Source organism: Antechinus flavipes, chromosome 1, assembly GCF_016432865.1.
Source record: "Antechinus flavipes isolate AdamAnt ecotype Samford, QLD, Australia chromosome 1, AdamAnt_v2, whole genome shotgun sequence".
Taxonomy (NCBI): Eukaryota; Metazoa; Chordata; class Mammalia; order Dasyuromorphia; family Dasyuridae; genus Antechinus; species Antechinus flavipes.
The window spans coordinates 507,783,728-508,285,480 of NC_067398.1; the positions used below are offsets into that span (position 1 = coordinate 507,783,728).

Sequence of the window (501,753 nt, forward strand, 5' to 3'; positions counted from 1 at the left end):
CAAGTCAGGGTTTCACAAAGTGAGAAAGAATCTGTAAGGATCTCTAGTAATGGTTTGGAACTCTGCTAAACATGAGTGGTCAAGGTCAAGTGTGGCAAAGTTAAGACAGAAAAGAGCAGGTACTAGAAAAACACATGGAGTAATAGAAGCTGAAAGAAAGAAACTGGAACAGCTGGCAAATTTAGGGGTAAGCAGATAGAAAGAATAAGATACAAAAAATTAGTAAAAATAAAGAAGCAATGAGTTAATATGTAAAAGAAGAAGAAACCTCAATATTTACCATGAAAGTAGGTTGTGGAACCCAAATATTGCCAAAGGAGAAAGTGACAGTAGTGACAGTAGACATTTGAGGAACTTTTTTAATATGGCCAAAATATTATTTCTATGTATTGGCCAAGATACAGTATTAATTTGCCATGCCAATGTAGGGAATCCCTGACATAGATCACCTGCCCAGCTGCTTCAGAATTCTTGTTCTAATCTTTATGGCAAGAAACCCAGCTCACTACTTGGGTTATAGCCCAGTGCAATGAGACGGGTTGTAATCTGATCTCAGCTATGTTCTTTCTGTCCTCTGATCTCTTCCCAAAGGCCACAGGTGGTTATGGTCCACATGCTTTGGACAAAACTAAGCTTTTACCAGGGGAATCAAACCACAACTGAATTGCATGCAGTTTTGGATGCCAAACTTTATGAGGGATATTGAAAAGCTGGCTCGGGTCCTCTTACTTGGACAAGTAAGATGAGGAAGGAACTTGAAACAGTAATCTATAAGGAATTTTTGGAGGAAATAGAAATGCTTAACCTGGAGAAAAGTTTGCAGGTGATGGTGTGGAGAGAACATGATAGCAGAGAGCAGAACATGGGGGAAAAAAAGAAAGTTTCATTAACAACTAAAATTGTGCAAAAATAAAATGAATTGCCTTCACTGTAGGTATTCATTCAGGGGTGAGATCTTAGAATATTAGAACTAGAATTACTGGAATATTGAAAACAAAACTCCTAGAGTTCAATGACATGACTTCTTAAGTTTCTTCCTGCTCTGGATTTCTATAAATTAGCAGAAATAATACCATCCAATGTACATTGATTATAAAATTCCTTTTAATTTTAAATAATATTTTATTTTCCCCATTATATGTAAAACCTTACATGAACTGAAACAAAATGAAATGACCAAAACCAAGAGAACATTGTATATGATAATAGCAATATTATATGATGAAGTGTGAATGATTCAGCCATTCACAACAATACAATGATCCAAGACAATCCCAAAAGACTCATGATGAAAAATACTTTCTGTAGAGAACAAATGAATATTGTCTGAATATAAGCTGAAACATCTATTTATCTATGTATCTATCTACCTTTCCTTCTTTTTTTATTCCTTCCTTCCTTTCTTCTTGCTACTCTAATCATATAATCATGGATTTATAGCTGAAGGGACTTCAAAGTTCTGCTCATTTCATTTTGTTTCAGTTGATGCAAGTTTTTCCAAATTTTTCTGAAATCATCCTGCTTTTCATTTCTTTGGGTTTCCCTCCCCGCACAATGTAGTGGGATTAATCCAGGGGTCCTCAAACTTTTTAAATAGGGGGCCGGTTCACTGTCCCTCAGACTGTTGGAGGGCCGGACTATAGTAAAAACAAAAACTTTGTTTTGTGGGCCTTTAAATAAAGAAACTCCATAGCCCTGGGTGAGGGGGATAATCATCCTCAGCTGCCGCATCTGGCCCACGGGTCATAGTTTGAGGACCCCTGGTAAGTGATTTGCCCCATATAACTAATAAATGTTAAGTATTTGAGTCCAGATTTGAACTCAGGTCTTCCTGACTCCAGAGCCAGTGATCTATCCACTGTGCCATCTAGTTCCCCTGGTCATTTCTTGTAGCACAATAATATCCCACAAAAATCATATATCATAACTTGTTCAGCCATTTCCAGTTGATGGGCACATTCTCAATTTCCAATTTTTAGCTACTATCAAAAATATTAAACTTACCTTTCACTGGAAGTTCAAAGAAGTATTCCTGAGTCTACATACTTCCAAAAGTGGTAGCCAGGAAGCACAGAAGATAGACCATTGTTCAAATCTGGCCTGAGACATTTACCAGCTGTTACCTGAGCAAACCACTCAACTTTAGGCTACCTTCATTTCCTCAATTATAAAATGAGGATGATAATAATACCTTCCTTCCAGAGTTGTTGTGAAGATGAGATAAAATTTGTAACTAGAATGCCTAGCATTCTAGATGCAGCTTAATAAATGCTCATTCTTCCTATTCCTTCACACTGTTAACCCAGCATTCATTCCTTAGTTGTCTAGGTTCTGTTTTATCATCTATTAATTCTTACAGCTTCTATGATGTTGGAAGAAGTCGTCCAAATGTACCTACAATGTCTTTCCTAATATTTTTTTCTAGGTTTCTAATTATTACCTCAGCACTTAGAGAGTATATTTTGCATTACAATCTTGCTTTAGGCCATCCAAAATTATTTCCGTGTTCTAGTATGTGTTTGGTTCTCAGTAATTGTGACATGCTATTTTTAATGTTTCTTCTACTTGTTTCATCCTGCAGGTCTGTCCTATTTAGCGCCTCTTAAAAAAAATAAGGGGAGAGGGGAGGTAGTAACACTAGAGAGTTTAAATCATTTAGCTATGGCAGGAATTTAAAAATACTCTTTAGAGAGTCTGGCAGAATTCAAAAGGAGCCCAGATTAATGGTAGGTAAGGAGACTTGATATCCAGAATACTGAATTCTATTCCTTGTTCTGATAGTGACAGCTAATAGAACATCCCTTAAAAGCCAGTTTCTCTCATTCTCTTAAAAAATTCATCTCCTTTTCATGTTTTCTGAAACCTAAATGAAAGTGACAGGCATGTTAGAGTGCCTACTGTAATGCTCTATGATTTTAAGTCCTTGAAAACAGAAATCTTCATCTGCCAAAAATATCAACTCATACCTTTCTTGTCTTGCAGATGAAGGACATTAATCCATTTATTCACTTAAGAAATATTTAGAGGGGGGCAGTACTCCTGAATCAGCAACAGTGCTGGAGATTCTGGACCTCTCATTCCAGAAACACCAAAGAAGACTTGGAAAGTCAGCAGAAAAGATCTCTGGAATGAGGATGGGAGCTCAGTATGCAATCCCAGCCCCAGCCCCGAACCCAGCTGGGGCCCCAATGTCAGTGAGGCAGGACCTCTGATTCAATAATAGTTCTGGAGGTTTCTGGACCTCTAGACCTGGAGACAGCAAGGAGATCCTGGAAGGTTAGTGAAGAGAGTCTGAACAATAGGATGGGAGGCCAGGAGGCAGCCCCAGCCCAGGCCATGACAGCCATCTCCAGCCCCAGTCCTGGCCCCAGAGCCAGCAAAGCTGGACTCCATTGCTTTAGCACACAAATGGTACAGCTATAGTGGGGCAGAGGCACTCCCAACAGTTCCAGGGCATAAAAGAGTGCTTCTGGTCAATTCCCAAGAAGTTACTCTGAAAATAGCTGCACAAAACCCCTGGATCTTGGGACAGTGCACCCTCCACCCTGGAAACAGAGCCCTACTTTAACAAAGAGTTAAAAGCTGAATAACAGGCAAAATGAGCAGACAACAGGAAACGTTGCTGACCATAGAAAATTACTATGGTGACAAGAAAGATCAAAACACACACTCAGAAGATGATGATAAAGTCAAAGCTCTTACATCCAAAGCCTCCAACAAAAATAAGAATCAGGGTCAGGCCATAGAAGAGCTCAAAAGGGATTTTGAAAACCAAGCAAGAGAGAGGAAAAATTAGGGAAAGAATTGAGAGTGAAGAAGAATGCCTTAAAAAAGCAAAAATGGACAAGTGGGAAAAGCTACAAAGGAGCTCACTGAGAAAAATAATTCCTTGAAAAATAGAATTGAATAAATGGAAGCTAATGACTATAAGAAATTAAGATACAATAAAGCAAAACCAAAACAGTGAAAAAATAAGATAACCGTAAACTATCTCATTGGAAAAACAGCTAACCTGGAAAATAGATCTAGGAGAGAGAATTTAAAAATCATTGGTCTACCTGAAAGTCATGATTTTTAAAAAGAGCCTGGACATCACCTTTTAAGAAATTATCAAGGAAAACTGTCCTGATATTTTAGAATCAGGGGGTAAAATAGAAATTGAAAGAATTCATCTGTGGATTCTTTCCTCCTGGAAGTGATCCCAAAATGAAAACTTCTAAGAATATTATAATCAAATTTCAGAACTCCCAGGTCAAGAAGAAAATATTGCAAGCAACCAGAAAGAAACAATTCAAGTATGATTAGGATAACACAAGATTTAGCAGTTTCTACATTAAAGGATAAGAAAAGGCTTGGAATATGATATTCTGGAGAAAATGAACTAGAATTAAAACCAAGAATCACTTACCCAGCAAAATTGATTATAATTCTTCAGAGAAAAAGATGTCATTCAATGAAATAGAGAATTTTCAAGCATTCATGATGAAAAGACCAGAGCTTAATAGAAAGTCTGATTTTCAGATACTGGACTCTGGAGAAGCATTAGGAGGTAATCAGGAAAGTAATATCATAAGGGACTTAAGGTTTATCTGAGGATGATACTTGTAACTCATTAGAACCTTCTCATTATTTTGGAAGTTAGAAATACCATGTATAGACAGAGGACACAGGTGTGATTTGAACAGGAAAGAGCAATATCTTTTTTTAAAATGATGAAATTAAGGGGTGAGAGAGGGATATATTAGGAGAAAGGGAAAAGGAGAAATGAAATGCTGTAAATTACTTGCCATAAAAAAGCGGCAAGAAAAAGCTTTTACAATGCAGGAGAAGAGGGGGAGAAAGGGTGAATGTGTACTTCAATTAGAATTGACTCAAATAACATACATACTCAATATGGGTATAGAAATCTATTTCTCCTGTAGGAAAATAGGAGGGGAATGGGATATAGGAAGGAGGAAAGGTGATAAAAGAGAGGGCAGTTGAGGAAGGGAGTGGCCAGTAGCAAAACACTTGAGGAGGAACAGGGTAAAAAGAAAGATTAAATGGGGAGAAATACAGTAAACAATAGCAACTATAAAAAGAATTTTAAAGCAAATCTCTCTGATAAAACCTCATTTCTCAAACAGAGAGGAACTAAGTCAAATTTATAAAAATAAATAAATAAACAAACAAGTGAATGAGTGGATAGATTAATAAATAAATGAATGAATGAATAAATAAATAATCAAATAAATAAGTCAATAAGAGCTGTGTCCTTACTATTAGGCATGAATAGCAAAAGAGCTGCCAAAAAAAATATATATAAAGATTTTTTTTTCTAGAAGGCACGTAAAAGATGAATCAGTATGATACTGTTATTTACCCTATTTTACAGATGAGGAAACTGAGGCAGACAGAGGTTAAGTGGCTTGTCTAAGGTCACATAATTTGTGTTTGATAATGAATTTAAACTTAGGCCTTCAAATTCAAGTTCCAGCACTTTATCTACTGTATTAGCTAGCTGCCTCTCCAAATATCTTCCTTTCTCTTGAGTCCTCAGAAAACTTAATCCATCAATCCTCAATAGCTTTCACTTCATTTCTCTCCTCTCTTTTGTGGCTAAACACCTTGAAAAGGCCATTCAAAGTTGGTATTTCCCATTTCTACATTCACTCTCTGAAATCTGGCTTCCAATTTCATCATTTAACTGAAACTGCTCTCTCTAAAGATTACCACTTATTTCTTAATAACTTAACTGAGAAAAGGTTTCTCAATTTCATACTAGTTGATCTCACTGAAACCCTTGACACTTTCAATCACACTCTTCTCCATGATGCAGATTCTCTTGCCTTCTGTCTCTCCTCTTATCTGTTTGACTTTCCATTCATTCTCCTTTCCTGGTTCTTCATCCAAGTTATACCCACTAGTATTGTCCCTTAAGACTCTTGTCTTAGACCCTCTTTTCTTCTCCCTCTCAATTACTACTTTGATTGTGATCTCATCAGCTTACATAGATACAATTATCACCTCTATAATATGTTGATGATCTCTCTAATACAATGATGATTCTCAGATCCACTTGCCCATCCTTAACCTCTCTCTTGACCTCTAGTTTCTAATATCTCCAACTGGCTTTTAGATTCTCTTGCAATTAGATGTCCAAAAGACACATTCCCTAAAACTCTTTCCCCCTCTTCCTAACTTTCCTATTTCTATCAAGAATGCCACTATTCTCTCTGTCACCCAAAACTCAAAAGCTAAGTGTAAGGCTCAATTGTTTTCTTTCACTCTCCTCCCTGCCCCTATCATATCCAATCAGTTGTCAGGCCCTATCATTTACAATCTTGTCATATCCAATCAATTGTCAAATGCTTTGTAACATCTGTCAAATAAGCCCCTTTCTCTCCTCTGACATTGTTGGTCTTTTTTTTTTTTTCATTGTTGGTCTTTAATATTCTTGGACTGCTGAAATAGACAACTGAATGGTCTAGCTGCCAAAAGTCTCTTCACAGTCCATTTCTCAACATCTTTCAGACTGATCTTCCTAAAACATAAGTTTGAACATATCATCCTTCTACTTAATAAACTTCAGTGACTCCTGATCATCTCCAGGAACAAATATAAAATCATCTATTTGGCATTTAAAAACTTTTCACAATTTAGCACCCTTCTATATTTCTAGGCTTTTTACACTTTACTTCCAAAATATAGTCTTTGATTCAATGACTCTTATCTTTTTGCTGTTATTTATACAAAAAACTCTATCTCTGCACTTTGGGCATTTTTTACTAACTGTCTTCCCATATCTGGAATATTCTCCATTCTCATTTCTGCCTCCTAACTTCCCTGGTTTCCGTCAAGTCTCAACTAAAATCTTATCTTCTACAGGAAAGTTTCCTTTTTTCATTTAATAGTGATGTCTTCCTATGTTCAATATTCCCTGTGGAATATTGTATACATATGTATAAATGCATAAACCATATACATATATACATAGTTTGTTTCCACATAATTGTTTGCACTGGCCTGTGAACTCCTTGAGAATAAAAAGGTTTTGTCTGTTTGGGTTTTTTGTTGTTGTTGTTGCTTTTCTTTGAATCTCCAAACCTCAGCACCATCCTCAGAGTGGGCACTTAATAGATCTTTGCTGGATGATAGATGTCAATAGCCAATCTAGTCCAACTATAAGTGTCAATAAGAAGACATTAAAGATTTTTGAGTAGAGGAGTAACATATTCAGAATGTTTTTAGAAATGTCAATTTAGAAGCTGTGTTGTAAGAAGACTGGGGAGGGAAGAAAGTACAAGCAGGAGACCATTCAAAACTAATCCTGGAGAGAAATGATAGTCCTAGACTAGTGGAAAGGGCATGTGAGTGGAGAGAAGAAAAGGGAAGTAAGAAATGTTATATCTAGATTTTGTTATGGGCCAGAACTTGAAACAAGGTGCTAAGTCACTGGAATTGATAAATCATGCTTATGTACTTAGTTAACACTTTTAGAGTTCACACCTTTAAGAGAATTCACATGTTAGTTCACACCTTTAGAAGAGTTCACACATTAGAGTTCACACCTTTAAAAGAGTTCACTCATTCATTCACACATTAGAGTTCACACCTTTAAGAGAATTCACAGTTTACACCTTTAAGAGAGTTCACACATTAGAGTTCACACATTAGTTCATACATTAGAGTTCACACCCTTTAAGAGAGTTCACACATTAGTTCACACATTAGAGTTCATACATTAGTTCATACATTAGAGTTCACACATTAGTTCATACATTAGAGTTCACATCTTTAAGAGAGTTCACACATTAGTTCACATATTAGAGTTCACCCTTTAGGGGCATATATAAGCTAGAAGTCTCAACTAGAATTGACTTTGGGAGATTCACAAGTCATAGAAGCCCACAAGCCCACTCTCTCAGAAGTAGAGTCAAATTCATTCCATCTTCCATCTTTGTGCTGGCTGGAGATTCGGAGGAAGAGAGGCTGGAGCTGGAAGAAGCAAAGGACTAGCAGCAAGAGTTCTCAGAACCAAGGAGAGAGATAGGCCTCTAAGAAAACTAACCGGGCTATTTTGAAGGAGATAATAAAGGATTTGGACTTTAATACCTGGCTGTATTTGGGGTTATTATACTGAACTGAAACTAAGGCTGCCTCCAGAAGCTCCCCAAGAAAACTGCTCCCAGTGAACTTTATATTTTAGAGAACAGAATATTATATTACCCGCAGGATGGTGGGTACCAGTCTAGTTACTGGGGAGGCAGTGGTGGATGCCTTGCCTTACTTCTATCAGGGTTACGGAGCTCCTGGTGTGCGGGAGGCTGCTGCTGCCTTGGTAGAGGAAGAAACACGTAGGTACTGGCCTACCAAGAACTATCTGAGCTACCTACTGGCCCCGGATTACTCAGCCTTTGAGACTGACATTATGAGAAATGAATTTGAAAGATTGGCTGCCCAACAACCAATTGAATTGCTTAACATGAAACGATATGAACTTCCACCTCCCTCTTCTGGGCAGAAGAATGATATCACTGCATAGCAGGAATGTGTGAACAATTCCAAGGCCCAATTGGAGCATCAGGCAGTTCACATTGAAAACCTTAAGTTGATGTCACAACATGGTTGCAATGCCTGGAAAGTATATAATGAATATCTAGTTCATATGATTGAACAAACCCAGAAGGAACTACAGAAATTAAGAAAACATATTCAGGATTTGAACTGGCAGAGGAAGAACATGCAACTCACTGCTGGATCTAAATTATGAGAAATGGAGTCAACTTGGGTCTCACTCATCAGTAAAAATTATGAGATTGAACGGACTATTGTACAGCTAGAAAATGAAATCTTCCAAATCAAGCAACAGCATGGAGAGGCAAAGAAAGAAAACATCCAACAGGATTTCTGAAAAATTGGAGTGTAGGGGAAGGGAGAGAAAGGGCATCTTAGAAATTATTAAGGCATCAGGAAGTTGAATGATTCTCAGATCATGGTAAGAACCTGTTAAGAGAGTGGTAATAACCTGAATAGCCTCTGAATGCTTTAAGAATATGATAGAAACTTAGAAACTGTACAGAATATGTGAATTAATAGTTCTTTGTATTATATTTAATTCTATTTGTATATTTCTTTGACAAAGAAATTTTTACCTTAAAAAAAGAATATTGCAAGACTTGATAAATATTAGATTTAAATGTCAAATGAAAACTAAGAATCATGATTACATATATAATTATGTTAATTAGTATGATGACATGATTATTATTCATTACAAATATTGATTTACCTGCCTTAAATCTCTTCACAGCCCATCCACCATCACCTGTAAGACTGATCTTCCTAAAACATAGGTCTGAACATGTCATTGCTCTATTTAATAAAGCAGGACATAGGACAAAAGGAACATTTGAAAGATAAATAGATTTGTGAGAAATATGATTACTGTTTGGAACATATTGAATTTGAGTTGTAAACAGGCTATCCAGGTAGAGATGTCTTAGTACATAGCTATTAATACAGCACCTAAGTTCATTTCTAATTAATCTGACGGTTGGAACTAGATATAGATTTGAGAGCCACCAGTAAAAAGGTGTTAGTTGAAGATGGAGTAAATGTTATCAAGGGGATAAAGAGACAAAGGTCAAGAATAGACCACTGAGGTTCTCACTAGCACTATATGTGCAGCTGAACAAAATGGGGAAATTGAGTATATTTGGGAGATTAGAACTCAAAGAGGGTAAACCACATTTAACTGGCTAAAAAAAAAGAAATCCTATCTTCCTATCTGTCAAAGTGATTCTTTGTATGGTGCTCTGTTTCTGACTTCACCAGGGGCCAATCATTGACCGCAAAGCCCTCAGGATAGAAGCAAGGAGAATAGAGATTAAAATAATGCTGCTTTATTTCTAAATCTAATCCAGCCTTCTAGAAGAGCCTACAGGGGGGTTAAACAGTTGGCATTTACAGAGGGATATAAATTCCATGATCTACCAAAAAAAAAATTTCTCCTGAATTCCCTCTTCTTACAGTCCTCTTCAGTTAACTAATTAGTAAGAAGAAATAATGTCTTAGTAGCTATTTTTTTTTCCATTTTAGGCTTATTTTCCAGTTTTACTAGCTATGGTTTATTGCTGTTCAGTACACAGGGCCCAAGGCATTGGACAGAGCTGGTTTTTTTTCCAATAAATTATTCTTTATGGCTCAAATCTGAACTATTAAAGAAATAAATTCATAATAACTAGGTTGACAAAATCTGCAGCTGAACAGTGCAATAGTAATCATCTGTATCTGCATTGCAGGATCCTCTTAGCTTGGGAGAACAAGTTCCCAGATATACGTGACTGAAAACCTGTGGCATTGAAAATGCCATTGACCTTATAACTCAGGAGAGATTCTGAGTGGGAATGCCCAAGGCAAAATTTTGTTTTAACACTCCCACCCCACCCACATCTCCTCAATCAATGTCACTCTCCTTTTTCTTTCACTTTCTCTCCTTCCCTAAATCAGCAAAAACAACCCATTCCTGCTCAGCATTACTAGGAATTTAATTGATGATTAAAATATTATGTGACAAAGACAATTTCAACCACAAACCCTCCCCTCAAAGAGGGATTTGAACTCTTATAGACAACATGTTTTAGGACTCCAAAGAGTGAAACTAGAATGATAAAAATGGCAGATGGTGAGATTAAAATTCTAGGATTCCCTTTGTGCTTTCCCCTAGGATCATACCAGCCTTCTGTGCCTACTCAAAAAGTCAGCCCTGGTGTCACTGCAAATCCTTAATAAGTTCTTAATAGTTGTCTATTACTTCCTAATGTTAAGGACTAGAGGTTATCTCTTTAGAAGAATGGGAACACTTTAGATGCCTGAAAAAGTCACTGACCTTGTGGACAGAACACCGGACTTAATCAAAAGATCTGAGTTTGAATTCTACCTCAAGTCTTTATAAACTCTATAACAATGAGTAAATCACTTCACTTTAGGTTCTTCATCTGTAAAATGGGGATGATAACAGGATCTACTTTAGAGGATTGTATCAAGGATATATGATATTATATGTAAAGCCCTATATCATTATATAAATCACTATTGAAATGTTAGCTATGAAACCATTAATTTACCCTTGGGGCAGCTAAGTGTGGCAAGCACTGGACTTGGAATCAAGTAGACTCACCATCCTGAGTTCAAATCTGGCCTCAGGCATTTACTAACAGGCAAATCACTTGACCCTGTTTGCCTCAGTTTCCTCATCTGTAAAATAAGCTGGAGAAAGAAACGACCAAAAAAATCACTTCCAAATGGGATTGCAAAGAAGCAGACACTACTAAACAGCAACATAAACACATATATACATATTCTCCGATGAAAATATTATTCTAGCCTTCCCATAGCTCAAGCCAGATTGCACTAGCAAACTCCCAGAACCCACTTTGCCATAAAAATATTGACACATTATCTATTTCCTGAATGTATTACAGAGATAACTAACTGAATTTACCAGAGAGCAACAGAAAATTTATACATGAAGAGTTAGAAATTTAGTCTCCTGGATATTGGTATGGGCTACATTAGCATAATGAGTTGGAGACCACTTGCTGCTTTTCCTCACATACAGACTGACTTGTAATCTGTACTCTACCTCAGCAGAATACCAACTGACCAGCTTCAAAATTATCTACAATCTCCTGCTTCTAGGAGACCAAATTAAATACTTTGCAATGATAAATGCCACCTTCTCCAGAGGCTGAAAAATTTTCCCAGATACTTTCACTAATTATCAACATTCCTCATGACTGTATAATATTCTTTGACTTTTCAGCATAGTATCAGAGTGTGATAATTTGCTGCTGACTCATGACCCTTAATGTTAAACACTTTCAGCAGAAAAAGAATGTCAGAGACTTTGAAACTTTCCAAAAATGCCAATTTTCAAGATGTTTAATAGAGGTTTTAAACTTCTATTAAAACTCTAAAAGAATCTTAAGCATTAATAGCTTAAAATCAAAATAAGATTTTTGTTGCTGCTGTTGAAGTTTCCAACTGTTCTTGAGCCCCTTTGGGATTTTCTTGGCAAAGACATGGGAATAGTTTGCCATTTTCTTCTACGAGTCATTTTACAGATGAGGAAACTAAGATTAACAGGGTTAAGTGTCTTGCTCAGAGACACACAGTAAGCATTTGAAGTCAGATTTGAACTCACAAAGATGAGCCTTCCTGTTTCCAAGCTCAGCACCCTATCCATTGTGCCACCTAGCTGCCCAATAAGACTTTTAAAACAACTGTACATCTCACACATTAAGAGACAGTGTTCCAAAAAGGATTATCATATTTTCTAAATGTTTCTTGGCTTATTGAACTCTGACCTCAATTCACATTTTAATTCTTTATGGGCTTTGGGAAAGCCATTAGAGTTTATTGAATTGGGAGTGATGGGTGAGGTGAAATATGTGATATGATCAGATTTGCACTTAAACATCAAATCGACAGGTGAGTCAAATTGGAGAGGGGAAAAAATTTGAAGTTAGTAGATAAACCAAAAGACTATTGGAATAATTTAAGTGTGAGATGAGGAAGACCTGCCCCTTACATACAGTAGGATGCTTTCAGTTTCTCTGGGGAGGGAGGGATGGGAAAGGATCTTATAACAAGAAATGTTCCCAATGTAGAAATGGGAGGACTTGACAACTGATTAGATATGGGATGGAGAGGAGTAGCACCTAAGTTGTGAGCCAGGAGAGTAGGAAAATGGTGGTACCTTGAACAATAAATAATAGGGAAGTTACCAAAAAAAAAAAAAAAAAAGATTTGGAGAGAAAGAAATAATGATTTCTATTTGAGACATATTGAGTTTAAGATGTCTCCTGGACATTCAGTACAAGATGTCCAAAAGGTAATTGAAGATAAGGGACTGAATTTAGGGCAAGTTAATAGGCATGATTTGGAAGAAGAACCAGCAAAAAAGTGTTCAGACAAATAAGGAATGAGCCAGCATAGAAAAATGTCATGAAAACCTAGAGAAAAGAGAATGCCAAAAGAAGAGAATAATCAACAGTGTCAGAAGCTGCAAAGAGGGTAAGATGAATGGGAACTGAGAAAAAAATAAGATTTGGCAAACAAGAGATCATTGGTTACTTTGGAAACAGAAGTTTCACTTGAATGAGAAAAAAAAAAAACAGACTACACAGAGTAAAGAAGGGAGAGAGAGGGAAGGGATACAGGCAAGGATAGACAGCCTTCCTTAAGAAAAAAGAGGAGGTATAGGATGATAAGAAGCAAAGCCGAGATGATCGAATAAGGACAGTAATGCAGTCAGACTCTCCCAATATTCCCAAACAGCTTTAAAATAATGTCTCAAACTCAGTTTTGAAATGACAAAGAAAAGAGAAGATCTGTTTGAGACTTTTCATTTCCCTAGCCTAAGAAAATTTAGGAGTTTAGCAGGAGAAGTCTGTGACTCTGTTGTGATGGTAGCTTGGAGCACACATAATGGCAGCAGGAGTTGTGAACTTTGGAAGCAAGCGCAAAAGCAGCAGCAGCTTCAGAAGTTCTCAATACAGAAATAGTAAGGGGATCTGACAACTAGTCAGAAAGATCTACAGAGGGTCCTATGCTGGCAATGGATATAGCTGGCTCTTATTGATACTTCTATTCCTCAATTCCTAGAATCTCAATTTTAGGAAAAGAAATGAGAGTGATACAAGAAAGTTATGAAAAGAAAATTAACATATCCAGAAAAAGAACTGGTGGAGCCTGAATGCAAATTTAAAATCTTTTTTTCTTTATTTTTCTTGAAGTTGGTTTTTTTTTGGGGGGGGGGGAGGAAGGGCATTATGTTTTCTTTCACAGTATGACTTTCTTGGGGAAAAAAAGTAAATTAAAACAATTCTGAGGTTTCACCTCACACTCTTGGAAACTGATAAGGATGACAATACAGAAGTCATTGTTGGGAAGGGTTCTTGAAGATAGACACACTATCATTCTCTTGGTGAACCTATGTTATATACACATTTGGAATTATGTAAGCAAAGTGGCTAGCTAAATTGTCTCTACTTTAAAGTTAATGGGTTTCTCTCTGGGCTTATAATCCAAGATAACATAAAATAGATACAAGGGTCTAATATATGTCAAAATATGTCTTCATGGTGGTAAAATATATATACAAACCAAATATATCCATCAATTTGGAAATGACTGGAAAAATGTGGCAATACTATTATCCAATTAGATATAACTAGGAGGAATCAAAAGAAATGTGGAAAGTTTTGTGTGAACTGAGGAAGTGAAGTAATCAGAACCAAAAATAAATAAACAATGACTATTCATATGTAAATGAAAGGATCATTAAATAGAAAGTAAACTCTGAGTGAATGAATGAACAAATGCAAATGCATTTATTCATCACTTTCTTTATTAAATACTAAGTGCTAAAAATACAAATATTAAAGTAAGGAGTTTCCATTGCAATAGGGAAAACAGCATAAATAAGGAATAATGGCCAAGAATGGATATTTTGGTCTAAGAAAGCACGGGGGTTACTATTTATAAACAGTGATGGTAAGAAACAAGCAGTTGATTTCAAAAACAATGGCAGATCTAATTTGATTACAGTTCCTAGAACAAGAGATAGATGGATGGGAGGGAGCAGAGGAAAGAATGCTAATTGTACCGCAGCAGGACAAAAAAAAATTAGCAAACTTGGTAAAGAAGTATAGTCTTAAGCAGTTCAGAATATAGGTGGTTTAGATCCTCCCCAGGATGATCTCTGGAGGTCCCATTTGTGGTAATACCCTCAGGAAAGAAATGGTAGCCAAAATAAAGAAATATGGTCCCAAAGAGTTCAGAGCTGAATAACTGGAAAAACACCAAAGGTCCCCAGAACAGAATAAAGCATCCTTTGTCCTTCACAGCAAAAAGGTGGGGAACTTCTAGGACAGACTTGTACGAATAATATCAGCTTCAATCACAGAATCAAGCATTTCTTTTTAATTGTTATTTTTCATTTTGAAGAAGAACTCGGTATAGGAAGGAACTATTTGGTTTTTTCCCAGAACTTACTTATATAAAGTCAAAATGCCTCAATAAAAGATGTTCTGCTTGTTTGTCTGGAGAAGGCAACAAGGAGACAGTACAAAAAGAAAGCATTAGAATAAGAATTAAAAGACCTAGGTTCAAGGCTTGCTCAGATATTTGAAGCCTCAGTTTACTGACTTGTACAATGAGGGTGCTGGCTACATTGATCTTTGAAGTTGCACTGAACCCTAATATTGTGATCCTATGAAGAATCCTGACATGCTGCATATGCAATTTGGAGAAATATGCATTGGAGATATTTCGCTATAGGAAACCAGCTACTCTTTACTTGATCTTCTTCCTTGTTTTACATCTTTGCCCCTCCTTAGCTAATTTAACTTCTAATGTAAAAGCAGATGACAAGAAAAATGTCATGAACCTACTTGCTCCTAAAATCAGTATTGAAAAAAAAGGATTGGTGTCCCCATTTTGCAGTAGCCTCTCCATCCCTACTGCCTAAAAGCACTTTCACATATATCAAAGGAAACAGGTATTATTTTTTTCCCTTCCAAGGTAGACAGAATGACATAGTGTAAAAAGCAATGGTTTTGCAGTTAGTGAATTTGACAGCTTTTCTACTTATATAACCCTGAGCAAATCACTTCATCTCTCTCGATTTATTTTCTCATCTATATAATGAGGGATTGAACAAGATAATGTCTGAGGTCCATTCCAGCTCAGCTCAAAATCCTATTATCTATTTTATTCTTTAAGTATAGTTATTTTTAAACATTCTTTTAAAAAAATTAGTTTTAAATTCCCTCCCTTTCCCTCATTCACTGATTGAAAAGGTAGAGCAATTATAGACACTATTTTATTAATTTCTAAAATTAATTTTGATTAGTTTTTTTAAAAATTAAAGGTCTCAGTACAATCAGTCTTAGAACCTTGGTTAGAATCCAAATGTCTTAAGACTCAAAGCTTACAGCTTTCCTTTTGAAGGCTACAATTTCTCTAGACGTTTTTTATTTAATGAACATCTTTTGATATGGCAAATGTGCAGATTTCTGTGGAATATTTTTATTTGGGTTTTTTTCTTGGTTCTTCGTTCTGAAATTCTCCCTTTGACTGAGATGTATGTAACAGACTCCATGAGTCTATAACAGTATGTATGTAACTGTATATATGTAATAGGCTCCATGAGTCTGTAACAGTATGTAACAGACTTTCCATGAGATTTTTGAAAAAACAAATAGGTCTAGAGAGGCTAAATAATTTCTGGTCAAGGTTACATGACTGCTCTGAGGCACAACTGGGATATCTGTCCTTGTGACTAATCATCATCAAAAGCATTCATTAAATCTCTTGGGTGCACAGCTCCATGATGGAGACCTATACAAATGGGCAGCTTTGTGTGATGACTGAATCCAGTGAATGGCAAAAGCCACTTCCCCAAAAAGCAAAGGGAAAAGCAAAAGACAAAGGAGAAAGGTTAAGAATAAAGGACACTATTAAAACCACTGTCCATATTTGTGTCCCAGTTTACCAGATTCATTTTTAATCAACTAATATGGATATTCCAAAAGAAGGTAAAATTGTCTTTGAGGAATAATTTTTCTTCTGCATAGAAAGATTTTTTTTTAAAACAAAAATTTTTTTTATTAAATTTAGACCATAAGATATATCCTGCTTAAGCCTTAGCTTCCATGGCCATATGTTTCAGTGCTGAAATAAGCCTTATTGATCATGTAAGCTAAACCTCTTATTTTACAGATGAAGAAATTAAACCCAGAAAGATCAAAGGATCATAGACCTAGAGTCATAAGCAGGGATGTCCTAATAGATGTTTAACATTCAACTCTCCTCAGATTGGGGGAGAGGGAGGGCCAGTGGGGAATGTATATACCACATATTTATAAATTTAATCTGCATTATTAATTCTCTCTGTGTCTTTCTTAAATTTGGACAATCACACACACACACACACACACACACACACAAATAAACAAAGTCCAGATTTGTAATTTTTGCTGATTTCTGAGGTATAAAAGCTCACACTGAAAATGTAACAATTAGATCTCATGAACTAGTACAAGCTGATTCTAGCACATGCTGGACAGGAAGGGATCTAGGCCCTTCATCTAGTCCAAATATATCATTTAACAGATGAGGAAATTGAAGCCTAGAAGGGTGAATTGTTAAGCCTGTGTCAAATAAGTAGCAAATAAAAAGGTCCATGAATGATAGGAAGAGCCTTGAATTAGTAATGAAATAGTCTGGTTAAGCATATAGTTACTAGGAAGGCAATTACAATCATCTCCTAATGAAGCACCCTCCTGTTCACATTTCCTCTTCTGTTTCTGCTGACCTTCAGCAGTGTCTCCAGGGGAGCTCCAGACTGACTTCAGCAATTATCTGAGAAGATGGAAAAGCTGCTTCCAAGTGGGATGCTCATAATAGATCCTTTGTTGCAGATACACAGTTATAACAACAACAATAACCAAGAAACAATTTTTTTAAGTTATTGGATTTCTGGGATCTATTTTCAGCATCTCTAGTGGAATTGTTCTAATGAGAAAATGGACTCCCTGTACTTTGAAGCTCTCCTGCTAATTTGAAGTTAGTCATGATGAAATCCATCCTGGTTCTCTTATAATCACTTCAGAGTATGCCCTATGTTTAAGTAATTCCTGATGAGAAAAAAAGAAGTTGAACTTTTCCCCCCAGATCTGGAAATAAAATGAAGTAAGATTACCTCTTTTGAGTATTTGGAGTTTGGGATTTGGATTTGAACTTGAAATCAGAAAGTCTGTACTCATAGGTCAGAGGATTTAACTGGAATTGACCTTGTTGATCACTTCCAGTATGCATTGATTAAGGGAAAGGACACTAGACTTGGAGTTTAAAGACCTGAGTTCAAATTCCAGATCTGTTATTTACTACTCATCTTTACCTATTTCTCATTTACCAGACAAGGAAACTGAAGCTTAATGTCACCCAGCCAGTAAGTGGAGGATCCAGAACTTCTGGATCCCAGCCTAGCACTTTGGCATAAACCTGCCACTTGACTTAGATACTTGTATGCACCAAGAATCTCATCAAAGTATGTATTTTGCCCATTAATGCAAACAGAAATCTCTCTCTCTGTTTTTCCATTCTGTGGAACTCTTCTCTGTGTCCATATATCCTCCATTAGAGAAGCAAGTTAGCCTGCTAGAAGTCTTCATCTGTTTCTTTTAAAGTTCCAAATTTCAAAAAAATAAAATAAAATAAAATTCCAAACTTTAGTGAAACACTCAGCTTAACTTTTTCCTTGACTGGCCCACCCCCTTTTCTCCTCATACAAGTCCTTGAAGATATTTTTAATACTATTCCTTACAATTGTTAAGAGGTTAGATTAAAATTCTGCCGGTGACATTTAATAGCTAAGTGATTATGGGTAGGTCATTTAACCTCACTGTGTCTCAGTTCCCTCAATAGTAAGATGGAAATAACACTAACAGTATCTACCTGACAGGATTGTTGTGAGGATCATATGAGACAGTGTATGTAAGGGAAGTGAGTAAGTGCCATTTAAATGCCAATTACTATGAAAATGATCATTGATAAAAGACTTCTACCTATTTCAATTTTCTATGCATTTTAATATTGTCTTTCAGTCCAACTATGGTCCAAGATAATAGTGATTTTCTATGATTCACAGTCATATGGCATCATTGGGAGGATAATGGAGTTGAAGGGCGAACTTTGGGAACACTGAGCATGCTCAGTTTAATTGAAATCACTCAGGTTTCCCAGCTGTGATTCAGCCCCATCTCTCCTTCTTACTAAATTCTAGGCCGAATTCACTGTCCATTTGCAGCATTTCTCTACCTGCTAACCAAAAAGAAAACCCAGCCTTCTGCTGATCTTACGTTCAAACAAGGAGGCCTTTCAGTAACCATATATACTTAAAGTATCGTCAAGCTAAACATTAGAGTCCTCATTTCAGCTAATCAGTATCATTTTCTTAGGGTTAAAGCTCAGCTGCGTGATACAGTAAATGTATCTCTGAGCTTGGAATCAGGAAAACCAAAGTTCAGATCCAGCCTCAGACACTTACTAACTGTGTGATGCTGGGCAAGTCACTTAACCCTATTTCTTTAGTCTTTTTTGGCTGCAAAAAGAGCTGGCAAAGGAAAAGTCAAACCAGTCCAGTATATCTGCCAAGAAAACCCCAAATAGGGTTAAATGTGGTTTAAAATTGGGTAGTTATTTGGGTCTCAACCAGATTTAGGTGGAATTCTTTTCTCCATTACAAATCAAACTCACTTTCAATTTGTGGATTATCCCAATTTATTTGTAAGGAATGTGGGGAGGGAATGTATATTTGAGTAGAAAATTTTCAGGAATGATATATACAAAGTATAAGCATGAATAAAAATTGTGTATTTGAACAAGGGAGAAAAATAATTAAATTCAAATCAACAAAAAATTATAAAGTACCTATTATGTGCATGGCATCATATTAGACACTAGGGAAAGGGTAATTTCATTTGGATAAAAAACATAACAGTTACAGCTCTATTCACACTCTAAAGAATACAAAAATTATGAAAAGCCAGGAATTACTCTTTGGTTTGAATTAGCAACACCACTACAACCTGAGGGCAATTAGATTTAACATTTGGACTTTCATGCTCTGGTTCAGGCAAGTGACAATCAGCAAACTCCAGGTTTCAGAAGAAGCCTTACTTCTAATTGGGGAGTGCTTTAAGGAGCTAGTGTGCATATGGAAACAGAAGACACTGATGGACCCAGAAATTGATTCTGCAGGACAGTTGCTACTTTCATCTTTACTGAACTGCAGATCTCTGGAATCAGGCTGCTTGTCAGCTGTGAGCAGGAGAGTGGGAAGTTTTCATTGGCTTAATTAGATATGTCCCCCGTTTTAAAAAGAGACAAAAAGAAAGATGAGTTCAGGAACATCAAGCTACTCTTCAGTGGTTATACAACACAGCTTAAAGAGAAGTCCATCAGGTAAGAATCAAATACAGTTTATTTCAAAGTTGGCTCCACAGAGGAGGGTTCTGGGAAGATGGTGGAGTACGTTGGTTAATTTCCCCCAAATAGAACAAATCTGTGCCTCAGGGTGAACACAGACTGGTAAAACAAACAAACAAAAAAAATCCTAAAGAACACAGCAGGGGTCTTCCTGATAAAACCTGAGAAGATCTAAACAAAGATCCCAGACTGAAGATTAAGCAGTTTGAAGTGCAAACACCTCAGGCTAGCTCCTCAGAAAGAACAAATGAGGACCCCTAGGGCGAGCTGAAGCCTCAGCAAAAACCACAGAGATTTTCACTTTTTGTACTGTTTGTCAAGTCGGGGTTTGAGTCCTGAAGATCAGGGAATCCTGAAGATTGGGAACACCAGACCCAGCTGCCCTGCTGAGACGGTCCTGAGTGAAAAGGATCCAGCATATAGGTAAGTGCCAAATCAGCTGATAAGGGATGCTGCTGACTGTGGGCACCTGCTGGAGGGTGGTGCTCTTGGTTTGGGGTTCCTGGTCAGAGGGGAGAGCTGAAGAGAAGCTTGAAGTACCATCCTCCCACCCCTCAATTAGAAGTGCTTACACAAATACCTCTTATTTTTTTTTAAAAAATGAACTGGCAAAGAAGAAAGAACCCCATCATTGCAACATATTATGGAAACAAGGAAGACAGATTCATCTTCAAAGGACACTTTAGTAAATTTTTTTTAAAAAATTAAAACATTCCTAGCCCAAAAAGTAATGTGAAACTGTTCTCTGATCAGAGAGAATTTATAGAACTCAAAAAAAAAAGTTTAAAAATCAAATGAGAGACATTGAGGAAAAACTAAAAAGAAAAATAAAAATTATCCAAGAAAAACAAGAAGCTTATGAAAAAAAAGTTAACCAAATATGTAGTCATTCATTAATTAATCTCCTTAATAGGTTTTCCTTCCTCTTTTGTTTCCAATTAAGTTCAGAATAGAACCAGGAATCTCAGCTCTGAAGTTTTCTCATTTTCTCACGCAGCTTACAGGTCAAAGATCCCACAATAACAAGCCTTAATCATCTATGTGTATAAAAACTGATCTCTCTGTCAATAAGCAGTTTTGTCAGACACTGTGCTAGGCAATAGGGATAGCAATACAAAAAAATGAAAATGCCCTAGTCTCAAAAAGCTTACAGTGAAAAGCATTTTCCTCAATACAACTCTGTGAGGTAGATGGCACAGAGTTGCCTAGGAATCCATGAACTCACAGATTGTGGCTGGATGGGGGGAAGGGCACTCTACCCTTGGGTCTCCAAATCTCTCCACACCTAAGAGAGTTGACCCTGCACGTCAAAACCAGTTAACTGAGGAAGACTGAGGAAGAGGATCACTTCTTTGATATATCCATGGAGATCTAGCACTGCAGATATTTTACCATATAGAAAATGACTGAGACTTACGGCCTCTGTCTCTTTCTTCTTCTTTCATCTCCCTCCCTCTTCTTCTTTTTCTTTTATTGTTCTCTCTTCTCTCTCAAATAGCTTCTAATGAGGCTAGCAAAGCTCCATAAAGTCAACCAATGCCATATTCTTAACGAAATTGTAAAAAAAAAATCATATGTGAATTGATTGATACACCACAATACTCTGAAGCCATCATTACATCAATCATTTCTCTGTCTTCAAAAAGGACCTCTCATTATATTCATCTGAGGGCTAGTTCTCTCATAAATCTTCCTAAAACTAAGAAACTATGTTTCCTCACAAGATGATTTCATCCTTTCCCCTTATACAGATAGTTTCTTTCTGTCCCCTTTTCATCAATCAGATTGTTCACATATGAAAAAGGCAGTATCTTACATATACTCTAAAGACTTTTAGAATGGTGTTTTGCCTGGGATAGTTTTACAGCAATAAGCTACTGTCATGTGAAGCCATGTTTATTCTTTGTTAGTGCCATGAGGATTACTTATGTATTATTGTTTCTATTTTATAGCTGAAAAACTTGAGACTCAGAAACTTATCTATCAAGGTCATGCAGCAAGTAAAAAGCCAAGCCATAATTCATACTTGAGTGATCTGACTCCAAGGTTAATAGTGCTCTTTCCTCCATATCACCCACTCTTTCTTACAATTCCTACAGTATCACTCGCTAGCTACATGTAGCCTTCTCTAATTGCAAACAATTGTTCTAGTAGGAGGAAATACTCTATTGAGTGCTAAGCTTGCAAACTAAATATAGAAAATATTGAATTCCATCTAGTTATCAGAGTCAGGGTTGGAAGCTCTGTCTTTGATTTAGAACAGTTGAGTAGAACAGTGTGAGAATTTCAGAAGGCTATGTGGAGATATCCAAAATCTCCTTGCGGTAGGAACTCTTTCAGTGTTAATTATCTTTATTATGATTGCTTCCCTATCCTACAATCTCTCGGTGAATCTCTCTGGATATACTTAATTGACTATTCACAGGGGAATTCCATTCTTCACCATTACTAGATTTCCCAGACCCCAGAGTCACATAGCTGGTAAGTGGCAGAACAGTTTCAATAACTTCTAACATTAAGGAAAATGTGAACTTTGTTTAATGAAATCCCTTGGCTCCTACTGAAGAAATTTCAGATATCAGCAAAGTGGTGAAAAACTGGGGCAGAGGAGACAAAGCCAATATAATAGAGTAGTAGGAAGTACAGTAAGCTCTCTTCTTCCCTCACAAAAACAAAAAAGTAAAATAATTATTCCTAACAGATTTATAATTTATTAATATATAAAGAAGATAGACTTTATTCTAAAATGGAGAAATAATACTTTTTGAACCCTATTATCATTAAAGGTCATGGAAGGAATATAATTAGATAGAGAGCATGAGAATGGTTCTATTATGTCTTAAAATCTTTTTTTTTAAAAAGCAGAAGATAGGGAAAGAGGAATATATTATGGTTAGGAGTTTTTATTGAAAAAAATAAAATCTAATTTAAAAACTAAACTGGGACAAGGGAACCTCTTGAAATCATTTTTATTTTATTTTATTTTTTTACTGAGGCATTTGGGGTTAAGTGACTTGCCCAGGGTCACACAGCTAGGACGTGTTAAGTGTCTGAGATCAGATTAGAACTCAGGTCCTCCTGACTTCAGAGCTGGTACTCTATCTACTGCACCACTGCACCCCACCTCTTGAAATCATATTACTCAAAAAGTGACTTTGGAAAGCTGAGTGACACAAGAAATAGAACAGCAAACCTTGAGTCCGAACAAACCTGATTTTAAATTTCACTTCAAATACTAGCTGTGGGAATCTGGGTGGATCTCTTAACTTCTTGTTTGTCTCAGTTCCCTCATTTATAAAATAAGAGTAACAGTACTGACCTCCCAGGGTTAGTGTGAAGATCAAATGAGATAATAATTATAAAGTGCTCAGTACTGGCACATAGGTAGCATTTATATACAGTTTACTATTATCATTATCATTATTATGGAAAAGGCAAAATAATTTAGCCTCTAGTGGGGAGAAAGCATGAAAGGGATGGGAGAAGATAATCAGTCCCAAAAAGAAAATAATTAACCTTAGGATAAAATAAGCCAGGAGTTGGGATTTCTAGGCACATAAAATCATGTCACCTCTCATCAAGCTTTTTCTAGGAACTAAGATGTTCTCTGTCCTAATATTGGTCTTGGAAATTCCTTTCCCTTTCTCATGTTTTCCCTTTTCTGTTCAAACACAGGTATGGTTATGGCACAGGTCTGACCTCTTTGTCTAACTTCTACTCTTTCATCTGAGTCAACTCCAAAATGAATTTACTGTCTTAACATTACCAATAGTTAATAATATATTTTTATACCCTCACCTCTTTTTTTTACATTCCAAAATTCATCCCTATACTTTATTATTTCTGCCTCCAGTGATGAATTTGATGACAGCCAAGTGCATTGTTGAGACACATTCTCCTCCCTAATAGACATGTTGCTGGGTATTTTCAGTTTCAGTGTATTTCACTAAACCATCAGTGTAATCTCCCCTCCCTCAATTTGCCTCCATATTCTGCCAGCATCTTGTCAACATACCATTAGAGTGACAAAGGCTAACAGTCTGGGATTTGTTAAATAAGCTGTTTCTCCTCCTCAATTCCCCAAGAGACACATTCCCAGAGTTACTTTTTCTGCCTTATTTCTCCATTGATTATAGTCATATATAATAATATTTCTTGGTGTGCTTTAACTTTCTTTTATTTAGCTAAGACTAACAGAGCAAAGGTACTCAGAAATAGAAACAACTGTGTGCTGGTTTCTCCAAAGCTACCATATCGTTTTCCCTGTACCTCATGTAGACTCTGTGGTACCCAGCACCCACTCCATAGCATTTGGTAAGTCATTGAGTCACCTGTTTTATTTAAAGCAGTATAGCTATTAATACTCCAACCCACTTTCCCAACTTAGCATCCTTTTTCCCCCAGAGCCCAATCACAGTGATGGGTTTAGATACTTGCCTGTAGATAAGGAATTTCCCCTTGATCTGAAACCCTCAAGGTGAGGATTGTTTTTATTTATTTTGCTTATGGCCTACTAGGCCTTCCAGAACTGCCTAAATCGTGCTTTTCTTAGGGAGAATTTTCAATTGTAGTATAGAATTTTCTTTGACCTTTGAGCTCTACTGAACATTGCCTATTGCCCAAGAATGTGGGTTGGAGAAAGAGGAAAGCTTGCCATTGAAGCAATGAATATAACACTTTTTCAAATGTTAGAGAATTGTATGAATGCTAGCTATTATTATTTTAATTAATTATCTTTTTAAAGAATGTTACCTTCTTCCTTTTCTCTGAATTCTATATCAGTATAGTCCACATTGAGGAAAAAGAAACCTGCGTAAGCCTGCTATTGTCCCCTAAACATGGGTTTGCATATAACTTTAAAACACAAATTCCCTAGAACTGACCTTTCCACACTGCTCGTTTTGACCACACTGCTGTATGGTCTTTCAGATCTACTGTACATCAACCTCTGCAAGGCAAGCTGTGGAAACTTCCAAGATCAGCTACTGAATTGAGGGAATCAGAAGATCAGAGAGGCAGAACTAAAAAGAACCACAGAAACCACTTAAATCAATTCACTCATTTTATGGAGGAGGAAATTGTAGCCCATATCACAAAAATAATAAGAGTCAAGAGTGGAATATGAACCCAAGTCTTCCAACTCCTTCTCTTTTTACTGGATCATATCACTTACCCCACCTCCACAGCCACCATTTCTTCCATCCACCTGATTTCTACCTTACTCCTAACTTCAAAAAACTACATTTACCATGTCAAGAAATGGTGAAAAGTATGTCAAGAGTTGGTGAAAAGTACCATCAACCTTTGGGATTTCCCTGATCACAAAATCCAGATTTTTCTCTTGGCTAAAAATTGTTTTAAAATGCAAGGCATACCTTTAGTTTTAAATAACAACAACAATAATAATAATATTTAAATCTAAAATTTTTCTTAAATTCCCAATAATAGTTACAAAGTTTGCTTTATGCTATGTAGCTTTTTCATCCTTGTTCAATTTGGGAAAGAGTTTTTCTGATATGTGATGTGCAGTGCTCTAACTGTACCTTTGTATCTTTCTCTGATACTCATTTTTCAGATTTTTCACTTAATTATCTCTATAACCTTGAGCAAGTCACTCAGCTCCTGTTTGTTTCAGTTTCCACATGGGTAAGAAGAAGATTATATGAATGCCAACTTTCCAGGACTGTTGTGAAGATCAAGTGAGATAATAAATGTAAAGTATAACCTAAGTCACACAATTTCATGGGGCATCACTTTTCTCATCTGGGTTATCATGAAGAAAGCAATGTACAAACTTTTAAATACAAATAGAAGACTTCCGGTTAAGATGGCGGAGAGGAGGCTCACAGCTGCATAAGCTCCATGCTTTCTCTCACTATCCATTTCATTACAAGCCTCTGAATCAATGCTTGACTGAAAAAAACCCACAAATAGTTACCAAGAGAAGCCATCCTTGAGATCCGCCTAGAAAGGTCTGTCTTTACTGGAGGGCTGGGACGGTTTTAGATCGGGCGCAGGCGGCGGGCAGCGGCAGTGAGAGCACGGGAGCAGAGCTGAGAGGGGGTGGGGAGTGATCGTAGCCGTCTCTGCGGGGAGAGCTTCGCTACAGGTTTGGATACTTTGCTCCGGCAGCAAGTCAACAGCCCAGCAGAGAAGCTAAAAACACCGGGGCTGAAGAATACAACCGCAAACAGCTGGAGTCTCTCAGGACCTGGCCGCCCCCCCCTTCCCCCCCTCAGTGACTCAGCACGCTTTGGGATCTCAGAGCGCAGGCGCAGCACAGTCCTGCTAGTGCCTCACTGCTGCCCCCTGCAGTCTGTAGAGGAAGCTCGATAACACACCCAGCCCCCCCCCCCCCCAAAGAAAGACTCCAGTTTTTTCTGTTTTTCTTTGGTAGTTTGTCTCTGATTAATAGACAGAATGAGCAAGAAGCTGAAGAGGACTTTAACCCTTGACAGCTTCTATACAGATAGAGAGCAGACTCTAAATCCTGAGGAGACTAAAAACAGGCAGTCCCCAGGTGAATCCCCAAAGGAGGAGATCGTCTGTTCCTCAGCACAGATGAACCTCATAGAAGTGATTAAAAAGGCTCTCACAAGGGAGCTAGAAGAAAAATGGGAAAAGAGCCTGGAGAAGTCAGTTAAAGAGAGAGTGGATAAAGAAGTAAAATCCTTGAAAAATAGGATTAGTGAACTGGAAACAGAAAACAGCTCTCTAAAAAACAAAATTGGCGAAATGGAAAAAAATTCCACAGAACAAAAGAACTCAATTGGACAATTAGAAAAAGATATTAAAAAAGTGAGTGAAGAGAATACTTCACTGAAAATCAGAATTGAACAAATGGAATTGAATGACTCGAGGAACAAGAAGAATCAGTCAAGCAAATCCAAAAAAATCAAACAATGGAGAAAAATGTGAAATACCTTCTGGGGAAGACAACAGACCTGGAAAACAGATCCAGGAGAGACAATCTGAGAATCATTGGACTCCCAGAAAAACATGATGAAAAAAAGAGCCTGGACACTGTCTTCCAGGAAATTATCAAAGAGAACTGCCCAGAAGTCATAGGAACAGAGGAAAAAATAAACATTGAAAGGATTCATCGATCACCCACTGAAAGGGATCCTAAAATCAAAACACCAAGGAATATAGTGGCCAAATACCAGAACCCTCAGATGAAAGAAAAAATATTGCAAGCGGCTAGAAAAACCCAATTCAAGTATCAAGGAGCCACAATAAGGATCACCCAGGATCTGGCAGCATCCACATTAAAAGATCGAAGGGCCTGGAATATGATATTCCGAAAGGCTAAGGAACTTGGTATGCAACCAAAAATAACTTACCCAGCGAGAATGAGCATCTTTTTCCAGGGAAGAAGATGGACATTCAACGAAGTAAGCGAATTTCATCTATTTCTGATGAAAAAACCAGAACTTAACAAAAAGTTTGATCTACAAATATAGAACTCAAGAGAAATCTAAAAAGGTAAAGATTAATCTTGGGAACTATATTTTGACTATATAGATGTATAAAGAATACATGTATACCTTGTTCTAGAAATTGATGTGGAAAGGACATTGTACCAGAAAAAGGGTAAAGTGGGGGTAGTACATCTCATGAAGAGGCATAGGAAACCTATTATATCTGAGAGAAAGAATGGAGGGGGATGAATATAGTGGGTATCTTACTGCCTTCAGAATTGGCTTTAAGTGAAAAATCTTAAGACATATTCAATCTATGGTGAAACTTCTCCCATCTCATTGAAAAGTGAGAAGGGAAAAGTGGAAAGGGAAGGAATAAGCTAAGCGGAAGGGAATACGGGAACTGGGAGGGAAAGGGATAAGATAGGGGGAGGAACTCTAAGGCGGGGGGAGGGATACTAAAAAGGGAGGGCTGTGAGAAGCAAGGGGTGCTCACAAGCTTAATACTTGGAAGGGGGGGAAAGGGGAAAGAAGGGAGGAAAGCATAAACCGGGGTTAACAAGATGGCAAGTAATACAGAATTGGTCATTCTAACCATAAACGTGAACGGGGTAAACTCCCCCATAAAGAGGAAGCGGTTAGAAGAATGGATTAAAAGCCAGAATCCTACAATATGTTGTTTACAGGAAACACACCTGAAGCGGGGAGATACATGCAGGTTAAAGGTAAAAGGTTGGAGCAAAATCTACTATGCTTCAGGTGAAGTCAAAAAAGCAGGGGTAGCCATCCTGATCTCAGATCAAGCTAAAGCAAAAATTGACCTAATTAAAAGAGATAAGGAAGGACACTATATCTTGCTAAAGGGTAGCATGGATAATGAAGCACTATCTATATTAAACATATATGCACCAAGTGGGGTAGCATCTAAATTCTTAAAAGAGAAACTAAGAGAGCTGCAAGAAGAAATAGACAGTAAAACTATAATAGTGGGAGATCTTAACCTTGCACTCTCAGAATTAGATAAATCAAACCACAAAATAAATAAGAAAGAAGTCAAAGAGGTAAATAGAATACTAGAAAAGTTAGATATGATAGATCTCTGGAGAAAATGTAATGGAGACAGAAAGGAATACACTTTCTTTTCAGCAGTTCATGGAACCTATACAAAAATTGACCATATATTAGGACATAAAAATCTCAAACTCAAATGTAGTAAGGCAGAAATAGTAAAGGCATCCTTTTCAGACCACGATGCAATGAAAATTACATTCAACAAAAAAGCAGGGGAAGTAGACCAAAAAATAATTGGAAACTAAATAATCTCATACTAAAGAATGATTGGGTGAAACAGCAAATCATAGACATAATTAATAACTTCACCCAAGAAAACGATAATAATGAGACATCATACCAAAATGTATGGGATGCAGCCAAAGCGGTAATAAGGGGAAATTTCATATCTCTAGAGGCCTATTTGTATAAAATAGAGAAAGAGAAGGTCAATGAATTGGGTTTGCAATTAAAAATGCTAGAAAAGGAACAAATTAAAAACCCCCAGTCAAACACTAAACTTGAAATTCTAAAAGTAAAAGGTGAGATCAATAAAATTGAAAGTAAAAAAACTATTGAATTAATTAATAAAACTAAGAGTTGGTTCTATGAAAAAACCAACAAAATAGACAAACCCTTAGTAAATCTGATTAAAAAAAGGAAAGAGGAAAATCAAATTGTTAGTCTTAAAAATGAAAAGGGAGAACTCACCACTAACGAAGAGGAAATTAGAGCAATAATTAGGAGTTACTTTGCCCAACTTTATGCCAATAAATTCGACAACTTAAATGAAATAGAAAAATACCTCCAAAAATACAGCTTGCCCAAACTAACAGAGGAAGAAGTAAATATCCTAAACAGTCCCATCTCAGAAAAAGAAATAGAACAAACTATCAATCAACTCCCTAAGAAAAAATCCCCAGGACCAGATGGATTTACTTGTGAATTCTACCAAACATTTAAAGAACAATTAACTCCAATGTTATATAAACTATTTGAAAAAATAGGGATTGAAGGAGTCCTACCAAACTCCTTTTATGACACAGATATGGTACTGATACCTAAACCAGGTAGGCTGAAAACAGAGAAAGAAAATTATAGACCAATCTCCCTAATGAATATTGATGCTAAAATCTTAAATAAAATATTAGCAAAAAGATTACAGAAAATTGTCACCAGGATAATACACTATGACCAAGTAGGATTTATACCAGGAATGCAGGGCTGGTTCAATATTAGGAAAACTATTAGCATAATTGACTATATCAATAACCAAACAAACAAAAACCACATGATCATCTCAATAGATGCAGAAAAAGCATTTGATAAAATCCAACATCCATTCCTAATAAAAACACTTGAGAGCATAGGAATAAATGGACTTTTCCTTAAAATAGTCAGGAGCATATATTTAAAACCATCAGTAAGCATCATATGCAATGGGGAAAAACTGGAACCTTTCCCAGTAAGATCTGGAGTGAAGCAAGGTTGCCCACTATCACCATTATTATTTAATATCGTATTAGAAACACTAGCCTCGGCAATAAGAGTCGAGAAAGATATAAAAGGAATTAGAGTAGGCAATGAGGAAACCAAACTATCACTCTTTGCAGATGATATGATGGTATACCTAGAGAACCCCAGAGATTCTACCAAAAAGCTATTGTAAATAATTCATAATTTTAGCAAAGTAGCTGGCTACAAAATAAATCCCCATAAATCCTCACCATTTTTATACATCACCAACAAAACCCAACAGCAAGAGATACAAAGAGAAATTCCATTCAGAATAACTGTTGATACCATAAAATATTTGGGAATCTATCTACCAAAGGAAAGTCAGGAATTATATGAGCAAAATTATAAAAAAGTCTCCACACAAATAAAGTCAGACTTAAATAATTGGAAAAATATTAAGTGCTCTTGGATCGGCCGAGCGAACATAATAAAGATGACAATACTCCCTAAACTAATCTATTTATTTAGTGCTATACCAATCAGACTTCCAAGAAAATATTTTATTGATCTAGAAAAAATAACAACAAAATTCATATGGAACAATAAAAAGTCGAGAATCTCAAGGGAATTAATGAAAAAAAAATCAAATGAAGGTGGCCTAGCTGTACCTGATCTAAAATTATATTATAAAGCAGCAGTCACCAAAACCATTTGGTATTGGCTAAGAAATAGATTAGTGGATCAGTGGAAAAGGCTAGGTTCACAAGACAGAATAGTCAATTATAGCAATCTAGTGTTTGACAAACCCAAAGCCCCTAACTTCTGGGAAAAGAATTCATTATTTGATAAAAACTGCTGGGATAATTGGAAATTAGTATGGCAGAAATTAGGCATGGACCCACACTTAACACCATATACCAAGATAAGATCAAAATGGGTCTATGACCTAGGCATAAAGAACGAGATTATAAATAAATTAGAGGAACATAGAATAGTTTATCTCTCAGACTTGTGGAGGAGAAAGAAATTTGTGACCAAAGATGAACTAGAGACCATTACTGATCACAGAATAGAAAATTTCGATTACATCAAATTAAAAAGCCTTTGTACAAATAAAACTAATGCAAACAAGATTAGAAGGGAAGCAACAAACTGGGAAAACATTTTCACAGTTAAAGGTTCTGATAAAGGCCTCATTTCCAAAATATATGGAGAACTGACTCAAATTTATAAGAAATCAAGCCATTCTCCAATTGATAAATGGTCAAAGGATATGAACAGACAATTTTCAGAGGATGAGATTGAAACTATTACCACTCATATGAAAGAGTGTTCCAAATCATTATTGATCAGAGAAATGCAAATTAAGACAACTCTGAGATACCACTACACACCTGTCAGATTGGCTAAGATGACAGGAAAAAATAATGATGAATGTTGGAGGGGATGCGGGAAAACTGGGACACTAATGCATTGTTGGTGGAGTTGTGAACGAATCCAACCATTCTGGAGAGCAATCTGGAATTATGCCCAAAAAATTATCAAATTGTGCATACCCTTTGATCCAGCAGTGTTTCTATTGGGCTTATATCCCAAAGAAATACTAAAGAAGGGAAAGGGACCTGTATGTGCCAAAATGTTTGTAGCAGCCCTGTTTGTAGTGGCTAGAAACTGGAAAATGAATGGATGCCCATCAATTGGAGAATGGCTGGGTAAATTGTGGTATATGAATGTTATGGAATATTATTGTTCTGTAAGAAATGACCAGCAGGATGAATACAGAGAGGACTGGCGAGACTTACATGAACTGTTGCTAAGTGAAATGAGCAGAACCAGGAGATCATTATACACTTCGACAACGATATTGTATGAGGACATATTTTGATGGAAGTGGATTTCTTTGACAAAGAGACCTGAGTTTCAATTGATAAATGACGGACAAAAGCAGCTACACCCAAAGAAAGAACACTGGGAAACGAATGTAAACTATCTGCATTTTTGTTTTTCTTCCCGGATTATTTATACCTTCTGAATCCAATTCTCCCTACGCAACAAGAGAACTGTTCGGTTCTGCAAACATATATTGTATCTAGGATATACTGCAACATATCCAACATATAAAGGACTGCTTGCCATCTAGGGGAGGGGGTGGAGGGAGGGAGGGGAAAAAAAATCGGAACAGAAACGAGTGTCAATATAATGTAATTATTAAATAAAAAATTTTAAAAAAAATAAAAAATAAAAATAAAAAAATACAAATAGAAATATGAATTATTGTTATAATAGTAATTGATGTTCTCATGAGTATGTTACATTAGTTCTGACATCATCTGATTGATAGTATATGAAGGAAATCTGGGGGGTTTTGTTTTTTTTAATAATAATAACTTTTTATTTTTCATCTCCTTCCCTTTTTTGCAGGGTGTAGAAGATCTGTGAGCTTAAAACTCTGCTTACAATACTAAACCTGGTTGATATAGTTTTTTTTAATTTTGCTGAATTATTTTTTTTCTCTTTGTACCAGGTTTAGAAAATAGCTTTCCAACATGTAACCTATAAGGGAATGAAGGAATGGGCACACATCATATCAACATTTACCCTTCTCTAACTATTCCCAGTTCATATCCTTATTAATTTTCTACCTGGATATTAAGGCAATCAAAATATCCACTGATATTCTCTTGTAAATCAATAGAAATTTCTTATTACTTAATCAGCTCTTTAGTTCATACCTTAGTTTTTAAGTAAATTAGAGAAAGTTCTTTCCCCATGTTTTCTCTCTTTTCTCTTTCTCTGTCCCTTTTCCCAAACCTCCTAGCCTCATAAACTCAAATTAATAGCAGTTTTTGCTGATCTATTTTGCTAGATAAAAAATTTATTCATAGTATATCAAATAACGTAAAGATATGTTTAAATTTCTATAAATGTATTATAAGGGAGAAGATAATAGTGAGTTACCTCTAACTATAACTGCAATTGTCTTCATAAACATTGGAATAATAATCTCATCACTAGCTCTCTAAAACTGATAATCAATTTCTTAAGATTTTTTTCTGGATATCTTCAGGACTTTCTCTTTAAAATAAAGAGGTAAAATAATGTACTTTTTTTTTGATAAAGGACTTGCAGTCAGGAGAGTTAAATCCTGTTTCTGATACTTAGGACCTGTGTGACCTTGGACAATTCATTTGTCTTTCTGATCCTTACTTTCCTCTTACAAAATTAAATTAGGGACTGGATTAAATGGCTTCAAAGGTTCCTTTCGGTTCTAAAGCTATAATCTTCTTCATATCACATTTTCACATGGTAAAATTTTAAAAGTTCTCTTAAAATGTCTCCAGTCTCAAGAGCAATTTGGAACTATGCTCAAAAAGTTATCAAACTGTGCATACCCTTTGATCAGCAGTGTTACTGGGCTTATATCCCAAAGAGATCATAAAGAAGGGAAAGGGACCTGTATGGGCAAGAATGTTTGTGGCAGCCCTCTTTGTAGTAGCCAGAAACTGGAAACTGAGTAGATGCCCATCAGTTGGAGAATGGCTGCATAAATTGTGGTATATGAATATTGTGGAATATTATTATTCAGTAAGAAATTACCAACAGTATGATTTCAGAAAGGCCTGGAGAGACTTACACGAACTGATGCTATGTGAAACGAGCAGGGCCAGGAGATCATTATATACTTCAACAACAATACTATATGATAATCAATTCTGATGGACCCGGCCATCCTCAGCAATGAGATGAACCAAATCAGTTCCAATGGAGCAGTAATGAACTGAACCAGCTACGCCCAGCAAAAGAACTCTGGGAGATGACTAAGAACCATTACGTTGAATTCCCAATCCCTATATTTTTGCCTGCCTGCATTTTGGATTTCCTTCACAGGCTAATTGTACAGTATTTCAGAGTCCGATTCTTTTTGTACAGCAAAATAACAGTTTGGTCATATATACTTAATGTGTATCTAATTTATACTTTAATATATTTAACATCTACTGGTCATCCTGCCATCTAGGGGAGGAGGTGGGGGAAAGGAGGGGGAAAATTGGATCAAAAGGATTGATAATTACCAATGCTGTAAAATTACCCATACACATAACTTGTAAATAAAAAGCTATGAAAAAAAATAAAACTTTAAAGCTTAAAAAAAAGTCTCCAGTCTTACTTTGTCAAGAAAGAAATTCTCTTAATCCTTGTTTTCTGTGTTTTTCTAACACTTTTCAACACTGATAATTAATTCTCTTTAGTAATTAAACCATAACTTTAATCTTTTTCTCTTAAAGATACAGTAAAACATATGCCCAAAATGCTAAAAACTGTGTCTATCCTTTGATCCAGCAATACCACTACTGGGTATGTGTCCAAAAGAGATCATAAAAGAGGGGAAAGGACCTACATATGCTAAAAATGTTTGTAGCAGCCCTTTTTATGGTGGCAAAGAATTGAAAAGTAAACATATATCATCAGCTGGGCTATAAACTATGATGTATAAGTGTAATGAAATATTACTATAAGAAAAGAAGAGCAGGAGGATTTCATAAAAATTGTGGAAAAACTTACATGACTGATGCTGAGTGAAATGAGCAGAACCAGGAAAATATTATATACAGTAATAACAACATTTTGCAATGATCAATTTTTGATATATTTAGATATTTAGATATATTCTATCTAGTTTTACATAACAATCTGAGCCATCAGCTTCTTCATCCATTTGGTATTTTCTATGTAGATGGCTAGGCCAAACTATTTGAATGATTATGGATATCATTTAAGACGTTCTACAGTACTTTAGAGTTTGCTGCAATCTTCATAAAGTCATGTGGAGATGAAAAAATAAGTCTTCTGGTCAGGAGTTATTGGTTTTTCTTAAATACATTTTTCCCCTCCCAATAACATCCTTGGTTTTTTCAAATGTTTGATATCCTTACCTCTTTCAAATATCTTAAAATTACATCTCTCAAAATCATGTCATCTACAGCATGGTTTCGTCTAGGGATACAATTGGGCATCTAGGTGGCACAGTGAATATAGTGCTGGGTCTAGAGTCAGGATTATTTGGATTCAAATCAGACTTTAGACACGAGTTATGTACCCCTAGACAAGATGCTTAACTCTGTTTGTCTCAATTTACTCATCTATAAAAGGAATTATAGAAGGAAATAGCAATCCACTCAAGTATTTGGGTCACAAAGAGTTAGAAATAACTATCCAACAACAAACTCTGGCTTTTCTTCTTGTATTTTTCTTTAGTGTAATTTCTGCTTCTTCTTATGAAACACTAGAACCTGTGATACTGAAGTCCAGATTTAGTGGCTTATCTGTCATTATTACAGATAATAGCTTATTCTTTTTTAAATAATATTTTATTTTCCTAGTTGTAACTAAAACCAATTTTTACAATTCATTTTTCAAAATCTTGAATTCCAGTGTTACAGATATCTTGAAAGATATTTCCATTTTTCATCTCTCTGTTTTTCTCCTTTATGTTGCTTAGTATCTATTTTGTGAGGATGTAGCTTGAGTCTCTTTTGGGCATTCTATAATCTTGGTTTTTTTCCTCCACTGTTTCTCATTTCTTTTATGTGACAATATTTCTCATAATCTTAGGATCACAAGACTACAGATTTAGAGCTAGAAAAGATCTTAGATGTCATTGAATCCAATTATCTCATTTTACAGAACAGAAAACTGAGACCTGGAAATGTAAGATAACTTGCCAAAATTCACACAAATAATAAATGGCAAAGTTGGGATTTGAAGACAAGTCCTTTGATTCCAAGTCCTGTGCCTTCAACTCTACCACATTTCAATTTACCTCCTCCTTCCATTAATTTTATTAATAAGTTTACATTACAAACCAATGTTAACATTGTCTCATTAAAAAAACATTTGATTACATGAGGGAAGTAGAGTAGACTCTTTCTAGGCTTTTTTTTTTATCAAATTTGTATAAATTAAACTTCCTTCAGAAATAATGATAGTCTACACTGATGTCTTTCCTCGTCTCTATTTCCTCTCTCCATTTTTGTACATCAGAAGTTTATATAAATCAGTGAAGTTGAAAATACCTTAATTGTAATATTTGTTACTATTATTTTTCTTTTAATTTAGTTTGATCTAAGTCATTTGATCTAAGTCAAGTGTCTGACTCTACATATAGTGCTATTTAGAAATTACTCCCACATTGATAACCAGAAATTTCCTATTCTTTATAACATAAGAATTTAATGTTTTATGAGGTTATTTAATGTTTTCCATACTCAGTACTTTTTTATTTCCTTTTCAAAGAAATATTCATGATATTTGATTCTATGAATAAATGAGTCTACAAGTGTTTGACTAATTTCTTACTCTTGAACTTTAACATATATTTTTTTCACCTTTTCATTGTTTACCTTTGCAATGAACTCACCAAATAGTGAAGCATAGGATAATTTAATATGAAAAGTAATAATAGACTTTCACAAAAATTTCTGTATCTATCTATCCTCAGCAATAGATGTTGATGCATGTAATTATTTTCATAATGGTCTTTTAACAAATTCTTATCATGAGTGCTACAAGGGGAGATGAATAAATTTCCCATGAAATGTTGTCTCTGTTTTGGGACACATGAAAAAAAAAAAAAAAAAACAATGTGAGCTATCTTCAACATAGCTGCAACTTCCTTTCATTTTCTGGTTGTATTTATAGAAAGAATTTCAATATTGATTTGATTCATTTCCTATAGTGGAGTTTCCACTCTCACTGGATAAAAATCTCACATTTGAAATCCTAAGAGAAGTGGATATTTATAGATGATCTAAAAACTAAAGGATTTTTAGTTCTCTCTGTCCTCTTTTCTATCATTCTTCCAGTCACTGCCCAATCAGAAAATGGAAAAATGGGCCAAGGATCATTCTGTATTTTTCTTAATTTTCTATGGCTAAGCAATTCATCACCAACAATTCATCTGTTAGTTGAATGTTAGTGAAAAGTGACTGAATAACAACTAAATTACTACCTACTAATCTCTAGAACCTGTTCACACTTAATTGAAATGATTCTCAGAAAGTAAATTTGGTCTAATGCCAACATCACACTTCAGGTGTTTCTAGCATGATAGAACCTACCTGGATTTGAACCCTGATTAGAATAACTTTCAAGGACCCAGGGTTAGCATGCCATAATGAAATAACAGACTATAACTTCATAGAAGACAAAGCTAGGAGCTAAAATTCCAAATATGTTCCACAACAAAAATCAAATGGATTTTAATAGGATATTTGGGGAAAAATAGCACAAAAGAATCACTTAGGTGACATGAGTTGTCCTTTATTTTACATGTGGAGATGGCATTACCAATCCATGACCTGGGCATGAGTTTTGAATTATTTTTCTAGAAGGAGTAATATAGTTGTGCAGATGGACAAATGAATGAAGAAATAGAATTTTTAAACAATTTACTGTATGTCACACACTGAGCTAAGCATTAAGACTTCAAATTTTAAAGAGCTAGACATCTCTCTTGCAGTAGGTCTCTCTTGCAAGCAATGAAATGTATTTTCAAGCTGATTTGGGGTTTGGGGTTTGTTTCTTTGTATTTGCACAGTATCTAAAAAAAAAAACTTGCAAGGCAATGTATCTCATTTTGGGGCTAAAGTCTAGTCTGTGACCAAAGGAAAAAAATGAAAGTAACTGTCCACACAGAGTCCTTGCTTTATACTTAATCAATCGATCTGGCTCACCAAACAAAATGAAGCCCAGCTCCATTTATCACCGATCTTACTGTGTCCCTGCCTTTTGGGAATCTATGGATTTCTGCTATGAAGGGCCACTCACCACTCCATGAATCAGAATTTCATTGAAAATCATGCCAAAGGCTCCCATAAGCAAGGTGCATAATATTTCAACTCAAATCTGAGAGAGGAAGGAAGTGAATATAACTAAAAATTAATGAATTTGATGCAATCTCAGCAGCAGCAGCAGCATCGGTAATGAATTGCTGAGTTCCATAATCAAATCACAGCTGTGTTTCATATTTAAAGTCTTGTGCAGGATTATGTTTTCAGAAGAGAAAAATAAGAAATCTCCATTTTTTTCTTGCCTTCCTGTTTAAATTCTAACTCCAGTTGAACACAGTATAAACAAGACTGCAGTACCACCCTCTCTTTGCTGCAACACATAGAAACTGCCATTGCTTTGATTGGTTGTTCACCAGAGGCTGTTCTCTACTCTACTCCCCCCTTCCCAATCTCTTTGTTTACAGATAACTGCAGCTACCAGTACCTTCTCATGTTCAGATGTGTATTCTAAAGGAATATTTTTCCATTTTTATTCTCAAAATTCAATCTTTGTGGTTAGAAGAAAATGTAGAAAATTAGGTTCATGCACAAGGCAGACACACTCCATCCCAAATGAGATGTTCTTAAGCACATTTTGGAACATTTGGCCAACATTCCAAAACCATTTCCACTTGATGAATAGCAAGACATCTTACATAAGGGTTTGAACAGCAGTTATTTGCCAGGGAAATGATGTTCTGAAAAGAAACGTCACAATGATCCCCTCTGCTGAGGAGGAGGGATGAAGCTTAGTCATGGATGATTAGTTGTGGAGCTCCCAGGGGAAGTATATAGACTATGTCATCACTGCTGAGGCTTTTTATGTACACTCTGTATCTTGGCCCCTAAGCATCACCAAGCAAAACTCCTAGACCATAAAAGATCCCTGGGGGAAACTCAGAAATGTTTCATAGCTTCTTCAGAGGTACAATAGTCAGAACCACACACAAGAACATGGGGGATGTGGGAAGGAAAGCATAGACCTTCACAGACAAGCTAGACAAACTTCTTGGAGCCTTAGTTGACTATTTATTTCCCCCTTTTCCCACACTGAGAACCTTAAAGAGATAAGTTGATCTGATACAAGTCAATATACCAGCCTGGAATATAATACTAATTTGTTGTAAATACCTGCTATTTCTCTAAACCAGATGACTAGAAGGAGCTAGGTACCACCATGGATAGAGCCCTGGACCTGGAATCAGGCTAGATTTCAATTCAAACCTAATCAGAAACATTTACTAGTTGTGTCATTTAACTTCTAACTACTCCATATGCAAATTGGGGCTAATAAAAACACCATCTCCCAGAATTTTTGTGAGGATAAAATGAGATATCTTTAAAATTCTTTAAAAACATTAAAGCTCTAAATAAATCCTAGCTATTTTTTATTATTATGTTATTAATGTCCCTGGACTTCATCTCTAGAATTGGAACCGAGTTGTGTTCCATTGTCCTTGAATCTATTTGCTATCAATAAGTTTGTGTTTTATGTTTAGAGTCCTGACATGATGTGGTCATGTGGCTAGAATGCTGGAATTAGAATAAGGAAGACATGAGTTCATATGCCATCTCTGACATTAGTTTAACCATGAAGAGATGCTGCTAGCCCCTATCTGATAGACAGAGAGCTGGATATAGAATCAAGAAGATTTGAGTTCAAAACCAACCTCACTCATTTAATTGCTGAATAATGCTGGGCAAGTCACTTAAATTTAGTGTAAATTTTCTCTCCTGTAAAATGAGTATAATAACAACTATCTTCCAGGATTGTTGTGAGAATTCAATGAAATAATATTTGTAGAGTACTTAATACAAGGCATGATACATGGTAGGAATTTAATAAATACTTATTCTTTCCCCCATCCCATATTTATTGTTGTTATTTTTACAATGCTGTTTATGAAATCACCATGCCATTATGTTGGGTTTTTACAACCAAAAAGCCAGATCAGGTTTTTGTAAGTCCTTGACTACACTGTATAAAGAAGACTGTAAAAGTTCCTTTCATACTCCCTACTCTTCATTAACACTACATCAAAAGTTTAGGTAATTTAAAAAGGAATTTGCTATGGAGAATTATGGAAGAACATATATAGTAAGATATAACAGCTGAAAAAGATAATAGTTTTTAAGTGTTCTTTTAGTCTACTTTTTCCAGTTACAAGGCATTTGCCTGTACTCTATTTCCTTCTGTTCTAACTTTCTTGTTCTTTGTTTCAAGTCTGATATTATTAATTTGGTACTAATTCCAATACCAAGAAATTGGCTAGCCAGGGCCACTTGCCATGGCCCTCTAAAATCTGTTTTTAGTTAAAAAAAAAAAAAAAAAAACTTTGGAAAGAGGCACAAATAAATGAGACAATTTGTTACTAATGGGTTAAATTAAACTAACACTTTCAGAAAACCAAAAATGTATATGCATTTATCTTTTTCATCCTTTGTGCTTGGGAATGTATGTTTGTTATTGGCTGTTGATTTCAAAAGAGAGAAAGTATATAATTTAAAACTATTTGCATCTCTAGCTTCCAATATAGCATGCAAGATCCTGAAGTCTTAGCAAAATGTCCTTTGCTTCTATAAGAAGCCTCTTTTATCTCTATCATCTTATCACCATGGTTATCTGTCCATGGTCAAGAAGTCCTTTCTTGCCCTTGCTTCCCAAGTTCCTATTGATAAAAAAAAAAAACCTCTTTTTAAAAAATAATACTTATAAATCATAATCACATATTTCAATATTTCTACAGGACCATAATAATACTAGTAAGTATTCCCTACATTGGTGCAGATCACAGTCTTCTATGTCTTATTCTGTAAAAGTGTTGTCCACATTTTCCCATTATAGGACATATACCTCTAAAGAACCTTCACCACAAAGGGCTACCATATTCTTACAAATGTTTTAGAACAAGAGATACTCTCTCACTGGGGAAAACTTCCTGCCCCAGTAAACCATGAATATGAAATCTGTAGCTGTCTCTGAGTACAAAAGGTTTTAAAGAGATAATAATAATAACCAATATTTACAGAGAACTTACTAAGTGCTTGAATAGTACAGTTATCATCTCAATTGATTCTCCCAACAATCATGAAAAGTTGGGTTTTATTTTTATCCTTGTTTTTCAAATAAGGAAACTGAGGCAAACATGGTAACTTGCCTAGACTGCTGAGAAAATGCAATAGCTAGCCTTTAAGAGAGATGGAGAGATAAGGAAAATATAGTACTGGGGTCCAGGCAAGGCTGAAGAAACAGAGTCTTTCTCAAGACATGTGGGAAACAGATGTCAGAACCAGGGAAGAAAGAGAAAGGGAAATGGGAGCTGTGTCTTTGGTAAAAAGCAACTACAGAAATCTTAATGATGTCTAGATCATGTTGCTAGTGAAGGCATGGTAAAAGTGACAATAGGTTTTCTTCTTAAAGGGCTTTCCAAAAACAGATGAAGAAGGAATCCTACCAAATTCATTTTATGACAAGATATAGTTCTAATACCTAAACCAGGAAGGGCCAAAACAGAGAAAAAAAATTTATAGACCAATGTAAGGTCCGAGTTAGCTCCCTGGAGGCCTCAGAATCAGCCAGAGTCAGGATAAACAAAAATCCTTGATCTTTAGGGGGAGAAGTGAAGGAAATGGACAAAACTGCCACAAACTCTCCACCAACCTCCCTTCTCATTGTCCTCCAAAGTGAGTCTGGCTTGGCTCACTCCACCCTGTAATCCCTCCTTACAATTCTCTTTACCCCAAGCATTGAGTTAGCATTAACTCTGAGAAGAGAAATTCCAAATATGTTAATAAAGTTATTGTCCAATAGGTAATTAGCCTTAAGTGCTCGGTTGTCTGATTCTAGTGCACCTATTCACAGTTTCAGCCCTTTACATCTCCTGCTTTCTTTTGTTTTAGAGCACAGGTGGTCATGGCATCCCTGACTTCTATTCAAGTAAGAACCCCAAAAAGGAGGTGATAGCGCCCTCCCTGATTTCTCAAGAAGAGAGATGAAAAGCACCAAAGGGAAGTGGGGAGTCAAGCCAGATATTGTTAGCGGGTTTCCAGGCTAAAGGGTCTTACTAGAAATAGGTATACACAAACCCATCAGCATGGGAGGTATTACACAAGCATATAGCAATTAAGCACAGGCTATTAGTGATGACTTTCCCCACAGCCAGTGCAGGCTCAATGTGGTGTAACACACATGAATTGTACATGCCCTCTGGCGATATTGCCATTAATCTGTCCTTTGTCTTCCTCTTTTTCCTCACACTTTCTCATCTGGCTGTTCTTAAAACTTTTCTTTTTTCTATAACTTGTGGGATTCTTTAAGGCCAATTGTATTATGTTGTGCATATAGAATGTTTCTTTGGAAATTGAATCAGGACCATTATCATTATAATATTTGCATAGTTGATCTCCTACTAGTTTCCAATTCTGCCTCTATTCCTTCTTCCTTGAAGAACCAAGGGGACATAAATTCTAATATATCCATGAGTCCATCAATCTACTCCCAAGTCACAATTAAACCCTGTCTTTTTATCAGTCTGAGTATGCTTCCTGTAGATCTCCTTTGGGGTGGGGTTGGGGGTGGGAGCAGGGGGTGGGAGAGAATCTTTTCCTAATATCTGCCCTATTTCAGCTAGAAAATGAGAGTTACTAGTTTAGCTCTTAACAAAGTAAGTTCCCTGTTTGTCTATTAAAATACTCACCCTGGGTACTTCTTCAGCGAAATTAGGGTCCTTGGTTCACACATTGGACACCAAAATGTAAGGTTTGAGTTAGCTCCCTGGAGGCTGCGGAATCAGCCAGAGTCAGGATAAGCAAAAGTCCTTGGTCTTTAGAGAGAAAAGTGAAGGAGATCAACAAAACTGCCATACACTCTCCACCAACCTCCCTTCTCATTGTCCTCCAAAGTGAGTTTGGCTCGGCTCACTCCACCCCCTAATCCCTTCTTACAATTCTCTTCACCCCAAGCATTGAGTTAGCATTAACTTTGAGAAAAGAAATTCCAAACATGCTAATAGAGTTATTGTCCAATAAGTAATTAGCCTTAAGTGCTTGGTTGTCTGATTCAAATGTGTTAGGATTCTTACAAGGTGCTAAGTCAGTTGTCTAATTTTAGCATGGTATTTAACAGTTCTCTAGTTCAGAGTTCATACCTTTCCCACCTTTAGAGTTCACACCTTTAAGGGCTCACACCTCTAAAAGAGCATATAAAAGGACAAGCACTAAGGACTTCCAGAGATTTATAAGTCAGAAACCCCCAAGCCTACTCCCTGGGAGGAGGAATCAGATTCATTCCATATTCCATCTTTCTGCTGGCTGGAGGCTTTGGATTTGGAGAGAGCTAGAGGCTGAAGCTGGAAGAGACAAAGGACTAGCAATAGGAGCTCTTGGAACCAAGGAGAGAGATAAGCCTCTAAGAAAGCTAACTGGGCTATTTTGGAAGAGACAATAAAGGAGCTGTACTTTAACAGCTGGCTGCATTTGAGGTGATTATTACTCTCAACTGAAACTAAGGCTGCCTCCAGAAGCCCCCCAAGGAACCTGCTCCCAGAGAACAATACACTTTAGAGAAGAAAACATTACATAAGTGTACCTATTCAGAGTTTCAGCCCTTTACAGACCAATTTCCCAAATGAATTCATGCAAAAATCTTAAATACAATATTAGCAAAGGTCAGCTAGATGGCTCAGTGAGATAGAGTACCAGCCCTGAAGTTAGGAGGACCTGAATTCAAATCTGACCTTAGATATTTAACACTTCCTAGCTGTGTGACCCTGGGCAAATCACTTAACCCCAAATGCCGCAGGAGAAAAAAAAATATATATATATATATATACATACATACATACATACACACATTAACAAAGAGATTACAGTGACTTATCAGGATAATACACTATGACCAAATGGGTCTTACCAGGAATGTAGCACTGATTCATTATAAGGAAAACTATCAGTATAATTGATCATTACCAATAATAAAACTAACAAAAATCATATGATTGTCTAAATAGGTGCAGAAAAATCATTTGACAAAATACAATGTCTATTCTCAATAGAACCACTAGAAAGAACAAGGAACAAATGGCGTTTTCCTAAAAATATTAAATAGAAGGCAGCTAGATTTTGCAGGATGCAGCACTATTCTTGAAGTTAGAAGAGCCTGAGTTCAAATCCAGTCTCAAACACACAACACTCACTAGCTTTGTGACTCTGGACAAGTCACATAATCCCAATTGCTTTGCCAAAAAAAGAGTAAATATGATAAGTAGAATCTACCTAAATTCGGGTAGCTAATTTAGGTAGCTAAATTTAGCTAGCATGGTGTTATATATGAGAAACAATTAACAATTGTAATACAGTTGTAGTGCATAATATAAATACATTAATCACCAACATTTATATATGTTACCAACAAAGCCCAGCAACAAAAAATAAAAAGAGGAATTCCATTAAAATAACTGTAGACAATAAAAAATATTTGACAGTCTATCCATCAAGATGAAGCCAGGTACTATGTGAGCACAATTACAAAACACTTTCTATACAAATAAAGTGAGATCTAAATAACTAGAAAAATATCAGTTGCTCATGGACCGGCTGAGCTAATATAATAACAATGACAATTCTACCTAAATTAATTTATTTATTAAATGCCAGACCAATCAAACTGTTAAAAAAAATTACAGAGCTAGAAAAATAATAAAATTCATCTGAAAGAACCAAAGGTCAGGAATACCAAGGGAATTAATGAAAAAATTGCAAAGGAACATGGCCTAGTCATACCAGACCTAAAGCTATATTATAAAGTAGTGGCCATCATGATACTGGCTAAGAAATAGAATAGTGGATCAGTAGAATAGGTTTAGAATAATAGTCAATGACTATAGTAATCTAATATTTGATAAATCCAAAGATTCCAGTTTCTAGGATAAGAACTCACTCCTTGACAAAAATTGCTGGGAAAAATAAATAGCATGTCGGAATAGACATCATCCAACATCTAACACCATATACTAAGATAAGGTCAAAATGGGTTCATAATTTAAACATAAATGGTGATACTATAAACAAATTAGTAGAGCAAGGGATAGTCTACCTGTCAGATCAGTGGAGAAGGGAGAAATTTGTGGTCAAACGAGAACCAGAAAACATTAAGAAATGCAAAGTGTATAACTATAATTATATTAAATTAAAAAGATTTTTCACAAACAAAGCCAATGCAGCCAAGATTAGAAGGGAAGCAGAAAGCTGAAGAAGGGCGGGGGGAGGAATTTTATAACCAGTATTTCTGATAAAGACCTCACTTCTAAAATACATAGAGAACTGACTCAAATTTATAAGAATACACATCATTCCTCAATTGAAAAATTGATATGATATGATATGAAATTGATATATGAAAGAATATGAATAGACAATTTTCAGATAAAGAAATTAAAGCCATCTATAGTCATATAAAAAAATGACCTAAATCACTATTGATTAAAGAAATGGAAATTAAAACAATTCTGTGGTACTAACTCACGCCTTTCAGATTGACTAAGATGACAAGAAAAAATAATCATAAATGTTGGAGAGGATATGGGAAAACTGGAACATTAATATATTTTTGGTGGAGTTATGAAATGATCCAACTATTCTGGAAAGCAATTTGGAACTATAAACAAAGGGGTATCAAGCAGCATATCCTTTAATCTAGCAGTCTCACTATTGGATCTGTATCCCCAAAAAAAAGGGAAAAGGACCATGTCCATGGGCAAAAATATTTGTAGTAGCTCTTTTTGTAATGGTAAGGAATCAGAAAATGTATGAATAAGTTATGACATATGAAGGTAATGGAATATTGTTGCTCTATAAGAAATGAGGAACAGGATGATTTCAGAAAAGCTTGGAAAGATTTACATGAACTGATGCTGAGTGAAGTGAGCAGGACCAGGAGAACATTGTACACATTATGTGATGATCAACTATAATGGATTTGGCTCTTCTCAACAATGTGGTGAATTAAAACAATGTCATTAGACTTGGGATAGAAAATGCCAGTCAAAACCAGAGAGAGAACCATGGAAACTGAATGTAGATCAAAGTATAGTATTTTTACCTTTTTGTTTGTTTTTCTCGTTTTTTTTTTCCTTTTTGGCTGATTTTTCTTGCACAACATGAGAAATATGGAAATATATTTAAAAGAATAGCACATATTTAACTTACATCAGATTGCTTGCAGTCTTGGGGAGGGGAGGAAGAGAGGAAGAGAAATTTGAAACACAAAGTTTTACAGAAAATGAATGTTGAAAAACATCTTTACATGTCCCATTTCTATTCATATGAAAAAATTCTCAAAATCACTTTTGATTAAAGAAATGCAAATTAAGATAACTCTGAGCCACCACCTCACACTTCTCATATTGGCTAAGATAAAAGGAAAAAAATAATGATAAATGTTTGGAGGGGATATAGGAAGACCAATGCATTATTGGTGGAGTTGTGAAATGATCCAACCATTCTAAAGAGCAATTTGGAATTAGGCCCAAAGAGCTATTATACTGTGCGTACCCTTTGATCCGGCAGTGTCTCTACTAGACCTATCTCTCAAAGAGATTATAAAAGGGGAAAAGACCCACATGTGCAAAAATATTTGTAGCAGCCCTTTTTGTAATGGCAAGAAACTGGAAACTGAATAGATGCCCATCAATTGGAGAATGGATGAATAAGCATGTTATGTGAATGTTATGGAATATTATTATTCCACAAGAAACATTCAACTGGCTGATTTCAGAAAGACCTGGAGAGATTTATATGAACTGATGTTAAGTGAAGTGAATAAAACCAAGAGAACATTGTACACAGCAAAAAGAAGATTATGTGACAACCAACTGTGAAGGACTTGGCTCTTTTCAACAATAAGTGATTCAGGCCAATTCCAATAGATTTGTGATGTAGAGAGTCTTCTGCATCCAGAGAAAGGACTATGGCAATTGAATTTCAATCACAACATAGAATTTCACCTTCTTTGCTGTTGTTTGCTAGCTTGCTTATTTCTTTCTCATATTTTCCTCTTTGGATTTGATTTTTCTTGTGCAGCCTGATAAATGTGGAAATATATTTAGAAGCATTGCACATGTTTGATTTATATTAGATTACTTGTTGTTTAGGGGAGGGGCAGGGAGGAGGGAAGGAGAAAAATTTGGAACACAAGGTTTTGCAATAGTGAATGTTGAAAACATTTCATGTATTTTGAAAAAATAAAAAGCTATTAGTTTTCTTTGAAAAAAAAAAAGGAGCTTTCCATTCAGCTTTAATTCCTTTCCTCAGAAGTTACCTTTGAAGTTCTTATAGAGGTATCTAGGGTTAATCAAAATCTGTAGCAAGAGTTCCAACTACCTCCCATGAGTAACTGAGCTAACCCAGTTTGCACGGGGAGATATGGTGAAACTAATTGTAAACTGGTTAAATTCTTTTCCCATTATGCAAACAGGCAAAGAGAACAGAGCAGAACTGTATTTGTACCCAAGAGCCTAGGGGGAAGCTTTCCAGTTTAATGCTGCGAGTGTTCATTGCTTAATGTATTTTCCTATTATTTACCCTTTTTTCATTCTGAAGCCTAATTCCTGCCCTGGAATTCACACTTTAGAAGTACCCTCAAACCCTGGAGTCCCTCCACTGATTCAATGGCTCCTCCCAAAACTTGAATCTAGGAAGGCCACCCAGGCTAAATTTGTCTTCCCAGATTATACTCTGGATTTTCTCTACCAAGCCCCTGTTTGATATCTTTTCCCTTTCTTTTTCCCCTATATCTATTTGTACTTGGATTGCTAATAACTTAGTCCAGTTGTTTTCAGTTGGTTATGACTGTTCATGATCCCATTGAGTTTTTTCCTTCTACCACTTATTCCTTCTACCACTCATTTTACAGTTGAAGAAACTAAGACAAACAACGACTATCCCAGGGTCACAGAGATAGTAAGTGTTCAAAATCAGATTTGAATTCAGAAAGATGAGTCTTCCTGACTTCAAATGTGGCACTATGTCTACTGGGCCATCTAGCTGCCAGTCTGGCACATAGCAAATATTTAAGAAATCTTGTTGACTGACTGATCTTTTCACCAATATGATATATATCATGAAATTAATATCAAGTCAAGTAGAAGTGATTCATAAAAGGAAAGGGAGAGTTTAAAATATAAATCTTAACAGATAATGAGTTAAAACAGATTTTAAGAACCTAGAAGTAGAGAGAGAGTACCATATATCCAAGGTGCAGTATTATAAGAGATCTTGCCTGTTTTCTCACCTGGAATCCTAGAGACCTTCCACTGGGTCTTTTTTTTACATTTTATGGATATCAGAACATTAGAGTTATTGATCCATTTCCTCTCATTATCCCTGATTCACCATCTTTTCCCATCCTACTCTGGTATTTCATCATGGAATGGAGTTGACCCTGGATTCTTAAAGGCTAAGGTAGAAAAATATAAGTTCTGGCAAGCTTCATTAAAGGCATCAAGGATGGGCCAAGGAAGAGAAGGACCTACAATTGTAGAGGAACAAGAAGTACAATAATGAACTCCCCACCAAAATCTTTCCCAAAAAGGTCTAGAAAATTCATGAGACCAAATTCTCGTGGAGAAATTCAAGAAAAAAGTTACAATAGGTCATTTCCCCAGCCTGGATCAAGATAAGGAGACACTCAGAATCTAAAGACACTGAGGATGGAGTCTGGTCAGGAGTGGCTGTGCAACAAAAAAAGAGACTAGATACCTAGGCAAGAAACCAGTTCCATATAGGGATACCGCAGATAAATCAAATACATTATGGGATACCATAATAGAAAAGTTGCCAATCAACAGTTTTGTCACTTGCTACTCAGATCTAGAATCAGGTTGAACTAAAAATGAAACCTGTGCCCAGAGGTAGCATACTAGGATAAAGAGTAGTGGCAGGCTCTTGGTGACATACTGAAGGATGAACCAATTCAGAAGCAAATCTCAGGAAAAAAGCAGGGTGTCAGTTCCAGCTTCTGACCCAGTCTCAAGAGAGATAACAGGAATCATGAAACAGAGAGCAGCCCGCAATTTTGTTGCTCTGAACCATGGCTAAGCTTTTTAGCTGCCTGAGAATAACTGAGTCCAGCAGCAGTCTATTACTGTTCAGAATGGAATTTATAGAGATAAGACCACAACCTGCATTAAGATTTTGCTGTGTCTCAGAACACTTTGGAAGTTCTGAAAGCTTGCAGTCCCTAGACTGAGCTGTATCTGACATCCTGGAACAACACAACACTTAATACCCAAAAAAATACCCTTCAGAAACCCAGCCATAATCCTAATACTGTCAGAAGTCAGGGAATAAGCTTGAAGAATGAGAAAACAGAAAAAGAATCCCAGCATAAAAAATGTATCATATAAGTAGGGATGCTCAAGACATAACACAGAATATTACTCAAAAACATCTACAAGTAAAACTTCAAATAAAAACACAACTTAGACATAAATCCAACTCAAATTCCTGAAAGATATGAAGCAAGAGTTTAAAAAGAGAGAGAGTGAGTGAAAAAGTGTTCTTTATTAATGAAATAAGATAGCTAGAAGAGGGAAATGGGAAAGATATGAAGTTTATAGATGAAAGAATTGAAAAGGGAATTAACATTTTGGTACAAAATTCTTTGAAAATTAGAATGGAACAAACAGAGGCCATCATACAATAAGAAATAATAAAACAATGTTAAAAGCAGGGAAAACAGGGGAAAGTATAAGATGACTCATAGGAAAAGCAACTAGCCTAGAAAACAGATTGAGTAGAAATAAAATTTAAGAGTCATTGGTTTGCCTGAAGGTCATGAATAAAGAAATTAAAATGTTAAAACTCCTCACATCTCTTAGAACCAGAGGACAAAATGGAAACAAAGAAACTCCACTAATCACTTTGTGAAACTAATTCCAAGAATATTAAAGCCAAAATCCAGAACTTCCATTTTAAGAAAAATACTATAAACTGTCAAAAATAAAGATTTCATATAATGAAGAAGATTATATGGATGGATGGATGTGGCAGCCACCCTCTAAAAGAAGTGAAGAGCTTGGAATAAGACATTCCAGAAGGCATAGAGTATAGATTTACAACTAAGGAAAACTTACCTAACAAAACTGAGGATAATTCTATAAGGGAGAAAATGAAAACTTTTGTGAAATAAAGAACTTTTAAGTATTGCTGATGAAAAGATCAGAGCTATATAGAATCTTTGAAATATAAATGCAAATCAAAAGAAACTTATAAAGATTAAGAAGAATGAGCAATTATAAAGAACTAAATAAGGATAAATTGTTTACATTCTAATATGGAAAGATGATGTATATGTCCCTTCTGAACCCTATTATTATCAGAGGTCATAGAGGGAATATGATTAGACAAGATCTGGAAGTAGTCCTGTTAATGTATTAATAATATTAAAAGAAAAGTGGAAGGTGAGGAGAAAAGGAGTATACTATGGAGGCAAGAGAGGAAAGAAAGATTAGGAAAAATTGTCTCACATAATCAATGAATACAAATAGATATCTATTAAATATGAAAATATGTTTAGAAGAATTGTACATGTTTAACCTACATTGGACTGTGCAGGGAAAGGGGGAGGTAGAAAGGAAGGAGAAAAATTTGGAACACAAGGTTTTGCAAGGGTTAATGTTGAAAACTATCTTTGCATGTATTTTGAAAAATAAAAAATCTATTATAAAAAAATTGAAAATAGACATCTAAATAAACAAGGTTGGAACAAAAGGAATAGAGTGAGAAGTGACTGACACAAATCTCATTCTCTTCTATAGTAGTCAAATGAAGTAAGAATACACATAAACACAGAGATTTGGGTGCAGAAATACATCTCACTTGGTAGGGAAATTAAAGGGAAAAGGAAAGAAGAAAGAAGGGGGAATTGGAGAAAGGTCAGATTGAGGGAAGTATTAGTCCCAAGAAAACCAAACTCTAAGTAACTATAAAAATATTTAGAGCTTCTTTTTTGAAGTAGCAAAAGGATGGAAACCTGAGAGTGCCAAAAAATTGGGAAATGGCTAAACAGATAATGATATATGAATCTAATAGGATATTATTGTGAAGTAAGAAATTATAAATGAGATGGTTTCACAAAATCTAGAAAGATTTGTATGAACTAATGAGGAAATTAAACAGAACCAAGAGAACAATTCATACAGTAACAACATAGTAAAGACGTACAACTTTGAAAGTGAGAGAAAAGAAAGGGAAAAAAAGCAGGTTTATGCTGAAAAAAAAAAAATATATAAGTTAAAAAAAGAAGAATGGTCCAAGTAAACAACTGGGTCTACTTTTACTGGTTTAACAGGTTTAACTAAGAAAGGAAAGGTCCTTCATCAATAAGTGGACCACTTAGGGATTATTATTCTTATTATTTTGGGGGCTATGACAATCCATAACATAAAGGAAAATGCAATATGGCTTCAAACCTTTAAGATCCCTATCTGCTTTTAAAGTGACACTAACAGAATGACCAAGAAAGCATTTTTTGAAGTCGATTTTATTGTATGCTCAAAGGTAACAGAAAACATTATATTATGAGATATCTAGTCATCCTGGTTTTTAGAACTAAAAATAAGTAGCTACAAAAAGACCACTATGCAAATAATCATAGCATATGCACAAATATTAGCTGTTGACTGTGAAAGGAAAGAAAGTTCTATAAAGTACTTAAAAAGAATTTCTAAATTAAATCAGCATACATTTTAATATTCAGTTAATTCACAATATAGGTGAGAAAAAGTGAGGATGGTAAAAATGTATGGAAAAATATGGTTCAGAGAATAGGAATGAGAGAAACCCAAAGCACAATAGATTATACAGAAGTAACATATCTCCATATATATAATATATATGTATTTTATATCTTTACATATAAAGAAAATATAGTTTTTTTAGGAAAAATATTATTAGACAATAGATATGTTGTATACCAAACATCACAAAAATGAAAAATATATATTAATAGATGGGGAAAGATACTTCTTATTGATGTTGAGGATTATCCATAAAATATCTATGTATATTCACATCATTAACTTGTCAAAAGAACAGAATTTTTTTTAAAAAATGAGAAAGAAATATAGTATGGAATTGAAACAACTCAATCTTGAATCATTTATATAAGAATTTGAAAATGAGAAATGGACAGCATTGAGCTTAATAATTTTATGTTGTTTAACCAATGAAAGTTGAAAGGAAGAAAAAAATAAAAATAAAAGAGCTCAAAAAGCCCAAACATTTGATTCATTTGTTAATCAGAGAAAATGGTGGCCAAAAGCAACACTAGTTGAAAATATAAATTTATTTGTAAAGCTTATGAAGAAAGAAGGCAGATAATTATTAGCAGTATTATCTTATAAAGAAGAGAGAAACACTAGAGTATAAAATCTAAAGAAAGTTTTACAAATGATACACATAAGTGAATTCCTCCTAAAGACACTTTAAGATTAAAAATGGAAAGTGGATACCAATAAATAAACAACTAATCAGCTCATATTTATAATGTTTTAAAATTTACAAAAAACATTCAACAATATCAATTATTATTGCACAGTAATCCTATGAGGTAATTAATGCAAGGGTTATTAAGATTTATTTTACCATATAGGAAACTAAGGCTCAGAAATGATAAAGTGACTTGTCCCTTTTCCAGCAATTAGTCAGTGTCAGAGATGATATTTGAACTCAGGTCTCATTTCAAGTCTAACACTCTTCAACTAAATCACACTTTCCTGTCTGCTTTCTCAGGCTAATTGAATATTTCCTATTTTAGTGTTTTATACCTTGGCACCACTCTCAACCAATTTGAATGTCTCTATGCTTTACTTCCTATAGAGAATGCTCATCCTTTTACCCTTTGTCTATCTTTTTGCTTGCTCTCCTAACACAGATTCTACAAGCAGAATATTGGCCAGTACCACCCTAAATTTTAAGAATCACCTCCCTAATCTGTACCATTCAAGTTCCAGGTCTTATACCTTGGACTAATAAGAAGACCCTCCTGAATTTGTGCATCCATGATCTTCAGAACAGACTAAAATGAAGATAAAACATCTCTGGAATTACAATGGAAGTCGATTGGGAAAAGAAGATTCAAATTACCAAGAAAAAGATCCATTTTCACATAAATTTTCAGGACTACCTCTCAGGCTAAAAGCAAGTACAGCTGCAGAAATGAGATAATAAATATAAAAGCATTTAAAGCTTCACGAAAGATGAGTACCATATAAGTCAGGAAACTCTCTTGCTGCTGCTGTTGGTAAATCCTCCATCACAACAACAAAGCTTACTATTTACTTTTGCTTTTTCTTAGAATGCCCTCTGCACTCTTGTCTTATAGGAAAAAACAACAAGCACAACTTAAATCCTGTTCTGTGTTTATAGCACTTGCTTTGAATCTGTGGAAATATCTAGAAAATAGCACACCCTTGGGAGAAAACTAGCAAATACCAGAAAACGGTCAGATTAGTTTTGATAATATAGTTTTTTTTTTTTTCCTAGTGTTGTGACTAGAGAAGGAAAGGACATTCCTCTTGTGGCAGTGAGCTCAATATTCCAGCTTTGATAACATGTGGAGGAACAGTCCTCTCCAAAGAATTATCAGAAAGCCACATATCCTGGCAAATTTTATCTTTGGGGAGAAATTTTGCTTCTCTGTAACAGTAATGAACTCAAACACAAGGCATAATATATTTCTTTAATACTATCAAATAGATAAATCATTTTGCTCGCAGGTATGAGGAACTAGTTTCCCAAGTTAACCTTCCCCAAAACAAAGAATTAAAGAGGGCAAAGATTGAAAAAAGAGCTACTCATATTGCTTCTAGGCTGCTAAAAATGACTCATTTCAGCCAGATGTCACTATTTGGAAAGAAGTACTGCATGTCTGAAATGGAACTGAGGCTAACATTATTTTGGTTCTGTTCTTACTTCAGTGGGAATCCTGGATGGAACTACCAAGAATAACATACCAGAATTTCATATTTAAAATAATTTTAAATTAAATTAAAATTAAAAATAATTTAAAATAAATATCTCTCTTACCCAGTTTCAGTATGAGCACAGATAATGTTGAATCTGTGACTTTGAATATTTATAGCTAAAATCCCCCTTAATGGTAGGTTTTCCCAGTTCATTATAATTCAAGTTCTTATCTATTGACTATTTCTTATTTATCCTTCATATAGCCTGCCTGTTACATAGTTATTTTGTACATATATTTCTTTGTTTTCCTAATTCAATCAACAAATATTTATTACATGTTTACTTATGTGCCAGACACTATACTAGATGCTAGGGATACAAATAAATTTTTTCTGTTTAGAGCATTTAAAGTATAGGAAAAAATGATCTTTCTTTAATATTAGAAAAGTATTTACATGAAGTCAATAAGCAGCATTATATGAAATGGAGAAATACTAGAGGCCTTCCTGATAAGATCAATGGCAATGCAAGGATGTCCACTATTAACAAACACTATTATTTAATATAGTTCTATACATTCTAGCTATTGAAAGGACAATGTGAGGACCAAATCCCCTTCCTTTTAGAGAGAAAAAAGCCTTGCTCCTGATTATAAACAATCATCTCTTGTATTTGATTTACTTTCAGAATCCATGATTCTGGTGGCTGAGTTTATGGTTGGTCTTCTGGAGCTACCTGGTCTCTATTGCTCACAGTGACTCAAAGGCTTATAGATGGCTTTTCTATGAGGATGGGTAGACTGCCCATGGTAGGGCTTCACACAGAGCTCAAGAATAGTTTGGACAACAATCAAAAAACAGTTAAAACAGAGTTCCTCCTAAATTCTCCTAACAAGCAAGAGATCTGAAGTTTCTCCAGAGCCCAGTCTTTCTCATAGAACTGATTCATTAAGATATTTGATCTTACTGTCTTCAGAGTGGGGTCAGCTTGCTTTTTAAAGATCCAAGAGGTATGACTGATTCTCAAGTCAATCAATCACTGGAATGTTGTCTTCACCAGGATCCTATGTCTTACAATATTATGGAATTATTTAGGAAACTACACTTTCATTGGGTTATTTTGAAAAACTTTTCAATTTACTCAGGCACTGTACCAATCTACTTCCTAGACACAAACTTTTAGATCACGAGCCATTTTATGGTCAGGACTGCTTATTTGAACCCCTTGATTCAAGAGTTTCCTTTTTCTAATCTCCCTTCCACCCAATTAACAAAATTGTCTTCCTAAAGTATGGGTCTGGCCAGGCTAGTCCTATAAAAAAAAGTTTCATGGCTTCCTATTACCTTTAAGTCACAGTACAAACTTTTTACCTGGTATTTAAAGCCCTTCTTAGTCTGGCTCAGCCTGCCTTTTCAATATTATTTCATTTTATGCTTCTTCATTCATTCTAGATTCCAGATATATTGGATTAATTGTAGTTCCCTGAGCTTAGCATGCCTTCTCCCTCCTCCTCAATTTTGCTGGCTCATATCAATGTAATTCATTACTTCCTCACGTTCACTTCTTAGAATCCTTAGGTCTTTTCCAGGTTTATTTCAGGTGCCACTTCCTACCATCTCTCACCAATTTATAGTCATTTGCTTATTTGTGTAAATATTGTTACTATCCTAGTAGAATTTAATCTTCCTTAAGGTAGAAATTATTTTTGTTTTGTCTTTATGTCTCCAATGCCTAGCTCAGACTCTTAGAAGTAGCAAGCACTTGGCAAGTGCTTGTTGAATTGAACAGAGTTATATTTGGTTTATCTCTATTTATTGTAAGTGTGACTAGTTTATTACTGTCTAACTAATTATTTCTGATTCAAAGGTCTCACAAATTCTAAAGTTTTACCTAACAAACTGCTAGTCTGCATTAGTGGAAGGACTTCCCATTCTGGGAGATCTCCACATTCATGAAATCACAAATTCAAACATCAGTCCCCAAATATAGATAGGAGATGAATCAAGAAAAAAAATTAACACAGGATAAGTTATAGAAATGTCTATCACTTGAAGTTAGAGGTAAGAGTAAGATTTAGAATTTGAGAACATAGGAGTACAGATTTTAAATTGAAAAGAATTTCAGGGGTCACTTAATCCAATTCCTTCAGTGAGGAAACTGTAGTCTCCCCCAAAAAAGTTAAATAACTTATCTAAGGGATCACACTGGGAGTAAATGGCATAACTAAAATTAAACTCGGGTATCTGAGTTCAAATCCAATAGAATTGGACCAATCTAAGTTGCTCTTCAGAACTGATACAGTGACCATTTGAATAAAGTTGGATTTTATTTATGTTTTGTTAGTATGAAAGAACAAACTTCCAAGGTTTCTTTTCCCTGGAAAATCTAAGCTTTTGCCCTACTTTTATTCTGGATGAAACAATAACAGGCATGATACTGTAGAATGAGTTCTGCTTTTGGAGTTAAAAGATCTGCCTTGAAATCTTGAATTTATTATTTACTATCTACTTATCCTTGGAATAATCACTTAAACATCTCTGGGCCTCTATCTCATCAATAAAGTGAGGGTAATTTAGAAGAAGATTGCTAGCTCTAAACCTAAGATCTTTTAATCTACATAGTAGGAGATGAAAAGAGCCTCACCTATATTTTAAAACTTGATTTTCCCTCCCTCTTAGTTTTTAGGTAAGACTTTTAATTGCTAAATAAGTAAAATGCCCCTGTGATGTTGAGAAGACAGACAAGTACCAACTTGAGAATGATCTTGCCAGAAAAAAAAAAAAAAGACATAGCTTTTTGAATTGAGTAAGCAAAATGGAAAAAAGGAAAATTTCTCTAACAACTGAAATCAGTGATCTCTAAAGCTGATTTTATATCTGTGAAATTGTAGTCAAAGAAGATTTATAGCCTGGCTAATCATTATTCTGACTGAGATAAGAACTACTCACTTTCTTAATGGTACCAGTGATACCTAGAGATTTCAGTCTCCTTAACTCTTTCTTCTGGTCTCTATGTTTTCTCTGACCTGCCAATTCAGACAAGAATAGTCTCATTCTTCTGGAGTATGATGGGTGACAGGATAGATGATGCTATTAATATAATATGCTATTTCTAAGGGTTTGAGCTAGGCATTGGAGATATAAAGACAAAACAAAAATATAATTTCTACCTTAAGGAAAATTAAATTCTACTAGGATAGTGACAACATTTACACAAAAAAGCAAATACCTATAAATTGAGATGGCTCAAACAAAGTTCTTGGTAGGAAATGCCACCTGCAATAAACCTTGAAAAGAGCTAATGGCATTGAGGGAAAGGGTGGAACTTCTGTCTAATGGGTTAGATCTGGTTCTTGACTGAATTTCTATAGGATGAGAATGTTATTCCACACAAGTCTATCCATATCTCTTTGTTCCTCTTTTTCCATGTGCATGTATCTCTTTAGGAGTAGCATTTTATTGTAATGGTTAGAAAGCTGGCCTCAGAGGATGATGTTCATTGATGTTATTGTTTAGCTGTTTCAATTGTGAGGGACTCTTCATGGTCCCATTTTGGCATTTTCCTGGCAAAGATCCTGAGTAGTTTCTCATTTCCTTCTCCAGTTCATTTTACAGATGAGGAACTGAGGCAAACAGTGTTAAATGACTTGTCCAGGGTCACAGAACTAGTATCTGAAATTAGATTTGAACTCAGAAAGATGAGTCTTCCTGATTCCAAGTACATCTAGATTCAAGTTTCCCTTATGATATTCATTGGCTATATGACCCTGGGTCAGTCATTTAATCTCTCACTGCTTTATACAGTTCTCTAAGCAATCAGGCAAGGCTACAATCATTTATTAAGCTCTTACTATGTACCAGGCACTGAGCTAAATTCTGTGTGTACAAATACAAGCAAAAAAACAAAACAAACAAACAAACAAATAAAAAAGATAGTTCCTGCCCTTAAGCTTATATTCTCATGAAGGAAGACAACTTATAAAAAGGAACCTTCTCCCCTATCCCACCCCCCAAAAAAACCAGAAAGCAAGGTTCCTTAAAGGTGAAATTAGGTAAGGTATCTACATGAGACCATGATATTAAAACCACATTGGGAAGAAATGAAGGTTGTCCAGTCTGAGTCCCTTCACAAACTGGAGATGCTAGAAGGAATTCACCAATGGAAGAATATCAAAGAGAAATTCCAGAATTAGACAGCAGTTAAGGAATAATGACAAGTCCAGAATATCAGGAAAAGAGCCACAAGGGGAATAAAATGGGGCCACAAAATGGAAGCCCCAGAAGGAATTCCTCAAGGGGAAAAGGAAATTGTCTAAGAATGTGAAGTGTAAATGAGGAAGCAAACAGTTTTAGAAAAAGAAGTTTTTGGGAAAACATTTTTTACAGTCTAAGGTTCTAATAAAGGCCTCATTTCAAAAATATATAGAGAATTGACTCTAATTTATAAGAAATCAAGCCATTCTCCAATTGATAAATGGTCAAAGGACATGAACAGACAATTCTCAGACGAAGAAATTAAAACTATTTATAGCCATATGAAAATATGCTCCAAGTCATTATTAATCAGAGAAATGCAAATTAAGACAACTCTGAGATACCACTACACACCTGTCAGATTGGCTAGAATGACAGGGAAAGATAATGCAGAATGTTGGAGGGGATGTGGGAAAACAGGGACACTGATACATTGTTGGTGGAATTGTGAACACATCCAGCCATTCTGGAGAGTAATTTGGAACTACGCTCAAAAAGTTATCAAGCTGTGCAGACCCTTTGATCCAGCAGTGTTTCTACTGGACTTATACCCCAAAGAGATACTAAAGAAGGGAAAGGACCTGTATGTGCCAAAATGTTTGTGGCAGCCCTGTTTATAGTGGCTAGAAGCTGGAAAATGAATGGATGCCCATCAATTGGAGAATGGCTGAGTAAATTGTGGTATATGAACATTATGGAATATTATTGTTCTGTAAGAAATGACCAGCAGAGCAGCTACACCCAAAGAAAGAACACTGGGAAACGAATGTGAACTATCTGCATTTTTGTTTTTCTTCCCGGGTTATTTATACCTTCTGAATCCAATTCTCCCTATGCAACAAGAGAACTGTTCGGCTCTGCAAACATATATTGTATCTAGGATATACTGCAACATATCCAACATATAAAGGACTCCTTGCCATCTAGGGGAGGGGGTGGAGGGAGGGAGGGAAAAAAAATCGGAACAGAAACGAGTGTCAATATAAAGTAATTATTAAATAAAAATTAAAAAAAAAAAAAAAGAAATGACCAGCAGGATGAATACAAAGAGGACTGATGAGACTTACATGAACTGATGCTAAGTGAAATGAGCAGAACAAGATCATTATATACCTCAACAATGATGCTGGATGAGGATGTATTCTGATGGAAATGGATCTCTTCGATAAAGAGAGTTAATTCAGTTTCAATTGATCAAGAATGGACAGAAGCAGCTACAACCAAAGAAAGAACACTGGGAAATGAATATAAACTGCTTGCATTTTTGCTTTTCTTCCTGGGTTATTTATACCTTCTAAATCCAATTCTCCCTGTGCAACAAAAGAATTGTTCGGCTCTGCACACATATATTGTATCTAGGATATACTGTAACCTATTTAACATAAAGGACTGCTTGCCATCTGGGGGAGGGGGTGGAGGGAGGGAGGAGAAAAATCGGAACAGAAGCTAGTACAAGGAATAATGCTGTAAAAAATTACCCTGGCATGGGTTCTGTCGATAAAAAGTTATTAAAAAGAAAAAAAAAAGAAGTTTTTCTTACCAGAGAGTTCTCTGAACCTTCATATTTGCTTCCCCTGCCCCTACAACACCCTCTATCTATTTATTTTACAAAGTTGTGCTTCTTTGCAGTCATATGTAGTCTTCTGTGTTTGAAAATCACTCTCTCCTAATCTGCAGCTTTTATAATCTTTATTATTTATAGGTTGTCTTTCCTGATCATTCTAGTTATGATCTTTCCTTGAAATTACACAATATTTATTTATCTTTGTATGCAGGATGATAAATTTAGAGCTGAAAGGAACCTTAAAGATCATTTAGCCCAATCTCTTCATTTTTACAACTGAGATTAAGTGACTTAGCCAAGCTAATATAGGTATTAAATGGAAGATCTGGGACTTGAACCCATATCTTTTCATTCCAGATCTATTGTTCATCCCACTGTACTATGCTGCCTTTTGTTCTACTTTTTGGTATAATGGTTCACAAACTTTTTGGTCTTTGGTCCTTTAAACTCTTAAAAATTAATGAAGTCCCCAAAGAGCTTTTGTTTTTATGAGTTAAAACTAACCACATTTACCATATTAGAAGTTTAAATGGGTGGATTTTTTAAATATTAATTTATTTATAATAACACAAATCCATTATATATTAACATAAATAATATTTTTATGAAAAGTGACTTAAAACAAAAAAATTAAGAGATAACAATGTTTAATATATATACATACACACACATATATATTTCTAATTATCTTTATTATTTTACTTTTAGTAGAGACAGCTAGATTCATATATCTGTTTCTAAGTTCAATCTGTTGCAATCTGTAGTTCTGGTTGAAATATATGAAGAAAATAAGGTTTCACACAGAATATAATTGGAACTAGGAGAAACATTTTAATAAGCAAATTATGTTGTTGTTGTTGTTGTTGTTGTTAAAATAGCTTTGATTTCAGAGATTCCCTGAAAGAATCTCATGGATCCTCAGTGAAGAAGTTAGGGATGGCTGCCTTAGGAGAAATGTAAGCTCTTTAAGGTCAGGGACTGTTTCATTTTTCTTACTGTATCACTAATGCCTAGCAAAATGCCTTGCATGCTTTAAACAAGTTACATACATACACGCACATACACATACACATACATTCCCACTCACACACTAGAGTTTACAAACTCCTCTATGATATACTTCTTGATTTTTAATAGCTGCCCAATATCAGTCAATCGTTACTTACTGTCCCAATATCAAGCAGGTATCGCTATGATATCAATACTTAACAATGAACATCATTTAGCTTTTACAATGGATATTTATTGAGAAAATATTCAAAGAACCCAAATTTAAAAATCTCTGAAAATGAAAGCTCACTCTCATCATCCACTTCAGAATTCAGAAGGAATGGGTTCAAACTAAAGGTAGTTGCTAAGAACATTTCTCCAATCAAGTTCACTTTTTGACAAAAGTGGATTCAATATAGCTGATGAATGAATTGCTCTTTTGCTCGTGGGCTGGGACAAACAGAAAATTCCTAAGAACTGATTTCTCATTGGACTGGATTGCCATCTAAGTCTGCTATGGACTCTAGTTCTTGAACCTCCAGTGGTTCTTTCAAGTTTTTGAAGCTCACAAGGTCATAATCCATACCTTTCCACATCTGATATCTATTCCCCTAAGATCAGGAGAGAAACAAAAAAACAATATCATGCATTCAGAGGCACATGGTAGCTGGGTAGGCAGATAAGAGAACCAACACTGCTTCCTCGTTCCCTACCTGGATGCTTACAGTAATTCTTCCTTCTTACTTGAAAGTTACCAGGGAAGAGAGAACTTTCATTTGTTCTTGCCTTTTGGACAGCACATCCAATTCTAACATTACATCTAATTTAAAAGTTTATTATCACCATTCATTAAGCTGGAATTTGCATGAAAAGAACTATATAATGAGTGTGAAATGTTTAGAGTTGCCTAGAGCAGTGACAGATTAAGTGATTTAGCCATAGCCAATATATGTCAGAATCCAAGTCATCCTCCTCTGAGGTCAGCTTTCTAACCATTACAACAAACTGCCTCTCATAAAGAGGTACATGCATGCAGAAAATGAATAAATGAAGAGACATGAATAGTTGGTAGAATGTAATAGGAATGAGTTAAAAGATTATTATGCTTGGGCAAATTAGCATCAGGGTCTCTCCATTATGTATTTTCCATGCATATCTTTAAACAGGTTCCTAATCCTCAATGTGGATATGCAACAAGCAGAAATCACTACACTTTCTTCAAGGACTAAGCCCTCATTGATCAGTCCCATTGCAAAATGTTGCAAAATGTTGCAAAATTGCAACATGTTTATTGAATTTCATTGAACTGATTATTGTGGTGTTCTCTTCTTTAATATCTCCGGGAAGTTTTCTGGAGGCAGCCTTAGTTTCAGTTAAAACTAATAATCACCTCAAATGCAGTCAGGTATTAAAAGTTCAGATCTTTTATTGCTTCCTCCAAAATAGCCCGGTTAGTTTTCTTAGAGACCTATCTCTCTGCTTGGTTCCAAGAGCTCCCTCCAAATGTCTCCAAATCCAAAGTTTGTCCTTCAGCCTCCAGCCAGTACAAAGGTAGAAAATGGAATGAATCTCTTGTCTCCTTGCCTGGGGCTGGGCAGCTTTCTGAAGAGCCTTTCAGACCAGCCTTAGTCTCAGTGGGGGAAGTGCAGACGCCCAGCCACCCCAGTGGTGTGAGATGAAGTGAATGAATCTGGCTGCGCCTCTGAGAGTGGGCTTCTTCTGAACTGACCTCCGCTCCCCTCTCAATCTTTTCAACTGAACTCTGCTGACTGAGCTCAGCTGTTTTTATGCTATCTCAAAGGTTGACTCCTCTTCCAAGAGTGGGATTGTGGGATCCAAGAGTGGGATTATGGGTTTCCTCCCAGAGTGCTCTCTGGCCCTAAGAGCTTCTTGCTTATATGAACTCTCTAAAGGTGTGAACACAAACATTGTTTCTATCAGTTCCACTTAGTACCTTGTTTCTTCTGTCCCATAATATCTCTTTGTAAGATCAGATCAATCATACTGAACCATGCTAAATTAGATAATTATTGTCTCTATCAACTTTAATGAGTTAACACTTTGTAAGGATCCCAACAGACTATAATAAATGAAGTATACTTATATTATTGTATTTTCAGAATTGTTTCCTGTGGTAAAGTTATATACAGATGAACAGATCTTTTTTCACTCTAAATTCAATTTTTTTATAATTTATGTGTCTCTTAATTTATCTCCTCTGTTCCATAAGCCAAAAGCTCTTCTTTTTATTGGAGAAAGCTTCTCCAACCCTTTTTAAAGAATGGATGGAACTGGGTAATGGTGAATTTGAAAAGTTAAGGAACATAGTACAGGTTTTGCTACAGGCAAAGACTATCTAGGAAATAACTAATATAAGAATTCCTAGGAAAAGATTTGGAAAGTTTCCATGATGGTATGGAAAATAAGACTTTTTAATTCCTTGCCTATACCCATGAAAGGATTCAATAGGTCTTGCTGAACATAAAGAGGAAGGTTATTAGGGCAGATCTCAGCACAGCTCTTTTATATATGAGAATTTTTAACATTTAACAATGTTAATAACAAAATATCCTAAAGTCAAAATGTGCAAAACCCACAATGATCCAAGCAAAGGAATAGAGTTCATAAGCATTTTTTTTCCTTGTGAAACAATGTGAATCAGAAATTAAAAAATAAAAAATCCCTAACAGGGAAAAATGACATATCTAGGAAATTGCAATACATAACTTTGTAGCATGATTACTGTCTCCAGTGCCTGCATTTTCAAATTCAATTCCTGTAGAGAGTTAATTATGCATGTTGTATATTGAGTTTTTCTCTGCTTGCTAATCATGGCTGAGATTTTTCCATGCAAGTGGAATAAAAAGCCACTGCGGTATGTAAGTTACAATACTGAGTACCATGAAATAGTTTGTGCCTGTCAATTTCCACTTCTTTTAGTCTGAATAATTGTTATTGATCATCTCCATTCTGTGTAAATAACTGCATCAAAAAAGAAGGGAAACGTAGATGTGCTGAGAGTTCAGAAGAAAAAAAAATGCCACACACTTATAAGATGGTACCTATGTTCTGTTGCTATGGGAACAGGACTGCAAGAGAGGATTGTATCCTATAACGCAAGACAGAAGCTGAGTGAATCCATAAAGAATTGCTTTTCTGTAGAAAAATATTTAAAATTATTTTGAAACCATCACATTTGGTTGATGTTTCTTGAAGCAAAATACAAATCTCGAATAGTTCTTGATGTGTGTGGATCATGGATCGTGACAATTGCATGGCTCCTTGATATTGCAGAACCGTGCAGTGAGATGTGGTGAACCAGATACATTTCCTAATGAGTCAGAAATGGTGTTTTTTTCCTATTTATTTGTAGACCTTTGTTTGATGTTGGATGATTGCAGCTTATAGTTCCCTCCAAGGGAAAACTGGTATTTAGCTCAATTGTTTGAATAGAGTATTAACCTAAAAAATGCTTGAACATTACATGCTTGATTGTATCTGTCACAAAAGAATATGCATTTTTAGAAAGAGTACTTTCTCCAGAATTGTTTTCTGCTTTACATATAATCTAGCTACACATTTGTACTTTGTAGAAACATTTACCTATATGATTTGTCATTATCTCATTATGATAGAGCTGGCAACTTATTAATGGAGCGGAATACTAACTTATCATGCAAAGAACCTGGGTAATAATCCCGACTTTATTCTTAATTGTTCAGTCTTGGGAAGGTCACTTAAATGTTCTAGATTCCATTAGGGAGTGGGGTGATAAAGGAGAGGTATTTAAAAGCCTTCATGTTGTATCTCCTTTCTATATTTGTAGCCTGATTTCATGTATCTCCTCCAAATTGCTTTATATGCCATCTAAATTAGCCTGCTTGAAATTCATTACAAATGACATTCCATCTTCTACTTTCCTATTCAGTACAAACTATACTCCATGCTTAGAAAACTCTTTCCTCATGTCTACTGTTTGGAATCCCTAGTTTCCTTTTAGACTCATCTTAAGCATCTACTCTTACATGAAGCCTTGCCAACTGGTGGTGCTCTCCTCCACTTCCCAGAATTATTCTGTATATTTTGTGTATACTTATCTATGTATATGTTTCTTCAAACAATCAATAAAGATTTATTAAGTGCTACTACTTACTAGGTACTATCCTAAGCTCTGGAGATACAAAAAAAAGCAAAAGACAATCCCTGCCTTTAAAGCTTATACTCTAATATATGTAATGTATTGGAGAAGATAATATGCAACTAGATATGTACAAAACTTATTACATTCAGGATAATTAAGAAATAATTGAAAGACAAAAGGCACTGGAGTTAAGAGAAGTTGGAAAAGATTTCCTGTAGAAACTGGAATTTTATTTGGGACTTAAAGAAAACCATGGAGGTCAGTAGTCTAGAGTGAAGGAGGAATAATATTCCAAATATTTATTAAGTACTTACTATGTGTAAGCACCATAGCTGAAAGAATAAAGAATGAAATAATCCCTATTTTAAAGTTTTCATTCTTAGAATATAAGTTCTTTAGAAGCAGAGACTTATATTTTTCTATTTGTATCCTCAGCCCTCTACAATAGTAGGAGCTTATTAAATATTTGTTGAATTTAATTTTCTCCTTTATAAAATAAAAAACATAGTATCTGCCCAATCTGCTTCACCTGGGTTTTTATAATGTTGAAATGAATTTGCACAAGTACAAATGCTTTAGAGAAAAAAAAATTTGCAACATTGTTTGATGATATTATCATCATTTTTCTGTCATCTCTGCCTCCCAACAACACCGCATAGTCATATCAATGAGCTGCAGATCTAGCTAATCCAATTCTTTATTATTATTATTATTGAAGCTTTTTATTTTCAAAACATATGCATAGATAATTTCAACATTCCCCCTTGTAAAACCTGTGTTCCAAATTTTTCCTTCCTCCCCCCTCACCTCCTCCCCGATATGGCAAGCAATCCAATATATGTCTAAAAATGTACAATTCTTCTATCCATATTTCTACAATTATCTTGCTTCACAAGAAAAATCAAATCAAAAAATGAAAAAATGAAAAAGAAAACAGAATGGAAGCAAACAATAGCAAAAAGAGTGAAAATACTATGTTGTAAACCACACTCAGTTCCCATAGTCCTCTATCTGAGTGTAGATGGCTCTTTTCATCACAAGACCATTAAAACTGGCCTGAATCATTTCATTGTTGGAAAGAGCCACATCCATCAGAATTGATCATCATATAATTTTGCTGTTGCTGTAGCCAATGATCTGGTTCTGCTCACTTCACAGCATCAGTTCATATAAGTCTCTTCAGGCCTTTCTGAAATCTTCCTGCTCTTCATTTCTTACAGAACAATAATATTCCATAACACTCACATACCATAATGTGTTCTGCCATTCTCCAACTGATGGACATCCACTCAGTTTCTAGTTTCTGTCCACTACAAAAAGGGCTGCCACAAACATTTTTGCACATGTGGGTCCTTTTCCCTCCTTTAAGATCTCTTTGGGATATAAGCTCAATAGAAACACTTCTAGATCAAAGGGAATGCACAGTTTGATAGCCTTTTGAACATAGTAGCCAATCCAATTCTATGTAAAAAGACATCATTTGAATTTCTTACTCTTTTTGCTGAGAAGTTGCCCCTACAAAATATAACTCTGACTTTTTGTTTCCTGTGTCATTTAGTAACATAGTGACCATTTCGTTTTGACTACAACTGATGTCTTGGCAATTTATTTGGATTCCTGTTTCCTATTTGTTGCAAAAAAAATTCCAGTACTCAGATAAGCCTTTGCTTCTTACTGTCAAGGAGATTTATTTAATGTTTTTATATTTTATTGATCCTTTTTTGGTTTTTATACCATAGTCATTTCCTGACTTCCTTCTTCCCTCAAACACAAGCAAAAGTGAGCCTCTGAAGCCTCCTTTGCAAAAAAAAAAAAAAAATTAGTCAGATAGTCAGACAGTCAGACAAACAGAGATAGATAGATAGATGGAGGTATAGATAAAAATAAAACAAAACTAACTGACACAACAACTGCATCTGGCAATATATGTCACACTTCATCTCTATAATTCCTAATATTCAGTTCTCTGCTAAAAGAAGGAAAACATATTTTAACATTATTCTAGGACATTCAATTAAATTTCAAAATTCATAGGACATCATTCAAATACAGCCTCAGACACTTAACACTTCTAAGTTGTGTGACTCTGGACTAGTCACTTAACCCTGTTTGCCTTGCAAAAACAACTTTGTTCAATGTGTTTTCTTGATCTGTGCTTCTAGTCCATCATCTCTTGGTCAGAGATAGAAAATCTTTCCTCTGGAGTTGTGGTTGTATCATATTGCATTGACCAGAGTTCCCAAATCTTTCAAAGTTGCTTTTCTTTCCACTGTTTTAGTCATTATATGCATAATTTCTTCTAGTATAGCTCACTTCATTTGCATTAGTTCATACAAGTTTTTCCAGTTTCCTCTGAACCCTTTCCCTTTCATCATTTTATAGTATAATAATATTCTATTATATCCATAGATTATAATTTGTTATTATTCTCCAATTGATAAGTTCCACTCTTTAATTTCTAGGGTTTTGCTAGAAAAAAAAGCACTTCTATGAATATTTTTATATTCATTGGTCCTTTTCTACTTTCTTTGATTTCACTGGGGCATAAACCGAGTAGTTACACTTGAATCAACTGGTATTCTGCTGCCTTGGAAAGTATTCAACTTTTAGTGACTAGAGATATAGTTCCCTATGGTTTCTCAGAATGGCTAAACCAATGAATAGTTCCACCTATGGATTAGTGTGCTTTTCCTCCCAATAGCCATTTTCCTTTTTTGTCATCTTTGTTAACCTGATGTATGTGAAGTTTGCAAAGAAATATCAGTGTTTTTCTCATTTGGATTTCTCTTATTACTAATGGTTTGGAATACTTTTCTTATGATTACTGTTAGCTTGTCTTTTTTCCTTTGAAAGTTGGCTCTTTACATTCTTTGACCACTTATCTGTAGGGGAATGACTCTTGTTCCTAATATATAAGTATTACAAAAGTATTGGTTTAGGTTAGACTATTAAAATTTAAATGCTGGAGATCTTATTTGAGTCAGTTTTCTATATATCCTGGATAGCAGGCTTTTATTAGAAAATCTTATTACAAACATTTTTCTCAGTTAACCATTTCCTTTCTAATTTTAACTGCACTGATTCTATTTGTGCAAAAGCTTCTCAATTTTATAGAATCAAAATTGACCATCTCTTAAGATCTTCTCTATGCCTTCTTTGGTCACGAACTCTTCCCCTATCTGTTGTTGTGTTCTTCTACTCTGCTACTCTAATTTATTTGTGATGTGAATTATTAAATCTAGGTCATGTTTCTACTCTAAAGCTGGCATTTTAAGATATTTGTTTAAACTCAATTTCTGCCAGATTGCTTTCTAGTTTTTCCTCAGTTTTTATTGAATAATAAGTGGCAATATTTAGAGCCCTTAAGCTTATCAAGCAATATATTGCCATATTTACTTATCTTCTAGGCTTAATCTGTTCCAATTATCTATTTTGCTAATTTTTAAAAACCAGAACCAAATATTTTTGATGATTACTGCTTTGAGATTCACTACTGCAAACCCCCTGAACCCACTTTTCTATTTCATTTCTTTTGAGATCCTTGACTTTTTGTTCCTTCAGATGAAATTTGGTATAAGTTTTTATAGTGCCATAAGTAACCTTTTAGCAATTTGATAGACATGGCATTAAATAGTTTGACTATTTAATTAAGCAGTCATGTCATTTTTATTATATTGGCATAGCCCAATCATGAACAATTAATGTCTCTCAAATACTTAATTTTGTCTTATTTCTGCAAAGAATGTTTTGTATTTGCTTCTATATGTGTTGGTATGTGGGTTCTCAAATATTATACATATTGTATTTTTCGTGAAATTTCTCCTCCTATCTTTTCTTTCTGAGTTCTACTGGTAACATACACAAAGCCTGATGAGTTGTATGGATTTGTTTTATAAAATTCTACATTGCTAGTGTTATTATTTTAATTCATTTTAATTTAACCTCCACAGTTCTCTAAATAGATCATCATATTATCCACAAAAAGTGACCATTTTGTTTCCAACTTCTATATTTATCTCAAGTTTTTTGTCATTATTATAGCCAGCCGTGTGGCAGTAGCATTTAGCACACAACCATGAGATTCCTGGGGAAGATATTCTTGAGAGATTATGACCTCTCTAGTTCCAGGTGGATCTTCCACCTACAACAGAGAGAGAGTAATTAACTTGCTTTACTTGCCCACTAAAGTGCTCTAGACTCCAAATTTACTTGCTATTTTTTGCTTCAGTGGAAGCCCTCATCTTCTCTTGAGAAGATGTCAAGTGAATAGGAGGAAAGAAATGTAGTAAATTAATTCAAATTAAATCATGAATGGGTAAAAATTCTATAATTCTTCTAGAAGAATATGTTTTTGGATAGAGAAGAAACATGAATGAGATCTTTTTCCAGATTTCTTAATTATTAAAATAAATTTATTTTTATTTTTTTTGCTTTTATATATAGTTCCCAAACCTAACAGCCATTCTTTCTAGAAAAAATAAAAAAGAGGAAAGTGGAGGTAATAGTTCAATAAAATTTACAAGGACATCGAATATCATACATTCTGTAATGTCCTCCATCTACCTTTGCACACATATCTCTTCTTATATCTTCTTATATCTTATATCTCTTCTTATATCTTCCTCCCATAATATAAACTCCTTGAGCTCAGGAACCATATCCTTTTTGCCTTTGTACCCCTACTGCCTACACTGAATAAATGTTTGCTGAATTAAGTCAAATTGAATTAACTAGGGTAGCTAAACTCAGAAAAGCCTTTTACCTAGTTGCTACCAGATTATCAATTCATTCTCTCAAAGTCTATCCACTAAATTGTGGAGGAGTTGCAGGCTGTACAGAAGAAACACTCACATTATGCATAGTATTGAAGAAAATACTATGAAGAGTATTCTCTTCATACTTAATGTATGAAGTACATTAAGGTACTTAATGTATAATAATATTACATATGATAAATTAATGAAAAACATTTATTAACTGATTACTATGTGCCAGACACTGCACCAAGCATTGAGAATAAGAAAACAAAAAGTGAGGCAGAGTGAATACATGAAGGAAAGTAAAAGGCAGGAAAGGGAGTAACAGAACTGAAGATTTGGTGTATGAGGAAAGTCATCAAGCATGGGAGGTGACCTTGGGATTTTGAAAGTTATATGTGCCAGCAGGGAACAATCTTTGGCAGGTTCTACAAAGCTGAAGCATTCTCCAAAGATGATCCCAGTGATATTCTGTGTGTCTGCTATCTCTGACCCACCCTGGCTAAACTGGGAATGGCTTATCACCATGTTGGCCACTGAGTGATGAATTGTTTAACCACATCAACTCAAAACAATTATCAGCTAAGATACCATTTTTCCTCTCTGTCAATGGAGAAAGAATCCATTCAGACAAAATCACTTATTATTAACTTTTGAAGTATCTCTACATTAAATATGTGCTGATTTGAGTTGAGTCTTAGGTCTTATGTCCCAAATCTGGAAGAGAAAAAGCAAAACATGATTTTTTAAGGCATTCAGGGTTAAATGACTTACCCAGTAACACATAACTAGTAAATGTTTGAGATTAGATTTAATGTCGGTCCTCCTGATTCTAAGGCACCTGCTCTATCTACCACACCATCTAACTACCCCCCATTCCTATCTTCTTAATTAAACAATGCCTAAAAAGGGATTGAGAATGCCAAATTAAAGGGCAAGCTTGGCTGATATTTATGTTACATTTATGATATTATGTAATATATAATGTTTATAATACATATGATATAATATTAATTATAAAGACTAGGAATTTGAAATTATTATGATGATAACTGATCACAACAATGAGGAACATCATAAAATTTGCTTTGCCACTATGTGGCCTAGGTATTGAGTTCACATCTTACAATCATGTGAACATTGTTCTTTCTACAATCACCTTGATTGAAAATTTCTCTAAATCAGGAGTTCTTAACCAATTCTTTATCAGTTCTTAACCATGAATAGCTTTCAGGGGGTCCATGAACTTGAATGGGAAAATAATTATATCTTTTATTTTCAATAACATGCAAATGAAACTTAACATTTCTTTTAGTTGTGAATGTGGGCGATAAAATGTTTTTTGAAAGGTGTCTTTAGAATACCAAAGTGGTCCATGACACAAAAAAAGGTTAAAAACCTCCTATTTTAAGAAAGTCAGACATACTTTATTCCTATGTGCTATAATCAAATACTCTTTTGTCTGTTGCTCATATTTTAAATTACAGCTTAGACATAGCACAGCTATTAGATTTATCTAGACAGAACAAGCTTCCAACTTGCCCATGAGTCAGAATAGTTTCATCATTTTAGAGTCCCACCATAAAGAACAAAGCATAAACTCAATATGCATTTCTCATTTCATAAAATCAAACACTTAGGAATAGTTCTATTAAAAAAAATGTGAGCTTAAAATGTATTTTTTCCCTTCAAAAGTATGTTGATCTAAAAAACCCCAAATGATTGTTTTTTATGAATGTCCTTCCATGAGAAGCAGAAACCAGGAGTCTATTTTAGGAATAAACAATCATGTGGCTCTTGGAAAAATTCTATGTATTCAAGGCTCCCCCTTTTGGAAAAACAACAAAGAACAAGTTTATGTGCAGTTCTGTTTGTGTAGCTGCTGACTAATCACTCAATCCACAAGCATTTATTAAATGCCTACTCTGTGTCAGGTACTGTGCTAGATGCTATGAATTTATATTTTTAAAAATAGAAAATATATTAAAATAGACTATAAGAAGTATCAGTTGCACAAAAAGAAAAAAGAAAAATCCCTATTCTCAAAAAGCTTAAATACTCTCAGAACAGACAATACAATTAAATATGTATGTGTTTATATATGTGCATTATATATGTAATGTGACTATATACAAAATAAATTCAAAATAAATCATGAATACAAGATAATTGGGAAGAAAGCAATTAAGAAGATTTGAAAAAACTGCATAAAGAAGGTAGTGTTTGAGTTGCATCTCAAAAGAAGAGAGGATTGAAAGCTTGAGGGTATGGTAGGGTCAAATGAAGGGATTTTTTGTTGTTTATTTCTTTAAGATGGGGAAAACATAGGTATGTTTATATTTAGTGATTAATAAATTATTGATATAAAATTTCACTGGTGTGTGTTCAGGTTTAGCAACTAAGGAAATAATTGTAAAACAACATTGATATAAAATCCCAGGATAATACTGGAGATTGTCACAATGGAAGACAGAGTTGTCCATCTTTTTGCTCCCTTTTTGCTACTAAATAGGAGCAGGACAGAATTCTTTCCTCTTTTTTCCTATGTTCTCCCACAAGGATGTTTTACAGTACAACTTTTTCTCCAGAGATCACCTTCTGCTTCCTATTTCATTTCCCTCTGGAGATTTAATCAACCATATCTGAATTGTAACAATTATCTCCCTATGATATAAAGTATATAAAAGCCTTTTGCAAAGCTTAAAGTGCTACATAAATGCAGCTATCATTATTATTTTATTAATTATTGTTGCTGTTATTGGCATAGAGAAAATGCAATGGTCTCAGGTCTATGTTTCCTTTCATCATTTTGTGCTGTGTACATCAGGAAAAAAGTTATTCATGCTACCAAAATAAATTGGAGCCCCCATTTAGGAAATTATCTAGCATGCTGTCAGGTTTGGCTCTTTAATGTTTAGGGTCAGGATACAAGAAACATTTAGGTAAAAGAAAACAGCAAAGTATATTACAGTATCCATACTGGACAGGTATAGGGAGGGAAAGTTGGAAGGAAATCAGTCCTTTGAGGGAAAACTTCCCTCAATTCTTGAAGAGGTTACATTCAGTTACACTCTGATATCTTTAGTTAAGTCCTGTTTTGATTGTAATGCATATTGACATACTTCAATCTCTCCTCTGCCATAGTTCAGCCCTCCTTTCAAATTCTCCTTTGCATTTTCTTCTTACAATTTCCCCTTTTTAGTTTTACCTTTTTATTGTTGCTCCTTTGCTGTTGATTGTCATTAAGTCCCATGGAAGCCTGAGACTCCATCTGACCACTGTTGATATTGCTACTTGGCTCTTGCAATCCCTGTTCATTCCATTCAGTCTAGCTATCTCTCATAAATTGTTTGTGTACTTCTAAAATACCCTGGGCATGACTAAAGTATACCTTTAAGCTCAAAGATTATAGTTGTCTAGGATTTTTCTTAGAGCTGTGAAGAAATGCATGCCATTTTGTACTACAAATGTTAGGATATCAGTCAGTTCTCAAACCCCTATTGCACCAGAGTCATGAACCTAGTGTTGGAAAGTACATTAGAGACCACTTAAGGTAACCCAGTCCTAAACCCCATTTACACCATGCAAACAAATACTCATTTGGCAAAGACTGATGTAAAAAAAAAAAATGGTGTATATTTTATTTGTCCCAGTTTGTTAACTAATCCAATGTTAAAAAAAAAAAAAAAAAAAACCTACTAAACAGAAATTTAGCTAATGCTGGGGGAAATAGTAATTAACACATGTAAATAAGATATTTCCTTTGGCTGAAGAAACAAAAACCCTAATTATACACTTATCTGAATGATGAGATTTTTCAATAATTGTGGTAAAATTCATAAAATTGTGTTTACCCAATTATTAGATACATGAAACAATCTTCAAAATTCTAAATAAATTACCAATTTCATATTAAAATGTCTTTCTTATATTTGTTTATTAAAGAAAAGCAGGGAAAGGGTTTGGCTTCATTATACACCAAGGTGGAAAAGCCAGTTTTAAATCTTATTTTTTAAACTGTATTATACATTACATATACATTAATACATATAAATATATTTAGATATTTAGATAAATGAGATTTTATTATATATGCACATATAAATAGGAGTGTCCTTTTGGGTGATGTCTATAATGGAGGGCTGCTGCTGCTGTTACCATAGCAACAGGATTCTAACATCATTGCAGTCACACTGCTTAGCATGGAGGACAGCAGCTGCATTATTATTCTGGCCTCATATGTGTTTGTCTGATTAAAAATGTCCTCCAACATGTTTCTGAAATATCAACTTTAGTCTCAGTAAATCTGAGTTCCTTCATTCCTACTTCTCTCTGTATTCTTCCTACCACTTGCATATTGGATGGTAAAAAAGACAACTGAGGTCAATTAATTCACCCATGGAAAGAAGAGTGATTTTTCATGAACATCTAGTTCAATGATAAAGATTAACCTAAAGAACTAGAGTAAAATAAAAATTCCCCACCCCTTATCTCATTTTCAGCAAGCTTTATCAAAATACTCTTCTTTTCTTTTCTTATGTAGTGAGATTCTGAACTCACTCTTCCAGAGTGAAATTTACTACTTCTGTCCCTTAACCATATAATAATGGGACAGCTAGATGGCACAATGGATAGAATACCACCCCTGGAGTCAGGAGGATCTGAGTCCAAATCTGACCTCAGATACTTAATTCTTCCTAAGTGTGTGACCCCGAGTCAGTCACTTTAACCCAATTGCCTTGTAAAACCAAAAAAAAAAAACAAAAAAAAAAAAAAAAACAGAACAATAATCTAATGGTATTCTTTAGAAACAATAGATGATTTCTCTTATGATAGGAGCTTCAGCTCCCATATTAGAATGCTCCTCCCACTACTAGTTGTCCAAGGCTGGTGACCTTGTTCCCTTTATCCATTAGCATCAATTGACTTTTACAAAAAGATATTCAGGGGGAGCAGAGCCAAGATGGCAAAGAGTACATATGTCTCTATCTGACATCCTCTGAGCTTCCCTCAGATCAACAATAGATTAAAGCCAAAGTTTTGGAGGGGCAGAACGCACAAATATTTGGAGTTCAACAAATATCCAGAAGAAGATACTTTGGAAGAATTTCAGAAAAGGTCTGTTTCAATTGGGCAGGGGGAGATGCTGCCAAACTCAGACTGCAGTGCAGGGAGCCCAGGCAAGGAGCTGGGATGGAGATCCAGGGAGCTGTGGCATCAGTGCACTGGGGAATCTACTGTGGAGACTCTTAGGCACTCTGTGCTGGTTACAGTAGATTTGCTATGAGACACCCAAAGCAAATACAAAAAACAAACTGGGAGCCTCTGAACTCCAAAACCCCAGGAAAAAAACAGTTCTTGGCCATGCTTACCCAGCACCAGAAGTCAACACTGGCCCCAGGGCAAACTAAAGTGGCTGTCATTGCTTTATCCTAAAAGCAGACCTCAACCCTTAAAAAAAAAATGAAGAAAAATGCAAAAAGAATTCTGACCATAGACAGTTTTTATGGAGAAAGAGAAGAACAGACCTCAAACCCTGAAGATCCTAAGGGCAAACTAGCTCCAGATGAAGCCCCAAAGATGATATGAGTTGGTCCCCATTTCACAAAGTTCTCTTGGGAGAATTCAAAAAGAATCTTAGAGAATTAGAAGAAAAATGGAGAAAGGAAATGAGATCTTTGCAAGAAGATATAGAAAAAGAAAAACAGAAATTATCTGAAGAAAACTCCTTACAAAATAGATATGAAAAAGAAACCAATTCATTGTAAAACGGAATTTATCAAATGAAAACAAACAAAACAATTCAATTGGCCAAATTCAAAAGGAGTATAAAAAGGTAACTGAAGAAAATAATACACTAAAAATTAGAATTGAACAAATGAAAGTGAATGACTCAATGAGACTTCAAGAATCAATCAAACAAAACCAAAAAAAAAAAAAAATGAAATAAATAGGGGAAAATGTAAAATACCTCATTGGAGAAACAACTGACCTGGAAAATAGATCTAGGAAATATAATCTAAGAATTATTGGACTTCCTGAAAACCATGATGAAAAAAAAAGAGCCTAGGCATTATCTTTTAGGAAATCATCAAGGAAAATTGCTCTGATGTATTAAAACCAGAGGGTAAAATAGCCATTGAAAGAATTCACCAATCACTTCCTGAAAGAGGCCCCAAAAATGAAAACTCCAAAGAACATGATAGCTAAATTTCAGAATTATCAAATCAAGGAAAAAATTTTGCAAGCAGCCAGAAGGAAACAATTCAAACATCAAGGAGACACAATCAGGATTACCCAGAACCTAGCAGCTTTCATTTTAAAAGATCTAAGGGCATGGAATCTGATATTGGCATGGAATCTGATATTCTGAAAGAAAAAGGAACTTGGATTGCAGCCAAGAATCAACTATCCAGAAAAACTGAGCATCATCTTTTAGGGGAAAAGATGGGCATTTAATGAAACAGGTAAATTTTATCTATTTCTGATGAAAAGACCAGAGCTGAGTAGAAAATTTGATCTTTAAAGACAGAATTCAAGGGAAGCATAAAAAAGCAAAAAGTAAAGAAAAAATAACTCTCTTTTAAAAGTTAAAAAGCTTATATTCCTATATGGGAGATTCTTGAGATCTGTATCTCTACTATGGATATATTTAAAGAGTGCAGGTATATTTGATTTTATTGTGATGATTTAAAAAAAATAAACTAGAGAAAGAAAGGTGATTCTACTGGAAAAAGAGGAAAATGGCTTAAAATGGGGTAAATTACATCTCATGAGAAGGCAAAAAAGATCTACTGTAATTGAGGGAAAGAGAGGAGGGGCTTGAGCATTGTCCGAATCTTACTCTCATCAGATTTGACTCAAAGATAGAATATCAGACACATTTAGCTTCACAGAGAAGCTTGTCTCGCCTTATAGGGAAGAAGAAGGGGAAGAGAGAAAGAAACAGGATAGGCTATCAGAAGGGAGAACAGAAGTAGAAGGAGAAAGCTATAAGAAAGGAAAGGGAACTGCAAAAGGGAAGAGCTGTTTGAAGGAGGCAATGATCAGTTAAAAAATACTGGGGAGGAGGGAAAAGGGGAAAGGAAAAAGAAAAGTATAGCTGGAGATACACAAGGTGACAGAAAATACAGAGTTAGTAATTTTATCTATGAATGTGAATGGGATGAACTCTCCCATAAAATGAAAGTGGATAGCAGACTGGATTAAGAGCCACAATCCTACAATTTGTTGTTTATAAGAAACTCATTTAAAGCAGTAATACATTTAGAGTAAAGGTAAAAGACTGGAGGTGCTTCAGCTTCATGCTTCAGCTGAGGTAAAAAAAAAAATCAGGAGTAACAATTCTGATCTCAGATCAAACAAAAGCAAAAATAGATCTAATTAAAAGAGATAAGGAAAAAACTACATCCTACTTAAAGGTACCATAGATAATGAAATAGTATCAATACTAAACATATATGCACCAAGTGATATAGCATTCAAATTCTTAGAGGAGAAGTTAAAAGATCTTCAAGAAGAATTAGTCAGCAAAACTATACTAGTCGGGGATGTCAACTTTATTTTCTTAGAACTAGATAAATCAAATCACAAAATAAAGAAGGAAGAAATAAAGGAGGTAAAAAGAATCCTAGAAAAGTTATGAATGATAGACCTTTGGAAAAAATTGAATTGAGTACCTTTTTCTCAGCAATACGTGGAACCTATACAAAAATTGACCATGCATTAGGACATAAAAGCCTCAAAATCAAATGCAGAAAGGTAGAACTAGAAATGGATTTTTTTCAGATCATGATGCAATAAAAATTACATGCAATAAAAGACCAAGCAAAAATAGACCAAAAAGAAATTGGAAACTAAATAATCTAATCCTAAAGAATAAATGAGTGAAACAACAAATTATAGACACAATCAATAATTTCATCCAAGAGAATGACAATAATGAAACAACATACCAAAATTTATGGGATGCAGTCAAAGTGGTTATTAGGAGAAATTTTATATCTTTAGATGCTTACTTGCATAAAATAGAGAAAGAGAAAGTCAATGAATTGAGCATGAAACTAAAAACACTAGGGATAAAACAAATTAAAAACCTATAATTAAATACCAAATTTGAAATTCTGAAAATAAAAGGGGAGATTAATAAAATTGAAAGTAAGAAAACTATTGAATTAATAAATAAAACTAAGTTGGTTTTATGAAAAAGCCAAAAAAATAGATAAAACTTTAATTTGATTTAAAAAAGGAAAAAAGAAAGTCAAATTGTTAGTATCAAAAATGAAAAGGATAAACTTTCCACCAATGATGAAGAAATTGGAACAATAATTACTAATAACTATACATTAATAAATTTGATAATCTAAGTAAAATGGAGGAATACTTACAAAAAATATAAATTGCCCAGATTAACAGAAGAGAAAATGAATTACTCAAATGGTCCTACTTCAGAAAAAGAAATAGAACAAGCTATTAATCAGCTCCAAAAGAAAAAATGTCCAGGGTCAAATGTATTTACATATGAATTCTACCAAACATTTAAAGAACAATTAATTACAATACTATGCAAACTATTTGAAAAAATAGAAAAAGGAGTCCTACCAAATTCCTTTTATGACACAGATATGGTGCTTATACCTAACCCAAGGAGGGTGAGAACGGAGAAAGAAAATTATAGATTAATTTCCCTAGTTTATGTTGATGCAAATATCTTAAATAAAATATTAGTAAAGAGATTACAGAAAAGTCATCCCCAGGATAATATACCATGACCAAATAGGAGTTATACCAAGAATGCAGAGCTGGTTCAATATCAGAAAAAACTATTAACATAATTGACTATATCAATAACCAAACAAAAATTATATGATTATCTCAATAGATGCAGAAAAAGCATTTGATAAAATCTAACACCTACTCCTATTAAAAACACTATAGAGATAGGAAAAATGGAGTTTTCCTTAAAATAATCAATAGCACCTATCAGTATCATATGTAATAGAGACAAACTAGAACCATTCCCAATAAGATCAGGGGTGAAACAAGGTTGCCCACTATCACCATTACTATTGAATATTGTGTTAGAAATGTTAGCTTTGGCAATAAGAGAAAAAAAAGAGATTAAAGGAATTAGAGTAGGTAATGAGAAACCTAAATTATCACTCTTTGCAAATGATATGATGATATACTTAGAAAACCTTGGAGAATTGAATTAAAAAACTATTAGAAGCAATCCACAACTTTAGCAAAGTTACAGGATACAAAATAAATCCACCTAAATCATCAACATTTTTATATATTACCAACAAAATCCAACAACAAGAGATACAAAAAGAATTCCATTTAAAATAACTCTCAATAATATAAAATATTTGGGAATCTATCTGCCAAGGCAAAGTCAGGAACTATGTGAAAACAATTACAAAACACTTCCCACACAAATAAAGTCAGATCTAATCAATTGGAAAAATATCAAGTGCTCATTCGTAGGCCAAATGAATATAATAAAAATGATAACATTACCTAAATTAACCTACTTATTTACTGCCATACCAAACAAACTCCCAAGAAATTATTTTACAGATCTAGAAAAAATAATAATATAGTTCATCTGGAAGAAGAAAAGGTCTAAAATTTCAAAGTAATTAATAAAAAAAAAATGCAAGTGAAAGTGACCTAGCCATGTCAGATTTAAATCAGATTTAAAGCAGCAGTCATCAAAACCATTTGGTACTAGCTAAGAAATAGAGTAGTCGATCAGTGTTATAAGTTAGGTTCACAGGACAAAATAGTCAATGACTATGGTAATCTCGTGTTTGACAAACCCAAAGACCCCAATTTTTGGTATAAGAACTCACTATTTGACAAAAGCATCTGGGAAAACTGGAAAGTAGTATGGCAGAAACTAGCATTGACCCACACCTAATATCGTATACTAAGATAAGGCCAAATGGGTTCATGATTTAGACATAAAGAGTGAAATTATAAGCAAATTAGAAGAACAAAAAATAGGTTACCTCTCAGAACTGTGGAGAGGGAAGGAATTTGTGGCCAAAGAAGAACTGGAATTCATAATTGAACACCAGATAGATAATTTTGATTATATTAAGTTAAAAAGTTTTTGTACAAACAAAACTAATGCAGACAAGATCAGAAAGGAAGCAATAAATTGGGGAAACATTTTTACATTAAAAGGTTTTAATAAAGGCCTCATTTATAAAATATATAGAGAATTTATTAAAATTTATAAGAATTCAAGGCATTCTCCAATTGATAAATGGTCAAGTTTTCAGATGAAGAAATTGAAACCATTTCTAGTTGTATGAAAAGGTGCTCGAAATCACTATTGATCAGAGAAATGCAAATTAAGACAACTCTGAAGTGCCATTACACACCTTTCAGATTGGCTAAAATGACAGGAAAAGATAGTGATGAATGTTGAAGGGGAAGTGGGAAAACTGGGACACTAATACATTGTTGGTAGAACTGTGAACAGAAAGTTCTGGTCAGTCATTTTGGAGACCAGTTTGGAACTATGCTCAAAAAGTTATCAGACTGCACATACCCTTTGATCCAGCAGTGTTTCTACTGGGCTTATACCCCAAAGAGATACTAAAGAAGGGAAAGGGACCCACATGTGCTAAAATGTTTGTAGCAGCCCTTTTCATAGTGGCAAGAAACTGGAAACTGAATGGATGCCCATCAGTTGGAGAATAGCTGAATAAGTTATGGTATATGAATGTTATGGAATATTATTGTTCTATAAGAAATGATCAGGAGGATGATTTTAGAAAGGCTGGAGAGACTTTTATGAACTGATGCTGAGTGAAATGAGCAGAACTAGGAGATCATTGTACACAGCAACAACAATATTATGCAATGATCAATTCTGATGAATGTTAACTTTTTCCAACAACGAGATGACTGATGCTAGTTCCAATGATCTTGTGATGAAGAAAGTCATCTACACCCAAAAAGAAAGGACTGGAAACTGAACGTGTATCACAACATAAAATTCTCATTCTTTTTTTTATTGTTCACTTGCATTTTGCTTTTTTACTCATTTATTTTGTTTTATTTATCTGATTTTTCTTGTGTAGCATAGAGAATTATATAAATATGTTTATATATATATTGGATTTAACATATATTTCAACATGTTTAACATATTAAAAAAGAGTTGAGTAAAGTTAATTGAATAACCTAAAAAAAAAAGTGAATCTTCATCCCTTGAGCATCAGCAGGCTCAGGGACAGGCAGTGAATAAATAATGTGACAACAAAAAGTTGGAAGCCAGGAAACCTCAATAACAGCTAATGTATTTCCCTTCCTACTTTATCCAAAGATTTGAATTTGAGTATCAAAATACTTTCTTTCAGCTTCTGTTTAAGGCTGCACTTCTACATTCTCTGAGGTCATGCAAATTTGAAGACTGGAAGCACATACCCTGAGTAACTGTGTAATGTATTTGCTTTTTTTAATTTTTTTGCCTATCATTATGATTAAAGGACTGTATAAGATTATGCTATTCTTATGTGAATAGACTCAATTGAAATGACACAAGTGTAGGAAGAGTGGATAGAGATTTTCAGTGAATAGGAGCACAGTGAGCCAAGAATCTGATTGGATAAATCTACATACCCTAACCCCTTATACTAATAGACTAGTACTGCCACCAGTAAAAGGAATAGAGCCAGAGGAAAGAGACAGAGAAGACTTGGATGTAGCTCAAAGTGACCTCTGGTCTTTGGCAAAGTACATAATCATTGAGTATGAGTATATTTTGTCTATATTACTGAACAGGATCAGGCAACTGGCCAGCAGTACCTTCTGGTGGTTAAAGACTCTGAAAATGTTAGCAACTAGAAGGAAAGATAGAGATCATTAAGTTCAATAACTTCATCTTACAAATGATGTTAATCAAGCAATCCATAGTGCCAAAGAATACAGGGAGAAGCTACAGGAAGTTTTTTATTCTTTCTTAATGGTCAGAAGGCAAATAGGAAACAATCTTACAAATATGAAGAGTGGGAGAAGACAGGAAGCCTATCACATATGTTGTGCATTGCAACTATTCAGGGTGGAAAGGCATATATCAGTAAAATAATACTGGTATTGTTAGCAACAGGAAGACCATGATTTTTAAAAACATGGTATCCATTCAGACATGCAAGTTGGGAATTTCAATATTTGCAATTGTTGCAGGTTACAATTTAGAAGTCAGAGAGTCAAGTAATTGAGGGCAACAGAGGACACAGGAGCCTAGCTCAAGAACAAACAAGAATGAAAGAATCTGGGGATTCTGAAGACTCAACTGGTTTCAGAAGTCATGAAGAGTATGAATCTAGACTTTCCATAATCATTCATCCCTTCAACAAGCATTTATTAATCACTTACAATCTCCCAACACTTTGCTTAGCAATTGGGACACAGAGACAAAAATGGAATATCTCTGCCCTCAAAAAACTTATGTGCTATTCAAGGAAACAAAATTACAAATATACATAAATATAAGATACATGCAAAGTAAATACAAAGTAATTTCAGATCATCCTAGCAATTGAAGGAACCAGGAAAAGCCTTACATATGTCCTGAGCTTTGAAGGCTCAGAGATAGGAGATAAAACATTTTGTTATCAGGAACAATAATTGGGTCAATGTGGCTAAAATATAATGAGGCATGTCAAAGACTCCAACAAGAGGGTAATTTTTAAGGTGAATGTTCTCTGAAATTCTCCAATATACCCTCTATATGCCAAGGCAGGATGTAGCTTCAAGAGTACAGGTGGACCTAACAGATACTTGTCGATATCGGGATCTATGACAGGGTAGAGAAAAAGAGGTAAAAGTGTGATTTCTGAATTAGGAAAAACTGATTAAGAGAGTTGCAGCTGCGTTTAGGCTCTATTATATCCTTAATGTACTATACACAATAGAAAAACAAATTTCTGCTCTTTTTAATACTGGAAATAATATGGCCCTAACCAGAATTGTGGCAAAAGGAAAGGCCAATATGATCAAGACAGAACATGTCTTAGGCTAAGCTAAGACCAGGAGTCAATACTTGTGGTACAGGTGGAGGAAAGGACAGGACTAGAAATTTCTTACTTAGAGAGGGACTAACTACCAAGTGTCAAAGGATCATACGTAATTTAGAGATGTTAGCTGTGGACACAGGAGACTGAAAAATAAATGGTCATAAATGTAAGGCAGTGCTTGGAATAAAAGCACAGCCAGCACCAGGATCAAAATCAGAGGAAAACCGGAACAACAAAAGTCATAGCAGTGGTCAGCTTCAGAGTCTGATATGGGGATAACACAGAGAGTTTATAGACCACAGAGTTTCCAGTTTGTTACATTTAGCTTTCTTCAGTTATGTGCATATTTTCATTGTTGTTGGCTTGTAGATGCTGGCCCACTTTCCAATTTCCTCTAAATTAGCTACAGCCAGATAGCTCCTGCTGCTGCCCACATTACTCTCCAGAAACAGCAGATGCCAGGCAGAACTGACTCCAAAGTTTCCACAAAATTCAAGTTGGTTTGAATATGAAGCTCACTAACATGCCTGCCTACATGGTTTCCAAATGTGGACCAATGATTTGAATGGCTAATGAAAAAGAAAAAAAATTAGGATGGGACTAATAATTCAGCATCTAATAACTAATCTAACACATTCATATGATCCAGAATGGTTTGCATCATAGGAAAAAGGCCACCTACTCAATTGAATTTTTCTTTTTTTAATTTGCCTGTAACAGAGCAGTATAGGAGATTTTATACCTTACATAGTAAAACATAAGAAAAGAACCAAACATCTGAGAGATTATTTCTCACTCTGCAACTGTCAGGATGACATTTCTCAAACTTCAATAAATCTTTTCCAAAGATGTGGCTTCAAAAGATATAGACTCTCTAGAGTTTTCAGAACTTAAAACTGGTGAGTTCTCCATGAGGTTAAATAAAAACTCATTTTTGAAGACTTCATACCAGATACTCAGTTTCTCTCTTGTTGAGCTTGTATAGAGGGAAGATGTGTCAATAAATAATGTCATCTGAATGCCAGACAAAGAAATTTATTTTTGTTCTATTGGTGCTTGTAAATGAATCAATCAGATAAAAGGGTTGAAGAGTAATACTATATGCATATTTTTTAAAAATATACTTATATAGAAATTCATGTAACTAAATATGAAGAGAGGTATGGTGGTAAGGATTTAGACAAGGATGGAAAAAAACAAAAAACTGTTCTTTAAAGTCTATAAAGAATCTTTGCTTCTACTTTCTCACATGATTCTTATAGTAACCCTGTATGAAGTAGGAAGGTAGTACAGAGGTTATTAAACCCTTTTTATAGATGAGGAACTGAGGCTTAGAAAAAAGAAGTGATTTGCTCATAGTCACATAATTAGTAAATAGCAGAGTCAATATTTTTACTCAAGTCTTCTGATTTCAGATTGAGATTCAGATTCAGATTCTACTACACTATGATTCCCTTAACACATAGATTGTTAGATCATATAAAATATAAAAGCTAAGAACCTAAAACTTAGAATTCTCGGTACTGGAAAAAAATCTTAGAGCATAAAACAAAATATTAACACCCCCTCCAAAGAACCTTAGAAATCATCTAGAACAAGAGTTCTTAACCTTAAGCCATAGGTCCCTTTTGCCAAAGAGAAAATTAACATTATTGTGGTTTATCTTCTTGTTGTTGTTCAGTCACATCCAACTCTTTGTGACAATATTTGGGGTTTTCTCTGCAAAGATACTGGAGCAGTTTGACATTTTCTTTACCAGATCATTTTACAGATAAGGGCACTGAGGCAAACAGTGTTAAGTCACTTGCCCCGTGTCATACAACTAGTAAAATTCTGAGGTCAGATTTGAACTCATGAATATGAACCTTCCTGATTCCAGAGCTCTCTGCACTCTGCCATCTATAGTTGCCCACTGTGGCTTATTACCTGCATTCATAATTGAAATGAATGCTAAATTTTAATTAGAAATTGGTGAAAATAAAAATATAATTCCCCTCTTCTCAAGTTCATGGACTTCATGAAACCTAACCACATATTTAAGGATCTATGCATCCCAGAGTAAGAACCCCTAATCTAGTCTGATCCTCATTTTACAAATGAGGAAGGATCTAGCCTCTTCAAAGCTGATTATTATTTCTTTTCAACAATATTGGTACCTCTTTTAAGGTCAAGATGGAAAAAACATTTTATCAACAAAAATTTTTGAAAGCTGCATATTATACCATTTAGTACTCTGAAATTTTCCACTTCTAAAAGCAATCAATATATTTATATCATAGAATGAGAAGGAATAAGGAGGGGGATTCCACTAAATTTGTCAATATAAAAATTCTTAGAAGGACCTAGCTCTTTCCCATGTATTTCAACAATGATCTAAAAAAGGCATTCAATTAAATGATGACTAAGATAGTAAAAGAATAAAATCATTAAGCACTTTTATCCAACCCAGTACTGCATATATTCTGTAAGAAGCCTTTCTTGTTATGCTCAGCTGCTAGAATCTTCCCCTCTGAAATTACCTTCACTCTATTCTGAATATATATTGTATGTATCCAGTTGTTTACATGTTGTGTTACACATTTGAATGTGCGTTCCATGATAGATGGGCTATTTTTGTCTTTCTTTGTGTTTTTTGCACTTAGCACGGTGCATGACACTTTGTAACCACCTAATTAATGCTTGTTGACAATAATGATGAGGAGAAGGATGATGAGGATGATGAGGATGATGAGGATGATGATGATGATAAAAAATATACCTGGAAGCCACAAGTGGAGCACGGGAAAAGAGACATCCTGCCAAGAAAACTAGCATGGCTTCAGGTGAGCAGGCTGTAAACCACAGCAGGGAAGGCAAGGAGACAGAAGTCCTCGGCAGGATTCAGACTGGAGACAGTCAACCACAGAGCTTGGATCAGGGACACTGAAGCCTTATCGTGCCAATATTTACCCTATACTGCAGCCAAACTGGACTAATTGTTTTCCAAAGGCATTTTTTGCACCTTTGTGACTTTGCTCATTCTATTCCCTTCACCTGAAATGCCCTCTCTTTCCAGCTTCATTTGCCAAAATCCTATCTATCTCACAAGTCCCAGGTTAAATAACACTTCTGTGACCACTCTAGAATGTGTATCTCTCTCTTCTAAATTGTAGAGGATTTAGCTTGTGCTTTTCTTATCACCTTTCTCACAAATCCCTTTGCTTTTTAATATTTGAGTCCATGATTCATCCCTCCTATTGGACTTTAGAGCAGGGATCATATCTTATTTAAAAGACATATTGATTGGTTGTTATTTTTTATGCTCTAAAAAGACCAAAATGGCCTCACTATGTTGAAGTAAAGGTACAGGGTGTCTGACTGTAGCCAATCAGAATGATATGGGCTCAGAAAGTTCTATCACAAGTCAGGCACAAATAGTCCATGTGAACATCTGAAGTGGAGATGTCTCTAAATTATGCATCTCACATGTCTTTTTGAGCCACTACAATTCTGCTTTGCTCACAGAGCATATCTATCTCTTTGATACAAACACACCATGCTGGACTATCCTGTGCCTGTGTCTCCCTTGCTTCATAATCAATTCTAAAGTTCTTCAGAGAGACCTTGTGAATGTCCTTGTATCACTTCTTCTGACCTCTGTGTGAATGCTTGTCTCATGAGTTCTCCATAAAAAAAATAGTCTTTTAAGCAAATATACACTTGGCATTCAAACAGTTCAGCCAGCTCACTGGAATTGCACTTTCTATAGTGCGGTTTGAGCACTCGGGAATTCTGTTTGAGAAAGGACCTTAGTATACTGTAGCTTATCTTGCCAAGTGATCTTCAGAATCTTCAGAATGCCTCAACTTTCCCTCTATTTTAGTCTTGTCTCATAGCCCTTTTAAGTTAAATAATTTGCCACAAGTGCAATAACTGACCTTGATACTGTGTTCATCCTCATTGAAAGCATCTGACAACATTGCTGAAAACATCATGCTAAAAAGCAACAGAGCAAGCACACAGCCCTACTTCACTCCATTAGTGACTAGAAAAGCACACTGGACTTGAGAGTAGGAACCATATACTATTAAAAAGACAGAACAACGTAGAATAAAGAACTCTAGTTTGGGAGTCAGAAACCCTAAGTTCAAGTCCTAGCTCTAATACTTATTGGTTGTGTGACCCTGCATTGGGAACTTAAACGCTCTGAACCTCAATTATGATCATCTAAAAATTGGAATGATAATACACTATTTGCCTCAATTTCAATATAGAGGCAACTAGTAATATAATAGATAGCCGATTGGATTTGGAATCGGACAAATACTAGAGTGGATTCCCATTTCCTTGTCTATCTCATTTTATAGTGAAGAAATTGAGGCAGAGAGTTAAATGACTTGTCCAGGTGAAGAGGTGAGAGAATTGAGGGTAAGAGATTCATGTGGCAAATCTGCTTCGAAAGAATTCACAAATCCACAAACCTGAAGTCTGTGGCAAAAGGGGATTTATTTGTACTAAGAAGACAGCTTTCTTAGTGGGCAAAGTCCTGTTAGGACAATTGCAAAGATGGGTTACACTGAGAAGAAAATATCTTCATCAGTGGGCCTTCCTGATTAAGAGTTTGACAAAGTTGGGGGGGGGGGGATGGAGGAGTTCAGAGTCACCTTTTATTAGCCTTCTGAGGTTTGGGACTTCAATTCAATTCAAAATTGAATGAGATTATTTAACTGGGAGTTTGAGCCATTCGATAGAGGACCTTGACTATGCCCCAGGCTGAGATTTCAAATTGGATAAGATTACTTATGATGAATGGGGGTGGCCCCTCCCAGAGGCCAGGAGAGTTTGAGACTAAGGAATTCCCTTCCCCCCCCCCCCGCAAGGGATACATCAGGCCCCCCAAAAAAAGTTAAAGGGGAACATAATTTATACCACAGGTACACAGTTTCTAAGGGGCTGAGGTTGCATTTGAATTCAAATCTTCCTGATTCCAGATCCAGTTCTCTATTCATATTCACTATTCCACCTATCTATTTTTATCAATATAAATATAAGCTATTCATCTATGTTCCCCAGAGTCTTTCACAAGGCTTTGTTCAATAGATGTTTCTTAAATAAATGGGCAAGTGTCATTAGCCCATCCTCTTTCCAATACTAATTTGTACCTTGGGAATGATATAGCCAATACCCAATTAAGGTTGATCCAGCAGAGATCCAGAAGCAGCATTTACAACCTATTTCCTTAGTTACAGTTTTGTCACTTCCAAAATCAGTACATCTTCCCTTAGAATGCCAGCAATACAGCCATGAAGGGCTTCAAAGATACCAGATGGGTTGAAGAACAATATTTTCCAGTTACCTGTAAGTGTTAAACCAGCTTAATTTTGAAACATGTCAGAACTTGAAATTAAATTTTACTAGTTTCACCATGCACTTCATCTCATATATCCCTGATGATCACACAAATATAAAATCAATCTTGTCCTGCAATTAGAGGAGACTTCTTGCCTCTCTTCATTAGTTTCTTTTTTGTTTGTTTCACTCAAGCCCAATGGTGTCTCCTCACTTCTGAACTGATCACCATACTCTCTACTTCTGGTGCTTCTTCATGCTGGTGTTCTGACTCTGCTTCACAGACACATCATATATATCTTTGCCTCTGTTTAAGTCCAGCACCCCTCCACAATTCACCAAACAATTAGTAAGCACTTGCTATGTACAAAATCCTTAGTGATGTTCTAGAGGTATTGGTCTCAAAGAATTTGCAATCTAATTGGGGCAGGGAAGGAAATGTACAAAAAATAAAAGTTTGATATAAGGAAGATTAAAACAAGAACAGCACAATGAAGATATCCAGGCAAATTGTTGTTATGAGAAATTTAAGAAAAGAGAAATCATTTAGGGAGAAGATAGAGAGGGAAGTCAAGTAAAGCTTCATAGAAGTCATAGCACTAAAATTGGACTTTGAAGAAAAAGAGGGATGGAAACAAAGAAACAGCATGGAAACTCAGATATGGGAGACAACATGAACAAAGGCAAAGACAGAGGAGAATGTAAAAAAAGAATGGGAAACAGTATAATCCAGTTTAGCTTGAACATAAGAGTATTGATTACAAGATAAGACTGTAAAGGAATTTTGGAGTAGATTTGGAGAAGGGTCTCAAGTGCTGTGACCCAAATCTTGTGCTTTATTTTGTAGGCAATGGAGAACTATTGAAGAGTTTTTAATAAAGGAATGACAAGATCAGAACTGTAGCATATTGCTCAGATAACAATGTGAAAGATTAAACAGAGACAACTTAAGACTAGAATATGGAAGAACAATTTCATTATAATGAAAAGAAATGAAAGCTTGATCTATGATATTTGCAACAGAAGTGGAGAGGAGGAAGGGGGCAAATATGAAAGATGTGAAAAGATATAAAGGTAGGACTTTGTAACTGATTAAATCCAGGTAGAAGAAAAAGGGAAAAGTTAATGGTCATTCTAAAATACCATAAGGCTATAGAAATTAGGAGGAGGGTCATATCTTGAGGAAAAGATGAAGTGGATTTGTGTGATATATTGAATGTAAGTTCCTGCCATCTGGATAGAGCTTTCTAGCAGGCATTTGGAAAGGAAGTTAAAGATATGGATATATCGTTATTGAACAAAGCTCTATGCAAGGCCTTGGAGTAGTTGTTGGTGGGAACACAAATGAATGACTTAATACTTATATTTGCTAAAGGCAGCTAGTTGGAACAATAGAGAACTGGGTCTGGAGACAGGAAGACCTGAGTTCAATTCTGGTCTTGGACACTAATTATATGTCCCTGGACAAATCACTTAACACTATTTGCCTCAGTTTCCTCATCTGGAAAAATGAGCTGGACGAGGAAATGGCAAACTTGGCAAACATATGACAAATATAGTATCTTTGCCAAGAAAACCCTAATTGAAGTTATGGGAAAAGATGAGATCATCAAAAGAGAGAATATTGAGAGAAAAGAAGTAAGAAGCCAGTGTTAGAGAGGTATGCCTTCACATTTAAAGATTGAAGAAAGGTGAGGAGCCAGAAAAAGTGACCAAAAAAAGGAACAGCTAGAAGTCAAATGAAAATCATGAGAAACAATCACAGAACCAAAAACAATATCTCTTAGATATTTTCTAAAAGAGAAAATATCATCAGTGAAAGTAGAGGTGGCCCACAGTGTCAAATATCACAAGAGAGAGAAGGTATAAAAAGGTAAAGGGAAGAGAAGCTATAAAAACAATCCACTTAAATGAAGTGATTAGTAACCTTGAAGAGAAAGCATTAGTAGAATGATGGGAATAGAAGCCCATTTACCATGGCTTGGATTAAATTTGTGGCAAAAAAAAAAAAAAATGGAAGCAGTGAGTAGGACTATTCTTTCTATAAGTTTGATATCAAAGGAGAGGACAGGTATAAGGAAATAGCCATGGTCTAGAACATGGCTTGTTATGTTATAGGCAACATAATCTTGAATCTCAGTATCACAGTTTCATCCTTAAAATCTCAAACTGATTGCAGACTTTCTTTAAGTATCTTTGCACCTGTTATTTTTATTCCTCTCCCCTATATTTACTGAAAATACCCCTCTCCCCTATCTGGGTTTCCCCAGTTATTTAAGTTTTTAGGAGATATGCCATAGCAACAGCAACAGCAACAGCAGTCCTATTATAATGCTTTATTGCAACATGGAAGTTACCCTGGTCAAACAATATTCAAAGTAAAAAACCAAGTGGATGAAGAGCCATTCTTACCTAGATAATGGAATAAAATTAGATAATCAATCAGTAAGTTCATCTACCGGTATATACATCTTGAACAGGCATTGTTGATGTATAAGTTGTATCCAGAATAAAATAAGAGAAAGAGAGTAGGCTAAATTTCATTTAAGAACTTTAAAAGTAGTTTTACTGGAAACCGAGTGGATGTCCATCAGTTGGGGAATAGTTGAATAAGTTATGGTACATTAATTTTATGGAATATTATTTTTCTGTAAGAAATAATCAGCATGAAAAAATGCACAAATCTATTCAATATATTAAAGAAATCAGAACTCTTCTCAGGAGGCCCTCTCTACAGCCCTTGAAGGATGATGATAATATCAACAAACAGGATTCAAAGTCCAGATCTTCATCCCTTAGGATATTGGCATTCTCCTCTACATTCCACTCATCATCTGATCAAGATAAAGCTGCCAGAAAATTCTGATAAGGAGAGATTTGTTACAGACTAGTAGAAAACTTTTAAATGTGTAGAGAAAGAATATACTATGTAAGTAGATACAAGTTATTCTAGTTTTAAAGGTAGCAGAATTGTTAAAAGGCTGATTTTGAAAAAGCTAAAAGGCAAATTAAAAACAGCTAAGGGAGTTGCTATTTTGCCTTTCCAAGGGTTTAACAAACAGTAGGTGTTTAATGTTTGCTGAATGAATGAGCTTCCACTATAAAAGATGGTTGAGTAGCTCAAAAGAAGTTTTCCATGAACAGATAATCAGAAGAGAGGTTGCTTTAGGATGGTCATTCCAGAAAGTTGTGTTGTTTCAGCAAATTTGAAAAGTTTCTGTTCTTGAAATAAATAAGAGTAAAAAGGCTGGAAGAATAGGATCAGATGAAGTCAAGACACTATTACTCTTGATAACTTAGGATGTAGCAAAATTACATTAATATAATATTTAAATACTGGAATTTAATGAACTAAGAGAAGGCCAAAAGCAGAGTTATCCATTAGCATAATTGTGACTGACCCATAAGGCAATGAAAAGGAACACAATGTGTATAAATAGACTATACCATAAGAAGAAACATAGCATCTGTTCTGTAAACTTAAAATCAAGGTATTTTAGAGCTGAATGAGCATTTAAGGATAATCTAAGCCTATTCACTTAATATTTTTTAAAAAGAGGGAGCTAAGGAACAGAAAGGCTATGATTTATCCAACTAGTTTATGTTACAGTCAGGTCTAGAAATCAGGTCTTCATATTTCCTCAGAATTCCTTTAACTACATCATATTGCTTTCTGTTTAGGGTTTATTGGTGGTTTTTTCCTTTGTTCCACTGATCATGATTTAGTTCATCTATTTGTTACATAAGTGAATTAACTAATTTATGCTTTGATAGAAATAAGCTAGTCTGTTATCAAGGATAACTTGTTCTCCAGATGTGGTGTTCATATATTAGTCATCAAGGACATTTATGAGTGGAAAAAAAGGTGGAAATAACAAAGAAGAAAATAACAAATAGTCAACTGAAGAGGCACCCTGAATTCTAAGATTTTGTTTTTTTTTAAATCAAAGAAAGTTCACCAGCATACTAGGTAGCTTTTCTATAGAGGATTTCTATAAAGCTATCCATAAGATTCACAAAGAATGAATAGATAATAATAGACTATGGCCTTTATAGGTAGAGGTGATAATCACAGGAATGAGATGAGAGGTCTACAGAAGTAACATATCAAAATATGTTTTGTTGTTTATCTTTTTAAAGACACAATTGTTTAAAAAATGACAGTGAGAAGCAAGAATGATGTATTAGGGAAGGAAAATGATCAACAAAAATGAAAACAAACCACACTAAATATATATTCACACATATTTACAAGCATAGGTATGCTTGTGTATGTGTATGTATGTGTGTATTCACAAATATTGGTATTATTTTCCTAGGGTTTTATTTCTTTTATCCTAAATCTGTCAATACTCAAATTAAACAACTTATCATCTGTTCTGTTATTCAGAAAAAAAGCCCTAATACCTATTGTTTTATCATTCAGTTGTTTTTCAGTCATATCTGACTCCTTGTGACTTCATTTGAAATTTTTTTGGCAGAGATACTGGAGTGGTTAGCCATTTCCTTCTCCAGATCATTTTATAGATGAAGAACTAAGCAAACAGGCTTAAGTGACTTGCCTAGGGTCACACATCTATTAAGTATTTGAGGTCAGATTTAAATTCATAAAGATAAGTTTTCCTGACTCTATATCCGTCTCTATCCACTATAACACCTAGCTGCCCTTTTGTTAGATGGGTAGATGATACAGTGGATAGACTGTTGGTTCTTGAGTCAGGAAGACTTATCTCCCCACGTTAAAATCTGGCCTCAGCTACAAGGAGGTCAGCATGTAAATATGTGTGTAATATATGTATGTGTACACATATGTATATATATGTGTGTGTGTGTGTGTGTGTGTGTGTGTGTGTGCATATATATTTGTATATATAAAGTAAATATCGGGTAGTTTTGAGAGGAGGAGAGCAGGAAAGGCTTCACGGCAAAGATAGGCTTTGAGTTGAAAATGACAAGGAATTTAAGAAGCAAAGATGGAGAGTACAGTAGAAGCTCCAGGAGAATAACCTCTGCAAAGTTATAGGGGCAAGAAACAGAATATTGATGAAACAAATAAAATGAATATGCTGAATAGTCATCCTTTTTTTTCTTTCTAGGCTCATAGGGAAGGGATTGGTAAGGGTTATCAGAAATAGTCAAACAAGCCACAATTTAAAGTGCCAAAAATAGAAGATATGATAGCACAGATGTGAAAAAGGGAAACAGTGCTATCAATGCATATCCTATGGTCCAAAATGAAAAAATGAGAATCTTTAGAGCGAAACAGTTACTGCCATTTTTTGTTCAATGAGTACTTCCTTATACTTGACTTTGCAGCAATTTTGCGCCAGTTTCCATATTAGCATGTGCTTGTTCCAAGCTAAATGAATTCCTCTTAATTCCTCTTTCCTTTCTGACCCTTCCTAGTCTTTGAACTCAACCCAGAGCCCTTTGGGAGGCATTAGAAACCCATGACTTTGGATAGTACTTTTGACTTTAGATGGCTCATTTTGCTTGGTTCTCTTAGTGTCTGGGATCTTTTGTTCCGAATCCTGGCTTATTTTTCTCCTTTTATTTCTATGCTCCCCTGGTTATATAGGCATATAAGTACAGACTGCGATATTCCTATAACTATTTGAGAGTCAGTTTGTTAATTTGTTTTTGTTCAGTCATACTTGACTCTTTGTGATCCCATTTGAAGTTTTCTTGGCAAAGATACTGGAGTAGTTTGTCATTTTCTTCTCCAACTTATTTACAGATGAGGAAACTGAGCCAAATAGGGTGAAGTGACTTGTCCAGGATCACATAGCTGGCAAGTGTCTTTACACAAATATATATGCATATATATGTGCAAATTATATATACATCATATGTGAATACATTTGCAAGTCACCTGTATTTTATATATATAGATATGGTCTTCCTGGAAAATTATGAGTAAGAGCGCACATCATGGAAAATTCCCAAGAACGATTCAATCTTTTAAGTGGGACAACTAGCTAGTCACATCCAATTCCCATTAGCCATGCTGACATCACATATGCTTTGTGTATTTTACATATCACACCATTGATTTATTGAGTTTCCAGAACACTAAAACTACCAGATCTCTTTCAGACAAACTGTAGTCTTTTCATATCTACTCCCTCCCATCACCTTATACTTGTGAAGTTGATTCTTTAAGTAATTGTAAGATTTTTAGCATTATTTCATCATATTAAATTCTGCCCATCCTTCTAGGTGACTAAAATCACTCTAAATCATTTCATCTTTCAATATGTTATTTATTTCTCCCACTTTGTGTCTCTACATATAAATTTGTTGAGCATAACATTTATGTTTTTAATCTAAATCATGGATAAAACTGCTAAATTACACAATCCTCAAGGGCACTCCACTGGACATAAAATGACATCAAACCATTAATAATTGTCAATTGAGTGCTACCATTAAATCAGTTATGAATCTAACTATACTATACCCTAACCCACATTTCCCCCACTCTTTCACAAGAATAGAATGAGGGAGTTTGTCAAACGCTTTACTAAAATTTAAGGGAAGTTTAACTATAGCATTCTCCTGATCTACCTTTTAAAATAACTCTGTGGTGACAAGAAATTACATTAGCCTGGCAGAATCTAACCTTAATGAAGCCAAGTTGGTTCTTTGCATTCATTTTTTCCTCTTCATAGACATCTCTTTAATAATATATTCTAGAATTTTACTAAGGATTGAAGTTGAATTCACTAAACTCACATTTTCAGACTCTGTTCTCATCCTTTAAAAAAAAAAAAATGGGTTGATATCAGCCCTTTTCCAAGCCTATAGACCCTCTTCAGTTGATGATTTTTTAAAGTTCCATCATCATATCTGCAGATTCTTTCAGTACCAGGATTGTAATTCTTTTGGGTCTAGTGATTTGAGTTCATCAAGGGCAGGTAGAATGTAATGAGCCAGAACTCTGAAACCAGGATTGTTATAAGATGTTAACTAAGTGGAATTGATAAGATAATGGTTATCTAGTTTAGCATGGTGATTAATAGTTCCCCAGTTCCCTATGATTGATTTAATCTTACAACAAATAATGGTTCCCTAGTAATATAATGATTGGTTTATACTCAGTTTACTGAATATAAACTGGGACAAACTCAGCCAGAAACAGACTCAGAAGGGCTTGGAGACAGAGCCAGAGAAGACAGAGGGCTGGAGGCTAGAACACAAGCCCTCAGACTGAGACAGACTTCAAAACAGAGATCATTGTGGTGGTCCTCCTGCCTCCCCCACAAAAACCAAGACTCGGAAGGACCTCCAGAAAGCTAGCCCACGCCCCAGGCAAGGAGATAATAAAGAATTTGGACTTTATCCCTGGCTATTCTCATGGTGATTACTCTGCTGAAATGAAGGCTGGTCCAGAGACCTCCAGAAAACCAACCAGAATATTACGGTAGAAATTTTCTTATCATATTTTATTTTAGGTCTTCATTGCTTATTAGACAGTTTTGTTCTGTGCTTTCTGTCCAAAGATCATCCCATTAACAACAAAAAGAAGCAAACTTAGTTGATTAGTCCTGTCTTTTCTCTGTTAACTATTATCATCAAACTTTCGGATGTATAGTGTATGGAGTGTTCAGAAAGGACTAGTATATCTCATGTGAGGGCTTGCTGAGCTATTTTCAGGTCTGTTTATCCACATTTGGTGTTCTCTTGCCATCCAACTCGTACTTATGGCTCCAACTGCAGTATGCATAGCAGCCACACTGGTAAAACTATCTTGTAGACAGGCTAAAACAGGCTGAGGATAACTGACAGGTTTCCATCCCATAGAGGACTTAAGTCTATCCCAAGCACACAAGAACTTCTGCTGGTGGATGGGCAGATGAGATCAATTTGTTCCAAGGCCATGAAAGAGGCTGAAGCAGGCCCTGTGGAGTGTTTAAAGTTTGGTCAAAAATCAAAGTCTCCAAGGTAATCCACTGTATCCCCAACCATCACTGGTCTTCTTAACTTTTTTCTTGTCACTGGAATTTGATGAATCTGGAAGAAAGAGTTAGGCTGATGATTGTGCAATTGTGCCTCACTTAAATCCAATTCACACACAAGTCAAGATATCATCCTATGGTGTTATTGATCCTCTTGGAAAATTAATGATGAACAAAAACATCATAACACTCTATTTGAACCAGCCCTTTGTTCATATTCTTTTCCCCAATTAATCTTAATTATTTTCCCCTTTCCTTAGTTTTCCTTGCTATCCACAGCTCATTCTGAGGTTTATTGTTTCTGACACACTTCCTAAGATTCTGTGCATATTTTTTCTATTTATCTTCCATTATCTGCTTTTTTTTCTGTCTTACATACTTATAAAACCTAAAGGACTGATAAGCTCCCTGAGCATCTAGGTAAATCTCTTTAAATAATTCTTCCTTCTCTTCCTCACTAGATTTCCTCTTCCTACTTTAAGTTTCATTTTTGAATACCTAAGACTCCCTGGCTGACTTCTAAGAAAATTTAAGCTTAGCTTTTCTGTGACCTCTTTAACATATTTATGTTATCCCAAAATATATTTCATGCCAAATTATTTTCAGCTTTCCTTTCCTTTTTTACCACTAATTCTAGGCAAAATGGATAAAATGATTAAACTGGAATTAGAAAGGCTTCAGTTCAAAATTTGCCTCTGATATTTTCTAATTGTGTAACCTGGACAATTCACTTCCAGAGTCAGTCTCCTCCACTGTAAAATAATGGAGGGAGGGATATAATTTAGTAGCCTCTAAGGTACTTCTATCTCTGAATATTTGAATCTATAATCCTATGGCTACTTCCCACCCAGACTCTATTCTCTAGCCAAAATGGTTTACCCACAATCCCCTAAAAAATATCCCAAACATTATCCTATATCCTTGCTCTTGTTCATGACACATGTTTCTCTATTCCAGTTCAAATCCAGGCTCATGTCAAGGTCCACCTCCTTCAGAAGGATTTTTCTGACTAGTCAAGTGCACAGATATTTCTTTCCTCTGAATTTCTATGAAATTTCATTTTATATTATTCATTTAGCACTTAATTACATACTACTTTACAATGTTGTCTTTTTTTAACTTGTATATGCTTTATCTATCCAAGTTTATATTATGTAGTGGTAGGTAGTATATTAAACTTAGAGTCAGAAAAACATTAACTGTGTTAATATCTCATTTCTGATATTTACTGACAATAAAATTAATCTCTCTTGGTCTCAGTTTCCTCATTTGAAAATGTAATAATACTTGTAGTATCTATCTCAAGGAGTTGTTATAAGGCTCAGAGGAAATAATATATGCAAAATTCTTTCCAAATAATAAAACTCTGAGCAGATACACTTGAACAACTGACACTTAAGGCTAATTACTTATTGGACAATACTTTATTAGCATATGCTTGGAAAGTGGCCCACCCCACTATCCTGTGCTGGCTTGATCTGTTGGTGTATACAGAGAATTGTGGGAGGGACTAAAAGGTGTAGTAAGACAAGCCAGAGTTACTTTTTGGGGGGAGAAGAAGAGAAAGAAGGTGTGGAGATTGCTGTGTCCATTTCCTTCAATTCTACCTTTAAAACCAAGAATAAAGACTAAGGACTTTTATTTATCCTGACTCCAGCTGATTCTAAGGCATCCAGGGTGCTAACTGGGCCTTCACAAAATTCTATGTAAATGTCATCATTATTTTTATAACTTTGTAGTCAGTGACCATGATATCTACTTCCTTATATCTCCCTTTATGCCATGCAAATAATAGGTGTTCAAATATTTGTTGAATATATTATAAATGATCTGATCAAAAAAATACAAGAGTGATGTGCTTTAGTGTTCCAATTAGGACAAAAAAAAAAAAAAACAGACAAATAAAGGGGAGCACACATTTTGTTTCAGGATGGCAAAGTCACCAACCCCATATAAAAGCATACACAGCATCTTGAAAGCAATGACTATTTTTGCTTTTCTTTGTATCCTCAGCATTGTAAAGTGCCTAGTATATAGGAAGTATTTAATAAATGCTTATAGATTTGACTTACAATTTCTGCCACAACCATGATTCACCTAGCAAAGGTGAGAGGTGATCGAATTTGTCTTGATGCTATATTATGATTACCTACAATCACAAGAAGAGAGGAAATTTTAAAAAGGAGAGGAAATCCAAGAACATAAAGCATTTTTCAGAAAGACATCAAATATGAAATTCTCTTCTCTTGTCTTCTGCATTTCCATCTTCATCTATGTTTATAAATCCAGGATTTTTCCCCCTCTAATCCCACTCATTTCCCAATTTTTATGCCCTTAGAAGACCCATAGTGTTCAATGCGAGGATCCTTTCTTGGAAAAGTGAAGCAATCAGGAAAAGAAGGGTTAAGTGTTATCTAGAGATCATCTTCAAAAAAAAGAGTTTGGATTTTAAAAGTTGAGAATTGCTGACCTATTTGCAAGGAAATATGCTATTCTATGTGTAGTTCATAAAGTTTTCACAGAAACCTGAAATGATCTTACCTTGAGTTACCAAATGGACGTAGGAAATAAATTTACAAATGACAAATGAACATTTTAGAAAGTACTTGGTTCTTATGATTGATTGGTGGTTTAGATAACAACCCCTACCCCCGAATGTGAAATATAATCAAATATTAATAATTTAATCAAATGCCAAAACTTGGTAGTGTTGCAAGCATAATTTTTTCACATAAAAATTTTTTTCCCTCATGTACCCAATGATAAATATTAACATATGCCTTCCTCTTACCTTGGAACCAACTGAATGAAGAATATTACAAAACTGATTGCACAGTATGTGTAGAGTCCATCTGAAAGAGAGAAAAACACTTTGAACTTGAAAAGAACTAAATTAGCTCCAAATGCTCTCCTTGATCTGTCCCTGGGAGTTTTGTCCTGGAACAATAGCATTAAGAGTCTAAATCAATCCTCATGAAGAGACTTCAGATTTTGGCAATGACAGATGAAGGGGAAACAGTTCTGCAGCTTAGAGATAACAGCTGGCAGGATTAAACATGTTCAAAGACCAAGGTACAGGACATTTATAGAATCAAATTCTACCCTGACTTTTCTTCTATTGAACAAACAACAACAATGCTGAATGAAATAATTGCCATTTCATCAGAGAATCATCTCATGTTAATGCCAGATGGAACTTAAGAGATTCCAGAGAAGTAGAGGCATTTTAGCATCTAAAACATAAAATTGTTACAGTTATCAATAAAGGAAACCAGTGCTTTTTAGGTCCAAATTATATACAGGATAGGCCAGGTCATTTTTAATTAATCAAGGAGTTTGAATGAAATGAACTGAAGCAACATACAGCATTGCCATTTTAATTAAGGTGATCTGTCCTAGAAAAGGAAAGGGTGGTGTAGAATATTGACCATTGATATTACCAGGGATGAGATGATACATCAGATATCTCAAATGGTAGAAATCTGTATCTATCTTATATATAAATCAACTTTTGTACACCATCTTCATTAGAAAGCTTCTTGAAAGCAGGATTTGTGCTTTTGCCTTTCTTTGTAATCCCAGTGCTTAGCTAGTGCTTGTTGGCACATAGGAAGAAGTTAATAAATGCTTGTTGATTGAGCATAGAGCTGATAAATCTGAAGAAAACATACAGCTATTCTGGAGAACACAAGCCAAAAAGTGATCCATTTGTACTGACTATAGCTATTTACTAAATTTACTGACATGTCTGCTTAGTTTATGAAGTCTGCTCTAACTTGGACCATCTAGACATCCATTCAATAATCTAGTACCATTTATTTGGTTTTTATATATTTGTTACCACTATCAATTGAGCAGTAAGAACAAGAAAGCCACTATTGTTGCCAAATCCCTAACAAAAATATCAGCTTCTCTTATCTTGAATCTACTTAGCATATATAAAAAACAAGGAGACTTCAAGCTTCTGGGCTGAGCTTCCTAAAACTGTGCTTTACACAGTTGCTTCAGGGTTGAACATTTTGACAAGAAGGAGAATAAGTGAGCCATGATAGCATAGTACAGCTTTAGGGAGTCTGGTAACCAGGGGGCTTTCCTTGTTTGTCTACTTTTATGCTTTCTCATTATGTATGTATGCCTGGGAAAAAGTGTTATGCATTGGATTTACCATAATCTGTCTAAGATTTTTATACCAAAAATATGCCAAAAGTTTAGACCCTGTAGTAAGAACTACACCTTAGACAATGTCTTCCAAGGCCTTCCCTAGTCTCCCTTGCACAAAAAGTCCTTTAAGAATTTGCTAAAAATGTTTTTGTGTCAGTGTTTAAAATTTATAGAAATAAAAATAGTCAATGATTTAGCACAGTGTAGTGGAAATCCTGCCTTTGCAAGAGATTGAGTTTAAATATTGTTGCTACTTGGTTCTCAAAGAGTACTATTACTTCAAGGAGGAGATGCCATGATGTGCACGTGAATTGGATTTAAAAGAGGGAGAGCTGTGCCAGATCATCTGCCTCACTTTCCCCTCCACAGCCATCTAGGTCCAATGGTAAGATATCCCGATAATTAGAGATGGCCCTGGGTGCAACAGGGGACCTTGGCCTTTTTAAGCTAAGGCCTCAGTCAAACTGAGACTTACAGCATGATGCTGCAGGAAAGGTAATGGATTTGAAATCAAAGGACTTGGGTTGAAATCTCCCTTCTGCTTCTTACCAACTGTTTGGAATTAGGTAAGTCATTGTCCAGAGCTCATTTTCTTCATCTGTAAAATAAGAGGGCTGGATCAGATTACAACCAGGGTTCCTTCTACCTCTAAATTAGGGCCTGTTTTCTCACAAATAAAATGAGATTGAATCAGATAATTTCTAAGATCTGTTTCAAGGCTGTGATTGACTAAATACTATCCAAATGAGTCCATTCCCTTCTTAATAGAAACATTTTAACTAAAAAGAGATTTTTATCACATCCCAGAGTCATTCTATGGAATTTAGGCATATGTTTTATTTATTCACCCATGTCGCAGTTTTACTCACTGTTTTTGTTTTGTTTTTAATACTGGAGAGAAATGGAGCAAGATAAAAAAACGATCTGCTATCTATCTGGCCTAAAGATGAAAAGATGAAGAGAAAACACTACCATCTTGTGGTCACAGACTTAGATAACACTTTAAAAATACTTTTCCAGATCCAGATCTCAAATGTCCGTAGTGTTCCTTTGATGTCTCTCTGTGGCCAAATCCCAAAACAATTGTCTACATCACCAGAAAGGTAAAGACATCTTTTTATCTGATAATGGATCACAAAGTGATATCTAAAACCCAAACCATTATAATAATCCTTCTTACAACCATAATACAGAGAGGAAACATGAAATAGATAAATAAATGGAGAGAAAGAGAGATAGATAGATAGATAGACAGATGATGGAATAGATAGATAGATGATGGGGGATGGATGGATGGATAGAGAGGTGAGAAGTAAACGAATATCCTAGTGACTTCCCTCTTCAAGCCATCTTTCCCATTCAACTTTTAAATTAATAATCCTAAAGTATAGATCTGATTGTATGACTCCCATGATCAGAAAACTTCAGTGACTGCCCATGTCTTTAGAATAAGATACACATTCCTCTATTTGACAGTTATAGCCTTTCAAAATCTATCTTTAATTTGTCTTTCTAGACTGATTACACTACCCTATACCCCACACATCTCCTGCTTTATATCTTTCACTTCTGTCCCCCATGCCTGGAATGCCTCACGTTAGCCTCTTGACACCTCTAACTTCCTTCAAGGCTCACCTCAACTTCTTCCTCAAAGAGCCACTTTGAAAAAAATTCTCCTAATTCCTCCATTATCACCTCCTTTCCTTTAATTTTTTTAATATTTGGAAATTACTTATCTATAAATTGTTTAGTTGTTTTCAATTGATCCTATTTGGCATTTTCTTGGCAAAGATATTGGACTGGTTTGTCATTTACATATCTGAAGCTGGATTTGAACTCAGGAAGATGAATTTTCCTGATTCCAAGCCCAGAATTCTTTCCATTGTGTTATTCAGCTGCCCCATCTGTAAATGTGGAAAAACATAAGCTTCTTGAAAGTTGAGACTGTCTCACTTCAGTATCTGTACCTCCAAAACTTAGTAGTTCTTGAATAAATGCTTGGTGACTAATAAGTCAAAGATTGATAGACAAATGACAATTAGTACAATTTAGAACTGAATTCATCTCAAAGAGTAGTTATTATTAGGTGGACAACAAATTAGAAGGAGATCATAGTGCAAATTCCAGTAATCTGCTTAATATTTTTATCAATGATCAAAACAATAGATGGCATACTTGACAAATGTTCAAATGACTCAAAGCTGGGAGGGTAATTTCCATGACAGTTACAAAAATATTTCCATAAGCTAGAACAATATGTTAACGCTAATACAATGAAATCTAATCGGAATAAGTATAAAACTTTATACTTAGATTAGCAAAATAACTTTATAAATGCTAAATGGATAGATAACAATTCTGAAAAAGATTGGGGAATTTTAGTAGACTGCTAGCTCAATTTGAATTAACATCATAACATTTCAAACCAAAAATTTTACATGAACTTTTATTCTTTTTTTATAACTTTTTATTGACAGAACATATGCCTGGATAATTTTTTTTTACAACATTATCCCTTGCACCTACTTCTGTTCCGACTTTTCTCTTCCCTCTCTCCATCCCCTCCCCTAGATGGCAAGCAGTCTTATACATGTTAAATATGTCACAATATATCCTAGATACAATATATGTGTGCAGATCTGTACAGTTCTCTTGTTGCACAGGAAGAATTGGATTCAGAAGGTAAAAATAAGCTGGGAAGAAAAACAAAAATGCAAACAGTTTACACTCATTTCCCAGTGTTCATTCCTTCTCTAGCTGTAGTTGCTTCTGTCCATCATTGATCAATTGGAACTGAGTTAGATCTTCTCTTTGTCGAAGATATTCACTTCCATCAGAATACATCCTCATACAGAAAAAAAGAAAGAAAGAAAAAAAGAAAGAAAGAAAGAAAGAAAGAAAGAAAGAAAGAAAGAAAGAAAGAAAGAAAGAAAGAAAGAAAGAAAGAAAGAAAGAAGGAAGGAAGGAAGGAAGGGAGAGAGGGAGGGAAGAAGGAGGTAGGGAGAGAGGAAAGGAGGGAAGGAGGAAAGGAAGGAAAGAAGGAAGGAAGGAAAGAAGGAAGGAAGGAAAGAAGGAAGGAAGGAAGAAGGAAGGAAGGAAGGAAGGAAGGAAGGAAGGAAGGAAGGAAGGAAGAAAAAAGATTCAAGATGGAGTTTCTTAGTGAAATCTAAAGTTGCTAGTTGGACTTTGATGTACAGAAGGAAATATATATCATATCTAGCGAGATCATAATTTTTTCTACTCCAAATTCACATCTATCTCACACATGTGGTATTTGCTATGCCAGGATCCCTGTATAGATTGGTGAATTAACATGTACATAGTATCTATAAACTGATCAACATATTTACTCATTTTTTCTAATGCATTTAGTTCTTTTAAGATAAGCATAATGGATAATGGGGTGATAATTGGGGCCATCAGATCAATTGAATTCTCCCTGTACAGCTGATAGAATTATACATGGGTAATAAAGAAAATGAATTAATAAAGTTTTGTCCCTTTTAGACATTGAATGTTGCATTCACAACTTGTAAAAGATATGAAATTCTGAATGGTTCATACTTTGGGTAACCTATTTGAAAATTACAAATGTGAGATTAGCACATTAATGTCTAGAAAGGTGTTTGCCCCTTTTAGATTTGATGTGCCAACAGCTGTGTTACTTCTTTAGAAAGTATTAAGATACTTATTAATCTGATGGAATTATAGTGGCTAAAGAATTAACTGGTCCCTAATGACCCTAAAAATAAGCATGAGCAAGCACTAAGAAGGCAATTATCCTGGGCAACTTAAAAGAGATAGATATGAATGAATAAAACAGCACATGAAAGATTGTTCTTTGTCCTTTTCCTTGCATCTTCCTTGAAAAGTAGCAAGATTGGGAGGACATTCCACTTTACTTTGCTATCTGTCATGCCTCCTCCTAATGGTATCTTACAAGGAAGGAACTTACCCAATATTAGGACAAAGTGATATCTAAAAGCCAAACCATTATAATAATGATTTTATATAATAAGGAGAAGATTCCGTGAGCCCAGAGAGCTAGCATGGTACAATAAAAAGGAACTTGCATTGGAGTCATAGGACTTGGGTTCAAATTCAATTTCTACTATTTACTATATGCCCTTTAACCTCTCTATGTCTGAATTGCCTCATTTACAGAATGATCATTTGATCTTTATAGTGGGAATTGAGAAAGGAATAAGCATTCATATAGTACCTATCATGTGTCAGAAACTATACTAAGCAATTTACATTTATCTCTAATCTTTACAGCAAACCTGTGAGAGAGGTGCTGTCACTTCCATTTTATTGTTGAGGAACTGAAGTTAAGTGACTTGCCCACAGTCACATAGCTAGTATCTAAGAGCAAATTTTAAATTCAGATCTTACTGACTCTACTGAGAATTCTATTCACTATTCCCACCTGGTCCTTTCTAGCTCTAACTCAGGATGCTATAATCCCTGTGGAATAACCTGCCCAAGTTAGATACTGTACCCGGGAGGGGGCGGAGCAGTATGACAGAAAAAATATATATATAACAGAAAAAATAATAGAGTACCATAATGCCTAACATGTAAGTTGTTTTGTTCATCTGTGTACCTTATATGTGCCTCTGTATTACTATATTCTATATGTGTGCCCATTCCTATCACTGATGCTATTTGGATTTGGAAGGTTTATACCTGGATGCTCCAAGTTTATGGGGGAAATATTTTGTTACTATTCTTTTTATGCTATGAAATTTCAATAAATATCTTTGCTTTGAGCTAATTATACTACCTGTCTGACTATTAAAAGTGAAAGTACTGGTGGGGGTTTATAAGCTACAGTTTTAGGAAAGATCATACAGAGTACCTTTAACATGAGATATTTCTTCTCAGACAATTTAACCTTCAAGGTGAGCAGAACCAGAACATTACTTACAGAAACAGCAAGTTTATATAATGATCAACTATGACAGACTTAACTTTCTCAGCAATACAATGATTCAAGATAATTTCAATAGACTTGGGATAGAAAATGCTATCCATATCCAGAAAGAGAACTATGGAGACTAAATAAGGATTGAAGCATACAGTTTTTACCTTTTTTGTTTTTTTGTTTGTTTTCTTCTTTCTCATTTTTTTCCTTTTGATCTGATTTTTCTTTCACAACATGATTAATATATAAATATATTTAACCTATATCAGATTGCTTGTTGTCTTGAGGAAAGGGGGGTGCAGTAAGGGAAGGAGGGAGAAAAAAAGAACTCAAAATCTTACAAAAATGAATGTTGAAAAAAATTTTGCATGTAATTGGAAAAATAAAATGCTATTCAGAAACTTTTTAAAAGGCACCTTGCGGGGGCTGTGCAAAAATATAGTGTGTATTTTATTTTTCTATGACTTGGTCAAACCACATGTGGAATGTTGCATTCAATTCTAAGTAAGATATTTTTGAATAAGGACACTGACAAGCTGGAGACTACCTAAAGGAGGGGCCTTGAGATTTGGTGAGGATCAAGCAAAGGAATATTTCACTTAAAGGGGATTTTTATACATGCATTGGTTTAATTAGATACCTTAGAGATCTCTTGCAACTCTAAGATTCTATAATTTTCTTAGGATCCATTGATGTCATAAAATGGATCCACAACATACCCTTTGATCCAACAGGGTCTCTATTGGATCTATTTCCCAAAAAGATCATTAAAAAGGGAAAAGAACCTACATATGCAAAAATGTTTATAGGAGCCCTTCTTGTAGTGACAAGGAACTGAAAACTGAGCAGATGTCCATCAATTGAGGGATGTCTGAATAAGTTATGGTATATGAATGTAATAGACTATTTATTGTTCTATAAGAAACAATCAGCAGTCTGATTTCAGGAAGACCTGGAGAAACTTACATGAGTTTCTAAGTAAAATGAGTAGAACCAAGAGAACACTGTACACATGGCAACAATATTATGTGATGATCAACATGATAAACTTGGGTCTTTTCAACAATAAGGTGATTCAAGGCAATTCCAATAGATTTGTGATGGAAAGAGCCATCTATATCCAGAGAGACTATGAAGACTGAATGTGGTTCACAGAAGAGTATTTTCACTTTTGTTGTTGTTATTATTGTTTGTGTGCTTGTTTTTTTTTTTTCTTTTCCATTTTTTCCCCTTTTGATCTGATTTTTCTTACGCAGCCATGACATATGTGGAAATATGTGACGACCACGCTAGCACCCCAGATATCTCAGAATCAGTCCGAGTCAGGATAAGCAAAAGTCCTTAGTCTTTATTCTTTGTCTTAGACGCAGGATTGAACAGGATGGAAGCAGAATCTCTGCAATCACCTTCTTCCTCATCTACAGTCAAAGAGTGACTCTGGCTAGTCTTACTCTACCCCCTAGTCCCTCCTACAATCCTCTGTATACACCAATCATTGAGCCAGCACAGGATAGTGGGAAGGACCATTTTCCAAACATATGCCCATAGAGTATTGTCCAATCGGTAGTTAGCCTCAAGTGCTCAGCAGTCCTGACCTCAGTGCATCAACTCAATAGTTTCAGACCTTTACAGAAATATGTTTAAAAGAACTGCATATGTTTAATCTATATTGGATTACTTGCTGTCTAGGGGAGGGGGAAGGAGATGGAAGGGGAGAAAAATTTGGAACACAAGGTTTTGCAAGGGTGTAGATTAAAAACTAACTTTGCTTGTATTTTGAAAAATAAAAAGCTTATTATTACTAAAATAAAATTGCAGATATATCAAAAACTAAAATAAAATAAAATAAATAAAATGGGTCTATAAGCTGCAGAAATCCTATGACTGAGGTAAGAGTCCATTGGACAAATGCTGTCTTATCCTTTCCACATGATTCTGACCAAAAAATAGAGATATCCTCCTTTCCCTACCCCAGACATTGTTTCCCAGCAACAATGCCTGAAGTGTTTTCTCTCCCTCTTATGACCATTCCCCAAGGAAGAACATAATTATCTCTCTATCTTTAGACTCAGACAGATTCTGATTACCCACAAAGTCCCTTCCATAGTAACAAGAAGTGTTTATATCAGTGCTCTTCCTTTTTTAAAAAAAAAATTATGGAGGAAGTTCCATTAATTCATCCACTTTATTGAAAGAATAATGATTCACAGACTTTGCAATTAGTGGATTTTCTTTTGTCTGACATGGTAACAAAAGAGAAAGACAATATTTAGAATCTAAGTTGGTAGCATCATTCATTGCTGATCCTCATTTCAATTTGGAATTTTACGACTTGTATTTTTGTATGTAAATGTATATAAATGTTGAGTAATATAAAATTCTGCAGATCAATATGGCAAAGTGAATAAATTTGTAGGAAGAAAAGAATCACAACTTTTGATTTTGCTTACATACATAAGAAGCATCCTATAAAATATAAGTAGTATTTATGCATTCTACAATTCTTGTTTCTCACTAATTAGCTTTCTACAGCTAAATGGCAAAGCAGATAAAGCATTAGACTGAAGGCAGGAAGACCTGAGTTCAAATCCAGTCTCAGAAAAAAAAAAGTAGCTGTATGACCCTCGGCAAAACACTTAACTTTTATTTCTTTCAGTTTCCTCAACTATAAAATAAGGCTAATGATAGTTCCCAGGTTTCTAAGGATCAAGTAAGATATTTGTAAAGCACTTAGCATAGTGCCTAGCACAGAGTAGGTAATTAAGAAATGCCTGTTTTCTTTCCTTCTGATTTAGGATTCTAGTTTTAGAGCTAAAAGGAACCTCAGGGGTCATATAGGCCTTCTACTTCATTTTATATATTAAAATAAAAATGTAGTTTTGCCTAAATGACTTGTCATATCACACCAATAATGTATTGTATATTAATTACTTGGATCAAAATAAAAAATTAAAATTATTTCCTTGTTCAATAAACTTTAAACTTTTTACATTTAAAAAAAACTTTTAAAATGCAACATATCTTTGTGCTGCAATCATTTATTTTACATAATTTAACATTGAATTCACAAGTATTTGACAAATATTCTTTAATTCTTCATCATGAAATGAATCTTATTGAAAACTAATTATAATTATTCATTTGTATTACATATAATATGATTATTAATTAATTTCTATATTACTTTATATAGTCCATGCTTTCCAAGTCTAATTTTGATTATAGCCCATCAGTTTTCAGTAAGGTTTAAATCAGGCAAATTCTCAAGCCTTAATAAAAATGTTTACTTTCATATCTTGAAAAACTTAGCCATTTGTGACATGTGACATGATACAAAGATTGCTATATTCCATTTCCAATTGGTAATTCTGGAAAATTCTAGTTCTCAATATATCAATACATTTATTTGGATTTATTATTCCTTCAATGGAAGCAAGATTTCCAATCTCATTGGAAGTTAAAAAAGGAAATATCTAAAACATTTTTATGGTTCTTTTACAAACTGATCACCAGGATTTCTGACAATGGTTTTGTTATATATTTGAATGAAAAAGTAAATTTTATTAATAAATTTTTCCCATATTCAGTATTTGAGTTTGTATTGGCTTACCCTTGACAAGAACTTTTTCTTCTTAGCAATGCTTAGCAGCTGTATTTTAATCAGTCTTCTCACTTTTCTTCTAACTTTAAGAACAACACATTGTAGAGGAATCAATATCAATATCTCCAACTGTCAGTCTCCCTGAAGGACTTTGTTTTCTTAGGATTAACTAAGCTGTAACATAGCATTAGTTTGTTAGTTCTTCATGTTATTTTCTATTTTCAACCTCACTTTGCTTTGTCCTTTCAGTGTGACTGATCCTGTTTCATTGTGTGCTTGAATTATCCTTGAAACACTTGATTTCTCCATACCAATATCTGCTGTGATATCTCTAACAGCTATTAAAGTATGATCTTTAAAGGCTCCAACTTTTGATACGAATAGACAATTTTCATATGAAGAAATTAAAGCCTTTTCTAATCATATGAAAAGGTACTCTAAATCACTACTAATCAGAGAAATGCAAATTAAGACAATTCTAAGGTACCACTACACAACTCTCAGATTGGCTAAGATGACAGGAAAAAATAATGACAAATGTTGGAAGGGATGTAGGAAAATTGGGATACTAATATATTGTTGGTGGAGTTGTGAATTGATTCAACCATTCTGGAGAGCAATTTGGAACTATGCCCAAAGGGGTATCAAACAGTGGATCCAGTAGAGTTTCTACTGGGCTTATATACCAAAGAGATCTTAAAGGAAGGAAAGGGACCCACATGTGCGAAAATGTTTGTGGCAGACCTTTTTGTAGTGGCAAGAAACTGGAAATTGAATGGCTGTCCATCAGTTGGAGAATGGCTGAATAAGTTATGGTATATGAATGTTGTGGAATATTATTATTCTATAATAAGCGACCAGCAGGATGATTTCAGAGAGGCCTGGAGAGACTTACATTAACTGATGTTGAGTGAAATGAGCAGAACTAGGAGATCATTGTACATGACAACAAGAAGATTATACAATGATCAATTCTGACAGACATGGCTCTTTTCAAAAGTGAGATAATTCAGTCCGCTTCCAATAGACTTGTGATGGAAAGAGCCATCTACATCCAGAAAGAGGATTATGGGGATTGAATGTGCATCACAATATAGTAGTTTCACTTTTTGTTGCTGTTGCTTGCTTGCTTTTTTTTTTTCTCATTTTTTTTTCCTTTTTGATCTGATTTTTCTTGTGCAGCATGATAAATGTGGAGATATGTTTAGAAGAATTGTACATGTTTAACATATATTGGATTACCTACTGTCTACAGAAAGAGAGTGGAGAGAAGGAAGGGAAAAAATTTGCAGCACAAGGTTTTGCAAGGATGAATGTTGGAAACTATCTTTGCTTGTATTTTGAAAATAAAAAGCTATTGTTAGAAAAAGAAAAAAGGCCCAAGTAATCCAGGTCCCACTCCTTGTTCTTCTGATTTCATTTTCCACCATATTCCTTCCTCTCCTCCACTTCATTCTGCTTTTCAGTTTTCTTTTATATGTTGTCTTTCCACATTCAAATAAAAGTTCTTATGCGCAGGGAATATTTTTCTCATTGATTATTTTTGCATTCCCAGAACTTAACCTAATGTTTGATATATAAAACACTTAATAAATACTTGCTGACTGTATTTTGAAATGAATAGTATATAAGTTAAGTTAAAAATTTCCAGGAATTCATTTCATTGTATCCCTCCTTTTATATATATATATATAGTTTATATAACTAATTTTAACACAGAAATATCTTTGTTCCTAAATGGCTTAAGGAAGCCAGAAAATAGGTTCATTCTACATGTAGTATATAATGTTAAATTTGCATGCCGGATTCACTTTCTATGTTTTATTTTTTCTTGTGGTTCTTGTAAAGAGAACATTTTTCTTTTTTAAAGAGCTTTACTTCTTCCATTAGAAAGGCAAGGTGTTATAGAATTCTAGATTTGGAGTTAGGAAGCCTCAGTTCAAATCCTCTCTTTGCTATTTATTGGCTATATGAATTTGAGCATTCTTATTCAACCTCTCTGGGGCTTGGGAAATTCTTTACAACTAAAAATAACTGGCTTACTATCTGTATTAGAGGAAGGAATTACACTTTTACTGCAATCACGGGTCCTTAATTTATTTCTCCCATTAAAATTTCCCAGGGCCTTGCAGTTATATCAATGGAGTATAAGTACTTACTACTTCTTTTTTTATTTCTTTAAATTTTTAACATTTTATTTTCCCCCAATTACATATAAAACAATTTTGACATATGTTTTTAAAACTATCCTTCCTCTCCCCTATTCTCTCCCTTACTCTCTCCCTACCCTCCCCCACCATTGAGAAGGCATTTGTGAAGTTATGCAGAACATTTCCGCAAAAGTTATGTTGCTAAAGAAAACATAGATCTTCCCCTCTCCAAAAAAAACCTTCAAGAAAAAAATAACAAATAAAAAGTATGATTCAATCTTTATTCAGATACAATCAGTTCTTTCTCTAGGTATGGATAGCATTTTTCATCATATGTCTTTAAGAGTAGTCTTGAATCATTATATTGCTAATAATAGTTATGTCATTCACAGCTGATCATCTCTCAATATTGCTATTGCTTTGTACACAGTACATTTCATTTTGCATGAGATCATGGAAATCTTTCCAAGTTTTTCTTGAAGCATCCTACTCATTTCTTATAGAACAGCATCATATTCACATGCCATAAATTATTCAATCATTCCTCAATTGATGGGTATCCCCTCCATTGCCAATTCTTTGGCCTGAGAAAAGAGCTGCTAAAGAGGTCCTTTTTCTTTTTAAAAAAAATCTCTTTTGGGATACATGTCTAGTAGTGGTAGTAGTGGTATTGTTAGGTCAAAGGGTATGCATGATTTTATAGCCCTTTGATATAGTTTAAAAATTGCTTTACAAAATAGTTGAATCAGTTCACAATTACACCAATAATGCATTAATGTCTCATTTTTTCCACATTCATGCCAACATTTGCCATTTTCCTTTTATGGTCTATTAGCCAATTTAATAAGTCTTCAGTAATACCTCAGAACTATCTATATTTGTATTTCTCTAATCAATAGTGAGTGAGGGTATTTTTTTCACAAGGTTATAAATAGTTTTGATTATTTCATCTGAAAATTGTTTTTAATTTTTGATCAATCATTAGTTGGGGAATGGCTCTTATTTTTTACAAATTTGACTCAGTTCCCTATACATTTGAGACTGAAACCTTCAACAGAGAAACTTGCTTTAAAACTTTTTTTTATAATTATTATTGCTATCCCCCTTTATTCTATTCTTTCTTTTCTTTCACCCTGTCCCTTCTCAAAAGTGTTTTGCTTCTTTCTCCTCACTTCTCTATATGCCCTCTCCTCTGTCACTCAACCCCTTGTACCTATCCTCCTTGTCCTCCTACTTTCTTGCAGGGTAGAGCTTGCTACTTCTACAAAGAAAAAATGAAGCCTTTCAGTATGGGACTAGCAATACACTATTGGTGTGTGGTTTGAAAGGGGTCTAATTAAGTTCACTGAGCACCATCAATAAAGATTACAAGATAATACATTTTTTTCTTCCATAACAACCCATAAGGTTTTCCACAAGAGTATAAAGGGACACTGACTTGATTATAAAAATAAAAGTAAATATTTACTTTTGAAAGAAAGAAAGAAAGAAAGAAAGAAAGAAAGAAAGAAAGAAAGAAAGAAAGAAAGAAAGAAAGAAAGAAAGAAAGAAAGAAAGAAAGAAAGAAAGAAAAGACAAAGGATGGTCCACTGCCCTGGTTCTCACAGTTCCAGCTCTCTTATGCTCCCTAAGTACAGTGTGTTTTCAAGATGCTCTCTTAGAGAAGGAGGCCTGGGTATAAGAGAAAGTCTTTCAGTGGTAAAGGAAGTAGATATTCCACGAGATCAGTGTAAGCTGACCTGATCTTCTTAAAAGTAAATAGGAAACTGGATCTTACTGTAACTAGTAAAGTTGAATCCTCCCTTAAGGTGCCACTGCATAGTCTTCCTCCCCTGTGTCACAAGTGAGGGAGATGTTTAAGATTTCTTCTGTTTCAAAAATCATAGAATTTCCTTTTTCCCATTTTAGTTCAAAATATTGCTGTTGCCCAAAAGTGCTTTTCATTCCACTGTTAATAACCTTATGATCAGCTTTGCCTGAGTAACTGATCCTGCAGTAGGTCCTTTAGCTATTTTTTAGTCAAATATTATTTTGTCTCTTAATCTTTGTGCCTCAAAATTTTGATTATTAAATTGTCTTGATTTTTTGTATTGATTATTTCATTGATTTCATTCATTTGGCTTTGCTTTTTTTTTTTAAACTTCCTTTTTCCAGAATCCATGTCCCAATTTAGCTGCAGAAGCAGCATAATGTAGTGAAAAAGAGTACTATAATTGGTACCAGGAGAAATCTAGATTCAAATCTTGCCTCTAACACTTACTAGCTGGGATATCATACTTACAGAACAGGGTTCATAATGCCTTCTGTGTCTCTCACAGAGTAATTATTTGTGAGTAATTAATTTATATAAGTGAGATAATGTTTTGTAAAACTAAAAATAAGTAAATGTTAGTTGCTATTAATTGGACTGCACACCGAAACAATTTTACTACCAGCTAGCATAATGGATAGAATATAGAAACTGGAATCTGGAAGACCTGAGTTCAAAACTGGTGTCAAATACTAACATTGTAACACTTTACCTCAGTTTCCTCATCTGTAAAATGACCTGAAGTAGGAAATGGCAAACCACTATAGTATCTTTGCAAAGAAAATCCCAAATAGGGTCATGAAGAGTCAGACACAAAGCTAGATACTTAAATCACCAAATGGACTCTTATTTTATTTTCTCCATTTCATCTTTCATTTTTCCTCCTTTTCATTGTTCTTCTCCTATCCTCTACTCTTTCTTATTGCTGTTCTTTCTTATCACCTTAGATATCTCCTTTCTTCCTGGTCTGCTAATTTCTTATTTGTATCTGCTGTTTCAGAGGCTGTCATATGCACCAAGGGAGGATCAACAAAACAAAGATATTTACTAAAAATTGTGTTCATGACAGGATGTTTTTAATGATTGTGCTGTGATTTGTAAAATTAAATTTATTTTCTATGTCTCCAGTCTGTTGTTATCTTTTTGAAATGATATTAAATGAGAAACTCATGAGTTAATCAATAAACTGGGTGCTTTATGACTATATTCCAGCATTGGCAATATGCCACTTTGATGTAAATTCTTGCAGCTGTTCAAATATAGTTTTAGTCTAACCCACAAGCAATAACATGCACAATGTGATTTATGGGGCACTAGTAAGATCATAGAATGATAGATCTAGGATTGAAACCTCAGAAGTTATCTCATCTATCCCTCTCATTTTACAAATGAACAAACTGAGATTCAAAAAGCTTAAGTGATGACTTATTCAAGATTCAAACTCAGATCTTTTTTCCATAGCACCATACAGATTCCTCACCTGAAAATATCTCCCATACCCCAATAACCAGAATACTTGAATTTATGCCACTTAAGATTCACTTATAGAGATTACATTTACCTTCATATTTCCCATCAAATGTGAGGTGCAAAGTCAGGAAGTAGCAAAGAGAACAAGTCTCTGAAACTTTTAATTTCTTCCTGCTCCTGAATACAAAATGAGTATTTTATGTGGCAGGGATCATAGAGAGTAGGCAAGAGAATGTAGAAATGGGAGAAAAAAGAAAGATAGGAGGCCTAATGGAATGTGGTACAAATCACATGTCACCTATTTCTGCCAAACAGATTCCAGTAGATTCTGTTACTCTAAATTCTCAAATGGAAAAACTCCCAAAGTGATAACAGACTCCTAGAAAGACAAGTTTCAAAGAGTCCCTATTCTCCAAGAGACAATAATAATAACAAGCATTTATATATGCTCAAAGTTTACAAATACTTTATGAATATTCTTCAAAAAGCTGAAAGAGTGAAAGAAACCACCAGTTGAAAATGTGTGGCAAATCAAAGGCAGAGACACAAACAAATACATTTGGGGCTCAAGATGGACTTGGTATCTATAGTAAGAGAAAAGAAGTGCTTGCTTCAGCAGCACACATACTAAAATTGGGACAATACAGAAAAGATTAGCATGGCTCCTGCATAAGGATGACATGCAAATCAGTGAAGCATTCCTTATTTTTTCAAGCATCTCAAGGAAATTAACGGAAAAAATGTAAAGGAAACTGGCCTTTCAATACTAGATTTCAGACTATATTATAAAGTGTAATCATCTAACTTGTCTGGTACTGGCCAAGAAACAGAGTGCTACATCAGTGGAACACAAGACACAATAGTAAATGACCAGAGTAACTTTGTCTTTGATAAACCCCAAGATCCCAACCTCTGGGATAAGAACTCACGATTTGACAAAAACTGCTGGGAAAACAGGAGAACAATATGGCAAAAACTAGATACATGCAACTTACACAGCTTACACAGTTTATCAAGATAAGGTCAAAATGATTTAGAACTGATTTAGACATAGAGGGTGGTACCATAAGCAAATTAGAAGAGCAATAAACAGTTTCCTGCCAGATATATGAAGAAGGGAAGACTTTATGACTGAACAAGAGATAGGAAGCATTATAAAATGTAAAATAAATAATTTTGATTATATTAAATTAAAAGGATTTGCACAAATAAAACCAATGCAACTGAGATTAACACAAAAGCATAAAGCTGGGAAACAATTCAGCAAGTGTCTCTGATAAGGCCTCATGTCTCAAATACATAGAGAAATGAATCAAATTCATAAAAATGCAAGCCATTTATCAACTGTTAAATGGTCAAAAGATATGAACAGATATTTTTCAGAAGAAGAATAAAAGCTATCTATAATCATAAGAAATTCTCTAAATCATTTTTGTTTAGAGAAATGCAAATTAAAACAACTCCCAGATTTCATCTTATACCTGGAGAGATAGACTAAAATTATAGAAAAGAAAAATCATCAATATTGGAGAACTGGTGGGAAAATCAGAACACTAAAACACTATTGGTGGGGTTTTGAACTGATCCAACCATTCTGGAATTCGATGTGGAACTATGTGCCCAAAGGACAAACAAACTATGCATACCCTTTGATCCAGCAAAACCATTTTAGATCTGTATCTCAAAAAAAAAAAATCATAAAAAAAGGTTAAGGACATATGTGCACAAAAATATGTACATAGCTCTTTTTGTAGTGGCAAAAAATATGAAATTGAGGAAATAGCCATCAGTTAGGGAATGACTAACTAGCTATAGTATATGAATGTAATGGAATAATGTTATGCTCTAAGAAACATGAACAGGCTGATTTCAGAAAAATCTGGAAAGACTTAGATGAATCAATACAAAGTGAAATAAGCAGAACCTAGAGAATATTGTATACAACATTGCGGGATGATTAACTATAAATGACTTATCTCTTCTCAGCAAAACAATTATCCAAGCCAATTACAAGAGACTCGTAATGGAAAGCGTTCTCCACATCCAGAGGAAGAACTTATCAAAACATATTTATTTTCACTTTCTTTAATTTTTTTCATTTTTTTTTCCTTTTGGTCTATTTCTTCTTTGATAATATGATTAATACAAATATATGTTTTACACAATTGCACATATATAACCTATATAAGATTGCTCACCATTTTAGGAAGGAAGAAGAAGGTAGGAGGAAAAATTGAAACTCAAAATTTTATTAAAATGAATATTAAATATTGCCTTTACATATAACTGGAAAAAACAAAATACTATTTAATTTTTTAATTTTAAAAAAGAGAAAAAAAACTGTTTTTAGTTTAATTATAACTTCTAAACCATTTTAGTGTAGGGATCTATTGAAAGTTTATAAATGGATCATTAGAAACATTTTAAAGAATGGCAGAAAAATCATAAACTAATAAGAGAGCTGAAATGGACCTCAAAGACTTTTTATTGATGAGGATGTCCACTATTTCTTTACAGAGAAAGAACAGCATAGCATATTGGTCACATACTTACTATTTACTTATATGCTATTCTGTTTTGTTTGTTCTTTAGGATACATTGTCATACTACCATGGCATTTTAGATAAAATGTCAGTCTTGGCAAATTCACTGTAATAATTGGAAATGGGATAAGAGATTACATTAACCAAGTTTTGTTTATAAGACTGAAATATGTTGTAGAAAGAATGAAGGATTTGGCATTAGATTTGAGTCTGATTGCCAACATTATCCTGGCTTTTTTATTTATAACCCATGTGACTTTGGGCAAGATCTCAAGACTTCTGTTTCCTCATCTGTACAATGAGGGAATTGTAGTGAATAATTTCTAAGAACCTTTCCAGGTCTAAATCTGTGCTCCTATCATTTGTTTTGTTCTGCTATTTTGTTTCAGATTTTAAAACAATCAGTAAGTTGTTATCTAGGAAATATTTTTACTTCAAATTATTCTCTAAAACATTTTAAATAAATGAGTAGGAGTTTAATAGACTTTACTGTTATTTAGAGTCAGGGAAGGAAGAAAGAGAGGAAGGGAAAGAAAGGAGGAAAGGAAAAGGAGAGAAGAGGAACTTTAAAAAGAGGAGGAAGAAAGGAGGGAAGAGGAAACTCAAAGAAAGGAAGAGAAAGATCAGGGAGGTAAAGAAAGAGTTAGGAAGGAAGTAGAGAAAGAGAGAGTCGAGGGGGGGGAAGGAAGGAGAGAGAAAGTGGGAAAAAGAGGGGCAGAACAGAGAGAAAGAGGAAGGAGAGAGGAAGGATAGAAATGGAGAAAAGAGAGAGTGTTAGTAGAAACATCTCCAGCAATATCTTTTACATATTTTTAATGTTTAAACAGAGAAGCATACAAATGCTACTTCTACATGACAGACACTTCTGCCTTTAAGTTCATCAGTAAGATTAGGATTCTCACTGGGCTCAGTGAGATTCCAAATTCTCGGATTCCAAAAGAAATAGAGCAAAAAGAAACTAGGTATGCAAATAGGAGATCTAACACAAAGATTCAGGTAGTCCTATTTTCCACCAGATGGCAGTAGAGAACAAAGCACAGCCCCTTCCTCTCCCTTTCTCCCCGAGAAGCAGAGGTTTGAATACTCCAAAATCTCTTACAATCAAAGGTTACCCGGATGATTTCAGTCTGAAAGGTTATATGACGCCCCAGGCATATTTTTGCCTTTCTATTTCTGGCACATTCCTGGATTTCAGCTACATAGTTGCTGACACACTGGCATTTAAAATGAGAAAAATTCTCTGGCGGTTTCCTAGTAGCAGGGCAGATGAAGTGCTACTGTAACAAGTCAAAGCCCTCCTCGTAATGGCAGCTTGTGTTTATTCAGAAACCACAGGACAAACATGAACCATTTAGCCTAAGATTCTCTTTCTCACTATGTATCATTAAAATATATATACACTGTAGGCAATTTTGCTTTATTCTGTATTGTTAACTGTTTCTATCTGTAATATATCTGTATATATAATTCTGTAATATAATTCTAATAGCAACAGAATTGCTGTTTCATTTTACAATATTCAAGTTATACCAGGCTGCTCTGTTCAAGTGGAAGCCTTGGGGAAAACTGTTTTCTCAGTAAGAAATAATAGTAAAAAAGAATTTTATCACACACACACACACACACACACACACACACTTTGTTATTTATAATATTTTGTCATCTGAAATACATTTAGGGATTTTAAGAAATCAAATAGCATTTCTTCATAATCATAATTCCTTGCTTTTAAGTGATACTTTTAGTTACAAATTGCACTTACTTCAGTATACTGTTTTTGTGTCATACAACTCTTATGAAGTAGGTAATATTCTAGTAACCATTTTATAAACTGGAAAACAGAGCGAGAAAGGTTCAATAATTTTCCCCAAAGTCACACAGTTTAGTAGAATAAGATGTTATAAGAATTAAATTATGAATAACCCCTTTCCCAGCTCAAACTTTCCTATTGAGTCATACTGAAGAAGGAACCCCAAAACTCTAAAAATCCTTGAAGTAGAAAATTTCCTTCAACTCTGCCTCAGTGAGGTTTCCTGTCCAAGGAAAAGCAAACAAGACAATTTCATTGTGTTATCTACCAAAGGAATTCCAATCCTATAGAACTGAAGAAACTCATTGAATTACAGTTCAAGCTGAAACCCAGTGATGAGCCAACTTGGGACTCCACCCACGAGTTCCCTTCAGCTTTTAGCTATAAAAGAGCCAAACTAAAATCCGCTCTTTGCAGAGGTTCCAAACATGCCATGCTATGCTATGCCACAGTAGGCTATTCCATGCCAAGGAGCCTCTGTCCACTGGAATATTCTTTTCCAGTGTCATCCTCTTTTTAGCCTCACTTATTTCCCTAACGAGACTTTATGCCTCTCTGCCAGGATTTCTAACCTTACTTCCCAATCCCTATAATAAACCTCTTTTATCAATCCAGGTTTTTGGATCTGTAAATTCCTTTACAAAAAATGTCTGCACCACCAGATGGGGATTCCCCAAAACTCCCTACCCTTTGCTCCGAATTCCAAGGGGTTGCAGGGTAGCTAAATCTCTCCATTTGGTTCGCTGAACTCCAAACCTGCCACTAGACCTTATCATTTAACTCCCTGACCACCAGAAACCCTAATCTCATTTTGGCTCCCTAAATCTAGACCTTATCAATACTTACTTACTTGACATCTCCATGATTTCAGCTGTAAGGGTATTCCCTCCATTGATATAGGTCAGAATTCCATGTACTAGAAGGTTTTTGTGAGTTATGGCTTAAAAAATCCATTGTCTAATAGACATAACCCATTTATGGTTAACCTTTTCAAATTTAGCTGTACTGGACCTTAGACAGTAGGCTTACAGCATCCCATATCCAGATCTCTCTTTGGTCACACCCAGAGAGGACAGAAATATTTGGTGGGAAGGAGAGAATAACCAATTGGAAAGATCATTCCCAAATTCCCAAATTCTTTGATTCTGCTCCTGAGTCTCAAGGGAATTATGGATAGAAGAAGCAGGAAGAAAGGAGGCCAAACTGAGTGATTTCTGTGATTACTGAGCCAGGGCTCATTAACACAAATAACATTTTATGGAAATACCTGTCCCTGCCATGAGTGTGGCAGAGTGACTCCCATATGCTGAGTTCCCAATGAGAGATTCCACTCAGTACAAGAGGGCTTGGCTCAGATCCAAGCATTCTAACCATGAATTCTCTCTGTCTCTCCCCCCAAGTCCTCTTGGACTCTCTGTATGTGTTTGTGTGTGTATGTGTGTTTGGTGGAGGAGAAGGTTCCTAGCATCTGACATATTTCATACCTTTGGTGGTGAAAGAACAAGAATCTTTATAGCAGGGAAGGGCCTGACCTAGTTTGCTCTTGCCCAGCATAATCTTTGAGAATCTAGAATCATCTCCATATCAAAATAAAACATTGGATTCCAATATAAATCCTTTCTGACTCACTAAAACAATAAATAAATAAATTGGGAGGGAAAAGAAGCTAGGAAGTCTAATAAATGGCTAAATATGATAAAAAAAAATAAATATTCCTTTCCCAATAACTACCCCTCTTTCAAAAGTAAGGTTCCATTATAACCTTAGATTCTAGATAAGTTCTGGGATGACCTTGGAATTTAGATCTTCTCTAGAATAGCAGTTCTCAATTTTTTTTGGTCTCAGGAGTCCTTTATACTCTTAAAAATGGAAGACCCCCCCAAAAAAACTTTTGTTTATGTGGATTATAACTATTAACATTTACTATTTTAGAAGTGACAAATGATAAATTTTAATTACATATTTATTAATTTTAAAATTTATTGCACATTAACACAAATAACAATTTTATAAGAAACACTTGTGTTTTTCATTTGAGATTTCTTTTTTTCTTGTTAGGCAATTGGGGTTAAATGATTTGGCTAGGGACACTAATACATTGTTGTTGGAATTGTGACTACATCCAGCCATTCTGGAGAGCAATTTGGAACTATGCTCAAAAAGTTATCAAACTGTGCATAGCCTTTGATCCAGCAGTGTTACTACTGGGCTTAGATTCCAAAGAGATTTTAAAGAAGGGAAAGGGACCTGTGTGTGCAAGAATGTTTGTGGCAGCCCTTTTTGTAATGGCTAGAAACTGGGAACTGAGTGGATGCCCATCAATTGGAGAATGGCTGAATAAATTGTGGTATATGAATATTATGGAATATTATTGTTCTGTAAGAAATGACCAGCAGAATGATTTCAGAAAGACCTGGAGAAACTTACATGAACCGATGCTAAGTAAAATGAGCAGGACCAGGAGATCATTATATACTTCAACAACAATACTATATGATGATCAATTCTGAGGGACGTGGACCTCTTCAACAGTGAGATGAACCAAATCCGTTCCAATAGAGCAGTAATGAATTGAACCAGCTACACCCAGTGAAAGAACCCTGGGAGATGACCAAGAACCAATACATAGAATTCCCAATCCCTCTATTTTTGTCCGCCTGCATTTTTGATTTCCTTCACAGGCTAATTGTACACTATTTCAAAGTCCGATTCTTTTTGTACAGCAAAATAACTGTTTGGACATGTATACATATACTGTATTTAACTTTTACTTCAACATATTTAACATGTATTGGTCAACCTGCCATCTAGAGGAGGGAGTGGGGAGGAGGGGAAAAGTTGGAACAAAAGATTTTGCAAAATTGTCAATGCTGAAAAATTACCCATGCATATATCTTGTAAATAAAAAGCTATAATAAAAAAAAAAAACCAGCTAATTATTAAGTGTCTGAGGTTGAATTTGAACTCAGCTTCTCCCAACTCCAGGGCAGGTCCTCTAACCAGTGCACTATCTAGTTGTCCAATACCAATATTTTTCAAAACAAAAGAAATCTAGAGAAAAGAATGGCACTGCTTTATATATGCTTGCAAATCTCTTTAATGTCTTTCTTAATTAAAAAAGTTGGATTATTATCATGTCTTTGCTCCATTCAATCTTTTGAGATATGTTCTTTTGATTGAAGTATATGAAGAAAAACTGGCCTCATAAATATGTAGCAGGAAAAGGGAGGAATGCTTTAACAGGCAATAATAAGGGTAATAATGGTATTACTACAAAATTAATTTTGAACTCACAAGATCCCCTGAAAGAATTTTGGAGATTCTCTGTGATTTAAGAACTTCTACTCTAGAATATTCCTAGGTCCATAAGAGGACCAGAATTCAAATCCTACTTCTTTCACCTATGTGACTTTTTGAACAAGTCACTTGTTTCATCTAGGACAGTTTCATTATTTATAAAATGGGAGAGGGGGGAGAGAGAGAGAGAGAGAGAGAGAGAGAGAGAGAGAGAGAGAGAGAGAGGGTGGTGAGAGGGCAGTAGATTAAATGAACTCTAATATCCCCTTTAGGCCTAAAAAATTTTCAGGAAAAATTTTATTTCATAAAGTGAGATATACTTTCATTGTATATAGTCTAGAATATTTCTCAAGCAAGATTAAAAAGGAAGTACAAAGCTAGAATAAAGCTGGGAGGTACAAAGTTGGGACAAAGCAGAAATAGCCAGAGTTTCTGATAAATGTCTCATTTCTAAAATATATAGAAGAATGACTCAAATTTATAAGGATACAAATATTTTCTAATTGATAAATGGCCAAAAGATAAACAGACAATTTTCAGAATAAGAATTTAAAGCCATCTATAGTCATATGAAAAAATGCTCTAAATCACTATTGATTAAAGAAATGCATATTAAAACAAGTCACACTTCTCAGACTAGCTAAGATGACAGGGAAAGGTAATGATAAATGTTGGAGGGGATGTGGGAAAACTGAGACACTAATGCATTGTTGATGGAGTTGTAAAATGGCCAATCATTCTGGAGAACAATCTGGAACTATGCCCAAAGGGCTATCAAACTGTACTCTTTTATCCACCAGTACTACTACTGAGTCTATATCCCAAGGAAATCATAGAGGAAAGGAAAAGACACACATATACAAAAATGTTTATAGCAGATCTTTTTTTGCTAACAAGGAATTGGAAAATGAGGGGATACCCATCAATTGGGGATGACTAAATAAGCTGTGGTATATGAAGGTAATGGGATATTATTATTCTATAAAAAATGATAAATAAGCTGATTTTAGAAAGACCTGGAAAGATTTACACAAATGGATGTTGAGGAAAACAAACACAGAAATGCATTGTACACAATAATGTCAAGAAGATGGAGAGATCAAGTATGAAAGATTTGATTCTTCTCAGTCTTCAGGATTCCAGATCCAATAGACTTTGGACAGAAAATACCATCTATATCCAGAAAAAGAACTATAGTGATTAAATGTAAATCAATATGTGCTATGTTCACTTCTTTTTTCTGTTTTTTTTTTTCCTCTCCCATAGTTTTTCCCTTTTGTTCTGATTTTTCTCTGCCAACATGATTCATATCATATCATATCATATCAACACAACTGGAATAGAGTATTTGAAATAAATTAATTCATTTTTTAAAAAATAGAATATTTCTCCATTTGGCTCCAGTTTAAATACTCTATTCCAGTTGTGGTTATTTGTTTAAGTACCTCAAACACTATAAGCCCATTCTTGTTTTTCTACATTTTCTTTGTTCCCATTGTTTTCTTCAAGAGAAGTACCTTCTCTTTCTTTACAGTATAGAAATACGATTCATTCTCTTTTTTTTTTTAACATAAAGCTTTTTATTTTCAAAACATATACATAAATAGTTTTCAACATTCATGTTTGCAAAATGTTTCAATTTTTTTTCTCCCTTCTTTCTCCCCATCCCCTCCCCTATCTGGCAAGTAATCCAAGATATGTTAAACATGCGTAGTTCTTCTATACATATTTCCACAATTATCATGCCACAAAAGAAAAAACAGATCAAAAAGGGAAAAAAATGCAAACAAACAACAACAACTAAAGTGAAAATACTATCTTATGATCCATACTCAGTCCTCACAGTCCTCTCTCTGGGTGAAGATGGCTTTCTCTATCACAAGATCATTGGAACTGACCTGAATCACCTCGTTATTGAAAAGAGCCATAACCATCAGAATTGATCAAAACATAATCTTGTTGTTTCTGTGTACAATATTCTCTTGGTTCTACTCACTTCACTTAGTATCAGTTTATATAAGTCTTTCCAGGCCTTTCTGAAATCATGCTGCTGGTTGTTTCTTATAAAACAATAATATTCCATAACATTCATATACCATAACGTATTCAGCTATTCTCCAACTGATGGGTGTCCATTCAGCTTCCAGTTCCTTGCTACTACAAAAAGGGCTGCTACAAACATTTTTTGCACATGTGGATCTTATTTATGATCTCTTTGTGACACAGGTCCAGTAGAGACACTGCTGTATCAAAGGGTATGCACATTTTGATAGCCTTTTGGGGCTCTCCAGAATGGTTGGATCAATACATCTAATTTTTTAGGACCCAGTTCAAGTCCCACTCTCTCCAAAGAGTCTTTTGTGACTACTCTAATACTTCTTCCATGTATAGTCCCTTAAAAATGGTGCAGAGAAATCTTAGAAATACTCCAGGAAATGATATCAGAAACTTGGCATAGACCTACATCTGATATCCCAAACCAAAATAAGATCAAAATGGCTACATGATTTAGGTGTGATACTATAAGCAAATTAAGAGAGCAAGAGATAGTTTACCTATCAAATTTTTGGAGAAAGGAGGAATTTGTGGCCAAAGAAGAACTAGAGAACAAAATGCAAAACGGATAACTTTGATTACATTAAATTTAAAAAGTTTTGCACAAACAAAACCAATACAGCCAAGATTAGAAAGGAAGCAGAAAGCTGGGAAACAATTTTTACAGCCAATGTTTCTGATAAAGGCCTCATTTCTAAAATATATAGAGAATTGACTCAAATTTATAAGAATTCAAGTCATTTCCCAATTGATAAATAGTCAAAGGATAATATAGAAAATTGACTCATTTACAAGAATTCAAGTCCTTTTCCAATTGATAAATAGTCAAAGGATATGGACAGAAGTTCTCAGATAATGAAATTAAAGCCTTCTAAAGTCATATGAAAAAATGGTCTAAATCACTTTTGATTAGAGAAATGTAAATTAAAACAACTCTGGGGTACTATCTCATACATATCAGATTAGCTAAGATGATAGGAAAAATAATGATAAATGTTGGAGGGGATGTGGAAAAACTGGAACAATATGTTGTTAGTAGAGTTATTAACTGATCCAATAATTGTGGAGATCTATCTGGTACTATGCCCAAAGGGCTATCAAATCTTTGATCCATCAGTACCACTACTGGGTCTATATCCCAAAGAGATACTAAAAAAGAGAAAAAGACCCATCTGTGTAAAAATGTTTGTAGCAGCTATTTTTGTAATGACAAGGAACTGGAAATTGAACGGATGCCCATCAATTGGGGAATGGCTGAATAAGTTATAGCATATGAAAATATGGAATATTATTGTTCTATAAAAAATGATGAACTGACGGATTTTAGAAAAACCTGAAAAGATTTACATGAACTAATAAGGAATGAAACAAGCAAAACCAAAAAAAAATTTATACAGCAACAGCAAGATTGTGTGATGATCAACTATGATAGACTTGGTTCTTCTTAATGATTCAGTGATCCAAGGCAACCCCAATAAACTTTGAATGGAAAATATCATCTGCATCCAGAGAGAAAACTATGGAGATTGAATGCAAATCAATATATGCTATGGTCATGGTTTTTTTTCCTCTTGTGACTTTTCCAATTTGTTCTAATTTTTCTTTTCCAATATGATTCATATAGAAATATGTAAAAAATGAATATATATTTATAACCAAAACAAGTTATTTTACATGTGACTGGGAAAAATAAAAATAATTTTAAAAAGAAACATTCCGAACTCCAATTCGTAAGAAAGTGGACATTTCTCTCTGAAGGCTAAAGAAAGAATGTTCTTTTGTACAAATGTTAATACATAGAGAACCAAAGCAAACAATTTGCTAGTTACTGCTTGTCAATGCTTGTATATGTTATATGTGTAATTAAACTATAATAAAACTGGTTGGACTAGAAGGTCTGCAAGATTCCTTTCAACTATAAAAAGTTCTCATCACCTCACCATCAGGAGAAAAAAAAAAAAAAAAGGATTGTGTATCTCACTTAGAAAATTAATTTCTAAAATTTTCTGCAATGAAAATTTATGTATATTGAATCCAATTTTCCTTATAAAATTGAATATATGCACATACATCTCTCTATATGTGTGTATACATATGTGTGTGTGTGTATATTGCTTTGTTAAGGTAATACATTACAAAAACATGTTATCAAATACAGCAAAATAAAAAATTGCATAGAATAATAGAATTCCATCACATTCATGTACCACAGTTGGTTCAGCCATTCCCCAGTTGATGAGCATTTCTTCAATTTTTAATTCTTTGTCACTACAAAAAGGGATGCTACAAACATGTGAGTCTTTTCTCTCTTTTTAAGCTGGGATATAGACCAATAGAGACACTGCTGAATCAGAGTGTGCATAATTTTATAGCACTTTAGGCATAGTTCCAAATTGCTTCCTAGAATGGTTGGATCAGTTCACAATTCCACTAACAATGCATTAGTGTTTCAGTATTTCCACATCCTCTCCAATATTTATCATTATCTTTTCCTGTCATCTTAAGCAATCTAAGAGGTTTGAGGTGATACTCAGATGGTTTAATTTGCATTTCTCTAATCAATAGTAATTTAGAGCATTTTTATATGACTAAAAATGCCTTTAATTTCCTCATCTAAAAATTGTTTATATCCTTTGACCACTTATCAATTGGGAAATGACTTGTATTCTTTGACTCAGTTCTTCATATATTTTAGAAATAAGACCTTTATCAGAAATACTGGCTATGAAAAATTTTTGCCAGCTTTCTGTTTCCCTTCTAATTGAAACTTTTAACAAAGATTCAAGTGACTTGTCCAGGGCCACATGTATCTGGAACAATACAATATTTTAACTTGGATCTTTGTGATTCCAGGCCCAGTATTCCATCCCCTGTGTCATTCCATCCTCTGTATCTGCCTCTGCAACAATGTAGATCACTCAAAAAATGAAGCTACAGAACTAAGTTGTTCAAGCTTTGAAGCCAAACTGACTCAATTAGGTAAAAAGGGTTCTCTTCCTTTATTTAATGAAGTCAGTTTGTTTGGCTTCAAATCTCAAACAACTAATTTTTGTAGCTTCATTTTAAATATGAATCTATCAATAAGCACTTATTAAACTGTATTATCATTTGCCAAGCTCTGTGCTAAGAGTCAAGATACAAATGTGGTGATCTTCTTCTTTTAAAATAAGTAGACTAGTTCTCTCTGGGGGAGAGAGCAGGTTTCTCGGGAAAGGTTTTCTTGGAGGCAGCCTTAGTATCAGTTCAGATCAATAATTACCCCAAATGCAGCCAGCTGGTAAAAATACAAACGTTTATTTTCTCCTTCCAAAGTAGCCTGGTTAGTTGAGGCCTCTCTCTCTGCTTGGTTCCAAGAGCTCCCTCCGAATATCTCCAAATCCAAAGGTTTTGTCCTTCAGCCTCTGCCTCTGCTTTCTTCAGCCTCCAGAGCCAGCACCAAGTTGAATCTGTCTTGCCTCTGAGAGAGCCTTCTCAATCTTCAGCTCAATTCGCGACTCATAGCTTCTTCCTCTCAAAACTCTTCTTCCACCACCAGCCAGTCAAGTGGAAAATATTCTGCCTTGCCTCGGAGAGAGGGCTTCTGGCGTTATTCCGCTGAAATCTGTCCAAGAGCCTCTGTCTGTTTCTTTTATACGAGAGAGAAGAATTGTGGGATAGAGAGAGAGGAATTATGGGTTTCTTCCCAGAGTGCTCTCTGGCTCTAAGCGCTTCAAGGGAGGTGTGAATTCACAAAGTTACAAAGTTTACTTTGTGAATCTGGCATTCTTGTGAACTCCAATGAATAAAGGTGTAAACACAAGCATTGTATCAATTAGTTCTACTTAGCACCTTGTTTCAGGTTCTGGCCCAAAACATCTTCTTGTAAGATCAGATCAATAATCTATCAACTCTAATGAGTTAGCAGTACTAACTAACATACAAAGAAAAGAAGAAAACCAAACTATGTAACATTTATTTCACTCTTTCACATTAAACATATTATAACTAGTTGTATTGCTACATTTTACACAGATAAGTCTAAAAAGACATATGAAGAGCCTGAAATCCATTCATCATTATGTAAGCAGAAAGGTATAATATCCAGAGTAGGCATGGCCTAAATACATAAATATTATGTAAAATTAATAATTCATGTTCCTTTACCAAGTCGCTCCAGCCATCTATACAATCTTGTTACAAATGACCCCATTTCATATATTCTACCTCAGCTGATCCTCATAACAACTCTTAGAATAAATAGCATAAGCATTCTCATCACTAGTTCGTTTAGGGCCAGGTAGGACCAGCTGACTGCTAATAATTCCTTCCAAATTCAACTGATTCTCTTCCTTGCATAACAACTTGTTTGTATTTTCATGCTCAACCCATACCTTTCCAGCTTGTAGGATCTAACTCCCGCCCCTCCTTACAAAATTATAGAAACACTTGCTGGTTGATAAATTTGATGAGAATGATGAGGACTGGTTGGGATAATAGAAACCAGGCTCTACTCAGGAGTCACTGCATCCCTGACCATCCTCTGCAGTATTGTTTTCATAGCTCCAAAAACTTGGGCCAAGAGAAGTAGACAATACCTTCCTCCTCAATTCCACCTCCAAAACTTTCCTACCATCACTCAGAAACCTTTAGAGCTATTTTGAACTTTAATCCATTCACCATTGTCAATCCAGATCTCAGCTGTCATTATCAACCAACCCCTAGGTTATTTTCTTTCTTTTCTCAAAGAGCTTAACACTTTTTTTTCACAAATAACTCAAATCAACTTCTAGCTTCATTCTTACAGACTACAACATAGATGTAAATGTCTTCTATCAATATCTTGGATTCCCAATTTATCATCCTCCTAAGCTCCTATGATCTCTGTCATCTATTTCTCTTGGCTATACACAGGAATGAATGGTCATGCCCTTGACTCTTCCATGTCCCTGATCCAAAACCATGAAATTCCTTTCTCTGACCACATCTTCCTGCTAATCCTCATTTCTCCTTTGAGTTCACCCCTCCTCATTTTGTGTTTTGTCTACACTGTGACCTTTAACTCCTTCACCACTCTAGTTTTCTCACACTCTCACTGCTCAACCATTTATGTTGTTTTATAATTTCAGCTGAAATACAGCTATTGTTTTCATCTTTCTCAATTGACTCTATCATGCTCTCCAAAATCTGTCATCTGTTTCAAGTTTTCTCAATAATATAGCAGAAACTGGACACTGACCAATACCTAACACCCTATACCAAGATAAGTCAAAATGGGTTCATTATTTAGACATGAAGTGATACTATAAGCAAATTAGAAGAACAAAGGATAATCTACCTTTTAGATCTATAAAGAAGGAAGGAATATGTGACCAAAGAAGAAGTAGAGTACATTATGAAATGCAAAATGGATACTTTTAATTATGTTAAGTTAAAGAGTTTTTGTACAAACAAAACCAATGCAGACAAAATTAGAAGAGAAGCAGAAAACTAGAGGGAAATTTTTTTTATATCCAAGGCTTCTGATAAAGGCCTCATTTCTGAAATATATAGAGAATTGATTCAAATTTATAAGAATGCAAGCCATTCTCCAATTGATAAATGGTCTGTAATGCTGGAGAAACTGAGCAAGACAGAGATTAGAGACCAATTTAATAGTTTATTAAATGGAGAGATATACTGGAACCAAATGGATCTATGATTGGTCCCAGGGCTGAAGGAGACTATTGTCTCAAAGAATCCAGCCCTGAGTATTGGAACAGCAAGATTTTTATAGGATAACAAGAACAATGACATAATCGGGGAGGTATCTGGATGGGGATATCCTAATGGGGGGAGGCACCTAGGATAACATAATGGAGGGAGGTAATGGAGAAGTTACTGATATTCTAATGATGTCTAAAATGGATAAACCTTTATCCTGTCGAACATTAAGAAGGAATGATTATAGCCTAAAGATATAAAAACTTTATCTCATCAAACAAACCTGAAGCAGAGTAACTAAATAGGATAATTGGAGAAACTGGGTCAGGACATTAAAAGGGAACTGTGGCACAACAGGTTAAAAGATATGAACAAACAATTTTCAAATGAAATTAAAAGTATTTCTAGTCATATTAAAAAAAAAGGTTCTAAATCACTATTGATCAGAGAAATGTAAATTAAGACGACTCTGAGGTACCACTAAACACCTCTCAGGTTGGCTAAAATAAGAGGAAAAAAATAATGATAAATGATGGAGGGGATATGGGAAAACTGGGACACTGATACATTGCTGGTGGAACTGTGAACTCATTTAGACATTCTGGAGAGCAATCTGAAACTATATCCAAAGGACTATCAAACTGTGCATACTCTTTGATCCAGCAGTGTCTCTACTGGCCCTGAATCACAAAGAGATCATAAAAAAGTGAAAAAGATCTACAAGAACAAAAATGTTTGTGGCAGCCCTTTTTGTAGTGGCAAGGAATTATAAACTGAATGGATACCCATCAGTTGGAGAATGGCTAAATAAGTATAGTATTGAGGCATATTGTTTTTACTTTTTTTGTTTTTCTTTTTTTTTTCTTTTATAACATGACTATTATGGAAATGTTTTCTATGCCTGCACATGTATAACCTATATTGAACTGCTTGCATTCTCAATGTGGGAGGGAGAAAGGAGTAAATGAGACTAGGTGAAGGTTTCTCAAAAAGTCTATGAAATGGAGTAGGTCACATCCTAAGCCTAAGTTTTAGGAAGTCAGATGATCCCTATTCTCAGAGAGCTGTAGGTCAGAAAAGATCAAACCTCGCGTCTAAGCTTCAAGACATTATCATCCATAAGAAGTAAACAGTATTGCTAACCATTGATCCTTTTCAGTCCATCCAATGAACCCAAGTCTTTTGCTATATAACCTATTCAGCATTTCCCGCTAGGGCAGGCACAGATGGGAACTGAAAGGCTCTATGTCTGCTCAGATGGTGTGCTTGGATCTGTCCTGGAAGGATTGAATAAATGCTTCCTATTTGTATCTGAAAATGCCTCTTGAGTAATCATTTTAGGTAAGGAGTCTAGCATCCATCCCACACAGGAGGAAGGGAAAGGAATCTAGAACTCAAAGTTTTAAAAATAAAGTTAAAAATTCTTTTCATATATGATTGGGAAAAAAATAAAATATTAAATTAAAAGCTTTTTCATTTAACTTATCCATCTTCTCAAATTGTCACTTTTACATATTGCTTATTTCCCAGACAAACTCCTAGATAGAATTGTCTATATTTCTTGCCTCCATTTTCTAATCTCCTACTCCTCAATCCTTTGAAATCTTGATTGTGAATCCACTCCTCAGGAAGGACTGAATTACTAACAATGTTTTAACTGCTAAAGAAAATTACTTTATTTTTTAGTCCTCATTCTTCTCAATCTTTTGACACTACTGACTAACTCCCTTCTTTCTGGACACTTTCTTCTCTCCTGTTTTCTATGACACTGCTCACAAATCATCTTTCACTTCTGTACTTTGTCATCATAATTGTTCTGTGCTCAGTGTGAGCATTGCCCTGTAATAATTATAAATGTCTAGATATGAAGTTAAGGTTAAACCAAAAGAGAAAAAGTACTACCACATTTGGAATGTGGGTGCTGCCAGCCAGGACCAGTCACAACTTTTCTTATATCAAGCAATTCCTACTCCCTAGTCATTCCCCAGGACTCCCCTCTCAGCTAAGAGCTATCACTTTATAAATATGACAGAAGTGAGTGTGAAGGGAGAATGAATGAGGTCTTGTGACCAGGTAGTCTGGATATATCCAAGTCAGCAAAATGATGACTGGGATTTATTTTTACCTAAGGGACAGAAGGAAAACCCTAAATTCCATTTAGTTCTGCCTTTTAAGATGTTAATTCAAAATCAGCTAATCAAAATCATAAGATTCTCTCTGGCTCCAGAGCAAGGCACTTTTGGAACATGGATTAAACTTTGGTCCTTTCTGCATCTCCCCCCCCACCCCTACCCCCTTACAAAAACTGAACACTCCTGTAGCCTGTTTGCAATTCCAACATCCATGATCAAAAGATGTTCAAATAGGTCAGATTTTTATCTGTAGAGAGTAGGCAACTCTTTACAAAAGTACAACTTTTGAAAGCAAATAAACAGCTTTTAAGAACAGAAAACTCTGGATTATAAATCATTTCAAACAAACCGATAGGTATCAGGGAAAAGAGAAAGTGGTTTCTAACCTGTTCTCTGCCAGGAGAAAGTTCACCAAGAAGCTAACACTCCCTTACCCCCTGGGCACAACTGACCTGTTTGCCTCAGTAGACAAAAGCATTTGCCACCTAAGCATTCTGCTCTCCACCTCTATATCTGTTTCTCGGCTAACACCCACAGCCTTATTTTAAAATCCCTGTATATTCCCAAGAGTAGGTGATTTCAAAAAACGTGGAAATATAAACTTATGCTGAGTAAAGTGAGGAGAACCAGGGGAACATTGTATATAATAACAATAACATTGTGCAATGATCAACTATGACAGACTTAGCTTTTCTCAGCAATACAATGATCCAAGACAATTCCAAAAGACTCATGATGGAAAATGCTATCCATATCCAGGGAAAGAATTATGGAGTCTGAATACAGATCAAAGCATTCTATTTTCACTTTCTGGAGAGTTTTTCTTTTTTTTTTCTTTGTCATGTTTTCCCCCTTTTGTTCCAATTCTTCTTTTATAACATAACTAATGTAGAAATATGTTTAACATGATTGCAAATGTATAATTTATATCAGATTACTTGCTGTCTTGGGGAAAGGGAAAGGAGGAAAAGAAAAATTGGAACTCAAAATCTTATTAAGAATGAATATTGAAAACTATCTTTACATGTAATTGGAAAAAATAAAATACTATTTACAAACAAAACAAAACAAACAAACAAAAACCATGAACCATGAACCATGAGATTCTTTGTCTTTTAGAAAAGAAAATGACAGCATTCTCTTCAAACTTCATCTCCCTAGAACCTATGTAGCCAGGTTCCATATTGAAAGCCTGCTATTCCCTTAGGCTCTGTGTGATCTCATTGTCTGTCAGTGGTTCAATTATTTCCCTTTTTATGCAGATGATTTTCAAATCTATATATCTTGCTTTAAATTCTTTCCTAAGGAGTTTAGATCCAGCCCCATCTTGTCTGCCACCTATTGAATATCTTCACTTCAACATGACCAAAAGAGAACTCATTTTTACTAAAGCTGCTGTTGAGGTGTGAGAAATGAGGGTGAGAGATCCCCAGACCGGTGCCACAGGTTCTTGCAAAAGAATTCACAATCCTGAATGCAGGCGAAGTTTGTGGCAAAAAAAAAAAAAGGGGGGGGGAGAGGAAGAGGTGTTATTACACTGAGAAGAAGCTATTTCCCAGTGGGCCAAATCCTAAAAAGATTTTTAGCAAAGGTTTGGGGTTCAGCCTTTGATTATATTGGGTTTTTGTGACCCGAGGCTAGGGAGCAATCTCCAAGTGAATTTGAGGGACTAATTTTCAGTTCTATAATGGGTGATGATTACACCCCAGGCCACGCTTTCCAATTGAATTATAGGTGGGGATCTCCATGGGAGTTTCCCCTAGGAAAAGGGTGGGGCCCCTCTCAGAGGCCAGAAGGGGTTGAGATTTTAGGGTTTCTGTAACCCAGGTCCATCCCCTCACACAGGATCAGGAGGACACAGTTGACATCACTGCCTCTGCTATGAACTTGATTTTTATTAATGGCACCATGTTTTCAGTCTTACAAATACTCTCAACAGTCTCTCTCTTTCTCTGTGTCTCTCTGTCTCTCCCTCTGGCTCTCTGTTTCTCTCTCAAATATCTTCTGTGGCTCACTTATCTTTAGAATAAAATACAAAATTCTTGCCAACCATCTGGTACCTACCTCCCTTTCCAGTATTACTTCTTATTATTCATCTTCATATGCTTTCTTTTCTAGTCAAACTGGCCTGGTAGTTTATGTAATGTGATTCTGACATATTAACATGCTAACCTCAGCAACTTGCCAAGATGATGTATTTGGAAAACATGAAGAGCACTAAGGAGAATCTTGATGGCACCTAAGATAAGAGCCTTATAAAGATTGAAGCACACATGGACATTAAGTAACTGGTTCCACTAGGCCTACTGTGGAACTTTTTAGCATCTTCAAAAGGGGCTAAATAGACTACAGCCTTATCTTTACAGTGATTGTATTTGAAGGAGTTAGGTAACTCCTTCACTCACAGTATCCAATGAGACAGTATGCTTGTAAAGGAAAAAAAGAAGCCCTTTTCCCCCTCTGAATGATATTCTCAAGAAAGAGGACATCTTTGCCTGTTTGTTCATTTTTTTTTTCTAAGTGCAAAGTGCTCAGGCAGCTAGGTGGCACAGTGGATAGAGCACCAACTCTTTTTTTTTTATAATAATTTTTTATTGACAGAATCCATGCCAGGGTAATTTTTTTACAACATTATCCCTTGCACTTGTTTCTGTTCCGATTTTTCCCCTCCCTCCCTCCATCCCCTCCCCTAGATGGCAAGCAGTCCTATATATGTTAGATAAGTTGCAGTATATCCTAGATACAATATATGTTTGCAGAACTGAACAGTTCTCTTGTTGCACAGAGAGAATTGGATTCAGAAGGTAAAGATAACCCGGGAAGAAAAACAAAAATGCAGATAGTTCGCATTCGTTTCCCAGTGTTCTTTCTTTGGGTGTAACTGCTTCTGTCCATCATTTATCAATTGAAGCTCAGTTAGGTCTCTTTGTCAAAGAAATCCACTTCCATCAGAATACATCCTCATACAATATCATTGTCAAAGTATATAATGATCTCCTGGTTCTGCTCATTTCACTTAGCATCAGTTCATGTAAGTTTTGCCAAGCCCCTCTGTATTCATCCTGCTTGTCATTTCTTACAGAACAATAATATTCCATAACATTCATATACCACAATTTACCCAGCCATTCTCCAATTGATGGGCATCCATTCAATTTCCAGTTTCTAGCCACTACAAACAGGGCTGCCACAAACATTTTGGCACATACAGGTTTCTTTCCCTTCTTTAGTATTTCTTTGGGATATAAGCCCAGAAGTAACACTGCTGGATCAAAGGATATGCACAGTTTGATGACTTTTTGGGCATAATTCCAGATCGCTCTCCAGAATGGCTGGATTCGTTCACAACTCCACCAACAATGCATCAGTGTCCCAGTTTTCTCGCATCCCCTCCAACATTCATCATTATTTTTTCCTGTCATCTTAGCCAACCTGACAGATGTGTAGTGGTATCTCAGAGTTGTCTTAATTTGCATTTCTCTGATCAATGTGATTTGGAACACTCTTTCATATGAGTGGTAATTGTTTCAATTTCATCATCTGAAAATTATCTGTTCATATCCTTTGACCATTTCTCAATTGGAGAATGGCTTGATTTCTTATAAATTTGAGTCAGTTCTCTATATATTTTGGAAATGAGGCCTTTATCAGAACCTTTAACTGTGAAGATGTTTTCCCAGTTTGTTGCTTCCCTTCTAATCTTGTCTGCATTAGTTTTGTTTGTACAAAGGCTTTTTAATTTGATATAATCAAAATTTTCTATTTTGTGATCAGTAATGGTCTCTAGTTCATCTTTGGTCACAAATTTCTTTCTCCTCCACAAGTCTGAGAGATAAACTATCCTATGTTCCTCTAATTTATTTATAATCTCGTTCTTTATGCCTAGGTCATGGACCCATTTTGATCTTATCTTGGTATATGGTGTTAAGTGTGGGTCTATGCCTAATTTCTGCCATACTAATTTCCAGTTATCCCAGCAGTTTTTATCAAATAATGAATTCTTATCCCAAAAGTTAGGATCTTTGGGTTTGTCAAACACTAGATTGCTATAGTTGACTATTCTGTCTTGTGAACCTAACCTATTCCACTGATCCACTAATCTATTTCTTAGCCAATACCAAATGGTTTTGGTGACTGCTGCTTTATAATATAATTTTAGATCGGATACAGCTAGGCCACCTTCATTTGATTTTTTTTTCATTAATTCCCTTGAGATTCTCGACTTTTTATTGTTCCATATGAATTTTGTTGTTATTTTTTCTAGATGAGCACCAACTCTTAAGTCAGGAGGACCTGAGTTCAAATCCACCTTCCTGGCAGTGTGACTCTGAGCAAGTCACTTAACCCCAATTGTCTCAGGGGAAAAAAAAAGAAAAGAAAAGAAAATCTAAGTGCCAGAGTAGAATCCTAATCTAAGTTATGGAAATTCAGGAGTCAGAATCCTGATCAGGTTTTGTGATCAGCACAGCATGGATACCCATAAAATCAAACAGTGAAGCGCAATCTTTGAGAGTAACTTTTAGGAACCAGCCTGAAGACTCTGCCATCTCTGGACATAAACTTGGTGGGGCCAACACTACGTGGGAATCCCCAGCTAAGTTCTGAGCCTAATAAATACTGAAACTGAATATATAGAGACTGAAGTGGTATTATGCCCACAAGGTATTGAGGGAAAATGTTTGTACTTGGTTCTTATTATGTTTATGAAAATAAAAAATTAAAAGTTACTCAATATTAAGTAATTAAATGAATCTGAGCATGATAATCACTGGCTCCCTAGTGTGAAAAACAATAAAGTTATGTTTATCATAATATATATATAATTATTATAACAGTCTATGTTTATTATAGCAGAGGAAAACCAGAAGACTGGAACCAGAAGTGTATGGCTCAAATTGGTGAATGGTCACCAGTTAATATAAAAAATTAAAAAAAAAAAAGCTGGAGAAACTCTAGGAGAAAAGCAAAAGGTTATTATATGTTCTCAAGAAAATTCCTCCCATCGAGCAGGCAATCCAAAGAAGGAGGCATCTTTTAGGACAGGTTTGACACTTTAAATAGTCCCTTATACAAATACCCCTTCCATCACTGACCATCATTCTCATTGGCTGAGGATCTTACATTCTAAATGTGGGAACTACCCAAGAAATTGAACTTGACCAGTAAGTACATAGTTGCCCATATTTGATCAAAATTGGGAGAAAATGATGTCATGGTGAAGTGGATTGTGGTCCCTTTAAGAAACTGTATTTCTTATTGATTTGTGATTCCTTTCAGATTGATCTGTGATTCCTTTCAGATTTCCAGCCTCTCCTGGCTGAGACATATCAGTCCAAGAAGCCAGAGCCTTTGATTCACAAATCCTGGTCAAAAGCACCCCTTTAAAAAAAACACCCCTAGGTTCTGATCTACTTCAATTGTTCCAGCTCCCATTCTAATGATCTGCTCAGGTTTCCCAGTCCCCACCAAGACAACCAATATAATGAGCTTCCTCATCACTAAGATCTTTGCAGATGGGACCTGGGTGGCTTACTCAGCTACCTAGACTTTGTGCCCACTGAGAACTGCATTCTCAGAGCAATACTCCATTTTCCATAGATCTGCCCAGTGGAATAATATTCTTTTCCAGTGCCATCCTCTCTTTATCCTCACCTATTTCCCTAAACAGACTTTATATTTCCAATCCCCATAATAAATCTCTTTTATCAATCTAGGTTTTCAGGTCTGTAAATTCCTTTACAGAGAATCTCTGCACCGCCAGAAGGGAGTCCCCAAAACTCCCTACCCTTGCACCGAATTCCAAGGGATTGCCGGGGAGCCAGACCTCTCCATTTGGTTCTCTGAATCCCTATCTTGCCACTAGACTTAATCATTTAACTCCCTGATCACCAGAAACCCTAATTTCACTTTGATTCCTAAATCTAAACCTCATCATTGAGAGGATAGCAGGAAGGGGACTTAAGTATGCCCTTGAGTCAATGCTCAAAGATCTTCAGTCTTCTCCAACTCTAAAGTAGATGAAGCCTTACTCAATTTTCACAACTGTCTTGAGAGATCTCATCTCATCTTATTCCGAAGTAGTCCAGAAGAGGGGAGCAGAAGAGCTCCTGAAACCAGTTGAAACTAGATAAAACTAGACAAAACTAGCTGTGAAGTTAAAAAAAAATCTGAAAGTGGGGCAAAGATTATAGCTTAATTTGTAATGTCAGAGAAACTGAGTCAAGATAGAGATTAGAGAGTTATAATATTTTATTTGAAAGGGAGAGATTTACTGGGACCAAATAGTTTGGTCCCAGGGTTAAATGAGACTACTGTCTCCAAGAATCCAGCCAACAATGTGAGTTCTCAATGACATATATATATATACACATACACATGTCTCAGCTACAGGGGTCGACAGAGGCAGGAGTCAGAGTGCTGAGAACAGGAACAGGACTATGGATCAGGTTCTAACAGGATGGGCAGAGGCACAGGACATTCTGAGATGGGGAGAAGCATTTTGATAAGTAAGGAAGAGCTGGGGGTCATGATATCTAAGATCATCATGATTAGGAGGAAGGGGTGATTTTGCAGGATTGACCAGAACAATTAGGAACTGAGGCAAAACAATTCAGGGAAACCAAGGCAGGACAATTTAGGGAAACTAAGTCAGGACAATAAAAGAGAACTGTGGCACAACAAGCTAAAGTGCATGTGCTTAATTGGTTTGTTAATATTAACTTTTCCTTCTCAGGAGGAGGTAAGGCTCATTTTAATGGTCGTACAATATATGTAGTGGGAGGGGGGTTATATTAAGAGGTATATGTTGTAGAAAGATCAGGAAAGAGTGTTAACTTCATTTCCCCAGCCACTGGAGCTGGGGGAAGGACTTTGTGACTGAGAGAAGTGATAAAAGGCTACTCTCTTGCTTCTGCACAGTGAAAGCTCATTTTGAATTTCACACACCCTTCCTGCAGGAAGGTATTGAACGAGATGAGGTGAGATCTCTCAAGACAGTTGTGAAAATTGAGTAAGGCTTCACCTACTTCAGAGTGGACTAGGCCTGAAGGTCTTTGAGCACTGACTCAAGGGCATACTTAAGTCCCTTTCCTGCTATATTCCCATGACATCATTTTTCTCCCTATTTCGATCAAATATGGGCAACTATATACTTATTGGTTAAGTTCAATTTCTTGGGTAGTTCCCAAGTTTAAAATGTAACAGCCTCAGCCAATGAGGATGAGGTCAGTGGTGGGAGGGGTATTTGTGTTAGGTATTCAAGTGTTAACTCTGCCCCCCAGAAGGTGCTCCTCCCTTCGATTGCCTGCTCGATGGGTGGGACGCCTGATCTTGAGAGAACATGTAATAAACTTTGCTTTGCTTCTAGAGATCTCTCCAGCTTTTTTTTTTTTTTAATTAAATGGTGACCCCTCACCATTTCTGAGCCACACAATATTAAAAGTTTAAATTGCTTCACTCATTTACTGTGCCCTTATTTGGGGCTCAGAATTTTGTTTCCAACACTAGCAACTCAGGGGGTGGGAGGGACATAATCACTGGAGGCTCCAACATAGGAAAGAGATACCTATAAACCCTTCCTGTACCCTAGCATCCCAAGAGAAGAGATGTAACCTCCTTGGCTCTAGAAGGCATAGCTAGAGCACCCTTAATATTGTTGAATATATTATATCTTCCATCTTCGTGCCTGGGCACAAACAGATACTCATGTAAAAAAGAATTTATTTGGTTTCCACAGTATGAAAATTAAATTGGAGAAGTAAAACTTAAATTAGAAAACTGAATCCCACAGGGACATCCAAGAATAAGCAGGTGGTCACCTCACCCAAAAGAATATAAGAATGTAAGCTCCTTGTGGACAGGGACTGGGTTTTATAATTCTTGGTAACCTGAAATTTGAAAAGAATCTTTTTATTCTTTGCCCCTATCTTCCCCTTCTAGAACGGAAGTTCCTTGGAGGGCAGTGACTGGATTGAGTGGGAAACACCCTACTCTGTTAAACATTTTGATAGCCTCAGACTTCCTTTTTTTTTTTTTTTTTTTTTTTTTTAGAAAATGTGCTTTAGAATCCCCAGCCAAAGGAAAAAACAGCCAGGGAGTTGGGGAGAGGAGCTTGCTTTGGGGAGTAAAAAGGGAATAAACTGTGTGTGCGTGTGTGTGTGTGTGTGTGTGTGTGTGTGTGTGTGTCTATAAAAAACTATATTTTGTGTGTCAGAGATGGCACACCCTTTCTCATAAAAAAGAAATAAACTTTTTCCTTCACTCATACTTCTGACTGTTTTAGTAGCTCGCCATTATCCCACACATTCTTGCACTGCTTCCTCACTTCTACCTCATGGAATCTCTAGCTTCTTTCAAGGCACAATTCAGATACATAACACTTTTCCTAATCATTCTTCACTCTCCCAGCCTCCACTCTCTCTCCTTGAAATTATTTCATTTTATTTTATGGGTTTGGGGATTCTTTGGTTGTTTTTATTAAGTTATTTTCAGTTGTGTCTGACTCTTTGCAACCCCATTTACCGTTTTCTTGGCAAAGATCCCGGAGTGGTTTACCATTTCCTTCTGAGGAAACTGAGGCAAACAGGATTAAATGACTTGCCCTAGGTCACACAGTAAGTGTCTGACGCCAAATTTGAACTCAGGAAGATATGTCCTCCTGACTTCAGGTCGGCACTGTTTGCACTATGCCACCTAGCTGCCTTATTAACATCTGTAGACTTTGTAATTATTTTGTATATAGTTGTATTCCAGCCTCCACCCCTATTCCACCCTTACCCCACACCCTGGATAAATTCTGTGAGAGCAGAGAATATTTAGTTCTTTCTTTATCTTCCCAAGGCCTAACAGAGTGCTTTGAACATATTAAGTACTTTTTGTACTACTTTTCTATTTTTCTTTTATCTTATTCTGTTTTTTTTTTTAAAATAAAATAAATGTGAAAAATAAAAATAGATATTTGGAGGTAAAAAAAAAAAGAGCAGTAAATGTTTTATAAATGTTTATAGGATTAAATTAAAACAAATTCTCTTCAGCTATATCACATGAATAAATCAGTAGAAAGCAGAACTCAATGTTTTTTGGGTCTGAAGAGACACAGATTTGCAGCAGCATTAAGAAGCATTACATTTTTTTTTTTTTTTAACAAATCCAGTTCTGCAACCATTCAAGTAGCTACACCTACATTCTCTCAAAGAAATAGAATTCTTATCCTGAAAGTGACCTTCATAAACCTATCTTAATAAATCCTTTTGTTGAGTAGACCAGTGTTAGCCAATAATGGATTAATGAAAATACAAATTTCTCATTTCTATTCCTGTTCTCCTAGTGATGAATGATTTCACCCAAACCACAGCTTCCTTGTAGTTGCTTCCTTATTTGCAAAAAGGAGTTAGCTATGTATAGTACATCTATTTTCCTTCCACCCTCACTCCTATTTTTCAGATGAAGAAATGGAAATCTAGAGCCTGATGGGGTTCTAGTGGCAGTGAAAGTGGTGAAAATCCCCTTTTGATGGGAGGCGCAGGTCCTTCTTGAAAAAGTTCACGAACCCAAAGAGTTTTAGATGGCAAAAATGGAAGTTTATTGTTGGATGAGAAGTCAGCTTTTGCTAGAAGACTGACTTTCTAGTGGCAAAGTCCTATTAGGGAAATAACAAAAGATTTTTTTGCTGAGAAGAGGGTCTCTCCACAGCGGGAAGAAGTCCTAACAGGCTTTGGACATTTTGCAAAAAATGAGAGAGCAGAAATCTATTTTATGAGCAGATCTTAGCAGGGGACTGGTGGGCAGTTTAAACTGATCAGATCAGGATCTCTGAAATTACCTTGAAGCTTTTTCAGCCTGAATTTGAATGGAGATTGGGCTATCAATGGAGGTGATTTGCCTTAGAAATGGCGGAGTGGGATGACGTATTTGGGGAAATATGCTTCCTAGGAGGGCCTGAGACTCAAATCTCCCTTCTTTAAGATCAAAGGCTACACAATTTTAGAGTGTTAATTTTACAGATCAAAAGGGAACACAGCTTCACACCCCCTTCAAGCTAAGACTAGGTTTTTGTGATTTTCAGACCTATGTTTTTTCTACTCTCCTCTATTGCTTGCTATCCTGTTTCTAAAGCAGAATGATCTAATTTGGCTGTATAAAGAATTGCTAGATAAAATAACTCACCATTTAAGTCGGCCTTATGGGTAGGCTTTTTTTTAATGATATCAGTTTATAGGCAATAAACTACAGTATTTTTTTCCAATTTAAAATCATCTCTGTCTTCGAGGGGCTTACATTCTATTGGGAGGAATCAATACATACACAATAATTAAATATAATTACATACTATTAAATACATAATTTCCAAGAAATAGCACTAGCAACTTAGGGGATATGGATGGCCTTCTTTTTGGACATGGTACTCCAGGTGAACTTTAAAAAAGAGGTAAAAAGGAAGGGCATTCTAGACATGGGAGACAGATTGTTCAAAGACACAGACAACAAATAATACGACATATTGTAATGCTGGAGAAACTGAGGCAAGATAGAGATTAGAGAGTATTTAATATTTTATTAAAAGGAAGAGATATAGGGACCAAATGCATCCATGGTTTGGTCCCAGGGCTGAATGAGACTATCACCTCCAAGAATCCAGCAAACAATGTGAATTCTCAATGATCTATATACATGTGGCTCAGATTCAGGGGGTAGACTGAGGCAGGGGCGGAGTCAAGGTACTGAGAGCAGGAATTTGGGACTAACAATCTGGCTCTGACAGGGTGAGGGAGGCAGGGGGGTATCTGACCATTGGGATTACAGAGTGGGGAGAGGCCAATATTCTGATGATGCCTAAGAAGGTCTTTCTCCTTATTTGGATCATCATGATTAGGAGGGAGGGGTGGTTGAGCAGAACAATTAAAGAAACAGAGTCAGGACAATAAAAGAGAACAAATCATTGAATTACCTTCCTCTAGAAGGTCTTAGCACCATAATTTTGACCAATCCTATGCAAAGAAAGAAAGCAAAATAAAACTAGAAAAATGCAAAGACTTATGGCAAGGACAAGTCTATCCCTGATAACCCCAGAGTTATTACTATAAAAACAGCATTCCTCATTTAGGGAAGCACACCGGCCTCCCTGTTGCAGAAATAGCAAGTCCTCTGCTGTTGGGGAGCATCTCAGCCAGAGAATCCAATTTGAGGTGGACAGTTCACTGTGAGTTAGGTCTGTGGTCATTTGTGCATTTAACTCAGCCTCTGCTTATACAGGGAATAGCAGTGCTCAAGACAGTCCTGCTGCCCATCCTAAGAGGACACCCCAAGTCTCCAAAAGGGGAAAAAGTGGGGCCTGGAGTAGCTCCACTGTCCCTTCTCAATAGAACAGGAGCTGCTATTAGGAAACAGATTTCTGAGCAGATTATGCAGTTAGACCAAGGTAGGCAACCCTGAACTATAGAGGCCTGATATCAAAATGCTGAAATACTAATTAAGGAACTGGGGTTAACAGGAGTAAAGAAACAGATCAGAGACTGCCAGTCCCAGGACAAGTGTCTGATTTCTGGTGGTTTCTAAAAAAATAATCTCAAAAACTGAGTCTGCCAGGGCAGTTCCAGCAGAATAAAGGTTTTCAAAGTTAAAACATAACCGGCAAATTATAGTCCAGTAAATTTTAAGCAAGGAGTAAAAACGAAAAGGACTTTAAATGATTCCAACTCAGTCTGAACTAATAGGGGACAGGGTAGAAATGCCTAAGAAAAATACACCAGTTTTCCCAATTTCCTAACCAGTTTCAACCAGTTTATTCCTCCTTTTTTTTTTTTTTTTCACGGAAAGGAATTATCAAATGATCATTCTACATATAAATCCCAAGAGTGAATCAAAATTCCTATACATAACAGATTAGTACATTAAGTTTCCTAAAAATCCCTCAAACATTCAGTAATAGTTACAGTTTTAACAAATAAATTTTACAATTTGAACAAACCTTAAACACAGTAATACAGTTAAAATTTTAACAATAATTCAATCACTTTCCCATTCCCCTATATCAGTGCAATTTACATCAGGAGCAGTGAGCTCTCAAAAACTGCTTCCTGGTGAGGATGATCCTATAATGCTCAGTCCAGGGAGAGGATGGGTGTGGCCATGCTGCCTGCTATCAAAGCTTCAGATGGGCCAATCCGTGTCTCAGAAGCAAGTCAATACCTGTAATTTGACCAAAATCTAGAACAAAAAACACAAATCTAACATGTAAAGATTAGAACAGACTAATAAAAAATGTAAAGAGGCCAGTATGAATTGGCCAGCAGCTTCCCAATAGATAAAATAGCAGTTAGGCTTTTGTCCTCTCATTATTTAAAAACCTTTAAAAACCCGAATATCCATAGACACAAATATTCAGTAACAGATAAATGACTAGGGTAAATACTCATTTGCCAAATATTCAAGATATAATGATTACATATAACCAGGTTGGAAACAGCAAGGTATAACATATAATCAGATTGGAAATAGCTAAGTATGACATAATTGAATTGCATTAACAGTTTCTTATTGACCATTGTTTTCATAGAAATTAGTTACAGGAGGAAAAAATGCAGCGACACCCATAACATAAGCAGTTAAAACTTAACTTTCAGCAAAACAGGATAAAATAACTTTAATTCATTTTTACTCCAGTTAATTGTCCCACTAACTGTCAGAGGGTGGAGCTTTAAAACTCCCAAATAGTATTAACTATAAACCCAAGGAACTTTACTTCCAATAACAAATTCCATTAGCTGAAGTTTCAGATAGATCCTAAACAGATATTTACCATAACCTTATATTTATAATAGTAAGAATTTGTCTCAATATGTTCACTTCTTTCATATCTAAGTAGATGTTTCCATAAATGAACATTATACATACAAATCAGTTTGCTTTTAAAAAATACCCAATACATAGATAAATATCCCAAATTACACATTGTTCATAACAGAAACATTTTCAAAAGGACAAAAAAATATATTATTTTCAGAGGCTCTTTAAATGACCTAAGGATGACCCAATACAATCAATTAAAACTTAGAATATCCTAATATCACATAAAAGAATCCAAGAGGTTCTTAAAACTATTAAACTTTTAGAAATACCATAACCTCATATTGACAACAGTAATAAATTTGTTTCAGTAAGTTCAAAGTTATCTTTCATATTTAACAGAAACATTTTCTTTTATTTTATTTAATAATAACTTTGTATTGACAGAATCCATGCCAGGGTAATTTTTTACAACATTATCCCTTGCACTCGCTTATGTTTCGTTTTTTCCCCTCCCTCCCTCCACCCCCCCCCCAAGATGGCAAGCAGTCCTATATATGTTAAATATGTTGCAGTATATCCTAGATATAATACATATTCGCTGAACCAAACAGTTCTCCTAACAGAAACATTTTCAAAAGAACAAGGAAAAACTATTATTTTCAGAAGCCCTTTAAATGATGGGCATAACCTCAGGATACAATCAATTAAACTTATACAGAATACCCAATTCTACAGAAAAGAATCTGAAAGATTCTTAAAAATGTCCTTTAAACTTTTAGAACAAGCCCTACCAAATTATACATTAGTCAATTAACTTAAAAGTGGGCCTATCTCTTGAAATCTTTTGCCAAAGTCACACCTCAACCAAAGCCACACCTCGGCAGAAAGAAACTCCACTTAGTGGAGTTAGAAGGGGGAAATTCCACCTCCAAAGAGGCAGGGGGAGGGAAAGTGAGCTAACCTTCACTCCAGGCTAAGGAGGTGCTCCATAGCTGAAGTAGCAGAGAGCAGTTGGAGGGGGTGGGTGAGTAGGGGCAGTGAATTTAATCTTCATCTTTGAAGACAAAAGCTCTCTGCCCATCCAACCTTTAAATTAGCAGAATGTAGTGGGGTGGGGGTGGGGATGAGGATTCCACATGGTCACCCTCCCAATGGACTTTTCGTAAGCTTCAATTTTGGCCAGAGTTGGAGCCTTTAGAAAAGTCTGACCTGTCTACCTAATTAGAGACACACGACCCCTTTCAGGTAAGTTAACAGAACTTCACTCCAACAAGTTCTTAAGATCATACATTCAAAGATAACTAAATCGAGCCTGCATAGGCAACAGTAAAATTATTTTCCACAATTTAAAACTGCCCAAAAGAATACTCAGAACAAATCTGGCATGCAAAGGCAACAATAAAATTATTTCCCACAATTTCCTAAAATTCCTAATCAAATGTCTTCTTGAGCCTGAATTTCAATCAGATAAGGTTTTATTACCCTTTACTCTAGCAGGTTCTGAAATCCTGCTTCAAGGAAAAACCATCTGCCTTTTTGTTCCTTTTACTCACAAATTAGTAAAAGAGATTAAAAAGTTTAAAATCACAAGCAAATTTTATGCTAAGTACAGTTGCAACACTGAAATAATCAATTCCCCAAATTTCTTAATTTAGCAGAGCTCTGAACCAACAGGACAGACAAACAAGTCACACAGAACACACAGACATTGACTGGCAGTCAAAAACATTTAGAAACCAATAGTATCAAAAGGTACTCAGGTACCCAAAGGGTACTTCAGAACCAGGTAGTACCAAAAGGTACTTAGGTACCCAAAAGATACTTCAGAATCAGATAATGCCACATAACATCCTACTGGCATTTCCCAGAGTTGTATGGCTCTTCAGCCCAACTTTTTCTGGGAATCAGATTTGCTAGCAATCAGACCAGACAGAAAACTTACCCTGCAGAGGTTTCAGACCAGATTCTCCCATGGCCAAATGGAGGTGTCCACCATCAGCCATCAGGCACAGTTGTGGCTGGAAACTGCTCTTTCCTAGAGGTTCTGGAAAAAAATCCAGGGGGCCGACCTCTCCAGAGCAATGAACCCAGATCCCCAGCTACCCATGGGCCCCAAGGCAGAGACCCAAGGTTCTCATCTCTAATCATGCTCATCTTCTAACATCCCGGTGGGAAGCCTCTAAAATGTAATGCCAGAGAAACTGAAGCAAAATTGAGATTAGAGAGAATTAAATAATTTATTTTAAAGGGAGAGATTTACTGGGACCAAATGGATCCATGGTTTGATCTCAGGGCTGAATGAGACTATCGTCTCCAAGAATCCAGCAACGATGTGAGTTCTCAATGACATATATACACGTGGCTCAGACTCAGGGGGTAAACTGAGGCAGGGGCAGAGTCAGGGTGTGAGAGCAGGAACAGGATCCTGATAATCTAGTTCTGACAGGGTGAGGGGAGGCATGGGGGATATCTGATAATTGGGATTACAGAGTGAGGAGAGGCACTCAACATTCTGATGATGTCTAAGATAGAAGGTCTTTCTCCTTATTTGGATCATCATGATTAGGAGGGTGTGATTGAGCAGAACAATTGGGGAAAACGAGGCAGGACTGGGTCAGGATAATTAGGGAAAATGAGTCAGGACAATAAGAGAGAACAATGGCATAACAATATGAGGAATGACAAGCAGGCTAATTGGCTGATTTTGTTTGTTTTTTAAAATTAAAATCTTGCTTCTCTCCTACCTTTTAAAATTTTTGTTTTAGAATTGGTCTTTTCCCCCCCATCTTATCTTTTACAAATTACAAAATATTTTCATAATGTTTCCTTTGATCTCTACAAAAACTCATGAAGTACCAAGTGGTTTTCTAATGGTATCCCCAGTCAAGGAAAACTTGCTGAGCATGGAGCTCATGATGACACAGACAAGCCTTCTCCCAGTGGCTTGGGGGTGACCCAGTTATAGGATTAAGGGAGAAAATAATGGGGGGCATACCTTGACAAGGTGGGTATCAAGCCAGGGGAGGCCAGACTTTACCTGTACGGGTCACCAAATATTGAGGTTGGGAAAGGGACCCCAAAAGTGTTAAGAAAGAGGAAACTCCTTTATCCAGCTTTCTATTATTAACATGCTAATTCTATGGCCCAGGGAAACTGAGGCAGAACAATTCAGGGAAACTGAGGAAGGGAAACTAAGGTATTACAATCCAAGGACCAGCCTTGCTATATTAAAAAAAAAATTCATCATTAGAGAATTGATCACTGGGTGATTAATTTTTTGGTCAGCTACTTATTAAATCATTTACTAAAGGCTAGAAATGATTCAGTCTACACAAGTAGGGGAAATACTAATGAAATCATGGAGCTCCAAAGTCAGAGATCCTGAGGCCAAGTTCAAAGTAGAATCTGAGAGACAAGATTCAGAATATCAAACAGCAGATGTAAAAATCTAGATCTGTAGTGTCTGATTGGACAAGATTCAGTTGTACACTCAAGAGAAATCAAAATTGTTAATATGAGCATACTGAAGACCAGAAAACACTGCCAGCTTTGGAGGCTTTGAGTCAAAAACTCTTATTATTGAAGTGGTCAGTGGAAGTGCAGAGAGTTGTGGGAACCCCTTTCTGGTGCAGAGGTCCTTTTGTAAAGGAATTTACGAACCCAGAAAGCTAGGCTGGCAAAAAGAGGTTTATTATTGGCATTGGGAAGTCAGCCTTTGCTGTGCATGACTAGAAAGACTGAATTCCTTGATAACAAGGTCCCAATAGAGGGGTATAAAGTTTCTAGTGGAGGAGCCCTGGCAGAGAGAGTTTTTAGCAGAGAAATCTTGTAGCAGAGAAAGGGAATAAGGTCTTGTTAGGGAAATAGAGATAAAGATAAAGAGGGAATAATGCTGAAAGAGGATATCATTTCAGCAGGCAGAGGGTTGCAGCTTATGCCAAGGAAAGAGAGAGGTTCCATGGCATGGCATAGCAGGTTCTCTGCAAGGAGTGAGCCCCACGTTGCCTCTTTTTATAATTGAAACCTTGGCTAGAAGCTGGGGGCAGTTCTTGATGGGGGCTGGGAACAATTTGAGCTGGAATCAGAATAGAAAATCTTGGAATTGAATGAGTGTCTCTGGGCTAATTTCCAACTCAATAGCGTTAGAAGTGGGCCTGGACTCAATTGGTGCTACCGAGGTAACAGAATGAAACCATTTTAGCAAGGAGAATCTCTCTTTCAAGGAACTTCTCAAGTGCTTTACCTCATGGCTCACCCCCAAAGTCAGAGAAAGAGAGTTATGGGGTTCCCTCCGCTATTATGACTCTGTTATTGTTTGATTTTTCCCTTTTCAATTCTTATACATAAATTTGTTTACTCCTTGGCTTAGGGAATGAAGACATTATTCTTCAGTCAATAAATAAACAAATAAATACTAAGCTCCTATTCTGTACCAGGCTAAATGTTAGGGATTCATTAAAAAAAAAAAAAAGATAATTTCTGCCCTTGAGGAGCTCACATTCTGATTGGGGACACACAAACTGCTATGTACAGACAAGTTATATACCAGGTAGAGCAGAGAATCATTCATTCATATATTCTCCATCTACTTTATGTGAAAGACTGTACCATGCATTACGATATAGGGTCCATTGTTGAGGGGAAAGCATTAACTAAGCACTGAAAATGTGCTAAATGTTTTACTCATAGAGAAGTAAGTAAAAGAGAAAAAGAAGACTTGGACCCTGTCCTCAAAGAGTTTAAAATCTAGCAAAGAAATCAAATCCCAGAAGTAAAATAGAACATGTCCCCAAGTGCAAAAGTACAGTCTGCAACGCTGCAAATGTGGAAAGAGCTATGTCCAGCCTTGCCCTGTGCATTGATGTTGCCACATCAGCAGAGGTTATAATAATATGCTGCATTGTGATTTTTCTTTCTTTCTTTTTTTAAAAATTACAATGTGGGTGTGTATGCAATGTGAGTGAATTCTGCTCACAAAAGCATGAGCTCAGCCAAGTCTCGAGGTTGTTTAGTAAAGTAGGTTAGATAGAAAGGATAGTAGGAGCAAGATGGGCTATTTGAAAACCAGTGTCTTTTAAATAAAATAGAAAGCTATAGGCCAGAGCATTTGTGAATGCTTAAAATAAATAAATAAATAAAATTTTAAAACCTTGATTCTTTTTCCAAGGCTCCCAATAATATCTTTCAGCATGTCATTTTATTTAGGGTCCCTTTTCAATGACTTGCTTTTTTTCTTTAAAAATTTGCTATAATAGTAGAATATTTAGGTGCTCTGAACTTAATTTTGAACGCAGGCAAACTGAGAGGTAAAGATTGGGGTGGAGCAAGGGAAGGGAGGAGATCTAAGCATTAGCTCAAGGGCAGTGTGGGAGCTGAATTGCCTATGACTAAATTCTGGTTCATTTTGGTCTGTTTATACAGGTCTGCTTGTAGCTAAAAACTGGACATCGTTGGCAGACTGACTTCTTTTGACTAAATCATAGACCCCAAGTTAGAAACCAACCCTTCTAACTCTAATTCTCACCTTCATTTCATACATGAGGGAAGTGAGGCTTTGAAAGACAAACTTGTTAAAAAATCAACAGCTACTTAAGATACAGGTGGGAGATGAAATGCAAAGATTTTTAACTCCAAATCTGGGTTTCCTTCTATCCTATTCGACAATGGGCTTGATTATGAAGTCAGTCTATAGAGAACATAGTCTAGAATTAATTCTTTGGCTAGAAAAAGTAAAAAAAAAAAAGAAAAGAAAAGAAATTAATATCTAAAGGCAGCTAGGTGGTACCAGTGAAATAAAATAAAATTAATAATGTATAAATTTATAAAATGATAAAAATTAATAACTTGGATTGAACAAGCATATAAGTGAGTGCCTAAGAACAAGGAACTGTACTAGCTGGTGGGACTACAAAGTCATAAGGAGAAATAGACCCTGCTGCCATTCTGGCAATTAAAGCCATTTCTAGTCATATGAAAAAGTAATTAGAGAAATGCAAATTAGGACACCTCTGAGGTACTACCTCACACTTCTAAGCTTGGTTAAGATGACAGGAAAAGATAATGATTAATGTTGGAAAGAATGTGGGAAATCTGGGACATTCATACATTATTGGTGGAGTTGTGAACTGATCCAACCATTCTGGAGAGCATTTTGGAGCTATGCCCAAAGGGTTATCAAACTGTGCAAAACCTTTGATCCAGCAGTGTTTCTACTGGGTTTATATTCCCAAAGATATCATAAAAAGTGGAAAAAACCCACATGTGCCAAACTGTGGCATTCCTTTTTGTGGTGGCAAGGAATTGGAAACTGAGTGAATGCCCATCAATTGGAGAATGACTGAATAAGTCATGGTACATGAATGTTATGGAATATTATTATTTTATAAGAAATGATCAGCAAGCTGATTTCAGAAAGGGCTGGAGAGCCTTATATGAACTGATGCTAGGTGAAATGGGTAGAACCAAGAAAGCTATGGGGCCTGAATGTGGATCACAATATAATATTTTCACATTTTTTGTTGTTTGCTTGCTTGGTTTTTTTTTTTTTTTTCTCATTTTTACTCCTTTTGATCTGATTTTTCTTGTGCAGTATGATAAATGTGAACATATGTTTAGAATAATTGCACATGTTTGATCTATATTGAATTACTTGCTGTCTAGAAGGGTGGGGGAAAGGGAGGCAGAAAGATTTGGAACACAAGGTTTTGCAAGGGTGAATATTAAAAATTATCTTTGCATGTATTTTGAAAAATAAAAAGCCATCATAGAAAACAATTTATATTCTACTTTACCAAACCATAGGAAAGAAGTAAAGTGACTTGCCCAGGGTCATACAGCTAGCCAGTGTCTAAGGTTAAATTTTTCTGACTTCCAGTCCAGTGTTCTATTTACTATATGAACTAACTGCCTCCAGGTATTAAAAGTTAAGTAATTTGAGTTCTGAAAATGACCAATGTTTTCATAATCCAGTGCTTAGCGCAGTGCCTAGAATAAATGTTTAGTGGCTGGTCATTGAATGCATTGTTTAAAAATGTTATGATTTAAATGTTAAAATTGGCAATGTGTGAAGAATTCTGGGAAAATCCATCTAAATTGCAGAAAAGTAAATTGAGATTATAGAAATATGATAGGCCCAATGCTGCTGAGACAGACCTGTTGATATCAAAAGCATAATTGGTATCCTGCTTTAGAGGGATTAACTTGGTAAGCTTATAGGAGAGGTCCTTTTGTTTGGAATTTATAAAAGCATCTCCCTATGAAGAGTGTGGATTCATCCCTTGGCTCTTCCCCGAGATTAAGCATCCTACTCTGTACCAAGCATTGTGCTGTAGTAGATGGTTATGAATGTAGTAGATGGTTATGAATGTCCAGTGGGATAGTTTCTGGTCTTAGCTTAGAGAGGCAATGGCGTCTTAGCCTAAAACGTGGTAATTGCCGGAGACACATTATCGGAGAGAAGGGCTCCAGAAGCAATTGGGGGAGGGGGAGAGGAGGAGGGGCTGAAGTTTGAGTAGTGGCAAGAACCGAAAGCCACCATATGAAGACAAAGAAATCTAGACTGCATTCTGCTGCCTAGAACACAGTTATGTGTGTTCTGCTTTAGATGCGAGTCAAATCCACAGGGTGGCAGTGCGGACCTGGGGAATTCCAGCTCTCTGCCTAGAAAGGAGCCTCCACAAAATAAAAAAATGAAGTTATTACGCTGACAAACCCAAATTTGTTTCCTTTCCAAGGAAAGTACAAACCCTAGGATAGATGGAGGAATTTAGGACACTGAAAAGTAGAACTCACTAAAGAGGAAAAAGAATTCTGTTCATTGTTTATAACAGCGTCATTTATAAGCTACTGTGAGACTTTTATTTGTTTTACAAAATTATTTATGGCTATTATGAATCTTTCTATATGTTTTGGGCTTTTTACATTTTCTGGGGGCATGGAATAAATGCTGTCTTGTACTCAATATAGCCAAGCAGATAGATAGCAATATAAATAGAGAGATGGATATAAATCTCTATCCAGATAGGAAACATGCATTGTTATCTTGGGTGCTTTGTATGGGACCTGCCAAACCCTTTTATGCATAGTAGAGGCACAGATATGAGGCATATTTGGAAATTTTCCCAGAGTAACATCTGGGTGAATTACCCAATGACAAACTTGAAAGAACAAAAATAAAAGTTATCAGGGACCTGTATGATAGTAATATAAGATGATTTAATTATAAGCCAAGAATAAGAGATAAGTCTATAGCCAGAGTGCTTCAAGGGTATCCTTGAGATGTCAAGGAAAAGTGAAGGCCTTCAGCATGTTGGTTAGACTCTCTGTGGCAAACAGAAAGAAGGTTGCTAGCCATGAATATGTTGTGATCTGCCCTGCTGGAAGGAGAACCTAAATTGATGAGAGCATATATTCATTTGAGAATTTAAGAATAAATTCTAGAGGTACAAAATTTACCAAAGAGTTATAAGTATGAACTAAACCCAGATCATGTATAACTAGAGCTTACCAACACTCAGCAACAGATTTACATTGCCTTAGCTAAGGACTGGCTTTCCTTGACTTTACTGTATAAATTTCAACCTTTCTAGCTATAGAACCATGGGTAAGTCATTTAACCTTTCTGAGCTGCATATTCTATTCCACTGAGATTTCGTTGCCAGGCTTTAGCCCAAGTTTATCTTCTGCCTGATTTCCTTCCTTTTAGCTATCTCTTGGAAACTTTAGCTCCCTTTACGGTTTAGTTTAAGTACCAGTTCTGTCAGGAATCCTTCACTGATTCCCTCTGTTCTTAGGATCTGTCCCTTAACCTCTGAAATAATTTTGTATTTATTTTGTATATATCTTCTATTTACTTATATGTGAGCATATTGCAATCCTTCAGGAGAATGTAAGCTTCTTGAAGGTAGGAGCCTTCTTGTTTTTGTATTTGTATCAGCAACACAAAGCCTGGGTACGCAATAAAGGTTTCTTGACTGATTGAGTCTCAGTTTCTGCTTCTATAAAAATGGGCATAATATTTGTAGCACCCATTTAGTAGGATTATTGTGATAAAAACACTATGAATGCTCAAATACTGCATAAATGTGAGTTATTATTTTGGAAATGCCAATTTTTCAAAAGAAAAAAGAAAGATTTAGAACCATTTTATAATAAAGAAGATCTATAGAAATATAAATTAAATATATTTTTTAAATATCTTCCAATATGTTTAACATGAGTGTACATGTATAGCCTGTATTGGATTGTTTGCTGTTTTGGGGAGAAGGATAAGAAAGGAAAGGAGGAAGAAAAATTTGGAACTTAAAATCTTACAAAAGTAAATGTTAAAAACTATCTTTACATGTAATTAGAAACAAATACTATTAAGTAGAAAAAAAAACTATTCCAACTGTATTATAGGTATGTATGTACATAAAAGCTGTGCAAACTTAATCAGTATTCAGGATATACCAAACAGTACCATAGACAAGAAATTAAGAGTTGACATCCCAAAGGCTAACAAATAAGGATTCAGATTCTGTCTGACATTTAAAATATTGCTCTCATTCAAGGCATCCTACATTGGATATTGCAACAAACATTCTTCACTTACAAATTAAGTTTATCTTTGCATGCATCCAGAGAGAAATAAAAATCTGAATCACATTAACAATAGCAAACATTAAAATACTGAAGGATGAACTTCATGTGCCAGAGACTGCTTGTCTAATCATTTCTTTTCTCTGCAGTGACAGAATATACCAAAATGGCCTCCTCTTGATATAGACCAAAAATTTTCTTCATGCAGCTATGTCTTGCTTTTAATTCCAGCAAAATGGATTCCAAAGTAAAATTTCTATGATACAATACTGTTTTTACTTATTAAATTCCATTACAAAATATAGAATACATTTTTTCCCTTTTTGATCTGATTTTTCTTGTGCAGCAAAATAATTATATAAATAGGTATACATATATTGGATTTAACATATATTTTTAGCATGTTTAACATATATAGGATTACTTGCTATCTAGGGAAGGGAGTGGGAGGAAGGGGGAAAAATTTGGAACATAAGGTTTTGCAAGAGTCAATGTTAAAAAATTATCAATGCATATGTTTTGAAAATAAAAAGCTTTAATTAAAAAAAAACTAAGACAATGAAAAACAAAAACAAAATATGGAGATAATAATGGTACCATTTACATAATATCTACTATGTGCCACTGTCCTAAAAACTTTAAAAAATATTAACACAGTAACCCAGCAAAATAGGTGCTGTTATTATCACCCCCATTTTACAGATGAGAAAACTAAGGCAAACAGATATGAAATGACTCCAGGGGCACACAGCTTTTAAGTGCAGGGGTTATATTTGAACTCAGGTCTTCCTGATTCCTTGTTCTCTATCTATTATGCCATCTATATATTATATGGTATCTTTAAGGGGAAAGTAAGAAATTATAGACTGAATTGAGGGAAGAATTTAAGATAGTAACTGAGCCCAGGATCAGAAATTTTTTTTCTTCCTTCTCTAGATCATGCTTAGGAATTTCCTGACTCCACAAATGAAACTCTTGGAATTTGAATGCCCCTCTTCTTTTTGCTGGTCTATTTACCAAGTCAAGTAAGTATGTACACTTCGCTTTCACTATTATAGAACAGAAAGTTCTCTAGTTTAAAAGTACTTTAAAAAGAAGGCATAAAGTTCAACTAAAATAAAAGCATTTATATTACCAAATAAAATTAATTCAAATTAAACTAGAACATATATTATCAATCCAAGTGTAAAATTCCACAAAGCTACTTTGGCTAAAGTGATTGGTAGCTTCATATGTCCCCAAACAAGGTTCTGTTATTGAAATCTTTCAAGACTTTCAGCATTTATGTGACTAGTGACCAGAGCTAGCTGTGTGGGTGGAAATGACCTATTCTAACAGGTCAAAGGGAAAACAAGGCACCTCTTATCTTAGCAGTTTCACAGAAGCTGAAGGGATTAGGTTTAGGAGTTTGAGCCATCTTGTGACCTACTTCTAAGTTGTTCTTAAAAGAAGAAATAACCTTCAAGTGGAACCAAAACTGGGTAGGTTTGATACATAACATGCCATATTAGGATTTCTAAATCATTTATCTACTTTATCAGAAAAACAAAAACTTGTGAACAATGTTTGGGTTACCTTTTCCCTTACCCTCAAGTTATTTACACACACACACACACACACACATATATATGTGTGTGTGTGTGTGTGTGTGTGTGTGTGTGTTTACAATACACATGCATATACATACATATATATATACATATATGTGTATATATATTACTAAATAATCTCTCTTGTGAACTAACAAAACTCTTAGTAAATCTCATACTGGACTGTAATATTATGTTTTGTATTATAATTATAATACGTGTCATAATTATGTTATAATTATATGGCATATTTATAATAAATTTCTTAGGCTCTCTATTTGTCTGGGAGCTCTGGAACTATACCCTATTCTTTTTGGGTCCAATACTTCCTAGCCTATTACACTCATGAACTGATACACATCAAAATAAGCAGGGCTACAGGAAAGTCCAAGATCAGAAATTTCTGACACTGAGAATTATTAAAAATTAAAATTAATGCTGCACAGGAAATGGTCATAGGATCATAGATTAAAAATTGAAAAGGAACTTAGAGATGATGCAATTTATTTCCTTAGTTTTCCAGTGGAGGCCCAGCTAAGTTGTCTTGTTCAAGGTCACAAAACAACTAAGCGTTAGGCCTGGGATTTGCACACAAAACCCTAGATTTCAAATATAGTGCTTTCCACTATGTCATCCTAAAGTATAAATTTTGGAAAGTCTGACTAAACCCAGAACTTTAGTTAAAGAAAACATTTAATATTTCACCAACAATCTTAGAGAAAACACTTGATAGAAAGGAAGAATTGCTTCTAAAAAATTAGTCCTAAAGGAAGAATTGCTTCTAAAAAATTAGTCCTAAATGTTACAACTAAGAATCTTTTCCTCATTCCTAAGAAAGCCAGAATGATGTTTTTGATGAGAAAAAGAGCAGTAACAAATTACTGATATGTCAGCTTATTCCATTCTGAGCTTTAAAGAGTCAAACTTGGAACCTGATTTAATATAATATTGGCTCACATGTTTCAATTCTTGTTTACTTTGGTTGCCTTGTGCTAAAAATGATAATTCTAACACCATACTACTTCGCAAATGTGTTTTGTATTTCTGGGAAATGCTATGGAAATAAGAAGTTTATTAAAGTCACTTTGTGACCACAACGAAAGCATATTATGTTTAGGCCAGATAAATATTTACAAATAAATGCCGCCTGCTATACCAGATTGTTTCAATAAGAATAAACAGATGCTATTCCTACTGTTCTTCTTGAGTTTTCAACATTTTAGGATGGCATACAACTGGCTATGGCTGTGACTGAAGATCTGAAACCCCTAAATCAAGATTAAAATTTCTTGAAAGCACAGCCCTTTATAAAATGTGCTTGTTTTATGATCCCCTTTCTGGCCTTAACACAGAATCTAACATATATAATAAATACTTATTGACTGACTAAACATTTTACTTGAGAAAGGGGTAGATAGTGAGGTCATTTCACTTTCCTTCCATTAATATTATTAGCACAAATCAGGTTATAAGTCTGGTAAATATTGTTACCTTTCTCATTCACCTTTTTAATAATCTTATATTCATTGCTTCTTTAGGACTCTTAAACTACACAACTTGATTCTTGATCTGCAGATATTTTGAATGACCAGAGATAATGTAATTTCTCTAATTAATGATGCCATACAATGACATCTTGTGCTAGCTATTGCCTTTCTCAAAGTCAGCTATTAAACAAAACACATCTTGATCATCTTGTGCTTTAGCATTTACCACTCTCCTAAAGTCAGTTCTTGTGAAGGAAAGGAATGTATTTTCTCCTCTTTGCTTCACTTTGCTATCCTTATATCTCTTTGAGGGGAAAAGAATGACTTCCTTCATTCTCTATCAATCCTATATTTTTCAGACCTCAGGGTAATGAATTTGGTGATTTAAATCATTCAGGAGTTTCTGAAAATAGTACTCTTAGAAAACAAAAAGAATCAGGCTGTGTCTTCCATGAGGGTTCCGGAAAGCTATCAGCAGAACAAACTAGGCCTTCTAAATAATGAAAACTTTTTTATTGTTTCCTGAAATCCATTAAAAATTTGGGGGGGGGGGGTTCTGATAAAGGCCTCATTTCTTATATAGAGAATTGACTCAAATTTATAAGAATTCAAGTCATTCTCCAATTGATAAATGGTCAAAGGATATGAACAGACAATTTTCAGATGAAGAAAGAAACTATTTCTAGTCATATGAAAAAGTGCTCTAAATCATTATTGATCAGAGAAATGCAAACTAAAACAACTCTGAGATACCACTACACACCTCTCAGATTGGCTAAAATGACAGGAAAAGATAATAAAGAGTGGGAAAACTGGGACACTGATGCATTATTGGTGGAGTTGTGAATGGATCCAACCAACCATTCTGAAGAGCAATTTGGAACTATGCCCAAAGGGTTATCAAACTGTGCATACCCTTTGATCCAGCAGTATTTCTACTGGGCTTGTATCCCAAAGAGATCTTAAAGGAGGGAAAAGGACCCATATGTGCAAAAATATTTGTGGCAGCCCTTTTTGTAGTGGCAAAAAAATGGAAACTGAATGGATGCCCATCAATTGGAGAATGGCTAAATAAATCATGTTATATGAATGTTATGGAATATTATTGTTCTGTAAGAAACGACCAGTGGGATGATTTCAGAGAGGCTTGGAGAAACTTACATAATTGATGCTAAGTGAAGTGAGCAGAACCAGGAAATCATTATACAAGGCAACAAGATTATATGATGATCAATACTGATAGAAGTGGTTCTCTTCAACAATGAGATGATTCAAACTAGTTCCAATTATTTAGTGACAAGAGAGAGGACAGTGGAAACTGAGTGTGGTTCAGAGCATTTTCACTCTTTTTGTTGTTGCTTGCTTGCATTTTATTTTGCTTCTCTTTTTAAAATTTTAATGGTTTGATTTGATTTTTCTTGTGTGGCATGATAATTGTATAAATATATATGCATATATTGGATTTAACATATCTTTCTACCATGTTTAACATATATATTGGACCACTTGCCATCTAGGGGAGGGTGTGGAGGAAGGTAGGAAAAATTGGAACACAAGGTTTTGCAAAGGCTAATGTTGAAGAATTGTCCATGCATATGTTTTGAAAAATAAAAAGCTTTAATAAAGAAAAAAAAATTTTTGAAGCTATAGAAAGTTCTGTGTTCTTAGCTAATAGTTTAACTTTGACAAGATAAATAAACTACAGATAGAAGCTAAGACATAGTTTTTATATTATCAAGATGCAACAGGGAGTATTGATATTCAATTTTATAATAGAATATACTAATGTATCATTATACAGCATATGAATATTTATTAGCAATTAGCCAGGCATTGTGATCTTGTGCTAATCACCTAATATGTCTAATATCTAACCCTATTTACTTCAAAGTTCGCTTAGAAATTCTCTTTCTTTCTCATCCTCACCTATATAGTGTCATATTTCCCTATTTGGCCTAAAAATAATACCATCATCATCAACAAACATGTATTCCTACTCTATATATGCTCTTGGCTTTACAATTACTCTTCTCATCTCAAAAAAGTAATAAAGGAAGAGGTACATTTCTAAATAGAACTTGTTACACTGTTCTAAAGACTAAAATATATATCAAATCCAATATGTGTAAATATTTATACAATTCTCTTATTGCACAAGAAAAATCAGATCAAATAGGAAAGAAAATGAGTAAGAAAACAAAATGCAAGTGGATTGTTATGTATTTTGACTCCTCATTGATGTTCTGCTGGATATGACAATTTTTTTTTAAATTTTCCTTTTCAGTCTTTTTTGTTTTTTCTTATTTTGTATTTCTCAATAAAAAAAAGAGTATTAAGTTCTCTGAAGACAGGGATTGTTTCCATTTTTTCCCAGGTGTTTGACTTCCATTGAGTTTTTTAAAATACAGAAGTGAGATTTATGGTTACTTCAAAGCATAATGAAATTTTTTTTTTTAAGATTAAAAAAGGGTTATAAGTGTTTTGAAACGCACTAGCTGGAATTTTCATTTAATTTATAAGATTTCAGGAAATTACACATTCCTCTTCTGTTAAACTGAAGCGCTACAAGGAAAGCTCTTCTATGGGTCTCTCCAGGAGATTCTATAGAGAGGGAAAAGTGCTGCCCCTTCCCTTACAATGCCCTATCACTTTGCACCGCCCATCTTCCATGACCTTGACCCCCACACCTCACTGGACATCTCGCGCTTCCGCTGCAGTGCCCCCGCCCGCGGCGCTCGTCCTTCCGCGCCATCGGGAGCGACTACAGAGACGCGCCTAGACCCTTCGGTTCGGTGATCGGAGATAGGTGTCGAGAGCGCGCACGCTGTGCGTTCCGGGCTCGTGCCTGCGGACCTCGGACTCAGCTGGGGGAAGCCGAAGAGTCTGGTCCGCCATGTTCCTCTCCTCGTCACTCCGGGTGGGGACCGCCGGTCTCGTCGCCCACTGGGTAAGGAGGCTCGGAATGGATTCTTGTACAGCCGCTGCTCGCCCTCTACCCTCTCTTCAGTTTGGGCGCTGGAGCCTCCCGGGCGCTGGGCGGGCCTGCAAGCTCGGCAAGGACACCGCGGCCTTGCTTTGCTCCCGGGGATGGCCGCGGCCATGGGTGTTGGGGGAGCGCCGGTTGCAGACGGGCGGCCTTTAACTCAGGCAGTCGCGGAGGCACCCTAGCTTCCATACGGTTAGGGAGCACTACGAGGCAGGAGCTGCTTCTCTAATCCTGTTTTTCTGGGCTTCATCTTACATTGACAACTAAACGTGTCCCTGAAAGTCCATCCCAGGGGCATTCAGCTCACGCTTGCCCAGTACTCGCTCGTCCCCATAGGGGGCATCCTAGCCGTGCATTTCCTTGTACTGCACAGCTTGGATGACCTTGTGTCCTATTTCTGGAAAATACTTGTGGGACTAATTGCAGGGGGAAGGAGGAGGTCCACTTTAATACTTGTGGGACTGATTGGGAGTCCACTTTATCTTGCAGAAGATTTGGTGAGAACCCTAAATCACAGATATGAGGATAACTAGAGGTTGTATCTTGTGGAGAATTTTTTGACTTAAAACAGATCTTGTGAGATACTGGAATCTTCAATTGTTACCTGGCACTTTGCAAATGCCACAGAATCAGGAAAATACCAATTCTATTTTTTCATATCCTTAGCAGGCCAGGATTAACTATATATTAGCTATTTATTAGGAATAAGGGAACAATCGCTTGTTCCTTGAATGTGATTTGTGGTGTTCTGTTTTTGAAGGATTATCTGGAAGATAGACATGTTGGACTACTTATATCAGAGCCAGTGGTTAGAAGTTAACAGTAAGATAGATTTAATTTCAGCATAAGGAATAATAATTTAAGCTTTCTGAAACTGGAATAGGCTATTTCTTGATAGATAATGAGTTTTCTGTCCCTGGAAGTATTTATATTCCATGATTTGTCAGTAATGATGTAGAAAAGAATTCATGAGTCATTTTGAACTAGGTGATCTCTAATGTTTTATGTAATTTAAGATACCCCTAACCAGAATGAACCTGTGTTTCCTTCAAACACTAAACATTGTAATAATAATGCATTATAGGAAAAAGTGTTAACTTGCTGAGGGAAGGACAATATTTTGTAAAAGAAACCTTTGAATCACTAATCTGTTAGTTATTTGAGGGACTCAGTATGTGGGCAAAAGAGAACCCATTTATGTAATTCCAGTGGTTCCTAAACAAAACAAAATTGAGTTATGGAATTGGAGTGGGTGGATGTTTGTTAGGAACTGCAAACTGGCTTAAAAAACAGAAAACAAAGAATAGGATAAAGAAACTTATGAATGAAGAAATGTTAGAATGTCTAGGAATCAGTTCTGGGAGCACTTTTGACATTTTATAAAAAGCTCTTGGAGGTTTAAGCTGGAAATATGAAATCTCCATATTTGTAGCTGATACTGAGAGTTTCCAGTTAGAGAAATGATGCATAGCTTATGGGACCACAACAGAATTACCTCATACAGCTGTGTGAATGGGCAGCAAAGTAGCATATGAGCTTAAATAAAGAGGAGGACAGAATAATAAGTCTAGGGGAGAAAATAAGAATCATGCTCATAGATATTGGATTCAAAGCTACAATTTGCATCCTTGGCAAAGGAATTGTAAATCATAACCAGTTCCTTAATGATGCCATCCATATTAACTGCGGCTTTCATGTATTTGTTTGACAAATTTTTTTTACATTAAAAAATTATTTTAGATTATACATATGCATTTATTTTTAACATTAAGATAAGAGTCATGTTGAGAGAGAAAATCGGAACAAAAGGGAAAAACCATGAGAAAAAAAGGTGAATATAGTATACTTCAATTTGCATACAGTCTCTGTAGTTCTTGTTTCACTTCAGCATCAATCTTTCCAGGCTTTTCTAAAGTCAACCTGTTCATCATTTCTTAAAGAAAGGATCTTAAAGATCCATTACTTTCATATACTGTAATAGTCAACCATTCCCAACCACTCATTTTGCAATTCTTTGCCACCATAAAAAAAAACTGTTCCAAATATTTTTGCACTTGTGGGTGGGTCCTTTTCCCTCTTTTATGATTTCTTTGGGATACAGACCCAATAGTGAGTGGTGCTACTAATCAAACACAGTTTTATAGCTTTTAGGACACAGTTCCGAACTGCTCTTCAAAATAGTTGGATCAGTTCACAATTCCAACAGTGCATTAGTTTGACAAACACTTTTTTAAAAATTGTATTAATTTTTTTAGCTTTTTATTTTCAAAATACATGCATAGTTCTGAACATCCATCCATGCAAAACCTTGTGTTCCAGATTTTTTTCTCCCTTCTCTCCCCCTTAGACAGAAAGTAATCCAATATATGTTAAACAAATGCAGTTCTTCTGTACATATTACTATAGTTACCACGCTTCACAAAAAAAAAAATCAAGTCAAAAAAAGAATAAGAAAGAAAACAAAAAGCAAGCAAACGACAACTAAAAAGGTGAAAATATTATGTTGTGATCCACATTCAGTTCCCATAATCTTTTCTCTGGATGCAGATAACTCTCTATCACAAGTCCATTGCAACTGGCCTGAATCCCCTCACTGTTGAAAAGAGCCATTTACAAACATTTTAAAAGCATCCACTATCTACAAGGAAAGTACTGTATTAGATGCCAGGAATATAAATAGAGAATCAGTAATACCTTGCCCTAAAAGAGCTTACATTCTGAAGGGGTACCTTAGGAAGGCAATAAATATATGTAAATATATAAAGTAGCTTCAAGAACAGTGCATTTTTAAAAGTAGGGGAAGGGGGCTCATACTCAAGGCTTTGTGTAGGAGGTGGCACCTAAAGTGAGCTTTAAAAGAATCCAGGGACTATCTTAAGACATAAGTGAAACATTCAAGACATGAGAGATTACATGTGCAAGGTATGGAGAGAATGTTATGTCACTAGCTGGCCAGTTTTGACTGAAATAGAATTTGTGAAGGTAAATAAATTTAAAAGTGGAGTTGGGTGAGAGATTGTGGCGGTCTTTAAATGTTAAACTGAGGATTTTCCATTCCATTGAAGTTTTTTGTTTATTTTTTGGTAGATGGTTTAACATGGTCAGATTTGTGTTTTAGAAATTTTAATTTGATGATTTTGTGGTTTGGGTGGGGATAAGGAACCATTGAGTAATCCAGATGAGAGTCATCCTGAATTAGCAAGATAGTTCTGTGAATAGAGGGGTGAGGATATGGTTAAGCCATATGGAGGTGATATCAAAGTTTGGGATGTAACTGCTTCTTGAAAGTTTAAGGAAGCGGAAGCGTTCAGAATGACTCCAGGTTTTGAAACTGAGTGGCTGAAGGATTGGTCTTATGATAGAAAAAAAAATGGAGAAGTTTGAAGGACAGAGAGGTTTCGGGAGAAAATTAATTTCATTTTTGGATATGTTGAGTTTGCAACACATGTGGGACATAAAGATGGAGATATCTTGCAAGTAATTGATAATACAGGACTAGAGTTTAAGGGAGAGATTAAGACTGATATAGAGATCTAAGAGGTTTCTACATAGAGATGATTATTAAACAAAAACTGAATATTACCTAATGAAATCATCAAAAGAGAAAATGTAGAGGAAAAGAGAAGAGAGCCCATACTTTATGGTAGTAGGAGACAAGTCTAACAGAGGAGATTGAGGAGCTTCAAGGCATGTAGGTAATAAAAGGATTGATAAGGATCAAGAGACTGTCCAGGAGTAGGAAGAGTTTGTTAAAGATAACTGAGAAAAGGGTTTTAGATTTAGTAGTTGAGATTTTTTTGGGTAATATTGGAGGGAGCGTTTTGGTTGTTTCAGAAGTCAGACCACAAGGTATTGAGAAGTGAATTAGAGAAAAGTATGGGGGGTGGGAGGAGGGAAGGGAGGAGGTTAGGAAAGGAAGAAGCAATGTAGCACAATAGTTTGTTGTACTAGCAGGATCAAGTGTTGGAGATTTCTGTATGCTTCTAATATTCAGGCTAGTTTTCTGGAGGATCTCGGGACCAGCCTTGATCTTAGTGGAGGAGTATAGGAGGCAGGAGAGCCACCAGGAGGATGATCAAAAATAGAATGTCTCATTTCCAGTCCTTATATGTGTAGAAGGTGGAGGATTGTGGAGTAGTGAGGATGAGAAAAGGATAGAGGTGGACATAGCAGGAGTTAGGATGAAAGGGCAAGAAATTTATAGAATTGCTAATAAGTAATGATAGGATTGGTCAACCATAGGATGAAGACTAGGAAAGGGGAGAGAAGGGAAATTAGAACAGGGATGATGGACAGGGAGCAGTGGAAGAACTAGAGGTCACAGTGAGGTTGAAAGTTAGGTGTAGGAAATGTGATGCAGAAGGAGATATTGCACCCTATGGGTTCAGGAAACGCATCTCTTCTTTTATAAAAGATGTATCTGAGGTTCACAGATCATGTAGTTATTGGTAGGTTTTGTGGTATAATGAGAAGAGGTTTATTTTTGGATTTAGGATCTGATTTTAAATTCTTGATTTGCTATTACTTATATTTTATCAACTTGCAGCAGATTTTGAGCAGGAAATAGCTTTATCAGATTTGTACTTTAGGAATACAACAGATAGGTGAATGAAGATGAATTGGAAAGGTAGCATAATGCAGTAGAGTGTCAGACTTGAAGTCTGGACAAGTCTTTTAATCCTTGAACTTCAGTTTCCTCATCTATAAAAATGGAGATAATAGCACCTACCTCAGGATTATTTTGAGAATCGAATGAGAATATGTCATGTGCTTTGTAAACCTTAGAGGCAATATTAGCATACTATTTTTATTATTATTAGAAATTCTCCTTCTCAGTCTCCTTTGCAGCATATTCTTCGAAGTCCTGTTTCCTAACCAAGGGTGTCTAAGTATCTGTCTCAGATCCTTTCCTCTGTATTACTACTTTTCTTGGTGATGTAATCAATTCTTATATATTCACTTAAGCCTTTATATGGCATTGAATCTCAGACCTACTTAGCTAATCCTGATTTCTCTCCTTACCTTTATTCTCACATCTCCAATTGCCTATTAATTTTCTCTGACTGTTTTATAGACAGACATCAGATTCAGTAGATGTCATCCCTGGCTCCTTAGTACTCTTAACTTTCATATCCAAATCTTATTGTTTCTACTTCTGTTATATTTCTCATATGGTTCCTTCTCTTCTGTGCCACTGCTACCATTCTGGTACTGGTTGTCCTCATCTTACATCAGGACTACAGAAATAGCCCACTGGTTAGTTTCCCTCCCTCAAATCTCTTCCCATTCCAGTTCATGTTACACTTCACTGTCAAATTGATCATCTTAAAACAAAAGTATGACCAGATCACTACTTATTCAATAAATTTCAATCATTTGTCACCTTGAGCATCAAATATAAAATCAGGACTGACCTTCAGAATCCTTCCTACCTTTCCAACTTTCTTGTTTTTTATTCAAATATAGCACTTCATTTCCTCACTTAGGACTTTTCAGCATTATTCCCCAAACCTGGAATTCTTTCTCTCTCCACTCTCATATACTAGCTTCCCTGACTTCATTTTCCAGCTAATCCCACCTTCTACAAAGTCTTTTTTTCTGATCTCCCTTAATGCTAGTGCTTAATTTTTCCCTCTGTGATTATCTCCAGATAGATGGATAGATTGATACACATATATCTCATCTATATATGTATATCTTGCTTGTACATTATTGTTATTCCCCCATTAAAACTAAGTTCTTTGAGAGCTGTATCTGTATTACCTTCATATTCCCAGTGCACATAGTAGGTGCTTGGTAAATGTTTATTGACTTTATTCAAGAAAGATGGTGGTGTGATCAACAGAAATAGAGAAATATCAGAAAAGGGTAGGTTTTGAGGGAAAAATAATGAGATTGAACATATTTTATCATGTCAAGTTTAGGATCTCTTCATGACCCAAAAAAAAAAAAAAACCCTTGTTAGTTTTTCTCCCTAAGTATAGAAGTACCTCAAAGAATAAGCTCTCATCTTAGACTAATATTGCTTACCTTAATTACATATTTTCTAGAACTAAGCATCTGAATGTGCTTGAAACAGACCAATTACTCATAAATGTTGAAAACCAATCAAGGTAATAACTGAAAAAGGTGGTACCATTTGGTGGCACCAAAGGTTGAGTGCTATACCTAGTTACTTTAAACAGTTTTATGTTTTTGTGGCAATCTTATAGGAGCTGTTTGGGGGTGGAGTGGGGGAGGGAGCGTAGATTTTCTATTTCATATAATGGTGAAAAGATGAGATTTTATGAATGAGTTATTTAAGGGAATGCAGTTTTGATATTCTCATGATTAGGGCTCAGGACTGGAATGTATAGGAGTTCTTTGTAAACACTTAGTATTTTTCTAACCTGATCAGTCTTGAATTTTATAATTTTTTAATCCTTGTTGATTTTTAAGTGTTTAAAAACCTTTCCCATTAAAATTCTATAGTGGTTCTGGATTCTAAAAAGATTTTGCAAGTTTGGGCAGATCCCACTAAATTGAAAAGGTTTCTGGTATGGTCCCATTAAAAACTAGCCTGGCTAAATTGAAAATACTAATCACAAAACAGATTGGCCATCAGGTGATAATTTATTTATCCCTTTATGGAAAGATCTTGTATTGGTGGAAGGAGTTCATACTTGGATGAAATCACAGGTCTTTTTTTGTAGGATTTTAAAAAAATAAATTGTAATGAAAATATAGTTAAACTACCATTAAAAATTGAAAACTAAGAATTTTCTATATAAAATATAAATGTTGTGACACTTGAAGGCATGGTGTTTATTGCTAAGAATTGGATGAAAAAGCAGTGTAGATCAAGAAGGTAAAAATAATACCTATACAACTGCTATTTCTACTTTTACTTTGTGTGCCTCTGTATAGTAAATTCCCAAAGTATTATTATTATTATATTAACGGCTATAGTAATAATTAATAATTGTTAATGGTCAATCTAGAAGACAATCATTAAAAGAGTGCATCAGATATTTTTTTTGGTTCTATTTAACATTTATCAGATTCGAATATAGCACATTTACCAAATTTGTAGATGACACAAAGCTAGGATGAAAGGATTAACAAGATCTTGACTTTCTAGATAGACCATTGGGCTGCAGATGAGATTTAATGTTATGTTTATATTTTGGTTAGAAAAAAAATTAGCTCTCCAAAAGTAAACTGGGAGAGGATAGCTATTATTTCATCTGATTATTTCATCTGGGGGATTTGGTGGAGTGCAAGTTCAGTACTAGTCAACAGTAATAGTGGAAAGAATGCTGGATTTGGAGTTAGAGAATTGGAATTCAATCAACTAGGTCATTTGCTTTCTACCTCTGTGACTGTTCAAGTCACTTAATCTTTACAAGTTTCATTTTCTCATTTGTAAAAAAAAATTGGAAACTGATGTTAAAGGTGTTTTCTAAGTTAAATCTATAATCCTAAATATGGAGTTAGTGAGAGGAACAACAGCAGTGTATAGATAGTTTCTTTAAGCAAGATAGCAGAAAAATAGTAACTCATAATGGTTTTTATTTTTAAAATATAAAATTTTTTATTTTATCATTTCTCTTAGTTTTGCTGTGAGGGAATATCAATCCTGAGAGAGAATAGTATATTCTTTAAAAAATATCTTGCTCCAAACTGTCCTGTACAGGATTCTAAAATTTTCTTTATTCCTTTTGAAGCAGCCTAATTGTTAAGAGTGGATAAGCTGGAATTGGAACCTATGTTATTACTTCTGTTTTTTCTCAGGACATGTTCTTACTAGGAAAATTATTTGGATTTTCTGTAAACATTTATACTTCTCTCATTTGGACCTTATTGAGTAAATTGTAAACATTTCATAGTTCAGTAGAAAAAACTTTATATACACTTGGAATCAACCCAGTTAGACTAAGCTTTTTTCTCCACCAAATGCCTACTACTTACTTCTAATTAGTATTAGAATCTTTTTTTTTTTTTTTTACCCACATGAGATGGAACTGAGACTGTCCATCAAACAATTCCATTCAAATACTTAAGATCTCAGTTTTCCCTTTACTTAGGATGCTTAAAATAAATTATTTCTTGCTAATCTAAAGTGGTTTTGACAATAAATGTGGTAACAGTGAACTGCTTTAGATGCTGAATGTAAATTTATAAGCAGCATTAGAAAGGCAGTTTGTGCCCATTTAAGTTTTATGAATTGAAAGGTACTGATTTTTGTCAGTTTTGTTTTAGTGTAGCATATTAGAAGGCTATGATTATTCCAATAAACTTCAAATGGAAAATGCCAGTTACATCCAGAGAGAGAACTATGAGCTAGAATGTGGATCAAAGCATAGTATTTTTTGAGGTTTTTTTCTTGTATTTTTCTTTCCTCGCACAATATGACAAATATGGAAATATGTTTAAAAGGCACTTATTTAACCTATATCAAATTGCTTCATGTCTTGGGGAAGGGCTAGGTAAGGAAAGGAGGGAGAAGAATTTAGAACACAAAGTATAAATGTTGAAACTGCCTTTATATATATATTTGGGGGAAAAAGAAAAAGAAAAAAAGGTTATAATAGTGTAATATCATTTTTTTAAAAAAAAATCAGGCAATGGCTGTTTACAATATGCTTAAAACATTTTTTTTTATTCCAGATGTGAACACCAAAAAACAAAAATGTTCTTTTTCACATACAAAGTAGATCAGATGAAAGTTATACATGAAAATAGAGTCTGTTGGTACACTGCATCTTTTCATAAGTATAAGGGCTGTAACTTAGTGTTGTCAGAATCAAATAATTTTAAGCATTGTTTTTCATTATTGTTAAAAATTTCCCTTTGGCTTTAACAGTGGAATTTGTTTGCTAATTTGCAAGCTTATTAAGAAGTTAATTTCTATTGTTTGGTAGTTTCATGTCCAACTCTTCATGACCCCATTTTGGATTTCTTGACAAAAGTATTGAAGTGACTTTGCCCATTTCCTTCTCTAGCTTGTTTTACAGATAAGGGAACTGAGGGAAACAGTTAAGGGACTTGTACAGGTCATACAGCTACTAAGTATCTGAAGCAAGTTTTGAAATCAGGTCTGCTGACTCCAAGTCTGGAGCTGTATCCACTGTGCCATCTAACTGCCCAATGATTAAAATTTTCTAAAGAAAGCTGATGTCATTCTTGGTAAGCTTAATTCTGTTCATCTGTGTCAAATTGATAGGATGTAAATCCAATGAACAAACCATATAACTCCAGAGCCAGTCCTTTACTGCAAATGATGGATTCTATTTAATATATATTCTTGATGGTGTGCATTAATGGAACAGCAGCATCAAATATAAATAGTAATTTTATGTACTCTCCCCTGTCAGGAATAGTATACTATTCAGGGAAGGCTCACTTATTCTTGGCTATCTATTAGAGAAACAGGAAGTATACTTTACTACTTCACTGGATCTGTAATCTCAATCAATAAATAAGTGGTGGGGGTGAAAAAGACAGTCCCTACCATAGAAAAGCTCACAGTCTAATGGGAAGATCTCATTATTTCATGTGGACCTACACATGTGGTAACATTAGAGAACTTAATAAGGAAGGAGCTGTTATCCAGTAGATTGTCTTAGCCAGAAGAATTTAAGATCCTTGCAGTTGTAAAACATCCTACACAAAAATGTGCGAATTCAGGAAAATTTCAATGGTCTGTTCTTTCTGTAAATTTGAAAAAATTGTGTTAGAATGTATCTAAAATAACAAGCCTAAGTTTAAAAAACTTTTTGCATTTGTCAGTTTAATTCAATCTCACAAAACATCTACTAAGTCACTACTATATAAGCAAGGAATTGTGCTTAGATAGCAGAGATACACAATCAAAAATAAAAAGTTCCTTTAGGGGCAGAGGCAGGAGCAGGGACAGGGTAAAACTATGTATTTATACAAGAAAGCAAATACAAAGTAACATTTTTGAAAGCCCATACTAATAGCTGGGATTATCAGAAAAGGCCTCGCATGTAAAAAGTGACTTGAACTGGGCCTTTAAGAGAGCCTGGGATTCCAAAAGACAAAGAGGTGAGAAGGAAGAGTATTCCACAATAGGAGACATATCTATGTACATATGTACATAAAGCAAAGGCCAGGTGGTAGGGAATGAAAAATTGTGTCCTGAAAACAGGTTTAAGTAGATTGTAAAGTATATAAAGATCAAATAAATAGAAAGGAACCACTATAGCTTTTTGAACAGGAAAAATTTTTTTCTAAATCCTTGTAATTGTTTGAATTTTTTTTCTTAGATCTGATCTTCAATTTCATTGGTATGAAAGGACTTTTTAGTGTATCCAGGAAAATCCCTGGATAAGTGCAGAAAATGTTTTGCAGATCCCTTACTCACTGAAAGGATGTGATTTTAGCCAAGATTACAAAGCTAAACTTGTCAAAGGGAGGACCCCATGTCTTCCTGACTACAGCTGACTTGCTATTGCAATGTTGCCTTTTTGGTTTGAATTTTTTTTCTAATTTTTATTATTTTCATCTCAACTTGTAAAAAACACAGAAAACAATATTTGTTTTCTTTAATATTTCTTGCTTTATGGGCTCTTTTGGGAAGTCCCTTTCTTGGTTAAAGTTTTCAACTTTCTGTTCAAAGCTGTGTCTTTTTTTTAGTGCTTAGCACAGTACCCAGCATTGATCTTTTCTTTTGTTTCATTTGTGACTAACTCTTCATGATCCATATAGAGTTTTCTTGGCAAAGATACTGAAGTAGTTTGCTGGTTTTTTTCTCTAGCTCATTTTTACAAATGAGGAAATGAGGCAAACAGTTTTGGTAAAAGGAGTCGCTCAGAGCCATACAACCTCTAAGGTCAAATTTGAGCACAATAATATAAGTCTTTCAGACTTGGGTCCTGGCACACTATCCACTGCACAATCAGCTGCCCCTGTGCATGGATAGGATTTCACTAAGTGTTTGTTGAACAAATTGATTCGTATATAAAGAGTCAGGTGGTAGTCCTACTGCAGGTAGTATTCGCGTTTACAATGAGATTTTTAATAGTATGGAGATTTTTTTTTTTAGCTATTCATTATGCTTTCATCTCCATACTCTACACTATCATTTTGTTTGACTTTATAAAGGTCCAGATTCTGTTAATGACAAGTTTGGTAGGATGAGAAAGAAAACACAGAAATTGGTGTGTGTGTGTGTGTGTGTGTGTGTGTGTGTGTGTGTGTGTGTGTGTGTGTGTGAGAGAGAGAGAGAGATCCAAAGACTGTTAAGACAAGTTAATACTAAAGAGATATAATCTGTCTTGTAAATCAGTATCTTCCCTTGTATCCTTTAGTCTTTTCAATTATCCTATGTTCATCTAAATACCAACCTACACCCTATTTCTTAGCTGAAAGTTTTTGGACCTAAGGAAAATCCTTTTTTTTTTTTTTCTTGATGATTGTTAATATTTGGATCCTCTCTACTTCTTTTTATCATCCTTGAGTTGCACAATCCTTGTCTGGTTGAAACCTGTGTCTGTTGCTATTAAAATTCATTGAATTTGAATTTACACAATACAACCTTTATGTGGCTCTATCTGTAAAGTTGAAGTTTGCTCATTAGTCTTTGTAGGTTACTGCAATTAAGAATCTTTGTTGCTAGGAGGCTTTTACTTCTCCCCAGCTGTAGAAATAACAATAGCCTCACTTCTTGGGCCCCAAGGGAACAAAGTAGAGGATAATCTATCTGATAGCTTCCAAAACAAATCATGATTTCAAACATCAATTAATGCCTTAGCTAATTTATAGGTACTTTTAGAAAAAGTTTAGAAAACCTTAGTTAATTGATTTTAAGGGCACCATAGTTGACACTGGCAAAATAATATCTATTTTATTATGGAATAGAGGCAATGACCTAAGCTTCATTATTTAATTGGGAGAAAATGGCCTTTAAATTGATAAGGAAAGTTACAAGTCCATTGACACTCTACAGGACAAGTTGTATTGGAAAAAGACTAGCAATTTCATTGTCTGATAAATGAGGAATTAAGACTAGATCATTGCTAAGGTATGAATTCAGCAGCCAATTTAAAATTATATGATTATACTGTTTCTAATCTGGTTCTGGGAAGAGTGTAAAATTGTGCCTAAGGCATGTAATTTACTAAACCTAATTTTATTTGCAGGGAAGGCAGATGAGATGCTTACACAAAACAGCTGTGCAAAATGGAGCTGGAGGAGCCTTATTTGTGGTAAGTTATTTCCTAGATTATTTCTTTTTTTAAAAAAAAATAATATTTCCCCAAATACATGCAAAGATAGTTTTCAACATTCACCTTTGCAAAATCTTGTGTTCCAAATTTTTCTTCCCTCTCTCCCACTTTCTTTCCTATCCAAGACAGCAAAGCAATCCTATATAAGTTAAACATGTACAATTCTTCTAAATGTATTTCCATATTTATCATGCTGCACAAGAAAAATCAGATCAAAAGTGGGAAAAAAACCAAAATAAAATAAAAAAAAAACCAAGCAAGCAAACAACAACAAAAGGTGAAAAACAACTGTTTTGATCTATTCAGTCTCTATAGTTCCCTCTCTGGATGCAAGATGGCACTTTCCATCACAAGTCTATTAGAATTGCCTTTAAACATCTAGTTGTGGAAAAAAAGCCAAGTCCGTCACAGTTGATTGTCACATAATCTTGTTACAGTATACAATGTTCTTCTTGGTTCTGCTCACTTACTTTGCATCAGTTCTTGTAAGTCTTTCCAGGCTTTTCTGAAATCAGCCTGTTCATCATTTCTTCTAGAACAATATTCTATTTCATTAATATATCATAATTTATTCAGACATTCTCCGACTAATGGGCATCCATTCAATTTCCAGTTCTTTGCCAGTACAAAAAGAGTTGTTATTTATTTTTTGCACATGTGAGTCCTTTGTCCTTTTTTAAGATTTCTTTGGGATAGAAGATCTGGTAGATTCATTGCTAGATCATAGGATATGCAGAGTTCCAGATTGCTCTCCAGAATGGATGGAGCATTTAGCAACTACACCAACAATATATTAGTGTCCAATTTTCTCACATCTCCCCCAACATTTATCATTATCTTTTCCCTTGACTGCTAAATGGCTCAGTAGATAGAGCACTGGCCCTGGAGTCAGTAGGACCTGAGTTCAAATGTGGTCTCAGATACTTAACAGTTCCTAGCTGTTGGGCAAATAACTTAATTCCAATTGCCTCACACACACACAAAAAAGTAAATATTTGAAAACTTGGGTCAGACTCATAGCTTTTATTGATCCGAGGTTTTTAGATACTCAGTGCATTGGTTTACACTGATAATTTATCCTTATTGGATTGGATGACTTTCTAAGACTTCTGGCTGTAGTTTACATTAACATTGGATTTGGTTCCCAAGGATAGACATGCTTTATTAATAAAGAGGTCTTTTGTCTTTCCATCATATTTGGGGCCCCTCTTCAAAATATTCCTGTTTATTATGCAAATTATTTTGCATTGATAAATTAGAAAGGAGCAAGGGCTTTAAATATCCATAAACCTATATATATATATATATACACGTGTGAATGAATATAAAACATACCACTGACCAATTACTTGAATTTGTAGGTCTCAATAGGGGTTGAAATTTTGAGGTCTCTTTTCCCAATATACATCATCAATTCAATTAAAAACATATAAACATATAGATTCAGATCCCTTCTGACTTTTCTCACTAACATTAATCACTCAGATACAAGAATAGAAAGGAAAAATCTAGCAACTCAGCTGAACATCATATGAAATAATAATTTCAAGTTAGAATTTAGTTCAGATATGCTCTAGACAAGGAATAGAATTATCAAGAGAATAAGTAATGAGTGATCTGTAGGGGAAAAGATTTTGGCATGGGATTGTCATACTGAAATAGTAACCATGTAACTTACATTAAAAAATATCAGTATACTTAAATATCTAAAGTTGTCAGACAAATTAAGATGACGAATATTAAGCTACTTGGACATCAGTTTCCTCATCTGTAAAATGAGCCAGTTGTCTAGAATATTTGTGAAGTCCCTTCTAGCTCTGTCTATTGCTACTGACATACATGCTATAGTCAGCCAGTTATTAGGTCATTGTGGTACATGGTGAAAAGAACTCTGTGGAATCCGGACAATTGTGTTACAATCCTGACTTTACTCTGTATCTCCCGGTTCAGAAAATGAGGTTAAACTAAACATGTCTGACATATCATCTGGCGCTTAACATTTTATGATTCAATGGTCAACGTCAGTATTCTGTTTGTAATTGCATCACAAAAGGGGGGAAAGAGTTGATTTTTTTTTTTAATGGTGGGAGAATAGAATAGCTTTCCATGACATTTACTTTTTTTTTTGTTTGTGTATTTATTTTAGTTAAAACTTTTTATTTTCAAAATATATACATGGATAATTTTCAACATTCACCCTTACAAAACCCTGGGTTCTATTTTTTTTCCTTTTTTTCTTTCTACTTCCTCCCCTGGTTGGCAAGTGATCCAATATATATTAAACATATGCAATTCCTTTATATATATTTCCACATACTATGCATGCTGCACAAGAAAAATCAAACCACAAAAGGGGGAAAAAATGAGAAAGAAAACAAAATGCAAGCAAACAACAAAAGTGTGAAAATACTATGTTATAATCTACATTCAGTTACCAATGCTCTCTCTCTGGGTGCAGATGGTTTTTTTTTTTTTTTTTTTCATCACAATACCATTGGAACTGGTCTGAATCATCTCATTGTTGAGGAGCGCCAATAACATTTTTGAAAAACTAAGAATCTATTCCAAAAAATCCCTAGGTTTCCTCATTCATTATAAAATTCTACCATCTATGAATTAATCTAAATGTTTTTTGAACCTTATCACTTTGCATAATTTCATAAATTTATTCATCACTATTTTAAATTAATGTAGCAGGTACTAATTTATGTCTCAAATGCTATTTTTACCCATCAAGGATACAAAGGTTGTTGATGCTCATATACAGGAAAATTTTATATTAGTACTAGATGTGCTTTATAATTCAAACATTTTGAAGGCCCTATTTTTTCTTCATAATCTAGCTTCTTAAATTGTGTGCCATGACCTCATATCTTAATAAATCTTATTATTAATAAATGTTTGATTTGCAAACCTATTTTATATACCTATGTACCTGGGATCATGTAAAAATTTCTTGGGTAAAAAGAGAGTGTGGAGAAAGTGTAAATAAATTTTGTTCTATAAGATAGTTTTATTTGTTTAACCTAAGATGAAGTCTCAAAATTTTAAGGGAATATTCATATTGGTTCTGAAATTTGATAGAAATAAAACCCATGCTTACTTATCTTATCCATGTTATTTGTAATTTAATAGATTGATAAAATCATATTTTTTCCATATTTCTAGAATGGATCCTAATTTTTCCATCAGTCTTAAGGAATCCCTTACATCCTAATTAAATCCCAATTTGCCATTGTTACTGCTGTACAAACTAATGGAAATATACTAAAACTAGGAGATTAGCTGTCATGTTCAACTATAGTTAACTGTATTGTGTTCAAAAATATTAATTCAACAAATATTTGTTGAATATAGAGTTGTACTTGATATTCTGTGTGTTGGAGAAAAGGGAAAATTATTACAGACATGATTCTTGCCTTCATGCCACTTAGTTTAGTAAGAAAATAAGAATTTTGTGAAATAAGAAAGAAGTTAAGTAATGATTGGAGTGTTCTGTGGATTTAAATAAATGTCTAATTTAAGGATAGTAATGATCTTTTTGAAAGTTCCACTTAGCTATTTTAATGTGGCGATGACCCGGGGTTCTCAAAGGTAATGCTAGTGGAGCATATGGTCTGACATGTTCTGCATGCGTGCTTTGAGTTTTATTGTCCAAAGAATAAAACTACCTTAGTTTAGAAAGGCTCATAAGTAGAAGCTTGGTCACTTAAGTGATTGGCACTTTTAAAATTTTTGGCCATGGCAATTCATTTGTTAAGGTAAGAAGCATTTGAGTTGGTGAATTTTGGATTTTGGAAAAACCCAGCTTAGTTGGTGTGTAAGAGCTGATTTTTAAAACATTGTTGCTTCAACAAGGACTTTTAAAGTTATCAAACTGTTCATACCCTTTGATCCAGCAGTGTTACTACTGGGCTTATATTCCAAATAGATCTTAAAGAAGGGAAAGGGACCTGTATATGCAAAAATGTTTGTGGCAGCCCTTTTTGTAGTGGCCAGAAACTGGAAACTGAGTGTTTGCCTATCAATTGGAGAATGGCTGAACAAATTGTGGCATATGAATTTTATGGATATTACTATTCTGTAAGAAATGACCAGCAGGATGATTTCAGAAAGGCCTGGAGAGACTTAGATGAACTGATGTTGAGTGAGATGAGCAGAACCAGGAGATCATTATATACTTCAACAACAATACTACTATATGATGATCAATTCTGATGGATATGACCTTCTTCAAAAATGAGATGAAACAAAACAGCTCCAATAGAACAGTAATGAATAGAACCAGCTACACCCAGTGAAAGAACTCAGGGAAATGAGTATGAGCCACTACATAGAATTCTCAATCCCTCTATTTTTGTCTGCCTGCATTTTTGATTTCCTTCACAGGTTAATTGTACACTATTTCAAAGTCCAATTCTTTTTGTGCAGCAAAATAACTGTATGGACATGTATGTATGTATGCATGTGTGTGTGTGTATATATATATATATGTATGTATATATACACACACACACACACACATAGTATTTTAACATATACTTTAACATATTTAACATGTATTGGTCTACACCTGCCATCTAGGGGAGAGGGTAGAGGGAAGAAGGGGAAAAATTGGAACAAAGGGTTTTGCAACTGTCAATGCTGAAAAGTTACACATGCATGTGTCTTGTAAATAAAAAGCTATAATTTAAAAAAAAAAGACTTTTAAAAACCATGAAATACTCTTGGGAAAATTACATTTTAAGCAATTCATTTTAAATTATTTTTTTCCTCTTTCTATAGCACAGAGATACTCCTGAAAATAACCCAGATACTCCATTTGATTTCACACCAGAAAACTACAAGGTATGAATAAATAACATGATGTTTAAGATAGAAAACATTGACTCATTTGTATATGACAGGTGTTTGGGTTCTTTTTTTTTATATATAGAGGATAGAAGCAATTGTAAAGAATTACCCAGAGGGACATAAAGCAGCAGCTGTGCTTCCAGTACTGGACTTAGCCCAAAGGCAGAATGGATGGTTGCCCATTTCTGCCATGAACAAGGTATCTAATATGATTTTATTGTTTTTATTTTATAATGGGATTTAAGTACTAGCTTTTATAAAAAATTCTTATGTGATGTAAAAGTATCAGATTGTAGAAATTGAAATTTCTTTTATAATTTAGGTATTATAGATATAAATTATAATATAGATATGTTAGATACAATTTAGAGGTTTAGACAATTTTATTTGTATTTATACTGGTGTCATATAAAATGTCAGGAGCCTTGAAAGATGCAGTTTTTTGCCCTGATAGGAAGGGAACAGTGAAAAGTTATATAATGTAGTGAAAAGATTATAATATCAACCAAGGTTCCACAGTGGATACTAGATAGAGGGTTAGGTCAAGAATCAGGTACATTCATCTGTCTGCATTCAAGTCCAGCCTCAGATACTAACTAGTTATGTGACTTTGGGCAAGGCACTTTAATCCTATTTGCCTTAGTTCTTCATCTGTAAAATGAGCTTGAGAAGGAAATAGCAAACTCTTCCATCTTTGCCAAGGAAACCCTAAATGGCGTCATAAAGACTTGGACACAACTAAATAGCAGCAGTAATGACTGGACCCAATAAGATAAAAGTAAATTTAAAAATTCTGTCTGACAATATCAAAGAAAATGTGGAAATATTGTCCTATTTTGAATCAAGGTTTCCAATTGTACTACTTCATAATTAGTGATTTTAATTTGATAATTAAACTGGACATATATAAACTTGAAGGTAGACATGAAAAAAAAAAACACTACTGGAGAAAAGGAGCATTTTTTTTTTCCTACAGAAAAAAATAAGTCACAACATTTGAAAGCACATTTTAATAATAGGTCCAAAAGAGCTACAAATTCAGAAGATTCATGCTTTTTTTTTTTTTCCTTTGGATTGCTTAATTCCATAACAAATTTTCACACACTTTTAATTCTAACTCTGACCATAGTGCTTACTTCTGGATCAGATGTACATATGCACAAGATTTATCAAAACTGTCTTATCCTATATTGCTCAGTCAGAAAAGATAATGGAAAGTTCATCATTTTCACCTCAAAGTGTTTTGATTGCCTCCACCATCACAATAGAGTATAGAATGCTTGGAACTGAATCATAAAATTTCATAGATTAGATAATATTAGAGCACTTAATTTATTTATTTTTTTTTTAATTTTTTATTTAATAATTACATTATATTGACACTCATTTCTGTTCCGATTTTTTTCCCCTCCCTCCCTCCACCCCCTCCCCTAGATGGCAAGCAGTCCTTTATATGTTGGATATGTTGCAGTATATCCTAGATACAATATATGTTGCAGAACCGAACAGTTCTCTTGTTGCGTAGGGAGAATTGGATTCAGAAGGTATAAATAATCCGGGAAGAAAAACAAAAATGCAGATAGTTCACATTCGTTCCCCAGTGTTCTTTCTTTGGGTGTAGCTGCTTTTGTCCATCATTTATCAATTGAAACTCAGGTCTCTTTGTCAAAGAAATCCACTTCCATCAAAATATGTCCTCATACAATATCGTTGTCGAAGTGTATAATGATCTCCTGGTTCTGCTCATTTCACTTAGCATCAGTTCATGTAGGTCTCTCCAAGCCTCTCTGTATTCATCCTGCTGGTCATTTCTTACAGAACAATAATATCCATAACATTCATATACCACAATTTACCCAGCCATTCTCCAATTGATGGGCATCCATTCATTTTCCAGTTTCTAGCCACTACAAACAGGGCTAGAGCACTTAATTTAAAAAAAAAGCTGTAGTAGTTTTTGAGATGATTAAACTCGTTAAAAAGCCTATCTCATTTTGTACAAGATACAGATGTTTTTGATTATAGTGAGAAGTACAAAGTGATAAGTGAGAAGTACAAAACAAATAAAAGGTTATATTTTTAAAACTAAATGAAGGTAAATGGTAAGCATATTCTTGGATTCAAAGTAAATTTAGAATGAAAATTTTAGGTAGTAAAGAGATGATGGATGTCTCTCCTCATATCTATGATTTGTGGTTATTTCTTCTCATAAAGAATTATTAGGCTCCATTGAAAAAGTTGCTAATTTTTATTAATGATATATAGCAATTGCTTGGTAATAACCTTGAGGTAGATACTATAAGTTATTGTTTACATTTTATAAATAAGGAAATTCAGAAAAATAAATTATCCAAAGTTGGATAGCATTAAAAAAGCAAATGAGGATTGAAAACCAGGTGTTCTGACCTTACATTCAGAATTATTCACTATGCTGTGTTTAAATGGAGCAATTAAAAAAAACCAACACTAAGAACTGCTTACATCTACATAGGGGGAAAAAATCATCTACATAAATATAAGCAAGATACAGAATAAATGAGAGATACTCTTAGAGAAAATACAGTGTAGAGGAGTTTTGGGGGGCTAGTCAGGAAAGCCTTCCTGTAGACTGATCTTTGAGTTGAGTCTTGAAGGAAGCCAGAGAATGTAAGAGGCCATTTCATTCTAGATAAAGAAAATCACAAGTACAGAAATAGGATGTGGAGTGTATAAAGAACAGCAAGTATAACTATATTGTGGAATGGTAAGGAGGGAAGTAATTTGTAGAAGGAACCGAGTTATGAGAAGCTTTAATTAAAGAGACAAACAAAGGAGTTTAAATTTGATATAACTAATAGGGAGCCACTCCATTTTGAACCAATGGGTCGGCATGATCAGATCTGTATTTTAGAAAAATCTGTTTGGCAGCTGTGAATGATAATTCATTGTGGAGAGAGGGGAGGGACTTGAGTCAGTGAGACTTATTGGGTTTATTGTGGAAGTCTGAAGGTGATAGCTGTATGAGTAGAGAAAAGAGACAGGTAGAAATTTGATAACTGATTGGATATGTGAGGTTAATGAGAGTGATATAAAGATAATGCCAAGGTTGCAAACTTGAATAAATGATGATGGTATTAACAGAAACAGTAGAGGTTTAGAAATAGAGGTTTTGGAAAAAAAATAAGTTCTGTTTTGGATATGTTGATTTTTGAGATCTTAGACTGCATAAATATAATTGCACCAATAGGGGCTGATAAAATTAAGTGACTTGAATGTATATAGAAAAAAAGAGGGCCTAAGGTAGATTTGGAGGACATTTACAGTGGATGTGACATAAATAATGATTTAATGAATGAAACTGAGGAGGGGTCAGATAGGTAGGAAGAATAACCAGAAGAGAATATCTGTAGAGATAGAAGTGGCCAATAGCTAGCACTTTAAGGATAGCCATAAGTGGTGAGGCCAAATTTGAACTCAATTGTTACTGACTTCAGCTTCACTGCTTTATCCATTGTACTATCTGGCGACTGTCAAATGCTGTAGAGAAGTCAAGGACAATGCATAAAAGTTAAGAGTAAACAATGATTTAAAAATTGAGAAAAGAAATTGAATTTTGAAAACATTTGATAAATGTATTCTAGTCAATAACAATTGATGTGATCAGTTTTTTTTCCTCATTGGTCAATATCAGGCATAACTTGTCCTTTGAGAATTTTTTGATTTCTACAAAACAAAGCTAATTTTAAAATCAAGAACTTTGGACATACCCTCAAAGCATTAATTTATGATCAGTCAATTTTTGCTAATTTTTCTTAAACTATTCTTATGTTTTAGGTTGCTGAAGTTTTACAAGTACCTCCAATGAGAGTATATGAAGTAGCAACCTTTTATACAATGTATAATCGAAAGCCAGTTGGAAAGTATCATATTCAAGTCTGCACCACTACACCTTGTATGCTTCGAGATTCTGACAGCATACTGGAGGCCATTCAGAAAAAGCTTGGTATGAAACAGATTTTTTTTTTTTTTTGCTTAAAAAAAAGAAATATTAGTTTTGGAGGGATTTGACAAAGACCCAGATTTCTTATTTCATATACAATTTAATTTGAAGGTATAAAAACATACATTATATTTTGCAAATAAAGTATAGAAATTGAAACTAAAACCCAAGAATACAGACATAGGAACACTAGAGTATTCTACCATATCCATATTTCCACTAAGTTACCTTCTTAATATGCTTATTTTCTTTTATCTTAGCCTTATTTTTGTCCTTTTCTCAGCCTCAAAACTTTTCTCCTTCTAAACATTTCGGAAATCACTACTTTATCATGTTCTGTATAACAATATCGAAAGAATCATTGAACAAATGAAATATGTATTTCAACAGGCACTGGCATTCTTCACTAAGAAAAGTCTTAAATGTTATTGGCAAGGAGACAGGCTTTATAAAGTGACCATTACATAAATTCATTTGTAACTTATAAATTTGTTTTCCTAGTTCTTCCTCTTACCTGTCTGGTTCCAGAATCTCATGCACTAAATCATAATCCATATGACATCCACAAGTGTCCCCCAAATCTCTGTTCTAGGTTCTCCTATGGAGCAGAAACTGATGGTCAGAAAAATTCTTTCTTAACACTATATCTAATTGTTTGGCAAATCTTGATTTTACTTCTTCCATATCCATTCCTTCTCTGCTAAAGCTGCCAATATCTCACCCTAATTGTTTTTCTTAAGTTATTCACAAAACTGCAAAAAAAAAAAAAAGCCTTATAATTACACAGACCATACCATTCCCCTAATTAAAAACCATCTTAGATTTCATTTAAAACATTCCAGATAATCTAGATATCTTTCAAACTAATTTTCCCTATGTTATTTTCCTTTATGCACTTTGCAAGTGATTCGCATTTTTTGGATTTGTGTATATACACTGGTCATTCCTTTTGCTCATATTGGTTCCCTGTTCTCCTTCCCTCCTCTTCCCTCCCTCCCCCTCCCCAGTTAGGAAGTATTTGAGAGGTTATAATATCCCAGTGAAAAGAATTCAGTACCTTTTATATAGCTCCAATTATTTATTTATTTATTTTCCCTTCCCTCAAGCCTAAATTCACCTGTTAGTCTTCATCCAAATGTTCTAAATTCATTATTTCTCTACTTTTGTGTCTAAATGTCCTTATATTTGTATTTTCTTAACCACATGATTCAATAGCCACCTTCCTTCTAAATCTCCCCTTATCCTGCTCTTTTAAAATAAATTATACTTAATCCTATTGCAATCTTGGTTCTTATCCCGTCAAATTTCAGTGATGCTTAAGAAGTCAAATTCAACTCCTTGAATATATAGCTCACTTCATTAGACATACTTGTTATAAGTTTTTAAATCTACATATGAGGCCATCAGCATTATTACTACTGACTTTTATTAATTTTTTTTCTCTGTTAATATTCGTTTCTGTTCCTATTCACATATTTTAGTTCCTACCTCTATATCTAGCTTAGTAAATATATAATGGCTTTTTTCTCCTTTTGCCTTTCTTTTTATTTAATAACCTTTTTTAAATGATATCTGCAAGACTCTAGGCACATACATTCTTACCAGACCTTGTTCATCACACCTATTGCTGGCCATAGAGCAGTTAATCAGCACTTCTTTTTCCCAATATGCTTCTCTTTGGAAGCTTTTGCACAGTAATGAAAACATCTCTAGTAATGAGTATTTCAATTTCTTACCCAGGACTTCTTCATCTTTGGTAATGCTTTTTAGGTTCCTCCTGGTAGAATTATTTTGTGCTTTCATAAATACCAGAAATGAATAATAGTCATCCAGTTTGACACATCTTGGGATCTTCTCTATTTGATTCTGATCACGTCATAAAAGGACATAGGATTTTTCTGTTGTTGTTAAATTGACAAATAGCTGTCTTATTATTCCTGAGCAGGGAGTAGCCAGCCCACCACTACTTATCTCTTTTTTCTCTGACCCCTAAATTTATATGGTCATTTAACTGTAGATTCATATCATCATTCCTTGGAGGATAAGATATTGTTTCCTTTTCAAAAGTTTTAGGTCTCTCCCCTTTAGGAAGGTTTTATCTTTCTAAAGCTCCAAATGTCCATTGGTCCTTCTTCCCTTTCTTCTTTGTGTCATATTCTTTTACTCTCTATCTTCAAATTCCTTTTTTTCTTAATGGAGCTATTAAAAAAAAATCATTTTCCTTGATAATCTACAGAATAAAGAGAGGTGTTCTTTGAGTCCTTATCTTTCCAGGAGAAACATCAGTCTGTACTTTCAACCTAGGTCACTATTATGGCCACAGCAAAAAAAAACACTACACATTATGTGCAGAAACTTCTCTTTGCTTTCATTCTTTTTTGGAAATTGGGTCCTCAACCTTCTATTTATCTTGGACTTATTCTAGACTCTTGGCAAAGTCTCCAGAAGAATTCTTTTCACATAACTCCTTTTCATGTCATGTCTTACTGATGTATCCAGTTCTCCTCTTCCTCTACTTTTTTAGCTTTTCAAATTTTTCCTTCTGCCCTGTTGACTTGGAACTTTCTTGAATCTCCCCAAATTTCCAATTCCCAAATTCATTCTTCAGCTATAACAATTGTCTGCTGATCCTTTTAGCACCTTTTCTCTCCTATTGTTCTTCTACTGAAATCCTTTTCTTTCCTTCAAGATCCAGTTCAGGCACCTCCTTCATAAACTTTACCTGATCTTCATTACTCCCACCCTGCAGCTTAAATTTTCTTAGTGCTTATATATATCATATTCATTTCTATTGCTTTCTTTAGCTACAACATTAAAAATAAGCTCCTTGAATATAGTGATTGGAGTTTTTCACCTTTCTTGCCTCAATGTTGCAGCAACATAGTACCTTATGTATGGTAGGTGCTTAATAAAAGTTGTCTGACTTTAATTGAATTAAGTAATTTCCTCAGATGAAACAGCTAGACCAGAACCCAGATATCCTAATTGTCAGTTACTCAGATTTTCAATTAAATATCTCATTCATAGTTATGTACTAAAAATCTGGGACCTTCCTTCCCTTCCCTTCCCCACACTAAATTGAAAAAGTAAACTGGTAAAGAAAAATTTGAGAACTTTGTAAACAGTAGACATAATTATATAAATTACTTTTTAAAAAATGTTGACATGAGAAGCTATTTAAGTTTTACTTAACCATTTCTTTCTAAGAATTATGTTCTGAAATGTACTGTGCTAAATATTTAAAACTGGTCAAATCCCAGAAAGTAGATTTATATGTTAAAATGTGATTTTGGTAATGATCATTTCTTTTTTTTAGGTATTAAGGTTGGAGAAACAACACCTGACAAGCTTTTCACACTAATAGAAGTGGAATGTTTAGGTGCCTGTGTAAATGCACCAATGGTTCAAATAAATGATAATTATTATGTAAGTATTTCACTTTCATTAAGTTTAGAATTATGTGTTAGTATCTTAAAATGATTTCAAATAAATGGAGTTTTGATTTCCTGTGTTTTCCCTCATTTTATCTAGTCAGGTTATTTCTTCCTCTTCTGAGTTCATCTTTAAGATATATAATCATATTAGTAACTTTTAGTAGAATCAATTTTTTGAGTGAATTTCTTCTTACCTATGCAAACACTTGAAATATTTAAAGATGGGGCAGCTAGATAGTACAGTGGATAGAGCACTGGCTCTAAAGTACCTGTGTTCAAATCCGGCCTCTGACACTTAAATCTTCCCACCTGTGTGACCCTGGGCAAGTCATTTAACCCCAATTGCCTCAGCAAAAAGAAAAATTTAAAGATGTCATTTGTGAATTACTGGTTTCACATTCTTAGCATGTGTTAGTTCACATTAATAAGTGTTTGTTTCTGTTGGGAACATTAGTATTTCACTTATTGGACAAAATTAGCAAAATGACTTAGGATTTAGTCTTATGCCATACTGTGTTATAAAGTTGCATTTTTCTTACAAAATTTTTGTTTTCATGTGAGGATTAAGCTTATTAAAATAGATTTCCCAAAGCAAGTCTGTCATGGAATAATTTACCCAAAAAAAATTGTCTCAGCTTTTTTCTTTACAACATAATTGCTATCTAGTGATCATAACTCCTTTTTAAAGACGTATCTTGATAGTACTTATTTCTTGTTTTGTGGTTAAGATATGTCTTTCTGATACAGGTTATTGTCAAATTCTCATTTGATACTTTAATACATCACTTCAAGAGTGCAAGACTATGTGATCTCTCACTATTAATGGAAATTTCATATTCATAATATTGGTGATTTTGCAAACTACAAAGTACTATGTAAATACTAGTTTGCTAATTGGTTAACTAGAATCCTCAAATTAAATAGGAACCCATTGGAGTTGTAGAATGGGAAGGGTAGGTGATATGATCAGACTACACTTCTGAAAAATAACTTTGGGAACTGAATGGAAGATGAATTGGAGTTAGGGTAGACTTGAGACAGGGAAATAAATTAGTTGCCTTTGTGATCCTGTGTATATTAAGCATTTAAATATATTTTGAGGATTTCATGGTTTACTAGATTGTCAAAGAGGTCCATGACACACAAAAATTTTTAGAACCCCATGGATTTGGGGGAAGAAAATTTTGACATTTAAAGTTTTAAGATTCCTATGGAACATCCACAGTTCAAGATGCCCAAAAGGCATTTAGTGATATGGAACTAATTCCTCAAGTAAGACTAGGACTAGAACACTAAGTTATGGAAGTTGTGAGTGGAGGGATCATAGCATCATAGATTTAATGCAATCCTGGACCTTAAAGCCATCTAGCAAGACCCTGTTTTTTCCCCCTCTCCCATTTAGATTATGTTCCATATATTATATGTTGGATTTTATTGTATTTGAATTATTTGAAAAATGACAACAAATGTCAGTTTTAATTACATTCTATTCTCTTATTCATTCGTGATTTTAGTTTTAGTTGATATGTTACTTAAAGTCTTGTAAACATGGTGAATGACATGGAGTATATAACAACATCTATTGTTTTAGTTACTGTGATGGTTATTTTTGTTATCATTAGGTAAGAATTCTTGAAAATAATGTAATTCGTAAATCATTCAGTAACAGAATTAATTGAAAGTTGTTTATGGACAAACATGTTAAGTATTAGCAAGGCTCACAAGACTTTCTTATATGAGAAAAGGGTATGTGTCACTATGTGATTATTATGTGACTAATAATTTAGGGGTAAGGAATAGTTGCCAGGTGCTTCAACCTATCTGTTGGAATACTTGCATTCTAGATGTTCATATAGTTTCTATCCCTACAACCACCGTACAGTTGTAGAAGAGAAAGAAGCCGGCTCAAAGTGTTCTCTTGACTCTACCTCCAGTTATTTCTCATACACCATGCTGCATATCCCCTCCTGTACACCAGAGGTAGTAAGTGGAAGTGTTCTCTTCAAAAGAAAATAGCTTTTACTGTTACCTGTTTAGAAAAAATATTTATTAAAAATGGTTATGTAGTATGTAGTAATCACATGTTCAGCTGTCAAATAATTTAAAAATTTTTCTATTTTTGTTCATAGGAAGATTTGACACCTAAGGATATTGAAGAGATACTTGATGAGCTCAAAGCTGGCAATGTTCCAAAACCTGGACCAAGGTATGTTTTTATTTACATAATGCAAATTTAAATGTTTGCATATTTTTAAAGGAGATATTTGTTCCTTCAATTTGCAGGTGTTGGAAAGGACTGTAAAAATCATTTAATCTTTTTCCCTGAAGCAAGAATCTTTACTGCAACTAGTATTACTATTTGATTGTGTCTCCTTGAAAACAGTGATAGACTCACTCTCATAATGTTACCATTTTGATCCAAAATATGCTTATTTTCTGTCTTCTAGTTTTTGTTTGACTTTAGAAACAAATGCAAAATATCTACACAGCTTACTTCTGCATGGTAGCACTTCAAACATTATCTTTCCCTTAAGTTTTCCAGTCTTTTTCCTGGGCAAGTACCTCTTGATTTTTCCTCATGTAGCAGGATTATCACAGCTTTCAGCAGCAGCACTTCATTTTTCTGTGGGTATTTAGATTATGACAATACTTCACATATGGCCTAAGATTCATAACTTATGAACTCTACTTTGCTCAGCAAATCTGTTATGATGATATCCCTTGAACTGGATACATTATCTTCCTATAATCTTTCAGTTACTATTTTTATCAGCTACTTCAAACTATTAGTTCATGCTAAACTTGCAATCAACTAGAATTCTCAAGTATTTTCAAGTAATCTACAGGATTAAGTCAATCAATTAGAATTCTCAAGTATTTTCAAGTAATCTACAGGATTAAGTCAGTCTTCTATTTTGTACTTCGGTTGGTTTTTAAATGAAAGTCATAAAAATCCATTTTTTTAAAGTCTGTGCATTAAAGCCTTTTCCTAGATCTTTTTGACTTCACAATCTGCTATGTTATCTTAGCTTTTTCTTAGAATTTTTGATGTGTTTTTAAAAGTCTTGTAAACATGGTGAATGACAAGGAGTATACTAACAACATGCCCCCATGGTATGTTCCTAGAGAATCTTGTCATTGGATTGACAATATTCATCAATGGATTCTTTAAGTTTTACAGTTTAAAGAACTATTTATAAGCCCACTAAATTATGTAGTCTACATTTATCTTGTCCAAAAGCGTATCATGAGACCACTAAATTCCTTGTTAACAATCAAGATATACCCTGTATCTCTCATATTTAGTAATGCCACCATGTGATATGTTCTTAGGAAAGAAGTCACTCACAGAAAGCAGTATACATTCATTAATTGCTCACAAACCACTTTTCAATATCAGGGTTTAATTTTTTTAACATTTTATTTTTTGCTATTATATGTAAAGACAATTTTAAATAATTTTTTAACAAAAATTTTAGTTTAAAATTTTTTTCCCTCTCCCCCTTTTGTAAAAGGTAAGCAATTTTGATTTAGGTTATATATGTGCAATTGTGTGAAACATTTCTATATTTGTCATGTTATGAAAGAAGATCTACAGGAGAACCATGAAAAAAAATGAAAATAGTATGCTTTGATCTGTATTCAGACTCCCATTAGGTTAGTCATGGTTGATTATCACATACTGTTGCTCTTATTGTGGTACAATGGTCTCTGGTTCTGCTCATTTCAGTTTGTCTTGGAAGACAGTTTTTCTGAAATATCCCTGCTCATATTTTTTAAAAAATTAATATCTTCATTGCCAAGGGTCAGCGATATTAGTACTAGTCTATGTTTATTCTTGGACCTATATATATTTTTAAACAGAGGCACTATTTTACCTATTTCTGGTCTTTTTGCACTTTTCCTCCTCTTCATTTCCCAAAATTAAATCTTTCCATAGGATCATATCTAAATTCAATACTTTGTAATGTCATCTGAATCTGGAGACTTTGCAATGTGCTCTCAGTTCTGTTTCTTAATCCTTGTTGGCTTTATTTCCTTTTTTAACTTTTAAAACTATTTAATGAAAAGTTCCCTTTTTATCTGTTAGTATTATATTGTCTAGCTCAAACTTAGGCCTAACCCATTTCCTTTTCTAACTATTAAGAAGAGAACTTTAAACTTGAACTTTGAGATTGTGATATTTTTACATCTTAATTCCTTTTTGACTCTAGTTTTGATGATAAAACTCTTATAAATTTGCCCTACATTTATATTTATTCTTGAGGATGAATATCACTTATTTCATTTTTTGCAGATGTTAAACATAATCTCAGATTTCTCTTTGTTCAGGCACATTTGTCCCATTTAACATATTGTTTAGTAACATAGCTTTCTCTAATGAACTCTATTTTTGAAGTTTAATTGGAATATCTAAATTAAGACTATCTCAGCATCTGTCCAGAATTTTTAAACCTTATAAAACTGAGGCATCTTTTCAGTTCCTTTAAAATAATGTTTTAGAAGTTAAACTGTACAATGGATGATCAAGTTTTTTTCCAAAGACATGATAAAATTCACTTCCCTTTCTAATCCTTCACAGAGATATGGGAGACTTAGACTGTCAGTTTGTTGGTATATTGGTATTTTGAACTGCTTGTTGTTTAAACAAAAATAGTAAAATTCAATTTTTTAAAAAAAGGTTTTTGCTGTCTTTTTAAAAAACATTAGTTATTTCCGAATTTCCTTAGAGTATATCCCATTTATGATTGACAGTATATGCAAAGGACCTTTTCATATTTCTTTATCATGATAATAACATGAAGGTAAATGAAATCCAGATACAAAAATCTTCAAACTTCAATTTCTACTAAATCTTTTTTCAGTATTAAATAGCAAATTAAATAAGCTTCAGTGACAACTTTTCTGTCTACATTGCTGCTGAAAGTTTGTTTTTAAAAAATCATTGATTATCAAGAAATAAGTGAATACAAACGAAGTTTGGTGAGAACTTGTTCTTTTAGTTTAGGACTACCTTTAACATAACATTTGCAAATCTTTGGGTTTCTATTATGGATGGAAAACTGCCACTCTCTTGTGGTCATTGGGAAGGCAGTGTCTTAAAAGATCAAAAAGCACTTACTGCCTCTCAAGAAAAAAGAGGTAGATTAAGATCTTGGACAAGTTCCCTTTATTTATAAAATGAGAATGTTGGACTAGATGACCTAAAAAAAATCTCTTGTCCCAAATTTGTTTTATTTATAAATAAACTCACAATAGAAATATAAAAGTATCACTTCCGTTTTGTTTTAGGTAAATATGTTTACATGAAATCAAATATTTGAGCCCCTGTATTATAAAGAGTACTTTGCTAAATTGATTCTGAGATTGGTTGTATTTTAAATGAGTACTGAGTAGTAAAAACATCAATGTGCTCACTATAGTTTGAAGTTTTATTATAAGATTAGACATCGGTTAGGAAGTAGAGTTTTAAAACATTTAATTTTTTCACTAAATCTAATAGTTACATGATTTGACTATCTTGTTTTGTGAGGTAAGAAAAGGAAAAGAAAAGGATTATAGAACCAGAACTAAGACCATCAGTAAGTTTAGCATTCCAGTCTGCTTTGATTACCAATATTTGATCCTATGCACATCAGCTTTTATAATTTTTTAGATTAAAAATAAGATTGGTGATACTACATTAATATTAAAGGATCAACAATCAGGGGACTTGAAAATTTCCTGGTCCAAATTGAGAGCTTGAATATGTTAAAGTTAATATCAAGTGGGATTAATTAATCTAATCTAAAGTTATTATCAGTGGAAAATCAAATTCCTTTACTTAAAGAAAAAAGTAGACAAATAGATGGCATTTTAAAATATACATTAGGGAAATAATTTCATGCAACACTTAATATGGGAAAATCCTAGCATAAATTGAAGAAAGCAAGACAGCACGTCATTTCATTTTTATATCTCTTTGGAACGTCATTTTCGTTTCTGCTGCATAATAGATTCAGGTTCATATCCTTGGTTTCGACATTTTTTTATTAACAAACTGCACCAAGAAACTGATAAGTGAGACAGTTTCCCTGAACGTTTTCAGAATGAAGGCAAGGTAAAATATCAGTAAGAGAATAGGAGAGATGAAAACAGATGTGGAGTTGGAATCTGTTAATGGGATATAGGATACATTGTTCAAACGTGCAGATGATTTTAGGGATAGGAAAGTTGAAAACAGAATAAGCAAAGGTTGTCTATTCCAACATTATTTTTATTCATAGATCTTTATTAAAATAAGTTCCTTGAGAGCACAGATTATTTCATTCTTTGTATTTGTATCCTCAGAACCTAACCCCTTAGTAGAAGATAAATCAAATAATTGATTGCTTCTTCAGAATCTGTTGTGTCCTTCATTTTTACTTCTGTGCTACTCACTTTGCTTGCTCCAGTAGCTATACTCTTCATCCAAAGGATATTTTTAGATAATCCTAACACCAACATATCCTCTTATCAAAAAGTGTAAATTACAAGTATGCTTTGACTTTCCTCCCCATGACCCAGAAGCATTGTTTTCAAGCAACCCAGAAAATACTCTCAAAATCATAAAGAACCCAGTATTTCTATTTCTAAATATAGTCACTGTAAAGAGAATTATATGCAATACTGTCTAGGCAGATAGGTTAAAACGATGTTGAAAGTAATTGCCATGCCTCAAGCCTTTTTGCCCCAAATATGATTTCCTTGGCAGAATGGACAGACGAGAAGAATTTATCCAATAGCTGTGAATGCAGCTGAAACAGTGGTACCCATAGAGTGCTGGAACTTGGTCAAAAATCGAAGGTGCCAAAATTACCCACTGCATCCCAGGCAGTGGCCAGTCTCTCTGACTTTTGTTTTGCCACTAGACATCCATGACTCTAGAAGAGAGGCTGATGACTCTGCAACTCTGCCTTATTTAAATCCAGTTCATGTGCAAGTCAAGACTTATCACCCAATGATGTCATCAGTGGTCAAATAAGGACAGATAACATGTAATACTTCCCATTGTTTTGTAAAAGTCTCAATTTAAATGAAATTCCAAAATAAACATCCCAAAGTCATGGATTTAGAATTAAAAGGAACTTTGGAGGTGAACAAGTACAATTCCCTTGTCATATAGATGAAGACCTAAGGCATAGTGAAGTTAAATTTTTAGTTCAAGGTTATTACTGTATTTTCAGGAGTCAAAAAAAAATGACAGTTTTATTTAAATCAAGCCAGTTATAGATTGGAAGATGAGGCAACCCATAATTTCACTTGGAAATGACTAAACAGTAAAAATTATTTTATTTGAGCTTTTGAAGTTGAAAAAAGTTAATTCCCTACTTGTCTTTCTGTTCATAGTTTAGCTGAGGCTTTTTAGAGTTTTTAGGGTTATTAGTAAAATCTTAAATGTTTCTTTTGTTTTTTCCCTTCAAGGAGTGGACGTTTCTCTTGTGAACCAGCTGGTGGTCTTACATCTTTGACTGAGCCACCCAAAGGACCTGGTTTTGGTGTGCAATCAGGCCTCTAAGTAATTTGTATGAATTTGTGTAAAAACCCTAAACAAACCTGTGAAAATATTTCTCAGTACATTTAAAATAAATTAAAACTAACCTCCCCACCTACGGAAATTTAATATTGTATATTCTGGTTTGTGTTTACATTGGTGTTGACATAGCCTTTAACTGTTGTAAATACCATATTAAAAAACACAAAATATCCTCTTTAAACCTTTTGGGTACTTTGGCTAACAACATATTATTACATGTTTTGTAGGTACAGATATTTTTTCCAACCATACTCATTTCAGCAACATAGTTCTCATCACAATTAAGTATGATTCTTGTCACATTTCGGTTTTTAAAATTGTATTTTGATATTCCATTGTAATGTTTTCTAAATCATAAATATCAGATTAATGATGATGATAGCTTACATTTATATAGCACTGTGCCAAGGACGTCTATATGTTCACATAGGTATAGCACTGTATTTTCCTAACGGTGATTTTCTCCAGGAATGCTTTAGGTAGTGGGATAAAGAAATTATCTTGTTTTCAGAGTCATTATTTTAAAAGGGAACACTTCTATCATCTACAGATGCATTAGTGTTGTCTTTGGCTACTTTGATTTGGATTACTAACAAGTCAAATCTTTTTAGTTGTATATGCAAGTCAACAAAACAAAAATATATTTTGTGTTCAAGTTAAAAAAAAAAAACCATTCTATTTATAATCATTTTACTGAGTTGAAAAAGTTATTAGTGGCTTTTATGGAATACGTAAGCAAAGATCTATTACATTTACTTAGTGGTTCATCAAAATCACTTTTCTTTAAAGACTAACTGAATTTTTTACTAGCAAACATCAATGACCCCAAATCATAACTATATTCTCTTAATCCATTCCTGAATGAAATTTACAAATATTACTTTAAAAATACTCTGATCTGTAATAAAGCCTTCTATAATATCCTTTATACTTTATCTGTAAAATTCTGAAGGCATAACTGGATAGTTTTTTTTTTAATTAGTAATATCTATTTAATGCTCAATATACAGAAATGTTAAATATTTTTAAATTTAAAAAGTAAAAGACCTGTAGCAAGGACCTTGAAAGAAAGTGATACAGTCCTTATCTTAGGTATTAGTTTCTAATTAATGTATTATGGGAGTGGAATGGAAGAAAGCATTTTAAAGTAAATGTTACAATGCCTTAATGCTCTAAAGATCTATAATTTTGTCTTTCACCAATGAAGATTGCAAATAACTTTCTATAATGTAGTAGATGGTTTTCTGGAGTTACTCTACAGTTTGCCTTTGAACATCCCTGAATTAAGTGAGACTGGTCTACAGATATGTGACACCCATAAGGCCCATATTGAAAGCTTTTCTAGTTTGATAGAATTTAACCTGAGTTTATTCTTTTCTGACATAATCTTCAGAAATCTAGCATATTAACTCCATGATAAGGCATCACAAGATTTTAGTTGAGAAAACATGCTAAAGATGTTAATTTATGTAATGATAATTTTGCTTCAAATTAAAGTTTTAGATAACTCAAACTTTGTGCAAAATGCCTGCTTACAGTTATGTTCAGAGTACAAACTCTGCTTCATATCTACAAAAACTCTCAATTTGCATTTTATCAGAGCATATGTATCACTTGAATTTTACATTTTTATAATGCCAGAGCCATTCACATTTCTTTTATGCAGTCTATTTTGTATATAATTATTTAAAATTTAAGCTCTTTTGTAGACAAGAACTGCTTTCTTATGGTCCTTGAAGTCTCAATGCCCAGCATCATAGTTTCTCTCAATGAGCTTTCATGGAGGCATTTTCTGATATGAGTAAATTCAATTAACAATCTATACTCTTTTCAAGACAACATGAAAGCATTGTAAGAAATCACATTTCTAAACTGCTGAGCTAGTAATGAGAACTGTTCCCCAGTGAGTTCATAGCAAATTAGTCTAGGTAAGAAAGATGCTGAGAAACCAGTAGGGAGTCATCCCGCACTTCCTGCCCTTAAATCTTTTACTTGTTTCAGTGGGAGAGTTAAAGGGCAATTTACTGCTTAACAGCAAATTGATTAGCCCTTTAAAGAGTTCAGCTATTTTCTTGTCTTCCTTAAGTACATTCTAGTGCTTGCCATGGACAATGATCATTATGAAGATAAGAACCAAAAAAAAGCATCTTGTCAAAAAAGATTTATTGTATGATTATTACAAGGTTCACAAAGTTTTAAATTCTACACAATTTTCATTGTATGAAATTTCTTGTGCCTAGATTAACATTAACTATTCCAAGGATGCAAAAATAATTACTACATAGAATTCGTCCTTATGTAATATATTCTATGATATTATTTCAACTATTTTTGTTAAATCCATTTAATAACAAATTGCTAATGTACTTTAAGGTTTGTAGATCCCTTAGCAATCTAAAGCAGGTATCCTCATTTTATAGATGAAGGAACCAAGACTTACAGAAGTTACATGAAATCCATAAGGATACAGACTAAATGTCAGAGACAGGATATTAAAGTCATTATTAGAATCTTGGGTCCTTCTGATTCCAACTCAGACTTCACATCCTGCTTTATTGCAGAGGAGTAACACCACAGTTCTTTTTATCAATTAAATCACAGGCCAAGTTTCTAATCTTGTATTTGTTCGTGGTTGTGTTTTTTATGGCATTTAAACCAAAAGAAAAGGGCACAAACTTGTTAAAACTACATCGTACATATCACGGTATAAGCCTTAAATTCACTTTCCCATTAAGAATAACTATACATTCAATAAAATGTCTTGAAAATTCAATTACAAATGATGAAAATATGCAATAGAGCAGGGATTTGGTATATTAGGTTTCTAATTACTCAGTACATTAATTTTTAGCACACACAATGAATTTTTTTTTAAATGACTTTTCTCTGATCCAGAAGAAGCTTCAAAGAAAGGCAGTGCTGTCTGTCATCAACTACTGCTTTTTTTAACTATACTTTCTATTATCTAGGCCAGGTTTTAATTTCTGTGTAATTACTAAATTGCTTGGTTTATAACCCCATTTTCACAATGAAAAAAAAAAAAGTTCAGAGACTAAAAGGTAGTTTCCATTGCTTCTATTTGTTAAGGTCATGATTAGTTTTAATGCAAACCTCAACTAACAGATTCTCACCTTATCTGTCCAAGTTCTACACTGGAATCCATTTAATGAAATATGTATCGTAATGCCTAGGGCTATAGTTGTCTTAAAACATTGTATAGTGAATTGCCCCTGGATGGTGAGTCAAGAGCTGGGCCACTTATATTTATGTGCTTGTGTGACTCTTGGCTCTGAGTGAGCCTCTAAAATAGGACTAATAGAACCTACTTTACAGGGTTATTTTATAAAATAAGAATATATTGTAAAGAACTTTGTAAACCTTAAAGCACTATGGAATAACAGCATTAATAAATCCATAGTTATTTCTTCAACTTCACTTTCCATCTCAATGTATCTAAATACTTTTTTAAACTGGAAATATGAATAAGTTAAATTTATCTTTTTGGTTAATAAAATTATTTTGTGTATGTGTGTACACGCATCTATTTTAACACAGCCTAAACCAGCAGCAAAAAGATGGGAGATTCAGTCTATCAACTAAAATGCACAACCTTAATTTCTATTTTTAGTTCACATATTGACAATTTTACAGCTTAACTAAAAAAACTATCATTAAATTTTGTATAGTGCACTTCTTGCACTATAAATAGTTACAATGATAATTAAAAGTTATTAACAAATATGCACGGTATTATCTCCCTTTGATCTTGATTTTTAATCCGATTCATTAAGTATTTATTATGCCGTTACAGGCAGTGCAAGACAAACTTACATCCTGAAGATACTAAAAAAAACAAACTCAAAACAAATCCAGCCCCTCCCCTCAAGGAGTTTATATTCTATTGAGAGGATGTAGACTGTACAAGGATAAGTAAATAACAAAGTTGTAAATGATAGCACCTCATCCTTGATGCTTTGAGCAGCATAAACTCTATCCTGGTTCAAAGCTACTCAAACTCCAAATTGCTAAGTGCTAGAAACCAGAGTGGAAAATTATATGGATTTCTTTTTATCTTTGTGTTCCTTCGGTAAGTCATACATCCTGCAGTTTGGACTGGCATGAGACAGACATAGGAAAATGAAAATAGTTCTAAAAAACAGTACTTCCATTATCAAGCATATTGTAATAAAGCTCTTAGATACACAAATCCGATTATTCTCATCCTCATCAGTTTGACACTTTGTTATGTTCACTGGGAATACTAAGCATAAATTAGGGTCTTTGTCCTTACGTGTTTATTTGGTTGGAAACAAGTTTTCCCTAATTTTAAAAACGAAACCAAAACAAACCATTTCGAGGTTAGCATAGGGTAAATACCATGAGAGGTACTACAATAAATACTATTATTGGTAAGAACTCACAGACGCGGTCAAACTAAAAAGTTTTAACATCAGATTAAATGTTTTAAAACCACAATTTAAAAATTACTAGTTATAAAACAAATCGATATGTTATCTTCGCTAGAATAAATTTTTCTCGAAACAAATCTGAACAAGGCACCTATCTAGGTTTCAAAGAACTCATAGAGTGCATGTAAATATTCCCTCCCCAATCATTAACCAAAGGTCACTAGAGGGATTCCGGTCTTCTAGGCCCAGTTAATCATCTAACTCCTCCATCCAACTATACAGTGGCAGGAGTTCCAGGTCTCTTCACCTCCCATTGGCCAAGGTACGACGCAGGCGCATTACCGAATTACAACGGAGCACAGCCCACAGTTCCCATTCTTTAAGAGCTATAGCAGCCTCCTCCGCCTCTCGGCGCTAGCCAGAGCCAATTCATTCGGCTGTTGTACTCAGCGCACGCGCATTGCCGAGTGTGGAAATACTCACTGCGCAATCGGACCCCACCTTACCCCTCCTGCCTCAGCCTGTGAAGCCGGCCAACCAAAGGCCGATAATTTAATAGTGGAGGAAACCCGCACCTTAGCCAGTCATTTAGCAATTTTCCCGGAGTTCGAGCACGCAACAACACCCCCACCACAAATATAACATACATGTATACCCCATAAGGAAGCTTGCCGCCGCTGCCGCTGCCACTTCCAGAAGTTTCCAATCGCAGCATCAGCCACAGTCGCCACGAAAAGCTAGAATGGAGGCAGTTGGCGCCGCAGCGTCAGCGGCGCCTGCGCTAAAACCTCCCTCCCTTTGATCGCCCCCTCCCACCTTGAGTCGAATGACAGGGGGAGGTAGGGGTAGTCAGGAGGGAGAGAGGGAGGGGTGAGGAAAGGCGGGGGATACTTTAGGGTGGATGGGGGAGGCACCATTAGCTCCATAAGCACAAAGAGAAAAGTTAATGCCCCAATTCCCGGCCAGGGTTCTACGTTTAATATAATCCCGATTTCCTCTCCTACTCCCTACCCCCTACCCCGCACCGTAGCGTTCGTTTCACGTTATTAGTGCAAATTTAGGGGAAGGGGATAAGAGGGTAGTAAAGGGGGAGGAAGGGAGTGGGGGCGGGGCAGTCGGGAGGCGGGGTTGTCACGCCGCGTGTCCCGTGCCTGCTGGTGAGTCACGTGCCAGAGCTACAACCAATCGCAGAACCGGGTTGATCCTGGGAGCGAGGAGGCTGTGGTGAGGGACGGGCAAGACAGGAGATGTTTTCAAACCCGACCCCGGCAGTGGTGTTGGTGACGGTTGTGGCGAAGACGGCAACCAGGACAGCGGCTACACTGAGTCTACAGCTACGAGGTTAAATCCTTGGACACGGAACAAGAACCGGAATAAGGGTGGGTGAAGGGAGGGGGGGCGTGGCGGGGACTGAGGAGCTGAGTAGGAAGGAGGAGCTCGACTGCGAGCTATTTCCCGGGCGCCCGAGAGGAGACCCCGCAATCCTGCTTCGCCGCTCGTCCCCCCCTTCTCCTACACAAGGTAAGGGACGCGCCCCCTTTTCCTCACCCACTTTTCCCAGCCGCGGCAGTGGGTCCATCCTACCCCTGAGCTGAGCGCGTCCTCCCCGGTGCGGGGATGGGGCCGAACTGAGGCGGTGGTGGGCAGGGCAGTGACAGGCAGACCGTTACCAGTCCTCTTGCCCCCGACAACACCCTGGCTCGCCTCGCCTTGATCTCCCTTTTCCCGACGCCCTCTACTCGCCACTAGCAGCGAAGGCTGAGCTGCCTGCCGGTGTGTGAAGCCGCCTGAGTACCAGTGGTTGTCACTGTGCCGGCATGAGGGGTGGGGGGCGGTGCTGGGAGGGTCCTGGACAGTGGGTGGGGAAGTGGACGGGGCAGGGGGCGGGGGGAGAGGGGCTGCGGAGTGATGGCTGCTAGGTTGGGAGGGATTTCCTCCCCTCTCCCTGTTCTCTCTCGGGAGGTTTCCCGGTGCTGCTGCCTTCCGTAATATGGCGGGGGCTGGGGAGGGAGGGAGCAAGCGTGCTCGCGCGCGCGCCTCCGCTTATGAATGTGCGCGCGCGCTGAGTGAGTGTATGTCTATGTGTTTCTGTGGCTCCAAGAGGGCGCCGCCTGTGGGTGCCAAGGCGTGAAGGGTGGCGCCCGGGCGCGCGCGCGCTCCCGCCGGTGTTTGTAGACAGCTTTGCGGGAGGCGGAGGGGGGAGGGTAGTGGAGGCATCAGCTTGTCAGTTCACCTGGTGCAGCTTCCGAAAGGAGGTGGCAGAGAGGGGGAGGGGAAAGAGAGAATTCCGGGAGTTGTGAGGAGAGGCCATGAATGAAGAAAGAAGAGGAAATTACTGCTTTTTGCTTGGGTTTTTCGAGAGAAAAGGAAACCTCGGCTCAACAGCCACTTGTTTTTAAGTGCCGGATACGTATATGGTATTGTGCAATCAGTCCTTTTCAGTTGCTTTCCTTTTGTCCATTTGAGCAGTGATCTTGAACTATCGCTGCCTGTCACGTTCTTAAATCTCATTTTGAGGGATAATGTTGTGTGACTCATCCTAGAGGATCTCAAAGCGTTCTGCCGATCAAGACCGATGGACCGAGAAGCTACAGAAGCGCAGCTGACAGCTGGTTTACCAACAACACTGCGCAACTGTTTAAGACGGAAGTTGTGTATTACAGCCCCTTGAAATCATAAGGAAAATGTTTAAGCTGTGTAACTGGAATTGTAATTTAGCCAAGACATTGTAGTTAAATTGAGAACTCCAGTGTAATGTAACTAAGGCTTTTTAGTAGTTACAGGAACTCAGGGATTTTGTATCTCAATTACTCCGTGCAGTTTTCTGGATATTTTCAGTTTTAAATAGCCCTGTTTAAAAAAAAAAAAAAAAGGAAGAAGAGGGAAATCTGGGAAATAATTTTAATAAGTTGTGAACTGAGTTGACAAATATTCGGATACATTTTTAAGCATATAGGTCAGTGTAGGAGATCTTCCAGTTTCTTGAATCATCATGCAAAGGCTTTCCTAGAGATTAGCTCAGCACTGGCAGAACATATGCTTTCTTGGCGCCAACTAGCTTAAAAACAAAATGAGATAGGAAAGAGGGTGTAGTAGTTCTGTTCCTAAGTCGTTTTTTAATGCTCTTAAAGCTTTAAAATATTAACTGGAGATTTTAAAAAAATCTATACAAATAAAGATTTTACGTTTGACACAAGCATTAATTGGACTTCTAAAACTGTACAATTCCTATTCAGGGGCTTATCTTGAGAACAGATCAGATGTAAATATGGCTTTAAGAAGAACATATGGTCTTCCTAGAAGAGAAATTAGAACAAGAAATAACATACCTTTAAAACACACCCTAGCCCATCATAAATTGTCTTTTGGATGGTCCTGGATAGAAGTAGCGAAGTTATTAAAGGAGAGGGATAAGTATTGTGTGAAGTAAGAAAAAAGAATTTATAGAACCATTGTTGCCTCTATATAATATTATCTAGAACATAGTGTAAACTATAAGAGAGTGAGATGAAGAAATAAAAAAATTCACATGAAGCTTCCTCTTACAGTAAATTCATTATAAAAGAAGAAAAAAGCTTATATTTGATTTTGAAGTAGGTGAGATTTTAAGGAAGGAATTTTGATCTCTTTAACAAAGATGATTCTACTGCTTTAATTTTCTAAAAACTAATGAAAAAAAGTTACTTTTATTGTTCTAAAGCAGGTGTGATAGGTGATAGCTGGTGGAAGTTTTGGGGGAACATTTTATTTTTAGGACTTTTTTTTACTTTGAGGGATGTAAAGAAAGATAATTATGAAAAAGAGGCTTTAAAAAAAAAAGATCTAATGCCTTTTTTATTTATACCATCTCAGAATCATTTCTGGAATTCTTAAAAAGCCCCCATCCTCAAATTCTTACTCCTAATAAAGAAAAATATTAGCAAAAATACCAGTTACCTGCATTTGATAGTGCTCAGCTTTTTTGCCCTGAGGAGGGAGTTATATTTCATTATCTGTTCTTCAGAATCTTAGTTTTTCAGGTACTCAATGTAACTTCCTGTTAGTTATCTTTCCATTTTCATTGTTGTAGTTATTGTGTGTATTTTTCTTTTGGTCCTACTTTTTTCATTTTTTTGTTAGCATATATAACTTTTTTACATGTTTCATTGAGTTTGCCTTTGTATGCTTCCACTGAAGCTTTTTTTGACTGAATATACAACATTCTGTTAAATTGACATAACACTTTTTTAAACTTACATTTTAAAATATGTAAACTAATATTTAGGAACTTTTTGAATTATTGCCTTTTGAGGGTTTTTTCCTGCCAGATGGAGTATATATAGCTCGTGTAATGAGCTTGGCCTTTCTCATAATAGTCAGTCAGAAACCAACTCCAATTCTGCTACTTAGTACTTTTAGTACTTAGTACTTAGACAAGTCATTTAATCTCGTCTGCATTTATTTTCTCATTTCTAAAATGAGGGGGGTTAGGCTATATGCTTTCAATCTTCTGAATAAGAATTTCTCTGTGGAAAACTTTGGGGGTGGGAGGAAGCAGAGGGATAGGTCCAGAATTGTGATTTTATTAGAGAAAGGGGTTTTCATACTACATAATCCTGGCAAATAATTTTTTGTAATATGTAGTCTGAGTTGACTTGAGTATTGAGAGTTTTTTAGTCAGTAGTCACCCTGCTAGTTTGCATAAAAGGCAGGATTTGGATGCATGTTTCCTTGACTCCAGTGCCAGTACTCTGTTTTCTGCTCCATGTTATCTTAAAGTAAAGCCCTGGCCTAAGGTGAGATTAGAATCCTTTCTTTGGAAAAATGTGTTAATATTTTCTACAAACTGTTAATATATTCTACAAACATTATGCTGTGGATCTGCTGTTACAGTTCTTGCTTTTGACTGAACATAGATTATAATTGACAAAAGATTTGTTCATAGCTTGGGTACAATCTTAGTAAAGCTTCTTATGTATATTTTAAATTCCATGTTGCAAAGAATACACCTTGACTTCAGGAAATAGTTAATTCATCTTAGATTCAAATGAACATTCAATCAAAGTCCATCCTATCCCATCCCCCAGACAAAAAAAAGCATAACAAAAAAAATGCTAAACATGTTTGGTTTTTATTTTATTATGGATCTTTTTTTTTTTTTTTTTTTTTAAATGAGAATACTTGGAAGAGCTTGAGGTACTTTGTGGATTTCTTGGCAGCATTCTTTTTTTTTTTTAATTTAATTTTATTTCATTTACAAAACATATGCATGGGTAATTTTTTTAACATTGACTCTTGCAAAACCTTCTATTCCAAATTTTCCCCTCCCCCCCAGATGACAGATAGTCCAATACAGGTTAAATATGTTAAATACAATATATGTATGCATATTTATACAGTTATCTATCTTGCTGCACAAGAAAAATCCGATCTAGAAAGAAAGAAAAAAAATCTGAGAAGGAAAACAAAAATGCAAGCAAACAATAAAAGAAAGAATGAAAATGCTATGTTGTGGTCCACACTCAGTTCCCATAGCCCTTTCTCTAGGTATAGATGGCTTTCTTCATTACTGGACAATTGGAACTGATTTGAATCCTCTCATTGTTGAAGAGAGCCATGTCCATCAGAATCGATCATCATATAGTCTTGTTGTTGCCATGTATAATGATCTCCTGGTTCTGCTCATTTCAGTCAACATCAATTCATGTAAGTCTCTCCAGGCCTCTCTGAAATCATTCTGTTGGTCAGTGAGGGCTACAAAGAGGGCTGCCACTAACATTTTGGCATATATAGGTGAGGTGCCTTTCCCTTCTTTAGTATCTCTTTGGGGTATAAGCCCAGTAGAAACACTGCTGGATCAAAGGGTATGCACAGATTTTTTGGCCATGATTCCAGATTGCTCTCGAGAATGGTTGAATCTGTTCACAATTCCACCTACAATGTATCAGTGTCCCAGTTTTCTGACATCCCCTCTAACACTGTCACTATCTTTTCCTGTCATGTTAGCCAATCTGAGAGGTGTGTAGTGGTATCTGAGTTGTCTTAGTTTGTATTTCTCTGAACAATAGTGATTTGGAACACCTTTTCATAATACTCGAAATAGTTTCAATTTCTTCATATGAAAATTGTCTGTTCATATCCTTTGACCATTTAGCATCTTGACAGCATTCTTAAAGTAGTCAGGTGAGCTACATATTTAATGGAATTTGAAAGGTACTTTTTTGTAAAGTCCCTTTCTTCTTCTTCTTCTTCTTCTTCTTCTTCTTCTTCTTCTTCTTCTCCTTCTCCTTCTCCTTCTCCTTCTCCTTCTCCTTCTCCTTCTCCTTCTCCTTCTCCTTCTCCTTCCCTTCTCCTTCTCCTTCTCCTTCTCCTTCTCCTTCTCCTTCTCCTTCTCCTTCTCCTTCTCCTTCTTCTCCTTCTTTTTTTGGCTTGGGAAGGAATTTTAAATATTGTAATTTACCACTCATTTCTGAAAGCACTCAGGTGGGGCAATAGAGTGAGATTTTATTTATGGTCTCTAGGTTAAGCAGTTATGGAGATGAGAAACATTGAGTGATGATGAATAGGACTAACGTTTTAATAGCTGAAGCCATTGCCATTCTCAGTTTTGAAATGTTCACTATGGATGCATCCACGGAAATGCTTCTACATCCTTCTGAAATCCTTGAATTAATTTGGTTTTAAGCTTCTTAAGTCCAGGAACTGTATTTATTTGTATTTTTATATTTTGTAACCCCAAAGCCATCTCTTTCTCCCTCTCTATCACACTACCCCAGACAGTTTTGTGAATTGATTATTCCACCTTTTTTTTGGAGGGGGGGAAGGATAATTAAGTGGGATCATTAAATTAGAATGCCCATAGTAAAGGCTACCAGAAGTAAAAGGAAAATTTATGTAATTTTTGATAAGCTGCCAATATGAAGATAACTATTTGGAATTTTCCTTAACTTTTCCTTTTCCCTTAACATTCTTATCTAGTAAGTTGATAAGTGTTATCCAGTCTTCTTCAAAGTTTCTTCATTCACACAATCTCTGCCCTATTTCAGGTTATCATCTTCTCTCCCCGAGCCCATTGAAGTAGTCTTCCAATTGGTCTCCCCTCCTTGTCCTCCCATCTAGCATCCATAATACCACCAAACTGGTATTCCCAAAACACAGGCTTAACTACATTATCTCTAGAAAAATTATGAAATCCTGAGCTTGATGTTTAGAGCCCACCCCAATGTGGTTGCCTCCTACTTTTCCAGGCTTAATTCATATTTGTCTTTCATAAGGACTCCACTGCAGTTAAATTTGTTCTGCTGGATTTTCTGATTACATGACATTCTATCTTCTGCTTCTGGGCCTTTTCCCAAGTGGCTTTATGTCTGAAATACACTGCCCTCTCAGCTTTGCCTTACAGAATGTCTAACATCTAAGCACAAATCAGATGCTCCTTTCTACATAAGGTCTTTCCTAATTCTTTAGTTAATATTACTTGATATCTCTTGAAATTTCTCTGAACCACTTTGTATTTACTTATCTATGTACATTTTGTATCTCTCCAAGTAAAATATAAACTATATCAGAGAAGAAACTAGTTTTGGTTTTGCTTTTTATCCTCGGCATTTGGCACAGTAACTTGTGTATTCTAAGTGTTTGATAAATGTTCAGTTTTGAACTGATTTTCATAACATAACAAAAATTGTTCATTTCAGGATTAATGTTATAAATGTTAGTATTTCAAGAGACCAGTCTATGAACTATCAGTAGTTCTGAGAACATTCTTTGAAACAAATTATTTTTTTAAAATAGATGCATTGTCCAAAGGCTGTTGAAAAGGATTATTTAGGAGCAATCAAAATAACTGTAGTGGAGTGGTGCTGCAAATAAGAAGTTTGAGGAGAAGGTGACAGGTAAGGAAAAATCAAAATTTAAATTAGGATTTTCATCTCAACGTTTTTGAAAATCTCAAAAATTATATCCAAACACAGATGTCTTTCAAACTGAGAAGATAGAAGAAAGGGAGGGAATAAACCTTTATTAAGCACTTATTATGTGCCAGATACTGCATATATCATAACAATCCTCTGAGATAGATACTATCATTATTTACTTTTTACAAAAGTTGAGCATACTAAAACCTAAGAAATTAAGTGAGCCTAGTTAAGTGTCTAAAGCCTTTGTTCCTGATTCTAGGCCCAGTGTTCTCTTCACTGCACAATTTAGCTATTTCTGAGGTAGAAGAACTAAAGTTCATAGGATCTTAAATTTAGAATTGTAAAAGGGATCCTAAAAGTTATCTAGTCCAACCCTTCTGTTTTACAAGTGAAGTGACTGAAGTTTACAAAGGATACAGTGATTTGCAAAAGTCTGCTAGTAAATGGCAAAGTTGGGATTAGAACCTAGGTGCTATCCCCATATATACTGGGTTTTCTTAATTGTACTAAATTGTTTCTCTTATCAAGTTGTGTGCTATTAAGAATCTCTTTGTTTTTAAAAGCTCTGTAAGACCACATTGAAAATATTTGTGTATGCCTTTTGAGAAATCCTTTAGCATTTTGGTCAAGAGTGATTCAGGCAGTGAGGAGTTTCATAATATCTGGTTGTCAGTTTTTATTTGTACCAGAAGTTTGGGTTGATGATATGAGGGGGTGGGGTGGAGAAAGGGAGCAGAATGGGATGTGTGTGTGTGTGTGTGTGTGTGTGTGTGTGTATGTGTGTGTGTGTGTGTGTGTGTGTATTTAGAGCATACCTGCAGTTTTTTATACATATATTTGTTTTTCCCTCCTATTTGGATCTTGTTTCTGGTTACTGTTTGACTTTGGAAAAAAGAGAACCTTAGGTGGCTTCCTCCATTTTCTGAGAATAGTTGCTAATTGATAAAATATAACCCTAAATTAAGTAATGAGGCTAAAACCTTCCCAGGAGTAGCAGGATGGAGCACGCATACATATTAATACTTATGTAACATTCATTATTTCATCTTTCTTTCCAAAACAAATGTATATACAATTTACTTTATAATCCACAAATTACCTTCCTGATAAGAATTTGAATTAGTAGGCTATAGAAGTATGTTTTAAGAATGTTCTTAAATTTACATGATTTATTAATAGTAAGAGCTTACATTGGGCTATTTTTCTCTTTGCAAAGTTCATTTTAAACAAGTCTTGTTTTATAGATGAGGAAATCAATTCAGAGAAGTTGTGACTTGCCCAGGGTCCTGTGGGGCTTAAATCCAGGTCTTTTGACTCTAACCTTAGTGTTCCTTCTTCTATAACTTATTATCTCTCAAATAACAGTTATTCCTTTCTTCTATGTCATCTTACTTTGTAAAACTATAAGCACTTTGAATCCTTATAAAAATCTTCCTCAGAAATTGTGGCTAATATTAACAGTTTTGGAGAGAAGCTGGCTGAAGTATTTTTCATATTCATGTGATTGAGGATAATTCATTTATATAAAATATAATATACAATAAATGTTTATGGATTTGTAAATATCTGGAGTACTTTTCTACCAGCTTGATGAGGTAGGTAGTATAAATATTATAATCCTTATTTTACAGATGAGGGAACTGAGACACAGAGAGATTCAATGATTTGATGTTTGACTACTATGGAACTAATAAGTATTTATGTTTGAATTTGAACCAGATGCCAATCTGATTCCAAATCCAGAGTTCTTTTACTTTTTTATACAAGTTAAATGTCAAGAAATTGAACCATTCTGTCTCTCTATTTACTCATCTGTAGGTACTTACTACCTACCTCAATTAGTTGTTAGAAAAGCATTGAAAATATATTTATAAATAGTTATTGTATATTATATTTCTTGTAAATGGAATGAAAATATTCTGGTTAAATAGTTAACAATTTTCTTTCAAGTAACTGGAAATGAAAGAATAATAGTCACAATAAAAAGGCATTGTTTTTTATTTTTAATTAAGATTATTCCAATCCACTGATTTTTTTTCCCTGAAGCAATCAATCTTATAGTATGATTCTTCTATCATCAGAAATTCATTATTACTGTTACTTAGGTTTCTTTTGGTAATTAATACTTGTAAATGCTAATACCAGGCTACAGCTGAACACAATCCTTTCTGTTTGCTTTCACACATTTGAAAGTAAACAGAACTGGTTTTCTGCAAAACTGAAGTCTCTGGCTTCCTCTACTCACTTTCCTTGACTTTTGTCCTTTCTCTAGTGGTGGATATTCCACATCTGAAGGTGAGAGCTTTTCTTGGGCCTTATAAAATATTATCTTATATTTTTCATTGTATGATCCCACATCTCTTCTTCCTTTAGCCAGATTCCTGGAAAAAGCTCTCTGCTGTGTGCTGCCTCCACTTCCTCTCTTCTGCTTTACTTCTCAACTATTTGCATTCTGGTTTCTCACCTCACCTCAACTGAAATCTTTCCCTCCAAAGTTATCAGTGATCTCATAATTACCAAATCTGATTGCTTTTTCTCAGTCCTAATTCATTTTGCCTTCCAGGCACCATTTGCTACTGTCCATATACTCTTCTCTTGCTAGATGTTTTTTCTAGGATTCTATGACAATATTCTTTCTTGGTTCTCCTTCTGCCTGTCCTTCTCATTGTCCTTTGCTGGATCACTATACCTATTTCCCACCACCTGTGTACCACTCAAAGAGTGGGAGCCCTTCTTTCCTTTGTTTCACTATATTCTGACACTTCATGACCTTTAATTATTATCTCTGGCCATGTTACTCAGGTTTATAACCTCAGAGTCATCTTCAATTCTTCACTCTTTCTCATTCATCTTTCTTATTCAGACAGTTACCAAATCTTGCTGTGTAACATTCTGTGGAACTACATTCCCAATTCCCATTTCCCCTGGATGGATAGGTCCCCAGAGAATGGCTGCTTCTCCCTTGAGAATTCTTAGGGTATTTGGAGATTGAAGGGATGGTTTTCTAATTATACAGAAGCAAATCCTCACCAGTATGCTTCTCTTTTTGATTAGTAACTGATATCAATTAGCTAACCAGTCTTAATTAGCTTTTTAAAGAAATATTTTATTAGGTAATTAATAAATGTTTAATTGACTGAGAATAGTGTAGTAAGAAAGAACTGTTGCTGTTATTCATCTTCTCAAAAGTTTGTAAAAACCAGTTCTCTCAAGAATATATAGAGTCCAGGGAAAATTGAGCATTAGATTAGCGTACATATGGTAAAAAGAGTTAAGTCATAGTTCCTGGAAATCCTTTTGCTAGAGTCCTTGAGATATTCCTGTTAGTCATGAAGTAGCTTCCTGTTGGGCTACTTGTTGAGTCCTGAAGTTTTAGGATAGTTATAAAATATTTAGTTTGTCCTCTTCCAATGTAGACACTACCTCCAGTTGCCACTATTCCTAGGGAGGCCATCAAAATGCTAATGAGAAGTCCAGATTATCTGATCCTTTAAAATTCACAAAGTTGTCCTGGAAGGCAGGTTCACAACCTGTCCAGGCAGGTTGGAGAGCTATGACATTCTTTCTTTCACCTCATGTCACAATGACATTCCCCTTTCTTTCAAGTAATTCTTTCTCAGGAACTTGACTAGAACTGCTCTTCACTCTAAATTGTTAGACATGCATTGTATTATTAGTTTTACTTAGCTGTTTTGTTCAGTTGCAAGAGGTCTCTCACTCAGTGGGAATATTCTCTAAGTGTGTTTAATATAAAAACAAAGCACAGAAATAAAACTGAAAGGAACAAAAAAAAAATTGTTAGACATGAAAATTAAATTGAGTTCCAAATTGACTTATAATTTATTAAAAAACCTACTGAACACACATTAGTGTAATGCTTTTGATTTGAGTTGAAATATTTTTTTCACTGATAAAGGTACCAGGGTATAGAATCTTGTTAAAGTGGAGTGGAATGCTTGACTCAACCACCTCTTAGCTTTTATAGCTATTTCTATAACCTATATATCTCCCCTTCTTTTTACCCAAATGACTCTGCTTTAGACTTTTATAATAGCCTCCTACTTGTTCACCTTTTCTCAAGTCTCTTTCTTCTCCAGTCTATCTTCCATATAGTTGCCAAAGTCATATTCCTAAAACTGATGTCCAATGTCATTTATGCTGGTTAGCAAACTCTGATAGTTCCCTCTTATTTCTAGGATCAAATCATACTCTGCTGGTTGGCAGTTAAAGCCCATAATAACCAGGTTTTATTATATATTTTTTGGCTTTATTATGCATTACTTCTCTTCTTTTACTTTGACATCTAAACAAACTAGTCTTGTTATTAATCAAATAGCTCACTTTGTCTTCTGTCTTTGCATAGGCTGCCCAAGGTGCTATACATTCCTTTAATTCTTTACCTCTTCTACCTTTTTAAATTCCTAGTTTGTTTCAAAGCCCAGGTCAGGTGTTATCGTCTGCATGAGACCCTTTTTAAAAATCCTCTAATATCTTTTATTTTATATGTGTGTGTGTATGTGTATATAACACAATAACACACACACTGCTTCCTCTATGTAATAATATAAAATTTTTGAAGTCAGGGACTGTTTTATTTTTATCTTAGTATCTGCAGTCCCTAATTCAATAAAATCATATTATCTCTGGACTGTCCTGGTCTCTTTCCACTAGATATTTTTCCTACTCCCCCTGGGAAGGACAAATTGGCAAGGCTACTAAAAATCTATTTCTGCAGATACTGGGGAATATAAGAGAACTTTTAATGTATCACAATTTTTCCCCCAGTCACCAAGTTTTGGAACCAGCTATTTAAAATAAATATAACTTCTTCCTTTTGAGCTTTCTCTTGGCTGCCTGCCTTTATTTTTTTCTGTCTGGACATGTTGGAGCCCCTCCCTCTGTTCTGAGAGTCTTAGATGCTTGTACTTAAGAGTCCTTCTGCTCTGACTTGTTAATACCTTGAGCATGTGTCTTCCCATACCTCCCCTTCACCTTGGTAACAGTACGATTTCTTTTTATGCAGGCTAGTTATTCGAGTTGGGTGGATAATCCATAATCTCAGGGCAAGTTCCTCAAATTCTAGTTTTCTTTCATTTAGCTCTCTATGTGGAAGCAGATATCAGCTGATTGGGAGGTCAGGAGAACATGGAAGGAAGTGGAGGGATCCTTGTTTATGGCTAACCATATGTTTATGGCTATTGGAATAAAGTTCAGACTATTCTACAGCTTTTAATGTGGCTAATTAACCACCTTCATCTTCCCTAGACACTCTTCCTTTCCTTGGCTACCAGGACATTTCTCCTTCCTAGTTTTTATCCTACCTTTCTGATTGATCTGTCCTGTATCATTATTTGTCTCCCATCCCCTTTATATGAGTTTCCTCAAAGTGCTCAGTCTGTAGTCCTTTTTTAAAAATTATTTTTAATATACATTGCTTTATGAATCATGTAAGGAAAGAAAAATCAAAACAAAAGGGAAAAATCATGGGAGAGAAAAAAAAAAAACACAGAAAAAAGAAGTGAACATAGCATGTGTTGATTTACATTTAATCTCTATAGTTCTTTTTCCGGATGCAGATGACATTTTCTATCCAAAGTCTATTGGGATTGCCTTGGATTACTGAACCATTGAGAAGAACCAAGTCTTTCATAGTTGATTATTGTACATTCTTGCTGTTATTGTGTACAATGTATTCCTGGTTCTGCTTGTTTTGCTCAATATCTGTTCGTGCAAATCTTTCCAGGACTTCTTTCACATTTTGTTTTTCATCTTTTAATGCTGTAGATTACTTAGACTTTAGCTGTTTTCCAAACTTAATGTGCTGTTTGCTGCCTCTACTCCTGCAAGTGGGTTCCATATCTGCATATATCCAATCCTTAACTCTGTCCTGAGTGCCATTTTCACATCTCCAGTTGCCTGTGAGATGTGATCTCTACTTGGATGAACTATAGGCATCTGAAACTCATCACATGCAAAATGGAATTCATAAAGTTTCTTCCTACTCTTACTCTTCTCTATGTTCTCCCTAGTTCTATAGAAGGAAGGCACTTAGGTTTGTAACCTAGAAGTCATTCTGAGCTTTTTAGCTCTCAGTCTCCTTTCATAGTCAAATTTTGATTCTGTATTTTCAGTATATGCCACGATGACATTAAGCCAAACTCTCGACTATGGCAGTAACCTCCTAATCTCATGAAATCAAGTCTTTCCCCATAAAGCGACCAAATTTAGTGGCTCTTCATTATCTTTAGGATAATATAAAAATCAACTACTTAGCATTCAAAACCCTTCAAAATCTGAAACCAGATTAAAACTTTTTTTGATTGTTTTCATTTAGTTTTTCTTTCCTGTCCAACCCCCTAGGAAAAATAAAAGTGAAAATGTTTTCAACAACATGGAAGTCAAGCAAAACAAAATTCTACCTTAATCATGGTCTCATTCAGCAACTTGAGTTTATGAACTTCTCTGTTGGAAAGTATTTAGCATTCCTCATCATTGGGCCATTGGACTCTTAGTTGGTCATTGTGTACATTAAATGAGTAAATTTGTAAAGTGCTTAGCATAGTACCTCGTAAATAGTAGTGGCTTATTCCCTTCCTTGCCTCTCATTGATTAGAATTCAAAGTTGACTTTAAAATGTATAAGTTGTTTTCCTAGTTTTGCTAACTTTATTCCGCAACAGTTTGAGTCTTCCTAGATTTCACTGAACCTGTCCCTTTCCTCATTTCTTATAGCACAGTCTTGTTCAATTTTACTCTCATACCATAATTTCATGATCATCCTTTTAATTTCTAGTTCTTTATTACTACAAAAAGAGATTTTTTTGAGGGGGAGGGGAGAATGAAGGTCGGTGTGATATTAGCCTAGTAATTTATCTCTGTATAAATAGTTTTGGAGGCATATTTCTAAATGGCTTCCTGTGGTGTTCTCTTCTTTTGTATAATATATGATGGTTCTCTGGGAGAGCAGGTTTCTTGGGGAGGTTTTCTGGAGGCACCTTAGTTTCAGTACAGATCAATAATCACCTCAAATACAGCCAGGAGTTAAAATCCAATCTTTTATTGTCTCTTCTAAAATAGCCCAGTTAGTTTTCTTAGAGGTCTATCTCTTCCTTGGTTCCAAGAGTTCTTGCAGCTTGTCTTTTAGCTCTTTCAGCTTCTGCCTCTAGCTCAACTCCAGTTCCTGGCTTCTTGATCTCCTCCACTGACTTCTCACTTCTCAATCTCTTCAAGTCTCTTCACTGACTTGTGGCTCTCAATATCTCCAACTGACCCTTGCTGAGACTGAGAACTTCTTATATATGATCTTTTAAAGGTGTGAACCCAAAGGTTGACTTCTCTTCTGAGAAAATGGGATTGTGGGAGGTATAAACTCTCATACTGAATCCTGAAATCTCCCAACTTGTGAACTCTAATGTGTGAGCTAATGTGTAAACTCTCTTAAAGATGTGAGCTCTAATGTGTGAACCAATTACATAAGCATTGTTTCTATCAATTCCATTGAGTTAACACTAGGATTCTAACAGCTTCCCAGAATGGCAAACCAATTAATTTCTTCACCATCCATTCATTAATATAATGTACAAGAGTACAATGTCTAGCCTCCTTCCTGGGTGATCACACATTAGCCAAACCTTCTCCCTCATATATTCTATACTGTATCCCAAATAAGCCTAACTTCCTATTACTGTGTCTGGAATGCCCTCCCCTTTCTTGCAGTCTTTAATTCACATAGCTCAAGTGCTGTCCTTTAAAAGATCTTTCATTATGTCTCCCAGGAAATGGTCTCCATCCCCTTGACAATGTATTTATTTTATACTAGTCGTCTATTTACTAAATTGTCAATAGGTTGTATTCTCCCCACCCTCCCAACTCATCAAAATTAAGCTCCCTATGGGCATGTCTCACTTTTTTTGTATCCTCTTTGCCTAGCCCAGTTGCTGATTTGTAGATGCTTAATAAATGCTGATTGATTGCTATGAGCTATCCCTCATATCTGAAATTTGCTCCTTCCTTATTCCAGACTTTTATCTAGAAGCTCACTTCTTTTAATTATTTTCCTTCTTCATCACTACACAAAAAGAATATTAGTAATAGCAGCAGTGCACATTTATGTAATACCTACTATGTGCCAAAAACTGTGCTTAAGTGATATACAAATATTATATGGTTTGATCCTCACAACCCTTAATCCCTAACCTGAGGAAACTGAGGTAAAACAAGTTAAGTGACTAACCCAGGATTACACAGCTAATAATAATCTGAATCTATATTTGAACTAAAAACATGGATTTGAACTCATTAACATGGATTATAACACTACTTAGCTATATGATCCTGTCATTTTGTTCCCTCATAATGCTCTGTGCTAAGTAATTCCTTATGACTCTTGAATTATAGAGATTGTGCCAGTCTATTTTGGTAGAGGGAGATCCCTTAACCTGGGAGTTTTATATATACCAATAAAATCACAGATTGTTTTTATCTCTATTCCTCTCTTTATTGTGATGATATAGTTTTATTTGATCATATCCTCAACCTTAATAGTTGTACTCACATAGTTTCCTTTACTCAAAGCATAAATAAAGGAAATATTGGTGAAAATTCTTTAATCAGCAAGTTCCTCGATTAGAAAAGGAATAAAGAAATTTCATTGTCTTTCAAATGAGACTATGTTTAATTACAGAGAATACTTCAATTGTTTAAGAATAATTTTCAAGAATAATCTCCTATAAATATCTCATATTAACTATTTCTGCCTCAGACTACATTCTTTCAGTCATTCAGGTTTGCAATCTTGGAGTTATCTTTGATTTTTTATTCTCCCTAATCTCCACATATCCAATCAATTGCTGTCTTTTGTTGTTGTTTTTGCTCAGGCAATTGGGGTTAAGTGACTTGTCCCAGGGTCACACAGCTAGGAAGTATTAAGTATCTGAGAACAAATTTGAACTCAGGTCCTTTTGACTTCAGGGCTGGTGCTCTATCCACTACACCAACTAGCTGCCCCCTTTTGTTGTTTTTTACTGCTGGATATTTCTTGAATTTGATTCCTCTGCTGTCACAGCCACTACTTTAGGTTAAGACTTCATTACCTCTTGTCTATACTGCCTTGAATTTCTTCTCATTCTAATGCATCCCCCAAACTGCTGTCAAAGTAATTGTCCTGAAGCATAATTTGACCATTTGACTCTCCAACTCAATGCACTCCAGTGGTTCACTTTCTCTTCTGTATTCAAATATAAATTCTTTTGGCTTTTAGAGCTCTTAAAAATCAAATTCCAATCTGTGGGTTTTTGTTTTTTTGGGGGGAGGGGGGATTTGGACTTAAGTGACTTGCCCAGGGTCACACAGTAAATGTTTGGGTTTACATTTGAATTCAGGTCCAGCAGTACTATTCAACTTTCTGTTCTTGACCCAGGACACTCCATCTCTCATCCTGTGTCTTCTCACTGGTCAATCTGACAGCCTTGGAAATGAATTTTCTCCTTATTTGAACCTTATAAAATTCCCTTCTTCCTTTCAAGATTTAATTCAAGCACCATCCTCTGTGGAAAACCTTTCCATACCTCTTCTCATTTCTTTGCTTACTCTATCTAATTGCCTTGTATTTATTTTATTTTTATGTATATTTATATTTTATTTTTTTCTCCAATAAAATATAAGCTTCTTAAGATCAGTATTGTTTAATTTTTTTGGCTTTTGATCCCTAAGCCTAATCCAAAGTAAGTGATTGATAAATGTTTATTGATTGATATATTTTATCCCTTTTTTTCCTTTCAATAGTATTTTAATTTTCCAAATATATGTAAAGATAATTTTCATCATTCTTTTTTTAAGACTTTTATTCCAAACTTTTCCCCCTTTTTCTTTTCTCTCTCCCTTCCCCAAGACAGCAAGCAATTTGATAGAGGGTAAACATTCAGTCCTTTTCAATATATTTCCATATTTGTCCTGTTGTGCAAGAAAAATCAGGGCAAAAAAAAGAAAAAAACAAAACAAGAGAAAGTAAAAACAACAAACAAAGTGAAAATGCTATGTTTCAATCCACATTCAGTTTCCATAGTTCTCTCTCTGGATGCAGATGGCACTTTCCCATCACAACTCTATGGAATTGTCTTGAATCACTGCATTGTTGAGAAGTCAAGCCCATTACAGTTGATCATCACATAATCTTGTTACTGTGTACCAGTGTTCTGCTTACTTCCCTCAGCGTCAGTTCATATAAGTCTTTCCAGACTTTTTTGAATTCAGCCTGCTTATTTTTCTTTTTAAAATTTTTTTTAAATAATAGCTTTATTTTCAAAATACATGGAAAGATAGTTTTTAACATTGATCCTTGCAAAATGCGTTGTGTTCCAAATTTTTCTCCCTTCCCCTTACCACTTGCCCTTAGATATTAAGTAATCCAATATAGGTTAAACATGTGCAGTTCTTCTAAACATATTTCCATATTTATCATAACTGCACAAGAAAAACCAGATCAAAAAGGGTAAAAAATGAGAGAAAAACAAGCAAGCAAAAATAAGCAACAAAAAAGGTGAAAATACTATGTTATAAATGTTGCAGAGGATTTGGAAAAACTGGGACAATAAAACATTGTTGGTAGACTTGTGAACTGATTCAACCATTCTGGAGAGCAATTTGGAACTATGCCCAAAGGGCTATCAAACTCTGCATACCTTTTGATCTATCAGTGCCTCCACTGAACCTTTTTCACAAGGAGATCATAAAAAGAGGAAAAGACCTACATGTGCAAAAATGTTTGTGGCAACCCTTTTTTGTGGTGGCAAGGAACTGGAAACTTGAGTGGATGCCCATCAGTTGGAGAATGGCTGAATAAGTTATGGTACAGCAATGTTATGGAATATTATTGTTCTATAAGAAACGATGAGCAGGATGATTTTGGAAAGTCTTGGAAAACCTTATGTGAACTGATGCTAAGTGAAGTAAGCCGAACCAAGAGAACACTGTACATATTGGCAACTGCAAGATTATATGATGATCAATTCTGATGGACATGGCTCTTTTTAACAATGATACAATTCAGGGCAGTTCCAGTTGTTCGGTGATAAAGAGAGCCATCTATACCCAGAGAGAGAACTGTGTGGGAACTGAGTGTGTTTCACAACATAGCATTTTCACTTTTTTTCTGGTTATTTGCTTGCATTTTATTTTATTTCTCATTTTTTCCTTTTGATCTGATTGATCTTCTGCAACATACTAATTGTGGAAATATTTATAGAGGAATTGCATGTTTAACTTACATTGGATTACTTGTGGTCTAGGGGAATGGCTGGGGAAAAGGATGGAAAAAACTTGGGATACAAGGTTTTGCAGGGGTGAATATTGAAAATTTTCTGTGCATATGTTTTGAAAACAAAACAAAAACTTTAGTAATAAAAAATATCTAAGAAATCACACATGAAGTTATGCAAAACATTTTTTTAAATTTTTATTTAATAATTACTTTATATTGACAGAATCCATGCCAGGGTAATTTTTTTTACAACATTATCCCTTGCACTCGTTTCTGTTCTGATTTTTTTCCCCCTCCCTCCCTCTACCCCCTCCCCTAGATGGCAAGCAGTCCTTTATATGTTGGATATGTTGCAGTATATCCTAGATACAATATACGTTTGCAGAACCGAACAGTTTTCTTGTTATGCAAAACATTTCTATAAAAGTCAAGTTGTGAAAGAAACATATGTCGCCCATCCTAATGAAAATAAAAACCTTCAAGAAAAATTAAGATAAGATATATATATATATAGTCCTTTATAGTAGTTATGGTATAGTAGTTACTACTAAGAATAGCCAAGTCATTTATAGCTATTCATCCCAGAATATTGCTGTTATTTGGTATACAGTATATTTCATTTTGCTTGAGTTCATGGAGGATGACTAGGTGGTGGTGGTGGTTCTTTTTCTAAGAGTATCCTGCTCATCATTTCCCATAGAACAATAATACTCCATTATAAACACGTACTACAGTTTTTTGAGCTATTCCCCAATTGATGGGCATTACTCAATTTCCTTTTTTTTTTCCTTGAGAAGAGAGCTGCTATGAATATTTTTTGTACATTTAGGTCAATTTCCTTTTTTTAAATCTCTGTTGAATTTATGCCTAGTAGTGATGTTGTTGGGTCAAAGGATGTGCATGAATTTATGGACTTTGGGGCATAGATCATATCTTTTGATCATTTATCAATTGGGGTATGGCTCTTATTTTTTATAAATTTGACTCAGTTTCCTCTGTTTGAGAAATGAAACTTTATCAGAGAAACTTACTTCAAACGTCTTTTTTACAATTACTATTGCTAACTGTATTTCCCCCCATTTGTTTTCTCACCTTTCACCCTGTCCCTTCTCAAAAGTATTTTGGTGTTGCCCATTCCTCCCCTTTCCCATACCTCATTCCCCTTATATTTTTCTGCAGGGTAAGCTAGATTTCTATTCCCATATTGAGTATGTAATTTCTTCTTTGAGCCAGTTCTGATGAGAGTAAGGTTTCACTCACTTTCCCTCTTCTCTGCCTCTTCCTTGCCACTGTAAAAGTTGTTTCTTGTCTCTTTTTTTATGACAGATAATTTGCACCATCCCACTTCTCCCTTTCCCTTTCTCCCAGTACATTTCTTTCTCACCCCTTAATTTCAGCATTTAAAAAAAGATAGCTGGATAGCTTTTAAAAGAAAATATTAAAAGGAAAAACAAAACTGAAAAATAAAAAGAACCCTTCATTATTTCTCCCTTCCCTTTCCTGATAAAAATGAATCAAATCAATGACATTTGTTGTTATAACAGTCTTACTCATTTTAAGTCACATTTATGAAAGTTATATTTATGTTTTATAGGTAAACATTTTATTGCATTAGAGGGAATTCCTAGCCAGGCCTATAATCTGTGGAAAATAAGAAGGTAAAGACAATTGGTTTTTTTCATCTTCCAGACTGATATAGCTATATGTTAGAAAATTTTATGAGTCACATATGTTAAAATCAGGATCTTCTTGTATTTAATAAACAGAAATTCAAATAGACCACCAATAATTATCAAGTAAAAAAATTCATTTTCCTGGTAATAAGTATTTAAAATGGTACTCTGAAAATAAAAGACTGTGTATTATAAAATTTTTGAGACATCCTGATCCCTGTTTTTTTTTAATCTTGTAAAGATAAGAAATTGTCCTATCTGAACTTTGCATAGATTACGAGTTATTAATTTGGAGGAAAAAATAAGATTCTTCAAGTGAACTTTCCATGACAAGCTTCTTAAATTAATAGTTACGAGAGATGAATTCTTTTTTTTTTTTTTTTTTTTTTTACGAGAGATGAATTCTTTTAACAAACAGGTAAAATTACCACAGTACCAGTTAACCATTATTTGAATGAGGTACCATAGTACATTTGAAAGAGTGCTGAATTTGGAGTCCAAAAGTCAAATCCCAGCTCTGCTACTTACAATGTGACTTTAAGAATTTTCAGTTCTCTGGATTTAACTTCTTAATATGTAAAATGAAGAGGTTAGACTAGATGACCTATAAGTTTCCTCCATGTTCTAGATCAATAGTTCTGTGACCACATGAATCCAATTGAGTATCAATAGAACTTAGAAGAAAGAATTGTAGCTCTAATAATTCTTGTTTTATGGAATAGTTTTTTTTTTGAACAATAAGCAATATAAAAAGTGGGAATATTAGGACCTCAAGAATCAGAAATCGCTGCAACTGGCTTCCTTGAAGTCCATCCCTTCTTTTGGAATCTATTCCTGTACAATCACTTTTCCCCCACTCAGATGCTAGTGCTTTTCCTATGAAATTACTTCTTATTTATCCATTGATATATGTTTGAGTGTGTGTATAGACATATACACATTTTATGTTTCTAATTGCTCAGACCAAAAAATAATTATGCAAAAGAAACAATGCAAAGGACATCAGCAGAGAGATGTATAACCAAAAAAAGAAGTGGGTATGCATAAGTACTCAAGTGCAAACAATAGAATGCTCATATTTTCCATTGTTATCATATATACTAATGAAAAGATTTAGATCCAGATATCTAAATTTAGAGATTTGTCCCTAAAATATTAAGTAAACTTCTGGAGAGGATTTCTGAAAGAGCAACATGGTGAGGAGTCACATAGGATGAAGAGACATAGTTGGGTTACAGCCTGTGCTTTTGAAGAGAACATTCACATTGATGGACTTTGTTTTTTTAATTATTATTATAACTTTTTATTGACAATACATATTCATGGGTAATTTTTTACAACATTATCCCTTGCACTCACTTCTGTTCCAATTTTTCCCTTCCTTTCCTCCATCCCCTCCTAAGATGGCAGGGAGTCTTACACATGTTAAATATGTTATAGTATATCCTAGATACAATGTATGTGTACAGAACCAAACAGTTCTCTTGTTGCACAGGAAGAATTGGATTCAGGAAGTAAAAATAACCTAGGAAGAAAAACAAAAATGAAAACAGTTTACACTCATTTCTCAGTGTTCTTTCTTTGGGTGTAGCTGCTTCTGTCCATCATTGATAAATTGAAATTGAGTTAGAGCTTCTCTTTGTCGAAAATATCCACTTGATGGACTTACTTTCATTTCAGTACTAAAGTAAATCTGAAGTGATGGTAGTAGTGAAGATGTGCCATGGGAATATGTCTTTAGTTCTTTATATATGACATGAATGATGAGGTATAGATAACCTCTAAGAGATGGATATTTCTTTTGTGCATTGTGCAAACCTAGAAGTGATACAGACAACAGAATGAAGATCCAGAAAGATCCAGGTTAGAGTTCTGATTCAAATCTAATACAATAAAATTAAGTTTTACAAAATACCAATAAAATTTTTAAAAGACAAAACAGATCATAGTATCATGGATCTCTAGAAATTTTTCCATGGATAACTGTGATTCTCAGGTTAAGAATGCCCAGGTTAGCTGAGCTGGGCCAGACGACTTGAACTTATTTAACTAGATCCAAAGGTGGTAATTAATGTTAATGTCAATTTGAATAGAGTCCCTATTGGAATGTGTTATGGATTTTTCCTTGATTCTGTTGTGGGTCATGACTTGTATAAAAGCATAGATTATATGCTTGTCACATTTGAAGATGATAAAGATCTGGCAGGGACAATTAACACATTAATTAAGAGTCAGTATCCCAAATTATCTCAACAAGTTAGAAATATGGCCAGTTTCACTAAGATGATAACCTGGCTACTACTCTACCCATATGTATTTTCATCTTTATTAGAATTTAAGTTTCTTACAAGGATCAATTTTGAATTTTGTTTTTGTATCCCTAGTGCATTACATTGTGCTTAGTACATAGTCCTTAATAAATGCTTTTACATTTATTAAATGGTTTTCTGGTTAAAAAAAAAAAAAACCTAAAGAAATATAAAATTAGGAGAATGAATAGAACAATATTTTTTACGTGCAAAAAGATCTGGAAGTTTTCATAGATTTCAAGCTCAGTATTAGTCAATCGATTTCTCCCTCTTTCTCTTCCTGCTGATTTCATTGGTAATATACAGAAATGCTGATGATTGTGTGGATTTATAGGTGTTCTGCAGGTTTGCTAAAGTTGATAATTTTTTCAATTTTTTAGATGATGGTATAGGATTCTGTAAATCATCATAATCATCTGCAAAAAATCTTCATTTTTTTCCTCTTTGCCTTTTCTTATTCCTTCAATTTCTTTTTCTTATTGCTTCAAATAGCATTTCTAGCATTATAGTAATGATTGCTAATGGACATTTTTCTTTGCCCTAATTTTATTGGAAAAATCTCCAGCTTATCTCCATTGCATATAATGCTGGCTCTTGCATTTAGATAGATAATACTCATTAAAGTAAGGAAAAACTCTTTATTCCTATGCTTTATTTTTTGTTTTTTAAAAACAGGAATAGGTATTGTATCTTTTCAGAATCTTTTTCAACATTGATTGCTATGATCTTATTATTTTTTGGTTTTGTTATTAATATTTCCATTATGTGTACAGTTTTGCTAATACCAGCCCTGAATTCCTGGCATAAATTCAGCCTGGTAATAGTATTTAATCTTTAATGATGCTGATATTTTATTTTCTTGCCAAAGGTTTACTTAAACTTTTTTGCATCAGTATTCATAAGAGATATTGGCCTGTAGTTTGTTTTGGTTTTTCCCTTCTCTGTTTTGACTCTCCCTGATTTGAGTATCAAAATCCTATTTGTATCATAAAAGGAATTTGTCAGGACTTCTTTTGTTATTTTTTCTAACAGTTTATCTATTACTAGAATTAATTGTTCTTTAAATATTTGTTAGAATTTGCTTGTGAATCTATCTGGTCTCGGGATTTTTTATTTTGGGAGTTCACTTATGTCTTTTTCAATTTCTTTTTTTTAAGAGAGAATTATTTAAGTGGGTGTTTGTATTCTGTTAAACTGGGCATTTTATAATTTTATAAATATTACTCTCTTTCATTTAGATTGTCAGTTTAATTGGCACATAGGTTGGCAAATTTACTCCCAAAGATGTATTTTTTCTTCCTTCTTTATTGATTGAATTATCCTTTTTTCATTTTTGGTATTGGCAATTTGGTTTTCTTCTTCTTTTTTTTTTCTCTTTTAAATTGAATTAGCCCATGGCTTATCTATAATCCCTTGGCTCCTCTTTCCTCTAATAACTTACAGTTTTATTTATTCACTTTGTTTTTGCTTTCAGTTTTGTTAATCTTTTGTTTTCAGGATTGGTGTTTAATTGGGGTTTTTACTTTATTGATTTTCCTAGTTTTTAAGTAACATGCCCCATTTAGTTGATCTGTTCTTTCTCTCTTATTGATGAAATTGTTTAGAGATACATAATTTCCTTAAGTACTGCTTTGGCTACATCCCTACAATTTTTGTAGGTTGCCTCTTTTGTTACCAATATCTTTAATGAAGTAGTTTTTATTATTTGTTCTTTGATGTATCCTTCTTTAGGATTAAATTATATAGTCACCATTTAATTTTTAATCTTTGTATTATAATTTTTAAAACAATGCATTTAATATTTCTACTTCTACATTTGTTTGCAAGATTTTATGTCCTAAATATATGGTTAATTTTTGTGAAGGTGCCATGCATATTTGAGAAACAAATATGCTCCTTATTCAGTATTCTTGAGAGACATATTATACTTAACTTTTCTAAAACTCTATTCAGGCCCTTTATTTTATTTTTGGTTAAATTTTTCCAGATCTGACAGGGGATAAATTGAGCTTACCCTTTATTATAGTTATATAGTCTATTGCTCCCTATCACTTATTTAACTTTTCCTTTAAGTATTTAAACACATTCTTATGATATAAGAACATAATATTTTGATTTTAAAAATTTTCAATATAGAATCCTCTAATATATTTTTATTTTATCATAAGGGCTGGTATTTCTAAAACCATGTTAAATAAAAGTGGTAAGAATATGTAGGGCCTTACTTATTCTTAGTGGAAATGCTTCTAATGTTTCTACATTTCATATTTTGTATGTTTTCCTCAACATACCTAAAACAACATTGACTCTAAATGTTGTTTTAGGTATGTTGAGGAAAACTTTTTTCTCAACTATTCCATTTAGGGATTTTTTTGCCATGGGATTTCATTAAAAAAAAACTTTAAAAATATATTTGTCTACATATCTTATAATGTTAATAGTTTGAGTTTGATATTCGAATGATATGTATTTAGGTAGAAATAGGGGCACAGGATCGCTAGGCCTGGAAACCGAAAGTCTTAAGTTCAAATCCGTCACAGACATACACTAGCAAGTCACTTAACCTCTGTCTGCTTCTATTTCCTCAACACCCCTCCCAAGTGAGATAATAATTATAAAGTGCTTAGTACAGTGCCTGGCACTTAGTAAGCTCTATATAAATACTATTATTGTAATTTTTATTAGGTGAAGGAGAAAAGTAACTTAAATTTTCAGCAAAAAGGACAAGATTAAACAATGGTATCTTAATGTAACTGAATTTTTAAGTACAATTTCTATAAGAAGGAAAACAAATCTGGAAACTTTATGAAGTAATAAAAAATGAAAAAACAGAACTAGAAAAGTGATATAATTTCAGTTATATGAGGAAAAAGTAAATGGGAATAAAAAAGACAAGCATTGGTAGGGACTTACAGAAAATAGCTAAAATAGCATTACTACTTTTAAAATTAAAACTAATAAATATAAATAGCTACTAAGCAAGATTAGTTGTGATGATTTTCAGTTTTACATTTCTAGTGAAACGTAAAAAGAAAAAAAATTCTATCAATTTCTTTGTATTATTTTGGTTTTACTTCATAATTGTATTCATAGTATTTTGCTTTTCCTTTTTAGATATTTCTATACTGATTTGACCAGTGCTAAGCAAACTAAGGATTTAAGTCTGGTCACAACCAACTGACATTTACTACTGTGACTCTGCTTTTAGGTAATTAATTTTATTTGTCATTTTTTTGTGTATTTTCCAGATCATCCTAATATTTGTTGAGATAAGAATAAAAGTGTGAAGATTTCCAAATAACCAAACAAAAAATATTTCTAATTGTATTACTAGTTGAAATTGTGCATTTATGCCTTGTTCTCATCTGGTGCTGCTAAAAAACTGTTGGTTAAAAATTAGGAGCATAAAGGTGGCTTATGAATAGAATTGTTGGAGAATTCTGTTTAGTTAGAAATAACTCATCTTGATTACCTCCATCCCTGATTAGTCATTCTGAAAAAAGTAAAAATAAAAGCTCAAAGCCTGTTAATGTTCACTGCTATATTACATTGCAGACTCATTTATTGTATTTTATCCTATTTCTAAGCTCCACACTGAGGATTTCTGGAGTTTGGGGGCTTACTAACAGTTATAGATTAAAGTCCAAATTAAGCCTGCTTAACAACATATTAATTGAAGGGTAAGTCTAATGTTTCCGCCTCTGTTTTATCTAGTGAGACCTTTGATTTATTTCTAGTTTTTCAAATTGTAGAGCCCAGACTTGTCTATACTCAGATGAAAGAACAATCCATCAATCAATAAGTATTAACAGTATGTTCTAAACATTCTTCTGAGCCCAAGGGATAGAAAGAAAAAAAAAAAGGAAAAAACCAGTTCCTGCCATCATGGAGCTTATATTCTCAAGAGAGAAACAACTTATATACAAATCTAAAAATACAAAATAATTACAGAGTAGATGGTACTAGCAGCTGGGAGAAACTCCTGCAGGAAGTAGGAGCCCTTGAACTGAGTCTTATAGGAAGCCAGGGTCCCTATGACTCTTTAAGTGAATAAAGATAATACAAGAAAGAGGGACACCAGGGCAAAATGCACTGAGAAAAGAGAGAAAGATTGTGTGATAGAAACAGCAAGTAGACATGGAGAGGAATTTGTGTAAGAATACTGCAAATATGTTTAGGAAAAAGCCATATTGTACAGAGCTTTTAAATGTCAAATAGGCTATTTGATTTGAACTCCCTCATTTCCTTTTCTCTTCATCTCAGAATTTTTTGGCATCATCTTCCACTTGCCCCTCTTTTCCCTCAATCTCTGATAAGGAGGTGACTCCTCTTGCCAGTACCAATTCCTGTACACGTACCCATGTTCCTATCTCCTTCTTTTTCTAGCAGATTACAAGATCAATCAACACCTTTCTCTAATCTGAGTTTTGCTCCCATTCCTATTGCCTTGTACTACTCCTACCCCTCTGACCACTCTTTAGTCTCTTTGGTCAATTCATCATCCAGGACACATTCTATAATAGTGAATGTTTTCTAGACTTTCTACACTTCTCTCTTTCCACTCTTTTGGTAATTTCATCAGCTCTAATGAATTTAATTTTCATCTTATGCCAGTGATTGCCAGACTGTTATTCCATTACCCCTCAATCTCCCTGATCATTTATAACTGATCAGTTGTCAAATTATAGTATTTATACCTTCATAGATTTCTTTCATTTGACCCCTTCTCTCTACTCATAGAACTACCTCATTAATTATGGCCACCACCACCACTGGCTTAGAAAATCACAACAGCCTCCTTATTTGTCTTCAAGTATCCACCCTATTGGAACCTGTCCTTCACACCACTATCAAACTGTTTTTTCTTTAAGCCCAGATCCAACCATGTCATTCACTTACTCAATAAACTCCTGTAGCTTCTTGTTCCCTATAGTATGAAATATAAAGTCATTTGTTTAATAACTTCAAAAGCTCTTTACAGCCATGCCTAACCTGTCTTTCCAGCCTCTTTGTACATTATTTTCATTCCTGTCTTCTTCTTTCTAACAAGACTGGCATTTTCTCGTTAATTTCATATACAATACAGAACACCCACCCATTGCTTTGCTTTTTTTGCACTGACGTTTCCCCCTGCTTTTTATCTTTACCTCATGGAATCTCTCTTATTTAAGGTGCAACTTGAGCATCATCTTTTATATAAAACCTTTTCTGTTTTTTTCAGATAATGGGAACTCTATTCAAATTATGTTGAATTTAAAACTATTTATTATTATTATTGTATTTATTCTGCATATAATTATGTATTCCTTTATTGTTCCCCAGTTGACTACAACTCCTTTCAAGTAGATATTACTTCATTTGTTATATATATTTCTCTAGTACTCAGTATAGTGGCTGGCACTTGTTGATTGAAGCCAAACAAAAATTTACATTTGACCCTAGAGGTAATAGAAATCTATCAGAATTTGATTATTAGGTGACATGACATGACATTCTCAGACTTTTGAGAAAATGAGTTTTGCAGTTCTGCGGAGAGTTGATGGGAATATGGGGAGACTTGAGGCAGAGAATATAATTAGAAGATTTGGTAATATTTCAGCTGAAAAATGATAAGGGACTGAATTAGAATGGTGACTTGAATGGAGCTAAAATGTCAAATGTGAAAGATGAGAGAAAGAAATTCCAAGTTGTTGTTGTTGTTGTTGTTGTTGTCTTTTTTTGGTGAGGCAATTGTGTGCCCAGGGTCACACGGCTAGGAAGCATTAAGCATCTGAGGCCACATTTGAACTCAGGTCCTCCTGACTTCAGGGCTGGTGCTTTATCCATTGCACCATCTTGCTGCCCCTTATTCTAAGATTTTTACATCTAAATGGATATGTGGGATAAGTGAAAGAGAGGACTCAAGTATAACACTAAAGTTATAAAGCTAGATAATTGAAGTATGGCTATGCCCTCAATAGTAATAGGGAAGTTTAAAAGTGGAGTGTTTGTGGTGAAAGATAATAACTTCCTTCTTACTTTATCTCAAACTTAATATGTCTAAAACAGAAAATATCCTTGGATGATGTAGGGTTCACTAGTGGTGTTTTTGGTTACCAATTCACCTTGCCTCCGATTGTGTTTGTCTTCTTATTTTCTTGGGTGGTGATCTTGTTTCTTTATATTCCTTCCCTTCTTCTGAATCTTTTCTTAGTCCTCACTGTAACCTCTAGTCACTCTACTTTTCCCTAATTCATCACTCCTGGGCCTTATTTTGCCCCCTTTACAATTTTGATCCCATTATATTTAATCAGTTTCAATTATAATATTGGTCTCTTCAGTTCTTTGCCTTATTGCCAAACCCCAATCCTAAATGACAGCTACAATCTGTCTTCTCCACACTTGCTTGAATTCTGCTGTACAAAAAAAAAAAAAAAAAAAAAAAAAAGAATTCTGCTGTACAGCCATGGTGGAAATCATAGGACTATATAGACTAGATTCACCACAAATAAATTACCTGATTTCACCTGAACTCCATTAGTATATAGCAGTTCTTATCCTTCCCCGATTGTTTCTCAGTGTTTCTCAGTTGCCCCAAAATCTCTCTTTTTGGTATTCTCTTCTCTATTTGTTCTCTGACCCCATGTTACCAAGAAACTACATGTCAAGAAATTTCTTCCCTTTTAAGCATTTCATATCTTATTCATGCCTTTCTTGCCCCTTTAGTCCTTATCCTTAACAGTACTAAACCAATTCACTGTGCTCCTAGTTCCATTTCCTTATGTATTTTTTTTTTTTTTTGCTAAGGGATTTGGCCACCCAGTGACTTGCCCAGGGTCACACAGCCAGGAAGTCTTAAGTGTCTGAGGTCAGATTTGAATTCAGGTTCTCCTGACCAGGATTGGTGCTCTATCCATTACAGCAACGAGCTGTCCCTTCTTCTGTCTTTTAAGAGCTTGTTCTTTCAATAAGGCTGAATCTTCTCCTAATTTTCAGACTCTATCTGTTGTAACCATTGCTACTTACAAACATATCTGGATCTTTCCTTTCCTTCAAAAACTATCTAAATAATCTTCCTAAAATATGAGTGTGTTTTGTATTTTTCCCAGTGCTGTGTACTACTCAAGAATCTTTAGTGTCTCCTATTGCCTTTTAAGAGAAAATTCACATTCTTAAGCATGGCATTTAAGGTCATTTTCAATTGGGTTTTTACTTTACCTTTTCATATTTATAGCTCATTACTCACCTTCACATACTGAGGTCTATCCAAATTGACCTACTTGCTTTCACAAACTCAGCATGCCATTCCATTCTGCTTGAAACTATTCCCTCCTCACATCTGCCTCTTAGAATAACCTAACTTCCCTCAAGCCAGATTAGCTACCTTCTGTGGGACGCCTTTTTTGATTTCCCTGTTATTGTTCTCTCCCTCTTTAGTTATTAACTTAGGTTTCTTGAGGTCAATACTGTTTTTCAATTTTCCTTATTATCTCTAACACCTAAAACAGTATTTTGACATACAGCAGATAATAAATGTTTGTTTGGGTTGGTTTGGATCAGTCCTAACTATTTGTTTTTCTTTGTCTCCAAGGCTCCTATGGGCCCTACTTTTGTGCCTCAATTTGTTATTCCTTTGATCCTCGTTATATTTATGCTTGCATTTCTAGACTTAGTAAAACTCCTGTATTTATGCCCCTACTGCTCTGATTTGTTCTTCCTATCCAGACCCCTAAGATGAGATTCCATGTAGCATCACATTTGGACATTTATCATTAGTTACTTATATGATATTTTGAATTGCAGAAATAGTTAAATTATTTTTCAAAAAGTTCTAATGAAATTAGAATGTCTAGTCTACAGACATTTTTTGATGTATCATATTTTAAAAGACTACACTTTTGCCTTTAAAATATAATTTTAAAAAACATATAATAGAGTCTCTAAGACCTTTTCCAACTCTTAATTTTTGTTGTTATAGTGATTTATGTTAAATGTGTGAAAATATGATATACAGTTGATATGACTATTTAAATGTTTAATTCCCAAGTATTGGAAACCTTGTTGAATGCCAGTAGGATGCTAGAGACTGATCAAGATACTTATCAATTAAATTCTTAATTCTTAAGTATGATTGTACTTATATGTTAGGCATAGGAATGTTTCTTTGGGAATAAATCTGAAATTCTTAAAGAAGTCTTAGAAAAATTATTATAAGTAAAATATTTACTTTCTTTTAAAAAGATTCCTTTTTAAAAAAAAATCACTATATACATGCCTCCTAAGAGAATCCTCCTTTTTAACAAAGTATAGTTGAGCAAAACAAATGAACATGCTGGCTTTATCTGACAGCTATATCTCCTTTTCCATGAATAGGTTCCCATAAAGAGGTGACCCTCTTTGTACTTTAGATAAGTGATACTTTAGAAACACTGTTCTAGAGCAGGGGTACACATACTCTGGCATTATCACATCTGGCCAGCTGCCTGTTTGTGTGCTTCATGAACTAAGTTATAAAAATACAATTTTAAATTTAAAAAATACAACTTTTTTTTAAAATGTAAAAACTATTCTTACCTCAGACCTCACAAAAACAGATGGACCACATTTGGTCTAAAAGCAATAGTTTGCCCACCCCTGCTCTAGAGCCCTGATTAGTTATCATATTAATCATAGTTCTGATAGCTTTTAAAATTATTTTCCTTTATATTATTTTGATCAGTATGTAAGTTTTCTTGGTTTTGCTTGGCTTTTTCTGCATCAATTCATATAATTCTCAGGTTTCTTAGAATTCATTTTTATCATTTTCTAACAACATTTATATATATCAGTACTTATATTCCTATACCATTTTTTTAATTACTCCCTAATCCCTGTGAACATCTACTTTGTTTCTAGTTTTTTGCTCCTACAAAAAGTACTGCTATAAATAATTTTTAGAAACATCTTCCCCTTTTTGCAATATGTGCAAACTGGTAGCACTTGGTTGAATGGTATCCTGATTCACTTTTCTAAAATAGTTCCAGAAATTAAAAAGCAACAACTATATTGTCATTTCTAAAACATACAATGTATTAAATTTAACAATTTCACTGGCAAACAACAAATTCGGCAAGTGATAAGGAGAAAATATCTAATAAAGAAAATTTGAATAATACAGGACTATTCTGAACCTGCCAGAGACCACAGGAAGGAATAGATTACTGTGTTCCAAAAAAACACAAAGAAACTCAAAATGCCATCTAAGGCAACATACCTTGTAAATCTAAGCCTAACTATTCTTAGAAGAGATTAATGTTCAATAAAAAAAAAAGAGATGTTTTAAGTATTTCCACAAAGAAAACCAAACTTGAACAAATTATTTGCCTATCAAACACTCCAGATAACTAATAAAAAGGAAAGATAAATAGATATAGTAAACAATGAGGGAGAAACAATATGAACTAAACCTAACAGCATTCTATCTAATATTAAAAAATCAATGTTTTTTGGGGGATTAAATGGCAGGATGAGAGACCATATAAAAGAAGAGAAAAGAAGAAAAAGATAAATGAGGATAATTAAAGAAAAGTAACTCCTGTAGAAGCTTTACAGAGGAATAGGTGAGAAAGCAAAGAAAGGGATTGAAATGGTGGAAAGAAAGGGAGAAATCTTATTTCAGTAATGGGAAGGGATTCCCCTAACAAATGCTCCCATAGAAGAAAGAAAATCTATAAGTGAACTTAGGGACCTTACTGTGTTTATAATCTGCAGATATTTGGTGCTTAGCAAGACCATGTATCTTAGTTCAGGAGAAGGAAAATCAGAGCTACTGAAGGCACCTGACACCTAGAAAGTAGGAGGACATAGAATCAAATAGGAGGGGCAGCTAGGTGGCGTAGTAGTTAGAGCACCATCTCTGAACTCCAAATTTGGTCTCAGACATTTAACACTTCCTAACTGTGTGACCCTAGACAAAGTCACTTAACCCCAATTGCCTCCGCAGAAAAATGCAAAAAAAAAAAAAAAAAAATCAAATAGGAGATTTTATGGCAGTTAAGGGGTAGGATAAGGAGGAAATGATCATAGGGAAGCCCGAATAGTGATGAATTATTTTTCTTGTTGTTGTTTGTTTGCTTGTTTTTCCCCCCCTTTTGATCTGATCTTTCTTGTGCAACATGATGAATATGGAAATATATTTAGAAGAGTTAGATGTGTTTAACCTTTATCAGATTGCTTGCTGTCTCGAGGGAGAGAAGGGAAGAGAGAGAAAAATTTGGAACAAGATTTTGCAAAGATGAATATTAAAAACTATCTTTGCATGTATTTGGAAAAATAAAATACTATTAAGAAAAAGAAACTTTAAAAACCTCTCAATTTCTTCCATTCATCTTCCCTAACTATCACTTCTTGTCTCTCTTGTCTTTTGTGTCTAGATTTGAGAATACTGTCTATAATCGCTGTCTCTATTTTTTTTCTTCTCAGTGTTTTCCTAATTCTCTGGAGTTCTGCTTTCAAAAATCAGCACTGATGAGTGAGATAGTGACTCAGTTAAGCATAAAAAGATTGCCTTGTGAGGGTACAATTGAAGTTATGTAACAAATTTGTAATGGACTCAGCACAATTTTTTGATTTTCACTTTGTTTAACAGCATGTGAGTAGAAGTGAAAGCAGCAGATTCAAGGCTGAAACTTGGCAGGGCAAGATAAGGAGTAGTCACAGTATTCAAAGGAAGAAAATTATGGAGAATTGAACTGATTCATAAGATAAAGTGAGGGAAGGAGGAAGAAGGGAAGGGCTATACATTTATTAAAACATGTACTGTGTGCCAGGGATTGTGCCAAGCGCTTTATAAATATTATTTCTTTTGTTCTTCACAACAACTTTGGGAATTGCGTGCTGTAGTCCTCATTTTACATTGAAAACTGAGACAGAAAAAGGTTAAGTGAGTTGTCCACAGTCACACAACTAATAGCTGACTGAGGTCAGGTTTAAATTCATATTTTCCTGATTCCTGGCCCATTGTTCTCCACTATGAACCCTACTTGCCTTAAATAAGAGAGAGTGTTGCTAGTGAAAAGAGAAAAGTGCCTTAGAAAGAAATGAGGAGAAGGATTTGAAGTTGCAGTGAAAATGAAAAACAGGGTTTAGAGTTAAATATATATATATAATATAAATATAAAAAAAAAGGTTACTTGTAGGTAAAGGAATTTTTCAAAATTCATGAATGTGGAAGTGGAACACTAATAGGTCATAGTGATATCAAGTATATAAATATTTTTATGTGTAGATGAGTTGGGATCAGGAAGTAAGTTATGTGAAATGAGTAAGTTGAGGAACCGTGAAATTAAGGTGTATCAGAGAATATATGTTGAAGTATACTCATCTGAGGACAGGAGTTGCAGAGGAGAAAAAGACTGAGCCAGCTACAGAATGAAGGAAATTGTCCTGTAGATTAGTAGACAACAAACAACAGCTAAAAGAATTTTTATTGGTTGATAATTATGGATTGAATGAACCTCAAAGGAGATAAGGTTACTACTAAGTGATGGTGATAGAGGGAGAAAATGGAAGTGGCATTGGAGAGCAAGAAAAATTGTAACTCCTTCTATCACAAGAAATGAATGGAAGAGAATGAGTAAAAATGCAACCAGTGAGGCAGTGTAGACAGGAAAGCTGTGTCATTAGGAGGAAGAATATAGGTTTTAGTAAGCACAAAATGTAAGGAACAAGAAATGAAAAGGTTTAAGATCAAATAGGTATTTCAGAGACTGCAGTCAAAGGGCTGGGTAACTTTAGAATAGGAAGTTATGGGGAAGGGAGATGAGAATAAAGGGGTCTTCAATGGAGGGCAGACAATAAGGTCTGTATAGTGGCATCTATAAACTAATTGCTATCTAAATTAAATTGGCCTTTTTTATTGATTGAAAAACAGCTTTTTTTTTTTAAATTAAAGCTTTTTATATACAAAGCATATGCATGAGTAATTTTTCCAACATTGACCCTTGCATAACCTTTTGTTCCAAATTTTCTCCTCCTTTCCCCCAACTCCTTCCCTAGCTGGCAGGTAGTCCAATACATGTCAAATATGTTGAAATACATGTTAGATCCAATATATGTATACTTATTTATACAGTTATCTTGTTGCACAAGAAAGATCAGATCAAGAAGGAAGAAAAAGAAAAACTGAAAAAGAAAACAAAATACAAGCAAATAACAGAGAGAATGAGAATGCTATGTTGTGATCCACACTCTGTTTCCATGGTTCTTTCTCTGGATGTAGACGGCTCTCTTCATCACTGCACAAGTGGAACTGGTTTGAATCATCTCAGTGTTAAAGAGAGCCACGTCCATCAGAATTGATCATCAAATAGTCTTGTTGCTATGTATACTTATCTGCTGGTTCTGCTTATTTCACTTAGCATCAATTCATGTAGGTCTCTCCAAGCCTCTCTGAAATCATCCTAATGGTCGTTTCTTACAGAACAATAGTATTCTATAGCATTCATATACCATAATTTATTCAGCCATTCTCCAGTTAATGGGCATCCATTTCCAGAAAACAGCTCTTATAAATTTGAATAAGTTCCTATATATCTTTGACATGAAATATTTACCTGAGAAATTTGCTTCTCCCTTTATTTTCCCCCTCCCCCCCACTGTAACTGTTTCCTTTCAAATTTTAATTGCAATCACATTTGTTTGTGCAAAAACTTTTTGATTTTGTGTATGTCCTTCCATCCTGTTCTCTTATACTTTTTCATGTCTTTGTTGCCCACCCCTCCCTTAATATGGAAGAGGGTTTAGAAAAAGTGTGTGCTAGATATCAATTCTCTAGGTATTTAGTTCTCTATATTTTTTACTCATTCTCTTCCACTCATTGATTGTGGTAGAAGGAATTAAAAATTTTCCTTGCTTCCCAATGCCACTTCCAGTTTCTTCCTCTATTTACCACCATTACTTACTAGTAACCTTACCTCTTGAAGTTCACTCAATCCATACTTATCAACCAATTGATGTAAACAACTTCAGTTCCTCTTTCACCATCCCTCTACTTCTCTTCCCTCCCCTTTTCTCTCTTCTCCTCTCATTTCTTCTCTTTTCTAGGAAGTGATTAGTCATAAACAAAATAAACAAGTTCAGAAGGGAGGAATTCTGAAGGGAATTTAAGAAAGAAAGAGTAAGACTTTATTAATGATGAAATTTTTGCATTTGGGGAATGCTACATTTAAATTATTTAAATAATTTACATGTGGAACCTTTGTCCAAATGAATTTTCCCCACTCTTAAGTCATATCAACTGGAATTTCTTTAGAATGTGGTATATTTTATTGTACTCCTATATAAGATAAATATTTATTAAAATTACATTTTCAACATTAAAAAAGATGATACAAACATTCCCTGAGAATGGATGCCCATCAGTTGGAATGGCTGAATAAGTTACATTGTATGAATGAAATGGAATATTTTTTTTTCTTTTTTAAATAACTTTTTATTGACAGAACTCATGCCAGAGTAATTTTTTACAACATTATCCTTTGCACTCACTTCTGTTCCGATTTTTCCCCTCCCTTCTTCTACCCCCTCCTCCAGATGGCAAACAGTCCTATATATGTTAAATATGTAGCAGTATATCCTAGATACAATATATGTGTGCAGAACCGAACAGTTCTATTGTTGCACAGGGAGAATTGGATTCAGAAAGTAGAAATAACCCGGGAAGAAAAACAAAAATGCAAACAGTTTACATTCATTTCCCAATGTTCTTTCTTTGGGTGTAGCTGCTTCTGTCCATCCTTGATCAATTGAAACTGAGTTAGGTTTCTTTGTCAAAGAAATCCACTTCCATCAGAATACATCCTCATACAGTATTGTTGTTGAAGTACATAATGATCTCCTGTTTCTGCTCATTTCACTTAGCATCAGTTCATGTAAGTCTCTCCAAACCTCTCTGTATTCATCCTGCTGGTCATTTCTTACAGAACAGGAATATTATTTTTCTATAACAAATGATGAGCAGGCTGATTTCAGAAGAGCCTGGAAAAACTTAATATGAAATGATGCCGAGTTAAAGTAAGCAGAACCATAACATATTGTTATGTATACAATAACAAAAGATAAGAGTCAAATAAGATAGAATGCCTTAGAATGACTTTTTGTTATGTTTTGATGATTTTTAAAGAATCAAAACAAAGAAGGATGAAATGAGAAGAGAAAAGGGGAGAGAAAGGAACGGAAAGGAAAGGAAGTTTAAGGAGGTAATCAGTGGGTTCATTTTAATTTCATTCTAAGAGATCTGCACAATTAGTTGGCTTTCAAGAATTCTTGAATATGATATACAGTCTCTGTTTAAAGTCATGACAGTAAAGTAGTCCGGTGATTTTAAAATTCTCTCCTTGATCCCTTTTCTATATCACTTATTTTTGATATGATATAACCCACATTTTTTCTATTTTTTTCAATCTTTTGACTTTGTTCTAATTTTTTTTTTTTTTTTTGTATTCTTACAGTTTTTAAATTCTGTTTTCTGTTGGATAAGGGTGTTTATGTTGGTTCTTCTACCTCTTCCTCCTCCACCTTTTTTCCCTTTTCCTTTTCTTCCTCTTTCTTCTAATCCTCCTTTTCCTCCCACAGTCCTCTTTATTTTACAGATGAGGACCTGAGACAAGGTTAAGTTTCTTGCCCAGGGTCAGACAAATGAGCTTGGATTTGAATTCATGAAGATGAGTCTTCCTGAGTCTAGGCCCAACATATTATCTATTTAGCTGAATGTATATCTGTATATTTAGCTGTTTGTATATCTCATTTCTTTTCCAGTTCTCTCCCTTAAAACTGTCATTGCATTTAGAATGCCGTTTTTTAAACTGATCTCACTTTTTTCCCTAAGGATTCTAATTGATTTTTATGGACAAGATATATTTTTCTTTGAGGCTTTGCTTGTAGTTATTTTGGAATCATTCTTCTAGGTTTCAGAGTAAGCCATCTAACCTTATAATAATAGTTCTTTATATTTTTCTATTTAGTCATTTTTCCAGCAACCCAAATTGAAGGATTAGTTGAGAGCTCTAGAGGCTCAGTCTATGATCAAATTTCAGAATGGCTACCATGATCATTTATGTAAGTGTTCCATTGTGTCATGTAGTTTTTATTTCTTAAAATATTCCTTGATGCAAAAATTATTTGCTTATCAATTTACATTTGCTAGCTAATTTCCGCTACATATAATCTTGGAATAATATATAGTTGCTAACATGGCACTTTCTCTAGTTCTGTGTTCAAATCATTATGCATATCTATTTTTATTATTAAATAGATCTGGCTTGAGCAAAATTTATATAATAGGTAGATTTGACTATGGCACTAATGCCTAATTTTTTGAGTTCATCATTCATTTTTTAATTGTTGAGAACCTCATTTCTATCCATTTTTCTCAATGACTTCTTTGCCATCCCATGCCTACTTTGGGGACCTATCTTTGCATCCCTCTAGATTCTAAAAAAGTAATCCAATCTAACTTATATGTTCTACACACACGTTATTTGTCCTTTCTATTTGTACTGACTTTTGCTCTTTGTTAAATATTCCATATTAGTGTCAATGTGTGCTTTTATATTAGGTTACTGCCATAATACTCTAAATAGGAATTATAATATTTTCATTCAGTTAAAAAGTATAAGTTTCTAGATTCGTTTAAGGAAGAAATGATGAAAAATTTAAGGGGTTTGGCAAGCAGATCAAGGAGATGCTTTTGCAACTTTTCCAATGATACTATGTACATAATTTCTGTATAGGGCTGCTCCTACAATTACATATTTTAATGAAATATTTGATAACAATGGACAGCATAAGTTTTTGTTCTTCCATACTCATAAAAATGGAAATTTTTTTTTTGCAATTTTATACTGATTTCAAATATATCTTCAGATTTCCCTACTACCATTTTATTTGAGAACAATTTAATATTTACAAATTTTCTTTTTTGCTCATTTAAACTTTAGGTACCATTAATATCCTATTGTATTTAACCTATATAACATCCCTCAATCTGAATAATGACTGTGCAAATCACTTAATTTTTCTGAGTCTTTGTATTTTCTCATCTGTAAAATGGATGTAAAGCACCTACCTTAAAGGGTTGTAAATATATAGAGAGTGCTTTGGAAAGAATTTCTTTTTGATAAAAACTACTGGCAAAATTGGAAAAGTCTAGTAGAAACTAAGTCTTAGATTAACATCTTAAACCATATTTGTAATAAATTGAAAATGCTTATTTTATTTTCAAAATGCTATATTACATTTTTTAAATAGAAGAGAAGCAAGTCATATACCTTTTATAGCTGTGCGTAGTACATGTATTCTTATCTAAACAAAAAAATTATTTGGTCAAAGGATATGAGCAATTTTCAGATGAAGAAATTAAAGCTATAATCATATGAAAAAATGCTCTAATACACTATTGGCTAAAGATAAGCAAATTAAAACAAATCTGAGGTACTACTTTATACCTCTCACATTGGCTAAGATGGCAAGAAAGGATAAATGCTGAGGGGATATGGGCAAACTAGAACACTAATGCATTGTTAGTGGAACTGTGAATGGATCCAATCATTCTGGGGAGCAATTTGTATCTACGCCTAAAGAGCTATAAAATTGTGCATACCTTTTGATGCAGCAGTGTCTCTACTGGGTCTATATACTAAAGAAATCATAAAAAGGGAAAAGGACCCACATGTGCAAAAATGTACAAAAAAGCAGCCCTTTTTGTAGTGGCAAGATACTGGAAACTGAGTGGATGCCCATTAGTTGGAATGGCTGAATAAGTTACAGTGTATGAATGAAACGGACTATTATTTTTCTATAACAAATGACGAGCAAACTGATTTCAGAAAAACCTGGAAAAAACTTAACATGAAGTAATGCCAAGTTAAAGTAAGCAGAACCAGGAAAACATTGTATACAATAACGAGATTATGTGATGAGCAACATTATAGACTTAGCTTTTCTCAGCAGTCATTGATTCCAGGCAACTTCAATAGACTTGGAATGGAAAATGCCATCTCCATCCAGAGAGAGAACTATGAAAACTGAATGTGAATTGAAGCATACTATTTTCATCTTTTTTTTTTGATTTGCTTTTTCTTTATTATGGTTTTTCTTTCACAACATGACTAATATGGAAATATCTTTAAAATGATTGTACATATATAACTTAAGATTGTTTTCTGTCTTGAGGATGGGGAATGTAAGGGAGGGAGGAAGACAAAAAATCAGAACTCAAAATCTTAGAAAAATGAATGTCAAAAACTATCTTTATGTGTAATTGAAAAATTAAGTATTATTAAATTTTTGAAAATTAAAATTTTAAAAACTGTCATATCTAAGGTAAGAATGACAAAATGGAGGGAATTTGTTTTTGAATCAGATTTTTTTGGATAAGGGCTTAATAGTCAGTTTTTAATTACACACACACACTTATACACATTATACATATATTTATATATATGTACACACATATATATGTAAGTATATGTAAAGACCAAAAGCAATTTCCTGACAGATAATGCACCAAAAGATATATACAAATATTTTTCTAAAGAACTAAAAACTATTAACAACTATTTGAAAGAATATTCCAAGTCACTAAGGATAAGAGAAATGCAAATCAAAACAGCTTTGCGCTTTTACCTCACACCCTAAAAAGTGACAAGATGACAAAAGATTGGAATAATGTCACAGGAGTTATGGGAAGATAGGCATATTGCATTATTAGTGGAACTATGCGTCAGTACAACCTTTTTGGAAAGCAGTTGAGAAATAAATAGATGAATTGACTAAAATGTCTATATCCTTTACCAAAGATTACACTATTAGGTTTATATCCCAAGAAGGTCATTGACAGAGAAAAAGTTTCTATATAGACCACAGTGTTTATAGCCACACTTTTTGTGATAGTAAAGAACTAGAAATAAAGAAACCTATCATTTGGGAATGGCTAAACGAATTGTGGTGCATTAATGTATTACTAAGCTATAAAAATAATAAATATGATGACTACGAAGAATACTAAAATAATATTATGTAGCATTATATAAGTAGAACCAAAAAAACAATATTCACAATGACTGTGTTGTAAATGGAAACATCAGCAACAAATCTCAAAATCAGATGTTGCAAATTTAGAAAGAACAAGTATAATCCAAAAGAAGAGATATGAGAAGACATCTTAATCATCTTCTTTGCCCAAGTGAAAGGTCCATGGATAGGGAACACTGGATGCATTTTCAGACTCTTTTGATGTGTTAATTAGTTTTACTAATTTCTTCTCCCCTTCTTTTCCTTATTTTTTTTTAATATATTTTGATATATGAAGTGACTTTCTGAGAAGGGAAAAGGGAAGAGTACTGGGAGCAATTTTGGTGATTTAAAAAACAAAACTCAATATATATTTTTTTTAAAGAAAACAATATAGCAATTCATTTCTTGATGAGGAGGAAGAGGTCTGAACTTTGGCTATGTGGTATATGAGACTAAAGTATAATGGACATGATGAAGATAAAAGTAGTTGGAATTTTTATTAATCCTATTTATGCATACAAGAAATTAGAGAAACAGCCATATGGTTTTTTAATTGTAAATTCACAATTAACAAATTACATCCTTTATCTATTATCCAATGATCTTAAAATACAAAGACCAGAGAAAACAACTATGAATTTCTATTGCATAATGTGTTCTTTTTTAAATAACTTGTTTAAACTTAGTTTGTAACTGATTGATATTTTGACCCTTTTCTCACCTTCTCTTCTTTCCTTTTAAGCAGCTTTTAAAGCACTTAATGTGTGTTCTTTTTCTAGTGCTTAATAAATGGTTATAGGCTGTAAATCACTATCCACCAGCCACCTTCCCCAAGTAAAAATCTCTCTTCTAATAACTAGTGAAACGCTCCATTTCCTAACTGTGCCATTGTCCTGCCTTATACCACATGTGTGATATGTTCTGCCCTCTCACTTCAGAATTTTAGTTTCCCTGGCTTCCATCAAGGCTCTCGTTAAATTTCCTCTGTAGGAAGCCTCTCACATCTATACTCTCACTGTTAGTGCCTTCCTCTTGAAAGTACCTTCCCTTTACACTGTACGTATCTTATATTTATGTATTCAGGGAAACACTATTTTTCCCATTAATACAAATGCAAAAATGGAGTTTTACCTTTTTTTGTATTCTTATTTCTTAGCCCAGTGCCTGCCACATAGTAGTAAGCACTTAATAAATGCTTTGATTTACTGATTATGATTGGTGGCCTACTTCAGAATTCATAGAGCTTTCAGATCACTTCATTTCTGTATCAGTTGATACAAATCTTTCTATATTTCTCTGAATCTTTTATATTCATCTCCTAGTGGTACAACAAAATTTCATTTTGATATTTGTTCATATCATGATTTGTTTAGCCATTACCCAATTGATGGGCACCTATTTTGTCTCCAGTCCTTTTCAGCAACACATATTACTGGAAATATTCTTAGATAAATCCTTTCTGTCTCTCACTTTTGGGGGTATATACCCATTAGTAGAACTCTTAAGCCAACAAAGACTGCAAAAAGTACAGTGACATTTTGTTATAATACAAGTTGTTTTCTAGCATGGTTAAACCAAATTCACAACTACTTCAGTAGTGCACAAATGTGTTTGCCTTTGCATTATCCATCTGAGAAGTTCTATTTTCTTCTTTTGTCATCTTAGTCATTTTGATCAGTGAAGTCGAAGACCAGAGTTGTTATTTTGATTTCTTTTAGTATTAAATGGTACACTTTTTCATAGTGTTGTTGATAGCTTACTTTTCTTTCTTGGAGAACCAGAAAAGCCTGTTCATGTCCTTTGATCACTTAACTATTGAGGAATGATTCTTCATATATATTTGTATCATTGATTTATATATCTTAAATTTCTCTTTATCAGGGAAATCTTTGTGAAGTTTTTCAAAATTGTTTCCCTCTTAATTCTAATTGCATTTATTTTTCTTGTTCAGAAGTTTTAATTTTATGTAATCAAAATTGTTTCATCTTATATTTTATTCTCATCTTCGTCCCTTAGGTAAAAATTTCATTTCTTTTGTCATAGTTGTAAATTGCAAATCCTTATATTTTTTTACTTTATCTTATTTGATTGTATTTGCTTTTTTTCCCCCCTTCTAGTCAGTTCCTTTTACATAGAATAAGATGATGAAAATTAGACATTAAGGTTAATATTATTCAATTGTAATTGAGATGTTATAACCTTACCCCTTTGTCATTCCTCTCGTCACATAATTCAGATCTGAAGTTGCTGGGTCTTGCCCTTTGTTACATGAACTTCATTTGGTTTTCACTTTCCTCTTCTTTATCATATTATATGTTTCTCTTAAAAATCTTGATATCTCCATTACATGTAAATAAATATGTGTGCATTCAACTTATTATTCAACTAATTTTCTCCTGATTCTGTAAGTACAATTCATATCTGCCTCACTGTTAGTATAGTATGATTCTGCTGCAGTCCTATTGTGCGAAATGTTAAGTTCCTTTTTCCTCATTTTTTTCTCTAATGAATTCCTTTATTCCTCTTTTTTCTTTACTTTGTTGAAGGAGAGCATCATAAAACTCTGTTAAGTACATCAGTTTATGTTAGTTTCTTCTCTTTTTCTTTATTTCTTTTTTTTCCCTGAGGCTATTGGGTTAAGTAAGTTGCTCAGAGTCACACATCTAGTAAGTACTAAGTGTATGAGGTTAAATTTGAACTCAGGTCCTACTGACTTCAGGACCGGTGTTCTATCTATAGCACCATCTCACTGCCCTTTCTACTCTTGTAAGTTTTCAAGGGACAGAGAGTTCTTTCTCCTTCTTGAACTGTAAACACTTGATTATCATTTAGTCCTTTCACAATCCTTAAAGATAGATTCCTTTCTAGATTTTTCTCATCTCCCTTGTTAGAGTTTTAAAAATTCTGCAAAATTATGGTTTTCTCAAAATGAACACTTAAATAACTTCTCTCTCTTATTTTTTTTTACATTGGTCCACTTTGTTACCTGTAAGTTATATTCATTTTTGTATAAGTTATTTCTGTAAAACTTTTTCTTTTGCCTTTTGCTTTTCATCTTAAAATATTGTCTTTTTTTAATGTAATTGCTGCCAAATCTTGTGTGATCATGTATGTGGTTCCTTGGTACTTGCTATCTTTATTCCTAGATGCTTGCAATGTTTTGTTTTGTTTTGTTTTTTGTTGTTGTTGTTTTTGTTTTGTTTTGTTTTAACATGAAGTTTGGGTTTTGATATTCCTTGAAGTTTTTCTCTGATTTAGTAATTTCATCAGCTTTTAGGAGTTCAATTATTGTCTTTATACAGATCACATATACATACATGATATGTATATGTGTTTCCAGTCTTAATTCTCTTCTAAATCTTCATCATTCATCTCCAACTGCTTAATAGCTGTTGAACTGTATATCCTGTGGGCTTCTCAAGCTTAACATGTTCCAGCAGTGAAGTTATTAATCTTTCACTAACACTCCTTTCTTCCCCCCAACCATCCCTCTTTCAAACTTCCATATTTCTGTCAAGAGCATCCACCTCTTGCTTGGCATTCAGGGCAGCACCTTGGTGTTATTGACTTCTAGCTCTTCCTCACTTAATCAGTCAAGAACTGCCAAATCTTTTCACTTCTGCTACTTCAATATCTATTATGCTCAACCAGGGAATATTCAGCATGGAAAAGAAAAGATTTAGGGGAAATGTGATAATTACCTCAAGTATTTTGAGAGCTTTCATTTGGTAGAGAGATTAGGCCTGTTGTCATTGGCTACTGAGAATGTAAGTTTCAAAGAGGCAAATTTAGTTTTGACATAATGGAAAATTCCCTAATAATTATAAGCATGTATGTGAAATGAGTTTCCTTGGGAATGGTAGTGGGATCCCCATTATTGAATATCTTCAAGCAGAGTTCGGATGACTACTTATTGGATGTGTTGAAGAAGGGCTTTTCCCCCAGATATAAATTAGACAAAAGAGTCATTTCTGTCTTTTCCAGTTCTAAAATTCTGTCAGTATATGACTACGATAGAATCCAACTTAATGAAAAATATTAGAAACTTATGTGGCAAACAATGTGCTGAGCTCTGGAGATACAAATGCAAAATAAAAGCAAGAGAGATCCTGACCTCTAGGAGCTTCTAGGGAAAAACAGCACCAAAGGGAATTGTTTCCACAAAGGATGTTATAATTAGGAAAGTCACAGGAATGTTGACTAAAACCATGGAGAAACCAATTAGCAAATCCTTTCCAGGAGCAATGGTAGTGGTGTTGATTTAGTATTCTCAGAGCGACAGTGAAAAGATGGGAAACATGGTTTTGGGTCTGTTGCAAATTATATAAAGTTTGCTATTTGAGTTGTAGTGTATAATTCATCAATAAAGCCAGTGTGGACCCAATAAGTCTTAGAGGAACAGAAGCAGAGTGAATGACAAGGATATGGCTTGAGCAAGCATTCAGAATGCTCAAATGAATCACATTCCCTGGTGCCTACAGAACATGTGGTCTCAGATCCACTGTGGGTTACTTTTGAGATTTTAGTGGAGAAGCAGTCAGCATTCACTAAATGTTTATATGTCAAGAGTTGTGCTGAGTGCTGGAATACAAAGCCAAGAATGAAATAGTACATGTCTTCTGGGGAGTTATATTATCTGTTGGGTGGAGACAACCTCTGTCTTTAGAAATATACAAAATAGATCCAAGACAATTTTGGGGGAATGGCATTAGTATTTACTATTCAGAACTAGCAGAAACATCAGGAAAAACTACATGTCGAAGACTATCCTTGAGCTTATTTTGAAGAAAACCTAGTGATTCTGAGAAACAGAAATAAGGAGTCCATTTTAGACACAGGGGACAGCCAGTATAAAACTTGGAAGAACTTAGTGAGAAATGAGATAGTGAAAAGACCAAGCTGGCAGAATTCGTGTTTGGCGGGGATAGGTATGGGTCTGATATGGCCTTTTCAAATGACTATGGAGGAAAAAATATTTTAAACATAAAAACAACTTTTAAGTGGATTTCATTGGATATCAATCCCAATAGCCCTAATTTATCCCCTCCTTTACAGACACATGATGAGAAGACTGATACAGGACTCAGCTAGCTGAACAGCTATAAAATGCCCAAATCTGGGTCCACAAAACCAATTCAGAGTGAAAATTCTGACAGTGACGGCAACATGGTAGAAAAACCATCTGGAAGAAAGGTAAAAATCATTCTACTTAAAATGGATCAATCATTTGGGATCAGAGTAGAGCATATGGCCATTTTAGTATTTTTAAAGCATAACCAACAATAAAATAAAATAAAGTAGTTTTAGAGATAGTAATTAAGATATGAGAATAAGAACAGTGAAGTTTTAATCATGTTGATGGAATATGTAGATTACATTAATAAGTTCATAAATAATTTAAAATTTCAGGAATGGAGAATATATGAATAAATAGAATCCATAGATAAGCCAAAATTTCACTTTTCTCTCACATAACTATCAGTCCTGCTATAAAGTTGCAAAATTTGTCGGGAGTTAATTTTACCTCGTTTCTCTTTCTTTCTTCCTTTTCTGGGGAATTAGCCATCCTTTTAAAGAACTTGCATCAGTAGTAGGCAGCAAGTATTATCCCATTGTCTCAGAAATAATGATAAACTAGCATTTATAGATAGCTTTAAGTTTTGCAGCATAATTTACAAATATTTTACTTTATCCTCACAATGACCCTAGAAGATAGGTACCCTGTACCTCTATTCACCTTCTATTTTCTAGAAGCAAGTTTTATTTTCAAGGATTTTGTTTGTATTAAAGTCTGTACTTAAGAGTTCTGAAGTAAAGCTACCTTAGTCACCATTAGTTTTATTGTTCATGAAATTACTTGAGTCAGACTTGCTAAGAGTATACCTAACTTCAGACTGTTACTCTCACCTGCCCAATACCAAAATTTCCCCTTTAGTGCTAAATAGGTGAGTAATACAATACAAAGTAACTGACTATTTGGGATCCATCCTCCCATTGTAAGTGGAAATTTGGAAGAGTAGTCCAGGACATTTTCTATATATATTTACTTTACACCACAGTGTAGTGTGTGAGTAACAAAGTATATGCTTTTAACAATAAGTATTGGAGAAGAAGAACTATTTGGGACTGTAATAGTGATAGAAAACTTAGGATCAGTGGATTTTAAGATTTTCTCTAGAAAGGAACCTTGTTTATCTAATCTAATCCACTCATTTTACAGATGAGGAAATAACCCTAAGGAAGTTAAATGACAAATGTAATGTCATAACATAGCTGGGAATTTGTCCTAAAACTTAGGACTGTGAGTTCAGTTCTCTTTCTATCACATCATGCTTTAAAGAGGTCATGATTTGTAAATTGAACTTGAAAGATAGATACAATTTTGATGCTTAGAAAGGAGGTTATCCTTGGTTAGATTAGAGATCACCCAGCAGCATGGTGTCATTAGACTCAGAAGATATGGATTAAATTCCTATAGCTGACATTCATTAACTAGGAGATCATGGACAAACCAGTTAATCACTGTAAAGTGGAAAAAAACTAGTACATAAATACATGCTTCACAGATTTGTGGTGAGGAAGTGCTTTATTAATGTGAAACATTGTGATAAGAAAACAGATTGTGTATTAAGAGAAAGTCATTAGAATTGAGGTGGTGAATAGGGAATTAGATTTAGGAATCAACAAAAACAAAAGTAAAAAACAAAGTAAAGGATTATAAACAACATAAAGAGACCATCTGAAAACATACAGCATGAATTTATAATATGACAGATTGACCCAGTTCCTTGATTCTCTCTAGCAATATTTTATGATCTAGGAATAGGCATAAAGAATATAAATTGAGTATTGGTTGAGTATTGTTATATCAAAGGTCAAAGATTGAAGAAGTCTTTGGTAGTAAGCTACCATTGAAATAACTGACCATGGAAATCTTAGGGTAAGGGAATTAGGAGGTATTTAAAAAAAAAAAAAATATATATATATATATATATATATATACACACACACACACATACATACATACACATATATACACACATATGTGTGTGTGTATATATATATATATATATAAAATGTATGTATATATATGTAACCTTGGTGAGGCAAAGTATAAGTTCAATATGTATAGGGAAATGGGAGTGGTTTTAAACATAAGATGATTGCAATTGAAAAGAGGGAACATACAGTCTTATGATTTTGCAGGTTGATTAATACCTTATTGAACACTACATCCAGGTCTTGACCGTATGGGTAGTGTGGGAATCATAGGTATTTGCTTCATGGAGAATGACAGCTATGAAATCAGTATGTCATGTGACTCGCAGCAGAAATGAAATTACCAAAGAGATGGAGTGAAAAGGAAAATAAGCCATATGTTTAAAAATATTCAGGAAAGTAAAAATGAGCCCTGGAAGACAGAACTAAAGCAATGAGCTTTTCTGATAAGTGGTATAAATCATAACTTCTTAAAACTGTGGATTGTGACTTCATATGAGGTTACTTGACTGAATGTGGGGGACGGGTCTTGAAAAATTTGGCAGCACTAAAAGGTATCAAATATCCTGTCAAGACTTAATTCTTTATTTAAAAATAAACAAGCACATACATCTCAGTATGCAGATTTGATTTTGTCTTTAATAAATGGTAAAATTATATATATACCAAAGAACTGTCTTAAAATAAATTTCTTAGTAATAAATGTTTAATTTGTATACCTGTTTTATATTCTTATATACCTAGAGTCACATAAAAATTTCTCAGACAGAAACAGCTCTTCATGAGTAGAAAAAGTTTAAGAAACTTCAGTGTAAACAGATGGCCACAGCTGATAATCCTCTTTTCAATCAGAAACTAATGCATTTCAAAGGTTTAGTACAGAAAGCACTTATTACTTGAAAGGCATATTTAATGCTGGCAATACCTACATCCTTTCAGGGTTTTAACTTTATAATGGGAAAGACAAGAAAACAACACTGAGAAGAGTAAAGAGCACAAAGGTTCTGGCAAAGTGCTGTGAGAAATTTGAGGATGATTAGATTGCTTTCACCTGGACAAAGGGAGAAGGAAGTTAGGGAAGATTTCTTGGAGGAGATAAAATCTGAATTGGATCTTGAATGAAGTGAAGAACTTCAAAAAAGGCAGGGGGAAATCCATTCCTGATATGAGTAATGGCTTGAACAAAGGCAAGAAGACACGAAAGGATAAAATAACAACTGGTGATGGTAAAGTAGTCCAATATTAACTATTGGAGTTAATAGTTCATTTTTAGTGATTATTAAACAAAGGAGCCACTCAAGAGTTTTTGAGTAGAGAACTTATATGATCACAGCAGTGTATGGAGAACATGACTTAGATAGTTTTGCAAGATAGCCTGGAGACATGACACACTAGTTTAGGCAAGAGTGAATAAGTCATTTGCAAGAATTGAGAAATTATAAGAAAGGGCAGGAATAGAGGGGGTTGAAGAGTTTGTAAGTTTGAAATATGTTGAATTTTAGATAGCTACTTGACATCCAACATGAATCTGTACTAAAGATTTAGTAATTGCACAGTATCATGCTAGATATTCTAGATAGTATCATGCACGAAAACAGAATAATGAAAAGGTTGTGGTCTCTACATTTAAGGAATTTACAAATATAGTTTGACTTCTACCTCTTCTTGATTTTATATTTATTCCTTTTCTGTCCTCACAGTACGCTCTTCTTTCTTTCCCCTTCAGGGCTAATATTCTCCAAGATTTTTTCTTCCCACCTCTTCCTTGGCAGCCATTTTGAATTTCATGTCTTTAGAGCTGAATTCTAACATGTTAGAGTTTTCAGGATCCTTAAAGGTAGTCTGATGTAACCCTTTCATTTTACTAGCTCATGAATCCTGAATTTATAGTTACTACTCTACCCCTTCCTCCACCTCCAGTTTCATATTTTTATCTATTTGGATATCTGTATGGTACTTCATATTCAGCATATTAAAATCTTATCTTATTATCTTCTCTCCTAAAATCTGGTTTACCTCCTGATTTTTTCTTAATAGCCCTACTGAAAAGCTTGGACTAATATTGATTTCTTCCATCTTGCTTACCCAGTATGTCCATTTAATTGCTAAATCTTAAAGATTTTCTTCCATAATCTTTTGTTTCATTCCCTGCTCTTCTTTCTACTCAGCAAATATTTATTCAATACTTACTGTTGTGGTAAGTGAAATACAAAGTTTAAATAAGTCATGCTCCCTGCCTTCTTCAACATATTATAGTAAACATGACATGCCTACTTTTTATATATTATAGTTATTTGCATATGAGATAGAAAACTAGTATAATGTGATTTCTGAGAGAAGTATCCTACTTACTGGTGGAGAAGTATTACCTACTTACAATAGGAGGTAGCATATCAGTTGGAGTCCAAAAAATGGGTAAGAATACATTAGATAGAGAGTGATGGAGGGAAGAGCTCTCCAGCCATAGAAACAACATGAACAAAAGGCACAAAAAGAGAAAAATGAAGTAGAAAAATTATATGTTCCATGCTCCCTACTATACCCTGAGATCAAGATCTTAGAAATATCTCATTACCTCTCAAGTAGACTTTTTCAATATAGCCTTCTAAGCATTGTCATTTTAGAGTCCACTCCTTGTATCCTCCAAATTAGTTCTACACACTGCTCCTGCTAGATTAATCTTATACAGCAAAACTACAAGGGTGTGAATGAAGGGAGTAGAGATGGGGGGAAATTAATTCTTAACATGAATGATTTCTTGAGCAAAGTCAAGAAGACGAGAGAGAGCCAGGATAACAACATGGGGGTGAACAACTACCATAATCACAAATCTTCAGTAGTTTTCTATTGCCTGCCAAATTAAATATAAACTCCTGGCATCAGAAGTCTTCTCCAATATAGTCCTATCATGTTTTTACAACCTATTCTCTCGTCTTTCCCTTAAATGTATTGAATTCTGCTACTAAATTAGGCAGAATTTGAAAAAAATAAAACTGTAATCTGTGGCCTTCTTTTCCAGCTCTGTTTAATGAAACAGTATGGGGTATTTCCTCTACCATGAATGCTGCTTCTGCCAGTTCTGCCTGTTGAAATTTTAATTTCAACATTTTTTTATTATAGCTTTTTATTTACAAGATATATGCATAGGTAATTTTTCAGCATTGACATTTGCAAAACCTTTTGTTCCAACTTTTCCCCTCCTTCCCCCCCATCTTTTCCCCCAGATGGCAGGTTGACCAATGCATGTTAAATATGTTAAAGTATAAGTTAAATACCATATATGTATACATGTCCAAACAATTCATGAAACCATTCCTGATCTTATGCTTAGCCCCCAAACAAAGAGTAGTTTCCGTTTTTTCTTAAAATTAAGAAAAATGAATGCAGGGAAGTATAATAATGAAATGACTTCATAGAGTAGAGTGGTAGGTGTTCAAGGTATGAACTGGGGGTATTATGTAGGTGGGACTGAGTTAGATTAGAACTAGAATTGTAGAGAAAGTGTTATGTGGGTAATAATAATGAAAGAAGAATATGTAAAGGTAGGATAGGAGCATCAGATGAAAGAAAAGGGAGAAGTAGTTAGATAGAATTAAATGTCTTAAAAGAGCTCTGACTATAGAAAGCTTTTATGGAAACAGGAAAGATCAGAATACAAACCTAGAAGAATTTTTTGCAAAGGCAAAATGACTACAAGTAAAGCTTCAAAGGGGGATATGAATTGATTTCCAAGTCAAAAGGCTCTCTTAGAAGAGTTCAAAAAGAATTAGGCATGGACCCACACTTAATACCATATACCAAGATAAGATCAAAATGGGTCCATGACCTAGGCATAAAGAACGAGATTATAAATAAATTAGAGGAACATAGGATAGTTTATCTCTCAGACTTGTGGAGGAGAAATAAATTTGTGACCAAAGATGAACTAGAGACCATTACTGATCACAAAATAGAAAATTTTGATTATATCAAATTAAAAAGCCTTTGTACAAACAAAACTAATGCAAACAAGATTAGAAGGGAAGCCACAAACTGGGAAAACATCTTCACAGTTAAAGGTTCTGATAAAGGCCTCATTTCTAAAATATATAGAGAACTGACTCAAATTTATAAAAAATCAAGCCATTCTCCAATTGATAAATGGTCAAAGGATATGAACAGACTATTTTCAGATGATGAAATTGAAACTATTACCACTCATATGAAAGAGTGTTCCAAATCACTGTTGATCAGAGAAATGCAAATTAAGACAACTCTGAGATAACACTACACACCTGTCAGATTAGCTAAGATGACAGGAAAAAATAATGATGAATGTTGGAGGAGATGCGGGAAAACTGGGACACTGATGCATTGTTGGTGGAGTTGTGAACAAATCCAGCCATTCTGGAGAGCAATCTGGAATTATGCCCCAAAAGTTATCAAACTGTGCATACCCTTTGATCCAGCAGTATTACTTCTGGGCTTATATCCCAAAGAAATACTAAAGAAGGGAAAGGGACCTGTATGTGCCAAAATGTTTGTGGCAGCCCTGTTTGTAGTGGCTAGAAACTGGAAATTGAATGGATGCCCATCAATTGGAGAATGGCTGGGTAAATTGTGGTATATGAATGTTATGGAATATTATTGTTCTGTAAGAAATGACCAGCAGGATGAATACAGAGAGGCTTGGAGAGACTTACATGAACTGATGCTAAGTGAAATGAGCAGAACCAGGAGATCATTATATACTTCAACAACGATATTGTATGAGGATGTATTCTGATGGAAGTGGATTTCTTTGACAAAGAGACCTAACTGAGCTTCAATTGATAAATGATGGACAGAAGCAGCTACATCCAAAGAAAGAATACTGAGAAACGAATGTGAACTATTTGTATTTTTGTTTTTCTTCCCAGGTTATTTTTACCTTCTGAATCCAATTCTCCCTGTGCAACAAGAGAACTGTTCGGTTCTGCAAACATATATTGTATCTAGAATATACTGTAACATATCTAACATATATAGGACTGCTTGCCATCTAGGGGAGGGGAAAAATCGGAACAGAAGCGAGTGCAAGGGATAATGTTGTAAAAAAAATTACCCTGGCATGGATTCTGTCAATAAAAAGTTATTATAAAATAAAATATATAATAAAAAAAAAGAAGAGTTCAAAAAGGACTTTAAAAAAGAGACATAGGAAAAAAATGGTGGGAAGAATTATGAAAGTTGGCGGTGGGAGGAAGCCAACAGTTTGGAAAAGGAAGCATAAAAATTGACTAAAGAAAAGAACTTCTTAAAAAAATAAATTTGGTGAAATGGAAAAAAAAATCCACTGAACAAAACAACTCCTTTAAAAGTACAATTGGCCAAAGGTTAAAAAGTTAACTGAAGAAGATCATTAGCTGAAAATTAGAATTGGACAAATGGAAATGAATGACTAATGAGACATCAAGAATCAGTCAAATAAAACCAAAAATATTGAAAAAAAAAAAAAAGTAAAATACCTCATTGGAAAAACAACTGACCTCGAAAATAATTGCAAAAGAGATAATCTAAAAGTTATTGTACTATCTGAATGTCATGATGAAAAAATAAGACCCTGGACAACATCTTTCAAGAAATCATCAAGGAAAACTGCCCTGATACCCTAGAACCAGAGGGTAAAATAGTTGTTGAAAGAAACCTTCTGAAATCACCTCCTGAGACTCCCCCAAATGAAAACTCCAAGGAATATTGTAGCTAAATTCCAGAATTATCCAATCAAAAAAAATACTGCAAGCAGCCAGAAAGAAACAATTCAAATACTGAGGAGCTACAATCAGGATTTTCCAGGACCTACAATTACCACATTAAAGGATCAGAGGGCCTGGAATATGGTAATCCAGAAGTCAAAGAAGCTTGGACTACAATCAAGAATCAACTACCTAGCAAAATTAAACACTATCTTATTGAAAGAGGGGATTTTCAAAGTTTAAAAGAACAATATTTAACTCTCCTTGGAGAATCAACACCACAGATAGCTATGGAAGCAGCAGCCCCTTGAATACAGCAATTGTGACAAAACTAAGCTGTAGCTTCAGTTTTTCTTGAACTTAGGAAGTAAAAGTTTCCCTGCCCTCTCAGAGAGCCAGTTCAACTTGGTTAAAACAGATGTTATTCCTAATATATCCCATCCCTTGGGGTTGCTAAAATTTTCTAAGTGACCTTCCATCAGTAAAATAATTTTAAAACAGGTCTGGTGGTTGTACTAAATACAAATAATGAAAATAACAACACATTTTAGAACAATGGGAAAGTAATGTCAGGAACAATTCACAAAAATCTTCTTAGAATAAAACAGTCATGTCACTCAGAAGCAACAATATAGGAAGATTTTCAGAAACATTCATTTCACTGAATGAGTGACCAAATCTCGATTATTGTCTCTAGGCCCCAATATCTAGTTCATATGAATTAGAATAATTAAGAAATCATAATCATCTTGCATGGAACCTGTCCCAGAGCTTTAGTCTATCCCAAAATGTAAAGATCAGTTTAGGTAGTGAGCATTTATTGGGTATTCAGGCACTATCCTAAATTAGGATTATAAATGTATGCAGGGACAAGGGACAAGACAGTCCCTGCCCTCAAGGGGTACATACTTCTTGGGAGATAATATGAAGGGGAACTGGAGAACAAAGAGCATCAGGGAAAATGTACCTGTGTGGGGACAAAACTGCTTGAAAGAAGATAGAGAAGTCCAGAAAATGAATTGAACCTGAAGTGAGCTTACTTCCTCTTGGCTATTACCATGTTACTACCTTTTATGCTTCCTATCTCTACTTTGGACTATAGGTCTATGCATGCCCCTTATGGGACAGAGGCTGCATGGTGATTAATAGTTCTTTAGTTCAGTATGATTGATTTAATCTTACAACAAGTAGTGGTTTCCTAGTGATATAATGATTGTCTTATACTCAGTATACTGCATATAAACTGGGACAAACTTAGCCAGAGACAAACTCGCAAGGGGACTAAAACAGACTGGGGGAAGACAGTGGCTGGAGGCTGGAGGACTAGCTCCCAGACTGAGACAGATATCAAGACTGAGACCATCATGGTGGTCCTATGCCTCCCCCATAGAAATCAAGATACATTCCGGAGAACCTTCAGAAAGCTAGCCCATGCCCCAGGCAACAAGACAAGATTTTGAAGGAGATAATAAAGAATTTAGACATTAACACCTGACTATTCTTATGGTGATTACTCTGCTGAAACAAAGGCTGGTTTGGAGACCTCCAGAAAACCAACCAGAACATTACAAGCGTAATTGATGATTAAACTGTCTCATGTCTCAGTTCTTGCCCTTGAGCCAGCCACCCCTCCAAAATAGCAAATTTTAGTGGCTGTGTTAATGTGACAGAAATGGCACTGGTCTGGAACTCCTGGAGAAATCCCTCTAAAAGAGAATTTTTAGAGGTGGACTCTTCCTCTACTCAGGACAGATAAAAATCATGGGCTTGACAAGACCTCCAGTACAACAGTGTTTCTCTGAGTTGTTTAGGGTACTCTTGGGAACAAAAACCTTAATATCTGGGCAGAGATGATAAAATAAGAAGGACTAGAAAGAGTAAATTGGGACTCTTTTCAACAGTAATTGCTCCTGATTAGGAGTATCTTCTTGAATTTACATTGGAATGAAGAGCCTTGCTTCTACACCACTGTTTTATCAAAGACATATATATTCTAGGAAATAAGACATCTAGCCCTGATAATCTTGGATATTATAATGAAGTTATTGTCTTTAGTCCATTCTAGCATTCCATGATACCTGTTGTTTGGGGATGATATGAACTATGGAAAACTCAGCCTATTGGCAAAGATCCCAGTCTTAGATCTTAGAAGTAAAATGAATACCCTGATCCTCATGCAAGGAAGACCTTGAAAATATAGCTAACATTTATAGAGGGCTTATTATGTGTCAGGCATATACAAAGCATTTTATAGTTATTATCTCATTTAATCTTCACATTAACTCTGAAAGGTAGGTGCTATTATTTATCTCCATTTTACAGAGAAACCTGAGACAAACATAGGTTGAGTGATTTGCTAGGGTCAACAAATAGTAAACATTTGGAACCAGATTTGAACTTTTCTTTCTTATTCAGTGCTCTCTACTGTGCCACTTACCTTATTCAATAAGGAATAATATGTTTTTTAAAGGCAATAATGGTGACCTATCATGATGCCATTATCATCAATGCAAAATAAAACTAACATTGCTATTTCAGTCTTTGAATTAGGTGTAAACTGCATTGAGGGCAAGATTCTTGCCTTTTAATGGAGGAAAGGGGCCAATATAATCAATTTTCCAATCAGGACAGGTCAAGAACCATGTGGGAACATAACATACTAATCTTTTGAAGATAGAAGGTATGATTAGCAAGGAAGAATGCCATTGAACAGAAGTAGCTGTGTGTTACTTCAGTGAGGGGACTGCAGTACAGCTTTATGTCTGCATTGTTGATGGCCCCAATCACTAGTCTTTGCCGTTTTTATTAAAGCATTGAACTGATTATTCAGTTGAGTAAAGGGCATATGATATCGTACAAACAACTGTATTGCATCAACAGAATTCCTCCATTGTTCTTGTACCCTAAGTAGTCTTTAGTTATCTAATTTCATTCTTTATAAGCTTCAGGCTACTCATCAAAACCAATAATCATTGCCCAGAAGTCAGTATAAATAAAATCTTCTCTTACCCATTCCTCAAGGCTCTGTCATTGTAGTTTGGCCTTTTAGGAAGACTTGCCCAGAATCTCCATCCTGTGGAGAATCCCCAGTTACTGATGCTTTCAAGTAGTAGGTTACCTTTGACACCCATCTGAAATGAAATGTGTAGAAAGATACCTTTCTTCCAAGCAGATCTGACATACAAGCTTAATTTCACCTCCATTTTTGCAATAATCTTTTCATATATGTAATTTGGGTATATTAATTTTAGTTATAGATAATATAAAATGATGTTCCTTGAGAGCAGAGTCCTTATTGAGAATAAATGCATTAATGTGGGAAAACTGAGACACTAATATGTTGTTGGTGGAATTGTGAACGGATCCAACCATTCTGGAGAGCAATCTGGAATTATGCTCAAAAAGTTATCAAACTGTGCATACCCTTTGACCCAGCAGTGTTTCTACTGGGCTTATATCACAAAGAGATGTTAAAGGAGAGAAAGGGACCCACATATGCAAAAATGTTTGTGGCAGCCCTTTTTGTAGTGGCAAGAAATTGGAAACTGTGTAGATGCCCATCAGTTGGAGAATGGTTGAATAAGTTATGGTATATAAATGTTATGGAATATTACTGTTCTATAAGATATGAACAGCAGGATGATTTCAGAGAGGCCTGGAGAGACATGAACTGATGCTAAGTGAAATGAGCAGAATCAGATCATTGTACATGGAAATAACAAGATTATACGATGATCAATTCTGATGGATCCACGTGGGTTCTCTTCAACAATGAGATGATTCAGATCAGTTCCAATGATCTTGTGATGAAGAGAGCCAGCAAGAGAACTGTGGGAACTGAATGTGGTTCACAAGATAGCATTTTCACTCTTTTTGTGGTTGTTTGCTTACATTTTTTTTCTCATTTTTTTTCCTGGTTTGATTTGATTTTTCTTGTGCAGCAAGATAATTCTATAAATATTTATGCTTATTTTGGATTTAATATATGTTTCTACCATGTTTAACATAAAAAAAAAAGAATAAAGTTCCTTTGAGAGAGAGAGAGAGAGAGAGAGAGAGAGAAAGAGGGAGAGAATGTTTCATTAAAAAAAGATTTGTTCTGACTATGTTAGGTTTTTTTGTTTGTTTGCTACCATTTTGACAAAGTTCAAAGGAACAGCACTCTTATTTAGATTGTGAATATGTATATTTGAAATGAACTGTATATTTAAGGTAAACACAGCTGTGTTTGTTTCAAGAAAGCTAATTATTTGTAGACTGCTTTGATAAATTTAATGCAAAGAAGCCAGGATAGTATTCCAGTTCACATTAGGCCTCACATAGTTGAGATTTAATTCTAACCTCTCTTTGTCTTTAAAATAACAAGAAAATGGAATCAATGAGAAAATGTAAATATAATTATTTATAAATTATTTATATTAGCATAGGAGTCATCATATTTTTCATTTATATAGCACTTCAAGGTAGTAAAATACTTTATATCCATCATCTTATTTGACCTCACTGTGAAAAACCTCTTGTTTTCAGATAAGTAAATAGATGCTCAGAAAGGGGAAGTGATTTACAGTCTAGGGGCAGCTAACTGGTGCATCAGACACTTAACACTTACTGTGTGACCCTAGGCAAGTCACTTAACCCCAATTGCCTCAACATCAAAAAAAAAGATTTATAATCTAGTATTTGAGATAAGCTCTACCTGAAGTTTTCTGAATTCCAAAGGGTATGATCTACTATATGTTCTGTGAGTCAGCAAGCATTTATTAAGTGTTTACTATGTACAAAGAGTTGACAGAGACAAAGATATGACAGTCCCTGCCTTTAAGGAGCTTATATTCTATTGGGGAAAATAACACAAATCCATATAAGTTTATACAAAATATTTACAAAGTAAATAGTAGGTGATTTCAAAGATAAGGTACTAGTAACTGGGACGATCAGGAAAAGTCTCATCCAGGAAGTGGCACTGGACTGAATCTTGAAGGGAGACCAATATTCTAAAAAAAGTAAGGTGAGAAAGGGAATAACCTGAGTAAAGGGACAGTCAAGAGAAGGTATGGCATTTTTGACTCATCTGAAGAGTGCTTGACAAAGAGAAGTAATATAAATAAGCCTAGAAATGTAGGCTGGAAGCAAGTTGCAAAATGTCATAAATGCCATGGGAATTTGTATTTTGTCTGAGAACAGTCTACAATTTTTTGATTGTTCCTATTAAAAAAAATATCCCAAATGTATATATTTATAAGTCATGTACATACATGTATACTAATAATCACATATATCACAAAACACTGAAAATTTAATATTTTAAAAGATGAAACAATATTTGATAAATATTACTTGGAGTAGAAGAAGAAAATGTAATAAGAACCATGATACAGGTCATAGTCGATCAATAAGAGTATCCTAGTTCTGCACAACTCACTTTGTCTGACAAAAATGAAAAGTAAGGAAGAGAAAAAGTTCTTATTCACCAGTCATTATCCTGGAACATATATAGTCTGCCTTCAAATGAAAATTCAGTCTTGATGTAATTAGGGGGACAACTGGGTATACTGAAAAGAAAAGAAATATTTCCAACAGCAACTGGGTACCTCAGTAATGATTAGGTTATAATTGTCCTGAGACTTTAAATTTTCTTCTCTGAGAGGAAGAAGGAAAAAGGGGACTGAATAGGAGAGGATTGAAGATTTAGACATCCCCATAATTGCTTCTTGCAGGGAAAGAAAGATGCCATTCATCTTCCCGTCATTTTAATTGATTGTACACACAATCCTCAGGAGTCAGATCATGGTCCCCAATGGACCACAGACCCCCACTTTCAAGACCACTATCCTAGAGACAAGAGAGAGCCATTGGAGCTTCTTGAACAAGGGAGTACAGAGTTATGCTTTAGGAATATTAGTTTGACAGATATGTGAGGATGGATTGGAGAGGAAAGAGAGAGACCCTGATTGGGAGATCAAGTAGGTTCTGCAGTAATCCAGGTGAGAGGTGATAAAAGACTGAATTAGGTGTTAGAATTGGCAATTGATTGTTTGTATGGGGTGAGAAATGAGGAATTAATAAACTCAAAAGTCGTCAACTGAGATGCCTAGGAAGGATAATAGTGCCCTTGACAGAAATTGGGAACATTGGAAGAGGCATAACTTTTGGGAAAAGGCGTGCAGCACAGGGAGCAGGGAAGTGACAATGAATAGAGTTCTGTCTGTCTATATTCTTTGTTAACTCATTAGTTTCCATTGATATTTAAGTTATCTTTATGCATATACCTCCCAAATTACATACGCATGAATTTGTGTGTGCATATATACACACACACATATCTCCTGAGCTCTAATTGTATATCTCCAACTGCCTATTACAATATTTAAAATTAGGTGCCCCATTGACATCTCAAACTAACAACTAAAATTATCTTCATTATCTTTCTCCCTCCTCTCTTCTCTCCCCTCTACAATATCTCTTGGCTGTGTTCCCTTCTTACTCTTTTTACAACCACCCTAGTTCAGGCATTTAATCATCTCTTGCCTGGTCTTTGACAAAAAGATTTCTCAGTGGCCTCTCTAATTCAGGTCTTTGCTCCGTAGCAAAGATCTTTTGTGATCTTTTCTTCACAAAGTTGCCAAAGTGATTTTCCTAAAACAGGTCTGAACATATCATTTCCCTTGTTAATTAAGTCCAATGAATGGCTCTCTATTATTTCTGGAATCAAATAAAATAACTAATGTTTAGCACTTTGCAGCCTTTGCAGCCTAATCCCAACCTGCCTTTTCAACCTTATTAAAGTGTTATTTCACTTTACTCACTCTAGGGTCAGGTCCAATTGGCCCTCTTATAGGTTCTCACATATAGTACTCCCATTTCCTTTTTGCCTTTATGCTGTCTGTCTCTCATGCCTAGAATGTATTCCCTTATTTCTTAGTATATCCTTGGTTTCTTTCAAGACCCAGTTTAAATGTCACCTTCTACATACTTTTCCTGATACCCTTCAATTTCTAGTGCTCTCTTCTCCCTATGGTCAGGAAGGCCCGGGTTCAAATCTAATTTCAGAATTTATTAACTGTATGATCATGGGCAAGTCATTTGTCTCAATTTCTTCATCTGTGAAATGGAGATTATAATAGCACCTACCTCCCAGGATAGCTGTGAGATATTAAGTGAAATGATATTTGTAAAATGCTTACTTAACACAGTCCCTGGCACTTAGTAAGTACTCAATAAATGCTTATTTCCCTTCTTCATAAGTAAGCTCTTTGAGGATAAAGATTGTTTACTTTTGTCTTTGTATTTTCAGTTTCTAGGACCATTCTGGGTACATTATTGCTGTTTAATAAATGCTTATTGATGAATTAATTGTTTGTGATATTAGTAAGATATAAAAGTCCAGTTGGTAGTTGGTGACATGAGCTTAGAGCTTCTTAGTGTCCAGGGTGCAGTGGTATTGATCTAAATTTCATCTGCATAAAGATGATAATTGAACCTATGAGAAAACTATAGGAAAACTGTTTCAAAGGCACACCTTCAGCTGTGTCTCCCATGCATGTGTAAAAAGTATTCTAGTTTTGTGAAAACTCAGTGAACCTCACATTGTTCTCATCTGACAAGGCTTAAAACAAGAGAAAAGATAAAAAGGGCCCATGAGCAGGGCTTTAAGTGATATTTACAGCTAGGGATGAGACAGGAATGATGATCCGGCAAAAGATATACAGAAGCAGCAGCCAGACAGGAGGAAGATATAGAGGTCAGTGTCATAAAGACACAGAGAGAATACTGCAGAGAGGTCAAGAAGGATAAGAAAGAAGGGCTATTCGATTTGGTAATAGTTCATTGGTAATATAGGAGAAGACAGTTGAGTAATGAGGTCAAAAGCTAAATTGTAAGAGAAAATAAAAAGTAGAGCCTTAGATAGGCTGCTTTTTGGTCATGTGAATTATGCAAATTTGTAAATAATATAATTATTTATATTGGCCTAGAATGTGACTCCCCCCCCATTTAAATATGTTTAAATTTTATTTAAATTACATTCTATTTGATATATATACATAAGTTGTTTTTATTAGAAATATAACAAAGTATATATAAGATTGTTTTATTATTCTGAATTTATTATCTTATTGCTGTTGTTATTAATATTCTGAACATTTAAATATTAAATATAATGTTGAAGAGTTAAGCATTCTTTAATAAGAATAAGTCACATTGAATATTTATCACAACAAGGATTAGTTCTCTTCCCTTTCCCCTTTCCCACCTTACTTATTTGCAGTGCAGTGACAAAATAAAAATATCTTTCTGCTCTACCTTCCACATTAGAAATAAATACATCCCTCAGGCAAAATATCCACCTAAATTGAACCACCTTTTCCCTTCTCAATTGTTTGCACTTTTTCTGTAATTAAGAGGTTATGGCTGATAATTAAATGTTTTTACAACAGATTCCACTGTAGTAACTATAAACAAATCAATGATTTAATTACCAAAAAACAATTTATCCTTGTTTAAATTTGTCAATAAGAACCTGGCAGTAAGATTTGTTTTAGACAAACTTTTTATATTAAAAACTTTGTGAATAGGTAAAGAAACATAATATAAGAAGAAAGACAGTGAGGACTCAAGAATAATGCCAAGGTTATGAACCTAGTTGACTGGAAGGATGATTCTCTAAACAGAAAGAAGGGATTTTGGAAGCAGGCTGGATTTTGAGAGAAACATAATGAAGTCATTTTTGAACATGTTGAATTTGAGATATATATGATTTTTAGTTTAAAATATCCAATAGATAATTGGAAGTAAATAACTAGAGCTTGTGAGCAAAGTAGGGATGACTGTATAACTTTGGAAGTCATTTGTATAGAGAAATTAATTAAGTTTAAGAAGATGGAAGTTGCCAAATTGGGGCAACAATAAGTAGGTCAGAGAATGTGAAGAGAAGTAATAGGAAATGAGTCTAGAAAGGTAGCTAGAGCCAGATTATGAAGCCTTTAAATGCCAAGCTGCTGTGTTTGTATTTTACCATAGAGACAGTAGGGATTCACTAACATTCTTTAGCAGAATAATACAGTCAGACCTGTGCTTTGGGAAGATTTCCTTTTTAGTAGTGTGGAAGATGGATTGGAGTAGTGAAAGAGTAGAAAGAGGGAGAGCAAGTTCAGAACTATCGTAATAATCAAGAAAAGAGATAATGAAGACATGAACCAGGGTAGAGGCCTTGTTAGTGGAGAGAAGTTTGGACTAGGTACAGGTATATTGGGAATTGGGAATTTTATTTTGAACATGTTGAATTTGATATATCTGCAAGAAAATTTTTCTTGGTCCTGCTAGCTTCCAGAGATTTCCCCCTTAAGGGAAACCGTCTACTCCATCTATTCTGTATCTTGTATGTACCTATTTCTATACATTCTGTCTCTCCCATCAGAATGAAAGCTTCTTGAGAGGAGGTATTCTTTTTTTTCCCTTTCTTTGTGTCCCTAGCACTTAACACATGGCCTGGACCTTAGTAAATATTTAATTAATTAATGCTTGTTGATTGATTACAAGTTGAGAATTAGTGAAAGAACTCAGGAGGATAAACAGAACTTGTGGATTTCTAAAAAATTGGAGGTTTTCATTCAAAGGCTGGATCCTGAATGTATTGTAGAGATTTTTATTCAGGTATAGATTGAACTAAGTGATCCCTGAGATCCTATTCAAGTGTGAGATTCAATAAAATACCACAAAAAAAATCCAATCAGTGCTGCAGGCTGCATATGATGTCTTGTTGAGCATGTTTGTAGGAAGGTATTTTTATTTGGATTGCACTAGTCAGTAAACTATTAAGTGCTAGGTTGTGCTTTAAACACTGGTCAGACACTGTGCTAAGTGCTGGAGATACAAAAAGAAGCAAAAGCTCCTTGACCTCAAGGACTTCACAATCCAATGGACTAGATTGCCTTTGTTATCTTTCTTATCTCTGAGATTCTATAATTGTGTGAAGTTCCCTTAGATTTGCAGTAGAATATAATTCAAGCTACTTTAGTTAAATGTTTTTGTTTATCCACTCCCAATCTAACCTATATTATTCTGTGATCTCATCAGTGTTTGTACAACTCCCAACAATCCATATTCCAAACTCCAAGCCTATTCATTACTTGTGGCTTTGTTAATATGATCCCATAAGTTCACCCCAGGAGGACTATTTGGGGAAAGAGTTCTTCACTTTCTTTTGAATACCCCTTCACGCTTCATGTCAGTTCTGTCTTTTTCACTTATGGATTTCCTTGACAGCATCTTTCTTATTGGTGGTGTCAGTCAAATAGCATCAAATACCTTCTGGCCACAAAGTAACTTAGAAAACCACAAATTAACATTATCTGTGTTGTATTATGTTTGTATGTTGTTAAACATTTGCTAATTGCAATTCAACCTGGTTCAGCTGCTCTAGGGAATTTTGGATTCCCTAAGCGAATCCCTTGCTTATAATGTTTTAAACTGCAGTGTATCTAATCCCATTGCCCTTTGCATATTCTCAGAGATGATAACATTCCATAACTCAGGTAGTCTTACTACAGAAACACAAAATTTTGGGGTTTTTTATCCCAAACTAATACTATTCCTTCAGAGATTTATTCTAATGCAGTAGTTTTGTCTGAAACATAAATATTTTTCTGTAGAGCAAAAATACAACTTATTTCTACCATTCCTTTCTCAACCAGTTATTTGTATATGCAGTGTTCAATTTTTCATTGTCAAATTTACACCAGTTATGGGAATCTGTGCAATTAAACTAGATGAGTAATATGAAAAAAAGTAGCAAGATGTTCAAGCTGGAGAAGGGAAGACTTAAAGAAGACATAATAAATATCTTTCAAGTATTTGAAAGACCCTTAGAGGGATTGTACTTATTTAGCTTGGTTCCAAAAATCAGAATTGTTTGCAAAGGGTAGAAATTATAAAAGTATCTTGTTTTAATGACATGAAAAATCTTAAGAACCCTGGAAAAAATGGAATGGGCTGCCTTGAAAAATAATTGATTGCTCTTCATTTGAGAGTTTCAAGAGAATACCAGATATGATTATTTGCTGATTTTTACTATTCAGTTTTTTTTTGTTTTTTTTTTTTTTGTGCAAAAGTCTCTCTTTTAGCAATTTGGAACTATGTCCAAAGGGCTATCAAATTGTGTATGCCCTTTTATCCAGCAGTGTCTCTACTGGGTCTGTATTCCAAAGAAATAATAAAAAAGGGGAAAAGACCCATATATGCAAAAATGTGATGGAATATTATTCTATAAGAAATGATTAGCAGACTGATTTCAGAAAGGCCTTGAGAGACTTGCATGAACTGATACTAAGTGAATTGAGTAGAATCAAGAGAACATTGTACCCAGCAATAATAAGATTATGTGATGATTACCTGTGATGGACTTGACTCTTTTCAACAATGAGGTGATTCAAGAAATATAAATATATATAAAATACATTTCCACCTTAGCCATGTCCAAAAGAGGGGAAAAAAAAAAGAATAAAATTTGCTTTAGTCTGTACTCTGAATCCATCAATTCTATTTCTGACATGGAGAACATATTTCTTTTTTTTGGGAAGGGGGGCAATTGGGTTCCACAATTGGGTATATAATTGTGCCCAGGGTCACACAGCCAGGAAGTGTTAAGTGTCTGATATCAAATTTGAATTCAGGTCCTCCTGAATTCTAGGCTGGTGCTCTATCCACTGCGCCACCTAGCTGCCCCATGGAAAACATTTCATCATGAGTTCTTTGGAATTGTTGGTCATTATATTAATCAAAGTTACCAAGTTTTTCAGAGTTTATTATATTTACAGTAGTGTTGTTACTGTGCAGATTGTTCTCCTGTTCTCCATACAAAGCAGATATCCCTAGCTTTATCTGAGCAATGTGACACTTGGATGTTAGTAAATTTTGGATCATAACCACCATTATTACTTCTAGTAGGGCACTTTAGCATTCAGGTATTATTATTTTAAGTAGAGATAATGCCTCTTCCTATTCCAGGGCAGCTCATTAGGTTTGAAAATTCTTATAGCTGGATTCAGAGTAAGTAGTTACCAATTTTATAGGGTTTTAAGTATGTTTGTGTTTTGCCTAGAAATAACGCCATGAGACAAATGGTACAAGTATCCCATTTTATAGGTGGAGGAAACAATAAAAATATATATTTAGTGCTATACAGTATTAAAAATAATAATAACTAGCATTTATATAGTGCCTACTATGTGCCAGATACCATACTATGTGCTTTACACAGAACTGTGTGTAAATCGCTTTATTTGATTTTTTTAAAACCCTGTAAAAATAATTATTATTCCCATTTTACAAATGAGGAAAACTGAGGGTATAGCAGTGACAGAATTGAAACCAGTTCTTCAACTGTACCATTTTGCATTTAGGTTTTGTGACACTTCCTTAACTATGTGGCAGGGAACCTTGACTGTGGTCATTCCACTTCATACTTTTCCCTTCTTTCAAACTGGCTTCAAACTCATCATATAATTATTAAGTACCAAATATGTGCTGGGCACTAGTTTGGGGTTTCCTTTATTTAAGAGTCTTTGATTATTTATATTTAGATCAATTGTGTACCAATTTCCAATGTTTATGCTTGTTCTTCCCCCCACCCTCCTATAGATTGGTTAAATATTGCATATACAGAAATCTATGTGATATGTTTCAATGCCTATATAATTGTATACCAGAATTACTGATTGAGTCTTAATTTTCCCCAGACTCATATCTTAGTTATTTAAGCTATTTTACTTCTATTTACATTGCCTTTTTAAAATTATCATTGTACCAGCACTGATATAACATTGTTCAAATTTATATATATTTTTTTCCAAATAGAGTAAAGAAAAGATTTCATCCTACAGCAAAACTCCAAAAGTCGATAGGAATGATGTGGGGAAAGAGATGAAAGAGAAATCATCTATGAAGCGTAAACTTCCATTTACCATTAGTCCGTCAAGAAATGAAGATCGAGATTCAGACACAGGTAGAATATTTTTTGAAATTTTCTTTTTCTGATGAACTTTGATCATTTTGTTATCATAATTCTTTCTTTAACCTGTAGCTCTTTTCTCCCCATCCCTGTTCTATACTCATATTTTCCCAATAAAATGGGAATTTAATTTAATAGAAGAGTAGTTATGTATCAGTATTTCATAGTGTTAAACTGGTTATTTCTGGCTAAAGTGATAATTTTCTTATCATCTAAAAATGATTTCAGTCAAAATTATATGCAGTACTTACTAGGAATTTTTGTATATTTCAAATATTTACTTACTTTCCCAGAATGTAATGTTTTATATATAGATATGTATGTGTGTGTGTGTGTGTATTACACACACACACACACATATACACATATATACACACACATACACATACACATATATATACACACACACACATACACACATATACACACATATGTATGTATATTTTTATGGATCTCACTATTTTTGAAATTTTCTTTTCTGATAAAGCAACCTTGATCATTTTGTTATCATAATTTTTTCTTTAACCTATAGCTCTTTTCTCCCCATCCCTTTTCCGTACTCATGTTTTCCCAATAAAATGATTTGGGGTTGTATCTCTGTTTCCTTTATTTAAGAGTCTCTGATTATTGATATTTAGATCAATTACTACAATTGAGGTAGTAAATTGACAAGAGAATTTAATGATTTTTAAAGACTTCACTGAGAAATAGTTGTTCAGAATCTGTTAATATATTTTTGAAGCTCCAAACTAAAAAATTTTAGGGATTTTAGATCTGGAACAGATTAAACCATGGAGGCTCATTGTGGACAGTGTATCCATTCCCATTTCTAAGGCGCTTTATGCCTGACAAATTGCAATAAATTGCATGTATTTGGTGATAATATTTATTCCTAAATATGATTCAGAATGTATCAGAAATTAAGAAATCATTTAATACACTCCTAAAATTGTTGTTAAGATCACTGAACTAATTATTTACAAACTTACTGGACTTAAGACTGGGCAATACCTTAAAGACAAATAAATCCCTCTCCTCGTTTCATAAAGTAGGAAATTGAGGCCCAGTGAGATTAAATAATTTACTCAAGATTACATAATTTAACATAAGATTGAATAGCAGGCCAGTATTCTAGCATATTCTTACCTGATACTTTGTCTTATCCAAGTTACTTTATCCCTTAGTGTAAATTATTAGTGAGAGTTTTTCTTTGGAATGTTTTCACTTCATTAAAAGAAATAATCTTATTATGTACCTTCATGCACAAATGTTTATGTATTGCTTTATGTCATTCCAGTTGTATTTTGATCTTTAAATTTGTGATGGTGATGGTCTATGGAAATTTGAAATCCTCTTTACCAATATTTCATTATCTGTTTAGAAAATATTTTACATAGTTTTAGCATGTTCTCCTTTTATATTTCTATTATTTTGTTATTTAGATTATTATTTTCTTTATTTTTAAAGAACTTTATTTTGGAGATTTATAGTTATCACAGATTAGAAGAAATAAAAAACTTTGCTGGAAATATCCCCTTAAATGCTTAAATAAAATTTTGTATGGCAGAGTTTTTCTATTTTATATTAAAAATGATTATGTGTTTGTCTTATCAAGGATTGTGAAGTTTATCTTTAATGTAAATATTAAGAGTAAAATATTGAGACTTACAGCATTTCTCTTGTTTATAATATTTAACTCCAAATGCTCCTCTTTGAATCTAAAAAGGCAGTGTTAGAGAAATTAGGAAAATCCCTAGCATTTAATGCCCATCATTGGAGAACCTCTGATGAAGTTACATGCATGTTTATAGTGGTTATAATATTTGAGAAAGTACCTAGAGGCAATGCCAGCAAGCACTCCTTCAAAGACCCTCCTCTTTAATTCCTTCAGGCTCATTTTCTTTTTCTAACTATGGTCAAGCATTTCTTTTGGATTTTAAGTATTTTTTGAAGCTTAAAAAACTCCTAACCTTTTAAAAAATTGTTTGTATTGAGTGCTAGCCATATAGATAATAATATGCTAAGTTCTCTATATGTGAAGAATAAAGACCCCATCCTTGAGTTATAGTTCAACAAACTTTTATTAAGGTTTTTTCTTTTCTATATAAAGATACTGTGCTGAATGTTGTGCATACAAAGTTAGGGGAAAAAATATACAGTACTCTCAAGGACCTTATGATCTAGTAGGGGAAACACAACATGTACACACATGTAAATGTGATAAAATATAAGGGTGTATTAGGGCAAATAAAAATTCCACAGTGCCGTAAAATTTTTGAGTAAGGAGAAATAACTTTCAGCAAAGGTTCAGGGATATTTTCATAGAGGAGATGGCACTGAGTTAGGCTTTCAAGGAAGAGAAGAATTCCAATAGACATTGATAAGGAAGGAATTCTTTACTGTCACAATAGATGGTTTGTACACAAATGTATGGAGGTCTAAAAGTGCAGGATTATAGTAAACATCTGGTAGCCCCTTTTAACTACAGCTTAGAGACTATGAAGAGTATGATTATAAAATAAAGGTTGAAAACTAGGTTGGGGTCAGTATGTAGATGTCCCCTTATAGCAAGCTGAGTTTATGTTTTATCCTACAGGAAAGTTTTTGAACTTCAAAGGAATTTCTTTAATCAATCTTCTAAAAAACAGTAGGTAACAGTTACATTTTTTGGTAAGTAAAACATGTTTTGCTTACATGTAATAAAGACTAAAAATATTGATTATAGCTACTAAAAAGTAAAGATATAATCAGTTGAAATTTATTTTCATTTAAGAACTTTAATATTTGATAATGAAATGTTAGTGACTTTGGGCTTTAAAAAAGCTTCCAACAGAATACAAACTCTGAAAAGACTTGGAGTTTATAAACAGTTTCTTGAATAAAGACCTCACATTTAAAATATATAGAAAACTTTGTCAAATTTATAAGAATATTACTCATTGCCCAATTGATAAATGATGAAAGGATATGAATAGGCAGTTTTTAAAGGAAGAAATCAAAGCTACATATAGTGATATAAAAATGCTTATAATTATTATTGATTAGAGAAATGCAAATTAAAACAACTTTGAGATATGATTTCACACTTATCAATTGACTAAAATAATAGAAGGAGAAAATGACAAATGTTAGAAGGGATATAGAAAAATTGGGATGATAACAACACTGTTAGTAGAATTGTAAACTGATCCACCCATTTTGAGGAGCTATCTGAATTGTTCCCAGAGAGTTATAAAACTATATATTCAAGTGTTCAGGTTAAAAAGAAGAGAATTTAATATGTTCTACAATATTAATAGCAACTTTTTTTATGGTGGCAAAGAATTGGAAATTGAGATGATGCCCATCATTGGGGAATGGCTAAAGATGTTGTATATATGATTGCAATGGAATACTACTGTGCTTTAAGAAATGATGAGTAAATTGATTTTGGGAAAACAGGAAAAAACTTACATGAAATTATGAAGAAAGAAAAGAGCAGAAGAGAAAGTTGTATATAATAACAGCAGTATTGTTCAAAGGATAAATATAAATGATTTAGCTATTATGAGTTATATGAATATTCAAATAAGCTACAGAGAGCCTATGAAGAAAATGTGATCCATTTCCAGAGAAAGAACTGATATATGGAACTATGTCTTATGTAGTTACATATCTATATGGGCCAAATGTTGGCTTCTCTAGTACAGGTTTGGGCAGCATGGAGGGAGAGAAATGGTTTAGAAATGTTAGAAAAAAATTAATAAATGAAGGAGAGAGAGACAGAAAGACATATATATATATATAGGGGCTATGGTTCCAGCAGCAGAATGATACTGTTTTAGAAGAATACAGAGAGAATTATCAGCAGACTATTCAATAGGTGATGAATTCTTTTTTTTTTATTTTAATAACTTTTTATTTACAAGTTATATACATGGTAATTTTACAGCATTGACAATTGCCAAACCTTTTGTTCCAATTTTTCCTCTCCTTCCTCCCACCCCCTCCGCTAGATGGCAGAATAACCAATACATGTTAAATATATTAGAGTACAAATTAAATACAAAATTAGTATACATGTCGAAACCATTATTTTGCTGTACAAAAAGAATCAGACTCTGAAATATTGTACAGTTAGCCTGTGAAGGAAATCAAAAATGCAGGTGGGCAAAAATAGAGGGATTGGGAATTCGATGTAATGGTTCTTAATCATTTCCCAGAGTTCTTTCGCTGGGTGTAGCTGGTGCAGTTTATTACTGCTCCATTAGAACTGATTTGGTTCATCCTATTGTTGAAGAAATCCACTTCCATCAGAATTGATCATCATATAGTATTGTTGTTGAAATATATAATGATCTCCTGGTCCTGCTCATTTCATTCAGCATCAGTTCGTGTAAGTCTCTCCAGGTCTCTCTGAAATCATCCTCTTGGTCATTTCTTACAGAACAATGATATTCCATATTATTCATATACCACAATTTATTCAGCCATTCTCCAATTGATAGGTATCTACTCAGTTTCCAGTTTCTAGCCACTAAAAACAGACCTGCCACAAATATTCTTGCACATACAGGTCCCTTTCCCTTCTTTATGATCTCTTTGGGATATAAGCCCAGTAGTAACACTGCTGGGTCAAAGGGTATGTACAATTTGATAATTTTTTGAGCATAGTTCCAAATTGCTCTCCAGAATGGCTGGGTGTATTCACAATTCCACCAACAATGTATCAGTGTCCATGTTTTCCCACATCCCCTCCAACATTCCGCATTATCTTTCCCTGTCATTCTAGCCAATCTGACAAGTGTGTAGTGGTATCTCAGAGTCGTCTTAATTTGCATTTCTCTGATTAATAATGACTTGGAGCATCTTTTCATATGGCTAGATATAATTAGGTGATGAATTCTTTAATCAAGACAAGATACAAAGTAATCCTCAATCCCATAAAACTCCTTTTTGCTTCTGTAGTTACAAGTTACCAGAGAAGGGGGCAAAGAGTGCTAAGAATCACACAATTTTTCGAGTATTTATTATGATGCATATGAGCAAGAAAGATTAATCTGAACATAATTCCAGCTTATGTGCCAATTTCTTTTGCAAAGGATAAAAAGAGTGGGGTGGCTAGGTGGAGCAGTGGCTAGAACACCAGCCCTGAAGTCAGGAGGACCTGAGTTCAAATCTGGCCTTAGACACTTAGCAGTTCCTAGCTGTGTGACCTTGGGCAAGTCACTTAACTTCAATTGCCTCAGCCAAAAAAAAAAAATAAGCAAAGGATAAAAAGGTAGAGAAATTCTATGAAGAGTTCATTAAGGCCTTGAAAATTAAATGAACATATATTTAGTATTCAAGAATGGCAGAAAAACTATTTTGGAAATCTGATTCAGGATCAAAAATGAAAGAGACCAAAAATATATATTATATGGAAACCTGGTGTTATCAATCATCAAAATTGTAAATACAAAATAACATCACAAAAATTGAAATTGACTATATCTTGATAGGGTACAACTGGTTTTAGGCATGAGAGTTATTTCTAAATCATGTCTCAAATAATTAGCTTGTTAGAGCAAAGGGCAAAATCAATATCAGTTAGAAGAAAAATATATGAGGCCAGCACAACTAAAACTGCCTTAGCCTGATATTTAGGGGGGAAATGTCCCCAGATGGAAAGTGAATAAAAAAATTGAAGCAAGTTTCCAAAAGCCTTAGTCCAGTTAATCCAGATCACCTTGAAAACATTCAGAGATAAAACAAATGAAAAATGCAGTTAGTCTGTTGGCATTTTTCTAAGTTATTTTCTCCATCTATGACAGTGGAGCCATCACATTGGGACTATTAACATGCCCCAGTCCCAATCTTGCTGCACAAGGAAATAGAAATGTCATTAAAGAAAATAAAGATGAGAAGAATAGTTCAACTAAACTCCAGTAAGCATACATAAAGGTTTCTTCTGAAAGCAATGCAACTTGAGGGTACCAAGAACCTTGCTTCTCAAAGTATATGAAAGAGATGAAGATAACTGGACAACTGGAAAAAAAATCACAGAAATATTATTGCATAAAAAGGGTAATCAAAACTACTTTGCTATTACTGCAAAATCTTTGTAGATAATTCATACATATCACATTAACATTCTTAAAAATAGAAAGAAATATTAGAAATAAAAATATTAGAAAGATATATTAGTGTTCACAAATGATATTCTGTAGCAGACTACAATTTTAAATGTTCATTTGTAGATTACATTGTGTTTAGTTTAGTTTTGGAACAGGTAACAAAGCGTCTAAATTATTCAAAGTACAGCCTAACAGTTTATAGAGGAAAATGAAATGGGTGAAGGAAAAAAAAAAAAAACCTATTGTCTAGACTATGATATACACTTAGATAGATAATTTATTGACCTGGCCGTTAATACAAATAATGGAGATTTACAATAAGCTGGATGTAGAATTGAGCAGGAAAGTCACAGAGCAGATTCACTGCAGATAGGGTGATGGACTTGGAATCAGGAATACTCATTGATTCAAATCTGGCCTCAGATACTCATTATGTGATTCCAAGCAAGTTAGTTACCTATATTTTAAAATGATCAAGAAAAGGAAATGGCAAACTATTTTAGTATTTCTGCCAAGAAAACCTCAGACGGGTCATAAAAGGTCAGACACAACTGAAAAACAATTGAACAACAAAGGTAGAATGACTCTTGTTATATGAAAAATTACACAGCATTCTCAACAATTTCAAGTTTCTTTCTGAAACAGTGGTGCACATCTTTTTAACAACAGAAGGATATGTGAATGATGGAATAATATGCTTTTCAAATAATAAAAATTGCAGGTCATTCAAAGTGTAGTGGATAGATGTAATGGAATGTATAAATAGGCTGTGACCATGAATCATTTGCTTAGAAATGGTGTAAAAGATATCTTTAAAAGAGATGCATATGTAATAAAACTGAAAAATAATAAATAATAATGGGTCTCTAATGCTATTCTCTTACCCTTGTAATATTAAAACACTTAGAGGAAGATCCTTTGTATATTGTATGAGTCTCTCTGAATTGTATGTAGGAGGATAATGAACAAGAATCACATAGGATGATAAGGTTTGAATGAATGCCAGTTTGCATTGTACAGACATCAATGAAGTCTGTTAAAAAGTAATATTTTTTCTTCCTATTGCTACAACTGTATGATTAAGCAGTAATATTTTTCCTCCTATTGCTACAGTTATATGATAAAGAGAATGATAAAAGGCAAGAAGGTTTAGAAATGCCCCTTAAGTACTAATAATTATATGTTGGTACCTAATTTTCTCATATTTACCCAAGAATCCATTTGCATATCTTAGTCATTTTTACCATTAATTTCATTACTCATTGCTATTATCTCACAAGAAGGATAATTACTACTCTGTTGGACCTGATGTTTCAAAGAACATTTTTTTATGTATAAATAAGTGTCCAGAATCAAAACATCACTTATAGACCTCTTTAAATCAATTAAATTAAGTGAAATTCTCATGTCCTTTCTTTCAACTTGTTGGTGATTTTTTTAATTAGAAAAAAAAAAAAACCAATAAAACATTTTTTCCAGATCAAGAAATATTTCTAAAAATAATTTGAACTTTAATATTAAGTGTAATTTTTGTTACTATTTTGCTAATTAAAATTCAATAAGAGAGTTGTTAATAAAATAGAAAAATCTCACAGCAGGAAATGAATAAGCAAATTTAATTAATTTACATTGGAGACAATATGAATTGTATTCCAGGGCATAATGCCCTATGATACAGATTGGTAGTCCTAGGTATTAAGAGAGGAGGGATCCTAAATACTAAGAACGGAGAAAGTTCAGGAATCAGCAGTGAGAAGCTCAGACTGTAGCCAGAGAGCTAGTTCTCAGCAAAAAGCATCTAGTCTAGCATGCAGAGAAATTAGCAAAGCAGGAATCCCAGACCTTATAGGAGATTATACAATTCTTCCACTATGAACCAACAGAGCTTTGCATTTTGCTGGAAGGGCCTGAATCTAGCAGCTGTTTACTTTTGTAGAGACCCAAATCTAGGCCAGGAACTTGCCCTGGTCTTCAAATAACCCCAAGTGCCTAAGCAAAAAACAAAAAAAAAAAAGACAGTCATGAATTGGTAGAACCATTTGGAAAACAATTTGGAATCATGATTTTTTTTTTAGCGACTATAATGTTTTATATGCTTTGATTCAGAAATTTAACAGAGACTTATATAGTCCAAGGAGATCTAAAACAGAATGTTTTCATTGATGATAGAATATTTATAGCAATTTTTTTAATGTTACAAAAAACTGGAAACAAAATAGCTGCTCACAGCTTGGGGAAACCTAAAAAAACTGTGATATTTCACAGGCATATTATTGGTATATTATTACCTTACAAGAAACTAAGAATATGAAGAATTTATTGAAAACTATGAACTGATGCAGAGAGAATTCATTAAAATCCTGAAAACAATACACAGTAATACAACAATATAAATGGAAAGAAGAACAGCCAAAAATGCCACTGCATAATCATAATGACCAAGCTTGACTCTAGTGGATGAGAAAATGCACTTCCCTCATTTCTTTGTAAGAATAGGAATATGATACAGATGATGTCACAAACTCAATTGATGTCAATTTTGTTGAACTGATTTTTTCTTCCCTTATTTCTTTTTTATACTTTGTAACAAGCACAAAAGGCCTACAGATTATTGGGTGAGTCTCCCATGCTGAAATATTGAGAGTTCATGGACAAGAATCACACAGGATAGATAGGCATGGGCAGATTGTGATCTCTATTAGAAGAAATGGATATTTTTTAAGTTAAGACATTGGATGTTTTCCATACCCATAATGCTTTCTCCCACTATTTCACTTCTCCCTTCTGAAATCTCAGATTTCTTTCCAGACTCGGCTCAAGCATAGATTTTGCACAGTGCCTTTCTTGGGGACCTCAGTACCAGTGCTTTCTCCTCCAAGGTTGTCTGTTATTTACTTTATATTCTAAATAGCAGCTAGCATTTCTATAGTGCTTTAAGTTTTGAAAACTATTCTACAAATGTTTTCTTTTATCCTTATTACACTTTAGGAGGATGTTATTATTAACCCTCCTTGACAGATGAGGAAACTGAGTCCTCTAGAGATTGTTACTTGCCTAAAGGTAACCCAGCATGTTAAGTAACTGAAGCCAAATTTAAGACAGGTTTTCCTGGTCCTGTCTAATACACTATCTAGCTACTATCGAATTACCTCTGCCTTTTATATGAGAGGCATTTTGGTGCAGTGAATAGATTCAAGTTAACAAGCATTTATCAAGTACCTGCTATATTTTAGGGACTGTGCTGGGTATTTAGAATACAAAGAGAAGCAAACAACAGTTCCTACATTCAGGGCAGCTAGGTGGTACAGTGGGTATAATCCTGGTCATGGAGTCAGGATACCTGAGCTGGATTATTATGATGAGGAAATAAATATATAAATAAGATGCATTCATAACTATGTACAATTTATGTATGTGATAAATTGAAGATAATAACAGAGGGAAAAAATTAGCTTTAAGAAAAGCCGGGAAAGGCTACTTTCAGAAGGTTAGGTTCTAGCTGAGATTTGAAGAAGTAAGGGAAGACAGGAGGTATAAACAAGGAGAACATTCCAGTCTTGGAAAACAGCCTGTGAAGATGCACTAAGCAGGGAGATGGAGCATCTTGTGCAAGGAACAGCAAGGAAGCCAGAATCACTGGATTGAAGCATATCTGGAGAGAGATATAATAATAATATAAGTGTAAAATAGTTTACATTTACCCATCACTTAATGTGTGTCAGGAATGGTGCTAAGTAATTTATAGTTATTAACTCTTTTGATCTTCACAACCATCCTGGGAGACAGATCCTGTTAGTATCCCTTTTTTACAGGTGAGGAAACAAAGACAAGTGCAATAACTCATCCTGGATCACATAACAATAAGTATCTGAGGCTGGATTTAAGTGATGAGCACCTCCACTAGGATGGAGCTAGTGTCAAAAGAGAAAAGGGGGCATATATAGGAGAGATAGAATTGACAGAAATTGGAAAGTGATTGGATATGAGTGGGATAAGAGAGTGAAAAGTGCAGGGCTATTGCCTAAATTGACAATTGGTGTGTCTATTTCCTCTCCTCTCTCTGTTTCTGCAATCTTGCTTCTGATCTAATAAGATCAGAATTCAATGAAAATTGGTGATTCCCTGGCCAATAACAAGGAAGTTGGGAAGAGGAGAAGTTTTGTTAAGGTGGGGAAGATAATGAGTTCAATTTTGAACATGGCTGGTGATTCAGGACTGGAGATCTGGAAAAAGAGTGGAGATGGATCAATAGATTTGAGAATGATCTGTTTAGTAATAATAACTGAATCCATGGGATTTGTTGAGATTCCTATACAAAATATTGTAGAGGGAAAAGAGACAGAGCTAGATGAGGACACTGTCACAGGTTGTAGACAGAGAGGATGATGATTGAGAAAAGGAGTTCATTAGATTTGACAATCAAGAGATCATTGGTTTAAATTGATGAAATCTGAGTTTAGACTGCAGAAGGTTTAGAAGAGAGTGAAAAAGGAAATGTAGACACTAATTAGAGGCAACTTTCTCAAGGAACTGAATCACACACAAAAAAATTAGGATATAGGCTGATAGTGGAAATTCAAGTACAGGTTTTTTTGAGGATGAGGGAGACATGAGAGTGTGGGGAAGCAGCCAAAAGAGAGGAAGAGAATAAATTAATGAATTAATTTAATAATATTTAATTTAGTAATAATTTAATAAATTAATGAAAAAGAAGTTGAAAAATGAAAAGAGGAGGCAGTGCCACCAGGGTATATGATGTATTTTGATGTTGAAAACAAGCAGAACGGCTGATGGAAAGTGGAGAGTTAGATGGAATGTTTAGAGCCCTCTAAAAAAGGAAAGCTTTAGGAAGAATAGTACTACCCCCTCCAATCTCCCATTCACAGGAGAGAGGTGACTAAGTGCTGGGTAGCAAAAACTGAGTTGGTGTGATGCAATTTCAGGTGATCATCATATTCTGAATGGGTCATGATGTTGAAGTAGAAAAACCAAGCAGAGTTGCTGATGGAAAATGCAAAGTAGGATGATAGAAATGTCAGTTTGCTGGAAAAGATGAATGGGATGGGGTGGCATTGGAGATATGTATAGATAGATAGATAGATATACGCATTTTTCTATATATATATCTCACTACATATAGAGGGGTTTGTGTTGGCAAAGAGAAGGGTTGTCCTTTCATGTGAGTCAGGGAATAAAAGAAGAGATAATAGGAAAAGATTTCTGAATGATGTGAGGAGGAGGGAAGAAGAAGATCTCAGTAAATGGCCTCAGTTTTTTCAGTGAAATGTGAAGCAAGATTCTATCAGCTGAGATGGGGGGGCAAGGGGTACTATGGGAAATTTGAGTGGGATGGTGAATCATTTAGGAAGATATAAAAGAATTGCCTTGCTACAATGAAAATACAATTGAGATTGTGAAACATAAATTTGTAGTGGATTCAGTTAGCATGGTTTGTTCAGTAGCACATGAATAGGAGAAGATGGGAATAATCCAAAACAGGGACTTGGCAAAGCATAATAGGAGAAGGAAGAAGCAACTGCAAAATATGGGAGCAAGCAACTGCAAAGTATAGGATTTTGTGGAGTTGAATTGGTTCACCAAGTTTGATATAGGAAAGGGCAAAGAATATATAGACAGTACTTCAGTGATAGTCTAAGTAAGAAGAACTGAGAAGAGACAGAGGAACTGGAGCTCATAGTAAGAACAGGATTAAAGAAAGTGTAAAGCAAAGGGAATAGTAAAATGACAACAGATTATAATTAGATAAAGGAATTTCAGAGTTTGTGAAGGTGAAAATGGAACTCCTGTAGATGATGCCTTATCAAAAGCATGACTGTTTCTGTCTCGTTGAAGTGGTAGGTCATGAGAAATGAATTTAACTGCTCCTGCACTGTTGTATAGCCAAACTAAACTTCTTTCTATTCATGTAAGATTATCTATCTTCCATCTTTGTGCTTTTGTACTAGTTATTCCCCAAGACTGGAATGTACTCTCTCCTTACCTTTGCCTTTTAGAATCTCTCTTTTCATTCAGGAACCATTTTACATAAGCTTTTTTGGATTTCTCCTTTATCCTCAATTGCTAGAGTCCTCCTTTTGAAACTTTATAGTATGTAAGTCTTTGTATATATCTGCATTAATTTTATACTCATACTGCATATTTTTCTATGTATATGTCTTTGCATTAGAATGTAAGCTCATTGCAAGTAGGAACTGTTTCATTCTTAATATTACAGTTTTTGTACATACTTTGTAATAATTCCTGGTACATAATCGCCATTTAATAGATGCTTATTGTTTGAAGATTTAAGGAAGGAATGATTAAGGGAATAATCTGGAGAAGATAGGAAGGGAAAGGATCAAAAGCATATGTAGAGGTATGGGTAAACAGTAAATATTTTAACACCTTCTATATGATCTAAGAAGTCTTGATAATATAAAATCTCAAAATACCTTGGAAAAGGAGAGTGCTAAAAGTTATAACAGAATATGCCAACGACAAACTTATCTCAGTTCATAATTTTATTGGATTCTACTTAGTCATAATTTCCAGTTTGTGTTGCTTCATGTATTCTTCCTCCAAGGATCCAGTCACTACCTAAAAGTTACCAAAAGTTTTAGTGGATCTTTTGGAAGATAAAAATAAATTAAACAGGGATATCAGCATTGAGAGAGAGATAAGCAATACCAACAAGTTAACCAACAAAAGCTATTTAATATTTCAGCATGAATTTTCAAAGCTTATAAAATTTGTATTCTATTAACATAAAGAAACTTAAAAACTTAGATTTAGAGGTAGAAGCTACATCGTCTAATTCCCTTGTTTTATTATTTTATTTTATTTTTTGAGGCAATTGTGGCTAAATGACTTGCCCAGGGTCACACAATCAGGAAGTGTTAAGTGTCTGAGGTCACATTTGAACTCAGGTCCTTCTAACTTCAGGGTTGGTGCTCTTATCCTCTACACCAACTAGCTGTCCCTTTTATTATTTTCAAAACTGGAAGTTTTACAGGAAAATGATATCCAAAGATACTAAATGAATCACCAGTAATTAAAAATACCATCTTAAAAGTATTTTGTGCTTTTCAAAGTAATTAAATATTTATCTAATTTGGCCAAATATTGAATTTTTAAAGTAATTCCTTTTGTTTTTTATTGTAAAAACTTTGTTTTGCAGATATAGAGTAAAATCTTACTCATCAGCCACTTAATGTTGCCTGTTTTAGAGGATTAACCTTAGTTTTGCCAAGTATGTAATCATAAAATTCAAGAATTTCAAGATATACATATACACCTTTCATTCTGCTCTGCAATAATTATAATTATTTTTAAGTTTTTCTTATATTGAGCCAAAATCCTTCTCCCTGAAACTCTTACTCATTGATTTTATTTCTGTCCTTTGAAAATAGTCCCTTCAAGTACTTGAAAATTGCTACTGTGTTGAAGAAAGCTGGTAAATACAACTTTGCTTCTGCAGACTAAAGATTCCTAGTCTCTTCACAGTTTTTTCACCAGCTAGAATGAATATAATATTCCAGGTTGATTACATAACAGAACTATTTTCCTTTGATAGAGCTGTTTAATATAACCTAAGATGCCACAAGCTTTTTTGGCTACTAAATCACACTTCTAAATGATATTAAGCCTTAAAATTTCTGGGTCTTTTTCACAGTGGCTGGTTTCTATCTATCTTCCCATTATTGTAACTATGCAGCTAATTTTTAAAAAACAAACTTCATATTTATAAAATTTCATTTTGTTCACTCAGTCTCATTGTTCTGTTTTGCTAACATACTTTTGAATCCTGATTCCATCATCCATTATGTTAGCTAGACTTCCTAACTAATCCTTCAAGTTTGTGTCTTCTTCAAATATTTGAAGTGTAGGCCATTTCTCCTTTATTTCAAGTTATTAACAAAAATGAAGAACAGAGTAGTACCATGAATGCTGTGTCATTGTGGCACTCAATTAGAAACTTTCTTGGGTGATATAAATGCATTAATCACAACCTTTCCATCTAGCCACTCTGACTTGTAGAAACTTTGTATATGATGTCTGGCTCCTTCTGAAACTCCTTAAAAAACTTAGCTTGATAAGAATATGTGAATCACAATTCTTTGATCTAGTCAGTTTCACATCCAAAAACTTGACATGTGGTATTTCATAGTGTTGGAATTAATTCATGATATATCTGTGATAACTCATGCTACTTTACTAAATTGAACATTTGTACTGGGGTTGTAACATTTACTGACACTTTGTAGGTTTAAGTTTGCAAAGTGTTAAAATCTATTATTTCTTCAACTATAATTCGCCTCTATTTCAGAATGTTGATTTTTTTTTAAAGGCTTTATGATTTAAGTAGCTAAATTTTTCATTGTTGTCATTAATACAGAGCTTAGCAGGCTTTTCTGTCTTTATCCTTAAAAAAAGAAAAACCAGAAAAATAAACATTAAGGAATATTGTCCTAAAAGATCAAGTTAAAAAACAATTAGCTAGATATAATGATTCTTAATATCATTTGGTACCTTCTTCTTAACTATTTCCAATTGCCTCTAAATTCAACACTGATTTTTTTTTTTCCCTAGGCTTACAAGGAACAATTTTTTTGAGTTGAAAGTTTTCTGGGTGTGGTATCTTAACTCCAGTGCTCTAAGTTTCAGGGCAGAATGCCATCAATAGCCCTTGTTTACTTTTCTAATTTACAAAAGATTCCTTTCTTTCACTGTATTTGTATCCCCAGGACTTAGTATATAGTACCTGGTACATAATGTATCTTTGATAAATATTTGTTGGTTGACTGATCACAGTCTCAACCACCCCATTGAACTTATTCGCATTAAAGCTGATTAAATTAGGAAATGGTGAGGCTCCTCTGCGACTAATTATCTGTTTCATGTCTTGAAACCAAAAGAACACAGTTCGTTATGAATGATACCAATGGTCTGCTAAAACCATGTCTTTTTTTCTAATGAGAAAAGCATTTTTTTGCTGCTTGACTCACTTCTAGTATCTCTTTTTTATTCTTAAAGTGATTTCACTTTTTTTTTTTTTTACATCAACTTTGTTTAAAAAAAAAAAAAAAAGGCCTGTTAATACCTGGCTCCAGTTTAAATTGCTTTCTTTTGAAGGAATGGTTTATTGCTTCTTTATGGTCACTAATCCTCCCATGTCTGCATTCTGTTTATTAGTTATTGACAGAAGTTTTTGGGTTTTTTTTTTTTTTTTTAATTTACAGTTGAAGGAAGGGGAGAAGCCAGGGCATATCTAAGCATAAACCAAAGCTAGAACCTGCAATGCCAGAAAGAAAGAGCTAGAAGAGAATCAACCAAAGTGATCACACTTATACTAGCAGCAGTTGCTCCAGGAAAGGTTCTCAATCCTATCTATTGGTTTTCCTCTTGGGACTGACGCAGCTGCTGATGCTAAAAAGTACCCATAAAGTGGGTGAATTCTCTTTTACTAAAGTTGATTGCATTGATGAAAAGGAGGAAGAGGAAATAATGATGACAAGTAAGATGATTCCAGAGTGAAGAAAGACAATGGGATCCTATTCTTGTTATAGTTAATAAAGATACTGTTGTTGGAATTCTATCCTACATGGTGTGGTCATATAAGCAGTTTGTTCCAATATTAAAAAAAAATAGCTCAGACCTTTCAAGAAAATGATTCTCTTATACCTGTTGTCAAAGTTGATGGAACATCATCATCTATATTAGCAAGTCACTATGATGTAAAAAGCTATTCTACCATCAAGGGATAGGCAGTGGATTATGATGATCCAAGAACAGAGGGTGACATTGTTGCTAAAGTCAAAAAGGTTTCCCAACAAAATTAGATTCCTTCACCTGAAGTAACCCCCATGCTCACTAAGGATAACTTTGATGAAATAATGATTGATGAAGACATCATTTTGGTGGCATTCTTGTTCCCTGGTATGGACACTGGAAGAAGCTTATTCTGGAATATGGGAAAATTGAACATTTGTTCATAAGAAAGTATAGGTACTTTGTACCCGTTCCCATGGCTAAAGTAGACAACACTGCAAAAACAGACCCACAAGATTTGATGTCACTGGATATCTAGCTGAAGATCTTTGGCAAGCGCAAACTTTTGATTACAGTAGCCTATGAGAAAAAATGCAGGACTGGATTGCACAATTGAATATTTTGGTCTTCCATCCAGAGAATTCTGATTATGAAGTTAGTTTAGGAATTCTTAAAGGATAGAAGAAGTGTTATCATTATCAGTGACATCTTCAAAGGTACTGATAACCAAGCTTAACAGCTATATCAGGATATTATTAACAACATGAAAACTACAAATTCCGTCATACTTTCAACAACGAAGGTGCAAAATTCCTAAAAATATCTTCTAAAAAGTTGATTGTGATGAAGCCAGAAAAAATTTTCCCTCTAAATATGATCCAAAAAAATCAATATTTTAGATTTTCAGGAAGGCACTGAAGGAGCTCTTGTCAAATATAATGTGATAAAGTATGTTATGCCATTAGATGGCCATAGAACAACTTTCATTCAGGCTAATACATATGCTAAACATCCTTTAGTGATTGTCAGTTATACTGTGGGCTTCAGTTTTGACTGTAGAGTTGCTACTTAGTTTTGGAGGAACAAAATCTTGGAAGTTGCTAAGGACTTCCCTGGATATATACTTGTTGTTGCTAATCAGGATGACTATTTTTCTGAAGTGAAGGACTTGAGATTAAGTAACACTGGCAAAGATTTCAATGCAGTCATCCTAGCTGAAAATGCAACCATAGAACCAGAAGAATTTAATTCATAGGTACTCAGGGACTTTGGGTTGGCTTTCTGAAAAGGAAAACTAAAATCAATCATCAAATCTCAGGCTGTAATCAAGAACAGAAAAGGGCCTGTAAATATTGTAGTGAGTAAGATATTGACTCTACTAGGATGGGTCCCAAGACAAATGATCTCATTGGATTCTGTGTCCCATGGTATGGAAACTGTAAGCAGAAAAATCTGTGTATAAATTATGGGAAGAAGTATAAGCATAAGAAAAACTTGGTTATAGCCAAAATAGATGCCATTGTCAGTGATGTGACCAATAACCATCACAAAGTGGAAAGATTTTTAATAATAATAACGCTATTAAATCTAAAAACGAGAAGAAATCTTTGGAGCACTCACATTTTTAAAACATCACAGCATAAAACAAGACCAATGAAAAGCTTTAAAGACCAAAAGGAGAAAGGAAAGGGATATATGTATACATTGTAGTTTTCCAATGAAAAGTTGCTGAATGGGGAACCAAATAAGCCTTGTGGGCAAAAGGGGTTGAATATTAAAGCATTTGCATTGTCTGATTTTTTTTTTCCACATTGTTACAGATACAGAAGCATAACATTTCATAATAATATGGCTCAAACATTTTTAAAAATTCATCTACTTTTGTCAATAGAAAAATAAATAAAATGTTACAGTTAATAGGGTAAACTTTACCTCATTGTTATTAGTTACCTTCCAGGCCAGTTACACATGAAAATCTACAAGTTGTAATACCGAGTCACTAGAAAGTTGCCACCACTAAAAGTAGCTATTGAAATGTTTCACATCCTACTCATATTTTTATTTATATATCAGCAACTTGATTGCAGCTGATTACTTGACACATTACCTAGTTATTCTTTTAATTCGGCTTGTTTCAGCTTTTTAGATTGTCCCTACTTGATTTCTTTCAATGCTTTCCCTCAAAGTTTTCCTAATTTCCTAAATATTTATTTTCAAGTTTAAACAATGAGTATCTTTATAAAAATGACTTCGTGTCTTGTCAGCTTTTGAAAATGAAGTTTCCATTTTCAAAACAATAAAAAGAATTAAATAAAATGAATAATTATTAATTACTATGTGCTAATTGCTGAAGATACAGATAAAAGCAAGCAAGACAATTCTTGACCTTAAGAAACTTAAATTCTAAGGAGGGAAGACTAGACATAAAAAAGAGCTAGAAAAAGATATGGAAAGAAAGCATGATGTGGATGCCTCATTCTGGGCAAGATATAGAGGAACTCATCAGATCTTTGCACAGTGCCATTATTAAGTGCTTAATAAATACTTATCAATTTAACTTGTACATGTCTTTTACTTTTCTATTTTCTGTTAGACAAGCTACCTTTATCAATTACATTTTATTTATTACAGAAAAACATCATTTATCTCTCATTTGAAGAGATAAAAGATATTCTAGTTGAATGAATTTTCCAAACAACTAAAGTTTATTCTTATATACTTAACTAGGAATAATATAGCTATTTTGCATATAGTTCCACACCCCCCCTTTTTCTATATGATTCAGAATTATTGTTATAAACATCAGTGATAATATATATTCTATATCTTGGAGGACATAATTGTCTCCAATTGAGGCATAATTGCCTGTACGTGGAATTAAAGATATTTGACACCAATCTTTAGACTCTATGTGTTACATAATGTATGGCTCTGAGGAAATAAAAGATTATTTGATAGACTCTGCAATACATTAAATACCATCAGCTTCCTACTTCAAAGACTTCAAGTTTTACATGATTTATTTTAATTAAATCTATTCAGTAATTTGATAGTTCACTAAATTTAGTGGTTTTATTTGTTTCTTGTTCACTTGTTTTCTATTCTGTATTGGTTAAACTTTTATGTTAATTTTGCTTTTACTGCATACAATCTGACATAAAATGTTATATAAAGTATTCCTTAAATTGTCATTTTTAAAAGGATAAAGTAATTTAAATATACAAATCAAAATTCTGTAAAGAATAATTGTCTTGAAATATTTTAAAATATATTGTTGAAGACCAGATGTTGAAAAGCATTGAATGTGAACTTTCATAAAATAGTTATGTTAACACTTTTTTTGTATGTTTACCTAATATATAGTTCCAATTTGGAGCAACAGAGTTATTAACTAACAAATACTATTATTTTTGTGATTTTCTTTTTCTTTCTAAACTTATAAAATCTTTCTATCACTCAACTTCTAGTTCTCTCCTTTAGATTTTAAAGTAACATATAGATCTTGTATGTTTTCCAAGTTAATATTTACTACATACATTTCCTTTTCTCATTCATAGAGTTAGGCGTAAAACTTGATTCAATTGATAATGCTTTCTGACAAATAACATCTTTACAGCATGTTAAAATATTTAGGAAAAGGATGCCATTTGTGAGTACAAGTTCATATCATTTTTTGTAAACAGAAAATCAGTTTTAAATATACTCCAAATCATCCTTATCTGAATTCCATTTTTCATATGTGGTTGATTGTTTGGGCTGTTCTAAATTCTAGAGTTTAACTAATAATTCCTGATCTGGCTTAGATCAACGTCATTCAGGGAAGCTTTAAGTAGAGTTCAGTATAATTGTACATCAAAATGCAAAGTATTTTTTTCTGCACCTATAACAGAAGTTACTTAGATGCATTCTTAGGGTTTTCTAAGAGCATACATACTTCAAACAGAAGAGCAGTAATCTGCCATTATTTCTTTTAGACTTCAGTGATAGAAATGCAGTGACACTTGAGTGTTGACTTTGTTTACCAGTACTCTTAAAGTAATCAGCTTTTTTGTTCACAAGTATGAATGTAAATGGCTGATTTTTTAAAATGAGCATCTTCCTTTTATTTCATCACTCAGTAGATAATATCTCATTTCAATCAGTTGGTTTCTCTTCTGAGTTAAAAAGAGAGCCTACTTGAAGAAATCTTAAGATCTTTAACTATTTCCATACTTCTTCAAGTACGTTTTAGGAATATATCAGATGAATTCCTTTTGACTTATCTTAATTTAAAACCACCACCATAACAACAGCAATTCTTTGACTGGGTGGACTTTTTTTTTTTTTTTTTTTAATGTCAGTTTGTCATTTCCTGCCATGTACTTTTTTCCTTTTCTTCTGTCTCTTCTCATTCTATAGATTCAGATCCAGGACATACAAGTAAAAATAGGGGGGAAGAGACTAATATCTTCTTACAGGACATAAAAAACCCCCAAAATTCAGATAATTAGATTATCAGGTGTTCCTCCTTCAGCCAGTGGTTTTTGTCATATTTACATTAATAATTGTTATTATAGACTTCTTGATTCAAAATCAGTCATTTCTAACAAAGATGAAGAAATACATTTAATTGAAGTAGTGAAATCTTAAAAATCACAATAACTTTCTAAAATAAACTTGAATATTCTAAAATATTCAAGTTTTCATTAACAAGAAATTTACATACTTTTGCAAGCAGCATGGAAACATGTAACTCGTTTTCCTTATATGTCTTCAGAAATAATAAGTGGATTTATTATATATGATTATGTATGTTTCCAAAAGATATTTACAAATGCAAGGCAGTTAAGTTTCAATAAATTTACCCTTTTCATTATTCTTTCTTCAGTCATTAATTCTACTGTAACTGTAGTTATTGTCAGCTGTAACTTGCCCTCATCTATTTGCTTTTGAAAAGATAAGAATCCTCCAGCTATATTACCTAACACCTTATATGTTTGCAGCAGTTTTAAAGAAAAACAAACTAAAAGATTGGAGAAATGTCCTTTATGAAGAAAGTCGGAACCTCTTTTATTCTGTTGTAGTCATATTTCATATGAGTATAGAGAGTATATTACCATAGTTATGACAAAAGAGTATAGAATAAATCAGGAGTAGTATAATATTTTCAAAAATAAACCTTAAATGTATTCTTAAATACATAAAGACTGATGTTTTGAGTATTTTAAAAAGTTTTCCTAACTGGAAGAGAATATTCTTTTTTAAAAAATAATGTTCTAGTACACTTAATCCCTAAGTACTCAAACATCATATTTTATAATACAAAGTAGCTAATTATAAAGGAGTCAATAGTCTCTGAAAAAACAACTGACTTTATATAACATTATTCTGAATAATGTTAATTTAGGATTTGTTACTGAAGTTACATATGTATTTGTCTTTAATCATCTGTGCCCTGAAGTTTTTAGTATAATAGGAACATAATTTCTGTTATGCTAGATAGTAAAAATTAAAATAAGAAAATGAAAAGCCTTAGCTTTATGTTCTACATGAGAGCTACAGACTATCTATCTCTTACAAATCATTAAGAATGAAGTGCTCAGACTATTCTGACTGTTGGAAGTTTTAAATCCATGGATGTTTCAGTACCCAAGAAAATCCCAAAGCCTTACTAGTTTTCTACAACTGGAATGGTGGTGCATTGAGAAATAATTCTTCAGATATTCCTATATAGCAGCTGTTGATTGATTGATCATTTATTCTTTGTAAAACAGCTCAAATACTTAATATCTTGCATATTGATAGCTATTCTAGAATAGGAACCAATGTAGTTTTCTCCTTGAAATTATTAATTCGTAAACTAGTCCTAGAGCAAAGATCTTTGTGTTCCCACAGAAGTTGAAAATTAAGTGTCCACCCACATACATATACATATTTGAAAAAAATCAATTAATAAACATTTATTAAGCATTTAGTATATGCCAGGCAATGTGCTAAGTGATAGAAATAAAAAAAAAAGGCATAAGATACACCTTGCCCTCAAAGAGCTCACAGTCTTAATAAGAGCCAACAATGTGCAAACAAGCTTATACAAACAAAGAATATAATGGACGTAATCGATAAGAAAGACACTGGAATTACAGAGCATTAGGAAAAGCTTCCTGAAAATTGCATTTTATCTAAGACTTGAAGGAAGCCGGAAAGTCTAAGAGGTGAAAATAAAGAGGGAGAACATTTTGAGCATGAGGAACAGCCTGTGAAAAATGGGCAGAGTCAAGAGATGGAATTTTTTGGGTTCAAGGAAGAGTAAGGAGGCCAATATCACTAGATCACAATGAGAGAGGGAATAGCAAGGGAGATGACAAGAAATATAGGGTCTGATGCTCCCTTTGAAGTTTTGAGCCTTCTCTGTATAAAATTAAATAAATATATGTGTCTGTGTGTGTGTGTGTGTGTGTGTGTAAAACATCATTGGCAGATTCTCCACTTGATAAATGGTCAAAGGATATGAACATTTTTCAGATGACGAAATTGAAACTATTTCCACTCATATCAAAGAGTGTTCCAAATCACTATTGATCAGAGAAATGCAAATTAAGACAACTCTGAGATACTACTACACACCTGTTAGATTGGCTAAGATGACAGGAAAAAATAAAGGTGAATGTTGGAGGTTATGTGGGAAAACTGGGACACTGATACATTGTTGGTGGAGTTGTGAATGAATCCAACCATTCTGGAGAGCAATCTGGAATTATGCCCAAAACGTTATCAAGCTGTGCTTACCCTTTGATCCAGCAATGTTACTATTGGGTTTATACCCCAAAGAGATACTAAAGAAGGAAAAGGGACCTGTATGTGCCAAAATGTTTGTGGCAGCCCTGTTTGTAGTGACTAGAAACTGGAAATTGAATGGATGCCCATCAATTGGAGAATGGTTGAATAAATTGTGGTATATGAATGTTATGGAATATTATTGTTCTGTAAGAAATGACCAGGAGGATGAATACAGAGAGGACTGGCGAGACTTACATGAACTGATGCTAAGTGAAATGAGCAGAACCAGGAGATCATAATACACTTCAACAACGATACTGTATGAGGATGTATTCTGATGGAAGTGATTTCTTCGACAAAGAGAAGATCTAACTCAGTTCCAATTGATCAATGATGGACAGAAGCAGCTATACCCAGAGAAAGAACACTAGGAAATGAGTGTAAACTGTTTTCATTTTTGTTTTTCTTCCCAGGTTATTTTTACTTCCTGAATCCAATTCTTCCTGTGCAACAAGAGAACTGTTCGGTTCTGCACACATATATTGTATCTAGGATATACTGCAACATATTTAACATGTATAAGACTGCCTGCTATCTAGGGGAGGGGGTGGAGGGAGGGAAGGGAAAAGTTGGAACAGAAGTGAGTGCAAAGGATAATGTAAAAAATTACCCATGCATATGTACTGTCAATAAAAAGTTATTTAAAAAAAAAAACAGCATTGGCAGGCATTAAAAGTATATGCACTTATTAAGAGAGTAATAGGGACTTGCCAATCAAAGCCCAGTCTTTCTACACAGAATATTTGGCCTGATGAAATATGCAATGTGGTTTTGGACTATGCACAAGTATTTCGTAACTGTTTCTGGTCTGCTTACTGTGTGTCTTTTTGATTGGTTACTGAACCAGAACTGGGTATGTGTTTATAAAAGACTCCCACAAAAGGCAGGTTTTCTTTCTGCCCAGCTATGGAATAAGGCAAATAAGCTATTATGTGTGAAGGAAGGACCTTGGTCCTCTCACCTAGAACCAAGGCCTTGAGTACCAACCTTTCTGTTGCTTCTTTTATTGTGTCTATTCTTACTCTGTGTTTCATGTGAAGAAGGAACATTGGAGATAGACAAGCTTCATCCTTGCATGCCAGTCTGGTCAACAGGATTCTATGTGAAACATGGTCTCGGCTTAGGTGAGAGAAGTCTAAGGCTCCTTTCCCACCCAGAAATCCATAGCAGCTTGTCCTCTTTACTTTAATAATACAATCAGGCAAGAAAAAGGTTTATGTGCCTTTTCTCTTTCCCTTCTTATCTGAGATTTTGTATACACACCAGTGACTCCATAGCCAATCAGAAAGACACATGGTAAGTGACCTGAAATTAGTCATAGAATACCTCTAACTGCTTCAGAGTCCATATAAGTGATTATATCAGGACCAATACTCTGTGCTTGGTAATAAGGATTGAGATTTCAATGCCTCAGAGTAATATTTAAATCTGTCTTTTCTGTCCTAGACAGATACCTACCCTACCTACCTCTGTGTACCTTCCTTTGAATTTTTTACAAAGAAGAAAATTTTCTATCCTTTAAAATCCCCTACTTGATTTTGATAGAAGAGGTTACTCTTTGGTTTTTGTTGTTGTTTGTTTTTTGTGCTATTGTGTTGTTATTGTTTTAATTTGAATGGGGGCAGAAAAAGTGATGAAATTGATAAGGATTGAGTGTAGGGGAGATTCATTAATCCAAGACAGATTTTCTTTAGTTCTGAAATTGTATCCTAGTCTATAAAAAGATACTGAAGGAGTTACAAAGTTAATTTCTCTGTAGTTATCTGAAGAGTCAAGTGAATGTTTGGACTTTTTTGCAGTCATAGAGATTTCTGGAAGGGTTGGGGAAAATACTTTCAGTTATTTGGCATATCTTGATAAATTACCCATTCATTAGTGAGCCTGGATTGATATTTTCAAAATGTATTGATTACAGCATTAAAATTAGATGCTACATTTTTATACATAACCTAACCTGTTCAAAAGGCCGCGATCTACATGTTTCAGAACTTGGAATTTCTGAATCTTTTTTTGTTTTCCTGTATAAGAGAGAAGGAAAGCTTTTGACTTGAAAATCAAGAAGACAAACATTGTTATGTTTACAAAGGATATATTGAAAATAGTCCAATTCCTTTGCAGTATTATGGAGTTGAAAAAAGCACATCTTAAGACATATATTTTAGTGGTCTTCTTGCATCTGCTAACAGTGACAGAAGAATCTTCAAATTGTAATGATAATTTTTAGTCATCTAGGTAACTCACGGAGTAAAACACCAGACCTGCAGTCAGGAAGACTTGAAGTCAAATCCAGCCTCTGATATTTAATAGCTGTGTTACTATAGCCAAGGAACTTATCTCTTGTCCTTAGTTTCCACATCTGTAAAATAGGGATAATAATTGCTTTTACTTTCCAAGGTCATTATGAGTACCAAAAAAGATAATTATAAATCACTTAACACAGTGCTTGATACATATTAAGTTCTATATGTGTTAGTTACTATTATTATTATTAGATACTTCTTAACATCTTATCTAAACACTTATTATATATATATTTTTACCTCAGTCACCAATCTTTTATTAGTACCCTGTTATATTATGCTGATTACTTGGAATGCATATCTCATTACCCCCCCCCCCCAAATTAAATCAGTTAAGTTATTAAGGCCAAAAACCAAATGAAGGAAGAACATAGAATGCAAGTGAATGCTTGGAATGTTTTCTCTTTTGCTACATAGCAAAAATCATCTACTCTATATTTATTTATGATACATCAAATATAGGATACTGAAGTTAATCACAACCCTAAAGAGCTTGCCATTAAATTGTGTCCTGTTTTCCATATTTTTACTGTGAAAACATTTTACAAAGAAATTTAATAAATCAAACAAATATATCTTTTTTGAAAATGAAAAAATAAAAGCAGAATGTATTGATGTGATAAAGATCTTTAAAAGGAAATATTATACCTTTTTTTAAAATTTCTACTTATATTTTACTTCAAACAAAACACAGATGATTGATAACATGCTAATACCTTATGTAACTAATTTTGATTATTTTAATGATAGGACAATAAATTAATTATTTTCCTTAGATTTAATTTCATTAGTGTTTTACCTCGTCTTGAAGAATAGCCCTCCAATCGATAGTATTAAACTAAGTATTCACCGATGTGAAAATAAAGTTACAATATTTGAATACTTATGGAACTAAGAGTAATGAAGTAGTTCCATAGATAAGGTTTGTGATGAAGATATGAAGGAAGCAGAAAAAGAAGACTAAAGCTGTGTATATTTAGAGGATGAACATATTGTTTTTAATGGCTTTTTCTTGAGTAGTAGGACAATCTTATCCTGATAATTGGAACCAATTTTAAAAGACACCAAAGTTAAAATTATTTTAGCTCCTTTATCATAGGTGTCCTGTAAGCAATATATATATATTAGGATCAATGATAGGTTCCCTAAAGTACTGAGTTATAATTCATTTTCTTTCACTCTTCTGCTATCAGTCCCATTAGGTTTCTCACTTCTAGCCTCATTCCCCTAATATAGTGGATACTCTTTCAGAATCCCAGCATATTTAATATAGAAGACACCCTAATTTGGCATATAACACTTGTTTTACAGGTGAGAAAAATCTGACACCCAGAGTAGAAAAGAAGTCATCTTATATGCAGCAGACATAATTGTAAATGATAGAACCAGGATTGGCACCCAAACATGGGCATCAAATCAAGTACTCTTTCTAATAAATCATGTTTCTTTCTCTTTTCCCCCAATACTACACAAAGTACCATATCCCTAGCAAAGTGGGAATGTACTTTGGCAGTTTTTCACAGGGGAGTAGTCTGAACCAACTTCAGGGTACCAGGTTTCTAGATCTATTTCTTTGATCCATAATCCTTCCAAGCTAGAAGATACCAAAACTTTCCCTTTTACTACTGAAGTACAAAAGGATTCATATTTCATACTTGAATTACTTTGCTCCTTGGTCTACTACATGGATAAGATCATAATTATAGGTCATAAAAAGTAAGGTCAGCCTGATCAGTATTTTGAGGCATAATCAGTAAGTGAGTTATATCCAGAGGATATGAAACTGCTGTCCACACTTTCTCAGAAGGATAGAAGTATTAGTTAATGTTTCCTATCTTGCATTTGAAATTTTTTTCCCTCACTAGATGGATCCTCTGACTTTTCTCCAAAGTCCAAATGGCTCTTGAATCTAGAAATCTAGAAATTCCATAATTTGGTTCTAAAAGCCATGTAGAACCTAGAATTTTCAAGAACCTTCCCCTTTACACCAAAAAAAAAAAAAAAAAAAAAAAAAAATCTTTGAGCAAGCCATGACTTTATTACTGTTCAGAACAGGTTTCTTGGAAATGTCCTTGTCCTTGAAGATTCTTGGAATTCCATGAATAACAGTGGTAGAGAGTACCACTTAGTCATTTTGAATCTTGAAAAAGGATCTGGAACCGTTACCTAAAACATTCCATAATCTTTACTAAGCTATCAATTAACAATGCGTTCTTAGAATACCCTAGGATTTGCTGTAATTATGTCTATGGTGAGAATCTGTCTAAAATGTCTTGAATTCTTGGTTTCTGAAAGCATAGATCTTTATTACATCAACCAAAATAACTGAAGTTATAACGTTATCAGATTTAAAGAAAAATATGTTTATGTGGAGCTTGTAAGTCATTAGTTAAAGGGAAAGATTATAAATTATCAAAAGCAAAGAAGATTGTATAAAATTAAGAAAAGGGAAAGGAACTATTACTTGAGGTTGTTAAAATTTGATAGAAGAAATCATTAAAATGGAAAACATTTTCAGAATAATTTAGCTGATATAGTTTGTGAACTCTAAAAAAAGTAAAAAATCTTTTAAGAAACATTGTTATATTAAATTGTGCTTTGAACTCATCTACTAAAGAGATGCTTTCAAACAGAAGATTACATTTCTTTTGCACAGATACAGGATGTTCCAAAGTCTCAGCATAGTTTTAAATTTTAATAGCTTAACTACGTTAGAAAGAATATAACTCTTTTTCTCTTTGATTACTTAATTGTTCATAATCATATATATTAATATTTCCAGAGAAAGAAGGCCCAGAGAAGAAGAAAACCAAAAAGGAGGCTGGAAATAAAAAATCAACACCTGTTAGCATTCTTTTTGGTTACCCATTATCTGAACGAAAACAGATGGCCCTTGTGATGCAGATGACAGCAAGAGACAACAGTCCAGGTGATGATTTTAAGTTCCTATGAATTACTCCTTTGATTTTCCTCATTAACACTTAATCCTATGTTTACTTGTTAAAATAAAAACTTGAAATATATGAACCTTTTTCTGCAGTTGCCTTTAGCATTAATGTATACATATTTTTAAACATTTTGTGTATATTATTTTGTATTTTTATATTTTTAAAGATTAGATAATCTCTAAGAATTCTAATTTTATGTTAAATTGTTAAATTTATGTTATATTTAAATTTTATGTTTATTTTTTGTTAATTAATTGTTTATTTGTTAATTAATTGTTAATAAATGTTAAATTTAAATTAAATTAAATGTAATAATGAAAGAAGATTTCAATGATTTTCTTTCCATTTTCTATTCCATGAAAATAGCATGTAATTTTTCCTACAAATACTTCAGATTTTTAAAAAGTTTTCATAAAATTATTTCTAAATTTGAACATTTCCATCCTTTAATTCATTGGCTCCCTACTAAGGCTGTTTTGATAAAGAAACATAATTCAGTTTTTTCTATTACTCTTTTAATAATATAATGTACTTTAAACTTTGTAATCAAATCATCATATACAGTTTTAGGAGTCCTGTTTGAAATAATTTCTAGCAGTATAGATATACTTACAAATTAATCATCATTCCAAAAATCAGATGACAGCTCAATTTAATGTCAGCATTTTCACATAGATCTATTCTGAATCTTTTCTTCCAATAGTGAAGATTATACAACTTATACACTGATCCTTCACCTGGAAGATGGTCATCTATTCAAAGTCAGTGTGGCTTTTCATAAAGTGCCAAGGAATGGATGATATGGTGTTTGCTGCCTCCTGTGTTCCTCCTGTGTTATTTTTGTCTAGGTTCTTTCATAGACTCTCCCACAGAGAGTTTACTTTGTATTTCAGAGACCTTCTTTTCAGTCTTTTTTTGCATTTTCTGAGAGACAGCATAGTTTGGGGAATAATGATCAGAATGTGGAATTAGAAAGATCTAAGTTCCAGTGCTGCATCAGGTATTTCTAGATTTGCAGCACAGGCTAGTTATCCTCTTGAAGCCCGTGCTTCCCTATCTCTTATTGGGGATAATAGCAGTACTTAAAATTTTATTGTGAAACTTCAATGAGATAATGTGTATATAAAGTTAATTCAAAACATTAAAAAGCTCTGTGTGAACATCTAGGAGGCAATATGGCATCCTGGATAAAGGTACTCAGGAAACCCTTGTTCAAGTCCTTCCATTGACACATTGCAGTTTTATGACCCAGGAGGAAATGTCAAATAGGCAATCCAAGATAGAACTGGACTATAGAAGAAAGATCAAAACTGGATATGAAGATTTAGGTGTCATCTGAATGGAAATGAAATTGAATCCTTGGGAACTGATAAAATACTCTGACAGACAATGTAAAGAAAGAAGAAGAGATGCCAGTACAGAACCCTGGACTATTCCTAGGCATAAAGAAAAGAATATAGCTGATGAGTCTACAAAGGAAATTAAAATAGGAAGTTATCCATAACTAAGCAGTATTCTAAAAATCCAGGGAGAAAAAAAGTACAAAAATAAGATATGGTCAACAGTATGAACTGCTACAAAGAGGTCAAGAAAGATAAACTAAGGAAAGGCCAGTGGATGTTTCAATTTGAAGATCATCGATAGATTACTTCAGAGCAGGGGTCCTCAAACTTTTTAAATAGGGGGCCAGTTCACTGTCCCTCAGACTGTTGGAGGGCCAGACTATAGTAAAAACAAAAACTTTATTTTGGGGGCCTTTAAATAAAGAAACTTCATAGCCCTGGGTGAGGGGGGATAAACATCCTCAGCTGCCGCATCTGGCCATAGTTTGAGGATCCCTGCTTAGAGAGTCATTTCACAATTAACTCTGATTGTCTTTATCATTCTAATATGTACACAAGACAACATTGCTGAAAACCTCATGCTGAAAAGCATAGGAGCAAGTACACATCCTTGCTTCACTTAATTGGAAAGTGTAAGAACATCTTCTATTAACAACAACTCCTATAAGCATGCCCATCATGCTTGAAAACTGTTAAACTTCTCCAGGCAAACAAGTTTTGCCATAATTTTCCACAAGCCCTCATTTCTTACAGTATTGAAGACCTCAATCAGATCAAGGAATATTGTGAACAGACCTGTGTTTTGTTTCTTCTGGAGTTGTGGGGCAGCAAACACCATATCATCCATTCCTTGGCACTTTATGAAAAGCCACACTGACTTTGAATAGATGACCATCTTCCAGGTGAAGGATCAGTCTATTACAGAGGATTCTGACAAGACTCTTGCCAGCAGTGACTTAAAAGAGAGACCCACCCCTATGGTAGTTACAGAACAGTTCATTTCCTTTACTGTTATAGTCATGGACATTGGAAGCATCTTTGAATTCCTGGGGGATAACCTCTTCTTGCCATGTAACCTGGAAATTTTGTCATCTTTTGTAAGAGCAATGGATCTCTCCACTTCTTAATTTCAGTTGGAATAAAATCAGTATCAGTTACTTTGCAACATGAGAAGAACCTATTGGCATTCAAAAACCTCTTCTTCAGTTGGAAATTCGACTAGAGAAGGATTGATTTCAACCTGAGTTACACAGTCAGTGGCTTCAGAATTGAGTCAACTCTCACCCTGTTGTTAAATCATTTAACCTGAAAAAGCTACAAGCAAAGACTTACATGTGGAGAGCATTAATAAATGATACTTTGTTGCCAGATGATTGCATACTCAATGCAGCCTATAAAACTGATGTAACAGTTTTCTGCTGCCAGCGATAATATTGGCCTTACAATTAACACCTAGAAAACATAAGTCCTCCATCAGCCAGCACCACACCATCCATACATGGAACCATCAGTTACAGCAAATGGAGAAATATTGAATACTGTGGATAAGTTCACCTACTTTGGCAGCCTATTTTCTGAGGATATGCATATATGTGATGAGATTGAGGCATGCATTACCATAACAAGTTCAAATGTTAAGAGTTCTGAAGCAAAGAGAAGAATATTATTGGACTGACTACCAAACTGAAAGTCTGCTGAACTCATTGTTGTATGCCTATGAAACCTGGATAGCATCACACTAGGAAAACAAATCACTTCCATTTGAATTGTTTTAGGAATATTCTGAAGATCGTCTGGCAATATAAAGTATCAGACATTGAGGATCTTTGTTGAGCTAAACTGCCAAAGCATTCAGACTCTACCAAAGAGAGTGGCAGCAATTAGCTAGCCACATATGCTAAACATACATTTGCCTAGAAGACTCCTTTACAGAGAACTTACACAAGGAAAGCATTTACATAGAAGTCAAAAGTGCTACAAGGACACTCTTAAGGCCTCTCTAAAAAGAAACTAACCAACCAACTTAGAGTGCCCACATCAAAAAAGGTGCTGTTCATTATGAGCAAAGAAAAACTAAAGTATTTCAAAAGAAATATGAGATGCACAAATTTAGAGAAATCTCCACTTCACATGTTCATGTGGATTTTTTGGGTTCATGTTGTGATAGAGCATTTCAGCTTATATTTATCTGATGAGCCAATCAGACACATTACCTTGATTTCAACATAATAATGTTGTTTTAGTCCTCTTCGAGAATGAAGGACAACTATCAATATGCACAAGAAACCATTAGAGGAGAGCCTTTACAGTAGTATTTTCTGCTTTTAAATCCTTTTTTTTTTTTTTTTTTTTTTTTTTTTTTTTGGTAAACATCATGGGATCTTGTATTCTCTATAATTTTCAATTACATGATTCTCAAACTGTGGTCCACTGTTTTAAAAAAAAAAAAAATCACAGCAAATCTCTGTACTACTCCAATAGATAATTAGTCAAAGAATTTTAAGAAGGTAATCTTGAAGAGAACTATTAGCAACCATAGAAAAATATGTTATAAATCACTATTAGTAGAAATTCATATTAAAACAACTCTGAAGTTTTACCTTTAATCCACCAAATGAAGATCAGTAAATCAAGCACCTACAAATGGCCAGGAACTATACTAGGCCCTGGATGTACAAATCCGAAGAATGAAGCTATCTATAATGAGTGTACATTCTAATGGGGAGAAAACAAGTTCATAAAAAATATGTTCAACATAAATAATATAGAACAAAGTATTTAAATATAAATAGAATATCAGAAGCAAGACATTACAGTTCAGGCTTTATGCAAAGTTGGTTCTAGAACTGTATCTTAAGGGAAGAGGGAAAGCCTGTGAAGCAGGGGTCAGGGAAAGTATGCATTTCAGGTAAGGGAGGTGTGCAAAAACAATGAAGATGGGATGACAGTGTCTTCTCTGAGGGGTATAGATAAAGCTGGTTTATCTGTATTTTGGAATGGATATGGAATGGGGAGTTATTTCCAGTGTCTTAACTTAACTTAAAAGATAGATTGACTTGAGGCAGTTAGGAGGCTGTTGTAAAAATCTAGGGGAGAAATAATGAAAGCCTAAATTAAGGTGAGATAGGTATGTGAGTAGAAAGAATGCATCAAATTCAAGAGATGATGTGAAAGTAAAAACAACAAGAATTAGCAATTCACTGGGAATAGAGTGAGGAAAAGTCTAAGATAAACAATACTGAGGCTATGAACCTGGGAGACTAGAAGAATGATGGTTCCTTGGAGAGTAATAGAGAAATTTGGGGAGAAAGTGAAGAACAAAACAAAATATAGATAAATTTGGAAGAGGGGAAAGTTTAGAGGAAAGATAAATTCAGTTTTAAATGTATTGAGTTCAAGATAATCTCTGGGAACATCCAATTTGAAATGTTCAGTAGACCAGACTGAGTTAAGGAAAGAAAATGAAATTGGATATAAAACTGTCTTTGGAGATAATACTTAAACTGTCTAAGGAGCTAATGAGATTTCTAATTAAAGAGTGAAGGAGAGGATAATCTAGAACAGAACTTTGAGGAGTACTTGAAGTCAGAGTGAGATGTAGATAGTTAGCTAAAAGAAGTTATCTAGGAAATCAACCCAGAGATAAAAGTGTCTCTAGAAGATAGTCAACAGTGTCAAATATAGCAGAGAAGCCAAGAAGAATATAGACTAAGAAAAGAATATTGGATCTAGCAGTTAAGAGCATTGGTATATCATTGCAACGCATGTTTTCCATATGCTATAGTTATCTTTATTGTGATTTTGTTTTTTTTGTTTTTTTGGTGGCGTTTTTTTGATTTGTTTATTTTTTTGGTTTATACTTATCATGAACAGCACAGAGCATGAAAACAAAATGATCCATGAAATTGGTAAATCATAAAAGTAAATGTAATAGGACTAAGCATATTAGATGTGGTTTGAAAAGATGAATGTTACAAATAAAAAAGAAGGAAAAGGAATAACTATATAGGGCTTGCTATGTTCTGGACATTGGGATAGATACTTTATGAATATTACATTTGATCCTTACAGCAACTTTAGGGGTTGTTATTTTTTTTACAGTGAAAAAAGTTATTACATTTTACAGCAAAACTGAGGCAGAGATTAAGTTAACTTGCTCTCACAGCTAGTAATTGTCTGAGTCTGGATTTGAACTCAGATATTCCTGATTCCAGATCTGGGGTTCTACCTATTGTATTTCCTACAAGAATATGATAACAACAGTGTTTATCTTCAGTTTTTCTGAAAAAAAAAAAAAAGATCTCACCAATATGAATATGATATGGCAACCAAGAGAGTTAATGCAGTCCTTTAGGAAAGCAATATGTCCAGAATTAGAGAGATGATTCTATTTTACTTTGTCTCAGTCAGATTGCAGATCTTTTGCTTTTTTGAAAAAAAATTCTGAACATCACAAATATTGATAAGAGAGAGAAAACAAACAAAATGAAAAGATCCTCGAAATCAATGTCATATGAGAAGAAATTGATAGAAAGGGAGATGGAAGGATCTAAGAGGTTAGAAAAGCAGAAAAAAGTGAAACTGAGGTCTTCCATAAAACTCCACAAAATGATTTTAAAAAAAAAATGTATTCCACCGAATTGTGAGTGGGGAATCCCAGAAAAATCAATGAATCATTGTTTTAGTATTGTTTAGCACAAAAAGAGAGAGAGGTCTGCAGGCTCTAGAAAAGGTTCCTAGTGGTAATAGCCATGCAGAGTATTCTAACACAGAGATTGAAAGAGGCCCAACAATTTGCATCAGAGCAAGAAATAACAGACTCATATGGAGGGGCCTGATCTCATGTAGGATCCAAGAATAGCACTGCCACTCACTACGTAGTTCCAAATCACCATGATTTGGGGCAGACTGAAGAGAGGACCTGAACCTAGTATGGCAGATTGAAGGAATAGTCACAGAGCCTAGACTAGGTACTAAATGAGAAAAAAGTGTACAATCAAGCAATAGCTATTTTGTTTTGACTCTCAGATTAGAGCAAGATCTCGTATCTAGCTCGTAGCCCAACATGAAGCCTATAGTAAAATAACCAGAACATGAAATTCAGGCCAAAAGGGAGCCAATAGGTCCGTCATTCTGAATCAGCAGACGTTTTCAACTGGATTGATAGTGGCTTAGCCTAATAGCAGGCTACTGGAATTCCATTCAAGCATGATTGCATAGATGTGTTTCTCAGACCCAAAATTCAGTTAGGAAATTGCAGAGTTTAAACCAGAAGGGCAGTGGTCAGACTTTGCCCTGAATCAGATTAATTTGGAAGCACTGAAAACTTGTAGATCCATAGTCTCAGCTTTCCCTAATTCCTAGAATAACATAGCATGTCAGTACCCTAATAAGGTAGCAATATGATTCAAGTAATCAGAAGCTCAGAATGGATATTCTTTTCCAAATCCATTCTTTAAGTATCCAGAGCTTATCCCTAACATTACTGAGTATGTCGTTCTTTGAGTCCCCTTCAAAGGTTGAGATTCTGTAATCTTATATTTCAAAAATGTGAATTGTAAAAAGAATGTGTAATTGCAAGAGCATATATATTTTCAAATAAAAGCTTACTAATATATATGTCCTAATATCAAGGATCAGCAAACTATGTCTTAAGATTCAAATTTAGCCCCATTACAGAGTATAATAAGAATCATTTTTACATTTTAAAATATTATACAATTTAATTTTATTAGCTTGCTGGCTGACCTGCAGAAACAGGTGGTGGGCTAGAGGTAGCTTACAAGCTGTAGTTTGCTAACCTATTCTATATCATTAGCAATTCACATATTCCTTTTGTATAGTCATTCTTGGGTCATATTTAAGAGTTAAATGATAAAACTTTTCCACATACCCAAAAAAAACACTGCGAACTACTGGTCCAGATGCTTGCTTTACCAGATATATGAAGCATTTGAAATTACACAAAAATTGGGGGCAACTTTGAAGATAACATTGGAAATGAAAAGGATGATTTTCACAAGTGCTAGGCCTGGAATCAGGAAGACATCTCTCCCTAAATTCAAATCAAATCTCACATATTAACTTTGTAACCCAGTTTGCCTCAATGTCTTCATCTGTAAAATGAGCTGGAAAAGGAAATGGCAGATCATTCGGTTATCTCTGTTAAAAAGACTCCTGATGAGGTCACAAAGAGATAGATATGATTGAAAATGACTGAATAACATCTATAAATTTTTCACATTACAGAATTGACTGAAAATTGTACAGACTTCAAAATCCCACTGTGCTTATCATATTGTATCACAGTGTAACTCTGCTATACTTTCTCTTCCTGTACAGTTCATATACCTGTTTCTCAGGATTCTAGTACAGAAGATATGTACAACTTGATGGAGGTCTTCCTTTCTATTTCTATATTGCCTCAGGGTTTTCATATATATAATTTGGTTTTTCCATTTTTCATTATTTTTTTTTCTCCTTTCATGACCAGTCTAACTCCTTTTATGATTATATAAATCCTTAATCATTCATTTTATGGTATCATTGAGAACATAGTACAAACTCCTTATGGCTGACACATAGCTTACATTAGCTCAGTTATAGGTTTCATAAAGGAGAATCTTAACATAGTTGTTGAAAGAACAAGCCCAAAAGGAGTTAATAGTGTTCTTAGCTCCTCTTATACTTGATGATTTAATGTAGTATCTTTAAGTGTATTACCAAATATTCTATAGAATTTCTTTATATCAGCTTATATAAAATTTGATAGTCCTAAGGAAAAATCTTTTAGGGTATGGTTAAACCAATTTTCCAAGAAATTAAATATGCAGTGCTGTACAAAGAATTAATACTGTTCTTGTGGTAGAACAACAAAATTATGTGCACATTGTTCATTCCTGTCAGAGTTTCACTAATTTTTGTTGAAGTCTTTAATATCTCAAAGCAAAACAAGCCTCATAAGTCCCACTTTTTAAATGTTTTGACTTTCTTTTTATTTACAGATTCCACCCCAAATCATCCTTCACAGACAACGCCGGCAGCACAAAAGAAGACTCCCAGTTCCTCATCACGACAAAAGGACAAAGTTAACAAAAGAAATGAGCGTGGGGAGACACCTTTACACATGGCAGCTATTCGAGGAGATGTGAAACAAGTCAAAGAGTTAATAAGTTTAGGAGCAAATGTGAATGTGAAAGATTTTGCAGGTAAGTTGGCAATTCAAAGTTGATATAACTGGACCTGAATATATATTAACAATTTCTATCTATATTGCCATATGCCAGTAAGTATTTGCTTCCTAATTTTTAATTTAAAAAATTTATTGCAAAGGACTTCAGGCTATGGTGGCTATCTAAACAGATAGAGGCAGGCAAGCAGTCTGGATTCCATAGATTGTTATTTCAACAAAAACCTAAACATAGAAATGAAACAAATAGTGATCAAGACATCCTGGGAGAAACTGTATTATGTGACTTTTACCTCTTTTCCTCTGAAATGAAAAAAAGCACTCAAAAACCCCCAAGAAAGGGAAACTCCAAAAAAAAGTCAATACTGGTATAGGCAAAGAAATTTCTTGGCACAAACAGAAATACCTGAACCTACAAGTATATTCAGAGACAACAAGGCATAGAACTCTCACAAGAAAGCTCCAAAATGGTCAAAAATCCCACAATATCAACCTTGGAAACAAAGAAGCCCAGTAACAACTGCTCTAGATATGACAGAATTCAGACTAAGACACCTCAGGCTCTGAGTTCTATGGTACTATGTCAGTAGATGTCATAGAATACCTTAAGGATGCAGCCCTGTGAAGAACCTCAATGACCTAGAGTATCCTAAAACCTACCATTACTACTTGTAGTATAGACATACCTTCAGAGGTAGAAATTAGCTCAGAAACTTAGCTATTTTAGACTAAACCTAACTCAAGCCAGTTTGTAGTTTCTGTTTGTTTCAGTTTGATATTAGAACAAAATGAAACATTTGTATGTCATTCAACAGTTAAATAGAAAAGATATTTCCTTACCCATAGCAGGAAAAACATTCAATAAGGATATAGACATTGTGAACACCTCAAGTTGATTTAACTTTAAGAATCATCAGACTCACTAAAAACCAAGATGTCTATATTATTGTACTCTAATAGATTTTAGGCATTCCTTGGCAGAACCAAGACTAGAACTTAGGTCTCCTCATTCCTAGCCCAGTACTTTTCCATTATATCATGGTGTTACAATTCCTGGCAATAATCCCAACCTCCCTTTCCAAGCTCCATCATTTGTGCTTCAAACAGGTAGTACCTTCTAAGGAGTTGGAACCTCATGAATTGGGCAGAACAGTACATAGGGTTAGTTGCTGTGCTATCTGTTATCAAAAGCTCACTTAGACGGGCTAGGAAGGACAAGAAAAGACAAAGGTTTGCTCAAGATGGGCACTGAGGAAAACTGATTCTATTGTATCCTCTCTTCCATTGCCTTAGATTTTACTTGTTGCTGTTTAGAAGGAACACATTGCCACCTACTATGCAAATATGCTATTGTATATGTGCACTCTCATGTTCCTATACCAAACCTTAAATGAATACTTCATGAACACACTGTACATATATATAGTCATTCTCTAGTTTGTAGAATTTCATTAAATAAGTAATTATTAATCACTTATGTGCCAAGTACCATGTTAAGCACTAAAAATAAAAAACAAAAATGAAACAATTAATGCTTTCAAGAGGCTTATATTTTACTGGGAAGAATTCAGATATACATACATATGTATGTACACACACACACACACACACACACACATACATGTATATACAATTACACGTTCATATTCCTGTGGATATATAGTCTGGACCTCTAGAATAATATAAATTCTTCTGTTTTGTATTTAAACTTCAAAATATGGTTCTAGCTACATTTATTACATATCTTCACAAATTTTACTTCCCAGTCAAACTGGCCTATTTACTGTTCCCAACATGCATCATACCGCCTTCTTCCTCATTAGACAGAGTTTCCTGAGAATAGAGATTGTCTTTGCTCTCTCTATCCCCAGCACCTAGCACATAGTAGGTGCTTAATAAAGGTTTATTGATTGACTGACACGCCTTTTACGCAGACTTATCCCTAAACCTACAATTCTTTTGTCTTCTCATCTCCACTAGACTCCCCAGTTTCCTTCAAGACCCTGTCTAAATGCCCTTTTAAAAAAAATTTTATTAGAGGTCTGTTCTGATCTCCCAAGTGTCTAATATCTTTTCAAACCCTTTCCCCCCTGTAATGGGCTGAGGCTTGAGATGATGCACTGAGGTCCCAAGCACATGAGGCTAAATAGTAATTGGACCATACTCTATTGGAGGACCTGAATTCAAATCCAGCCTCAGACGCTTAATAATTCCTGGTTTTGTGGCCATGGGCAAGTCACTTAACCCCAACAGCAGCAAAAAAAAAGCAAAAAAGAAGAAGAGAAACAAACAGAAAGGTCGTTGCAACTGCAAAAGCAAACAGTCTCCTCCCCTTCCTTTTCCACTCCCCTGCCTCCACCTACCAAAATCGTCATTTCCTATACAACACATCAGGACTTGCACAAAGAGTGGGTGGGGGCCATTCTTTCTCCAAGCTTATATATTAATAGAGTATGGTCCAATTACTATTTAGCCTCATGTGCTTGAGACCTCAGTGCATCATCTCAAGCCTTAGCCCATTACACCCCCCCCCCCAACAGAGATAACTTTATGTATATTTTCTTTTCACTTTTCCATGTAAGATAAAGTTCCTGCCCCTACTATAAAATATAAACACCTTGAAATTTTAAAAAATACTTTATTTGACATTGTCTATTTGAATTAGTGGTGTGTATTTTAGTTTCTAATATAAACAGGGTAGTTTTTAACAAGTTGTGAAAACTCAATCTCTTCTGTTTGGGAGAAAATAAACTATTTTCAAATAAAGCCATTTTTATTCAAAAATTCAAAAATGCTAGTTTAAATTAATGCCTACCTTACAAGTTTTTAAACTAAGATCCATGTAGACTTTTTTTAAATGACTAGAATAAAAATTATTTATTGCTGGATTCTTTTCATTTTAAATTACTTGGATTAGAGGACGAATGGAGTTTAAGAAGGTTTGATAATCTTCCTGAAATTTCATTTATACTTAGTAATTGCTTTGCAAAGCCTTCACTTAGAGCAAGATAAATATCATCCCTGCCTAAGTTTAAAAAATGTTATTTAACTAGATCTGTGATTTCATTGGTATAAAGAACTTCAGTGAAGTGACAGAGATTGGTTAGCTTTAGAGAGGGGCCTTTAAAGGCTCCCTGAAGGCTCCCTGAGTCCTTCATTGTCCCAGGCTCATACCACCTTTCCATCTGTGTCTCATAGGATTTGAAACCAGGTTTTTCTGACTTCAGGGCTGCCTCTTTATCCATTATGCAATATTGTCTCCTAATGTAAAAATTAATTTGATTCCTTGTAATTTCTTTCATGCAGAGTTTGTTCCAAAGACAACCCAAACTAAATGAATACATAATAAAATTTAAACTGGAGAAGTTTTAACCTTTGCTTCATTTCATTCTTCTTGCAACTATCTTCATAGTTTTTTTTTTTTTTTTAACTTTCTGCTAATTATTTTTCCCCTTACACTGTGTTTACAATGGTCGAGCTGTTTATTTTGAAATTTTTGATTGACATTCAGCTTTTAGCTTAGAAAATTAATACAGAGTATGATCATTGACCTACATAAATGAAGTTTTAAAAAGTTTTTCATGAAATAATATTTGCATGTGATATTTTCAATTAGCTTTTTTTCCCACTGCATCATTTAGCTGCTCCTCAATTAGCTTTTCCAGCCTTTTTCTTGGTTATGGTGTTTAAGAAAAAAGAGAAAAGGGGTTGGCATGTGCAAGAGAGAGAGAGAAAATATATACACATATATTTATACTGCATATGCTATATGATAATGTGCAGGTATCAAGGCCGTATAGTATATAAAGAATTTCAATTCAGGAAGGCCTGAATTTTAACTCCATCTCAAACACTTAATCACAATAGATAGGTGTTTTAACCTTAATTAACCTCAGTTTCTTCATGTGTAATATGGAGATAATAAGAGTGCCTGGCTCATAGGGTTGTAAATAATATATGCAAAATGTTTTCTAAGTGCTTTCTTAAAGCAGTTTTTATGTTCTGTGCTTGTGTTCACATATATTATTTTCATATGTAGTGGTTTAATGTTAATTTAATATTCAAACTTTAGGTTGGACACCATTACATGAAGCTTGTAATGTTGGATACTATGATGTTGCTAAAATCCTCATAGCAGCTGGAGCAGATGTTAACACACAAGGATTAGATGATGATACACCACTCCATGATTCAGCTAGTAGTGGGCACAGAGATGTAAGTATAATAGACAATAATTAAACAAAATTCCAAGAATTATATGTAGTTCAGAAGTTGATTCTTGTGACTCTTATATTAGTTTCTTAATTCTTCACATCCTTTTTTAATTGACATATCTTCAATATTTTGAAGAAATTAAATTATTGAATAATGGTTTTTCAATCTGACAATTTAAACAGCTTTTCAATATTTTTGTTTTAATGTTTTCAGAACCCTAGTAATACCTTAAGATAACCAAGATCTTTTTTGTATTTGGTGATTGGATTTTCATAAATATCATAAGTACCATAAATTCCAGTCTTACAAAGAATTTAATGCCAAAATCCTGAAGTCCTAGCAGATGAATAGATATTTACATAAAAGAGAAATTTTTGTTTGTAAAAGAATGTCATATTCCCCATTTTCTAGAGAGATTTTCTTTATTAAAAAGTAACCTGGAGATATACTGTGACATATTTACCATGTATAGGATTGCTTGCCATCTTGGGGAGAGGGTGGAGGAGGGAGGGGAAAAGTCAAAACAGAAGTGAGTGCAAGGGATAATGTTGTAAAAAATTACCCAGGCATGGATTCTGTCAATAAAAAGTTATAATTATTTTTTTTTTAAAAAAGAAGAAAAGTAACCTAGAGAACACTCAAAATACTTATATATGTATAAAATTTAGACTTAATTTTAAAAAATATTTCATATATATTTAATAGCAAAATATTGGCGATGGCATTATGCAAGTTATTGTTCATTGTTAATTATAAGCATGAATATGCATATTGACCAAGGCAAATTTTCATTATGATTTTTTTTAATGATGATAATAATATATTATAGTAAATATCAAACAAGTAGTATTCTGAACAGTCTACATATTAGAACCCAGACCTTCTGACTCTAAAACTAATATTTATTTTCCATTTCCAGGGTACCATATTATTCCATTGCATTACAACATGATAACTTATTCAGCTCTTCTCCAGTTGGTGGACATAGAAATTGTTCCCAGGTTTTGTTGGAGGGGAGAGGTTCTATTATAAGTATAGTACCTATTAATATTTCTGTACCATTAGGTCCTTTTCCTCCTCCCTTTTATAATGTTTTGGGAGTTTTAACAGTTTATTGTTTTTATTTTTTAAATAACAATTATATTGGCCTCTATTTCCCTTCCTTCCATTGAGCAAATTAAAAAAAAAAAATAAAACTGAACAATAAATCCCTCAATCCATACCTAAATAGAGCCAATAAAATAGATTCCCCCATCAGTCATGTCTGAAAATATATTTAAGGGAGAATGGGAAAATGTTATTAGATCTATGGATAAGGGAAGAGTTTATAACCAAACAGTAGATAGAGAGGATCAAGGAAAGTAAAATAGATAATTCTGATTATATAAAATTAAAAAGCTTTTGCACAAACAAAGCTAATGCAGCCAAATTAGAAGAAAACCAAACTGGGGGAAGATATTTTATTGCAAGTTTCTCTGATAAAGGCGTTATTTCTCAAATATAAAGGGAACTTAACCAAATTTATAAATACAAAAGTCATTACCCAGCTGATAAATGGTCAAAGGATATGAACAAGGAGTTTTCAAAAGAAATCACATGAAAAAATACTGTAAATCACTACTGAGTAGAGAAATACAAATTAAAATAACTCTAAACTACCACCTTGCACTTATCAAATTGGCTAATATTATAGAAAAGGAAAATAATGTGCCAGAAGGCATATGGTCAAATTGCAATAATGCATTATGGGTGGAGTTGTGAACTAGTCCAGCTATTCTGGAGAACAATTTGGTGCTAACTCCAAAGGGCTATAAAATTGTATATACTTTATGACCTGGTAATACCATTACTAGATATATATCCCAAAGACATGAAAGGAAAAGGAAAAGGACCTATTTAGTACAAAAAGTTTATAGCAGCTGTTTTTTTTATGGTGACATAGCATTGGAAATCAAAGGGTGGCTCATTAGTTACTTAATAAATATTGATATATTCCTGAATCTCCTGAGCATTGAATAAGTTCTCGGCAAGAAGTTAAAGCTCTTTATTATTTTAACAATAAACATCGCTATTTCTGTGGCTTCATTTAGGTCTTTGCCACCAAAAATGCATTTTGTAAAACTATATTGCTGTAGCACCTTCCCCCTCCTCTTGGTAGTATTTTGATTTTGCATAGTCTAAGCCTTTTCTAGCCTTAATAGAGTACTGGGCTTGATCATTTTACTGAGATCTTACCTATCAATATTTCCCTATCATTTAGCAGCAAATGTTTTTCCAAATAAATATTTTTGTAGGAATTCAGCAGCTACCCTAGGGAAGGGAAATAATGAGAAACCGTATGTAAATTGTGTTTATCTTGGTGAGATTTATTGGAAAACATTCTTTACAGTCAACCAAGGACTAGATATCTTAGTATCACTTTTGGTGTCAGATATCTCATGAAGGGTACAGCACCAAAAATAACTTTCAGTCTTTTCCATTTTCTATAGAGCAGGATATAGGGCACAGTGCTGACTTGTATACTAATGTTTGTTTTCCTCAATTACCAGAGGTTCTAGTTTAGTGATTAATAAAAATGCAAACTGTTTTTGGTTATTTCTGTCAATAGAGCTATACTCTAAGATCCATGAGTATTAAAAGTGGTTAAAAGGACAAAAAAAATTTAAAAAGAAGAACGGAAAAGAAATCTAATATGCCCTAAATTCATTAAACTAATTCTTACAACCTTGTCTAGATTTTGTGAGACATTTATATTAAATTTTCCAGAGTCCAGGTTCATTCCTTTAGCTAAAGATTTTTAAAAGCACTAGAAGTATAATTTTTGCAAAGGAAGGGAAAAAAGTGAAAGTATCCTTAATCCTTGTCTGTATTTCTGATTTGCTTCTTAACTCTGATTCAGTCCCTAGGCTTTAAAATATGTGATAGTTGTACTATGTTAACATACACACAAAGCTTTTTGTTTAGTACCTCATTTCCTGAGAAGTCTTTTTTCCTGAGAGATAAATTAGTAGGCATTTACATAGTAGAATAGTTCTAACTCCACAATTGAAGGCAGTGAAAAATGTGCTGGAAAATGTGATTTGGGAGTCAGCATGAGAGAGGCTAATGACCTTTTTGACTACACAAAAATTAAAGTCCTGTACATCATAAACCACCTTCAGGAAAAGAATTAGTATGCAGAAAGTACTATGTAATGTTCTCCTGAATGGGAGTGAATGTGTTTTAATAACCAGCAAATTACATGTTAACATACAATTTAAGATAATGTCTGTGTGCAGTCAGGTCATTGACTTAGAGCAAAAGTCAACATTGCAAACCAAGGAGAAAGAAAAAAATTAAATGTAAAGAAATTTTTAAAAGCAAGAAAAAGATATAGCTTTCAATTAAGACAAGTTCTACCCAAAACTATTTGAATAACCCCTAAAGGGAAAAAAAAAAAAAAAAAAGAAGAGGATAGAGGAAAGGGCATTGATTCCACTTATAACAATTTTCACAGAAATTTGACTGATCAGTTCCCAAAACAGGAAAACCAAGAGAGCCTAAAACAGACAACATTAATTAAACACTAATAATGCATTATTCAAGTCAAATCAACAAGCATTTATTATCTAGCTACTATGTGTTAGAAATTATGCTAAGCACTGGGGGAACAAGAAGAATGCAAAAACAGTCTCTGTAGCTAAAAGTCACTTGACTTCTCCCATCCAAGAAATTCAGTTTAACCAGTCTTGAAACTAGATTCTGGTCTTTTCATGACTCATGCTGGTCTTGTTTGCTCTCCTGATGACCTTCCTACCTCTGTTACTTATAATCTTTTTTATCTTGCATCTGTAGACTGAGTAGAACTCTGGAAAAAGCAGACTCTTAGAGGAAGTCAGAGATTCTAAGCAGGGATAAAGAAGGGTTATTGGGAGAGGACCTCAGGAGACCTCAGAAAGAAATTAAGGTAGAAAATTATAGTTATCTCCATTGACATGATAATTAAACTCATGGAATCTTCTGAGATCACCAAGTAAGATAGTATAGAGGGAGAAGAAGATCTATGTTTGAACCATGGGAAACATCCACATTTAAAGAACCTGGTATAATTAAAGATTCATCAGATGAGACTGAGAAGTATCAAGACAGGTGGGAGTTTTAAGATAGAGCAGAAAACTCAGAAGGGAGTTTGATATTGAGAAGGGAAGAAAAAGACAAAAAGAGAAATGGAATTATAAAAAAATTATGATAAGATAAGGGAATTTCATATTACATAGAGATGGAATGCTCATGATGATTCCAAGATCAGGGGTACAACCACCTCTGTATTGAAGTGAATTGAAGTAAAGGAATAGGTTATGGGACTTGAGAAGGTTGTAGAAATATGAAATTAGGGTACTTGAGGGATTTTCAGTTTATATTTTAAGTCTTCTGGTATAAGAGTAAGATTTGGGGTGGAAAGGGAGCCAAGCACTGAATAAAGAAGGGAGAATGTCCACGGGTTCTTTAGGAATAGCTGCCAGAATCTGGATTGAACGATAAAAATAGATTGCATGACCCTCAAAGAAAAAGAGGTTGTAAAATGTTGATGAGAATAGAAGAGTTTAGATATAGCAGTGGGTGGAACAAGAAATGTCTTGCCCACCCTTACCATGATGAGTAAATCAAGTCTGAGTGCAAGTTCACCAGTCCTGAAAAGAATATCCAAGGATTCAATGTCATATGGAAAGAACCAGGAATCAGGAAGTCCATAAGATAGAAGAAACAAGAGAGAAAATAGTATAAATTGAGAGAAAACTTGTTAATTATGGAATGAATTCCTAAGGAACACAGTGAAAAGGACAAGTGGATGTAGAGTGTCAGGATAAAGTTGAGATGAATGGGAATGAGACAAATTTGTTTTTCTGTAATTGGGTATCCACAGGAATGAGGAAAGAAAGAGGGAATGGAAACATGTTAGTTCCAGGCAACTGGATCCAGGCAAGGTAACAATGAGGTCTGTTGATACAAGCCTCGTTGGTAATATGTCCCTCAGGAGTTCAAAAACTTTCATTTCTCATTATATACCTTTCCCATCCTACTAAAGAGGCCATACCTTTATTTAAAAACAAAAACAAAACAGGAAAAAGCAAATAGGAGGTTCATTGATTTGGAATAGTCTCTCATATGTTCATTAAAATTTTATATCCTTTTGTGAATTTTTTTGGTATCCTTTATCAAGTTTTTCATTGAGAAGATGGGTTTTGATATTTGTGTTAATTCCCTGTATCTTGTATATCAGACCCTTATAAGAGTGAGATATTTGGTAAAAGATTTTTTTTCCTATTCATCAATTTTCTTTCTTATCCTAATTACATTAATTTATTTCATGTTCATTTCATTTTCATGTTTCATTTCATTTTCTTGTTCAAAATCAAAATTAGCTACTTTAATCTTTTGTGGTAGACTGTATCCCTTATTTGTTAATTATTATGCCCATAACCATATCCGTGAAAGGTACCTGTTCTGGGTTGACCTTAACCAGCACTCTGATAATTCATATTCAGTACTGGAGTGAAATAAGACATTCACAGATTATTGAAAGATAACAAAAAGAAATTACTTAGCCATAGTAGAAGCATATTCTACAAAAATATATATTGAGGACACTTTGAATTGACCCGCTGGGTCAAACTCCCTTGCCTAAGTTGCCTACCATTTTTAATACTTTTTTTTAATTGAAGCTTTTTATTTTTAAAACATATGCAAAGATAATTTTTCACCATTGATCCTTGCAAAACCTTGTGTTCCAATTTCTCCCCTTTCCCCCACCCCTTCTCCTAGATGGCAATTAATCCAGTAGATGTTAAACATGGCAAAAATATATGTAAATTCAATATTGTCTACCATTTTTCAAAGTCCAAGCATACTAGGAGCCTCCTCATGGCTGTTTTGTACTACTAGAGGACTAAGTCAAGTCAGCAGCCTAAACATTTAGTTCTCTCAGCAGATCAAGTCCCAAGATTGGTTATAATACCTTTTAAGGAAAAATGCCTAAAGGACATGGGGGTAAGGGATTAGGATATTGCTCTGACCTAATACTTGATCTTGTTTCTTTTTTTTTTTTTTAAACCAAGAGATTAGTAAGGCAAAGAATCCATCATCTGCCACCCTATATGTATGTAGGTCAGCTTGTCTCTAATCAGTCTGTTGTCCAAGTTGTAGAAAAGCCTTTCTGGTTTGGCAGAGCTGAATAGTACTAGAACAGCCTTGGTGCCTTTGGGATCCCAGTATCACCACCTCGCTGTGATGAAGTATCAGAGAGGAATGTCTGTATATATTACTAACTACAGTACAAACAAAATAATAACTAATTAATCAGGCAATTATAGCAGCTTAAATTTAGAGATGGAAGGGACCTCAGGAATGATCTATTCCAGTACTTTCACTTTACAAGTGAGAAAAACTAAGCTCCAGAGCGGTTAAGTGGCTTTCCCAGAGTCACACATAGAAGTAGGCACATCTGGAATCTGAATCCAGCTCTTTTAATTCTGTATCTAGTGCCCTTAAAAGCGATTCAGTTATAATTAACTAAATTATAATTAAGTTTAACTGATAAAAACAAGTAATGTATCAGTGTGATAAGGAAAAAAAATAAGTTTAGCAGTTAATTCTTTAAACATAAATTGATTGCATTATTCTATAAAATCAGAAGAGGTTTTTAAATAGATACTAATATGACAGAAAATAATAGGTTTCTTATAGGAAACCTAAAGCAAGAAGGCATTTCAAATTTTTATATGACTATTTGAATAAAATTTATTATTTATTAGTTCATTCCATAAAGTCAGGAGTTATAGATTTGATATTAGCCAACATTAAATTCAAGTCAGAAATCACCAAGAGAGAAATATAGGAATTTTATCATTCCTAAAGATACACTTTACATGGAAAATAGATCAATAAGCAAAAGCACCTAAATTTTAAAAGGAAAATATAAGTGAATTTTGGACAGAATATTAATAGAAAGTGTTTTAACCACCATACTATCTATAACAAAGCAGATAAAGAGAAACAAGAATTCACAGGCTTGCATAGAATACTTAGAAAAAAATAGATTTGAAAGCTATATAAGAAGTGGAAATATTAGAAATTTTCTTTATTTAACATGTATAAAAATTGATCACATTCTAAGGCACGAACAAAATGATAAATGAAGACAAGAGAACTGCTGTGACCAAAAACTTCACCAACATGTAGCCTGTTATAAAGCCTCTCCAAACTTAACTGGTTTATTCCTTAAACCTTTTATCACCAGGACCATATTCAAACCCGTTCCTGCTTAGTAGGAACTTCTACAGTTTTTATCCCACTTGAGGCCTCAGAGAACACAAGGTCATCTCCATTCCATAGTAAAGAACTGAAATGGAATTTTATGGAGAATGTCATATTTATGTAGTCTCTGAATAAGCCCCCATATGCTGGCATTTTCAAAAGACAATTTTTGATTCCTTTCCAAAGAACATTAGGGAAATAGCAAACCAATCACTCCATTTTTAGAAGCAAGAAAAGCTATTAATTACTAATTACAACAGATATGATATATACGAAGGTACCTAAATGGCCTTTACATACATCACATAGTACTTCTACATTACATAGTAGATAAAATACTGGGTCTAGAGTCAGGAAGATTGATCCTCCTAAGTTCAAATCTGTCTTCAGACTCTTTATTAGATATGTGACCTTGGGCAAATTACTTAACCTGTTTGCCTCAGTTTCCTCATTTGCACCAAAAAAAAAAAAAAAAAAAGTTGGAGAAGGAAATGGCAAATCACTCCACCATCTTTGCCAAAAAAGAGATCTAGTCTTGAAGTTCAGAACTGGGTTTATGGCTTGCCATTGATAGCCTATTACCTGTGACTTAACCAAATAAGATATCAAATGAGATAAAATTTGTAAAAGTGCCTTTTAGGCACATTGCCTTCCATATAGTGGGAAATACATAAGTGTTTATTCCTTTCCTCACTTAACCTCTCTATTGTAAGTTGCAGACCAGTTACCGAAAATGTTTCTATACCAGGAGGGTCCCTAACATTGATAAAATTACAAACATGGACACCTATGAGCCATCTCCCTCCAAAAATACATACCTAGAATTACAGGCTACCTGCAATTAAAAAGCTATCACTTTTTTTCCTCTTCTCTCTTTGACTTTAACCAGCCAAGGGAAAACACTTTTTACCATGGAGGGGAAGAGGAAAAAAATTAACATTTGTTTAGCATCTATTCTGTTTCGGGCATTGTGCTTAGTACTTTTTACAAATAATCTCATTTGATCCTCACAACAACTCTGCAAGATAGATGCTGTTATTTTTATTGTTGAAGAAAATGAAGCAAACAAGTTATGTGAGTTGCCCAGGTTCATACAATTAGTAAATATCTGAGACTGGATTAAATTCAGGTCTTACTATTCTGTTATACAAATCAAATATTGCAGGCCTGAGTCATTCCAATTAATATATTTTTTGAATAGTTAGATATTCATGGTTCAGTAGCAAAAATAGTTCCTCTAAATCAGTTATTTCACATATATCAATTTAACATTTTACATTTGAATAAATCTTATCAATCTAGTTTTGTAAGATAAAAATTTATAGTTTAGTGATTTTTTTTTTTTTGCTGTTTTTCATAATAATCTTGGGTTGATCTCATGAAAACATTTAATTATTGAATTCATTATGAATCTTCTCATTTCTCTACTTTTTAAAAATATCTTAGCTATGATTCATCTGTAAATTCTCTTTATATTCTTTCTAAAATTTGAACAATGGAAGTCACTAGTTAATATTCATCTGCTTCATAGTCATCATAGGTCAGGAACTGATACCTTACTTGTATTGCCTTTAATACCTAATGCATGCACATAATAGTGGTTAATAAATGTGGGTTGAATTCAATTGCATTTATAGAATTTAAAGAATTTAAATTGCTTAATATTGCAGATTGTCAAGCTACTACTTCGACATGGTGGAAATGCATTTCAAGCCAACAAACATGGGGAGCGACCAGTGGATGTAGCAGAGACAGAGGAGTTAGAACTGCTTCTGAAAAGAGAAGTGCCTCTATCTGATGACGATGAGAGCTTTACAGGTTAGTTCCATAAGAATATATGTTAGAACAATTCATTAGCTGGATATTTAAAATAGCATTATAGAGTGCTTCATAATTTCTTGATCTTTTTTGAGTATTGTTAAGAAATAATTCCCCTAATTGGCTTAATATGCACTTTTTCTTAACATGTGTTGAAGTATATCTGTAGTACCAGTTTTATCATTTCTCTCCCATAAAAGATACTTCAACTTTTTTCCATGCAAACCCAATTCACAAATTCATTTGGGGAATATATGGCTAGAAAATAGTTCATGTGAAGAAGGCATATGAGTTGTGATGAACTATGAGCTAAGTTCAATAGTGAATCTGTGGGATGCTGAATGAAGTGAGCAGACCCAGGAGAACATTGTATGCAATAATAGCAAGATTGTGTGATGATCAACTATGATAGAGTTAGCTCTTCTCAACAATCCAGTGATTCAAGACAGTTCAAATAGCATTGGGCTGAAAAATGCCATTCACATCCAGAGGAAGAACTTTGGAGTTTGCATGCAGAATAAAACATACTGTTTTCATTTTTTTGTTTACATGTTTTTTCTTTCTCATAGTTTTTCTCTTTTGTTCTGATTTTTCTTTCACAAATGACTAATATGGAAATATGTTTAAAAATATTGTACATGTATAATCTATATCAGATTGCTTGCTATGTTGGGGAGGAGAAAGGGGAAGAGGAAAAAAAATTGGAACTCTCATTACAAAAATGGATGTTGAAAACTATATTCACATGTTATTGGAAAAAATAAAACACTGTTAAGTAAGGAGAAAAAAAGAGTGAATCAGTGGTATGACATTCGACAGCCAAGAAGCTAATAGCATTTTAGGCAGCCTTGATAGAAGGAAAGTGATAGTCCCATGGAAATCTGCTCTAATCAGCCTACATTTGAAATATTGGATCCAGTTCTAGATTGCTACATTTCATATGAACATTAAAAAGCTGTAACATATCCAGAGAAATGTGAATGCAAAACCATTCTATTCAAGGATCTATTAAGGCAATGAGAATGCTTTATGTAGGTGGAAAAAAAGATTGACAGGGATCTCTGAGAGCATCTTCAAGTAATCAAAAGGTTATTTCATGAAAAAAGACTAGAATTATTTTAGTTGTCTTTCGGGGGAGAATTAGAACCCAGGAGGTAGAAGTACAAAAAATAATTCTACTCAAGAAAAAAAATCCTAACAAAAGTTAGTAGGAGAAACAGCATTAGCTTGACGTCAGAAAGACTTAACATTCAAACGCCACTTCTGACAGTAGTTGTATACGTCCTAGATAAGTCATTTAACTCCCCTAAACCTCCTTTTCCTCATCTGTGAAATGATGTGTTCAAACTAGATATAGTGTCCAGGATCCTGACTCCAGATCAAGAATTCAAAAATGGAAGAGAATAAGAACTTAATGTGAGTTTTTTGTCACCAGAGGAATTTAAATAAGAGTTAGGTAATTACTTTTCAAGTTGGCTATTTCTAACAATGTTCCAGATGGTGAGTAGCTTCCCAGGTTAGCCCTCAACAGTTTATTTAATTCATAATGTTCAGAGTTGGACCAATTCAGTGAAACTGCACATGTGCCTCGGCTCCCAGCTAAAGAATAGGAACCTTTCTAGATGACACAGCAACTTTTTCCCCCCACATATGTATTTGTTTTATTTTTTTACATGTATACTAACTTTTTTAATAGATGCTTCTTTATGATTCATGTTGGGAGAGAAAAATAAAAACAAAAAAGGAAAAACCATGACCAAGGGGAAAAAAAGCAAACAAAAAAAGAAGTGAATTGATTTACATTCAATCTCCATAGGTTTTTTTTTTTTAATTAAAGCTTTTTTATTTACAAAGCATATGCATAGGTAATTTTTCTAACAATGACCCTTGCATAACCCTTTGTTCCAAATTTTCCCCTTCTTTTCCTCACTCCCTCCCCCATCTGGCAAGTAGTGCAATACATGTTAGATATACATATAAATATATATATATGTGTGTGTGTGTGTGTGTTTGTGTGTGTGTGTGTGTGTGCATGCATACATATTTATACAGTTATCTGGTTGCATAAAAAACATCAGATCAAGAAGGAAGGGAAAAAAAAACTGAGGAAAAAACAAAATGTAAGCAAATAACAAGAGAGAATGTGAGAATGCTATGTTGTATTCCACCCTCTATTTCCATGGTTTTCTGGGTATAGATGGCTCTCTTCATCACTGCACAAGTGGAACTGGTTTGAATCATCTCACTGTTGAAAAGAGTTATGTCCATCAGAATTGATCATTGTATAGTTTTGTTGTTGCTGTGTATAATGATCTCCCGGTTCTACTCATTTCACTTAGCAACAATCAGTTCATGTAGGTCTCTCTAAGCCTCTCTGAAATCATCCTGCTGGTCATTTTTACAGAACAATAGTATTCCATAGCATTCATGTACCATACTTTATTCAGCCATTCTCCAATTGATGGCATCCACTCAGTTTACAGTTTCCTGCCACTACAAAGAGGGCTGCCACAAACATTTTTGCACATGTGGGTCCCTTTCCCTCTTTTAAGACCTCTTTGGGATATAAGCCCAGTAGAAACACTGCTGGATCAAAGGGTATGCACAGTTTGATAACTTTTTGGTCATAATTCCAGATTGCTCTCCAGAATGATTGGATCCATTCACAGTTTCACCAACAAATGTATCAGTGTCCCAGTTTTCCCATATCCCCTCCAACATTCATCATTATCTTTTCCTGTCATCTTAGCCAATCTGACAGGTGTGTAGTGATATCTCAGAGTTGTCTTAATTTGCATTTTTCTGATCCATGGTGATTTGGAGCACCTTTTCATGTGGCTACAAATAGTTTCAATTTCTTCATCTGAGAATTGTCTGTTCCTATCCTTTGACCATTTATCAATTGGAGAATGGCTTGAACTATTATAAATTTGAGTCAATTCTCTATGTATTTTAGAAATGAGGCCTTTATCAGATTCTTTGGATGTAAATATGTTTTCCCAGTTATTGTTTCCTTTTTAATTTTGTCTGTATTAGTTTTGTTTGTACAAAAAACTTTTTAATATAATCAAAATTATCCATTTTATGATCAATAATGATCTCTAGTTCTTTTTTGGTCACAAATTCCTTCCTCCTCCACAAATCTGAGAGGTAAACTATATTATGTTCTTCTAATTTGTTTATAGCATCATTCTTTGTGTCTAGATCATGAACCCATTTCAACCTTATCTTGGTATACGGTGTTAGGTGTGGATCTATGCCTACTTTCTGCCATACTAGTTTCCAATTTTCCCAGCAATTTTTGTCAAATAGTGAATTCTTATCCCCAAACATGGGACTTTTTGGTTTGTCAAATACTAGATTGTTATACTTATTGGCTATTTTGTTCTGTGAATCTAACCTATTCCACTGATCAACTAGTTTATTTCTTAACCAGTAGCAAATGGTTTTGATTACTGCTAATTTATAATATCGTTTTAGATCTGGTATAGCTAGGCCACCTTCATTTGCTTTTCTCTTCATTAATTCCTTTGAAATTCTTCACCTTTTGTTCATCCAGATGAATTTTGTTATTTTTTCTAGTTCAGTAAAATGGTTTCTTAGGAATTTGATTGGTATAGTACTAAATAAATAGATTAGCTTAGGGAGTATTGTCATCTTTATTATATTTGCTCAACCTATACATGAACACTTGATATTTTTCCAATTGCTTAGATCTGACTTTATTTGTGTGCAAAATGTATATAGTTTATATAGTTCTGGCTTTCTCTTGGCAGATAAATTCCCAAATATTTTATATTATCAACAGTTACTTTAAATGGAATTTCTCTTTGTATCTCTTGCTGTTGGATTTTGTTAGTGATGTATAAGAATGCTGATGATTCATGTTTATTTTATATCCTGCAACTTTGCTAAAGTTGTGGATTATTTCTAATAGCTTTTTAGTTGATTCTCTGGGGTTCTCTAAGTAGCCCATCATATCATCTTCAAAGAGTGATAATTTAATTTCCTCATTACTTATTCTAATTCCTTTAATCTCTTTTTCTTCTCTTATGGCCAAGGCTAGCATTTCTAATACAGTATTGAATAGCAATGGTGATGATGGGCAACCTTATTTCATCTCTGATCTTATCAGGAATGGTTCTAGTTTATTCCCATTACATATGATGTTTGTTGATGGTTTTAAATAGATGCTACTGACTATTTTAAGGAAAAGTCAATTTATTCCTATACTCTCTAGTATTTTTTAATAGGAATGGATGTTGGATTTTATCAAATGCTTTTTCTGCATCTACTGAGATAATCATATGGTTTTTGTTAATTTGGTTATTGATATGGTCAGTTATGCTAATAGTTTTCCTAATATTGAGCCAGCCCTGCTTTCCTGGTATAAATCCTACTTGGTCATGGTGTATTATCCTGGGGATAATTTTCTGTAGTCTTTTTGTTAATATTTTATTTAAGATTTTAGCATCAATATCCATTAGGGAGATTGGTCTATAATTTTCTTTCTCTGTTTTCAACCTACCTGGTTTAAGTAGTAGTATCATGTCTGTGTCATAAAAGGAATTTAGTAGGGGCCTTCATTCCCTATTTTTTCAAATAGTTTATATAGTATTGGAGCTAATTGTTCTTTAAATGTTTGGTAGAATTCACATGTAAATCCATCTGGTCCTTGGGATTTTTTTTTTAGGGAGTTGATTAATAGTTTGTTCTATTTCTTTTTCTAAAATGGGACCATTTAAGTTATTTATTTCCTCTTCTGTTAATCTGGGCAATCTATATTTTTGTAGGTATTCCTCCATTTCACTTAGATTGTCAAATTTATTAGCATAAAATTGGGCAAAGTAACTCCTGATAATTGCTCTAGTTTCTTCTTCATTGGTGGATAGTTCTCCCTTTTCATTTTTGAGACTAACAATCTGATTTTCTTCTTTCCTTTTTCTAATCCAATTTACTAAAGGTTCATCTATTTTGTTAGTTTGTCCATAAAAACAACTCAGTTTTGTTTATTAATTCAATTTTTTTAAGTTTCAATTTTATTGATCTCTCCTTTTATTTTTAGAATTTCAAGTTTGGTATTTGATTGGGAGGTTTTAATTTGTTATTTTTCTAACTTTTTTAGTTGCAAGTCCAATTTATTGATCTTCTCTTTTTCTATTTTATGCAAGTAAGCCTCTAGAGATATAAAATTTCCCATTATTATTGCTTTGGCTGCATCCCACAAATTTTAGTATGTTGTCTCATTATTGTCATTTTCTTGGATGAAATTATTGAGTGTCTATGATTTACTGTTTCACCTATTCATTCTTTAGGATGAGATTATTTAGTTTCTAATTTCTTTTTGGTCTATGTTTCTCTGGCCCTTTATTGAATGTAATTCTTATTGCATCGTGATCTGAAAAAAAAAAAAAGCATTTGCTATTTCTGCCTTTCTGCATTTGATTTTGAGGTCTTTATGTTCTAATATATGGTCAATTTTTATATAGGTTCCGTGAACTGCTGAGAGAAAGTGTGTACTCCTTTCTGTCTCTGTTGTGTCTAGAGCCCCAAGTTGGGGTGATTAAAATATTTGAGTCCTGCTTTCTAGAGCCCCCAAGTTAGGGTGACAATGTACTGTTGCTTTCTTGAATCCCCACACTGGGGTGATTAAAATATCCTGCTTTCTAGAGCCCCCAAGCTGGAGTGACAAAACATACTGTTGCTTTCTAGAGCCCCCACACTAGGGTGATTAAAATATATCTTCCTAATGGAGAAGTGATGAGGCAGGACTCATGAGGGTGGTGGGAAAATAGAGGAAAATAGAGTCCGCTTATTTCAATGACTTTCCCCTTTTTATAATGTAACAAAAACAACTCTGAGCACATAGGACCACACAAATAACTTGCTATGTAGTTTGCCACCTGGTATCATTCTTCATTCCAAAGATCTATCATATCTAGTTTTTTTCTAGTATTCTATTTACCTCTTTAATTTCTTTCTTATTTATTTTGTGGTTCTGAGAGAGCAAGGTTGAGATCTCCCATTATTATAGTTTTGTTGTCTATTTTTTTTTTCAATTCTCTTAACTTCTCTTTTAGGAATTTAGATGATACACCAGTTGGTGCATATATGTTTAATAATATCTATGGTACCCTTTAGCAAGGTATAGTTTCCTTCCTTATCTCTTTTAATCAGATCAATTTTTGATTTTGCTTGATCTGCTTGAATTCTTTCAATGGTCATTTTACCTTCTGTTTCTATGATATCTGGGCAGTTCTCTTTGATGACTTCCTGAAAAATAATTTCTAGGCTCTTTTTTAAATCATGTATTTCAGGGAGTCCAAAAATCCTTAAGTTGTCTCTCCTAGATCTATTTTCCAGATGTTGTTTTCTCAGTTAGGTATTTTCTTTTTTTTTTTTTTTTTTTGAGTTTTGCTTGACTGATTCTTCTTCTTGTCCTATTGAGTCATTCATTTCCATTTGTTCAATTCTGAATTTTAGTGTGTTATTTTCTTCATTTACTTTTTTTTTTACTTTATTTGTCCAGTTGAATTTTTAAACGAATTGTGTTTTATGGAATTTTTTTCCATTTCACAAATTCCATTTTTTAAGAAGTTATTTTCTTTTTCTGTTTCACAAATTCTGTTTTTTAAGAAGTTATTTTCTCTTTCCATTTCACAAATTCTGTTTTTCTGGGAGTTGCTTTCTTTTTCCATTTTATCAAATCTATCTTTTAATGAATTATATGCTTTTTCCATTTCACTAAGTCTTATTTTATGCTGTCTTTTTCAAACCCTCTTACAAAGCTTTCATTTTCTTTCCCATTTTTCTTCTAGCTCTCTTTTAAGATTCTTTTTAATTTCTTCTAGGAGAGCCTTATTTTGTAATGGGGACCAGGTTATATCACCTTTTGGAGATTCATCTGGAGACATTCTGCCTTTAATCTCCTCAGGGTTTGAAATCTGTCCTTCTCTTTAATCATAAAAACTGTTAATTATTAGATTCCTCTTTACTTTTTTTTACTCGTTTTTTTTTAAGTTAAATTAAGATCTGCCTTTAGGGTGGCAGAGGTTTCCAAGCCAGTGCAGCTGCACTGGGGGTGCTGGGTGAGTGTGGCCAGGTCCCCTGAGATTCTGGTCTTTTGGGGTTCACTATTGATCTTTTGTGTTTGTCTTGAATGTTTTAACTTCTCTACTGACCTACTGGCTTGCAACCAGAGCAAAATGGCCAACACCACTGTAGATTCCTGTAGATTCCTCCCTGTAGATTCTCTGCCATGTGGAGCCTGCAATGCCTGCGGAATTAGCAATGTCCTGGAGCTCTGTGTTGTCTGCACTGGCATTTGTACTCAGCTGGTTCCACTGGCTGCCTCCCTCCTGTTTCCAATTGAAATAGATCTTTTCTGGCGATCTTTGAAATTATCTTCTGCTGATAATTTGTTGCACTCCCAATATTTGTGGGTTCTGCTAGTGCAGAGCTAATTCACAGGCTAGATTTCATAATTATTGTGAAGGTTATAAAGAAGGTCAGAGAGAAACCTGTGGCCTGCCAATTTGACTCTGCCCCTGGAAGTCCCCTTGTTTTCTTTCTGAAAGCAGATGTCATTTTCTTTCTAAAGTTTATTGGGATTGCCTTGGATCATTGGACTGCTGAAAAGAGTCAAGTCTTTTATAGTTGATCATGGCACACTTTTTTTGTTATTATGACCCATGTATTCTTGGTTCTGCTTGTTTTGCTCAGCATCATTTCATGCAAATATTTTCAAGCCTTTCTAAAATCAGCTTGTTCATCATTTTTTTATAGAACAATGATATTCCATAACTTTCATATATCTTAACTTATTCAGCAATTTGTTATGGGTCAGAACTCTGAACTTGACACAAAAGATTTTTACAAGCTATTAAGTCAGTGGAATTGATAGAGACAATAGTTATCTAATTTAGCATAATTCAGTATGATTGATTTAATCCTACAAGGAGATGTTATGGGCCAGAACTTGAAACAAGGTACTAAGTGGAATTGAGGAGACTATGGTTAAATCTAGTTTAGCATTGATTTAATCCTACAACAAATAATGGTTTCCTAGTGATATAATGATTGGTGTATACTCGATGTGGAACATATAAGGAGAAGCTCTCAGGGCCAGAGAAGACAAGCGCACTAGAAGCTCTCAGAGGCTGAGACAGATCGTCCATCTCTGTGGTATCTGCAGGCTGAAGAAGCTCTTGGACTTAGATTCATTCAACTCATCTCATACCACCTTGGTGGCAGGCTCTCCTCCTTCACTTCTCTACTGAAACCAAGACTCTTCAAGGCATTTAAGAAAGCTAGCCAAGCCCCAAGGGAAGGAAATAAGACTTTGGAGACAATAAAGGATTTGGACTCTAACAAACTCTGGCTACTTGTGTGGTGATTCCTGAACTGAAACGAAGGCTGCTTCCAGAGACCCCAAGAAAACCTCAACAGAGAACATTACATTTTAGAGAGAACATTACAGCCATTCCCCAATTGATGGGCATCTACTCATTTTCCAATTCTTTGCCACCAGAAAAACAGCTACTACAAACATTTGTCCACATGTGGATTCTTTTCTTCTTTATGATTTCCTTGTGATACAAACCCAGTAGTGGTACTGCTGGGTCAAAGGATATGCACGGTTTTATAGTCCTTTGGGCATATTCCAAATTGTTCTCCAGAATGATTGGATTAGTTCACAACTCCAGAAATGTAATCAAAGTTCTCCGTTTTGCATTTTATAATGTTCTCTAGTTCTTCTTTGGTCATAAATTCCTTTTTTCTCCAAAGACCTGATAGGTAAATTATCCCTTGTTCTCCTAATTTGTTTATTGTTATTATTGTTTATGCCCAAATCATGTACCCATTTTGACCTTATTTTGGTATGGGATATGAGATGTAGGTCTCTGCAGATTTTCTGATATATTATTTTCCAGTTTTCCCAGCAATTTTTTGAAGTATTTTATTGTTATTATGACCCATGTATTCTTAATTCTGTTTTTTTGCTCAGCATCATTTCATGTAAATATTTTCAAGCCTTTCTAAAATCAGCTTGTTCATTATCTTTTTATAAAACAATGATATTATCCTAGAATCTGGAGTTTGGGGGTTTATCAAATACTAAATTACTATAGGTCTTAATTATTGTGTTATGTGTATATAATCTATGCCACTGATCCATCACTCTATTTCTTAGCCAGTCCCAAATGGTTTTGTTGACTGCAACACAGCAACTTCTCAGGAATGGTTTTGGTAGCCAAGTGTTGTCCTATTTCCTGGATTGGAAGAGAGGTGCTCCTTCTTTCCTCTTTTGCTGGAAATCCAAAGGAAAGAAAGCATTAAATGCATCCCAGAGAAAGTGAAACTGTTTCTTCCTTAGCTCTTACAACAAATGAAAAATCATTTTAATGCTTACTATAGGCAGAACATACATGAAAATCTATCAAACAAATAGAAAAGAGAGATAGACCTATCAAAGAGTTTGTGTTCTATTTGGAGAGACATCACCAATAAGAGTTAATCTTTTATGTATCAAAGACATGGGAGTCCCTAGAGTCCTCCTTAATCTTACCACAAGGATTATAATTGGTGACTCTCTCTAATTGAAGGAATGTGAACTCCACATCTGTCTCCCATATAAGGGATAGGACCTTTATAGTTGGGAGTGGGATATGGACATAGAAGGCTTGGACTGGAGTCATTGGGAAAAGAGATCCAATACCATTTGAACCAGCTCTACCTTCTGGGACTTTTTTTCCCCTCTGGGACTTTTAAAAGCACCTTTGAATGGTATCTATAATCTTATACATTATTGGGTGGTCAGGTCTTCCTGTATTAATCACTAGTCATCTTTATTGTAAACTTCCCAGTTACATGAATAACCAATGAAGAGGAATTTTATTTCCTCAGTATGACTTTTGATCTTCAAGCAAAGGACCACAGTATAAGTGCTGCTCCTTAGTAGGGGCTCAACTACCCTTCTACATAGATAGTACTTTTTCCATTACACTTAAATATCATTTTGACTTGGTAACTCTGTTACACATTTCCATAATTCTTTAACTTCTATAGTTATAGAATCCAGGATGTTGTTAAGTCTTTTGTGTGTTTTTCTTTTTGGAAGTAATATAGTATTAGAGATTAGATAAAGTTGGAGGGAGGTTGTGGCAGGGAAAAAGAGTTTTGGACACCAATAATTTCTTAATTCTAATATATAAAAGAAGATATACTACTCAGCTTTAGAAGAGGGAGTTATAGATCAAACCCTTCCTGAATATTTTGAATTCATCTCTCAGAAAACAAGGATAAAAATTTTAGACTTCCCTACAGTTTATCTCTGTGAGTCAGTCATGAATTAAGTGTTTTTAAGTAAAAAATGCTTTTACTTAATTCTAAACTTATATATTATGAAGAAGCGTTAGTCTTATAATGTTAAGTTTGAGGATTATCACCATTATTATTCAATATTGTAATAAAAAATACTAGCTATAACAATAAAACAAGAAAAAGAAATTTAAGAATAAAAATGTATAATGAGGAACCAAAACTACCACATTTTGCATATGACGTGATAGTAGACAAGGCAGATAGAGTGCCAGAACTAGAGTTATGAAGACCTGAGTTAAAATTCAGCTTCACACACTTACTGTATAACCCTGACAAGTCATTTAATCCTGTTTGCCTCAGTTTCTTCATCTGTAAAATGAACTGGAGAAAGAAATGGCAAACCTCTTCAGGATAAACCCCAAATAAACCTCAGGGAGAGTCAAATACAACTGAAACAACTGAACAGCAGCAGTAATGGTAAAATTTAAAAAAAAAAAATCAGAGCCATTCCCCAATTCATATGAATTGACCATATGAACGGGTAGGGTTTTTTTTTGTTTGTTTGTTTTGTTTTTTTAGAGGATGATTACTATGTAATTTTATTTTTTTATTATAGCTTTTTATTGACAAAACATATGCATGGATAATTTTTCTTTTTTTAAATTTTTTTTATTATAGCTTTTTATTGACAAGATATATGCATGGGTAATTTTTCAGCATTGACAACTGCAAAATCTTTTGTTCCAATTTTTCTCTTCCCCCCCACCCTCTTCCCCAGATGGCAGGTAGACCAATACATGTTAAATATGTTAAAGTATATGTTAAATATAACATATGTATACATGTGCATACAGTTATTTTGCTGCACAAAAAGAATGACTTTGAAATAATGTACATTTAGCCTGTGAAGGAAATCAGAAATGCAGGCTGACAAAAATGCATGGGTAATTTTTCAACATTGACCCCTGCAAAAACTTCTGTTTCAACTTTTCCATCTCCTCCCCTAGATGGCAGGTAGTCCCATACATGTTAAATATGTTAAAGTATATGTTAAATACAATATATGTATACATATTTATACAGTTATCTTGTTGCATGAGGAAAATCGAATTTAGAAAGAAGGTAAAAATAACCTTAAAAAAAAACCCAAAATGCAAGCAAACAATAACAGAAAGAGTAGAAATGCTATATTGTGGTCCACGCTCATTTCCCAGTATTAGTTCTCTGGGTGTAGCTGGTTCTGTTCATTACTGATCAATTAGAACTGATTTGGATCTTCTCATTGTTGAAGAGAGCCATGTCCATCAAAATTGATCCTCATATAGTATTGTTGTTGAAGTGTATAATGATCTCCTGGTTCTGCTCATTTCACTTAGAGTCAATTCATGACCTTCTGGTCATTTCTTAAAGAACAATAATATTCTATAACATTCATATACTACAATTTATTCAGTCATTCTCTAATTGATGACTTGGCGTTTCATCCATTCAGTTTCCAGTTTCTAGCTGCTACAAAAAGAGCTGGAACAGGCAGTTTTTTTGGAGAAATCAAATCTATCAAATCTATAATCACATGAAAATATGCCATAAATCACTAATAATTGGAGAAATGCAAATAAAAACAACTGAGACATACCACCTCACATTTATCATATTGACTGACTGATAATAGATCCAGCACTCGTCTGTGCCATCTAGCTTCCTATATGTGTGATTTTTTTTTATCCATATGTATATATGTCATGAACCTCTCCACTGGGTGATTATAAAGCTTGAATCAAATAGTAACCAGGAAATTTCATGCCAGAAGTGGAAGAGGGTATTTTAATTGATTAAATCAAACCAACAAGCATTTATTAAGTACCTACTAAGTTCCACACACAGTCTAAAGCTTTGAGGACTCAAAGAAAAGCAAAAAACAGTTCCTATTCTTACAGAGCTGCCAGTCTTAATGGACCCAATAACAGTCTTAATGGCCATATACATAGACAAAATAAATTGGATAATTAACAGAGGGGAAAGAAGGCCCTAATTTCATGTTAAGAGCTTTGAAGAAATGTGAGGTTTTAACTAAGACTCAAAATCAGTTTTATTATTCCTTCAAGTTATTAGTAACATCCCAAATATATAGAAAGAAATTAATTATTATTATTATTAATATATATTAATCCAAGGGGAAAAGGTCATCCTTAGTGTTTCTCAAATGTCATGGTATAATAGTGATATGTAGATACCCTCATCCTCAATTTGCTGTGTGTCTGCCTAGGTGTTATGGGCCAGAACTTGAAACAAGGTGTTGACTCACTGGAATTGATGGAAGCAATGCTTGTATGCTTGGGTTTACACCTTTAAGAGTTTACACATTAGAGCTCACACCTTTAAGAGAGTTTACACATTAGAACTCACACATTGGAGTTCACAAATATGGGAGATTCACAAAATTAACTTTTTAACTTTGTGAATTCACACCTCCCATAATCCCACTCTCGGAGGAGGAGTCAATTTTTGAGTTTACACCTCTAAAAGAGCATAAAAAGAACTGAGCTCAGTCAGGAGAGGTCAGTTGAAAAAGATTGAAAACCATAAGTCAGCGAGTTCAGGAGATTGACAAGTTAGAGACTGCAGTCAGGCAGAATGAAGGATTCGGAGGAGAACCAAGATTCAGAGGGAGCTGGAGGTGACAAAAGACAAACCACAAGAGCTCTTGGAACCAAGGAGGGAGAGAGGCCTCTAAGAAAACTAACTGGGCTATTTTGGAAGAGACAATAAAAGATTTGAACTTTTATCAGCTGGCTGAATTTGAGGTGATTATTGATCTGAACTGAAACTAAGGCTGCCTCCAGAAAACTTCCCCAAGAAACCTGCTCACAAAGAACCATCATATTTTACAAAAAAAAAGAAGAGAACACCACACCTAGGTGTGTGCAACTTTATGCCACTAGAGATCATTCTCAATGCTCCTATTGAATGCTGACACTATTAAGACCACAGGAAAAAATTATGAGATATGCCTCTGGCTCCTGCACAGCATCCTTTCTGGACTAATCTTCTATCCTCCCCAAAAATGTTTCAAATTACAAAATCATCTCTATTTCCCATTATTCCACCCTTCTCAAAACTCTTCTTTCATTGTTCTAGATATTTCCCTAAATTGTAGGAAAAGTAGTTTACACTAAGTTGTGAATCATCAGTGCAATTCACTTTAACCTATGGATTTGCTTTGTAAAAAGATAGTGGTTTTTTCATCTAAGTGATTCTTGACTTGTTAGAAAAGGGCGATTTTGTTGTTTTTGTTGTTATGTATTTAGTTGTAGTCTTTACTGTGCCACTATTTTCCTACCAGGCAGAAAGTTGGTGGCACTCAGGAGTATATTTTGATTCCTGACTAAGCAAACTGAAAATTCAGAAAGGAAAAGGGAGCTTGGCAATATAAAATTAGTATAGCAACTTTGCTAGTGCTGATGAGGTGTTCTTTACTCATTATTAATTCCATACTGTCCAAGCCATAGGATCATTTAAAAGTCTTTTTTCCTGTCCTCACATTTGGAACCTGAAAGCTATGGTTCAGCACCCTTATCAGCAGAAAAAAAAATTGAGAACTTACCTCAATCTGTGTATATAGTCTTATTTGTAAATTATATAAGTGTACTGTGCTAATAATTGTGACCATTATGAAATGCAAAATTTGAAATTAAAAAGGGATAAGATATGGATAAAATTTTTAAAAGTATTATTTTATTAATGTTAGAAAACCATTTTGTTTTCACTAAAAATATTAAAGATAATACTTTAGTGAGCAATGTGACTGAATATGATTTATGATTTTTAAAATATTGATTTGACATTTTATGATAAAACAGTTTTAAGAACTGTCTCTAAGTTTAGTTTATATTATTACTTGGTATTACTGTTTCTCATAACCTAAAAAGATATTTCACTGGCATATGTAGTTCTATGCCGGGGTACTTGAGATTGATTCATGAACTTCATTGTGTATGTATATACATACATATGTACACAATATACATATATATATACTACATTATACTCAGAGCTGTATTTCACTCAGTGATATTTTTTGCAATTTTATATATTTTAAGGATTTAAAAAATTATTCTGATCAATGTCTCTTAAGCTTCATCAAATTGTATTGGAAATCTGTGACACAAACAAGGTTAAGAACCCTACAATAAAAGAAGTGACTTCATGGTTCATCTAACTAAATGTTGACGCTTATTTTGCAGTCCCATCCACTAAGTTATGCAGAAGCTTTTCTTGGAATTCAACTAATCCCCATCTTTCCTGATGTCATTCTCTTGTTCTCCCAAACTAATAATGAGCTTCATTTTTATATTGTTAATAAGTGAAACTCTTCCTCTAGATTTTTTAAATAGATCAGAAAATTCTCTTTCTAAATGGAAGTGAGAGGTTTTATACATTTTCAACAAAAAAGGGAGGAAGAAAGTTATTATCTAGGAAAAGAGAGTGATGAACAATATCAGATGTTGCAAGAGGGATCATTAAGCATAACAAATGAGAAAATTTGACAGTTGAGATATTTGGTAATGTTGAATAGAGAAGGTTTAGTTGGGTAAAGCATCAGAGTTTAAAAAATGGAAACTGAGAACTTGGAAGGATAATAGTTCCCTCAATAGAAAGAGGCAGTTTTGGAAAAGGAGTGATCTTAGAGGGAAAGATAATTTAATGAGATCTGTAATACAAATTCTAATCCATCCATTTCTACTTAACAAAATGGGTGGGAAGAGGGAGAATGGCTTTTAAAAATTATAACCACTGCCCCAGAATATAGAGCCTGTGCCAGCCAAACCCAGCAGTTGATCTGGGAAAGGAATAGTATTGGTTGCTTGGTGGGAGGGAAGATTTAATAGAGCAAGCTGGGATTCTCCCAAAGAGACTGTTGTCCTGGAATGAAGAGGAGTTTCCCTTCTATTATAAAAGCAGTGTATTAAAGATAGAATATCCCTTTCTTTTAGAGGTTCAGAACATTATTTTATCTAGTATCTCCATTTCTTCTCTACCCTCATCCATTTGAGTTTTCCATTCAAATTTATGACTAATTGGAGATGGAATAGAGTCACTCTAACATTAGCACCTTGACATGAAACAATGGTATTTTCCCCTAAATATTTTCTTTCACTAACAAAGCTCAAAAAAAGTCCCTTTTTGGCATTTATGCATATATGTTCATGTATATGTATAAATGAATGAATGAAAAAAGCCTAAAGGTTCACTATATGTTAAGTTCTGTGCTATACCAGGCTACAGATTATGTATGGAGAGACATCACATATAGAATAGTAGTCAAGGGAAGGTCTAATTAATAATCAGATACATACCTTTTTGTAATTTCACCTAAATTTTTCATATCCTTTGAAATACAGAAAAATTGAACTGAGTGAGTCCTGATTTTAGGACTAGTGTTCCGTCCATTGTTTCATCTAGCTATCCCTGTTTTATTTTTCTAGTGAAAAATATCTTCCATCTTTTAAGTTATTAGACTTTGATAGACTCACATAGTTCTTTATAGAAGTGATTGAAAAGCATTTCTATAATAAGTGTAAGTTCTATGTAAGTATAAAAAAACTTTATAAAGCAATACTTAATTATAATAACATATGAGCTCTTTATTGTAAACAATCATCAAAAGGATTTAGGAGTAGTAATACAAGGACTTTTTGTACTAAGTAGTTTGATAACATGGACCCAAAAGAAAACGTGGTGTTGCTGTTTCCATAATATTTCATACATAAAGCTTGAGTGATTTTTAAAATTCAATTTAATTTGAAATTTGCTGTTTGCATATTATGTATTTTTTGTCATCCTGATTTTTTTTGAAAATTATAATTTGTTGACCAACTGATTTTCTTTTCTTGCTTTAGATTCTGAAGAGACACCATCTGTAAATCCTTCTAGTGTTGATGAAAATATTGATTCTGAAGCAGAGAAAGACTCACTAGTCAGTGAAAGTAAACAGTTAATATCTAATAAAGCCCCTCTTCCCTCTGCTCTTGATGAATATGAATTCAAAGATGATGATGATGATGAAATAAATAAAATGATTGATGACAGACACATTCTTAGGAAAGAACTACGAAAAGAGAATGAATCTGAAATAGAAAAGAATTTATTTGTGAAGCAAGAAAAAGTCTATCCCAAACTATTTAAAAGTAAAAAACAGAAACCATCTAGAGTTCTGTATTCAAGTTCTGAAAGTTCAGATGAAGAGATGCTTCAAGACAAAAAAGTTGTTTCTGCTCCCTGTTCTGTTCCTGAAACTTCAACTTCTGATTTAAGATCCAAAAAGGACTATTTAGTTGCAAATGAACATAAACAGAAAGGAAAAGTTAAAAGAAAATTAAAAAATCAAAACAAAAATAAAGAAAATCAAGAGTTGAAGCAAGAAAAAGAAGGAAAAGAAAATTCTAGAATAACAAACTTGGTATGTAATCCTGTATTAGATTCTCTAGACAAAACTAAAGAGGAAGAAAATTTTAGAAAGTCTTTTACTACAAAAGATGATGCTTCATTACAGTTGTTTCATATTACTACTAGTAAATCTCCTAAACATCCTTGTGGACTAAGTGAAAAACAATCAACACTACTAAAACAAGAAAACACCAAAACATGCTTATCACCAGGTAGTTCTGAAACATCTTTACAGTCTGACCTCATTAGACATGAAAACAATGCAGAGTCAGAATTCCTGTTGGAAACTTCTAGTGTAAAATATTGTAAACATAAAGAAAAAAGTAAACATCATCAGAAAGATTTCCATTTAGAATTTGGTGAGAAATCTATTCCAAAAATTAAAGATGAAGATCATAGTCTATCTTTTGATAATTCAGACTATACTCTGAAAAAGATTGATAAAGAAGGCAAGACTTTAAAGAAACATAAATTAAAACATAAAGACAGAGAAAAAGAAAAGCATAAAAAAGAGTCAGATGGTGAAAAAGAAAAATACAAAAATAAGGATGGAAATAAAGCAATTCAGAGAAGTGTTGAATTTGATAGAGAATTTTGGAAAGAGAATTTTTTTAAAACTGATGAAACTGAAGACATCTTTTCAAATGTGGAACATGAATTCCTGCCATCTGAAAAAAAATCAAAATTGGAAAAAAACACAAAAGATGACAGATCAAGCAAGGAAAAACACATACCAAAAGAAAGAAACTTTAAAGAGGAACGAGAAAAAGGGAAAAAGGAAAGTGAAAAGTCCTTGAAGGAAGAAAAAATCAGAGAATTAAAAGAAGAAAGGGAGAATATCTCGATAGATAAAGAAACAGAATTACTTCCTTTGGGTATAAATGTTAAAGAAGAATCAGTAGGATTACATTCAATAGAAAAAGAGACAGAAATTGACAAACAAGAAAAGAATATGAAAGAAACTAAGGACAGACCTGAGAAACGTCTTCAACTTAAAGAAAAAGACTTGGAAAGGAGTGACCGAAAAAATGCTGAAAAAGAAAAGAAGATAAAACATGATCATAAGCCAGAAAGAGACAAATTAGATTTGAATGAGTGCATAGAAAAAGCAAAAGAAAAAGACAGAGTAAATTCACAACAGGCAGAAAAATACCATAAAGAAAGTGAGAAGATAAAAAATGTTATTACTGTTAAAAAAAATGATGACAGAGAAAAAAATAGAGATAAGATGGATAAAAAACATGACAAAGAAAAAACTGAAAAAGAGAGGCATCTAGGTGAAAGCAAAGAAAAACACTTCATAGAGAAAAAAGGTAAGCTATCAGATAAAGACAGTGAATATATTAAACTTGAAAAAACCAGGACAAAAGAAAAAGAAAGGGAGATTGAGAAAAGAGAAAAATCTAGAGATAAAGAAAGTTTATCTTCAGCTGCTTCTAAGCATATACAGGAAGAGAAAAGGTCAACTTTCACAGAAGGTAGTAAAACATTGCATGAAAAACTTTCGTCCCTTAAAGAAAAAACAAAAGATGAACCTTTGAAAACTCCTGATGGAAAAGAAAAAGATAAAAAGGATAAAGATATAGATAGATACAAAGAACGAGATAAACACAAAGATAAAATACAATTAAATAATTTACCCAAGCACAAATCTGAAGTAGATAAGCATAAATTCAAATCATCATTGACTCCAAAAGATACTCGACCAAAGGAAAAGAGGTTAGTGAATGATGATTTAATGCAAACAAGTTTTGAAAGAATGCTAAGCCTTAAAGACCTAGAAATAGAACAGTGGCATAAAAAACATAAAGAAAAAATTAAGCAAAAAGAAAAGGAAAGATTGAGGAACCGTTCCTCTTTAGAACTCAACAAAGTAAAAGATAAAGAAAAAACAAAAAATACACTAGCAGAATCAAAAAATAAAGAACTTATTAGGTCAAAGAGTTCAGAGTTGTCTGATGTTTACACTAAGGAGAAACATTTGAAAGATGCTACAAGTAACAGATCTCAATCTGTAGATACAAAGAGCATAACAAATATTGGAAAGTCATCTTTAATTGTAGATAATAATTTAAGCAGATCTCCTCGATCTGAAAGCGAAAAAACAGGTCTCAGCTCTAGATCTATATCTATGATTTCAGTTACTAGTTCAGAAGATTCCTGCCATACTACAGTAACAACACCAAGGCCTATAGTTGAATATGATTCTGACTTTATATTGGAAGGTTCTGATTCCCAAATGTCCTTTTCACAGTCACCATTTTTTCCAGTTGCCAAATCTCCTGCCCTTCATGAAAGGGAGTTGGACAGTGTAGCTGAATTGCCAGAACGGCTCAAATTACCATTTGCAAACAGGCTTCCAATATCCCATCTCAGGTCATCTTCTATAGAAGATGTAAAACTTATTCTTAGTGAGTGTAGACCTGTCGTGGAAGTTCGAAGATGTAGCATGCCACCTGTCATTTCAGAACATTCAAAACAACTTCAAACAATGTCAGAAGAAAATAATCCAAGTAGTTTACTAGCTGTGCCAAGTCATATTTGCAATTCCCCTAAACATGAAGTGTCTTCTTGTAATGTGCCTGAAAATGACCTTTCAAAAGTGTCTAACTTACATTCCAGTTTTGCTATTTCTCCAGTTACATCTTTCAGTAGTAAACATAGTTCATCAGATACAAATGTTATCAAAAGTACTACTCAAATAAACCCTATTGGAGAAAACCCTATGCATGTAGAGCCATGTAATCTAATTAATATGACTCAACAAAATAAATCTTGGGAGATATCTGTTGACAGACTAGAATCATTAAGCACAAATGATTTTAACTGTTCAAGTTATAGAGTACCTGATCAAGATCCAATCATCCAAGGATTGTGTAATCCTGACAACAAAATATTAAAAGAACAGAATACTTCTGAATTATTACCTCAACATCAAACTGAAATACAAGGAAATTCAGGTGCTCAAGATTCAGCATCTTTTATGCCTTCTCAGCTACCCTGCTCTTTCCATGGCCAGTCAATCCAAGATGCTGAATGTATTCCTAAACATATGCCTTTGTCATATATTGGTGATAATCAGGAGACAACTTTTCAACAGAAGCCTCTAGTCCAAACTAATTCTGTTTTAGACACAGATAATTTTAAAAAAGACTTGGAAAATACTTTTTCCCCAACTGACAGTCAAAAGACAGATGGATTTATCTCTGTGTATACTGAAAGAACCATTCAGGATACATCACCAAATCATGAAAGGACTAATGCCTTTCCCATAGTATCATCTGAAAAGGATTTTCTTGGAAATGATGCCTATTCACAAATAAATACACATCCTTACTCAATTAGCAAACTTATTTATAAAACTTCGCAAAGTCATGAAGTTGATAGCACAAATGATACTCAGGTTATTTCACATGAAAAAGAAAAACTTGAGAGTTCAGTTTTAATAATAACTAATAAGTCTGATGTGGATCTCAATGAATTAAATGCAGAGATATCCAAAGGAAACCTAAATGAACAAGATAGTTCAAAAAATTATAGTGAAAGTAGGAAAGGACTTCTGTCCACAGAAGATGAGGAATTACAACAAAGCACATTATCAAATCCTGAAAGTCATTCACAACCATCTGGTCAAGGAGAAATACATAAGTGTAGCCAATTAGTTAAAATAGAGATAGAAGAAACTGCTGAAGATGATAAAAATGATCACCAAATACCTCAAAGGATAACTAGAAACAGAGCAAATATAATGGCAAGTCAGAATAAACAGATACCTATTAGTTGTATGCCATTGTCTGAAAAAGATAATGAATCTGCTTCTCCTAGAGGAAGAATAAGGTTAACTGAAGAAGATGATGCTCAAGTTCACCATCCACGGAAAAGGAAAATGTCACGTGTGCCTCAACCTGTGCAAGTAAATCCCTCTTTATTACAAGCAAAAGAAAAAACTCAGCAGTCTCTGGCAGCCATTGTTGATTCTCTGAAATTAGATGAGATTCAACCATATAGTTCAGAAAGGGCAAATCCATATTTTGAATACTTACATATAAGAAAAAAAATAGAAGAGAAACGCAAATTACTGTGTAGTGTTATTCCTCAAGCACCTCAGTATTATGATGAATATGTGACATTTAATGGATCATACCTCCTGGATGGAAATCCTTTAAGCAAGATTTGTATTCCTACTGTAAGTAACAGTTTTACTTGATAAAATATACTTTGAATATATCAAGGTATTTCTTAGATATAATCTAGTTAATATGTCAAATATGCTTCATTTAGAGGAAAAAACACTTCTCATAAAGAAGTGTCTTCTGGATTGCACATATCTTAAGATAGGGTTTTACTAAATAATGAACCACTGGTTGCTTCAAATAAATTAAACACAACTTTTCTACATTTTGTTGTTTACAGGTGCTTTTGAGAATACTAGCCAAGACAGAAGGCTTAAAAAAGAATAGTGAATTTCATTATGTGAAATGATTATGTAAAAAATTTTTGCTCAAAAAAATGTAAAGGGGAAGGGCTGTAAGATGGTGCAGTAGCACCAGCCCTGAAGTCAGGAGGATCTGAGTTCAACTATGGCCTTAGACACTTAGCGCTTAGCTGTGTGACCTTGGACAAGTCACTTAACCCCAACTGCCTCACAAAAAAAAAAGAAAAGAAAAAAACTTAAAAGGAGAAGGATTATATTTTCATTTTCACTCACATGAGACTATGATTTTGAACTCTTGTACCAGACTCTTAACGGAAAAAAAAGGGAGAAAAAATTTTAAGTATTTTCCTATAGTAATCTTTATTATTTACATTAATTAAAATTTTTGATGCATCTCAGGAAATTCTAAATAAGAGCTAATTAGTTGTAGTTTTTATCAGTATAGGGCAAACAAATAAAACATTAATCATTTTATGAAAATCCTCAAAATTTAAAATTGTTTTTGTTTCATCACAAAAGACCTCTTTCCCTAAAAATTAAAAACATACAGAAAATTTTTACTTGAAATAATTACTCATCTTAAAGATTTAATATATAAATAAATTTTATATTTCAATGATTACAGATGAAAATTTTGTCTAGGTTTTCCAAATGCTAAAACATACCTGAACGTTTTTTTAAAATGTGATTTATAGCGCCACCTGCTGTTTATTCAATATATTTGAATGGTCTCTTTTTTGACTAACAATACAATTACTTCCTTGAGAGCATAGCTCTTGTTTTGAGGCTTTGTTATTTAGCCTTACAGTGAGCATGATAATATTTTCAAACTGAATTAAGTAGTGATGTGTTAGAAATTGAAATTATCTAGATTTTTTCTTTAGTTTGCTTCATCCTTTTAAAAACATATCTAACACACACACATAGACTCATATCTCCAATACATACAGCACTTTTTTAGGTGCTGGGGGGATGTATACTTTATATCATGGCAATAATCACAGCTGCTATTTATAGAGATTTTAAGGTTTTCAATGTATTTGATTCAGATAAGATTGCTCTGAGCAAATCCATTTCTCAGTGATATCACTAATGCATTGCATTACTAAGACCACAAAAAAACACTTGAAACTCTGCTATTCTATCATTCCTTTATAACATATTTCCTATGGAACAAATTATAGAGCCTTCTACTTTTAGCAAGATATACCAGTATTCTGATAAAAGTTTGACTTGAGTTTAAGTATGATAGAAAACTATATTCAGCTTTGTTCTGTTACATTGCTGTTATGTTCCAGAATCCAGCCACAAAAGTTTCTAGGGGGACCCTAAGCCCAAAACTTTAAACATTTCATAGAAGTGCTGAATTGTAATTCCACTCCTTTATTTTACTGATTAGGACGGTAGGTTCTAAAGCAGAAAAAAGCAGCACTAGAACTTTTCTCCTTTCACAGTATTTTGTCTTTACTACCTGATAGTTTATTAGAATACCAAGATACAAAATGAAAAACAAAGTTATTTTTTGTATGATAAACAATGTAGCCTAAGAAGAATAGCTAAGATTTATATAGCTCTTTAAGGTACAAAGCAGTTTACAAAAATTAACTCATAAATTTATTCTCAGTAATAATCATGAGAAAGGTACTGTTGTTATCCCCATTTTACAGATGAGCAAACTGAGGCATACAGAAGTTAAGTGACTTGACTAAAGTCACACAGTTAATAAATGTCTGAAGTTGGATTTAAACTCAGGGTTTCTTGACACCAGGCCCAGTGCTTTCCCCGCATGCCATTAGCTGCTTCTAAAATGATTCTCATTAAGTCATAAAATTATAGATCTTGAAAAGGTATGTGAGATTTAATCTCCACATTTTATAGGTGAAAAAACGGAAATACAGAATGACTAGTAGATTTACCTAAGATCATATGGTTAGCTAGTAGCAAAACTGGGGTCTTTTGATTTCATTGACTTTTCTGCTACTATGAATATTCCAGACTATATAATTGAAATTTTGTTTTAATCGAGTTATTAGGAAAAAAATTTATTGTATGCTTCAATGATTCCTAACTTTTTTATAGTTGATATTCTTTCATTATCTGATTTTGTGAGATAGGTAGGTATTAACCTTTCAAATCTAATCAAAAACTGAAAAGGAATCTGTTTTTTCTACTATTCCCTGAAAAAAGTTATATAATCTCTTATTGAAGACCTCTAGTATTGGAAAAGTCACTTTCTCCTAAGACATCCTGTTCTTTTGGGGAGAAATTGTTAGGAAACTGTAATTATGTGATATCAAAATCTGCTTTTGCATTTCCACTCATTGTTTTTGGTTCTGTTCTCAAAGGCCAAACAGAGGAAGTATAATATATTCTAGTGCAGTCCTTCAATCACTCAGAAACAGCTATTATATACTCCCCATTTTAAATCTTGTATTCTTCAGTCTAAAAATTCCTAGTTCCTTAAATAAATCCTTCTATGGCCTGTTTTCTAATCTTCTGCCTCACCTTGGTTGCTCTCCTCTAGGTAATTTGTAGGTAGTCAGTATCCTTATAAACTGTAGCACCCAGAATCAAACACTATTCCATCTGTAATCTAGAGCAGAGTATGATCAGCACCTCTCTTGTGCTGGACACAATGCTTCCATACCAAGGAAAAATTAGCTCATCATTCACTTTGTCTTCAATTCATGAAATACCAAAAGAAAATCATAAGAAATTCCTGACACAATTTTAAATCTCTTTCTCTATTGATTTACACTATTGTGTCTCCCCAACTGTTGTTCTCTATTTATATACATACCTATGTGTATTTGTATCTTATGAAATCTTGTGTTTGTCCAAAATTGTACTGTCAGAATTCCTTTCTCAAAATTATGTTGTTCATTTTGGTTAAATTTTCTCACATATATGAGAAAATATATCTTCTCTCTATATAAAAGCACTTGGCATGTGCAAGCATTCTACCATTCCTTTTCCTATTCTGTAATCCTTTGAAGATGGTAAACCTTTCCTTAGCCAAATTTCAATCATAAATCACATCCCTCAAATTTTAATGGCACAATCCAATGCCCTCAACATTTCTTTCAGCTAATCATTTTAATGTAGATATGTATCTTTTGCATGTATATGTAAAAGTATCTTTGTGTATATGTGATCAACATACAAAAATTGAGTTAGATTCAGTTCCCAAGAGCTATAGTTTCTCAACCAACATTTAAAATACACTGGAATAGAAAGGAATATAGAATGTAATTTTATATGATATATAAAAAATATTCTAGTTCAAGTAAAAAGATGTAAAAAAGAAAAAATAATGAGACATACAAAGTTACAGAATAAAGAACTTTGATAAAACTGAGCCACATAGTATTAGAAACTAAGACAAAAACATCATTTGCATAGTAGCTTAGAAAGCATTTTTACATACATTATTTTATTTGATCTTCACAGCCAGCCTTCTTATAAGGGAAGCATGTTTTACAGATGAGGAAATTGAGTTGCTGAGCCTCGGACTGGAGCCCAGTTCTAATTTTCTTTCTGTCTAAACACTCTAATCATTAGCATAACTATATCATTTAACTTTTAATTTCATAATATTCAAAAGAAAGAGATAGTTGTTACCTTGAAAGGACAATATCATATTCTATTTTGGCAAATAATTTACTACCATCTGCCAGGCACTATCCTGGTGAGAGAGAAAAATTAGACAGTCCCTGTTGTGTGTCAGTGCATTACCAAGTAATGTATTCAGGATAATTATAAGGCATAAACTGATTTATATTAGATTTAAGTTTATATTAGCAGTCTTCTCCTTAATGGGAATAAGTTTTGAGTCCCTAAGAATATTTGATTTTGTGACCATTTAAACTTTACAAAGATTTGTAAAGCACTTATCAAGAGAAAAGCGGGTATTGTGATAGACAAAGATACAATATAATACAAAGACACAATGATGGGCCCTCATCTTGAATTTCCTTTCATCTAGGAGGTCAAAGTGAATATACTTTTAAATAAAGGCAAAGTAGTTTGAGAGTGAAGGGAGCTCTAAAATAAAATGAAATTAAAAGTAAAAAGCTCTAACAACTGAATCTAAAAAAAAATTTTTTCCCAAGTAGGAGGTGCTTCTTGAACCAAGTTTTAAAAGTAAGACAAATATTCTAAGTGACCTAGGTGAGGAAGAAGAATGCACGTGAATGTGAAACCTGTCTCAAAAGATAGGCTAGAGCCAAATTGTGTATTGCTTAATTTCCAGACTAATTTATTTTTGTGTCTAGAATCTTTTTAGCCAAGCAAAAACTTCCATTATATTTTTATATACTTTGATATTAAAAATAGGTGTTTTGATATTTGATGTAAAAATTATTGATTGAGCACTTTCTTATCTTCAGAAATTAGTTACTATGCAATTAATTATTGTTTGTAAATTGTAATATTCCATATCCTAGATTCCCCTAAAGCTCTGAACTCATAAGAAATTAGGTCAAATAATGAGGGTCTGATCCTGAGAGAGTAATTTTCTCTCATTCTAGAAGTTTTCCAACATATACATAGTATAATAATTTGTATCTGAATTTCCTCTAGATTTGACCAAAAGTCCCCAACTTTAATACAAATATTGTAGGTATCAAAAGCATATTAGTACAGGTGCAAACAATGCAAGGATTCACTGAATTCCTCAAACTAAAACAACCAGAAAGGGTTGTGATTTAATATTACTATCAAATCAGTCCTTTGCCATTCCATTGAGTCTTCCTTTTCTATAGAATCTTTTACAAAGTCTCCCCTTTATGCTGTACCCTCCCCAAAATCGCATAGTACTGAGACTGAACAAGCCATTCCTTTCCCATCAGATCAGCACCATCCAAGTAACTCCCTAACATTGGTCTCTAAATAGGATGCTGTGTAGGGACTATATAAATTATTCTTTTTAGGGAGGTAAATCCCAAAGCTGGCATGCTGCCCAGAGAAGGCTAGATTTCTGGAACACTTTGCCTAACAAAATTCAAAATCCCTAACTAAGAGGTTGGGGTGCAAGAAAATTTCTCCAGGATCGGTCCTTTCAATTTGTGTATTATCAAATTATATTACTATGAACTTTTGTACAAGTTGCCATCAAGTGCTTTGGAAAGAAAAGAGGATCTTGTGCCTGTGTACAGATTTATACACATACCCTGTAGATCTGCTGGGCTATACTTAGTCTGTTTTATGCAAGCAAGAAAGGAAATCCTTAGAGAAGGAGCTGATATAGTAGCTCACTTTGATAGACTATACAAAAGGAGGTGGCTCCTCAGACAGTAGTCTTCTTATTCTAAGCCTCAAAAAAGCAACTATTTTCAGGTCCTTATGTTCTTTCAGTGGAACCTCAGTGCCTACTTTCTCTGGAAAGATATCCTTCTGATAGTTGCTGGTCCTGTAATTTCATGTTTTTCAGTAATTTAACTTCCTTCAACACACACACATTATATTATTGACCAGTTAAATATTTGTTCTCCCCAGAATCAAATTGGTAATTTAGAGGCACAGTGGTATATGTCCCCAGTTCTAGAGAGTTCTTTACTAATATGAAGAAGCTCTGTGAATGGTTCTCTGCCACTTTAGAGAAGCTTCAACAGTTATCTTGATTGCTTAAATCATAGCTGGGCTAACAACATTGATAATGCATAGATCCTAAGAATTGCTAAAATTAAGTCTTTTGTGGAGGTCCTCCCCTTCTCTAAATCATATGCAAATTCAACAAGCAAAATTTTACAGAGTTACTATAGGTTAATGGTTCTCAAATTTTTGTTCTCATTATTTTTATACTATTAAAAATTATCTAGCCAAAGAGTTTTTGTTTACATGAGCATATTTATAGATATTTATCATATTAGAAATAAAAACAAGTTTTGAATTTGTAGACCCTTTGAAAAGGTTTCAGAGACTCCAGATTTCTCTGGACCACACTTTGAGAACCATTGCTATAGATAACGTCTAAGATTTGTTTCCTCTTAAAAGCAGTTTAAGGAGGGAAAAAAGTAAAGCTAGAAAGCAGCTTAAAAAAATAGCTTCCCTCTTCAGAAGGAAATTCTATTTTAAAAGGAGTTAAATCAAAAGTCTACTTCTCTCAAGTGGAAAATCAAACTGTTCTGGATAAAAATTTCTTTAGGGTAATCCCTGCATCACACAAATGGCGGTATGAGGAGGGAAAAAAATTTCTTCATTAGATTTCTAAAGTACAATGTAGCAATCAAGAAGGAAACAAAAAAATGTCACCAGTGTATCCCTTCAGTCTATAGATTAATTGAAAATGAAATTCAAGATGAATGGGTTGATCAAATCTTCAATATTCAAAAACTTACCTTCAAAAAAAAAAAAGAGAGAGAGAGAAAAAAGTACCTGAAATATTAAAGGCATAATACTTCAGCTATAAAACTATCTTCCTGTGGATTTGGAGCCTGTGATGCTCTCCAACAAGTTGTGTAGATTGTCACAAAAGAGCAAGAAGTTTAGGTGTAAAAAATTTAAAATATAACAAACATGAGTTGTTCCTTGAGTTAAAGGGCCCTCAGAAAAGGAGTAGGCACTTGAATTTGGTTGAAAATCAACCCCCAACATCCTGGATAAATTGTGTGGGTTCATCCTTAGATCTACTAGACCTGGTAAAATGGGGGGGAAAATCCTGAGTAAGCTTCACAAATGTCATGTGTTCAGAAAGGGAAACAAAAACAGAGGAAGGCTAGTAACTTGGGCCATGACTAGTTACAAAAATTTAGAGAGCACTGAAATAGCCCATCATCTCCTTCTCAAAGGAAACTGAATGTGGGGTTATTATCAAGACAAACTTTTGGCATTCCAATAAATCCTTTCCCAGAAAGTCCTATACGGTTCCTTCCAAAATTTGTATTAACCTGTGGTTTAGTATCGAATCAAAAAATAAATGTTCCTAGAGGAAGGCAACAACTAAGTGCCTACTTATGTCCCAGGTACTGGGCTAAGTGTGTTACAAAGATTATCTCATATTATCCTTGAAACAGCATTGAAAAAGTAGATGCCATTATTAGCCCCATTGTATGGTTGAGGAAGCAGTTTTAACTGAATTTAAGTAGGCTTGCTTAGACTCACACAGTAATTGAATGTCTGAGGCTAGATTTTTTTTTTATAAGTTTTTATTGACAGAACCGATGCCAGGGTAATTTTTTACAACATTATCCCTTGCACTCACTTCTGTTCTGATTTTTCCCCTCTCTCCCTCCACTCCTTCTCCCAGATGGCAAGCAGTCCTCTACATGTTAAATGTCACAGTATATCCTAAATAGAATATATGTGTGCAGAATTGAACAATTCTCTTGTTGCACAGGGAGAAGGTAGAAATAACCAGGGAAGAAAAACAAAAATGCAAACAGTTTATATTCATTTCCCAGTGTTCTTTCTTTGGGTGTAGCTGCTTCTGTCCATCCTTGATCAATTGAAACTGAGTTAGATCTCTTTGTCAAGGAAATCCACTTCCATCAGAATACATCCTCATACAGTATCGTTGTTGAAGTATATAATGATCTCCTGGTTCTGCTCGTTTCATTTAGCATCAGTTCATGTAAAGTCTCTCCAAACCTCTCTGTATTCATCCTGCTGGTCATTTCTTACAGAACAATAATATTCCATAACATTCATATACCACAGTTTACCCAACCATTCTCCAATTAATGGGCATCCATTCAATTTCCAGTTTCTACCCACTACAAACAGGGCTGCCACAAACATTTTGGCACATACAGGTCCCTTTCCCTTCTTTAGTAGTATCTCTTTGGATATAAGCCCAGTAGTAGCACTGCTGGATCAAAGGGTATGCATAGTTTGATAACTTTTTGGGCTCTCCAGAATGGTTGGATTCATTCACAACTCCACCATCAGTGTCCCAGTTTTCCCACATCCCCTCCAACATTCATTATTTTTTCCTGTCATCTTAGCCAACTGACAGGTGTGTAGTGGTATCTCAGAGTTGTCTTAATTTGTATTTCTCTGATCAATAGTGATTTGGAACACTTTCATATGAGTGGAAATAGTTTCAATTTCATCATCTGAAAACTGTCTGTTCATATCCTATGACCATTTATCAATTGGAGAATAGCTTGATTTCTTATAAATTAGAATCAATTCTCTATATATTTTGGAAATGAGGCTTTTATCAGAACCTTTAACTGTGAAGATGTTTTTCCAATTTGTTGCTTCCCTTCTAATCTTGCATTAGTTTTGTTTGTACAAAGGCTTTTTAAGTTGATGTAATCAAAATTTTCTATTTTGTGATCAATAATGGTCTCTAGTTCATCTTTGGTTACAAATTTCTTCCTCCTCCACAAGTCTGAGAGATAAACTATTGAGGTTAGATTTAAATTGTGATCATTCTGACATTTGTCTCCGTACTCTTTCCACGGTGCTACTTAGCTGCCTCTTAAAAGCTATTCCCTTCCTATCAGATCAACATTGCCCAAGTAATTCACTAGCTTCTCTCTCTCCCTCTTTCTCTTTTCCTCTCCCACTCCCTCTCTCAACTACACCCAACACTGCCACACTGCCTATTTTCTTCTTCTCTAGTTAGAAAACTAGATTCCTGAAATCATTCTGCCTAGGAAATTCAAAATCTCTCCTATGCTAAACATGTCATGTGCTTTTGCCACAACCCCTCATCAGCTGCTTCAGGGAAGAGGAAACTATATGAAAACAGGTTTATATACCACACCTTTCCCCTTCTTTTCCTTTCCCACACCCATACAGGTCTGCTTTGATATACTTGAATCTTATGTACACATAAAAAGAAATCTCAGAAGAACATGTCTGATCACTTTTAAAGACTAAAAACAAAAGGATGGCTCATCTGACAGGAGCGTGATCTCTTTAGCACCAGCTGGCCACTCATAAGTTATCTGTGTCTACTATCAGCAAAGTCCCAAGAGTCTCTTATAAAGTCTATTGAATATTTCTTCAAATTGGTCACTCCTTTAATTAGCTACCTATTGTAATAAATTACATGGACTATGGAAAATAAAATTATAAAAATAAGTGGCCTGGTAATCCAAAAAATTATTAAGCTGCATTAACATAGAAATCTAATGTTGAGAACAAAACAGGTAATAATCCACTTGTACTCTGCCTTTATTAGGCTACATTTGGATTATTGTGTTATACTTTAATGCCACATCTTAGGAAGGAAATTGTTAAATGGGAGTTTATACAGAGAAAGATGTCCCAAGATGGTACCAGGATTTGTTGATGGAATTGAGGATGATTAGCATAGAGAAGATTGAAGAGGTGATAGAATAAGAAGTGGTCTTACAATATTTGAAGGTATATGTTGTAGAATTAGACTTTCTGTTGGGCTCTCAGCATAATCATCCTTGGATTATTAAGTAGACATTCAGGAAGCTAAATTTTAGTTCAATAAAGAAAGAACTTCCTAAAAAATGAGAGCTGTCCAAAAATGAGTTGCCTCTTCTGGCACGATGATGTTCCTCACTGTAGGTCTTCAAATGAAAAACGTCTGTATCATTTCTAGTGTAAATATTGTAGAAGGATACATGTTTCGAGTAGCATTATCTAGGTGACTTGTAAAATGCTTTTAAACTTTATAGATAAATATAAACTTTCTATAAAAATTCTATATTAGAAATAAGTGAACCTCAGTTATCACTGATTTGTAGCACATTTTAAAATACTGATTTTAAATTACAGTATTATCTTTTGCTTGAGAAATGAAGCTGATATTTAATTTACAAGCTAAGTTGTAGAAATTAGTAACACCTCATAGATGGCATTATAAGGGAATTAGATTTTCTAATTCAATTTATCTAGCATTTTAAGGGAAAAGGTGTTACACTTGCTGATTTTATGACATTGAATTTTACCCCATCACATAGTAAAAATTTTAATCAATTTTGATGAAAAGCTAACAAACATCTGTTATATACTTCCTTGTCTTCCTAAATAGAAAACCCTAATACTGACCTCTTGCTGATTATGAGTCATCATTAGAAATGTTATTTTATTATACTGTGATATCATCATTTCCCCAGAAAACTAGTAAAATGTATAAAGCAGTGGTTCTCAAACTTTTGTTTTCTGTATCTTTATCCTATTAAAAATTATTGAGGATCTCTCCAAAGAGCTTTTGTTTATCTGGATTATATTTATAGACATTTACCATATTGGAAATAAAAACTATTTTTGAATTTGTAGACCCTCTAAAAGGGTTTCAGAGATCCTCAGGATTCTCTAGACCAGGGATCCTCAAACTTTTTAAATAGGGGGCCAGTTCACTGTCCTTCAGATTGTTGGAAGACTGGACTATAGTAAAAACAAAAATTTTGTTTTGTGGGCCTTTAAATAAAGAAACTTTATAGCCCTGGGTGAAGGGGATAAACATCCTCAGCTGCTGCATCTGGCCTGCGGAGCCGTAGTTTGAGGACCCCTGCTTTAGACCATACTTTGAGAACCACTAGTATAAGGTATTTGCCCCTATTCTAAATAGCTCCAGCCTTGGGGCCATTATGCTTGCTAAAATTTTTCTGTCTCCCTCACTTCTTCTGTCAGTTGCCATTTCTAATAATTTGCTATAGGTTTGAGATCCACACTTGTTAGAATCATGTCTAAAGGAAAAATAAAATAAGATGTTGAGTTAAAACAATGAATTTTCATCACTTAATTCCTTTCACTGATTAATTTTTTTAGGGGAGATTTGCTGAATCAGCCTTCTGTTCTTATAATATATTTTCATTTTTCCTGTTCTAGTGAAACTATCATCTCCAAGATCAGCAGTGACTTCCTACTCACCAAAAACAATCACTTTTTTCAGAGCTCATCTTTGACTCTTTTGTAACATTTTAAATTGTGGATTAACCCTAGCTTTCTGAATATATTTTTATTCTTTTGCTTCCCTGATACTTCTTCTTCTTCCTTCCTTGAACTCCAGATTTATATTTCTAAATAACTACTGGATACCTTCATCTGATATTCCACCAGCAGCTGAATCTCAGTATGACTTAAATTGAATTTGGAGAAATATCTTTCTAAAGCCTGTTTTGTTTTTGAATTTCTGTAAAAACATCATTATTCTCTCAATCACTTGTGTTTGTAACTTCATAACATCTTTGACTCTCCCTTTCCTTTGACCTATATATCCTATCAGTTTACAAATTCTATTCAAGCTCTCTTCAAACTATCTCCTAAATTTATTACCTCAGTATTTCCCATCACTATCACACTAGTTCAGACCCTTATTAACTAACACTTAAACTATTCTAATTGGACTCTTTCCTTAGCCCTCAACCTGTCTACTCTAAGACCCTCCTGGCTCCATTCCAAAGCTAAACTATATACTCCTACAAAATTAATCTCTTGCCCACCTCTAGTCATGGCACTCCATTTTTAGAAAAGTTTTTTTTTTTTTACCTATAGATTAAGAGTCAAACTTTTACTTGATTCTTCCTCTGAAGGCCCTGTATAATCAAATGTTAATCAATCTTTTTGATACTCATTCAGTTTCCTGTCACATATCCTACATTGCAACCAAACTGACTACTTGCTAACCCCTTCCCTCCCAACAAGTCCTGTGTTTTCTGCTATTCTCTGTAGCTTGAATGGACTGTTCAATTGTTATCTTTCCATTCCTATAGGCATTGTCTATTTAAATCCCAATTGTACCTTAAGGCCTAGATGATAGCTACTTCCTCGCTGATTTTTTCTTGATTCACTTACCTTTTTATCCATATCTTACCAACCTTAAAACCCATTCCAATCATCTGCCTTCTCTTCTCTTCCATACTAATAAAGAAGATTCTATAACATGCTATGTTGTCTAATTTCAATTAGCCCTCGTTACTACATAGTAGACTTTCTAGTCATCCTTAATTTACTTTCACACTACTCACACAATAACTAGGCAGCTAGGTGGCACAGTGGATAGAGCTCAGGGGCTGGACTGAAGAAAACTCATCTTTACTGAATTCAAGTCCAGCCTCAGACATTGACTAACTGTGTGAACTTGGACAAGTCACTTAATGCTCTTTGTTTCAGTTTTCTCATCTGTAAAATGAGCTATAAAAGGACATGGCAAACTATTTCAGTATCTTTGCCAAGAGAATTACATACAACTGAAACAACAATAACAAAACAATAACTTTAACAAACTTCCCCTTCAAACTTCTTAGGCCTTTCTTTTCCTTCCACAGATGACCTGACCTCCCACTGTACTCAGAAAATTAAGGCCAACTGCCACGAGCCTCTTATCTTACTTCATAATTTAAAACCTCTCTATTTCTTCCTCCAGTATTTTCTTGCTCCAGATTCTAAAGGAGAAGTACCCCTTCTATTTGTATTCTTTAATTCCATCACTCCTATCCCAGGAAGTTGTCCCATCTTTAATTCCTTCCCTCACTTCTTTTTCTTATTGCTTCCTTACTTGACATTGATAAGTGCCAGATTATAGGTAATAGATTAACAAATAAATAAGTTAATAGGTTAAACTCTATTAATCAATCTACTTTAGTTCTATTAACCGATATCCTTTTCACTTCCAGATTTCTAGACAGTCATTTGTTCTCATTTTTTCATAATCTATCTATTAATTTTTAACCCATCTCAGTCAGATTTTTAATATTCCACTACTTCTCAAACTACTTTATGCAATGAACAATGATCTTTTTTAACTGCCAAATCCCTTTAGCTGCTAATTTCCTTTCCTCAGCTTCATTCCTTAGACTTAGATTTTGACACTTTTGAGCACTTCCTCTTGGGCTTTCACCTTGAGCACTAGAATTTGCTGCTTTTTTTTGGTATTGGATCTTCATCCCAAAATCATAGATTTAGAGTTCATCAGTCCATCATTTGACGAAAAAGGAAAGGAAGACCTAGAGGTGACTTGTCCAAGGTCAAGACTTCCAATTCTAAAATTAGTACTCTTTTTAAATATATTTAATATTTTTATTTTCCCTCTTTATATGTAAAACAATTTTCTTATATTTGCTTCAATCTGTACTCAGAGACAATCAGTTCTTTCTCTGGGTATAGATACATTTTTCATCATAAATCCTTCATACTAGTCATGGACATTGTATGCTGAAAAATAGCAGAGTCATCCACAACTGATCATCCCAGAACATTGCTGTTATTTTATACATAGTACATTTCACTTTGAGTTCATGGAATTCTTTCCAGGTTTTTCTGAGAGCATTCTGCTCATCATTTCCCATAGAGCAATAGTATTCTTCCACCCTCTAGTAACAAGTTCCATCAAGACTCAATTTGAATCTCTGTTTTCTCACTTGGTGATCTCATCAGCTTAGTGTTCTCACTTATGCTCTCAGTGAAGATGACACCCAAATGTAGGTGTACGATAGTTCTAATTTTCTGAGCTTGTAGTCTTCCGTAGCCCACTGTCTACTGGGCATATCTACATTAATGTTAAATGAGCATCTTAAACTTAAATATTTAAAACTAGACTGAGTATTTCTTCCCCTCAATTTGTCCTTCCTACAAACTTACCTATGCCTATGGAAGGCCTCATTTTCACAGTTACCTGAGTTCATCACCTCCCAAGTTGTCCTTCACTCTTTCCTCTCCCTCATTCATCTCTATATGTAGTTAATTGCCAAATTTGGATTCTATCTTCCCAGCATCCTACTACCATCCTATTCTCTCCAGTCACTTGGCCATCACCACTTCAGGTGCTCATGACATCTCTTTTAAATTATTTTAATTGCACCCTACTTGGGCTCCCTGTTTCTAGTCTTTCCTCTTTCCAATTCATTCTCCACAAAACTTATCAAATAACCCTCCACAATGTTGGCATATGTCACTCTGCTGCTAAAAAACCAAAACAAAACAAAACAAAAAAACCTTCATTTGTTTTCTTCTTGCCTTGAAGGTAAAATACAGATTCCTTAGCTCTGTATGGAAGGCTTTCAATACTGTGGCTTCAACTTTTCTTTTCAAAGACATGAAAGTTATTTTTCATATTCACTACTTTTTGTTACTACATTTCTTACTACATTCACATTTCACTACAATTTTCTAATTCAGTAAGTCTCCTGCCTTTGCATTACATAAGACAGCCCACATAGAATGCATTTTGTCCTTATCTGTGTATCACAAATTATTATTTTCCTTCAAGGCTTCTATTCAGATATCACCTCTTCCACAGAAGACTACCAAGATTGCCTAGTTGGTATTTCTTCTCTCTTCCTTCATTTACTTAATTGTGTACATGTTGTATCCCCTTGGTTATTAGCTCTTTGAAAGCAAAGATTGTTTTATTTTTATATCCTCAATGCCTACCATTATGTACAAGTCTTATATATTATGGATATTTAACAAAATGTCCTTTGAATTCTCCACCATCCAGAAATGACATCCATTTTGTTTCAAGGTGCTATACTTTATATTCTATTTTGTGTTATTGTTACTTATGTACATACCTATCTCCCTCTTCTTGTGGATAAAGACCGCATCTTATCTATATTTAAATTTCCTCCAGTATTTGGCCCAGTGCTTTTAATGAATAAATGATGCTTAATAAGTATTTGTTGAACTTTTTTGACCACTCAGATTTTCTATTATTTTTTTCCTTACTAGGTAAGTAACATCTAAAAAAGCATGATATTGTTTCTGGGTTACATTTCATTGACTAGAATTTGACCTATAGTATAATAAAATCTCAAGTATATGATAAATTCTGTTTTAATGGAGATAAATTATTTTTAATGTTTCTTTTTTAAAAAATATAGAATTTAATAATTATATTATGTGTCATTTTTTCCCTTAGATTACACCACCTCCATCCCTGTCAGATCCACTTAAAGAGCTTTTTCGGCAACAGGAAGTTGTAAGAATGAAACTGCGTTTGCAACATAGTATTGAAAGGGTACTAATTTCTTACTGTATTTTTTTTAAGGAGTTTAATGTTTAATACGGACATGAAATTAGATTTGTCCTCTAATTGACCAGTCTACTTTGACAATGGGTTACAGTTTCCTCCAACTCTTTATTGTAGTTGCCTTTTTTTAAAATGAGAAAACAGTCCATTTATCTAATTCATTAAAAACTTGTTTTGAAATAAATTATTTTGAGATACCTTCTTCCATAATTCTTGATTATGTTATAAATGACTCAAAAGTCCCAGGTAGTTTCCTGTGATTTTTGTTTTTTTTTGCTGAGGCAATTGGGGTTAAGTGACTTGCCCAGGGTCATACAGCCAGGAAATATTATGTATTTGAGATCAAATTTGAACTCAGGTCCTCCTGACTTCAGGACTGGTGCTCTATCCACTGCGCCTCCTAGCTGGCCCTAGTTCTTTGACTTTCAAGTGAGTCCTTTAAAGGACCCCAAGTCTTGGGAGAGTTATATGATCTTACAAATAATAGAGCTAGCTATTGTATTCAAATGAACTATCAGTTTCTTGATCGATTTCTTATTTTTTTATGATATTGTATAGTATTGAATATTTCTCTTAAAGTATGTAAGAAGACACTTTGCCCCCCACCCCAACCCAATCAACTCTTCAAGGAGAAAGACCAGAAGATTGTGATGGCAACAGTATCTTGTGGTATTCATTCTTTTAATTCAGAAAAGAATATTTGTATCTAGTTACAGAAACCTCTCAAGGCTTCTAATAACCCTTTATATTCAATATGCACCTTTAATTTCCTAAATTTCCTAAAATGTACTACTAAATAAGTTATATTAGTCTTTAATAATAATGTCCAGAAACCATAATAAATGTGGTTATTTATTTAAAAATGTTAGAAGAAATTATTTCCAGTGAATAAATAAAGCATAAAATTATTGCAAGCTTTCCCTCTTGTCTTTCTTGCATTTGTAGAGATCATGAAAATCACTTCTGATTTGACATTCTTTTTAATATATTTGATACATTGTATAGCGTTGTTTAGTATGTTACTATAGCATACTGTTATATTAGTATCTATAATACTACAGAGATTTTTTTTTTCCTCTGTGATAGTAAAAATGTAATATCTAGGGGCAGCTAAGTGGCGCAGTGGATAGAGCATCAGCCCTGAAGTCAGGAGGACCTGAGTTCAAATGTGGCCTCAGACACTTAACACTTCCTAACTGTGTGACTCTGGGCAAGTCATTTAATCCCAATTATCTCGGTCTATATGTAATATCTTTTTTTCTTCTTCCTTTATGTATTACTCCTTAAGAAAAACTGTTGAAAAAAAATGTATCAGTAATGAAAGTACTCTTCTCTAGTCATTTTCTTTCTTCAAACCAAAATTTGAACCTTTCTAATTCATATATTTAACTTATGACCAAATTGGCAATGAATTTTAAGCTTAGAATTGCATTTTTAAAATATCATTTTAAAGTTCATTGTTGTCATTCAGATATTTGCCATCTAAAAAGCATCAATAGTTTTTTTTTAACTAAATTAACCTGATTTCTTTGATATTAGGAGTTTTCAGTGGGGAAACTTTCTTTAACAATACAGATTAGAGTCTGTTATGCATGTCATAGTCTTAGAATTGCAAGGAATATACACATATGTGTATATAAAAATCAATCACCCCTTTTTCTCATTATAAATTATAAATGTTAGCTGTTTAAGTAGATAGCATAATACTTTTAGGCATGTTTGTTTCTATGATATCATCATATGCAAAAGAGGAACAGACAACTCATGAAAGAAAAACATTTTCAAAAATTTTCAACCTTTGTCAAATCTCATTCTAGAAATTCAATAATCTATTTCTAAGCTCTTAATGAAAAGAAGACAAGTTCTGAATCTTTGAAAATAAAATAAAATTTAAATGATACTTCAAATATAAAGTAAATCACTGTGTAGACTACATAGGTTTTTTTTAATAAATTTTTTTTACATAAAGTTTTCTTTTTATTCCACTAGGAAAAACTCATTGTATCTAATGAACAAGAAGTTCTTCGTGTTCATTATCGAGCTGCAAGAACATTAGCAAATCAGACACTGCCCTTCAGTGCATGCACTGTTCTCCTGGATGCAGAGGTGTACAATGTGCCCCTGGATTCTCAGGTATAATGTTTCTGGTGTGGTCGGTCAATTTTTCTGTATCTGTCACATTTGAAATAGATGCTATAAGATGTGGTAGAGATATATGCATGTATATCACCTCTGGCACTGACTGGGTAATCTGGGCAAATCTCTTAATCTCCCTCATCTGTAAAGTGAGTGTATCACCTTTGGTACTTGCCTCACTGGGTGGTGGTTGTGTTGAGACTGTTGTAAAGATTTTTTGCAAATCTTAAAAGTATCTTTGTATGGTAGAAAGAACCTGTATTTTGAGTTAAGGATTCAGATCCCAGCTCTGAATTCAGTGTGACCTTGTGACACTGGGCCTCAGTTTCTTCTGGAAACTGAAAGATAAAGAATGACCTTTAATATGTGATTCTATGGTTCTATATGAATGTTGTTTATGGTTTTTCGCTATTATTTGATGAACACAGAAATAATTTTTAAGGGAGAAAAGGCCATCTTAATCTTCTCTTTTAGGCAGGAGAGGAAAATTTCTGTTTCTAGCTATTTTAGTCTTCTATAGGCAACCAAAAGAATGTTTCATTCCTATGACATAGGACCTCTAAATGCAGTTTTATTTACAAATCAGATTTTAAAAAAACATAAACCATATAATCTTGATTTCATTAGGTGATTTTTCTAAGGTATTTTTTGTGTATAAATTTCTTGTACCTCTAAGATCCCCCTATCTCTTAACAAATGAGATTAAGTAAGTAGGTTTAAAGTATCTGACATTTCTTTAATGTAAAAAAAAAAAAAAGGAGGGGGTAATAAATGCCGTCTTTCTTTGAACATTGGTGTTGACTGAAATAGGGAATATAATTCTAATGAAATATAATTTGTTAACTACAAAATGATTTACCAATGTAAATGAAAAATACTATGTTACATATTGGAATCTGTTGGGCCTGAATGATATAGTCATATGAAATAAAATGAATCTATACAGAAGAGAAAGGGAATATACACTGTAAATAAAAATTTAAAATATGGGATTATAGGAAATAAAACACAGTAATGAGAAAAAAAAAGACTTGGAAATCATAATTGTCACCATTCATTTATTCAAAGAGATAGATATTAGCATGTATGAGTAAACGTTAGATAATTGTATCATTTTTATCCTGGAAAATAATATTACTTTTTCTCTAAGTACATGTCAGGGACCTATAAATGTGAATTCCTATCACTCTAGTGGACATAATTGCATTAGATACAAACAATTCATATGACTTTAACCAGAGTCAATAAAACAATAAGAGTCAGAATCATAATTTAAAATCAGGTCTTCTCAGGTCCAACTTTCCACTATACTATCAGTCAACATGCATTTTTTAAATGTTTACTATATGCCGTTATAAGACCTGGGAGTTTAGGAAAAAGAAAAAAAAGTTACCCTTCCCTGAATGAGCTCACACACCAATGAGGGAGACAACATGTAAACAACTAGGTATGTACAAAACATATACTTAGTAGATGAGGACATTCTGAAAGAGGAAGACATTAGTACCTGGAGGTACTAAGAAGGAAATTTTACAGAAAGTGGGATATAAGCTGAACTTAGAAGGAAGCTAGTGAAACTAAGAAGTTGAAATGGAGAAGAAATATGGACTCATGGTTTAACAACCTGAATATAGGCCAGAGTAATTGTGTTGCTAAAGTATAAGAAATAAAAGTTTAAAAAGTAAGAAAGGTAAGAAAAGTAGATAGGTAAGAATGCTCTTAAGTGCCAGTGGACTTTTAATTTGATTCTGGATGTGATAGGAAGCCACTGGAAATCTCCCAGCAGGGATGAGGTGAGGGGTAGGAAGAATGTGTGACATGGTCAGGCCTACAAGTTAGAAAAAAATAACCTTAGCAACTAAGTGGAAAGTGGATTCGAGTGAGGAGAGACAGTTAACCTAGTTAAAATGTTGTCAAGGCAGGTATGACAAGTTTAGCAGTGGATTAGATACTTGGTGTGAGATTGATAAGTCAAGGATTACAGGATGAGAGAATAGTTGTCTTCAAATATCTGAAGGATGTTGGTGCAAAAGTGACTTAGTTTTTCCCTATATCTGCACAGGACTTTGAAGACAGAAATGATTTAATTAATCAGAAGAAATATTTGCTTTCTTTGTTAATTATAAAGAAGGGCCATTGTTGGACAAATAAAATACTGGGGAAAACTATTAGAGGAGAGAATGAACCACATTTGTACATTGCTTTAGGTTCACAGAGCACTTTTCTTACAAAAGATCTTGCAGATAGAATAAACAACCATTTTTTTTTTAACATTTCTAATATGTACTTTCAAAAGATTGAATTACATGTTACTTTGAGGTTCTTTTTAGTTCTGTCAGTCTGATTCTCAAGCTCCAATCATCCTAAAAGAAAAATATTGGATAAGATTAATGAAAAAGACTGTTCAGAAGTTTACACATAGCCCTGGGAGTTACTAATATTTATTATGCTTTATTTTAGAAATATTGTAATGAAATTTAATCTGCTATTATAAAAAATTTTGAAAATCAAGATAGAGTCAAAGTATACGATGTAAAGCTCAAAAAAAGAAATTTTTCCTAAGCACTGGCCTCAGAGTCAGGAAAACTTGAATTGAAATCCTTATATCACATACTGGCTGTGTGTGACCCCTCACAAATCACTTAAATTTCTCAGTACTTTGGGCATCTTTCTGTGTAATAGAACAAGTGTCAGGCTACATTAGTTTGCTTACCTGAAAATTCCCTATGCCATTGAAATTACCTGTCCAGCCCCTATCTTCTGCAGTCAGATAGTTCTTTACATTTGAGGCTTGATTCTATAGCATTAAGAAAAGATGTATTTGCAAATTTGGTTAACTAATAATTTTATAGCATTCATATAATTAAATCTTTACTAAAACCTTTGGTTTTGTTCTTCTAAAATGAAAGTAAAAGAAAATACATTCTCATATAAAACAGGACATTTTTAAAGCATACTTATGTTTGTAGATTTAAGAATGTTGAGGAAAGTTTTTTGTTTATTAAGTTTAAATAGCTAGGAAATTGAATACTTGGTAAATAAATTTTCATTGATACATATTTTTCTTACATTGCCAGATTTTCCTCCCAGTATCCCTTGCTCTTCCTCTCCATCACATGTAACAATGTTTTTAAAGAAGGAAAGAGAATGAGAGAAAAAAATTAGCACAATCAGTAAATCAAAAAAGCCTTAAAATATAGAAAATATGCCCCACTCATGAGCTCTCACTTCTGTAAAGGAGTAGAGGGTATCTTTTCATTTCTCTTCTTAAGGGCCATTCTTGTTCTTTATAATTTTGTAGTATTCAAAGTAAATTTTTTTAAAAGCTGATTTGTATCAAAATCATTTTCTTTAGCCTTATTTAGAAGAGTAGCACTCATATCTTTTTTCCTTTTCATTTCTTATTCAACATTTTTATCACTTTTTCCATGTCATTTTCCTATTTTCAACTCATGGTTAGATGGTACAATATAACCCAGTGTGTGGGTGAGTATTAAATATTTCCAGAAAGGTTTTCTACCCCAGACATCATAATGCATGGTTGAGAGTTCCAATTCCATGACAAAAGACTATATTCTGCAAAATAAATGCTGGTGGAGAATGCTAAACCACTTTAACCCCTCCTGGGCTCATTGTCCATATGTGCAAAATGAGGAGTTTGAATTAAATGATCCCAAAGTACTTTCCAGTTCTTATATTTTGAGGAATTAGTTTCCTAATGTGTTTGATGCAATTATAGGATGTGAGAGTACATAATGGAGACAAGTACCTAGAGTAGTACCTGGAATATAACAAGCAATCAGTAATATTGATAGATTGAATACTAATTACCCTTTCTATGTTCAAATGAGTGCCTATTTCAGACAGCCCACTTAGGTGAGTGCTCATTACCTATTCAGATAATAAAGTATGTGACATTTTAAGTGATCATTTGCCTTTGAAGAGGTCAGAAAATTTGGCTAAAAATTGGCACTAACAGTAAGTCTGTACCATTTACCCTTTTCTCTTCCCATTCACTGATGTGGGTAAACAGGAAAGACTGAAAATTAAAGAGTGGTGAAGCTGGTCGTGAGAAAATGGAGCTGTGGAGTCAGTTAAGAAAGCCAGCTTTTCATGAAGAATCCCTGTTTTCCCCTGTACCTTGTAAAAGAGTACAAGGTGGGGAAGAATTTCTCTCTTTCCCACCACTGGCATATTATATCACATGTAAATAACTGCAGGAGACATTTGTTGTTGTTGAGTCATTTTTCAGTCATGCCCTACTCTTCATGAAAACCCCATTGAGTTTTCTTGGCAAAGATATAGAAATGGTTGGCCATTTCCTTCTCCAGCTGATTTTACAAATGAAGAAACTGAGGCAAACAAAGTTAAGTGACTTGTTAAGTGACTTGCTTAGGATCACATGGCTAGGAAGTATCTGAGGTCAGATTTGAATTTTAGGAAGATGTGTCTTTCATCCTCCAGGCCTACTACTCCATCTGCTGAGCCACCTACCTGCCTTCAGCTAGGATAAATGAATTAAAATTCTGTCAGAGTAATCACAATTACAGAGTAATATAGCATACTATATTTGTTTTGGAATGTTAAATGCATATTCCTAGGTATTTCCTTATCTCAGAGATAGTCTTTTTCAGTACTTAGACAACATAGTGCTAAACCATATAGCACTTCAGGTGGGAAAAATCCTTGTGCAGCTCCCACTTCTCCCTCAAGGCTTTTTGGATACTTTTTGGTGTGTATGATTTGAAGGATTGATTATTTATAATAAAATATTACATGGTTTGAGTTTAGATGTCTGGATTTAGCTATATACTGGGTAAATGTTGTATGTTACTCATAATTTGCTATTTTTGTTCAAATTCTCAAATGAATGTACACTGTCAGTGTTGGATAGTATTGCACCTAGAGCCTAACTTCGCTCCTAATTATCTTTATATCTCACTGCAGTGGCTCACTGGCAATACTTGTAGTTGCAACAGCTGAAAACCATACACGGTTCATCTTGTTTGTTGTAATGGCTTTGTGTGCACTTAAAGCTCAACAATCCCTCACACCCAGTATCTGTAGCAGCCTGCATCTAAAACCACTTTTATTGCTATGCCTAAGATAAGAGGGCTTTCCCACCCGAGGAGATTGAGAAACAGTATTGAAGCACCTGTTTACAAAGGTTTGTCACTCATTCTCTATATGCTCGTCAGTCCTAGTGTAGAAAAAAAAAATGTTACATTGTCACATTTTAAGAGTGGAACAAATGTACAATATTGTAAGGAATTTAAAATCTATATGCAAGCTAAGCTATTAGAGTAAGAAGGAGAATCTATCCCATGCACATCAGCTAACCAAGCACTATAAGGCTGAGACCGCAGCAGCTGGAGAACGTTGCCAGTCGCTTTCCTTTGGTCTTACCCTGGGTTCATTGTTTTAGAGTTGTCTGCCTCATGAACAGTAGAATTTGGTTCCTAGTGTTCCAATTCTGAGGATTTATATTTCTAAGGATAAATAATGTTATACCTATATAGAAAGGGAACTACTAAGCAATAAAGAATCATAGAATGATTACAGTCAGTTGAGAAGCAGATATACAAACTTCACTAGGATATTTGGAATAGGGCTGCACATTATCTCTTTTGCATTTAAACTGGGCTCTGTCTTTTTTAGTGTTTACTATGTGGGTAACTAATAATTGGCAAGTCTGCTACTGCTGCTATTGCCACTATAACTTCTGTGGCAACTGTTACCTACTGTTCTAGTACCCAGGAAAATACTAATTGCCTTTCAAGATCCTACAAGGCCTTTTACCCAAAAGAAAAAATATAAGCGGGAGACAGCCCTCCACAGAATTTCCAGTGGACCAATGTGCTGAAGAAGTCAATAGAGGAAAAGGGCCTCCCCCATTTCTTTAGAGCAGTTATTCTTACTCCTTAAAGCTAATAAGATGGTGAGGGCCTCTGTGTGTGTGTGTGTGTGTGTGTGTGTGTGTGTGTGTGTGTGTGCAGTTTCGTAGGCAATTTAAATTGTCATCAACATCAATAAGAGACAGGCTATCTGTGACTATTCATAACTTTGGGGAAAGAGTTTCCTCTATCACACATTCCTAAAGAGTTTTTATATACCTAAACTTTAATGTTCACTGTCCTCAGGTACTCATTTATTTATTTATTTCTCAACTATCTGAGGACAGAGACTATTTATGTTCTTTTTATTTTTTCCTTTTTTTTTCTTTTTTTGTTATTTCCTGATAGAACAGAGAATTGGGCACAATGGATGGTCAATATACTTTCTTTCCTTATGGCCACAGAAATAGGATGTTAGATTAAGCCAAGTATGGAAATGTAGATTTTGGATAGGTTAATCTGTAAATAACTTTCACTAGATACTTAAAAGGGAATAAAAGAAAAACTAATTAGGTTGCCCCACATTCATAGCTCTCAACATATTCTTAAATGAATAAATAAAAACACAGGTGGGGCATAAGGTCAACTAGGTTTATTGGAAGAGTTAAAGCAAGAGGTTTAAAAAGGATTATAAAATTATTTTTAATGAAATGAGACTGTTGGAAGAAACAATTGGAAAAGAAATGAGAGGTCAAGGGGGAAGTGTTCACAAAGAAATGAGAGTTATAGAAAGTTAATAACTTGGCACAAGAGATCATTTCCTAAAAGAAACTCCAAAATAAAAACTTTCAGCAACATTGTAACCAAAAGCCAGAGCTTTGTCCAAAAGAAAGAAAAAATGTTTCAAGCAGCAAGAAAGAAAGCATCTAAGTACCAAGAAGTCCCAGTTAGATTCATACAAGATTCATTCAATACTATAAAGGAATGTGATATTTGAGAAAGGAAAAGATATAGACTTAAAAACAAGGTTAATTTACCCTAAAAATTGAGTATAATCCTTTAAGGAGAAAAAATGGATATGTAATGAAATACAGAACTTTCAAGCATTCCTGATGAAAAACCCAGAGCTGCATAGAAACTTGGAAATTCAAACACAAGATACAAGAGAAACATAAAATAATATGAGTGAGCAATTATTAGGGAGTGAACAGAATTGAACTTTTTATGTTCTAATATGGAAAGATAATGTATGAACTTAAGAACCTTATCATTGTGGGAAATAGAAGTCTAAGGGTCTTGAAATAGTTTGTTATTGTTTTGATTATCTTAAAATAAAAAAGGAAAGAGAAGAGAAAAGTATTTTAGGATAGGGGGAAAGAGAGAAAAAAGGATAGAGAAATTATCACATAAATTGAGTAATCACATAGTTTATACAAACAAGGAAGGAGGGGAATACTTGGACCTCATTTTCACCTGAATAGTTCTGAATACATAAATATATTTCATTCTACCAGGAAACAAGGGAAAGAAGAAAAGATAGAGAGGAGATCCTAGAGATTAAGGGAGGGATTCATCTTTATCAAAACAAACTTTAACCATGTTGATTAATTCTCAAAGAGGGGGAAAGAAAGAATAAAAAAAAAAAGGAAGGAAGAAGAAAAGCTGCAATTGGATATCAAGCTAGGGAAAAAGGACAAGAGAACAAAAATAGAATCCATTAAACATAGAATACTAGATGAGAAAACTCCTCTGTCATAATGCTCTTTTTTGTAAAGAAGAATAGGAAATCCAAATCAAGACAATGATCAACAGTGTTTCAAGAGGACTCATGATCAAATATGCATCCATTTCCTGACAGAGGTGATAAATTCAGAATGCAAACTAAAACATACTGTACATGACCAATGTGGGAATTTGTTTTACTTAACTTAGTTTACTTAACTATGCTGGAAAGGTTCTATTTTTAAATTGTCAAGGGTTGAAGGGAGGAAGATTTGACAAAGAAGTGGGTTTCCTTCATTTACAAAAAACAAAACAAAACAATTTGTTTAGGTTGAATGAAGCTTAGATTAGCAAGAAAATAAGAAAAACAAATCTTTACAGCAAGTTTCTCAAAGGCCTCATTTCTAAGATATATAAAGATTTGATTCAAATTTATAAGATTATGAGCCATTCCCCAGTTGATGAATGGTCAAAGGATATGTGTAGGTAGTTTTCAAAGGAAAAAATCCAAGCTACTAATAACTGAGTGAAGAAATGCTCCAAATAATTATTAGAGATATATAAATTAAAGAAACTCTTAAGGTTCCATCTGACTAGATTGACAAAGTTGACCAAAGTTCCAAACCACTAGATTGACAAAGTTGACCAAAAAAAAAAAAAAAAAAATCCTGGAGGGCTGGGGAAATAGGCACATTAATATCCTGTTGATAGAGCTGTAAATTGGTCCAGCCATTCTGGAAAGGAATTTGGAACTATGATCAGAAAGTAATTAAATGTGCATTTCCTTTTATCCATTGAGACCACTATTAGAATTTTATCTCAGAAAAATCAAAGAAAGGGGGAGAAAGATCAATATGTTTAAAAATATGTTCAAAAATTGTGGCAAAAAATTGCAAATTAAAGTGGGGAGACAGCAATCAGTTGAGCAAAGGCTAAATAAATTATGATATATGAATTTAATGGAACACCCATTGCATCAAAGGAAATGATGAAAAGGATAGTTTCAGAGTAAATGGGATAACTTATATGATTGGATGCAGAGTAAAATTAATAGAATTAGGAGAACAATTTATACAATAACAAAAATTGTTAAGACAATTTTGGAAGACTTTAAGAACTCTGAACAATGCAATGAACAACCACAGTTCCCAGATGATTTTTGATGCAGAAAATTAAACAACCTCCTGACAAAAGTGATGAAATCAAGATGCAAAATGAGACATGTAATTTTACCTGGCTAGTGTTGAGGATTTGTTCTGCTGACCTATTTTTTTTTTAACATATTACATTTATTTATTTACAAAAGGGGTTTTGTGGTTTATTTAGTTTTTTTTTAATTTTTCAGGTAGAGAAAAGGAAAGGGACTGGATGTAGGGAGAGAAAATAAATGCTTATTAAATGAATGGATAAATGAATGAGCGATTTTTTTTAAAAGCATGAGTTTTCTAAAGAGAAAATAGGTAAAAAGGGACAAAAACAGAACTTCAGCAAATTCCAACATCAAAGGAGTATATGAGAAAAGAACTCAAAAAAGGAATAGTTAGGTAGAGAATCAAGAAAGTATAATATTATAGGGACCAAAGTAGTAAAGATCATTGATGAAGAAGGGAAGAATATCAGTCTCAAATGTTTATAAAGAAGTTACTAACCATAAAGATAGAGTTTTTAAAAAATCATTAGTTTTGATGATTTGCAAGTCTGGTATTTTTAAAAGAGTAGTTTCAACAGTGATAAAAACAAAAACCAGATTACAAGAAGTACAGAATAAAGTGAGAAGGGAGAAATGGATTCAAGTTAGTCTCATTCTTCCATCATGGAGTGACTTGTATAGAGTATTCAAAAGCTCTTAAGAAAGGATAGAGATTTTAATGGTTAATTTTTGTTCTATAATACTTTCATTTTTTTTCTTTTTCAGACTGATGATAGTAAAACATCTGTGAGGGATCGATTTAATGCAAGACAGTTCATGTCTTGGTTACAAGATGTAGATGATAAGTTTGACAAGTTGAAGGTAGGTATATTTAGTAGTACAATTAAACTGAATGTCTGCTCCATCCAAAAAATGTAAACAAAAAGTGGTTACAGAGTAAGAAAGAGTTGGCAAAGGAGTCTTCACAAAAGTAAGCATGAATCTTTATTCCTGACTAGAACTAGAAAGTATATTGGCTATTAGTATTGCAGAGTATGGTAGCTTATATCCTTGAAAACATTTTTTTAATGGGGTTTTCATAATCGTTAGATCTTTATCTGAGTTGCATATGCCTTTTGGTATTTTTGACATGAAAGAAACAAAAGGGTGGGATGAGGGTGGGGAAGAAGGTTAAAAAACTGGTACTAGTTCATAAAGAATATAGATTAGCTTAAGATTTTATTTATATTTTTCATCCATTTTCTCTTTATCTAAATAGCAATAATCACAAAAAGTTTTCTTTTACAATTTGGGGGCATATTCTGTAATTCTAACCCATAGAATGAACATATCTAATCAATGAAAGTTATAATTTTGCCTAGAAATAATCACAAACAGGTAATAGTTGGGAGATTGTAAAATAGGAAAGTATCTATATTTAAGAATTTGCTATTCTAATCTACAGATATCTATCATAGTTAATGGAAAAACATGGTGGGTTTTATTTTGTTTTTCGCTTCAATTTGCTTTCATTACAAATTGCACTTCTCTTCTCTTCCTTTAAATAGACTTGTCTTTTGATGAGGCAGCAACATGAAGCAGCAGCTTTAAATGCTGTCCAAAGACTGGAGTGGCAGCTTAAGCTCCAGGAACTTGATCCTGCCACTTACAAGTCTATCAGCATTTATGAAATTCAGGAGTTCTATGTTCCTCTTGTTGACGTTAATGATGATTTTGAATTAACACCTATATGACAACTATCTTTTCCTGATTTCATTTTTTATGGAGTCTGTTTAAATGCGATAACCTAAAATGCAACTGTTTTATTAGAGCACTTAATATTGTGGCATATGACCTTTTGCAATAATTCAGGTATTATTCTTTCAAAACTCTTTAGCAAAATTTTGTTAAAGTTTGTTAAATACTAAATACTGTTATTTTCTAATGTGGCACAAATTACTTAGATTTTAGATCAAAAACCAGTTTTCCACTAACGACTGTTATTTATATTGGTAAAAATTAACTATGGCATTAGGCTATGTTGTCAAACTGTGGAAAATATTAAACAAAGTGAGATATTGGTAACAACGCTGGAAGTTGTTATCAAACTAGATGAAATAAATGAGGCACCCATTGATATTTAAATCTTTTAAAGATTTTATTAAAGCTCGTATAATTAAACTCAATAATTTAACTCCTACAGAATAGCACTAAATGTGGAAGAAAAATTGAGGAGAAATATTTGTTCCCTTATATTTGTAAATTAATTGTACAGTTTTTTGAAAGATGTAATATTGTCTTCATTTTTAATAACTTATTTTATACATATTGTGCAAATGTAAATAGTCTTGTAATTAATGGTCAAAACTTGTACAAAAAAATGGATGGTCAAAATCTGTACAAAGAAATAGATATTTTCATTGTAAAACTGTTTTGTCTTATGTTTTATTGGACCAAAGTTGTAGTTCTTAATGGAGTGTATGTAGTGTTTTCTGATTGACAAAACTTTTGAATAAGGCATGTGTTCAATTTAGCTTATTTCATCACCATAACTATAAGATTGTGATTTAGCTATGTTGCATGCTTCACACAATTCAACTCCCTTCAGTATCTGATACTTAAACCAATATAACATTTACAGGCCCATGTTTTCATACTAGTCTTCTATGCTAGTGCCTATAACCTAATGTGTTAAAAATAGACTTATTTAAAGTTAAACATGCACAAAAATTTTTGCTCTTATGTCATCATCTCATAGTAGAGCATATTTTTCCAACAAAATGCCTTTGAATGAAATTCTTAAATTGTAAATGTCTATTTTAATATACACCTATGGAAGAATCTGTAAATATAATGTTTAATAAATTGTATTGGTCATGTTAAATCATTGTAAAAACTTTTTTACATTGTTGAAATTGTTTTGAGCTTAATAACCTTTGCACTTTTAAAATAAAATTAGACTTTTTGAATTAACAAATTTGGTAGTTAAAATAAGTTTAAAAAGAACCCTAGGTATATGTTGACAGCTGTTGCAATATTTACAAAAATATTATTTTTTTTCCTAATTGACAAGTTGCTAAACATGTCATTTGTAACATTTTAAAATTGAAGCAAGATTTTACCTTTTTTAAATAATCAGAAATGGTGATATATATATGTGTGTGTGTATATATATATATATATATATCTGTTAAAAAGCACAGAAATAGTTCTCTCTTTAAAATATTTGATAGTGAGACTCAGGAATATTTTAGATCTGAAACCAGCCAAGAAACTTAATTATTAACATTTGAAAGAAGACTCAGAGGATAATTAAACTAGCTAAAAAAGCAATTAAAAACATAGAAGAAATTTTCAACAGCTTTCCACAATACTTTATTGATCCTAAAATATAATAATAAATACTTTGCATTCAGGTAGGGAAAAAAGAGAAATCAAATAAGTGAGAAATGGCATGATATAAACTAAACCAGCTCATAAAATAAAATTCTATTCCAGAATAATAAAAATTTAAACTCAAGTTCATCACTTTAGATGAGCTGAAAAAATATTATAATTCATTATTATAAAGATATATATTAAATTTAGGGATTTTATATATTATCAATTTATATATGAATTAATATAGTTGGCACTGCAAAGTAAGCATAGCAGAAAAGGAATGCAAAATGTCTAGGCACTTTTAAGTGATAGGTGTACTTCTCTCTAGGAATTCAGATTAATTTTGGGCCTTTTTTTTGTTATATGATCAGAAATACAGAATTAGTATTGAGCTATTAGTTTTGTTGAATTGCAAATTCATGAGTCTCAGATATGTTCAAATATGTTCCATAGAATATAAAGGTCATGTAGTTTAGAGTAGTGTCATATTCAGGAACCCTGTCCTTTATATCTCTTAACAAAAATTTACCCCCTTTTTGGACACTGTCATTGATGGAAAAGTCAATGTAACCCTCTCCCTAAGGCAACCTATTCCATTCCAGAACCACTCTAATTGTTAGAAATGTCTTCCTCATATTAAATCAAATTCTGCTTTCCTAACTGTAACCCATTGTCCTTTTAATCCACACAGAATAAATTTGATGCATCTTTTACACAACAGTCTTGCCGATAATGGAAATCAGCCATCATGTTCCCCCTAAATCTTCTTTTCAGGATGAACATTCCTCATATCTTTCAAGTATACTTTATATGATATGTTTTTAGTTTTCCTTTCTATCTGATTACCTACCTCTGAACATACTTTGTTTTGTCAATTCTTTTTTTTAAATGCAACAACTAGAACATAATACAGTACTCCAGATATGATCTGACCAGGCCAGAAAAGCACAAAACTATATTACTGAACTTTTTCTAGATAATCCTTTGTCCTCTATATCAGCTGTTGAATCATTTGGTTTACTATTAATTAAAACCCTGAAGTGATCTTCACGTGATCTGTTATCATGATGTTTACCTTTCTGGGTTTTATTAAATATTATTCCCCTTCACACTCTTACAATCTAGTCCAACTGGACATCTTGACTTCTTTACAAACAACATTCCACCTCCTATGCACTCCTCTTCTTCATCCTAGAATCCCTAGTTTCCTTCAAAGCTCAGCTCAAATCACCTCCTACTTTGAAACCTTTCCTGATTGATTCAGCTATTTTGTGCAACCCACCCAGTCATAGTTGGTTTCTAACAAATGCACACTTAATTAATTAACCATACATCTTAAGTTAGTCATTGAATCTATTTTTAAAAATTCACATTTATTCTTACTTATTTTCATTTGAGGTCCCTTCCAACTCTAGATTTATGGTTCTATAATACCTATAAATTTGATAAGTATGGCATCTAGTTTTTCTGTCATTGATAAAAGTCCTGTGTGAAACAAGATTAAAAAAGAGGAGCTCTATGGCACCCAACTCCAGGTTTCCAATGATTCATTATGCAGTGTCATTAGGGATTTTCAATAGCTCACTAACCACATCATCCAATCTACATTTCTCACTTAAGTCTAGCCACATGGAAATCATGGGACATTTTTTCAAATGCCTTGCCAAAATCCAGATACATTATGACTACAGTATTCCTCAACCATTTCAACCCTATTAAAAGAAAGATATTAATTTTGTCATTAATTGTTTTTAGTGAAGGTATGTTGCCTTTTAATGAATACTATATCCTTAGTACTTCTAAACCATTTATTCCATAAAACAATTTTAAAGCAACTGTTTTTATATGAAATGCATAACTTAATGTTTTTAATTTATTTTCCCCCCCAAAAAGAAGTTGTGATAAAATAGCAACCAGACCATAAAAATTAAAGCTACTTAAAACTTAAAACAAAAAAAAAAAAAATACTATGTGATTCAGGTATTCAATTCTGACATAGCCAATTTAAGGAAGGGAAACATTGTAATTGTTCAGATAAAAAGTAGGGAAAGAGGGGAAAAAGTATGAATTTTCTTTATCTGTAACTCTAGAATTCTCAAACTGTATTCTCTGTACCAGAATTTTGCTTCCTTTCAAGGGGCAGTGTGATGTAGTGAATAGTAGGAATTTAGGTCAGGAAAATGTTTTCAAATCCCATTTCCTGATATTATCTTTTTGACTTTAGATGAGTAAATTATAAAGACTAGAAATTAAAGGAGAGGTTTAGAAACTATATTGTTGGCGGGAGCTTTTGTGCCAGACAGTGAATTAAAATAAAACCACATTTCTGAGAAATTATAAGCAAGTAGTTAAGGGCTTTGCACACCAAAATTGCTCTTAAGCTCCCAAATACTAAAGACTGAGAGCTATAGTACCCCAGGAAGTTTTTAACTAAAAGAAAATTCAAGACTTTATTTTATACTTACTTTGGGGGAACACTCTGGTTATATTTTAAAGTTATTTTATATCAGTTGAAGTTAAATGGAAAAAGGTGTTAAATGTGGTTTAAAAGTTGTGTTTCTTTATATAATGCTCTAAATTTTTGTATAATTTTGTTTATAATGAATGAGTTAGGATTTGTGCATGTTATTTAATAAAGAGTTGTATTTTTGTAGAAAAAGAAAAAAGTGAAATGTGTGCTTTTTGAATCACCCACTTCTAGAAAAATTTTAGTCAGTTCTATGTCAGAGACCATTGCTCAATCTAGTGACAGTTATCTAAATGTAAGCATAGGAGGAAATGAGCAGTCTTTCAGCTATTTGAATTGCAAATGTAGTTGAAAATAACAAGGCTCCAAAGGAAAAAGTCTTTATCAGGTCAAACCTATCAAAATGATACCTAATGTCACAGAACTACTATCTTACATGCTCCTTACTTTATACATGCAAAAAAAAATTTTTAAAGGCATCATAAAGCTAGGTAGGTCATTAATTTCACTGCGACATGAGAATTATCACATTTGAATAATCCAAGCCAAGATCCATCTTCAGGTAATCATCAATAATATTTACTTTGCCAATGGAGACCTGAACAGCAAAAATCAAACTTTAGAAATGGAGGTGAGGAAAGATTTGGATTTGTGAGCATTTATCAAGAGAGCTACTTATTAAAGGAAGACGTAGACTCATTAGAAAAGCAAATACATCAAACTACAACAGGGTTCTTATTAGACCCTGTTTCTTAGACATTTCCTGTTTTTGTACTTAGCAAGCAAGTAAAAGTCCATATAATGAAATAGTCCCAGCTTTTCAAGTGAGAGATCACATTCTCTTGGAAAATATACATATGCATATTACAAGTTAGGGAAGACTCCAGTAACTGGGGGAAGGGGAGATCATAAAAGATTCCATATATGTAGTATAGGCCCTAGGGCTACTTTCTCAAACTACCATTTACTGGGTCCCAGAGAATGACTACTTAATTTCTACAAGATTAGTACGATAACCCTAAAGAACTGGGAGTGTCTACTATTATTAATCCTGAGCCTCTCTCAGTGTGCTCCCCATCACTGATATCAATTAGCCAAACAGACTTTAAGTTAATTTTAGAAATAGGTATTAGTTTGCTAAGGTGATATAATAAGAATAGTTGTATAAAACCCAAATCAGGGGAAGACTACCCCACAATTACATAGAATGCAGAAGAAAGTGGGTTCAATCTCAGGGAGCACATGTGGCAGAAGGGTGATTCACATCACCTAGAAGTCCTTTTCTTTGTAGGATCCTCATGAAGTTTTCCTTAAGGATAGTTTAGCATTTTGCTCAGTTCCTTATATTTCTCAGGACTTTTAATTTGTCTTCAATATGTCTCTTAGTTACTAAGTGTTGCCATCAACTGTTACTATTCCAGGGTTACTGCTACTGTCATTAATGGAAATCTTAAATCTTCCAAATTTCCAGAGTTAACAGGGTCTTCCTCTGACCAGGGTGGCCCATCTGGAATGCCTAATTCCTAATTAGCTAGCAATTTTTATCCAAGCCTCATGGGTCATGACCAATGTCAATACATTTTCCATGTAGTATTATTTAATTTAATCCAATGACTGGGAGTGTTTTTCTCTGTCCAAGTTGTTTAAGGAGGTTTTCCACACCTAGCCTTTGATATTGATAAAGTAGAAATGTTCTTGCTTTATAAAGGCATGAAGGTGTAGGACTTGTTAGTTACTTTATTTGAGAAAGATTCAATGGTCCCTATCCTTAATATATAGAAAATCTGAATCTTGAGGAAGAGATTTTACGAGGTAAAAGCAAGGAGGTATACATCTCAGGCATGGTGGGCAGTCAGTGCAAAGGGCTGAAGATGGGAAAGGGAGTGTAAGATAACATAAGGGAAAGCTTTTGTCTAAAAGATACAGGTGGAAAGGGGAGCTGTGTATAATGAAGTTGGGACTAGGTTGTGTGAAGAACTTTAAAAGTCAAACTGAGAAGTTGATATTTTATCCTGGAGACAATAGAGAGTCACAAGAGTATGGGAATGATATGGTAGACCTGAACTTTGGGAAAATTTCTTTGGAAATTAAATGAATTAAAGTAGATAGACTTTTGAGTCTATGAGACTAATTGATGGTAGGCCATTGCAAATAGTCTAAGGGGAGGTGATTGGGACTTCTATAATGGCTGTTTAAATATCTTGAAATGGAAATAGATATCATAGATATTGTAGAGGTAAAAATAGAAAAATGACAATTGTTTAAATATGGAGGATGAGAGTAAGTGAGGTGTGAGTTACAGTGTGTGAGGGTGCCCTTAAGGGAAGTTCAAAAGAGAAAATGCTTTTGGAAGATAATGAATTCTATATATCTAGCAAGCAGCTGGATGGCTTAGTGGATAAAGTACCTGCTATGGAATCAGCAAGTCCTGAATTCAAGTCTCTCCTCAGACATATTAGCTGTGTGACTCTGGGTAAGTCACTTAACCCTGTTTGCCTCAGTTTCCTCATCTGTAAAATGAGCTGGAAAAGGAAAGGGCAAGCCACTTTAGCATCTCTGCCAAGAAAATTCCAAATGGGATCATAGAGAGTATGAAACAACTGAACAACAACAAAAAGGTTTAAAAAAAGAAGCGTCCAGCCAAAAAAGAAACAAAACAAAACACTTATCCACACATTCTCATTCCAGTACTTCAAGGATACATAATGTCACTGGTAGGGATACTTTTTTTTCACCAAAGCAATTGCCAGTCTCTCCATGTCCAAAAATAGTCTTCATGAGTTGTGGCTAAGGACAAAAATATAATGCTACTCACCACCTGGTAGACAGGTGGTTGAGCTGTGCTTGTTCTTAGACAACAGACATGTGATCTATGCGGCCATTCTATTGGTATAACCTGCAAGAATACAGAAGCACCCTCCTTTGCAATTCTACAATCAAGCCTCAGAGGACCAATCTGGTGGAGGTTCAATTTATAAACATTGCCCAGTATGAGAAATTTTGAGGGAAAAAATGTTTTCCTTTAGATATCATTCAAAAGGATAAAAGAAATATATTAACAGTGAAATATTGTAATCACTAAAAATCTAGCTGAGAAAGGTTCTGTACTATTCTAGTTATGAAAAATTAAATACCTCAAAATATTACTGAATTTTTCAGTACTATTTCAATGAAATAGTACTGAAATAGCAGAACAACACTACTGCTCTATGTACCTTATCATAAATCCCCTCCTATCTTCTCTAGCAAACTGCCCCTAGTATTATTCCTTTTCCCTCCCTAATCTTCAATCTCTTCCTACCTACTTGTTCTTCCCCACTGATTACAAATATTCTTACAAATACAAAAACTCTTCCCATTCTTTAAAAGAAAAAAAATTCTCACTAGATTCCTACGAGCTGTCATTTATTAGCTCTCCTTTTCATTTTTCCTTTTAATTTCTCCTTACAAAGATCTGTCTACTATATGTCTATCTTCACTTCCTCTTCCTTCCCTGCCTTCTAAATTCTGCCCAATCTGGCTTCTGACCCCCTAATTGGACTCCCTGACTTTCCTTTCTCCCAAATTTTCTCACAGTTGATCTCCATCTAAGATGCAAGTGTATCAGGTTTTTTTGGATCTCTCACACAGGACACATTATCCCCTTTTTTCTTTATACTGCCTGTGACCCTTGTCTGGTAGCATGTTCTCCTTTCTTTCTTCTACCTCTTAGAATCCTTGGCTTCTTTCCAACCTCAGTTCAAGTGTCCCTGAAACAGGAAATCTTTGCCAATCCCCTTGCTACTCTACTTTATATTGGCTTTGCATGGATTTACCTTTATGTGTACATTTTGTCTCTCCCAATAGGAAATAAGCATCCTACTGTTCACTTTTTCTTTGAATACCCAGTGTTTGGTGTCTGTTAAGTACCAAGTAAAAATTGTTGTTTGATTAAATTTAAATAAGATATTTGTAAAGTACTTTTCACTCTTAAATATGTAGATATATATGCTATTAACTATTTTAACATTTTTGATAGCAGAATTTATCTCCACAGGAGAGAAAATAGATCATGTTTTCTATGCTAAAGAAAAACATTACATGCTTTCTAGCTTGTTTGCAAAAGAATGAGTTTAATTTAGGCTATAAATTGGTTATTTCATTATAAAACCTGTAAAATATATCAGGAACACTTTTATTATCAACAAATTGAATGCTTTCTAAAATGCTTTATAAATGAACAGTTTTGAAAAACTTAAGAATTCATATAAATGAAATGCTCAACCACAATTCCAGAGGATTGATGATGAAGAATGCTACCTGCCTCCTGATTGATATGGAGATAGCAAACTATACATGCAGATTCAAACACTCATATTTAGTACATGGATGATGTGGCAATATACTTGCCTAAGTATATTTGTTACAAGGGTTTTTGTTTTTGTTTTTTTCCAGTTGGGAAAGGGAAGGAGATGAGAGACCAAGAAAACAAATGGTTATTAATTTAAAAAATAAAATTTTATTTTAAAAATGCTTCCTCCCACGTCCTCTCAAGACATGGTTGGTTATTGCATTGATAAGAATTTTTAAATTTTTTCGAAGGTTTTTCTTTTCTTTACAGTGTTGTTGTCATCACCCTCATGTAAATTGTTCTCCTAGTCCTGCTTACTTCGCTCTCATTTCATGCTATTCAGGATTCTCTGAAATTATCTTTTTTGTTGTTAGTATGCAATAATATTTAATTACATTCATATTCTACAATTTGTTAAGCCATTCCCTAAATGATGGGCAATTAAAATCAAATCCTAACATGTTTTTTAAAATCCCCTTTTAATTTCTATTTCTGGATCAGAAAATTTGTTTTGCTTTCAATATTCATCCCCATCTTCAAAGTTCCCTTCCCTAACTTTTGATGAAAAATGCTGTTTGTCTCCAGAGAAAGAACTAATGGAGTTTGAATGCATATTGAAATATACTTTTTAAAAACTTTTTTTGTCTTAGTTTTTTCTTTGTTTTTTTCATAACATGAATAATATGGAAATATGTTTTGCATGATTATGCATGTATAACATATATAAAATTCCCTTCTCAACTAGGGTGGAAGGTAGGGAATAAAGGAGAAAGGAACATATTAAAAATTATTTTTACATGCAATTGGACGAATACATTATTAAATAATTTAGAAATTTTTTAAAAGATTCCTCTTCTATCTCAACTTGAATATATTACATCAATAAAAATAATGATGATGATAATGATAATACCTAACATTTATATAGCACTCACTATGTATCAGGCATCATGCTAAGCACTTTATTATCTTTATTTAACCTTCACAAAAATTCCTATTATTCCCATTTTATAGATGAGTAAACTGAGGCAAATAGAGGTTGTAACTTTCTCAGGATGGCAGTTTGTGTGTGTGTGTGTGTGTGTGTGTGTGTGTGTGTGTGTGTGTGTGTGTGAGAGAGAGAGAGAGAGAGAGAGAGAGAGAGGGAGAGAGAGAGAAAGAGTGTGTCAATAAACATTAAGTGCCTACTGTGCCAGACATTGTGCTAAGCAAACACTGAATACACTAAGATCTCCTCTGATATCTAGGAGAAATTGTCAGGTCTTATATGATCCCAACTGGATTCCTTGGTCTTTGAACAGCTTCTTTCTGTATGCTTATAGTATTTTTTTTTACTTTAACATGGGAGCTCTTTATTTTGGCTATGTCATTCCTGTGTCTTCTCTATGGGATATCTTTTAGGAAGTAATTGTTGGGTTCTTTTGAAACATGTGCTCTGGTTTCACTCTCTCAGAACCACTCAGGTTATTTTTCCCTCAAAGTTCCAAGATGCCCTAAGGGATCTGAGGGTAACTTTTTCATTGCCATCAACTCAAGCCTTAACCAACTATGCGTCTGTCCCTCTCCCCTGCCATTGTTAGGAGGCCAGTAATTTGTACTTTCAGTAACTTTCAATCTCTTTAATGCCAGATTAGCTTTTGCAGAGTTATATCAATAATAAACATATAAACTTTTTCTTCAATATCTCTAAGACATACTCCTCTCATTCCACATCAGACTTTATAGAAGAAGATTCAACTTAGCTCAGTTACTACATATACTAAATACATAGTATTGGCCACACCTACTTCACATCCTAGAGGCAGTATCTCTAATGGATGAGTTCATCTCAGTTTCTGCTGGTAAGGGAACCCAAAGGTCCAACACTTGCAGCCAGGGCCTTGAGGTTTCCCCGGCAATGAAAACCGCTTACATTCAAACTCTCAAATTCTTATGATTTGTTTTTCTAACTTTTCAAAACTCCCAACAATTGAGAATCCTTTTTTTTTAACCAGACACCATAAATTAAGGTATTACTAAGAAGAGTTTCCTCTTCAAAATACGTGGTTAGTTGATGAAAATCTATTACTATGTATGCTCCACATGTATGTATAGTCTCCTGAAAGCGACTCCCTGATATCCTCTACATAGAGAAAAGCCATCTTTACCCTATAGTCCTCCACAAGGAGAGGCTATTTGAAATACCCTGTGAATGCACCACATTACACTTTCTATCTTTACTTTGCTCTCTAGTTCTAAAAAATCTGACTTTTTTTTGGTCACAGGAGAAATCATTGTATATTGGAGTTTCTAGAAAAATTGTTGCCCTTGTCTAATGTAGATGGACTACAGCAGAAGCAAAGGCAGAAAGAGAGATTGAAATAAATCTGACTTTTATGCCTGACAGTGTATCATGCAGGACTTGTAAAAAAAAAAAAAAAAAAAAAAAAAAGGAGACAAGTTTAGCTCTGATAGATCTGGCAATACAGGTTATTAGATAAAAGAGCAGCATAATAAAAATATTTAAGGCAGAATTATCTAGCAATAATATATAAGATTGATTGGAGAAACGTGGGACTTGAAAATCTTTAAAGATAATGATCTATGATTTGCAACCATTTAACTTCACCATCAATTAATAAATCAAGCATGTAGTAATCACTCACTATCTTTGTTTATCTACAATGTCCTAGATATAGCAGCTGATGAGTAATTCAAGGAGCTGCCTATAAACAGGTATTTTCAATCAATATTATTCTCCCTGTAGGATTTTCCCTCTACAAAAGTCCTGCTGTGATTTTACTTCATAGTATGGTCATGACCTTGAGCTCTACAATGGTATATAAACCAAAGAAGTTAAGTCCAAATTCTTAAAGATCTTGCTTGTTCTCGTATGTACAAAAATATAGCAGTTCTTTTTGTGGTGGCAAAGTCAAAACTGAGGAGATGATCATTATAATCCAATCAAACTATGATATATGAATGTGGATAGGGTACTATATTGTACTATAAAAATGATGGAGGAAATAGTTTCGGAAAACCTGGGAATACTTGTATAAGCTGTTGCAAAGTTCAGAAAGGAGAACCAGGAGAACAACTTATACAGTAGTAACAATAATATTGTAAAGATAAACAGCTCTTAAAAACTTAGGAACTCTGATCAACAGCAACAACAGAAATTGCTGTTGCTGTTTCAAAGAGCTAATAATTAAACATGATATCTACCTCTAAATAGAGAGAAGGTGGACTAGGCATATAGATTGAGACATATTATCTTTTTTATTATTGTTATTCTTTTTCATGGATTTGCTTAATGAGGGAATTTATTTTGTATGAGCATGCATATTTGTAATGGGTTTTGACTTCTTAAAAGGTGGGGAGGGAAAGGAAAAGGGGAGAGAATTCAGAACTGAAAATAAAATCAAATTGAATTTTTAAAAAGTTTCTAACTGGTCTTCTCTTGCTTGAACACATTCTATGAAAGAAATGGGGGTCTTGAACACTGTCCACTTTATTCACTTCTGGTAAAACGTGACTAATGCTAAAGGTTTGTTATTTGGGGATGACACATCCCCCACAAGGGTGGTCCCTTGGTTCCTCAGTGACTTAAGATGGATAGGCTGCATTAAAGTTACCTCTAAGAGGATTTGTCACTAAGTCAGGAAATGGCCCACTTAATAAATCTTAAAGTGACCCTGCCCCCTAGATCTCTCTCTAGGTCAGGGAGTTTCCTGTGAAGAGAAGGAGAGGCCAGTTCCTGCCACCATGGCAGTTATGGATATGTGGGCTACATAGGTGAACCTGAGCTTGGACTTGGCTCTAGGGCTGGCCCTTTGCTTCATTAATTTCCCGAATATTGTGATTGTGATTGATCTTGTCATTGGAGAATTTGGGTTCCCAGCTAGAGCCAGCCACAATCTGAGGGAAGCCCCTGGTCATTATCTAAGTGCTTGTTGGAGAAGACCCTCCAGAGAATGAACACTACTCCTGTCCTAGCTTGTCAGAAGCCATGCAGCTGAAGGGATTTCTTTGGACAGATCAAAACCAAAGTGAATGTGAATAAATGTCAATTCAGCAATCCTAAAAAATACATTGTATTTTTATGCTTTAAATGTCAACCTCCTGAGTAAGTATAACTGATAGTTTTAAGTTATTTCTATTGCATGTCAGTGCATGCTTGTGAGTCTTTTGAGTTTAGCACTTCTATATGCAGAAGAAATAAATTATTGTCCTATTCCTGATCTTCATTATATATTGAATGTCTTCCTTTTTCCCCTATTTCCAACCCCCCACACACATACTTTGGTGAGACCAGACATGAGTTTTAAATAGTTTCCCCCAGAGTTTAAGGGGTAGATCCAGAAAATGTGGGGGAAAAAACCTGCCCCCTCAAGAGAAGCCAGGCTCCTTCAGACCTGAACACAGTTTGAATGATCAAAGAGGCACCTTCATAGATAGGGAAAGGCCGATCTTCCACCACCCCTCCCCCCCCAAACTCCTGCTCACCAGTACTTCTTATTATTACATTATAAAACCTTAACTTCCACCCTAGAGGGTCACAGAGGGAGACATGACACCCAGTTGATGGAGAAAATGCAGAGGTAACACTTCATATGTATATGAGGGGAAAAATTAGTGCCAGACCAGTTCCAATGGACTTGTGATTGAGAGAGCCATCTGCATCCAGAGAGAGAATTATGGACCCTGAATGTGGATTACAACATAGTATTTTCATCTTTTTTGTTTTTGTTTGCCTGGTTTTTATTTTCTTTCTAATTTTTTTCCTTTTTGATCTGATTTTTCTTGGGCAGCATGATATTTGTAGAAATATGTATAGAGGAATTGCACATGTTTAACATATATTGGATTACTTGCTGTCTTAGGGAGAGGGTGGAGAGAAGGGAAGGAGAAAAAATTGGAACACAAGATTATGCAAGGGAGAATATTGACAACTAACTCTGCATTTATTTTGAAAATAAAAAGCTTTAAAAAAAAAAAGAAAAGAAAAGAAAGGTTAGTACCAGAGTTTCTGACAGAGATATGTATTGTGTGAGGGACTTGAGAAAAATGAGAAAGCAAGGTTTTGGAACCTACAGACTTGTAGAGAAAGCTAGCTTCTCAAAGTTCCTCAAATCCTGTCAGATTTCCAATTTGTCTTCTTAGGGACTTTGAGGAGAGAATTTTCCTTTGGGTGTTACTGAGGCCTCTTTCTTGACTTGAACTGAGATCTTATCTTATTCCCAACAAAAAAGTTCATTCATGTTTGTTTACTTTCTGATATGTTCTAATCTGTAGGACTCCAATTTCTATTTACTGTTTTGCTTAAATAAATGGTTTGCTTGCTATTCAAAGGGCTAAGCTGTTAAGCCTAAACAAGGAATACCATACCTCTCAAAGAGTAACCAGAGAAGTGACTTTTCTGTTTAACTTGTTATAACTACTGGAAAGAAATGGGCCAGATTCCAGAGATAACTCTTTTTTTTTTTTATCAGAGCTTTTTATTTACAAGATATATGCATGGGTAATTTTTCAGCTTTGACAATTGCAAAACCCTTCATTCCAATTTTTCCCTTCCTACCCCCCACTCCCTCCCCCAGATGGCAGGTGGACCAATACATGATAAACATGTTAAAACATAAGTTAAATACAATATATGTATACATGTCCATACATTTTTTTCCATATACATTTTCCATACATTTTGTTGTACAGAAAGAATCGGACTTTGAAATAGTGTACAATTAACCTGTGAAGGAAATCAAAAATGCAGGCGGACAAAAAATAGAGGGCTTGGGAATTCTATGTAGTGGTTCATAGTCATCTCCCAGAGTCCAGAGATAACTCTTTCAGACCCAAATCTTCAGTTGTACATTTAGACAAGTCACATGAATATGTGTGGATATATGCACAAATGTATAGATCCATATTTATATATATATTCTTGCATGATACATGTGCATATATATTTAAACAAGTCATGTAGGTATATGTATATGTAGTTATGTTCATGCTACATAGGAACATATAATTTAGACAAATCATGTGGATAATATTTGCTGTTTAGGAATATTTCTAGACAAGTCATAAAGATATGTAGGGATATGCTACATGGACAGTTAGAGATACAGGGCTAAAACTCAGGAGATGAGGACTGAATATATAGATTTGAGAATAATCTGAATACAGTAGAATCCATGGGTTCTAATGAAATCACCAAGAGAGAATAGAAGAGGAAAAGATCTGAGACAGCAATGGGGTACACACATGAATAATGGGCAGAGTCATGCATGATGAACTTGGACTCATCATCTAGGGTCAGTCTGACAAATAAGATAATTACAACAGAACTATACCAAGAAAACCCAGGGAAGAGAGATTATCTAGAAGAATAGTGTCAAATGCTGCAGATGAGATGGAATAAGATAGGCTGAGAACTGAGAAAAAAAGATCTTGAATTCAGCAGTAAAGAGATCAGTAGTAACCTAATATTAAAATACCTAAAACTGAAAGGAACATCAGATATAACTTCCTTATTTTACAGATGGAAAATAGTGATAAAGTGACTTTTCCAAGATCACACAGGTAGTAAGCATCAGACTTGTGATTTGGACCCTCATTTGAGTGGCAAGCACAGAAACAGATTGCTAGAGGCTGAGAAGAAACTAGGAGGTAGGGAAATGGAGGCAACTACTTCAGACAGCTTTTTTCTAAGAGTTTGACTATGAAAGGGAACATAACTTGAAAGAATGGTAGGATCAAGTAAAAGGTTTTGAGTTACCATTTTTAAGAGAAAATAAATGTATGAAATCTAAAGATTGAAATGTCATCTAATAAATATAAAGTGATATTGTTGCTAATATCAACCCAAATATTATTGACAAAGGTATTATAAACTTCTTTAAACTATCCACTGTTTCTGTTATTCCACAAGAATCTATCACAATCCTAAGTGCTTCAGGTATTCAATAATTGCTTTTTGATCTAGCAAAAATACAGTTCTTTTGATCCAACATTCTGGAGAGCAATATGAAACTGTGTCCAAAGGGCTGTCAAACTGTGCATACTTTTGATCCACAGTGTCTCTACTAGACCTGTATCCCAAAGAAATTATAGAAAAGGATTCACATGTGCAAAAATGTTTGTGCAGCCCTTTTTGTGGTGACAAGAAAATGGAAACTGAGTGGATGCTCATCAGCTGGAGAATGGCTGAATAAATTATGATATTTGAATGTTATGAAATATTATTATTCTATAAGAAACGATTTCAAAAAGGATCATTTCAAAAAGGCCTGGACTTACATGAACTGATGCTAAATGAAGTGAGAGAAACAAGAGAACATTGTGCACAGCAACAACAAGATTATATGATGATCAATTTTGATGGACTTGTGATGGAGAGAGCCATCTGCACACAGACAGAGGACTGTGGGGACTGAGTATGGATCACAACATAGTATTTTTACTTTTTGTTATTTGCTTGCGTTTTGTTTTCTTTCTCACTTTTTTCTTTTTTCATCTGATTTTTCTTGTGTAGCATGATAAATGTGGAAATATGTATAGAAGAATTGCATATGTTTAACATATATTGGATTACTTGCTCTCTAGGGAAGGGAGTGGGGTGAAAGGGAGGGAGAAAAAAAATTGAACACAAGATTTTGCAAGGGTGAGTGTTGAAAACTAAGTATATATTTTGAAAATAAAAAACTTTAAAGTAAAAAAAATTAAATATAATTCTTTCCCTCAAGGAGCTTATAATCTAATTAGAAAACTAAAAAAGGTTGAAGCCAAGAAATGGTCTGGAGAGATGTCAGTTGACTGCTTAGGCTGGGCTGCTAATAAGAATGTCCTGTTTTTCAGAGCAATAGGTTCAGGAAAGGCAGAGTGTATAATGGATGGTGCAATAATTGGAGTCAGGAAGTTCTTCATTTCAGTACTACCTCAAGCACTAACTAACAATATCACCTTGAGCAAGTCAGACCTTTTTGTGCCTCAATATGACTCATCAGTAAAATGAGGAGACTAGACTAAATGATCTCTACAATTCCTTTGAGCTCTAAATTGATGATTCTATAAATTCAATTTTAGATGTCTATCCAGAAGTAAGGACACTTTTCTGGAGAACTTTTTTTCCCTGGGAAATTAATTCATGTTTTTAAAAAAAATAATAAAACCCAGAAACTTATAAAACACTGATTGATAAAACAATGTCATTTTATTTACAATAAGAAATGTAATTACTTATAGACCAAATATTATTGCTTGTTCTTCTTTGTTTTCTCTTCCTTCCCAAAGAAAGTTCTTTAAAGGTCTTTTGTGTTTGTAACTCCAGCACCTAGCAAAGAATCTGGCAAAATAGTAACCTCTTAATAAATGATTGTTGGTCAAGTATTATTGTTTGTCCTTTATTTTCAAGGTGATGTATTTATTTTGAAGTGAATTAGACTTAATGAAGCAAAGTAGCACAAAGTTGCCAGCCTTAGTATGTCTTCCAGAATCATCAAAATCCAGTGGCAAAACAAAAGTCAAGACAACTATGACCAAGGATGCTCCGGATGACTCCTTGTCTTCAAAGAGATCCACAGTACCTGCTTTAGCTGCCTTCTTAGCCAATAGAACAAATTGCTCTCCTTCACTCATTCTACAGGAGAAAATCTTTACATCCTTTGTTTGCATAGGCATTCCCATAACTGGCTAGGTTTGATACCAGTTGGTTAACCTCAAATATTAATATGTAACAATAGGAATTGGATCTCTTTTTAAGGGATTTTTTCCCTTAAACTACAATATCTTAAATATTTAAATACTTACTTTACTCTTATAATAAATACTTTACTCTTAGAATTCCTCTTCCTCTCCTTCCATCACTGAATTGAATGTTTCTTGTAACAAATGTAGCCTGGAGTTGAATATAAATCAATCATCACCCTACTCCATATGAAGTAAATTTTTTAAATGATGTGTACTTGCCTTAACCAGGTGAGAATATCTCAACTAATCAACCACAGACTTTGACAGTATGATTATTGTCTGGACTAGATTAATTGGAATGAAGTTACATAGGGAGAATTTTCAGATTGGCTGAGGAAATTTGATAATTCCCTGCAGGTTGTCTACAAAATATTAAGCCATATATCCCAAAGAGATCTTAAAGGAGGGAAAGGGACCCACATGTGCAAAAATGTTTGTGTCAGTCCTTTTTGTAGTGGCAAGAAAATGGAAACTGAGTGGGTACCCATCAGTTGGAGAATGGCTGAATAAGTGATGGTATATGAATGTAACAGAATATTGTTGTTCTATAAGAAATGACCAGCAGGATGATTTCAGAAAGACCTAGGGAGACTTACATGAACTGATGCTGAGTGAAATAAGCAGAACCAGGAGATCATTATACACGGCAACAACAAGATTGTGCAATGATCAATTCTGCTGGATGCGACTATCTTCAACAATGACATGATTCAGACCAGTTCCAATTGTTCAGTGATGAAGAGAGCCATCTACACTCAGAGAGAAGACTGTGGGAACTGAGTGTGGTTCATAAAATAGCATTTTCACTCTTTTTGTTGTTGTTTACTTGTATTTTATTTTGCTTCACTTTTTCTCTTGTGTGGCATGATAATTGTATAAATGTGTACATATATATATATTTTTTTTTTCTACCATGTTTAACATATATTGGACTACTTGCCATCTAGAGTAGGACATGGGGGAAATAGGAGGATTGAAACATAGGGTTTTGCAAGGGCTGATGAATTGTCCACGCAAATTTTGAAAAAAAAAATAAAGCTTTAATTTAAAAAAATATCAAGCCAGTTCATCAATTGGAGAGGAAAATAACTGAGAAGGAACTGACTGGTAGAGAAGGAGGCAGTGCTCAGAGCAGAACCCCAGGTCTCAATCTCCTTCCCCCTCACTGGACAGAGAAGGAGCTTCTTTGTTTCCCAATCTTCTCATCACCAGCCCAGCAGTATTTACATAGATTAGCTGACAACAGTACCTCAGCCAAAGACAAGGACTGACTGCATATAAATTCAAGAGTCCAGCAGAAAAGTTGCTACTGAAACTAAAGGGAGTACCTTGAAGACTATAGCAAAAAGAACATCAAGGAGCTGTAGCCCATTTGCCACATAAATATCTTTAAGTCCATTTCCCCCTGGTCAAGGTAAGTACTGAAGGAATTTTGAGAGAGAATTTGGCAAAGGTACTGGAATGGTTTGCCATTTCTTGATCAAGCTCATTTTATAGATGAGGAAACAGGTAAACAGGGCTAGAGGACTTGGCCAGGGTCACACAGAGACAAAGTATCTGAAGTCTGATTTGAACTTTTCTTCCTGACAACAGACTACATGTTCTATCTACCACACCACCTAGCTGCCCCAAATTCTAAATACACTTTACAAAAAAATTACAAAAATCTGGCTGATTACTTGATAATCCATAATCATGGAAAGAGCATACAGGAGAGTGTTTGTTAGCTATAGAGCATTATTAAAACACACACACAAACACACATACACATTCCATAACCTCTCAGAGGTAATTCTATAATCTGCATAGAGTATAATAGCCATGTTCTGGGAACCAGACTTGTTAGTATAAGTGTGAGTTGGGATATTCTTCTCAGACCACCAGGCCATACAAAGAAAAACATAATGGAAACCTGGTTTCTCTTAAAGGGTCCAGCAAAAACTCTGTCTGCCAAAGGTGAAGCCTATCAGAACTCCACTAGGGTTAGATGCCCTTACTCACCCCAGTGCTTCTGCTAATAAGATCCTACAGTAGCAATATTTGACTTAGGAAAAAAAAAATCGAGGAGCTCAATGTTCATCCTTTAAATAGGGATTCTATGCAGCAAGCTGAGGGTGCCTGTTAGTGTCACTAGTTGGGAACATAATTACACTATTTGGAATAATTGCTATTTTCACTATTGCTAATGAAAATTTATGTTTAAGATGCTGATCCTTGTTTTACTTTGAAACTTCATAATAGTTCTCTGTTGGAAAAGTAATGGAAGTGGGCTCTTAGCTATTGGAGAAAAATTGATAAGCAGATACAGAAGTTAATAGATGGCACTGTGTGTGTGTATGGTTTGTTCCTAGGAAGACATACACTTCCAGAAAGTTGGAGGGGAGGGAGTTAAGGAAGACTGCAGTAGAGGGAGGAGACAGAGAGAGAGAGAGAGAGAGAGAGAGAGAGAGAGAGAGAGAGAGAGAGAGAGAGAGAGAGAGAGAGAGAGACACAGAAACAGAGAGAGTAGATAAAAAGATAGGTAGACAGAAAAGTTAAGCAGGGCTAGTGGGCTGTGTGCAGTGCAGAATGATGAATGTGCCTTAAAACTGGGGACAGAAGGAGAGGTCAAGGGTTGGAGACAGGGAAGGAACGAGAAAAGGATGTAGGACTCGTAGAGAGTAAGAGGATTGCTGGTGAGGGATGAGGGAAGAAAAGGGAACAAGAGGCACGAAGGAGAGGCAGTGAAAGGACTGGTAGGGGGGTTGTCGGAGAAGGAGCAAGAGGGAAGCTGAGAGGGTGAGAGAAGAGGGGGCCAGTAAAGGGAGCAAGAGGAATTAGAAGCGCAAGACCTTGCAGAGAGAGTGGGCAGGACCCAAGAGAAGAGGCACAGGAGTCTGAGTGAGAAAGGGGTGGGGGGGTAGGATTCAGGGAGAAGGTGGGTGAGCAGAGGAAGCGCGAAGAGGGAGACAGGAGCTAGAAAGAAGGGAGATGGGGGAGGGAAGTAGAGGGAAAGAAGAAGAAGCGAGAAAAGTGTGGTCAGCGCAGGAGAGTGAGAGGAGGGGTCCGAAGCCAGAGAGGGAGAAGAATGGGAGCGAAGCGCTTAGCCAGACATGAAGGGGCCCTGGAGGGAGGGAGGGAGAAGAGGAAAGGGGTCAGGAGCCAGGGAGAGGAGGGAGACTAGAGAGGGAAAGAGGGAGCGAGGTGGGGTGTGGGGAGGGAGGGAGGACAAGAGAGGGAGAAAAGCGCTGAGGCGGGGGAGGGGGGAGCCAGAGCGGACTCTCGGGCGGCAAGCGAGGCGCGCGGAGGAGAGGGGCCCTGTCCCTTTAAGGTGCCCGAGGCGGGGCGGCCCCGCTCTGGGCCGCGCGGGGATGGGAGGGGGGTACCGGGAGGGGGGTACCGGGAGGGGGGGCGGCGCCCGCGAGAACCAGGGGGCGGCGGCGGCTGCTGGACCCGGGCTTCTGCTCGCGCGGCTCCCCCAAGGCCAAGTTCCCGGCTCGCCCGGCTCGAAGTGGGGAAAAGAGACTGAGGGCTGGGAGGGCGGCCCAGTCGCCTCACGGTGAGGGGAGCTCGGGGGACGCCGAGAGCGGGGTTTTGCGAAAAGGCCTGGCCGGGGTCGTGGCGAGCAGGGCCTCTCCAAGAAAGAGAGCGGGGTGGGCAGCGGCCAGGGCTGGGGAGGCGGGGAGCAGGGTCCGGACGCTAGCCAGGGCCTGGGCTCGGCTCAAAGGCGGGACTCCCTTAAACGTTTGTTGAGTTGAGTAGCAACAGTTGTGGGGGGAGTGGGGTAGTTGTTTGCCTCCGGCCTGCCCTTCTTTTATCCTTTCTTCATATCTCCTTCTCGGTCCTAGCTCCAAATAGCTGCGAGTCTGTCCCCCTCCCCCCCCCCAACCTCCTTTACTTCCCTCGTCTCCCCCATTCCCTTCTTCCTTTACCCTCTCTGTCCTTTCTCCTTTCTTCCCTTCTCTCCCTCCCCTCCTGTACCCCCTTCTCTCTTTTTTGTTCCTATCCCTCTTCCTCTTCCCTCCTCCAGTCTTTCTCTACCCCTTTCCCTTCTCGACTCCTCTGTCCCTTCTTCCCTCCTCTCTCTTTCTTTTCTCTTTTCTTTCTCCCCTCCTATCTTTCCCTTTGCCCAACGAAATGAAAGAAATTAAGCCCAGAGCCCGGCTTGACTTAGAAAAATACTTGTTGATTGAATGATAAATCCCGACTCTCCTTCCCCATCTGCCTCCCTCACCCAAACCCTAAACCCCGCCCCTGCGCAGATCCAAGGGAGAAAAAATATTTTTTAACATTAGGCTTCAACCCTGGGCTAGTCGCTAAGCTGCGGGTGCTTCGGAGGCTCCACCTGAATTCCGAAACCTTGCCACTCAGTAATTAACGCTTTGTGTGGAATAAGGTTTTTTGAAGAATTTCCAAAATGCAAAGCTTATCTTCTGTATTTCTATTTGCTATTAGTGACATTTCTCTTGAGGACAAAAGTCAGGCCAAAGGTTTTGGTTTAGAAGAAATAGAGTATTATGAATGAAAGATTGGGGGTGGGGGGAGAGAGGATGATGTTTACTGAAAGTAATAAATATTTAAGTGAGGCAGAATTGGATTTTTCTAAAAAATGTGTCACTGATTTTGTGTTGTCCTTCGCTTGCTTGAAATTTTTCCTCTCTTTAGAGAATAAAGAGATTGTTTAATGAGCTAAATTTGTTAAAGCTTTGGGGAAAAAATTACCTCATACCAGTTACTTTTTAATTTGTAGTATCAATAAGACGGAAAACTAGTAGGAAAAAAATAAAAATTTTAAATAGCTAATTCTGGCTTCATAACTATATGCCAGTGGCTCCAGAAATTATCCGTTTGGTCAGAGTAGTTTAACAAATTACAAAGTTGGGTGACTAACGTCCTTTGGGGAGTGTTTTGTGGTTCTGGTATTAATCAACAGAGCTTTCTCTTTCTAAATTTTGAGTCATAACACCATTAATGTTAAAAGTCTTCATTTCTCACTGCTGTTGGCTTACAGAAATTTAATGATTAGAATAAAATAGTAAATAATTACAGAAATCTTAAACTTAGCTATCTTTTTAAACTTGAAATTAACTTAATTTTAAAAAATGTACCCACATATCTACACATACACACAAAAGTGTTTATATCAATAAATTCAAAAACTTACAATTTCTTTTTTTAGGTCTGATTTACATCTGATAATTTATGGAATTTATTGGAATCCATCTTTTTTTTTCCTTATTTAATCCTACAAGGAACTCATGATGGTTTTAAAGAATTCATAATGGTACTCCATCTATACTGTATTCTTGCATTTAATATTTTGAATCCTTTCCCCGACCCTATTATTCACTTAGACATGGATAGGTAATAAGAAGTTAGAGAAAGAGAGTGAAAGCTAGCTTGTGAGAACTAGCACATTTAAAGCACTTCCTACACATTATTTCTTTTGGTACTCACAATATCCCTGAAAAGTTCTTTGAGTAAATTTGCATGTCCACATTTTGTAGATGAGAAATTGCAACTAGTAGAGGTTAAGTAATTGTAAATTTTTTGTATGTTGGTTTGTTCAGACCCAGTTTATAAGAGAATATGAAATGATTGATTCTGAGTCGGCAATAGTATGACTTTCATTTTTAAAACGCATTGATAATACCATAAATGAAAAGCATTTTATTTTATATAAGCTATGGAGTTAAATGCTTAAGTATTTGAGGATCTGGGTTTTGTTAGTGTGGGATATACCTTATATCAATACAGATCACCCCCCTCTTATGCCTTAGTTGATTGATGTCCAGTATGGTTGTGGTGGGAAAATTCATTCTGCAGCTGGCATGGTGATGAGCCTCTCCAAATTTAGCTAAACTGATCCTCAGGTGGTAGCCTTTTTCATAGGATCCCTACTGAAAGTCTGTCATGGATGTAGGATCTCTCAGAGCTTGTGATATGCTGACTTATGAAAACAAACATAGGATCCCTTTAATACAGTGAATAAGCAGAGTAGGATTTTTAGAGTGTTGATGAAAATGAATACCTTTTTACTGTTATTCTGCTACTGGACTTGGTCAGAGGACCAGCCTAGATAAATTTAAAAAATCTCTTTGTTGCAGATTGGCTAAGAGGTGATAATATTTTTCAGGCACAATTATTGAAATTGAAGAGCTGACCTTAAGTAAGCTTTACCTGTTTAATATATCCTAGGTTATTTAGGTTGCTATATATTGGAACTGTATCAACTTTCAGAGTTTTGCTTTTGTGTTTCTGTGGATGACTTACATTGTATTATAGTATTTATTTTCTGATCTTTTAATCATCTTTCATTTAAAATTATATTCAATGTAATAATTCTAAATTTAAAATTAGGGGACATTTTCATTCTAGTACATGACTGTTTATTGAAGTGAAGTCTTCTATTTCAGAGTTCTGTGGGGATTGCTTCTTGCCTGCTTTGAGAAAACATGAAGTCACAATATCTTGTGCCTACTGTAGCCATACTGATGTTCCTAACATGGATCCCTCTCTCACTGAGTTGTAACAAAGCTCTCTGTGCTAGTGATGTGAGCAAATGCCTTATTCAGGTATGATTGAACATTATTTTTATGGAATAAATAGGCTAATTTTGCCATAGGAAAACTTTATTTTCCTTATTTGTTATGATGGCATTATATTTGTTTTAATATTTTTCATTTGCTTCAATGCCTTTTCACTGAATTTAAGAGGTTTTGAAATAGAAATTGATTTCTCTTTAGTCCTATCTAAGATTAGAATCTATACTGTTGGTCATATTGTATTCCTGTGATATTTATGTCTCAGTGAGATGATTCTACTTTGAGAAGCCACAAACATTTCTTTGAATAACAGAATCTGTTACAAAATCCAACACACACTTATTAAGTTCCAACTTTTTTCAGGCCATTATACTAAACTATGAATAGATGAAAAGTGACATAGAATCTATCATGGGATATATAGCATGTACACAAATAAGGATAACACAAAGTGAGCTTGGATAGGAATAAAGGAAAGCTATGTGGATAAAATATCTTAGGAAAATTTGAGTGAAAGAGAGAGCTCAGAAAGTATTTCATAGAGAAGCTGGTCTCTTCTGAGCTGAACTTTTAATCAATTCAAGAAGCATTTCATAAAATACCTACAATGTGCAAGGTCCTATTCTAATTGCTAGGAATACAAAGACAGATTGAAAAATTATACCCAAATCTCAAGGAGCTTACAGTCTAATGGAATACCGTTTCTATGTCTAATGTTTTAGAGAGAAAGGCAGGCATAAAGGAAAGACTTTCCAAGTTGGGTTTTGAAGGAAGGTAGGATAGGTAGGTAGCATACTAGATAGTGCTGGAGCTGGATCCAGGAAGACCCGTGTGGGTAACTGTCTTACTTTCATCATCTGTAAAATGAGCTGGACAAGGAAATAGCAACCATTCTAGTATCTTTGCCAAGAAAACCCCAAATGGGGTCATGAAAAGTTGGACATGACTGAATAGCAGCAGGAATATTTGAGATGAAGGGGAGGAGGGAGTACATAGCAAGCATTTAAGATTGTTTATTCAGAATTAGGAAATGGAAAGTTATGTTTGGGACTGAGTTTTGGGAACAGAAAGTTGACCAGCTTAGTTGGAATGTAGAGTGCAAGAATGTCTTTAAAAAAAAAAAAAAAAAACTAGAAATGTAGGCTAGAATTAGATTTTAGAGGCTTTATATTCAAACCTAAGGGGTTTATCTTTTATATAACTGGGTACCATTCAAGATTCTTGAGCAAGGGAATAAAGTAGTGAAATTTATGTTTTAAGAAAGCTTATTTTGGCAGGTATGTGGAAGATGGATTGAAAAAGAGAAACCACAAGCCTGGAGTTCAAATTGAAGTTATTGCAATAGGATAGGCAAGAGACGATGAAAATTTGCCCTATTATAGTAGAGAGGAGTAAGTGAAGAGAAAGGATACACAAAGGATAGGACATAGAAGTAGAATCTACAAAACTGATTGGGCTTTTAAGTTTTGTATTTTAGAAATATATAGGTATATTCAAAACTGTTGACTTGAAACCTGCTTATCCCCTTTCCTAGATGTCCTTTCAGAGATAGGTCGGGGAATAGGACTTTTCAATACTAGGAAATATTAAGAGTGAATAAAGAATCTGGGAGGAAAGGGCAGAGAGGTTTCTACTTCAGTTATAATAAACTACTAACAAGTTAACTGATTAGGAAATGGAAAGATGTTAAATCTTGTACATTGGTCCTCAAAGCTTTTCCATTCAAAAAGATATAGTAGAGATTTTGTGTCTCTAGACCTAGAATACTGTTTCTTTTTAAACTGTATTCTTTATTTTATTAGGTCATTTCAGAAGTGTTACCAAATAAAATTATCTTTATTAGCATTACTTTTCCAATTTAGCAGTTACTAAGCCCTTCATTTCCATTCCTTCATCATTTTTTTTCTCAATAGTATTTTATTTTTCCAAATACATGTAAAAATAGTTTCCAGCATTCATTTTTGTAAGATTTTGTGTTCCAAATTTTTTCTCCCTCCCTAAGACTGCAAGCAATCTGCTATAACTTAAACACATCGTTTATTTATTTATTGGGTGAGCAATTGAGGTTAAATAATTTGCCTAGGCCATACAGCAAGTAAATGCTGAGTTCAGATTTGAACTCGGGTCTTCCTGATTTCAGGGTCAGTGCTCTATTCACTGTGCCATCTAGCTGCCCCATATCATTTATTTTCTAAAGAACTTTTTAAAAAACTTACTTATTTGGACTTACGATCTCATCATTGTAGGGAATTCTCATATTGAAACTTTCTCTATAGATATAGATGGCAACTACTCTGTTTTTTACGGGCTTGTAAAGTTGTCTGTTGGTTCTGAGAGGCTAAATTACTGTCCCAAATACATATTGTTTAGCACTATTATTATAAAAGACAAATTTTCTTGACTCCAAGAGAGACTAACATGCTTTGCGTCTATAATTTATCAGGTTCCAATTTCCTTTCAACTTTAATTTTTAAAATGACATTTATGTTCCCATCACCATTGTAATTTGTGATAATTATGTCTGAAGTAGAACAAAGACAGGGGTATAATAAATACAAGTGTATTGTTGGAAGATTTTATTTGCTTAACAGTTAAAGGGAAATGTAGATGAGTCTTTTCTTTCCATTAAATATATTTTGTTTATTTACAGTTTGATAATAAATTTTGTTTCAGTTTTGATGATAAAGATAGGTACTCTGCTTAATTACAGCAACGGTTTAATATTGTTGGAGAATAAGGTACTCTACATAAATTTATTTTCCAGGTAACTGGAATTTATCCCTTTTAAATGCCAATTTTAAAAAACCATTTCCCTGCTTTTTAAAATAGAGTATGTCATTGGGAATAATAATAGCACATTCTTAACAGACTTGTTGTGAGGATTAAATGAGATAATATATCTGAGATGTGTGTATGTGTATATACACATATATAAACACATTATATAAAAATATTGTTTATGTGATATATAACATAATAGCTAGTATATATAAAGACATACATATACAAATATATTTTATCTCATTTGATCCTTACAAAACTCTATAAAGAGGTGTTATTACTATCCCCATTTTACAGATAAGGAAACTGAGGCTGAAGACGACTTTGGCTTGACCAGGATCACACAGCAAATAAATGTTTGAGGTAGGATTTGAAATCAGGTTTTCTTGAGTCCAAGTGGAAAACTATATTCACTGAACCTTTTATTTACCTAGGTTCTCATTCCCATCTTGAGATGGAGAATATGAAAATATATGGCTGAATTCAAAATGATGAAAATAAATTTTTCTCAGCTTTGTGTCTTGGTCTTTATAATAAGACTTTATTTTATTAAAAAAAAAAAGTGAATTCTCTGAATATTAGATTTATCCATGGTCAGATGAAAGTACAAGGAATCACATTAAGGAAAAAGCTATTTTTGAGACTATTCATATTCACCTGTCATTAGTGTAAAATTTTTTTACTTTGAATTTTTTTTGGCTTTGTGAGAGAGTATTCATAAGAAAGGTTTTTTGAATTTAAAAAATGTTTATCAATACTTAGCTTAATTCTCTTTGAAGCTACGTAAGTATGGAAAATGTAAAACTAAGGAGTTCTGTATAACTATAAATCCATATAAGAAAACCTAGTCAATATGATATATGAGTAGAAGTGCATTGAATTTGGAATCAAAAGATAGGGGATTGAAATCCCAGCTTTGACATTTACTAGGTATATGACCTTTGACTAAATCACTTAACTTCTCTGGGTCTCAGTTTCCTTATCTCTAAAATAAGAATATTGAGCCATTTAGATTGCCTTCTAATTCTGTAGCTATAATCCTATGAACTCACTGGACAGTGGTGGACTTAACCTGGTACATGCGGCATCATTAGTGATGCTGACACTTCTGGGGAGGTAGATAAAGCCAAGTAGTTAAATTTAAGTTCTCCCAGCATTATAAAGAGTTTAGATTTTCCTTTTGAAAACTAGCTAATACTTTGCAACAGACTAGTTGATGTTTTAATTTGGTTTGAAATGTTGAAAAAAATAGCATCACAATATTTTAGAATATTTGTGCTGTCAGTGAAGCTTTGTATACTCACAACATAATTTGAGTCGTTACTGCCACTCCTATAAGTTGCTATGCTTAAGGGTGGTCCTTGCATAAATATTTATTTTATGCTTCTAAGGAGAGGAAAGTCTTACTTTAAATGTTGTATAAAGCTAAATTTAGTTATCTGGTTTTATGTACTTATTCTTTAACTCATTGTGATCATTTAACTAGGTTTTCTTATACAAATAAGATTGTGTGAGGATTCTCTTCTTAATGGAATGTTTATAAAAACTTCAAATTCTATTTTAGAAATCTCTCATAACTTAAATCTTTTTTTCTCCTGTTCCATGTACTCAACATCAAAGTACTCTATTTGTATTAAGGAAAGAAGTTTTTATGGCTCATTGAATATCCTTGACTAAAACAAACCATCATATTTTTTCAAATGGCTTAGATGCCTTAACTAGATATTAACTGTTTTACTTTTTACACGTAGGCATAAGGAATATATTGATTGACCACTTTAAATTATTGAGCAGAAATATTTAGCATTCTTAGGTATCCAGTTTAAAAATCCTGTGTCTTTATTCTCGAGAAAAATGTATTAATGTAGTTAATAATTTGAATTGTAAAAGAAATATCTAGTTGTTTTGTACCTACAATACAATACAGTAAAGAATTCTCTATTTTCTATCTATAAAAATGGTTTCAGGAAGGACCTGTCAGATTATCTTCCATTATTTGTCTTGTAAACTATATTACATCTTTGTCCCTTTTTTCCGTTTTTCTTTTATCAAGTAGTTGCAACCTTATTTATTTATTTTTTTTCATTTATATGGTTTCATCAACATCAACTCTTGGTGTAGGAGCTCCTAACACTCCAGTAGTACTCAGATTCATCTTTTTTTGCTTAGATTCATCTCTTTACTCAATTGGAAAGTTCTAAGGAATTGTTTGAGACACAGAGGGTAAGTGTCTTGCCAAGCATCATATAGGTAGTAATTATCAGCAGGGAATTTGAACTCAGGTCATCTTTCTTGAAGACCAGCAGCACTTTATATAGGACTGGAAATCTTTAAAATCCAGAGTAGAGAGAATTCTGGGAAGATGACAGGATAGGTCAGAAAACTTTCTGCTCTCTAAATTTCCCTCACACAGAAAAAGACTGTACTTTGCCTATGAGGGAATGTAGAACTACATAAACAAACAAGTCAGGATAAAACAATTGTTCTTCTAAAACAATCTAAGAAGACCCCAGGAAAAACCTGACCTCCTGGGTCAAAGGTTCAGCCCCAGTGAAGTACAAAGCCTCCAGGCCAACTCTCCAAAATCCATAAACAACAAGCCCTGAGGGCAGCTGGGGTTGGGAGGCAGTCTCAGCCCCAACATCTGTGTGTGGGGTCTGATGGCTGAGTAGAAGATTGAAGGATTTTGTACTGTGGCATTCGTGTTGCTGATCAGAGTCAGATTGGGTTACCCCTGCAGGTAAGAAAAGTCCCGTCTGTCTGTGGGTATTTGCAGGAAAGCAGAGTCCCTTGTTTCAATTTCAGGGAAAAGAGGAAAGGTGTAATTTGTAATCCCTCTCATGGCATGGATGGCAGGGAATAAAATCATTTATGGGACAGGGGAGATCTGGGGAATTAGGAGGGAGGGAACAAATGGGCATAGGAATTTAGTCCAGGTTTAATTGTGTAGGGAAGATCCCAAGATTGAGCCTGGGATAGATATTAGAAAATAACTGGAAGAAGGACCTGAGGCTTAGGGCATTATTTCCCAAATCTTCAGACTAGAATTTGATCACACTAATTCTTGCTAAAAATAAGACCAAAAAAAAACAAAAAAAAAAAAAAAAAGAAAGAAATTAAAATGAGGAAGCAAAGGAGAAAGAATCTAACCATATATAACTACTATGGGTTTAAAGAAAATCTGAGTTTGTATTCAGAGAAATATAATAAAGCTAAAAAACCAGTCCTTTTGTCAAGTGGTACCAAGCACAAAAAATTTTTTTAGAACTTAAAAAGGACTTTAAAAATATTTTATAAAAGTCTTCTAAATTCAGAAAGAAATTAGAGGGCAAGGGAATACATTAACAATATACAATATCAGGAGGGAGAGGATAAGGGAAGGATTCTTAGAGAAGTGAGTATGTTAAGAAATAAGGCAAGATAATGGTAGAAGTAAAGCAGAAGAGTGAGGAAACATGGGAATAGGATGAGGATAGTAAAAAAAAATAAGAAGGAAGAAAATATACAAGTAATAATTATAGCTTAGAGTATGAATGGGATGAATTTACCATAAAATGGAAACTGATACAGATTAAAAATTCAAATTCAACAATACATTGCTTTCAGGAAACATTAAAATGAAAGATACACAAACATAGAATAAAGGTTAGGAGTAGAATTTGTTAATTTAAAAAAATAGAGTTAATAAGCAGACAAAATTAAAGCTAAAATAGATTTAATCAAAAGAGAATAATAGCAAATATACTGTGTGTCAGCCATATTACTCACTGTTGTTTTAGATGTTTTAAAATAATTAATATAAAATATCTGAGAGTATACCTTACAAAACAGAGACAGGAACTTTATAAATATTAACATGAAACACTTTTATATTTATTATAGATAATACTTATATTTAATAGCATTTATTTTAGATTTTCTTGAAATTTTATCACTTTATATTGAATCCTTATGTTCTATTATATATATTTTTTCTTTTCTTACTTTGTACTTGTTTAAAATAAAATTTAAAATGTTAAAAAAAAAAAAAGTTAATTTGGGGCAACTAGATGGTGCAATGGATAGAACATCAGCCCTGAAGTCAAGAGAACCTGAGTTCAAATCTTGCCTCAGACATTTAATACTTACTAGCTATATATCCCTGGGCAAATCATTTAATCCCAGTTGCCTTGCCTTCCTTCCTTCCTAGCCCCAAACTGTCCCACACCCACCAAAAAAGATAACGTTAGATATCTAAATAATTGAGGTGGTATTTATTGTTCATGGTATGTAAAACCAATATAATACAAAAATGACATTTTTACTTCATTAATATGTAATTCGCTCCAATTAAATTACTAAAAATTATTTTACTGAGTTAGAAAAAGTAAAAAGAGTTCATTTAAAAGAACAAAATTCAAAAAATTCAAACAAAGGGAGTGCAAGGGGAAAGATATAAAGGAAGCAGATTCAGTATTATCAGATATAACTGTGTTATATGTGCATTGTTGAAATGTAAAGTGGATACTTTTATGCAAGAATAGAAAGAATATAGAAAATTGGGGAAAGAACTTTCATAGATAGCTCTGAGAATATAATTGGGTTAGATACTGCTATGGTGTAGGACTGATGAACTAATTTACAAAAGAAGATGCTAATATGTATATGTAGAGGGTATATATATAATATAGCCTTCTTTGGGGGAAGGAGGGAAAATAAAGTAAAAAGTGAACAGTAGAGAAAAAAAAGAAAACCTTCAAGGAAGCAAAGAAAAACTGGACAACTTTGAAAACATTATGTATTATTTATAATGGATTTTCTTGAAATGGAAATTTATTGCTTTATATTGAATCCTTTTTTGTGTACTGCTGTGTTCATGGCAATTCATTTAGTTTCTTATTTTGTACTTAAGTTTAAAGTAAATTTAAAATGTTGAAAAAATCAAGAATAAATATCTAAAGATAATAAGTCAATATGATAAATCAGTGTTACCAAATAAAAGATAATAAGTCAATATAATAAATCAACGTTACCAAAGAAGAGTTCAGCACTATCCCATAATGCATAGGGTTGGGTTACATTTATCAGAGTCCGAGACTCTTTCTCATTTTCTCATTCAGAACTCTTTGAAGAAAGAATTCATCATTTCTCGTTAAGAAAGCAAGTTATTTAAGAATTTTGTACCATGATTTTTTATAAATTGTCATGTAAAGATAAAAAGTTGAGAGGAATAAATTGTTACTATCTTTATAGATGTTACTGTTTTAAAATTTTTTGTTTTATAAAAGAAATGGATACCTTTTGGGCTTACCTATTATATTCGGCCTAGGCTTTATGGGCTTAGTTAGGAAATGTATGATTTTTTTCCTGAGGACTGGTCTGGCTAGCTTAGTTTGCAGAAATTAAAAGCTATGTTGAATTCAGGGTGTGAGAAGCTCACAAAGACCAATCTGTAAGTTATAGAGAAATTACAACCTATGTTGGTGCAAGTAAATATGTATTTACAAGTTAATTGATGTTTAGCTATATTATCAATATAATATATTGTGTTATATAAGTTGAGGTTTCCATACCAACCACTCAACATCCATCAAAATCAATTAGATAGTGTATTTTTTACTACCCTGACAACTCTTTTCTTAACTTAAAATTTGTTTAGCTATTGTTTATTATGGGTAGTTGATAAGCAAAATAATGTTGTTTGATCAGAGAAGTATAATTATATTTATGTTTATCTTTTCTTACACAAAGACTAAATGTTTGGATTCTCCCCCTTACTTGATAAAATAAAAGAATATAATAAATAGAAGTGACAACATACTAATTTGCTGATAATTAATATTCTTTAGCAGTAACATGATATGAAGTTACTTAAATTATTTTTGGTTGCATCATTGTGTATTCTGCATTTGTTTGCTTTGATAGAAACTGAGGTTCATGTGTGTATTTAGTTGTATTTTTTTAAAGGAATTTGAACACTATGAATCAGGTAGTGTATAGTAGGTAATAAATTTATATTTTTTTCATGTTTGGAAAAAAGTACATAGAAACTTATTCTTACAGCATATTTTAGAAAACTTTAAAATTTTTGAATTTGAAGAATCTTTTTGTGTTCTTTTAAATTAAATAAACATTTTTTCAGCATGGTTGTTTTAATAACATACTGGTAAACTTCTCAAATCTTGGCAAAAGTTGGAAAAGTGGAAATAATTAATAATATTCAGCTCCATGATATAAATAAGATTCTTCTTTAGAATTTTAACTAGTAACCCCAAAATAAATTTTCTTAAAATAAATATGAAAACTTGCTGAGTCTTAAACAAAGTTAATAACATTTTGCTCAAATTTTAGTATTATATTTCTGGCTAACTGGCCACACAGTTTTGTACAGGATGAAACTTTATATTAATTACAATGAAATAATTGTCCCTATTATCTGGCACTCAATACATTAGCTTGAGTCACATCCATATTCCATATTTCTCATGGTACAGATTTTTGTGCTTTTAGCTACATTGATGCTATCGCTAACCAGAACAGAAGTAGTCTGAGGAGAGCTCAAGACTGTGATAAATAAGTTGAAGTCAGAAAAAAGACATGGAAAGGGAACAGACTGGTGGTGAAAATATTCAGAATACTAATGAGGAAAGAGTAACTCCCAGCTAACCAGTCTTTTAATTAATCTGAACTAAAATTTGTTTCACATGCCAGGTATGTTTTGCTGTAGTGACTGCATATTAGCAGGATACAAAAGTTTTGTATAGATTACTGGAAAAGAAAATTCCTTTAAGTTGCACAAAAGTTGAAATAGGGTTTAATTCTTATCATTGATATAGCTGTTGGTAATACCAAATATAATGAGCCCAAACTCCTAAAATGTTCATTAATCCTTAGGATTAATGCACAATGATTTGGTACTATGGGACAGCATCAAAGGTTAATTTACTTAATTTGACCAAATCTAACCATTAATGAGTTAGGAACATAACTTTTATAAAACCCTCTAACTATGGGGACCAAATGTGTATCAATATAATATTTTAACCTTTTTTGTTGTTGTTTCCTTGATTTTTTTCTCATTTTTTTTCCTTTTTGATCTGATTTTTCTTGTGTAGCATGATAAAGGTGGAAATATGTATAGAAGAATTGTGCATGTTTAACATATTAGGAAGGAAGGTGGGGAGAAGGGAGGAGAAAAATTTGGAACACAAGATTTTGCAGGGGTAGATGTTGAAAACTATCTTTGCATATATTTTGAAAATAACCAATTGTGAAAAACAAAAAAAATTTTAAAACTTTTAAAAAAGAAACAAAAAAATTGCCTCAAAAAAGGGAATATTGAACAATATTATAGAATAGGTGGGAAATAATGAGAAAGCCAAATAAAAATGCTAAGTCTTGAACCTAAAAAATATAAATCCCTCTAGGATCCTTTTAAACTAAAGGAACACAAACTATGATATTTATTAGGACAATTAATAAAGACTTGATGTTGGTTTTTGTAAGTATCTGTTCTTAGAATACCAATTTGAGAAATTCAGATTAAATCATTGATTACCTTCCCATCAAAGATTACTTTCTGCCCATTTTGTGTATAATTTAATTTACAGCTACTTGCCTTTTGTTTCCTCCTTTAGAATGTAAAGTTTTTAAGGACAGCTAGTGTTTTTGCCTCTCTTTATACTTTTTTTTTTGCTTTGCATATGGTAAGGGCTTAATAAATATTTGTTGACTGACTCACTTGCAACTTTTTAGTAAAAAGATATTTTTTAAAATTTCCTTATTAATATAGAGGCATCTCTGTTAGCTATTATTTTTATTGTCTCTACAAAATTTTTTTAAAAGCTTATTTTCCAGATATCCTTATGATCATCACACTTTATTGATATTTACTTTCAATAACATATAAAGTGAATACTTAGGCATGAATTCCTTGAGCTACCCATGTTAATTATTACTAATTATACACAAAATTCATTGTTTCAACTTTGTACTAATTTTGTTGAATGGTTACATTCTACACCCTTATCTTTTTGTCCTTTCATTTTTGTGCAGAAAAGTTTTATGTTTTAACCACTTTTATTGACGATACCTACATTGATATATTAGAAGTTTACTTTTTTAAGAAATTTAATTCCAGTTGCATTTCTGGATATCAGTTTAGATAGAAATGATGATCAGAGGATTCGATTTGAGATACCCATTTCAGACTGAAATGAAAACTGGGTCAAAGAAAGCTTGTAGATATTGAAAAGGGTCCCAGTAATTAGACATGTTTTCTGTAGTTTATTTCCTCTTATGCAAAAGAAGGTTTCATTCGGTTATATGCTTTCTATCTAGTCTTCAAGGAGTTGTCATTTTAATGAGAAAGACCATATGCAACAAACTTATATATAAATAACACACACACACACACACACACAGTAGATTGGAGGTAATCTCAGAGGAAAGCACTAGAATTGAAGGAATATGAGAAATTATCTCTTGCAAAAGGTAGAATTTGAGCTGAGATTCAAAAGTGAGAAGACAGAGATATCCAGGGAGAAGAATAGGCAGTGAAAAAACATGAAATCTGGGAGGTAGAATGTGAAGTGTGAAAACAGCCAGAAGGGACTGTGGAGTCCGTGAATAGGTTAAAGTATAAGAAAATTGGAAAGTCAGGAAGAGGTGGTGAAGTGCCTTAAAAGCCACGCAGATCTTTTTTTTTTTTTTTTTTTTTAAATCTTTATGCTGGAGGGAATCCATGGGAGTTATTGAATGGGTTCAAGTCCTGCTACTGACATACTGGTTCTGTGGCTCAAGTCAAGTCACTGAACCTGTCAGAACCCATTGAACATTTAAAAACATTAAGTTTGGCACTAGGCTCTGCATTGGCAGAGAAAGTATCTCCCAAGGAGCTTTTCTCAGATCCAGTCAAAAATCAAACAACATAACTTCATAAAAAGGTGTGGAAAGTGAAGGGAATATTCACACCAATAAGAAATAATTTAATTACTGAAGCAGTTTCTTTTTGTAACTAAATTTCTACTTTCTGAAGAAAAAAAAATGTCAGCCTTCTTGCTTCTTTACTTTAGCAAAGTGGAAGAAGAGAAATGGGAATATCATCTTTGTTGCCTGGCAGCCAGTCTTCAGCAGTCTAAACTTTAATCTTTGTCTTCACTAATATAATACTGAAGATATAAATTACCTATCAATTTCTAACTTTCTCTTTGTTCTTAAAACCTTTTACTTTGGGAGATAATCACTAAATTATAAATCATTAAGTATATTACCATAACATTTCACTCCCACTGAAATGTCAAAGCACAGCACATCCATTAAGAGGGTGTACAAACATCCCCTTTAATGTTAGATCATCAAGACATGTTCAGGCAGCTCTCAGGCAGTTTCTCTTAAACTTACGTTTGCATTAATCTTATTCTATTGCACACACCTTTGATTAAAATTTTTTAAAGGACGGATACATGACAGTAAAATAAATGGTTACTTCTTTAAAGTATCAGATTTTATAATAAAAGTTATTAAATTGTCATTAATTTTATGTTATTTAGAATATTGAATGAAGCATCTTAAGCTAATTGTTGAGGGAGAGGTGGGAAAAGGGGAAAAAAAACTGTAGCTCTTCTGGTAAAATGTTATATACAGCCTTGCAAATTCAAATTAGCATAATGTACATAGAACCTATGCTCAACTTGTACACATTTTGAAAAATTCAATGACCTCTCTAGAATCAAAATCTCAGGGTTAAAGAACTCAAAGCTGTTAACCATCCTAGTTCCTGGCCTTTGGTTACTCTGTATTAACAATGATATGCTTAGAATTGAACAGGGTATTTAAGAAGATCTGGTACAACCAATGTAGAATACAAAGTAAAATTAAGGGTAATACCATCTCTCCAGTTGTGTATACGATGTCTCTTTTTATACAACTGAAATTTGCCATCATTCACACTGTTGACTCTTAAGGGTGTAGACAGATAAATGGCACATTTATTAAATGCTTATTATATGTTAGTTATTGTCCTAAGCACTAGAAATATTAAATGAAAGCAAACAGGCAATTTTGTCTGAAAGAAGCTTATATTCTATGTTTTTCATTTTAAAAATATTATTTTTAAAATGATGAAAATATAGTGAATTTCCATAAATATGGGGTTATTTATGACATGACTCATTTAGGATTTGGGTTTTGGGGGTGGGGGCTTTATTTCTTTTTTTTAATTTAATTTTTTTTTAGAGGAAGAGATTACATGCAAAAATGAAGGAATACAATAAATACCAGGAATGATAAATATGAAATAGTTGGAAGAGCATATTGTTAGACTAACCAAAGTCAGAGTAAAGAGAAAGATGCCATTAGAAGGAAGGCACTGTGAGGAGGGGAAGAAAGCAATCATAGTGTGTTTGGTCCTGAAAAGAGCTTAGCCTATTTTTTAAAGATCTAATTAACAAAATCTTATTTTCTCTTCTTTCCAATTACCTCTTCCCTTATTAGGAGCTTTCATTGTAATAAAGAAAGCCAACATATAAAAAGTGATACTGTTTAAAAAAAAAAAAAAAGAGTTTCCTATAAAGCTATAGGAAGTAGAACTATTGTAGATACCTGGTTCCTAACTAGATAAAGCAAAAAGTTCAACTCTCCAAGGTAAGATGTGAAATCACATTTCTGGTAGTGCGGAAATGATCCAAGAGTGGAGCCATGACTAGATTTGAGGAAGTGGCAGTTTCTAGAAAAAGTTCTAAAATAACTAAGAGCTCTAGATATTTTTCAAATAAACTCCTATCTATCCATTTTGTAGTTACAAAATCTTTCATTTCACCTTATTGGATTGAATTTTCATAGTCTGGTGTTCTAGCCTATCAAGATACTTTTCAGTCTTGACTCTGGCATCTCATGTGTTAAATAGGCTTCTTTGCTTGTATTGTCAGCCGATTTGCTAAGTTTGTGTTTAGCTTTTTCTAAAAAATTGATCAACATGTTACATAGTACAAGGCCAAGCTCAAATCCCTGGGATGTTTCATGGGAAACTTCAGTTTGATGTTGGATTTTTTGTATTCAACCATTCAGCCATATTTAAATCCATCTAGTAGCACCATCATATAGTCAACATCCCTTTCTTTTCCATAGGAATATCCTGAGTGAGGATTGCCCAAACTAGGTAAAATATGTCTACATCATTTCCCTGATCGACCAGTTTAGTAACTATCAAAAAAAAAAAAAAGAAAGAAAGAAGGTTAGCCTGGTATAACTTGTTCTTGATCAAGCTATGATATTCCTTAATCTTCCTCTTAATAACATGTTCTAGATTCTGGAAAAAGGATCCTTGCCTGGGATCAATAACTTTGGTTTTCGTTTTATGGATGGGTGGATATGGATATGTATGTTTTAGTATTTTAATAAATGTATTTCAGTATAATTGATTTCTCTTGTAATCTTATGTATTTTATTTTGTGTATTTATATACATTATTCTGAGATGTCCACAGGCTTTACTAGATTGCCATAAGACTCTGTGACATAGAAAGAGGTTAAAAATTCTTGTTCTAAAGTCATAGTTGAGAATTATATATATACCTTTCTTTTCCTTTTCAATAATTACTGGAGATCTATTATAGCTAGCTTTACTAAAAACTATTCAAGTTCCTAACTTCATTGATTAAAACTTTATAAATTATAAATTTAGTGCTAAAACTGATTGTTGACATCACATCATAGCAAATAATATCAGCTTCCTCATTTGATCCTCAAAACAAACCTGGGAGATTTTACATAATAGGAAACAGAGGCAGACAGAGGTTAAGTGATGATTTGATCAGGGTGTCTGAGACAGAATTTGAATTTAAGTCTTCCTGACTCCAAGTCGAGCACTCTCTTCACTACTTTACTTAGCTGCTCTAATTCATCCCCCTCATTTTATAAGTAAAGATACCAATACCCAGAAAAGTTAAATGACTGCTAAGGGCACACACTAAATAGCCACCCTGGGATTTGAACCCAAGGATTCTAATTTTATATATACAGTTCTATTTCCACTACAGAATGGGAATAAGTCTTTATAGCCATTGTTCTTTTGCCACCACCATCTATGTCAGAATCATAGAATTTCTCACAACCCTTTTCTGGGTCATAGATCCACAACAGAGTAAGAAGAGGATCTGTGTGTAGGATGGCAGTCTGAAGAAGGAAAACTGAGAAAGGAAGAAGTTCAGCAGCAGTAATGGTGTAGCTTAGACTGTATTAAAATAACCCTATCTCAAATAAAATATTTAGCCCAGGCTGCAAAGAAATAACTGAAATGGGAATACTAGATTAAGGAAATCTACAATTCTGCTACTCTGAACCAACAGAACTTTTCAGTTTACTGATAGGGATACAGTTGAACAGAAGTCTAATCTTCCAGAGACCCAAACTTAAGTCAGAGTTTGCAGGGTTCTGATAGTAGGTGAGGAAGAGTTTAGGAGGGGAGCTACAGTAGTTAACAGACTTTGCTTTGCATTAGAACATTTTTTGAAACCCTAAAAGATTACAGGTCCCCAACCTGCCCCTGAGATCCTGGAATATAGAGATCTATTCTCTTAAGAAAGCACTACAGGACCAGTATAGACCTTCACTTTCAGAAATGTGGCAGAAACTAACCTAATGTCAAATCCAAAATCAGGGATTTCACAAAGGAGAAAAGGGATTACACTACAATGAACTATTTTGGTGGCAGAAACGCTCATTGTACAAAACACAAAAGAAGAGAATGACTCCAAAACATCTGTAAGCAATGCCTTAGTGAATAACATAACTTGGGCACAAATTCAGTTGGAATTCCTGGAAGAGATGAAGCAAGCATTTAAAAAGAATTTTAAAATATTTTTCATAAATGTGATGAGGATGTCTTGCTATGGAAGAAAGAAAAGAAAGGGGAATTAATTGTTTGGCATAAGAGGTATAAAACAGTGCCCCAAGGAAAAAAACTGCCTGAAAATTAGAATAGACCAAATAGAAGCGAGTTATTTAATGGAGCAACAGGAAATATTAAAATAAAGTTAATGTTAAGTATCTCATAACACAAAGAAATAATGTGGAAAATAGATCAAAAAGATAAGGAAACTCGATTTCTAAAAAAAAAAAATGACCATTTAATACTTTTCCATTTAGCTTTTGGAAAATGGCCATCATTCTTGATTACTTCACTCAGTTCTATGTCTTAAATATCAGAACTGTCTTAGAGAAATTTATTGCAATGATTTTTCTTTTGATTAACTGGAGATAATTAGGAATAGGGAATGGACTTTTATTGTCATAGAGTTCCTACTGATGTTTGTTTCTTTAATTAATGCAATAAAGTTTTTTAAGAGTACTAAAAAGTTAAATGATATTACATAGTATATATCAAAGATGAGTCTTATAATCAGGTCTTCCAGATTTCAGAGCTTACTCTCTAGATATTATGTAGTTGAGCTATCTCTCAATTAAAATATAAGCACATAAATTAAAAAGTACAAATTTTATGTCTATAATTTAAAATACAAGAGCTTTTTTTCTTAATGGCAGAAAGTGACATTTTTGCTAATACTTAGAACAGAGAATTTAAAAATATTCTTTAAACTGAATAATAATTCAGACTAAAACAGTAGAATTTAAATATGCTAATATGCTAATGCACTACTTACTAAAATAGGATTGATGAAATATTTTGGCAGCAGCATATCTTTGAATACTTGAAAAGTTGTATAACTCAGAAGATTTATGGAAGATGATGAGGGATTAACCTAAAGTATTTGGTCATAAGAGAATTACTTCTATCAAAATGTAAAAGATTAACATTTTGCTTTTCAAGTACAAAATATATATATCCCTTTCTATAAAATATGAAATTCACATTCCTTTTAAAATGAGGATAGCTCAGTAGAATTTTAGATTTATTTTATATCTTAATGAACTATTTAAATTTTTCTTTCATTTAAAAAAATTAACAAGCATGGGAGAGAGTTAGATGGTACAATGGATAGAACACCAGCCTTGTAGTCAGAAGGAACTGAGCCTTGATTCTTCTGTTTTTCTGACCACTCCCTTCCCATATCTCTAATGTGTTGTCATGTCCTATCACTTCTAAGTTCTGATTCTGATGTTCTCAATACCCTGTTGCACCCAGTCCTTCTTACCTCATGCCTCAACTATTACAATAACCTTTTAATTGGTCTCCTTGCATCAAGTCCCTCCCCTACTCCACTACATCCTTCCCTCCAGTTGTCAGATTGATCTTCTTAAAATTTAGATCTGTCCATATTACTTCTCCTCTATTCAGTAAACTCTAGTAGCTGTTTTTCAACTGTAGGATCAAATAATCTTTTTGATGTTTAAAATACTGTCTGTTCTCCATAGTGAGAATTCTCTCCACCTCATTCTCTGAGACCTCTTGGTCCCTCTGTCTTCCTTTAAGTCCCACCCAAAATCCCATCTTCCACAAAAAACCTTTACCTGTCCTTCTTTAGGTTAGTGCCTTTTCTCTGTATATTATCTCTAATTTACCATGTACATATCTTATTTGTACATGATTGTTTGCATATAGTTTCACTATATTCCTTGTGAATTTCTTGGGAGCAGGGTATGTGTTTTACCTTTCTTTATATTTCCAATATACAACATAGTACTTGGTACATAGTATGCACATAGTGCTTAATAAATATATATTGACTTATTATTTAGTAAGTTTTGGGGCATAGTTCGAAAATGATTTCCAGAATGACTGAATCACTTCACAGCTTCATCAAAAGTGTATTAATAGACAAACCTAGGAACTACATGAACACAATTATAAAACACTTCTCACACAAATCTAAACAATTGTAAAAATATCAGTTGCTCACAGGCAGGCTGAGCTAATATAATAAAAATGACAATTCTACCTAAATTGGTCTACTTGTTCAATGCCATACCAATAAACTGTCAAAAAATTATTTTACAGAGCTATAAAAAATAACAGAATTCCTCTGGAAGAACAAAAGAGCAAGAATAATGGAGGAGAAACACAAAGAACAGTGGCCTAGCAGTACCAGACCTAAAACTATATTATAAAGCAGCAGTTATCAAAACCATTTGATATAGCTAAGAAATAGAGTGTTGGATCAGTGGAATAGGTTAGATACACATGACAACAATAATCTGACTATAATAATCTAATATTTGATAAAATCCAAAACTCTAACTTCTGGGATAAGAACTCACTATTTTACAAAAATTGCTGGGAAAATTAGAAAATAATATGTCAGAAACACAGCATAAACCTACATCTCCCACCCTGTATCAAAATAAGGTCAAATGGGTACATGATTTGATTGTAAAGGATGATACCACAAGCAAATTAGGAGAGCGATAACAAATTTGGTTCTTCTCAGTAGTTCAGTGATCTATAGCAATCCCAATAGACTTTGGACAAAAAATGCCATCTGCATCTAGAGAAAGAACTATAGAGACTGAATATAAATCAACACATGCTATGTTAACTTTTTTCCTTTTTTTTCTCATGTTTTTTCCCTTGTGTTCTGATTTTTCTCTCCCAACATTTTCATAAAGAAATGTGTATTTTTAAAAATTTAATGTACATGTATAATCAGAAAAAAAGAGGAACACATAACATCTCTAAAAAAATTTTTTTAATTGTTTAAAATTAAATTAAATTAAGAAGTGCATCAATATACCTGCTTTCCTGAAGCTCCTTCAACATGTCATTTTTTTAAATCAAGTTTACAATCTGATGGACATAAGGTAGAACTTTAGACCAAACTACTAGTTTTTAGAAATTAAGGAGTCTGTTTTGCTCTTGTGCTATTATTATTTTGGAATGGGCAAGATAATGAATTATAAAATGAAATCCTGTTTCTCATAATAAAAACATAATATGGAAAAATTTCTTTTAAGATTCTTTAGTCCTACTATATTACATTGTTGATGGAGTTGTGAACTGATCCAACCATTCTGGAGAGCAATATGGAAGTATGCCCAAAGGGCTATGGCTCTATATCCCAAAGAGATCATAAAAAAGCAAAAAGGATCCACATATGCAAAAAATATTTGTAGCAGCCCTTTTTATAGTGGCAAAGAACTGGAAATTGAATGGATGCCCATTAGTTGGAGAATGGCTGAATAAGTTATGGTATGTTATTATTGTTAAATAAAAAACAATAAGCAAAATTATTTCAGAAAGATCTTGAGAGACCTAGATGAACTGATATTAAGTGAAATGAGTAAAACAAAGAGAACATTGTACATACCAACAACAAGATTATAGGACGGTCAGTCTTATGGACTTGGCCCTTTGCAAGAATGAGGTGATTCAGGCCATTTCAGTGATGATGGAGACAGCCATCTGCATCCAGAAAGAGGACTATGGGGACTGAATGTGGATTACAACATAGTATTTTCACTTTTTTCATTGTTTGTTTGCATTTTGTTTTTTCTCTTTTTTTTCTTTTTAATCTGATTTTTCTTGTGCAGCATGATAATTGTGGAAATACATGTAGAATTGCACATGTTCAACACATGTTGGATTACTTGCCATCTAGAGGAGGGAATGGAGGGAAGGGAGGGAGAAAAAAATTGGAACATTTTTAAGATTGAATGTTAAAAACTATTTTTGTATATGTTTTTAAAATAAAAGGTGTTTTTAAAAATAGATTCTTTAGTCCTGATGCAGATATCTCAGTTTCTTAAGTGAAATTGATATTGAGGGAAGATAATTTTTTTCAACCATATTTGGCATTGGTATTAATTAAATTTATCTATACCTAATGAAATGAAACAAAATAACATTGTATTTCCCCTTTTAAAGAAATCAAAGAACATTTATTTAATTCAATATATAATAATTTATGTATTAAACATCAAAAAAATCTAACTTCTCTGTTCTGTTACTAGGAACTTTGTCAGTGTCGACCTGGTGAAGGAAATTGCTCATGTTGTAAGGAATGTATGCTTTGTCTGGGCACTCTTTGGGATGAATGCTGTGATTGTGTTGGTAAGTTGATATTTGATTGTCTTATTAACATTTTCTATATCATATTACTTTGCCTTAGAAGACAATTACAAGGATATTGATTTGTATTCCTTGCTTTTTAAGGAAAAATTGAAATGCTTCCTAAGTTGAGAACTCTCAAGGACCTTTTCCAGTATTCAGTAATACATGGCACTTAAAAGTCATTCCATAAAACTTAAAACTTTCCTGCTATAATTTTTTTTTGCTTTATTTGTAGTAAAAAATAGATAATAGATGGATTTAGAAAGATGTAAGAATTCTGATAAAATATGGATTTAGAAAGATGTAAGAATTGTGATAAAATACGATAAATGACCAACTATATTTTCAGAGGATCAGTGATGAAGCATGCTATCCACCTTCTGAGAAAGGTAATGGACTTAGAATACAAAATGAGACCCATTTTTGGATACAACCAATTTGGGAATCTGTTTTTGTTGATTATTCACATTTTAGGGCCAATTAAATACCTTGTAGGTAAAATTTGTGTAGGTAACAAATATCTGAGCCAGATGTTTACATAGATCTATATCTTATTGTTTAAATTTTCAAGCATTTAATTTGAATCATTCCCTCTTCCCTTAAAAAAAGTCTCTCCAATAAATGAGCATGGTCAAGCAAAACTATTCAAAGACAAAAACAAGTTTTGTTGTTGTGTTGTTGTTGTTTTTAAGTGAGAGGTTAGTAATAGAAGTTAGTAATAGATTGCCAAAAAGAAAAACAAAAGATTGAAAAGAAGGTGCTCATGTTGGTCATATAATGGCTATATAGAGCCCTGCAGTAATAGAAAGCAAACAACATACTTCTTAATCCTATATATTTTAGGTCATATAAAGCAAGGAACACTCATCTTTGGAGAAGATGGAAAGAAATGAAATACTTTCAAGAGAAAGCAAGGTTTTATTGAGAGCATAGGACTCTGAAAGGCAGAAATCTAGGGTGGCTTAATAAAAAAGTTAGTTATCAAGAGTGGAGAAAGAATAAACAGTTGGAGCAAAAGGACTAGAGAAGAAAGGCTGAACTGAATAAGAGTAAGAATAAATACTAGGGAGGAAAGGTTTTTCCTTAGCTAGAATATAATTCTTAATTTACAAAGGTTAGAAAAGTAGGGGATGAATATTTATCAGCAATACAATAGAAAGAAATATCAAATATGGAGAAGATCTTTTCTCATCTCCCAGGTGGATTTGTATGTGAAAAGTGAGGGAAAAGGGAAGAGAGGCAGGGAATAACCTAGATTCTTTAGGGTGCAGTTTTCTCATCTATAAACTGAGGGGTTAGATTAGAGTGACTTTAGAAAGACTAAGGTCCTTTTCATACCAAAATATATCTTATTAATCTAAACTAGAGCTTGACACATTGTTGTACACATAATAAGTACTTAATATAACTTGGTTGAATTGAACATTATTTTTCAGATTTTCTTGTGGTTTTGTATGAGAGTTTAACAAGTATGATCATAGCTACCTTTGCAGTGTGAATCAAAGGCACAGGTTGCATGTTTATCAAATTTTATGACAATATAAAGATAGAAAGGTTTGCTAGTCTGCCAAATTACAACATTCTAACCCAAAAGATGTCAGCAAACTGAAACAAAAGACTGAACTTCATTTAATGAAATTTTATAGTCATAAATCTCAAGCCATTTGTTTTTCTGTCAGATTTATGGATAAATGAAGAATTTAAGACCAAAGAAAATAATAATGCATTACAAAATATAAGTTAGATATTTTTGATTTTATATATAATGTAAAAGGTTTTGCACAAAGACAATGCAACCAAATTTGTCAAGAAAGTAGAAAACTTGGAACAAGTATCTCTGATAAAGGCCTCTTTTCTCAAATACAAAGAGAACTGAGTCAAATTTATAAAAATACAAGTTATTCCCCAATTGATAAATGATCAAAGGAATGTGAACAGGCAGTTTTCAGATGAAGAAATCACAGCTATCGATAGTCATGTGAAAAAATACTCTCTATGCTCTCAGAAAAAACTTCTCCTTGAATTCAAGTAAAGTGAAATGTCTGTATACAAAGTAATAGCAGTGTTCTGGGATGTTTGCTATTCTCGGCAGTACAGTGATCCACAACTGCTGTAAAGGACTTAGGATGAAAACTGTCCATATCCAGAAAAGGAACCAATTTTGTCTGAATATAGATTAAAGCACTCTTTCTTTCACTATCTCTCTCTTTTTTAAACTTTATTTATCTTGAGGATTTTTATTTTCATTAGAGTGGGAGATCTGTGTTTTCTTTCACAACATGACTTTTATGGAAATGTTTTACATAACTTCACCTGTGGTTTCTTAATTATGGGTGGGAATAAGAGAGAATCTAGAACTCAAAAATTTTTAAAAATTTAAAAATGTTAAAAAATTGCTTTAAATATAACTGGGGAAAAATTAAATCAAATATTTTTTAAAAGCTTTAAATCACTTTTGATTAGAATTAAATTAATTAAAACAATTCTTAAGGGACCACTTCCCTATCAGAGCAGCTGCTGTGACAAAAAAACAGAAAATGTTGGATCTTGGAATGGATATGGAGAAAACACTAAAACACTGTTGGTGGAGTTGTGAACTAATTCAACCATTCTAGTGAGCAATTTGGAACTATACTCAAAGGGTTTTAAAACTTGTGCATACCCTTTGATCCAGCAGTGCCACTGGATTTGTATCCCAAAGATATATAAAAAGGGGGAGAAGGACTTATTTGTACAAAAATAATTATAGTAGTTCTTTTTTAAATAGTATTTTGTTTTTCCAAATATATGCAAAGATAGTTTTCAATACTCACTTTTGTAAAGCCTTGTGTTCTAAATTTTTCTTTTTCCTTTCCCCTTACTCCCTTCTCAGATAGCAAGCATTAGGTTAAATGTGGGCAGTACTTCCATATTTGTCATGCAAGAAAATCCAGCTTAAAAAAACACAAAAAAGAAAAATAAGATTAAATTTTTTAAAATTCTGGATGTACTTTGTTATAGTAGCTGCTCTGATATGGAGGTGGTGTCTTAGGGTTGTTTTAATTTGCATTCTTCTAATCAATAGGCTCAGTAGGGGGAAAGAGGAGGAGAAAGGGATGGGATTTGGAACTCAAAACTTTTTTTTTAATATTTTTAAATTATTTTAACATGTAATTGGGGAAGAAAATAAAATGCATATTTAAAAAAAATAAATGGCAAGTCCCACATGTGAGTTTTTAAAAATCAGTTCATTTCTGGATGCTGCAAAAATCAATCCAAATTAGAAATGGGTTTATTACCAGAACACAAATGTTGTAAAAAACCATCATTAAACTTTCATAAAAATGGACAAGAAAAAGTTACGTCAACATTATCACCGTTGGATACGTAGTCTCTGGCAAGTCCACTACTTCTGGTCACCTCATCTACAAATGTATGGAATTAAGAAGAGAATCACTGAGAAGTTCGAGAAGAAGGCTGCTAAGATCTGAATTCAAAGGTACCTTCAGATGTACCTAGGTATTGAATAAATTGAAGGCTGATCTTGAATGTGGTATCATTATTAATATAGAAATTTGAAACCAACAAGTATTAAATAATCATTATTGATGTTCCAGGACAGAGACTTTATCAAAAATAAGATTACAGGCACATTTTAGGCAGACTGTGCTGTTCTGATTGTTGCTGCTGGTATTGGAATTGGAGGCTGGGATCTCAAAAAAGAGCGTGGTCTCCTGGCCCACGCCCTAGATGTGAAACAATTCATTGGGAGTGTCAGCAAATTGGATTCTACTGAGCCTCCTACAGCAAGAAAAGATATGAGGAAATTGTCAAGGAACTCATTACCTATATTTAGAAAATTGGCTACAACCCTGACACAGTAGCATTTGTGCCAATTGTACAGATAACATAGTGGAGCCAAGCTAGAATATGCCTTGGCTAGGGGATAGAAAGTTGCTCCTAAGGATAGTGATGCTGATAGGAACTACACTGCTTGAAGCTTTGAATTGCCTTCTGCCATTATTTCATTTAATTTACAGCCCCTGCACTTACCCCTCCAAGATTAGTGCTATTGGTACATTTTGGCCAGGTGGAGGCTGGTGTTTTGAAACCTGGTGTGATGGTCACCTTTGACCCAGTCAGTGTTACAACTGAAGTAAAGTCTGCTGAAATGTATCATGAAGCTTTGAGTGAGTTCTGCCTGGAGATAATATCTCTATCAAAGATGGCTACCATGGTAATGAGGTAATAGAAAGAATAGCCCACCCATGGAATAGCTAGCTCCACTGCATAGGTCATTATCCTGAACCATAGAGGTCAAATCATTGCTTCCTATGCACCTGTTCTGGATTGTCACACTGCTCACATTTCTTGCAAGTTTGTTGGATTGCAGGAGAAAATTAATTGTCATTTTGGTAAGAAGCTGGTAAATTTCTGAAATCTGGTAAGCTGCCATGATTGGCATGATTCTAGGCAAGAAAATTTCTCTGATTATCCTCCTCAGGGCTAATTTGCTGTTTGTGATGTGAGGCAGACCACTGCAATTGGTATCATCAAGGCAGTTGACAGGAATGCTACTGAAGCTGACAAGGTCACAAAATCTGTCCCATACTGATGCATTGTTGGTGGAGTTGTGAACGAATCCAACCATTCTGGAGAGCAATCTGGAATTATGCCCTAAAAGTTATCAAACTGTGCATACCCTTTGATCCAGCAGTGTTACTTCTGGGCTTACATCCCAAAGAAATACTAAAGAAGGGAAAGGGACCTGTATGTGCCAAAATGTTTGTGGCAGCCCTGTTTGTAGTGGCTAGAAACTGGAAATTGAATGGATGCCCATCAATTGGAGAATGGCTGGATAAATTGTGGTATATGAATGTTATGGAATATTTTTGTTTTGTAAGAAATGACCAGCAGAATGAATATAGAGAGGACTGGAGAGACTTACATGAACTGATGCTAAGTGAAATGAGCAGAACCAGGAGATCATTATATACATCAACAACGATATTGTATGAGGATGTATTCTGATGGAAGTGGATTTCTTTGACAAAGAGACCTAACTGAGCTTCAATTGATAAATGATGGACAGAAGCAGCTACACCCAAAGAAAGAACACTGGGAAATGAATGTAAACTATTTGCATTTTTGTTATTTTTACCTTCTGAATCCAATTCTCCCTGTGCAACAAGAAAACTGTTTGGTTCTGCATACATGTATTGTATCTAGGATATACTGAAACATATTTAACATATATAGGACTACTTGCCTTCTAGGGGAGGGAGTGGGAGAGAGGGAGGGGAAAAATCGGAACAGAAGTGAGTGCAAAGGATAATGTAAAAAATTATCCTTGCATGGGTTCTGTCAATAAAAAATTATTATAAAAGGAAAAAAAAAGAAGATTATAGTGCTGCAGTTTTGCAACAACAACAAAAAAATCTATCCCACATGCTAAGTGAATATTCTTTTTAACACCTGCCACCTCAGTCTTAGTGTTGGAAGAATGGATTCTGGAATGTTTTCTCAATTGAGGGTAATAGTAAAGAACTAGTTAATGATTCCAATGCATCACAAGACTTAAGGAAGAAAGGAATATTTTTAAGAGCATTTGTTTTGTGGCAGTTTTAAGTTAATAGTTTTTAAAATCAGTAATTTTAAATGGAAGCAACATGACCAAAAATCAGTCATAGAATTTTGACACCATTAAGACAGTTTAATATGTGGGAGGGAGGGAGAAGCAGAAGGAGAAGGGAGATTAGCTCAGGCTCCAGAGGAGTATTGATAAGGAATGCTGCTCACTTCCTGATAGAAAATTTATAAACATATTCAGAATGAGACACACATTTTTAGCCATGCCAATGTGATCATTTGTTTTGCAAGACCATGCTTATTTGTTGGAGAAGTTTTTTTTAAAGGAAAGGATTAAAAATAAATGCTTGTTAGTTGAAGCTGTAAATTTTAATTTTAAAAGATTCTGGATGCCATATTTTTAAAAAACTTGACAAGCTGGATTATGTTGAAAGAATAACACCAGAAGGGGCAGTTAGATGGCACAGTGAGTAGAGCACCAGCCCTGAAGTCAGGAGGCCCTGAGTTCAAATGTGGCCTCTTAACACTTCTTAACTGTGTGACTCTGGGCAAGTTACTTAACCCCAATGGTCTCAGTAGAAAAAAAATTAATAATAATAATAATAACATCAAGATGGCAATGGAACTTAAAACCATACCATCTAAGAAACATTGAATCAAAGAACGGGGATCATAATATGGCTTGTAAAAGTGAACACTAAAAGAATCCAGAATTTCTGACTAAATATTGGAGAGATGATTTGTGTAAAGAACATTAGAATTGTTATGTATAATAAATCTTTTAAAAATGTAGACATGTAGTACACATTTCTTTGCCTCTTTAAACAAAACCTAATCAGTCTTGTTGAGCTTCTTCCTAATGATTTATAATCATCACCAGCATCTATTATAGTATACAAAGTGATTGTATATTCATAGCAAAAGATCATTTTTTCCTGGCTTCTCTCTTATTAGCAGGTTATCAATGGATTATCTTAGTTGGTGTTCATTTTCCCGTCTCCTGTAAAAAGGCTTCTACTTTGACTTGAGAAATCAGATAAGTAGGATTATCAGGATAAAAATGTAATAGAGGCCACTAGGTATTACATGTTAATAGAGTTTGTACTCGAAGTCAAAAAGACCTAAATTCAATCTGATCTCAGATATATACTAGCTGTGTAATCCTGGACAAATCATTTAAATACTGTGTCTCAATTTTCTTATCTATAAAATGAAGCTAATAATTGCACCTCCCATCCAGGGTTGTTGTAAAGATAAAATGAAATATTTGTTAAATGCATTGCAAATCTTTAAGCACCATCTAACTGCTAATTTTTGTGTTTCTTAATTTAAAATTTTTTAAAATTTATTTTAATGTTATTTTTAATATATAGAATAAAACAAACATTTCCATAGCATGTAATAATTTTTTTTAAAAAAAGATGATTTCAGTAAATAGAACTAGATTTAATCACAAGACATGGATTCAAGTAGCTTTATCACTGTGCCTTTAGTGACCTCAGACACATTACTTATTCTCTTTGCACCTCAGTTTTCTCATCTGTTAAAAAGGACCAATATTTCCACTATCCCCATCTTAGAAGATTCAACAAAGTCCAAAAATGATTCTCTGTAGACAGATTCTCTAGAAGATCCTCTTTGCTAATAATAAAAGCCCTCAATAAAACCTGTGTTGAATAATTTGTTTTGACAGTTCGCATAGGAAAACCAGGTTAGTGAAGAATACATATTGATCAAATTATGAAAATCCTCATTGAATTAAAATAGTATATTAGTAGCTATGTCTTAATGGAGATAACAGAGATAAACAGTGAAGCGTGTGGCGAAAGAAAACTATTTTTATTACATTTGGGAAATGGTGCAGCACTCTTACTGTGGACTTCTGCTAGATCTCATCTTTGTATAATCACTTTTCCACTGGGGGCGTATGAAGCTAGATAGTACTAGACTTGGAGTCAGGAAAACTTAGATTTACAGCCTACCTTAGACATCTGTCTCTGTACTGCTCAGCAAGTCACTTAATCTTTCAGGGAACTATACCCTCCTCTATAAAATGGTTATAATAATAGTCTTTATTTTTCAATGTTGCTTTGAGAATTAAAAGAAATAAAGCAGTATATCACTGGCAAAAATTACATGGCTATGAATCATGGAATTTTATGCCCTTCAGCCATTACCCAGAAAATAATGGAGAACTACATGGTGAATAAACAGACCAAAGCATATTACCAATTATACATTATATGCAAAAAACTGATTTAAAAGCTATCATCAGAGAAATATATGACTAAAAAAAGATGTATCATACAGTTATATGAAGAGATAAAATATGGACTGGTCATGTAGTTAGGTCTAGAGATAACAGTGACAACTACTTAATATCAAGAAACCAAGATGTTTTTAGCATATGAAGTAGATCTCCATTATAAGATTTATAATAGGACATGAGCAAAAATAATACAAGAATGGGTTTCTATCTGTACCATTAGCAGAAGTGCTCAAATCAATGAAAACACCCATTTGTTGAAATGTAAAAATGTCTGGTTTCAATCACGTGGGTATCTTTTTTAGTTTATCAAATTATTTGGCATGTATTTGAAATCAAAGAAAGAATGTTAGTGTAAAAGAATCAAGAAAATTATTTTGAGGTCCTAGGCTCTAACATACTAGGTAGATGACTCCTTGATTTAATCTTGAGACTGTAGTATAGAGGAAAGTACTGGCTCAGGAGTCAAAGAATCTGGATTCACATCTTACCTCTGTTAACTATGATCCTGGGCAAGCCACTTCTGTAGACTTTGATATCCTTGTCTGTAAGATGTAACTGGACTAGATGATATCAGAGGACCCTTACAGTTTTAAATCTGTATTGCTATGTTAACTTTTTAAAGCCTGTTGAGTCATCTGTAACATGAGGACAATGTAGTCTATCTCAACCTATCTCATAGGGATATTAAAAGTAAAGCATTGAGAAAGGTGTAACTAAGATGGCAGAACTGAAGAAAGAAGTACAGCTTAACTCCTTAGTATAACCTCTCCACAATGATCTAGAAAATATATTTGATCATGCCCTGATTATGAAATTTAAAGAAAAAAAATCACAGTGAGTCATATTTTCAATCCAGATCTGCCTTAGAAGATAAATCTTTGAAACCTGAATGGCCTCTAACCAAAACATCACACAGAGTATTTTATTGTGTGGTAATTAAAAAAGAACTAAAACTGTTCACCAGACAAGAGGTCATCTCAAATTCATACAGAAGAGTCCTAACCAATGTCAATCTGACATACGTATCCAGAGCAGATCCGGGGCAGACTAAGGAGAGTGCCTGCACATAGAAGAGATGTTCCAGAAGGAGAAGTCATTAGTCCTCAACTGTGTAGAAAATAAGGAACAAATTCAAAAACAAATAATTATGTGGCTCTTACCCCAGGAGGTAAATGGGGTTTCAGTTACACTCTCTAGCTCAATCTGAAGCCTTTAGCTGATTAACCAAGGCAGAAAGAGAACACTGCAGTTCTGTCATTCCAAACTTGTAGAGTTTGCCTGCTGACTAATGGTTAAGTCTTAGAATTTTCAACCAGAAACATATTCACAGGAATGATGTGCAGACCCAAAACTTGTGCCTGGAACTTGCCAAGTTCAGAACAGGAAATCAGAAATCTGCTTCAGACCATTTTTAGGAGCACTGACAATTTACAGGTCCTCAACCAGAATTATTTTTGTGATCCCAGAATAATAGTACTTGAGAGCAATAGCAGGACCAAGAAAGCAAAGCTCCACTAAAACATGCCCTCTAGAAATGTCCAGAGCCTAGCCTTAATATAAAATCAGTTAGGAAGCAGACTAGAAGAATCAGCAAGCAAACAAACTAAAAACTCTTTGGTCATAGTAACACTTAGGACACAAATTCAAAAGGAGAGAATGACTCCAAAACATCTACAACTCAAGGAAGAGCACAATTTAGACACAAGTTCAGCCAGAAATCTTTGAAGAAATGAAACAAGTTTTTTAAAAATCTTGAAAATTATTTTTAAAACCAAATGATAGCATTAGAGGAAATATTTATTTAGAAGGGGAGGAATGAGAACAAATAAATAATTTGAAACAGAATTAACAGTTTGGAACAAAAAGGTACAAAACTGTACCTAAGTGGGGATTGAGGGTAGGAATATCTAATTTTGATAGAAGCTAATGTCTACATGAAAGAATAAATCTATAATGCAGTTGAAAAAATGATTTTAAAAAATAGAAGAAATGTAAGATATCTCTTACAAGCAGCAACAATAAAATTTAACCTAGAAAGCAGAGAGAAGAAATTTTAAGAATCATTCATTGAACTAAAAGTCATGACTTCCCACACACAAAAGAACTTTGAATTTCAAGAAATCATAAAAAATTATTTAAAATTTCTCAGATCTTGTCGAAGTAGAAAACAAAGTAAAAATTGAAAGAATCCATAGGTCACTTCCTGAGAGAAACTTCAAATTAAAACTCAAGAATTTTTTGGTTTTGTTCAGTCATTTTTTAAATCATGTCCAACTCTGACCCCATTTGATGTTTTCTTGGCAAAAATATTGGAGTAGTTTGATATTTCCTTTATTTCACCGCTAATTTCACAGTTGATGTTGCTGAGGCAAATAGAGGTTCCTGCCCAGGGTCATACAGCTGGATTGGAACTCAGGTCTTTCTTACTCCATTTATCCACTATGCCACCTAGCTACATCAGAGCTTATGTCTGAATAAACAAGGAAGAAGAGGTGGGGTCAATATGGGCAATACAAAGCTAAATTTCCTTAAAACTAGTCAAAGACAGGAAGACTATCACAGAGAAGTATACAGAAATACATTTTCCTCAATAGAAACAGCAGGAAAGGATGGAGGTACAGAAAGAGGGGAGGCGAGAATAGAAGAGAGGGCATTTTGAGGATGGGAGTGATGAGTAGCAAAACACTTTTAAGGAAGGTCAGGGTGAAAGTAGAGAGAGAATAGAATAAACAGGGAGAAATACAGTTAGCAATAGTAATTGGGAAAAGAAATTTGAAGCAAGTTTCTCTGATGAAGGCCACATTTCTCAAATGTATAGGGGAATTCAGTCAAATTATTTTAAAAATGAGCCATTCCTCGATTGATAAATGATATGAACTATGTCCAAAAGGCTATAAAATCATATTATATCCCTTGATTTAATAATACTACTATTCGGAATACATTACAAAAAGTATTAAGACCTATCTATATGAATATATTTTAGCAGCTCTCTTCTCAGGGCAAACAATTTGAAGATGAGGGAATGCCAAATAATTGGAGAATGGCTTTTAAAAAGTGTGATACTGATTATGATGCAATATTATTTTTCTGTGAATAGGCTGGATTTATACCAGAAATGTAGGGCTGATTCAATATAAGGATTTTTTAAATTGATACATTAATTTTAAAAATTAAAAAATATATATCATATGATTAAATCAAAAAATGCAGAAAAGACTTTTTTCATAAGATGCACTACCCAGGCTTGTTAAAAGATATAAGAAAGCATTGTAATAAAGTTTTCCATCTTGTGAAAAATACTGTCATCTAAAACTATTCCAAAATTATTTGGAAATGATGGTAAACTAGAGGTCTTTCCAATAAGATCAGGTGTAAAGCTAGTATATCAATTATCACTCTTAGGGATAGAAAGTATAATGCAAGAAGACAAGAAACAGACATTGAAAGAATTAGCATTCAAAAATGGAAATAATACAATAATCTTGTGATGGAAGAGCCATTTCCATCCAGAAAGAGATCTGAGGGGACTGAATATGGATCACAACATAGTATTTTCACCATTTTTGTTATTTGATTGCTTTTTGTTTTTCATTTTTCCCCTTATTGATCTGATTTTTCTCATGCAGCAGAATAATTGTGGAAATGTATAGAAGAATTACACATGTTTTAACATATATTGGCTTACTTGCTATCTAGGGGAGGGATGGGGAAAGGGAGGGAGAAAAATTTGAGCACAAAATTTTACAAGGTGAATGTTGAAAATTGTCTGCATAAGTGGGAGAACTGTTCGGTTCTGCAAATATGTATTGTATCTAGGATATACTGCAACATATTTAACATATATAGGACTGCTTGCCATCTTGGGGGGGGAGGGAGGGGAAAAAACGAAACATAAGTGATTGCAAGGGATAATGCTGTGTAAAAATTATCCTGGCATGGATTCTGTCAATACAAAGTTATTATTAAATAAAATTAAATTAAAAAAAAAAAAAAGACCAAATGGGAAAAAAAAAAAAGAAAAGAAAATTGTCTGCATATACCTTGAAAATAAAAAGCTATTTTTTTAAAAAGTGTAAATAAAATAATCACTTGTTGGAGATGACATGATGATTTACTTAGAGAATCAACCGAAGACTAAGTCATTCAACAACTTTATAGAATTGCAGAATAAAAAATAAATTAACATAAATTATCGGCATTTCTGTATATTACCAACAAAAGCCCACAAGAGATAGAAAGAGAAATTCTACATGAAATAACTACCACCAGTATGAAATACTTGACAATTTACCTTCCAAGACACATAATGACACAATATGATCACAATTATAAAACGCTCTGCACAAATAAAGGTAAAACTAAATAAAAGCAATAATATTAATTCCTTAACGGTAGGCCAAGCCAATATAACAAAAATGATAATGCCATATAAATTAATTTATTTGTACAATTTCATATCTATCAAACTACTAAAAGGTTACTTTATAGAATCAGAAAAAAAAATCACAATTCATCTGGAGGAACAAAAGGTCGAGAATATTAAAAGACTTAATGAGGGAAAAGTGGGAAGAAATAAATTTATTTTTATCAGATCTCAAGCATAGTATGGTCAACATAGAAGCATATGAATATATATATATGATTATATTTATATATTATGTTTATGTATGTTGTATATATACATGTATACACATACATCTAAGTATATTTATATATCCACACTTAATTATAGTCTTCTGGAAGGATAGAGAGTATACAGTTAAAAGTGCACAGTGAAGAACAAAAGAAAACCTGCAAGGAAGCAAAGAAAAAATAATTGAACACAATGTGTAATATTTATTACATATATATACATATATATATATAATATAGAACATAATATATTATGTATATTTTATAACATATTACTGTGGTGTTCTCTTCTTTTTTATAATATGATGGTTCTCTGTGGGAGCAGGTTTCTTGGGGAGGTTTTCTGGAGGCAGCCTTAGTTTTGGTTCAGAGTAATAATCACTCCAAATGCAGCTACCTGTTAAAAGTTCAGATCTTTTATTGCTTCCTCCAAAATAGCCCAGTTAATTTTCTTGGAGGCCTGTCTCTCTGCTTGGTTCAAAGAGCTCTTGCAGGTTGTCTTTTGCCTCTGCCAGCTTCTGCCTCTAGCTCAGCTCCAACTCCTGGCAATGTTACAAACTGACTTTTCTGGCTCTAGCTCAACTCTGACTCCTGGCTTCTTCTGAACTGACTCTGTTTGACTGACTGACTGAAGCTCCTTTTTTATGCTCAGTGTAAAAGGTTGACTCCTCCTCCGAGAGTGGGATTGTGGGTTTCTGACTTGTGAATCTCCCGAACTTGTGAACTTCAGTGTGTGAGCCAACATGTGAACTCTCAAAGGTGCAAACCCAAACACACAAGCATTGCTTCCATCAATTCCACTTAGTACCTTGTTTCAAGTTCTGGCCCATAACATTCTCCTTGTAGGATCAGATCAATCATACTGAACCATGCTAAATTAGATAATTATTTTGTCTATCAATTCTAATGACAACACTTTGTAAGGATTCCAACATATTACATGATATATTATAATACAAAATATATTACATATGTAATATTATGTATGTAATATACATATTATATATTATATACAATAATATATAATACAGAAAGTCTTTTTTAGAAATATAAAATTATATTTTAAATCAAATATTCTGCTATGTATATGGCATTGCTTTTTTTCTTTTCTAATTTTGTATTTAAATTTAAAATAGACTTCATGCTAATAAAATTTTAATCTTTCAAAAGACCACCTCCCCAAAGAATAAAGCATTCTAGAAATCTGTGAATATGTATATATGTGTTCAAATATGTATATTGAGTTGAGCAATGTATTACTAGAACAAAAAAATCACTGTATTTATTATTTCATGTTGATGTATAATATTTGGAAATATCCTTTTCCATTTTTCAGAGGGCGATTCCTCTTGTTATTTTTTAAGTATCATAATATATTTTATAACTGTCTTTTAAAAAGAAAATTTGTACATATTATCATTTTATTTAGTTCAGGTTTCCTTCACGGTGCCACTGCTATAAAAATTGCATTTGATTGAATGCATGTGTCAGATTTGGCATGTCAGGATTTAATTCATAATTTTTTTAAAATTCAATTCTGCTTAAGACATATGTTCAGTCCAAATGTTTGCAGTTTAAATCTGATGTGCACACAAGGATACAGAAGATTCAAGTCATATGTGCTTATTTGGAGTTCTTTTAAAAATATTTGTGCTTTGATTTAGAAAACTGATAAGCAGTAAAGTAAGCTGTACTAAGAGGATAAAGAGTCACTAGTTTTTGCATAATGAAAATAAAATCTTCTTCCTGAAGGATTTACATTTTCATCAAGAACAGCCACTAAAAATTGATTTTGCTATGGAATTCTCAAAATATAGTTGTCATATATTAATAAATACTGCATAATTTTTGGTAGTAACTTTTTTTTTGAAACAAAGCTATGTTCATTTACACTCCTCCTGTTATTGTTTGCTTGCATTTTTGTTTTTCTTCCCAGGTTATTTTTACTTTCTAAATCTGATTTTTTCTTTTGTAGCAAGACAACTGTATAAATATATATACATATGTTGTATTTAATATATTTAACATGTATCAGACTCCCTGCCATTTAGTGAATGGGGTGGAGGGAAGGAGGGGAAAAGTTGGAACAGAAGTTTTTGCAAGGGTCAATGTTGAAAAATTACCCATGCATATGTTTTATCTATATAAGGCTAAAATTAAAAAAAAAAAAAAAGAAACTAAGCTATGTTTGTTGAATTTTATGCCATTAAAAGAAAAAAAACTGGAACAGAGTCATTGTCCCTTAACACTAAAGTAATATTTTCTTGAGTAAAATATCTGTTAAATTTCCAAAAATTACTACTAGACAACTAAAAAAATTACTTATGTATTTTTTGAATATACTTTACAAAACTCCTAAAGATAACTGTGGTGTTTTTCTTCTTTATAATAATAATGGTCCTCTGGGGGAGAGCAGGTTTCTCGGGGAGGTTTTCTGAAGGCAGCCTTAGTATCAGTTAAAAGTAAATAATTACCCAAATGCAGCCAGGTGCTAAAAGTTCTGATCTTTTATTGTCTCCAGTATAGCCCCATTAGTTTTTCTTAGAGGCCTCTCTCTCTCCTTGGTTCTAAGAGCTCTTGCAGCTTGTCCTTTGCTTCTGCTTCTGCTTTCTTCAGCCTCCAGCCAGCACAAAGGTGAATCTGTCTTGCCCCCTAGAGAGGGCTTCTAGCTCTCAATCTCCCAGAGTGCTCCTCTCTGACCCCTGGGAATGTTCCAAGTAACTAACTAACCTGAAGCTAAGAGCCTCTTTATATATGATCTCCCAACAGTTGAGCCTCCTTCTGGAGGCAGGGATTAAGGGAGGTGTGAATTCAGATATCTTATACTAAACCCTGAAATCTCCCAAACTTGTGAAATCCAATGAGTACTTAAATACTAATTGCTTATATGAGCTCTCTAAAGGTGTGAACACAAGCATTGTTTTTATCAGTTCTACTTAGAACCTTGTTTCTTCTGACTCATAACATCTCCTTGTAGGATCAGATCAATAATACTGAACCATGCTAAATTAGATAATTATTGTCTCTATCAACTCTAATGACTTAACAGTTTGTAAAGATTCCAACAGATAATCACTGATTAATTATCACAAGAATAAGTTAGGAATCATGGTGTAACTATTTAATTATGGTCTTTTTTGCTACACTAAGGACTGAAGCCAAGGTAATGACTTTTCTTTGATTCATTTTATTTACATTCTTCAAATTTAGCTCCATTGCTTGCTTTCATTGATGATATGTGTTTTTATATTTTATTATAAATTTATATAGAATTTATTATAAATTTATGCAATTATAAATTTGGCAAGGGTTTTGAGAGGACACCCAGCCCTCTTTCCAGTATCTGACTTTTTTTTTAACAGACCTTTAGAGAAATTCCTTCATATTATCCATTCCACAAATATTATCACAAGCATATTAGTGAAATATTTGAGTATTTATTTTAAAGTATGTTTACGTTAATAGTGTTTAAGTTGTGTAAATGTTTAATTTGTCTTATGGCAAAGGTTACAATGGTTCAACATAAAATTATATTAGATCAAAATTTCCATAAATAATTTCATTATTTGTCTTAACTGTCACTCTCAAGTTGTTATATGATAATAATTTTAAGAAATGAGTTTAGGGATTGAGAATAACACTGTTCTTATAAAGATTTCTAAACGCTAAAAGAAAACCAAAGCCATTGTTAACCATTTAAAACCCTTTTCAGGGAGATAATATAAAGCACACAACTGAAAATTTAAGGTTAATGACATCAGTTCAGGTATTAGCCCTATTCTGTAGTGGTACCTACAGAACCTCTAGGGCAGGAGCCCAAATGTTTTGACTGCTCTTATATAGCCAGAGAAATGGGGTTCAGTTTTCACTATTTTTATGCTGCTTCTCTGTTAGTTGGTATAATTACTTCAGTCAGATATATGCTGTCTTTGGAGATATACTACAACTACATCTGTTTGTTTGGTGGCCTCTTGGAAAATTGTTTTTACAACAACCTTTGTTTGTACTTAATAGCAACCACAGCATCTCTTTGAGAAATTCTCTATTAGTAAATTTTAGTTCATTACTTTTTCATTTAGAAAAACTCTAAATTTGAATTATAATTCTAAAAACTCAATATGAGTCAACAATGCAACATGAAAACTAAAGAAGTTAATACTATTCCTTGGCTGCATTAAGAAATGCATTGTGTCAATAACAAGGGTTCTATTAGATTTGTTTTGCTTTGCCTTGGAAGTACTGTGTTCAGTTTTGAGCATCATGTTTAGAAAAGACAGAAACAGACTTAAATGGAACATGTCCCGAAAACCGAGACTACTGACAGCTCTAATTAACCAAAACTCCAAAAACAATAAGACTTGAATATCTTAAGACATACAGAGGTATGAATGGCACTGTACATGATGAAGATGATTTCTGCATCCAGGTAACAGAAAACTGAAGAGTTTTGACAGTTTCTTTATCAATCCTGGATTTGAATTAATCATTTATTACCAAATGGCCAACATAAAATGAACTCTTTTTGAAAATGTTAGTATAGGTACAGTTAGATGGCACAATATATATGTAGTACATTGGCCCTGGAGTCAAGAGAACCTTGTTAAACTCCAGCCTTAAACACTTACTACTTGTGTGATACTGAGCAGGTCACTTAACCACTATTGTTCCTTCTATCTCTTCAAAAAAGGAAGAAAATCTCTTATACTCTGTGTCTTAAGAAACTCCTTGGGCTATATATGATAATTTATAATATCTTCTGACAGAATTCACTCAATATAGGAAATTTCAGATTTCTAATAGTATATTTTGATTTACAAATATAAAAAATTAAATTCTTTTTAAGAAGCAAGCAATATTGTCATAGCAATTTCATTGCAACTACTATTTTCTTGGATTCAGAGGAAGAATGTGGAGGTGGAAGCAATATCACTTATGACATTCCATTTTACTGGGGTGATGGGGAAACGATCAGCATGCTTACAACAGTATGCTTTAAAATATTGCAGAGTACAAATTATCTTAATGTTTGGTGTAGGACTGTAGCACACCTTCTTTATAATGTGATAGCAAGATTTCCTAATTCAGATAAAACTGCAGTTTTCAGAAATCTATGAAGATTATAAAAATGTATCATAAGAAAAAGAAGCAGCCCACAAGCTGTGCCTCAGAACATGAACTCCTTTTTTTTCCTGCCTTGCCTGAAAATTAGTGTCTTTCTTAGTGCATTGTTTTTGAATTAGTCCAACCATTTATTTGTAAAAGCAATTTGAAATTATCACTGACTTAGCACATGCTTATTAAGTGCCTATGGTGTGTTTGGCACTAGGGATACAAATTCAATAAATGAAACAATCCCTTCTTGCTTTGAGCTTACACTTGAAGTGGGTTGGTAACAAGTACATATAAAAATATATGCATTGTATAAATATTTTTTTTTAGCTATCATAATGACAACATTAATTTGTTGGTTTTAAGTTAACAGTGTACTTAATCTAAATTATCTAATTTGAGATAGCAAACAAGGAGGTGATAGATGAGGATTGCTATGAAAAAATTAATAACTGTATATATATATATATATTTGTAACCACATATATGTAAATATATATTTGAATGTGTTTATATACATACAAATAATAAAATATGCATCCTTAATGTATTTATATACATACACATATCTCTAGATGCATATAAATATCTTTATATTTATGTGACATTTACATGTATTTACATCATGTAGTGAGGGGAAAGGCATACCTCTCCATTAGTTTTACCAAGTAAGAAAATCCCATGGACAATATGTTTTGTGAGATCACAAAGCATTGGATATAGTTGAATAACTAAACAGCAACATCATTTGTTATGTAGATGTGAGAATACAAATAAGTGGATGCATATATGTGAAGTGAAATGAGCACCAGGGGTGGTAAATAGAAATAGATTTGGGAGAGAAATAGATTATAAAAAGAATATCATATAAAAGTTCATGACATGGAACACCCATGACAAGACATCCATAACAGGTTACAAATTTTTTCTATTTATTATATGAATAACACATAAGAGTTCGTAAGGAGAGGGTTTTTAACAACAAGAAGGGAAAAGTTCCTTAGTGAAACTCACAATTAATCAGGAGAAAGAAGATGAAGCCATGAAGTGGAAGAAAGTATCTCATGAAGGCTATTCTTGAAAAGGAATTAGCCAAAGCTCTTCATCATGAGCACATCTTTTATAAGGGAAATTTAAGTTCATTTGTTTCAAAGCATGACTTGGAAAATCTTGGGGAGGATGGCAAATAAAGCCTGGAAGAAGGGTATATATTGAAATGTTGAGACTACCTTAAAAAGATAATCTGGGAAAACTTGGTTTCTATCAGAATTTAACAAAACAGTCTGGGAAGTGCCCAAAAGATATTTTTAAAGATTCTAACTAAACAGTCTCAGAGTAGATAATCTGATTTTAAAGTTTTGGCTTTACATTACTGAGAATAAGCTAGTTGAGGGTTCTGATGAATTTTAGGTAGATAAACCTGATTATTAACTGTCAAATAACATAGTCCCTTTTTTTCTACCTTTTTTTGTTTTTTTAAAAATGAGTTAGTGTAGAGTTATGTGAAGAGGACTGGACAAGGAACTAGAAGTCCAATTTTTAATCCCAGCTTGTCCACTTACTAGTTATATAACCATGAATAAGCAAAGATTTATTGAGCACATGATACATGAAAGGAATAGAGGCAAAAATAAAAGTTCTATAATCTCTGATTTAAAGAAGTTATATTCTATTTGAGGGGAGGAGAATAAGAGAACACAATATATATACAGGTAATAGTTATATAGAGATATTAGGGTAAAGGAAAGAACTAGCAGAAATTTTTTAGGAAAAATAAAGAAGTTAAAGAATAACAAATATCATATTTATAAATACATGTATGTATAAGTTACTAATATAAGAATTTGGGAGGGAGGTTACCAGCAGTTGGGGAGATCAGGAAAGGTTTTGTTGCAGGTAGTGTTATCTGAGCTGTTTGTTAAAGAAGACTCTTGGAGGCAGAAATGAGGTAGAGTGCAATCCAAGCGTATACAAAAGCACAAAGATAGGAGAAGGAGGGTTTTGTGTGAGCACAGAGAGGTCAGTTTGGTTAGATTGCAAAGTATGAGAGAGACATAATGTTTGTTTTTTATCCTTTCTCGAAGGAGGACCATGACATGCAAGTGAATTGGATTTTAGTGAAGATGGGCTGTGCAAAGTTGCCGGTCTTACTTTCTCCTTCAGAAGGATCATCTTGGTTCCTATAGCAAAGTATAGATCAGGACGATTGGAAATGGCATTGGATGCAGTGGGAGACCATGGCCTTTTTAAAAAAAGGTTCCCGATACCTCCTTCAGTTTGACTTAGGCAACATCCTTTCAGTGATTAAAGCTAGGTGAGATTTGAGGCAAAGAATAGCCTCTTACCAGTCAAAGGAATGTAATCTTTTTTTTGATTGCTGAAATCTCCTAAAATATCTTGGGATTTACTAGTTAGTTTTCTTAAGAACCAAGCCTTAAACTCAAATCACTTTGGCTCTCAATGACTAGCCAACTAAAGATCCCAGGATAAGCCCCAATTGGTCATTGTTTGGGTCCTGATTAACTCCTAGTGGTTTCTCTTTTGGCCAGAAACCCAAAGGATCTTCCTCTCCCAGATTGGTACATAATCTTTGAGACTGGAAACATAAATTGGGACCATGTTGTATTGGGTTTTAATAGCTAAACTAAGGAACTTATATTTTATCCTAAGGTAAAAGGAAGTCCGTGGATTTGTTAGAGAGAAAAGACACTCACTTGAGGAAAATTACTCTTTCTAACTTTGTCTTACAAAATGTAAGCTAGGAGTAATGAGAAACTTGAAGTAAGAAAACCAGTTAGGAGAATATTAGAATAATTTAGGTAGGCTAAAGATGATGTAGGCCTGAGCTAAAATGATAATCATTTGCATAGAGGGAGAGAGAGTCAAATTCCAAAAATGTACAGGTAGAAATGATTGAATTTATATAAGAATGGTTGTGTCTTTGACAATAATAAGGAAGAATATAAAAGACAGTAATGGTAAAATTTATTTATGTATTTATTTATTTACTTTTGGTCTTTTTTTTTTTTTTTAATAACTTTTTATTGATAGGACGCATGCCAGGGTAATTTTTTACAGCATTATCCCTTGCGTTCACTTCTGTTCCGATTTTTCCCCTCCCTCCCTCCACCCCTTCCCCCAGATGGCAAGCAGTCCTTTACATGTTGAATGGGTTGCAGTATATCCTAGATACAATATATGTGTGCAGAACTGAACAGTTTTCTTGTTGCACAGGGAGAATTGAATTCAGAAGGTATAAATAACCCGGGAAGACAAACAAAAATGCAAGCAGTTTATATTCATTTCCCAGTGTTCTTTCTCTGGGTGTAGCTGCTTCTGTCCATCTTTGATCAATTAAGGCTCTCTTTATCAAAGAGATCCACTTCTATCAGAATACATCCTCAAACAGTATCGTTGTTGAGGTATATAATGATCTCCTGGTTCTGCTCATTTCACTCAGCATCAGTTCATGTAAGTCTCGCCAGTCCTCTCTGTATTCATCCTGCTGGTCATTCCTTACAGAACAATAATATTCCATAACATTCATATACCACAATTTACTCAATCATTCTCCAATTGATGGACATCCTTTCATTTTCCAGCTTCTAGCCACTACAAACAGGGCTGCCACAAACATTTTGGCACATACAGGTCCCTTTCCTTTCTTTAGTATCTCTTTAGGGTATAAGCCCAGTAGAAACACTGCTGGATCAAAGGGTATGCACAGCTTGATAACTTTTTGAGCATAGTTCCAAATTGCTCTCCAGAATGGCTGGATGTGCTCACAATTCCACCAACAATGTATCAGTGTCCCTGTTTTCCCACATCCCCTCCAACATTCCGCATTATCTTTCCCTGTCATTCTAGCCAATCTGACCGATGTGTAGTGGTATCTCAGAGTTGTCTTAATTTGCATTTCTCTGATTAATAATGATTTGGAGCATATTTTCATATGGCTATAAATAGTTTTAATTTCTTCATCTGAGAATTGTCTGTTCATATCCTTTGACCATTTATCAATTGGAGAATGGCTTGATTTCTTATAAATTAGAGTCAATTCTCTCTATATTTTGGAAATGAGGCCTTTATCAGAACCTTTGATTGTAAAAATGTTTTCCCAGTTTATTGTTTCCCTTCTAATCTTGTCTGCATTTGTTTTGTTTGTACAAAAACTTTTCAATTTGATATAATCAAAATTTTCTATTTTGTGGTCAGTAGTGCTCTCTAGTTCTTCTTTGGTCATAAATTCCTTCCTCTTCCACAGGTCTGAGAGGTAAACTATCCTATGCTCTTCCAATTTATTTATAATCTCATTCTTTATGCCTAGGTCATGAACCCATTTTGACCTTATCTTGATGTATGGTGTTAAGTGTGGGTCAATGCCTAGTTTCTGCCATACTAATTTCCAATTTTCCCAGCAATTTTTGTCAAATAATGCATTCTTATCCCAAAAACTGGGGTCTTTGGGTTTGTCAAACACTAGATCATTAAAGTTATTGGCTGTTTTGTCCTTTGAACCCAACCTGAATTAACTAGTCTATTTCTTAGCCAATACCAGATGGTTTTAGTAACTGTTGCTTTATAATATAATTTTAGATCTGGTACAGCTAGGCCACCTTCATTTGATTTTTTTTCATTAATTCCCTTGAAATTCTTGACCTTTTGTTTTTCCATATGAACTTTATTGTTATTTTTTCTAATTCATCAAAGTAGTTTTTTGAGAGTCTGATTGGTATAGCTCTAAATAAGTAGATTAATTTAGGTAGTATTGTCATCTTTATAATATTTGCTCGCCCAATCCAAGAGCATTTAATATTTTTCCAGTTGGTTAGATCAGACTTAATTTGTGTGGAAAGTGTTTTGTAGTTTTGCTCATAAAGTTTCTGATTTTCCCTTGGCAGATAGATTCCTAAATATTTTATACAATCAGTAGTTACTTTAAATGGAATTTCTTTTTGTAACTCTAACTGTTGGGTTTTGTTAGTGATATATAAGAATGCTGATGATTTATGTGGGTTTATTTTATATCCTGCAACTTTGCTGAAGGTGTAGATTGTTTCTAATAACAATTTGGTAGAATCTCTGGGGTTCTCTAAGTATACCATCATATCATCAGCAAAGAGTGATAATTTGGTTTCCTCATTGCCTATTCTTATTCCTTTAATCTCTTTCTCAATGCTTATTGCCAAAGCTAGCATTTCTAATACAATATTAAATAGTAACGGTGATAGTGGGCAACCTTGTTTTACTCCTGATCTTATTGGGAATGGTTGCAGTTTGTCCCCGTTACATATGATGCTTACTGCTGGTTTTAAATAGATGCTACTGATTATTTTAAGGAAAAGTCCATTTATTCCTATACTCTCAAGAGTTTTTAATAGGAATAGATGTTGGATTTTATCAAATGCTTTTTCTGCATCTATTGAGATGATCATATGGTTTTTGTTAATTTGATTATTAATATGGCCAATTATATTGATAGTTTTCCTAATATTGAACCAGCCCTGCATTCCTGGTATAAATCCTACTTGATCATGATGTATTATCCTGGGGATGATTTTCTGTAGTCTTTTTGCTAATATCTTATTTAAGATTTTAGCATCAATATTCATTAGGGAGATTGGTCTATAATTTTCTTTCTCTGTTTTCAACCTACCTGGTTTAGGTATCAGTACCATGTCTGTGTCATAAAAGGAGTTTGGTAGGACTCCTTCATTCCCTATTTTTTCAAATAGTTTATAAAGAATTGGGGCTATTTGTTCTTTGAATGTTTGGTAGAATTCACATGTAAATCCATCTGGTCCCGGGGATTTTTTTTTAGGGAGTTGATTAATAGCTTGTTCTATTTCTTTTTCTGAAATGGGACTATTTAAGCAATTTACTTCCTCCTCTGATAATCTGAGAAGCCTATATTTTTGGAGGTAGTCATCCATTTCGCTTAGGTTATCAAATTTATTGGCATAAAGTTGGGCAAAGTAACCCCTTATTATTTCTTTAATTTCCTCTTCATCGGTGGTAAGTTCTCCTTTTTCATTTTTAAGACTGCCAATTTGATTTCCCTCTCTCCTTTTTCTAATCAGATTTACCAAAGGTTTATCAATTTTATTGGTTTTTTCATAAAATCAACTCTTAGTTTTAGTTATTAGTTCAATAGTTTTTTTACTTTCTATATTATTAATTTCTCCTTTTAATTTTAGAATTTCAAGTTTAGTAATTGATTGGGGGTTTTTAATTTGGTCTTTTTCTAACTTTTTAAGTTCCAGGCCCAATTCATTGATCTTCTCTTTTTCTATTTTATTCAAGTAAGCCTCTAAGGATATAAAATTTCCCCTTATTACTGCTTTGGCTGCATCCCATAAATTTTGATATGATGTCTCATTGTTGTCATTATCTTGAGTGAAATTATTAATTGTGTCTATAATTTGCTTCTTTAAGATGAGATTATTTAGTTTCCAATTACTTTTTGGTCTATTTACACCTAACTTTTTGTTGAATGTAGTTTTTATTGCATTGTGGTCTGAAAAGAAAGCATTTACTATTTCTGCCTTCCTGCATTTAATTTTGAGGTCTTTATGTCCTAATATATGGTCAATTTTTGTGTAGGTTCCATGAACTGCTGAGAAGAAAGTATACTCCTTTCTGTCACCATTCAGTTTTCTCCAGAGATCTATCATACCTAATTTTTCTAATATTCTATTTACCTCTTTAATTTCTTTCTTATTTGTTTTGTGATTTGATTTATCTAAATCTGAGAGTGCAAGATTGAGATCTCCCACTATTATAGTTTTGCTGTCTATTTCTTCTCGCAACTCTCTTAGCTTCTCTTTAAGGAAGTTAGATGCTATACCACTTGGTGCATATATGTTTAATACAATATCAGTATTAATACTGATTAACTGATTAACACAAAAATATGTTTAATACTGATATTGCTTCATTGTCTATAGTATCCTTAAGCAAGATATAGTTTCCTTCCTTATCTCTTTTAATTAGATCAATCTTTGCTTTTGCTTGATCTGAGATAAGGATGGCTACCCCTGCTTTTTTGAATTCACCTGAAGCATAATAGATTCTGCTCCAGCCTTTTACCTTTAGTCTGTATATATCTCCCTGTTTTAAATGTGTTTCCTGCACACCTGAAGCGGGGTGATACATGCAGGTTAAAGGTAAAAGGTTGGAGCAAAACCTACTATGCTTCAGGTGAAGCCAAAAAAGCAGGGGTAGCCATCCTGATCTCAGATCAAGCTAAAGCAAAAATTGATCTAATCAAAAGAGATAAGGAAGGGCACTATATCTTGCTAAAGGGTAGAATGAATAATGAAGAAGTATCTATATTAAACATATATGCACCAAGTAGTGTAGCATCTAAATTCTTAAAAGAGAAATTAAGAGAGCTGCAAGAAGAAATAGAAAGTAAAACTATAATAGTGGGAGATCTCAACCTTGCACTCTCAGAATTAGATAAATCAAACCACAAAATAAATAAGAAAGAAGTCAAAGAGATAAATAGAATACTAGAAAAATTAGATATGATAGATCTCTGGAGAAAATGTAATGGGGACAGAAAGGAGTACACCTTCTTTTCAGCAGTTCATGGAACTTATACAAAAATTGACCATATATTAGGACATAAAAACCTCAAACTCAAATGCAGTAAGGCAGAAATAGTGAATGCATCCTTTTCAGACCATGATGCATTGAAAATTTCATTCAATAAAAAGCCACAGGAAAGTAGACCAAAAAATAATTGGAAACTAAATAATCTCATACTAAAGAATGATTGGGTGAAACAGCAAATTATAGACATAATTAATAACTTCATCCAAGAAAACGATAATAATGAGACATCATACCAAAATGTATGGGATGCAGCCAAAGTGGTAATAAGGGGAAATCTCATATCTCTAGAGGCCTATTTGTATAAAATAGAGAAAGAGAAGGTCAATGAATTGGGCTTGCAACTAAAAATGCTAGAAAAGGAACAAATTAAAAACCCCCAATCAAACACTAAACTTGAAATTCAAAAAATAAAAGGAGAGATCAATAAAATTGAAAGTAAAAAAACTATTGAATTAATTAATAAAACTAAGAGTTGGTTCTATGAAAAAACCAACAAAATAGACAAACCCTTAGTAAATATGATTAAAAAAAGGAAAGAGGAAAATCAAATTGTTAGTCTTAAAAATGAAAAGGGAGAACTCACCACTAATGAAGAGGAAATTAGAGCAATAATTAGGAGTTACTTTGCCCAACTTTACGCCAATAAATTCGACAACTTAAATGAAATAGAAGAATACCTCCAAAAATATAGCTTGCCTAAACTAACAGAGGAAGAAGTAAATATCCTAAACATTCCTATCTCAGAAAAAGAAATAGAACAAACTATCAATCAACTCCCTAAGAAAAAAACCCCAGGACCAGATGGATTTACATCTGAATTCTATCAAACATTTAAAGATCAAATAACTCCAATGCTAAATAAACTATTTGAAGAAGTAGGGATTGAAGGAGTCCTACCAAACTCCTTTTATGACACAGATATGGTACTGATACCTAAACCAGGTAGGCTGAAAACAGAGAAAGAAAATTATAGACCAATCTCCCTAATGAACATTGATGCTAAAATCTTAAATAAAATATTAGCAAAAAAATTACAGAAAATCATCCCCAGGATAATACACTATGACCAAGTAGGATTTATACCAGGAATGCAGGGCTGGTTCAATATTAGGAAAACTATTAACATAATTGACTATATCAACAACCAACCATCTCAATAGATGCAGAAAAAGCATTTGATAAAATCCAACAGCCATTCCTAATAAAAACACTTGAGAGTATAGGAATAAAAGGACTTTTCCTTAAAATAGTTAGGAGCATATATTTTAAACCTTCAGTAAGCATCATATGCAATGGGGAAAAACTGGAACCTTTCCCAGTAAGATCTGGAGTGAAGCAAGGTTGCCCACTATCACCATTATTATTCAATATTGTATTAGAAACACTAGCCTCTGCAATAAGAGTCGAGAAAGAGATTAAAGGAATTAGAGTAGGCATTGAGGAAACCAAACTATCACTCTTTGCAGATGATATGATGGTATACCTAGAAAACCCCAGAGATTCTACTAAAAAGCTATTAGAAATAATTCATAATTTTAGCAAAGTAGCAGGATACAAAATAAATCCCCATAAATCCTCAGCATTCTTATACACCACCAACAAAATCCAAGAGCAAGAGATACAAAGAGAAATTCCATTCAAAATAACTGTTGATAGCATAAAATATTTGGGAATCTACCTACCAAAGGAAAGTCAGGAATTATATGAGCAAAATTACAAAAAAGTTTTCACACAAATAAAGTCAGACTTAAATAATTGGAAAAATATTAAGTGCTCTTGGATAGGCCGAGCAAATATAATAAAGATGACAATACTCCCTAAACTAATCTATTTATTTAGTGCTATACCAATCAGACTTCCAAGAAAATATTTTAATGATTTAGAAAAAATAACAACAAAATTCATATGGAACAATAAAAAGTCGAGAATCTCAAGGGAATTAATGAAAAAAAAATCAAATGAAGGTGGTCTAGCTGTACCTGATCTAAAATTATATTATAAAGCAGCAGTCACCAAAACCATTTGGTATTGGCTTAGAAATAGATTAGTTGATCAGTGGAAAAGGTTAGGTTCACAAGACAGAATAGTCAACTATAGCAATCTAGTGTTTGACAAACCCAAAGATTCTAAATTTTGGGATAAGATTTCATTATTTGATAAAAACTGCTGGGATAACTGGAAATTAGTATGGCAGAAATTAGGCAAGGACCCACACTTAACACCACATACCAAGATAAGATCAAAATGGGTCCATGACCTAGGCATAAAGAACGAGATTATAAATAAATTAGAGGAACATAGGATAGTTTATCTCTCAGACTTGTGGAGGAGAAAGAAATTTGTGACCAAAGATGAACTAGAGACCATTACCGATCACAAAATAGAAAATTTTGATTATATCAAATTAAAAAGCCTTTGTACAAACAGAACGAATGCAAACAAGATTAGTAGGGAAGCAACAAACTGGGAAAACATCTTTACAATTAAAGGTTCTGATAAAGGCCTCATTTCCAAAATATATAGAGAACTGACTCAAATTTATAAGAAATCAAGCCATTCTCCAATTGATAAATGGTCAAAGGATATGAACAGACAATTTTCAGATGAAGAAATTGAAACTATTACCACTCACATGAAAGAGTGTTCCAAATCACTATTGATCAGAGAAATGCAAATTAAGACAACTCTGAGATATCACTACACACCTGTCAGATTGGCTAAGATGACAGGAAAAAATAATGATGAATGTTGGAGGGGATGCGGGAAAACGGGGACACTGATGCATTGTTGGTGGAGTTGTGAACGAATCCAGTCATTCTGGAGAGCAATCTGGAATTATGCCCAAAAAGTTATCAAACTGTGCATACCCTTTGATCCAGCAGTGTTTCTATTGGGCTTATACCCCAAAGAGATACTAAAAAAGGGAAAGGGACCTGTATGTGCCAAAATGTTTGTAGCAGCCCTGTTTGTAGTGGCTAGAAACTGGAAAATGAATGGATGCCCATCAATTGGAGAATGGCTGGGTAAATTGTGGTATATGAATGTTATGGAATATTATTGCTCTATAAGGAATGACCAGCAGGATGAATACAGAGAGGCTTGGAGAGACCTACATGGACTGATGCTAAGTGAGATGAGCAGAACCAGGAGATCATTATACACTTCGACAACGATATTGTATGAGGATGTATTCTGATGGAAGTGGATTTCTCTGACAAAGAGACTTAACTGAGTTTCATTGGATAAATGATGGACAGAAACAGCTACACCCAAAGAAGGAATACTGGGAAATGAATGTGAACTATTTGATTTTTGATTTTCTTCCCGAGTTAATGCTGTGTAAAAATTATCCTGGCATGGATTCTATCAATACAAAGTTATTATTAAATAAAATTAAATTAAAAAAAAATGTGTTTCCTGTAAACAACAGATTATAGGGTTCTGACTTTTAATCCAGTCTGCTATCCACCTCCTCTTTATGGGAGAGTTCATCCCATTCACATTTGCGGTTAAAATAACCAATTCTGCATTTTCTGCCATCCTAATATCCCCAGATTATACTTTTCTTTTTCTTGCCCTCCTTCCCTTCTTCCCTATTGGTCCCACTAATGTCGCGCAGCTCTCCCTCTTTAGTATCCCTATCCTTCCCCTTTCTTGTACCCTTCCCTTATTACTCTTTTTCCTTCTCCCTTTTCCTCTCCCACTTTTTAATGAAGTGAGAGAAGAATCTGTGTAAAACAAATATGTCAATTGTTTCCTCTTTGAGCCAACTCTGATGAGAGTAGGATTCACACAATGTTCCTCCCCCTCTCTAAGTTCCCTCATATGATAGGTTTCCTTTGCCTCATTGTCGCATGTAGTTTTCCTCTTTTTATCTCCCTTCTTCCCTTTTTCTGACGCTATCCCCTTTCCATTTCTACTTCCCTTTTTTATGTTATATCGGTAAAATCAAATTATACATATGGTTTTTATGTATATTCACAACAGAAATACAGTTCTCAAGAGTTCCTTTTACCTTTTTCTACTTCTCTTGATTCCTGTTGTTAAAGATCAAATTTTTTGTTTAAGTCTGGTTTTTTCCTTAGAAACAGATGGAATTCCTCTATTTCATTAAATGTTCATCTTCTTCCGTGGAAAAAAATATTCAGCTTAGCTGGATAGTTTATTCTTGGCTGCATTCCAAGTTCTTTTGCCTTTCGGAATATCTGATTCCAGGCCCTTCGATCCTTTAATGTTGAGACAACCAGATCTTGCGTGACCCTTATTGTTGTATCTCGGTATTTGAACTGTTTTTTCCTGGCTGCTTGTAAAATTTTTTCTTTAGTCTGGAAATTCTGAAGTTTGGCCACAATATTCCTTGGAGTCTTTATTTTAGGGTCTTTTTCAGAAGGTGTTCGATGAATTCTTTCAACGCCGATTTTCCCTTCTGGTTCTATTACTTCTGGGCAGTTCTCTTTGATGATTTCCTGTAAAATAGTATCTAGGCTCTTTTTTTTCATCATAATTTTCTGGTAGTCCAATGATCCTCAGGTTATCTCTCCTAGATCTATTTTCCAGGTCTGTTGTTTTTCCAAGTAAATATTTGACATTTTTTTCCAATCTTTCATTTTTTTGGTTTTGCTTGACTGATTCTTGATGTCTCAATGAATCAGTCATTTCTATTTGTTCAGTTCTAATTTTTAGTGAGTTATTTTCTTTGTTAGCTTTTTATACTTCTTTTTGTATATGTCCAATTGAGTTGTTTTGCTCTATGGAATTTTTTTCCATTTCACTAATTTTTTTTTTTTTTTTTTTTTTTTTTTAGTGAGTCATTTTCTTTTTCCAATTTGCAAACTCTGTTTTTTACCTTTTCCAATTCACATTTCAGGAAGTTGTTTTCTTTTTCCACTTTATCAAATTTTTCTTTTAGTGAATTATGTGTCTTTCCCCATTTCTCTTCTAGCTCTCTTTTAAGGTTTTTAATAGTCTCTTCTAGGAGAGCCTTTTGTATTGGAGACCAACAATCGTCTGGAGACTGTCTGCTATTAGTCTCTTCAGGGTTGAAAAGCTGTTCTCTTTCTGTGTAGAAACTATCAATCGTTCTTTTGATTTTTTTACTTATTTTGTTAAAGCCTGTAAGGTCTGCCTTCAGAGCCAGGAGGTTACTAGCTTCCTCTGCAGAGCAGTGAAAGGTATATGGACGGGGTAGCTGTCCTGTCAACCGGCTACAAAAAGCAGCGAGGTACTGGAGTGCTCTGGGAAAGAGTTCCCCACCCAAAAGTAACTCAGGCCTGCAGGGCCGGGCTGGGAAAGTGCCTTTCAAAGAACCTCAGCTGTGTGAGATAAAGACTGCCCTGGGGCTAGACACTTAGCAGTGAGAGTTTCACTGCTCCAAGCCAAACCCTGCCCTGGGGCTATGGGTATTAGCAGCTGAGCAGTGAATGGATTTGCAGAGATCGGAAGTGTCTGCCCAGGAAGCGCAGTCAGCTGGGGAGGTTCTATTGCCCCAGGCCGAGCCCCCCACACTGCCGATTAGAGGCTGCCCAGGCTGTGCCCCTTGTCATGCAGATTAGTAACTGCCCCCGCAAAAGCCCCGAACTGCCGGATGTGGCCACAGGGCTGCGGTAAAGTCTGCCTGAGTCACTTCCGGGTTTGAGGGGTTACAGCCAGATCTCATTAGGTTCTAGCGTTTTTTAGAGGACCCTCTGTTTTAGGCTTTAACTTCTCTGCCAGTTTACTGCTTTGTAATCAAGGCAGAGCAGTTAGCCTATAGCAGAGTGGTCCCTATAACTTCTCTAGCCACAGAGATCACCCCCGCCTCTGGTCTACTCAGGACGTTAGCCTCTTGCTGCCTGTGCTAATCTGTTCCTGGCCCCTCAGGACAAACCTTTCCTGGCGAGCTTCCGGATCGGCTGGTAAATTGTAGTGCTTCTTATCTTCATGAATTTAAGCAGTGAAGAGTTGTTTTTGAGGCTGGATTAAATAGTTGGTTATGAGGGTAATGAGAGGAGTTTAGAGAGTCGTGTGTGCCTGCTCCGCCATCTTGGCTCCGCCCAGTAGAGTCCCAGTAATGGTAAAATTTAGAAGAATGAGAGTTTAGAGGAAAAAATAATGAATTCAGTTAACTATGTAAATAAGATAATTTAAGTATATAAGCCAAGGATTTCATTAATAAAAAGAAAGATTCCATATACGCCAAAATATTTATAGTTTTGTGTGTGTGTGTGTAAGAACTAGAAACAAAGTACAAGCCTATTGATTGGAGACTTCCATTTTGTCAAAAGTCAGTTGTATATTTCTATTCTGAAATAACCTTTAACTTCTTGCAAAATTGCTATAGTCTTCCTAATGTGGGTCTCTAGCATATAGTTTGTTATTTCACAGACCCATTTTCTTTTAAGTAATAAGAAATTGAATTTTTGTGTGACCAAACATTTTGTAATGAATAGTAAATTTTCTTCGTAGGGCTGTTGTAAACTTAAATTCTATTGATCATAAGACAAGTCTAATGTGGTTACAGAATCAATTAAGGGATTTAAGTTTATACTTTATTAGATAATAGCCATTTTTCATGATATAGAATCTTAAACATTACATTGTGCAACATAGCCTAAAAATAAAGTTGCCTTTATCTTTTTTCCCTATTTTTCTATCATACTCTTTGTATTAAATTTTAATGTGCATAGACTTTATGAAGATCTTGAATTTCATTTCTCTTTTTTTCAGTATTTTGCATAATCATAATTACATCTATACACATACAATATAGATGGTCAGTGAAAAAATGTTGAATTAATGAGCTATCTAAAAAATTCAAACTACATTTTTCTCCTACTCTATCACATTTTTACAAAGCCTGTACAAAGTACAAATATGGAAATCAAATCTGTCTTCCCTTTTGGTGCTTTTAATTAGATAATTGATGAAGAAGAATAGAATATTTGTCCTGAAACTTATTTAGGGCAACAATATTGTACAACAAACATTTGTTAAACACCTATGTTCTTAGGAACCTGGTCAGTAAGACAGATTCAATCTTTCAAGTAAGCTATTAAGCAAGGAATCTAGTTGATAGTTGAAACATGAATTATCATTTATCTTTGTAAAGTATACCATTGAAAGATATTCAATTTTTGAACTTTGGAAATTAAATGTGATGCATTAAAAATATTCCAAGTTTTTATAAAATAGGTTCAACAAATCACTTACTCTGTTTTTTCTTCTTAGGAATGTGCAATCCTCGAAATTACAGCGATACACCTCCTACTTCAAAGAGCACTGTAGAAGAGCTTCATGAACCAATTCCCTCTCTCTTCAGAGCTCTAACAGAAGGAGGCACCCAGCTGAACTGGAACATTGTTTCATTCCCAGTTGCCGAAGAACTTTCCCATCATGAGAATCTGGTTTCATTTTTAGAAACTGTTAACCAACCACACCACCAGAATGTGTCTGTTCCTAGCAACAATGTCCATACACCATATTCTAATGACAAAGGTAACTATTTAAATGTTTTCTCTACAATATGCTAATTAAGCCTTTTGGTTTTTATTCTATCTATAGAACTTGCATGTTGGTTACCATTAAGAACAAAGTTGAGGAAGAGTTTGAATATTCATCCTTCTGTTTTGAGAATTGAAAATTCTTGAACATGGTCCCTGAATACTTAAAGAACTATTTTATGATGATGTCACCTATTTCTTAAAGCATAATATTGTGAGGAGAGGGGCTTTATAAGAAGACAGGAGATGTGTATTTTGTTCTAAATTTCCTTACCAAAAACTAAATCATCATCCCAGCCAGTTCTTTCAACAGATTGATCAATAAGTTCTAAGATTATAGTTAACATTTACATAGTGCTTATTATGTGTCAGTTACTGTGCTAAACACTTTACATTTATTATCTCCTTTGATCCTCACAATAATTCTGGCAAATAGATGCTATTATTATCCCCATTTTGTAGTTGAGAAAACTGAGGCAACCAAAGTTTAAGTGACTTGCCCATAGTTGTATAGCTAGTAAATTTCGGAGACCAGATTTGAACTTAGATCTTATCTTCAAGTCCAGTACTTCATCCACTGCATCACCTAATTGCATTAATGTTAAAGTTGTACTTTACCACTAATATAATAGCATTTCAAAAAATGGCACCACCTTTGTAGACCTGGAAGGGACTTTAACTGAGAGTATTCTGCAAAAAATATAGTTTCATCAAGAATAACAAATATTTTGAATTTATTTCCTCATTGGAATGATACTCATGGAAAAATAGTATAATTATTTCTCAAAATGTAAAATTATATATAAACAATTTAATTTTTTCCTTTTTTTAGCTTTAGCTATGTTTTGTCTTTAACTAACATCCATTTTATTTCATTGATATTGATACTTTTCCTAGCTAAAACAGTGTGAACTACTATACTTATTAGATCTTTTAACAAAATTTTCCTTTCTCATTCAGTGGAATTCAAATAAGTAAATAAAAAGATTAAAAGTGTGTTTATTTCTCTTAATGGACAAGCCTCCCATTTTCTAAATAAGTATTATATTTTCTTTTAAAAATGAGTTATGCAGATGGGGTTTTTTCCCTTGAATATTCTCAGACAATAGGCTTCTGGGATATTCAAACTATCTTGTTAGTACAATGTTACAATAAGTAACATTTTATCTATGATTATACTAACAATGATTAAATATTTCTTTTTATATATGGGAAAGTCAATGTGATATTCAGACCATTTGTACATCCTGCCCTAAGTCTATGCAGCATTTCTCGAAAAAAAGTTCTTACTTTAGGTAGAAGTTAAGACCTTGCTAGAAAGTAGAGTATCAAATCTACCGACTCAGCTATAAGGTCATTTATGCTTTTGGAAATAGAATTACCATAAACAGCTCTAAAGAAGACTTTAGACAATGCCTACAATCATGTTCATATTCCTAGATGATACTGAAATGCTGATGAAGAAAAGTCTAATCCTGAAAAAATTAGGGCTGTATCTCATCCATCATTAGACATTAACTATTTCTGTAAGTGTGATACTTTTAGAGCAGATTGCCACAGACGTTACACAATAGAAGTTTATTGGGGAGGCCAACTCTTTTTCATAATTTCTCATTTCTATTAACAGTTCCCTCAGTATCTTAGTTTTCCAGTCTAGAAATTTTAGTCATCTCTTCTACACCAAATCACCAGTTCTTCTTAAAGTCTCTTCATTCTTTGCTTACTCTACCACCACTCTAGTCTCGATTTCCACCATCTTCATTCAGCAATTATTTATTAAATATTTGCAATGTACTGGCTTTTGAGAAAATAGAAAAAGGAACATGACCTGGCCCTTACTCAAAGAGCTATGGTAGCTTCCTAAGTGGTCTGCCTGCCCCTACTCTCTTTGTTTTGCTTTATTCTATATATAGTTTATTCTATATATAGTTTTCATATAATCTTCCAGAAATACTTTAATCATATCACTTTCCTTATCACAAAACTAAAATGACTATACATATGGCATACATACGTTTTAAATTCCTTACTAATTTTATGGCTCTATAGCCTGGTTCTTTCCTTTTCTCTCTCTCTCTCTCTCTCTCTCTCTCTCTCTCTCTCTCTCTCTTTTCCCTCCCCTTTCTCTCTCTCTCCCCTCCCCTTTCTCTCTCTCTCTTTCTCTCTCTCCCTCTTTCTCTCTCTCTCTCTCCCTCTCTCTCTCTCTCTTTCTCTCTTTCTTACAGTATCTTGTATACCAGTTCCTTTTTAGTCATTTTTTTTCCTATCCTTTATACTCCAATGGTAATTTTCATTATGAAATCAGTGTTAAGTTTTTCAGAGTTCAACAAAAATCTAGCCAGTTTCCATTTAGTCATTCCTGAGCCATAGTGAGATTTCTCCTTTCAATTATCAACTGTTCTTTCAGTGACATGGAGGACCACCAGGACTTCCCAACTTGCCTGCAACTATCTCCTACGTTTCTCTAAGCCTTACTGTCTGCCCTATCTTCTCATTTTCCATACATTTGGGTACCATTATCTGATGTACAAATACAACCTAAGGACCCCTAAAGCAGCCCTTATTCTAGACCTTTCTGTCCTTTCTCCAACTAAACTTTCTTTTTTTTTTTTTTTTTTTTTTTTTTAAATGTGATCTCCTCTAATTAGATCATGGACATGTTTTGCTGTGCCTATCCCTAGCACTTAATTAATGCTTAATAATAATTTTTTCATTGATTTCTGAACTTAAGTTGTTATAATCTGCTACTACATCATTTAACAATTGATATTAGTATATTATTTCTGTAATTATTTTAATCTCATTTCTTCATACACAAAGAGATATTGTGTTATATACCTCAGTTATTTCCCACGGTGAATATGCTGGTATGAAGTAGATTTAGTTCAAAACTTCAGAGATCTGATTTTGCCATTATAAGTGAAATTCTGCCTACCAATAATGATTTACAATCCTACTATGACTTTGTAGTTGGTCTTTGAGAGTCATTGTGTCCAAAAAATTTTAAATGTTCAGGCCAGTCTGGCAATGAACATTTTTGAATTTAGTCATATTGATCTTTGGTCGACAAGCATAGTCTGTCACGGGACTTAGAGGGACAAGAGTAGACTGATTACTGCCCTTGGGGTCAGGAAGATATTAGTTCAGATCAGACTTCAGACATGACCTTGAGCAAGTCATTTGATCTTTGCCTCTGTTTCTTCAACAGTAAAATAGGCTTGATAATAATGACACCTGTTTTCCTGGGGTTGTCATGAGTATCAAATGAGATGATGTATGTAAAACATCTAACATGGTTAGTTATGGTACATGGTTTTATTTTCCTTTCTTTCCATCCTTAAAGCCCATTTTTTAGCTTATAAGACCTGCCAGAACTAAGATATTAAGAGTCTTATCCCATTCTCTAATCACCTCAGCCAAATTGTTGGAATAGAGGAAGTATTCCAGCCAAACTCTCCCTACATTCCTCTACAAAAAAAGTTTAAAATAACATATAACATGGGGCAGTTCAGTGGCGCAGTGAATAAAGCACCAGCCCTGAAGTCAGGAGGACCTGAGTTCAAATCTGACCTCAGACACAACAATTCCTAGCTGTGTGACCCAGTTGCCTCAGGGGGAAAAAATAACATCTAACATTAAATTCTGGAGCAGTATAGCCAATAAAAAGTTGGAGTAAGACATTTTTCCAACCCAAGACAAATTAGCAAGTTGGGAGAAAAGATCTATGACACTGGTGTTGGAGGCTGGCCAAGAGTACAGTGGCCAGTAATACTAGATGTGGGCCCCAAAAGCAGTGGCAATAGTAGCAACAGTTTTGGGAGTATTCCATGACCATAGATGGAAAGAGGATTGGACAACTGATTAGAAAGAAATGGTGTACCCCATGTGTACCCCAACATGGACACTTGGTACAAAACTAAACACCATTTGGCAACTTCATTATCCAGTTTGGGTCTCAATCTTAGGACAGAGAGGAGTCCTTATGGTTGCAAGTAGGAGCCCTAGTCACAGTTTCAGACTATGAAGAGGTGAGCAAAGACCCTAGTTTTAGAGCAGAAAGGAACACTAAGATTTAGATTTGCAAGGGAGCCAGGGACTCTTTCTGGGGGAAGACCAGAGCACTAACTAGGAGAACAGTGACCACCCCTCTTCCCAGATCATATTGCTTTGAAAGCACCAAAAATTTAGAAATCCTCCAGAACTAGCTGTGTAAACCCTGAAGCTTTGGACAGTGGTTCCCCCCCCCCCCAACCTATTTCCAAAGATAAGGAATGCCCAACTCTAACATAAAGTTCAAAGTTAATGAATAGCTGGGAAAAGGATGAAAACAACAACAAAAAATACGGAAATTCAAGATACAAGCTCAGAAGACAACAATATGTAAATATTGACAAGGAAAGTCTCAAAGAAAAATGAAGATTGACCAGAAGCCCCAAAAGAATCTCTTGAAAAGCTAAAGAAAAAAATTAAAATGAGAGGAACATAGGATAGTTTATCTCTCAGACTTGTAGAAGAGGAAAAAATTTGTGACCAAAGATGAACAATTGACCATTATTGATCACAAAATAGAAAATTTTGATTATATCAAATTAAAAAGCCTTTGTACAAACAAAACTAATGCAAACAAGATTAGAAGGGAAGCAACAAACTGGGAAAACATCTTCACAGTTAAAGGTTCTGATAAAGGTCTCATTTCCAAAATATATAGAGAATTGACTCTAATTTATAAGAAATCAAGCCATTCTCCAATTGATAAATGGTCAAAGGATATGAACAGACAATTTTCAGATGATGAAATTGAAACTATTTCCACTCATATGAAAGAGTGTTCCAACAAAGAAATGCAAATTAAGACAACTCTGAGATATCACTATATACCTGTCAGATTGGCTAAAATGACAGGAAAAAATAATGATGAATGTTGGAGGGGATGTGAGAAAACTGGGACACTGATGCATTGTTGGTGGAGTTGTAAACGAATCCAACCATTCTGGAGAACAATCTGGAATTATGCCCCAAAAGTTATCAAACTGTGCATACCCTTTGATCCAGCAGTGCTACTACTGGGCTTATACCCCAAAGAGATACTAAAGAAGGGAAAGGGACCTGTATGTGCCAAAATGTTTGGGGCAGCCCTGTTTGTAGTGGCTAGAAACTGGAAATTGAATGGATGCCCATCAATTGGAGAATGGCTGAGTAAATTGTGGTATATGAATGTTATGGAATATTATTGTTCTGTAAGAAATGACCAGCAGGATGAATACAGAGAGGCTTGGAGAAACTTACATGAACTAATGCTAAGTGAAATGAGCAGAACCAAGAGATCATTATATACTTCAACAATGATACTGTATGAGGATGTATTCTGATGGTAGTGGATTTCTTTGACAAAGTTAGAAGATCTAACTCAGTTTCAATTGATCAATGATGGACAGAATCAGCAAAAGAAAGAACACTGGGAAATGAATATAAACTGTTTGCATTTTTGTTTTTCTTCCCGGGTTATTTCTACATTCTGAATCCATTTCTCCCTGTGCAATAAGAGAACTGTTTGGTTCTGCACACATATATTGTATCTAGACTATACTGTGACATATTTAACATGTATAGGACTGCTTGCCATCTGGGAGAGGGGGTGGAGGGAGGGAGGGGAAAAATCGGAACAGAAGTGAGTGCAAGGGATAATGTTGTAAAAAATTACCCTAGCATGGGTTTTGTCAATAAAAAGTTATTAAAAAAAGAAAAAAAGAAGAAAATATATACATTTAGTAAACATAACTATGAATGTGAGTGCGATGAGCTCACCGAAAAAACAGAAGTGGATAGTAGAATAGATTAGAAATCATAATGCAACAATATGCTGTTTACAAGAAAAATGCTTAAAACAGAAAGACACTCATCGTTAAAAATAAGGGGCTGGCCCAGAATCTGTTATTACTTCAGCTACAGTAAAAATGGCAAGGTAGTTATCATGATTTTAATCAAAGCAAAATAGATCTAATTAAAAGAGGTAATTATGGAAACTACATTTTCATAAATACCATAGATAGTAAAATGTCAATACTAAACATTTTTGCTTCAAATGGTGTAACATCAATATTCTTAGAGGAAAAGTTAAATGAATTACAGGAGGAAATACACAGTAAAACTATACTAGTAGAGAACCTCAATGTATACCCCCTCTTAGAACTAGATAAATCCAACTATAAAATAAAAAAAGAAGTTAAGGAGATGGACAGAATTTTAGAAAACTTAGATATGCTAAACCTCTGAAGAAAATTAAATAAGAACAGAAAAAAGTATGCCTTTTTCTGTACATGGCATCTTTATAAAAATTGACCATATATAAGGACCTTGCAAACAACTGCCAAAAAGCAGAAAGACTACAGGCAGCCTTATTGGACTATAATGCCAAAAAAAAAATCACATTTGATAAAAGGCCTTGGAAACATATATTACCAAAAGGAGTAAACCACAGACTTGTGACAATATGATTGCCACTTGCAGGAAAATGCCATACCATCATCATCAGTGCTTATGCTACTATCATGACAAATCCTGATGAGGTCAAAGAATATTTTATGAAGACCTAAAGACCCTTATCAATGTGTTAAAAGAGGATAAGCTTATAATTCTAAATGATTTTAATGCTAGGGTAGGCTCAGGGACATTGCAGGAAGTCTTTGGGAGAAATGGAGTTAGAAACAGCAACAGCAGTGATCACTTATTACTGAAAACTGGTGCATCTTATGAGTTTCTTATCACCAATACTGTCTTCCCTTACCTAAAATTAGTAAAACTTTATGGATGCACCCTGGCAGCAAACATTGGTATTTAATAATTGGTAATAACCTATTAAATGTGATTTTATGTAATTATTATTATCTATTAAATGTGATTGTAAGGAGAAAAGACAGACAGTATGTGGGAGTGATGAAAGCAACGTGTGGTGTAAAGTGCTGGACTGATGAGACTTATCTTCTCCAACCTGAATATTCACATTCAACAAAAGTGGCAGCCCCTAGGCAAAAAGACTACGAGGAAAATTAATATCAACAGATTAGAGCACCTCTCTAAGAGGGAACAGTTTGTTGCAACTTGGAGGATACTTGGCAACACATACTTGGCAACAATGGAGCAGAAAAGGAGTAAGCAGCTTTCAGAGATTTGGTATACAACACTACATTTGCTCATCTGGATCAGAACACTCACAAACATCGATACGTGTTTGATGAAAAAGATGGGGAAATACAGTAGCTGCTAAATGAAAAACAAGAATGCTACAGGGAGTACTAGCAAAATAATCCATCCATTTCTAAGAAGTTAATGTTCAATTCCATCAACAGTAAAGCAAAAGGGAAACTTAAAAGAGATGCAGGATTCTTGGCTCAGTAAAACAAGTGAAATTCAGTTTTATGCTGATAGTAATAATCTAAAGCACTTTTGTGATGCAGTTTGTGGTCATCTCAGCTACTCAGTGCTGATGGAGTCACATTGATTAATGATAAGACATAATCATAGAGAAAGGGACTGAACAGTTAAAAAGTGTTCTCAAAGACCATCATCAATCAATGCTGAAGCCATTGACTCTTTACCAGTTGAAGTCAGTCTTTCCCTAGCTGAAGTTCCAAATGAAGAGATTTTGAATGTCATTAGGCTTCTTTCATGTGGCAAAATATGTGGTGCTGATTCTGTTCCAGCTGAGATTTACAAAGTAGGGGATCCATTGCTCACACAAAAGCTGACTGAAGTTTTCTGAATTATATGGCAAAAGGAGGTCATGCCCCAGGAATTCAAGGATGCCTCCATTGTCTGTCTCTGTAAAGGTAAAGGGAATAGATTGCCCTGCAACAATCATGGCAGGAGGAGGTGAGGGAGATTGGGGAGAGTAGGGGAAAAGGATTGTTCTCTTAGTCATTGTGGCAAGATTCTAACCAGAGTCCTCTTTAATAGGCTGATCTTATATTTGAAAAAAGGTCATTTACCTGAAAGCCAGAGTAGCATCAGAAAGAGCCAAGTCAATATTGTTTGCTGCCTAATAACTCCAGGAAAAATGCCATGATGTTTTAGCTTGATGTTTTCAGCCATGTTGTCATATCCATTCAATGAGGATGAATATTGCATCTACCATACAAATGATAAATTCTTCAACTTGAAAAATCTACAAGCCAAAACTAAAGTGGAGGGAATGTTGGTGCATGATTTTTCATTTGCAGATAATTGTACATTTAGTGCAGCCTCTGAAGCTGAGATGCAACAAAGTATGGATCAGTTCTGTGCTGCTTGGGCTAATTTTGGCCTAACATTTAACACCAAGAAAATACAGGTACTCCATTAGCCAGCACCATATCATCCATATGTGGAACCATTGGTTATAGCAAATGGCTAAGTTTTAAATGTTGTGGATAAATTCATTTATTTGGCACTTATCCTTTCCAGGGATGCCCACATTGATAATGAGTTTAAATATGCATTGCCAAAGCTAACTCAGTATTTGAGAGGCTCTGAAGCAAAGTGTGGAAGAGAAAGATATTGGACTAACTACCATACTGAAGGTCTATAGAGTCCTCGTGCTGACCTCATTCTTGTATGCCTGTGAAAGTTGGACAGTATACCAGTGCTGTGCCAGAAAATTGAATAACTTCCATTTGAATTGTCTTGAGAATATTCTGAAGGTCATCTTGGCAAGAAAAGATACCAGACACTGAAGTCCTTTCTTAAACTAAACTACCAAACATTGAAACTCTCCTGCAGAGAGTACACCTCTGTTGAGCTAGCCATATTGTTTGAATGTTAAAAGTACACTTGCCAAGTGCTCATGTGGTACTCAGAAAAAGCAATACTATGACACTCTCAAGGTCTCTCTTAACTTAAGGATTGATTGCATAGGACTACCTAGTACAGTATGCCCTCATGAGGGAAGGTGCTGTGTTGTATGAACAAAGCAGAATTCTTCTCAGAAGAAACATGAGTGTGCAAAGTTAGAGAATCTACCCCAAGTGTTCATATATACTATTCATGCTTGACCTATGATAAAGCATTTCAAGCTTGAGTTGATTAGATCAGCCACAGTTGGGCATTCTGTAACTTGATTCAAACATAGTGATGTTATTTTGCTTCTCACCAACCAACAAACATTTAAAAAACAATTAACTTCAGTACTATATAAATTATTTTTAAAATAGGCAAAGAAGAAATTCTTTTTTTAAAAAAATTTTCTAGTAAATTTATTATTTTTAATACACATTGCTTTATGAATCATTTTGGGAGAAAAAAAATCAGAGCAAAGGGGAAAAACCATGGGAGAAATAAAAAAATAGAAAACAGAATGGAACATAGCATGTGTTGATTTACAGTCAGTCTCCCTAGATCTTTTTCTGCATACAGATGACATTTTCTATCCAAAGTCTATTGAGATTACTTTGGATCACTGAACCATTGAGAAGAACCAAGCCTTTTAAAGTTGATCATCACACATTTTTACTGCTATGGTATACAATTCTATCCTGGTTCTGTTTATTTCACTTGGCATCAGTTTGTATAACTCTTTTCAGGCCTTTCTAAAATCAGCTTGTTCATCATTTTTTCTAGAAAAATAATATTCCATTACTGTCATATACCATAACTTGTTCGGCCATTCCCCATTCGAAGAGCATGTACTCGTTTTTCAATGTTTTGCTTCTATTAAAAAGAGCTGCTACAAATATTTTTGTACATGTGGGTCCTTTCCCCTCCTTTATGATTTCCTTGGGATACAGACTCAGTAATGGCTCAGCTGAGTCAGAAGGTATGCACAATTTTATAGCCCTTTGGGTATAGTTCTAAATTGCTCCCCAGAATGATTGGATCATTTCACAACTTCAACAATACATCAGTGTCTCAGTTTTCCCACATTCCCTCCAACATCTATCATAATCTTTTTTTGTCATCTTAGCCAATCTAAAAGGTGTGAAGTTATTTTAATTTGCATTTCTCTAATCAGTACTGATTTAGAGCGTTTTTTCATATAACTATAAATGGCTCTAATTTTGCCATCTGAGAATTGTCTGTTCATATCCTTTGACAATTTATCAATTGGAGAATGACTAGCATTCTTAGAAATTTAACAGGATTCTTAATATATTTTAGAAGTGAGACCTTAATCCCAGAAACATTGATTGTAAAGATTTTTCCCCAGCTTTTTACTACTTTTAATCTTGTTTCTGTTGGTTTTGTTTATGCAGAACCTTTTTAATTTAATGTAATCAGAGTTGTTCATTTTGCCTTTCATAATGAAAAGAAGAAATGCCACCATGTTTCTTTTACACACAAATGTGGTGCTGATATTTTAAACCCAACCAGGGAGAGACAAAACAGAGAAAGAAAACTATATACCTAATGAATATTGATGTAAAAAAAGTTAAAATAGTATCAGGTATATTACAGCAATATAGCACAAGGATCATACACGATGAGCAAGTGGGATTTATACCAGGAAAGCGAGGATCAATTCAATATTATGGGGAACTATCAGCATAGTTGATCATATCAATGACAAAACCCAAAAAAATCATGATTGTCTCAATAGATACAGGAAAAATATTTTTGACAAAATATAACACTTAATCCTATTAAAAACATTAGAAAGCATGAAAATTAATAGAGCTTTTCTTAAAATGACAAGTAGAATCTGTCTGAAACTATCAGCAAGCCTCATCTATTAAGTTCAGGCATGAAGCAAGCAATGACCATTAACATTTTTATTTAATCTTTTACTAGAAATGCTAGCTACAGCAATAAGAGAAGAAAAAGAAATTGAAAGAATAGGAATAGGTAATAAGAAACAAAATTATCATTATGTATAGATAACATGTTTGTATAATTAGAGAACCCTAGAGAACGAGCTGAAAATCTAATTGAAATAATTAACAATTTTAGCAGAGTTCTAGGATATAAAATAAACCCATATGAAACATTAGCATTTTTATATATTACCAACAAAACCCAGCAGGAAGAGTTAGAAAATTTTCATTTAAAATAATTTCAGACAGTATAAACGCTTGGGGAATTTGCCTGCCATGAGACACCTAGGGACTTTACAAAACACTTCACACAAATAAATTCAAACAATTGGAGGAATATTAATTGTTCATGAGAGGGCTTAGCCAATGTAATAAAAATGACAGTTCTACTTTTAAAATTGGCTTATTCAATAGTGCCATACTGGTTAAACTTCCAAAGAAGAATTTCATAGAGCTAGAAAAAAAATAACAAAATTCATCTGAAGGAAAAAAATATCAAGAGAATTAATGAAAAACAATGGGAAAAGCCTAGGAGTAACAAATTTCAAACTATTTTGTAAAGTGGTAATCATAAAACAGTCTAGCACTGACCAAGAAATACAGCAATTAGTCAATGATTGGATAAACAACATACAGAGGCAAATAAATGAACATAGTAATATATTATTATTAAGAGGAAAGATCCCAGCAAGGGCAAGAACTCACTATTTTACAAAAACTATGAAAACTGAAAAGTAGTCAGGCAGAAACTAGACATTGACCAACATCTCACAGTTTAAATCGGTTTAAAATGGGTACAAGATTTAGACAAATTAAAAATACATGGAATAAATACTTGTCAGATCTATAGACATAAAAGATTTTATAAACAAATAATATAGAAAGGATCATGAGAGGTAAAATGGCTAATTTTGATTACATGAAATTGTTTTTGCACAAGCAAAATCATTGCAGTCAAAAATAAAAAAAAATCAAGAAATTTCTTTGATAAAGATCTCATTTCTTAAATATAAAGGGAACCCAGCCTAATTTCTAAATATATGAGCCATTTCCCAATTGAGATAAGGATAGTGTGAGGCCAGATTTTCTTGAGTCAAGATGAGTTAATATGTATAAAGGTTGTTTATGAGCTTTTAGTACCATATAATATAAATTGGTATTCTGAAAAATCCTGTATCACTTAAATATGATGCCCTTTGACCATATTTTTGGCGAATTTAGGGTTCAGTGATAATTTTCTGTTTAAAGGGTAGGGTTATAATTAAACTAAATAAGAAAACCTTCTTAGTCTTATACTGCATTGAAGACACTTTATTTTCTCCTATGTAGGGTTGACTAGTAAATCCATCCAGCTTGAATGAAAAATTAAATTAATGTTAAATTTAATTATCATACAGAGCATTGTTATTTATTTTTTCTTTTTTTCCCTCCCTCTCATATCCTGCTTTTTGTTTCCAGAACACATGTGTACTGTGGTATATTTTGATGACTGTATGTCAATACATCAGTGTAAGATCTCTTGTGAATCCATGGGAGCATCTAAATATCGCTGGTTCCATAATGCCTGCTGTGAATGTATTGGACCAGAATGCATTGATTATGGCAGCAAAACTGTCAAATGTATGAACTGCATGTTTTGAAGAAGGAAAAGGAGTCCTATCATTGTAAAATACAGACCAAAGTCATCTTCATTAAAGAGAAAGATGGAAAGAACCAGTTGGTGAAGTATATGTTTTTCATCACAATGCAAGTAATTTGGGAAGAAGATATAAAGAATTTAAATATCTGTCACTTTAAATCAACTTTGAGTAATAATTGATTTTCCTATCATGGGTAAGTTTCTTTTTAATTTTAGGAAATCATTGAGCATGATAATCCATCTTGATTGACTTGTTAATTGTCAATGGATTTTTACCTTAAAATGTATCTAAAATCTTGATCATTTATGTAAAAAATAAAATTGAAGAATTCACTGGGATGGACAATTTATATTCATGTCAAAGAGATGGATGCCAGTCTCTTCCAATATCCCTTAACTTTTTGTTTTAAAAATGTTAGCAAACAGATCTTAGTGTAAGTTCAGTTTACTTTGACCATTAATATCCATGGTTAAAATTTCCCTTTTAAAACATTAGAATTACATCATTCTCAGAAGGCTGTCTATATTTATGTGCATTATAAATCTTATCTATATTTATGTGCATTATAAATCTTATCCCTTCTCTTTATTTTTCATAAATTTACATTTGTCTGAATGCATAAAAACCAAACTGATAAATGTTTTACTATATAAAGATAAAATGAAGTAAGAATATTACTGAGAGTATACTGAAGAGTAATAAAAGCATTTCAATAAACACTTAATTGAAACAAAATTGTATGTGACTTGTGAGGCTAGTCTATATAAGAATTATAGGACCAGGAAGGAGGGTGTGTCAGGAGCTAATGCCAGGCTAGGAGATAATATAATTTGAGCTTAATTGGGACAACAAAATAAGAATTTGAGTCAAGGAAAAGGAGAATGGAATATGCATTTATATAATGCCTACCACATGCTGGGCACTGCATGCTTTACAAATATGAATCTCATTTGATCCTTACAACAACTAGAGGAAACAGTTGAGGAAACTGAAGCAAACAAACGATTTTTCCAAGGTTTCCCAGGTAGTAAGAGTCTTAAGGCCAGATCTGAACTGGGAATGGAGTTTGGGGAATGAGTAAGTTGTTGAAGATAGAAACAAAACCACCACAGATGTGGCTCCATTTGAATGTGAGTAGAATCAGAGTGATGGAGAGAATAAGACTTAAGATTTTTTTTTTAATTGTATGAAAAGGAATTTGAACTTGAGCATGTTTGAGAAAAAAAGGTTGAGGAATATGATACAGGAAAATTGAAATCTGGTTATTTAAGAAAATTTTGTTGCACCAGAATCTTGTATTTAACTGTTTTCTGATTCTAGCTTATATTGTTGCTGAATAAGCATTGTTAACTATGGGGTGAGAAACTTGATTAACTGTTAGAATGAATAGTTACTAGTCAGGTATTTTACCACATCATATTTTATCACATTACTGTAACTTTGAGATTTTATGACTGGCTTATTTCCAAAGAATTTATAAACTCCAAGTACAGTATGGAATTGTTTTTTTTTTCCCCTTGGTGCTCTTTATGTGATATTCTGAGGAAAAACCAGAATATTGTTTACATAATATGTGTCTGCCCATACTTAAAGAAAATTTAAACCTTCAAAATAAATCATGTAAATAATTCATAATGCAAACAATACTCTTTTCAAAATGCTTGATCAGAAGTAGAAAATTCCCTTATTACAACTAAAATGTAATTTTATTTATTTAACATTTAGATTTTCAGGAATGCGTCTCTTCTGTACATCTTTTCATATAGAGATTCATCTTAAATTTTGCAATAGTCATTTGCTTGAATTTAAGTTGTCTGAGTTTGTATACTTATTTCTGATCAAATATCAGAAAATTAAAAGCCTTGATATCTAAAATAGTGTTTTCTATTGACACTAAGTGCATCATCCATCCGAGTGGAGTATGAAATAAGCAGTGATTTAAAATTACTTACCCTTTTATATTTTATAGAAAGAGTGTATATTTAGGGCATGAACTTTTATTTTTTAAGTAGCAAAACTTTTCCTCTTCATTTTGTATTCATCATTTTATCTTGAGCTTAGTGTTACAACAAAAGAAGCCTGTAATTGTGACCTAAATATAATTAAGAGTAAAACATGATAGGAATCAAAATCTTTAAAGAAAGGAATAAATGAATTAAATAGTTTTTCACCATGCGCAACTATTTTTTGCAGCCTGAGGCTCTATTTTTACTGTAGATAAGAAAAATTTAAGGAAATTTGTGGTCATTTGCTTCATTTCAGCTTCTTTCATTTTTAGAATAAATATGTCATATGGAGAGATTCCTTTTTGTTTTGTTGACTATATGTTTAATGTTGCCATCTACATTAATTTCATTTAGCACATTTGTATGTTCTTTGGCATTCCTCATTTTAAAAATACTTGATAAGGCATGTTCATGCAAAAATAACTTTAAAAAAAATTTTCATTCTTTCTTGATTTATTCCATATTGCTCTCTCAATCCCCTACATTGTGATGGTGATTTCTTATATCATAAATCAATTTAAATTGATGGAATTTTCCTTTTTCCTATGTTTGCCCATTAATAGCCATTCCTTGAATTGTTCCTTTATGTGATGAAAATTTTTTTTAACTTTATTTTGGTGGGTAGAATAAATATAAGTATGTATCTCTCTGCTGTCTATCTCATGGTTTATTTTCTGATTTGGGGTAATAGATAGTTTAAATTTGACTTTAAAATATATGTTAGAAATAACATAAAGCCTGTAATTAATCCTAAAACTACTGCTTAGCTCTTCTGACACAAACACTGTTATAGTCTTGAGCACCAAACTCTTGTATATTGAAGAAGTTTTGATAGATTACTGTTTCCAGGGGGGTTTTGTTTGTTTGTTTGTTTTTATATTTTAAAAAGGTTTTGTTATTTGCTGCTTGTTTATAATAGCTAAATGATCTAGAAATAACAGCTATAGATTTAAGTGAGTTTTATTGAAATGAGGGGATTTTGTACTAGCAAACATTTCTTTTTGGGCACTTTTTCTCTTTGCTTGATTCAAGCACTCTACTTTTTATTGAAACTATAATCTTCATTTGAGGAGCCAAAAGAATCCTAACATATGTTTATAAATCATGTCATGGATTAAAGATAAAATTATTTAGATTTATGATTTCTAAAGTTTAAGGAACTAAAATGGTTGTTCTGTTAGGATCATAACTTATTTAATGGCTTTTTAAGAGCACAGCTAATATCAATGAGAAGAGGCAAAAGAGAGGAAAGAAGTCCTAAACTAATAAAATTGATTATGAAAAAGTTCTTGCTTTAAAGGAGTTTAATTCATTCTGTTCTCCCAACTGCATGTTACATATTCTTGCCATCTATTAGCAACATAAAATGTATGTATTTTACTTTATTTATCCCTGTAAACAAATGTATTTTAATTAAAATATTGGAATATGTTGGAGTTAGGGTTTTTGTTAATCCTAACATTGCACACCAAACAAAACCCTTTTTTGTGACATCTCTAATAGATTTTCTTCATCTTTTGGTAAATTCTTCAATAAACTCAGTTTATTTGGATATTAATGTTTTGGTTGGACTATGTTAACTGAATTTTTGAGTTTAGCGTTCCTTTTTATTACTTGCTTTGCTAGTGACTCACTTTTTTTCCTCAATAGTATTTTATTTTTCCAAATACATGCAAAGATAGTTTCCAGCATTCACCTTTGCAAAACTTTGTGTTCCAAATTTTTATCCCTCTCCTCCCCTTCCTAAGACAGCAATCTTGTATAGGTGTAACATGTGCAATTTTTCTAAATATATTTCCATATTCATCATGCTGTGCAAAAAAGAAAAGAAAATCAGATCAAAAGAAAAAAACCACAAAGAGAATAAACCCAAACAAACAAACAACAAAAACAAAAAGGTAGAAATACTATGTTTCAATCAACATTCAATCTCCATAGTTCTCTCTGTGGATGTAGATGGCACTTTCCATTCTATTGGAATTGCCTTGAATCACCTCATCCTTAAAAAGAGCAGGCTCAATGTGGTGTAACAAACATGAATTGTACCGCAACAAACAATATGAATCAACATGGTGTTGTAAAAGATTTCCAGAAGTCCTAGAAGGAGGGTATGTAAACAGTCACACATACACCTTCTTCAGCAGCCAAGAGATAGTCCAAAACCAATCTATTGTCCATAGCTTCATGTGTCAGGGAATCCAATGATTCCTGTAAATTGTGAAGTCCTGCATTAGTCTCATTAACATTTATTTTTATGGTCATAGCAATGTTTGCTAGTCAGTTGCCATACACCTAGGACTAACAGCCATGCTCTTTCAGTGGCAGACTTAGAGATGGAACCACCTGATGTTTCCTGGGTCTTCTCCTTTGTTTTGAGAGTCTTCTCTTTCCATCTCTCTCTGTTGGACGAGGCAGATAGGGCATGTCAGCACCCATCAGATTCCTTCTCCATCTGTAGAGGCACAAGCAAACCCTGTGTCCCAAGCAGTTAATTTATCTGGTCCCTTCCATTCACTGCTCTCTCTCTGAACCTCTCCACATCAGCAGGGGATTATCTAAAGATAGTGGAGACACTAGCACTGGACACTGCCCTTCTGGCGGGTTATGAAACCTGTCTGCCGGAGCCAGTACATCCTCATCAAAAACCAAAAACTTAATAGTATAAAGGGTTAGATTTAGGTGTTCTCTAGGTCTGTGGCTCCCCCTTTCTTTTGTTTTTGGAAGATCATTTAATATCTCCATTCCTCCTTCCTATTATTGCCTATCCTTGAGGATTGAAGGATGTGCCAGTGATGTGTGGCCTACTGTGCATAACAGTGTGCAAAATGTTTATATGCAGGTCCATTATCTGTTTTTATTGCTTGTGGCATGCCCCCAACTGCAAAGGCTTGTGTAAGGAATTCAGTGACCAGTCGGGCTGCCTCTTTTGCTGCTGGTACTGCAAAAGTAAATCCTGAGAAGGTATCTACCACAACATGGATAAAAGACAGACAACCAAAAGATTTATAATGAGTCACATCCATTGGGCCTCAAATCCAGGAGGGTTCTTCCCTGAAGGGAGCTTAAGAGTGTGGAAAGAGAGGCAAGCTGTACAGGCTTTTATTATGCTGCTAGCTTCCTCTTTTGTTATCCCAAACTGTAGGCGTAAAGCTCATGCAGCCTGATGATATTTAGAATGAGATTCTTGGGCTGCCTGAAATAGAGGAATGCTGGCTAACATGGTAAGAATTCCATTAAAATTTCCATTAAAAAATAAGTCCTATATGTATACATATATTGTATTTAACTTATACTTCAACATATTTAACATGTATTGGTCAACCTGCCATCTGGGGGAGAGAATAGGGGAAGGAGGGGAAAAGTTGGAACAAAAGGTTTTGCAATTGTCAATGCTGAAAAATTACCCATGCATATACTTATAAATAAAAAAGCTATAATTAAAAAAATAGGTCCTAGAAGACCAGTATGAGAGGGGACATGCAAGAAGTAAAACTTAACTTAAGCAGTTTCTCACTTGCTCCTGAAGTTCCTTTAAAAGCTGAAATATATTAGAAGCTGCAAATTTTATTTGGGCTGTGGCAATTCTTTGTACCACACCTACTGAATAAGCTGAATCAGATATTTACATCTCCTGGATAATAAGTAAGAGTTAGCATGATTGCATTCAATTCATTCTGCTGAGTAGACTGAAAGGAAGTTCTGACTACTCTTTATAGCTAAGTCAGGAGAATATAGCACAAATGTTATTTTTGGACACATCTGTAAAGATGGTCAGTCCTTTAAGAGGGATCTTAGAAACCTTTTCTTCAAAAACCCATGGTCAATTATGTAATAGCCTTAATATCCTTAAGGGGGACCCATGCATAAAATTTGGAGCTATGACCAATAAAATTGGTTACTCTGAGATGGTTCCACAACATACATTAATTTGTACATTGGTATAAAAAGTGTATATCTTGTCAGGTGCTATTCCAGATAATTGTATTACTTGTTTAATGGCCTTTAATAGGCTTCTGGCCACAAGCACTGGGTGAGGAATAAGGTTTTGATCTGGTTTTGCTGTTTTGCTATGGATTTCCAATCGTTAGGAGTTAGAATTTCATAAGCTAAATTCTCTAATAGCATCTTAACATAAGACAATGTAGACCCATACAGAGTGCAAACCTTTTTCAGAACTTTGATAAAGCTGCCAGATTAAAAGGAGTGTCTTCTCTTCATTTGACCTGAAAGCCCATTAGTGAAGCATTACAGGGAATGCTTCCATTCTCAATCCAAATGTATCCTGTCCCTCCTCCCTTGCTTTAACTAATGCCTCTTGTAATGGTGACATAGGTGGAGGGCAAAACTGCTGTGCTGTTGGTGCTAATGGTTGTCACTGCCTCTCCTGCTCATCCTTCTCCCACCAGGAAGGCAAGAGTTGGGGGAGAAGGATCAGGATCGGAGGATACCCCAGGGGGCATGCACAGGTACAGGCGCAAGTGAAAAAGGCAGGCTGAGAACCCTCAAACTTCCCAGCGTGGTCCTTATCTGCCTCATGTGCCAAACCCTCCAGGGCTGTGGGCGCCATTGCCCTGCCTGTTCTCCTCATACTTCCTTGTTTGACATTCCACACTAAAAGCTTTCTTTTTCTTACATGTGGGATTTCTTAAAGCCAATTTTATTATATTGTACACAAGGAATGTGTCCTTGGGGACTGAGCCAGGACCCATAGTATAGAAGTATTCAGTTAGTTGTTCTCCCACTCCTTTCCACATCTCTGGCTCCAGCATCTCCCCAGAGAGCCACGGAGACACGCACTCTATAGTATCTAAGAACTTGGTGACCTGCTTCTGAATTACAAACAAACCATGCTCTTTCATTACCTAACCAAACATTTGTCATACTTCCCTCAAAAGGGAGTGTTAGCACTTGCCCCATTCTGGATGAAAACTGCAAGTGACAGCTTAGCCCTTACCCAATCTATCTTCCTGCTTGCTTTTTTTTTTTTTAAACTTGTTTCTGGGTCCTGGGGACTTGTCACTCAAGCCCGCACTGATCTTGTCAGCCAAGCTGGTGTGTGCCTGGTTTTCCAGGGCCCTGCTTTGAATGCCAATTGTCTTGACCCATACTGGAGGATTTCAGCACCAATCCGAATCTTGATCATGGGTGAGGACTGAGGGGATGGAACTCACCAAGTGGTCGAGCAGGAGTCTGTTTACTCAAAATTTTCTCAGCCTTATATACCCTAATACTCTTACATAACTATAGCCCACTGTGCCTGCAGGACCACATGAACAACCTGCTGTTGTGTGCAGATGTTTCCTGTTCACTTCAGTGCTTCCAGTACAACACAGGTATCACACCCCCTGACTTCTCAGGAAGGATGAGAAGCACCTGGGAGGATGGGGAGCCAAACCAGATGTCAGCAGGGTTCCTTTTACTGCACTAAAGGGTCTTCTACCTCTCCCAGGGTTCCCCACTATCTGTGGCCTTCTACAGAAACCGTCTATAATTAAAGCTTCATTCAGTAACCCCCGACACTCCAACTGAGCCCACAGCTTGCAGCCATAGTCAAAAGCTAGTTTGTCATAAAAGACTCTCATGAGTTATTCATGAGAACAATAGATAACTGAGGATCTTCTAACAAAGAAAACAAAGAAAAATGTATAGTCTTGAAGTAAGTTACTTGAAAGAAAACCTGAAATGAGTGTTTTGTTTGTATTTCTACCACTGCCAGACAACAATTGCATAGGTATAACGCCACTTTTGGCCTGTTCATCATTTTAGGCTTCCCTTCAAGGGTTGTATCTATAAAGAGTGGGAACAGTCTCTGATTCTCGATGTACCCCTGGAGGAATGAACTTCTAATGCTATATAGCTCATGAGGCTTCCCATTAACAATATTCTAGTAAGCACAATATTTAATGTATTTATATAGTAAACATACTAGCTACAAAATATTCTCCATATAAATCTGGAGCACAGTCTCCCACAAATATACACAGTGTCCATAGAAAGAGTGGTCTCTGACTTGGAGTACAATGGTAGTGAGAATTACTTTAGGATGTTTGTGTGGCAAAGGCAAAGTGACAATGTTGGTACTATAGGGGCTGGAAATCCTTTCTTCATACTATCCTGCTACCTTGAGTCCAGGGTCTCTTCTTGGCAGATTGATCACGTAAATTCTCAGGGTCTCCTGTTTTCCATGATTCGCTGTGGAACTAAGGCTATTTTTCTCAGCAGTCCAGAGCTGGACCTCTTTTCTGAAACTGAGTCCCATTCTTCAAAGCCTCTTCATCTCTCCAGGGATTGTCTTTATTTTTCTATGTCTGGAGTCTCTCTATTCCCTCAATTGTACCTTGAACTCTCTAATTGTTTTTCCTTTCCCTTTCTCTCTTCTTTGCAGAGGAAGGGCTATGAGATTTTTTTTTCAAACTCTTAAATTGCTGGGTGGGGTGTCTACTTTTGGGAGAGTCACTATTAGACACCTGTGGAACAGGATATAGATCCATGACTCTGCTTGCTTCACCAAGTCATCTGTATACCAGTCAGATAGTATCATGGGAATGAGGCCTTCCTTGCTTTCCCAGCCCCCACATAGCTCCTTTGAGGTTTCACTAGCATAATCCCAGAAATGGATTTTGGGAGCAGAAATTAACAATCAAGATTTTAACAGAAGATGAAATTGTTAAATCCCAAGTCAGATTATTGCCTTGGGACAAGAACCTTGATTCTGTATACGTAGTAAATTAGTTGAAAGAATATACTCAGAGTCAATGATGAAAGGAAAGATTCAATAGAAACCAAAATATTTATTGCAGCACCCATTGAAGTAGCAAAAACCAAACCAAAAAAAACTGGAAACAAAGCAAATGCCCACTGTTTGGGGAACCCGCAAAAAAAAAAAAAAAAAAAAAAAAAAAAAAGGCACATTATGGTGAATACAAGAAAAGCAAAAGAAGACATATTTGAACTAATACAAAGAGAAGTGAGCACAACTAGAAAATATATATAATGGTTACAAAAATATAGTGTAAAGAATAATTTAAATTGAAGTTCTGTAAGAAACAACCAGCAGGAACACTGGGAAATGAATATAAACTGCTTGCATTTTTGTTTTTCTTCCCGGGTTATTTATACCTTCTGAATTCAATCCTCCCTGTGCAACAAGAAAACTGTTCGGTTCTGCAAACATATATTGTATCTAGGATATACTGTAACATATTCAACATGTAAAGGACTGCTTGCCATCTGGGGGAGGGGGTGGAGGGAGGGAGGAGAAAAATCGGAACAGAAGTGAATGCAAGGGATAATGCCGTAAAAAATTACCCTGGCATGCGTTCTATCAATAAAAAGTTATTGAAAAAAAAAAAAAAAAGAAACAACCAGCAGGATGATTTCAGAGAGGCCTAAAGAGACTTACATGAACTAATGCTAAGTGAAATGAGCAGAACAAGGAGATCATTATACATGGGAACAACAAAATTATACAGTGATCAATTTTGATGGACCTGGCTTTCTTCAACAATGAGATGATTCAGGTCAGTTCCAATTGTTCAGTGATGAAGAGAGCCATTTACACCCAAGAGAGGACTGCGGGAGTTGAGTGTGGATTACAACATACTGTGTTTCCCTGATAATAAGACACTGTCTTATTTTTTTTTTTTTGGGACAGAAAAACACCAGAGGGCTTATTTTCAGGGGAGGGCTTATTTTAATGAACATTGACAGCAATTTTAATAAACAGGTAAATATGAACAAAAAAAAAAGTACCTTTATTCAATAATGATCATGTCATCTTCTTCAACAACATCATCATAAGTGTCCATACCATGAATTCCGTCCTGGATGTCTTGCACCTCTATTTCCTTCAGAAGAAGTGGACCCAATCTGTCATGTCCAGCAATATAGCGCTCTTTAAATGAACATGTCTTGTCCAGGTAACCTGCTCGTAGTGCCTTGGCGACACAGCTGTCAGTAATTTTATCCCATGACTTCTTCACCCAAGTCACGACTTCTTGCAGACAGGGCTTCACAGTTTCCACGCTGATTTCTTTCCATTCTATTTTCAATGTAGTCATTGACTTCCATGCGCAAATGGTCCTTGAATGGCTTGTTTATTGCAATATCAAGGGTCTGGAGATAGGCAGTCATTCCTGTAGGAATCATCACTTGATCTATTCTTCTCTCTGCAAGGAAGTTCTTCATTTCTTTAGTGCGGTGAGTGCTGGCTGAGTTCTTCTTTTATCCTCCATCATGCCCCCTGAGTTCTTCTTTTATCTTCCATCATGCCCCTTTTATCCTCCATCATGCCCCCTCACTCCCGCTTACATACTGGGTTTTTATGTTGTCCTGCCTCAGCTCTCCTCCATGGCACTGCTCTCAATGGCGCCAGCAAGCAAATCACTGGGGAAGAACAGGATGACGCGCTCACTGATGCAGCTCTGATTGGATGCAGCTCAGAGCGCGAAGTGCGTTTCATCCGGGGGGGTGGGGGGTGGGGAGAAACAGTGCATACAGAGGGTACTGTAATGTAGCGTGTAGCGCAGGGGATCACCTTCAGTACAGTAGCAATCTCAATAGGGCTTATTTTCGGGGGAGGGCTTATTTTAGAGGAATTTTACACAGTAAAGGGAGGGCTTATTTTCGGGATAGGTCTTATTATCGGGGAAGCACAGTAGCATTCTCTTTCTGTTGTTGTTTGCTTGCATTTTGTTTTCTTTTCCAGTTTTTTTTCCTTATTGATCCGATTTTTCTTGTGCAACAAGATAACTGTATAAATATGTATACATATATTGTATTTAACATATATTTTAACATATTTAATGTATTGGACTACCTGCCAGCTAGGGGAGGGGGTGAGGAGGGGATAATTTGGACAGAAGGTTTTGCAAGGGTCAGTGTTGAAAAATTACCCATGCATATACTTTGTAAATAAAAAGCTATAATAAATTTTTTTTTAATTTAAATTGAATGCTATATATGGACTAAGCCTGGCTCCAAAGATATAGAAGAAGACAGTTCTTTCCTCTTCTCCCATATCACATACACATTTTACAAGCCTAGAGGACCATGGGTATAGAATATTATATGATAGCAGACTTTTTCAATATATTTGTTTTAGTAAAAAAAATTACCCTCTTTATTTTGTCTTATATGAAATAACTCTCTGAGAAGGAGAAGGAAGAATACTTCAGGAAGTATAAGTGAGGTGAAAACTAACAGGCTTAGTCTCAACTAGGAGTATTTTCTAGGCTTCTGTATAGTTGCCTATATGAATTGATGGCTTATGGCCCTTGGCCAGTTAAAATAAGGGGCTGGGGCAGAATCCATTGTACTTTAACTGAAGTTTAAAAAAAAAGGACAGGGGTAGCAATTATAAGTCTCTGGCAAAACAAAAGCAAATATTGACAATTAAAAAAGATAATCGGGAAAATTATTTCCTTTTACTAAAAAGTACCATTGACAATGAATTTATACTTATATTAAACATGCACCCCAAATGCCAAAGCATCCAGTTTCTTAAAGGAAAAGTTAGATGAGCCATAGAAGGAAATCATAAAACTGAATTAATGGGAAACCTTAATTTATCCTCTTCAGACCTAGGTAAATCTAGCCATAAAATGAGCCAGAAGGAAGTTAAGGAGATGAATATTGTTTTTCTATGCATACCCTCTCTAACTTCTGTTTTGCTATGATTTGAATGAAGGGATTTCATTGATCCTTGCTATATGTATTCATCATGGAACTGGCATTAGGTGGGAAAGGCATCAAGTGTTGAATATAGACTGGACTTCTATTACTCTGGAAGAGAGACTGAGATTGATGAATTTGTGCAACTATACCTCACTTAAATCTCATTCACCAAAAGTCAAAACATCAATGATGTCATTGATCCTTCTTGAAAACAAAGGATGAACAACAATAACAATTGATATAGATTGCTTTAAAAATTACTTATAAATACTCTTTTCATGCTAGTCCTATAATGTAGGTATAGATGATATAAAATATCAAGAAATGTGACCTATCATTCCTACCTCCCAATAATTCCTTTCTACATATTGCCTTTGTTTAGGAATTCGCAGGATACAACATAAATGATATTCACATAAGGTGTTGCTTCTTGGATGTCCAGTTTACTAAGTTAGTCAGAACTAGCCATGATATAGGCTGGACTTCTTTTATGTTCCCATTTTGATCTTTAAAATCTCAAAAGAATTTTTTTAAGGGCATAAATGCTAGAATTTATACATATTCACACATACACACACTGCTAAAAATTAATTCACATTTTCATCTAGAGAATAAAAGAAAGGAACATGGCAGACTAAATATCTAGAGCCTGGCAGCTGGGCTTCCTTTAAAATTTGTGAAATCTCATTGCTTCTGTTACTTGGTGGCTTCCTCTTGTCCCAGATTGGGAGTGATTTTACTCCCTTTTCATTCTTGACCTGGAATTCCCCAGATACTGTCATCTGTGTTACTATGTCTAAAATATTTAGATAATTTGATAAAGTTAGCAATTTTACAACCTTTTCAAGGGTTGGAGAGAAGGATGTACCAGAATGTAATCATTTTTAAAGATAATTGGTGATTTGTTAATAAGACAAACATTATATATCAGGATGTTTACAACTCCTTCCTTTGTGTGTTGCTCTGAAAAGACACCCACAGATCTTTTTGAAGGGACCTTTTTACACTGACATAGAAAGCTGTACAAAGACCTATTCTGTATGGCCTGGGGAGCACAGCTTCTGAAGCAAATACGCCAGGCAGATGGCAGGCAGCCAGACAGTATTAATGTGTCCAAATCCCTGAAGGATTAGACTCTAAGACTCCAGAAATGAATCTAGCCACTAAGAACAAATTCCCTTTGCTGATTAGGAATCTTAAACAAAATTGAAAAAGTACAGGTGTTTAATATACACAGAAGACTACATTTTTAAAAAGGAACAGCAACTAACTTAGATAGGAATAAAAATAAAGGTGTGGTTAGTGGGGCTTTCTGTAATGGTCAATTGTGTGTGTGTGTGTTTTTCTTTAGTTTGCACAAATCCCCTAACAATTATATATAGACAAAGTCACTGACTTGATCTCTTTTTCCCTTTCCTGTGGTTTCCTAAGCAAGAATATAAAATAAAATCAATCTAAAAGGAGTGAAAGAGATTGAAAATCTGAAAACTAAAATTGAAAATGTCAGTGATTTCTTCAAGAACCAGATCCAAAGAACCAATTTGACATTCAGCAAGAACATATAGGGTAGAACAAGATGGTTGGATGAATGAAATGAATAGGAAAGGATGGCTAGATGGTATAGAATGAATGAGATGATGGATGGATGGGTGGATGGATGGATAGAGCTGGAATAGATTGTATTGAAAGGGAGAAGGAATGGAATGGATTGGATAAATAAGATAGGATTAATGGTTCTTTTTATATTAAGGCTTCATTCAGACAAAACACAAATTGAAGTTAAAAATAGACTCCTTGATTACAAATAATGTCACTTCCCACAGAAGTGCCAAAGGAATATACCAGGTATTTTTTAAAGATGATTTGTAGTAAATAGGTTCAATTCATTCTGATATAGTTTAGTATGGGGAATCCATATTCTTTCATGATAGAATTTTTAAATATTCTATCAAATGACATTTTAAAATACTCTTCTTTAAAATACCTATACCCCTACATATCTATACTACTTCTAATGAGTGAATAACAAGATAGTCATTCAGAAATGCTTAGACTGATTTCTATTCAGAATTATTCTGACTTCCTTTAGAATAAAGAATTATGGGAGTTATTGGAGGAACATCTCCTGCCGTAGCCATTGTTGAGATTGGATTTCTGTCTGAGGATGAGTTCTTTTAGTCACTTTGTGAGAAAGCAGAGACAGAACAGTGGGACAGATATAGAGTATAAGATGGAATAGCAGAAAAAATTGTAGGGGATGGAGCAGAAAAAAAAAAGAAAAAGGAATATCAGTAACAGTACCATAATGAAGTCTTTTCAGAAATCTTTTGGGTTGTGCTCCAGACCACACTACAGAAGTCTGGCTTCAGGACACATACCCCACTCTATGGAGCAAAGAACTCAAATGCATATAACAAGTATAGAACTAAGAAAAAGTTCAGACAGGTTTTTATCCTATCTAATTTTCTTGCTAGGCCTCTTTTTTTCTACATGACTTTCCTTACTATTTCTTTAAGCTCTTTTTTTAGCCAGATTTTATTTCATATAAAATCCTAACATCCATTCTCAGTCACAAATATTTTATTTTTAAATTACATGTCTATATATTTATATTCTTTACTGGGGAAAGGGACTGTGGAGGATGCCAATGATTATCTGAAACACAGAGAACTAAAAATACATTAGGAGGCTAGCTTTTGTCTTGGTGGTCAGATTTTGATTCTTCCTTGGATGCTTCGTAGCTCTAGATGTGAGAGGATCTTACAATGATGGCTTTATTACTTTATTTTAAAGCTTCTTAAGTAGTAAAATCAAACTCAAATAGAAACAGGGACCACTAAGCTGTATATAAGGATCCCTAACTTACAGATCAACTTAGAAAACTAGATGAAAAAAATCTCAGTCAATAAAAAGAAATTAAATTAGGTATGAAAGTTCTGATAAATCAAGGAGACCTCAAGATCCTCTATAAATTATTCATCAAGTTAATATGAAGGAAAATATTACAAATTGGAATGAGTGTAAAGTCCTAGATTAATCTTACCCAATCTGAAAGAAACTGCTTAGGGAAGGAAAAGAAAGATCTTAACTTTGACTTTAACTAGTCTTCTTTCTTACCTCTTTAACTAGGGAAAGACTTCATTTCAAAGAGACTGAATGTTTGTGGGCTTCCCATTTTCCAATCTGGATCCTAACATTACTGTACCCTCCCTCCAAAGAAGCAATGGTTTCCATTTTCTCAATTATATCCTTCTTGAGGTCCTTATATCATCTGGCAACAATATCTATATCATTATGAATCATGCTCTAGACTAGGAGGATTAGTAGGAGTCAGAGACTATGGTCACAGTTTCAGGATGGAAATGAGTACTTATGATTCTTCACAGACCAGGAGAGCACTGACCACAGCTTGAAAGAACTAAGACTCAAACCCCCCAGATCAATAAAGAGTCCAGCAAACATCATACTTAATGGTAATTTCTCCCAGTTGTGTTAGAAATGGATTTTAGCAACTACGCATTGTGAATTCAACCTTGAACACATATGTTCTTTAAACTTGGATCTACTCTCTATCAATTCTATATGTATTTGAAGGAGAATATGTCACAGGCATTTGGGGGAATGTTTTGTACCAACTATTTCCGTAATAAATGCTACTTTCTAAAAGCTGGTTAAATATATAGGATTACTTGCCATCTAGGGGAAGGGGTCAGGGGAAGGAAGGAAAAATTTGGAACACAAGGTTTTGTAAGGGTCAGTGTTGAAAAATTATCTATGCATATGTTTTGAAAATAAAAAGCTTTAATAAAAAAATAAAAGCTATTAAGACTGGCTGACTAAATTCTTCTTAACCATTAATCTCCAAGACAGCATAAACTGGTAGAGGCTTGGGCCAATGCTTTTAGAGAATTACCCTTCACCCCTCAGGGACACCCCTAGAACCTCAAAGAGTTGATGCAAACAGCTTACTGCTAGGAATTAGACACATTACTGAAAGTGAGATTTGGAAAGCTCATCAGAATTGCATTCTAGTCTTGGTTCTGACACTAGTCAGCTGTATGATTTCAAGCAAGTCACTTAATTTCTCAGTTTCTTCATCTATGAAAGGAAGAAGCTAAGCTAGATAATCAAAATGTTATGACTCTGCTAATCTTCTGCTGGAAAATTCATTTCATGCTATAACATCCAACTATCCAAGATGTATGAAATTCTCTAAACTCATCCCAAGAGCTTCTCTTGGATCTCCCCTAGCACTGAGCTCTTTGTACTTGAGTTCCCAGCTAGACTCAGAGAACTGGGGGTGTTGCTGGAGTTTCACACTTAACTAGGTTTTATTTGGTTTCAAACATCTGCTCTGAAGTCAATTTTATATGAAACTGCTGTTCTTTCCAAACTCTCCCATTACTTTGGCCCATGACCAAAGATGATTCAAACCCCTGATATGAGGGCCCCCAAACAAGGATTCTAGCTAGATATATTCCAGAACTTCTCCTTTTTTTGCCTGTCTCCTGTAAGTGATCACCAAAAGGAAATTTATTGAGGAGGCTAAGAAAGCTAACAAAGTGGGAATGACTAAGGAAGACTCATAACCAAAAGGTAGTAGAGCCAAAAATTGTGAAGAAGGTGAGAGTCAAAACCAGGGATATGAAATCAAAGGCCAAAATTTCCAAAACAAGAAAAAAGCCCTCATTTCACCTAAGAAAATAGACACAAAGCACAGAAAATCAAGCTTCAGGTAACCACTGACGCACCTCCAAAAACCAGAAGGTAAAAAAAATCATCTAGCATCTAAGCAAAAATCAAAGGGACAACTGCCATTTTTAAAGCTAGAGGCAAGATGGTGGAATAAAGGCTTCTCTGAGTTCTTCCAGATTCCCCTCCAAACAGCATTAAAATGTCACCTCAAAATGACTTTTAGACCAGCAGAACCAACAAAAGAATGGGGTGGAAAAATTTTCCAGCACAAAGTTGGCAAGAAAGGCCTGTCTCACTAACATGAGAGTCCAATATACCCTAATACAAGCTGCTCCAGCACAGGCCCTGCCCCACCAAGCCAGCAACAAGATTTGGGGTAATTGAATCAGCAGCAACTTCTGAAGATCTCAGCCCATAGATGGTAAAGGGATTGGAAAACTGATTGGGAAGAGATGATAGCAGACCCTTTGCTGTGAACAGTTTGTGAACATTGTTTTAGGGTGAGAAGAAACACCAGTTCTAAGATAGAAAAGAGTGTTTGTGGTTGTTCATAGACCAGAGTGCAGGCTAGGAAAGCACTGATCATATCTCTCCTGAGTTCACAGAACTTTAGAAGAATGAAAAAATATCACTTGCTCATGGATAAGTTGGGCCAATATAATAAAGATGACAATTCTACCTAAATTAATTTACTTGTGCAGTACCATGCTAATCAAACTACCAAACAAAAATGATAATAAAATTCATTTGAAAGAACAAAAAGTTAAGAGTATCAAAGGAATTAATGAAAACAAATGTGAAGAAAAGTGCCCAGATCTGAAGCTGTATTGTAAAGTGGTAATAATCACAATTGTTTAGTATTGGCTAAGAAATAGAGTGGCAGATCAGTGGAATAGATTAAGTACATAAGACTCAGGAGTAAATGGTCATATTAATCCAATGTTTTATAAACCCAAAGATCCAAACTTGTGGGACAAGAGCTCAGTATTTGACAAAATCTGCTGGAAAACAATTTATCATTAACTAAATATAGACCAACATCTTGCCCAGCATGCCAAGATAAGGTCAAAATGGATACATAATTTAAACAAAAAAGGTGATACTATAAACAAATTAAGACTGTTCTTTCCAAACTCTCCCATTACTTTGGCCCATGATCAAAGATGATTCAAAGGCCAAAATTTCCAAAAAACAAGAAAAAAGCCTTGTAGTAATAGCTGTAATGGAGAAGGGAAGAACTTATGACCAAACAAGGAACAGAGAGCACTATAAAATGCAAAATGAGTAATTTTTATTATAGTAAACTAAAAGGCTTTTGCACAAACAAAACCAATGCAGCCAAATTATAAAGCATAAAACTAGAAAACAATTTTTACAGCAAGTGTCTCTGATAAAGTGCCTCATTTCTCAAACATATGGGAAACTGAGTCAATTTTAAGAGAATACAAGTCATTCCTCAGTTGATGAATGATCAAAAGATATGAATAGCCAATTTTTAAACAAAGAAATCAAGTAATCTATAAGTATATGAAAAAAATGCTCTAAATAACTGTTAGAGAAATGCAAATTAAAACAACTCTAAGGTACCACCTCATACCTCTCAAATTGGCTAAGATGACAGGAAAAGATAATGATAAATGTTGGGGGAATATGGGAAAACTGGGACACTAATGTATTGTTGATAGAGTTGTGAAATGATCCCACTATTCTGGAGAACATTCTGGAACTATGCCCAAAGAACTATAAAACTGCATACTCTTTGACCCAGAAGTGCCACTACCAGGTCTGTATCCCAAATAAATCATAAAGAAGGGAAAGGGATTCACATGTGTAAAAATGTTTGTAGCAGTTCTTTTTGTGATAGCAAAGAATTGGAAAAGGAATGAATGCCCATCAGTTGGGGAATAGCTGAATAAGTTGTGGTATATGAAGGTAATGGAATATTATTGTTCTATAAAAAAATGATGATTTTAGAAAGGCCTGGAGAGATTTAGATGAACTGATGCTGAGTGAAACAAACAGAACCAGGAATACATTGTACACAATAACAACAAGGATGTGTGATGATCAACTATAAAAATACTTGCTTCTTCTCAATAGTTCAATGATCCAAAGCAATCCCAAAAGACTTGGGACAGAAAATGCCGTCTGCATCCAAAAAAAGAGCTATGAAGATTGAATGTAAAATCAACACATGCCATATTCACTTTTTTCTGGTTTTTTTTTTTTTTTTACTCTATGATCCAAGAATACCAATGCTAAGTCTGCATCCAAAAAATTTTTTTTTAAAAAGGAAATGAACCTATTTGTACAGAAGTGTTTATACCAACTCTTTGTAATGGCAAAGAATTGAAGATTGAAGGGGTACCCATCAAACGGTTGGACAAGTTGTGTATATGATTGTAATGGAATGCTACTATGTCATAAGAAATGAAAAGCAGGATGCTTTCAGCAAAACCTCAAAAGACTTATGTGAACTGATGCAAAGTGAGCAAGACTAGGAGAACATTGTACCAATGACAACGATATGGTATGATGATCAATCGTAAATCATTTAGCTTTTCTCAGGAATACAATGAGCCATGACAATTTCAAAGGACTCATTATGAAAAATGGTATCCAAGTCAGAGAAAGAAGTGATGGAGTCTGAATGCAGATCAAAGCATACTATTTTTTCACTTCATTTTTTGTGTGGTTTTATTTTTTTGGTCTGTGTTTTCTTTTACAATGTGACAACATGTTTTGCATGGTTGCACATCTATAACCTATATCAAATTGCTTGCCAGCTCAAGAATAAAGAAGGAAAAATAGGATTTGAGAATTTGGTACTCAACATTTTCAAAAAATGTTAAAAATTGTTAAATCAGGGGGGAGATTATTTAAATAATAAAAATAAAGAGGCTAGGGAAGCTAAGGAGGCCAATGATGAACCAAAGGCAGTTACTCAGAACAATGACATGTTGGATGTGGGCTTCAAGTCTTTACCTTCCAATCTAAAGTGTCTTAAGAGTCAGACACGGTCAAGGATCAATCCAAATGCAAAGAAAAGAAACTTGATATCTCTAAAATATCCAAGAAAATTGGGGAAAATGTCAAAAGTTCTTCATCCAAACCAGCCAGCAAGAAGGCAAAATTGATTGCAAAGGGTTAATTGGCCCGGGACAAGGTTCTAACAGAGTTATGACTTGGTTTTGAAATAATTGAACTTTTTCTTTTAAAGAATGTGATGGAGATATTGGAACTTATTTGATAACTTTTTTTTTTGCATTATCCTTTAAATACCACATGGATATTTAACTTTTTCTAGTCATAGGGGCCATCTTTGGCCACTGATATCTTTGTTCAAAATCTGTATGAGTGGCTAATCTCTATTCAAAATACCTCCATACAACTGTACCACTTACCATTACATTCCTTTATGGAAGGCAGCAAAGAATAGTGGAATGAGCACAAGTTTAGGAATCAGAAGCTTATGGCTTCAAATCAACCTCTATTATTTTATTTACAACCTGTATAATAAGGTAGTATCCTCATCTGTAACAATGAAGTTAATACACTGAAGAACAATCAGCATCCAAAAAAGATCATGAAAGACCAGAGCATTGGGCTGAGCCTAAGATGAAAGTCAGTAATTATAAAATATAAAAGTTTATATTTTGATATGCAAAAATAAATCCACTTGACAAAGATGTAATTAGGCAGCAGTTTGTGTGAAAAAGATCTGAGGATCAGCCTAGGTAAATTTAAAAAGTTCAGTATCAGATCCATAATTAGAAATTCTGTCACCTGGAACATATGAAAGGGATGTCTTAAAGTGTATATCCTTTCCTGGCCATGGTTGAGGTAACTGGAGACCTATCAAGAGAAGTGAAGATGCAGAAGTGAATGGGTCAAGGATTGGATTAGAGAAGACTGTGAACTTATTACCAAACTTAATGGAAAAAAGAGTGGCCCGGGGATCCATAAATGATCACAAAAAGGAACTAGTTAGAATGGAATATACTTTAAAGCAGAAGACATAGTTAGTGACTGATGGTGGGAGAGGAAGGATCTAAATATGGAAGTGAGAAGCAAGAAATCTTCCATGACAGGATGAATACAACCTAAAACACTCATAAGAGATAGATTCAAATGCCATCTCAAGCATTTATAGTGGCACTTTGGGCAAGGCAAATAATTTCTCTGCTTCAAATGAACAAATGGAAGGGATTGTTCTTGATGATCCCTAAGGTCTATTTTAACTCTATGTATATATCCTATGAATTCCTCCCTCCTTGCTCTGGGTGTCAGGGCATATGAAAAGAATAATTATCTGAAGATGGTGAAAAGAGATATTGGTGTCTCTAGAAAGCTAGCTTTCAGTAAATACCAAATGTTAGAGGAAGAGATCTGGGAGTGTTAGAGAAAAAGATCTGGGATGAAGGGGCATTTGTTAACAATAAGGGAAAGAGAAGGTAGAAGAGGATAGGGACTAAGACAGTACAATCAAAAAGGCAGGACATGCTGATGGGTAAGAAGGGCTCAACAAGGGGAGTGTGGTAGCTTTGGGACCTTAGGTGATGACATCGGGAGCAGGCAAGGAAATGAGTTGGACAAGTGGCTGATTTTCCATCTATGGGAGTAGAGGTAGAAGGAAAGAAACATACTCCATCCCATGTTGGTGTTTGAGACAAAGAAATGTCCACTGATGCTAGCTCTAGCTTGGCCATAGAATGATAAGTTTTTCAACCACAATAATTCACAAACTATTTTGTCATGTTATTGATGGTTTATTATTTCAGTTGGAAGTATTATCCATGCTGAGGAAATTACAGATCCTTGAAGTATCAAAGAAGGATTGTGCACTTTAAATAGTTCTTTCTTTTAACTCAAAATTCCATGAAATATAAAAAAGAAAAGGAAATGAGCATTATATTCTGGATATTCTCCAAATGTTTACTCAGAATTTCTAGGGGAAACAGCTGGTGGGATGATTGTTTTGAGTTATTCTAAAATAGGCATTCTATAAATAACAAAATAAGCTCTTTCGTTTACAAGATATTTAAATTCTAGAAGTGTAATAATGTTTGAAAGTTTGGGAGGATAAGAGGCAATGCGGACCTCAGAAGACCTGAATCTGAATTAAAGTCTTCCCACTTAGTAGCTTAAGCATGCAATCTTGGAAAATCATATAACCTTCTAGAGTTACAATTCTGTCATTTGTAAAATAAGGATAATGTGGTGTTTTTCTTCTTTAAAATAATATAATGGTTTTCTCTGGGAGCAGGTTTCTTGAGGAGGTTTTCTGGAGACAGCCTTAGTATCAGTTAAAAGTGATAATTACTTCAAAATAAAAGCCAGGTGATAAAAGTTCAAACATTTATTTTCTCCTTCCAAAATAGCCCGGTTAGTTTTTTTTAGAGGCCTATCTTTCTGCTTAGTTCCAAGAGCTCTTGCAGTTGTCCTTTGCCTCTGCTTTTTTCAGCCTCCAGTCAGCACAAAGGTGGAAGATGGAATGAATCTCTCTTGCCTCCAAGAGAGGGCTTATGGCTGAACTCACTTGACGCTCCCCTCTCAATCTTTTCAGCTGAACTCCTGACTGAGCCTCTGTCCACTTCTTATATATGATCTCCCAAAGGTTGACTCCTCCCCTGCAAGGGAGGGATTAAGAGAGGTGTGAATTCACAAAGTTACAAAGTTAACTTTGTGAATCTCCCATACTTGTGAACTCCAATGAGTACTTAAATACTTCTTGCTTATATAAGCTCTCTAAAGGTGTGAACACAAGCATTATTGTCTATCAGTTCTACTTAGTACCTTGTTTCTTCTGGCCTATAACATCTTGTAAGATCAGATCAATCATACTGAACCATGCTAAATTAGATAATTATTGTCTCTATCAACTCTAATGACTTTACAATTTGTAAGGATTCCAACAAGATAATTTTACAATTTACTTCACAGGATGATTAAGCTTTAATAGATTTGTGGTTTTATCCAAATGGGGACTCCCTTAAATCACTGGAAATCACAATTTCTCTATACTTTCTCACCCTGTGCAAGCCTTATCTATGAGTTTCCACAACTCTTGCATTGAAAATCCACCCTTTGCTGGACTCCTTCCTTTACCTTTTAACATCTCAAGTGTGCTAATGTAGAACTGGTACTGAGTCCATCAGGCTTTTCTGTTTTCATTCACTCCATGCTTAAGACAGCTCCCATTTGTCTCTCTGCTTGTAGTGTCTCCTCACTCTGATCTATCCTCCACATTGCTACTAAAGATAGCCACCCCTAACCCTGTTACCTCCTTACTCACTAAACTCGTTATTTTCTCTTAATTCTAAGATCAATTATGAAAGTCCTTTGACATTTAAAGATCTTCACAACCTAGATAATTCCTATTTCTTTGAGCTTGTTACACATTATCCACCTCTAGGTAGTTTGTGATCCAGTCTTACTGTCTGCTTGCTGTTCCTCACACAATTTGAATCTTCATCTCCACACATCTCCAATCTTCATTAGTAACAAGTAAATGCAAAGATATCTGCAACATCCACTATTCTCATTTGGGCCCAGGTATCCACCTAGATGACTCTGCCATCTTTACATTTACTACCTGTGTGATCCTGGATATGACACTTAACCTTTATTCGCCTTACTTTACTAATCTGTAAAAATGGGGATAATAACAGCACCTAGCTCCCAAGTTTACCATGAGAATCAAAGGAGATAATGTAGAAAACAGTTTACAAATCTTGTTTTTCCACCTCATTGTTTCTGGAAATACATAAATTGGCAACCCTGAGAATCAATTTACCATAACTTGAGTTTTCCTAAACATTCCCTCCCCTGGCTAACCTTCCCTTTTATGTGTGATCTTCCTCATTTGAATGTAAGTTCCTTGAGAACAAGTACTCTTTCTATTTTTGTATTTTGTTTCTCCAGAAATTAGCATATTTTTTGGCATACAAGTGATTGATAAATGCTTTTTCATTTATTCACATCCTTCCCTTTCCATTCATACACTCTTTACCCTAATTCAGACTCATATCTCTTGCCTGGACTATTACAAATTACAATTTCATATTCCAAATATTACAGTTAAAATTCCATACTAGACGTGCATCCAGTGTTTCTTCTATTAAATCCATCTTCCACCTACTTGCCAAATTGAATGACAAACAGAAAGAACAATATCAACAAAATAGAAATTGAATGTTGTGTAATTATTATGACTGTATTTAACACCAAAGAAGAGCTAAGGGTATATACATGTGGACAGTTGCATACATTGTTAGACTATTTGTGTTATCTAGTTTTATTGGCTGTTTTATTTTTCTCTTTAATTTTGTTGTTGTTATATGATGACTTTCCAGGTGGATGAGGGGTAGGGAAATCTTGGGAAACTTAGGTGATGTAAACACAAAACCTTCCTATTTATCGATATTTAAAAGAATGAAAGCTAATAACTAGACAGATCAGGAAAGACCCCATTTAAAAGATGGCACCTGAATCATGCTGTGAAGGAAGTTAGGGATTCTATGAAGGAGAAGGGCAGAGTAAGTCATTACATTACAGAAGTGAGGGACCACTTATGCAAAGGCATGAGAGCAGGAGATGGAACATGGAGTACAGGGAAAGCTAGCAGCCCTATTGAAGAAACCAAGTGTATAAAGGATATAAAACAAGCCTGACTAAGAAGAAACCAATTGTGTAATTTCTTAAATGCCAGAAGGTGGTTTATCTGATGTCATGGCAAGCCCAAGTTCTCTTCCCACCTGGGGAGATAATCAAACCCAAAGTGATGCTCTAACTTTGAGTCACCCTAGAGTGCCTGGAAAGGTAAAAGCCCTTTGAGTGGAAACTGCTTGACTGTCTGCAGGTTTAGACTTGGTTGTTTGTATGTTGTTTCACTGCTTCCCACACCTACCTCGGCTGGAAGGAGAGCTTCTTGAGGGCAAAGATTGTTTTTATCTTCTTGTACACCCAGTTCCTGGTCTATAGTAAGTTCTTCATAAACTGCACCTTGACTTGATTTATTGGATTAAACAAAACCTTTCCTGAATTTAATACAGTCTGCTAGTTTTCTGTTCTCTTTAGGTTCTAACATTTTATGATTTTATTTTTCTTATTTTTAAAGGTCTTGAAATGTTAGCTCGTTTGATTTTCAAGTGTCTTTCAAATATTTTAACCAGATAAAAGTTTTGTATGTTTTTTGAGCCAGAAAGGAACTCAGAGGTCATCTGTTCTGACTTTCTCATTTTATAGATGAGGAAAATGAAGCCCAGAGAGGTTCATATGACCTCTCATCAGAACATTCTTTAGTTTGTTCAAAAGAAGAATATTGAGGGGAAAAAATCTCTGCCATAATTTACATAAAGCAAAAAGCTCACCCATTCATATTTCTGGATTTTCTAAATTTAAAATTTTTATTTTCAGTTCCAAATTCTCCTCTTTCCATCACCTCCTCCAAAACCCATTGAGAAGGTAAGAAATATGATAGCCATTATACAAATGAAGTCATTTAAAATATATTTCCATATTAAGCAGATTACAGAAAAATAAAGACAGAAAAAAATAGGCTTTAATATATACTCAAATTCCATAAGTTCTCTTTGATAGCATTTTTCAGAATGAGTCTTTTGGAATTGTCATGGATATTATTCACAGTTGATTGTTACAATACTGCTTTTTGGGGGTACATTATCCTCCTGGTTCTGCTCACTTTACTTGTAGTAGTTTGTCTTAAATCTTCCCAGATTTTTCTGAAACTGTGCCCTTTGTCATTTCTTACAGCAGAATAGTATTTTTATCATATTAATATGCCATAATTCATTTTCCCATTTCCCAATTGATAAGCAGCCCCCTAGCTTCCAATTCTTTGCCACCACAAAAAAAGAGCATCTATAAATATAGATATTTTTTACATATCAGTACTTATTCTTTTTCTTTGATCTCTTTGGGGCATAGAATCTGGTAATTGTATGTCAAAGGGTTTTCAAAGTTTTATAGCCCTTTTGTCTATAAAAACTTTTCTCCAGAATGGTTGGAATAACTTACAACTCCATTAAAAGTGCATTATCTCTATTTTTCCATACACCTCCTTCAGTATTTATCATTTTCTTTTACTCTCATCTTAGCCAATCTAATAGGTGCAAGATAATGTCTTAGAGTTATTTTAATTTTAATTTCTCTAATAATGAAGTTTCTCTAAAATTAATTATGTTTAGTCTTTTTTCATATCTTTTTACTACTTATAAATTGCCTGATATGATGCTGAATAAGTAAACTAATTTAGGAAATACCATCACTTTTATTATATTGGTTCAGCCTAAACATGAACAATTAACATTTCTCCAGCTGTTTAAATATATCTTTATTTGTGAGACAGGTGACTCTGTGAATACAGCACTGACCCTGGAGTCAGGAAGACCTGAATTCAAATGCACTCAGACATATACTTGACCCTGTTTGCCTTAGTTCCCTCATCTGTAAAATTAGCTGGAGAAGGAAATGGCAAACCACTTCAATAACCCAAACAGGGTCACAAAGAATCAGACATAATTGAAACAACTCAATAAAGAGTCCTTATTTATGTGGAAAATGCTTTGTAATTGTGTTTATTTAAGACACCATTTCCTTGTGTCTTTGTAGGTAGACTCCCAAGTATTTATACTGTTTGTAGTTATTTTAAATGAAGTTTTTCTATCTTCTACTTGGTTTTGTGTTTTTTTTTTTCATTTTAAAGCTTTTTATTTTCAAAACATATGCATACATAGGTTTCAACATTCACTCTTGCAAAACTTTGTGTTCCAAATTTTTTTCTCTCTCTCTTTCCCCCCACCTCCTTCCCTAGATGGTAAGTAATCCAATATGTGTTAAACATGTGCAATTCTTCTATACATATTTCCACAATTATCATGCTGCAAAAGAAAAACCAGATCAAAAGGGGGAAAAATGAGAAAGAAAACAAAAAGCGAGCAACCAACCACAGAAAAGTGAAAATACTATGTTATGATCCCTACTTAGTCTCCACAGTCTTCTCTCTGGGTGCAGATGGCTCTCCATCACAAGACCATTGGAACTGGCCTGAATCATTTTGCTGTTGAAAAGAATCAAATCCATCAGAATGGATCATCACATAATCTTGTTGTTGCTGTGTATTGTGTTCTCTTGGTTCTACTCACTTCACTTAGCATCAGTTCACTCAAGTCTTTTGAGGCTTTTTTGAATGATAACAGCCTGCTGATCATTTTTCATAGAACAATAACATTCCAATACAGTCATTTCCCAACTGATAGGCATCTACTCAGTTTCCAGTTTCTTGCCAGTACAAAGAGCTCCAAATCTTTATTGAAGAATTTTGCTGATTTTTTCATTTTTCCTTTTTCTTAAAATTTTTTATTATTTATTTTTTGATCCAGCAGTGTCTTTACTGAATCTGTATCCCAAAGGGATCACTTAAAAAGGGAAAAGGACCCACATGTGCAAAAATGTTTGTAGCAGCCCTTTTTGTAGTAACAAGGAACTGGAAACTGAGTGGATGCCCAGCAGTCGGGGAATGGCTGAATAAGTTATGCTATATGAATGAAATGGAATATAACTTTTATAAGAAGCAATCAGCAGGCTGATTTCAAATAGGTTTGGAGATACTTACATGAACTGATGCTAAGTGAAGTAAGCAGAACCAGGAGAACATTATACATGGCAACATTATATAATGATCCATTCTGATGGATGTGGCTCTTTTCAACAATGAGGTAAGTCAGGGCAATTCCAATAGACTTATGATGAGAGAGCCATCTGCATCCAGAAAAAGAGTCCTCTTCAGTCCTTTTTGGGGATTGAATGTGGAGTATTTTCACCTTTGTTTTTGTTGTTCGCAGGGTTTTTTTTCCTTTTTCATTTTTTCCCCATTTGATCTGATTTTTTTTGTGCAGCACAATAAATATAAAAATATATTTAGAAGAATTGCACATGTTCAATCTATATTGGATTACTTTCTGTTTAGGGAAAGGGGGAAAGGAAGCGGAAGAGAAAATTTTGGAACACATGATTTTTCAAGGGTGAATGTTGAAAATGTCTTAAAACAACAAAATACATTTTTATTAATATGTTTTTACATTGCCTAACATTCCCTGAGGAGGGAACAAATTAAATTGGAGTTAAATGCCAGCAGGAAGAACTAAGAAAAAATTCTAGATTACCATCAGCTATTATTGTTTCTGTTGTTTAATACTACACTTTGATTGTTTCTACACCACCTTCTCAAAACAAGATGGATCGTTATCTGTTTGAGGAAATTTTAGGTGTGGTTTTGCCTGGAACTTGGAGGTGGGTTAATTTAGATTTTGTGCCTTCCAGTAATCACATCTTTAATGTAAAGACCTAGAGAAAATTTCTATTTAAAAAAAAGTGTGAAACATTATCTAACTGAGTTTTTATGTTCTCTTTCCTAAATATTTCACACTTCTGGAGTAGGGAAGTTCAGGTCTCTGGCTAGTTAGTTTAGTTTAGATTTCATCTCTACAGTTTAGTCCCATTGTAACTTTCCAGATTTAAGTCATATTGTATCCATCCTGCCCCAAACTTGACTGGATCTGTGATTTCCCAGAAGTGGAGAGTCCTTTAAATAAATTCAGATCACAATCAATCCATGGCTCCTCAGCCAGATCCTGTCTACCAATCAACCATAAGGTCAAAGATTTATTAGAGTAATGGGCTGAATTCTCCATGGAAAATTTATGGAAGAAAATGGTCTTTAGAGTAACTTCTATTACTTCTGGGCTAGGAGTACTTACTCTAGGGTTCATAGATGTATATAGACTCCTGGATACATTTGATAATAGTGATTTTTTGAAATATATTATTTGATCTTAGTAATAAGTGATGAGTTCAATATAAAGCCAGTTAGACTTAGTCCTAATGATCATAAACATATAAGCAGTGACATTTAGTCTGAACTTTTCCACTAATCTGACTTAGTATGACCCTATGTAAAGTATGTAAACAATCATGGCTCCTGACTGGAGGAGATTTAGAATGGAAAGATAACTTAGAAACCATGGAATCTAATAACCTCACTTTATAATTGAGGGAACAGATGACCAAAATTACTTAGCTAATAAGTATCTGAGCAGGAATATGAGCTCAGGCCTTTTTGTCTCCAAAGCACTATAATACCCACTATGTGTCAAGGACTATGCTAAACACAGGGAATACAAAGATAAAAGTGAAACAGTTCCTCATGCCCAAAAAATTATCAAATTGTGCATACCCTTTGATCCAGCAGTGTTTCTATTGGGCTTATATCCCAAGGAGATACTAAAGAAGGGAAAGGGACCTGTATGTGCCAAAATGTTTGTAGCAGCCCTGGTTGTAGTGGCTAGAAACTGGAAAATGAATGGATGCCCATCAATTGGAGAATGGCTGGGTAAACTGTGGTATATGAATGTTATGGAATATTATTGTTCTGTAAGAAATGACCAGCAGGAGGAATACAGAGAGGACTGGCGAGACTTACATGAACTGATGCTAAGTGAAATGAACAGAACCAGGAGATCATTATACACTTCGACAACGATATTGTATGAGGACATATTTTGATGGAAGTGGATTTCTTTGACAAAGAGACCTGAGTTTCAATTGATAAATGACGGACAAAAGCAGCTACACCCAAAGAAAGAACACTGGGAAACGAATGTGAACTATCTGCATTTTTGTTTTTCTTCCCGGGTTATTTATACCGTCTGAATCCAATTCTCCCTATGCAACAAGAGAACTGTTCAATTCTGCAAACATATATTGTATCTAGGATATACTGCAACATATCCAACATATAAAGGACTGCTTGCCATCTAGGGGAGGGGGCGGAGGGAGGGAGGGAGGGAAAAAAAAATCGAAACAGAAACGAGTGTCAATATAAAGTAATTATTAAATAAAAATTAAATTAAAAAAAAAAAAAAGAAAAAGAAACAGTTTCTCATTATGGGCCAGAACTCTGTACTTAAAACAAGGATTCTTACAAAGTGTTAAATCAGTGGAATTGATAAGACAATGGTTATCTAGTTTAGTGTGGTGATTTAAATAGTTCTCTAGTTCAGTACATGTACTTAGTACTTAATATAGTTCCACAAGATTCACACTTAATTAAAATAGAGCATATAAAGCTGGGACAAACTTAGCCAGAGGCAGAGCCAGAGAGAGACTCAGAGAGCTCAAAGACTGAGCCAGAGCGAGAGAAGACAAGAGGACTAGAAGTGGGAGCTCAAGCTCTCAGGGGCAAGGAGAGACAGTCATTCCATTTTCATCAGTCTTGTGGTGGCTGGCCTGTCCTCCTGCTACCCCCACCGAGATCAAGGCCCTGTCTGAAGGGCCTCAAGAAAGCTAGCCGGGGCCCAGGCTAGGAGACAATAAAGAATTTGGAATTTGGACTTTAACACCTGGCTATTCTTGTGATTACTCTACTGAAAAGAAGGCTGCCCCAGAGACCACCAGAAAACTAAACAGAACACTATAATCCCTGGTCTCACGAAGTTTATATTCTATTAGAGGAAAAGATTTGGCAACTTTGGGGCATAAGCTCTAGCATCAGAATAGGAATTAGAAAATAACTTCTGCAGGAGGTTAGTGACTTGAGTTTTAAAGAAAGTCAGGGATTGTAGGAGGCCAGCAGAGTGCATTCTAGACATAAGAAACAACTTCTATAAAGGAAGAAGATGGGACATAAAATGTTATATGTGAAAATCAACAAAAAGTCCTTTTCAGATAAACTGTGGTTAATAAAAGAAAGGTGAAAATATATAATAAAGTTGGAATGGTAGGTTGGAAACAAAAGGTGAGAGGCTATAAATGTCAAACAGAAATTTGTTTTTGAGAGAAGGCTAAAGCTCTCAATCTTTTATCTGTGTTAAGTGTGCCCTTGTTTCTGGTGAAGCCCATGTACCCTTTCTAAGAAAAACACTTGTCGCTTACATTAATAATTGAAGGGAATGCATAATTTCAAATAGAAGTCAATGAAAATGAAGATGAATTTTTTTCCCATCCAAGTCTACATATCCCCTGAAATCTACTGTCACTAGGTGGCCTCACACATAAAAGTACCAATCCATCCCTGTGGGGTTGTCCCTCAGAGTCACTGCCATTGGTAGGGGGTGGCCAAGAGCATGGCTGCTGGGTTCTAGGTTGTATTCCTGCTGGGCCACTCCTACCCTTGCTCAAAGATGTTTCTTGCTCACATCTTGACAAGAAGTCTCTCAGCTCACGCAATGATTTTCTTGAAATCAATCAGTTAAGTGTGCCCATTTCTCAGAGAGGACAATTTAGGGCCAATTGATATTTTTGTCCCTTGATCCCAAGGGTTCAACAGTTTATAGAAAATTGGTACTTAGAAAGCTAATGATTGCATAAGATTTAGTATTACGTGACATAGCAAGCAGACAAAAACAAAAGCACAAACCTACTAACAAGATAGATGTGGCTAAATACAGGGTCAGAGTCACTTACATGAAAGAGATGTGTACAATGCAAAATTTCAGTAGGAACACACCCTCAGAATGGGATCCAAGCACCAAAACTTTATATGGTAAAGATGGACCTGATTGAAAACAAGTAATAGATGTGGTAGGGGACATAACTAATCAAACCTAGATGTAGTGGAGAAATTCCCTGAGCCATTTATTGATATGTCAGTAAATTGGGGCAATTTTCTAATTAGGATTAAAAATTGAGAGAGGGTCAAATGAGTGTTGGCACAAAATCACTTTAGTTGGATAGGACACTTATCCAATCAGGAGCCATGATTGTTTATATGCTTTACATAGGTTCAGACTAAGTAAGGATGATGGAAAAGTCCAGATTAAATGTTACTGCCATATGTTTACAATCATTAGGACTACTTAGCCTAACTGGCTTTATATTGAACTTTTATCACTTATTATCAATATCAAATAATATATTTCAAAAAATCACCATTATTACATGTATCCAGGAGTCCACATGTATCTGTAAACTCTAGGTTAAGTGCCCCTAGCCCAGAAGTAATAGAAGTTATTCTAAAGACCATTTTCTTCCATAAATTTTCCATGGAGAATTCAGCCAATTTCGTAGAGGTCTTCCTCAATGTTTCTTGGGTACCAGTGGAGAATTGGGGCATCTTTTATCCTTCATTCTCACCACACTCCTTTTTCAATTGTACATTTCCTTAATGATATTCCTTTCACAGCTTCTAAAAAGTAGGTCATCTTAGCTGTAAATGACATAGCTATTCTCAGCAATAAAATGATCTAAAACAATTCCAAAGGACTTATGATGAAAAATGTTATCTACTCCCAGAGAAAGAACTGAATGCAGATCAAAACAAACTTTTGTTTTATCTTGGGGTTATTTAGGTTTTTTTTAAGTCTGTGTTTTCTTTCACAATACGAATAACAGAAATGTACTTTGCATGACTACATGTAAAGCCTATATCAAATTGCTTGTCTTCTCAATTTAGGAGGATGAGAAAGAAAGAGGGGGAGAATTTGGAACTCAAAGTTTAAAAAAAATGTTAAAAATTGTTTTTACATTTATTTGGAAACAATTTTTTAAAGTAGTGTAATGCTGGAGAAACTAAGTAAGACAGAGATTAGAGAACAATTTAATAATTTATTAAATGGAAAGATATACTGGGACCAAATGGATCCATGGTTGGTCCCAGGGCTGAAGAGACTATTGTTTCAAAGAATCCAGCCCTGAGTATGGGGACAGCAAGATTTTTATAGGATAACAAGAACAAATGACATAATGGGGGAGGTACCTGGATGGGAATAACCTAAGGGGGGCGAGGGGGTACCTAGGATGACACAATGGAGGGAGGTATTGGAGAGGTTACTGATATTCTAATGATGTCTAAAATGGATAGACCTTTATGCTGTCAAACATTAAGAAGGAATGATTATAGCCTAAAGATATAAAACCTTTATCTCATCAGACATTAAGAGGGAAAGGTTATAACCTGAGGCAAAGTAAATAGGACAATGGGGAAAGTAGATCAGGACATTAAAAGGGAACTGTGGCACAACAGTAGGTCATCATTGTAAATATCTTGCAGCCTACTTGCACTTAGTTTTGGTTAGTCACAACTGACTCTAAAGAGATTGTAAGTATTCCAGAATTTACAGATAAAAAGCATTCCCACTGTTGGAAACTTTCATCCTAGGGCTTTCCTCTTCTCACTGGTGAATGCTTTCTTGAGATTACCAATTTGAGTAGGGCCCTCTTAATGCTTCAACTCATTTTCATATCCTCTTTACCTCCTTTCTTTTTCCTCCTTTTGGAGGCCCCACATTTATTATCTTCCTCAATTAGAATGTAAACTCCTCAAGGGTAAACAACTATCTTACTTGCTTTTATTTAAATCCCCAGGGCTTAGGACATTATAAGGTACTTGGCACTTAGTAAGAGCTTAATAACAACTTTTCTTCCTCATTAAGTTTTATCATTTTGCAACACTCAGAAATATTTTGTTAATGTTCTTTCCATTTGCATTGTTAAAGTCGGTGTCTTATTTTTCTGATTCTGCTTACTTCAATTTTACCCACTTTGCATCACTTAATAAATACTCAATTCATGCTTCTTTGTATTCATCATAATAGAGATGCATTCAAGCACTGCCTTCTATAAAACTTTATGTTTATTGTATAAATAGATATATAAATGTGCTTATGTGTATAGATATCTGTGGAAGTGAGATGGAGTAAAATATTCCTTGTTTTCCCCTTAAGAGTGCAGACTCTTTCAGAGGAAGGATGATTCACTCATTGTATTTGAGTGAGATAAGGAACTGAGGACTTCTCAAGATAGTAAACTGAGATAGTTCAGACCCTAGTGCCAAATTATCTGACTTTGGGGAAAAGAGTAAATCTTGCTCAACCTGCAGAAATATTTGGAATACTTTTTATCCAATCCCTCTTGTTTAATTGCTTAGCCACAGAATTATTTGAAACAATCCAGACTCTCTTGCCTAATGGTTTATCCAGCACATCTGGAATATCTGAAATACTTCTAACACAACCCTTATTGCTAAACCAGGACCCCCAGTTCCATGTAGAGACCCACCTGCATCCTGGTTGCTCAACAGATCAAAGACAAATAATGGAATAAGAATGGAGATAGCCAATAATTTTAAAGGTTAACAGGAAGTGGGTGGGTTGGGGGGGGGTAGCTATATAACCTTGTTTCTGCTTCTGTAAGGTGGCATCCCTACTCTGGATTTTCTGATGAAGGGACCATCCCACTTCTCACAAGAATCTAAATAAAGAATCTCTCTGTTCGCACCTAGAGATGCCTCTGAGTAGTTAATTGAGTTAGGGTGTTTGTTTCTGGGGGCTCGTCCGGGATAATTCCATGCTGATGGAGGGGGAGAGGGGAGGGAGAAGGAGGAAAAGAGAAGCAAGCACCCGACCCGGAGGTTTACTCCTATGGCTCTGAAGGTCGTGTGCAGGGTCCCTGCTCCTCGAAGGAAATAGCCTGAAGTGGAGGAACTCGGTGAAACAATAAGTACAAGAGTTCTTAAGCTCAGAAGATAATGGAAGTCTGACCAGTCAGCATCAGGAGAAGATTGTGATTTGCAGTCAGGAAACCTGTGTTTCCATAACCTGGAGGTAAGCACTCAGGAAGGTCTGAGGGTCAGTTTCAGGAGTCTTAGACTCCGGAGACGCTGATAGCTCCCATCCAAATTAGGAGGGACTGCGGACCCCAAGGGAAAGGACTCTCTGAGAATGCTACCAGGTGACTGCTGGTAGTGGGAGTCCATTAAGTCTGGCAACAACCCTCATGAAATTGGGAAAGAGCAATCCAAACCCCAAATACGGAGAAGGAACCCGAATATACCAGTAAATAGTCCTCTAGATAACTGGTTACAGAATTGGGAATTGCCAAAATACAAGGGAAAGGAGAAGATGATGGAGTACTGTTGTTTTGTATGGGGTGACAAAAACATTGGAGGAGGAACAATTTGGCCTAAGTATGGGTCCTCCAAAGATTGGATATGTCAGCAGTTAAATTTACACATTAATGAACAGGACTCCCAAACGCCAAGGAAATTATGTACACTAGCCTCTGGCTCCCAGGGCCCAGCTTTTCCTGGCACAAAAGTGGAAAGGAAAGAATGGGAACTGCTCCCACCCCTGGGACCCTTTTCCTACCCTTCCACCACCCTATGTATCAAGTCTCCACACCAAGTAAAGCTGCAGAGTCCTCCTCACTCCTTCTGGACCCAGTTACGACTCCCTTATAGATTTAGGAATATCATCCAGGCAAATTGCTGAAGCCACATGGGGCTTTGCAGAAAGAACTCCAGCAATTGAAAAAAGATTTAGAGAATTTCCTTCCACCCAAAGTCCGATTCTAAAACTAACATATGCCTGCTAAGGAAAGTTCTAATGTGAATGAGTGAGGTGTCAATGCCCCTGTAATGGCAGCTGAGGTGAAGAATTTTAAGAAAGACCTGAAGTCTCTAATGGAAGATTCTATTGGGGTGTCTGAACAATTAGACCATTTCCTGGGTCCTAGGCTCTATCTTGGAGTGAGTAAATGCACATTATGAATATGTTATTTGTGAGAGGACAGAGCACTTATCTGGTGGGCCACCATGACAGAATAGGCGTAGCGTCATTCACCTACTGCAGGGGTGATACTGGCAGAAGAAAAGTTCCCTTTACAAGATCCAAATTGGGACAATAATAACCATGTCTATAGGCAGCCTATGCAGGATTTAAGGGAATTAATAATAACAGGAATTAAGAATGCTGTTCCCAAACCACAGAATTTGGAAAAGGCTTTTGAAATAATGGAACAGAAAGAGGAGACACCCTCAGAGTTCTTAGATTGCATGACAGAATTAGGAAATTCTCAGGACTGGACCCTCAAAGTCTTGGGTCCATTTTGTCACCAATGCCTGATCAGACATTAGTAAGTTACAGAAAATAGAAGGATGGAATAGGAGACCTTTGGGACATCTTTTAGAGAAAGCAACTAAGGTTTTTGTGAGGAGAAACGATGAGAAGCAGAAACAAAATGTTTAAGCAGTTCAGAAAGTCACAGAATCCACTAAGAAACAGACTGGGAGTTCACAGGGAAGAGGTCAAGCACAGACTCCCGGGGAATCTAAGATACAGAGATCAAAGACTAGGTCAGAATCCCTGCTAGAGAAATGGAAAGGCTGAGCAGAAAGAACCCCTCACTTGCTGGACTTGTGGGGGAAAGGGGTACTTGTCAAGAAACTGCCCTCAACAGAGAGAGGAACAAAGGGTTTGTTCCCTCATAGAACTTGAGGATTAGGGATGTCAGGGGTTCCCAGATAAATTCCACCCAGAGTCCTTGATAAATTTAAGGGTGGGACCCAAAGGGGAAGAAATGGTATTTTTAATTAACTCAGGAGTGGCCTGAACTTCAATAACTCAATTGTCTCAGGGAATTGATTTGTCATCAAGAACTTTGATAATATCAGGGGTCAAGGGAGAAAATTTCCTTGTCCCTCTAACCAAAGTATTGGAACTAGAATATCAGGTAGTAAGAGTTCTAGGACAGCTACTCCTGGTCCTACTTCAGGGAAGCAGGGATAAATTTGTGGGGCAAGGACCTCATAACCAAATTATCCATCAGTCTGATACCTAGAGGCATCTTAATAGTATCAATCCGGACTTATATAATAAAAGAAATTGAAAAAGAATAGATTGATCCTCAAGTTTGGGCTGGCCCAAATAACCCAAGCAGACTAAAAATTTCTCCAATAAGGATTAAATTAAGGGAGCCAATTAAAACAGTAAGGGTTAGACAATATCCTCTTTTTTTTTAATAATTTATTTTTTAAAAATTTTTATTGACAGAACCCATGGCAGGATAATTTTTTACAGCATTATCCCTTGCACTCACTTCTATTCCGATTTCTCCCCTCCCTCCCTCCACCCCCTCCCCCAGATGGTAAGCAGTCCTTTACATGTTAAATAGGTTACAGTATATCCTAGATACAATATAAGTGTACAGAACCGAACAGTTCTCTTGTTGCACAGGGAGAATTGGATTCAGAAGGTCTAAATAACCCGGGAAGAAAAGCAAAAATGCAAGCAGTTTATATTCATTTCCCAGTGTTCTTTCTTTGGTTGTAGCTGCTTCTGTCCATCCTTGATCAACTGAAACTGAATTAGCTCTCTTTATCGAAGAGATCCACTTCCATCAGAATACATCCTCATACAGCATCGTTGTTGAGGTATATAATGATCTTCTGGTTCTGCTCATTTCACTTAGCATCAGTTCATGTAAGTCTCACCAGTCCTCACTGAATTCATCCTGCTGGTCATTCCTTACAGAACAATAATATTCATAACATTCATATACCACAATTTACTCAGCCATTCTCCAATTAATGGGCATCCATTCATTTTCCAGCTTCTAGCCACTACAAACAGGGCTGCCACAAACATTTTGGCACATACAGGTCCCTTTTCTTTCTTTAGTATCTCTTTGAGGTATAAATCCAGTAGAAACACTGCTGGATCAAAGGGTATGCAGAATTTGATAACTTTTTGAGCATAGTTCCAAATTGCTCTCCAGAATGGCTGGATGTGTTTACAATTCCACCAACAATGTATCAGTATCCCTGTTTTCCCACATCCCCTCCAACATTCCGCATTGTCTTTCCCTGTCACTCTAGCCAATCTGACAGGTGTGTAGTGGTATCTCAGAGTTGTCTTAATTTGCATTTCTCTGACTAATAATGATTTGGAGCATATTTTCATATGGCTATAGTTTTAATTTCTTCGTCTGAGAATTGTCTGTTCATATCCTTTGACCACTTATCAATTGGAGAATGGTTTGATTTCTTATAAATTAGAGTCAGTTCTCTATATATTTTGGAAATGAGGCCTTTATCAGAACCTTTGACTGTAAAAATGTTTTCCCAGTTTATTGTTTAAGGGTTAGATGATATCCAATCCCATTGGAAGAAAGAAAGAGCTTGAAGCTAGTAATCAAGGGATTATTGACAACAGGACTCATAGAAGCCTGCATCTCACCTTTAACCACTCCCATCCTTCCAATTAGAAAGAAGTATGGGACATATAGGATGATACAGGATTTCAGAGAAACAAATAAGATAGTACTGCCCTCTCACTTAGTGGTTCCTGACTCATACACCATACTGAGATGGATACCAGATAATAGTGCATGATTTAGTGAAGTAGACTTGAATGATGCATTCTGGAGTTGTCCCTTGGATGAGACAAGTAGGGCTACATTTTCACATTCGAGTGAGAGAATCTGGATACAGGGAGGAAATAACAGTATAGATGGTATGTCCTACCACAGGAATATACAGAATCCCCCAATTTATTTGGATAAGTTTTAGAAGGAAAACTGGAGGGCTTCGATCCACCCAGGGGGACCAAAGTCCTTTAATATATGGATGACCAACTCATCATGGGTCAAAAGCAAGAGATAGTCAGCCAAGTGACTGTCAAGCTCCTGAATTACTTGGGTGCTCAGGAGCTAAGAGTTTCACAGAGTAAATTAAAATTTGCAGAAAGAGAAGTGAAATACTTGGGACATCTGATAAGTAAAGGAAAAAAGAGGTTGGATCCATCATGAGGAGAGGGGATAATTCAAAGGGCCAGGCCTGAGATAAAGAGGGAACTCCGGAAATTCTTTTTATTTTCTTAGCCAGAATGTTTATTGTTGACCTGTGCCTTTTTTTTTTATTATTGTTTTTTATTATTATAGCTTTTTATTTACAAGGTATATACATGGGTAATTTTTCAGCATTGACAATTGCAAAACCTTTTGTTCCAATTTTTCCCCTCCTTCCCCCTATCCCTTCCCCCAGATGGTAGGTAAACCAATACATATTAAATATGTTAAAGTATATGTTAAATACAACATATGTATATATGTCCATAAAGTTATTTTGCTGTACAAAAAGAATCAGATTTTGAAATAATGTACAATTAACCTGTGAAGTAAATCAAAAATGCAAGTGGACAAAAATAGAGGGACTGGGAATTCTATGTAGTGGTTCATACTCATTTCCCAAAGTTCTTTCACTAGGTGTAGCTGGTTCAATTCCTTACTGCTCTATTGGAACTGATTTGGTTCATCTCATTGTTGAAGAGGACCACATCCATCAGAATTGATCATCATATAGTATTGTTGTTGAAGTATATAATGATCTCCTGGTCCTGCTCATTTTACTTAGCATCAGTTCATGTAAGTTTCTCCAGGCCTTTTTGAAATCATCCTGTTGGTCATTTCTTACAGAACAATAATATTCCATAATATTCATATACCACAATTTATTCAGCCATTCTCCAATTGATGGGCATCCACTCAGTTTCCAGTTTCTGGCCACTACAAAGAGGGCTGCCACAAACATTCTTGCACATACAGGCCCTTTCCCTTCTTTAATATCTTTTTGGGATATTAAGTCCAGTAGGATCAAAGGATATGCACAGTTTGATAACTTTTTGAGCATGAACTCCAGAAATTCTTAGATCTGGTAGGATACTATAGAAATTGGATTGATGCATGTGCTGTCCTGACCAAACCATTATATAATCATTTATTGAAGGACAAGCCAGAACAAATTCAGTGGAACTTGGAGAGTGAACAAAATTATGAATAGTTAAAAAGGATTTTGATTTCAGCCCCTGTGCTCATGTTGCCCTCATTGGAAAAACCTTTCCACTTATTTGTAAATACAGAAAAGGGAACAGCACTAGGTGGGCTAGACCTAATGGGTTATGTGAATTGTGTCTAAACATTCAATCTAAACAACCAAACTCTATAAACCCAATCACATAGTTCTAGAGTTGAAGGGATTAACTGAAATGTGAGATCTATATATATGAGAAGTAAAGTGGTAGTTTATAGAAATGGTCTTAATATAAGATTCTTATATAAAAACTAATTCCAGAAGACTAATGATGAAATCTGTTTCCCACCTCCTGATAGAAAGGCAATGGCACAGAATGAGTCATATTTTTTGGGCAATGCCTGAAGTGGAGCTTTGCTTTACTTGATTATGCATTTTTATTACAAAGGTTCAAGGGTGAAGGAGAATGGTGGAAAAGAGCGGGAGGAAATCTAACCTTTGATAGTTGTGTGATCTTGGATAAGTCACATAAGCTCTCCAAGTCTTAATATAGTAAACTATCAAAGGGGGAAAATAATACTTGTCCTATCTACATATGTGAACCATTGTTAAGGCCAAATGTTAAAAAACTATGCTAGATAGTTTACCTCTTAGACTTGTGAAAGAGGAAGGAATTTGAGACCAAAGAAGAACTAGAGATCATTATTGATCACAAAATAGAAAATTTTGATTATATCAAGTTAAAAAGCTTTTGTACAAACAAAACTAATGCAGATAGGATTATAAGGGAAGCAATAAACTGGGAAAACATCTTTACAGTTGAAGGTTCTGATAAAGGCCTCATTACAAAATATATAGAGAATTGACTCAAATTTATAAGAAATCAAGCCATTCTCCAATTGATAAATGGTCAAAGGATATGAACAGACAATTTTCAGATGAAGAAATTAAAACCATTTCCAGTCATATGAAATGGTGTTCTAAATCACTATTGATCAGAGAAATGCAAATTAAGACAACTCTGAGATATCACTACATACCTGTCAGCTTGGCTAAGATGACAGGAAAAGATAATGATGAATGTTGGAGGGTGGGAAAGCTGGTACACTAGTATATTGTTGGTGAAACTGTGAATAGATCCAGCCATTCTGGAAAGCAATTTGGAACTATGCCCAAAAAGTTATCAAATTGTGCATACTCTTTCTTTCTTTCTTTCTTTCTTTATTTATTTATTTTAAATTTAAATTTTATTTTATTTAATAATAACTTTGTATTGACAGAATCCATGCCAGGGTAATTTTTTACAACATTATCCCTTGCACTCGCTTATGTTTCGTTTTTTTCCCTCCCTCCCTCCACCCCCCCCCAAGATGGCAAGCAGTCCTATATATGTTAAATATGTTGCAGTATATCCTAGATACAATACATATTTGCAGAACCGAACAGTTCTCCTGTTATGTGCATACTCTTTAGTCCAGCAGTGTTTCTACTGGGCTTGTATCCTGAAGAGATCTTAAAGGAGGGAAAGGGACCCACATGAGCAAAAATGTTTGTGGAAGCATTTTTCATAGTGGCAAGAAACTGGAAACTGAGAGAATGCGCATCAGTTGGAGAATGGTTGAATAAGTTATGGTATATGAATGTTTTGGAATATTATTGTTCTATAAGAAATGATCAGGAAGATGATTTTAAAGAAGCCTGGAGAGACTTATGTGAACTGATGAGAAGTGAAATGAGCAGAAGCAGGAGATCATTACACACGGCAACATCAATATTATACGACAATTAATTTTGATGAATGTGACTCTTTCGAAAATGAGTTTCAAAGATCTTGTGATGAAGAGAGCCATCAGCACCCAGAGAGAGGACTGTGGGAACTGAATGTGGATCACAACATAACATTCTCACTCTTTTTGATGTTGTCACTTGCATTTTGTTTTCTTACTCATTTTCTTTCCTTTTTGACCTGATTTTTCTTGTGCAGCAAGAGAATTGTCTAAATATATTTACACATATTGGATTTAACATATGTTTTAATATGCATAACATATAATGGATTTCTTGCCATCAAGGAGAGAGGGTGGGGGGAAGGAGGGGAAAATCTGAAATACAGGGCTAGCTATATAAGGATCTATATTGAAAAATTATCCATGCATTTTGAAAATAAAAAATAAAACTTGGGAAAAAAAACAAACCAAAAAATTAAAAGAGAGAGAATAGATGATGATTTTAATATCATAAAAAGTATCCACCTAAAGTATCCATGTTATTAGCAACATGATTAAAAATTGATTAAAAATCCTAACGATAAGCAAAGATAACCGATTAAGGTAATTTGTAGCCTTAGCAAAGCAGCAATTTTGAATACAAGCCAACAAAAATCAGCTATATTTCTATATAATAATATCAAAATTCAAGGGGCAATAATAGAGAAATCTTACTCAAAATAACTACAAAAGGAATAAATTATCTAAAGGAGAGCACCAATCTATTAAAGCAAATGAAATTTTTGAATCAACTTAGTTACAAAGTACCTTTAAAATTCTTCACCAGACCAGAATCAATTTTAGGATGCCTATCCATAGGACCTTCCTTTGCACTTTATCATTCCTTTTTCAAAACAGAATCCCCAGTTTCCTCCAATGGGTAGGCAGTCTCTGAGCATGGAGTTCCATTGGCCATTCCCTTCCTCCCCATACACTTATAAATGTAAAAAATATATATGTTTACTATATTATATATTTTACTATATTATACTCTAGGCAGTTTAAATTTATTTACATGTTACATATAATTAATATTTGTGATCTATAAGTGATATATTTCTAATTATTTAATAAAGTTATTCAAATTATTAATTTATTTTTGTATTATGTGTTATATATTCCCTGGTAGAACACACAATTTACCAGGAGAAAGGGAACACTTATGAGGTTGGGTATGCCCTTAGCTGATAAGCTAAATATAGATTTAGCACTCTTTTAAAAGAATTAGTTAGATATAAGAAGGAGAGTCATCATAAGGCATGATGGGGTATTGAGAGGAGAGATGCCACATGATATGGAAGAGAGGTGAGAGAAAAACACCACAAGGCAGGGTGCTGTGTGAGAAGTGTCATTAACTCCTCCTTCCCAATTAATCCAATTAATCAAATATTTGTCTTAGGACAAGCAAAAAGGAATTTATTATTTTTTCATGACAAAGGACATTCTCAGTGTTGACCAAAACGGAGTCAAGGGAGTGCAAGGGTGAACAGTTCTCAACATGTTTATATAGATCCTAAAAAACTCCACATTCCAGAGATCTCTAATCACTAATATTTACTCAACTCTAGATTTCCTGACATCTCCTCTCTTCCAGGACTATACAAGAGGTATGTTTCAGAAGTTCCCACTCCTTGGTGCCATTAAATTTGCCATTTTACTAACCTATCTGATACCTCAGACCCCACAAGATGGTCCCAGCACCAAAGACAATACTAGATAATCCATGTTCTTACCTTTGGTCTGGGCGTAGAGTTGCCTGGCTGCTGCAGACCCTAATCTGGTTCCCCTCCTGATTCCTATATTCATCAATGATCTTATTTACCAAAGTAGGATTCTTTTCAAATTTCAGGTCAGGTCCTGCCCCCAAGGAGCTTACGTTCTTTTGGGGGGAAATAAGTTCCACCCATGATTATTCCTTGTTCTTATTGGATTCAATTTTCTAATTTGTTTCATTTCCCCAGTTGAATTTTCTTAACTGTGGAAACCAAATAAATGCCCATCCATTTCTCACAATCATCTAATGTTTCTTGGGCCATTGCTAGTTGTCTTGACTTTTCACTTGCCATTGGATTTAGATGAATCAGAAAGAGAAAGGCTGATGGCTGTGCACCTCTGCCTTACATAAGGCCAATTCATGAAAGAGTCAAGGCATCATTCCATAAGGCCATTGGTCCTCTTCAAAAATGAAGAATGAACAATATTTAATTTTGTACTAATGTTTAATTCTCTCAAAAGAGTAATAAGCTTCCTCAGAAAGGACATCCTGATGGACAAAACAACACACATTTGGAAATAGTGGCACAGGAGGGGTATTTTGGTCTTGAAAATTACCTGGAGGTTCAGAGGGGAATAGATGAACAGAGCTCTTCCAAGAATAATGGCAGAGTTAATTTAGTTAGCCCTTCCTGGGCTGAAGGGTAAGAGCAAGGTGAGGAAGTATATAATAAGAAGTTGTGGAAGAAGGTAGCCTGAGGATGGTTGAAAGGAATTTTCTAAGGAATATCCAAATAAGAGCATGACATTCCAGGAAAAAAAATTCCTCCAGGCTATGGTCTCTAGGGTGGGGCAGGAAGGCAGTTGGACCAGATTCTCCGTAGAAGCACTCTGGAAGATGAATTGTGGCTTTCCTGAAATAGTATTCTGTTGACCATGTGACTCTTGGATTTAACCAGTGTTTAGGAGTTTCCTATCACATCTAGGATAAAATATACTTTCTCTGTTTAGCCTTCCAAGCTCTATATAACCTGATTCCAATCTATTTTTCCAGATTCAATGGGTATTTGTCCCCTTCCCAAACTTTGCAATCCAGCCAAACTTGCCTTCTATCTGACATTCCATATCTATGACTTTACGTGCTCCATCCCACATGCATGGAAAGTTCTCTTTTCTTATAACTACCTCATAGAGTCCTTCTTGTGTGGGACAACTATGGCCCCAACTCAAATTAAAATCAGAGACTCTCAAGGTAGAAAAGCAAAAAGGAATTTATTACAATCTCATGATCAAGGGCAGCTCCCAACAGACATGGTGTCAGTAGAGGAATGCAAAGCACAATTGAAAAAGATATCAACTCTGATACAGAAACTTCTCTTCCCCCCTTTCCCTCCTCTTCACCTTTTATCCCATTGTCTAGGGAGTCCAGGCTTACACACTTTCCCAGAAACAAAAGAATACTAGTAAAGAACAAACTTTTTTAATCATTAAGTACTTAAATGCTAATCAAGAGATGAAGGGAACAGAAGGGGAAATGTTCATCCAAGACAATCTAACACCTGCAGCTTTTTTAGCTCTAGCTCAATTTGTTATTGCAAAGTCTCAAGTCATAATTATGGCGTAGGTCAAGGCCATATTCTCCTGAGAGGTCTTCACTAAGTTTATTCCATTCATTCTTTTCCTTTAATATGCAACCCAGAGACCATCTACTGCCTAACACCTTTTGTGATCCTACCAAATACTAGTGCCCTCCCTGACAAAATTACCTTGTATTTATCTACTTTGTATATGTTTGTATTTGTCTATTTTATATTTATGTTGCAGGTATTTTTATAAATACTTATTGCCTGTTGATTAGAATTTTCCAGTCAATTCTATTAAAATAAAATATATTAACTGCATTAAGCACTGAGGATACAAAAAGAGGCAAAAGACAGTCCCTGTGATGTAAATCCCATTCTGCTCTTTTGTCAACTCAAACTAGGTCAGTTTCTCAAAACTGTCTGGTTACCTTAATTGGGAGCTTAGATTTACAGACTTTCTCGTTAGCATAGTTAAGGCAGCTATAATGGGCTCAGATTCCCTAGTTAGCATCTTAAAGGTAACTATGAGAATCCAGGTTTTCCCAGATTGTCTTATTAGTCTGAATATAAGTGTGTCTTATTAGGATCTTCAAGACAGTTCCAACATTTCAATATGTATCTTTATTTACACTTTTAATGGAAGTCTCTTTCCAGAGACTTTACAGATTACAATGTGAAATCCCCAGGTCTATTTCTCCTATAAAAGATATGCTCATGCTGAAACTCTTTATTAACTCTTTTTCAGGACTAAGCCTATTATAGGGTACTTTCTCCCACTTCATGATGTCGTCTTCTTTCAGATTAATTGTAAGTGTGTAAATGTCACTAGGGAACTTGTCTTTTCTCTTGTTAACTGTTAAAACCCCTTTCCTTTGTCAATTCCTGTGTATTATTTACATAATAAATAGCAAAACTTTGTAATCTATGATAGATGCCTATGATATGATTTCTTTATGTGGTGAACTGAATCTCTATTATGCTATTTTTGTATATACTATTCTTTCTATTGCTCTCCCAAACCTATTTCTATTTATTCTTCCAGGTGCCTATTTTGCCTCTTCATCTATCCTCAAGAAATGTATAATCTAATGGGGGGGAAGGGGCGGAGATAATATGCAAACAAATATATACAAAAGCAAGTTATATCTAAATAAATAGAAACTACTAAAAGAATGAAAACACTGGAATTAAGGGGAGGTAGGGTTAGAGAAGGTTTCCTGAAGATGGGATTTTGTATTAGGACTTAAAAGAAGCCAGGGTGGTTAGTATATGGAATTGTAGAGGGAGTATGTTCTGAGGCATGACGGACTGCCAGAAAAAATGCCTAGAACCAAGAGATGGAGGGTTTGGTTTATGGTACTATCAAGAGATCAATATCAATGGATCAAAGAATACATGTGTACCTTTAGTCACAAACAGATATATATTTGTGGGTTTGGGTTGAGGAGAGGGGTGGGTGGCAAGGGAGGGAACTAAAGAAGAAAAAAGAAATGTATACAATAATTTTATTATGTATTTAAAAGGAATAGCAAGTTGTACATAATAGATATGAAGTATCATGTGCAATCATCTTTTAAAAATTCTACTATTGATATAAACTGAGACCTTTTAGAGGGAAGGGTTGGAGAGGCCCTAATGTGAACTGTGTCCCTTTAATCTGTGGGGGGAAGATGATTAGGGTCTCAAACTCTCCTCTAAGAGGGTCATACCCTTCTGCCATAAGGGAAATTCCCAAGATAAGTAATCTCATTTAATTTTCAATTGAATTGATAAACAGTCTCCTAGCTTCATTCCTGATAGAGCCTCTCCCGTTCAGGGCCAAAGATCAAAGCAGCCCCAATATCTAGTGCATATACCCAGACATCTTTGCAGAAATCCTAACAGGATCTTGGCCACTGCTGAAGATATTTTCTTAGTGTAACCCATCTTGCAATAGTCCTGACAGGACCTTGCCTACTAAGAAGGTTGCAAGCTTTCTTCTTAGTGTAAATAAATCCCATTCTTTGCCACAAACCTCATGCCTGTATTCATTGGGGTTTGCGAATTCTTTCAAAAAGCCTGCCACCAAATACAAAACATTTTCCATACAAATTAAGTCTGATCTAACCAACTGGAAAAATATTAAAGGCTCTTGGATTGGGCGAGCAAATATAATAAAGATGACAATACTACCTAAACTAATCTATTTGTTTAGTGCTATACCAATCAGACTCCCAAAAAACTACTTTGATGACCTAGAAAAAATAACAAAGTTCATATGGAAAAACAAAAGGTCAAGAATTTCAAGGGAATTAATGAAAAAAAAAATCAAATGAAGGTGGCCTAGCTGTACCAGATCTAAAATTATATTATAAAGCAGCAGTTACTAAAACCATCTGGTATTGGCTAAGAAATAGACTAGATGATCAATGGGATAGTTTAGGTTCAAAGGACAAAATAGCCAATAACTTTAATAATATAGTGTTTGACAAACCCAAAGACCCTAGTTTTGAGGATAAGAATGCATTATTTGACAAAAATTGCTGGGAAAATTGTAAATCCTTATGGCAGAAACTAGGCATTGACCCACACTTAACACCGTACACCAAGATAAGGTCAAAATGGGTTCATGACCTAGGCATAAAGAATGAGATGATAAATAAATTGGAAGAGCATAGGATAGTTTACCTCTCAGACCTTGGAAGAGGGAGGAATTTATAACCAAAGAAGAACTAGAGATCACTATTGACCACAAAATAGAAAATTTTGATTATATAAAATTGAAAAGTTTTTGTACAAACAAAATAAATGCAGACAAGATTAGAAGGGAAACAATAAACTGGGAAAACATTTTTACAGTCAAAGGTTCTGATAAAGGCCTCATTTCCAAAATATATAGAGAATTGACTCTAATTTATAAGAAATCAAACCATTCTCCAATTGATAAATGGTCAAAGGATATGAACAGACAATTCTCAGATGAAGAAATTGAAACTATTTATAGACATATGAAAATACGTTCCAAATCATTATTAATCAGAGAAATGCAAATTAAGACAACTCTGAGATACCACTACACACCTGTCAGATTGGCTAGAATGACAGGGAAAGATAATGGGGAATGTTGGAGGGGATGTGGGAAAACAGGGACACTGATACATTGTTGGTGGAATTGTGAACACATCCAGCCATTCTGGAGAGCAATTTTGGACTATGCTCAAAAAGTTATCAAACTGTGCATACCCTTTGATCCAGCAGTGTTTCTACTGGGCTTATACCCCAAAGAGATACTAAAGAAGGAAAAGGGACCTGTATGTGCCAAAATGTTTGTGGCAGCCCTGTTTGTAGTGGCTAGAAGCTGGAAAATGAATGGATGCCCATCAATTGGAGAATGGTTGAGTAAATTGTGGTATATGAACGTTATGGAATATTATTGTTCTGTAAGGAATGACCAGCAGGATGAATTCAGTGAGGACTGGTGAGACTTACATGAACTGTGCTAAGTGAAATGAGCAGAATCAGGAGATCATTATATACCTCAACAACGATACTGTTTGAGGATGTATTCTGATGGAAGTGGATCTCTTCGATAAACAGAGCTAATTCAATTTCAACTGACCAAGGATGGACAGAAGCAGCTACACCCAAAGAAAGAACACTGGGAAATGAATACAAACTGCTTGCATTTTTGTTTTTCTTCCCAGGTTATTCACACCTTCTGAATCCATTTCTCCCTGTGCAACAAGAAAACTGTTCGGTTCTGCACACATATATTGTATCTAGGATATACTGTAACCTATTCAACATGTAAAGGACTGCTTGCCATCTGGGGGAGGGAGTGGAGGGAGGGAGGGGAAAAATCAGAACAGAAGTGAGTGCAAGGGATAATGTTGTAAAAAATTACCCTGGCATGGATTCTGTCAATAAAAAGTTATTTACAAAAAAAAAAAAAAAAAAAGAAAGAAAAGAAAAATCTAAGGATATGCTGGAGTCAGTTTCAATCAGCTCTTGAGAATCCAACAGCTAAATTTTCAGTGTGAACATTTATACCTCAGAAATGGGTAAACGTAATAATTCATATCTTGATTGGTTTTTTTTTTTTTTTTGTATACACATAAGAAGGTGATGGAAGACATGTCAATAAAGACATGCCACCAGCCAAGGGGATCCCATTGCTATTAGGAGATCTCTTATCCTCCATTCTTGCACCTCATCACTATGTTATAGAAAGGCATGCTTTATTCTACAAATTAAAAATAAAATAAAGTGGGAGGGGGGAGGGAAAGAGTACATGTCATGGAGTAATGTATAAAAAAACTGAAAAGGGAATAGGGTTAGGTGATGAACTTGGAATACTAAATAGCATTTTATACTTGAGGATCAATAGAATACTCCTGGAATAAGATATAAGAAGATTGTAAAGATAGGAAGAGAATAGGTTACAACATGCTTTGAATGCCAAAGGGAGCATTTTACATTTGCTCCTAGAGGCAATAGGAAGTCACTGGAATTTTAAGTGGGATGGGGGTATAGTAGGATCAGATCTGCATTTTAGGAAAATCATATTTGTGACTGTATGGAAAATGGATTGGAGTGAGGAGAACCTTGAGGCAGGCAGATCCACCAGCAAGCTAGTGTAGTAATATCAGGTACCAGAGTGTTAGTAATGTCTGAGGAGAGAAGGGGCATATTTGAGAGATGCTACAAAGGTGAAATCAACAGGCATTGGCAACAGCTTGGAAATGGTGGGAAAAAGGGATTGGGAAATAATAAAGAATCCAGGATAAATCCTAGACTGGGAGGATGGTGTTGCTCTCTATAGTAACTGGGGGAGTATGAGAATGTGAAGGGTTGTTTAGGGGGAAAAGATAATGAGTTTTAACTAGTTTGAGGGGCCTGAAAGGCAGTTAAAGATATAAGATTGGAGCAGAAAAGGCAGATTTGAGAATCATTAGCACAAAGATGATAAATAAATCCATGGTTGCTAATGAGGTCACTCATAATGAGTATGGAGGGAGAAGAGGAGAGGATCCAGGACAGAACCTTGAGGGACACTTAATGTTAGAGGGTATTATCTGAAGGAGGATTCAGCAAAGGAGACAGAGAAGAGGTCAGATAGGTAGGAGGAAAACCAAGAGCTAGTTGTATTCTAAAAACCCAGAGAGAAGAGAGGATCAAGTTGGAGAGAGGCATCAAAATGATAAGGTTCTAGTGGCAGTTGGAGAGTTGTGGAAATCCCCTTTTGGTTGATGCAGGTCCTTCATGAAATAATTCATGAACCCGAAGTGTTAAGTGGCAAAAATGGAAGTTTATTGTTGGATGAGAAATTAGCTTTTGCTAGGAGACTGACTTCCTCAGTGGCAAAGTCCTATTAGGGGAATGGAGGCTGGCACTGAGAAGAGAATGCCTTCTTAGCAGGCAAGGTCCTGGTAGCTATACCAAAGAGGCAGAGCATTCTAATTTTGACCTGCAAACAAAAAGTAAACAGAAACCTATTGTATGAGCAGATCTTGTTAGGGGAGTGGGCAGTTTGAGCTGATCAGAACAGGATCTCCCAAATGAAATTGCTTTGAAGCTTTTTCAGTCTGAATTTGAATAGAGATCTCGCTATCAATGGAGATGATTTGCCTTAGAAATGGCCCAGTCAGGAGGATATGCTCTCATAGACTCTCTGGAGTCTGGGGATGGGGTCAGGAGTCAAAGGGACAGAATTTCAGAGTGTTAATTCACACCCTCACCATCTCCCCCTCAAGAAGTTATTACCCAAATTCATTTGGAAAAAAGGGGACAGAATTTCAGTGTTAATTCACACCCCCATCAAAAGGTACCAAAGAGATGTCAAAGAGAATGAAGATTGAGAAAAGGCCACTGAATTAGGCAAGCAATCATTAGTAAATTTGAATGTATGATAAAGTAGGAAACCAGATTGTAAGGAGTTAAGAAGTGAGAGGAGAAAGTGGAGACACCTATTGTAGATGGCCTTTTGAAACTACTTTAGTTACTAAGGACAGAATAGAGATAGATTATGTTAGCAGGGACAGAAGGACCAAGGGAAGGTTGGGATGGATGGGAGGGGAAAGGGCATGATTTTAGGTAGCAGGAAAGTTACTACATGTTTAGTAACTATTTCTTGATTGAAGAAAACATCTCTGAATTTATCAGAACATTTTCATTTTCTCTTTGATTTGGCCAATCACCTGCAAACTCTTGAATCTCCTTCTGGATGAATTATTTTGGTTAGGCTATCTTGTTTGCTCACCTATGGGAGCTATCCAGTGACTGGTGGTGGCAACAATCCTGCTCATGTCAAGAGACAGCTCTTGTCAAAGATAGCTGGAACCTAGGGTAGTAAGCACTAGTGATAGTGATAGTGGTAGTAAGACTAGTGATTCAAAAAGGGAGGGCTCCCTGATTCCATTGATTTAACTAATACTTATTAAATACCCAAGAGATACTGTTCTAGAGGTTTATGATATAAAGACAAAATGAAAAATAGTATCTTTATTCAAGAAGTTTAAATTACATTTGAGGACATAACAGCTCTATTTTAAAGTAAATACAAGACAACTTGGAAAGCAATTAGGAATATCAGCAAAGGCTTCCTATAGGAGGCAATATCTGAACTGAGTTTTGAAATAAGCTTAGGATCCCATAAGGCAGAAGAGAGAAAGAAGTGCACTTCAAATACACAAGACAGCATATGGAAGTATTCTTAGTTCTTGTTAGTTAAGAAACATTTAGCACTTATTATATTCCAGGTACTATGCATGGGGCCCTAAACAAAAGATAGTCCTTGCTTTCAAGGAGCTTACAATGGACAAACAACAAACAATTACATAAAAATAAGATATATATATGCATACATATATACATGTATGTATATGTATGTATATATGACAAATTGGAAATAATCAAACACTAGCATTGAGGAGGATCGGGAAAGACTTCTCACACTTAAGTCTTAGTTAGGACTTGAAAGAAACCACAGAGATTGGGGGCAGAGATGAGGAAGAGACAGTTTTAGGCAAAGGGGGATAACAATCAAAAATGCTAGGAGTGTGGAGGTCAAGTATCTTGTTTGACAAATAGCAAGTAGGTCAATGTAATTGACACTTTGGCCTTAGTTTAAGACATTTCACCTTCTGCCTCCATATCTTTGTAAAGACTAGTCCCCATTTCTGGAATGATTTCTCTTTGCTTCTACTTCTGGGATGCCCTAGCATAAAGGCTTAGGTCAATTGCCACTTCTTTCCTCCAGGTTGTTAATGTCAGTCACCCAATCATTTTTTATGTATATATATATTTATTTATTTATATTTTGAATAAATTCCATATTTACTTATTTGTGAATTTGTGGTATCCCCCAATAGAATGAGGGCAGAAACAAGAAACCACTTTTTTTTTTGTATTTGTATCCATAGTGCTTGATACATAGTAGGTTATTTAATAAATGTTTACCTATTTGGTTGATTTCTACTACCACATAACTCCAATTTATACTTGTATCATACTTATTTGTATGTATGTCCAGTTTCCTACTTCCCCTATTAAGATTTTAAACTCTTTAAGTAAAAGGAATATTTTTCATTTTTGTTTTTATTAGCATAGAATCTTAGAGCTTATTAGATGTTTTCTTGAATTGACTTGAATTTTGGCTGTCACTAGTCTGATTTTAGTAAGCAAGTCATAATCTTTCTGAGCCTCGGTTTCTTCATATTAAAGAAATATGACTGGATTAGATGA

General features: G+C 34.4%; 3 protein-coding genes, 1 long non-coding RNA gene, 1 other non-coding gene and 2 pseudogenes across 13 annotated transcripts; 6 read left to right on the top strand and 1 right to left on the bottom strand.

Annotated features, from left to right (window-relative positions):
* Positions 1–8,215: 8,215 nt before the first annotated feature.
* LOC127544022 (pre-mRNA-splicing factor SPF27-like) lies at positions 8,216–8,893 on the top strand (annotated as a pseudogene).
* An 86,371-nt stretch (positions 8,894–95,264) lies between these two features.
* On the bottom strand, positions 95,265–197,430 carry LOC127544027 (uncharacterized). Of its 2 annotated transcripts, none has more exons than XR_007949360.1 (4): positions 196,974–197,430; positions 98,584–98,644; positions 97,865–97,941; positions 95,265–95,847 (listed from the first exon to the last, which is right to left on the bottom strand). It is a non-coding gene; the product is annotated as an uncharacterized LOC127544027 (long non-coding RNA). The 2 variants fall into 2 exon arrangements; XR_007949359.1 differs by having other exon boundaries at positions 196,966–197,430.
* On the top strand, positions 114,515–114,621 carry LOC127546186 (U6 spliceosomal RNA). The gene has a single exon (XR_007950019.1). It is a non-coding gene; the product is annotated as a U6 spliceosomal RNA (small nuclear RNA).
* Positions 159,700–191,996, top strand: NDUFV2 (NADH:ubiquinone oxidoreductase core subunit V2). Its single transcript, XM_051970467.1, has 8 exons — positions 159,700–159,815; positions 172,001–172,066; positions 176,873–176,935; positions 177,024–177,140; positions 180,755–180,923; positions 184,237–184,346; positions 186,484–186,560; positions 191,798–191,996. Exons 1-8 carry the CDS (start codon positions 159,762–159,764, stop codon positions 191,889–191,891), a joined length of 750 nt encoding a protein of 249 aa, XP_051826427.1. The 5' UTR covers positions 159,700–159,761; the 3' UTR covers positions 191,892–191,996.
* A 302-nt stretch (positions 197,431–197,732) lies between the features above and the next one.
* Positions 197,733–365,744, top strand: ANKRD12 (ankyrin repeat domain 12). 7 transcript variants are annotated; one of them, XM_051970453.1, is made up of 14 exons: positions 197,733–197,839; positions 217,067–217,130; positions 222,569–222,662; positions 242,543–242,680; positions 263,053–263,200; positions 290,749–290,895; positions 299,262–299,465; positions 303,519–303,661; positions 312,625–312,772; positions 328,996–333,728; positions 348,766–348,864; positions 350,866–351,009; positions 360,484–360,579; positions 361,266–365,744. In XM_051970453.1, the coding sequence occupies exons 4-14, from the start codon at positions 242,594–242,596 to the stop codon at positions 361,449–361,451; spliced, it is 6,135 nt and encodes a 2,044-aa protein (XP_051826413.1). In that variant the 5' UTR covers positions 197,733–197,839; positions 217,067–217,130; positions 222,569–222,662; positions 242,543–242,593; the 3' UTR covers positions 361,452–365,744. The 7 variants fall into 7 exon arrangements, with proteins under 7 accessions (XP_051826413.1, XP_051826416.1, XP_051826411.1 ...); XM_051970451.1 differs by lacking the exon at positions 217,067–217,130 and having other exon boundaries at positions 197,739–197,839; XM_051970454.1 differs by lacking the exons at positions 197,733–197,839; positions 217,067–217,130 and adding an exon at positions 204,175–204,192.
* Positions 365,745–381,828: 16,084 nt separating this feature from the next.
* Positions 381,829–453,554, top strand: TWSG1 (twisted gastrulation BMP signaling modulator 1). 2 transcript variants are annotated; one of them, XM_051970471.1, is made up of 5 exons: positions 381,829–381,912; positions 384,998–385,156; positions 404,791–404,890; positions 437,298–437,564; positions 449,809–453,554. In XM_051970471.1, the coding sequence occupies exons 2-5, from the start codon at positions 385,037–385,039 to the stop codon at positions 449,988–449,990; spliced, it is 669 nt and encodes a 222-aa protein (XP_051826431.1). In that variant the 5' UTR covers positions 381,829–381,912; positions 384,998–385,036; the 3' UTR covers positions 449,991–453,554. The 2 variants fall into 2 exon arrangements, with proteins under 2 accessions (XP_051826431.1, XP_051826430.1); XM_051970470.1 differs by lacking the exon at positions 381,829–381,912 and adding an exon at positions 381,989–382,140.
* On the top strand, positions 407,394–411,744 carry LOC127544026 (elongation factor 1-alpha 1-like; annotated as a pseudogene).
* Positions 453,555–501,753: the final 48,199 nt, after the last annotated feature.

Bases quoted from the DNA above. Each gene is read 5' to 3' on its own strand.
- TWSG1 (XM_051970471.1), top strand. From the start codon at position 385,037: ATGAAGTCACAATATCTTGTGCCTACTGTAGCCATACTGATGTTCCTA. The intron at 404,891-437,297 runs GTAAGTTGATAT...TTTTCTTCTTAG, and splicing joins TGAATGCTGTGATTGTGTTG to GAATGTGCAATCCTCGAAAT. The intron at 437,565-449,808 runs GTAACTATTTAA...TTTTGTTTCCAG, and splicing joins ACCATATTCTAATGACAAAG to AACACATGTGTACTGTGGTA.
- ANKRD12 (XM_051970453.1), top strand. From the start codon at position 242,594: ATGCCCAAATCTGGGTCCACAAAACCAATTCAGAGTGAAAATTCTGAC. The intron at 299,466-303,518 runs GTAAGTTGGCAA...TTCAAACTTTAG, and splicing joins GAATGTGAAAGATTTTGCAG to GTTGGACACCATTACATGAA. The intron at 312,773-328,995 runs GTTAGTTCCATA...TTCTTGCTTTAG, and splicing joins TGACGATGAGAGCTTTACAG to ATTCTGAAGAGACACCATCT.
- NDUFV2 (XM_051970467.1), top strand. From the start codon at position 159,762: ATGTTCCTCTCCTCGTCACTCCGGGTGGGGACCGCCGGTCTCGTCGCC. The intron at 176,936-177,023 runs GTATGAATAAAT...TTTTATATATAG, and splicing joins TCACACCAGAAAACTACAAG to AGGATAGAAGCAATTGTAAA. The intron at 180,924-184,236 runs GTATGAAACAGA...TCTTTTTTTTAG, and splicing joins GGCCATTCAGAAAAAGCTTG to GTATTAAGGTTGGAGAAACA.